Below are 537,354 nucleotides of genomic sequence, written 5' to 3' on the forward strand. Positions count from 1 at the left end.
CAAAATGATCATCATGGTAAGTCTAGTAACCATCTGCCCCCATAAAAAGTTATTATGATATTATTAACTATATTCCTTATGCTATATATTACATCCCTGTGGCTTACTTATTTTATAACTGGAAGTTTGTACCTCTTAAGCCCCTTCATCTATTTTGCTCATCCCACCATCACCCTCCCTTCTGGTAACCACCATTTTTTCTCTGTATCTATGAGTCTGTTTCTGTTCTATTATGTTTGTTGTTTTGTTTGTAAGATTTTAAATATAAGTAAAATCATATAATATCTGTCTTTCTCAGTCTGACTTAATTCACTCTTAGTATAATACCCTGTAGATCCATTCATGTTGTCACAAAGAGCAAGATTTCTTTTTTATGGCTGAGTAATATTTCATATATATATATTCCATAAATATATATTCCACATATATATATTTTTTCTTTTTTTTAACATCTTTATTGGAGTATAATTGCTTTACAATGGTGTGTTAGTTTCTGCTTTATAACAAAGTGAATCACCTATACATATACATATATCCCCATATCTCCTCCCTCTTACATCTCCCTCCCACTCTCCCTATCCCACCCCTCTAGGTGGTCACAAAGCACCAAGCTGATCTCCCTGTGCTATGTGGCTGCTTCCCACTAGCTATCTACTTTACATTTGGTAGTGTATATATGTCCATGCCACTCTCTCACTTTGTCCCAGTTTACCCTTCCCCTTCCCTGTGTCCTCAAGTCCATTCTCTACGTCTGCATCTTTATTCCTGTCCTGCCCCTAAGTTCGTCAGAACCATTTTTTTATTTTTAGATTCCATATATATGTGTTAGCCTATGGTATTTGCTTTTCCCTAACTTACTTAACTCTTACTTCTTCAGCCATTCATCTACTGATAGACTCTCAAATTGTTTCAATATCTTGGCTATTGTAAGTAATGCTGCAATGAACATTGGGGTGCATGTATCTTCTTGAATTAGTATTTTTTTTAACTATGTGTCATTTTTTTATTCCATGGTGGAGACTTTTCCAATAGCTTCTTTAATAATACATTTTATAACTGGTTTCCATATGTCATTGCTTGGCACTCTCTCAACTGACATTTATTTGATTATTTCTTATACCTCTGAACTAAAGTGTTAGTTTTCTAGGGGTGCCATAATGAGTTAGTATTCTTGTTTTGTTTTACTGGTAAGTACCCAGAAGTGGATTGCTAGATCATATGGTAGTTCTATTTTTAATTTTTTGAGGAACCCCCACACTGTTTTCCACAGCAGCTGCACCATTTTACATTGCCACCAACAGTGTACAAGGGTTCCCTTTCCTACACATCCTCACCAGCACTTGTTATTTCTTGTCTTTTTGACGATAGCCTTTATGACAATTGTGAAGTTAAATTTCATTGTAACTTTTATCTGCATTTTCCCGATGATCAGTGTTGTTGCGCATCTGTTCATGTGTCTGTTGGCCTCCTGTCTGCTTTCTTTGGAAAAATGTCTATTAAGATCCTCCACCCATTTTTTAATGGGGTTATTTCTGAAATGCAGGTCTCCTGAGTCAGATTTCATGCACTTCCCAACTCTACTTTTTAATCACAGTTCTGAATTTGGGGAGACAAAAGGAAACACTGGCTTCTTGGCTTCAAGGAGCCAGGGCATTAAAAACAATAAGACCCATTTCTAACTCTCTTGGAAACAAGTGATGGTTTCAATTATACTTTCAGAGACTAAGGCAAAGTCCCTACTCTAGTAACAAGATCATTCCCTGTCTCTGCCCCTGTCCCTTACAGACTGGTAACAAGGATCATTTTTGCAGGGGAGGCTACCTTTCATTATCTCAATGAGATTGAATACTTATAATATCACATATCCCTTAATAGCCATATGACACTGGGAAAGACACTTACTCTCTTTAAACATCAGTTTCTTCATTTTTAGCAATAAACCTACCTCACAACATTTAAGCAGAAAATGAGATAAACTTTGGGAGTTAATTAAGCTCACATTGGGACATAGTGACCGAAAACAGATGATTTCCTAAGACTAGATTTTTATACTGGAAAAGAGAACAGGAATTTATTAATAATAATAACCAAGATTTAAACCTAACATGTTGTTCTTCCTCACCCCTACTTTCTCATCTTGTTCCTCTTTCTCCTTCTCTTTGTCTTCCCTTTTGGGCCAATCCAGTTCAAAATCACTTAGATGAGGGTAAGTAAGGTAAGCATCTCTGTGTGGGGCAGTGGTGTTGCAGGAAGGGGGACCCCCTTCCAGGGCCCGAAAGTGGGCTCTTGTCTAACACTCTGAGATGAATTGTCCAAGGAGACAGATGTGCTGACAAAGCAAGAGACTTTATTGGGAAGGGGCACCCAGGTGGAGAGCAGGAGGGTAAGGGAACCCAGAAAGACTGCTCTGCCACGTGGCTCACAGTCTCCGGTTTTATGGTGATGGGAATAGTTTCCGCGTTGTCTCTGGCCAATCATTCTGACTCAGGGTCCTTCCTGGTGGTGCACGCATCAATCAGCCAAGATGGATTTCAGCGAGGAAGATTCTGGGAAGTTGGTAGGACATATGGATTGGTGTCTCCTTTTGACCTTTCCTGAATTCTTTTGATTGGTGGTGGCTTGTTAGCTCCATGTTCCTTTCCAGGACCTCCTGTTGGAAAATAACTCATGCGAATGGTTACTGTGGTGTCTGGCCACGGTGGGCGGTTTCAGTCAGTGTTTCCCCTAACAGTGGTAGGGTAGGAAGTTATGGCCACATTATCTGTCAGAGCTTGGGCATCCACAGGGTATAGGTGATGACCCGTCGAGGGGTGTCAGAGACCAAGCACGGTTATCTCAGTGGGGTTGGAGTGTGGAGAGAAACCAGCATGCGATGTTGGGTTTGCAGGTCCAAGTGGATAAGAATCACGTCCTTGTGAAGTGGAGGTGCTATCATGATCACAGCCTGATGACCAGAATAGAGTATGAGAATCCCAGTGGGGTAAAGAGTGTCTGCACATTGGGAGGTTGGTTGCCTTGGGTGCTGGAACCCCAGTTGGAGTGACGAGGAGGGCATCATAAGACGACATTTCCCTGTGTGAAGTTGTAGAAAATATTCATGGTGAAGAGGGTGTTTGCAAGGGGTAGGAGTAAGTGGAGGGCGAGAGGTTGCTTTGGGAGATTGTTTACACACAGGGAGATTGATTAAATAAGGAAGTATATTAAAGAAAATGGGATTCAGGTTTCTCACCACTAGAGAAGAGTGTTACAGACAGAGAACACTTGGATGAATTCTAAGGTTTTGGAATGTAATTGGAGGTAGTGGTGTAAACTTTTTAGATAAATCTGTGGGTGGGTATATACATAAATACAAATATGGGTGTGTTAGCATACATGCATATATCCCTGGATCTGTCCACTGAGAATGCCTGGGAGCAACAACATCTCAAGAGCAGTGAGCACATCCTGTGTTACCAAGCACAGTTCTCCCCTGAAAGAAACCAGGCTTCTAAGTAACATGACTGATTACAGGACTGAGAAAGGATGAGTCTGAACATCTAATTGTGCCCAAAACCAAGAATTTTCTCAAAAAATGATAAGAACTCATGTCAAAAGACACAGAATACAGCTTGAAAAGATTCCCACTAGACAAATTGGGAAAATTTGAACATCATTCATTAGTAACAGATAAAGGAGGAGTGATTTGTTTATCCATCCATACATACACACACAAAATAGAGGATGCGATATTTACATTGTCTCAAAGTGCCCCTCCACAAAATTCTGATCAATTAAAACAAACATTTTTTAAAAAGTAATTTCCAGCACAGAAGCTGGGCAGAGACTGAAGCCGAATTTGGCTTCTGTACTCCAACACCGAATTAAATCTCGAAGACAGAGTTTTGAGTGAAGTAGAAAAGAATAGCTTTATTGCTTTGCCAGCAATAAAGGAGGCCACAGCGGGCTAATGGCCTCAAAACTGTGTGTCCCAACCTGGAGGGGGTAGTGAGGAGTTTTATAGTAAAAGTTCAAAGAGGGCGTGATCAGCTCATGGACCTCCTTTTGATTGGTTGGTGGTGAGGTAAGTGGGAGTCAGCGTCATCAACCTTCTGGTTCCAACTGGTCTGGGGTCTAGTGCTTAAGGGCAGCACAGCTGTTAATTTCTCCCACCTGGTGGGGGTCTCAGTATCTGCAGAACACCTCAGAGATATTGTTATGTCTATCCCTTGATGAGGAAACAGGACTCCGTCCCAAGGCTGCATTATTGTTTCTTTTGACTGTTTGTCCCTTGTCTCTGCATCCCTCCCTTCCCTAATTAACATCTGTTTGAACCTACCCATTGAAATTCAAGGAAGGTCTTGGAGGCTGAAAGAAGCCGATTTCCTGTAATCAAGAAATAGGGGACACAGAAAGGCTTTTGTGCCCAGGAGCCCCACAGGGTCCTGCTCACTCAGTATCAAGACCACATTAATCAAATGATCAAAGTTAGCATCACCAGTAACAGGTCAAACCAAAATTATATGTCACCTAATAGGTTGCAAAGGGAACAAAGCATATTTGTGATATTGCTGTTAAAGAAGTATAAACTGAATCTAATTCTGAGAGAATAAAACTGTCAACTTAAAAAATATTCACAACCTAAAAGTTGAGAGTTCTGTTTTATTTGGTGGGAATTTTTAGGACTTCAAGCCTGGGAGTCAGCATCTCAAGTAACCCTGAGAGAACTGCACTGAGGAGGCGATGGGGGGTGGTGGGGGTGGTGTGGGGAGCCAGTTATATAGAAGTTTTGCAAAAAAGGGCAGGTAGTCTGAACATCAAAAGATTATTGTTAATTAAAGGAAACCATATATCCCAAGTTAAGGCATTTAGCGCTTTTCTATGTATGGGAAGATGCAAGAGTCTGGGCTCACTGAAATCATTCCTTTGATATGCACCTCAGCTATCTGGGGCCAGTATCCTGTGTTTTCACACCCTGAGTTTCCTCAGGGCTCACCACTGCAGAGAGTGGCTGCAGTCTGATGGCTGCCAGATGGCAGGTATTCTTTCCTTCCTGAGTTCCCTCAGGGCTCACCGGCTCACATCAGTGGTGGCTGCCATCGCTGATGAGTATGACGCCATCTTTTTTACTGATATGGCAGGAAATACTCCATTTCACAAAAGACAAACCCAAATGAGGGAGGCCTCTAAAAAACAAACACAAATAAAACCCCACAAAACAGACCTGCAGTCTTCAGAGGGGTTGAGGTCCTGAAAGTCAAAGAAAGCTGAGAAATGGTTTCACATCGAAGGAGACTGAAGAGAGATAACTAAATTCAGTGGGTGAGTCTGGACCACCACCTCCTTTAGCTATAAAGGATATTATTGGGATAATTTACAAATTTGAATGGGGTCTGAGGATTAGATGGTGATAATGCGTTAGTGTTAATTTAGTGATTTTTATGGTCATATCAGATTAGGTAGGAGAATTCCTTATTCTTAAGAATTCCTTATTCTTAATTCTTATTCTTAATAAGAATTCCTTATTGTGCAAGAAATACACAATGAAGTTAGGGTGATGGAGCATACTAGCAGAACGTTCACAAGTAGTTCAGAAAATAAAAGTGTCTGTTCTGTTTTTGCAAATTTTGTAGAATAGCCAGTTTGTTTCAAAATAAAAGGAAGGAAAAAAGTCACAGTGGGCATTTACTAAATGCTTTGCTTCCTTCAAATTACTTGACATATTTTAATTTACTTAATTCTTAAATCATGCAGCTAGGTAATATTATTGTTTCTAGTTGCAGAAAAGATAGCTAGGGCAGAAATAATTGTTTGGTTCTGTTTCCAAAGAGAAAGAGGAGAGAATTGGGAAAATGGAGACAGACAAGGAGGCCACAGGAAACAGCATTGCCAGAGGCATTGGGAAATACCTGAAGCACCTGAAGCCAGGATTTGAACACTTAGTTATCTGGTTTCCAAAGGCAACTCTTTACCAATACACTACTAATCTCTATTACTTTTTGGCAGAAGTTGCCTTATTTCCCAAGGTTTCACAGCCAGTATGTAACAGAGTTGATATTCTAATTCCTTCCGTATATAATTCCACAGTTCTAAGGTTATATCATGCTTTCTCAAAGACTAAACCATAATAAATGCACTTCTGTGTCCTGGTATCAATCTAGAACATTGAATATGGTCATATTTTAACCTGGTTTTTACCTCTTTATCTCTCCTTCAGTATTCTCTCTCTGTCTGTCTGTCTCTTCCCCCACCCCCATTCTATCTTTCTCTCTTATAGCTCTTTTTCCAAGCATCTCCAGCAGGAGGAGCCTTTACTCAACTTTACTAATCTCTTTAATTACTATCACTTTATACTAGTCTCCCTTTTACCAAATTTTGGTTGTTTTTCAATAGATTTCCAATGGGTAATCTGATATATTTCGGGTTATGAAGGAAAAAAATTGTCGAATAAAATATTCCTAGAAATATAGACAGGGGAAGCTTGTCTTATTAAAAGTAAACAAACCCACAGACAAAACAATCCCTGCCCCTTTGACCATAATTCAAAGCACTATCATAAAAGTCAAGAATCTTGACTTCCTCCAAGAGGGACTGAAGATGAGTCTCTGACAACCTTGGGTATTCACTCCACCAAGAGACAAGGGGTGCTCTATGGTGCTGTTATCCCCAAATGATATTTTGTACTATCTGCCAGGTAACATTGTAATTCCTCATGAAGAGAAGACTGTGGAATCTTCCTTCGGTATCTCACACCTCCTAAGGGAACATTCAGATTAGCCTCTGATATCTTAGCCCCCTCTTGTCCCAATTCACCACGTTGCCACTGTATCAGCATCATTTCTAATAGAGATAACTTTATAAAATGTTAGTAAAAGTCTCCTTTATTTTCATGATACTTCAGTGTAAAAGCTTATGATCAGTCAAAAAACATTGATCAAGCAGGAAATTTGGTCCCAGACAATTAAGCTACATTGTCCTATTAAAGAAAATGATTCATTTCAGTATGCTCTTCTGTTAAATGTGTACAAGTACCTTACCTTGACATATTCATTTGATTCTGTCCATGAATAAAGAAAGAAATGGTCATACTCAGCTAATTCAATAAGCCAGGATTTGGAACTGACTACATTACATCATTAAACCACATCACAGCTACAACCTTGTGTAACAACACTGTGTGGTTTCCCATGAGGAATTTTCCAATCTGTTTTGATCACAAATTCTCAGAGACATGCGTTCATTCTTGCACTAAATTAACGAGTGCCTAGGGTTGACCTTGTGAGTTGGCAAAGTCTACTTCCATAGGTTTATTATTTCTCTCAGTATGTGCCTAAATAATGAGAAACAATCCATCAATAACTTTTAAATGCATGGCAGTGTAACTTACAGCCCAACTCTGTCCTCTGCCAATTTGACAACCCAGTAAGTCACATTATAATGAATGAAAACAAAGAAAAAAAGCGATGGGGTTAACAGATTTTTTTTTAAAAATTAAAAATTAAAAAGGCAAGTATTCCTTAAATGGGGTTAACAGATATTTTTTTAAAAATTAAAAATTTTAAAAGGCAAGTATTTCTTAAATGTTTACTAAGTAATATATGGGAAAGAAATGTGAATGCTTCAGTGTAACACATTACTTATTTGAAAAGAATTTTAGTGTCACATTTGAATTCAGAAAGATCTGGTTCTAATCCTACATGTACACTATAGAAAGTTTGTTCTTCCCCAAACTTTCACTCTCACCATCTTTAAAATAGGGGAGGAAGGGCTAAGGGCTAACCTGTTTTTCTTGGACTTTAGAGAGGATTAAAAGATAAAATAGCTATAGAGAATCCAGCCTAGTAAACTCCTAATAAATTAAAAATGTTACATTTTATGGATGCGTTGTGCCTAGCAGCAACCCCTTATGTCTCACACAAAAACCATGCACATAAAAGGAACAAAAAACAACAACAAAACATAAAATATAAACCACTCTCTAATGTTTCTATCCTCTCATCAAGTGCTTATGATCTCTGGACTTAGCTTCTCTAAATGGTTTCCATCACCTAGTCTATCCCTTTGTAATACTTGCAAAGCTTTAGCTGATGACATCTTTCTCCAAAAATTGTTAACATTTTCTCTGCTGGGGAGGTGAATCAGGACTGGTTACTTCAATTTCAGCAGGGACTACTGACTTGAGCTTAATAGGCTTATTCTCTCTGACTTTCTTGAATCTAGATGTTCACTTCAAGATCCTTCTAAAAATGTCTGCTATGATTTTTTACAAACTTTTCACCAAATTCCCCCCAACCGTACACAGCTTTAGAATTCTCCAATTTTACTTAAGGAAAATAAACCATATCTTTTAGGCTTTCTAAATCCCTGGAAAATCTCTACTGGTGTCTCTGTCCCTAAGCAGTAGACCTTCGTGAGTGCAAAGCCCAGATTTTATCTCCATTTTCCAAGTTCAGAATCAAGAGATTTTTCTCAGAATGTCTGTACAAGTCAACTCACTTATTCAAGACTTCCCCATTCTCTTGAAACATAGCCTCCTCAGTTTTCACTGCCTCCCAAGACTTCTGGTATATTCAAACAGACACCTTCTGTATTCTACAGGTTTTTACTAAATTTTCTGGTTCTAGGCAGGAGGGATCATATTCTGTAATCAACTCCATCTCACCTGGAAGATGAAGTCCTGACTGGTAATTTTTTAAGAAATCTCTTGTGACTAGGTACTTTATTGATGTAATTCTTCATGTATGATTATTCTCTATTTTAATATGACGATTTCAATAGTTGAAGTCCCAAGGAAACTAAATCTGTTGCTTGGGGGAGAAGCTTCAAGATGGCGGAAGAGTAAGATGTGGAGATCACCTTCCTCCCCACAAATATATCAGAAATACATCTACATGTGGAACATCTCCTACAGAACACCTACTGAATGCTGGCAGAAGACCTCAGACCTCCCAAAAGGCAAGAAACTCCCCACGTACCTGGGAAGAGCAAAAGAAAAAAGAAAAAACAGAGACAAAAGAATAGGGACGGGACCTGCACCAGTGGGAGTGGTGCAGGAGGAAAGGTTTCCACACACTAGGAAGCCCCTTCGCGTGGGGAGACTGCAGGTGGCAGAGGGGGGAAGCTTCGGAGCCATGGAAGAGAGTACACAAACAGGGAGGGGTGCAGAGGGCAAAGCGGAGAGATTCCCACACAGAGGATTGGGGCCGACCAGCACTCACCAGCCCAAGAGGCTTGTCTGCTAACCCACCAGGATGGGTGGGGGCTGTGAGCTGAGGCTTCAGCTTCGGTCGGATCCCAGGGAGAGGACTGGGGTTGGCTGTGTGAACACAGCCTGAAGGGGGTTAGTGTGCCACAGCCAGCTGGGAGGGAGTCCGGGAAAAGTTCTGGAACTGCTGAAGAGGCAAGAGACATTTTCTTGCCTCTTTGTTTCCTGGTGCACGAGGAGAGGGGATCATGAGCACTGCTTAAAGGAGCTCCAGAGACGGGTGTGAGCTGAGGCTATCAGCACAGACCCGAGAGACGGACATGAGACACTAACGCTGCTACTGCAGCCACCAAGAAGCCTGTGTGCAAGCACAGGTCACTGTCCACACCTGCCCTCCCGGGAGCCTGTGCAGCCTGCCACTGACAGGGTCCCATGATCCAGGGACAACTTCCCCAGGAGAACACACGGTGCGCCTCAGGCTGGTGCAACGTCATGCCGGACTCTGCCGTTGCAGGCTTGCCCGCACTCTGTACCCCTCCCTCCCCCCCGCCTGAGAGAGCCAAATCAGCTGCTCCTTTAACCTCGTCCTGTCTGAGCAGGGAACAAAGACAAAAAACACACAACAGATGGAGGAACAAGGTAAAAACCCACCAGACCTAAGAAATGAAGAGGGAATAGGCAGTCTACCTGAAAAAGAATTCAGAATAATGAGAGTAAAGATGATCCAAAATCTTGGAAATAAAATGTAAGAAAATACAAGAAACGTTTAACAAGGACCTAGAAGAACTAAACAGCAAACAAACAATCATGAACAAAACAATAAATGAAATTAAAAATTCTCTAGAAGGGATCAAGAGCAGAATAACTGAGGCAGAAGAACGGATAAGTGACCTGGAAGATAAAATAGTGGAAATAACTACTGCAGAGCAGAATAAAGAAAAAAGAATGAAAAGAATTGAGGACAGTCTCAGAGACCTCTGGGACAATATTAAACGCACCAACATTCGAATTATAGGGGTCGCAGAAGAAGAAGAGAAAAAGAAAGGGACTGAGAAAATATTTGAAGAGATTATAGTTGAAAACTTCCCTAATATGGGAAAGGAAATAGTTAATCAAGTCCAGGAAGCACAGAGAGTCCCATACAGGATAAATCCAAGAAGAAACACGACAAGACACATATTCATCAAACTATCAAAAATTAAATACAAAGAAAAAATATTAAAAGCAGCAAGGGAAAAACAACAAATAACATACAAGGGAATCCCCATAAAGTTAAGAGCTGATCTTTCAGCAGAAACTCTGCAAGCCTTAAAGGAGTGGCAAGACATATTTAAAGTGAGAAAGGGAAAAACCTACAACCAACATTACTCTAGCCAGAAAAGATCTCATTCAGATTTGATGGAGAAATTAAAACCTTTCAAGACAAGCAAAAGCTAAGAGAATTCAGCACCACCAAACTAGCTTTACAACAAACACTAAAGGAACTTCTCTAGGCAAGAAACACAAGAGAAGGAAAAGACCTACAATAACAAACCCAAAACAATTAAGAAAATGGTAATAGGAATATACATATCGATAATTACCTTAAATGTAAATGGATTAAATGCTCCAACCAAAAGACATAGACTGGCTGAATGGCTACAAAAACAAGACCCGTATATATGTTGTCTACAAGAGACCAACATCAGACCTAGGGACACATACAGACTGAAAGTGAGGGGATGGAAAAAGATATTCCATGCAAATGGAAATCAAAAGAAAGCTGGAGTAGCAATTCTCATATCAGACAAAATAGACTTTAAATAAAGACTATTCCAAGAGACAAAGAAGGACACTACATAATGATCAAGGGATCAATCCAAGAAGAAGATATAACAATTGAAAATATTTATGCACCCAACATAGGAGCACCTCAATACATAAGGCAAAGGGTAACAGCCATAAAAGGGGAAATCGACAGCAACACAATCATAGTAGGGGACTTTAACACCCCACTTTCACCAAGGGACAGATCATCCAAAATGAAAATAAAAAAGGAAACACAAGCATTAAATGATACATTAAGCAAGGTGGACTTAATTGATATTTATAGGACATTCCATCCAAAAACAACAGAATACACTCTCTTCTCAAGTGCTCATGGAACATTCTACAGAATAGATTGTATCTTGGGTCACAAATCAAGCCTTGGTAAAATTAAGAAAATTGAAATTGTATCAAGTATCTTTTCTGACTAGAATGCTATGAGACTAGATATCAATTAAAACAAAAAATCTGTAAAAAATAGACACATGGAGGCTAAACAATACCCTACTTAATAATCAAGATATTACTGAAGAAATCAAAGAGGAAATCAGAAGATACCTAGAAACAAATGACAATGAAAACATGACGACCCAAAACCAATGGGATGCAGCAGAAGCAGTTCTAAGAGGGAAGTTTATAGCAATACAATCGTACCTTAAGTAACAAGAAACAACTCAAATAAACAACTTAACCTTACACCTAAAGCAAGAGAAAGAAGAACAAAAATACCCGAAGTTACCAGAAGGAAATAAATCATAAAGATCAGATCAGAAATAAATGAAAAAGAAATGAAGGAAATGATAGCAAAGATCAATAAAACTAAAAGCTAGTTCTTTGAAAAGATAAACAAAATTGATAAACCAGCCAGACTCATCAAGAAAAAAAGGGAGAAGACTCAAATCAATAGAATTAGAAATGAAAAAGGAGAAGTAACAACTGGCACTGCAGAAATACAAAAGATCATGAGAGATTACTACAAGCAACTATATGCCAATATAATGGACAACCTGGAAGAAATGGACAAATTCTTAGAAATGCACAACCTTCCGAGACTGAACCAGGAAGAAATAGAAAATATGAACAGGCTAATCACAGCACTGAAATTGAAACTGTGATTAAAAATCTTCCACCAAACAAAAGCCCAGGAACAGATGGCTTCACAGGCAAATTCTACCAAACATTTAGAGAAGAGCTACCACCTATCCATCTCAAACTCTTCCAAAATATAGCAGAGGGAGGAACACTGCCAAACTCATTCAATGACGCCACCATCACCCTGATACCAAAACTAGACAAAGATGTCACAAAAAAAGAAAACTACAGGCCAATATCACTGACGAACATAGATGGAAAAATCCTCAATAAAATACTAGCAAACAGACTCCAACAGCACATTAAAAGGATCATACACCATGATCAAGTGCGGTTTACCCCAGGAATGCAAGAATTCTTCAATATACGCAAATCAATCAATGTGATACACCATATTAACAAATTTAAGGAGAAAAACCATATGATCATCCCAATAGATGCAGAGAAAGCTTTTGACAAAATTCAACACTCATTTATGATAAAAACCCTACAGAAAGTAGGCATAGAGGGAACTAACCTCAACATAATAAAGGCCATATATGACAAACGCACAGCCAACATCAACATTTCCACTAAGATCAGGAACAAGACAAGGTTGCCACTCTCACCACTATTATTCAACATAGTTTTGGAAGTTTTAGCCATAGCAATCAGAAAAGAAAAAGAAATAAAAGAAATCCAAATCAGAAAAGAAGATGTAAAGTTGTCACTGTTTGCAAGTGACAGGATACTATACACAGAGAATCCTAAATTTGCTATCAGAAAACTACTAAAGCTAATCAATGAATTTGGTAAAGTAGCAGGATACAAAATTAATGCACAGAAATCTCTTGCATTCCTATACATTAATGATGAAAAATCTGAAAGTGAAATTAAGGAAACACTCCCCTTTACCACTGCAACAAAAAGAATAAAATACCTTGCAATAAACCTACCTAAGGAGACAAAGACCTGTATGCAGAAAATTATGACACTGATGAAAAAATTAAAGATGATACAAATAGATGGAGGGATATATCATGTTCTTGGATTGGAGGAATCAACATTGTGAAAATGACTATATTACCCAAAGCAATCTACATATTCAATGCAATCCCTATCAAACTACCACTGACATTTTTCACAGAACTAGAACAAAAAACCACACAATTTGTATGGAAACACAAAAGACCCAGAATAGCCAAAGCAATCTTGAGAAAGAAAAATGGAGCTGGAGGAATCAGGCTCCTGGACTTCAGACTATACTACAAAGCTACAGTAATCAAGACAGTATGGTACTGCTACAAAAACAGAAATATAGATCAATGGAACAGGATAGAATCCCCAGAGATGATCCCATGCACATATGGTCACCTTATCTTTGATAAAGGAGGCAAGAATATACAATGGAGAAAAGACAGACTCTTCAATAAGTGGTGCTGGGAAAACTGGACAGCTACATTTAAAAGAATGAAATTAGAACACTCCCTAACACCATAAACAAAAATAAACTCAAAATGGATTAAAGACCCAAATGTAGGGGCAGGCACTATAAAACTCTTAGAGGAAAACATAGGCATAGCACTCTATGACATAAATCACAGCAAGATCCTTTTTGACCCAGCTCCTAGTGAAATGGAAATAAAAACAAAAATAAACAAATGGGACCTAATGAAACTTAAAAGCTTTTTCACAGCAAAGGAAACCATAAACAAGATAAAAAGACAACCCTCAGAATGGAAGAAAATATTTGCAAAGGAAGCAACTGACAAAGGATTAATCTCCAAAATATATAAACAGTTCATGCAGCTCAATATTAAAAAAACAAAAAACCCAAAATAAATATGGGCAGAAGACCTAAATAGCCATTTCTCCAAAGAAGATATACAGATTGCCAACAAACATAAGAAAGAATGCTCAACATTGTTAATCATTAGAGAAATGCAAATCAAAACTACAATGCGATATCATCTCACACCGGTCAGAATGGCCATCATCAAAAAATCTACAAACAACAAATGCTGGAGAGGGTGTGGAGGAAAGGGAACACTCTTGCACTGTTGGTGGGAATGTAAATTGATACAGCCACTATGGAGAACAGTATGGAGGTTCCTTAAAAAACTACAAATAGAACTACCATACAACCCAGCAATCCCACTACTGGGCATATACCCTGAGAAAACCATAGGTCAAAAAGAGTCATGTACCAAAATGTTCATTGCAGCTCTATTTACAATAGCCAGGACATGGAAGCAACCTAAATGTCCATCGACAGATGAATGGATAAATAAGATGTGGCACATATATACAATGGAATATTACTCAGCCCTAAAAAGAAACAAAATTGAGTTATTTGTATGAGGTGGATAGACCTAGAGTCTGTCATACAGAGTGAAGTAAGTCAGAAACAGAAAAACAAATACCATATGGTAACACATATATATGGAATCTAAAAAAAAAAAGTGGTCATGAAGAACCTAGGGGCAAGACGGGAATAAAGGCACAGACCTACTAGAGAATGGACTTGAGGACACGGGGAGGGGGACGAGTAAGCTGGGACAAAGTGAGAGAGTGGTATTGTATATATGGACATATATACACTATCAAATGTAAAATAGATAGATAGTGGGAAGTAGTCCCATAGCACAGGGAGATCAGTTCGGTTCTTTTTGACCAGCTATAAGGGTGGGATAAGGAGGGTGGGAGGGAGGGAGACGCAAGAGGGTAGAGATATGGAGACATATGTATATGTATAACTGATTCACTTTGTTATAAAACAGAAACTAACACACCATTGTAAAGCAATTATACTCCAATAAAAATGTTAAAAAAAAATCTGTTGCTTGTTATTTATAGTATCTTTTATTTGTGGATGGAAAGCTGACTCATATCATGAACTTTGATGATCTTTGGCTGTAAACTCATATTTACTTGACTTTAATCTCTAGAAATCATATGTGATGAAATCTGGAATGCTTTTCTACAGAGTTTTGGTCTCTTTCTTTGTCTGGAATTTCTTTAAGAAATGAGACCATTTGGTTTGCCTTGAAGATCTGGTTCTAATTTTTTGCCCAAAGCATGGAAATTTATGCTCTCGACCCACATTTCACTCTTACCATCTTCAAAATGGGGGAGGGGGTTGGGTGCTAATCTTCTCAAGTTTAATATCAGAGTCTCAACTTCAGTTTACCAATCTTGCAGCTGCTGGAGATCAGTCTTTCAATTGCTGTGCTATAATCATTGTTTATCATCAAAGAAAATTCTTCATCCTCTTTTGTTACTTTGGTTTCAACTCATTTTTGTTTTTGTTCTTATCATACTTTCATTTTGGTGGGATACTTTTGAAACTTACTTTACCTGCTTTAACTTTAGCAATGCATTGCCATGTATGTTTGATCCAGGCCTTAGTTGGTTTGGGGTGAGATGATCCTTCAGGGAATTTAACCAGTCCATTGTGCTGACTAACAATTTTTGAGGAAGGTAATGCATTTTTAAACAAACCAGATAAAGCACAACTAATGGAAATTTTGATGAATTAAACCACATTAAATAAAGGATTGATGTGAGTGTAGTATCTAACGATACTATAAAGAAAATGAAAATATAAACCACAATCATGAAGAAAAAAATTGCAACACATAAAACTTTCAGTTGAGAACAATTTCCAATTCTATTAGTCAGTAATATTAAAACAACAAAATTAAAGAGAAAAATGAGTGAAGAACTATACAAGCATATCATGGAAAGGGTAACTAAAAGTGTAATAAACACTTGGAACATTCTTCAGTTCTTTGTTACCCAGGAAAATGAAAATTATAATGCCTCCTGGGGAAGGATATTACTTTCTGACATGGTGATGTTAGGTTTCACCAAGTGATTAACTTCGACCAAAGGAATATGAGCAGAGTGGCCTTGTGTCATTTCTAAACAGAAGATTTAAGTGCCAGTATGTTGAATGTAATTTTTTTTTTTTTTTTTTTTTTGCTCTGCTATGAGATTGGCAATGTTTTAAGTAGGGGCTACTCCAGCTCCATTAGTCAACCTTGGGTGGACATACAGTGTCAGAACTAAAGGAAATCAAAAGACTTTTGATGTAAATTGTGGAGATTTGGGTGTTATTAATGCAGCATAACTTAGCCTTCACTGACTGATTTAATACACTGGATAAACATTTAGACATACATATAATAAACATTTATTAGACCCCTAATGAAACATTTATGAGATGTTTCTAGCAAGATAGTTAATGATGGCACAAAATAATTTGTCAATAAAGTAGAAACAACCTACATGTCCATCAACAGAAAACTACACTGTGATATATTCATTCAATGAAATTTTCTATGAAAAATAACACAATAACATTGATGAATCTCATGAACATAATATTTAACAATAAAGCAAGATACAATAGAATACCAAATGTATTATTTTACTTATATAAATTTCTAAGACATGAAATGGTAAGTGTACTGTTTAAGGATATAAAATTTTATGATGAAATTATTAAAAAGCAGAAAGACGTAATAGGGTAATTATTGTAATGGATGCTGTTGTGCACCCCTAAAATATCTCTGCCCAGAGTGTTGACTGCTGATAATAAACAGTCTGAAAACCCTTGACACAAAGAATCAAATGCTATTAGTTTAGTTAGTAGGTAAAGAAAACCCTAGTAGGAGACTGGGAAAGTGAACCCAAGAAGGAACAGAAACCAACAAAGTGGGCAGCTGGAGCTTCACCAACTTCACCAACTTTGGAAACCAGCATAGAACTCTGTAGAACACAGCTCTCAGTTATCTCCCCTTACCCCTGTAAAGGGCAAAGGAGCTGGGGTGTTTATATATCAAGTACTCTCAGTTACTGGGTTAGGGCTGCTCTCAAAGGATGATAATTCTTTAGTATTTCTGGCTGATCAAGCAGGTGGCAAAGCAGGACACAGAGGCCAGATAAAACCTTTAGCTAAAGAAATGAATATCTAGCATATGGCAGTTGGACCAGTGACTGCTAGAGTGCCACTTAGGGAAAAGATATAGAGTTGGCAAAATAAGATAATAAGTTATAAGTATGTAAAATTAGAAATAAAAATAGAGAAATAAACACAGCAATAGAAGAAATTGTATGACTAGTTTAATCAAATCTATGCAAATTAAGGAGAAAACATGAGTAAAAGGGTAATTTTCCTGGAAAATATAAATTACAAGATTTATATAAGGAAAAAGAAAATACAGACAGTCCTATTATGCTAAATAAATTGGAAAGTTTTAAAGAAAAGAAAAAAAAACTCTAAAAAAAGTATTAAACCCAAGTTGTATAATAAATTAGTCTATCAAACTTCTGAAAATATATAACCAATGTAATTTAAAGTATCTTAAAAAAAAAAGTTTGGAGTCTATTCCCAGCACATAGTGAAACAACACACAATAAGTAAGTAAAATAGATTGATACTTAAGTACAAAATGATGAACAACTAAATGTAAAAAAAGTGGAGTCAAAATATATACTCATAAAATATGCATATTTATTATAAGACAAAAGTAGAGTTGCTAATACATGGCTAAAAGATGGAATATTCAATAAATCAGTTAGTTGACTTCTCATTTAAAACAAAATACTTGGATCCCTACCTCAAGGCTTATAGCAAAATAAATTCCAACTGAATAAAATATTTCAATTAAAATGTAAATCATTACTAGTAATAGAGGAAAATGTATAAGAATATAGGAGGCTTACATACAAGTCATAAAATTCAGATTTCACAAAGAAAATATTTTGATATGTTAAACAAAAAAAAATTAAATACTTTTCTTTATAGAAAAATTGAGTTACAAAAACAAAGTCAAATGATAAACAGCAATTTGAAAATTTGTTTTTACCACCCCTAGAACATGCACTGGAATTAATTACTTACTAAATAAAAAACTTACATGTCAATTAATAACATAATGATAGCCCAGTAGAAACATATGCAAAGTAAAGAGCCAGACAATAAGAGAAAAAATTTAAGAGGATGTGTACATGAAAAAAAATGTTCCAATTCACTCATTAAAAATAATAAAACAAAGGTAAGGTAAATTAAAATAATAATGATATGTAGATATATTGATAATAGTTTTAATAACACATAATATTTGTGCTGATGAAAGGAACTAGGCATTCACATACATTTTTGATGACGTGTGAATTGGTGCTGCCCTTTATTTTGGTCATATCTATCAAAATTTATCAAAGTACTAGAAAAATACTAAATAGTTAAGTGGCTAAACTCTGGAAAGTCCATCCATGTAACAGACTACTATAGAGCTGTGAAAAGAAATGAGTGAAGTCTATATGGGCTGCAATGGAGTCATGTCCAAAATGTTTTATAATGAGAAAAAGGCAATGAGTAGAATAATGGGTAAAATTCTGATTTTTTAAATGTTTGTGTGTGTACATACTAATATTTATTGTACAATCTATATCAGCTGCTCACTCTTGGGCAAACAACAGATAGTACCACCAATGCACATAATGAGAAAGTTCATAATTGGAAGGTGTGCAGGAAAATCAAAGCAAAGGTGGCAAATATTCATTAGAAATAAATTCCCTGGTGGTCTGGGGACTTTCCTGGTGCTCCAGTGGTTAAGACTCCATGCTCTCAATGCAGCGGACCCGGATTCCATCCTTGGTCAGGGAACCAGATCACGCATGCCTCAAGTAAGAGCCTGCATTCTGCAACTACAAAAAAAAAAAAAAAAAAAAGACCCCGCATGCCACAACTAAGACCCAGCACAGCCAAAGAAATAAATAAATAATTTTTAAAATTAAAAAAAAAAAGAAATAAAGAAATAAATACTAACAGTTGTTGCCCTTGAATAAGGAAACTAATAGGTCAACAATGGGAGGAAAAGTTACTCAGTTGTTGTTTTGACCCTTTCATACAATAAAAATTGTGTATCATGAATATTTATTTCTGTATAACTCAGGACTGGGGAATAAAGGCCACAGGAATAAAATATGGCATCTTTAATCTAAAATACAAATTTTGACTCAAAGCTGGAAGAACAGTTTTGGAGGCTGAAAAAGCAAAAATCAGCTGCAGAAAGGAAGAAATAGGAAACCTAACAACTAACTGTTAGCCAAAAAGTTCTAGACAGAATGGCACTTTTGCTGTGCACGTTTCTCCAGTGAATGGACACTAAAGCTGGGCAAAGTCAGTGAACAATTTTCTAACCACCCTCTACAAATCTCTCATCTTGGTACCAGTGGCTACAGGAACAAAGCTCCAGGTAGAGGCAGTGACTGGATAAAGCTAGGGCGTCTGACCCTCCTTGACTACTATGGGACCTGGAGAGAAAGGACAATGTCCCTTTTGTATTCATACCTGGATACTGGACACTGAATACCCCTAATATTACACACAATTGGAGATCCCACTAAAATAAAATTGGGGTTATCTGCTAAGAGGAAAAAAATCAATAACTACAGTTATTTTTCTCAAGTGAAAAATAAAACCTTGTTAAAAGTCGCTTTGACAATTAATGGAACACCATTCAGTTTTCTGCGAAATGGTCTTGCAGGATAGCTTCATGGACGTCTGTATTCCTGAGTTATTTCTACATGAGAATCTATACTAGAGACAACAGGAATCACACTGTTACTGAGTCCAAGCTCGCTCTGCTCGTCGCACGACAGGCCAATACATCGGAGACGAGGTGTTGAGGCAAGGAATATGATTTTATTCGGAAAGCCAGCAGACGGAGAAGATGGCAGGCTAGTGTCTCTGAAAAAACCGTCTTCTTGGGGTTTGGATGCCAGTTTCTTTTACAGCACAGAGAAGGGGAGAAGATGAGGAAGTAAAAAGGCCTTAAATTTTGCAAATACCCCCTGGAATGGCTAGCCTCGGGGAGGGGATGTGTTAATTTCTTCTTTCTTGCAGCCATCCACAGGTGGACAGGGTCTGGGTGTTTCCCTGAAGAAAGGCACTTTGGTTTAACATTCAGGCAGGGGGCAGGGTTCCCCGAGGCAGGCCATTGTGTATAGGCAGTAACCTTTTAGTGAACAAAAGCAGTGGGAAGCAAAGGTTAACGTAAAAGAAATAGATCCAACATGTAGTCAGAATTGGCTCTTCCCTCTTACAACATTGATGTAGTCAGAGAACAGTCAGAGAACATCTTCAGGATGTTAATTTCTTTGTCCCACAGAGATAATGTTTTGGAATAATATCTGGTGTGATTTTTACTCTTTTTAGTTTCATGCTGTTCTGATTGTTTAAAAAATCTTTTTAAGCAATAGAAGCTTCAGTTCGCTCTTAATCTTCTTTAGTTTCACGTATGTTACTTATTTTAGAGAATTATCCTCACACCGCCCCGCCCCACCCCGCCCCCCGCAGGGCATGTTTGCTCAGTTTGTGTGTGTTACGTTAATTCACTAAGCCGTTGCTTCTCTTATGATTTCCTGTGGAGCATGTTTCCTTTTGCAGGGAATTTCAGCCTTTTGACCTCCTGGGGGGCCTTGCATTTCCAAGTAGAAAAATGTCTACATAAAATAGGGTTCACTCTTTCTTTTAGTCTTATATTTTCCCATCTGAAGCCAATGTATTGGATTCACATATTTCCCAGTTCCTGCCCCAAGGCAGGATTCTTAGAACTGCATTTTGTTTGTTTCACTTTCGTGACCAAAAAGATGTGGAGATAGCACAGGATGCAGTAGAAGCTGAAGCTGCCTCCGAGCCCCCTCCCCTTCTGATATTAGTTACAAGGTTTCTTAGCATCCGAAACCTGGATGAATTGCTCAAGCTCCCTGAGCCTTACAGTACTCATCTGTTAATTGCGGATATTGTTAGCTGTCACCAGATTGTTGTGAAAGAGAAAGTGAGGTTACTGCATTAAAAAAAAATGACATTTGCCTCACAGTAAGTGTTCAATAAACATCCAATATTGTTGTTATTATTTCAAATATTAATATTAATGGACAAGCTAGGCTGCAGGGATATGGGTGGCACATGGGACAAAGTAAAAGTAGCATGGGGCAGAGCGGTGACAAATGATTGACTGTTGTGGGTTACCCATTAAGAGGACACAGGGAAGCCCGTATTACTGACCGAGCACACTCAAATTTAGGGGTGGTCAGATTTTAGAGATGAACTTGTCAGTAATACTTTTCATACCATGATAACAATAAAAATAGATTTGTGTGATTTCAACAACAAAAGTTTAGAAACTGAGGTTGTGTGTAGAAGCAGTACAAAAACTGTTCTGTAAAGGGCAGTGCCGGGCTTTCCACCCCAGCTCACCTCTTCCATCCTTCACTGCCCCCCAGTGGACGAGAAGGACATTACTTGGGGCAATAACTGCTGGGTAGATACACTACTTTGATTTTAAGGCAGAAACTGGTCTGTAGTGCATTTTATTGTGTGTTTCCTCCCATCACGTGGTAGGTAGAAATACTAGAAGATTGCATGTTGCGCAAACCCACCATGTCTTTCTTCTTTCTCTCATTAATTTTTCCTTTCACTTATTTTTCTTAATACAGTTTAGTTATATTATTAAATTTTCCATCTTAAACATATTTTCTTTGACTTATAAATTAGTTATTTTATTTTATTATTTTTTTAAGTGTCACATTTCTTTTTTAAAATTAATTAATTAATTAATTTAATTTTTGGCTGTATTAGGTCTTTGTTGCTGTGCATGGGCTTTCTCTATTTGCGGCGAGCAGGGGCTACTCTTCGTTGCAGTGCCCAGGCTTCTCATTGCCGGGGCTTCTCTTGTTGTGGAGCACAGGCTCTAGGCGCGTGGCCTTCAGTAGTTGTAGCATGCAGGCTCAGTAGTTGTGGCTCACGGGCTCTAGAGGACAGGCTCAGTAGTTGGGGCACACAGGCTTAGTTGCTCCGTGGCATGTGGGATCTTCCCGGACCAGGGCTTGAACCCATGTCCCCTGCATTGGCAGGTGGATTCTTAACCACTGTGCCACCAGGGAAGCCCGAATTACAGTTATTTTAATGTCTGTGTCCAATAGCTTCAATACTTAGATTGACAATGGGTTTTTTGTATTGCCTACTTTTTTTTCTTTTTTCCTATTGGATTTGGCTACTTGGTCGCACTGAGTAATTTCATTGAATGCTTGATATTAGAGAAGAAACATTGTTAGAGACACAGGATGATGTATTTACCCACAGGGGATTCTCTGACAGAAAGTGAGACGACAGGGCAGATCACCTTGATGCAATCAGAGATTGAGATGATTTTTGGATGAATTTTGGTGTTGGGGAGACCTCGTCTATTTTGGGTGCCTTAACTGAAATTCTAAGGTTTACAGTAGGGCAGTCCCTAGCACAGTGAGACAACAGAGGATTTTGATGGTTTTTTAACCTCTGTCAATTTCTGACAATTTGGCTTCTTGTCTTCTTGCCTAAAGCCATTTAGAAAATGGTAAATGTCTTGCAGGTATGAACAATGAAGAATATGTGCTCACCTCTCTACTTTTCTCTGGAATATTGTCTCTAAAGCCTTGGTTGTCTTAGGAGCCAAGAAGTCCAGATTTTCCCTTTCCAGCACCATCACTGTCATGCTTGTACTTTCTGATAGATCTATTATCCTGTCGCTTAAAGAATAGCAAATACCTCTAGAGGAAAAAGTGTATAGAATGAGGGGCCCACCTCCATGTATTTCACTTCTCTCCAGGGTCTTGGACACTCAAGTCCTATCTGCTTTGTTGCTTTCATTTGCCTCTCCTTTTTCTAGACAGATTTTATCCAACTCTTAGAATTGTTCCCAGGGTAAGAATTTGTCCAATAAAGTATACTCTTTCATTAACAAAGCGGAAATCTCTTATTCTCTACTTCCTTTGTTTCATTACTTTTTCTTCTCATTGGAGTGGTGTGAAGGTAGAATCCATTTGGGATTGGTCATTTCTCTTTACCTCTCCATCAGGCTTCCTATCTTTGTCTCTTTCTTTTTTCCACTGTATCTGAGGTGGCTGGCCTCAAGATCTCTCTGAGGAATATGAATGAGGTTTAGTAATAGAAAAGGAGACAAGTTAGATCTCTCAACCTAAGCCATTCACACCAAATGAGTCTGATTCCAGGACTCTGCACTGAAGTATCCAGTGCTTGTAACAACAGGAAAAATTCAGCCTTTGAGCCTAAATCTGTAGTAGTTTCTTAATAGTAATTCTCTCAGAATAAAAGAGCTAAGAAGTATTGTCAACTAGGATATGATCATTATTGGGTTCTTAGCTAAAACAACTATGAAAATTTCCCCAAAACTTTAGCTATAATTTTTAATAACATATATTTCCTGTTTTCTGTATGCCAAAAAACTATTTTTAAAATTTTTTCATGGAATTTTTGGGATAATCCTATATACTGTCTAATTTTAGCTACAAAGGAAATAAATCTCAGGAAACATGAGCTACCCAAAGTCACTCAACAAGATTTGTGCTTCAAATCCAAGCCTGATTCCAATGTTGTGTAATGTCAGTCATAACAATATTTACCAAAATTTCCAGCGAATACAAATACACTGTGAGATGTTAAGAGTTTTTCTGTTACAAGAATGTTTCCATAACCAAATAATTTTGCAAAATTGTGCAACCACATGCTGCCTGTGTTATGCAGCAAGTTCACCATTATAGTCACAGCTCTGAGGTATCCTGTACAAAATTCCACCTTTAAATATCCGTCATTCCTCAGACCTACTTAACCACAAAGTCTTGCTCTCATGAGATGTTTATTAACATTGCATGGCCCACTAATGGCAATGTAAACTAAATTGTACAATTTCACAGTTTTCATGCAGATTATAGCACACTCCCAGTCAGTGGATCCCCATGGAGAGAATAGGACCAGACAGGGATGGTGAACTAGTAAGAGATTTTTACCTTTTCAGAATCTCTGGTAAAGAAGCTGAAGTTCAGAGTCAAGCTCCTCTCCCATTATGGTGCAAGGATGCTCATCTGCAGTTCCAGCCAAAGTCTGGGAGTCATGACCCAACACGGTGGGGTAAGTGGTTCTCAGAGGGTGTGGGCTGAAGATCTTCAAGGATCTTAACTGCTTAACTGCTGCTGAGGCTGAAATGGTTGTGCTGAACCTGCATCTCAGATGGACTGGAGGGGGTTAGGTTTAAGTCTTCACGTTTTACTCTGGTCTTCAAGTTCTCCATTTATAAAAGGGTCGCGATACTACCACAATGCTTTTAGAATAGATCTGCAAATTCTTTGACAAACAGGATCCATATACACTATCCTGGAATTTGACCCAACCTTTGTGCTTGACTTATAACCAACAGACTGAAGCAGAAATAATGCTGAATGACTTCTGAGTCTGGGTCAGCAAAGGCTATGAAACTTCCGCCTGGTCCTCTTGGGGACCTGCTCTGGGGAAACCAGCCATCGTGTAAGAAGTCCAAGTATGCTGAAGCCAACATCCTGGAGAAGCATAATGTGGGTGCTCTGTTAAACACCCCAGTGGTACTTCCACTCGATAGCCTGCATCAAATGCCAGCCATGCAAGGGAGCCACCTTAGATGTTCAGCACATTTGAGTCTTTAGATGACTGTAACCTTAGCCAACAACTTACTGCAATCACATGAGTGACCTCAAAGTACAGCCTTCCCTACATTCAGTCCTTCCTTAATTACAAAACCACAACATTGTGAATCAAATAAAATGGTTGTGTTTAGGCCTCTAAGTTTTTAGTATAATTTGTTGCCTAGCAATAGTAACTGAAACAAGGTTGTTTTAGGAATTAAATGAGATAATAGACATAGAATAACAAGTATGGTGGTCATTGCTCAATGCAAGGTATATTATCAATACATCCACCTCAAGGTATTCCCCTGTTGACCAACCAAGAGGCCAGTCTCAGAAGAAAGGATTGTTTTACCATCAAGATAGTCTGATAGGTTAGAATTAGTGTAAGATGTCACAAGGGATTTATTGAGATAGTTAATTATACTAAAGAAGGTACTTAGTTCTCTGTGTCTATTTCTCCTATTATTCACTGAAAATGAAGCAGAGGAACCATGCATATAAAACAATATAATAAGATAGACTTGTTTGGCTTATAGATTAGAATTTCTCATCCTTGGCATTGCTGACATCTTGGCCTGGGTAAATTTTTGTTGTGGGGATGGGGGTGTCCTGTGAACTGTAGGATATTTAGTAGTATCCCTGGCCCCTATCTACTAGATGCCAACAGTAACCCTCCCCTACAATTATACAACCAAAAATGTTTCCAGACTTTGCCACATGTCCTTCGAAGGGCAAAATTAGCCCCAGATGAGAACCACCGGTATTAATAGCCATGTTCCAGGTGGTAGTCATGAGTGAAAAGTTTACATGGGTTTTCTGAGATGAAACTGGTATTATTCATGAAGACAGAAGACAAAGTAGGTCTCTATATCTCTAAAGATGGTGTCTTTCCCTCTGTTGAATCTATGGTGAAATTAAAAAATTGTGAGTGTTTGGTATCTGCCAAGCCCTTTCCTAGGGAGACTGGGGTGTAAGGGGAAAGACAGGCTTGTGTCAAACTAGCACATCTTTTCCTGGGGTTGGGAACACCAAGAGCAGAGTTGTATAGAAAACAGACTGGAGCAGTAGTAGGGTCAGTATGAGGGCGAGTAAGAGGAAAAACATAGAAAGGTCTTAACAGAAAGCAAAGTAACAAAATTAGGTCGTTGGAGGTTATAGGGGTTCACAGAGGGAGAGGCCAATTACAAAGGCTAAGTATAACTATCCAGGCACAGTTGAGTACACAGGTAGGGGTGCTGTTCAGTTTTATTTGGAAAGCTGTGTATCTATTAAAACTATCATGTGGAAGAATATGCACACAGTCAGGAAAATATAATTGACATTAATAAGTAAAAAGTCACCTATGAAAAATATTCCCCATGATATTATATTTGTGTAAAAATATGTATGTAATGTACATTTGTAACAAATATATGTGCCTAGAAAACATAACTGCACAGATATATAATATAAATGGTGGTGATTTCTGAATATGAGTTCCTTTAAAATTTTATCCCTTAGAGTTCTCTATGTTTTTCCAATATTTTTGCATTTAGTCATTTTCTTTTAATTAAAATATACTTTAGGGGATAAAAAATATTAGCAAGGATTGAGTAGCAGTGTTAACTTCACAGAATGAATAAGAATGGTATATACTTGCCGGACGATCAGGAACTTTTAAAGATAAGAGGGCAAATGTCAAGGGACAATTGATCTCTGGTTATTTTCTCTGTTGGGTAAATTCTTTGCCTCTTAGTTGTGTATAGTTGCCATACAGGAATTAAATTCAAAATGATGATGAAATTAATCAGAAAATGGCTGAGTTTGACTTACTTTTTTCATGTATATACTAGCTTCTTTCTTTCATTATTATTTTTTTAATTAGTTATGTTCCATGAGGGGAAAGAAAAAAAAAAACAAGATGAACTAAGTGTGTAGAAATAATACAACTAGGTATAAGTGTTTATTGAATAACTTCTGAGTTATTAAATAAACTCTACTGTGTGGTAGAAATGGACTGTCTTCTCTAATCCTTACAACCTTGCAAGTGGGCTCTTAGTATTCCCATTTTGGAAAATTAGAAAATAGGCTGAAATAACTTGTTTTAATTACACTACTAGTAAGTGCCGGAGTCAGGATTTGGACCAAGTTTTGTCTGAATCGAAATCCTGATCTTTGTCCACTGTATTATGCTGTCTCTTAAGTAAAAAAAAAAAAAACAAAAAAAAACAAAAACATGTCTTGAATGCATTTATGCACTTTCAAACTCTTCTAGGGAGGAAAAAATCTGAAGCAAAGATGCTTCAGATTTCATTTCTTTTCCTCTAGCCCTTTAAAGAGCCAATTAAAGCGACCCTAACATGGATGGGGCTTTGGTTTTAGCATTCCAGCCCAGCCTACTCATTTGATCTGCAAACTCCATCACTGAAGAGGGAAAGTCATCAAGTTTCATTTCTTATAACATGCGTTTAGAAAGATATTTTCCCCTCCTACCAGTTAAATTGTCTTTTACTTTGTAAACTGTTTCTATTTTTCAACAATTACATTACAATGTGTTCAATTTTAACTGCCCTGCTGCTCAATCCCTTAAAAACCCGAATAAAGAAATAGTTATATAACCCAGAAACATCAAAAAGTGAATAAAAAGCAGATATTGCTTCATATGGCTCTCTGTTAGCTGAGGACACAAAAGCAATTCAACACTTTATTTTTTATATTTATTATTGTATTATTCTTTTGTTTACCTTGTCATAAGTGGAAACCTGATAGCATCTGTCACCCTCCCACAATTTAATTACATATTCCACATCTTTATTTGCTTGGCAATGTCTTTGCTTGCCTAGATCTACCTTATCCACCACCTCCAAGTTCATATAGCATGATTTTTGTAATTAAGTGAGCAGCAAGCTAGCTACCTCCTTCCCTAAATTGAACATTGCATAGTTTTAAAGCACTTCTAATAAACTTCTCAGAGTCTGAATCTCCATTAGTTCCCCATCTTCCCCTGATGACTCAATTGTCTCCTCAGGGGAGAATCTGTTCAATACCAAGAATTACCTTTCCTCCACGGAGGGGGGACTTGGAACAATGACTCTAAAACCCTCTTTCTTTCGCTCTATGTCTTCAATGAATAATTTATATTTGTGACAATCTGTTTCCTGTCTTTCCTGACTCTTAGTTTTGAAAACCATAGAAAGGATATATTCCCCCCTTCTCATTTCTTTCAGACCGAATACTGAATGCTGCCTATGGTCCCATCTGTCCCTTGGATTCACCTTCGTTCACAGTAAGAAAGAAGTAACTAACATTCCCCCTATTGTTTTAATGTTATTCTTTTCCTATTCAAGTATTTGTTATTCATTAAAATCCACAGAAGCTTTCAAGAAAAATCAGAGAGCATTTTTTTTCTTTAGCATTCACTTTTCCTAACAGGAAATGGTATAATGACAATAGTATAAAAGAAAATGCAGAAAAGGATACATAGAATCTGCTCTAAACTCCATTAGTTTATGACTCACGTAATATGAAATTGAATAAGCAAAGGAAAATGATGGAGACAATAAAAAGATCGGTGATGGCCAAGGTTGAAAGGGAGGGATGAATTGGTGGCACACAGAGGATTTTTAGAGCAGTGACAATGTTCTGTGTGATACTATAATCATGGATATGTGTCATTATATATCTGTCTAAACAGTAGAATGTACACCAGCAACAGTGAACTGTTAACTGTGGTCTGTGGGTAATTATGAAGTATCAATGTAGGTTCATCAATTATAACAAATGTACCACCTTGGTGGGTTATGTTGATAATGGGAGAGGGTAGGTACATACGGGGGCAGGAGGCAAATGAGAAATCTATATAGCTTCCCTTCATTTTAATGTGAACCTAAAACTCCTTTAAAGATGTCTTTTTTTAATACATAGAACATATATGCAGCATTGTTCAAATCTCTGAAGTGACAAAAAGTGGAAAAAAATAGTATTCAAGAGGAACATGAAAAAAGATCATGTAAACACACGCAATACATTTGAAGTCATCTGTATTTTCTGCACAAATGATACACTATCCATTTTATCATTTTATGACATATTTTAAAATCTGACAGGTGATATACATTGCTAAATCTCTTTTCTTAATTTACTCTAAACAGAGTAGGTCGCTCAGAGATCTCTCTGATTTGGGTTGGGGGGGCAATCAGCTTTAAAAGAGCAGAACTGAGGAAACAGATGTTCTCTATTTAATGAGCGTGTACCAGATGCCAGACACTGGGTGAGTGGAGGGGCTACAAAGACATATGATGTGCCTCCTGCTCTAAAGTATCTCATGGTCTAACTGAAGGGAGGCAATGAGACAATAAATATGGTGCAAAGAAATATATTCTATAGTAGTATACCAACAGTCTATAATTTAGGTACAAAAAGACCTTTCGTTTAAACCCCTTTTTCTCATGCAAGTGCAGTTGACTCATGTCTATGTTGATATAGAAAGCTGAAAATTATTTTATTTCCCTATTACATTATTTAAATAGAAGAGTTTATTATTAGAATAAATCTATGTGTTTTCTAGAATGAACCTTGGATTTGGAGTCTCATTCATGCACCCTGTCGGGCTGCACCCCGCAGGCCTACAAGGCCTGTACTTGCCCAGTTTCAAGACTGAAGAAAGAGCCCAGAGTCAACAACAGAGACATCAATGGTTTCATGGATGGGGGAGCTTACACGTCTGAAGCCAACCCTGGAGTGACACCCTACCGTGCCTCCTACAGTGGGACAGGACAGGACAGGACAGGACAGCAGTTTTCACTCCTGGGGGGGAAGGGGAGATTGCCGGTTATGGGAGGAATTGACCTCAGGTGGGCTCATTGGTTACCGGGAAACCAGCAGAGGGGCATGCCCCTCACCACCCCTTTGATAAGAACAGTCACTAGCTGGGGCCTAGGGGCAAGTATGTAGGAAGGTCAGTCTTGTGCATAGGAAGGAGGTGAAGCAGGCACTGGTTGGGCAGGGGGTGTACAGAGAGCAAGAGAATAGCCACCTTGAGTGGCCTGACCCTACACACTTGAAACCCTACTTGATGGTAAGCAATTTTGTAAAGTTGATATTTATTTCGGGAATCTTTGATTATTATTGCATCTTTCTACTCCAAAACCTCCACTAATTCCCTATTGCTAATAAAATGTGCAAGTCTTAGGCAGGCATTCAATTCCTCTAAAATTCAGGTCCACTCTTTCTTTTTTCAAATGTTACTTTCCACTCCTGCTTCCCTTGAGCCCTGTTGTTTCAGTTAAACAGCATGTTTCTTGTGTTCTGTTCATGCTCAATTCTGTTCTTGTGTTTTCCCATCCTATTCCCTCTCTCTGGAATATACCACCCTATAACCACATATCCATGTGGTTTCCACCCTTTGCTTGACCAACCCCAGTGCACTGTTCTCTCAGCTGAGAGTAATTGCTTGCACTGAAATCTCATGGCATTTAGATGGTGGTCCTGTAGCTTGCACTACAGCTCTCTGGAGTATGAACCTCTCACCTCCCGTGATAGACAATGAGATTCTTGAGAGAAGAGCCTGATTTACCACTGCCTCTTCCTCACTGTCACACATCCAACTGGGACTCATGTGTGTTGAATGAGTGGATGAATTAATTTCATTTCCCAACAGCACATCTTTGAAAGCATTGCGTTACTATTATATTGATTTTATTGGGTTTTCCAATATAAAGTCATGGGCTATGAAGCGATGGAAATATGAATTAAAACTCAAAATGAAATGAATAAAAAGTGTGACATAAACCTATATGAATAGCAAAACAGGCCACAAATAATCCTTTTCATGTTTTTAATAATAAGAACAGAAATGAAAGAGATATACCAGATGAAGTCAAAGATTCAATATTATAACATGTAGGAGAGAAAAAAGAGCTACTCACCTCTTTCTGAAGTTCATTTTCTCTGTCCAGAAGAAATACCCTTATGTGGAAAGGCAGAAAGTTCAAGTGCATTAAAGCTAAGGTTTAAGGTTTAAGGTTAGAGGTAGTCTAATACAGTGAGAAAAGCACTCAAGTTTAATAAAGAAACACCCATTCACATCCAGCTCTATAATCTTCTATCTGGAGAACTTATACGATTCACCTGAACTAACTAGGTCAATTTCCATGCATAAAATATGCATTTCAACTGAAAACATATTTCAAGCATTCATGGAGAGGGTCAATAAAGATCATATTGGTGAATGTCCCTAGTAAGTTATAAAACCCCAATGCAAGCGTGAGTGATTATTACTGAAGCAAGAGCTACATTCAAATCATTTATGGGTTGGAAATATTTTCTTAACAGAATTAAAAATAAATCTGGGTAATTTAGTCTTAAGAGATAATATTGTACAGCATGATGACTATAAATATTATTATATTGTATACTAGAAATTTGCTGAGAGTAGATTTCAGATGTTCTCACCACATATATACACAAATGGCAACTATGTAAAGTGATGGATGTGTCCAGATGTGTCCATTAATTTGACTGTAGTAGTCATTCTACTATGTATGTGCGTATCAAAACATCATGTCACACCTAAAATATACACAATTTTTATTTTAAAAAGTTAAAGAAAGAACAAGTGTCCTAGTAGCTAGAGTTGGGTGTATAGAGAGATTAAAAATAACAATAACAATAACATGGATTATAATAGTAATAATCATAACAACAACAAACACAGTAGCTGTGAATATAGCCACTTTCTACATAACAGGCATTCTTCTAAGGGCTTTATGTGTAGTAACTTGTATATTCCTGTTTTCAGATGAGTGTATTTATATATATATTTCAAAATGTTTAAACAGAATTTTCTTTTTTTATCCAACAGAATTCCTGATTTACAGAGAAATAGCCCTTTAAGAAACATCGTATTGAGAGAAATCAGAAATGTGAAACTTAATAGCTCACAGATTTTAAGATATTGACTTTACATTAAATGTATACAATTTAGTGAGAAATAAATTACTAACACACCCTTTTAAAAATAGAGATCTGGTATCCAAAGATTGAAAATTGTCATGTTAATTTGGGATTGCATTAATCTAAAATGAGAATAAAGTTGATATTGTAGCAAAAATAAATAAACTGGGGAAATAAATTATAGTTCTTTAAAATAAGAAGGGGGATATAAAATATTTTCAGACTCTTCTTTGAATCAAAGAATATATATATATCTGAATCACTTTGCTGTACACCTGAAACTAACACAACATTGTAAATCAACTATACTTCAATTTAAAAAATTAATTAATTAAAAAAAAAAGCATTTAATTCAGTTGCAGCCCCTGATTGGTGGGTAAGCACATTGTTCTCCTGTTTTAACTCAAGCATAAGTTTGTGTTTGCTGATGATTTTGTGTGTTGGTTTTGATTACTGTTATTTCTACCGAACAACTCTGACATCATGGTGCTGGTTCTGCCTCAGCTGAAGGTTGCAGCTGTCTGTGCAAGGATTGTCTATACAGCGTTTTGCTATCCATCCCTTCAATAACCCTATTTATGCTGCATTTCTCTCATTTAAACCTTCATATGAATACCATAGCCTTTCACCTTTTAAGAAAGACAAGAATAGTCCTTCCATCATTTAACAGCTGGTTAGTAAGTTGTAGTTTTTGGTGTGTAGCAGAAATGACTGGGAATGTAGGGGAAATTGCACTGGGCAAAGGCTTTGAAGCAGGAAGACCCAATCTCAAGCTTAGTGTCACTTCATTGACCTTGAAAGAATCACCCCCACCATGTTCAATTTCAATTTTTTCATCTGCTATATGGAAATAGATGAGAGCAATCATGACTTCAACACGTTGTTGTGAGAACTGAACAAAGTAACATGTGAAAGGTCTTGTATTGCACACTAATTACACATAAATATTATTTACTTATGCATAACTAGAAGATTACACAAAAATATTATTTATTGCATTATAAAAATGATTTGTATTCTTTGTCTAAGTCTGGGGGAAAAATTTTGAGAATCATCATGTGGGACATACTTTGGAATTCCTGTGGGTGGGACAGTGAACAGGGTCAAAGTGTCTTTGTTAACATTAACTGAGGAGGACAAAGAAGCACCACTGGGGGTCACAAGAAAGCAGGTGAGGATTCCTGGCTTCATGCCTTCCAGGAAAACCTAAGATGCCTCTGGCTACCTTGCTCCAGAGCAAAACAGCCCATCTTTGGTCTTAACTGCTTTCCCCTGCTTTCTGTTAATCATTTGCTCCTGCATGATTTCCTAATGCTTGACTCAGAGCAGATTATTCCCATATCTGGGAAAAGGTACATCTCAGGCATCCATGCTCAAGAGAGCATGCCTTGGATTTGGGTCCAGAAATCTTGGCTTTGAACTTTGGCTCTGACACTCTCTAGTTTGTGAATTTGGCCAAGGAACTCTGTCTTCCCCACGCTTGCTTTCCTCATTTGCAAAAACTTTAAAATAAAACACTTCAGGGAATTTCCTGGTGGTCTAGTGGTTAGGACTCTGTGCTTCCACTGCAGGGAGTATGGGTTTGATCCCTGGTCAGGGAACTAAGATCCTGCGAGCTGTGCTGTGCGGGATAAACAACAACAACACAAACAAATGAAGAAACAAAAAACACTTACCATAAAGGATTGAAATAATAGTTAAGTGTGATAACTCATTTAAGGTGCAAAATAATTGCCCGATAACACACATTCAAACAAGAGTTAGTCGCTTCAGAAGATGCTGCCATCTCTCAAAACTCTGTAGGAATTCTCATTTGGTATTGCATTCAGAGGACTAAATAAATAAATAAATAAATAAATAAATAAAAATTATGGTGCTGGCCAAAGATTTATAGTCGTTGCTTTGGAAATACTTTTTTTTCTTTTTTTTTTTTAATTTTATTATTTATTTATTATTTATTTTTGGCTGTGTTGGGTCTTCGTTTCTGTGCGAGGGCTTTCTCTAGTTGCGGCAAGCGGTGGCCACTCTTCATCGCGGTGCGCGGGCCTCTCACTGTCGCTGCCTCTCTTGTTGCGGAGCTCAAGCTCCAGACGTGCAGGCTCAGTAGTTGTGGCTCACGGGCCTAGTTGCTCCGCGGCATGTGGGATCTTCCCAGACCAGGGCTCGAACCCATGTCCCCTGCATTGGCAGGCAGATTCTCAACCACTGCGCCACCAGGGAAGCCCTGGAAATATTTTTGATAATCCCTAGCACTGGTTTGTTGGTGAATACTATCTTTACTCTAATTACTCCTGTTGCTAAGGCCAAACATCAGGATGAAAACAGGTGACAAGCCCCGTCACAGGTAATGACACAGGTAATTTAGGGTTTGAGGCAGGTTAATTGCTAGACTCTTGGAAATAGAATCAAAGCAAAAATTACCTTTCTTAATAACTTATAGTGAGGGTTAGAGAATCCTAACCTTTGAGTTTACATAAGGCTTGATCTCAAATTGCCAAGATTCTATTTCAGTAATTCTGTGGGACTCATGAATCTTTATGTCCAGCAAGTTCTCTGAAAGAGGCTGATGCTGGTCATCCAAGATCCATGGACCCCATTTAAAGAAGAGATGCTTTATAGACTTGTTAATGGAAATAATAGCCATATATGGAAATGATACAATCTGCTGAGGCATCTGTGATTGCTCATTTCATCATCTTGTGCTATTTTTTCAGGTGCTGAAAGAATAAAAACAAATTCTGATGATGAAACAGCTTTTAAAATACAACCAATCCCTGGCTTTTTATCCCAGATGGTAAAACAAGGCCTACAATACATTTCTAAATTTTTATACATGATCATCATGCCCTCCAAACTGTATACCAAAATAAATTTAAAATAAAGAGCTAATGCAAAAAGCAAAAAGAAAGAAAGAAAGAAAGAAAGAATTTCAAAGTTTAAAGAAAAAGATATATAGTGGAGAAAAATATCCATAGATTTTACTATAATAAATGTTTTCATACAATAAAAATTGTGTGAATCTGTTAAATGATAAACCATAAGCCTGGAAAATATATATAATATATGAAAGATTGGGTGCAAATATATCCAAAGATATGAATAACTTTTATGAGTAGATGGAAATTTGTGCAAACTGAAGAAAAAAAATTGGGGGAAATACAAGGATAGACATTTTTAAAGAAATGCAAATGTCAAAAAGCATAAGAAAAATGTTCATTCTCATTAATAACATTTGATCTTCTGAGAGGTGCTACAGAGCATAATAAAATCCATATTGGAATCTTCAGTCTTTTCCTCTTCTTGGTTACACTTAGCAAAGTTTGGAAGCTGAGAATCAAGCAAGCTTTCAAAAGTTGGTGTCACCTGAGGTGAGTCCTGAAAGTTCGATAGAAGTCAGTGAGATGAGGACAAACTTTCCAGGCAAGAGCAGATGCACTGCAGAATGAAATTCTGTGAAAGAAGCATATAAATGCATGCGGTGTAGGATCGTTGAAGTGTGAAGTGCAGGTAGAAGTGCCTGATGCTGAAGCTGAGAGGTAAGCCAGGTTATTTAAAAAAAGTCCTGAATAGCATACCAAGGATCTGGACTTGTAATGTAGGTGGGAAGACATTAAAACAAAAAACAAATGGAAAAGAAAAACAAAACAGAACAGAGCAAAAGCAAGGGGTTGGAAAAAACCAGACCATCTATGAATATTTCTATCTTTACTTCTTTATCCCTTTATCCTTTTGTGCATTAAAAGTTTGTTGAGAACTAACAAGGTGCCTCATAATTTTCATAATTTATGAGTCCAATGGTGCATTTGTTCAATGCCCTTCTATTTTTTTTTGTTTTCCCCCCTCCCTCAGTGAAAGTCATCATTGTTAGAATAACTTCCACAATCCGACTCAAACTCAAATGAAAAGGGAATCAGATAAATCTGAATTTATAATTTATATTATTTATTATAATTTAAATTATTTATTTATAATTTACCTTATTTATAATCAGATAAATTTGAATTAGGTATAGACAGAAGATAAGAGGTTATTGGTTTAAGATTTGTTTCACTTTAGTCTTAGAAGCTACATCACCACTATGGAATGAAAGGTATCTCCCCACTCACAAAGCCCCCCTTGAACCAAACAGCCCCCTCTCCCTCCTCCCTCAAATCTCTGGCCTATGGATATTTATCATCCAGGAAGGAAGAAGAATTTAGTAATCAGCCCATTGCTTTTAAGGATAAAGGGAAAATTCCTTATGAGCATGGAGGCCTCGTAAGACTGTCCTAGTATTCTGTAGTGGAAAATTCTACTTCCAGGATGAAGAGTAATATGGATGACTCTTGGGTTACCCCCATCTTATAAGAAAATATTTGCAAGTGGAACTAAAACTGCTGAGAACTAAAAAATGTAATTCCTGCCACTGGCACCATGGGCCAAGCTAAACATGGAGACATGGAGACTACGGAGTCAGTTTCCCATGAGGACTAGGCTGGAAAACCTGAGTCCCTAAGAGAGCTAAGTGACATTCAGTAGTGACATTCTGCAAAAACTACAAGTAACCCAATCAAAAAATGGGAGGTGTGTATGATTCAACATTGGGTGTGTTAATTTCCTAGGACTGTTCTAACAAATTTCCACAATATGGGTGATTTAAAACAACAGAAAAGTATTTTCTCAAGTTCCGGAGGCTGGAAGTAGAGCATCAGAGTGTCAGGAGGGCCATGCTCTCACTCAAGGCTTGAGGGAGAATCTGCCTGTTGGCTAAAAATAATGCACAACCTAGAAGTTGAGAGTTATGTTTTATTCAGTGGACTTTCTCAGGACTTCAAGCCTGGGAGGCAGCCTCTCAGATAGCATGGAGGGACTGTTACGAAGGGGTAAAGGAGGAGTCATGATATACAGGAGTTTTGCAACAAAGACCAGGTAGTTAGAACGTCAAAAGATGACTCTTAATTAAAGAAAACCAGATAACCTCAAGTTAATGATTTTAGCACTTTTTTATGTATGGGAAGATGCAAGAGTCTGGGATCATTGAAATAATTCCTTTGATATGCACCTCAGCTATCTGGGGCCAGTATCCCATTCTTTCCCATCCTGAGTCCCCTCAGGATGCAGGGTTTGGGCTGGCTGCAGGGGCTGAGGGCTTGGCAGCGGGCAGCCCATTTGTCTCCATCCTGAGTCCCCTCAGGGCGCACCATCGGGGTGGCTCTAGGGGCTGACGGATGTAACATCCTTTGTTTACTGATATGGCAGCCGGCATTCTTAGTCCACATGTCCAATGCCTTTTTCTTAGCTTCCAGTGGTTCCTAGTAATCCTTGAAGTTCCTTGGTTGGTAAACTCATCACTCCAATCTCTGTCTCCATTGTTACATCACATGGTGTTCTCCCTGTGTGTCTCTTCCTCACTTTATATAAGTACACCAGTTATTGTGGATTAAGAGCACATCCTACTCCAGTATGACCTCTTCTTAACTTGGGTACATCAGTAGAGACCCTTTTTCCAAATAAGGTCACATACACAGGTACCTGAGGTGAGGACTTAAACATATTTGGAGGGAATACGATTCAGGTCAAAACATCAGAAATTATTTATCTTCTGGATGAAAGCCAATATGCTCTTGTTTGACCTATGTGTACCTCATGGGTTCATTGGTAGTCCCTATTAGGGGGGGATTCCAGAGGAAGGGAGACTTATATGCACAGTCAATATGGTAGGCAGGGGCTTAGGTCAGATTTAGTGCAACTGAGAGAAATAGAGATTGAATTTTTACTCTGTGTGTTATAAAGAAGTCATAGTGATTACAACAAGAGGTGAAGTCAGGGGGTTATTCTCCACCATTGTAAATGACAACCTATCTCCTGTTAATGTGCAGTATTGACTCCCTGAGTTCTGGGGAGTAACGCAATGGTGTGGCTATCAACGGACACCCCACCTTGAGTTGTTTCTCAGAACTAGACAAAAGCTCAGAAGGCCTGGGTTCTCTTCTGCCACTTACTAGGGGTGTTACCTCAGGGTAGTCACTTAATTTCTCCATGTCTTAATTTCATCAGCTAAACTCTAGGTCTAAAATTGCCTATCCTGCCTAGCTTAGCCATTGGGTTGTAGTGATGCTCAGTGAAGATAATCCATGGTAAAGTCCAATGTAAAATTTAAAATACTATGAGAATGCTTAAAAATTGTACACATTTTGTGTGTTTTTTCCCCTACATCTTATTCCAAAAATAACTTGAGGACATCATAATTATTTTTTCCCCTAGTAATATGACCTGTTTTGAGATGTTATTCTACTCCCGCTAAATTATCATTACGTCATTAAGCCCAAATGCTGTCCCTTAAATCTTGCCCCAGGATAATGATGAGAAAACCTGTGACACAATAATAATAATGACGACGACGATGATGATGATGGTGATAAAGTTCATGTGAGACTCACCCCTGTGTCCTTAAGTCCATCAGCATAATGCTATAAATAGCTTTCAACACAGCTGACACATTCTAAAATGCAAATACCTAGTTATTTAAACATAGTCACAATTAATAAATCTCACCCCAGTGCCAGGAAAGAGATAAGGCTGCATTTGGTCTCCTAGATGATTCATAATAGCCAAAGACATGAAGGTGCAGTGCCAAAGTCAGTTTTTGTAATGATATAGCTGTGATTTTGAATTGCATGCATTTCAATGCAAGCTTTAAAATTCTGAACTCCTCGAATATTTTCTACAAACTTCTACTTCATTGCACATGTAAATCTTGCTCACAATACATTTCTTAGTGCTTAATTTAAAAAAAAAATGGATTATTACAGATCAATTTTATGGATTATAGAATGGATGTATAATAATACAGACCACCAATTCAGAATCTTTCTAAATGATTATCAGACTTTAAAAAATAATTTGGCCAAGGGAAATGATATACTAAGTTAATGAATCCCTAATGTTAAACACATTTTTCTTCCTGTGATGTCCTACCAAGCTAGGCTATGGAATTTTATTTTTAAAATGTACTACCAATTGTATTTTGCTAGAATTTTTTTTAACCTTTCTCCATTTTAAAGTTGTAAATAAGGCTAGGGTGAAGTTTCTATTTTTTTTATTTTTTATGTTTTTTATTTTATTTATTTATTTTGGCTGTGTTGGGTCTTCGTTGCTGCGCCGGGCTTTCTCTAATTGTGGCAAGAGGGGGCTACTCTTCATTGCAGTGTGCGGGCTTCTCACTGCGGTGGCTTCTCTTGCTGCAGAGCACGGGCTCTAGGCGCGTGGGCTTCAGTAGTTGCAGCATGTGGGCTCAGTAGTTGTGGCTCACGGGCTCTAAAGCACAGGCTCAGTAGTTGTGGCACACGGGCTTAGTTGCTCCGTGGCATGTGGGATCTTCCCCGACCAGGGATCGAACCCCTGTTCCCTGCACTGGCAGGCGGATTCTCAACCACTGCGCCACCAGCAAAGCCCCTGAAGTTCCTTTTTTACGCTGTCTTTGGCTAAAATGATTGAGCTAGTAGCAAAAATGTACTTGCAAGCTTTTGCTTTTTTTTTTTTTTTTGGTATGATTGGAAACGATTTGTGTAGCATATAAATAATTTGTTACTTAAATGTTTGAAAGCACTTACCTGTAAAACACTGCCTAAAGCAGACATATTTTGAGGTAATTTTTGACAGTCTTAAATTGTCTCCTTTTCATTGATCTGTTCAATTTTTCTACTTTTTTGAGTCAATTTACATAATTAATATCTTGCTGAAAATTATGCATTTTCCTGAGATTTTCAAATTTATTAGCATAGATTTGAATCCACTTATACTTTAAACACCTTCTGTGTCTATTGTTATATTCATTTTGTCACCTCTAATGTTTGAGTACTCTTTCATTATTCTTGATTAAATTTTCCATAATCTATATTCTGGCTCAAAGCCATGTTTTTATCTTTTCTTAATTTTTATTGTTTTTATTCCTTTCCTAGAAATCTAAGAAAATTTCTCATTTTTTTTCTTTTATTACTTCACTATTATTAACTATTCAATCTGCTATCCACTGCAGCAATTATCACTTTCCATGAGTTTAAAATCATTTTGACAAAAATGCTTCTTTTCCATCTAAAGTTTCCTAATTTCATACTATGCCTTCCATATAACTATTTTTTTTGAGTTTTATAGTTGAGTTAAAAATACATAGACTTCTCATGCTATAATACCGATGAGAATAGAAAATATAGTTACTTCATATTCTGTAAAAGATGTGAATGTTTTCATGAATCTCCAACTGCTGGTAGCAAAGGAAATAAAATCACTGAATGTTAGTCCAATACAATAAATATAGTGTGATTTATCATTACTGGACATTTAGGTAAAATGACTAATCTTTCAAGTTTCTAACCATGTTTTCTTTTCTTCTCCAAGATGGCACCTGGATTATGAGCATGCTTATGTGATGAGAATATTGAACTTCTTCATCCACACAGTACCCTCTAATTTCTTCTAATCTCGGTACAAAGAAACTGAGTCTGTTGCTTGTTCAGGTGACCACTGAGCTACAACCTCCCCAGTCCCTGGAGTTTTGCTCCAGAAGATGGTGACTGGCTTAGCTCAACATGTGGTCCTACTCTCTGTGTAGAATTTACTGATGGCGGGTGTGTGTGTGCCAGCTTACAACAAAAAAATCTAAATTGGAAGTGACTTCCAAAAACAGTATGATACTTGTCTTGCTGAATTAGAAGTTTTCTATAGTAGCTGTTCTTAGTTATTGTTTTTTTCAGAATATATTTGGGGGAATGTCATTGTTGTTATAGTTGTATGTTAAATATATGTGTACATGTTTTGTCTCTACTATCTTACCTTCACACAGCTATGCTTTCTTTTGAAAATAGTACAGTTATGCCAACAGTGATAGCATATTGATAATAGGGTTGCTCATTTTCTCTACCCACACACAACCCTCTTACTTCTAATAGCTCAATGTCTCCTTTCTGGGAGAGATCTCATTCTCTGTTGTGAGGGAAGCATGAAATCATCCGTATTCTCTTGCCTCTGGCCTGAGGATGGGCACTTGAATAAAACTGACCAAAAATAAGAGTGCTCCAACCTCTTACCCACAGGAATTTGTACAGGTATGGATCTGTAACCCATTGCAGGTGGATGCTAGGAACCATTATAACATTGAAGAAAGACATAAACTGGGGCTTCTTGGAGTCATTTTCCCCAGACAAATGGAAAAATCTATCTGCAGAAGATAAAAGGTAACCCACAAAGAGAATACAGTTGCACAGCAATGAAAGACAATTTAGTGAGTCTTGGTGCTATTAACATTATCTGAGCTCCCATCACGACCATGCCCCACCGTAGATTTGGTACTAAAACTAAATCTGCCTATGCTTTTTTCAATTGTATGCTAATTACATCATTTTTTTTTGTATTAAGATACTTCTCATTGGGTTTCCAATACTAATAACTAAAAGAGTTCTCACAAATAAGGCTTTTATATTTAAATCGTGTAGAATAATATAAGGAAAACCATGATCAAATTTAATGTCCTTTTCAAATATTTCATTGAACTGGTTGTAAAGTCTGGAAATGGATTTGGATTGAGGAGGCAGGGCATGTTGGAACACAGACCTTCAGCTCTTTATTCAAGTATTGTCTTTGTCTGCTTGATAGAGCAGCCAGGAATCAGTGTGCTTTTACAATTTGCCTCATGTGAGTGGCCTCATTAGGAGCCAGCAAAGAAGATGTCTTTGCTGGAGGCCAGGTAGGAATGAGGCTGCCCATGCCAATTAGACCTGGTGAAGAAGGTCCCACTGCAGACTCATTATCAGTATGGCTCCAGCAGTAAGACTTCTCAATTAAGAACATCAAAATATGCTCCCCACCATTTTCCATATCCTCAGCCCTCTCTCTTGGTCATTTCTAAGTAATAGTAAATCTTTACAAGGATCTATTCCTCTTGTTGCCCACACACTGACTTTTGTACAATTGGGTGTTTGGGGGCAGGACCTTTATTCATTTGTGTTCCCTCTTCACTATAATTTTAACAATTTAAGTTTTAAGACTATGGAGAGAGTTCTTTACAGGTGTACAGTACTGGTGCATGTTTCTGACGATTTTTATATTCCATTATTCATTTCAAGGAGCAATTGGGAAAAAAAAAAAGGTGAAGACCAAATCAACTGTATTCACTTCTTTGCTTTGCTTGGAAATCCCCTGGAGCATTTTGAAGAAGAAAATCTTTGAAAACACTTATAGCTCCTTTCATAATTATTTGCCTATTCAGCTTTTCTACCTGTTATTGAGACAATTTGAGCAATTTATATGTTCTGAGAAAAAAAAAGGATCTTTTTCATTGGGATTGTCAAATTTAACAGCAAAGGGTTATACATTTTATTTGCCAATGATATTCAGATCTCCACACTATCTGTTGTTATACCCCTTTCTTATTTCTCATTTTCCAAAAGTCTCTTGTTTTAGTTTTGTGTATCCAATCAGTCAAACTGTACCTGATTCATTAAATTTTACTAAGAATCAGCTCTTGAATTTATTTTTTTGATTGACATAAGTTTGTACATTTCATTTTCCATTTTTATTTACTTTGATTAACTTTACTCTGTTTACTTTTACATTTCTAAGTCTAAAATTAGGTTCTGAATTCCTCCACTTTTAGTTTTTGTATAATCACATCTTTTAAAGTTAGCATTTTTTGGCTAGTACAGCCATGAATCTACTTTATTCAATGATTAGCAAATACTGGATCACTTACATCATGCCAGCCTCTGGCTAGACATTGGAGTTAAAATGGTAAAAAAATAAAATAAAATAATAAAATGGTTTATTTTTTTATGAAAGTCATAAATAAAATGATAAATGAATAGTTACAAATTGTTAGAAATGTGAAGGAACTAAAAAGTACACTATGAATACAGGCAGGTTTCTAATTTAGATAGAGTTGTCTTTAAATTATAATAGGCAGAGGGAAAGTCCTGGCCAAAGATTTACCATGAGAAGGAACTTCCACAATAGAGGACTTAAGATCAGTGGAGCAGAAGATAAATGAGCAAGGGTGGGTTTGCATGAGATGAAATAGGTAATACATGTTAATTCACGGGACCTTCAGTCCTTCTGTGGGACCCTCTAACTGTCCTCATCATCATCCTTTATTTTCAGCTCCAACATATCTTCCATCATTCTCAAAAGAGGGACATCACTTCTTATATTCCTAGAGAAACACAGAGATGCCAGACAAGACTCCTTGCTAGTACATATACAAAGCAAATACCTTTGTCACTCTCTTCCTTTCACAAAGGAGGAAATGGAATCTGTGCAATGCCCATTCCATGTTTTCATATCGCACCTCCTAGGAACTCATGTCATTATTTTTAGGATCAGTTTTCTCTATCTTTCAATGTCCCCTCTCTACTTTCTCTTTCCCTTCCTAGCTAAATCTACTAAAGGTTCCCTCATATAAACCTTTCTTCAAGTTCTCATTTTCTCCAGCTATTGACTTAACCTCCTTTGTCCCCTTCAGAGCTAAGCTTTGTTTTAATAAAGGATTTTAGTATTGATACTTTGTTAAAACTATCTTTTGCATGTTTGCAATATCCCCCTTGTTGCTAAAATTATTGGGAAATTTTTAGACCCTCACTTACTTCACAGATTGGACCGATACCTCTTTCTTCAAACACACCCCTCACTCAGCATCTAGAACGATGAGGATTTTCTATATATATTTTTGGTTTCTCTTAGTTTATCTTCATAGTGATTTCCTCATTAATGCCTTCCTCTGGCTGTTAGAACCAAGTCTAAACTTCCTAAGGATGTTGGCCAAGGAGGTACCACCTATATTCTCTCCAGCTTCCTCTGTCACTGCTCCCATTCCAAAACCTAAATTTCAGATACTCCAAGTCATTTCAGTTCTAAGGGTCCTTGCTCTTCCTTACCCCTAGTTTTATGAATTATTTTACCCCTACTCCTAGAATGCTCTCTCCTAAACCAAACCCCAACTATCTCCCATCTGTCTGCTAACTCCTGTATTTCCTCCAAGTCTCATCTTCCAGCCCTGCTTCCCCTTGATTGCCCTTCTCTGTGCTCTCAGAACACTGTGCACGCTCCTGATCATTGCACCTGCACCACATATTGATTAACCAGATTTACAAGTTAACGCAGTTGCAGCATAGTGCAGAAGTCGTTTCTGAGAGCAAGATGGTTGCAGTGATGGAGGAAAGAATCTCACAGAAACGGGAAAAAAACCTCTTTCCCAGCTGAATTTTTAAGTTAAAATTAAAACCCTGAAATCCCACCAGCAAATCCCCTTAGAGAGCCATTTTTAGAAATTAACTATATCTTAATTCAAATGATATTTAAAGTACATGTAAGTTCTTACAGCATTTCATCTTTTAAAATGGAAGAAGCAATCACTTTCAAATGGCTGAAATGACAAGTAATTCAAGGTTGTTTTGTTAAAGAATTGTGAAGGAAACTGGTAAGTTGTTAAGGATGCAGAAAATGACACGAATAGGTGTTTATTTCACAGATAATACTGCCAACACTAAAAATGCCATGTTATTCCAGAAGCACAAAGAACTCAGTTACACACACACACACACACACACACACACGTGTACCTATAAAATTCCACTATCTGTTTGTCAAGGCTGAAACTCAGACTGATACAATTAGAATCTCTGGGAGGGTGCATCAAGCATCGGTATTTTTTTTAATTCTCCAGTGATTCTCATGTTAAGTTAAGGTTGACAGCTACTGTGTAAAAGTTCTTAAACTGGACTTTACAGACCCCCAAAGGGTTTGTGACTTTAAATGGGAGGAAAAAAAAAACAACAACTCTTTTTTTAAAATAGTAAAATTTCTAAGGGAAATTTAGCTTGCCCTTTTATTATGAACCCAGACAGTTAACCACAGGAGCACACACATTGCTTTGCTACCTAATTTATATTGTTAGATAGGGTCAAATTACATTATACAAATTATGCAGATATCTCAAGATTTTTATATTCATTACTCTGCTATTTTGTTATTTATTATACCCACCACTAGATATTGCTATTTCATACTTTAAGAAGTACATATTCTGCTGTCTATATTGCAAATTGCTTTTATGTTAATATTTTGATAACTATATTTAACATACATTCAATAACCTTACTATCTTAAGTGTTTACTTAGTTCTAACATTATTTTGAGAAAGGAAGGGGTCTATAGTCTTCTCTAGGCACCCAAGGCCCAGATAAAGAAAATGTTCAGAACCCCTGGTCTGGAGCCCTTTCCTTTTCCAGGTGGTCCTTGTCCACAGACAGCCTTGACATGGCCAGACCTTCTCCATCCGCAGAGTCATCTCCAATCACATGGTAGTCATCACTCTTGTTAGCCCAGGATTTTATGCTTTGGATTCACTGAAAGCATTAATTTCAGTTTTGTCTCTAGATATTTTTGTTAAGCCTTATTGTCTTAAATCTTTAGTCATTTTCTGTTCTGTTATTACTGGATACCAAATGGTGTGATATATCCAGGATATATCAACTTTAATGGCCTGTGTTGGTTTTATTTTCAATGTTGTTTACAAGTTCTAAGCAAATATATTTTCAGGAATGCTTACTTGGTATTACATTACCAAAACTGTATTCCACAGGGCTTTACTAGCCCAAGGATGCAAATGGAAAAACAATAAAATTTGAAACCTACTTTGAACAAAAAGGTAATGTACTTTCACAGCCTGGTAGTAATATTGCTTTAACGATATTTTCCTGTATGTTCAGCAGATCGAACAAAATATGTTTTACCAATTTTAATTCTGTAAGAAAAGGCTTACTTTCAGTGCAACTGCAGAACACATCAGTATGGGAGTTTTCTGATGCTAGGTTAGACAAGGTTTCCATCCTTCAAGAGGAGCTGTGGTACTGTTCACAATCATTTCCTTGGACCACCTACCACTTGCCAATATTCCTGGGCTTGATTTACTCTTCAACTTCCTCATGAAAATTGACTCACCTTCTTGGCTACACTCAGATGTGGTGTTTCTTCTCCTCATCTAGGAGTTGATAGCAACCTGTCCCCAATTTCCTTTTTTTAAAGTAATAATGTTTAATTTAAGAATTCTAATGAATTATTAGTATCTTAGTGGATAAGAGTTAATACATAATAATTAGGATTGAAAATATCTAACCAATTTCTTAAGATGGTCCTTACAGAATACCATGAAAACATACTGAAATAAATTCTATATTTGAGAATACTTTCATCATAATTTATTCCCTGACTTTCTCTTTAATACTAAAAAATAAGTGATAATTTCTTGTCACCTATCATAAGAAAGTTAAGAACAGGATGAAGTCATCATGTGCACTGCAAATGAATGATGCTGTATTTATTCTTCCCACATCCAATCCACCTAAGAGCAAGGACATTAACTAGTAAAAAATTATATGTATATATGTATGTATAACTGAATCACTTTGCTGTACACCAGAAACTAACACAACATTGTAAATCAGCTATATTTCAATAAAAAGAAGAAGTAAAGAAAATAATTATAAATGATGGTATTTAAAAAGACATAAGCAGGATCCCAGGAGACAGAAAAATATAAGAATACTTTAAACTGTTTTTTCAGGGAAGTTTTCTTTAATAGAAGGAAATGAGAACTGCTTACAGAGGCCACAAAAGTCCAGCCAGGAGCAGAGCCAAAGGAAGAACATTCCAGGCACTGAGAACAGCAAGTACAAATCACCTGGGATAAGGCAGAGGTTTACATACCTAATGCTCTAGTGCAAGTTTATGAATGAAGGAAGGAGGCAGTGGTTCAAGATACAGGGCATTCTGGAGCATGTCATGTGAAGCAACTGAAGGATATAAAGCCCAGAGAGTTGAGGATCTAACATGTTATTTCAAAATTACTCTGCTGTATGGATAACACACTGGAGGAAGGTAGGAATGGGGGGGGGGGTCAGTTAGTTGACTATAGCAGTAGCTCAAGCAAGAGATAATGGTGACCTAAAGTTTGGTATTGGGAGTGGATCTTTATACGGTACTGTTACTGTTATTCTACAAAGTGCAAAAACTATCTCTGAGTGTCCCAGAAATGCCCCAACAGATGTGATGTTTAATGCTTAGAAGTAGTGGCACATCCAGATGTTTAATGCTTAGAAGTAGTGGCACATCCAGATAAAATAGCCTTAAAGTCCTAGGAGAGAAAAGAAGAGCAGACTGGGAGGTGCTCCAGGGTTTCCTTGATCCAATTCACTTTAAGGAATTCAGGTACAGAATTAACTGAAGTGTGCTATAAATTCTCGATCTGACTATAATATCTGAGCGATGGCCTGATGAGATAATCTGTATTGGTTCAGAATATTTTAGCTAAAAAAAAAGTGTGCCGGAAAACTTGATTACAATGGCTTAAACAAAGAGATAATTATTGTTCTCATGTAAAATGAAATTCAGAGCTAGGTGGCCATTGGGTGGGGTCAGTAGCCCAGCAATATTAGAGCCAATGTACTCTTTGCCTTTCTCTTATGGTCATGATGTGGTTGTTGTAGCTCCAGCCATCATATCCGCAATATCTGTCTTCAAAACATGAAAAGGGAGAAAGTGAAGAGGTAGACTATTGCCTATCTCACTTGCAAAATTGGTACCAATCTGCCAATGCCTTAATGCAAAGACGCTTGGGAAGGGATCTTAGTGTTTATACCTTTTGTCATAGAGCTTGTAAGGGAGAAAAGAGGCTGGAAAAACAGCGGATCTACAGATGTCAAACTTGATTTGAGGTTTTATTCTGAGTTAATAGTCCCAATGTTGTTGCACTGTGTTTTTATTATATGTCACTGCACAAATCAGAAAAAGAGTTAAAATTTAAATACAGATGAGCCTAGTATCAAATTATGGTTCAAACTATGCAACTTTTTGATCTTTTTCAAGAGATACATCCTCTAGAATTCGGTTTCCTACTTTATGCATTTTAATAACAAAGAATAAAAGATGGTGTTTATCAAGGACCTAGCAACCTATCTATTACTTGATAAATGATAGTTCCATTTTTCTCTTCCATGTATCTACATACATCCCTAGCACCCTGTTTCTATTTTATAAAGCAAGTTAGAGTGTAAATGTAATACAAAAAATACAGTAAATGACTCAAGCTTAAACTTGGATGAAACCAAGTCTTTCTGCATGTGTTTCTCAGTCTGTAAAATGAGGAAGTTAGTCTGGATTGTTCCTTCAATTATCTGCAATATTTAGATTTACCTATTTCTAGGTTACATACTTCAAGACAAAACAAAATAGAGAACACATTTATTAAATCTTAGGGGGGTTGTATCTGGTCATCTGGGTGGAGCAGATTACAATATGGGGCAGTGAATTTGATTCTGAATTTCTCACGTATAAAGCAAAAAGGATAACATGTTTTTTGAATGTACTGAAAGAGAAAGAAGTTCACTTTGTCTTCGGATACTTTTTCTTACTGGAACTAAATCCAAGTTGTAAGATATTCTATGAGTCCTTGAGCAAAAGGCACTGAGAAACAGTGGACAATATCTTTGAATGTATTTTTACACAACATCAGAATGCAGTTCAAGTGACTGAATCTTAGAGAAAATATCTCTAGAGACATAGGGAATTAACCAGTAAATTTTAATGGAATAAAAGCAATTGTGTGTTGGCCTACAATAATGCGACCCAGATACTCTCCTGAAGCATGGTTCAACATACTGATAGCCTAGCTTAATACAGAAATAAAAATAGATGCAGTTTCTTATAGAAAGGGAAATAGCATTTGCCCTGAGCTATTCACCAAAACTAAGAAAGATATTAGACAATTAAATCATCTTTTCTATAAATTCCTTCCTTAATTCAAGGTGATATTATGAGGTTTTTGAAATCCTTTTTGAGCTGACTTAGCATCTCTCATAGTCATTCAGTTTATAAAAGAATATTATTAACAACTATGCACTAACAAATTAGATTCTCTAGATGTAATGGGGAAATTCCTAAAAACACACAAGTTACCAAAACTGACTCAAGAAGAAATAGAATGTTTGAATAGACTTATTACAAAGTCTTAATATTACAGTGATTGAATGAGTAATCAAAACCTTTCAACAAGGAGAAGTCCAGGATCAGATGGCTTCAGTGGTAAATTTTACCAAATATTTAAAGAAGAATTATTAGTAATCCTTCCCAAACTCTTCCACAAAATAGAAGAGGAGGGAATACTTCTAACTCATTCTATAAGACAAATATTACTATGATAACAAAACCAGACGAAGATTAAAAAAAATAAAGACCAATATCCATTATGAATATAGATGAAAAAATTCCTCAGCAAAATATTAGCAACCCAAATGCAAGTGTATTAAAAAGATTATACACCAAAAAAAAAAAATTATACACCATGACTAAATGGAATTTATCCCAGGAATGTAAGTAATGAATGTAAATAAGTAAGCATAAGAAAATCAACTAATGTCATGTACCACAAAAATAGAACAAAGTGGGGGGGGAACACATGATCTTCTCAAATGACGGAAAGAGCATTTGACAAAAGCCCACACTCTTCCTTGATTAAAAACTAGGGATCTCCCCCAAAATGACAAAAATCCACGGCTAATATCATACTTACGGGTGAAATACTGAAAGCTGTTTTTCCTAAGATGAAGAATAATACAAGGGTGTTTTGCCACTGCTATTCAATATTGTACTGTGTGTTTTAACCAGAGCAATTTATAGAAAGAAAGAAAGAGAGAAGGAGGGAGGGAGGAAAGGGGAGAAAGAGAGAGAGAGAGAGAAAATCTAGCTATAATAAAAAAAAATACTGAAAATAACGTGTCATCAAGCATATGGAGAAATTAGAACCCACATATGTTGCTGGTGGAAATCTAAACAGTTTTATCCTCTGTGGAAAACTGTCTTGTGGTTCCTCAAAATGTTAAACATAAAATTACCATATGACCCAGCCATTGCACTCCTAGGTATACACCCTGAAGAATTAAAAATAGGTATTCCAATAAATACAAGTACACACATGTTCATAGCAACACTATTCACAAGAGCCAAAAGGTAGAAACAATCCAATATCCATCAATTAATGCATGGATAAACAAATTATTATATATATGTGTGTGTATATGTATATATGTATGAAATATCGTTTACCAATGAAAAGGAATCAAATATTGATAATGTGCTACAACATGGATGAATGTTGGGGAAAAATATGCTAAGAGGAAGAAGCCAAACACAAGAGGTCACGTATTGTATAATTCCATTTATGTGAAATGTTACTTTAAAAAAATTTTTATTGGAGTATAGTTGATTTACAAGTTTATGTTAGTTTCTGCTGTACAGAAAAGTGAATCACTTATACATATACATATTGATATATCCACACTTTTTTAGCTTCTTTTCCCATATAGGTCATTACAGAGTATGACCTAGAGTTCATTGGGATACATAGTAGGTCCTTATTAGTTATCTATTTTACATACAGTAGTGTGTATATGTCAATCCCAATCTCCCAGTTTATCCCTCCCCCTGCTTTCCCGCCAGTAGCCATAAGATTGTTTGCTATATCTGTGACTCTATTTCTAACAGGTAAATCCATAGCGACAGAGAGAAGATTGATGGTTCTAAGGGATTGTATAAAGTAGGAAATGGGATAACTGCTTTATGGATATGAGCATTCCTTTGGGGGTGATGAAAATGTTTTGAAACTTTCAGAATTAGATAGAAGTGGTGGTCATATAATATTGTGAATGTACTAAAGTCCACTGAATTGTTCATTTCAAAATGGCTAATTTTATGTCCTATGAATTTTACCTTGATAATTTGTAAAAAATGGACAAAGGATTTGAATATATATTTCTCCAATGAAGATATATAAATGGCAAATAAGCATTTGAAATAAAATTAGTTGTTAGGGAAAAGCAAATCAAAACTACAATGAGGAATCACTCCACACCCATTAGTTTGTGTGTAATAAAAAGATAATTTTAAGTGTTGGCAAGTTTGTGGAGATTTTAGAACCTTCATGCTTCATTGATGGTAATGTAAAATTGTATAGTCTTTCTGAAAAACAATTTGGCAGTTTTTCAAAAATATATAGAGATACCACATGACCCAGAAAATCCAGTCCAAGCATAAACTCAAGATACCTGAAAACATAAAACGTACCCACAAGACAACTTATCCACATAACTTATACAGAAAGGTTCATAGCAGAATTGTTGATAATAGCCAACAACTGGAAACAATGTAAATGTCTATCAACTGATGAATAAATAAACAAAATATGTGTATTCATACAATGGAATATTATTTAGCCATGGATGAACTTTGAAAATAGCATACTAAGTGAAAGAAGCCAGACACAAGGCAATGTATTTCTTCATTCTATCTATATTAAATGTCCAAAATAGGCAAATCCATAGTGACAGAATGCAGATGAATGATTTCCAAGGGTTGTGGGGGAGAGACAAATGGAGAGTGCCTGCCAGTGGGTAGGAGGGTTCTTTTTGGGGTGATGAAAATATTTTGATATTATATAGTGGTGATGGCTGCAAAAGATTGTGAAACAAGAGGCCACTGGGTAGTACACTTTCAGAGGGTAAATACTGTGGCATGTATGTTTTAATTCAATAAAGTCTCAAAAAGTTAAAGGTCTTCATTAAATCTCCCTCACTCCCCCCAAATCCTCTCCATCATTACATTTTGATATTGTTGAGCAGAAAGACAGATTTTAAAAATTCACAAGCTACTTAAACCCTGGTGATATTCTCACAAACCCCAAGTAAGCTAGCATAGTCTGATTCAAACCTCCTTTTTATTCTGACTCTGATGATTAGTAGAATTCAATATTTGTGTCCATATACATAGTATTACGTCTGTGGTGATTTACCTAACTACAAGTACTGAGACTTTACCATAATAACAACAATTCAGTGAAACAATTATGCCACTGATACAGGGAGAAATCCCTTGCTTCCTTCCATAGATCCACATGGTTCCTTGTCGACCACCCTTTCCTTCCTTCTTCTCCAGTCTGTTGGTTGGGGCTATTGGGTTCCTGATGACCCCTACTTATTCCCTGGTTCTGGGTTCTTTTTATCTCTAATCAGTTACTTCAATAGGTGATTAAAAAACACACACACACACGATGGTAGGAGAGTCACACAGAACTCTGCTGAAATCTCAGCTCAGACCCTTACCAGCTAGGTGAGCTCAGTAAAAGCACTTAAACGTCTCTGTTACTCAGTAAAAATACCAACCTCATAGACTTGGAATAAAACCAAATGAAATGTGTTTGATCCCTATCAGAGTGTCTGGCATACAGAAAAATACTTCTCATGCCCTACATTTACCTAGCTGCATTCAGGGCAACGCACCCAAATCCATGACATGGCCAAATCCACAAAACCTGCATTATTCCTAATTGTAGTATAGAAAATCATACTTGACTATAAGCCTATGAGAAAACCTCTGCCTTGACCAGGCTGATACAGGACTATGACCAAATAAAGCTTGCTCATTCTTCCTGAGGGCATGTCAGGGCAATACAGCAGAGAAAAGCCACTAGAAAGGGTGGCTGCTGGGTTAGCCAGACAATTGTGCAGGAACAGTTAATTCTCAAAGCTGCAGGGCTTGAGAAGAGGATGATATCAATTTAGCTTTGGGAATGCTGCCAGAATGAAGGTAGAAAACTGAAGTGAGTTGCTGCTTTAATCTGACGAAAGATTTCCATCAGATTAAATTTTCATCTTCCAAATTTAGAACTAAGAACAGCATGCTATTTCTCTGAGTAGGCCTTAAAACAGTGTGAGTAAAATAAAATTTGCTCCACATGCTTGCCAGCATTCTAGTAGGTGTGAAATAGTATCCCATTTTGGATTTAATTTGCATTTTCCTGTTGACTAATTATGTTGAGCACTTTTTTTATGTGCTTATTGGGCATTCCTATATCCTTTTGGGTGAAGTTCATTTTGAAGATGTTTGACCATTTTTATTGTGTTTTCTTTTTCTTTTTTCTTTTTATCAATTCTCTATATACCAAAGGAAGTCAATAGAAGTCTTTGAAAGAAATATATTATTAATGTCCTATCCGAGTCTGTGGTTTTCTTTTCACTTTATTTTCTGCTTTAACACTTTTTAAATCATGGTGAAATACATAACAACATTTACCATCTTTACTGTTTTTAACAGTTCAATATTATTAGGTATATTCACATTGTTGTGTAATCAATCTCTAGAACTTTTTCATGTTACAAATCTGAAACTATACTGATTAAACAACCACTCCTTATTTCCTACTTTCCCTGTCCCCTGGTTCTCACCATTCTACTCTGTTTCTATGAATCTGACTACTCTAGATAATTTATATAAGTGGAATTGTACTATATTTCTCTTTTTTATGACTGGCTTATTTTACTTAGTGTAATGTCCTCAAGTTTAAGCTGTGTTGTATCATGGGTCATAATTTCCTTCCTTTTTAAGGCTGAATAATATTTTATTGTATGTATATGTCACATTTTGTTTATTCATCCATCAGTGGACACTTGGATTGCTTCAATCTCTTGGCTACCATGAATAATGCTGCTCCGAACATGGCATGCAGATATCTCTTTCAGTCCTGCTTTCAATTCTTTTGGATATATACCTAGAAGTAGCCTTAGTGGATCATATGGTATATCTATTTTAAATGTTTTGAGGACCCACCATGCTATTTTCTATAGCAGTTGCAACATTTTTCATTTCCACAAACAGCCACCATTCTTGTCAACCCTTGTTATTTTCTGGTTTCATTTTTTGGTAGTAGCCATCCTGACAGGTGTAAGGTGATATCTCATTGTGCTTTTCATTTGCATTCCCCTAATGACTAGCAATGTTGAACATCTTTTTACCTGCTTGTTAGACATTTGTATATCTTCTTTGGAGATATGTCTATTCAAGTCCTTTGTCCTATTTTTAATTGGATTATTCATTATTTTCTTGTTGTAGTTGAGTTGTAAGTTGTCTTTATGTATTCCGGTTATTAACCTCTTATCAGATAAATGATTTGCAAACATTTCCTCCCACTTCTTATGTTTCCTTTTCATTCTGTTGATTATGTCCTTGATGAACAGAAGATTCTAATTTTGATGTACTCAAAATTATCTATTTTTACTTTGGTTGCCTGTGCTTTTAGTGCTATATTTAAGAAATCATTGCCAAATGTAATACCATAAAGATTTTTATATGTTGTCTTCTAAGAGTCTTATAGTTTCAGCTTTTATGTTTAGGTCTATGATCTATTTTGAGTTAATATTTGTAGATAGTGTAAGATAAGAGTCCTACTTCATTCTTCTGAATGTGGATATCTAGTTTTCCAACACTATTTGTTGAAACTGTTCTTTCCATCATTGGAAAAAATAATTCGACCATACATGTGAGGGTTTATTTCTTACCTCTCTATTCTATTCCATTGGTTTATATATGTATCTTTATACTAGTACCATATGTTTGATCACTGTATCTTTATAATAAATTTTGAAATCAGGAAATGTAAAACCTCCAACTTTGTTCTTCTTTTCCAAAATTGTCTTGTCTATTCGTAGTCTTTTGAAATTCTATGTGAATTTTAGGATGAATTTTCTTTTTTTGCAAAAAATGCCTTTGAGATTTTGATAGGAATTTTATTAAGTCTCTAGATAACTTTGGATAGTGTTGACATCTCAATAATTTTAAGTCTTTTAATCTATCAGCACTGGGTGACTTTCCTTTTGTGTGTGTGTCTTCTTTAATTTCTTTCAGTGACGTTTCATAGTTTTAAGTGTACAAATCTTTCATCTCCTTGGTTAAGTTTACTCAAAAATATTTTATTCTTTTTGATGCTATTGTAATTTTCTTTGTGATTGTTCAATGTTAAGGTGTAGAAACACAACTGACTTTTGTATGTCGATTCTATATCCTGTAACTTGACAGAATTCATTTATTAGTTCTAGAAGGTGTGTGTGTGTGTGTGTGTGTGTGTGTGTGTGTGTGTGTGATCTTTAGTGTTTCTAGTTATAAGAGTGTGTCATCTACAAAGAAAGATAATTTTACTACTTTGTTTCTAATTTGGATGACTTTTATCTTTTTGATATCTAATTGCTCTGGCCAAGACTTTTGATACTATGTTGAATAGAAGGGGTATAAGTAGGTATCCTTGTCTTGTTCCAGATATTAGAGGAAAAGCTTTCAGTCTTTTACCATTGAGTATGATGTTAACAATGGGAATTTTTTTCTTTTTCACCTTTTAAAAATATGTCATATTTTAGAACCATTTTAGATTCACAGCAATATTGAACTGAATGTACAGAGATTTTCCATATATCCCCTGCCCCAATACATGGATAGCCTCCCCCATTATCAACATACCCCACTGTTGTGGTACAGTTGTTTCAACTGATGTATGCAGTCAGGCTGCAAAACTGTTCCAGCATGATAAGAATCCCTTGTGTTGCTTATTTCTGATCACACATGCCCCTTCTCACCCAATTCAATCCCAATCCTAAATCCTGGCAACCACTAACCTTTCTCCATTTCTTGGCTACATCAAGATAATACTGTGCGTAACAATAGTCCATTCCTTTTTCTTGACAATATGTCCCATTTTTCTTCTTCTTCATATATCTACTAATTTTTATTGTTTACTGAACACTGTGGGAACACATTTTAGATACTGTTACTTCTGTTATCTTCCTCTGAAGTGTTAATATGTGTAAAAGAAAGCAGTAAAATTACAAGATGATAACCTTGAGCTTGAACTCATAGAAGTTTGAATTTCAGCTCTGTTAAGGCAAATCAGTGTGAAGCCCAAGGTGTTTTTCATGCCCCTCTAACTAGGAGGGACTAAATTTCAAACTGTTACCCACAACATTAGTTGGCAGTAACCAAACCTCCTTCTCAGGTTTCTCTGGCTTTTGACTGTCGTATATCATGGTGCTCCCATGCCACTGAATCCCCTCTGCACCCTCACCCACCATGCTTGCAGAGCTCAATGCTCAGCCAAGGACTTGGGAGATTTTTCTGTATACAATTTTGTGATTACCCCACTGTGCCATCTTTATTTCTTTAATTTGTTTCCACCCCAGTTTTCACTCTCTCACCTCTTATCTCCATCCTGTTAATGCAAGACAATAACACTGTGTATTTGTGCTTAGTCTCTTGTTACCCCCTTATTATGGGGGCATGGAGCAAAACTATATGAACGTGGATCTCAATGAGGGGAATTCCCTTCTTTCAAGAAAATGACTTATTCCTGTTTCTGTCTACCTGTGTGCATTCTCTACTACTTTAGAATAGTTTTAAAAATATTTTTCTAGCATTTATAATTCTGTGTGTGGGTGATTTATTTTGGTAAAACCTACTCTGCCATTATCAAAATTGGAATTTTAAAAACTGTGTATTTTAAATTATACAAGCAAAGCATTATTGTCATTAAAAGTTTAAAAACTGTATACAGCAAGAAAACATTTTACTCTAATTTCACCTCCTGAAGACATTTCATTATTTATATATATATGAAACAATTTTAGTTCTGAAAAGACTTCAGAGATTTTCAGCCTAAATCTCTACTCCTATAGAAGATTAAGTAGAGAATGAAGTCCTGAAAATATGGACAAACTTATCAAACTACACATAGTAAGTGGAAGAACAGAGACTGAATACAAGTTTTTGAACTACCAATTTAGTGCTCAGTATACTATTCTACAGTTTTTTACTGGTCTAATCCCTTCTACCACACAGATGATACAGTATATGGGACCTCATAGAATCCTATGTATGCAGTTTTGTTTAATTTCATAACATATTCAGTATGGTTAGGAGAATGGAACCTTCTAAAGTAATTTCAAATAATTTTCCATGACTCTCCCTGAAAAGGTGGTTACTATTGATATTTATCAGTTGAGTATGAGAAAGATCAGAATATCTGAGAGAAGTGAAGACAAGGGAGGTCATAAAAAGTGAGCCCCTATTTTCTCTTCTGCCCTGTCCACATAAAGCCTTTCTTATCCAAGAATAAGGACAATGCCATTGGTATTTCAGGACTGTAATACAGAATTATAGAGATTATACCAAAGAGTTTATTACAAATTAACAAAAGTGAAAAAGATGTTCAAAGATGAAAAAGATTGAAATAATTATACCAGCTCTGATAGTAGAAGCTGGCATAAGGAACCAGACTTGTAGTACATTTGTTTTTTTTTCTTTTTCTTTAATAAATATTTGACATTTTCACCTCATTCCTTTCTATAATTCACAGTATAGAGTGGTTCTGAATGTTGCGATAATTTCTAAAACTAATACTTTTCTCATTTATTTTAGCTTACTCAGATTCCTGACTGTCTCTTTTTGATATCTTTTATTTAACCTTTTTTCTGCTTTCATGGATTCAGTATGAACAGCATTTTCAGTATATTTGAGGATAACCTATTTCCATGAATAGAAGAATGGCTAAAAATAATTTTAAAGATAACAATAGCAGCTAGCATTTGTAAACCTGACTATGTGACGGCCTTCTCTAAATATTATTTTAGTAAATAATTTCAAGAATCTTATATGGTTGTCATAATAACATCCTGATTTTTTTTTAACGTTTTTATTGGAGTATAATTGCTTTACAATGTTGTGTTAGTTTCTGCTGTATAACATCCTGATTTTTTAAAGGAGGGAGTTAAAGCAGAGTGGAATCTAAAATTTCCCAAGGTCAAATTGCTAGTTAGTGAAAAAGTTGAAATACAAATCCAGGACTTTCTGACTCCAAAGCCGATGAACTTAACATATGCTGCCATTGTGTGCAACCTTAAAACAAAACTTCCAAAGACTTTAAATATGTCAGTGTTTTGTCTTGGCTGATACACATTTCCCTGATGATGATCGAGAATCTCTAATCTCTTGGATGATGGCAGCTGATCTCCCAGGATAGACTTCATTGAAGAACTTGAGACAATCCAAAATGAATGCCTCCTGACAGACACCCTGATCAATACTCTCTTAGATAACTTCTCTAAGGTAATCAGTCACACTGGATTGATGCTCCCTTGGTAGAAGTGTCCATTCAGTGATTCGGCCAGGTCATCATTGTTGTTCCTTGTAGCCTTGATATTCTGTGATATTTTAAATTGCAATGCATTGAATGTGAAAAACAGCTAGTCTCCTGGTTTAATATTTCCAAACAAATCAACTCCAACACATTACTTCCAACTTTTCACAGGTTCCTTTGGAAACTGGAATCCTTCTGGATCACCCAGTGGAAGCATAGGCAGTAAATCAGAGGATAATAGGAAAGAAGTCTGAGTGTCTGTCCCCTTTCTTTTGTCTCCAGGTGCCATCTCTGCCAGTACCTCTGTTCCCTATAATTTCAGCACCCACTCCATAGGCAAAGCCATGAATGCCGAGCTCTGATAACATTGTCTTCTCTCATGCCTCTATCCTGAGAGGTGGTAACTTCTTCCCTAATCTCTAGGTTGCCTTACCACTCCCTGTGTGCTCCTCAGCAATTCAATCAACCAGGTATCCAATTGCATGTATCGAATTCCCTCTGCTTGAATGTAGTATAGATTTTGATGACCTGAGATTTTTTTGGTGCACGTTGCAATTGGTTAGAAGCTTTTACGTGTGGAGGTGACCCATTGTTTAACTGCCTGAAAGGCAGACTATATGGTATCCAGATGGCCAGAAAAGAGACTAGGTGAGATGTAGTTGACAGATCTGGAAGGCTGAGCAAGAGTGACACCTTTGGCTTTTCCCAGATAGACTTGTTTTACACACACTTTCCTGACAAAGCCAATAAGTATTTATTTTACTCTTGAAGGTGCCCCAGTTTAGACGACAAATCATATTGTCACCCTATTGATGCTAAGTGAAGTCCTTAGTGATTGTTGTGAGACAGAGATTCTAGACTCAGGTATGAGCCCAGCAGAGGACACGAGACTGAAAGAGCTGAATGATAGTCTGCATGTACAACAGTGCTGGTTAGGTGTGGTTGGTGCCCAAATGACAAAAGGCTACAGAAGATGGGATGAGCATAATGGACCAAATAGCAGTGAAGCAAAGGAAAGAATTCAGCAGAGCAAGAGAAGTGGAGGACTGGCTAGTTCTGTGAGCCAAGTTTAGCCTCAATAGAAAGCAGAGACATGGAAGAGGGGTAACATGATCACAACTCTGTATTCACACTCTGAGTAGGGAAAGTTTAACTGGAGACACCATAGGGCCTTCTGGGGAGGAGAGACCTAGTGACAATATTTTGAGTAGTCTAGACTTACCACTGATCAATCAACCTTTGTGAATGGATCAACGTGGAAGGGCTGCTAATATTGAGGTGAGGTGGGAATTCACACAGAAGACAGGTTGCATTTTAAAGGCCAGGTCTACCCTCTTGGGCTTTTTTTTTTTTTTTGGCAACCTCTGCCCTGAATAAGAATGGCTTTTACATTTCAGCTGCCAATCAGTTGAGTATTTATTCCGTCTTCCCAACCAAATATTATTTTTTAAAACACTGAACTATGACAGGAAAAGAGAGCTTTTAAAATGGATGATTAAGTCCCAGAATTTTGGGAAGGTTAGAAAGTCATTTAAAAGTTTCTTCAGAATTATTCATCTATCCCTTTAAAATATTGATCAGTCTGGAGTTTCCTTTGCCAACTGCAGCTCTGTTTCAACAGAAGCACAAATTTATGGGCACTTGCATTCATAACCCACAAATTCCCTCTTCCAGAATCCATACAATCCTCACCCTTTCCTCCTCCCTCCCTCTCTTCCTTTCTACCTTCCTTCCCTCCATAAACAATGTAGTACCTACAATATATCTCACCTGGTACGGTGACAATTATGAGAATAAATTAAACAATGATCTATTACCTCACAATGCCACAATCTGAAGACATGTAAAAAATTGTGTTAAGTAATTAAAGCACCAAAAAAGATATGCAGTAACGTAGACTTGGGAAAATGTTATAAAATTACAAAATAAAAAAGACAGAGGGGAGCTAGAAACTCACATATCTTTATAGACTCTAGCCCTGTGCAAAGGCCATGTTTCGTTGTTGTTATTTGGAACGTAAGTATTTACCTTCACATCCTTAAAAGATAAGTAGTATTTTTCCTATTTCATAGACAGAAAACCAAGGATCAGTAAGACTAATTTTCCAAAGATTAAATGGAAATAAATGGCAAAGCCCGAGCATGATCTTAGGCTGCCTTTTGTACAGGCAACTGTGTGGGCAACAAAAAATGGATTCAGAGGAGAGGTAAGGAGTTAGCTAAGTCTTGATTATTATCAGGTGAACAGAAAGGAAGCACATTAAGTCCTACTACACTGTAGTGTGTACTAGAGTGGGGTTATCTGTGCTTTATTGAGCTGATGATTTAATAAGTAATAGGATGCCGTAGTAAACTGCTGCTATTAAGAGACAAATGACTTTTGCATTTTTATAGTTTCCAGTCACTGCACTGTCGACAGAGCACTCCAGAAAAGCACAGGGAAGCTTTCAGTCTCTTGGAGCCTTTCATAAGCTCTTCTCTAAATGCATCTTGTCTACTAGGACCCAGAGCACAATTGAAAGAAGGTAATTTATTTGCTGAAGCCCTGTTGCTATTTAGAGGAAGCTTAATGCAAAACATCAAAACAAATCTCCAAACAAAGTGCTCTCTCATTGTGTTTCTCTATTGCTCCAAAGTTAAAAGTTCCATTCAGAATTACAACAGTCACAAGTACCACAGGGAATACTTGTAAGCATCTTTGTTGTAAAGTGATTGTATAATCCTTGATTCCCAACTGCAGTAATTATAGTTTAAATTGAGCACAATTTTAAGATTAAAACCTAGTGAAATAAAGATGTAATAACATTTAAAAATAATAGTGCTCATGAATGGAACAAGAATGAGTTATGGTGTTTGAAAAAAAAAGTGGGGAGCAGGTAGGTGGAGACTGGGGAAGGGTTTTAGTAATGGAACTTTGTATGGATATTTGGTTTGGTACTATGTGATGCAGATTTGGGGCACCACCTCCTGGGCCTCCTAGGTTTGCCAGCTTTCTCTGTAAAGGGCCAGGTAGTAAATATCTTAGGCTTTGTGGACAGATAGTCTCTGTTACAACTGCTCATCCCTGCTCTTCTATCAAAAAAGCCTCCATAGACAATACTTAACCAATGGGTGTGGCTATGTTTCAATATTTCAATAAAACATTAGTTACAAAAACAGGCCCTAGGTTGCTGATGCTTGCCCCAGGCTATTTCAGACTTCATCTGATGTGTGTCTTTTAGCCATCTACACTCTTACATAGACCTCTCCCACACTGATTCTAGGTTTGATCGTCTGACATAATTTGTCCAGTGGGAATTCAGCCAATGTGTCATTAGCAGAGGCTTACTAACTACCTGTGCGTTGGGACTTGCTGTCTTAGAACTTACCTGTTAAGTATTAAGAAGCCCATGTTAGGCCACTGAATAATGAGAGGTGAGGTGGATATAGATGCCCAGACAAAGCCACATCAAGCCTAAACCAGTAAAGCTTCCAGATGATGTTAGCTGCATGAGTGAACCCAGAAAAGACCAGAAGGATAAAGGCCCATCTGAGATCAGCCAACCCACTGAAGTGTGAGAAATAAACCACTGAGTTTTGGGGTGGCTTTATGTAGTAGTAAATAGCTGATAAAATAACTTCAACCAGTTATTATCATGACGTTTAATGATAATCTTTATACAGGTATTTAGTATGATATTTGAAATCAATAGACCCGGGTTTGAATTTGAGGGTTTACCACCACTAAATGGTTTGAACTACAGTAAGGCGGAGACCTTTCTCCCTCTCACTTTGCTCATCTGTAAACTAGCTATGTGAGCAGCACACGGAGTTGTTATCTGTCTTCTAGTCATCTTTAATATTTCTCTTGACCTGGACCAGAAAATGTACTAGGTGCTTTACATTTGATATAACAAATTCTCAAAATTAGCCCTTATATGTGAGAATTGAGATATATAGATATTAGATATATTCTATCTACCAACTCTTAAATATTGGCAAATACTGCTGTACTTCCTTTCAAACTGGTTGCACCAGTTTACATTATAGCCAAAATGTAAGATTATCCACTCATTTCCCCCCATATCATATACTTTTTGGAAATACTCCATACTGATAAGTAAAAAATGGCACACTGAAGTTTCAGTTTGCATTTCTTTAATCGAATTAACTTCCCTTAACATGTTTATATGACATTTTCATATATTTTTCAGTAACCTTATGTTTGAGGTCCTCAATACGTTTTTTTCTAGTGCTGCTTAAAAAACTTTTCAATGGATTTTAAAGGAAATTAACCTTGCTATGGACTGAATTGTTGTGTCTCCTCGAAATTCATATGTCGAAGCTATAACCCCCAACGTGATAGTAATTGGACATGGGGACTTTGGAAGGTAATTAGGTTTTGATGAGGCCATGAGGATGGGGCCCTCATGATGGGATTAATGCCTTTATAAGAAGGGACACTAGAGAGTTGTCTCTGTCTCCCTCACTAAGTGCACACACTGAGGAAAGTCCATGTAAAGACATAGTGAGAAGGTGGCCTTCTGTAAGCCAGGATGGGACCTCTCACCAGCAACTGAATTGGCTGGCACCTTGATCTTGGACTTCTAGTTTCCAAAAGTATGAGAAATACATTTCTGTTGTTGAAGCTACCCAGTCTATTGTATTTTGTTATGATAACCTGAACTAACGCAGTCATATATGTGGCAAACAATTTCCCCCTTTTAATGTTTGTGTTCGACTTGATGTATATTTTTTGGACATGGATAATACTTTATATTTTGATGTAATCAAATTTAGCAAAATGTTCATTCTTGCATTTGGACCCTTATGATCACAGAGGCCTCTTCTCTTTTTCTGATTTTCATTACTATAATTATGATGTTTCATAGGTGATGGAAGCAGAATTGCTAACAATTAGAAAGCAGGAATGTTATTTAACATAATCTTTTAATTCTTAAATGTATCCTGCAAGAAGAAAGCCCTTGTAGTTAAAGTTTACAACTGGTAATTACAAAAGATTTTTTAGCATAACCAAAGTTTTTCATAATTGTTTTAATTTTAATTTAAAATGATATTTTTAATAACTTTTATTTTTTCTCTTAACTTTTTTATTGTTTCATTCTTTAAGTTTTACCTATTGTGTTCATTGGAGTAGTGGTTTTTTATTTTTTTTGATGTAAGACATAAGGAAAGAATAAGAGATTTTAGGATTCTAATATTTAGTTTGAGGATTTTTTTAGCCATCCTCCTGGCCTCCCTATGTCAGGTAGCTGCTCATTGTTTCAATGGTATTCATTCTTTTCTCCACTTCTCTTGCTCATTTAGAAATGTTTTAGAGCTCAATATTCTACCCTAATGGTCTGTTTCTCATTGCCTGAAATGTAGAATCCATCTAATTGCTGAAGTTTTATCACACATTTTGTCTTCTCTCGCCATTTTTCTCCTCCAAATTTTAAAATGTTAATGTCACATATAGATTTTTCCATATGAACTTTAAAATCAAATCACCTATGTTCGGAAAAGGAAAAATCATTATTTTTCTTTTTTATTGTATCGCGTTATGTTCACTGCTTAGTTTTGAAAGAAATATCATTAAACAATTCCAACTCTTCCCATCCAGTAGCAAAATATGTCCTTCCATTCACTCTTGTCTCCTTTTATGTTCCTCGGTAGAGTCCTAAATCTTATTCCTGTGTTTTGTGAATCCCTAAAGTTCCAGAGTTATTTAATTGTTGGTTCCTGTTGCTTTTGTTGAAATGTGACCTTTGTCTTCTATTTTCTAAATGTTTATTGCTTATAGAAAAGGACACCACTGAGTTAGTATATTCTTCGTTTGCCAGCCACCTTGGTCAGTCAGTATACTTACAATTACTAATATTTTTGACTTAAAATAATTAAAACTTAATTATTCCTATTTCCTTTCAACATAGTGAACCTGCTGCCTTCTCGCTCAGGGGTGAGCGCTTGAACTCTGGAATGAGAGGGCCTGTGCTCATAATCGTAGTTTTACAACTTGAGTTTCTTAACTTCTCTATGGTTCAGTTTTCTCATCTGTTCAAAAAGGGGATAATGACAGTACTTGCTTCATAGAGTTGCTAGAGGATCAGATGAGTTAATGCTCATACTATGTTTAGACCAATGCTGCACATACAATAAAGACTCAATAGGTGCCGTCTCTCTGTGTTGTCTCAGGAACTAAATCCTTAACATCACAGCAATAGCAATGCATATTCTGGCTTGCCTTGAAGGGAAGTTTAAAGGCTATAGGGTGTGATCTAAATATAAGCGCTTTGCGAATTTGAACTATTATTCGAATGCAAGAAACTGTAAACAACCAACTCACAAATACATTTATTCTATCAACTAGCATTTACTGTGTGTTGGTAGAAATAGACAAGGTCTAGAACCAAGATTCTCATCTGTTAAGAAAGTGTTATTCATTTTAGTGAAAGCTTTGTTAGAGTTAAATCCAGAGGAGAGATTAAGATTGCTGACTGGGAATTCTTTCTCTAGATAGTGCCAGACAAAGATATTAATGATGCTTTCCTTTGTAAATACACCAATTGGCCCCTTCATGCAGTCTGGTTGTGTACACAGAGCTGGGAAGAAACATGCATTGTTAAAAATAGCTAAGAGGGATTGAATACATATCTCGTGCCAGATACTCTTCTAATCATTTTATATTCACTGTTATCTATTTTACACAAAACTTAGTAAGTGTTGGCGATGATATTATCTTTACTTTACATATAAGGAAACCATATCAGAGGTTTAAGTAAATTACCAGGCTTACATAGCTGGAGGGCAGGGACCCTCTGAACCCTGGGTCTGTACTCTTATTAAACAATTCTCTAGACTGTGACAGGCTTGTGTATGGCTTTTCTGACTCCATTTCAGACGCCACTTCTCCTTTTCCCTTTAGTAACTTAGTTTCTATGCTGTCTATTCTGAATATAAGTATTTGGTCTTTGAGAATGATCTGGTATCAGTTATTTATGCCTAAATATCAATTGCAACCTGGCAACTGTTTCCAGGAAGAAAGTCAAGGAAAAGGAAACCAGCAACAAATGAGCCTATAGCGTCCATCTCATTCCCTCTTAGAAGTAAGTTTTTCAAGTTTGTGTTATCACTGCAAATGAAGAGACTGAGACTCACAGCTAATGTCACTTGTTCAATGTCACAATTCTTTTGAGCTCTATGACCATGACTTATATTTAAGTCACTGAGACTTGTTTTTTATGCAATGTTGAGGGTGGTGTTTGCAGTTAAAGAAATTCCAGGCACCAGTCTATGAAGGAAGGAATTTAGATGCTAGAGATTTCTCCTTTGACTCAGAGAACAACAGAATAAGCCATTTTGGGTTAAATGGTCACTTCCACTTAGTTCCTAGAAAGAGCCACAAGCAGCTCTGGCTGAATTTTTCAATATCCTGTCCTTTCTAACTCTGCCGTCAAGAAGCATGTGGCCCATTGGCCTTATATTTGTGGTAAAAAAGCAAGAGATGGGAAAAACACTGAACTGGGATTTGGAAAAAGTGCACTCAAGACAAAGTCTATCCCAACTGCCCCTGTAATCTCGAAAGAGCACACACCATTAAAGAAAGCTTGTATTAAAGGACACTAGAAAAAATTGAAGTTGGGTACATTATAGTTGCAATTACTGGTGGAATTCCTCCTTATTAGGATTATCTAGCTAAAATTGTATCAATTATTGTAAATAAGGTGCTCGGCAATAACAATGATGATAATAATATTTACAGAGGGTTTACTTTATGCCAAGCACTATTGTTAGTGCTTTATATTCATTAAATTGCACAGTATTCCCAATGTCTTTATGAAGTAAACACTATTATTATTCTTCCTCATTTACAGATAAAGAACCTAAAACACAGAGAGGTTGGGTAATTGTCCCAAGGTCACACAGCCAGTAAGCTAGGATTTGTACTCAGTCTTGTTTCAGAGTTAACCACGTCAGAAGTCATCTCTTTTGAATGGCTTAAGTCTATTTTCTTGTTGTGATATTAATGATGATGATGTGGTTTTGAACATTAGCACTTTTTGTAAACTTTCCAGGGGTCCTTGAACATAAAATATTTAGCTCAGTTAGGTCTAAGTTATCAATTATGTAATTCAGGTCCTCCCAATTTTTGTGCATTGTTTGGTCATTGACTTGAGTATGATAAAATGAATTTTCCTACTGCTGTTTTAAGTTTGTAAATTTTTCCTTGTATTTCTTGTTTTTTGCAATATATATTATAATGCACAAAGATGATCATGCTTAAACATTTGTTAAATTCATAATTGGGTGTTATGCTATTATTTTACTTCATAGTGTCTTTTGTCTTTTTGAACTGAAATTACTGTAGTTAAAATCACATGATCCTTGTATTATTTGTGTTGCTTTATATGTATGTGCCAATTATCTTCTGCAACTTCTTTGTACCTAGATGTATAATTTTTACACAAATTGTACTTGCAGTTTTCATTTTTGAGAAGAACGTGATTTTTTTTTTTAAACTGAGTCATAACTTAAACACCATATAACACACTGCTGTTAAGTCTACACGTTGATGAGTCAAGTGTATACCCTTGTGTAACCAAAACCTACATAAAAATATGAATTTCCATCACCCCAAAAGTGCCTTTGTGCCCCTGTCTCATCAATCAGACCTTTTTATGACAACCACTATTTTGGTTGGTATCCCCAAACATTAGTTTTGTGTATTCTTGAACTTCTATTGATGATGCTATTTAATAATAATATCACATTTACATACACTTTATATTTTGCATGTATGTTTTGTTTCTTTTTGCTCATCCAAATGTTTCTAAGTTCATCCATATAGCAGTGCATGTCAATACATAGTTTGTAATTTTGCAAGTTTTTAATCTTTTTTGCTGAATACAGTTCCATTGTATGAATATACCACCATTTTTAAAGTAATAATTCATTTGATGATAGACATTAGGGTTCTTTCCAATTCTTGGTTATTATGATTATTCCCGCTAGGAACATTCTTATACAAGTCTTTTTGATTATGTGCTTTTATTTCTATTGAGAAATTACCTAAGAATGGAGTTTTTGGGCTATAGGTAAGTACATGTTTAACACTATAAGAAATTGCCAAGCAATTTTTAAAAAGCGGCTATACTTTTTGCCTTCTACAATCAATTCATGTGATTCAAGTTGTTCTATGTCTTACGTAATGTTTGATATTGTCAGATTTTTGTTGTAGTTGTTGCTTTTTGCCACTCTACACATATGAGAGAGTTTCTTGCTATGTTTTTAATTTGCATTTTACTGATGCCTAAGCATGTTACATTTTTTTCATAGACTTATCGGACAGTATTAAATCATCTTATTGAGGGTTTACTCAAGTCTTTGGCCCATTTTTTTTTCCACCTGGGTTGTACGCTGTGGTGGATCTGCAAGATATGCCACCAGATCCCTCTTTAAATGAGGACATCAGCTAGTTCAATGTTTGCTTCAGCTGCAGAGAGCCACCTGTCACAGCATACATCCTTCCCTAGGGCAGGCAGTCTGCATCCAATGACTGATACAGGCAGCGGTTTGAAGGCCTGCCCAATTTGGCTCAATGCAGCAAACCCTGATGGACCTTATAGGATTCTGAATTCCCCGTAGGATTGGCTGGTGCTTTTTAGGCCTGCATCATGGGTTGACTTCTCTCTCTATCCAGTCCTTTCGTTTTCTTCCTTCCTCCCACAGATTTTGATCTTTAATCTATAATTGCATGTTAAAATCTCTGTCTCAGCATCTGCATCCGGAGAACACCATCACAATCATTGGTACCAAGAGAGGCTTGAGAAATTAACTATGAAGATAAAGTTTAGAGCAGAATTATCTGTCACCTAGCTAGTCATGAAGATTCATCATTGGTGGTTAGTGTAGCACAGAGTACACTAGGTAGTGTTGAATTGGGACCAGGCACCCAAGATTTAACAGTCAGAGTAGCTCAGATCTGGAGAAAGGTAAACTGATGCAGGTCTAGTGTGCCAAAGTTAGAACTCTGGTTGGAAAACAACGGGGCTCTGACACTTGGGATGGTGACAATGGGTAGATATCCCCTTATATGTTGAAAAGTGTAACATTTCTGACCCTGCAGAGTGGCTCACATTTCTCGATTAAAATCTAGCACACTCTTAGTGTAAGAAGATAAAGAAAAAGCTTCTCCCTCTAACATAATATGTACACTCCCCCTTAGGATCTACCCTCACACTCCTCCTGGCCACTAGGTAAACCCCAGCTAACAGTAGGAAAGGCTATTGTAAAACTAGGTTTATTGATAGCAGTGGGGTCAAGACCTCAAAACAATAGAGCCCATATGGTGGCACTTTACCTGCACAAACCGGGTAGATGTAATTATTATGAGCGGCATCCAAGAGGCCTGACATACACACAGATTTATGGGGATATTTAACGCAACACATCCCTAAGGACAAAGTAGATGAGTAGCCAACAAGGATAATATTCAGCTTTTACCATAGAAAAAGTTATAAAGGAAGGTCCAGGAGGATGACGTCAGCTGTGTCAATTAAAAAAAAAAAAAAAGTGTCATGCTCCTTTGCCAAATTTCTCTCCCTGAGCCAGTTTTTTTTTTTTAATTAATTAATTAATTAATTAATTTTTGGCTGTGTTGGGTCTTCGTTTCTGTGTGAGGGCTTTCTCCAGTTGCGGCGAGCGGGGGCCACTCCTCATCGTGGTGTGAGGACCTCTCACCATCGCTGCCTCTCTTGTTGCCGAGCACAGGCTCCAGACGCGCAGGCTCAGTAGTTGTGGCTCACTGGCCCAGTTGCTCCGCGGCATGTGGGATCTTCCCAGACCAGGGCTCGAACCCGTGTCCCCTGCATTGGCAGGCGGATTCTCAACCACTGCACCACCAGGGAAGCCCCCTGAGCCAGTTTTAAGATATGGAACATAATGACTCAAGGAGAGTCTGGGTCCCCGGAGGAAGGACCCTGCCACAGCATGGCAAGGGGAAGTAGTGTTGATTCTCCCAGTCTTTCCCCAAAGGGACCTTCAGGCATGTATTCAAATAACTGCCCACTTGGGGAGAATGAATAGCAAAACATTTCACAGACTGTTCGACACAGGGTTGGAGTTGAGCCCTGAGTGATGTCAAAACCTGGAAACCTGAAGCATCATCTTTCAGACTCCTCTGTTAGAAGGACATAAGGGAGGCAGGTAGTAAGTGAAATCTTAGTCAAAGTCAGTGTTGAGAATGGGTCACTGGGAATATAGCCAGTATTTTATAGTAACTAGTAATGGAATATAACCTTTAAAAATTGTGAATCACTATGTTATACACCTGTAACTAAGTAATATTGTACAGTGACTATACTTCAGTTGCAAAAATGAATGGGTCACTGGGTCTATGACCCCACTCAGTGATCACTTTCCCAGTTCTTAAGTAGACAATTGAGATTGACATACTTGATAGCTGGTCACATTGGTCCCTTGGCTGATGGGAAAAGAGCTATGGTAGTAGAGAAGACCAAGTGGAATTGTGTCAAACTTTACCTTCCTCCTCCCAGCCAAGAGAATGACTCAGAAACGTCACATCCTAGGTGAGAGAGCTAAAATTAGTGCTACCCTTAAGGACTTAGAGCATGCTTAGTAGTGGGCCCTGCCATTTACCCATGTAATTTATAAGTCTGGCTCCTGCATAAAGCAAATGGATCCTGCAGAATGACAGTAGAAACCTGTAAATATTACTTAATAGGTCAGATAAGACTTTGCATGCATGATTAGGTTACTAATGATCTTTCCTTTCTTGAAATATAGTTGATGTACAATATTATGTTAGATTACTAATGATCTTGAGATGGGAGGTCATCGTAGGTTATACAAGTAGGCCCAAATCTAATCCCAATGATCCTTATAAGAGGGAAACAAGATGAGTTAGAGAGAGTTCGAGAAGGAGATGAAGTGACAGAAACAGACTGAGGTGATGGCTTTGAACTCGGAAGAAGGGGCTACAAGACATGGAATACAGGTGGCCAGTAAAGGCTGAAAAAGACAAGAAAATGAATCCTCCTCTCAGAGGCTCCAGAAGGAACCGGCCATACCAACAAGTTGACTTTAGCCCAGTGATACTGATTTCAGAGTTTTAAACTTTAGAATTGTAAAGAATAAATCTGTGCTGTTTTAAGCCATTAATTTGTCTAATCTAATACAGTGAGTTTTTTTTTAAGTTCATCACTTTAAAGATTGTATTCCATTGTCTTCTAGATGCCATACGATGAGAAGTCAGCCATCGTTCATATCCTTATTCACTCAATGGGATACATCTTTTTTTTTTTCTTTAGCTGCTTTTAAGATAGTCTCTTCATTTTGGTTTTCAGCAGTTTGACTATGAAATGCCTTGGCATATATTTTTCTCCGTATTGATCCTGTTTAGCTTTCACTCATCTATGGGTTAGTGGTTTTAATGAGATTGAAAAAACTTTTATCTAATATTTTTGGAAATATATTTTCCTGCCCCATTGTCTCTCCTTGCTCCTTATTGAATTCCAATTCCATATGTGTGACTCTGTTAGCTACTACCTTTTAACTCGTTAAAGTTCTGCTCATTTTTCCAGTCATTTCCCTTCAGTTTGAATTATTTTGATTATCTTGACTTTCTTTTCATAATCCTTTCTTATGCATTGTCCAAACTGTGGTTAATGACATTTTTGTTTTCAGTTATTGCACATTTTTAGTTCTAGGAGTTTCATTTGGTTGTTAAGAATTTCTATATCACTGTGAATTTCCCCACATTTTACTGAAAATTCTTGACCATCTTTTCTTGTAAATGCTTTAAAATGTTTATCATAGTTATTTTATAATCCTTGTCTTCTAATTTCAACATCTGATATATGCTTAGGTCTGCTTTTATTGACTACTTTTATCTTGACTATGGGTCATGTGTTTTTACTTTTCTGTATGCCTGGTGGTATTGTGTTCTGTACAGGTATTGTGAACTGTATATTGAGAGATGTGGAGCTTTTTTTTTTTTCTTCATTTGTGGAGAGATTGATTTGGTTCTAGCAATCAGTTAAATCGTTGATGGATCATCTTGGACCTGTGGCAACTTGGGTTTAAGCTTTGTGAGCCCTTGCTCTTAAATCGTGGCACTTGTGGGTTTTCAGTGGAAAGTTCGAGGGTTTTGTCAAGACTCCCCCCCACCAGAAAACTATTGCTAAGTCTATTCAACTCTCTATTATTCTTGTTATTGCTTTTAGCTGGATTCCTTGGATCCATTATCTGCACACATGCATTCCTGGAGTCTGATAAAAATTGAGATTAATTTAGATGCAGACTTTGGGGGACGGTCTTCTGAAGCACATCCTTTTCTGGTATATTTTCCTTAGATATCCAGAAGCTATAGTAGTCCTGAGACTCTAACCTCTTACCCCTTATCCCATAAGGCTATTACTTTTTGCTTGAGCTCTGTTTTCCTTGAACATTCTTGACTTTGGCATACCCTCAGAGGGAAAGCCAGTTTAAGATAAAACAAAACCAAACAAAGACAGCCTTTATTAAACCTATTCACTCTAGCTAAGAACCATGTTCTAACTTTCACCAGTGCACAAGTTAACACTGTCTTAGTTTTGTATTGATAGTATCATCCAGAGCATATTCTACCAGCAAACTCCATTGACTCTCTTTCCTATCGCTCAGCATCATACTTCCTTTAGCACACCATAGAGGGTCATTATAAATAATCTTCAGTTTCTTTGATCATGTCCCAACAAGAGCAGCCAAAACCTCATATCAACCTGTGTTCTACATATCATATTTATGATTACGTTCAAGAGGTCTGACTCATAATGTGCATATGATCGAGCCAAAATTTTCCTTCTGTACAAAAATATTACATTTTCATAAAAATAGAATTTTACATAGAAACTCAGATCTGCATGGGGAGTGATGCAAAAATTTAGAAACCAGTATTTAATTTCTGTTTGTTTTGTTTCTGCCTGATTTCAGCAGCCATTTACTAGATATAATCTGTACTTTAATAGGCATAATAAATCATAGTAGTGATAAGAAATTTATATAAATAAAACTAGAGATATAGAGATATAAGTTACATATTTAACTTCTTAACTTTAAATGTAATAACAAGAATAATAGTAGGAATAAGAACAGCTACTGTTTATTGGGTGTTTATAGTGTTCTGTGCACTGTATTTAGTTTAATCCTCTTATTAAACATACGAGGTAGTGGAGTCTATAAAAACACTAAAAGATTATTTATTGCATTTCTTAAAATATAAAACAACAGCAGGAAATATTAGTTGCACATATTTTGTAGTCAATCCATCTAATATTTGTTGAATATAGTGATCTCTGTGTACACAGGAAAGAATAAAACATTCCTGGTGGCGTCTAGAAGGAGACTGATACATAAACAAATACATTACAATAAAGTGCAATTTATACACATGTAAAAATCTTCAGACAAAAACCCAAAAAATGGTACAAAGATTTTGATTTTACTGAGAAAAAGAATTAGAATATTCACTGAATGCTTCCTGGAGTAGAAAAGTTTCATAGATCAGATCATGCTTCAAAATGCATTCACTTTCTCCCTCACCCCTGACCTCCACGTTAGATGGAGTGTATTTCCTGGCCTCTTGACGTTGAGTCTGGCTAACTTGATCTGCTTTGGCCAGTGGTTTTTAGCACAGGTAATCCAAAGAGAAGTGAAAATGATCTCCTGACTTTCATCATGAGAAGAAAATGTCTCTGCTAACCCCTGATTTAAAGAGGATGAGAGATGTGTCGCACAGAACCAAATCCAACTTGCATCTGGGAGGCAAGCCCAGCTTGTAGAGCCTGAGTCAACCAAACCCTAGGGGACTTGCAAATGCATGGGAGACAAATAAATGCTCACAGTGTATGCCAGGTATGGACTGAATGCTTGTGTCCCCTCAAAATTCATATGGTGAAGCCCTAATATCCAATGTGATGGTGTTTGGAGGTAGGGCCTTTGGAATGTAATTAGAGTCAGTTTGGTCACAAAGGCAGGGACTTCAGGATGGGATTAACACCCTTATAAAAAGAGAAAGAGATACAAGATAGCTCTCAATAGGTATGTACCAGGGAAAAGCCAGGTGAGGTCCTAAGATGATGGCCTTTTGCAAACAAAGAGGGCTCTCACTAGATACCAGATCTACCAGCATCTTTATCTTAGACTTCCCATCCTCCAGAACTCTGAGAAATCAATGTTTGTTAGTTAAGCCACCCAGCCTATGGCATTTTGTTATAGCAGCCCTAGCTAAGGCAATGCCAATTGATAGTTTTGTGGCTGTCTGTTTCATAGCAAAACCTGGTTGATAGGGTTAACCAGTAGATTAATCATCTTCTCCCAAAACATGTTTAATTTAATATATCTATTTTCTTGTAAAGGTATCAGTAACACACTTATAATGCTTTTCATTCCATCCCCATTATTGTTTATGGGTTGAGATCATCCTCCTACTATGTAAATAACTTAACTCTTAGAATATACAATGATTCCTTTCTTCTTAGTGTGAAGAAAGATTAAAATAAAAAATTCTAGCCCAGATGTAGGGTTGCATGTGTTTGCATCTATAATAAGCAGGGGTAATAAAAATATGATTAAAAATATGTAAGGATACATAATAAACAAACTATCTTCTTTTGAGTTAAATTAACTTATATAGAAAAGCTCAGCAACTGGCTCTTACAACATCTGATCACTATGCATGTGACTTTCAAGCTATCACCACCACCTAGTACAGAAAATACTTGAGGAAAAGAGGAAAAAATAACATTTTTCTAATGCAACTTATGTTTCTAGAGTGAACACATGCTATTTTAAAATTCTTCATTCCAACAGATTTTTATTTTTCAAAGGCAAAGAGAAGTGCCAAGGGAGATAATAAATGAACTTCCCTCCCTCCAACTCTCTTTTCCTGACCTTTATCAAAGTCCACTTTATCAAAGTCCACTTCTCCTTTGGGGAAGAAAAAGTGATTCATATCGTCTCCCTAAACCAGGAAAAAAATCTGAAGAAAGAACAAATAAAAAACCTTTCATCTGGTCATAAAACAATAATTAATTGCACTATTGAGTAACCTATACAAACTTGGGGGAAGTGGGGAAAAAAAAGAGAAATCTCCTTGAGAAATATTCCCAAAGGACTGATGCTAATCAAAGCCTCTGTGATTCAGAGAAAGAAGAAAGCAACGCTTGGGGAAAGGCAGCCCATAAGAAGGCTTCCAGTACAGTAATCCAAGGGGGTTGAAGGAAAACTTGTTTCAAGAATAGATTCTTCTGCACACCGCGATGAAGAGTGGCCCCCACTCGCCGCAACTGGAGAAAGCCCTCGCACAGAAATGAAGACCCAACACAGCCAAAAATAAATAAATAAATTTATTAAAAAAAAAAAAAGATTCTTTTGTACAGTGCATTTAGTTAATCAGGTCACATGGATGCCTTGTAAATAAAATAAAGTTGGCTTGGGAGGTTCCTTAAAAAACTAAAAATAGAACTACCATAGGACCCAGCAATCCCACTACTGGGCATACACCCTGAGAAAAACATAATTCAAAAAGAGTCATGTACCACAATGTTCATTGCAGCTCTATTTACATTAGCCAGGACATGGAAGCAACCTAAATGTCCATCGACAGATGAATGGATAAAGAAGATGTAGCACATACATACAATGGAATATTACTCAGCCATAAAAAGAAACGAAATTGAGTTATGTGTAGTGAGGTGGATGGACCTAGAGTCTGACATACAGAGTGAAGTAAGTCAGAAAGAGAAAAACAAATACCATATGCTAACACATATATATGGAACCTAAAAAAAAAAAGAAAAAGAAAAAATGGTTCTGAAGAACCTCGGGGCAGGACAGGAACAAAGACGCAGGTGTAGAGAATGGACTTGAGGACATGGGGAGGAGGAAGGGTAAGCTGGGATGAAGTGAGAGAGTGCATGGACATATATACACTACGAAATGTAAAAGAGATAGCTAGTGAGAAGCAGCCACATAGGACAGGGAGATCAGCTCGGTGCTTTGTGACCACCTAGAGGGGTAGGATAGGGAGGGTGGGAGGGAGACGCAAGAGGGAAGAGATATGGGGATATATGTATGTGTATAGCTGATTCACTTTGTTGTAAAGCAGAAACTAACACACCATTGTAAAGCAATTATACTCCAATAAAGCCGTTAAAAAAATAAAAAAATAAAGTTGGCTTGGAGCGATGATTTATTTATTTATTTTTGCTTACGTAAGAGATTTGCTTTCAGGGTGAATAACAGAAGGAGTTCAGAAGGAAATGTGTGATTCAGTAGCTTGGAGAACATCACCCCTCTTCCTCGTGGTGCATATTCTTAGGTGAATCGTTCTGATTTCTGACCTAAGATTTGAGTAATATGACCACATAAGCACCTCTTGGTTTGGCTGGTTCTCAGAGGACATCCCAAGCATTTGAACAGGGTTTTACTGCTATCCTGCTCCCCATGTCAAAATATGTCCAACTACTTGTGCAATATTGCCTTTTAGAGGTCCCTCCGTGAAATCAAGTAATAGTATTTTGATAGTTCAATGATACTGACATAGGGAATGTCCCAAATTTTAATATAAACCCATGCTTATTATGAAATCTCCGTGAACACCATAAAATCCAAAGATTAAATACCCTTGTAAGTTAAAGCCCAAGATTTCGAAATATCAAAACATTAAAGCTCTAAATTAAATGTCTTAGCCTTTTCACCTAAAGGTACAAAACAATTAAAGTCCTCTCCAGTTTCTTGTTTTGCTTATATTCAGCCAAACATGGGTTTCCTGATGGTTAGGCTGCCTTTCTGGAATGGCTATAGTTATTTCACAGTATAAGAATTTGTTTTAATTCAATGCCAAGTCGTACTTTTAAAGTCAAATGAGGTTGTAACACATAGAAAATTATTGTGACACTAAAGTCCTGATCACATAATTTTAAAATAAGATGATCTCCAGAAACTAGAGCTAAATTGTACTTTCAGAACCCAGTGTTTGGTATTGCTAAATATCTTTTCAAAGAATTAGTAATATTTGTGCAAAGGAAAATAGAAAAAAAGGCCTGTTTGTTGGTTTGTTTTGGTCTTTTACCCTTGTCAGGATGTTAGTCAATCTATGTCAGGTTTCCAAAATTTATAAACTACAGTTAACTAATTCACTTTTTAAAAATATCTCAATAAGAGGTTGATTTGGACAGAAAGCTCTTACCATATCTATATGGGGAAAGCCACTTAAGCATACTGTTTCTCTTAAAGTAGCTATGGGAAACTATGGCCTTGTAGGACAACCACCTGTTTGTGTAAATAAAGTTTTATTGAAACACAGTCACATCCATTTATTTACGCATTGTAGTTAAGTACTGTATTCAGAGACCTTATACTGTGGTATTACTTATTATCTAGACCTTCACAAAAAGGTGCGCTGCGTTAATAGCATTAAAAATCATATTGCTAAATTGAGAACATTTCAGTGTTAGGAACCCAGGTCACTGGGACAACAGCCCAGATCAGATACTTTTTTCTCACATCAAGATTATTTAAAACTTAACAGTTTCCATTTCCTTCCATGCTCTGTGTTTTTCAGATCTCATTTCTTCATTGTGCCTAGACTCTGGCTAATGGCATAACCTCTGCAATGTTTGATGGGCTGTCCTAGGCCATGGGGGCAGCTCTCAGGAACCCTGACTTTTGAGTAGCATTGGCCTCATCACAAGTGGATTTCAGTTGGGGAACCTTGTTCAGTAGATTCCTGTACTGAACCTGCTAGGTATGCTCATGAAGTGTGTGCCTTGAAGGGCCGATCAAAGAATAAATCTTCCAAACTCCCTTTAAGACACTGGCTGCCCTCTGTTTTTGGAAGTTCCAGGCATCAAGGAGCGTTTTTCTCTGGCTGCATCTTTGTTTTTTCCTTTGTTGATCATATTAGAATCTCTTCTTTCATTTTACTTCCCCTTCGCTTACTGCCCATGGCATTTTTGTTTTCACTATAGCCCTCAATTAATAAGTTCTGAGTCATCCAAATGAATTCATTGTTCAAATAGTTCTTATCTACCAACCTGGGTTAGGTAATCCCACTAGGAGACTTTTTTCCATTAGATAAACACTAACCCAGGCCTGGACAATTTATTATCATCCAGCACAGCTTCCCATGAATAATTTTCATCTTTGCTTCCTGTTCTAATTTCATAAAGTCTCTAGGTCTAAGGATATGTCTGAATGTTCACCTATAATACAAGAGTATCACTCAGAAGTCACCCCATAATTCTATGAGGATTCTACACCAAAATTTCTGATTCTAAACCAAAATTATTCCTTATATAATTCTCACCTTGCCCTAAATGAAGAGTGGAATCATGGGCAGTCATCCAAGTGCTGCTTACCAAATCCTGGTGCTAATAATTGAAAATGAGACCGTCACGAGTATTCTTGAGCAGAAGCAAAACTCAGCCTCCTATATCTTCTAAGACTCCAAGGCAATACATGCATTAAGACAGGTTCCTGCATAGTTCAAGGTCATTCTGTAGCAGCATGTACCCTAAGAACCTTATAATATGGCTAAAGCAAGACTAATTTTGTTTTTGCTAAAATGCCCCCTTATAGCAAAAGTGATCACATACTTTATCAAACTAGAATATTTCTGAGGTGAAAAGGGGAATTATTATTATTTATGTAGGAGTATTACATATAAACCAGACTGAACTGGAAAACTAGGATGGCTGGTTGCTATACTGTGGCGGATGCTTTGCCTGAGGTTGAGGCCATTGCTGGGTCCTAAATCTTTGCTGAGACCTACATGGTATAATATAAACCCTGGTACTTGGAGTACTGTCTTTATAGAAGTAGCCTGATCCCAGTATAAAAAATAGCCTTAACATTACCACCAATATAGGCACATAATATATAAGGGAGGTGAACCACGGTATAATAAAGTGCCTCCCCATAAACTTGTTTCATCTTTGATGGATGAACAAGAGTTAGAGAGGTTACCGGGAATGGCTTTTTTGAAGTAATGTATTCATTCATTCATTTCCTCAAGATAAAACTTGTGAGAAGGAAATTGAGATGAAGCCCAGGAGATAAGCATCTGCCAACTCAGTCCCGAGTCTGAACTCTGGAGAGACAAGGGCAGCCAGTGAACCATTTCTAAGCCTACAGTTGCTATAATCTAATCATAAACAATCTCACTGGCTACAGTGTGGAAAATGAATTCTGCTGGACAAGGTTGGGGCAGAGAAGGTAGTTGGAAAACCATTGCAGTTGGAAAGCTATGGCAGGCACACATTCATAGATAATAAAAGCTTGAATTAATGCAATTGCAGAAGAAAGAAAACAGGGGAAGCTCTTATATCCTAAAATGGATACAGATTAGGGATAGGATTACAAAGAAAGGATAAGGAATTTTGTTAGATTTCTGGCTTAGCATGCACAACCAAGAGAAAAAATAAGACAAAAATTGTTTTTTTCTTCAGAGGCTGTGAGTGGAGGAATGGGGAAGATTTAAAGAAAGAGAAAAAGACAGAGAGATGCAAAAGAAATACCCCTTATACTTCATGGTTTTGCTAGGTTCTGCCCAACTTAACTTCAGCTGTGTAAATATGTGAAGTTCAACTACATGATTCCACTGTTCAAAGTGAAACAATATAATTTATTTTTCTGAGTATGTCTTCCCTGAACTGTTTCACAGAAATGGGTTAACATTTTTTTAAGAGCTGTGTTAGGGATTTAGAAAAAAACTGGTTTGACTTCTGCTTGACTTTAAGGAATTTCTTCACCTATTTAATGTTAGGCTTGATGAGTAAATATTTATAAAGGGATGAGAAAATGGTTCCAGTGTGTTCATCTTGCTGGTCTTTTGCACAGTGTGCACTTCTTTTGACTAGTGTCCAGTGACCATCAGCAGCAAAGCTTCCCTATAGAGAGCTTCCCCCTATGCCAGAGGGAAAATACACAACAAATCTCATTTGTATGACATCTCAGCAAACTTGTGAGCCATGTACATGTCATCTTCAAAGCAGTCTAAATAGCCTACTAGACTGTTTCTTGATCTAAAAATAGGGAAAACTCTAGGTCTAGTAACCAAAACATGCCTGAATTTCCATAGTAGAAAGTCAGAGAATCTGACTTAGTTGAACGCAAATTAATTCACAGACAAAAAAGAAAAAAGAAAAATCCCCTGAATGAAGGATATGACAAATCCCCTTATGGAAGAATCTTGCACCATTGCCACAAGTAAGCACGTAAATTATCCTCTAAACCTTCCCCAAGGGATTTTTTGCCATTTACTAGAGTGATCATGCATTAAAAAAATATACCCAGATTTAAGGGGAAGTATTAGACACTGGCTCTGAAATCATGTTAATGCCTGTGGATTCAGGACAACTTTGTGCCCTGCTAATCAAAAGTGGGCGTCCTGGTAGTCAGGTAGTTCATCAAGTCTTACTCACAGTGGGCGTAGTTGGTGCAGAGACCCATCCTGTGTTTATCTTCCAGAAATGAAAGAAGGGGCATCATTACAGAGTCTACAGACATTGAACCTATAATAAGAGAATATAATGAGTACTCTATGATGAAAATTTGAGCAAATTAAAGTGTTTAAGTTTCTTGAAGATACTAATTAACAAAATTGACAATAGATGACATTTTAGAATTTATAATAGCCCTATGTCTATTAAATAAATTGAAGTCATAATTGAAAACCATTTCACAATAAAATCCCAGACCCAGATGGCTTCACTGATGGATTATATCAACCATTTAAATTAGGAATAATACACAATTTATTTTAAAAAAATAGAGGAGTAGGAAGAACTTCCCAACTCATTTAATGAGGCTAGCATTATTCTCACAGCAAACCTGGCAAAGATATTATAAGAAAGTAATTCTATAAACCAATATTCTTAATAAACATAGATGCAAAAACCCCCATCAAAATACTAACAAATCTTACTTAGCATTATATTAAAAGGGTAATGCACTATGCCTAAATGGAGATTATACCAAGAATAGACAGTTACCTATATAACATTCCAAAATGAGTCAATGTTATGTAACATTTAATACAATCAAGTGGGAGATTACATGATAATTTAAATAGATATAGGAAAGTCTTATAATAAGTTCAATATCTATTCATGAATAAAATACTAAACAATCTAGTCATAGAAGGAAACTTCTCACATTTTACTATAAGCAGCAAGGAGAAACCAGGTTGAGCTTTTAATATTTTGCTTAGATATCTCTTCAGCTAAATATCCAAATTCATCGCTTACAATTTCTACCGTGCACAAAACAGTGGACCACAATTTGACCAAGTTCTTTGCCACTTTATAACAAGGATTACCTTTCCTCCAATTTCCAAGAACATGGTCCTCATTTTTACTTGACACTTCATTGAATCAACTTGAATGTCCACATTTCTATCAATAATCTCTTTAAGGTAATCTAGTCTTTTTCTAATGTGCACCTGAAAGCTCTTCCAGCCATTCCCCTGTTCCAAAGTCACTTCCATATATGTAGATACTTGTTACAGCAGCAATCCACTTCTCTGAACCAAAATGTTTATTATTCAGAGTTCTTCAGAGAATAAGAACCAAAAGATATGTATGTGCATAAAATTATACATATATGCACACACATATATAAAGAGAGAGAGCAAGACAGAGAGAGAAAGACAGACAGAGACAGAGAAATGGAGATAGAGATAGCGAGACAGAGAGAGAGATATTTAAAGGAATTATCTCATGTGATTTTGAAGGTTTGGTGAATCCAAAACCTGATGAGGTACACTGAGGTACATGAGGTATATGCAAACTTTTCTTTGTTAAGTTGATCTGAAAGTGACCATAATATCACTTACCTTACAGGATTATTTTAATAATAAATGATTGTGATGACATCAGCACAGTTTCTGATACACAGTAAATGCTCACTTAATGACAGTTTATTGTATCTATCTTTTTCTGGGTGTGTAAGTAAATGTGGCTCCTTTGGTTGTCTTTTTGATTCATACTCTCTTTATGGCTTCATATTTTTAGAGGAAACAGTCTGTTTTCTCAAAGGTCACGAGGTTAATCAACGCAAATTATGGGTGGCAAATCCTCATGGATTCTCAGTATATTTACACAATACATGAGAACTTTGCATTCTTGAACGCATTAAATCAATCCAAAGGTCTGATATGAAAAGCATTTGGAATTTCCTTTCTGGGATGGATTCTTTTTTTTTTTTTTCAGAAAACTGGTGAAAACCTGTCTCAGATTTAACAGCTAAAGCCAGATGCTTTTAAGAAAGAGATCACCATCTACATGCAGTTTGAATACTCTTCCCCAAAACAAAGAGGAATAGAAATTACGAGTGGCCAATAAATATTTGTTGAATATACCGTTTGAAGAACTATACTTTGTTTCACTTTGATTGAGCAACATAGCATCATTTTCTATATATTTGTTGCAGTGTAATTCTTTCTAGCTGAGTTGGAGCATGTTCCTGTATCAGAAATGGGTCTCCCCTCAAGAATTTTTAGTCTCAGTGGACAAAGACAAACCATCCTCATTTCCAGAATATACATAAACTGTAGAACGCTTTATGTGAATAAGTAACAAAATGAGCACTAGAGAAAAAATCCAAAGATATACAGGAAACAGAGATAGAGTGGGCTGTTGTAGTTAGATTTTTTTAGTGAAGGGGACACAAGTATGATCGCAAAAAACCTGGTCATGTAATCAACTCAAGTATCAAATAGAGATGTCCTGCATTCAAGAGATATTTTAAATAGATATATACTTCTCTAGTTAGAAGAACTCCTCTGTCTAGATGCACTTTCAAGAAATCTGTAACTCATTTTCTAATACTATGCACATTTGGGACATAATGATTTGGGGGATTGCAAGGTGTTTTGTTAGGATCGCTAGATATTGCTATGGCGGCTTATTGAAAGTAAAGTTTATTTTCATTATAATATGTATTCATTGCTGGCTGATACTGATTAGGAGAGGAGAGGGTGGGTTCTGATTCATTCAGTCAGGGACCAGCTGATATATGATATACCACTTTGTAACTGCATTAATGGAAATGCAAGAACATCTGGGGCTTCATGAAAGAGGGAGAGACAGCTATATGATCATGCATTAGGCTCTTACATGCTTTGCGCATATTCTCACTCTGCTCATAGCCCATCAGTCAGCTATAGTCACATAGTCCTGTCTAATGGCAAAGAGGATGGAAAAATGTGGGTGATCAGATATAATGTGTGTTTAGAGTTACGTCTCTGGCACAGACTGTTCTTTTGGTCAATCATTCTTCCCTTCTTCCCACACATAGTTCATAGCCATCCCTTTCCAAAGGGAGGCCAGTCAAGTTCCAAGTTCAAGCCAATAAGCTCATCATGGTCAAAGTCTGGAATCTCTAAATATTGCAAAATCATTGCTACTCTAAGTCCAGAAATTCTTCACTTGGTCCAGAGAACTATGAACAAAAAGCCTAGTTATCACTCCCAGACTCCTAACACAGAACAGAGAAAGGATAAATGGGGGGTGCGCTCTAGTCACTGGTCCTTAGCAATTTTTAATTTCCACTGGGCAGGCACTGAGTTTCCTCTACCCTTGGTATGGTCTTATTTCTTGATTAGGTTATGATTGTGTCCTCAGGAAAGTTCTTCTTCATCTATACTTCTTCATGGTCCTCAGCTCCATCTTGTTGTGTTTTTGTTTTCAGTTGTCTTCCTTTACTACATTTGAAGAGAGTGTTAGGGAATATACTCTCCTTGAACTGTACTGCTTTTTTTCTGTTCCCTTCCTGTTCAAGAATTGTTGAGGCTTAAGAATAACTTTTTATAAGAATTCTTCATCTAGGTTTGTTGGGTCTTGCCAGTACAACTCTGTTTAAAAAAAATAGTAAACATTATATATTTGATTTAATCAGTTCCATGTTCCAGTAACTGCTACCAGATTGTCCTTTAAAAGGAAAATTTCTCAACTCTGCTATATTTTATTGATTTTTTACCACATCTTTTTCCCTACCCTCCTCTCTCTCTCTCTCTCAACAATACAGTTTCTGCAAAATAACTCTATTTTTCCTCTGATCTTAATCTGATTACTGTCCTGAGTAGTTCTTACCTAATAGAAAAATGTACTGGGTCAGAATACACTTAATCCGCTTTTTGCCATCAAGCACTTAACCAGCTGAGAGATTTTGGGTGTTATGGTGACACCCTTATTCTAACTCTTCCTCAAAATTGATTTAGTTTTTTTTATTTTACTTTACATTTTTTACTTAAGGTATAATCACATACAGTACGATTTAGAGAGTATAATTTACAGTTCTCTGACTTTTGACCAGCATATATGGGCATGTAACCACTACCACAATCAAGATACAGAACATTTCCACCACACACGTACACACACCAATTCTGTTCTTTTTTTTTTTTTTTTTAATCAAATCCTCCTCAATGCCTAGCTCCTTGAAATGATTGATTCAGTCTCTGAAACAGTTGTGCTGTTTCCACAATGTTGCATACAGCAAATTATACAGCATATAGCCTGTTGGGGGCGGTTTCTTTCATCTACCATAGGGCATTTGAGATTTATCTGTTTTGTTGTAATTTTTTTGTTCTATTGCATGGGTGTACCAGAGTCTATTTATTTTTTTAATTAAGACACCAGCTGAGTGACATTTGGTTTGTTTCCACTTTTTGGTGATTATGAATAAATATTCTACAAACATTTATGTACAGGTTTTTACACGAACATAGATTTTTATTTCATTTAGATTCCACCTGAGAGTGGAAACTCTGGGTTGCATGAGAAATGTATATTTACCATGAGGAGAAACTGGCACACTAGCTCCCAAAGTGGCTGTCCCATTTTGCATCTGTATCAGCAATGTGTGAGAATTCTAACTGATCCACATCTTTGTCACCATTTGAGATTGTCAGGTTTTTATTTCTGGGGTTTTTTTTTTTTTTGCCATTCTAACAAGTCTAAGTGATATCTCATTGTGTTTTTAACTTGCATTTCCCTGATGACTAATTATGTTAAGCATATTTCCATGTACTTCTTTGCCTGCTATATGTTTTCGTTGGTGAAGTATCTGTTCACGTCATTTACCCATTTATTACTGGGTTATTTGTTTTCTCATTATTAAGTTTTGCATACTGAGTTAGTTGATATTCCCTCTTCCTCTATTTGTTTCAAGGTGGAACAGTAAAGCAAAACTTCTTTTAATCTGCTGTATTTTAACTGGAAATTTTTCTATTGCATGTTGGAAATGAGGCCAATATTGAAAACTTTGCACAGTCCCCATTGTCCTCTTCTGCCTTGGAGATAAAGTACAAATTTTTTTTTTTTTTTAGATAGGCAAATGATAATCTGCAAAAATAGACCAGATTTTCATCCTTCCTTTCAGCTAGATATGACTTTGTGACTAAGAGCTGGCCAACAGAATGCATGTGGATGGGGTGAATCCACCTTGTGAAATGTATTCTTGAAGAAAGAGAAACTGCCCTCTATTCTTTTTACCTTCATGTTGGCTAAAAGATAGTCTTAATGGATGGGGCTCCAGCATCCATGCTGGATTCTGAAGTTACTTTAAAAATGCTAGCATCTCAAAGTAGAACCATAAGATAAAAAGAATGGAGCTACTAGTTTTGTATACTTAGCTTCCAACTACATTTTAGCTTATTTAGGCTAGTTTATTTTGTTTTTTCTGCCTCTTGTAGCTGAGCTTAATCCAAACTGATAAAAGACCTAAAGACACCTATATTTCACATTTTAAGAAAATCTAGGATCTCTTCAAAGATACATAAAACTTTATAGACCAGAAAATAAAGTAGCAGAATCATTCCAAAGAAAAATAATTAATCAAATACTGAGCTTTTTGATGATATCCATCATTGAGGAGATAATGTCAGAGGCTTGCTCTGAACACAAAGGATGAAAAATTAGTGAAAGTAGTATGTAGAGAAGGGAAAGGTATAGGATGAAACATTTTTGATGTTTTTTCTTGCTTACAAGATTTAGTTTAATTATGCTTGAACATCTGAAGAATACACATAGCTACTGTTAGGTTTCTGAAACCTTAATACTTGTTAACAGGTTCAAGTGGGGGTGGGGAGGGGAGTTTCCTGACTCCAGGAAGGGCTACACAGTGCTCCCTGCTTGGAGAAGAACGTGGAAGTAGCCATTAAAGCCACATTTTCAGGGCTTCCGAAATGCTTATAATATGCACTACCCTACTTCTACTCACCTCTGTCTTAGCCCCTACTTAAATCTTTCTTTGTTGACTCTCTCTTTGCACATCTCCTTCAATACTGTTTTTACATTTTAAATTCCCAGTGCTTGGTGAGATCAGAAAAGGCTTGCAATAATATTTGCCCAACAAATGGAAAAAATACATGACCCCCACCTGGACAGCCAGACCTGGCTGTAACCTTGCAGTCCTTCAGGAATCTGTTTTATATTTGTCCGTTCTTTCTATGTATCCCAACATTGGGTGAGGTGGGACTCACACCAATGCCTGCTCCAAGCACCCACAGCAGAGTTCTGTCCAAGCTGCTCTGTACTATTTACCCAACCAGAGAGCAAGTGAGCAAAGGGGATTCTGACATAAGGTGCCAGAGTGCACCTTATATGTGACTAAAGGATTCACACAGATGTTCTAACCATTGAGGACCTGGCCCACTCTCCGGGAGACAAAGATAGAAGCACATAGGAACCAAGGAAACTGACAGTGAAAAGAGTAATAAGCACAGTGTGTTTTGGTCATGGAGAGAAAATTAATTTAGTGCATGTGAGATCAGTGAAAGTGAAAGTAAGAAGTTTACTCTTGGGTAGGTCATTTAAAAGGAAAATATCAGGGCAATCTACATTCCAGGAAGGTGGGCTAGACTGGTCAGAGAGGAAGAAAATTGCAAGACATGGCCACATCTACCTTTTCAAAAATTATTTTGCTATGTCAGCCATACTTGTTCAAATAATACATGCTCATTCAAGAAGAGATAGACAGCCATAGCAAAAGCCCTGGGTGCTCCTTTCTGGTTACCTGTTACCTCTTTCTTTGTCTTGACTCTGAACTCTTAGATATAAGCCTACTGGTAGCACTTTGGATATGTTTTCCCAGCTCCTAATTATTTTCATTATAAAATAATGTTGGATTGAACTCATTCTCTGGCTCTTCTTGATTTTGGTGTCCTGCTCATATTATAGTGCCCATGCCACTTCAGCACAAACACATGCTTGACCTCCAAATGCAGCTGTTATATATTTTCTTTTGCCTGAGAGTTTATTCTTGCTTCTGGAGCCTGTGGGGACTTTACCCATCTTACCTCATGAGGCAGCCTTCACTCATATATTAATGGGACTTGGTACATAAAAACCTCAAATCCCTTGACCCTCAGGTAAAATAACTCCAAAGAGTGTGCTCTACACCAGCAGGATTAAACTCTAGTTAGTTGCCCACAGTGAAGCTAGCCTGATAATTTGGCCTATTCCAATATAGATATAGATATATAAATAATATATAAAATATATTTTACATTATAAATATTTCATATGTATTTCTCTATATATATGAATCTATATTCAGCTCATTCATGAAACTAATTAGTTCAAGGTAGAATCATATTATTGCTTCTAGGCATCTATCCTTTTCATCTTGTGCAAATTAAGTGAACCTACTTTTCAATCATCTGTGCACCTAAATCGATTGAACAAAGGTATAATCAAATTAGCATCCAATGTCAAAGGCATCAGTTCTAGGTATACACATTAAATTTGAATTCTCACCATGTTGGAGACAAGTAACTTATGCACTTTTTTCACTTTACTCTTCTTGAAAATTTCTGTAAGATCATTTGCTGCCATGCTGCTGAGTCAAATCAGCATTTTTTCATCAGCAATTCTAGTCTAAGTGAAGTTGTTTTCAGTACATTTGGGGGTTGCCTAATGTGTATTAATAGAAGGCAGAAAATTTGTGGAAGCTATGTGAATGAAAGAAGGTAGGTTAAGTCTAAAAAGCTATATAGATAATCAGAGGATGACCAAAAGAATAATTGAAAATAATGGAACTGCTGAGAAGGTGGTTTGCCTCTGAAATCTATGTAATGGTTCAAAGTGATTAAATTAATTAATTCAAATGCACAAACTCTTGTATTTTATTTTTACCACATGTTAATGTTGTAGGAAGTAAACATACTCAGAAATATCAGTGGATTTTTGTTTCATAGTGGATTGGGAAAAGGCTGAATGGCAAGAAAGGTGATGTGACATACTTTTGCAGTTTCCACTTTACTTCAGTGACTCCAGAAAGTGTGTTTCTCCCAGTGGGAAGAAGGCCATGTGTTAACAAGAGGTAGTTGTTGGGAAACAAATACTTCTGAGATTAGTTCTATATTTCAATTTCACCATGATGCCTTTCAAAGTCCCAATTCACTTTTTCTTGTCAAGGCTAAACACCAACATGTCCTCCATTTATTATTATCTTGTTTTTTCCAGATCATCAAAATCTGATCACTTCTTTCTGTACTCTGGTCTACCACTCAGAAGGGAATGCTAACTTCTGATGGCTATGGTCATAGTCTGATGGCAGGGTCTGAGGACAAAGCAGGACTTGCATTTATATTATCTAGCCTCCCCATCTGGCACTAAGAGAAACTGCAGATTCTGTCAGTGATTTTTGAAGAATTATGGATCACATAAGAGGTTCCACAGCAGAAGGATATCAATAGGGAAATATAAATCCTAGTCTCATAAAATTATGCATTACCCCATAAGTAGAATTCTAAGATACTCCCTGAGATTCCCAACCTCTAGTGAATATATATCCTCTCCCAGTCACTTAATCAAGCACTAATCTAGGTGCCGCTGTCAAGGGATTTTGCAGATATAATTAAGTTCCCAAATCATTTGGCTTTAAAATAAGGACATTATCCTTTGTGGGCCCAAACTAATCAGGTAAGACCTTCTAAGAGACAGGAATCCTCCAGGAAAAAAAGATATTTGAAATGTGAGGAGGGTCTGACAAAAGGAAGATTCTTCACTGCCGACTTTGAAGATGGAGGGAATCCTGGGGTAAATAATGGTGAGTGGCCTCTAGGAGCTGATGATGACCTTCATCCAAGAGCCAGTGAGGACACTTGGATCTCAGTTTCACATTTGTAAGAAACTGGATTCTGCCAACAACAAATGAGGTTAGAAGCAGAGCCTCAACATAAGAATGAAAGCTGGCCAATACCGTGAATGTGAGACCCTGAGCAGAGAACCTAGTTTAGACTTGATTCAACTTCTGACCTACAAAACTGTGAGGTGATAAATGGTACTGTTATAAGCTGCTAAATTTGTGCTAACATGTTTAAAAGCAATAAAAATAAATACATTCTCACACCCACTGACAGAGAGTTATTCCCTTTCCTGGACCAGCAAAGCTTGTGTCACTTGGTGCAATTGAAGTGATATGCCTGCGTGCTGGTTAACCTGGCTAAATCTTGAGGGATCCTGCTCATGTGAAATGCACAATAGCATAGCTATGAAGAGTCAGGATCTAGCATTGGACACTTTGATTTTGAATCCTGGAAACTTGGAAAAATTGCATAAAAATCTCTCTGATCCTCAGTCTGCTTATTTTTAAAATAAATAGCAGTACTCATGTCCAAAACATTGTTTTCATTATGCACACACAGTGCTTAGCAAGCATCCTTGCACATGTTAGGTAGCTGTATGAGGCCTAATATAAAAATATATTATAAATTTAAAAATAAACATAAATTAATACACAACTTAATAGAGTCCAGATTTCACTCATTGAATCTTAATTAACATATTCTTTCTGCCAGGCTGTAGGAATAAAAATGATAGGATGGAAAAATGTCACAACTTTTACTTAAAAAGATTTTCTAAATAAGTTGGAAAAACCGACACGTAAGCAAAGATATCACTGTTATCTTTTAATGTGGTCAGTAAAAGAGTAACCAGAAGACAGAGGTAGCACAGAGGAAGGAATGATCAACTCTCAGCGTAGATGGAGGGCAGGAAGGGGAAGAAAACACTTTCTCAGATATGTTGACATTTCATTTGAGTTTTGAAGAATGAATAGAAATTGATCAAATAGTCAAAAGACTGAAAAAGCATTCCAAGCACAGCAAGGAGATTGTACAATTTCTCTGAGATAATAAATGTTGTAGACTGTATGAGGCCTCATATAGGTTCTAATGTCAGAAAGTAAGCTTAACCAGATGAAGTTTACAGGTATTTTATTGCATCAAATTTAAAGACAATCTGAGGGAGAATCTAGGCATGATGAATCTAGGGTCTCATGCAATGTTGTCAGCGATTTCATCTTTCTCTTTCTCTCTCCTTCTCTACTCTATCATCTATCTATCTATCTATCTATCTATCATCTATCTATGCCCTCCTTCTCTCTTACTTGGCCCTTCTCTCACTATTCTGGCTTTATTCTCAAACAAGCAGGATTACTTCATCTGATGAAAAATATGATTTGTACTTCTAAGCCTATATTCTAATGGTTGCCAAGCTAGAAGAAGAAAAATTCTATGTTTCCCAGGACCATGTACCAGTTTTCATTGATGTCTTTGACCCTCATGCACCCACCATGAATAAAGCCCATAGCCTGCTTAGGCCAATTCTTCTCTTTGTAGTGGGGCAGGCAGGACATGGAGACTGACAATTCCCCCAAAAATACTTTAAATGAATAGTTCCTTTTGCCAAAGGAAATATAAATGGTTTTTACCAGAAGAAATGGGAAGAACTGTTGGCTAAGTTAAAACAAATAAGATATTTGGTATCACTGGAACATAAAATGAAATGGGTCAAATTCTGATGCATCTTTTTCACCATGCTAAAGAGTTTCAACTTTATCTTGCAGGTAATGAGGAATCTGTGAAAGACTTTAGTCAGTGGAAAGGCTTGGTTGAATTGTGTGCTTTCTTGCTATCACAATGATGGCATGGATGATGTGTGGCCATGAAGAATATGGTGGATGAACCCCAGGGTTTCTAGAAGCCACACAATGCAGATGGCTATCTCTCAACACACCCAAAGGTAGCATTACCTTACTATGAAAATCCAAAAACAAACCCAACCTTTCTACTTAGCATTCATAATCTTCAAATACATGACTGTCAGCAGCCACATCTTCTAATGCAAAGGTCAACATGAAATAGCATTTTCAAGTAGCAAGTCAAAATGCCTTTTGTGATTTGGTGTAATTGCTTACTTAAGTGCTTCTTTATTACATTACCTCGTTTTCGTAAGCCTGACATTGCTACCAGTTCTTTTTTCTATTTATTTTCTAAAATTCTGCTACTTTCTAATAGTTGAGGATTTCTTGTATGTGAGGCAGCCTCCAGACTGTCATTATTTTAGTGTTTTGATTTCAGGATCTAAGCATAATTTTATACCTCAAAAAAAATTGAGAGTAAAAAATAGTCTTCATGAGTTAGAACCCTATATTCATTTTTATGTTAGTTTGTTAGTATGGTCAGTCACCAATTTATTCAGTATACACTCACTAAGTACAACGCATTGAAAAAAGCAGTGTGGTATCAAAGATGGAAAAAGTGTGAACCTATCTATTTGTGAATGTAAAGCATATTGAAAGAGTGGTAATGTGTTCTCAGTAAACTTCTATGAGGGAAAAGGAATCAGGAGCAAACCATAAAAAAAGTGTAATATGCAAAGCTACTTCAAGGAAACTTTTTCTTTCATGATTAGTTGACCATTGTAGATTAAATCAAACAAACAAAAAAACCCTATGTTTCAAACTTGTTGCTTGTAGCACTGTGTAGATTCCAGACTCTCACTTAAGATGGTCCATTGAGTTTTCATACAACCTTTTGCAGGTGCGGTTCTCCAGGAGGCTGACTCTGAGATGGAAATTTGGGTTCAGGAGGGTTATTGAAGGTCCTCTTGAAGTCAACATCTGTGGAAAGTAGAGGACAAAAGAAAAATTGAGGAGGGAGATGTAAATTTGTGATGCAGTTTCTGTGGAAGATTTTGTCAACCCTGTGAACAGTTCTGTAGATGGGACAACGCTGAAGAGCTATTCCATGTTATAGTAGGAGGGTCAAGTCTTTATATACCTGTTGTTTTTTTTTTTTTAACTTTGGGTTTATTTATTTATTTATTTATTTATTTATTTATTTATTTATTTATTTATGGCTGTGTTGGGTCTTCGTTTCTGTGCGAGGGCTTTCTCTAGTTGCGGCAAGTGGAGGCCACTCTTCATCGTGGTGCGTGGACCTCGCATTATCGTGCCCTCTCTTGTTGCGGAGCACAGGCTCCAGACGCGCAGGCTCAGTAATTGTGGCTCACGGGCCTAGCTGCTCCGCGGCATGTGGGATCCTCCCAGACCAGGGCTCAAACCCGTGTCCCCTGCATTGGCAGGCAGATTCTCAACCACTGCTCTACCAGGGAAGCCCCTATATACCTGTTTTGATCAGTCATTGGATGCTGGCCACACAAGAAAGAGTGTGACCTTGGCAAGCAGCTCTCTTCAGATGAGATGGTCCCCAGGGAGGGTTGACAGCTTAGGGTTGTTGGCTGGAAGCTTCCCTAGAAGCTGGGTATGTGGTTCTTATTTTCTGAATGAGGGTCCAGATATGCGATTACATTGTCCACTACACCACCACTGTCTTCAAGACTGTAGATATCAAATGGAAATATTACCTCTTCCATATACTGGGATCAATTTTCACTGAGCACTTGTTTTGGCTAGACTCCAGGTTAGATGCACAGAAGAAAGATACTCTTGATTAGAAACACTTGCACTGTTATATGAACAGGATTTACTCTTTCATTATGCTTAGCTACTAAAATTAGAATTTGGTATAGGAAGCAAGTTTTATTCTAATACACACTTCAATACTCCCTATATATCATTCATAATTTAATTCAAAATCTAATTCTTGAGCCTCAACTCTAAGCAAAAATACTGCTACTACTACTACTAATAGTAATAACAATAACTAAATTTATTAAGCATTTTCTTTGTGCCATGAACTATTCTGACAAATTTGTATGTAATAACACATTTCTTCCTTACAATAAACCTATGTAGTGTAAAATATTATTTCCATTCTATAAATGAGAAAACCAAGACATAGAGGGGATAAGTAACTCATCCAAAGTTACACACAGCTTTTATGTACAGAGGCTGAGATTTGTACCCAGGTAGTTTGGCTCCAAAGTCTGTGCTTAAATATATTCTGTACTATTGATGACCTCATCATTATTGGAGACTTGCAGTTGACCAATGGCATTATTCACTCATCTCTGCATTCATGCCCTTTGCCATGTGACCCTGAAGTCCCCTCCCATTCTCATGGGTGGGGACTGCCTCACCCTCGACTCTAGATTCAGCCATGTCACTATCTTCGGCCAAAGAGTCTTTAAAAATGCGATGCAAGGAGAAACTTGAAAACTGTTTGCCTGATTGGGCTTGTTCTTTCTCATTCTTCTGCCACAGACATGAGGACATGTCTGAGATAGCCTGCTCATGCTAGAAGATGAAACACAAGGAACAGAGTTATCTCAGTTTTTCAGGCAAAGGCCACCCTAGATAAGCTAACAGGTGGTCAACCTCCAGTCAGGATCAGCACAGCCTCTTAGCCTACCTGAACGTGACCACAAATGCATGCATGAGCCCCAGGCGCATCAGATAAACCCTGAGGTTGTGAGATAAATAAATATTTACTGTTGCATTCCAATGGGTATTTGACATCATTATGCAATAATTGTGTGGCAATGTAAATAATAAATCAGATGGAGTTATAGAAGAGAATTAAATCTGACATAAATTCAGTGATAAGGAGAAGACAGTATGCAATGGGAACATAGGGGCAGTAGCTAGGGGGATGTGACAGACAACTTATTCCAAACTTCATACTCAGTGGAGGGCTCCTGAAGGAACTAATATAAAATGACTGGAAAAAATGACTTCAAAAAAGAAAAAGGATGTATGTCAGGGAAATACTTCTTATATCCAAGAACAACAAGTATTACTGGACCATCCTATTTGCAATAGCCATGTCTTTGAAAAGTTGCATGCAAAAGAAAGTAGAATACATTAATCTCACTCTTAGAGCAATAGAAAGTTCACTAACTAAAACAAATTCAAAGATGAAGCATTTTTTAATGGAAAGAAAAAAATCTGAAAAGTAAATAATTTCCAAAACTATATGTTGCATGTTGACTACAAGTAGATACACCTGTATAAAACATAAATCTTTGTGTCATTGAAATTTTAAACAAGACAAGTTACTTCTGCTGAACCCTATTTCATACGTGTCTATATTTTGAGTGTTACCCTCACACAATTCTGATAAAAATATTAATTATAACTATAGCATTCAAAATATTATTCCACTTCTGCATGAGTTTTTACCTTTATAAATCTTTATTTTTCTCTTGAAAATATTTTCCTGGGAAAAATGCCCAAATCTTCCCTTCAGGATTGGACAGTTTCCCAAAAGCCTGACTTCTTCACCAACTGACCAGGAGGCAGGCTTTGGAGAGGAAAGCAGTCACACATCATCAGGAGAATGCCTGTGTAGTCTTTCTTTATTATTATCAAGCAGATTTTTTGTAGTGACTGAATGCTTTATCTTATTATACCGACACAGGACATGAACTCCAATAAATTCCCTCTTGCTATCAGTCAAGAAATGCATGCTTCCAAAAAGTCCTTGACTAAGTAAGGATTTATTGATTTATTATGACTAACCTTGCAATATGAATTCATTCAATAAGCAAATGTGGCTAAAGCACCTACAATGTGATGTGTGCACTGTGTTAGGCTCTGTGGATTCAGATGTAAAAATCATACCGTCTCTGCCCCCAGGAAGCTCATGTTCTATTAGAAAAGACAGATGAGTAACAGGCTGATTAGAATAAAGTGACAAATACTGGTGGTATCTGAACAGCACTTTGATAACAGGGAAATGGGGGCAGGGGAGCAATTAATTCCAAAGTAGATATCAGTAAAATAGTTACAAAGGGATTTTATATTATCACTGAACATCTCCGAATTCTCTTTCTTTATATCTCATCTACGTCATTGCTTGGTAAATTTTTCTGTAAAATTCAGATAAACATTTTAGGTTTTGTGGGCTATAGGGTCTCTGTTGTAACTACTGAGTTCTTCCATTGCTGCTTCCAAAAGCAGCCATCCATAAGATGTAAAAAAAAAAAAAAAAAAGTGTTATTGTGTGTCAATACAGTTTTATTTACAAAAAAACAGCAGCATTCTGGATTTCTTACAGGTAGGATGTAGTGTGCCTACGCTGTTCCACATAATTTTTAAATGTTGATGTTCTCAATCTTGGGATTCTTCTCACTCTGTATTCTCTTCATAGGTGTTACCATCCACTCCCATGGTCTTGAAACTGAGAACCTTGTGAGGCTACTGGGCATGGAAGACTTTCTGTCCTTCGTTTCTTGTTTGTAGGGAGCAGACTCCAGCCTCCATGACCTTCCCTGAGTTCCAAAGGGCAGATTTGAACAGTTGCTAATCAAGGGAGAAGCAGCCAAGAAAGCACTTGAGGCAAGATTAAAGGGGCCAGAGAAGCTCATCAAGATTACCTGAGACCAGATTAGAGTAGTGCAGGCCCTGCACACACCCTAATCTTAGCAGCAATACCACCCTTGAACCATTGCTATAAAATTCCTCAGCAAATCCTCCTGGGTTGGGACACACAGTTTTTCATGGCAGGATTCCACTGTGTCCTCCTTTGCCTGACAAAGCAATAAAGCTATTCTTTTGTACTTCACCCAAAACTCTGTCTCCGAGATTTAATTCAGCACCGGTGCACAGAGTCCAAGCTTTCAGCATTAGTCTCAAGTGCCATCTGTTTGCCAAATTTTTGTTCTCAGACTTGATTGCTCTTTTAAAGTCCAGACCCACTTACAAGGTACCCTTGAACATTTTCCCCTAAGCTATTTACCAGCTTTATCAAAATTAATAGAGTTTACCTTATGATCTCCCCTAGGCCTCTAGGCCAGATCTGGTCCTAAGCAGATTTCTCTCTTTCCACAAATAGTAATTCTATCCACCTATTTGTTCAAGGCAGAAAACTTGGAGTCAAAAATAGTACTTTTTTCTCCATTATACCACACATTCACATCTTTTCTTCAAATTCACTTAACATAGTCCTTAAATGCCTCTCACTGTGACCACTTCTCTGTGTCACCACTGCCACACCTTGGTCCTGTCACCATCACTTCTGGCATGGACCACTCTAATTCCTTTGTAACAGGTCTACTGAGATCCACGCATGTGCTCTTCTAATCCATTTTCCATCCACCAGACAGCATGGACCTTTTAATCAGACCTCCAATCATGTCATCCCTCCCTTAAACCTTGTGAAGGATTCCTTGGACCCTGCAGATAAGTGCAACATCCCCCCTGCTCTTCCCAGAGTCCTTACTATTGCTCTTGTGAGATGGACTCAGCTGATACCCATGTGTATTAGTTTCCCATTGCTGCTGTAAACAAATTACCACAAACTCAGAAACTCAAAACAGCACAACTGTATCATCCTACAGTTCTGGAGGTCAGGAGTTTGAAAAGGGTCTCAGGAAGCTAAAGTCAATGTATTGGCGGAGCTGTGTTCTTTCTGGAGGTTCTAGGCGAGAATTCACTTCCGTGTCTTTTCCAGTCTTGAGAGGTTGCCCACATTCCTTGGCTTGTGGTAATCCCTCATCTCTCTTAACATATGAACATAAATGCTCCTTTTTCAGAGAAACTCTATTTGACCCCCTTCTCAAATTCCTTTTAAGTTAACCCTGATTTGTCCTCTTACATGCTATATTTTTCTGTTTCAATAATTTTCACCATTGAACTTGAATAAATCATGACATGATTGTTTCTTTGAAGTCTGGGTGCTCTACCAGACTGTGAGCTTACTGAGGACAATAGTGGTGTTTATATCTTTCACTCTATTCTGAACAGCTATCACACTGATTAAACCATTGTAAGTGTTCACTAAAGATGTGTTGAATGAGTTAATGGATTTGTGGGTAAATAAATACATTAATAAACAATTACCCTTTGATTAAAATTTTAAAGAATGAGTGACAGGTGGCAGATGATCAGAATGATCAAGATATATGTCAGGGGAAGGAAACATATTTTATCATTTATAAAAATCCAGGTGTGTGAACTTAACATTTTCAGGGATTACAGACAATTTGAAAAGACTAGAAGGTACACTCCCATAGTTGGCGATGGTGAAAGTGGGACAAAGTAATAAATAGAGGTTAGATCATAAACTGCCTTCATCATTTAAGATGCCATCAGTGGCAAGTAACAGACAGCTAACTTAATAGGGTCTTAAGTAACACAGGCTTCTAATTAGTGTCTGGAAGTAAGTAGTTTCAGATCTGGTTCAACAGCTCAAAGGCATTAGGGCACTGGGTTCAAATGTTTGACATTCTCTTGGCTTCTCCCTCATTATTGAAAGATGGCTGTCATAGCAACAAGCATCATTAGAGTGCCCCAGAACAATGTCCCATATGTGGAGGGCAAGAGTGGAAGTAAACAGATTCTCGTCAATCTCTCGGGTTTTTTTGTTTTTTTTTGTTTTGTAAGGGAGTTAAAATATATCCATAAGTCCTCAGTAGATTTCTCCTTTTGTTCACAATTGACAAATTTAGAAAATAAAAATACAAGACAGTTAAATATGAATTTCAGATAAATAATAAACAATGTTTAGTATAATACAGGGGACATACATATAAAAAACATAGTCTGTTATTTATCTGAAATTACTGTTTTACTGGGCACCATGTATTTCATCGAACAACCCTACTCTTGTGTCATTAGCAAGATGAGGGTTACATGCTAAACCCCAGACTAGTTACAGGTAACTACTAGTGTAGTAATCATGATTGTCATTAACTGATCTAGCTTAGTTCTCTGGGCATGGGCACATTGCCAGAATGAAGGTCTTTTTGCAAGGATGGGAAGGGTTGTTATGTGAGCAACCCACTGTGTCAGCCACAAGGTTTGAGTAAGTTGGTAAGTCAGTTTTATTTTATTCTGTAGATAATATAGAAGCATTGAAGGATTTGAGTGAAGTTATGATGTAATTAATTTAGAAATATTTATGAAGAGCTCTGTTCTAGTTATATGCAGAATGGCAAAATTAGGGAAAGGGATATCAGATATGAGACTATTACTTTAGCTTTGTCAAAGAATGATGAAGGGGTATGAACTGAAACAATAGCAGAAGGAATTTAGAAGAATGTAAGAGAATTATATATGCATATTTATTTACCATAGCTATCAACATTTCAGACTTTGGAATTAAAATGGTTGGTGTTATATCCCAGCTTTGTTATAAAATGTTTGTGTCACCTTGAGCAAGTTTCTTTATCTCACTGACTGTAGTTTTCTTTATCTGTAAACATGTAGATAATAAAACTATGTGATTTATTATTAGCATTGAATGAGGTCATTCAAAAAAAATGCTTAGCAAAGAAAAGAAATATAATATGCTTTAAGTGAATGTTAGATGTTTTATTAGTTTATTATTGTTAGTTTTCTTATTTTTGTGGATTATGACTTATTAGTTATGATGTGGAAGGAAAAAGATCAGGGATCCCCCCAAATCTGCTTCACCCATCATCTTGCCCATCTCAGATGATGATAATCCCTTACTTCCAGATGCTCAGACAAAACCTTTAGCATCACCACTGACTCCCATTTCTCACCCTATATTCAATTCTCCAGGAGTTCCTTTTGGCACTACATTCTAAACACATCCAGAACTCTGCCATTTCATTTCTTTCACTGCTGGCTCTGGTGTAAGTTGCCATCGTTTCTTAGTGGATCACTGCAAACATTGTTCAAACTGTCCTCCCAGCTTTCACTCTTGCCCCCACCAATCCATTCTCAACGTGATGCCAAAAACCCAGCCTCTGTGCACCAACACCGAAAAGAATCTCAGAGACAGAGTTTTGGGGGAAGTAGAAAAAATAGCTTTACTGCTTTACCAGGCAAAGGGGGAAAGAGTAGGCCCATGCCTCCAAAACTGTGTGTCCCAACCCGGAAGGATTTGGTGAGGAGCTTTATAGCAATGGTTCAAGGGCAGGGATGCTGATAAGGATCAGGGTATGTGCAGGGCCTGCAGTCCTTTAGTCTAGCCTCAGGTGGTCTCCTGATGAACTTCTTGAGGTTCTCAAACTGTGACCTTCTCTGGAATGAAGAATGCTAAAATCTTCCATTTGTTGGCGGTTTCAGTTCTGCAGAAGAGCTCAAAGATATTGTTATGCATATCCCTTGAAGTAGAACCAGGACCCTGCCCCAAGGCTGTGCTATTGTTTCTTTGCTGCTCCTCCCTGTCTCTGCATTCCCTTCCTTCCCTTGATTAGCAACTGATAGAATCTGCCCCTTGGAACTCATGGAGCCTGAGGTCTATTCCCTACAAATAAGAAACAGGGACACAGAAACACTTCCATGTCCAAGAGCCCTACAGGGTCCTGCTCAGTTTCAAACACAGTAGCCAGAGTGATTAAACAGTAAATCAGATCGTGCCATTTCTTTACCCCAAACCTTACAATGGCTTCTTATTTTGTTGTTGAACCCAACTTCATGTGCCTGACGCACAGTGAGGCCAAACTGAAATGGAGTTTGGAGTGAAGAAAGGTTTACTGCAGGGCCAAGCAATCAGAATAGGCGGCTGGTGCTCAAAAGACCCAAACTCCCTGTTGGGTGTTGGGGAAGAGTTTTTATAGGCAAAATTTGTGGGGAGGGCTGCAGGGTGTGTGACATTCTTCAAATTGGTTGGTGGGGAGGTTACAGGATGGCGTTCCAGGAATCTCAATCATCAGCCTTCTTGTTGAAACCAGAAAGGGTCCATGTGCTTGTGCTCAGCCTGAACTTACCATCCTCCACCTGGGTTGTAGCCTCAGTTCCTATAGAAGAACTCAGAGATATGTATCAGATTAATATGCATATCCCTTGAAGAGGAACCAGGACCCTGCTTTATCACTGCACTATTGTTTCTTTTTTTTTTTTAACATCTTTATTGGAGTAGAATTGCTTTAGTATGGTGTGTTAGTTTCTGCTTTATAACAAAGTGAATCAGTTATACGTATACATATATCTCTTCCCTCTTGTGTCTCCTCCCTCTCACCCTCCCTATGCCACCCCTGCAGGTGGTCACAAAGCACAGAGCTGATCTCCCTGTGCTATGCAGCTGCTTCCCACTAGCTATCTATTTTACATTTGGTAGTGCATATATGTCCATGCCACTCTCTCACTTTGTCCCAGCTTACTCTTCCCCTCCCTGTATCCTCAAGTCCATTCTCTAGTAGGTCTGTGTCTTTATTCCCGTCTTGCCCCTAGGTTCTTCATGATCATTGTTTTGTTTGTTTTTTAGATTCCATATATATGTGTTAGCGTACAGTATTTGTTTTTCCCTTTCGGACTTATTTCACTCTGTATGACAGACTCTAGGTCCATCCACCTCACTACAAATAACTCAACTTCATTTCTTTTGATGGCTGAGTAATATTCCATTGTATATATGTGCCACATCTTCTTTATCCATTCATCTTTTGATGGACACTTAGGTGGCTTCCATATCCTGGCTATTGTAAATAGAGCTGCAATGAACATTGTAGTACATGAATCTTTTTGAATTATGGGTTTCTCAAGGTATATGTCCAGTAGTGGGATTGCTGGGTCGTATGGTATTTCTATTTTTAATTTTTTGAGAAACGTCCACACTGTTCTCCATAGTGGCTGTATCAATTTACATTCCCACCAACAGTGCAAGAGGGTTCCCTCTTCTCCACACCCTCTCCAGCATTTATTGTTTGTAGATTTTTTGATGATGGCCACTCTGACCGGTGTGAGATGATATCTCATGGTAGTATTGATTTGCATTTCTCTAATGATTAAAGATTTTGAGCATTCTTTCATGTGTTTGTTGGCAATCTGTATATCTTCTTCGGAGAAATGTCTATTTAGGTCTTCTGCCCATTTTTGGATTGGGTTTTTGTTTTTTTAATATTGAGATGCATGAGCTGCTTGTAAATTTTGGAGATTAATCCTTTGTCAGTTGCTTCATTTGCAAATATTTTCTCCCATTCTTTTCATCTTTTTTATGGTTTCCTTTGCTGTGCAAAAGCTTTTAAGTTTCATTAGGTCCCATCTGTCTATTTTTGTTTTTATTTCCATTTCTCTAGAGGGTAGGTCCAAAAGGATCTTTCTGTGATTTATGTCAAAGAATGTTCTGCCTATGTTTTCTTCTAAGAATTTGATAGTGTCTGGCCTTACATTTAGGTCTTTAATCCATTTTGAGTTTATTTTTGTGTATGGTGTCAGGGAGTGTTCTAATTTCATTCTTTTACATGTAGCTGTCCAGTTTTCCTAGCACAACTTATTGAAGAGGCTGTGTTTTCTCCATTGTATATTCTTGCCTCCTTTATCAAAGATAAGGTGACCATATGTGTGTGGGTTTATCTCTGGGGATTCTATCCTGTTCCATTGATCTATATTTCTGTTTTTGTAGCAGTACCATACTGTCTTGATTACTGTAGCTTTGTCGTATAGTATGAAGTCAGGGAGCTTGATTCCTTCAGCTCCGTTTTTCTTTCTCAAGATGGCTTTGGCTATTTGGGGTGTTTTGTGTTTCCATACAAATTGTGAAATTTTTTGTTCTAGTTCTGTGAAAAATACCAGTGGTAGTTTGATAGGGATTGCATTGAATCTGTAGATTGCTTTGGGTAGTATAGTCATTTTCACAATGTTGATCTTTCCAATCGAAGAACATTTTATATCTCTCCACCTGTTTGTATCATTTTTAGTTTCTTTCATCAGGGTCTTATAATTTTCTGCATACAGGTGTTTTGTCTCCTTAGGTAGGTTTACTCCTAGATATTTTATTCTTTTTGTTGCAATGGTAAAGGGGAGTGTTTCCTTAATTTCACTTTCAGATTTTTCATCATTAGTGTATAGGAATGCAAGAGATTTCTCTGCGTTAATTTTGTATCCTGCTACTTTATGAAATTTATTGATTAGCTCTAGTAGTTTTCTGGTAACATCTTTAGGATTCTCTATGTATAGTATCATGTCATCTGCAAACAGTGACAGCTTTACTTCTTCTTTTCCGATTTGGATTCCTTTTATTTCTTTTTCTTCTCTGATTGCTGTGGCTGAAACTTCCAAAACTATGTTGAATAATAGTGGTGAGAGTGGGCAACCTTGTCTTGTTCTTGATCTTAGTGGAAATGGTTTCAATTTTTCACCATTGAGAACAATGTAGGCTGTGGGTTTGTCATATATGGCCTTTATTATGTTGAGGTAAGTTCCCTCTATGCCTACTTTCTGGAGGGTTTTTTTTCATAAATGGGTGTTGAATTTTGTCGAAAGCTTTCTCTGCATTTATTGAGATGATCATATGGTTTTTCTCTTTAAATTTTTTAATATGGTGTATCACATTGATTGATTTGTGTATACTGAAGAATCCTTGCATTCCTAGGATAAACCACACTTGATCATGGTGTATGATCCTTTTAATGTGCTGTTGGATTCTGTTTGCTAGTATTTTGTTGAGGATTTTTGCATCTATGTTCATCAGTGATATTGGCCTATAGTTTTCTTTGTTTGTGACCTCTTTGCCTGGTTTTGGTATCAAGGTGATCGTGGCCTCGTACAATGAGTTTGGCAGTGTTCTTCCCTCTGCTATATTTTGGAAGAGTTTGAGAAGGATAGGTGTTAGCTCTTCTCTAAATGTTTGATAGAATTCGCCTGTGAAGCCATCTGGTCCTGGGCTTTTGTTTTTTGGGAGATTTTTAACCACAGTTCCAATTTCAGTGCTTCTGATTGGTCTGTTCATATTTTCTATTTCTTCCTGGTTCAGTCTTGGAACATTGTGCATTTCTAAGAATTTGTCCATTTCTTCCAGGTTGTCCATTTTATTGGCATATAGATGCTTGTAGTAATCTCTCATGATCCTTTGAATTTCTGCAGTGTCAGTTGCTACTTTTCCTTTTTCATTTCTAATTCTACTGATTTGAGTCTTCTCCTTTTTTTTCTTGATGAGTCTGGCTAATGGTTTATCAATTTTGTTTATCTTCTCAAAGAACCAGCTTTTAGTTTTATTGATCTTCGCTATCGTTTCCTTCATTTCTTTTTCATTTATTTCTGATCTGATCTTTATGATTTATTTCCTTCTGGTAACTTTAGGTATTTTTGTTCTTCTTTCTCTAATTGCTTTACGTGTAAGGTTAGGTTGTTTATTTGAGATGTTTCTTGTTTCTTAAGGTACGATTGTATTGCTATAAACTTCCCTCTTAGAACTGCTTTTTTTGCATCCCATAGGTTTTGGGTCATCGTGTTTTCATTGTCATTTGTTTCTAGGTATTTTTGATTTCCTCTTTGATTTCTTTAGTGATCTCTTGGTTATTAAGTAGTGTATTGTTTAGCCTCCATGTGTTTGTATTTTTTACACATTTTTTTCCTGTAATTGAAACCTAGTCTCATAGAGTTGTGGTCAGAAAAGATACTTGATACGATTTCAATTATCTTAAATTTACCAAGGCTTGATTTGTGACCCAAGATATGATCTATCCTGGAGAATGTTCCATGAGCACTTGAGAAGAAAGTGTATTCTGTTGTTTTTGGATGGAATGTCCTGTAACTGTCAATTAAGTCCAACTTGTTTAATGTGTCATTTAAAGCTTGTGTTTCCTTACTTGTTTTCATTTTGGATGATCTGTCCATTGGTGAAAGTGGGGTGTTAAAGTCCCCTACTATGATTGTGTTACTGTCGATTTCCCCTTTTATGGCTGTTAGTATTTGCCTTATGTATTGGGTTGCTCCTATGTTGGGTACATAAATTTTTACAGTTGTTGTATCTTCTTCTTGGATTGATCCCTTGATCATTATGTAGTGTCCTTCTTTGTCTCTTGGAATAGTCTTTGTTTAAATGTCTATTTTGTCTGATATGAGAATTGCTACTCCAGCTTTCTTTTGATTTCCATTTGCATAGAATATCTTTTTCCATCCCCTCACTTTCAGTCTGTATGTGTCCCTAGGTCTGAAGTGGGTCTCTTGTAGACAGCATATATACAGGTCTTGTTTTTGTAGCCATTCAGCCAGTCTTTGTCTTTTGGTTGGAGCATTTAATCCCTTTACATTTAAGGTAATTATTGATATGTATGCCCCTATTACCATTTTCTTAATTGTTTTGGGTTTGTTATTGTAGGTCTTCTCCTTCTCTTGTGTTTCCTGCCTACAGAAGTTCCTTTAGCATTTGTTGTAAAGCTGGTTTGGTGGTGCTGAATTCTCTTAGCTTTTGCTTGTCTGTAAAATTTTTAATTTCTCCGTCAAATCTGAATGAGATCCTTGCTGGGTAGAGTAATCTTGGTTGTAGCTTTTTCCCCTTCATCACTTTAAATATGTCCTCATACTTTCTTCTGGCTTGCAGAGTCTGTGCTGAAAGATCAGCTGTTAACCTTATGGGGATTCCCTTGTATGTTATTTGTTGTTTTTCCCTTGCTGCTTTTAATATTTTTTCTTTGTATTTAATTTCTGATAGTTTGATGAATATGTGTCTTGGCATGTTTCTCATTGGATTCATCCTCTATGGGACTCTCTGTGCTTCCTGGACTTGATTAACTATTTCCTTTCCCATATTAGGGAAGTTTTCAACTATAATCTCTTCAAATATTTTCTCAGTCCCTTTTTTTCTCTTCTTCTTCTGGGACCCCTATAATTCGAATGTTGGTGCATTTAATATTGTCCCAGAGGTCTCTAAGACTGTCCTCAATTCTTTTCATTTTCTTTTCTTTATTCTGTTCTGCAGTAGTTATTTCCACTATTTTATCTTCCAGGTCACTTATCCGTTCTTCTGCCTCAGTTATTCTGCTATTGATCTCTTCTAGAGAATTTTTAATTTCATTTATTGTGTTGTTCATCACTGTTTGTTTGCTCTTTAGTTCTTCTAGTTCCTTGTTAAATGTTTCTTGTATTTTCTCCATTCTATTTCCAAGACTTTGGATCATCTTTACTATCATTATTCTGAATTCTTTTTCAGGTAGACTGCCTATTTCCTCTTCATTTGTTAGGTCTGGTGTGTTTTTACTTTGCTCCTTCATCTGCTGTGTGTTTCTGTCTTCTTAACTTACTGTGTTTGGGGTCTCCTTTTTGCAGGCTGCACGTTCGTAGTTCAAGTTGTTTTTGGTGTCTGCCCCCAGTGGCTAAGGTTGGTTCAGTGGGTTATGTAGGCTTCCTTGTGGAGGGGATTAGTGCCTGTGTTCTGGTGGATGAGGTTGGATCTTGTCTTTCTGGTGGGCAGGTCCACGTCTGGTGTTGTGTTTTGGGGTGTCTGTGGCCTTATTATGATTTTAGGCAGCCTCTTTGCTACTGAGTGGCATTGTGTTCATTTCTTGCTAGTTGTTTGGCATAGGGTGTCCAGCACTGTAGCTTGCTGGTCGTTGAGTGGATTTGGGTCTTGGTGTAGAGATGGAGATCTCTGGGACATTTTTGCCATTTGATATTATGTGGAGCTGGGAGATCTCTTGTGGACCAATGTCCTGAACGTGGCTCTCCCACCTCAGAGGCACAGCCCTGTCACCTGGCTGGAGCACCAAGAGCCTGTCATCCACACGGCTCAGAATAAAAGGGAGAAAGGAAAGAAAAGAAAGAAAGAAAGAAAGAAAGAGAGAAAGAAAGAGAGGACGGAAGGAAGAAAGAAAGAAGGAAGGAAGGAAGGAAAGAAGGAAAGAAGGAAAGAAAGAAAGAAAGAAGATAAAATAAAATAAAATAAAATAGTTATTAAAATAAAAAATAGGGCTTCCCTGGTGGCGCAGTGGTTGGGAATCTGCCTGCTAATGCAGGGGACGCAGGTTCAAGCCCTGGTCTGGGAGGATCCCACATGCCGCGGAGCGACTGGGCCTGTGAGCCACAATTACTGAGCCTGCGCGTCTGGAGCCTGTGCTCCACAACAAGAGAGGCCACAATAGTGAGAGGCCCGTGCACCGCAATGAAGAGTGGCCCCCGCTTGCTGCAACTAGAGGAAGCCCTCGTACAGAAACGAAGACCAAACACAGCCAAATAAATAAATAATTAAAAAAAAAATTTAAAAATTAAAAATACTTATTAAAGAAATTTTTTTAAGTAGTAAAAAGAAAAGAGAAAGAAAGAAAGAAGAGAGCAACCAAACCAAAAAACAAATACACCAATGATAACAAGTTCTAAAAACTATACTAAAAAAAAAAAAAAAAAAGACAGAACCCTAGGACAAATGGTAAAAGCAGAGCTATACAGACAAAATCACACACAGAAGCATACACATACACACTTAGAAAAAGAGAAAAAGGGAAAAAAAAAAAAAATATATATATATATATATATCGTATCTCCCAAAGTCCACCTTCTCAATTTGGGATGAGACATTGTCTATTCAGGTATTCCACAGATGCAGGGTACATCAAGTTGATTGTGGAGATTTAATCTGCTGCTCCTGAGGCTGCTGGGAGAAATTTCCCTTTCTCTTCTTTGTTCGCACAGCTTCCAGGGTTCAGCTTTGGATTTGGACCCACCTCTGCGTGTAGGTCGCTTGAGGGCATCTGTTCTTCCCTCAGACAGGACAGGGTTAAAGGAGCAGCTGATTAGGGGGCTCTGGCTCACGCAGGCTGGTGGGAGGGAGGAGTACGGAGTGTGGGGCGAACCTGTGTCAGCAGAGCCCGACGTGACGTTGCACCAGCCTGAGGTGCGCCGTTTGTTCTCCTGGGGAAGTTGTCCCTATGTCACGGGACCCTGGCAGTGGCGGGCTGCACAGGCTTCTGGGAGGGGAGGTGTGGATAGTGACCTGTGCTTGCACACAGGCTTCTTGGTGGCTTCAGCAGCAGCCTTAGCATCTCACGCCCGTCTCTGGGGTCCGTGCTGATAGCCGTGGCTTGCTCCCATCTCTGGAGCTCGTTTAGCGGTGCTCTGAATCCCCTCTCCTCGTGCACCCCAAAACAATGGTTTCTTGCCTCTTAGGCAGGTCCAGACATTCTCCCGGACTCCCTCCTGGCTAGCTGTGGCACACTAGCCCCCTTCAGGCTGTGTTCACATAGCCAACCCCAGTCCTCTCCCTGGGGTCTGACCTCTGAAGTCGGAGCCTCAGCTCCCAGCCCCCACCCGTCCCAGCGGGTGAGCAGACAAGCTTCTCGGGCTGGTGAGTGCTGGTCGGCACCAATCCTCTGTGCGGGAATCTCTCCACTTTGCCTTCCACACCCCTGTTGCTGCACTCTCCTCCATGGCTCCGAAGCTTCCCCCCTCCGCCACCCGCAGTCTCCACCTACAAAGGGGCTTCCTAGTGTGTGGAAACCTTTCCTCCTTCTCAGCTCTTTCCCACTGGTGCAGGTCTCGTCCTTATTCTTTTGTCTCTGTTTTTTTCTTTTTCTTTTTCCCTACCCAAGTACGTGGGGAGTTTCTTGCCTTTTGGGAGGTCTGAGGTCTTCTGTCAACGTTCAGTAGGTGTTCTATATGAGTTGTTCCACATGTAGATGTATTTCTGATGTATTTGTGGGGAGGAAGGTGATCTCCACGTCTTACTCTTTCGCCATCTTGAAGCTCCTCCTGCACTATTGTTTCTTGACTGCCTTTCCTTTGTTTCTGTGTTTCCTCTCTCCTCTAATTAGTAACTGTTTGAATCTGTCCTTTGGAACTCAAGGAAGGAATGTCTGAGAGGCTGAAATCTTTTCCTCACAAACAAGAAACTAGGAACACCAGAAGACTTTTGTACCCTGGAGGGCACATTAGGGTGGTTCTGCTTGGATTCAATTTTACTAAAAATAACAGCCAAAGTGCTTAAACTCTACATGACTGGATCCTGATGACATCACCTATTTACCAGCTACTACTCTGGCTCCCTTCACTTCACATACCTCAGCTTTCTTTCTTCTAACACCCATGCTTAGATCCTTAGTCCTGGCTAATCCTTCTGCTTGGAACACTCTTCCTACAGATACCTAAATCCCAAATTTTCTTATCTTCATGAACCTCTGCTCAAATCAGACCCAGGCAATGAAGCCTACCTCAATTACTCTCTATATAATTTCAAACTAACACTCACCAACCACCACCCTGGCATTCAAGATTGTCTATATCCATTCTTCTTCTATTTGTTTTTTCTGTAGCTCTTACTGCATCCTAACATACAATATAATTTATTTATTATAATTATTATTTACTGTGGGATCCTTCCTCCTTCACTAGAATTTTAGCCATGCAACAGCTGGCATCTTTATGTCTTTTGTTTCCTGATATAGCAAAGCACCCAAAACAATGTCTGACATGTATTATGTATTCAATAAATATATGTTAAAAAAATATATGAAGGTTTTGATTTGTCTGCCTACATAGATGTCACTTATTCTTGCTTTTTATGTATTAAAAACTAATAGCTATTAAATGCTTGTTCTATATCAGAAACAGGTCTGATTACCTTACATGTACCATCTTATTAAATCTTTACAAGAACCTTGTAGTCTGCATCTTTCTATAGCAGTACAGCATAGTACATAAAGGCAGTCGTTAGTAGAGAATATCTCAGGATCTTAAGCCATAAATCATGGCTTTGAGTCTAGACCCTGCCACTTACTGGGTGTGATGCCTTGTATAAGTGAAGTGAGCCTCCCTCTCCCCCCGCCTCAGTACCAAGATTTTCTCATTTTTGAAATGGCACATACGTTTAGTACTGCCTCATGATATTGTTATACCTATAAAAGAGTTAATACATGAAAAAGTATCAGAATGGCATCTGGAACAGAGTATACACTAAACAAATGTTAGCTATTATCATTACAATAAATATTTTATCAATTTTTACATATACATTGTGAACCTGGGGCTCAGAGAAGCCAAATAACTTGGCCAAGATCAAGTAGGTAGTAAGTGGCATTCAGGTCACTGACTCCCAAACTGTGTTTTTAACCACCACACAGCAAGGAACACAAAAGGAGGAACACTTAGGGGGAAAATATAATGAGTTAAAATGTGGATTTCTGTATCTTCACCCCAGGATATTTTCTACCTAAATTTAGACTTCCTAGAGAATATCAGTCTCTGGCTATATATTTAATTTTCTCTCCAAGCTGGCATGAAGCAGACTTGATCTTTGGAAGACAGCAGGGTTCATGTGATTATTTTCCTAGCCTTTGCCAAAAGTCAGTCATTTAAAAGTCTTTGTGGCACAAGATCAACTGCTTTGTACATCAGCTGCTCTGTAAAAAGTTGAAAATGTGATAGATTTGCTGACAAGCGCATTTTATGTTTGATGTGCATAATTTTTTTTTTTGCAGTGATAAAAATAGAAGCAGTTAAGAGTTACTGAGTGGCTTGTTTTTCCTTCTGTCTCTTGAATATTTTGATCTTAATATAGAGCAGGTGTCTTGCTTGTTTTCACCTGTATTTTCCAGCTTTAACTTCCTCATCCTGTATTACTTCATTATAAGAAAGAAGTCATAGCTACTATGTGCAAGTGTGAGAGCTTGTTGTCTCGGGGGCAAATAAAAAAGTAACAAACATTGCATTACAATTTAGTAGAAGAAATGGCAAATCATGTATTTGTCAAATATAGTATTTAAACCTAGGACAAGCCATAGTCAATCCGCATCTGAAGCATTGTGATAGACTCCCAGATTCTCTAAGCCATTCCTTACCCACTAGCCAGGGTGACTTGATCTCACTGTAAATCTAACCATTTTTCTCTCCCACACAAAGCCCTTTAATGGCTTCCTATTGAAGTAAAATCTAAAATCATCAGCATGACAAGGACTGCTATGTATGATCTTGCCCCTTTCTGTCTCTCCTAGCACACTTCTCACTAGTATCCACCCTTCTCTTCACCCCATGCCACCACACTAGACATTTTTTCTATTTCTAAAACATTCCAAGTTAGTCTTTGACTCAGAACATTTGCACTTGCTGCCTCTCTACATTGTCTGATCTTCTCACAGGTCTCTATACAGCTAACTAACTGCTTCTCATTATTTAGAAGTCAGCTATGGTCCCGTCTTTTTGAGGTTGTCCCATAGTGCACGTTTTAAGTAATAGGCTGGGATTTTGTTCATCTTAATCTCTATTTCATCCTCATTGTCCAAAGTATCAACCACATAGTAGGTGCCCTCTAAATGACAATTGCAGACTGGCTGACTGAATAATTTACCGACTATGAATGTATCTGCAATCCCAGGTAAGGGATCATCAGTGCCAAAAAAAAAAAAAAAGTCATCCAGAAAGTTCTATGAGATGTTATGAAAGGGAGCAATCATGCTAGAATGGTTTTCACTGAGCAAGAGTTGGCTCTCAAATGATTATTTATAATTGTTATTGTTGTCATAAATAATTATTTAGTGTCTACTATGTGTAAAACAATAGTCTAAGTCTGTTCTATAGACAATGTTATTTAATTTTCATAAAAACCTAGTGAATAGATACTCACTTTGTAAGTGAGGGCACTTGACTTAGTTCATTTGGGCTGATGTAATAAAATACCAGAGACTGGGTGGCTTATAACCAACAAATTTTATTTCTCACAGTTCTGGAGAGTGGATGTCTGAGATCAGGGTGCCAGGATGGTCAAGAGAGAGCACCCTCCTGGGTCACAGACATCTGGTTGTATCTTCCCATGGTGGAAGGGACAAGGGAGCCCTACAGAGCCCCTTTTGTAAGGGCACTAATCCTATTTATGAGGGCTCCACCCTCATGATCTAATCACATCCCACAGGCCCCACCTCCTAACACCACCACAAAGAGCATTAGGATTTTAACATATGAATTTTGGAGGGACACAAACATCAGACCACAAGACTGAAGCTAAGTTATTAATAACATATACATGATTACACAGCTAGTGAGCAGCTGAGCAGAAATTTGAACCTAGACAGACCATAGAACCCATGCATTCAGTTGTAACACTGTATTGAACTTGGACAAATGAAAAACAAAGGAAATGCCATCCAGTTTGAGGGAAAAGTGTGATCAAAGATAAGGAAGAGGGAACAAGCAAATAATATATTGGAAGTCATGTTAGGCTAGAACCCAGTGGATGAGCAAAAGCGTTAAACATGAAGTTGAAAAGCAGTTTGAAATCAGGTCATGGAGAGGTGTGAATGGCAGGTTGGGAAAGCTGCAGTGATTTATTTGAAAAAAACCTGAAAACCTTTGGAGGAGGGATTTGCATGACTTGATCTTGGCTTTATGGTGATGGGGAGAACAATTAGGAACAATTAGGAATTATAAGTTCTAACAAGAAGTAATTGATGTTTATTATACACAAACATTTATTATTAATAAACATTTATTATTTAATTAATAACATTTAATTAATAACATTTATTATTAATAAATATTATTTATTAAATATTAATAAAATATTTCCCAAAGTATTTTGACTCAAAAATATCCTATTTGATTATCAACAATTACTGTGTTATCAGTATTATTAATTCCATTTTACAAATAAGAATAATTAAGTTAAATTAAAAATAATGTTGTTCAGGGACTTCCCTGGCAGTCCAGTAGTTAAGACTCTGTGTTCCCACCACAGGGGGTGCAGATTCGATCCCTGGTCAGGCAACTAAGATCTCACGTGCCATGACACACTACATGGCCAAAAAAATTAAATAAATAAAAATTAAATGAAATTAAAGTAAAAATAATAATGATGCTCAGAAAGGGCAAGTGACTTAGAATGTCCAAGATTAAATGGCAAACATGCCTAAAACTATAGAGATTCAAAAAGTCTTTAGGTAAGTCTAGAATGTTCATCCACAGAGAAGCGCATAGTTGTCACAATTGTTACATCTCATGAAGTGGCTCCAGTGTGAGGACTCTTTACATGTGTTGTTTTTATTTACAAAGAGGCAACATTGCCAAGAACCAAAGAGCAAGGACATCAAAGTCCTGACTTTGAATATCAACTCTGGCTTTGCTAGCTATTTGTCTCTAGAGAATTTATTTAACTTTGCTTTGTCTTAGCTACAAAGCGTTCTGTAAATCAAATGAACTAAAAAGTATAAAGTGCTTAGACCAATGCCTAGTATTAAATAAACTCTCTTAAATATTTTGTCATGTGTGATCCTCATAACACTTCTGTGGATGCTGCCATTTCCTTTTAATACACAAGGAGACTGAAGTCCAGTCTAAGGACACTATACCCCAGGGGAAAGAATACCAGGGAACAGGAAAGCCCTTGTCAAGAATAATAAATACACGATCACTCTTTCTGGAGAATTTGTGCATTATCACAGATATGGACAATTGGCAATAATTAAGTCGTCAAACATGAAAATGTGAGAAAGTCACATTTCTCCTTCACTGAGAAAAAGGTAGCACGATGCATGATGAAGAGGGTGCCAATATCCCAGCAACAATGAATTCACTGAGAATTTGATGGTCAAGCCCAGTTAAAGCCCTGCTCCTTGGAAAAAAATTTCCCATTGTCTAATCGTAATATCCACCTCTTCTGATCTCCTGCACCTCCTACTGCCCATTTGATCTGATCTGGGAAAGGTTCAAGAGTACTTCTGGACACCAGATCAAAATTCCAGTATTTCTTTCCTAGCCCTGTGAGCTTAAATAATCTACTTAACCTCTCTGCATCTGCATTTCTTCATATATAAAATGAATATAATGATTCTTAACTTTGAAGCATCTTTGAATTAACAATTTACCATATAAATGCATGGTGTACAGTCAGCATTTAATAATGACTACAAGGATACTAGCAGATAGTATTTGTGGGTACATACAGGAGTTCCAAATGCTTTGTTCAAAACAAGTATTATTAATTTTTGGTTAAGTGGATGGATTATCTTGACACACTGTTAATACAGTTATGCTATTTTCTTTTTTCCCCCTTCCCAGAGTTTACTGATTTTCTATTCTTTTATAAATTTCTGTCTTTCACTTTTCTCCCTGGTTGCCTCATCCACCTGTTCCAAAGGGTGTTGCCAAAATTCAGTAAGATATAGCTGTATCAAGCATAGTGTATAGCACCTAATCATCATTAACCAGTAGTTCTGGGTTCCAACAGACAGGTCATGTAAAATTGCTGGACCTCAATATTCTAACCTGAAAACTGAGGATAACTTGCAGTGATGCAGCAAAGTTTAAAAATCAGTGGATAGAAAACTGTCTGGTACATAATACAAGTTTTTAATATCCTCTCCTTTCTCTTGACTCTTCTTCTGCCTCTAGATTATCAGGAGACACTATTTCTCTTCAGTGCTCTCAGCAGATATTTCTAAATGTTTTGGAGATTAAATGCATAATCTGGAGAGAAATCAACAAATTCAAGAGTTAATGGAGGAGGTGAGCTGGGCTGGGTTGAGATTTCCTAAAACATTCAGGATTCCCTTAGAATTGGGCACCAATTAGCGTTTATTCATTCATTGGCAATATTCATGCATTCAGTGCTTCCCCTTCTCATTCAAAGTAAAAGTGGTTGCAAGACCCTAAGCAATCTGCCTCCACCTCCTCTCCCAAATCCACATCCCTGCACTCATCAAATGCCCCCCTCATTTGCTCTGTTGCAGCCATCTTGCCTCCTTACCCTCCAGGCTTCTCCCACTTCTGCCTGGAATTCCCTCCCTACCCAGGGATTCCCATACCCTACCTACATCTAGAATGTCCTTTGCCTTTTTTCTTTCTTACTTTTCTCCCTGGTATATTTTACCATTTGACCTACTAATCTGATGTAATTATTTGTCTGTTATCTTTCCCCCTCCTCTAACCTATAAGGCCCATGAAAGCAGGGACTAGGTCTGCTTCCTTCACTGTGTCTGGCATGTAGCAGTTCCTCAACAACTAGTGAATGAACAGACTGATACATTCAAACTGTTCACTCAATGACTGCTTTGTACAAGTGTGACTACCATGGTGAACACCAATAGGCATAGTCCATGGCAAGCTCCATAGTTGAAGAGACTGATATTAAATAAAACAATACTAAAATACACATTATAACAACCTCTGCTGGTAAAGGGACTTGGTCCCCTCCCATCCAGGCTTTGTCCCTCTCCTGGTCTGCTGTATGTTAGAGGGTGTCTGGCCCTGTAGGCTTCTGGTTCAGTTTGACTGATAGGAGCCAATTAGCATGAGTTTAGAAGGCTAGGAGAAGGGAGGAATGGGGCATTTATCTTCCTTCTTTACCTCAGGCAGTGGCTGCATCTCCTCTGTGAGGTAAAAGCACCTCTTCTCCTTGTCTGTCCCATCTAGGGTTCCTAGTAGTTCCTTACTGGTGACAATATCTGTATTGCCTCACTTTCTGCTGTTTTGTTTCTAAGTTCCTCCATTAATCATGGAACTAATTACCTTCATTCTATTTTCTCCTTTGAAACCTGAAGGCATTTCTGGCTGTTTCTTTGGATCTTTGCTTTTTTACTTAGACTCTGATTGGTACACCATCATCTGAAATTCTTTTAGAGGAAGGCACAGTGCATGGGACAGCACATAACAGGACCCCTCCCAGTCCAATGGCGCTATCCAGGGAGATGCTGCCTGAAGTGGTGGCATATTATTCTTTGAGAAGGGAGCATGAAGAGGAGTCAACAGGGAAAGCAAGGGTGGTGTGTTTCTCAAAGGAAATGGCATATACGTGAAAGCCTTGTTCCAGGAGGGAGTGGAAAATTTTCAATAACAGAACAAATAGCACCAGATCTGGAGAATATAGAAGGAGCACCCAAATGAGGCAGGAAGATTTGGTCAGTCATTCTGGGTCATAATGGCCATGTTTAGGTGTTCACCCTACAATTCATGGGGCTCTTCCAGGGAGGGCCTTTAAACAGAGAAGGTCAAGGCAGTGGCCTCATCTGATTTGTGATTTGTAAAGATGATCAGTTGCAATGGAGACTACAAATCTGGAAGCTAGGAGGCCAAGTGGGCAGCTGCTGTAGTGCAGGCATGAGGTTATGGTGGTTTGAACCAGGATGATGACTGAGATATAGACAGGAAGCGGAGAGTCCTGGGCTCCTCCCGTCACTCTCCTTCCCCTACCCAGACTGCTGAGTGTCTGCTGTGTCCCTGTGGGCAGGGGAGATGCTGGCCCCATCAGCTTTCTGTTTAGGTCAGTGCCAGAAAGACTCACCTCAGAGAGAGGAACCTCTGAAGATGATGAGAAAGGCAGTCAGGTGAATAAAGGCTTTGCTTCCATCATCTCCTCCCCACAGACCAGCTGGAGCAAAGGTTCAAACTAACACGAGGCTGTTAGTGAGAAACTGTCACAACCTCTCCTCTTTCTCATGTGGTGGCAAACTTCTCCAGAACACTCCACACTTGATTGTTCTAATTCTGGGCAAGCTCCATCTTCCCCATGTGCTGACTCGGTTCCTCAGCTTTGCTCATGTCTGTGTCTCTTGGGGTATTTCCAGGGGCTCTAAGACTATTCCTGTGTCTTTAGTAAGCATTTTGGGAACTACTTCTACTGCTTCTTGCAATGTTCCTTTTGTCACAAGAACAGTTCTAGGACAGAGAAGAAAAGTAGGACTGAATGATACCAACTAATAAATACTACTATTTCATGGTTGGTGAAAGTCAGAAGGTGTTAAGCTTGAAGTCAGAAGGTGTTTTATTAAGTTCATGTCCTTATTCTGTGCCCTGGAACTGACGAAGAAAAGACTTTGACTTGCTGTGTAATAGTTATTCACAGGTACTGAACATTAGTAGGAGACAGGTACCAGGCTAAGCTTTATACAAATTATCTCATTTCATCCTCTCAACCACCCTCAGGAAGAAGATTGATATTTTCTTCATTTTTGCAGGTAGGAAAATAAGCTCAGAGAGATTAAGGGACTGGCAGGAAACCACACAGCTGACAAGTCATGGGAAAGGATTTGAACTTGGACCATCCTGTTGTGTGTGAAGCCTTTGCTCTTACTATAACTCCCACAACCTGAGGTACCAAGAACATGAGGTTGGGTGCCCATATTGGGATCTTAGTCTGATGACAACTTATCTGTTTTGTTAACTGTGTGATGCCAGACAAACAGCTTGGCCTCTCTGAACCTTAATCTTCCTTGTCTGTGAAATAATAATAATAACAATAATAATAATGATAATAATAATAATAATTCTACAAGATGCAGGGCACCGGGGAGAATTTTAAGAGATTATGTATAGAAAACGCCTAACCAGCCCCACATGGTTCCCTGCTCAGTACTTCAGACATTCCATATAAACTGACTCCAGCCTTGCCTCCTAACAAGCTGTGTAACATTAAATGTCTTTGAAAACCTTTGAGTCACACATGTACGGAGTGGGACGAAATCTGATTTACCTATAATTTTTATAAAGAAGATTAAATAGGAAAAATATGATACAGAGCAACCCACACATAACAGATGTTTATTTTCCTCTCCTTGGGTAAGCCTTACTGTTCTTTCTGTTTAAAATGTTTAAGTAGTAAGTGCTTTATCTTCCTTTCTGTATCAAATGAGGTTATCCTTTTGATATAATTAACTTGTACTGGAAAAAAGCAAAAGAATACTACATAAAAGCTAAAGCTTACTATCACTACTTAATGATTTTAATTCTATGAATAATTATAAAGAATGAACAATTAATGCCATGCATTAAATTGCCTAGTGCTTTTCAATTTTACTTATTCATTATTTCAGGGCCCCTAATTTTATAATCTATTAATTTTTTTTTTTTTTTTTTTTACAAATAAGAGAACTGTGTGCCTCTTGTCTAGTCTGTTTCTAAGAACTGTTGATCCTAGCAGAGAGAAGACATTTTTAAAAATGAGCTGTAACTAGTGGATATGAACACTGACTCAAAAACTCTAATATTTTTCTGGTATCTTTTCTTCATCATTTCACAATTATTATTCCATGTGCTGATGATCAATCCCCCCATTTCTGGGTGATTGCCCTATTAATGACAGAGATGAGAATAGAATTAAATATTTGCACTAGGGGCTATGCTTAATTGAGTTCCTTCTCTGCTTATTGCAAGCTTTGGGTTTTGAAATTAAAGCCAACAAAAATGACGCCATTTAGAAATATGGCTAAAATTAGAAGTCTTTTAAATATGATAAAAATTCTGCAGAGACTAGGATTTAAAAATTTTTAGGTTCAGACGTGGTATAATTTTAGAAACAAAGCACAATTTTTTTATAAATTTTGAAAAATGTGTCCATATTATATCGAGCACTCACATTGTTGCAGAATCTGTCAAACACTCAGGAGTGAAACAGAAGATAATATTAACCCTAAAATAGTTCAATATACAACATTATCTCATTTAACTTACAAGGCATCTTGAGGAAGAGACTGTCATTATCCTTATTGGCAGGGACAAAACTGAAACACACATTCATTCAAGTACAAATACTTACTTGAGATCTGGGATATTAGATATTGGGATCTACTGTTTGGCAGGCATTATACTGGGCACTTGAGATATGTCTGTGAACAGAATATACAAGACCTCTATTCTCACTCTACTATTATTTTAGAGGTACAAACAGATCATAAAAAAATTTAAAAAACAGTCAGAAATCCGTTAACTGTGTCAAACACTGAAGGTTGAAAATAAGCCAGCTATGGGAAAACTCTGCAGAAGAGCATTCTACATGGAAAAGCAAGAGCAAAGACCTAGAAAAGGGAGAGAAGCAACAAAGCTGACAAGCGAGTGAACAAGGAGAGTGTGGTGGGGGAGAGTTGAGACAGGTGGTGTGCAGAGCCAGATCCTGTACAACTTTGTGTATAATGGCAAAGAACTCATATTTCATTCCAAGAATAATGGGGTGGCATTGAAAGTTTTGAAGCAGAATGGTTATGTAATTATTTAAAAATTTATTTGTCTATCGTTCTCTGGAAAATGGACAACAGAGGGCAAGAGTAGAAGCAGGGAAACAAGTTAAGATGGTATTAGGTGTCCCAGAAAGGAGATGTGAACTTGTACTAGGATAGGGGTATCAGACATGGATATGGGACTCAGTAGTTTCCAGAAACAGGATTGGTGTTAGATTGGATATGGGAGGATGAAAAAAAGGGATAAATAGTAAATTTTATGAAGAAGCAATTAGATTCATGAGAATTTCATTTACTGATAGGAAAAACTGTGAACATAGCAATTTTGTGTTTGTTTTGCCTTTTTCTTAAAAAAAATACAGTACAGAAGATATTAATTGTTCTATTTGGGGGTGCTGTTTGGGATATAAAACTGAAGATATCCAGTAGACAGTTGGGCATATATATTTGAAGCTCAAAATGTTTTCTTGCAGATACAAATTTGGGTTTTCAACTTAAAATTGCTATTTAAAGGCATGGGCTAGTGTGAGATCACCTAAAGTGAGAGTTTATGCAGAGAAAAATAGAGAGCATAAACCTAAGCCAGGGGCTTATTCTCTTAGAGAAGATACATAATTTGCTCTACATTTCAGGGCTAGTAAGTGGCAAACTTAAATCCTGTATGACTCCAAAGTCCATACTTTTATGTTTTATCACCTATTAGATGATATTTTAAGTGAGCTTTTAAAAATGAATAGACTTTTGATATCCAAGAATGCTGAGAAGGTCACTACAGGCTGAGGACACTAATATTTATGGCATAAAAGTGGAAGAGGACAGAGAGTGTACAATGGGTGGTTTTGTTGTTCAGTGTGATTTCAGTATAAGGCCTGGGGAGAAATGTATCAAGAAATGAATCCAACTAATATGTAGGGTGAAAGAAAGAAACAGCTAGTTGTCTGTTTTTCTACAGTGACTGGGGATTCATGAATGGAGATGATGTTCTAATATGCTGATTCTGAAAATAGATCATATAGCTGGATGATTTATCATTATTATATATGAAATACTATGTGGAAGGGGCTTAGCAGTTATTCTCTGTGACTTCCAAAGATAGAATTAAGAAGAGACATTTTTCAGAGTCAGGTTTACACTCAATTAATAAAATAGTCCCAAAATTGTCTGACCTCTATAAAGAACATTGTTTCAAGAAGTTCTCAATTATCACAAGTGTTCAAATACACATTAGATTGAGCATTCAGTAAGAATGGTTCTTATTTGTCACTTATTTATTTTTCCCTTTCAACTTTCCAGTACATAACCCATGTCTTAGTCTGTTTGGGCTGCTATAACAAGAATAATATAGACTGGGTGGCTTTAACAACAAACATTTGTTTTTCACAGTTCTGAAGACTGGGAAGTCCAAGATCAAGGCACTGGCCCATTCAGTCCAGTGAGGGCCCACTTTCTGGTTCACAGACGGCAGCCTTCTCACTGTGTCCTCACATGGTAGAAGTGTCAAGAGACTTCTCCTGGGTCCCTTTTTTAAGGACACTAATCCTATTTATTGGGGCTCCACTCTCATGACCTAATCATATCCCAAAGGCCCCACCTCCTAATACCGTCACCTCAGGGTTAGGATTTCAACATATGAATTTGGGGTAGGGACACATACATAAAGTCCATAACAACCAGCTTTAATCCAAAATGTTCAAGCTGTTTCTTCTTGTACAAGTTCTTTTTGGAAGCATTTGTTATTCCCCATTCCTTATCCAGCTCTATATTTATACCAATTTCTGACATATGTGAATAGAATAAAATAAATTTTCATCTTTACTTCGGTGTTGTATTCATGACTTTGTAGATAAAGACTTGCTAAGAGAGAATAAGTATAAAGTATGTAGCTTCACAAGAATCAGGAAAGAAACTGGGCAGAAAGGTAAAGACAGTGTAAAATCAAGAAAAAGAAAAATGATGAAGATTTAAGTTTACTATAATTATAATAGATTTGATATGCAATCAGTAAACTATAGTTATCTATTTTTAATGTTGGATCAGGACTGTGGTAGATGTAGATGTGATATTAATTACAATCATTGCTATGAATTGTTTACTCATGCCTATTTTGTTAGGCTACAAAATTTAAAAAAAAGTATTTATAAGCTAGGCTAACTTGATTGTAGATTTTACTTGACCACATAAAGCTCTGTTAAGAGCTTCTCAGATGTGAGAGTAATATTGGAAAATGGGCAGGAGCTCTGAAGGAAAAACTTTTAATTTGTTGAGCTCCCATATTTACAAATCCTTAGCTATATTGTCCTCATCAGACAGCCTCTTGAGCCTTCTTGAGACTCAGATCTTGATTTGTAAACTGGGGACAATAAAGCAGTCTTGTTTGATCATTTAAGGATCAAGTGAGATAATAAATGTAAACAATGATGATCAATCAACTGTAATCAATTAATAAAAATCACCTCCTGGGGCTTCCCTGGTGGTGCGGTGGTTGAGAATCTGCCTGCCGATGCAGGGGACACGGGTTCAAGCCCTGGTCTGGGAAGATCCCACATGCCGCGGAGCAACTGGGCCCGTGAGCCACAACTACTGAGCCTGCGCGTCTGGAGCCTGTGCTCCGCAACAAGAGAGGCCACAATAGTGAGAGGCCTGCGCACCGCGATGAAGAGTGGCTCCCGCTTGCCGTAACTAGAGAAAGCCCTCGCACAGGAACAAAGACCCAACACTGCCAAAAATAAATAAATAAAATAAATAATAATTAAAAAAAAAAACACCTCGTTTTTGTTAGAATGGGATGGGATGAGAGAAGGCACTCTCACTGAGGTGTCAGATATATTAGGGATGAATAGCTTTAGAGAATTATGTCTGGAGTGAGTTTTTGCATGTGAGTTTGTGTCTTGGAATTGAAGTCAGGTAAACAAAGAACAAAACAACCAAATTCATCCCTTATTAGGAAAACAATAAACTTCAACCCTCTGAGCTAGAGCTAATATTTGACACTGAAGGCAGCATAGAGGACTGGAAAAACAGGATGAGATTGGGTATGAGTTTATATGTGTGTGGGTGTAGGAGTGAGGATGTGAGTGGATGTGGATGTGTGTGTGTTTGTGGTTGTTTATGTGAGTGTTTCTGTGTGTGTTTGGGGAAGGGGAGGAGAGATAACGGCCTCTGAGAGCAGAAATAACGCGAGGAGTAAGCAACTGCAGTTGAACAGTAGTTACACAGCATAACTAGCACCATAAGAGGAGAGGAATAAAAATACAGTCATGGTAATGATAAGACAGCATGGTTCTGACCCCCATACACCTCTTTAAGTTGAGGGAGGTTTCTTGGACAAGCTCAGATGAAGCTGGAATGAAATACCTACATCCAGTGATGGTGCATACGCTTTTCACATATTTTGCCAACTGCATACATACCTAGATGGGGATGAATGGGGGATAAACTTCAGCCTACAGCCTGCTTGTCAAGTCATGGGCCCCCCATGGAGCTGCCTCCTCAGAGGAAAAGAATATTTTATTTTTTTCTCATTTGCATAAGACGTTCTATGGGAACCTGGTGGTCCTGCCTATATCAGTATCTCCAGACCACACTAGAGAAATGGGAAATAAGGATGTGCTGTCAGAATAGATAGCACTGTACTTCTTCTTTTATATATTATGAAGCATCAGTGTTGACTCACAATACAAAGGAAATAATAGATTAAAGGGGAACAATGGTGGACTTTTAGAGAGAAGATAGATTCCCCAAAAGTTTTGATTTTTGAGAGGAATAATTCCCTTATAATCACTAAAAAGTGAGTACTGAAGTATTATGGACTGAGTGGTGTTCCCCAAATTCACATGTTGAAGCCCTAATCCAATGTTACTGTATTTGGCGATAGAGACTGCAAGGAAGTGATAAAGGTTAAATTAGGTTCTAAATTTGGGGCCCTAATCCTGTAGGGCTGGTGCCTTATAAGAAGAGGAAGAGACACCAGACCTCTCTCTCAGCCATGTAAGGACACAGCAAGAAGTTGGCTGTCTGTAGGACAATTCTTCCAGAACTTTGAGGAAATGAATTTCTGTTGTTTAAATGACCCAGTCTGTAGTATTTCGTTATATTAGGCAATCCAAGCTGACTTATACATGTAGCTTCTCCATAAGGGTACATATACGATCACTTCCTGATTACTTTCCTATAATATAGTCAAAATTCCACATATAACTATGATCCAAGTCCTGTGTTCTTTGCTGATAGACCCAGGATTAATGTATTTGGTAAATTAACCATATACACCTCAGAATGGCCCAGTTTTATTTTCTTTCTCAAAATGCATCTGTCTTAGTTAGCTTGCGCTGCTACAACAAAATACCATTGACTGAGTACCTTAAACAACAGACATTTATTTCTCACAGTTCTGGGGGATGGGAGTCTGAGATCAGGGTATTAGCAAGGTTTGGGTGAGGGCCCTCTTCCTATATGCTCACATGGCCTTTCCTCCAAGCCTGTGAATGGAGAGAGAGATGTCACCTTCTCTTCAGGTCCTTATAAGGGCATTAATCCCATTATTAGGGTCCCACCCTCATGACCTAACCTAATCCTAAATACCTCCCAAAGGCTCCACCTCCAAATATCTTCACATTGTGAATTAGAGCTTCAAGGTATGAATTTTGCGAGGACATTAATGGTCAGCCCATAACATCAGGTGTGAATTAGATGGTCATTTTTACACTCTAGGTAGCATGGGGCCAAGATTGCAGTACCAAACTTGTGAATAATCCTGAGAAACACAAAGATCCTACTGGAACTAAAATCCTATGATCCTGATGACCAACTTTGACAAGCAGCATTTGATTTTTGCCAACTTGTATCATCTCCCTGCTCTGCTTTTTTTTTTTCATTTTTTGCTAATAGTCCATTCTTACAGAAGTGTATGAGAATGTAAGGTATGTGGTCAACCATAAGCTTGTATATGTATGAATAAAATGATATTTTTTATTCAAATCATTGCATTTTGAACCAAAAAAACCTAGATGGATCCTACAGTAATAATTTTATTTTACAACTTAAAAAATTGAGGGTAAGAAAACGTGTGTTTATTTTTGCTTTTCTGAATACCTAAAATGTACTTTTTGGGACACTGGAATTAGAACCAGAGCCCCTATCACCCAGTCCAGGTCACAGTCATTAAATCTTTCAACAAGTACATATGTATGTATAAAGCCCATCATACCCAAAGTATGTGCTCAATGCTACAAGAGCCACTGTCTCTAAGAAAATATGCCAGTAAATATCCCAGAGCCAAGATTGGAAGAGAGGGATAGCAGAATAGTGATGAAAAGCATCTGGAAATTTGAACCAGAGGTACCTCCCTGTTGTTTCAAGGCCTGAAATTCTCCACATGCTTCTGAGAGAATGATAAACCAGCAAAGGCTTCAGGTCAGGATTAAAAAATATGTATTCTATGATAATATTTTACAGTTAAGGAGGAGTAGAAAGTTTTGTAAGCAATTGGTGATATGCAATTTTAACTTTCTAAGGAAAAAGAGTTTAGATGAAAGAATTAATGTGGTTAGAGGCAGTATTCTAAAGACATTAGAATTCTGGGTTAAAAGTTTTGTACTTTTTGTCCCCCAAAAAACTATATAGAAATATACTATCCACTGATGCATAATAGTTTCTGAGCTTCCTCACAGAGGGCAGGACCCATTGTCTTGCTTCTCCACAGATCTGATTCCATCATTTCAGCTTTGTTTTGAGCTCTGAGAGCCAACCCATGGATCAAAGGGTATTTAAGGAGCAGTAGTTTAGTAACTAAGGAGATTTGGTGACAAAGCAGTGCATTTTCCTGTTCTGGCCTTTGGCATCTGCTCCAGCCATTTAACTTAGGACTCACTCCTGTCACCAAGTCTCCCTTTCATGTATCTAGTTCAGTAATTGAGTGTCTATCTAGGCTCGTATTACTGCTTAATATATTATCAAAATCATAAAGGGAGGCTTTATAGTTTGATTGTCAGAGAGAAAGACAGAAGGGATTAGGCCTGGATCTTCTAGCACATAGGAGATAGCAACAGACAAATATGAAGTGTCGACCAAATGCTAGACTACGTTTTAAGTCAGAGACAAGCCACTGCTCTCAGGCTAAATCCAGCTCTCCACTGATTTTTGTAAATAAAGTTTTATTGGAATACACTATTGCCCATTTGTTTACATATTTCCTAGGGCTGTTTTTGCTATACAACATCAGAGTTGAGTAGTTGTGACAAAGACCATATTGCCTGTAAAGCCTACAATATTTAATTTCTGGCTCTGTATAGAAAATGTCTGCTGATCCTTGTTCTAAATGCTTTATTACAAATTACTACCTATGTGACCCTCAACAAGCAGTGTAACCTTCTTAATAGTCACAAAAACTTCATGATGTAGCATTTTACATAAGAGATAAAAGGTGTGTGCCAAAAAAAAGATAAAAGCTGTGCCAAAGCTGAAGAGTATATAGCTAGGAATCAACAGACCTAGAATTCAAACTCAACCCATCTTCTCTGGAGTCTATGCACTTAAAAATAACAGTAATTATAAATACATATTTATATGTGTGTTTGTATAAACTGGCTTTATTGAGCTAAAATTCACATACCATACAATTTACCTAATTAAACTGCACTGTTCATTGGTATTTCATACATTCACAGAGTTGTGCAAGCATTATAACAATTTTAGAACATTTTCATCATCCCCAAAATAAAACAAACTCATTATCAGGATCTATATCTTCTCTACCTCCTCCCCAATACTTGTTATTGTCTTCATTTTTATTTTAATTATTGCCATCCTAGTTGGGTGTACAGTGGTATGTCATTGTGGTTTGGTTTTGTTTTTTTTTCTAATGGTTACTGACTTTGAGCCTCTTTTCATGTGCTCACTGGCCATTTGTACATCTTCTTTGAAGGAATGTTTATTCAGAGTTTTTTTTTTTTTTTCCTCATTATGATTTTTTTTATTATTGACCTGTAAGAATTTTTATATACTCTAGATATGTTATTTATCAGGCATATGATTTTCAAATATTGCCTGTCATTCTGTGTATGATCTGTTTTCTTTTGTGGGTGCTAATATAAATGGCATTGTGTTTTTAATTTCAAATTCCACTTGTTTATTGTTGGTATTCAGGAAAGCAACTTTTTTTTTTAACATCTTTATTGGAGTATAATTGCTTTACAATGGTGTGTTAGTTTCTGCTTTATAACAAAGTGAATCTGTTATACATATACATATATCCCCATATCTCTTCCCTCTTGCATCTCCCTCCCTCCCACCATCCCTATCCCACCCCTCTAGATGGTCACAAAGCACCGAGCTGATCTCCCTGTGCTATGCGGCTGCTTCCCACTAGCTATCTATTTTACATTTGGTAGTGTATATATGTCCATGCCACTCTCTCACTTTGTCCCAGCTTACCCTTCCCCCTCCCCGTGTCCTCAAGTCCATTCTCTAGTAGGTCTGCATCTTTATTCCCATCTTGCCCCTAGGTTCTTCATGACCATTTTTTTTTTTTTTAGATTCCATATATATGTGTTAGCATACGGTATTTGTTTTCCTCTTTCTGACTTACTTCACTCTGTATGACAGACTCTAGGTCCATCCACCTCACTACAAATAACTCAATTTTGTTTCTTTTTATGGCTAAGTAATATTCCATTGTATATATGTGCCACATCTTCTTTATCCATTCATCTGTCGATGGACACTTAGGTTAAAGCAACTGACTTTTGTGTATTAACCTTATATTCAGCAACCTTGCTATCATCACTTATTAGTCCTGAGATTTTTTGTTGTTGTTGTTGATTCTTTCCAATTTTCTACATAGATACTTATGTCATCTCCAAGCAAAAACAGTTTTAAGTCTTTCCTCCCGATCTATATACCATTTATTTCCTTTTCTTTCTTTACTGCATTAGCAAAAGCTTCCAGTATGATGTTGAAAAAATGTGGTGAGAGGAGACATCCTTGCCTTGCACCTAATCTAAATGAAAGCTTCAAGTTTCTCACCATTGAGTAGAATGTTAGCTGTAGGCTTTTTGTAGATAGTCTTTTTTCATGTTGAAAAAATGTGTTGATAATTTACTGAGAACTTTTATCATGAATGGGTGTTGGATTCTTTCAAATACTTTCTCTGCATCTAATGATATGATCATGCAAATTTTCTTTTTTAGTCAATTGATGTGATGGATTAAATTGATTTTCAGATGTTGAACCAGCCTTACATACCTGGGATAAATTCCACTTGATTGTGGTATATGATTTTTTTCATACTTTTTTAGATTTGATTTGCTAATATTTTATTGAGGATTTTTGCCTCTATTTTCCTGGGAGACATTGATCTGTAGTTTTCTTTTCTTGTAATATCTTTGTCTGGTTTTAGTATTAAGGTAATGTTAGCTTCATAAAATGAGTTAGGAAGTATTCCCTCTGTTTCTCTCCTCTGAAAGAGATTGTAGAGGATAGATATAATTTCTTCCTTAAATATTTGGTAGAATTCATGAGTGAACCCATCTGGGCCTTGCAGTTTCTCTTTTATAAGGTCATTAGTTATTGATTCAATTCCTTTAATAGATATAGCCATATTCAGATTGTCTGTTTCTCCTTGTGTGAGTTTTGGCGCACCATATATTTCAAGGAAGTGGCCCATTTCATCTACATTATCAAATTTGCAGGCCAAGAGTTATTTATAGTATTTCTTTATTACCCACTTAATTTCCATTGGATCTGTAGTGCTGTCCTCTCTTCCAATTCTGATGTTAGAATTTTTTTCTTAGCCTGGCTAAAGGCTTATCAATTTTATTGATCTTTTCAAAGAACCAGCTTTTGGTTTCATTGACCTTTCTCTCTTGATTTCCTGATTTCAAATTCATTGATTTCTGCTCTAATTCTTTTTATTTTATATACTTACTTTGGATTTAATTTGCAATTATTTTTCTAGTTTCCTCATGTGGAAACTTAGATTATTGATTAGATCTCTTCTCTTTTTTAATATACACATTCAATGCTTTAAGTTTCCTTCTAAGTGCTGCTTTCTCTTATAGTGTAAAGCCAAGCATTAAGCTTTTTTATTATAATGTAAGTGCCTGACATTAAGCCATTGATTGCTGAGGCATTCATTTCAGACATCCATCTTGAACAAACATATTGACAGCTGAATGACACATCTACTAGCAAAGCAACTAGAGAGGGAAAAAGGGGACCCCCCCAACCCATGAGTTTTCCCTTTTAGAAAGCCCTGGTTAGCCTAGATACCTGACAACTTGAATGGATTTGCTTCTCCTTTACCATGTTCTAATTTCTGTTCTTCTGTTTTAAATTTTCCAGTAAAGAGTGAACATGCAAAATCCTAGGCAACCCACTCTCAGACCCTAATAAAGGCAGAGCCTCACGTCTGTACTCCCTCCCTCTTTCTCTGTGACATCACTGTGTGGCCTTCATGCATATTGTACATCCTCCACAACCTGTGAGTAATAAATTGTCTTGTTCAAAGTTCCCTGATGGTTTCTTGCTGAAGGTTATTCTCCTGCAATCATAATAAGAACCACAAGAGATGGTCAAGATACAACATTGACTCCAACCTGCGAAATGTCTGTGGGGCTCACCACAAGGAATATGGGCCCATGCAAGTGCCTCAGCCATACCTAGCCAATGACATCACTAAGATAATAATGCTGCAACCCACAAATTTTGATGTTTTTTTTTTCATTTAGTTTAAGATATTGTCACATACAAATAGCTTTATTTCTCATTATCCAATTTTTATAATTTTTATTTTTATGGAATTGTCTTGGCTATACTCTCAGGTATGATGTTGAATAGAAAGAGTAAGAATGGACATTCTTAATAGTCTCTGATCTTAAGACAAAACTATCTACTCTTTTGGTAGTTAGTATGATGTTATCTGTGGGTTTAAAAAAAAAATGTCATTTCTCAGGATGAGAACTTTTCCTACTATTCTTAGTTTCTTGAGTGTTTTTATTATGAAAGCATGCTGGATTTTACCAAAAGGTTTTCCTGTATCACTAGAGATGATCATGTATTTTTTTTCTCTTATTCTAATGATATGGTGTATTACATGAATTGATTTTCTGATGTTAAACCAACTTTGAATTCGTGGGATAAATTTCACTTGGTTATGGTGAATATTTTTTGCAATATGCTTCTAGATTAAGTTTGCTAGTATTTTGTTAAAGATCTTTGTGTCTATATTCATAAAAGATATTGTTCTATAGTTTTCTTTTTAATTATGTTTTTGTCTTCTGCTGTTCTTACTGAGATTTAGTAGATTTCTTGAATTTTTAAAAAAAAATTTGTGTGATCTTAGGATAATTTCCAGATATTTAAATAGTTTTTTTCCATATATATAATTTTTACTAGTTATGTTCTTTTCAATGGTGAGATCCTTATGCCAGAAGTCCATGGGAATAAGGTATTGGAGCCTATGTTCCTGAACCAATATGCTATATAGCACAGTTTCCTCTGGATGCATGATTGCTAACTTCAAACATAAGTGACTAACTGCTGTTAGGGTGTCTCAGACCAATAGTGCACATTAAAAGTATTTTTAGCCATGATGGCAGTAGAGAGTTGGACTTTTTTTTTTTTTTTTTTAATATAGAAATGTGTTTGGCTTTTTTTTTTTTTAATTAATTAATTAATTTTTTAATTTTTGGCTGTGTTGGGTCTTCGTTTCTGTGCAAGGGCTTTCTCTAGTTGTGGCAAGCGGGGGCCACTCTTCATCGCGGTGCGTGGGCCTCTCACTATCGCGGCCTCTCTTGTTGCGGAGCACAGGCTCCAGACACGCAGGCTCAGTAGTTGTGGCTCACGGGCCTAGTTGCTCCGTGGCATGTGGGATCTTCCCAGACCAGGGCTTGAACCCGTGTCCCCTGCATTAGCAGCAGATTCTCAACCACTGTGCCACCAGGGAAGCCCCAGACATTTTTTGAAATATAGAATTAACTGATCTCAATTATTTTTGAGGAGCTATGTTTCACTGGTGACAATCAAAGCTGAATGTTTGTTGAAAATTCAGACACATCCAAGTATGTCTAGAGTAGAACCATTTTACATGAAGGAACAAAGAGGCTTACGTGAACAAATTTTTACTAAAGGGAAAGTGTAATTCAACAAATATTACTGGGATCCTTTCCATGGGCCATGACTTTGTGATGTATTGTCCACACCAGGATAACTTTTTTTTGGAATAAAATGTTTCATTATTTACTGCCAATTTTTAGAATGTTAGAAATAAAATAGGTGTCAGAAAGCACTAATTCCAATAATCTCATTTTAAAGATGAAAAAATGGAGGCTCAAACAAGGGATATAACTTGCTCAAGATTGCAGAATTGATGAGAACTGTCCTGTGGGTGAATCATTACTCAAGACTGTGAGACCAGGGAAGACTTCCCAAAGATGGTGATAACCCATAACTTCCCACTCCCCTTAACCCTCCTGGGTTCCTCACCCTATCACCCTGCACTAACTGCTTTGCACATTTAAAGTTCTTTTCAGTGCTCACATTTCATCTTCCCAAGATAAGAAGCTTATTAATGACCCATGTAAAGTATCTAACTCAGTGAACATTGTAGGCTCTCAAACATGTTTCCTCTCTTGACTATTTTGTACCATTTCTATTTTTTTGTGTCCTCCATATGATTGATTTTCTGATTAGTGTTTTGTTTCAAAAATGAAGTCAGGCTAAATTAAATGGACACAAATAGAAATCTAGCTATACTCACTGACCCTACCATATTGAGAACATCAGGGTAGGGCTAGTTTCTGGAAATATTTGAGTACACTTCGCTTCACACAGTACCTCACATTTTCCAAGATGGGTTGAGAAGTTGCATCCTATCTAATCTGTTCTTTTTTTTTGCAGTATATTTTTCTTTCTTTTTTTTTAATAATTGGGGTATAGTTGCTTTACAGTGTTGTGTTAGTTTCTGCTGTACAGCGAGGTGAATCAGCTATATGCATACATATATCCCCTCTTTTCTGGATTTCCTTCCCATTTAGGTCACCACAGAGTACTGAGTATTGTTCCCTATACTATACAGCAGGTTCTCATTAGTTATCTATTTTATACATAGTAATGTATATATGTAAATCCCAATCTCCCAGTTCATCCCACCCTCCCTTTCCCCACTTGGTGTCCATACATTTGTTCTCTACATCTATGTCTCTATTTCTGCTTTGTAAATAGGTTCATCTGTACCTTTTTTCTAAATTCCACATATCTGTGTTAATATACGATATTTGTTTTTCTCTTTCTGACTTACTTCACTTTGTATGACAGTCTCTAGGTCCATCCACTTCTCTACAAATGACCCAATTTTGTTCCTTTTTATGGCTGAGTAAGATTCCACTGTATATATGTACAACATCTTCTTTATCCATTCATCTGTTGATGGACATTTAGGTTTCTTCCATGTCCTGGATATTGTAAATAGTGCTGCAATGAACATTGGGGTGCATGTGTCTTTTTGGATGATGGTTTTCTGAGGGTATATGCCCAGTTGTGGGATTGCTGGGTCATATGGTAGTTCTATTTTTAGTTTTTTAAAGAATCTCCATACTGTTCTTCATAGTGGCTGTATCAACTTACATTCCCACCAACAGTGCAAGAGGGTTTACTTTTCTCCACCCCCTCTCCAGCATTTATTGTTTGCAGATTTTTTGATGATGGCCATTCTGACCTGGGTGAGGTGATACCTCATTGTAATTTTGATTTGTATTTCTCTAATGATTAGTGATGTTGAGCATCCTTTCATGTGTTTGTTGGCAATCTGTATATCTTCCTTGAAGAAACGTCTATTTAGGCCATCTGCCCATTTTTGGATTGGGTTGTTTGTTTTTTGATATTGAGGTGCACGAGCTGCTTCTATATCTTGGAGATTAATCCTTTGTCAGTTACTTTGTTTGCAAATATTTTCTCCCATTCTGAGGGTTGCCTTTTCATCTTTTTTATGATTTCCTTTGCTGTGCAAAAGCTCTTAAGTTTCATTATGTTCCATCTGTTTATTTTTGTTTTTATTTCCATTTCTCTAGGAGGTGGGTCAAAACGGATCTTGCTGTGATTTATGTCATAGAATGTTCTGCCTATGTTTTCCTCTAAGAGTTTTATAGTGTCTGACCTTACATTTAAGTCTTTAATCCATTTTGAGTTTATTTTTGTGTATGGTGTTAGGGAGTGTTCTAATTTCTTTCTTTTACATGTAGCTGTCCAGTTTTCCCAGCACCACTTATTGAAGAGGCTGTGTTCTCTCCATTGTATATTCTTGCCTCCTTTATCAAAGATAAGGTGACCATATGTGTGTGGGTTTATCTCTGGGGATTCTATCCTGTTCCATTGATCTGTATTTCTATTTTTGTGCCAGTACCATACTGTCTTGATTACTGTAGCTTTGTAGTATAGTCTGAAGTCAGCAAGTCTGATTCTTCCAGCTCCATTTTTCTTTCTCACGATTGCTTTGGCTATTCTGGGTCTTTTATGTTTCCATATAAATTGTAAACTTTTTTGTTCTAATTCTGTGAAAAATGCCATTGTTAATTTGATAAAGAATGCATTGAACCTGTAGATCGCTTTGGGTAGTATGGTCATTTTCACAATATTGATTCTTCCAAGAACTTGGTATATCTCTTCATCTGTTTGTGTCATCTTTGATTTCTTTAATCAGTATCTTATAGTTTTCTTAGTACAGGACAATTTTAAGCATAAAAAAGAGCACTATTAGTAATCATGCCAGACAATATGCACAAAGTATAACTCTTCTGGGTGAACCAGAATGTGTATTCATCCCACTTACATAGCAGGTCTCATACTAAGCCTTACTTATAAAATAGTAATTTGCCATTAGGGTAAGTTCATATATATCTTATAGCAGAGTGGAGGAGAATATGTTAATCAAGTAATTATATAAAAACATAATTACAAACTCTGATGAGGACTGTGAAGGATAGGGACCAGTAGCAATGAGAATGTTTACCAGAGAAATCCAATACAGGCTGGAGATTCAGGGAAATTTTTTCTTAGGAGTTTTGTAATAAGAGCAACAATATGAATAGGCATTAACTAGATAACAGAGAGGATGGAAAGAGCTCGAAGCAACAGGAGCAGCAGGTGTAAAGACCCCAGGCAGAAGGGAACTTGACAGATTCAAGATTAGGGGTAAAATGGTATCAGATGAAGACAAGTAAAGGCAAAGACCAGATTATAAAAGCTCCTTTACGCAATGTTAGAGTTTCAGCAAACAGCCTAGATGTTTTATTTATAACTCTGTGTGTGTGTGTGTGTGTGTGTGTGTGTGTGCAGTAAAATCAAGATCTTGAAGCAGAACTCTGAAGACTAGACTTTGTAACAGAATAAAATGAAGTGGCTAAAATATAATTTACCATCATCTGTTTTATATCCAATTACATAGACAACAAAGCATTGCTTCCAGGAACTGAAAATGTCTTCCAGAGTTCTAATAATAGGGTTCCTTTTGTTACAGCCTCCACTCAACTGAAATGAGAGAGGGGCAGAGCATAACCTGACCCACTTTTACTCTTTATCTGACCATTGTCATTGAGCAACTTGCTTGTGCTCATGGCATTGTCATTAATATGAATTATTTTCTAGGAAGCTGCTTTGTCCCTAGTTCCACACAACACAGGACCAATGGATGTATCTGGACATGTGTGAATCAACAAAGAATTAACTAGAGTTCTTCTTAGGAACTGTCATTTCACTAAGTTTTGTATAACTATACATAGTTTTACACCAAAATACCCTGGACTTTGTGGATTGGAAAAGGAACAATGACTGGGACAAAGATTGGAGGGAGGAGTAGAGCAGATATCCTAATTAATTTATAAAAGACTCTATAAGTTATTCCCACAATAATGCTGCATAACCAGCCATCCCAAAATTCGGCAGTTTTCAATAACAAACTTTTGTTCTCATATCCATGGATATTTATGTCAACTGTGGTTTGTCTGTTCTAGACTGAGTGATTCCTTTTTAGATTGTGGTTCATCTGGGCTTGATTCCAGGCCATGGGCTTTGTTCAGGTCCACTCCAATATTTTCTTATTTTCTTTTGATCAGCGGGAAGAACAAGGAACATTCTTGTCATGGACAATTACCTGAGCCCAAGATTCCAACATCAATGGGTAGAAAAGATTGCTTTGCTCACAGTGAAGTAGATAGGAAATTAGTATTTGCTGAACAATAACCCAAACTCTCATCTGGCCTAAATTAGGTAATTCCATATGTGGACCTTTTAACTTCAAAGAAAACACGGATGTCAATCATATCAGTATCATTTCCTCTTGCAGGTAATGCGCCTTAGTCCTCATGCTCACCTGGACCCAAGTTTTCTAAAATTGAATTTGAGAGGCAACTTACAAAATCCATCTTTGGAAATCCAAAGTGCAAAAAGATAAAGAATTGGCATTGCGTCTCAGATCCATTAATCTCATCCTTCATTTCCTCACATCCTGAATTTCTTTTAGGCACTCAAAATTGCCAGGTTGTTTCACAATCCATACCTTTGCTTATAATGTGCCTTTTTCCTGGAATGCAATCCTTGCCCCCCACTTTGCCATTTTGACAAATACATTCTCTTCTTTCAAGATTCAGATCAAGGGACTGTTTTCTTAGCATGTTTCTAGTGTTTGGAAGTCAGTAAGTGGCTAATATGTTTTCTTGTTATTGAATAAATAATCACATCTCAGTCTATCCATCTACATTGAATTAAACTGAGGCCCAGAAAGTAAAAGTGACTTATTCTAAGTCACACAGCATGAAGTCCCCTTCAAAATACTTTTCATTCAGAAGCAGTAACAGATGTAAACTGCAGGTCACCAGTCCTCAGCAATTTGCATCTGTTTAAGTCATTTTAATGGCCAGCTCACAAAGACGTTCAGATTAGCTCTTAGAAAATCAATTGACTTGCAAGGTCTTGATTTTAATATCATTTCCTTAATAATTTAAGACCATGATACTTTTAGAGTCACCTCTCTCCTTTTCAAGTCATTAACTTGGTTTTCTTCTTCTTGGTCTTTAGCTCTACCGAAAAGCATTCAGCAGAAGGACACATCTGAAATAAGCTCAAAAGAAGGAGTGAAGAAGAACCTGCTGTCAGAGAAGGTTTATGACATGACTGGGATATTTGGGACATTTGAATGAAGTTGCCATAGTAGGAAATGACTGAGAGCAGGATAAAGCGAACCTGGTCTCATGGACATCTGCTATTTTTGCCTCCCTGGGTCATATTCATCCTTATTCTGCTTTTCATCACTCTCTATTTCCTTATGTAGACTTCTCCTCCATCTCTCTAAGACCAAGTAGTTTAAATGGGCTCATTTTCCATAGAACTAAACCCCAGGAGGGGTATGGGATTCCAGTCTGGGCAATAGGTATGTCTACCCCCTGGCCAAGAAAGAAAGAATGCTTAGCACAAACCATTACAAAAAGATTCAATTCCATAGCTTTTTCTGGAACTCTTGGGATAAAGAATCATCTTTTCCGTTGATCTTGAACCTAGAAGGATACACTTTTAACAGTGCACATGGCTTCTTTTCTGCCACCATATTAGTCCATCGGAGCTGATAGTTGAAGAAGAGCTAAGTTTTTAAAATCCACTGGATATGGTGATGTCTGACAGGAATTTTCATGTATGTGACCTATAATTTCCCATTTTTTCCTACACTACTTTGAACTAGTTTTCAGACACTTTCAAATGTGAGTGAGGTCTCATCCTGTGTCTGGGATCTCTCCAACAAGGTCTCAGAAGCTGATGCTAGGAGAGTCAGGGCAAGCAGGTGGATTATGTGCCAAGCCTGGCAGCAGGTATATGGGAAAGGACCAGCAGATCAGATGGATAAGGGAGAGCTTCAGCGAGGGAGCCAGCAGAGAGATGTAATGTTGATTCTCCCCGTCCTCTAGCATAGTGCTTTAGTATTTATATGCACTCTTGCATATATCACATACAAGATCCTATCTACCACTGAGATAGCTATCAGCAGCCAAACTCTGTAGTCAATACTCAGAGAGGCTAGGATTTTTCCTTAGATTATGCAACTAAGAAATAGTACATGCAGAAGTCTAGCCCACATCTTTTTGCTACGTATTGATGCCATATTCTTTATAACAGACTGTGAGTCTGAAGGCATATAGAGATACTCCAAACCTTACAGGTGTAATCCTACAGAAAATATGATGGTCCCAGTGATGGATTTGCACTGAAGGATTTTGGCAGATACCTAATCATTGAAACTGGGAAACAAAGTGAGAAATTGGGCATTAAAATATAGCAAGAAATTACATTTTTAAAAGTTGTTGAATTACTAGGGACTCAGAGCCAATATTTTTCAGAACTAAAATGTTCAAGTTAAGGTAAAGTACCTATACAGAATAGGCACTCAATAAATGGTAACGATTTTTCCTGTACAGATAAACAAAGGAGAAATTAAAGGATTATCACACATAAAGTTTCAGAAGTAGAAAGTAATATGGTGTGTCTGGGGAATGACAAGTACTTTTGGTGTAATTAGGGTAAAGCACATGAGAAAGGATGTGATGAGTGATGACAAAATGCCCATTGAGGCCAAGATGTGAGGGTACATGGGAAACTTATTAAGAGAGATGCACTATGTTCTTGAGAAAAGTGAAAAGGCATTAGAGTTAATTATACATATATATATATTTTTCTTTCTCATTCCTTCTCAAGTTTAACTCAGTGCTTATCCACATCAAATATAAATTGTGCTGCACCCTAGGTCAAAACTCTCACTTTCTACCTGGTAAGAAATAAAGCTGGGTCATTAAATCTACTTGGACAGCTTTTCTTTTAATCATTTGCTTAATAAAAAGTGTTTTAGTCATTCGTCAAAGGGAACTGTGGAAGTCTTTTTCTAACTTGGAGTCTATATGAGACCTGCTAGAGGAAATCTGTCACTTTTCATGGGAAAAGTTTGAAGCTAATTTTTCTACCCAGCTTAGTTCAGATCTGCTACTAATTTGCTGTGTGATCTTGGGAAAGTAATTTTCTTCTTCTGGACTAAAATCTCATTAAACCTAAAATAAAGGACTTGGATTCAAACTCACTTGAGATAAATGGTCTATTTTATGTCTAATACCCTGAGGTCCATTGTAGTGAAGAGTAAATGGAATATTTGTTCTTAATGTGTAAGCCTTATGAGGGTGGGGAGGCACAGAAACAACCCCCAAGGCCCCTGGATGTATAAGTTAGAACCACGTAGACTCCTCTCTGTGAAGCAGGCAACACCATGGTTGCATGACTAAAACAACTGGCTTGTGATGACCCTAGACCATGGACTTTATTCACAGCTGATTCATAATGAAGACATGTTTTTGTTTAATTTCTGTTTGGTTGGTTGTTTTGTTGACTGATTAGTTATATTCTTCATGTGAATGAACATAGATTTTCTAGAACCAGGCTATTTGACCAATGTCTCATGCTATATTGATTTACTTGTGCTGCTTTCCTTATTCTAAGTATGTAACCCTCAGCTAGATTAATATATCTACAGTGATATACCTAAACACAAATTGACTTATTAATAGGATGTATATTTAAAGAGGTGATATGTCAAGGTCTTCAAGTCCAATGTCAGGGGCTAGTTGCCACTGCATATTTCCTACCTACCCTCTTCAGGGCAAGGCCACCTTACAGAGTCTTTTGGTTTGGTGCAAAACTGGATGTGTGAGCTTCTCCACTGAAGTACCTGCAGCATGGAACAAAAATAGGCTAATCTAGTTTCTGTAGATGACCCAAAACTCTTTTATGTAACATTTATTCCAATCATTTAGTTTGTCTGATTAATTTTTGACACTTTATTTTAACATTTTATACAAATTGAGCCTTGCCATGTAGCTTAGACACAGGACATGTGTATAAGCACTTTTTAACATATGTTTCACTGTTTACATAAGATTGCATAGCATATTTACAGATCTACTTAGGAACTTTTTTTCAGAATTTGTATTATCAGTCCACTATCAACCTTTTCCCTGCTGTATGAGCTGAATTGTGTCCTCACAAATTTAAATGTTGAGGTCCTAATCGCCAGTATCTCAAAATGTGCCTGTGTTTGGAATAGAACCTTTAAAGAGGTAATTAAAACAAAATGAGTTCATAGGATAGACCCTAATCCAATGTGACTGGTGCCCTTATAAAAAGAGAAGATTGGCACACAGATATGTACAGAGGATAGATCATGTGAGACACAGGGAGAAGGAGGCCATCTGCTAGGAAAGGAAAGAGACCTCAGAAGAAATTGAACATGCTGACATCTTGATCATGGATGTCTATAAAACTGGGAAAAGGTGAATTTCTGTAGTTTGTCCCCCATTATGTGATATTTTGTTATGTCGGTCTGAGCAAAAATAATATACCTACACAAATGGGTTACACAGAAACCAATATTGCAGGAGTACACCAATATTTATGAAACCCAGGTATAACCAAAGTCACATGAAGCCCTGTTCCTGCAGAGTACATATTCAGAGAAACATCTGTCACAAAAGCAAACGAGAGAGAGAGAGAGAGAGAGAGAGAGAGAGAAAAGAAGAAGAAATAGAAAGGGAGGAGGAGGAGGAGGAGGGGGGAGGAGGGGGAGGAGGGGGAGGAGGAGGGAGGAGGGGGAGGAGGGGGAAGAGGGGGAGGAGGAAGAGGAGGAGGAGGAGGAGGGGGAGAAGGAAGGGGAGGGGGAGGGGCATGGGAAGAGGAAAAAGAAGGAGGAGGAGGAGAATTTTTTTTTTTCATTTTGTTTTTTTGAGGATAACTATGTAGGTTTGTTTGGTTTTTAAGAAGCAACCTGCCTTGACGCATTTTATTAATGATCACAGGCATACTGTATTCAAAAAAACACTTTTATCAGTTTCCTGTAATAAATCTTTTCTGTCCTCTTTTGAATCATTTGTTTCTTTTTTATAGTGCCCATCCCATTCTTGTATTTGCTTGATTTTCTCTTGCTCTTCCGTGCACCCTGGACCCATGTTTGCAAACATGCCAGGGCCAACAGTACAATTGCTTGTAACCCCAGTGACCATAAATCCTGTTCTGCCAACTCAGGTCAATTTCCTCCTGTTTCACTGCATCCTGTCCTGTGCAGAATTTGTCTTAGATTTTTAGTTTTAATGAGGTATTAGTATTAATATTTGCATGGAAATAAACCCAAGTCTGTTTTATAAATACTCACTTTGTATTTTTAACTTATGTCACAGTCTCCACCAAATGCATGTGAGATGCATGTAGAATGAAGGCAGTTCTGACTCAGTTAAACAAATGACAACTCATTCTCCTTTTCTTAACCTTTCCAGATGAGGCAAAATTAACACCCCCCTTTCAAGGAAAGTTTGCGGGCTGCTTGGTGACTTGGCTAGTGACAGTTCTCACTCCTTGTTTAAGCAGGTAGGAGTAGTATTCAAGATAAGTACTTTTGCTACCACTTGGAGTATCAGGAAATGTTGACTGCCTTGACCTTCACTGTGGTCCAAGCATAAAGTTGTCAGGCCACCATCCCATTGATCCTATAGCAAATGGGTACAGTTATAATTTACCTGTATGTGAAATAAGTATAGAAAATAAAGGTTGAGAATTCCTGTCCTACAGTATATAGACCATATTTTGAATGTTCTTGCTACAGTGGTTTGTTCCTATATTAGATGATATAAATCTAACAATGTTAGTCCATTAGTGAATTAATTGGTAGTACTTCTTTTGCATTTTCAATAAGCTGCTTTGGCAGCACTGAGTAGAAAAATTAAAGTCCACTTGTAATAAAAAATTAATTTCTTAATTACCATTTCTCCAAAAAGTTGACAATGAACCAAAATTTGTTCAACATGCTTATCAAAAATGACCACCATACAGCCATGGTGCATTTCTGTTCACATAAAAGCTGGAAGGTATGTCAGCATCAACTTCAAAGAATAGTTTTTCTTTTATGAAAACTTCATTCAAAGGCTTCAAATAAAAAACTCAGTTAACTCTACTTTGATGGGTTTTGTCTATATCACAGAATCCAGTGAAGTTTTTGAAATACTTTTGTTTAATATCAAGCATTTGACAATTTTGTAAATACCATTGTAAATTCAATTAAAAATTCAGTGCTAAAAGTGGCAGTATTTATTTTCATGTAATAATATAAATATATATATTTATAATAATATAAATATAATATAAATTTCGGTAGGACACCACATCATAGAACAATGTGGTTGCTTAATCCATACACCTGTGAAGCAGAAATGTAGTGGAATTATTTGTGGTCCACTTATAAATTATAATTGCATCCAAACCAACAACATACTACTGATTGAAATAAAAGCTGTGTTTGTCAAAAATACAAATAGCTTTACGTATACACATTTATAGTAGTACTACAAAATTTTTGTTATGAATGCTTAAGTATAATATACGCAGTTTCTCTCTGCTGCTCATCTTCCTTCTCATTTTAAAAATGTTTGAATCCAGTTTATAAATCTTTTTAAGTATCCTAAGGTGAGAGTGGAGATGTTTAAAATAAATTATTTAAACACTCTTCACATGTTTTTTGAAATCAATTAGAAATTTTTATTACAGTATTTAGTGATTGGAACTTTAAAATAAAAAAAACCTCAGCTTTTGAAGCTGTTGGCTAACTTTTACTTTGCAAACAAGAAAACCTTGGATTTATTTTTACAACAGCAAGTGAAGCACTGAACAAAATAAACTGTGAGTCCAATATTTAATTTTGATATGAAATAATTGCATCCTGGATATTTAAACTCAAGGGAAGAATGTCTTGATAGGGCCCCTATATTTTATTGGGTGAATTTATGTTCTATCAAGAGGAATGAAATTGAGAAGACCTATGATTTTGCTGTAGCTAAATTTGGTGAAACAAAAGGCTATAGGGGCAACTTAGTTGACAAGTTTCTTATAAAAACACCTGCCAAATAAATGAATTCTGCCTGAGGCAGGGGGGAAAAAAGATGGTACCTCTGAACATGAACATATTTAGAATAAAATATTTAAATGAAAATTTTAAATTGAAAATATATTCAATTTAATGAAGTTATTTTCAGTTTACTAGGTATCTCAGAAGTTTACTTAACTAAAAATAGTCTGTCCTACAGAGAAGAATGAATTGGAAGTGTCAACTATTTCAAATTTATTAACCATAAAAATACAACTTTGAACATATATAACTATTTTAGAAGTCCACCAATATAATAAAACTTGTTAGTCAATCAATTAAAAATATATAAAACATTTTGCATTCACTTTCAATCTTAAAAGTGACTAATTTTGAACAATTGTTAGTTACATACACTTAATTCCTTCATTGTCCGCTTACACATTGGTAAGTGGTCTTGTATTGATGAAAAACTGGAGAGTAGGGTGGTGATTCTCCACTGCCTATTATGAATTCATCCTATTCCTCTCTGTATTGAAGTAAAACTTATCTTTTGCAAATTAGTATATCTTAAGGCATCACTCAAGTAAACACCTGCTGTCCAACATCTGAATTATGTAAGAATCATTATGATTCTAGATTCAGAGGCACCACTCCAGACATACAAAATCAAAATTAGGGGGGAGGGCAGAGAATTAGCATTTTTAACACTCTTCCGAGGGGTATCTAAAATTTGAGATACTGCCGAGAATCTGAAGCAAACTCTAATTCTTGTCCTTTATTCAGGTGTAGCATATTAAATGCATCAGCCTACTGCATGCACAGCCCCAGTACTTTTACACTCTACATCAAAAAGCTGAACTTTCTCTAGGATATGGAGTCCATCCTTTTAGCCCAGATATTATATGGCTTGAGGATTGGTTTTATGATTGGGTGTCAAATTATAGAACACAATGAAGAGAGAGAGGAGTAGAGGGGAAGAGAATACATCTATTGATGTATTAGGTTAGAGAATCATTCCTCATTCCCACCTATACAAAAAGGTGTTTCCTCATTACAAAGTCAGCACAGTTCTTATGTCTCTAAACTAGGGCCAGAGAGTAAAGTCAAAATATAGCATTTTGATGCCTCTGTCCTGAGCAGTGTTGCTGTTTCAAGCCAGAATGAAGTATAGACGTAGTTCAGAGTCATATTTCATCAACCAACCCCATGCTACTTGTATGCCACAGAAATGTCACTGGGCTCTGGTTTATGATCCTTTGTTACCACGAGTAGAACTTTTATACAAAAACTCTTAGTTTAAAATACATATTGCCTTGGCCTTGGTTCAAAGAGTTTCAAATGATGTGACCATGCTTCTCGCTTAAACAGTGTTCTATGAGCTGGTCTCTGTGACTGAGAGAGGATAAAAAGAAAGAAGGAGAAAATAATCAGACTTGAGACATATATATATATATATATTTGACTGAAAACATATTAGTGCTATTTCCTGAAATGGAGAATTGAGAATGAGTATACTGGGGTATTAATGAGATTTTATTATTTTATTTTAATTTTATTCATTAAGCTTTTAGACCATTCTATTTTTGGTAATGTGTTCAGGTTTATATGTCCATGAAGTAGTTAATAATAGACACCCTGATCTTAAGAAATCCAAAGACAGAGATAAGAGTCTTCCACTTGGAAGACAGGGATGAAGTGATGTGATCAAAATCACTCCTCATCCTGATCATCAAACGTAACAGTGATCATAAGAAGCCTGGTACACCATTTTATTTTTTCAAGTAACTAAAATAAAACAGTGGACTTTCCTTGGACAAAAAAACAAAAAAATGAGTAATAAAAGAAAAGAACAGCGGGAAAGGCCACAGAGACAGGACAATGCACTGACATGAAGGCTAATGGAGGGAAAGAGTTCAAGCAGCCAAAGCTTGAATTTTTTTCAAGGAGAAAGAGAACTGATGAAATGGTCATTTGGGAATTATCATTGAGCATTTTCTAACTCAATTTTTATTGATTTCTCAAGAAAATAGCCAGATTGCAAGTGGTTAAAAAGCCTCTTCCATTCCCCAAGATACAAATTCTTATGTGCCCAGTGGCTTTCCGGTTAGAACTCTGGTGATGCTTTCTGTTCTTTGAATTGACCACCCATCTCAACATGGGACCTCACGGATCATGGATCACAAATGGGACCAGACCATCCTCTGTTCTTTATCATATGACAGAACAGAGAATAGTCCTTAGTATATCCACAACAGAAAAAGCCTAGAATTTCAAATTGCAGAGTGCCTTGAGGAGGGGAGGAAAAAATCTTAAAATTCCTTTTAATTTATTTTTTAAAAATGTCTCCACGTAAGGGAAAAAAAAAATAGATCTTCTGTTGTAAGCGTTTCATAGGGCAGTTTTTCAAATTAATGCAGTTTAACTATTACATTAACGTAATGGCTATTTTCCCCTACTTTAACCATGTTAAATGTGCCGGCAATAATGAGCTTCTAATGCTGTCTCTTTTAAGTCTCAGAGGCATCTTTAGAGCTGCTGCTTATCTCCTGGATCATAAAGCTGCATAATTTAGTATTCAAACAATTCATTTAAAACTGAAGCCCTGAGAATTACCGTAAAATTAATCAGAACAAAGTCATCTTAACCCATCAGTTTGGTTTACCTCTAGTTAGCAAATTTGCAAATGAAAGTGAGATAAATAACATTGACTGAACTCCAATTTCCTCCTTCTGGGTAGAGTCCTGTACTCCCAGAGATACCGATAAAATTTTGATAAAGGTATGGGTGACAGTTGTAATGATCCTTTCATAACTGTAATAAATCAGGACTTTAATCTTATTTCATGTGGTTAATTCCAGAGCTACTCTTACCTAGCTATGTATTGTTTTACTCTTGCTTTATTTTATTGTATTTTTAATTCATTCATTCATTTCAAATTTAACAACTAGGGGAAATTTTGCCCCAAGTTGAAGTGACCAATACATTCTAAACATCTTAATTTTTTTTCTTAAATTTCTAATTTGGCTTTAGAAAGTTTTAAATTGTTTTGAGGAAGTTTTCCAGTTGTTAAGATTTTCCTGGAGACTCAGGAATTTCAATTTCCAGAATATTCAATTAATAAAAGAAACTGTAGACATACTAGAACTTTCTGAATCTCTAAAGATTCTCTAAACTGTCCTGGAAAGTTGTTGTCTTAATGGAATTTTCCACTTTCTCAAGCATATCTATAGTTCATATTCAGTAACAGTTGATCTTTTTCACTGAATTTTAAAATTTTATTCTGGAATGTGAGAAACAACTCAGCTATGAGTTATATCTACATGGTGGGGAAGAAGGCTGATTTTTTAATGTAAGCCCCTCAGCTCAGAGTGGCATTTCTCAAAGTGTAGACCTCAGTGGGGATGTTACAAAAATAAAGGAGAAGTACATGCACAGATGTAGAAATGATGTGTTGAACTTATTTTTCTAAAAATATTTTGGCCCTGTGTTAGATCCTTGAAGAGTCTAGAGCAGAGATCAACAAACTTTTCTAAGTAAAGGGTCAAATAGAAAGTATTTTAGACTTGACAGGCCATCTATTCTCTGTTGCAACTCAACTCGCTGAACTCTGCCATTGCAGTACTAAAGCAGCCATAGATGACATTCAAAAGAAGGGGCATGGCCATGGTCTAATAAAACTTTATGCAGTAAAAAAAGGTGACAGTTTGCCAAGACCTGGGCTAGGGAGAATGAATCTCTAACAGGAAAAAGCTATTGTGATTTAACCCCTTCTTACCATGAAATCTTTGGTTTCTTTTGTTTAAGAATCATCTTGCAAAACTATTGTGTTAAACAATACCCATTGGGATATAGTGGCGTAATGGGAAGAGTAGGCTTTAGGATCTAAGTGACATACGCCGAAGTCTTAGTGCTTCCACTTGATAACTCTAGGACTTCTGAAATATCAATTTTTTTCATACACAGTGGAACAATTTGTGAAGTAGGAATCACCATCTATACTTTATACAGTTGATGCAAAGGTTAAAAGAAAATGTATATATCAAGTTTATGGCATGCAGTGCCTTGATAAACACGAATCCCCTCCTGATGGTTACTTATCTTCTTTCAAAGACTATTCATACCGGACTTAGCGAATTTTACCTTTATTTGTGGTTACTACTCTTTTCGTGGACAACAAGTGAATATGAAGTCTCTTAACGTGTACTTCGTAAAAGTGCAGTGAGTGAATCCATTCTTGCTCTAGTCATGGGTTATTTGGCATTTCTCAGTGTGGCTGGATTTCTGTTTGAGCAGTTTGGCTGATTTTAAAGCCCAGGGGTTCTCTTTCAAGTGGTTTTCTTAGTGAGAGCTAAAGAGAGGGTGCTGGGGGCTCGTATCAGGGCTCATCATGTCACTCAGTCTTTTCACTGTTATTATCCTAATCATATCAAACATTTATTGAGGGTTCGCACTATGACAAGCCCTGTTCTCAGCTCTTTTTAGGTATTAATTCACTTAACCTTCAAACTATTCCTATGGGGTTGTCACTAATTTAAACCCATTTTTAGAAATAAAGAGGCTGAGACGCAGACTCACTGCCTAGCTGCCCAAGGCCACACTGCTGACAAGTGAAAGATCCAGAATTCAGAACCAGGTGGTCTGCCCTAGAGCCAGCTCTGGAAAATTCCGCAACTTTCTTCAGAAAATGCTTTTTGAGCATTTGCTAAACCATTTTGACTCTTTTAAATGAGATCGATTTGTTACTCAGAGGCAGAATTGTATAGTTTAAAGAACACAGGCTTGGAGGTCAGATAAATCTTGACTGAATCTGACTCCACCACTCAGTGCTTAAGTGACTTTGCACCATTCAGCATTTCAAAGTTTCAGTTTCTGCTACCAAAAAAAAAAAAAAAAAATGAAAATACTTATATCTACCTCATACATCTATTTTGAAAATAAAAGCTTACTTATAAAATCACAGTCCCAGGTACTTAAGAGTTCTCCTAAGTGCTCTTTCCTTTCCAGCTCTCTCCTCACTATTATCTGAGGGGTCTCAAATGGACCTATGCAAGCCAGTAGCTGTTTGTTATTCGAGGACTGCACCTGAGAAAAAAAGTCTGCCTCTAACATAACTTCCCCTTCGTTTATTCTAGTGATTCAGTGTTCTTATGCCAATTTTTTTCAATATTTTCTTGCACGTGATTAGTATTGAACTTACAAATCCATTTTGTAATGCCATTTTATTCCAGCCTCCCAGAAATCCTGTGAAGGAAAACATTGCTACCCTGTATGTAAATAAGAAACCTGACTCTTATTGTGGAAGTTAATTGCATAACCAACCACTAAGGAGAGGTGATACCGGGGTTTGAATTTTCTCATCCTGATTTCGAACAGCAGCCACTATACCAAAATGGTTCTACGATCGTCTTTGCCTTCCAGGGACTGTGCTAGGTGTCACAGTACACACAAAGCTGGGCAGGCAGTCTTCCTTTATAAAGTTTAAGAAGTTTTTCTATTCATTAATGTGAGATTCCCCATTCCTCCTTACCAATTCTCCTCAGGTAGCTTTTGATCTTTGAGCTCTTTTCCAATTTGCATAGAATAAAGAGAAAAAGAAAGAAAGATACATGCACTCACATACATGTAAGTAGAAAAAAATAACATATACACAAAATAAAGAAAAGGCCACTTTTCTGGCAACTTTTCTGTAGCCCTTTACAAAGCATATTCACATTTGTTAATTTCTTAGACTGTATATAACAATCTGGTAAAATGACAAAGGTGTATATTTTCCTTTTTACAGGGAGAGAAATAGAGGTTGTGTTTCTATCCAAAACCTCATATATTCATTCTCAGTGGTGAAACTGGAATTGGCAAAGGAAAAATTGAAGATTGGCTCATTCATCGTTCATTTTATCTTCTTTCAAGCTGGAAAGGTTGGAAAGCTATAAACTTCATTTGGACAGCTTCCTTTGCTGCTAGGATTCTAGGTGAATTCAGGAGATATTTGGGAGATAGGAGTGGGTCAGAGGCCATGTCCTAAGGCCCAGGTTGTTAGTGCTAACAAGACAGTGGATGCATGAGGTCTTCTCAAAGCAGCTTTTCAGTGTTTATTCTCCGGATTTCTCAGTGTTGAGAAGCTGAAGCCATAGGAGTTTCCTGATCCCAGGATTTCAGTTCCAACAACCATATTTACACGTGTGAGCCTCCTTCCAGAATAGATGGTGGAGCTCACGGAGGCAGGTGCTCCCCTAGTGGAAGAGACTGGTATTGCTCTGGAACTCACTCCAAACTTGCTTACTTAGCCTTCCCAGTTTTGTAAGCACCTAATTCCCTATATAGAATCCTTTCCTGGTAAACACTTTAGTATTTTCTGTTTCCTGCACTGAAATCATATAAGTTCCCAGGTAAGAGATCAAATTTTTGCCAGAACTTCTGGAGGCAATGCTTCATTGCATTTCAAACAAAAGGAAATGAAATACCTTTTTGTTTGTTTCCTTCAAACAAAAGGAAAGCAATGCTTTACTGCATTTCAAACAAAAGGAAATGCAATACCTTTTTGTTTGCTTCCTTCAAACAAAAGGAAAGCTAATACCTAAGTACACTGAGAAGGAACAACCTACTTTGCATTTTCTTAAAATCAATTCAGTTCCTATTAACTTGCCTGGAGAATCTAAGGCCTTCTTAGGAGTATTAAAAAATCAAGGGTTAGAAAATAAAGAAAAATATACAGGTTGTTACTTTCTGCCCTTGGGTAAAGTATACTCATCACAACCCTTTAGATTTATATATTATGTTATGTTCTATGAAGCATTCATAATATCTCATTCAGTTCATGAGACAGACCTCTGAGGTAAGCATGACAGCAATTCTAAGTCACATTCTACCCATTAGAAAACAAGGAACTTTATGAAGCCCAGGCAGTATTGTTATTTTCCTTTCTGGGGCTATGTATTTGGCACCTGGTGGTGTCTAGCACAGAATAAGCACATAATAAAAGCTCAGTGAATTAATGAATCTGTGAATTAAGTTCTGGGAGGTTAAGGATCTTGCCATGGTCACAAAGACAGTAAGTGATAGAACCAAGATTTCAGAAACCAAACCCTATGCAATTCTACCAGAGCAAACTAATTAGTAACATTCAGGTGATTCCCCGAGATCCTGCATAATTCTTGTCTGACAGAAGAAAACTGCTGTGGGGGTCAAGATCCATGATCTCGTTAAAATCTTTACACTTAGATTCAAGTCCTGGCTGGGTCACTTTTTAGCTTGTGCCAATTTCACTGAGTCTCAGTTTCTACATGTATAAAATGAGAATGATAATTGCTCCTTTATCCTCAGGAAGGAAGAGACCGTGTATGGACGTGCTCATTGTTACCCACAAACGAACCGTGCAATGTTTATAGTTTGTTTTTTAAAAAAGCAAAGGTATGGAGGAGCATAGATTCTAATGGGCTGAGTGCTGATTTTGATGCACTGGCCTTCTTCCAAAGTCTTCATTTACTGTTTATAATTTATATAGAGCACAAGACACCCACGGCATTTTGACGCTTATGCAAATGTGTTTTAAATGTATCTAGTATATTGAGGAGGCTGCTATCTCCCACATGTCTGTCTTGCTGTCACGGGGAAAATCACTCTTCTTTGCCAAGATCCTGAATTAGAGCCTCCTTTGAGTGCCACCCGCATTGTAGGGGAAAGTGAACAAACAGGTCAAGTGATCGACACTTGAGTCAGGCCCTGGGACAGATCTGCTTGGTATCTTCAGTAATTCAAATGCCTCATTGAATCAAGATTTCATTCTTTGTAAAATGAGGAAACTGGAATTGATCTCTAAGTTTGTGTTTGGCTCTAAGAATCTTAGATTTCAGGTTTGCATCTCTGTGTTGTTTCCTTGTTTTTTGTTTGTTTTTTAGGTGTACTTTCCAGAGGTCTTCATACAAAATTGATTTATTTGGCAATCCCAGCTATTATCTGAATTTTAGAGCCAAGTGGAAATTCTCACCGAAAGAGAGACTGGAAATGCTCTCTGAGAATCAAATAACAGATGAGCAGTTCCTATATACAGGTGCACACAGGTGAAAGACCAGCCTCTGCTTTTTGACATTTCAAAGCCCTAAGTCATTACTGGAAAAAAAACACTGGCAGGACATGGCTTCCAAATAACTGTACAGGTAAAAGCTAAACTGGTCTTCCAGACTCAGTTACAACCAACACATCACCAAATCCCAAATAAAAGAGTAGGTAAAAAGTTCGAAAATTGTCAAACTCAGTGGAGTCAAAATTTTGATATTTTAAATTTCAGCTTCTTCTCTCTTTCAGAGACTTACTTCAAGAAAAATTCAATACTGGGTATTCTCGCTTCCCTGTTGCACCCAGGATTTCATCTTGATTACCGAGGTGATGAGAGGGAGGAGATTACTTAGAATTGCATCTAGATTCCTAAGGAGCACCACGGCATGGGGGAGGAGCATGCACCTGGTTGGAGGCTGTCCTGCTTCCGCACCTGGCATCGGCAGAGGTGAGCAGGTTGCCTGGTGCTTTCTCCTTCAGCTGTTCATTGAGGCACCTCCTGAGACTTCTGTACTCCCATCTGCTTTCCTGTCCCAGGATGCACACTGATATCCTCAGCGGGGATCACCTTGTTCTGATCACAAAGCCCCTGAAAGTCCACAGACTTCCTCCCTCTGCACCCTCCCCAAAGACCTGGAAAGGCCAGCTGTGGTCTTGCACTTGCTGGGGAGGCAGGATGCCGAGTAGAGCTGCCTCTTTGCCTCAGCCTGGTCTGCTCTGAGGCCATGATGGGAAGGTGACCTCTGTAAGAACCTCAGGTGACAAGTTAGCATTGGTGCTTTCCACTTCCAGATCCCCAACCCATTACCCTTTCCCAGCCTTGGAGCTGCACTGGGGGTGGGGGTAGAATGGGAGGGAGCGCGGGACCCACCTGCAACCTCCCCGTGAAAATCTGACCCTGTAGCTCTTCGATCTGACTGTATCCATACTCTTTTTTTCTGGAAAGGCTTTATTTTTTCTTGGGCAAGAAAAGAAACACTGGCTCAGGAAATATTCCGATTATATTGTATAAGCCAGAATGCCTGCTTTAGGAATGCAAAAGCCAATAATTGAACTATTTTGTACTTAGAGAACCAATTCTTGAGACAATGGATACAGTAAAAGGAAGTAGGGAGTAGGGACAAAAGGTGGTTATTACTTCTCAGTGGTATCCTGCTGTACAAGTAACTGTACAACTTTTCTTCTGATCCTTTGGCAAAATGAGCTTGGCAATGGTTGGGGATGAAAAGAATAGTCATGAAAGTTCTTTTACCTCCCTGAGCTAGAAGGGCGAAATCTGGCTAAAGGATAAAAAACATTGAATAGTACACTTTAAGTGGGTGAACTATATAATTATGTATTTTATAACAATATATAATTCATTAAAACATTAAATAATTACTTAATAAATTAAACAGTACATTAATAATAAAAACCAAATATGTATTATTTGCCAAATCCTCACTAAATTCATACCTCATATCTCTTAATTCTCACAATGACCCTTTGAAATAGCTACTATTGTTTGTATTTGAGAATTAAATACAATAAATACAGACAAAAAGACAAGTTCACAAAGTTTAAATGTTTTAACCAAAATCACACAAGTAATAAGAAATTGATAAAGCTGAGATTTTGCAACTAGGTTTGTGTGACCCCAAGCCAGCTTTCTTTCCTGCCGCCTCAGGTACTGCCTGCACACTTGGAACAAAGACAAGACCCACAAATTATAATCCTGAAAAAGAATATTTAGGAATAGCACTGCTTTTCTGTTCCACAAAAGAGGACAGTGACATTTAGCTTGAATCATGTTTTGCTGATGAGACTTTACATATGTTTAAAACTCTGTGCATCAATATAGGACCAATGGTGGTAAAGTGTTCTCATGAGCTGGTACAGGCCTTGGGGATACCCAGTGGATAGTGCTTTCAGGGTTCACTCCTCTACCTAAGCTCTCACAGTGCCCACTAGGGATCTGGAATAGGGTGGGGGCCTTTCCCTTAGCACCCCCAATCTTCAAGTCTTCAGCCTTTTGTTTCAGTGAAGTTGAGCTCAGTTCATGCTGGACCCTCTTCTTCCCCATTGCAATAGTTATTGTGAATAAAATCTATCCCTACAGCTTTAATCAGTGTCCAGCTTTGTTTATCTTTGACACATAACAAGAGAAAGACAGAGACGATCCTGTTTCGAGTCTCTTGTGTATGCCAGTCTTCACAACCACTCTATCTAAGTATCGTGGTCCATGAAGGGTTGATAAGGTGAATTCTAGGATCCTTTTCAAATTCAAAATATGTCTTTAGATCATGTCCCAAGACTGAATCAAAATATTACCCTGTATATAGGTATGCCTCACTGTTGTGTAGATTACCTTTGGATATTTCTTCTTAACCTGATTTGATGGATTGCAAATTTCCAAGAACATCAAACTTCTGCAGAAACTAATTTCAAACCAGATATATGAACTTTGATCCACCTGAGCCTGGAGACTTTCCTGGCATTAATGATTGTTTGTATCCCCTGAAATGGGAAAAGGCTAAAGGGAGAAATTGTTATACTTTTCTTCCAATTGTATAGTTTCACCACCCTATATTCCTTTCCCTCATCTGTCTAAAACCCCCTGCACCTCCAAGTGGAGTTACTGTACAGTTTCCTTTGCTGTTTAATTCTCATAAAATAAAAGGTGATTCATGTGTTTTTTGATCCTGATTCATGGAAATCCTTAACAGCAATTATTGAAATGTCTTTCTGTAAAAAGTAAAGAAAAAAAAAAACCTTTCTGCTTTAACTTTTCACACTACATTTGGCAAGTAAAACATGTTTTATAGGAGGAAAAACTTTTATGTCACAGATCTCAAATTAAATGTGGACCCAGTTAAAGCTGTTCCCCCCACTTTGCAGACAGATTTGGGAGTGGGGAGGGAACTTTATCATGAATAATATGTACCTGAGACCCATTTTCAATCCTGGGCTTGTAAACACTCATTTTTCCACACAGAGAATACATATTATAAGAGCTGCTCCACTCTATCAGTTATAGCTAATGCATGTTCTGAGAAATCCCTTAAATAACTAATTTTCTGGCAACGGAGACTATCTTATTAAAAAGTCATTTTAGTGTATTGCTAGAAAAATAAGTTATTAAATAAGAAGCTTACTGCTCAGTTAAGAATCCCTTTCAAAAGCATAATTAATAGAAAGGGAGAATAGGGAAGTGCCCCAGGATCCCCACTGTCTGAGGGGCCCTTGGTATGCTCACTGGAACAGCAGTGTCATAAAAGGCACACCTTTATATTCTGTAAATCAGACAGACCTTGGTTGGATCTTGATGGGCACACATAATGGGCAATTCAGGCCCTTAGCTAAGCCTGAATTTTCTCATGTTCTTCGAAGGTTATATTTATTATTATTATGCTTCTTGGGAAAATCACTGGAGTTTTACTTTATTTCATTTTATTATTTTAGGTAATATATTTACAAGTTTCAAAAAGTCCAAGTTATAAATAAGGAAATAAATATATATAAAATATAATAAATTAATCAATGTAACCTTACTATAGACATTGCTCTGCACTTTAGTTTCCTTACCTATGTTGGAGATTTTTCCATTAAGTACATAAGAGCTTATTTTTCTTTATACTACATAGTATGGATATAGTTTTTTACATTAAATCTTACATATAGACCTTTAGGTGCTTTCCAGTCTTTTTTTTTTTTTAACTTAAATAATGCTTCAATGAATAAACTTATACATACAAAGATTCACAAATATGCAAGTATATCTGCAGAATTATTACGTTAAAATGCATCTTCATTCATTGCTTTGATGCAACTTTCAATATGCTCCGCATAGTGGCTATTCCAATTCCCATTCCTCATTTCCTCCCACAGTAGCGGGTGAACAGAGTTGTATCAAATGTTTTGTCTGACTTTTGTCAAACTAGATTGGCATGCCAGTCTAGTTTGAATTTGCATTTAGATTATTTTTGAATGAAATTGAGAATTTTGCTAATATGTTGAATATCTATTAGTAGTTTTTGATTAATGAACAGTCCAGTCATATCCTTTGCACAATTTGGGGGAGTTTTTTTTTTTAATAAATTTATTTATTTTTATTTGTTTATTTTTGGCTGCACTGGGTCTCCGTTGCTGTGCGTGGGCTTTCTCTAGTTGCGGCGAATGGGGGCTACTCTTCTTTGCCGTGTGCAGGCTTCTCACTCAGTGGCTTCCCTTGTTGCAGAGTACGGGCTCTAGGCACATGGGCTTCAGTAGCTGTGGCACACGGGCTTAGTTGCTCTGTGGCATGTGGGATCTTCCCGGACCAGGGCTTGAACCCGTGTCCCCTGCATTGGCAAGCAGATTCTTAACCACGGCGCCATCAGAGAAGCCCTGGGGGGTTGTTATTCTTTTCCTCATCAATGTGTTGGGCCTTTTATAAATTAAGGAAATTGGCTTTGTGTCTGTGATATGAATTGCCAATGTTTAATATGTCAAAACTACCATAATATATTTTTTAAAATTTGATGTAATTTTAGAAGTTGAATGCTTTATGGCATTTATTTACACATCATGAAGGACCTTGCCATTTCAGAAGTTATACAGTAATTCTTCCATTGTTTCTTTCATTACATTTTAGATGTATTTTGTACATTTAAACCTTTTTTATTATTTGGAAATTTTCCTGGTTAACATTTGAAGTATAGGCACAATCATTTTTATTTCTTTTCATATGTCTACGTATTCATGCCAAGATGTTTTTTAAAGAGCCAATATTTCTCCCAAGTATTTTAGACTTTACTTCTGTCATAACTAAATTTCTGTATGGATATGGGTTTATTTCTAGGATGTGTATTCTAATAATTTAATGTCTTCAGTTCATGTAACATATCAATACCATTTAACAATTTTGTAATTACTTAAATATCCAGTAGGTGTAGACTCTAGTCATAACAATTTTTTTCTTTTCTTTAAATGTTTTTTTTATTGTGGTAAAAGTCACATAATATAAAACATACAATTTTAACCATATTTAACTGTAGAGTTCAGTGGCACTAAGTATTTTCACATTGTTGTGCAACTCTCAACATCATCTATCTCTTGAATTTTTTGCCTTCCTAAGCTGTAACTCTATCCCCATTAAACACTAACTCCCCATTCCCCCTCCCCAGACCCCCACCCTGGCCCCTGGCAGCTACCAATGTACTTTCTGACTCTATGAATTTGGCTATTCTAGGTACCTCATATAAGTGGAATCAGACAGTATTTTTTCTGCACCTAATAGTCATTACTATTTTTGATTCATATTTTTCCATTCTATTCTTGATTAATTTGTTTTTCACTAAAAAAGTTTGGAATCATCTTTTCTATTGAAATAAAAAAGACAAAAAAAAACAAAATGCATTGTTATTTTTATGAGTATAATGGTAAATTATTAAATGTATAGTTTAACATGGACAAATTGACTTATTTACTGTTTTAAAGTCCCCATCCAAAATTATAATGTACATTCCATTTGTTCAAGCTTTCTTTTGTATTCCTTCAAAGACGTTTGAAGTCTTAAAGTTTATTTATACGTACTTTATCTCTTGTATTTCAGAACATAAAAGGATCTCCTTTATCCCATGTAATTCTACTTTATTCCATGTTCTTGCTTATTGGTTTTACTCATTTATGTATTTCTATGCTGTATCCCACTACCTTACTGCTTGCATTGGATGCAATGATTTCTCAGTTGATTATCTTTAATTTTCCAGATAATCATTTTACCTGCCAGTAGTGATAATTTTAATTCCTACTTTACCATTTTTATACTTATAATGTATTTCTCTTATATATTTATGTTTGCTTATATTTAGAAATATGATAATTAATAGTCAGTATCCTTGCCCTAGGCTTTGCTAAGAATCCTTTCTTGTTTTCCTTTCATGTTTGTTGGCTTTGAGACTGAGGTGAAAGTATATTTACTAATGTTATAAATTCTTATATTTGTTTTTTCTGAAATCAATAATAGATATTTAATTTTATCAAAGACCACTTTAATGTCTACAGATGTAATCTTTTTTCTCCTGAGATCAAGTAATATGATTAATTATATTAAAACATTCTTAGTTTTGAATCATTATCTTCCTGAGTATTACATAATGATGGTCTACTAATTTTTCAAATATGCTTCTAAAACCTACTTGCTGAAACTGAATTTATGATTTTTGCATCAAATTTTTGTTTCATTATTTTTTTGTTATCTGTCTTCTCCCATTACAATAAAGGTCTTTAAGGACAAAATTTATCTTTTTTTTTTTTCATTAAAACCTCAGCATCTAAAACTGCCTGTCATTTAAGTGATTTCTCAAGAATATATTGACATTTATTAATTCAATGAACTGAGATTTTTCTGTTTCACCTCTTTTGTTGAATTTCAGTGTCAATTTATATATACCTCACACAAATCTTGAAAACAATTCAAATAGCTTTGGAACTATCACTGCTTTAAAGATATAGCTAGTTTTAATCAGTAGGAACACTTACCTTGGAATTCTAAATACAGTTATGCCTCAAGTAGAAAATTTTGTATGGTTGGGTTAGGAGACATTTAGTTTCATTTAACACTTAAAAAGAAATTTTTATCTTAACACAGGTTATTTGCTATTTAATAATTTTTTTTGGTCCCTATATAGTACTGAAGCTTATTTGTATATCTATTGATCAATTATCTATCTATTTAGATGATCTAGAAGAAATCCACAGATAATTTAAGAACAAGAACAAAGAATCACACTTATGTCTCATTAAACATTATAACATTTTGTTTTCTTGCTTTGTAATCTCTGAGAATGGAATCATACTGTTTGTGGTCATCTATGGTATTTTAGCTCAATATAAATTCACTCTTGTTGCTGTATATTTTTGTGATTGACTCATTTTCATTGTAGTACAATATTTCACACATTGGGTTTTTAGCAGTTTCTTGATAGTATGAGCTGCACTGTGGTAAATATTTTTGGCTTTGTTTTCTGGTACTTAAGAGTTTCTCTACAAGAAAGTTCTATAAATGGGACTGCTGGTTGGCACTATGCACCCATTCAAGTTTATAATATAACTCCCAATTATTTGTCAAAATGCTTGGATTAATTTAGAATCCCACCAGCAATGTGCCAAGGTTCATTAATAAATATTTACAACTAACATTTGATATGATTAGACATTAATTTTTTTGCCAATCTCATGGCGTAAAATGATATCTAATTGTGGTCTTAATATAGATTTCCCTACTTACTAATGAAGTGGAGCATATTTAATATGCTTTTTTTTTTTTTTTTTTTACTGTGTATGTTTATTGCCCATTTGTCTTTCCTGTGCAATTTTAGTTAACTATTAATTTGATTGCTTTAATGGTTATAGTGTTTTGCAGGCTTTCTATTTTTTTCTTATGTCAGTTTCAGTAATTTATAATTTCTAGAATTTCCTCTGAGTTTTAAACATATTGTATATGGTAATTCATAAATTATTTTAGATATTTTCTTGTTTAATTTGATTTCTACTTATGGTTTCCTTTTTATTCCTAATGTTGCTCATTTGTGCCTGACGTTCTATTGAATCTCACCAAAGGATTAATTTAGTCTTTATTTTTCTTTGACCAGAAGATTTGACTTGTTTCTGTTGGGTCTTACATGCTGACATCAACCTGAGGCTATTTAATCCCTCTTGAGAGTCCCTACTTTAACGGAGGAATCTCGAGTTCATCTCCCTACTCTGCCCAAGGTAAAGCAGATGATCATAGCAGTGTTTGCATTCAAGAAGATCCTGTCTTATATGTTTACTTATCTCTCCTCAACCTTGTTTTGCTTCCTGGATTGTTGTCATCTTTGTTATTTATTTGTTTTTTGTTTTGTTTTGTTTTAACCCTTAGAGATTTTCTTTAATTTCTAATGAGCCAGAAGTACCCTAGAAATTACAATTTTATAATTTTTTCATGAACTAGGTATATTTAGAAGGAGAGCTTTTCAGAGAACAGAGCATAATATATTTTTAGAAATCAAAGTACTAATGCATTTATTTTCAAAAATTTAGAAATAATTAATTTGTATCTATTATAATCACCATAAATTTGGGGTTTGCTTCATTATAAAATATTATTTTTTCTTAAAATTGAGTTTAATTAATTTATATTTATGGATATACATATATGCTAAGGTTTAGATTTGTCAGTTTATTCTGTTTTTATAACCTTTAAAAAAATACTTCATTATGAGGCCTTTCTTTTATCTTTTCTTTTTCATTTATTGTTTATCTGATATTTTGGAAGGTTTTTATGTTGGTTACATTAATAATCACAATTTATATATGATATCCTTAAATTTCTATTTTGTATTGTACCTTAAATTCCTATTCTTAAGACATTTGTATTTGTTTCCTACTGAATACATTCCACAAAATAAGAGATCAAAATTAATAATTGCCAAATAGGTAAAGAAAGTGTTCATAATGAATGACAATAAAAAAAAAGAAGTAAGGAAAGTATTTAAGCCTCCCTGAGGAATTCAGAAACTGGAATTAACAGATACAAAATATGGAACAGTTGCTGTGGTAAAAGGTTAAAGAAGGGGGAGGGGCTGAGACGGTGAAGTAGGAAGACCCTGACTCACCTCCTTCCACAGGCATACCAAAATTACAAGTATTTAAAGAGCAACTGTTGATAATAAAACCTAGAAGACTAGCAGAAAAGATCCTCTACCACTAAAGATATAAAGAAGGAACCACACAAGATGGGAAAGAGGGGCAGAGATGCAATATAGTCAAGAATTATACTCCTGGGCAGATGACCCAAAAAGGAGGATAATTACAATTGCAGAGGTTCTACCCCAGGAGCCAGGGGTCTGAGTCCCACCTTAGGTTACCCAGCCTGGGGGTCCTCCACTGGAAAAATGAGCCTCTAGAATATTTGGATTTGAAGGCCAGAAGAGCTTACTTTTGGGGGAGCCAGAGGGCGGGGGGGAAATAAAGACTCTACTCTTAAAAGGTGCACATAAAATCTCAAACACGCCAAGACACGGAGCAGAAGCAGTCATTTGAAAGGAGCCTGAGTCAGACCCACTTGCTGATCTTAGAGGACCTCCCAGAGAAGTGAGAGGAAACTGGAGCTCACGCTGGGGACGCAGATACTGGTGGCAGCCATTTTTAGGAGCACTTTCTATGATGAGGACACTGGTTCTGACAAGCACCATTTTGGAATCTTCCCTCTAGCTTATTAGCATCAGGACCTGACTCTGCCTACCAGCCTGTTGGCACCATTATTGGGATGCCTCAGGTCAAGCAACTAGCTGGGGGGAGATACAGCCCTACTCACCTGCAGGCCTGCTGCCTTAAGATCCCCTGACCCCATAGCCTATCCTGACCCAGTCCTGTCCACTAGAGAGCCCAAGACCTTGCCCTGCATAACAGTGCACTTGCACTAGCCCCAGGACCACCAGGACCCTGCAGCCAGTGACCCTGAAACCAGTCTTACCTACCAGTGGGTGGTCAGCAGCCTCAGAAACCCCTGGGCCCTGACACCAACCACCAGTGGGCTGACATTAGGTGTGAGGCCACCACAGCCCCATAGCCTGCCATGACAGGACACAGACGATCCATCAGCATGTCAGCACCAACCCTGGGAACTCTTGGGTCCCAGCCCAGGCCACCAGGAGTCCAGCACAAGCTCTGGAACACTTTGGGACCATCAGCCAGCTGCCCCAGGTACCAGCCCTAATCACCAGTAGGCTAACACCAGCTTCAGGACACCAGGAACCCTGCAGCCAGCTGTGACAAGAACCAGTGTGCCCACTAGTAGGCCAACACCAGCTCTAATACCCCCAGGGCTCTGCAGCCAGACACCCCAGGGACCCAGCTCCATCCACCAGTGAGCTAACACTAGACCTAGGATCCCCCAGGGCAGCAGCCCCATCCAGCAGGGGGCCTACACTAGCCCTGAGACACCTTGGACCCCTCAGCTAGCTAGCCCAGGATCCAGTCATGAACACCAATGGGCAAACACCAGCTTTGGGACCCCTCACAAACTCCATAGCCAGGTATTTCAGGAACTAGACCTGCCAACCAAGAGGTGGACACTAGATCCAGTGCCACCAGCCCTGCAGCCACCCACACCAGAACCAGCTCTATGTACCAGTGGGCCAGCATTAACCCCAGGACCCCACAGGGCTTCACAGCCATCAGCCTCCTGAACCAGACCCACCCACTAGTGCCCAGCAGCCTCCACACAATGCAGGGCCTGCCAACCAATCTGAGCGAGGGCAGCCACATCTACCACACTGCCCACAGTAGTCAGCCTGCAACAACAGAAGGACCCATGCAGCACACATTGGGTGCAATCCTAGAGCATATAGCCTGGATATCAGAGAGGAGTGAGTTGCTGGAATGCATAGGCTATCTCCTACAAAAGGCCAGTTCTCTAAGATTGGGAAATATAACCACCCTACTACATACCTAGAAATAAAAAACAGCAAGTTAGGCAAAAATGAGGCAACAGAAGAGTAAGTTGAAAGAAAAAGATAAAACTCTAGAAGAAGAACTAAGTGATATGGCAATAGGCACTCTACCTGATAAGAATGCAAGGTAATGATTATAAAGATGTTTAAAGAACTCAGGAGAAGATTAAATAAATAGAGTGAGAAGTTAGAAAATTTTAACATAGAGTTAGAAAATATAAAGAAGAACCAAAGAGAGATGAAGAATACAATAATAGAAATAAAAAAAATACACTAGAGGGAATCAAGAGATGTTAGAGAAGAACAGATCAGCCAGAGGGAAGACAGAATAGTGGAAATTACTGAAGCTGAATGGAAAAAAGAAAAAAAGAATAAAAAGAAATGAGGACAGTTAAGAGACATCTAGGACAACATCATGCATACTAGCACTCACATTACAGAGGTCCCAGAAGGAGAAGAGAGAGAGAAAGAGGTAGAGAACATACTTGAAGACATAATAGATGAAAACTTCCCTATCTTGGCAAAGGAAAAAGACATCCAGGTCCAGGAAGCACACAGAGCCCCCAAAAGGATCAACACAAAGAGGACCACACCAAGACATACTGTAATTAAAATGGAAAAAAAAAAAATAAAGATAAAGATAGAATATTAAAAACCGCAAGGAGAAACAGCAAGTTATGTACAAGGGAACTCCCATAAGGTTATAAGCTGACTTTTCAGCAGAAACTCTGCAGGGAGTGGCACAGTATATTTAAAGTGATGAAAAGCAAAAACCTATAACCAAGACTACCCTACCCAGAAAACATTCATTCAGATTTAATAGAGAGATAAAAAATTTACAGACAAGCAGAAGCTAAAAAAGTTCAGTACTACCAAACCAGCTTTACAAGAAATGTTAACAGGGCTTCTCTAAGGAAAAAAGAAAAGGCCACAACTACAAACATGAAAATTATGAAAGAAGAACTCTCAACAATAAAGGCATATATACAGTAAAGGTAGTAGATCAACCATGTATAAAGCTAGTAGAATAGATAAAAGACAAAAGTATTAAAATCAGCAATATCTACAATAAGGAGTTAAGGGATACACAAAGCAAAAAGATGTACATTATGATATCAGAAACAGTAAACAGGTTGGGAGTGAGTAATTATGCAGGGTTGTTAAAATGCATTTGAATGTAAGAGATCAGCAAGTTAAAATAATCACATAGATATATGAATCACTATATATAAACCTCAGGGTAATCAAAAACTAAAAAAAATATAATAGGTACACAACAGGAAAAAAGAAAAGGAATCTAAACATAACAATAAAGGTAGTCATCAAATCACAAGAGAAGAGAACTAAAGAACAAGAAGGGAACAAAAAAGAACTACAAAAACAACCTGAAAAGAATTAACAAGAAGTGTCTACTTATCAAAAATTACTTTAAAAGTAAATGGACTAAATGTTCCAATCAAAAGACCTAGAGTAGCTGATGGATGCAAAAACAAAGAGCCATAAATATACTGCCTACAAGAGACACACTTCAGATCTAAAGACACACAGACTGAAAGTGTGAGGATGGAAAAAGGTGTTCTATGCAAAGGGAAATGAAGAGACAGCTGGGGAAGCAACACATATCAGACAAAATAGACTTTAAACTTATATTGTAACCAGATACACTAAAATTATTCTTTGGAATTCTGGGTTTATTTTTAACATACTTAACTCTTTTTGAAATCATTCTAAAAGGTATGTCTTGTTTGTATAGATAATATACTCTCTTATAGTAAACACTAATATAATACAAATGCAATACAGAAAACAAGTGAAATATAGCAGTGACTTTTTGTAGGAGGTGGGTCCCAAGATGGCTCCCAATGATCCCTGACTTCGGATATTTATGACCTTGGGTAGTCCCCTCCCATGTTATATCAGTCTAATTAGAAATAGAATAGGGCAGAAGTGATGATATCATAGGTTTCTCTCTTTTGGATCACTTCGTCTGAAGGGTACAAACTGTCATGTGTGAGGAAATGATTTGGTGAGTAACTGAGGCCCCCAGCAATCAGCCAGAAAGGATGGAGAATTCTGGCAAACAGCTACAAAAATGACCTTAGAAATTAATCCTTCAGCCTCAGTCAAGGCTTCACATGACTGCAGCCCAATTGATATCTAGATTCAATCTGAGCCAGAATCACCCAAACTGCCTCTGAATCCCTGAGCCGCAAAAACTGAGAAAATAACAGTTTGTTGTTTAAGCCACTAATGTTTTGGATTAATTCATTATATGGCAATAAACAACTAAAAAATGTGACTAATACATTTTTTAATGTGTCGTAGCTCAGGCTGCCACACAAAACACCATAGGCTGGATGGCTTTAGCAATAAGAATTGATTTCTCACAGTTCTGGAGGATAAGTCCAAGATCAAGGTGCCAATGCATCTGGGTCCCCATTGAGGGCTCTCTTCCTGGCTTGCAGACAACCACCTCATTTCTGTGTCTTCACATGGCAGAGAGAGTAAGAGACAAGATATTCTCTGGTGGCTCTTCTTATAAAGACAATAATTCCATCATTAGAGCTTCACCCTCAATAAGCTCATCGGAACCTAATTGTCTCGCAAAGGCCCCACTTCCAAATGCCATCACATTGGAGGGTTAGGGATTCAACATATGCATTTGAGGGGAGGGGCAGCACAATTCAGCCCATAACAATATGAGAAAAATATTAACATTTTGGTGGATATATAAGCAGTAACTATTAATTGCAGAAACTCCTTCAAAGCCACAGAATCATAGATGACATATTTCAAGCTACCTGGGACATCAAACACCAGTGTTCTCTTCCAGAATCTGCTTGATTTCTCCTTCTGGAACTGGCTCTTGTTCCTCTGACTTTTTTTTTTCTCTTACATACACAGATAATTTTATATAAAAAAGATTATCCCATTGCTCTTCCACTCAAAAATATGTTATGGGGGTTTTTCCAAGTCAATGTAAAAAACAAATATGCATCAGATTTTGTACAGGCTGCAGAGTATTCCATTACTTGAATAACCATCATGTATATAACTTATCCAATATTGATGTACATTTAGCTTGTTTCCATTGCTTTGATTAACAAAATGGAGATGAATATCCTTGTACATTCATCTTTGTAGTACTGCTAAATTATTGCCTTAGGAAAAGTTTCTAAAAGTGCAATAGCTTTGCCAAAGCAATGGACACCACATTTCAAATGATTTATTTTCCTCTTCTATTTGAAATTACGTTCTCATCATTTGCTGAAGTGATATGTTTGTTCCCTGTCAAAAAAAGGGAACCAAGCTAAATCCCTTCCTACTTCACCTTGAACATATCATTCTATTATTTTCTAATTTACTATAATTGTTTATTTAGACAAAGTAAGAGTCATATTTGAATTTTTCTTTATGCCATGCTTTTTAAAATGAGTGATAATTTACCATAACATTAGATTGATTTTTTAGCACTATCTTGTTTCTCTCAACTTTATTAAATTTACTTTGAATTACAAAAGTAATACATCCTTTCTGTAATAAGTTTAGCTATCAGAGTATAAGTTAACTTACAGTTAGCTGTTGCAGGGCTGCTGCAAATCGGCCAGTGGTGATGCCTTTTCTCCATCCACTGCCTGGACTCACCATCAAAGGGAAAAACACTACTTTTTGTGTTTAGTCCCTCTCCTTAATTTTAAAATTTTGTTTGTTTGTTTCAGAGTAAGAATATGTATTTGGTGGGGTAGTCTTATGTTCTGAACATGTAGAGCTGTTGATAGCATTAGACTGTGTTGTCTCAGAAAGGGGAAGACGCATGCAGTTTTAAAAGTGGACTGGCTCAAATATGGGAATACCTGGGGAGTTCCTGAGGAATGACAGTGAGCTAACTGCAGTCAAACGCAGTAGATCCAGATGGGGCTGATGTGACCACTGGATGATTCTGGACACTGGGCTCCAGCATTGAGGCCATGAGAACCTGAGTAGAGTCCCCTGTGGTCAAGCTATAGAAAAGGGATTTGGAAATACCAGCTCCTGAGCCCTAAGGAATCTATTAGCACAGTACAAGCTGTGGTCCTTCTTCTTTTCCTGGATCATGTAAATCTAGGGATGGGGAGAAGGCTCTAAACATGTCTTATCTTAGACTTCTTTTCATCCTTGGGTACTGGGGACAAGCAAAGTGAATTCTATAATTTTTTTTTAATTTTCAAAAATGTGGCACTGTCGTACCATGACTACCATAGAATGACCAATGCTGGTAATACTGATTGCTACATTCATTCATTCATTCATTCATTTATCCCTCCAGCTAACGGATAGTCGTAGTCACTGCTCCCACAAAGCTTACAGTTGAATATGGAAGGCAGACTTTAAAATATTACAGAAATGCACGAATTATTACATGTATGAATTATTACATCCTCCAGAATGAGAAGGCTGCCTGATCAATCCAACTTATTATCAGTTTTAGCCAGGGTTTCTCTGCTCAGAACATCATTTCTGAACCGGCTCTTAAATAATTTTTTTAAAGCATCTCTTTGGTGATGGTGGAGCAGAAAAGTATCTTGCCAGTTCCTACATAAAATAGTGAGTCCATTAATTCATCTCTTGACTCACTCTTTTCTTTTTTTGCACCTGTAACTGAGTATTTGATTTAAATGCATTTGCCTCTTTGTTTATTGTTCTCTCTTCATAATGGGGGTGTCAATCCATGATGGCAGGGACTTGGCTTTCTTCACTGTATTTGTCATGCCTTAGAAAAGTTCCAAAGGCATAGTATATACTGGGCAAATGTTTTCTGGTTAAGTAAACATCCAGAAGGCATGACACCTCAGGGTGTCAATATCTGAGCTGCCATATAAAAAAATATGAAAATCTTGAACAAATATAGTATTTTTCTACAAAAGCTAAATGTTATGACCTCTGAGATATTGACATTTGACTTCTTAATTCCTTTTTCTCCTCAAATCTAGAAACACTTTAGCCAGTCAGATTGTCCTCAACAGAGACCCTGTCTCAAGATCTCAGACTTGGAGCTCTGTTTCAGAAGCCCCCTTCCCTCTTCTCTGAGCCCAATGCATTTATCCATCCCTCCTTTCCTTTTAGAGGTAAACACTGCAAACAAATACTCCATACATAGAAGTGCAGTGTAGCTTTGCTACAATATCAATGTTCCTATTAAGGCACCTGAGAAACATACCCAAATTCATGTAGTGAAACTGCCTCTGCTTTCATTTATTAAGAAGCCATTTCCCCCTCTTCCCAAGTCTTGTGCTTAGAAGGAAAGTTGTCATTACTTGTATTCCCACAGCTTTTGTTATTTGTTTTCTCATGCATTATTTAATGTTTTTGCTGAAATACAGGGATTTCTCCAAGTTTTGCTCTCATCCCCTCACCAAAAAAAAAAAAAAAATCAAATACAATTGCCCCAAGGTCTTCTTTCTTACTAAGCTATTTTGGGGTGACATCTCCTTTTCACGGTGATGCCCCCTAAAAGGAATTCCCCCACTACTTATAGTCAAATTACAACTATTTATGCTACAACCTTCAGTTTCTCACTGCCATTTCAGCAGCAGGAATTAAAGCTCCTTCTTTTCTACCTTGCTGAAATTTTGCTGTTTAACCCTTTCATTCCCTTGGGCAGGTATCATCATTGTACACCATCGTATATATAATAGACACAGTACATATTTACCAAATGAAGGTCGAATGAGAGGACTTTCCTTTTATTCTGAATCCCTCTAATGCTACTGTTTTCTTTCTTTTAAAAAAAAAAATTCTCTCCCCTTCTTTTCCCAGTAGTTATATTTTCTACTTAACTCAACTTCTTACCCCCACTGCAGCAAACACTGGTTGAACATGAACCCTAAGCTGTGTACTTAGATACGTCTGGATAGAGAGATGCACGACCTAGTTTCCTTTTTGATCTAATTAATATGTTTTCCCTCAAACCAAATGAGGGTATTAGCCAAAAGTTTGTTTGTTTGTTTTTAAAGTAATACAGACTAGCAGTGTATTGGTGGTGAGTTGTAGCCCAGCAGACATTTACAACACTGAGTTTTTCCTACAAATGACAGAGAATTTGTAGGAAAAACAAAGAAGATAACCAGACTTTGGGACTCAGGTATTATCTTCATTTTTGAGTTCTTTCAGACTTTTAAAGTGGTAACTTTCTTTTACGGAAACAACAAGACTCTGGGACTTTGAACAGTGTGTCTGGTTGCAGAGTAGATGCCTGTGTCATGATTTGTATTTCAGCCATATCGGAGCCCGGTGAGATACAGAAATATGCAGTTGGCTACCATGCCTCTTGACCCTACTAAGAATTATGTCCCCTAATCTCCAAGAACTCCATACTATCAGCTGGTCTCCAGAGAACACCACCAGAGATGCTTAAAATAAATCCATTCAAAGAAACGGCTATTATAAATAACTCCTTCTCCTTTCCTTTGAGTTTACACACAGTTACTCTACATTATTCAGGCATTGAATATCCATGCCGTGAATTATTCAGTTCTACACTGCCTCGTCTCCCTCTTGATGTCTGACTTTTGCCCTTTTTCAAGTCATTAGAAATTTCAGTGAGGTAGACAAAGAAAGGGAATCAAGATTAAAGAGATGGCTTATCCATGTCCCTTAATAGGAGATCTGTTAGAAAAAGTGCTAGTATTTTGGATAACAAGTCACAATTTTTAAATACATGTAATGGATAAAATGACAGAGTAAAACTAATGAAATGAACAATAATAATGTTTAAGTTTTTCATTCAACACGTAGTTATGTGTTATGTGTCAAGCACTAAAATAGATACTCTTAATATAGTGTTGACTAATAATAAAAATAATAAGTAATAATTCCCTTCAGAATCTTACATTCTAGTCGAGGAAAACAAGTGCAAACATAAACAAGTAAGTATGAAAATTTTAGATAATTACAAGTGCTAAAACAGAATAGTGGGATAGAGAGTGTTATGATTAGGGAATTTCTTTAATACTGGGATAGATGTACTGTTCTATCTTGAAGTGCAAATGCTCAATAGAAAAATTAAAGAGTAAGTGAGACCCAACTCAGACGCAGGTCATACAAAAATTAAACATAAACTCATCATATAACTTAGCAATTCCACTCTTAGGTATACACTCAAAATAATTGAAAACATTTATTCACACAAAAATGTGCACACAAATGTTCACAGCACCAACATTCATAGCCAAAAAAGTGGAAACAAGTCAAAGTTTCATCAACAATTGACTGATAACTGATAAACACCATATGGTATATTCACACAATGGAATATTATGCAGCCATAAAAAATGAATGAACTACTGATACATGCTACAACAGGGATGAACACTGAAAATATTATGCTGAGTGAAAGAATATAGACACAAAATGTCACGTATTGCATGATTCCATTTATATTAAATATCAAGAATAGGCAAATCCATAGAGATAGAAATTAGATTAGAGGTTGCCACAGGCTGAGAGGAAGGGTAATGTAGAATGACTGCAAACGAGTGTGGTATCTCTTTTTGTTGTGATGAAAACATTCTGAAATTAGTGATAGTGGTTATGGTTGCACATCTAGTATATGGATATACTAGAACCCACTGCATTATAGATTTTAAAGGGATAAATTTTAAGATATATGACATATATCTCAATAAAAGAGAACTTAATGATTTATGTGTCTGCCTGCTAAAAAATAATCTTTTCAAAACCAAATTCCCTTTATGTCACTTACCAGTTTAAAGTAACAGCTCCTTGGACCTACAGGATAAAATTCAAACACATGTGGTCAACACATATGTTCTTTATTAACTGGCTTTTTCCTAAGTCCCCAGGCTCATCTCCAGTCATTTCTGTTTACCACTTTCTGAATCACAAAAAATACTTGTCTTTGCTTTTCTACACCATGAGCTCTTCTGCACTTTACACCTCCTCAACTCATGCTTCTTGGAATAGTTTACCCTCCTCCTTCTTCACCTAGTTAACAGCACTTGTCCTCCAAAAAAGAATGCAAATATTACCATATTTGAAGTGACTTTCTTTCAGAGCTCCCACACCAACTTAGAAATGCTTGCCTTGTGGTTCCATGGAGTCCTCTGCATATCACAGATCTTTTCCAAACTGTATTATGAGTATCTGATTTTTTCATCCATCTCCTCCTTTACGCAGTATGGTTTGTGAGAACAGAGGTCACTAACGTTTTCAGCACTTGTCAGAGTGAGTGAGTGTTCAGTAAAATTGCTGTGGCTTGATTATGAATAACGTGTTAGTTTTCAAGCTAAAGTAGTAAATGAAGTCATACGTGGAGAGAGTATAGAAAAACAAAATCAAATGTAGTTTGACCTTTCATAAAACCCTACATTTGTACCAAGGAGGTGGAAGTCTAAGACACCTGGCTAAGAAAATAAGGTTTGTCACAAAAAAAAGAGATCTTCTCGACTTATTACATATGAATTCATTCTATGAGGGATGTTTATAAAATGTAGTGCTCATTCCAGGCCATTTATAAAAGGAAAGTAGGATGTTATTATATTTATTCTAGATCAGCAGGTGTAAACCACAACTTTCCTGGGCAGCCCAAGATGATGTGACCATATTAAGTATTTTACCACTCGCTATTGCTCTGTATTAGAGTAGTTTACAGATTTTGCAATTGTAAATGTTTGCCCCCAGATATCTCAAGGCTTACTTCCTCATTTAATTCAATCTCTGCTCAAGTGACATCTCATTGGAAAAGTCTCCCCAGATACCTAAAATAACTCTCTCCATAAGACTGTATGTTAGCACTAATCACTGTTAGGCTCCCTAGCGAGAATGCAAGGTCTATGAAAGAATGGATGCTTGTCTCCATATCCTAAAATGATGTCCAGCTCATAATAGCTGCTCAATAAATACTTGTTGAGTTAATAAGTAATGTTGTGATTATTATTCTTGAGGATAAATATTTTAGGGATTAATTGATAGAAATCAAATTAACAAATCCAAAGATGTTAAGTTTTCAAGATTTTTTTCACATTGCCACTTTTCTAACAAAAGTTTGCACCAATTTTCCAGCGATTAAATTTAATTTTTACTGTAACGCACCCTTACTGGCATCTAGTATACTAAATATGATGGCATTTTTAACATAGTGGTCAATTTTTTAGACATAAATAACAAAACCAATAAAAATGCCCTTTCTAATACACAGAGGTCACACTACATGGGTCTCAAATAAACAATTTTAATGATTTTCAATTTTGAGACTAATTTCATATACATTAACCTTTGAAATCTACACATGCATATGAAATAACTAGTTCCCGTGTACACATCATTTTACAGATAAATAGAAATGACTCTCCACGATGAAAATGAGAGGCCAAGGAAAGGTTAAAACAAAATTTATCAAGTGGAAATAAAAAGAATTACATTGGTTTATTCAGGAGAATTATATCTATCTACCAGAACAAGGAGTCATAGAAAGAATAAAGTTTTTAATCGATGAGTGAGATAAACCAAAATATATCAGAAAATATCAGCAAAGTAACTTTATCAAAACTGCATACACCATCCACAAGTTCCCTAGAAATAGGACCACCATCTTCCTGCACTTACGTTATTATTTTTTAATTATGTGAAAATGGAGTATATGGTAAATACATGGTAGGATCCTGTGGAACAGCGGTTGGGGGAATGGGGAATGTGAAACAAGTAAAGGGTAATGAAGGGGAAAATTTTTGAATTGTGTATACACAAAAGTTGTCTTGAGCTTGTAAGAGAGAGAGTTTATGTCAACTGTCAAGTATATCTTGATACTTCATTTGGATGGTAAGAGCTCACAGGGTACGTACTATACTCTGTATTCCTTTGTTACCCAAATTTCTACCCTCACCTCCAGTGTTGTCTCACCTGTATAGACTACAGATGGCTCTCATGAGATTTCTCAGCCCCATTCAGTCCCTGGAGCCACCAAAATCTCACCTTGCAAAATCAGAGGAGTCCCATTCCTCCTACTGAATGGCCTGAGAAGACTAGGGTTGTCCACGCCCAGGCCAGTAAGAGAAGCATGCAGAAGATTCTAGGCGCCAAGTGTCCTTTGGGCTGCCGCCTTTCTGTCTTAGACCCATCACAGGGATCAGTCACCATGACCCAACCCTGGCCTTGCCCTCCTTTCTACTTCCCATGGTGGCTTCCTGGTAATACTGGAGCTTGCTCTGTCAATTCATTCCATTATACTTGCTCTCCCCACCACAGAGGTAGTGTCTACCACATGCTGTATCCTTCAATTCACAAAGCAAACTTCAATCAATGACAGCTCAGTGCCACTGATTAGAAGTCTCAATTTGGAAATATGTAGCTAGGGCAGCTCAGGTTATGACAGCAAACACACATTATACTAGCAGTATATAGTAGCACATGAATGAGTTTAATAGACACACCTGGCTAATTTGCTCCTGTGTCTGTTTGTGATGTAGTGTGTGTATGTGTGTGTGTGTGTGTGTGTACCTGTGTGCATGTGTTTTTTGGCCATCAGTTTTGGAATACAAAGTTTTCTCGCTCAGACTGAAGTCACTTCCCTCATTAAGCCAGTAAGCAAAAACAAATAAACAGAAAAACTTTTTACATTAATTCTCCCTTAGTTTTAGAATAAAACTGGAACTTCATAGCTCAGCATTAATTGCCCTTCATGACCTACCTCTCCCCTACCCTTCCGGGCTTATCTAATACTATATTCTCCTTCCTTTTTTTTTGTCAGGTATTACAACCAGCTTCTCATCTTCTCTACTCCAGGTACCTTAAATGTAATAATCTGATTTTTTCCACCATCAAGTCTTAAATCATAGTTTTCTCTCCATCTTTCTGCTCCTCACAATCTAAGCATTCTGCAAACCTCAGCTGGTATATCTCTTCTATGGTCCCTTTCCAATTTTCTGACTCAAATTAATCACACACACCTAGGCTTCTAGCCCTGTCCTGCCATGCCCCTCCTTGGAACTTATTTCATCCTCAAGCATGTTTGCATTTTTGTCTCCCCCAGTAGAGGGAAAGCTTGATGAAGTGAGAGATGGTGCCTCATTCACCCCTGTTTCTCCCAGGTGTTATGCACATAGAAAGTTCTCGAAAGCACTGCTGCTCTAGGAGTTAAGCAAATAGAATATGAAGTTCTTTTTATAATAAAAAGAAAACTAATGTTTACCAAACAAATATATGTGTCAGGCATTTTAAAATACATTATTTACCTCCCAGCAGGAGTTTCTATTCCTCATATATATTTGGAAAATATAAATGATTCTTTTGGCATTTAAGTTGAGTTGGGTTAATAGCTAATCCTTTTTCTTCAATTTTGTCTTCTCATTTTTTCACCATTAACATTTTCCTTGCTAGGATCTGGTTGAGAAAGAACAGTACGATCTCACAGCATTGTTAGAAGTGTCCCTAAATGTCATTTATCACTCTGGTGTGTGGGCTTTCTAGCGCTTTTTGGCAGACAGCACTCTCTTCATAAAGCTCCCATTACTTTGTTACCAGTGACTCATCTATTTTACCTCCTGCAAGAGAGGAAAGGGTAAAATCCTTGAGATGTGACAGTGTTATAAGCGCTGGCTCAAATCCAACATGACCAACTAAGCTGAAATTTGAAGAAAGAAGCAGTTACATACAAGTCAGGAGATTGACAGATACATCAGTTGTCTTGTCATTACCAACTGAAGGTGCCTTTGTGAGGGAAAGAAAAAGGAGTCCCTAATCCTCCTGGTGAAAAGTCTGCATGTACACCAGAAAACAGCACTGCAGGAAAGCTGCCTTCTCCTGGAGCATCAACTTGGAATTATGTGGGGTCTTCTCAGGATCTGGGTCCTCCCCAATAAGAATATCCACTGATATTTCAAATCACAGACGCTATAGTTTACCTAAAATAATGACTGATATAGTATATGCTGATGTTTTCCACAGAAACAGGATAGAACAAAGGGCACACACAGCCCCGTGAAGACATGTGAGACTTTGGGTCCCTTTATATGATGGGGTGGTGTGCCAGGTGTAGGTCAATGAATGAATCTCCATGAAAAAACAGGAAAATGGAAAGCCAACAGTTTCATTGCCTGATGATGCAAATCATAACGCATATTCTGTTTTATTAAGGAGGGGTCATGTGGCATTCGTACTCGGTGTACGAATACTGGTGTTCCTGCCAAAAGAGTCAATCCAGATGGGAACATTCATTGATTTGACCAGATGTGTGACAATGTCACTCTGAAAGGTGGTTCCAGTATGCTGAACTGACATAGATCATCACAGAAACTGCACTGCTAATAGAATATGTCGAATTAGCAGCTCTCTAGTAGGAGTTCAATCATTTTGAACCATAAAGAATGCAGGATTTCAGGGTAAAAAAAGACTTGAGATCTCATGTAGTCTGAAAGTTTCATTTTATACAAAAGGAAGCTAAGGCTCAGTGACGTAAATTATGTTGCATGAGCTTCTTAAGTGATGTGTGACAAAACTGGATCCCAGGACCACCTAACCAGACTTCTGTGCTCTATGACCTTAATCTCATTTTCACATATTCCTCCATTTTACCCTATGATTAAGCATGGAGTACCCACTATAGGACAGACAATAGGGGAAGGCAGTGGGGAAGCAGCGGTGAAAAGCTAAGCAAGATCCCTGCTTTTGAAGGTGCTTACCTTCTAGTGGTGAGCATCCGACAGAAACAAAATACATTTGACCAAAAATAAGCACGATGAAGAAAATGCAAGCATTGGAGATAGTGACTGGGGTGAAGCAGTAATTTTTGGTAGCCTAGAAAAGGAAGGATGTGCCATTCCTGTTCACGTTCATAATAACTCTGAAAAGGAGCCAGTGGAGTGATGAAAGATGTTTTTAAGAAGTAGAAATTACAAGTGTGAGGTTCACGTGAGCTTGGAGTGGAAGACAGAAAGGGGCTGATGTAGTTGCACTGAGCAAATGCAGGGTAGAGGTGGCCGGCTCCTGCCAGACCCCTGAGTTGGATTTTATTCTAAGTGCAATTGGAAACCATCGGAGGGATATACACAAAGGAACAATAGACTGTGATTGTTAAGCACCTAATTGCACACAGTCTATCCCGGGACATGTAATATTTCAGGCTACAGAGCACTCTAGTGTGGGCACTGTAGAGAACACCTCAGACCTAATCCTGTATTCAATTAAAATATCACTCAGCTTTCTATTTGAATCAATGGTAAGGTCGAGAAAGCTTTAGAACAAACCTCAGCTAAACAATGAACCCACTTATTTTCTTTTAATTAATAAACTTTAGTTTTTGAGCAGTTTTAGGTTTACAGAATTGAGCAGGTGGTATAAAAAATTCTCATATACTCCCTCCCCTCCCATACATGTTTTCCCTGTTATTAACATCTTGCATTAGTGTGGTACATTTGTTAGAATTAATAAATCAATATTGATACATTATTATTAATTAAAGTTCATCGTTTACATTAAGGTTCAAACTTTGTTCTGTTCTATGGGTCTGGACAAATGTACAATGTCATGTATTCAGCATTACAGTATCATACAGAATAGTTCACTGCCCTAAAATTCCACTGTGCTCCATCTATATACCCTTCCTCCCCTACTCTGAATTCCTGGCAACCTCTAATCTTGCTACTGCTTATATAGTTTGCCTTTTTCAGAATGCCATGTAAATGGAATCATACAGTATGGAGCCTTTTAAGACTGGCTTCTCTAACTAAGTAATATGCATTAAAAGTCCCTCCATGCCTTTTCATGGCTTGATGGCTCATTTCTTTTTTATCGCTGAGAAATTATTTCAGTGTATGGATGCATCACAGTTTATCTATTCCTCTTTTGAAGTTAATCTTAGTTGCTTACAGATTTTGCAATTAGCAATAAAGGTGATATAAATATTTGCGTGCAGTGTTTACGTGGACACACAATTTTTAACACATACGGATAAATGCCAAGGAGCATGATTCCTGGATTGTATGGTAAGAGTATGCTTAGCTTTGTAAGGACCTGCCAAACTGTCTTCTACAGCGTCTGTTCCATTTTGCATTCCCACCAGCAGTGGATGAGAATTCCTGTTGCTCCACATTCTCACCAACATTTGGTATTGTCAGTTTTTGGGTTTTTTTAAATTAGCTATTCCAGTATATGTATAGTGGCATCTCATTATTTTAATGTGCAACTTCCTAGTGACATATGAAATTAGTATTTTTTGATGTTTTTACACAGTAATGTATAAATTACTCATAATAATGTCACATGTATACATATATGTGTATATGTGTGTGTGTGTGTGTGTGTGTGTGTGTGTGTGTGTGTGTGTGTGTGTGTGTATAACTATGGGGATGCTCCATACTTCAGTCCCCCCAGCATATATTTAGTACCTATTGTGTCCTGGAGCCTGAACCAAGCACTAAGGAAACAGGTGATTCAGTCGGCACCTTACTGCCTTCTAGGAGTTCATGGTCTAACAGAGAGAGGACGAACATAGACGGGAATACTGGAACTATGAGAACTCAGGAGAAACACCTATCTCTTCCTTAGTGGGATCAGAGAACTTTCTGAAGTAAGAAATCCTAGAACTGAGCTAAAATACAGCAGAAGAGTTTACCAGTTGATGGTAGTAGATTGGAGTCTTGAGTGGTTCAGCCTGGTCTCTGAGGGAAACTACAAGTTAAGCTCAGAGGTGTTGTCATGTCTTATGCACTGAGAGATAAGGTTGGAGTGGTTGACATAGGCCAATATTAAGGAGACCTGAGTGATATATGAAAACCATTGACGGTTATTCAGCTATGAAAGCAATATCCCTATAGAAGTCAGTTTTTCAATAATAAAAGTTTATTTATTAAGCCTGGCCATTACAAAAGTTTATAATATCTATAAAATACAAATACTTTTAATGGCAATGCCATATGGTTTTAATAATATAACAAATACAGCTTGTGTTTTTACTTTTTAATATAAGTTTAAAAATTTCATTACATGGTGGAAGCATAACAAAATACAAATATATCAAAAATTAGGTAATAATCTCACACTCATAAATTATAACAATTAATATTCTGGTTTGTAATATTTCATGCTTTTATATGTATGTATAGACATGTGTATTAACAAAATTGATCACTGCATGCTATTTCACTTCATTAAGTGGAGGTTTGCAATGTCATTTTTAATGACTTCTGAGTAATCAATCTATGAAATGAACAAAGCATGATTTATTTACCAATTCTCTCTTGAAGGTTAGTTCAGGCACTTCTACTTTTCCATATTATAAATAGTTCTGAGATGAAATTATGGTATGAAACCTTTGGGAATTGATTCAATTATTTTACTAGGATAATTCTTCATGAGGTTAAATTTCTGGTCAAAGTATATGCACCTAGTTAGTAGGGCTATGATAAATATTGCTAAGTAATTAAATAAGTCTAAAAATATGACAATAGTGTATGTATACATATAAATACATATATACATATATAAATATACACACATATATGAATGTTCATTTTCACACTAACAATATTATTTTAATCTTTGTCAATATTCTAGATAGAAAATATGTCAGTGTTGCTTTATTTTGTCACAGTCATCACTTGCCTGGTCCAAGGTTCTATCTCCTACCTCTTTTTCTTGCTTCAGCTCTTATCATTGACAATCTCTTCTCCACAGAGCAGCTAATGGATTTCTTAATAAAGTGAATCCATCCTATCACCTTCTCCAATTAAAATCCTTCAAGGTCTTCTTACTATTAGAGTAAAATCTAATTGATCCTATTAGCTAGGGTTCCTTCCTACCTGCCTGATCTAATTTCATACTCTGCTTATTAACTCCTTCCCACAGCTTTCCCCACCCCAACCCATTCCCACCTTCTTATGCTTTATCCACACTGCTCTTCTGTTCCTTAAGGAATTACCTTGCTCTTCCCTTGCTTGGAACACTCTGGAACAGCTGTATAACTGTCCCCTTCTCCTGATTCAGGACTCAGCTCACATATCACCAACCCAGAGAGGTCTTCCCTGAGGACTCTAACCAAGGAGGCCCTTGCTCTAATCCAGTGGCTCTCTGTCAGATTACCCTCTTTTGTTGCATTAATAGCATCTACTATTATCTGAAAGTATCTTGTATTTTTGTTTCTCTTTTGTAAACAGTTGCCTGGGACCTTGCCTGTGTTCTCCATTCTGATTATCCCTAGCATCTTGTTTGTTCCTACCACATCATAGGCAATTAATAAAAACACATGTGTTTTAAATGATTGAAAGAGTTGAATGTTCCATTTTTGTTCCTTCTGGAATAAGTTGCCTTTTAATAACTGTAGCCCATTTTTCTATTGAATGTTCATCTTTCCCCTGCTTATAAGAACTCTCTGGCATATGAGCAACTCATTTCCTGACATTTAAAAAAATATTCCCCAAATAATATGTGCTGTATAACTGTTTAATTATGATTTCTATGATACAATTTTTTTTTTACAGTTTTAATTGTCAAATGTAATAGTATGTTCATTTATTTTCTTTCTGACTTTGGAGACGACTTGTGAAGTTCTTCCCTACAAATAAATATCCATACATGTCTAGAATTGTTATACTTATATCTTTCATTAACATATTATTACATGTGTAAATTATCTTGGTATAAATAGTAAGATACTGATCAAATCTTATTTTTCCAGAGGAACCTTCCAATATGCTTTTTAAATAATCTATTCTTCCACAATCATTTAAATTTTAACCTTTACCAGATTCTTAATTTACAAACATGGTTCAATCTCTGAGTTTTCTTTTCTGTTGAATCATTTTGCTTGTTTATTTATGAATTGTTATCATAGCATTTTAATTATTTTAGTTTTGTGTTTTAATAATAGTAAGACAAGGCATTCTATAATTTTTCTTTGCATTTCTGTTCTGTTTACTCTTCCGGAGAAACTTGAAAAAATATTTTTGTCAAACATGTCCCAAAACCCCATTGACATTTAAGATTCTGTTTCTTAAAAAGTGTTATCAGTTTGGATAGAATTGAAAACTTCATAATTTAATTCTTCTCATTTAAGTTCATAATCTGAATTCTACCTACATCTCAGCGTAACTTTAATGTCCCTAATACAATGTCTCTTCATATTTTTAAAAACTATAATCTTATAGTCGCTGAAGATTTCTTGATCAATTTATTCTTAGTTATTTACATTTTTGTTTTCACTATGTCTAGAATCTTTTATTTTGAAGTAGTTATAATGTAATAAAGAAAATATTAATTTTTGCCTTGAAAATTAACCATTTCACTATTATTACTTATTAGCTCAAATGTTTTTTTAAGTGGAATCTAGTGTATTTTCCTGGTAAGAGTTTATATGATTATTTCCAAAAGGTAAAGATTATATTTTTTACCTACAATAATTATGTCATGTTAATTTTTCTTCATATTTGCCTAAAATTTCTTGTAAAAAAATTCTGAATAAAGAGGTAATAGATGGCTTCCTTTATCTTGTTATTTTAGTCTTATTTTGTCTAATTTTAAAAGAGTTGTTTCTGATCAGAATTATGTGGAAACACTTTATTACTGATTCAAGTCTCTGATTATAAACACTATTTGTTAAAATCTGCAGTTTTTTTGAGGACTGTAGAGCTCTTTGTTTTTTCACTAAATGTCTCCCAGTTGCTAATCTGGTGTTTTTTTATTCTTCCCTGCTTTTAAGAGTTTTTTCTCTTTCATCCATCTAATATTATCTGTCACAATCTTATTTTGATCTCTTTATGTTGCTTCTAAACCCTTTCAGACACTTCTCTAGGTAAAGATCGTTTCCCCTTGACGTAGAACCAAGTGCATGAACATTTGAAAGCTATTTGCTACTGTGCTCTTGGTGAATATGTTTCTCAGATGTCTGACTATCAGGCAAATGGGCAGGTGATTATATGAGTGGAGATAACTTAGAGGATCCATGTAGATCATGCTTGAGAAACATTGCTTTAAAGGAAGGTCTAGTATCAAGATTCATCCTATAATATAATAAATGGGCTCTGCATCTGCTCTGCTAGAAGAAATAACTGCTTATTCTTCCTGCTCTGCTTTTTATTATATACTTGATAATCTACCACAAATGAGCTTTCATTTATGGCTTACCAATCAGAGTGTATGGGAAAGAGAAGCTTAAAAAAATGAAGAAATCAATGAACAAGTGCATGAACCAATGAACAAAAGAAAGAGAGAGAAAGAAAGGAAGGAAGGAAGGAAGGAAGGAAGGGAGGGAGGGAAGGAGGGAAGGAGGAAAAAAGAGAGAGAAAAAAACATCATATTTTCATGTGCTGCAGAAAATAAAAAAGTCAGTGCCTCTCTATTGAATCACACTGATAAAATTATCCTAAATCAGGGGCTTCTCTGGTGGCTTAGTGGTTGAGAATCCACCTGCCATTGCAGGGGGCACGGGTTATATCCCTGGTCCGGGAAGATCCCACATGTCACGGAGCAGCTGAGCCTGTGCGCCACAACTGCTGAGCCGGCGCTCCAGAGCCTGTGAGCCACAACTACTGAAGCCCGCGCGCCTAGAGCCCCTGCTCCACAATGAGAGAAGCCTGTGCATTGCAACGAAGAGTAGCACCCGCTCACCGCAACTACAGAAAGCCTGCACAGCAACTAAGACCTAACACAGACAAAAATAAATAAATAGAATAAATAAATTTATTTAAAAAAATTATCCTGAATCATTTTGCATTCATAAAGAATTGAACTAAGACGTTACGATACATATCTGCGTGCGCGTGCGTGCACACGTGCGTGCGCGCGCACACGCACACACACACACAGGCACGCAGAGCAACCATTGGAAGTTCAAACTGTCTTCTTATGGAAGGAGCTCTCTGACTCCACTGCCAACATGATTTATTAAAAATCTTCACATCAGCATCTCTGTTAACCTTCTATGGGTGGAAGTTTTTTTAAAAACTTACAAAAGAGATCAATGCTAAATAGGATGACTATTGCAACTTTGTACTTATCTTAGAAATCTAACAAAATGGGTCTCTAAACAATGAATGTACAGTAGAAACAATTCCAACAGATTTAAACAGCCATCTGGAGTAGTTATTCATGCTCCCTAAAACTAGGCTGTTTGAGAACGTGCAAAGTTTTTTTCCCCATATAATTCAGTGGTCTCTCTAACAACAGGCAATCTGGTGGAGGAGTAAGAGTCAAGATGCTTTCAATGCGCAAGCATAGTTGTTTAATTTCTATTGTCATGTAAAAAAGTACCCGAAACTTAGATCTCAAAGTCATGGTGTACGTTCCCATCTACTGTCATGAAAAGTCTTTTACGGGTACCCTTCCCTTTCCTTGCTATCACTCCTTCTGGTGTAGGGGCTTATTTCCTCCAAATTACACCATAACACACAGATCCCTAATTTATCCCTCGCCTCCATCACCTACCCCTTCAATCCCTCACACTGTTTGGCATTCATCCTTTACTTTTTCATTCATCCAACAACTTACATTGAGACTGTATTAATAATGCCTTTTAAAAATAATAACAATATCCCTTCTTTTACAATTGAGACAATGTAAACATCACAAAGTTATTTGCCCTCAGTTTCTTAGTTACATAATCGTAGAACTCTAAAGAAAAGTGCAGATCTCCTGGCAGTTTGCTTATTTCTAAAGTAGCTCTCCAATTATTTACACCTGGAATTCTGTAGCTGTCAGGATCAAAATCACACTCCTTAAACTGGAGAAGCTGGATCCTCTATGAACTGGTTCCAATCTGACTTTCTAATATCCTATTACTCTACTCTTATTCATGCACATTTGTCATCTATTGTTTCCCTTACTTCCTTTCCTATTTTAAATAGTTTAATTGAGGAGACTAAACTCTGTAATAGAAATATAGGCAGCTTTAATTTCTCAGTCAAGGCTAATAAATCTGAGCTCTCTTCCTCTCTTTTTTTGTTTTTTGTTTTTCCAGTGAAGGCTGACTTGAATTTCCTACAGCCTGGAATAGAGACTGGAATTGATTCTTCTAAAATGGTACTTTTTGGGAAGTTGTATATGATTGGCTGGATTTATAGCAGGTACTTCTCTGAATCTAGAATGGATTTCCCTTGTTCTGAGATTTGATCTCTAGTTTCCAGTTCTAGGAAATTCTATACTTTCCAAGCAAACCATGGTTAATATTATTTTCTCATGCCAGAATCTTACCCATCTGTGATGGTTAATTCTAACGTGTCAATCTGACTGTGCCATGTGTTGCCCAGAAAGCTAGTTAAACATTATTTTTTGATGTGTCTACAAGTTTATTCCTGGAAGAGATTAGCATTTGAATTGGTAGACTGAGTAAATCTGAAGTAAATCAGATGGACCCCTTCCCCCTGCAAGTGTGGGTGGGCTTCATCCAATTCTATTGAGGGTCTGAATAGAACAAAAAAGGCAGGGGAAGGTTGAATTAACTCTGCTTGACTGTTTTGAGCTGGGACATAGAACTTTTCCCCTTGGTGGTCCTGGTTCTCAAGCCTTCAGACCTGAACTAGAATCTCTACCATTGGTTTTCCTGGGTATCCAGCTTGCAGAGGGTAGACTGTAGGACTTTTCAGTCTCCATAATCATGTGAGCCAATATCTTATAATAAATCTATTGGTTCTATTCTCGGGAGAACACTGATTACTATACTACCCTTGATGAATGCAGAATTTCTAAACTTTATATTTCCTGGCTTATTTAGAATATATTATCTAGATATATAAATGAATATTTTTTAAAAGTTGTAATTCTAATTTGCCTCAAAATGTCCCATAGGGTCTCCATGTTGTTCATCACATGGAGACATGCAATATTTCATTGTTGAATAAATTGTTGACATGCAATATTTCATTGTTGAATAAATAAATGAATGAATGAATGAATGAATGAAGTAAGTTCCCACCTTACTATCCCATTCCTCCTCTTCCTAATTCACAGCTTATCAATGAGGTTATCCTCCCTGCTTTTCCACCTCTCCCCTCATGGACCTTAATTTTTGTGTTCCACATACTTTATTTCTAACAGTTCCTCTTCCTTTCTCCTTGCCTCATTTATCACCTCTACCTGTAGCTCCATATATTGAAAATTTTATATTTATAATTCTATAAACTAATAGAAAATGATACTCACAAAAATACAGTGGATCTCCTCTTTAAAAAATGTTTTTTCTTTGAAAGAAAGAAAGAGAGAAACAGGCAAAAAAAGAGAGAAAGAAAGAAAGAAGGAAAGATGAAAGAAAGAAAAGAAGGAAGAAAAAAGAAAGAGAAGAGAGGAGAATAAAAAACAAAGGAAAGGAAAGAAAAGGCAAAAGAAAAAAAGAGAGAATACCCAATGGAGGAGTGATGCAGGCCTCTTGCTTTTAGTTTCCACATTTATATAGTGGACACAATATCATGACATGGACCATATTTTTATGAAAATCAAGAAAAGTAGAGTCTACAAAGCACCTAGTTAAGGCACCCTTTTCAAAAAAAAAAATCAAAACAGACAAAAAATTGATTTGTAGTACTTGCTGATGTCTGTGGCTTCCTTCTTGGCAAGTTTCAAGCTATTATATTTGACAATCACCTCCCAGAATTTCTGAATAGTTATCAATTAACTCTCATGACCTAGGACAAGCTGGCTGCAGTATACCACTGGAACTTTGGCAGGGGGGGGGGGGGGGGATATATGTTGTAATAAATATATTAAATATATATAATATATGTTATTTGATTAAATCTATTAAGTAAAACACCTCCAACAATAGGGATACTTTTGCAGGAAAAATTGCACCTCCTTATACAAAAGGGCATGGTGAGGATTCTTCTGTGCTATAAGAGGATATTTGTATTATTTATTTGGCCTAAGACTAAAGCACAATTGTAAACATATGAACTATTTAGAATCAACGCTTTGGTGCTTTAAATTACATATGAAATTAGGATTCATGGGAAAGAACTTAGTAATTAATTCTAACATCTTCATTTTATAGAAAGGCATATTGAGTATCAGATAGATGAGTGCCTTTGCCTGTAAGCAAATTGCAAGTTTATAGCAAGTTTGTATCTAAACTATAATTTCTAGATACCTGGGTGGCTTTGTTTACTGTATCGACAGCTAAGGTGAGTAAAATTAAGTGAGTAATGTTAGAACGATAACATTTACCTTGGTACTTTGTGTGTTTTTATTCTTCAGATAAGTTTTCAAAATATGTGCATTCATTCACTTACCGTGATTCTATTCAGCATTATATTTTGTGTAATTACTATGTGTCAGGTTATAGTTCAAGGTACAGAGGACATACTGGTAAACAAAACAGTTAAGTCCTTTTCATCAATGGAGCTTACATTCTAGTTTGTTTGTTTTTTTTTTTTTAAAGGACCAAAAAAAAAAGGGAAAAAAGAGTTATAGTATACATTTTCAAGAGGGCAAAAATGGAAGTAGAAAGATCACTAGGGAGAATGTTGTGAGAGCCCACAGCTGAAATAATGCTGGCAACAGTGGAAATGATAAGAAATGGTTGGATGCAGTCTACTTTAGGAAGGTGTAGCTAACAGGACATGGTGGTATACTGCATAAAGATTTTGAAGGAAAGAAGGAATTTGAAGATGACCACTAGGTTTTGGACCTGAGAAGCTGATTCAATGACGATGCCATTTACTGAGATGGAAAAGGTGTTGTGTGAAGGTTTTTAATTGAGACTTCTCTTTTGGACATATTAATTGTGAGATATTTCTTGAACATGCTAGTGATGCATTAGATGTTGAGCTCAGGTAAAAGAGGATGGGTTGAAATTTAATTTGTGAATGTTTGGCATACAGATGCTTTGGAAAGCCATGAAACTCAGTTAGATCAACTAGGAAATGGAGCAGGAGAGACAACAATTTTAAAACATGAGCTCCAAGCTACTGCAAAAGTGCTCACTAGAGTACTTTTAAATAAATCAACTCACACTGAAAAGTAAAAAACAAAACAAAGCCAACACACACACATACACACCAGCTTGCACACATACTGCACACACTCTCACACACGTTCACACACACTCGCACTGTCTCACAAACAGGGGAAGTGGGGGGTGGAAGAAGAGAACTACTGACAGTGTTGTACATTTAGGTAGTTTAGAGACATCATCTTATTTAATTTTCATAAGAACAAGGTGTCTATGAGAAATAGAAAACCCAACAAAGATGACTGAGGAAGTCCAGCTGGTGAAATATAGGGGAAATTAGGACATATTAAATGAATAAAACATTTTGGATCTGGGGGAGGGTTCAGTTCTCCTCAACACTGCAAACAAGTCGAATACATTGAGGACTGGAACTGACCACTGGGTCAGCTGTGTTAAGGTCACTAGTAACTTGGACCAAGGCAGTTTCAGTGATATGGTGGAAAGAGAGAAGAATGAGTTCAAGAAAATGTGATAAGTGAGGATGGGCAGTCAGTGAGTGGAGCCAAGTGTTTTCTTTAAGTGAACTAGAGAAGCTGGGAAGTAGCTAGAGTGACGGAAGATGAAGGGAGCTATTGCAGAATATTTTGTAATACAATACAGGGAATATTAGACATGATTCAACAAAGAAAACCTCAAGTCAGGAGGGAAAGGGATAATCACAGAAGAGTAAGTAATTGCTTACTTGAGTAAATAATTGTTTGTAGGATTTGATGCATAAATCCAGGATTTGGACTTCTATAGGAGGGAGGACGGTTCATCTATTGTAGTAGGAAAGGAAGTAAGAATAGGCAGGAAGAAGGCAATAAAGGTGGAGATACAGACAGATGGGTAAATTTGGGGATGTACAGATTAGAAAGTTCGTTTCAGGTTTGTTAGTGAGAGGTAATGACTTTCAGAATTAATCAGATGATGAAGAATTTAGGAAGAGTTGAATTTGCTCAGGAGCTGTACATAGCCTTAGGAGAGAGAGAGAGCAATGAGAGGTGACTAGCAGACTAGGAGGTAAAGATATGTTTGTTGGGATTAGTGCTAATTCTCTACCAAGAAAAAGCAGGTAATCAGTTCTAATTATAGCCTCTTTCACAGCAAGGGCTACCAGGTGCTGTGGGATGGTGAGGTCCCCAGTGTCGTGAAGGGGAGGGAGGCACAGGTGGATAAGATTCAGAGGAGCTCTCTGCATTCATCATCCATCCTGGATCCAGCCTGAGCTCAGTGGCTTCCTTTAAATCCAGCTATGGGAGGTATTGAAGCTGACTGGGAAAAGTGGTCTAAACTGGAGCCTCTGGAGATCAAATTTAAACATAAAATTTACCTTACGTGAGTCATCTAATCTATGGAAAAAAGTGTAAAAAAAGGCTTACCAGTATCTAAAATAGGGATGTGGATTTCAAGTATTCTCTATTGTTGCAGCCATGGTCAGCACTGCTAATCAATCAAGTCTTTCTATTACAGATGGGTCTCCTGGAATCCAGTACCCCATGGCACTCTGATCAGCCCCTGCTTACCTATCAGAGTCAACATGAGAGAAGAAACCTTCCCCAAGTGGCACTCGGCCTTCAGAAGATCTCTATTCTGCTAATAGACGTGTTAAATGCAATAAACCCCCAAATGAACCCCTGATCTCCCTTCAACCCTAGCACCCCAACTTGCTTTGGTCAACTGAAAAACAATTCACAACCAAAAAAGTTGAGAATTAGGTTTTATTTGGTGGACTTGCTGAGGACTTAAACCCGGGAAACAGCATCTCAGATAGCTCTGAGGGACTGCTTTGAAAAGGTGAGAGGAGCCAGGATATATAGGTATTTTTGCAGGAAAAAAAAAAAAAAAACCCAAAACAGGTAGTCAGAACATCAAAAGATTACCGTTTTAAGAAAAAACAGACATCTCAAGTTAAATGAATTAAGCTAAGCGCTTTTCTACATATTAGAAGATGCAACAGTCTGGGCTCACTGAAATCATTCTTTTGATATGCATCTTAACTATCTAGGGCCAGCATCCTGTTTTTCTCCAGCCTGAATCCCCTCAGGGTGCACAGTCAGGAAGGCTGCAGTGGCTGCTGCTTTGATAGCCACAACACCCTTTGTTTACCGATACGGCGGGAAACATTCTTCGTCCACATTTTCAAAGTCCTTCTAATCTCAGCAAATGACTCCTTGCTTTTTCCTATATACAAAATCTAATAGATCAACCTACGCTTTGGCTCTAAATTTAAAATGGACCCATAGTCTTCCCCCTTTTTACTGCCTCCACCACCACCAATCCTGGGTCCACATCTCGCCACCAGGAGACCAGATCACTGTAGAGGCCTCCCTATACCTGTTCTAAAGTCTCTGGAGACTGTTCTCAGCACAGAAGCCAGAAGGATCCTTTACAGCAGGTTCAGATCACACCAGGTCACTTCTCTGCTCACAGCCTTCCCGTGGATTCTCATCTCACCACTTATATAAAAACCAACCACCGTCCGATGGCCTACCTGGCCGGCATGACTTGTGCCCACCCAACCTCCTCTTTTTTTTTCCTTTTTGGCCACACCATGCGGCATTTGGAACTTCCCTGACCAGGGATTGAATCCGTGCCCCCTGCAGGGGAAGCACGAGTCTTAACCACTGGACTACCAGGGAAGTCCTGGCTTCCCTTTTCTGACCTCAGCTAGGCTTCCCTTCTTTGTTCACCCAGGTCAGATATGCTGGCCTTTCCTGTCCTTTCCTCGTCCAGGAAATGTTTTCCCCCAGATGGCACCAGTTAACCCTCTCCCTGCCTGTCTCAGTTGTTACCTTCATACCCTCTCCACTTACCCTTTGAACCCTCTAATTCTCTTAACCTCCCTTATGCTTTCCCCAGCATTTATAACCATCTGACATACTTTATATTTAGAATATGCTTGTGGAGTTCAGTTTGACCCAGTTTGCAATCATGGGAGTGAAAGAATTTCCTTTTGGAAGCAACTGTAGAAGCCACCAGCTCCCCCGAGGGTGCTTTTATCAGCTCTGAAAGCAAGTCTTGCCATTCATCAGCTGTTTGCAGGAGGACTGAGCTGACCTCTCTGTGCTCTGCATTGGCACTCCCTCCCACCTCCCCCTGAGAGACTTGCAGTTCCAGGAAGATCTCTCGCCTGCTGCAGCATGTCCTGCTAGCGGGCTGTGCCATCTGCGGCAGAAAAGGTTACATTCAGTCACCTGTTATTCCAATATGCATCCACTTCTTCTATTTTTCTCTCTCACTTTTTTCTTCGCCTGACCTGAGTTAATCCTCTCATTATCTGCCTCCCACTTGGATCAAATCCCCCTTCAACTTTCGTTCTTATTCTGGCCCTGCATTTGCCAACCTCCAAAGGGACCTTGCAAGAGCCAGGGTTTAAAGACCACTCTTTCAGTCCCAGGTCCAACTGGCAGCCAAAGAACAAAGGAGAGTGAACTACTTTCCAAGGAAACAGCACCACTGAGAGTCCCCCTTCTAAGAATGCCTCTTCGTGTCTGCGGAAATCTAAGCCTAAGTATTAATTAAGAGAAGGAGCCAGGCCAGAACTAATATCTTTGTGTCAGGAATGGGGTTGGGTGCATTTTTTGTTTATCTCAAATAACGGTTGCATGCAGCTCACAAATTAAGTAACAATCATCTCCATATAAAATGTCCCATTTTAAAAAGAAAATAAGAGCATGACATTCTCCTGTTCAAAACTGTTAGGTGGCTTCCCCTCATGCACAGACTAAAACCCCAAGCCTTAACCATGGCCAACCGGGGCCTGCACACCTGCTTGACTTCCTGCCCCACTCCTCTCCCCACTCCCCAGCACCCCCCAACCCATTCCAGCAATGGGATCTCATGTCTTTTTGCAAAAACTCTAGTGTCTATGCATTTACTGTTTCCTCTGCATGTCCTGCTCTTCTCTTCCCGCTACTATAATCACATGGTTCACAGTCTCTCTTCTTCAAGGCTCTCAGCTGTCATCTTTCCAGAAAGACTTTAGCTGACCACCCTACAGTGTGACCTCCAAATCTGGAAACAGATCTCTAAAATGCATAATCTATGGTTTAATGACATTTCAACACAAGTTGAAATAATAATACTTGAATTACCGCTGTTTATGATCACCTTGTTTTTAAGTTGCATCCCTCCCCTCACTTACTCTCTGCCCTGCTTTATTATTATATGTTCTTTATATTTTCAATGCATTTTTTAAGTTGTGTTCCCTGAGGGTAGGGCATGGTTATGTATACTGTCAGCTCTCTGGTGTCTAGAAAGATGCTGGAACAGAATTGTTACCAGATAAGTATGGTTGAAGGAATGAACTGAGCAAGTGGAAACACAGAAAACATAAATAATGTGCGCAAGGTTGCAAAACTACTAAAAGGTTTCGACAAAATTTGAAGCAAATTTTTATTCCAAAGCCTATACTTCTACAGCTCCAAATTGAACTCACTTTTTTGTTCTGCAGTCATATCAACTGTAGAGGCACCAGGGGATAGTAAGTAGTAGTCAGCACTAAACCCATGACCAGATCATTGGCAAAATAAATGAAAACAACCCTGGCAGAAGACTAGGTGTCACTAGGGAGGGAAGAGGCTAGATCTTGGGAGTCCCAGGGAACCATGTCCATTGCTGCCTCTTCTATTTCCCAGTCCTTTTGAACTGGGGTAATTTTGTTGAGCTTCAATTTCCTCAGCCATCCAATGAAAATAAGAGTAATCTGTAAAGTGATCATAATCTTGAACCAGGCTCTGAGATTCAGAAAGCATGGAATCAAATTCTGATATCCCAATTCCATCCCTGACCTTGGTCAAGTTATTTAAACTTGTTAACCTGATAATTCAATTTGCTAACCACCAATGTAAATCGGAGATAAAAAGAATATCTTCATTATAAGGTAACCGTGAGTTTATACACATAAATTACTTAACCCAGGGCTCAATATATGCAAGTAATTGCTTGTTACTGCTAATTTTGCTGTCACTCCTCCTCCTTCTTCTTTACATTATTTTTATTAGTAGTAGTAGTAGTAGTAAAAGTAGTAGTCATTGTTTCATCAAGTAGAGATAAAATTGTGGCCCTTTCTCACCATGAAGTCAATGTTTCTTGAAGACAGAGACTATATTATATGTATACACTTTGTCTAATACTCTACCAGAAGAATATAGAAGCATATGCTTATAAACATTTGTGTGTTGATTAATGGGAAACAAATAATAAAATCAATGTAGCTTTTTAACATGGCTTAATATTAGCTATTATCAGTGTGTACACTGGGAAATTAAAGTTGAGAAGCTCTGGGAATTTTTGATGTTCATAAAAAGTAATGACGCTGATTTTTTAAGTCTTAGCATCACTCATTCCCACATTATTGTATTGATTTTTACAAATCAATAAATTTGGTGGTAGACAGACAGGGGTCATTATTTTCTGTTTGGACCCCACAGAAGTCTTTATGTGCTTTACATATGGTTTTTAAGGTGGTCTTCCTTATTTCATAATGCTCTATGTACATTTTTTCTTCATCTGCCATTTTTTAGTCAATACATATTTACATTCAATGAAACATCAACTGAGTGTTTCTTAAATTCCCAGCATGGGGAATACAAAGATGAATTAGCACAAACTTTAAAGCAGGAAGACTTGGATTCTGGAAAGACAGCTACACAAACAATATAACCCATGACTCTTTAGACTGCCTCTGCCTGTGGGTATAGTTGGATCAATATAATAGTAAGAGCAGAAAAATCTCCCTAACTCAAGCGCCATCTGCAGATTCACTGGAAATGCAGGCCCAGAGATTCTTAGCCCCAGGATAATAGTTGCTGTGTACCTGGGTAAGGTGTTTTTGAAAAAGTCTGGGCAAGACATAGATTGGGCACCTCATGACAATCCTTGAAGTTCATGGAAAAGAAAGATAGTTCCTGAAAGCAGCATCTAAGTAAAGTGCAAGGCTGCTATTTGGAAATAAGTTCATCACACCAAATCAGGATAAGAATATAGGAATAAAAAGGAATTCAAAGCACTGTGCTTTCTTTTCTTTTATTTTTTTCCCATCCTTTGGCGTCAACGTTACCTGTTGGTTTAGCTATTCTTTTGGTGGTAATTTGTCCTTTTCTTTATGGCTTTTATTTTATTTTTGAACTTTTGAATTTTATTTTTTTATACAGCAGGTTCTTATTAGTCATCCATTTTATACACACCAGTGTATACATGTCAATCCCAGTCACCCAGTTCATCACAGCACCATCCCCACCACCCACCGCATTCCCCCCTTGGTGTCCATACGTTTGTTCTCTACATCTGTGTCTCAATTTCTGCCCTGCCCGGTCATCTGTACCATTTTTCTAGGTTCCACATATATGCGTTAATATATGATATTTGCTTTTCTCTTTCTTACTTACTTCACTCTGTATGACAGTCTCTAGATCCATCCACATCTCTACAAATGTCCCGATTTCATCCCTTTTTACGGCTGAGTAATATTCCATTGTATATATGTACCACATCTTCTTTATCCAGTCGTCTGTCGATGGGCATTTAGGTTGCTTCCATGACCTGGCTATTATAAATAGTGCTGCAATGAACATTGGGGTGCATGTGTCTTTTTGGATTAGGGTTTTCTCTGGATATATGCCCCGTAGTGGGATTGCTGGTCATATGGTAGTTCTATTTTTAGTTTTTTAAGGAACCTCCATACTGTTCTCCATAGTGGCTGTAACAATTTATATTCCCACCAACAGTGCAAGAGGGTTCCCTTTTCTCCACACCCTCTCCAGCATTTATTGTTTGTAGATTTTCTGATGATGCCCATTCTAACTGGTGTGAGGTGATACCTCATTGTAGTTTTGATTTGCTATTCTCTAATAATTACTGATGTTGAGCAGCTCTTCATGTGCTTCTTGGCCATCTGTATGTCTTCTTTGGAGAAATGTCTATTTAGGTCTTCTGCCCATTTTTGGATTGGGTTGTTTGTTTTTTTAATAATGAGCTGCATGAGCTGTTTATATATTTTAGAGATCAATCCTTTGTCCGTTGATGTGTTTGCAAATATTTTCTCCCATTCTGAGGGTTGTCTTTTCATTTTGTTTATGGTTTCCTTTGCTGTGCAAAAGCTTTTATGTTTCATTAGGTCCCATTTGTTTATTTTTGTTTTTATTTCCATTACTCTAGGAGGTGGATCAAAAAAGATGTTGCTGTGATTTATGTCAAAGAGTGTTCTTCCTATGTTTTCCTCTAAGAGTTTTACAGTGTCCAGTCTTACATTTAGGTCTCTAATCCATTTTGATTTTATTTTTTGTGTATGGTGTTAGGGAGTGTTCTAATTTCATTCTTTTACTTGTAGCTGTCCAATTTTCCCAACACCACTTATTGAAGAGACTGTCTTTTCTCCATTGTATATCCTTGCCTCCTTTGTCATAGACTAGTTGACCATAGGTGCGTGGGTTTATCTCTGGGCTTTCTATCTTGTTCCATTGATCTATATTTCTGTTTTTGTGCCAGAACCATATTGTCTTGATGACTGTAGCTTTGCAGTATAGTCTGAAGTCAGGGAGTCTGATTCCTCCAGCTCTGCATTTTTCCCTCAAGCCTGCAAAGCACCATGCTTTCAATGATAGAGGAAAGTTAGTTAGAGGCAGAGATATTCTTCAAGGAAAATTACACCTATTGTTAAATCTACCTCATTGCTACATAAAAACTGGATTTCTTCCACACATTTCCCTAACATGTCTTCTCCTAGAGGATGACATGTCTTTACAGATTTAGAGCTAGTAAACATTTCCTTAACAGAAATAATGAGATTGTAAGGTCTCCTGGTATGGTGGTACAAGTTTTGAGTTTAAAAAGACATGGTATAGTACAAATTCAGTTGTTTTTCCAAACTTTAGGGATGATTAGAAAATCCATTAGCACCTATGTTTTCAGTATACTTGCTTTAAAATTGGGGAATTTATTAGTACTTGGGTATGTATGGTGTGTCTTTCCACCAAGCAGTGACCCATCTTAAATGCCTCAGCAGCTAATAGAGATAAGGGTATGGAGATCGAGGGTAGCCATTGAGACAAGATTGAGGAAGATGATGAGGAATAAAGCATTTTAAGACTTATATAACTCAGAAACCAATATCATATGGCCAAAACAGCTTTTTGTCCTCCTTCCCCTGAGGATGCTGGTGTGTACATTTTGGAAGCACTTAAGAGATTTCAATAAGAAGAGGACTCTCTTTTGCTTGGTGACTGCCTGTGACAGCCCTCTGCCATCACTTCATAGCATCTACCTTGAAGATCATTGTTTGATTTTCCCAAAAACCTTGTGAGATTTGTATGATTATACTGTTTTACAAGACAAGAAAACCAAAATTCTAAGAGTTTAAAAAAATGACTCAAGTTCTCAGAAGATACTTTGTGGCCAGATCTGGATTCAAAATCCAGACATTTTTCATGAATAGCTATAAGGGTTGATAGCATGTATTTGCTCTTTGTGGTAGGAAGCTTTCAAGAAAGTCCCAGTGATGCTTGTCTCCTGATATTCTCTCCCTTGTGTAATCCCCCCCATGTAAGTAAGTGTGGGCTGGACTTAGTGACTCATCCCTCAAGAAAAGAATGGCAAAAGTGATGGATTCCCACCCCAAAGGTTATGTTGTAAAAGATGATGGCTTGTATATTGGATGCCCTCTTTTAGATCATTTGCTCTGGGGGAAGCCAGCTTCCCTGTCATGAGAGAGCTCTGCAGAGAGGCTTACATGAGTCAACTCAGAAGATCTTCTGAGGCTTTCTACCAGCTGGGTGAGCTGTAAGGATCTTCCAAGGCCTGCCAACAGTTACGGAAACAGAACCTCCTCCAGTCAAGGCTTGAGATGACTATAGCCAAGTCTGCTGTCTTGATTGCCGACTCATGAGAGATTCTGAGCCAAAACCATCCAGCTAAGCCACTCCCAAATTTCTGATCCTTAGGAACTGTGAAACAATAAATACTTATGGTTTTCAGTGGTTGAGTTTGGGGGTAGTTCGTGACACAGAAATAGATAACTTATACAATATTCAATATCACTGTAGAAACCAAACTAGTTTTTTGGTAGCACTGCAGTAAAATTAATAATGTGTCATTTTCAAGAACTTATCACTGTAATGTACAAAAAATCCCTGTTTATAGACCAGTTTATAAACAAAATAAATTAACATGTTATAAAACATAGCAGTAATGTGATGTATGTGAATTATGACATATGTTAGCACTGACTTTTTAAATTTTCAAATAAAGGTTGTTTACCAACTCTGATGGTTAATTTTATGTGTCAACCTGACTAGGCTAAGAAATGCCCTGATAGCTGGTAAAACTTTATTTTTGGATGTGTTTGTGAGGGTGTTTCAGGAAGACATTGGAATTTGAATTGGTAGACTGCGTAAAGTTTGATGCCTGCACCAATGTGGGTGGGAATCATCCAATCCACTGAGGGCCCAAATAGAACAAAAAGGTGAAGGAAGGATGAATTCACTCTCTCTGCTTGAGAGGGGGCATCCATTTTCTCTTGCCCTCAGACACCAGCTCTCCTGGGTCTTGAGCTCTTGGACTCAAACTGAATTAAACCACTGACTCTCAGAGCTCTCCAGCTTACAGATGGGACTTCTTGGCTTCCATAATCACATGAGCCAATTTTTATAATCAATCTTCTCTCTCATCTTCTCTCTTTTTCTCTTTCTCTTTCTCTTTCTCAATAGATATAGATAGACAGGTAAATAGATAGATAGATGATAGATAGATAGATAGATGATAGATAGATAGATAGATAAATAGAGATAGAGATAGAGGTATAATCTATACCCATATATCATATCTCATATCTGTATCTGTTTCTCTGGAGAATACTAACATGCCTACCAATATGATAATAAAACTAAAGAGATAGGAGCAGATAGCAGACTCATTTAGAACAATTTAAAAAATACAGACCTTGGAATAATTAATTTGATGGGATGGTGGGACAGGGTATTCAAAACAGTAGATTAAGAAGGATGCTCAAATTTTGATCCTAGGTTCTTGGAAAAATGGATTTTGGATACAGTTTTTATCTAATTATGATAAAACAAACATAAATAAGATGTAGAAATCAATAGGGTGGGGCTTATTTCTCTTTTATTTCCCAAATTGTGTCTGACTTCCATGGTTTCTCCCCTTTCTTATTTTTTAATCTCTAGAAACCTAGATTTTATGTATCATTTTATGGATTTAATAAATATGTCCTTTCCAAGAACTTAGTCATTTCCAATATGCAGTACATCTGATGCCTGTGGGGGAAGTGACTATCTCAACTTTACAGACATTATGAGTTTACACATTAAGAAGAAATAACAGTTGATGATCTGATTTATGTGGTTAAAGACAGATTTAGCAGAGACTTTTAAATTTCTAATTAAAGATTGTTTATTTCTTATGCATATTTTTAGCGTGTAGGATGAATAGTTTATTGACTTCAACCTAGAAATTTGAAGGCCTCCTGAATTATGTTATAACTTATTTCTTTCTTGGAAATCACTACTTTTCTTCCAAGCTGTAAGAGAAGCTGAAGTCTTCAAGTAAAGTAGAATTGAATTGCTATCTCCTGGCTCTTGTACAAGATTCTCCGCATCATGCAAATTTAGTCAACAAAGGGCCAGGTCCCAAATCCTAAAACAACCTACTTGGTAATGATTTTGAAGTAAAGAAAGCCCCGGCTGGGACTATGTCTAGACATGGGTACAAAACCAGCCTTAGCTATTTAAATGATTTCTGCCATCTTAATGGTCGTCTCAGTCAAATCAATTGTGCAATGATCTACTTTAGTTGGCAAGGCAATTTGTATTCTCAGCTCATCCAGACGTTAGGATAACATTATTGTTTTAATAGATGCTTTTATTGAGGTAAAATTCACATAACACAACAGTAACTATTTTAAAGTGTACAACTCAGCTACATTTAGTATGTTCACCATGTAGTATAACCACCACCTCTATCAATTTGCAGAATCTTTTCTTGATTACAAACAACCTATCCACCCTCTCCAGTCCTCATTCCCACCTCAAGGTCCTGACAATCATCACTATGCTTTCTGTTTTTAGGAATTTACCTATTCTAGATGTTTCATATGAATGAAATCATGCAATACACGGTCTTTTGTACCTGTCTTCTTTCACTTGTAATGTTGTCAGACTTCATCCACGTTGTAGCATATGTTAGTACTTCATTCTTAATCACAGATGAAAAATATTTCATTGTATAGATATACATTTTATTTATCCATTCATTTGTCAATGGACTTTGATTTGTTTCTACATTTTGAATATCTTGAATAGAGCTACTGTGAGAATTTGTGTACAATTATTTGTTTGAGTGTTTGTTTTCAATTCCCTGGAATGTCCCATAGGGTTTAAAAAAAGGGATTGGGGAAGAGGTAACTAGAAGTAACTAGAGTGTTTTGCTTGAGTGTACTTTCATATGATCTCTAATTCACTTGTATTTTTATTTACTGTTTTCGGCCCTGCATTATCAGGATCTAGAGAGATATGGACACATAGCAGGTGGTCTGTCAAATATTCTTGGAATAAATATTACTTGCTTTATTTTTCTGTCTTGTGCAGCTAATATAACAGTCAATAACATTCTCCCTGGGACTTCTCTGGCAGTCCAGTGGTTAAGACTCTGCACTCCCATTGCAGCGGGGCGCGGGTTCGATCCCTGGTCTGGGAACTAAGATCCCACGTGCTGCACAGTGCGGCCAAAACAAATAAAAAACACAAGAAAAATAACAAAATCTCATATTAAAAAAACCACATTTTCCCAAATAATTATTTTTCATTTAAAATGAGAAGATGTGATATGTCCAGAAAACTAATTTCCACAATTTGCTTAATCTCTTTTTTCCCTCTCTCTTTTATAACTCCACACACTTTATTAGATCACCTACCACTTACTACTTTATGATTTGAAGCTTGTTTTCCTCAAAAGTCGCTGGTGTTATCTCTGAGGGATTCTCTTAACACTAAGTAAAGAAGGGCTTTGACAGGGTTGAGAGAGAGATTTCCATATTTCCTGCTATAGTTAGTGATTCCCCTTGTTATTAGGCTGTTTTATATCTCTCTGTCAACTATGTGGCACATGTCCTGAATTATACAAGCAGGATTTCACAGCAGCACATATAACAATAGACAAATTACAACATGCTGTTCTCATTCTGAAACTGATTTGTTACTTACACTGGGCCCCATGGAAAAAAATCATTTGTATTTTTCCTCTTAGTTTTATATTGTCCTTGCATTGTTATGGCACTAAAAGACTTTTTTGGAAGGTAAAACTATCACTAAAGAAGAAAAGTAGCGATAATATTTAAGTTCTCACAAAAATACTTCATTTCAAACTTGCCTGGCAATAAATAAATTCTTCCATAATAGTTAAAAACTGTGCTTGGTAATTCACTTGAGACATAGGAAATAATTAATGATCTTTCTGCACATTGTGCCCACGGGTCTATTCCTCAGTTTTTTCCCTCTGGTTCAAATGTGAAGTCTAAAATTTGAAAGGGAATGGGACTGAATCTTACGACTTACAGATTCAGAACCTGCTTAATTCAAAAAGAGTCATGTACCACAATGTTCATTGCAGCTCTATTTACAATAGCCAGGACATGGAAGCAACGTAAGTGTCCACTGACAGATGAATTGATAAGAAGATATGGCACATATATACAATGGAATATTACTCAGCCATAAAAAGAAATGAAATTGAGTTATTTGTAGTAAGGTGGATGGACCTAGAGTCTGTCATACAGAGTTAAGTAAGTCAGTTAGGGAAAAACAAATACCGTATGCTAACACATATATATGGAATCTAAAAACAAAAAAAATGGTTCTGACGAACCTAGGGGCAGGACAGGAATAAAGATGCAGATGTAGAGAATGGACTTGAGGACACAGGGAGGGGGAAATGTAAGCTGGGACGAAGTGAGAGAATAGCATTGATATATATACACTACCAAATTTAAAATAGATAGCTAGTGGGAAGCAGCTGCATAGTAAAACCAGATCAGCTCTGCGCTTTGTGACCACCTAGAGGGGTGGGATAGGGAGGGTGGGAGGGACACTCAAGAGGAAGGGGATATGGGGATATATGTATACGTATAGCTGATTCACTCTGTTATACAGCAGAAACTAATGCAACAATGTAAAGCAATTATACTCCAATAAAGATGTTAAAAAAAAATATTGAATGACTTTTGCAAGATCATCAGGTTTCTAAGGAACAGAAAAGGAAAAATGAAGCTTAATATTTTCACTGCAAAGTGCAAAATTCTTTCAGAGATTCATTTGCAGCATTAAGCCTTGATTATGTCTTAGAAAATGTGATAATTTTTGACTTTCTATTTATAACAGCTTAAAATTTACAGAAAAATTGGGACAATAATACAAATGGTTCCCGCACATCCATATATCCCCCCAAATAGTTTTCCTATTATTAATATTTACATTAGTATGGGAATTTGTTATAATTAATGAGCCAATATTGATACATTATTATTAGCTGAAATCCATATTTTATTCAGATTTTCTTACTTTTCACTTAATGTCTTTTTCTGTTCCATAATGCCATATTATATTTAGTCTCTTGAGGCTCCTTTTGGTTGTGACACTTTCTCAGAATTCATCATGACTTACTACTATTGCTGTTGACCTTAACCACCTAACTGAAGTAGTATTTGTGAAATTTGTCCAGTATAAACTTATTTATCCCCCTTTTCCACACTGTACTCTTTAGTAAGAAGTCACTTAGAGCAGCTCACACTTAAGGAGTTGGGGGTTATGCTCCACCTCCGAAGTGTGGAATATCTCCATAAATTATCTGAAATTCTTCTGCATTGAGATTTGTCTCATCTCCCTTACATAATTGTTCATTTATTTACATCAGTGTGGACTCGCAGATATTTATTTTATACTTTGGGAAATAATTTAATGTTACTTTATTTTGTTGCTCAATTTTTCCACATTTGGGCATTAGTCTAGATTTCTTTTAAAATCAAATTCAAATTTAACTTAATTTCAAAATCACTCTTTGCTGGTATATGGGCAATCAACTGGTTTTAATTGTGTATTTTTGAATCTTGGTGTATTCCCCTACTAGTTCTAGGAGTGTTTTGTCCATTTCTTGGAATTTCCTACATAGATAATCATGTCACCTGTGAATAATTATTTTTTTGCTTCTTCCTTTTAAGTCTATATATTTTATTTTCTCATCTTATTTCACTAGCAAGGATTTCCAGCATAGAATAGAAGTGATGAAAGAGGCTATCCTTACCTGGTTTCCAATCTTTGAAAGGATCTAATTTACAAACATTAAATAAGGTATTGGCTGTAGAACTTTTGTATATGTTCTTAGTCAAGATGAGGAAGTTCCCCTCTATTCTTAGTTTACTGGAATTTGTTTTGTTTTGTTTTTTTGTTTAACCATGAATGAGTGCTGGATTTTGTCAATGCTTTTGATGTGTCCATGTCAATTGATAAGACCATTTGATTGTCATTCTTTAGCCTGTTGATGTAGTTAATTGAATTTATTGATTTCCAAATGTTGAAACAACTTCACATACCTGGAATAAAGCTGACTTGGTCATAGCATATAATTATCTTTTATATATTCTTGGATTCTAGTTGCTAACATTGTGGGGGGACTTTTGCATCTGTTCATGAGAGATATTGGCCTGCTCCATAGCTTTCCTTTCTTGTAATATCTTTATCTTGTCTTTATATGAATATAATAGGGGCCTCATACAAAGAATTCAAAAGTGTTCCCCCTTAATTTTCTGGAATAAAGTATGGTGAATATTTTCCTTAAATATTGGGTATAATTTACTAATGAAATCATAGGAGTCTGATGCTTTTTTTGTTGAAGGTTATTATTACTGACTTAATTTCATTAATATATGTAGGCTTTTTCAGATAGTCTGTATCCCATTGTATGGATTTTGGTAGTTTGTGTCTTAAGGAATTGGTCCATATCATGTAAGTTATCACACTTGTGGACATAGAGTTGTTTGTAGTATTATCTTCTTTTAATGTCTATTAGATGAGTAGTGATGAGCCCCTATTTTGCTTCTGATATAGGCAATTACTGTCTCCTCTTTTTTTCTCCCTCCAGTTACCCTTAGTAGAATTTATAAATTTTATTGATCTTTTAAAAGAAAGGGCTTTGATTATGTTGATTTTCTCTATTGTTTTCCTACTTTCACTTTTATTAGTTTATGCTCAATTTTTCAATTTCTTATATTTGCTTTAAACTTAAATTGCTTTTTGTATGTTTTTCTTATGCTTTGCTCTTGAATTTTATTTTATTTATTAATTTATTTTAATTTTTTAATTTTTAATTTTTTTTTATACAGCAGGTTCTTATTAGTTATCCACTTTGTACACATTAGTGTATATATGTCAATCCCAATCTCCCAATTCATCACACCACCACCACCACCTCCCGCCACTTTCCCCCCTTGGTGTCCATATGTCTGTTCTCCACATCTGTGTCTCAATTTCTGCCCCGCAAATTGGTTCATCAGTACCATTTTTCTAGGATCCACATATATGCGTTAATATACGATATTTGTTTTTCTCTTTCTTACTTACTTCACTCTGTATGACAGTCTCTAGATTCATCCACATCTCTGCAAATAACCCAATTTCATTCCTTTTTATGGCTGAGTAATATTCCATTGTTTATATGTACCATATATTCTTTATCTATTCATCTGTCAATGGGCATTTAGGTTGCTTCCATGACCTGGCTATTGTAAATAGTGCTGCTATGAACATTGGGGTGCATGTGTCTTTTTGAATTATGGTTTTCTCTGGGTATATGCCCAGTAGTGGGATTGCTGGGTCACATGTTAATTCTATTTTTAGTTTTTTAAGGAACCTCCATACTGTTCTCCATAGTGGCTGTAACAATTTACCTTCCCACCAACAGTGCAAGAGGGTTCCCTTTTCTCCACACCCACTCCAGCATTTGTTCTTTGGAGATTTTCTGATGATGCCCATTCTAACTGGTGTGAGGTGATACCTCATTGTAGTTTTGATTTGCGTTTCTCTAATAATTAGTGATGTTGAGCAGCTTTTCATGTGCTTCTTGGCCATCTGTATGTCTTCTTTGGAGAAATGTCTATTTAGGTCTTCTGCCCATTTTTGAATTGGGTTTTTTTTTTTTTAATATTGAGCTGCATGAGTTGTTTATATATTTTGGAGATTAATCCTTTGTTCTTTGACTTGTTTGCAAATATTTTCTCCTATTCTGAGGGTTGTCCTTTCGTCTTGTTTATGGTTTCCTTTGCTGTGCAAAAGCTTTTAAGTTCCATTAGGCCCCAATTGTTTATTTTTGTTTTTATTTCCATTACTCTAGGAGGTGGATCAAAAAAGATCTTGCTGTGATTTATGTCAAAGAGTGTTCTTCCTATGTTTTCCTCTAAGAGTTTACAGTGCCCAGTCTGTAATCCATTTTGACTTTATTTTTATGTATGGTGTTAGGGAGTGTTCTAATTTTATTCTTATACATGTAGCTGTCCAGTTTTCCCAGCACCATTTATTGAAGAGACTGTCTTTTCTCTATTGTATATCCTTGCCTCCTTTGTCATAGATTAGTTGACCATAGGTGCGTGGGTTTATCTCTGGGCTTTCTATCCTGTTCCATTGATCTATATTTGTTTTTGTTCCAGTACCACATTGTCTTGATTACTATAGCTTTGCAGTATAGTCTGAAGTCAGGGAACATAATTCCTCCAGCTCCGTTTTTTTCCCTCAAGACTGCTTTGGCTATTTGGGGTCTTCTGTGTCTCCATACAAATTTTAAGACTTTTTGTTCTAGTTCTGTAAAAAATGTCATTGTTAACTTGATAGGGATTGCACTGAATCTGTAGATTGCTTTGGGTAGTATAGTCATTTTCACAATATTGATTTTTTCAATCCAAGAACATGGTATATCTCTCCATCTGCTTGTATCATCTTTAATTTCTTTCATCAGTGTATTACAGTTCTCTGCATACAGGTATTCCGTCTCCCTAGGTAGGTTTATACTTAGGCATTTTATTCTTTTTGTTGCAATAGTAAATGGGAGTGTTTCCTTAATTTCTCTTTCAGGTTTTTCATCATTAGTGTATAGGAATGCAAGAGATATATGCGCATTAATTTTGTATCCTGCACCTTTATCAAATTCATTGATTAGCTCTAGTAATTTTCTGGTGGCATCTTTAGGATTCTCTGTGTATATTATCATGTCATCTGCAAACAGTGACAGTTTTACTTCTTCTTTTCCAGTTTGTATTCCTTTTATTTCTTTTCCTTCTCTGATTGCTGTGGCTAGGACTTCCAAAACTATGTTGAATGACAGTGGTGAGAGTGGACATCCTTGTCTTGTTCCTGATCTTAGAGGAAATGGTTTCAGTTTTTCACCATTGAGGACGATGTTGGCTGTGGGTTTGTCGTATATGGCCTTTATTATGTTGAGGTAGGTTCCCTCTATGCCCACTTTCTGGAGAGTTGTTATCATAAATGGGTGCTGAATATTGTCAAAAGCTTTTTCTGCATCTATTGAGATGATCATATGGTTTTTATTCTTCAATTTGTTAATATGCTGGATCACACTGATTTGCGTATATTGAAGAATCCTTGCATCCCTGGGATAAAGCCCATTTGATCATGGTGTATGATCCTTTAAATGCGTTTTTGGATTCTGTTTGCTAGTATCTTGCTGAGGATTTTTGCATCTATATTCAACAGTGATATTGGTCTGTAATTTTCTTTTTTTGTACTATCTTTGTCTGGTTTTGGTATCAGGGTGATGGTAGCCTCATAGAATGAGTTTGGGAGTGTTCCTTCCTCTGAAATTTTTTGGAAGTGTTTGAGAAGGATGGGTGTTAGCTCTTCTCTAAATGTTTGATAGAATTCAAATGTGAAGCCAACCAGTGCTGGACTTCTGTTTGTTGGAAGATTTTTAATCACAGTTTCAATTTCATTACTTGTGATTGGTCTCTTCATATTTTCTATTACTTCTTGGTTCCGTCTTAGAAGGTTATACCTTTCTAAGAATTTGTCCATTTCTTCCAGGTTGTCCATTTTATTGGCATAGAGTTGCTTGTAGTAGCCTCTTAGGATGCTTTGTATTTCTGTGGTGTCTGTTGTAACTTCTCCTTTTTCATTTCTGAACTTATTGATTTGAGTCCTCTCCCTCTTTTTCTTGATGAGTCTCGTTAATGGTTTATCAACTTGGTTTATCTTCTCAAAGAACCAGCTTTAGTTTTATTGTTCTTTGCTACTGTTTTCTTTGTTTCTATGTCATTTATTTCTGCTCTGATCTTTATGATTTCTTTCCTTCTGCTAACTTTGGGTTTTGCTTGTTCTTCTTTCTCTAGTTCCTTTAGGTGTAAAGTTAGATTGTTTATTTGAGATTTTTCTTGTTTCTTGAGGTAGGCTTGTATTGCTATAAACTTCCCTCTTAGAATTGCTTTTGCTGCATTCCATAGGTTTTGGATCATTGTGTTTTCAGTGTCATTTGTCTCTAGGTATTTTTTGATTTCCTCTTTGATTTCTTCAGTGATCTCCTGGTTATTTAGTAACGTACTGTTTAGCCTCCATGTGTTTTTGTTTGTACGTTTTTTTTCCTGTAATTGATTTCTAATCTCATAGCATTGTGGTCAGAAAAGATGCTTGATATGATTTCAATTTTCTTAAAAATTTACTGAGGTTTGATTTGTGACCCAAGATGTGATCTACCCTGGAGAATGTTCTGTGTGCACTTGAGAAGAAAGTGTAATCTGCTGTTTTAGTATGGAATGTCCTATAAATATCAATTAAATCTATCTGGTCTATTGTGTCATTTAAAGCTTGTGTTTCCTTATTAATTTTCTGTCTGGATGATCTGTCCATTGGTGTAAGTGAGGTGTTAAAGTTCCCCACTATTACTGTGTTATTGTCGATGTCCTCTTTTATAGCTGTTAGCAGTTGCCTTATGAATTGAGGTACTCCTCTGCTGGGTTCATATATATTTATAATTGTTATATCTTCTTCTTGGATTGATCCCTTGATCATTATGTAGTGTCCCTGTTTATCTCTTGTAACATTCTTTATTTTAAAGTCTATTTTATCTGATATGAGTATTGCTACTCCAGCTTTCTTTTGATTGCCATTTGCATGGAATATCTTTTTCCATCCCCTCACTTTCAGTTTGTCTGTGTCCCTAGGTCTGAAGGGGTGTCTTATCAACAGCATATATATGGGTCTTGTTTTTGTATCCATTCAGCGAGCCTGTGTCTTTTGGTTGGAGCATTTAATCCATTCACGTTTAAGGTAATTATCGATATGTATGTTTCTATGACCATTTTCTTAATTGTTTCGGGGTTGTTTTTGCAGGTCCTTTTCTTCTCTTGTGTTTCCCACTTAGAGAAGTTCCTTTAGCATTTGTTGTAGAGCTGGTTTGGTGGTGCTGAATTCTCTTAGCTTTTGCTTGTCTGTAAAGCTTTTGATTTCTCTATCAAATCTGAGTGAGATCCTTGCTGTATAGAGTAACCTTGGTTGTAGGTTCTTCCCTTTCATCACTTTAAATATGTCATGCCACTCCCTTCTGGCTCTTAGAGTTTCTGCTGAGAATCAGCTGCTAACCTTATGGGAGTTCCCTTGTATGTTATTTGTCGTTTTTCCCTTGCTGCTTTCAATAATTTTTCTTTGTCTTTAATTTTTGCCACTTTGATTACTATGTGTCTCGGCGTGTTTCTCCTTGGGTTTATCCTGTATGCACTCTCTGCGCTTCCTGTACTTGGGTGGCTATTTCCTTTCCCATGTTAGGGAAGTTTTTGACTATAATCTCTTCAAGTGTTTTCTCAGGTCCCTTTTCTCTCTCTTCTCCTTCTGGGACCCCTATGATGTGAATGTTGTTGCGTTTAATATTGTCCCAGAGGTCTCTTAGGCTGTCTTCATTTCTTTTCATTCATTTTTCTTTATTCTGTTCTGCAGCAGTGAATTCCACCATTCTGTCTTCCAGGTCACTTATTTGTTCTTTTGCCTCAGTTATTCTGCTATTGATTCCTTCTAGTGTAGTTTTCATTTCAGTTATTGTATTGTTCATCTGTTTCTTCTTTAATTCTTCAAGGTCTTTGTTAAACATTTCTTGCATCTTTTCGATCTTTGCCTCCATTCTTTTTCCAAGGTCCTGTATCACCTTCGTTATCATTATTCTGAATTCTTTTTGTGGAAGGTTGCCTATCTCCATTTCATTTAGTTGTTTTTCTGGGGTTTTATCTTGTTCCTTCAACTGGTACAGAGCACCCTGCCTTTTCATCTTGTCTATCTTTCTGCGAATGTGGTTTTTGTTCCACAGGCTGCAGGATTGTAGTTCTTCTTGCCTCTGCTGTCTACCCTCTGGTGGATGAGGCTATCTAAGAGGCCTGTGCAAGTTTCCTGATGGGAGGGACTGGTGATGGGTAGAGCTGGTTGTTGCTCTGGTGGGCAGAGCTCAGTAAAACTTTAATCCACTTGTCTGCTGATGGGTGGGGCTGGGTTCCCTCCCTGTTAGTTGTTTGGCCTGAGGTGACCCAACACTGGAGCCTACCTGGGCTCTTTGGTGGGGCTAATGGCTGACTCTGAGAGGGCTCATGCCAAGGAGTACTTCCCAGAACTTCTGCTGCCAGTGTCATTGTCCTCATGGTGAGACACAGCCACGCCCTGCCTCTGCAGGAGACCTTCTAACACTAGCAGGTAGGTCTGGTTCAGTCTCCTATGGTGTCACTGCTCCTTCCCCTGGGTCCCGATGCACACACTACTTTGTGTGTGCCCTCCAAGAGTAGAGCCTCTGCTTCCCCCAGTCTTGTCAAAGTCCTATAATCAAATCCTGCTAGGCTTCAAAGTCTGATTCTCTAGGAATTCCTTCTACCGTTGCCAGACCCCCAGGTTGGGAAGCCTGACTTGGGTCTCAGAATCTTCACTCCAGTGGGTGGACTTCTGTGGTTTAAGTGTTCTCCAGTTTGTGAGTCACCCACCCAGCAGTTATGGGATTTGATTTTATTGTGATTGAGCCCCTCCTACCGTCTCATTGTGGCTTCTCCTTTGTCTTTGGATGTGGGGTATCTGTTTTGGTGAGTTACAGTGTCTTCCTGTTGATGATTGTTCTGCAGTTAGTTGTGATTCCGGTACTCTCACAAGAGGGAATGAGAGCACGCCCTTCTACTCCGCCATCTTGCCCCAGCAGTGTATGATTTTGTTTTTAAATTTCAATTGTGGAGAAATGATATGTGGCATCCTCAGACTTGATTAGATTGCAAGTCAATGTTTAGTACTCAACTAAAATACTCTGTCCTGTAATCAGTGAGGACCACAACCCAAGTGATCAAAACCTCTTTAAATTTCTAGAGAATATGTTATCTATTTTTTATTGTACATAGATTACACATCAAATTTGATTGCAGTTTTCTGAAAATGTGTAGTGTCTCTTCTACAAGATTGATCATTTCATGACTATAAGAAATTTAGTACCAACAGTTGCTGTTTCAGCCACACCCAACACTGTGTTTAAAATACAGAAGATACTCAATAAATATTTAATCAGTGATTCTGGGTTATGTACTGTGGTGACCTCAATGTATAGTAAATCAAACAGTGCTCTTTTCAAACTGGAAGTAGCTTGTTTGGTCAGAGTCATAGGAAACCTCTAATAGGGTGATAAAGCCACCACTCATTTACCCCAGTCAGAGAGCAATAATTATTTTGCTGTGTAACCAGGAGGTTGTTACGTTTCTCCTCCCAAGGTAAGACCCACCCTTGGTTATCTGGAGTGAAGGTGGATTCAAAGTTCACATCTGTTTCCTTCGAGGATAAAAGAGACAAACAGAACAAAACAAAACAAAAAGCAAAAAACTCAGCAAAGGGAAAATTGGGCCACACACAAAATCAGTGGCTTTGGAGGCCAGCATAACCTGTTATTTTTGTTTTTGTTTTTGTTTTTGTTTTGTTTTTAATTAGCAGTCTCCTACCTGAACAGAAAAAGAAGATTAAGTGAATTATTGATAACATCCACATTTGGGAGTAGATAACTGATCTGTATTCACTCAAGGCATTGCCTGTTCTAAGTGGAAAACAGCACTTATTTACATTAAATTTTTATTTAGTCTCTATTGTTTTTCTTTTTTTTTTCTGAAAGGAACTAAAATAATGCAGTAATACAACTTTGCTTTCCTTGTAAATATGTGAGATTAACACAAGAGGATGTGGCTCATCGGACTGAGCTTATCAAGATATCATGATAAGTCATGCAATTGGTAAGCCAGAGTTCATGAAATCTTTCATTCAATAATCAGTAATTTTGAAGTATTTATTCTGTGTCAGTCACAGGGTATGTGTTTTACATTGGTTATACTGTTTAGCAAACAAACAAACAAACATAATGTAATCATAGGAAAGTTCTCCAAAGTAAAGGATGCTAGAACATGGTAGTCAAAATTGTACTCATCCTTTTAACCCCAAAGTTTATCCTTATTGAGTTCCGGGTATTATAATTTTTTGTTCTTGTGCTATATTCAAGGAATATTAGATGGATTGAGTGTCTGCTCAGGCATACTTGGTAAATATTTCTTTCATGAAGAAACACATGAAAGAAGTGAATTTCAGGGTGTTACAGTATACTAAAATTATAAATACGATTAAATAAGAATCTCTACTGTAAAGAAACACTAGTCTATTGCTGCAATTCTCATGTAATCAGGCATGTACTATCATAGAGATTAGCATAACGATTGAGGGAACCCAGAAGAGATAACCATTAAGTAAGCTTAGAGGTAGTGAGATACAGTTATGAAGAAAAGTTGATACATGAATTGGGCCTTAAAGATGAATAAGAGTTCACCAAATGGAAACTAGGTTATGATATTCTCAGCATATGAATTAGAATGTGCAAAGACATTGAGGTAAGATAGAGTTCAGTGCACACAGGGACCAGTCAATATTGCTGTGTAAACAGACAATATGATCAATATATATCTGAGACTGTCAAGAAATATAATTGAAAAAATACGCTATGAAAGTTTGTTCTTTGGAGCAGTATACAGTACCTGGCATGTAACAGGTGGTTAATAAATAATTTGTAAATGAATCTACTATATTTTCATATAATGCAACCCAGTAGAGAGTTTAATTAAAACTCTGAATCCTGCGAAGATCACGCTAGTTCCTGAATAACAGGAAAAGACAAGCACAATAGGAAAAGACAAGACAAGACAAGAGGAAGGCCTGGGAGTGAGTATGGGAACAAGGTACTAAACCCAAGAAGTATGTCACAGGCCAAACCACGAGGATTGTCTTTTATTGAGGGGAAGGAGAATGGTGGAATCACACATAGTCCAGAGTGCTATTTTCAAAGGATAAAATTAGCAGGAGGTCTGTGTCTGAAGCAGATATATACTGATTTCTAACTATACTGCAAAGCTACAGTAATCAAAATGGTATGGTGCTGGCACAGAAGCAAACACATAGATCAAGGGTACAGAATAGAAAGCCCAGAAATAAATCACACACTTATGGTCAATTAATCTACAACAAAGGAGGCAAGAATATACAATGAGGAAAACATAGTCTCTTCAGTAAGTGGTACTGGAAAACTGAGCAGCTACATGTAAAAGAATTAAATTAGAACATTCTCCCACACCATATACAAAATTAACTCAAAGTTGATTGGAGACCTAAATGTAAGACCAGAAACCGTAAAACTCCTAGAAGAAAACATAGGCAGAACACTTTTTGACATAAATCATAACAATTATTTTGGATCTGTCTCCTAAGGCAAAGGAAATAAAAACAAAAATAAACAAATGGAACCTAAGTAAACTTAAAAGCTTTGGCACAGCAAAGGAAACCATTGACAAAACGAAAAGAAAACCTAGAGAATGGGAGAAAATATTTGTGAATGATATGACCGATAAGAGGTTAATATCTAAATATATTTTAAAATATATTCACATATGTAACATAAACAGCTCATATAATTCAATATCAAAAAAAACAAACAACCTGATTAAAAAATGGGTAGAAGACCTGAATAGACATTTTTCTAAAGAAGACATACAGCTGACTAACAGGCATAGGAAAAGATGCTCATCATTAATCTTCAGAGAAACACAAATCGAAACAACATTGAGATATCACCTCTCACCCGTCATAATTACTATTATCAATAAGACCACAAATAACACATGTGGATATGGAGACAAAGGAACCCTGTTGGTGGGAATGTAAATTTGTGCAGCCACTGTGGAAAACAGTGTGGAGGTTCCTAAAAAACTAAAAATAGAACTACCATATGATTCAGAAATTCCACTTCTGGGTATATATTGGAATACAATGAACACATTAATTGGAAAAGACACATGCACCCCAATGTTCATAGCAGCATTATTTACAGTAGCCTAGATATGGAAGCAACCTAAGTGTCCATCAACAGATGAATGGATAAAGATGTGACATGTGTATATATACACACACTGTACTACTACTCAGCCATAAAAAAATGAAATTTTGCCATTTGCAAGAACATGGATGGACGGAATTATGCTTAGTGAAACAAGTCAGACAGCGAAAGACAAATACTGTATGTTAACACATATATGGAATCTAAAAAATAGATGAAGGAATGAATATAACAAAACAGAAACTGACTCACAGATATAGAGAGCAAACTAGTGGTTATCAATGGGGAAAGGGAAGGGAGGAGGGGCAAGATAGGGGTAGGGGATTAAGAGGTACAAACTACTATGTATAAAATATATAAACTACAAGAATATATTATACACCCCAGGGAATATAGACACTATTTCATAACTTTAAATGGAGTATAAGCTAAAAAATTTTGAATCATTATGTTGTATACCTGAAACTAATATAATCTGTAAATCAACTATACCTTCAGTTAAAAAAAATCATGATTATTAAAACCAAATGTATCCCCAAGTGTGTGCAAATAAAAGCAAGGACTTCAGAGAAATCACAAATATTCACTGAGTAATTTTACAAATAATTTATTTTTTACTTTGTACCGCTTCTAGTTAAGTAAGAGCTAAACTGGAAAATTTGCTTTGTCTTTCTATTTGGCTTTCTCTTTATAATTAAAATTTGATTTTGAAAATCACTGCCTCTGGTTGCTCTCACTTGATAGCAGTTATAAACATCAGCGGTCTTCACACTGCAAAGATGTCCTGCCTCCTGCAGAGAGGTTTTCCCATACTTTAGAAGATCAAACATTTCCACATCAGTCCTTGCAATCATGCTCATTTGAGTCCTCATTTTCTCTCAAGGTTTGAGGAATTCCATTAATAATATACAAGGTGGTGTAGAATACAGAACTGAGTTGGGATCAGGGGTTAAAACACACAATAATTGATTTTTTGTTTTTTCCTGTTGTTGGATTTTTTTCCTGAAACCCCTAGATATCAAGGCATGGAAGCTAGATGTCCTGATAAGCATATGTACTTTAGACCATATGGTAAGCAAGGACTTCAGAGTGTCTCTACTCACTATGCCTTCCCTGAGACACCTAGTAAACATTGCAAACGCTTGCCATGCCAAGTACTCCACTGGACATTCAGGATACAGATGAAAGACACAGCCCTGCCCTTAAGGAACTAATGGGCTGATGAGAAACAAGTTACATTAGTGAATGATAGGAACTGTGGAAGAAGCACAGAAGATGGACAATCATGTACCTGAGGACCTCTGACCTTCTTAAAAATTACTGAATAATATCAAATCAACAGAAATCTGCGCCTAGAGATTTCTTCACGTGAAAAGGCAGTTCTTTCTGACCATTAATTCAGGAAGGAAAAGAAAGATTTACTTCAGTTGCTAAATGGTAAGATAGAACAGATACATTACATGTATTAATATATTATGAATATACATATATATTTATATTAATATAACAACTTATTTCTTCATTCTGACTTTGGTCCCATATAAAAGAAGGTCAGGGCACTCTTCCCATTTACCCTCTGTTAAAAGTTTTCAAAAGTGACCTGCCGAAAGGTGGGCTATTGAATGGAATGGCTCAGTTGTTTAGAATTTATAAATGTATTGAAATAAACTTCAAGCTTTTGTTGTAGCAAACTACAGATATAGAAACTTAGAATTGTAAAGAGTAGAAATGTGGCACTCAGAGAGCTTTTTCAGATTATCTGAGGCAATTTTTAAAAATTATTTTAAAGAAGTGGAAACTACTCATAACAGCACTGATAATGGGCCCAAGAACTTGAGAAACAGAATAGGCTTAGATCCAGTCTTGGGGTGCATGGCAGGGATGAGAGTATTCTCCCCGACATTTGCTATTTTCTTTCAAGTGGAAGGGCTCCATTAGCATAAAACATCTGTCCCCTCTTTGACTCCTCACCTTCCTTCCTTGGGAGATGGATTGCTTGTCTGCTTGGTGCATGCAAAAGCGAGAACAAGGCATATATAGAAAAGATGTCCTTCTTTTTCTCTGGAGCTGGCCTGCCTGTGTAGAGCATGAGTATTGACAGCCCTTGGCTGTGCAGTGAGTTCATTAGAGACCCCAGCCACTGCGGAAATGGACTTCACAGCTCCATTGTTGCCTGGATGGGAATTGGAAGTCTGTATCCAAAGTTAAGCATCAGGTAGCCCATTTCACAAATGCTGTCTTTATTAGTAATAACAGTAATATTTTGATCTCTGAACAGGGGTGTGCTGGTAAATTTCCTACAACTAACTATACAAGGGAAAAAAACAAACAAACAAAAAACCCAGATCTGTCGCATCTGCAAAGTTCTGTGCTATACATAACCACACCTGGGCTTATTTCAAGCTACTACACTAAACATAGTTGAATGAGGAATGGGGAAGACATGGATATAATCGACTCGTAAACCTGCACAAGATGGATTCTGCTCAGAACTCTCTACTCTTAACTTTATTATTTTACCTTATTTCTCAGTGGGGTTCAGACCCTGGTTATACAAGAAGCATATATTTAACAACCATCCTCAAACACCAAATTTTCAGGTTTCCTGATTTCCAGTTGAATGTGTTTCATACTACATCACCATGTCATTTGTAAACTAGAGTTTCACTACTCATTACATAACCAAATACATGCATAATTTATATATATATGTATATAAATGTGTGTGTACTGAGCGTATTTATATGTATATACGTATTTATGTAGTGTGAGGGTTATAGTAGTGTTTGTACAGGTATATACATTATCAAAACTTATGGAAAATTTAAAATAAATGAATTTGATTTTATGCAAATTTTACCTCAGTAAAGTTAATTTTTAAAAAGTCAACTTATTCACTTGTAACAAATATAATAAAAATATTAGTAGTAGTTTATATCAGACACAGAAAACCGATGAGCTGATAGTAGTGAACTGTTTTACTTACAAATCTTCACCCTTGCTAATTCCATATTTTTGCTCTGTGACTTGCTGTTCCTTCACTGATGTCAAGTACCTATTTAAATGTAAAATAAAGAAAATAAATGAAAAAAATCATAGTACATTGCCATAAAATTGCTATCAAAACATAAACCAAACAGCCAGATTTTGTCCTGTCTATAAGCAGCAATCTTCTTTGAGCTATAACCTACTCCTCTGATTCCTGAACTGGTATGTTTTAATGGGACAAAATTATATGCAGCTTGTCCTTAGCAGCAAATGTTAAACAGATGAAAGTTGCATTAGGCTTATAATTAAGATACTACTTTGACATTGAGTGCTCTTAGTGGACTGGATATCAATTAACTTCTTGAACTTCTGGCACTTTAATTGATCATCTCACTTTTCTATTTTAAATAGGAGTTTTAAAATACTTTTCCCCAGAGTTATGGCTTCTGTTTATCTTTTTCCCTTGGGCTACAGTGCGAAACTAATAGATATCAGGTATAATATATCTCCATTGCTCAAATTATAGAAATTATATGCATTTGGCTTCTAAATACACACACGGACACATACACACACTCACACATTTCAGGTTTTCAGCCTAACACACGGTATGTTATGATACTTTTATATAATTTAAAATATTGATATAGACCTATCACTGAATATTATCACCTGATATTAAATTATATTTTAATGACATAAATGTAAGCTCCAGAAATAAACACATAATAGACACATTTATTCATACACAGGCACCTGTGATTTAAGAAAGTAATATAGGTGATATTTTCAGCATCTACATGCAAAAGGATGTGACTAGTTTCTTAATTGCCCTATAAGGGGCGATGCATTCCTACCAGCAGGGAAGCCATCGCTGAAAACATTTCTGAAGCTGTTCTTCTTGAAAATTGTCTTTGGTGCTAACTCTTCCCTGTACTAACCAGTGTTGACTCTTGGCAAAGTCTTGGTCATTGACTTAATATCTCGAAACAGCCAAAGGCATGTGGAACCAAGACTAATGAAGATGGCTGGTGGAGAAGGTGAGGATACAGCTTGGAATCAATAACTCAGTGTGACCATGACATAATGAGGCTGTATTTTTCTCTGTATCTTCTAACCTGTGTCTTAACCTAGACCAGACTCAAATGCAGAGTTCACAACATGCTTTGAACAAATGCATATGAAATCTATTCTTAATTGCTTACTTGAGCTACACAAAATAATATATAAATATTGGCAGCACATTCATTCTTCTTATTTTTATTCCTCTCCTGGAAAGTCCCTATTTGACACCAATGGAACGTGATAATTCCCTCATCTTGGAAAAATGTAGTCTAAACTTCCTATAATACTTTCATAGAATTGCAAGTTTAAGACTTCAACTTATCTGTGAAGTGGGCACACAACTCTTAGGTCATGAGTGTTTTGTGAGGATTCAACTATAATGCATGTAAAGTCTATTACGGTGTCTGGGCAAAATAGGTGTAAAAGAAATGTTAATTATCTTTTTCTCACTCTTCGCTTCTCTTCCCAACTAATAAAATATTCGGGATCTTCTAATTTGTTAAATTATGCGTTAATCCAGCAAATCATAAATGCTATAAAATCCACCCCACCCCCCCAAAAATATTGCAGCCAATTTCAACCCAGCAAAGGAGAAATGCCATGAGTTTCAGGGATATTCATATACCACACATGTCACTCTTTTGTTCCAGTACAGGAAACTCTTTGGTCTTGTGTGATGAATTCTAACAAAACATCTCAACTTGAAGCAAAACATCTTTTTATTGAAGTACAATGGACATAAAACATTTTATTAGTTTCAGATGTACAATGTAGTGATTCGACATTGGTGTACATTTCCAAATGACCACCACATAAGTCTAGCTGCCACCTGTCACCATACACGGTTAGTACAATATTATTGACTAAATTTCCATGCTGTACTTGACATTTCCATGACTTTTTTATTTTATAACTGCAAGTTTGTACTTCTTGATCCCTTTCACCCATTACCTCCCCCAACAACCTCACTCCTCTCTGGCAACTACCAATCTGTTCTCTGTATCTGTGAGTCTGGGTTTTGTCTTGCTTTGTTCGTTTTGTTTTTTAGATTGCACATGTAAGTGAGACAGAGAAAGACAAACACAGCATGATTTCACTTTATGCGGCAAACGATTTTTGTCACATTTTCATCATTTTGCAATTCCTGTAGGTGATGATAAAACACTGAAGAGGATGGGGCATTTTAGACAAACACACATTTACACAGACATATTTTGGATTGATTGGTTGCAAGGAGATAGTATCTATTTTCTTTTTTCTTTTCTAATTTTGGAAAAAACAAAAAACACTGGAATGGAAATATATGCAAAAGCTTTTCAAATAGTATTTATTTTTGGCTCCCAGAAAGCTTAGCTGTGAAGGAAGGTGCTGAAATGTTGATGATGCCGAGTTTGAAATGAACATGTGCCTGAGCCAAGGTTACAGCCCTGAGGAGCCCCCTGCTTCAGCAGTCCCCCACTTAGAGGCAACGTGGGTTCACTCCACACTGTGAAGTGGCTACACACTGTGAACACAAAAGCGGAATGACAGCATTTGGATGAACCTGCTAGTCTAATCTGCATTTCTCGCACAGGACCCATAATAGCCGTGGAAAAATTCTCCAATCAGACCATTCTACAGATAACAGATGACACCCCTCCTCTGGAGATGCAGCTCTCTTGAATGAATCATTTAATTATATAGTGTTCCTTTCTTCTTTTTTTTTTTTTAAGCGGGAGGTGTGGTTTTGAGGTGTCTTTTGAAGAAAGTGGACTTAAACCTGTCATTAACTAGAAAACATTGAGAATTCCTCGGCAAATGCAATGGTTTTACACTATGATTTGAATCTCCAGGGAGCGCTTAGAATGGCCTCATTAGGCTCCTGCAAAGGAGACCTCTCCCATTTATTTTTAATTTTGTATCCTTGTTCTTAGGTGTGATAGGAGTGCCTGCTGTGTCCAGCTGCCACATCTCTCCTACCATTTTGGTGGAAAAGTCTATCCCATTATCTTAGTTGACATTGTACATTACGGTTCCTAGAATTATTTCTGAGACAGTTGAAAAGTTTGCTGGGGGTGAAATGTGGGAGGGAGAGATGGGTTAAGAGCCAACTGCAGCACAATACCTCAGAGATAATATAGTGGTGTCTTAGCAAAACTCTTGATGAACATTTGGTGTGGAAAGAGTGTCTTCAGGCTAAGACCCAGATGGTCTGGGCTTAAGGTAAGGAAAACTTAATTGCTTTGCATAAAAACATAGGTTTTCTATAGGCAGAACAGGAAGGAAGAGGGTAAAGATTCTCAGAAATAAAGAGATGCAAAAATTTGTGATAGAAAGAAATGACCACGTTTAAGATAAGAGGCAGGGGCTCTGGAAGATAAGGCATCCAAGAGATAGATCTTTGGGCTGACTTCTTTAAAGCTACTTAATAATAATTACAACAATTTTCATTGAAGCACTATTTACAATAGCCAGGACAAGGAAGCAACTTAAGTGTCCATCAACAGATGAATGGATAGAGAAGATGTGGCACATATATACAATGGAATATTACTCAGCCATAAAAAGAAACGAAATTGGGTTATTTGTAGTGAGGTGGATGGACCTAGAGACTGTCATACAGAGTGAGTAAGTCAGAAAGAGAAAAATAAATACTATATGCTAACACATATATATGGAATCTAAAAAAAAAAAAAAGGTTCTGATGAACCTAGGGGCAGGACAGGAATAAAGACACAGATGTAGAGAATGGATTTGAGGATGCAGGGAGGAGGAAGGGTAAGCTGGGATGAAATGAGAGAGTGGCACTGACATATATACACTACCAAATGTAAATAGCTAGTGGGAAGCAGTTGCATAGCACAGGGAGATCAGCTCGGTGCTTTGTGACCATCTATAGGGGTGAGATAGGGAGGGTGGGAGGGAGACACAAGAGGGAGGGGATATGGGGATATATGTATATGTATAGCTGATTCACTTTGTTATACAGCAGAAGCTAACACAACATTGTAAAGCAATTATACGCCAATAAAAATGTTAAAAAAAATAATTATTACGAATTACTTGTTGATTGGCTCTTTACTATTTCTTTGTTGGCATGAACCTCCAAATTCAGTTAATTTTTGCTTGGAAAAATGACCATGTCAGAGCAGTGCTTTGAGGAAATAAAGGCCAAGGGTTTTTGTTTATGTGTTTGTTTTGTTCCAATTATTATTTGGTACAGAAAAGGGAACAACTAAAAGAAACAAGATAGGAGATTTGAGTGGAAACAGAATATTAGATTAATAAGGGATTATGAGAAACACAAGCTCCTGGAAGAATGTCCCAAAACACTGGGAAGTGGATGAATAACCCAGGTTGTCCATAATTTGTATATGAACATTTAATTCATTTTTATTTAGATGTCATCATTCAGCATAAACCCAAAGTCTTAAAGGCTTGGGGATTGCTTGGATAGCAATCTCAATATTTTCACTCTGGATTTTTAGAGATATTTTGTTTAATTAGCTGTAAGTAATTTCTTTGCACATAGGCATGGATCTTCAGAGTCTACACATAAAATCTAAAATCCTAAGGATTGTATATGTGACTTGTGGGCCCGAACTACTTCTCACCCACATTTCTTGCCTTTCCCTATAAGACTTTTCAACAAACCTGTTTGCAGAAGAAAAATTTTCCCAAATTTAACCTGGAATAGAAATGATTTACAGGAGTGGGTCATGACACCATCTCTCTAGAAGAGAAAGAACACATGCTGGAGAAGAGAAATTATCTTCTAGAGTGGTAGAGTTCATAGAACTCTCCTTCTCAGGAGCAATTTGTATTCCTGGCAAAATGCTAAGTGATATTCTGCTGAACTCAAACAGGATTAATTCTTATTCTGGGAACTTCACCCTCCCAGTTGAAGGTCAGCTAATTGTCAGTCAAGAATCCAATGGCCTTTAAGGAGATTTTCTTTTCTTTCTGTATCTAACATGATTATCTGTAATTAATAGATAATCCAACAAGTTTACTTATTCTTTCTCTTGTTCTACAAAATACCTACTAAGAGTAAACCCTTGAATTAGCTAGCCCATTCGGCCTTTTATAAAAGTATCTCACGCAAGACTGTAATAAAACTTTGACTCGTACTTACAACCAAGCTGTCTGAAGTTTTTTTTAATACACATGGTAAAATATTTTGGTTGCTTCAAAGCAGCCAAATACAAATTTGAGACCTAAATAGTACAGGCAGCCAGGAGGCTAGAATTACATGAAATAAAAACAAACAAATCAAATCAAATATTTATTTGTGATCTGAGTAAATATACATATCTTAGAATTCCCTGTTGGAGTGTACTATAGATCTGTACCGTCTTATAGGTTAGCTATTGGGAACAGTGGCTATTGAGGATTTGAAATGTTACTTGTTCAATTGAGATTTGCTGTAAGGGTAAAATACACATCTGATTTTTAATACTCTATTTAAAAACAGAATGCAAAATATCTAATAATATTTACATTGATTACATGTAGAAATACTAATTGGATAAAATTATATATATTAGTAAAATTAATTTTACCTGGCTTTTTTTTTTTTATGTGACTTTAACTATGCACATGTAGCTTGTATTTGCAACACACATTATATTTACATTGGTTGGCACTATTATAGATAATAAGAGATTTTTTTATTGGGGTTTTTAAAAATTTTTTTTATTTTGTTCATTTGGTTTTTCAGTATGATTTCTAAGAGGGCTAGCTGTAAAAATTATGAAAAGAATTTTGACTTAACTTGGTATGGGATAATAATGAATGAAGCCCTCCATCTGATTGCAGACTAACAAAGTAAACAGATCCTAGATTAAAGCACAACAGTAATTCTGTGTTTCTTTTTGTTTAACAAATATTTACTAAATTTCAAATATACACTGAGCATGGTACTATATCCTGGGGTTACAGTTATAAACAATGCAGGTGTTTTTCTTTTCCTCTCCTTTTTGCAGAGTAAGTGGGTATCAGGCATCACACCTGTAACTACAAGCATGGGGAATATCATAAAAAGGATTTTAAGTGGTGCTACTTGTAAATAACCAATAACCATTGATGAATAACCATAACTAACCTGGAGAGTTTTGAAATGGACTCTCTGATTTAATATTTTTAAACCTGATACCTGAATGATCAATATATATTAGCTAAGTAAAGAGGGATCTTCGGTAAGGAAACTCTTCATTTAGGGCCATTCCTAGAGAGGAATTCTGCCAAGAGCCATCAGGTGCTGAGGGATGAGTGTCCTGGTCCTAAAGGGAGAATCTGAGCAGCACAACACAGTGTTCACTACAGAATTTGTTAGGTTTGAGTTGCTCCAAAATGTCCAACTGTGGCTGCTTATTGGATCCAGAAGTAGATTAACTGTAAACTAATGAATCTCAGGCTTCAGGAGCTTTCTCTGGCAGGGGTCCCTACTAAGGCTCTGGGAAGGACACTGGCAGTGAGTTGGTAGGATCCTATATGTTTGTAAGTTTGCAAAAGTAGAATATTTTAACCACTATTTCTTCCCTCTATATCTCTAACTTTCATCTGAATTCACTGGCAAGGTCACAGGTATTTAGGGATCTGGCCATGGGGAAGATAAAGTAGGGATTCATCACGTTTCATAAACATAATCTTAGAAAGTTATATTTTTAAAATTTAGACTCTCTTTCAAGACTAGTTACTGTTAGCTATTCCAGCATGGGAAGGTCTTTCAGGAATAAGTCTGGTGTACATTATGACACAAAAGTGCAGCACCAGGGGTCATACAATAACATAAACATGTCCTTTGAAGCCTAGTGCCAGAAGCATGTGAATAATGGAGGAGCAATAAAGTTTAACATGTAAGGAACAAACATCTAATCTCTAGAAAATTATTCTAATCATTAGATGTACTGAATTGTAAACAGAAGAATCAGTTCTCATCAACACCTACTCAAAACAGAAGGTCTCTCCTGTCAAGGATATACTTGAAGTGGAAATGGTTCAGAAGAGAGGACTGTTCTGGAGAACATCATGGGTGTTATATGTGTCCAGCAAGGATCTCACCTAAGGGAAATGGAGGTTATAAGGAGAACTCCCAGAGAGCTTGACACAGGTTCTCAGGAGTTGGCAGAACATAGAGTTGCCCTTTGGTTCTGGCTAAGAAAGTCTAACTGTGAGCAAAAGCTCAGGAGTTGTCCTTTTCTGATATCAGAGCAAAAAGTAGAATGATGCAATCAAGATATACTTCCCCTATGTGCTGTCAGCATAAAGAGCTAGTTAGAAACGAAGTATTGATCAAATCAAGGACACTGAAGTTGAGGTCCTAAGCAGAGAATCTCTGAGAAATCCACAAAAGTACTCAATGAAAGAACCATCAAAATGACATCTGATACCTTAGGGGCACTAATGCTGGCTCACAACACTGACAGTCATTTCCCTCAAATTACCTTTTCTGCTGAAACTGTCAGGGATGGCAGTTGAATAATATGAGGTGGAAGAAAAAGAAAAAAGCCAACTTTCACCCACTGCCCACTGCAAACTCCCAAGGCTAAATCAGATCAGATCTAGGGCTTTAAATTGGCTAAGAGTTTTGAATGTTTATTATTGCATTAGCCTAAACCAGAGTTATTTGATGATTCAACCAGAGCAGATTTTTAACGTCAGAAAAGCATAGAAGGGTGGGAAGCATCAGCAAAGTTGTGGAATAGTTCTAAAATTTCAAACAGAAATAGAGAAAGTGCCATCCCAGAGAGGGGAATTGAGGGGACAGAGGAAGAAAGAATAAAGCTAGTTATTATATACCTTCTCAAGCCCAGTTGGACAATAAAACAAGTTACACATATTTGAGTTCATTCAGATCTTAATTTTTCATCTTTGTGTATTGAAAAATTAGTTCAATGTTGGATATATACTGGTCATAGAATACATTTTTAGTAAATAAATGCTGTGTGTGTGTGTGTGTGTGTGTGTGTGTGTGTGTGTGTGTTATGTAATGTAGTGTTTGGGGGAGAGAGGTACTGAAAAGAAGTATCCTGTCTGACTTTGGAACTGGCTAAAGACATGACCTTACCAGTTGGGAAGTTGGGAAGGTAATTTTTCACAGCTATAGGCACCGATGAAGTGCTAAACCCAGTAGGGTTCAGAGGTCTAAGAGGATGAATTTCTTATACTTTATCATCACTCATGAGTGGATATTTAACTACCAAGCTAATCACAAAAGGTTTACATCATCGGAATTAATGAGGAATTAAAACACTTGACTGAATCAAGGGAAATTTTTCAAAGTTATCTGCCATAGGCTATTGATCTCTCAGCAGTTCATTAAACACCTGAAGCAAACATTGCCCTGAGCCGGAAGGGCAATGGGTGGGAGCACAAGAGATTTACAGAGACGGAGCAGGGATGTGATCCATCAGTATCTTCTTTGTCTCTCCTTGTCCACCCCCACTCTCATCCCAGATCTCTTTTCTGTTGATGTGTTGACCTTCTTAGAAGGTCTCCTGTGATTAATGAAGTCAGATAAATATAAGAATGTTCAACACAGAGGTTTCGAAATCATGTAAACTGATGGTCCTTTTTCCTAAAGCTGTATTTGACCAGAGCAAATCCTGACTAAGGAATCAAACTGTGCTTTCCATAAACCAGATATTTACTATTTTTCTAGTTTGACTTCCACACTCCCCCCTCTTTAAAGTCCAGAGTAAATCATGCCTCATGTGGAAAATCACTCACAGGCACCCTGTCTCATAGCCATATATTAACTGTTGCTAATTGCATAATATAGGAGCTTCTTTAAAATATGTGGCAATATAGAAGGAAAGGGAAAGTGATACTCAAGCAAGAATAGAAGCTGAGTGTTATCTTGAAAGTTGATTAAAAAAATCAAAGTCGTTTAATAATTTTTCAAGTACAGAAGAACCAACAGATATCAAATCTCCTAATGAAATAACAGTAGGTAACTAGTGCATGGAAGATCAATAGATAGATACATAGATAGATATATAAAGTTATACTTATACTTTAATGAATGTATTTAAATTAATTTTATTCCTTTCTCCTGGATCATTGACCAGTTTAACATATATTTATTAGCCACCTATATTGTTAGGAAGTGTGCTACATAATTAAGGAGAGAAGATGAGTAGGAGGTAACCATGACTTGAGGGATCACAGTCTTTAAGAGACAACAAGTGAACAGAGAATCATAAGACAGGTAAACTGAGCTCCGATGGAGGCACTCTGCTTTCTGGGAATCTCAGCAGAAGGGTTGCCAGGGTTGGAGGGTGTTATGGACTGAATTGTGTCAACCTCCCCAAATCCATATGTTGAAATCCTAATTCTCAGGGCCTCAGAATGTGACTGTGTTTGAGATAGGGTCTTTTAAGAGGTAATTAAGGTAAAACGGGGTCATTAGGGTGGCTCTAATCCAGCACAATTTAGAGGAGATTAGGACACAGAGGGAAGACCAGGTAAGGACACAGGGAGAAGAGGCCATCTAGAGCCCAAGGAAAGAAGCCTCAGAAGGGACCAAACCTACTGATACCCTGATTTTTTACCTTTAGCTTACAGGACTGTGAGACAATAAGTTTCTGTTGCTTAAGCCACCCAGTCTGTATTAATTTGTTACAGCAGCCCTAGCAAACCAATACAGAGGGCAAGTGTCTGTGAAGGGTATCCTAACTTTATCAGGTTCTGACATTATCAGTGGAGGCAGATTTAGGGGAAATGATAGTGCCTGTCTCCAAACAGAGAGAAAAATACATGCAAAATTCAGGCAATGAGAGAGAGCAGGAAACATTAAAAAACTCAAAGTGTGAAATGCAAATCAAAACCACAATGAGGTATCACTTCACACGAGTCAGAATGGTTGTCATCAGAAAGTCTACAAGTAATAAATGCTGGCGAGGGTATGGAGAAAAGAGAACGCTCCTACACTGTCGGTGGGAATATAAACTGGTGAAGTCACTATGGAGAACAGTGTGGAGTTTCCTTAAAAAATTAAAAATAGAACTGCCATATGACTCAGCAATCCCACTCCTGGGCATATATCCAGAAAAGACAAAAACTCTACTTGAAAAGATACATGCACCCCAGTGTTCACAGCAGCACTATTTACAATAGCCAATATATGAAAGCAACCCAAATATCCATTGACAGATGAATGGATAAAAAAGATGTGAGATATAGATAGACAGACAGATAGATAAATATCTATAATGGAATATTACTCAGCCATAAAAAATGAAATAATTCCATTTACAGCAACATGGATGGACCTAGAGATTATCATACTAAGGGAAGTAAGACAGAGAAAGGCAAATATCACATGATATCACTTATATGCGGAATCTAAAAAATGATACAAATGAACTTAATTACAAAAAATAAGAAATAGGCTCACAGACATAGAAAACAAATTTATGGTTACCAAAGGGAGAAGGGCAGAGAGGGAGGGGTAAATTAGGAGTCGGGGATTAACAGATACACACTACTATATATAAAATAAACAACAAGGACCTACTGTATAGCACAGGGAACTATATTCAATATCTTGTAATAACCTATAATGGAAAAGATTCTGAAAAAGAATATATATATTGAATTATATATATATATATTGAATATATATATATATTGAATTATATATATATATATATATAAAATATATATATACTGAATTACTTTACTGTACACCCGAAACTAAGACAACATTGTAAATCAACTATACTTCAATAAAACAAAGCAAAACAAAACCCTAAGTGTATCTGACTGGAGGACAGAATGGGAATATGCATGGCAAGATGAATCTGGGCTCTCAGCAGGGTTCAGATCTCAGAGGGTAGCAAGTGGTTGGTTAACAGGAGCCACGGACTTCCTAGCAAGAAAACAAAAAGAGTCCTACAGTGTTGAGGATGATACACCGGCAAAGTTGAATTTCACCCTCTGCTTCATCTTTGGATATTTTGAACATTCTCTGCTTTGTGACTATTTGCTAACCTCACCTGTAATGGGGAAAGCCACATGACAGAACCCACAAAAAAAGCCACCTTTACAAAAGGACATTAATTTATTGGCAGAGATTCTGAGGGGTGCTAGAATGGACTAATCACAACAGATGGAGACAGGTCGCTTGAGAAAGTGAACAGCTTCATGTCTGTGTTTCTTTTTCATGATTTCAAATTTATAACAAAATTAATACAACTTATCACCAGAGATTGATGGCATTTTAAAAGCAATGAGTAACCAGAGGTGTGAAACGTTTTACTATATATCTGAACACAGTCATTAGTTAAAACAAGAAATGTTCTTTAAACTATGAGATGGATGACTGGATAAGTGAATAGAATTCAGCCGCTGGCTAATATTATTTGATAATACAACTGAGACTGTTATGTTTTATAAAGCAAGATTTGATCATATTAAGGAAGAAGCCCAAGTCATACTATATTGAAAGAAGAAGCCTTGAATAACAGTTAAATGCATGGATTACAGAACCACAGGCTCTCAGTTCAAATCCTACCTCTACCACATATTAACTGTTTAATCTCAGGAAAGTAACACAGCCTCTCTGTGCTTCATTTTTCTCATATTAAAGTCATTTCAAGAATGATGACAGCAAGCATTATGGGATGTGCCAGCTGCTGTAATAAATGTTTTATATATACATATATGTATTATCTTCTTTAATCCTCAGAACCTGTAAATATAAGCATTATCATTAACCCCATTTTATTCATCAAGAAACTGGGACAGAGAGTGGTTAATTAACCAGCCCAAAGTCACACAGCTAGTAGTGACAAAGCTGAGATGTGAACCCAGACGATCTCTCTCCAGGGTCTATGCTTTCTTTATAATCTACTAGTTCCATAAGATTATTAGCACTATTATTGTTATTATTATAAATACTTATTATAGGCACAAACTCTCCATTCAATTAACTTACTCCATACCTAGGTGTTTTTGCACATATGTGATCTCACCTTATCCTGAGCCTTAAGCAGATTGTCTCGAACTAGACCTCGGTTCCCGTCTTCCTATCCAGCACTCTGGTTGGCACCTTTCTCCCGAAGGGTCTCAGTTCTCCAGAATTGCCTTCAGTTGTATGCTCACTTGTAGCTGGATTTCGCTGTCAGATCAATGTTTCCTTGCTCAGTTCTTTGGTTTTGGTTCCAGGACATCTTCAACTTATTCATTTTCTTCCTTAAAGCTCCTTCACATCGGACCCATTTCACCCTCAACTCTGGGTCTGCTTCTTGCTCACTGGCATCAACTGACTTCTCCAACTATAAATGACTTTCTTCCCCCTCCTCCCTTGATGTAAAACTTCATGTTTTCCAACACAATAAGGGAATCCAGAATGTATAAATTCAGGTGGAATGTAGTTTGTGAGAGCCTGGGCTTTGGAGAAGGAAACCTTCAATTTGAACTTGACCCTATCATTTGTTAATTGTGTGACCTCAGATGAAGTTCTTGATGTCCCTGAACCCAGGTAACTTTTCGTACCATGTAGATGACATCAGCCCCACCCTCAGAGAGTTGCCTTAAGGATTAAAAGAGGCAACATGTGCAAATGCCTGAGTGCAGGTCGCAGTACTCAGTAAGTCCTCAGTAAAGTGATATGTTTATTATTTTTAATTTTGCTTAAGGTAATGTAATTTACATTCCCAGAACTATTAGATACACAAGCAACAAATGGCAAGGCACATGGGATAATAAATTTTTCCTGCTTAAAACCTACAAAATCTTCTAATTACCTCCTAAATGAGTTTCCTAAGTTGATATCTGCTTATCTCTTTTACCTCATAGCCATCTATCCTGCCATGCTTTATATTCCAATAACAACGAATTATATTCTTCCTCAAAAAACACCATATGTCTTTGCATTTACAGAGTGTGTTCCTTAATACTAAGGATCTCCATTCATTCATTTCCCAACCTGGAAAGGTCCTACTAAACCTTATGAATCCAACTCAAGTAAAGATCCCTCTTCTACCCTCTCTGAGAATCCAGGTTCACAATCTCCAACTGAAGGTGAACAAGTGTTCCTCTCTGTGCAACCCGTGGGCCTTGAAAGTGCATCCAGTAGCATGCTCGTTCTGATAAATGTATACATTTTTAGTGATAGCCCTATCATTCTAGGTCTCGCCTAGATTCTGAGTTCTTTATCCCATCACTGGTATGTCCTCAAGACTTAGTAAAGATTCCTGATACTTACCAGGAGTCCAAGTTTTGAATGAATGAATCAACACATGAGAACTTTAATGAATAGCAGTAAATTAGACTACTTTTAAGGCACTTTCTGACAAGTTTCAGCAGCTGCAACCAGAGATCACAGATAGAGGCGTTTCTCTTTATATTTTCAAGAATTTGATGTAAAGTTTCTGTGTTATCTAGTTTGCAGGTTGATATATATTACATATTAAGCATATGTTTGATCTTTACATAATTGGCTTCAATTTCCCTCTATAAATTGTGACAATTGGCATAAATAATACTCCGGGTTTTTTTTCCTAACACTATACCCATGTTGAGGCAGCACTGTGGAGTAGAAGGAATATGTGCTTTAGATCCACACTGCTTATTAGCTGGATGGACTCTAGCTACTTAGTTTTGCTGAGGCAGTTTTTCTCCATCTTTAAAGAGGGTTTATAATCCCAATTTGCAAGGCTTTGTTAAAAATTAAAAATCATAATATTATACATTAATGTGCAGGATTTAAAAAGCACTAAATAAATAGAAAATATCACTACTATTAATTATTGATTACTATTGACATACTATTTCATTTTTAACATCTTTATTGGAGTATAATTGCTTTACAATGGTGTGTTAGTTTCTGCTTTACAAAAAAGTGAATCAGCTATACATATACATATATCCCCATATCTCCTCCCTCTTGCTTCTCCCTCCCACCCTTCCTATCCCACCTCTCTAGGTGGTCACAAAGCACCGAGCTGATCTCCCTGTGCTATGTGGCTGCTTCCCACTAGGTATATATTTTACATTTGGTAGTGTATATATGTCCATGCCACTCTCTCACTTTGTCCCAGCTTACCTTTCCCCCTCCCCGTATCCTCAAGTCCATTCTCTAGTAGGTCTGCGTCTTTATTCCTGTCTTGCCACTAGGTTCTTCATGACCATTGTTTTGTTTGTTTTTTAGATTCCATATATATGTGTTAGCATACAGTATTTGTTTTTCTCTTTCTGACTTACTTCACTCTGTATGACAGGCTCTAGGTCCATCCACTTCACTACAAATAACTCAATTTTGTGTCTTTTTATGGCTGAGTAATATTCCATTGTATATATGTGCCACATCTTTATCCATTCATCTGTGGATGGACACTAAACATTGCTTCCATGTCCTGGCTATTGTAAATAGAGCTGCAATGAACATTGTGGTAAATGACTCTTTTTGAAGTATGGTTTTCTCAGGGTATATGCCCAGTAGTGGGATTGCTGGGTCGTATGGTAGTTCTATTTTTAGTTTTTTAAGGAACCTCCATACTGTTCTCCATAGTGACTGTATCAATTTACATTCCAACCAACAGTGCAAGAGGGTTCCCTTTTCTCCACACCATCTCCAGCATTTATTGTTTGTAGATTTTTTGATGATGGCCATTCTGACCGGTGTGAGATGATATCTCATTGTAGTTTTGATTTGCATTTCTCTAATGATTAATGATGTTGAGCATTCTTTCATGTGTTTGTTGGCAATTTGTATATCTTCTTTGGAGAAAGGTCTATTTAGGTCTTCTGCCCATTTTTGGATTGGGTTGTTTGTTTTTATATTGAGCTGCATGAGGTGCTTGTATATTTTGGAGATTAATCCTTTGTCAGTTGCTTCATTTGCAAATATTTTCTCCTATTCTGAGGGTTGTCTTTTCGTCTTGTTTATGGATTCCTTTGCTGTGCAAAAGCTTTTAAGTTTCCTTAGGTCCCATTTGTTTATTTTTGTTTTTATTTCCATTTCTCTAGGAGGTGGGTCAAAAAGGATCTTGCTGTGATTTATGTCATAGAGTGTTCTGCCTGTTTTCCTCTAAGAGTTTAATAGTGTCTGGTCTTATATTTAGGTCTTTAATTCATTTTGAGTTTATTTTTGCGTATGGTGCTGTTAGGGAGTGTTCTAATTTCATTCTTTAACATGCAGCTGTCCAGTTCTCCCAGCACCAATTACTGAAGAGGCTGTCTTTTCTCCATTGTATATTCTTGCCTCCTTTATCAAAGATAAGGTGACCATATGTGCATGGGTTTATCTCTGGGCTTTCTATCCTGTTCCATTCATATATATTTCTGTTATTGTCCCAGTTCCATACTGTCTTGACTACTGTCAAGTCTGGGAACCTAATTCCTCCAGCTCCATTCTTCTTTCTCAAGATTGCTTTGGATAGATGGCAGAGTAGAAGGACATGCTCTCACTCCCTCTTGCGAGAGCACCAGAATCACAACTGGCTGCTGGACAATCATTGACAGGAAGACACTGGACTTCACCAAGGAGGATACCAAACGTCCAAGGACAGAGGAGAAGCCACAGTGAGACGGTAGGAGGGGCGCAATCAGAGTAAAATCAAATCCCATAACTGCTGGGTGGGTGACTCACAGACTGGCGAACACTTATACCACAGAAGTCCACCCACTGGAGTGAAGGTTCTGAGCCCCACGTCAGGCTTCCCAACCTGGGGGTCCGGCAACGGGAGGAGGAATTCCTAGAGAATCAGACTTTGAAGCCTAGTGGGAATTGATTGCAGGACTTTGACAGGACTGGGGGAAACAGAGACCCCACTCTTGGAGGGCACACACAAAGTAATGTGTGCATCAGGACCCAGGGGAAGGAGCAGTGACCCTGGGGGAGACTGAACCAGACCTACCTGCTGGTGTTGGGGGGTCTCCTGCAGAGGCGGGTGGTGGCTCTGTTTCACCGTGGGGATAAGGACACTGGCAGCAGAGGTTCTGGGAAGTTCTCCTTGGCGTGAGCCCTCCCAGAGTCTGCCATTAACCCCACCAAAGAGCACGGGTAGGCTCCAGTGTTGGGTTGCCTCAGGCAAAACAACCAACAGGGAGGGAACCCAGCCCCACCCATCAACAGTCAAGTGGATTAAGGTTTTACTGAGCTCTGACTGCCACAGCAACAGGGAGGGAACCCAGCCCCACCCATCAACAGTCAAGTGGATTAAGGTTTTACTGAGCTCTGACCGCCACAGCAACAGTCAGCTCTACCCACCACCAGAGCCTCCCATCAAGCCTCTTAGAGAGCCTCAACCACCAGAGGGCAGACAGCAGAAGCAAGAAAAACTACAATCCTGCAGCCTGTGGACCAAAAACCACAGTTACAGAAAGATAGAGAAGATGAAAAGGCAGAGGGCTATGTACCAGATGAAGGAACAAGAAAAAACCCCAGAAAAACAACTAAATGAAGTGGGGATAGGCAACCTTCCAGAAAAAGAATTCAGAATAATGATAGTGAAGGTGATCCAGGACCTTGGAATAAGAATGGAGGCAAAGATTGAGAAGATGCAAGAAATGATTAACAAAGACCTAGAAGAATTAAAGAACAAACAAACAGAGATGACCAATACAATAACTGAAATGAAAACTACACTAGAAGGAATCAATAGCAGAATAACTGAGGCAGAAGAACGGATAAGTGACCTGGAAGACAGAATGGTGGAATTCACTGCTGTGGAACAGACTAAAGAAAAAAGAATGAAAAGAAATGAAGACAGCCTAAGAGACCTCTGGGACAACATTAAACGCAACAACATTCGCATTATAGGGGTCCCAGAAGGAGAAGAGAGAGAGAAAGGACCCGAGAAAATATTTGAAGAGATTATAGTCGAAAACTTCCCTAACATGGGAAAGGAAATAGCCACTCAAGTCCAGGAAGCACAGAGTCCCATACAGAATAAACCCAAGGAGAAACACGCCGAGACACATAGTAATCAAAGTGGCAAAAATTAAAGACAAAGAAAAATTATTGAAAGCAGCAAGGGAAAAACGACAAATAACATACAAGGGAACTCCCATAAGGTTAACAGCTGATTTCTCAGCAGAAACTCTGCAAGCCAGAAGGGAGTGGCATGATATACTTAAAGTGATGAAAGGGAAGAACCTACAACCAAGATTACTCTACCCAGCAAGGATCTCATTTAGATTTGATGGAGAAATCAAAAGCTTTACAGACAAGCAAAAGCTAACAGAATTCAGCACCACCAAACCAGCTCTACAACAAATGCTAAAGGAACTTCTCTAAGTGGGAAACACAAGAGAAGAAAAGGACCTACAAAAACAAACCCAAAACAATTAAGAAAATGGTCATAGGAACATACATATCGATAATTACCTTAAACGTGAATGGATTAAATATGCCCCAACCAAAAGACATACACTGGCTGAATGGATACAAAAACAAGACCCATATATATGCTGTCTACAAGAGACCCACTTTAGACCTAGGGACACATACAGACTGAAAGTGAGGGGATGGAAAAAGATATTCCATGCAAATGGAAATCAAAAGAAAGCTGGAGTAGCAATACTCATATAAGATAAAATAGACTTTAAAATAAAGAATGTTACAAGAGACAAGGAAGGACACTACATAATGATCAAGGGATCAATCCAAGAAGAAGATATAACAATTATAAATATATATGCACCCAACATAGGAGCACCTCAATACATAAGGCAACTGCTAACAGCTATAAAAGAGGAAATCGACAGTAACACAATAATAGTGGGGGACTTTAACACCTCACTTACACCAATGGACAGATCATCCAAAATGAAAATAAATAAGGAAACAGAAGCTTTAAATGACACCATAGACCAGATAGATTTAATTGATATATATATGACATTCCATCCAAAAACAGCAGATTACACGTTCTTCTCAAGTGTGCACGGAACATTCTCCAGGATAGATCACATCTTGGGTCACAAATCAAGCCTCAGTAAATTTAAGAAAATTGAAATCATATCAAGCATCTTTTCTGACCACAACGCTATGAGATTAGAAATGAATTACAGGGAAAAAAACGTAAAAAAGACAAAAACATGGAGGCTAAACAATACGTTACTAAATAACCAAGAGATCACTGAAGAAATCAAAGAGGAAATAAAAAAATACCTAGAGACAAATGACAATGAAAACACGACGACCCAAAACCTACGGGATGCAGCAAAAGCAGTTCTAAGAGGGAAGTTTATAGCTATACAAGCCTACCTAAAGAAACAAGAAAAATCTCAAATAAACAAACTAACCTTACACCTAAAGGAACTAGAGAAAGAAGAACAAACAAAACCCAAAGTTAGCAGAAGGAAAGAAATCATAAAGATCAGAGCAGAAATAAATGAAATAGAAACAAAGAAAACAATAGCAAAGATCAATAAAACTAAAAGTTGCTTCTTTGAGAAGATAAACAAAATTGATAAACCATTAGCCAGACTCATCAAGAAAAAGAGGGAGAGGACTCAAATCAATAAAATCAGAAATGAAAAAGGAGAAGTTACAACAGACACCGCAGAAATACAAAGCAACCTAAGAGACTACTACAAGCAACTTTATGCCAATAAAATGGACAACCTGGAAGAAATGGACAAATTCTTAGAAAGGTATAACCTTCCAAGACTGAACCAGGAAGAAACAGAAAATATGAACAGACCAATCACAAGTAATGAAAATGAAACTGTGATTAAAAATCTTCCAACAAACAAAAGTCCAGGACCAGATGGCTTCACAGGTGAATTCTATCAAACATTTAGAGAAGAGCTAACACCTATCCTTCTCAAACTCTTCCCAAAAATTGCAGAGGAAGGAACACTCCCAAACTCATTCTATGAGGCCACCATCACCCTGATACCAAAACCAGACAAAGACACTACAAAAAAAGATAATTACAGACCAATATCACTGATGAATATAGATGCAAAAATCCTCAACAAAATACTAGCAAACAGAATCCAACAACACATTAAAAGGATCGTACACCACGATCAAGTGGGATTTATCCCAGGGATGCAAGGATTCTTCAATATACGCAAATCAATCAATGTGATACACCATATTAACAAATTGAAGAATAAAACCATATGATCATCTCAATAGATGCAGAAAAAGCTTTTGACAAAATTCAACACTCATTTATGATAAAAACTCTCCAGAAAGTGGGCATAGAGGGAACCTACCTCAACATAATAAAGGCCATATATGACAAACCCACAGCAAACATCATTCTCAATGGTGAAAAACTGAAAGCATTTCCTCTAAGATCAGGAACAAGACAAGGATGTCCACTCTCACCACTATTATTCAACATACTTCTGGAAGTCCTAGCCACGGCAATCAGAGAAGAAAAAGAAATAAAAGGAATACAAATTGGAAAAGAAGAAGTAAAACTGTCACTGTTTGCGGATGACATGATACTATACATAGAGAATCCTAAAACTGCCACCAGAAAACTGCTAGAGCTAATTAATGAATATGGTAAAGTTGCAGGATACAAAATTAATGCACAGAAATCTCTTGCATTCCTATACACTAATGATGAAAAATCTGAAAGAGAAATTATGGAAACACTCCCATTTACCATTGCAACAAAAAGAATAAAATACCTAGGAATAAACCTACCTAGGGAGACAAAAGACCTGTATGCAGAAAACTATAATACAGTGATGAAAGAAATTGATGATATAAACAGATGGAGAGATATACCATGTTCTTGGATTGGAAGAATCAACATTGTGAAAATGAGTATACTACCCAAAGCAATCTACAGATTCAATGCAATCCCTATCAAATTACCAATGGCATTTTTTACGGAGCTAGAACAAATCATCTTAAAATTTGTATGGAGACACAAAAGACCCCGAATAGCCAAAGCAGTCTTGAGGCAAAAAAATGGAGCTGGAGGAATCAGACTCCCTGACTTCAGACTATACTACAAAGCTACAGTAATCAAGACAATATGGTACTGGCACAAAAACAGAAACATAGATCAATGGAATGAGATAGAAAGCCCAGAGATTAACCCACGCACCTATGGTCAACTAATCTATGACAAAGGAGGCAAAGATATACAATGGAGAAAAGACAGTCTCTTCAATAAGTGGTGCTGGGAAAACTGGACAGCTACATGTAAAAGAATGAAATTAGAATACTCCCTAACACCATACACAAAAATAAACTCAAAATGGATTAGAGACCTAAATATAAGACTGGACACTATAAAACTCTTAGAGGAAAACATAGGAAGAACACTCTTTGACTTAAATCACAGCAAGATCTTTTTTTGATCCACTTCCTAGAGTAATGGAAATAAAAACAAAGATAAACAAATGGGACCTAATGAAACTAAAAGCTTTTGTACAGCAAAGGAAACCATAAAGAAGATGAAAAGACAACCCTCGGAATGGGAGAAAATATTTGCAAACGAATCAACGGACAAAGGATTAATCTCCAAAATATATAAACAGCTCATTCAGCTCAATATTAAAGAAACAAACATCCCAATCCAAAAATGGCAGGCAGAAGACCTAAATAGACATTTCTCCAAAGAAAACATACAGACGGCCACGAAGCACATGAAAAGATGCTCAACATCACTAATTATTAGAGAAATGCAAATCAAAACTAAAATGAGGTATCACCTCACTCCTGTTAGAATGAGCATCATCAGAAAATCTACAAACAACAAATGCTGGAGAGGGTGTGGAGAAAAGGGAACCCTCTTGCACTGTTGGTTGGAATGTAAATTGATACAGCCACTATGGAGAACAATATGGAGGTTCCTTAAAAAACTAAAAATAGAATTACCATATGACCCAGCAATCCCACTACTGGGCATATACCCAGAGAAAACCGTAATTCAAAAAGACACATGCACCCGAATGTTCATTGCAGCACTATTTACAATAGCTAGGTCATGGAAGCAACCTAAATGCCCAACAACAGACGAATGGATAAAGAAGTTGTGGTACATATATACAATGGAATATTACTCAGCCATAAAAAGGAACGAAATTGAGTCATCTGTTGAGACGTGGATGGATCTAGAGACTGTCATACAGAGTGAAGTAAGTCAGAAAGAGAAAAACAAATATCGTATATTAATGCATGTATGTGACACCTAGAAAAATGGTACAGATGAGCCAGTTTGCAGGGCAGAAGTTGAGACACAGATGTAGAGAATGGACATATGGACACCAAGGGGGGAAAACTGCGGTGAGGTGGGGATGGTGGTGTGCTGAATTGGGCGATTGGGATTGACATGTATACACTGATGTGTATAAAATTGATGCCTAATAAGAACCTGCAGTATAAAAAAACAAACAAAACAACTAATACTAAACTTTCATTGGGTTATTTGTATGGAAATATGTTAATATAAATGTTTCAGACATTACATGAAATTTCTAAAAATCTTATATTTGTATTTGTATGGAAATACGTATGGAAATATGTTAATATAAATGTTTCAGACATTACATGAAATTTCTAAAAATCTTATATGTTCTGGTATAATGTTATAAGTCATAATCCTAGTTATTACTTTAAAATGTATATCTCAGAAATAACTAATTTTCTTGTCAACTGCATTATTATGAACTTTCATCAAATCTTTAACCGTGGTCATTTTTAAGTCTTTTGTCATTTACAGACAGTTCTGGGTGTACTCTGATGATTCTGCAAATATGTTCCTATAAAAGGGTTTCATCTTCAAGAAATTCATGGAAAAGACTCTGACAAGTACAGGTTTCTGGTAACTGACTGTACTGCTGAACTGAATGAATAAGCATTTTCAGAACTCTAATGAAAAACTGATGAACTCATAAAAGTGCTAACAAAAGATCAAGATGAAAAAAAAAATTAATTACATGGGACTGAGTGAACTGATGAGGATGAGTATAATTTTTGTGACTTTCTGTCTGAATTAAAAAAAAAAAAATCCCACAAGGACTCAGAGGCAAAGAATATACAAATTAATTTTCACTGCAAAGTAAAGGAGCTGTTACAGTGGAGGATTACTGGACTAAATGTCAATATTATGACATAGTATGAGTGTGTTTCATGTTTGGTAATTGCAATCATTGTTGCTTTTGTTGTGGTCATCCATGTACAATGCTTGGTGTCAGTCTATCTCTTGTAAAAATAAAATACAGTGTGTGTGTGTGAAAAAAAAAAAAAAAAAGATTGCTTTGGCTATTGGGAGTCTTTTGTGTTTCCAAACAAATTGTTCAATATTTTGTTCTAGCTCCATGAAAAATGCCATTGGTAGTTTGATAGGGATTGCAGTGAATCTGTTGATTGCTTTGGGTAGAAAAGTCATTTTCACAATGTTGATTCTTCCAATCCAAGAACATGGTATATCTCTCCATCTGTTTATATCATCAATTTCTTTCATCACTGTATTATAGTTTTCTGCATACAGGTGTTTTGTATCCTTAGGTAGGTTTATTCCTAGGTATTTTATTCTTTTTGTTGCAATGGTAAATGGGAGTGTTTCCATAATTTCTCTTTCAGATTTTTCATCATTAGTGTATAGGAATGCAAGAGATTTCTGTGCATTAATTTTGTATCCTGCTACTTTACCAAATACATTGATTAGCTCTAGTAGTTTTATGGTAGCATCTTTAGGATTCTTTCTGTATAGTATCATGTCATCTGCAGACAGTGACAGCTTTACTTCTTTTCCAATTTGGATTCATTTCTTTCTTTTTCTTCTCTTATTGCTGTGGCTAAGACTTCCAAAACTATGTTGAATAATAGTGGTGAGAGTGGACAACCTTGTTTTTCCTGATCTTAGAGGAAATGCTTTCAGTTTTTCACCATTGAGAATAATGTTGGCTGTGGGTTTCTCATATATGGCCTTTATTATGTTGAGGTAAGTTCCCTCTATGCCTACTTTCTGGAGGGTTTTTATCATAAATGTGTGTTGAATTTTGTCAAAAGCTTTTTCTGCATCTATTGAGATTATCATATGGTTTTTATTCTTCAATTTGTTAATATGGTGTATCACATTGATTGATTTGCGTATATTGAAGAATCCTTGCATCCCTGGGATAAAACTGACTTGATCATGGTGTATGATCCTTTTAATATGCTGCTGGATTCTGTTTGCTAGTATTTTGTTGAGGATTTTTGCTTCTTTGTTTATCAGTGATATTGGCCTGTAGTTTTTGTTCTTTGTGACATCTTTGTCTGGTTTTGGTATCAGGGTGATGGTGGCCTTGTACAATGAGTTGGGGAGTATTCCTTCCTCTGCTATATTTTGGAAGAGTTTGAGAAGGATAGGTGTTAGCTCTTCTCTAAATGTTTGATAAAATTCGCCTGTGAAGCCATCTGATCCTGGGCTTTTGTTTGTTGGAAGATTTTTAATCACAGTCTCAATTTCAGTGCTTGTGATTGGACTGTTTACGTTTTCTATTTCTTCTTGTTTCAGTCTCAGAAGGTTGTGCTTTTCTAAGAATTTGTCCATTTCTTCCAGGTTGTCAGTTTTATTGGCATATAGTCGCTTGTAGTAATCTCTCATGATCCTTTGTATTTCCGTAGTGCCAGTTGTTACTTCTCCTTTCTCATTTCTAATTCTATTGATTTCAGTCTTCTCCCTTTTTTCCTTGATGAGTCTGGCTAATGGTTTAGCAATTTTATCTTCTCAAAGAACCAGCTTTTAGTTTTACTGAACTTTGCTATTGTTTTCTTCATTTCTTTTTCATTTATTTCTGATTTGATCTGTATGATTTCTTTCTGTCTGCTAACTTTGGGGCTTTTTGTTCTTCTTTCTCTAATTGCTTTAGGTGTAAGGTTAGGTTGTTTATTTGAAATGTTTCTTGTTTCGTGAGTTAAGATTTTATTGCTATAAACTTCCCTCTTAGAACTGCTTTTGCTGCATTCCATAGGTTTTGGGTCGTCATGTTTTCATTGTCACTTGTTTCTAGGTATTTTTTGATTTCCTCTTTGATTTCTTCAGTGATCTCTTGGTTATTAAGTAGTGTATTGTTTAGGCTCCATGTGTTTCTATTTTTTACAGATCTTTTCCTGTAGTTGATATCTAGTCTCATAGCATTGTTTTCAGAAAAGATACTTGATACAATTCAATTATCTTAAATTTACCACGGCTTGATTTGTGACCCAAGATATGATCTATCCTGGAGAATTTTCCATGAGCACTTGAGAAGAAAGTGTATTCTGTTGTTTTTGGATGGAATGTCCTATAAATATCAATTAATTCCATCTTGTTTAATGTATCATTTAAAGCTTGTGTTTCCTTATTTATTTTCATTTTGGATGATCTGTCCATTGGTGAAAGTAGGGTATTAAAGTCCCCTACTATGATTGTGTTACTGTCGATTTCCCCTTTTATGGCTGTTAGTATTTGCCTTACGTACTGAGGTGCTACTATGTTGAGTGCATAAATATTTACAATTGTTATATCTTCTTGGATTGATCCCTTGATTATTATGTAGTGTCCTTCTTTGTCTCTTGGAATAGTCTTTAAAGTCTATTATGTCTGATATGAGAATTGCTACTCCAGCTTTCTTTTGATTTCCATTTGCATGGAATATCTTTTTCCATCCCCTCACTTTCAGTCTGTATGTGTCCCTAGGTCTGAAGTGGGTCTCTTGTAGACAGCATATATATGGGTCTTGTTTTTGTATCCATTCAGCCAGTCTATCTCTTTTGGTTGGAGCATTTAATCCATTTACATTTAAGGTAGTTATCGATATGTATGTTCCTATTACCATTTTCTTAATTGTTTTGGGTTTGTTATTGTAGGTCTTTTCCTTCTCTTGTGTTTCCTGCCTAGAGAAATTCCTTTAGCGTTTGTTGTAAAGCCGGTTTGGTGGTGCTGAATTCTCTTAGCTTCTGCTTCTCTGTAAAGGTTTTGATTTCTCCGTCAGATCTGAATCAGATCCTTGCTGGGTAGAGTAATCTTAGTTGTAGGTTTTTCCCCTTCATCACTTTAATCTCTTCAAATATTTTCTCAGTCCCTTTCTTTTTCTCTTCTTCTTCTGGGACCCCTACAATTCGATTGTTTAGGCATTTAATGTTGTCCCAGAGTTCTCTGAGACTGTCCTCAATTCTTTTCATTCATTTTTCTTTATTCAGCTCTGTGGTAGTTATTTCCACTATTTTATCTTCCAGCTCACTTATCCGTTCTTCTGCCTCAGTTATGCTGTTATTGATTCCTTATAGAGAATTTTAATTTCATTTATTGTGTTGTTCATCATTGTTTGTTTGCTCCTTAGTTCTTCTAATTCCTTGTTAAACGTTTCTTGTATTTTCTCCATTCTATTTCCAAGATTTTGGATCATCTTTACTATCATTACTCTGAATTCTTTTTCAGGTAGATTGCCTATTTCCTCTTCATTTGTTTGGTCTGGTGGGGTTTTACCTTCCTCCTTCATCTCTTGTGTGTTTCTCTTCTCATTTTGCTTAACTTACTGTGTTTGGGGTCTCCTTTTCACAGGTTCGTAGTTCCTTTTGTTTTTGGTGTTTGCCCCCAGTGGCTAAGTTTGGTTCAGTGGGTTGTGTAGGCTTCCTGGTGGAGGAGACTGGTGCCTGTGTTCTTGTGGTTGAGGCTGGATCTTGTCTTTCTGCTGGGCAGGACCACATCCAGTGGTATGTTTTGGAGTGTCTGTGACCTTATTATGATTTTAGGCAGCCTCTCTGCTAATGGGTGTGGTTGTGTTCCTGTCTTGCTAGTTGTTTGGCGTAGGGTGTCCAGCACTATAGCTTGCTGGTCGTTGAGTGGAGCTGGGTGTTTGCATTGAGATGGACATCTCTGGGAGAGCTTTCACCGTTTGATATTACGTGGAGCCAAGAGGTCTCTGGTGGACCAATGTCCTGAACTCGGCTCTCCCACCTCAGAGGCATAGGCCGGACACTCGGCTGGAGCACCAAGACCCTGTCAGCCACACGTCATTGTCTATTCAGGTATTCCAGAGAGGCAGAGTACATCAAGTTGATTGTGGAGATTTAATCTGCTGCTCCTGAGGCTGCTGGGAGAGATTTCCCTTTCTCTTCTTTGTTCACAGCTCCTGTGGTTCCGTTTTGGATTTGGCCCCGCCTCTGCGTGTAGGTCGCCTGAGGGTGTCTGTTCTTCGCCTAGTCAGGACGTGGTTAAAGTAGCAGCTGATTAGGGGGCTCTGGCTCACTCAGGCCGGGGGAAGGGAGGGGTACGGAATGTGGGGTGAGCCTGCGGCGGCAGAGGCTGGCATGACATTGCACCAGCCTGAGGCGCGCTGTGTGTTCTCCCTGGGAAGTTGTCCCTAGATCACAGGACCCTGGCAGTGGCGGGTTGCACAGGCTCTGGGGAAGGGAGGTGTGGATAGTCACCTGTGTCTGCACACAGGCTTCTTGGTGGCTGCAGCAGCAGCCTTAGCGTTTCATGCCAGTCTCTCGTGTCCACGCTGATAGCCGCGGCTCACGCCCATCTCTGGAGCTTGTTTAGGTGGTGTCCTGAATCCCCTCTCCTCACGCATCCCAAAACAATGGTCTCTTGCCTCTTAGGCAGTTCCAGACTTTTTTGCGGACTCCCTCTCAGCTAGCTATGGTGCACTAGCCCCCCCTCAGGCTGTGTTCACGCAGCCAACCCCAGCCCTCTCCCTGGGATCTGACCTCCGAAGCCGGAGCCTCGGCTCCCAGCCCCCACCCGTCCCGGCGGATGAGCAGACAAGCCTCTTAGGCTGGTGAGTGCTGGTCGGCACCGATCCTCTGTGAGGGAATCTCTCTGCTTAGCCCTCCGCACCCCTGTTGCTGCGCTCTCCTCCGTGGCTCTGAAGCTTCCCCATTGCCACCCCCCATCTCCACCAGTGAACGGGCTTCCTAGTGTTTGGAAACTTTTCCTCCTTCACAGCTCCCTCCTAGTGGTGCAGGTCCCATCTCTACTTTTTTGTCTCCTTTTTTTCTTTTTTCTTTTGCCCTACCCAGGTATGTGGGGAGTTTCTTGCCTTTTGGGAAGTCTGAGGTCTTCTGCCAGCATTCAGTAGGTGTTCTGTAGGAGTTGTTCCACTTGTAGATATATCTGTGATGTATCTGTGGGAAGGAAAGTGATCTCCATGTCTTAGTCCTCCGCCATCTTGAAGGTCTCTCCTGACATACTATTGTGATATATCTATATCTATCTATCTATCTATCTATCATCAAGAGAGAGAGAAAGAGAAAAATAAGTTGAGAGAGAGAGAAAACCAGGAAGAGTTACTGGAGACTGAAAATGTACCAGTAATATTTGTTAAATATAGAATCAGTTAAGTTTGCAAACTTAGGGAACATAGATCAACAGACATTTATAAGAAACAGAAAAAATAATGACCAGGGATTGCTTAATATTGAATTTCATTCATGATAAGAGTGAGGTGACAAAGAACAGAGCTAAAGTTCAACCAGAGTCCGATTGAGTTATTTTGGCTAAAGTCCAACATCTTCATGATAATGAGAATACAATAAGAAAAGTCACAAATAAATTAGGAAATAAACTAAGTAGAAGTGAATCAACATATAGTCTACTTTTGTCTTGAACAGATACATGGGAAGGAATAAAGGAACAGTTTGTATACTGAAACAAGAATGAGAATTTTGTATTCAGTAATTTCGTAAGCACTTTATGTTGGCAAAAATATTTCTTCCCTACTCCTGATATTTCCTTCCTTTTGAAGAAAGCTCAAATAATGTAATGTCCTGGCTTCTTTCAGCCTCTTTACCAGTGCACTAAGTGTGGTTGCTCATCTTGTGCACTGCACATATCGAGGGATACCATTCACACTGTATTCTATTTAAATAGGTCCAGTGGAATAATTCAGTACACAACTTGTACAGATGTACTCAGATGCCTGCCTTAAACTCTCTCTATACTTGGGCTGAGGAAATAACTTTTCTCACTGAAACTTGGCGTGCTTGGCTTTGTTCCTCTTCTTATCCTCTTGAGAAGGAGCTGCCTACAAAGAACACATTTTTCCTTGTTCCTCCATGCTGTAACTGTACAGAGTCTGCTTCCTTGTAGGGTGACCAGTAAGTGTGGCTAATTCTGATGTTTAGTGTTAGGAAATCCAATTTCTCACACATGTAAATTTTGTCCTCCCACCGACTCTTTATTATTAATGAAGGGAATACTTTGGCTCCTATTTGCTATTTATTTCTCAGTTAGTTCATGACCCAGGCATAGCAAAGAGGAATGTTGTTTATTTAGCTCTTTTCAAGTAAGTCTAATGTGTGCCTTATGGACCTTGAGAAATGAGCAAGGTGTAAAATTTTGTAGAATAAATTACGCATGGAATGATTTGGGCTTTGGGCATGGTTTGAACAGATGGCTATAAGCTTTGTTAGTAATTTCCTAAGCATAGACCATGTTGATTTTTCATAAATCCTAATGATTTGCAGCCAGCATTGCACAACAGCTGATTTTTCAGTTGTAGAACTGGCTTTATGAATGTGTGGCTTGGGTATGTGGTATTGAACCTTTGCTGTATTTTGACTTTAGCAGGTTACTGCAGCGAATGGAGGCAGTGACTAGAATGACCCAACTCATGTGCAGGGTCTTCTCAAACCCCGACAAATGTGTGGACTGCCTCAGCAAGCAGGTTAGAGCACCTCAACCTTGCCCTTTACTTAGTTTATGTGTGTAAAGAGCGGGGACCATGGTTACTAGGGGCTGCCCTCATAGGCTTTGGTAATAAAAAGGAAGCAGAGGCAAGAATTTGATTGGAGAGAACAGATTGTCACTACAGAACTTTCCAGCATCAGTAGCTGAAGAATATGTGCTGTGTTTGGTCTGAAATGAATGAACTGTGGATTGTTACAGAGCACAAAGGATGTTCTGGCTGTAAATCGTTAGCACCAGCCCTAGGTAGGAGACTGCATTGGTCTCCCCCAATTTCGATCAGGATTCAATGCCAAGGAGGGAAATTTCAGGGCTGGAACCAGCTCAGGCTTCTCTACAGGGTCAAGCATCAAGCCACTTAACCCTTCCAGTTCTCACCATAATCTGGTGTCAAGCTAGTACTGTATTGCTTAATTACTTATATGGAAGGAAATCCTCTCTAAGAAGTAAAATTTTTGTAAGTCTTAAAACTTCCAAAAATAAATGAAGGAGAAACAGCCTTAGTATTGGAGGACTGAAAATGCCTTCTCCTAACAGTGGGTGGTAGATCCCACATTACTTTGTAGAGCCCCGATTCAATTAAGCACTATTTGCCTGAATCAGGAGGCTCCATGCAGACATGGGAAAACAAGGTAAATACTCTTCTGATCTACCAGGCAGTATTCATAAGTGGATTTTATTGATACAGTAAATAGTGCCAAAATTAACCTCTTGCTGAGAGAGTTGCCCAACTGAGTTTTAATTCCAAGTCTTAGGTAGCAGGAAATTGACATAAACTGCCTGGTATCCCAGCAAGACCCCACCAAGACATACATCTTCTTTCAGGATAATCATAAGTCTCTGCTATGGTCTTTAGCAACACAAAAGATTGTCTTGAAAACAATTTTGTCTGAGATAACTCTTTTAAGAGCAGGGGTTACTTTGTTTTTCTAATTCTGGGGATATGATGCCAGTGCTGTGATAATCTTGTTTTTCATAATAACTTCTGGGAATCTTTAAAATAATGAGGAATACCAGTGACTCGGTGTTGAACAAATACAATTCTGAGGCCATGAAGGAGGAGATAATATTTTAGTGAGAAAGAAGCCAATATTCAAATTAAAAGAACACTGTTTCTACCAACATGCTGAGAACTCTTCCAACTGAGACTGAATGGACTAAAAATTAAGTACTTTATAATCTTTGGAATTTTAAATCACTAGCATAAGGAAAATTAATTAATTTATGGAAATTTAATTCTTAATTCTATGGAAATTTAATATATTTGGACTTTTACTTGCAAAAGAATTTAATCTCCCTCTTTTAATATTTCCCCAGTAAGAGTATATTAGCAGAGTGTTTATATTCAAATTTGGGCAATCTCTTTATTGAAATTTTGTTATTGGCATATAATTATGTCATCAAGCATGCTCTCAAAACAGATCTCATAACAGACTATGTTGAGCAATGTTGTTGGGAAAAAATGTAGACTGGAAAATCAACTAGAGATTGAATGTTCAGCCTTGTAGTTGATTTAAGTAAAGTGCTCTTCTGACCCAGTTTAGAGTCTCTGGGCAGGAGGTGTTGGGGGGAGTCAGCTCTCATCACAGTCCTCCTGAATGTTACTCCAAGGTGTAGTGTCGGCATTGGCGGAGGGGCCCACGCAGGTCTGGAAAGAACTGGCTTGTTAAACTTTCACTCTCCTCCCCAGTCAGGGAAAACAGTGTTAAGAGAGCAAAATGTAGAGGAAGGCAAAAGGGAAATACTTCTCCCCTGTTCCTCTTATTTCCTTCCTTGTGGAGCGAGATGAATTAGTGAAACACTCCTAGCTTTTCTCTGTTCCATTATTCACTACATTATGGAGAAATTGACTAATCTTGGATTAATTTGGGAAATAATAAGCTGTACATCTTTGGCACCATTCCTCCTTTTCCTTTGGGAAGAGTCTGAGTTCTCTTCTGTTCCTTTCAGTCATGTATCGTAGTTTTCTCTCCCCAGGAGCAGAGGTTTGTAGGGGTCTAGTGATACCTGTGCATGGAACAGTAAGTCTTTCTAATTTGGGGAGAGGGCCAATCCTGGGGAGTCTACCTGCCAGGACAAATGAATTACATCCTCCAAACTACGATGTGTCACTAATAAAGATGATATTTTACTTTCATCTAATGATTAGTTTATTTTCAAGGATTGTTTCTTCTGGGCCAGCCTACATAGACAGAGGGTGGGGGGAATTTCAGGGTCTTGCAGGAAAGGAAAAGGGTCCAAAATAAGTGGAGTCTTGTCACCTGGAATGGGTACACCCCATGGATGGGACAATGAGGAGAGAGACTGAAGTGGGATTAGGCCAGGATTATGTGGGATGTGATCATTTAGAAAGCTCTTTCCATTTGGAAATAGCGCTGAGTCAGCATTAATTGTCTCTGTGTCAAGCCCAATGGAAACAATGCTGAGAATGGAACTGAATTGGTCTAATTTCTATGTGTGACATCACCTCAAGCTGACCTCTAGTGAGAAATAAATCCTGAGTCCGTTTTACTGATACTTCTTAGCACTGAATGAATTTCACAATAGATCAAGTCCTGGGGGAGGTAAAGCCAGTCTCCCTAAGGCAGTTCATGGTGAGATATTTTGTGACTGTACAACCTCATACACCATTCTTAGTAAAAGAACATAAAGATAGCTGAGCCATCCTCATCAATCAATGTCTTTTTGCCCAAATTTGAAGTCACTTGGAGCAATAACAAACTACTTCTACCTTTAAATACCTTAACTTCAGGCCCAGGCTGATGCATGTGGAGAGTGAGACAAATGACAGTTAACTGTCTCACTTCTCTCTGCTGGTCTGACCAGTACAAAAGGAAACAGCATTATCATCTCTTATAGTGTAAACATATTTCTCTTAATTCAGCCAAGTATGTCCCCAAAACCTTCTTGTATATTACCATACTGATGCACCTTCTATGTGGAGAAGGAGCAATGGGTCTGCAGTCTTGTGGAGTCTAGTCTAGGCTCTGATACATACTATTGTATCTTCCAATGAGTTTCCTAGCATCTTTAAACCTTGTTTTATTATTTTCATATATGAAAAGCCTTATGTTAGCCACATATTTGTAACCATAAATGATAAGACTATAGACTCTGAAGCCAGACTGCCTGGGCTCAAACCCTGACCCTGCCTCTTATTAGCTCTGAATCCTTTGCCAAGTTAAATGACTACTCCATGACTCAGTCTCCTCATCAGTAAAATGGAGATAACAAATATCTCTTTATATTGCAAGATTATTCCAATAATTAACAAACAGTGAATAAATGTAAAGTTCTCAGAATAGTGCCTGGCATGTGATTAGTCTCAAAAACGTGTTGTTATTAGTAGTGACAAGATAAAACTCAAACTCCTTTGTGTGTCACTGAAGACTCTTCACAATAATGAATTAATCTTCTATTGATGTCTGCTGCATTCATACCCCAAGGACCATTACCATCTCTAAATATCATGAGAGCAGACCATGTCAAATCCCTTGCTGTATTTCTAGTATCTAATCATGGTATCTGTATACATGTATATTGAGTTAATGAATTAATTCATACCACACCCAAATCTACCTTGTTCTTGATCCCTGTCAGTGACATCCAGATTCCCTGTTTATAGATTCATGAAAAACACTCTCTGGTGGTCCTCTCCCACTTCTTTTCCAAAATAAATTTTACCTGTTCTTCAAGGTCTATTTCAAAGGTCATCTGTTTAATGAAACTGATAAGGTAACACAATGCTTTAGCTGGAAAAAGCATCATTGTTCTGAAATGAGAAAGAAATGAGGATCGGAGATAGAGCAACTCTTTCTAGAAGTTTAAAAAAAAAAAAAAAAAACTTCTAGATGGAGCCCAGAAATTTGGAGCAGTAGCTGCAGGGGTATATACAGTTCATGATGGTCCTGAGGAGGGTTTTGGGGCTTTAGCCATTCCATTCCCCTCAAATGTCCTTTAGCCCATCCAGAAAGTCCCCGTGGTGTACTTATACTCTGATAGGAAGAACTAACAATTTATTAATTATGAGTGGAGTTCACAGAGAAATAATTTGAATACTTTGTTGTTTTTTATTGTTGTTGTTTTTTTTGATCTGTAACTCACACTCTGAGGTACACCAATATGCTTGATATACAAATAGAGAGTCAAGACAAGTTCCCCAAATCTTGGTCTTACCATACGCCTCCTCTTAGATCCAATAAAGAAATTTTGGTTCCACCGCTGCTTAAGGGTGGAAAAAAATGTCTTTTAACACAAAAGACCTGGCACTATGCTTATATACACATTAAAACAGAAGAAAAATATAAGTTGCTGTCCCATTATTCCTTTGACTTATGTAGGAAAAGTATTAAAGCCCTCATAGTATGAATAAGAACATGAAAGCACAGAGGTTCAACAACAAGAAAAAGAAAAAGTAACAAGTTGAGTGCAGGGCAAAAATGAGAAGCCTGTTCTAATTAGTACAAACTTTGCCTTTTATTCACAGTATTTTAATGTTAATGGAAAGTAATCTGTAAATTTTAATTCCATAGCCTTGAAAATTTAAACCAAAGCACTGCCAAGTCTTTGTTATTAATAATCGTTCATGAATATTATGGCAAGAATTAGTTTTCACCCTGTAGTTATAGTTGTGTTTCCACATCCAAGCTGGCCTTTAATTTCTTAAACTTTATTTTGGCTATGGAGAAAAATATCAGAAAAAATGTTTAATAGTTACAGTATTACCCCAGCAGAAAGATTTGGGCTATTAATCAGAGATTGGACCTTTAGCCCACATATATAAATACTTTTTATATAGAAGGAAAGTTCAAGGAGCTGAAGTCTGCAAAAGTCAATTGTTCTTAAGTATCCTTTAAAGGAGAGAGGACCCAGTGTTTGCACCAACTGGGAACTATTCTATGTGTCTGAAATGGGAACTTTTTTCACTGTTTAATGCTCTAGAAAGTATCAATGTGACAATGTCTCTTTTGAATTCTTTTCTATACTGAGTATATATTATGTGCCAGCTACTGTTTTAAATACACGGTGTAGAACCCCCAACAGCCATGTCTTTTCTTTATGATCCAAACTTCACTGGTCATACTTGTTGGCACAGGGGTGGACATCTGATCTTCTGACCCAACAGATATCTCAGGGGTTTTCAAAGTGGAACCAAAGACAGAGAGTGAAGCTCTTTTCAGTAATTTCAGCTACATGGCGAGTGGCTTGGGTGTCAGTAGTAGTCATAAGTTTCAGTGTGTCAGGAAAAAAAGAACACGAAACAGACATGCAAAGACATGCAAGAGATACACAGAGAGAGCTCTGTAGTTCTTTTTTTTAAATTAATTAATTAGTTTATTTTTGGCTGTGTTGGGTCTTTGGTGCTGCGCATGGGCTTCCTCTACTTGTGGCGAGTGGGGGCCACTCTTTGTTGTGGTGCGCGGGCTTCTCACTGAGGCGGCCTCTCCCATTGCAGAGCACGGGCTCTAGGCACACAGGTCTCAGTCGTTGTGGCTCACGGGCTCTAGAGCGCAGGCTCAGAAGTTGTGGCGCACGGGCTTAGCTGCTCCGTGGCATGTGGGATCTTCCCGGACCAGGGCTCGAACCCATGTCCCCTGCATTGGCAGGTGGATTCTTAACCACTGCACCACCAGGGAAGCCCGAGTTCTTAAAATCTTTGGAATCCAATATGTTTTCCTTTTTTAATAAAATACTTCAAGTTCACTTTCTGCCACTCTCAATCAAAATATCCCTTATTTATTCAAGAGTCTAATAGGTTCAGGGAAGAAAATGTACTGCACAGTGTGGTAAGTGTAATAATAGAGGAAATTCTAGGGTAGTGTGAGCACTTAGAAGATAATTTTCTATTCCTACTCCAGCACTGGGGAAAATAACATATCCAGAGAGATGTGCTAATTATTATATTTTGTTTGGTTTTAATGTGTTGTTTTAATTTTTTTATGGAGGAAGTCTGGTGATGTGGGTGGAGAAGGATACAGGATAGGTATAAGTGGTAGGAGATAAAACTTCAAGACACTGTATCATAGCTCTTATTTGTAAGCAATGTAGTGCAATTTATATTTGATTAACCATAATGGCTCACTTACTTGAAGATTTATTATTATAAGAATAAATCTATGTTAATCTCTGTTAATGACTGATTTGTCTGGCTTCATTATCATTTTTTTTTCTACAGGGTGGATGGGTCATCCTGATCTAGACTATAATGGAATACGGTCAACACAACCCAAGTGATTGCTTTGGGGACTGACACGTATCCTAAATCAGGTCAATCCAAATTCACCCTAGGATGGTTCTAATAGCAGTTCCAAAAGCCTCCCATGTTGGTGATCATGGGATGAGAAGCTGGGGAAGCATTTGGCCATATTCTCTAACATGTGAAAAATTATCAATCTGCAGCAGGTGGGTAAGAGCCCAGCACAGAGAAAAAGGGCAGAGCTATGAGAAGGCAGAGCTTGGAATCTACGTACCCACCTAAGCCTGAGGTGAGATCCACCACATCTTTCTTAGTGATAAAGCTAATAAAATCCTATTCTTTGATTAATTTTGTTGAATGTCAATGAAAGAATATCAATTACACACTGGGTACTGAAGAGTGCATCAATGTGTTTCTCCTGTTGAGTATATATGTCTTTACTTTGCAAATCATGTTATAATATGAATTTAAGAACTGAGAAACAACATAGATGTCATGTGTCCCAGCTGCCATTGTTTTACATATAAGAAAATTGAGGAATAAACCAGGCATGTTGCTTGCCCCAAATCAAAATGTGAATTGCTGGTAGAGCAATCACCTCTTTAGCAATTAATAAGCTAGTCTATTTCAAAATTTGTACTATACATGTTATAATTAATTGTGTATGATTGCATATACACACACACACACATATATACACACACACACATATCAAATTGAATGCAATTCGTGCTGTTGATGACAGCTCAACTTGACTTTAGAGTGGTTACTTTGCACAGTGAGAACAGAATATATGAGGAGTTTGTGGGTTTTTTTTCCATTTAACATTTTAAATTAAAACCATTCAAAAATATCCAAAATAGACAAAATAGTGTAATAAAAAATGTAGTTATCATCCAGATTCAGTAATAATCATCTCATAAAAAATCTTGCCTCATCTGTATTTCTATCCATCCTCTGTATGAGGACTTTGGAGTCAACTCGTTGTAGCTCCTTGGCCTGACCTCATTGAGAACAGAGAAGGGCTCAGTTAAGGAGTAGAAGACCCAAAATATGTACCTCCTATCATTTTGTCTATAGCTTTTTTCAACAATTTAAGTTTTTGGTTTTTTTCTCTTGAAGATGACTCATCAAGGTCCAGGTGATTGCTGAAGCTCATTATCTGGGGCATGATATCACTGCTGGGTAGAACATTTCTTTGATAAGTGTCACTACTGCGTCTTCTCACTTTAAATAGTAGACTTGGTTCAGATTTGAAAACACTAGGGTCCACCCCCCCCCCCTTCATTTAAGCTGATTATGATTAAGCAGGCTGAGAAGAATTTAACACGGATAAGCCTCTGGCAGTGAGGACAGAACTCCTTAATGTTTAGCAGTTAACACCAAAAACATCAGCACTTAACAATAGGATCAAACTTTCCTTTGACACCAAGAGGTTATGATGATAACCTAATTGTTTTCTCTCTCCCAAAGATTTAAGGAGCTGCTGTTCTTACCCAGCGGCATGAAGCACATGGAAAGAACTTCAAAATCTGACCATGTTCCATGTTCCTATTAGTAAATATATTTAAAAGGAAACACAAACGAAAAAATAAAATCTCAAAATCAAACTTAAAGAATTTAGAAAAATTGCATTTTCTCTAAAAGTCACAAAGACGATGATGCAGGAGAAAGAGTTGTAATTTTAGAAAAAATTAGTCCTAGAATTTTAAAAAAAAGTAAATAAAATCTGCTTTACTACTTTTTTGAACCAATTCCTAGAATGTTACTTAATTTTTTGAGCACAATTCTCCTCATTTATCTTAGTTTAGGATACCCAGAAATCAAAATTGAGGCAAAAGTTGATAGCAATTATTTTATAAAGGCATGCAATATCAGGGAAACAGATGTCAAGTAAAGAGAGAGTGCGGTAGGGAAGGAGTGAGTGTTATCGACATCAACCAATTGCTTGCATGTGGGGCCGCCTTCCAAGAGGTCATATGAACTGCCTTTTCTTAGAACAGTACATCTGAAGAGAGCTAGAAGACATTAGTCATAGAAGAAGAAATATCCACAGACTCCAGTTTCCCACTGGTCAAGTTCATGCTGCAGGCCATTAACTCATGGGTTGCACATGTGTGGGCACAGAGCAGAGCCTGTCACACCTCAGTGACAACATGGAAGAGGCATGTGACACCAGCAAAGGGTGAGGCCTCTTGGGTTGGGTCCATGGAATCTGCATTTCAGCTCATAGAGTTTGATGTTTAAGTAGTAACTGGGATGAAACAAGTAGTTAAATGGCCAAGGAGACAGATGAAGGCACAAATATCTGAGATGGTGGGAGTTATCTATCTGATCTTAAAGAGTTGTTCTAAGAATTAAGTAGGATAACATGCTAAGGACTCCATCTATAGTAGGTATTTTATACGTATCATGTAACCAGAATGTTCTGCCTCTTAGAAAATCACTTATGAAGTATTCCTGAAAAAGTGTTTAACATAATCAAAAGGAAACAATTGGAAAAATTCAGAATGTGGGATAGTCTACATGTCAACTGGCCTAGAGTCTTCTAAAAAGTCATTATGAAACAGTAAAATTAAAACAACACAAAACATCTAGATTAAATTATAGAATTAGTTTATACATTAAAAGAACCCAAAAAGACATAACAATAACATGCAATATGTGAACCTTGATTGGATCCAGAAATTTAAAAATGAAAATAACTGTAAGAGAAATGGTTAACTGGCGATTTGAATATCAATTGTATGTTAGGGTTACTAGAGTTAGCAAATAAAAATATAGGACATCTAATTAAATCTGAGTTACATAAAACAATGTAGTTTAGTATTGTATTTTAATATAAGTGTGTGCCATTCAATATTTGGGATATACTTATACTAAAAAGTTATTTGTTATTTATCTGAAATTCAAATTTAACTCAGTGCTGTGTATTTTATCTGGCAACCTTACTGTATACTCAATGATATTATACAATTGTTATTTTCTTAGATCTGTTAATGCTATTTACGGGTAAACTATCACAGTGTCTGAAACTTTGTTTCAAATTATTCTGAAAAAAAGATGTTTAATATTAACACTATATAAATCAAGGTTAAGGATATACTGATTTTAAATTTATTTTTCTACAACGTCATCTGTAAATTTATTTTTAATGAAAAATTGTTAAAAAGTTAATCAACTCATGACCCATTCCACATAATCTATTTCATTTAAAATTAGCAAGCAAAATGAGTATTTCAAGTGTTTCTTCTTTACCATGTAGTTAATCAAACTATGTTTCAGGCTATTTTGAAAGGCAAGGATCAATTTAGGAGAAATCAATTTCATTTGAGAGAAAATGTAAAAAGTAATAAAACAAAAGATTTTTAAAAAGATATTTAATAATTTTGATCTAATTATCAAAGGTAGAGTTGATGGATACATTATGTTCAATCATCCATAAAACAATAACAAAATGTGATTAGATTTCTTTGTCATAAAGCAATCATCAACAAAAAACTGATTCTCACACATTATGATTTCTGATGACCAATAATAGCAATACCACATTCTTCTAAACAGCTAGTGTACCACAATTTTAAAAGAAATTAGAAAATGTATAATGGAATAATAAAGAAAATATTTGAGAGCAAAATTTGTGAAACACAACCAATGTGAATTAAACTAAATCAAGAACAAGGAAGAGAATAACAAATATAGAAGCTAAAAGTAATGAAATAAAACAGTAAATAATCAAAAGAGGGTGATAAAGCCAATATTTGGTTCTTAAAAAAGAACAAAAAAAATGGTAAATCACTGTCAAGAGTAATAAATAAAAATAGAAAGGTGTAAAATAAAAATACTAATAAAAAAAATAAAACTATAGATATTTTAGTGATCAATGGGATAATATGAAAATTATATGCCAATCAATTAAAAACCTAGATAATATTTATAGAAAACTCAACTTATTGCAACTATTTCTATTTTTAAAAAATGGACTAGTTTAATAGCCAAAAAGAAAACTGAGTCGATAGTTAAATCCTCTGCCACAAATAAAACACTAGACCTAGATGTCATTACAAAGAATTTTAACCATACAATTGAGGGCAAGATGATCACTTTGGTGGTAACTGCATTCCTCTTTCAAAGGCTCTTGTTGGATGACCCTTTCCTACATGCAACAGTCTTCCTGGTTTCTAATACCCACCCCCTTGCCCCTGCAGCTATAAATGCTTCCTCCTATTGGAAAGCCTGAGGGTAATCCATCATCCATTGTTGATTTCCTTTACCCTGTCCACACATTTATAAAAAGTCCCTTCGTTATCCTTTTTTCTGTAGTCCATCATTCCTTTTTTCTTTTCTTCTAGGACCCTGACCAGTCAAGGTGCCAAATGAACAAACTGAGAAAAAAGATAGGAACCAGGACAGGGGCTAATTAGTTTTTGTTTGTTTGTTTTTTAAGCTTTGTACTTACTGGCTCATATGGTAGCTCTATTTTTTTTTTTCTATCTTTTTTTTAACATCTCTATTGGAGTATAATTGCTTTACAACAGTGTGTTAGTTTCTGCTTTATAACAAAGTGAATCAGCTATACATATACATATATCCCCATATCTCCTCCCTCTTGTAGTCTCCCTCCTACCCTCCCTATCCCACCCCTCTAGGTGGTCACAAAGCACCAAGCTGATCTCCCTGTACTATGCGGCTGCTTCCCACTAGCTATCTGTTTTACATTTGGTAGTGTATATATGTCCATGCCACTCTCTCACTTCGTCCCTTCCCACTCCCTGTGTCCTCAAGTCCATTCTCTATGTCTGTGTCTTTATTCCCGTCCTGCCCCTAGGTTCTTCAGAACCAGTTTTTTTTTTAGATTCCATATATATGTGTTACCATACGGTATTTGTTTTTCTCTTTCTGACTTACTTCACTCTGTATGAAGTACAGATAACTCAATTTCGTTTCTTTTTATGGCTGAGTAATATTCCATTGTATATATGTGCCACATCTTCTTTATCCATTCATCTGTCGATGGACACTTAGTTTGCTTCCACATCCTGGCTATTGTAAATAGAGCTGCAATGAACATTGTGGTACATGACTTTTTGAATTCTGGTTTTCTCAGGGTATATGCCCAGTAGTGGGATTGCTGGGTCATAGGGTAGTTCTATTTTTAGTTTCTTAAGGAACCTCCATACTGTTCTCCATAGTGACTGTATCAATTTACATTCCCACCAACAGTGCAAGAGGGTTCCCTCTTCTCCACACCCTCTCCAGCATTTATTGTTTGTAGATTTTTTGTTGATGGCCATTCTGACTGGTATGAGGTGATACCTCACTGTAGTTTTGATTTGCATTTCTCTAATGATTAGTGATGTTGAGCATCCTTTCATGTGTTTGTTGGCAATCTGTATACCTTCTTTGGAGAAATGTCTATTTAGGTCTGCTAATTTTTGGATTGGGTTGTTTGTTTTTGTGATATTGAGCTGCATGAGCTGCTTGTAAATTTTGGAGATTAATCCTTTGTCAGTTGCTTCATTTGCAAATATTTTCTCCCATTCTGAGGGTTGTCCTTTCATCTTATGGTTTCCTTTGCTGTGCAAAAGCTTTTAAGTTTCATTAGGTCCCATTTGTTTATTTTTGTTTTTATTTCCATTTTTCTAGGAGGTGGTTCAAAAAGGATCTTGCTGTGATTTATGTCATAGAGTGTTCTGCCTATGTTTTAAGGAATCTTCTTAATGTTCTCCATAGTGGCTGTACCAATTTACATTCCCAACAATAGTGTAGGAGGTTTCCCTTTACTCCACACCCTCTCCAGCATTTATTGTTTGCAGAGTTTTTTATGATGGCCATTCTGATTGGTGTGAGGTGATATCTCATTGTAGTTTTGACTTGCATTTCTCTAACAATTAGTGATGTTGAGCAGCTTTTCATGTGCCTCTTGGCCATCTGTATGTCTTCTTTGGAGAAATGTTTATTTAGATCTTCTGCCTATTTTTTGATTGGGTTGTTTGTTTTTTTGATATTGAGCCACATGAGCTTTTTGAAAATTTTTGAGACTAATCCCTTATCAGTCGAGTTGTTTGCAAATATTTTCTCCCATTCTGTGGGTTGTCTTTTCGTTATGTTTATGGTTTCCTTTGCTGTGTAAAAGCTTTTGAGTTTAATTAGGTCCCATTTGTTTTTGTTTTTATTTCTATTACTCTGGGATTTATGTCAGAGAGTGTTCTGCCTATATTTTCATCTAAGAGTTTTATACTATCCCATCTTACATTTAGGTCTTCAATCCATTTTGAGTTTATTTTTGTGTATGGTATTAAAGAATGTTCTAATTTTATTTTTTTACTTGTAGCTGTCCAGTTTTCTCAGCACCATTTATTGAAGAGACTGTTTTTACTCTATTCTGTAGTCTTGCCTCATTTGTCATAGATTAATTGGACGTAAGTGTGTGGGTTTATTTCTGGGCTTTCTCTCCTGTTCCATTGATCTATACTTCTGTTTCTGTGTCAGTAGCATACTGTTTTCATGACTGTAGCTTTGTAGTATAGTCTGAAGTCTACCATATTATCCAGCAATCCCACTCCTGGGCATATATCCAGAGAAAAACATGTTTTGAAAGGATGCATGCACCCCAATATTCATTGCGGTACAGTTTTTTACAGTAGCCAAGACATGGAAGCAACCTAAATGTCCATTGATAGATGAATAGGTAAGGAAGATGTGGTACATATATACAATGGAATATCACTCACCCATTAAAAAGAACGAAATAATGCCATTTGCAGCAACATGTCTGGACATGGAGATTATCATACTAAGTGAAGTAAGTCAGACAGAAAAAGACAAATATCATATGATATTGCTTATATGCAAAATCTAAAAAAAATTATACAAATGAACTTTTTACAAAATAGAAACAGACTCACAGACTTAGAGAATAAACTAATAGTTACCAGGTTGTGGGGGAGGGATAGATTGGGAGTTTGGGATTGACATGTACACAGTGCTATATTTAAAATAGATAACCAAGAAGGACCTACGGTATAGCAGCAGGGAACTCTGCTCAGTATTCTGTAATAACTGAAATGGGAAAAGAATTTGAAAAAGAATAGATACATGTTTATGTATAACTGAATCACTTTGCTGTACACCTGAAACTAACACAACACTGTTAATCAACTATACTCCAATATAAAATAAAGATAAATAAAATAGGGGCTTCCCTGGTGGCGCAGTGGTTGAGAATCTGCCTGCCAATGCAGGGGACACGGGTTCAAGCCCTGGTCTGGGAAGATCCCACATGCCGCGGAGCAACTAAGCCCGTGAGCCACAATTACTGAGCCTGCGTGTCTGGAGCCTGTGCTCCGCAACAAGAGAGGCCACGATAGTGAGAGGCCCACGCACCGTGATGAAGAGTGGCCCCCACCTGCCGCAACTAGAGAAAGCCCTCGCACAGAAACGAAGACCCAACGCAGCCATAAAAAAAAAAAAAAAGATAAATAAAATAAAATAAAATAAAATAAAATCCTCTCCCAAAAAAGCTTTGTACTTTCTGAAAGCTATTCTCAGGCTCTTCTTGAGGATGTGCTCCTAACCCAATATTATTTGTGTCCTTATAAGACGGCACACACATATGGGGAGAATACCATGTGGAAATGAAGGCAGAGATTGAAGTGATGTTTCTGCATATCAAGGAATACAAAAGGTAGCCATCAAAGTACCAGAAGCTAGGGGAGAGGCATGGAACATATTATTTCATAGTCCTCAGAAGGAACTTACCCTGTCAACACCTTAATCTTGGACTTTAACCTCCAGACTGTGAGATAATACATTTCTGTGGTTTAAGCCACTCAGTGTGTGGTACTCTGTTATGTCAGCTTAGCAAAATAATACCTTACTGACCGCATGTGCCATTCATTGGAAAGCCATTCATTTCTCTAGCTTTAAAAATTTATCCACTTCAAGTTTCAAGCCTCACCTTGAAACTTCTATAACCATCATTCTCTTGTAGACTTTACCGATGCACAAAATTCCTGGCAAGCAACTCCAGAATCCATTTCTTGAACTCCTACATTATAGGTTTACAAACTCCTCAATATACAGGATAAATAAATGAATCTTATGGACAAATAATGTATCTGTCTGGCCTAAGCAAACCAATGTATACCGATTAAATTATACATATAGAATAGCATCTCAATGCACCAGAACATGTTGATTTTGTTTGCAGATATTTATGGTGGCTTTTTAAGAGTGTGGTATCAAACTGAATGCAGGCCATATGTTATCGAAAGGATGAACCATAAACAAATATTTGTTATTTGGATAATAAGGGGTTTGTAGGGCAACAAACTCACATAAGTTAAGAAACAAAATACTTTTACTTCATAATATATACATCTTGAAAGATGACAATTATATGTTATGATTTTTTAAATTGTACAGTAATTTGAATTGCAATTACAATTTTAAATGAACAATTGGGATGGATAATTATATCTCATTATGTCAACTGGGTTACTCTGATGAGTTCTATTACTGGATACTGGTGAAAGTAAAATGGGTCCCCAAATATGATTTATTTAGCAAAATGGTATGTTCACCTTATGTTCCTGAGCTCTTTCTATAGAAAATAATACTGAAATGTTTGGTAGTGATCAGGTTAAGTTTGGGAGATTCATCTGAAAAAACTGAAAAGGAGGATGAATTGGGAGATTGGGATTGACATATATACACTGCTATGTATAAAATAGATAATTAATGAGAACCTACTGTATAGCACAGGGAACTCTACTCAGTGCTCTGTGGTGATCTAAATTGTAAGGAAATCTAAAAAAGAGGGGATATATGTATAACTGATTCACTTTGCTGTACAGCAGAAACTAACACAATATTGTAAAGAAACTATACTCCAATAAAAATTAATTTAAAAAAAAGCCTGAAAGGGAATATTTATTTTGCAGCCAGTAATATTTGCAAATGATATGACCCAAAAGGGGTTAATATCCAAAGGATATAAACAACTCATACAACTCAATATAAAAAAAACTCGATTAAAATTGGGTACAAGGCCTGAATAGACATTTTTCCAAAGAACACACAAGAGATGACCAATGGGCACGTGAAAAGATGCTCAATACTATTAATCATTAAGTAAAGCAAATCAAAACCACAATGAGATAATCCTCACATCTGTCAGAATGGCTATCATCAAAAAGACCACAAATAATAAATGTTGGGGAGTGTGTGGAGAAAAGGGAACACTTACACACTGTTGGTGGGAATGTAAGTTGGTGTAGCCACTGTGGAAAGCAGTATGAAAGTTCCTCAAAACACTAAAAATAGAGCTATCATATGATCCAGGGATCCACACCTGGGTATATATCCAAAGAAAAAGAAAACACTAATTTGAAAAAAATACATGCACTCTGATGTTTACAGCAGCGTTACTTATAATAGCCAAGATATAGAAACAACCTGAGTGTCCATCAATAGATAATGGATAGAGAAGATGTGGGATATATATATATACATACATTGTATGTATGTATGTATGCATACATACAATGGAATACTACTCAGCTATAAAAAAAGAATGAAATTTTGCCATTTGCGACAACATGAACGGACCTGGAGGGTATTACGCTTAGTGAAATAAGTCAGACAGAGAAAGGCAGATACTCTATGTTATCACTTATATGTGGAATCTAAAAAAGTAGAACAAACTAGTGAATATAACAAAAAAGAAACAGACTCACAGATATAGAGAACAAACTAGTAGTTTCCAGCGGGAAGAAGGAAGGGAAGAGGGGTAACCTAGGGGTAGGGGACTAAGAGACACAAACTACTGTGTCTAAAATAAATAAGCTACAAAGATACATTGTATAGCACTGGGAATATAGCCAATACTTTAGAACAAGTATAAGTAGAATATAATCTATTAAAAAATTTGAATCATTGTGTTATACACCTGAAACTAATATAATATGTAAATCAACTATATCTCAATAAAATAAAAATAAAATTATTGTTAGTAATAATTAGAGTCTTAATAAAAATGTTAAAAAGCATCAAATATAAATAAAGAAAATAAGCATGGTATAACTATTTGTATCTTTGTTTAGGAGACAGGTCATTGAGCATGAAACTACAAAATCATTAAGTGGATGTGAGCACAGTGTACATAACTTTTTTGGCCCTAGTTTTCTCACCTCTAAATGTGTACAATAACATTTTCCTCTCAAGTTTGTTTCGATGGTTAGAGGAATTTCATACATGAAATGTGGTTGACACTAAGTGAGCAATCAGACGTTGTTAGCTTCTTCCTGTCAGTTTTGAAAAGAAAAGATGGTTCTGATATTTTTATGTGATTCTTGAGGACACAGAAATAATTCACAATTCACTTTTTTGGTGAATTACCCCCAATTTGATAAAATAAATTCAGAACATGTTGAAGAGTGAGCTTACAGTGTGTCTCAGTTATGAGATGGACAACAGGAGTGTCCACATTGAAATGCTCCCTAGAGGACACCCATCCTCCCAGGAGGGGGCTTGGAAGGGCTCCTCTCCTCTCCGGGTCTCTTGTTTTCTTCTCTGACAAGAGTTTGCAAGTTTTTAAAGAGAGAAACCACTTATTTTCAGGATAGTCATTATTTCATAGTTGCTTTTTTAAGTCTACCAGCTTTCTGCAGTCTGTGTCCTCCTCTATGAAACTATCTATTTTGGGGACTAAAACACAGACCGTTAACCTACACATCTGAATTTTATTACTGATTCCAAAAGTGACCTTGGACAAAATTTGACTCCTTCATATTCTGTTCCTCTACCTGAAAATGAGGGGTCAAAATACCTGTCATCAAGTAATCTCACTAGAGAAATATCAACTCTTTATCTAATCTTATTACATTTGATTGTAAAGTGAAAAAATAAGAATTCCCTTCTGTAACATTTACCTAGTTCCCTCATGCACATGGTATTTCAACAAGCAGAAAGTATAAGCAGACTATGTATTAAATAGTCTAATTCACAAATTTTGATTTGAAGGTAAGACTCACTCTTTATATAGTGTTTTCTTTGATCTTTCAGAGGAACAACAGTAAACGATCAAGAATCAATTTTCACCCTGGGGAGTCTCTGGTAAAGTTTCAGTTGCCCCACTTCTGATGACTCTGATGATTAATCTTGAAAAACTTTAAAAAAGAAATGTATGTAAAGATAGTTTTGAAAAATAAAAAGACAGAAAAAGATAAAGGTGATGAAGTATTATAACTACATCCAGAGGGCTACAACTTGTCTTTTAGAGTATATAAAAAGATATTTCTGAGTTTGGAAGAAAATAGTAGAATTCTCATTTATGTATTTCTCATTCTTATTATTTCTGTTTTCCTTTCCTTTTTTATTTTTTATTCCTTATTGAAGTATAGTTGCTGCACAATATTGTATAAGTTACAGGTGTACAATACAGTGATTCACAATTTTTAAAGGTTATACTCCATTTATAGTTATCATAAAATATTGGCTATATCCCCACAGTTGTACAATATATCCTTGTAACTTATTTTATACCTAATAGTTTGTACCTCCTATTACCCTACCCCTATATTGTCCCTCCCCTCTTCCCTTTGCTTTTATATTATATCATACATATTATATAGGTATAATAGAATATGCATTTAATTTATACACAAGTAAACAAATACACAGTAAGAATAAATGGGGATACATGTTCTAATTTGATAATTAATCACGATCAATGAAAGTTTGGAGACAACTGGGTTAAATTCAAAACATTGCAGTAGAAAAAAGAGATATTAACATTTACTGATTGTTATTGTCAGAGAGAGGGGGTCATCAATATCTTACTTCAAGGTCTCCATGCTCGCTGCTCCAACCACATGAAATGGTCTTTCTCCCCAGATCCATCTACCTCCTTCCCAAAGTCCTCCGGGCATATTCAAATATTACATTGCTAATAATTCTTCCCTGCATACCCTATCTAAAATTTAATACCCCATGTTCCAATGTTTCAAATAGCTTATTACTCTATTTTTCTTATTAGTACTTAGCCCTACCTACCGACCTACTATTTTATTTATTTTCTATACTACACTATAGGTTGTATACTTTCTGCCTCCCCACAAGAAAGTGAGCTCATGAGAGCAGAAAATCTGTACATTCTGTTCACCTTTAAATCCCTAGTTGCTAGACTAATGCCTGGCACACAAAGGTGCTAATATTCGTTGAATGGTATATATCATTTTATTTATTCCTCACAACCAAGAAAAGCAGATATTATTATCCATACTTTTTAGCTGAATAAACCGAGTGTCCAAAGATAGTAAATAACTTGTTTCACATCTCAGCAAGTAATAGGCTTCCTCTGAGAGAAGAAAAGGTGAAAGAGGGCAGCAGGCCAACTGGATGATAACAGCTAAGGGCTGGCATCCAAAGACAGATCAGACTTGTTATATGGGTACCCGAGGAGTCAGGATGGAGTTAATGAAGAGAAACTAGGGGAGGGAAATTTCAGATCTTAGCAGAGATGAATAGACTTAAAATGCAACTCTTTCTATGGAAGGAGACAGTTCCTGGAAAACAGAGATGTTCAAAAAAAGTGTGTACAATCAGATTGCAGGGCTCTGGTAATGATGATTAAAGTACTAGAAGGAACATGGAATTAGATGTTTCTAAGGATCTTGCATGATTTTTAAATATAAATTTTTAAGAAAGTGGCTGCCAATGACACCAATTATTAAGCTTCTATGGAAAAAGAAATGCTAGGATTTCCAATAAAAGCAATGAAAACTCATTGTTCTGTTTTGAGTAGATAAATCATAGTTCCAAGGAGGAGAAGGCTTGGGGGTGATGGAAATAACCTTCATAGTGCATCTACTGTACCAAACAATGTGTGAGGCACTCTACTCACATTTTCTATTTTTTCTGCCCATCACATTTTCAAATGAGGACACGAAGGTTCAGAGAAGTCTTGCTTGCTCAGGGTGAACACAGTAAGGGAGTCACAGACCTAGGACATGAGGCCAGGCTTTCAGATTCCTTTCTAGCCCCATACTTTGTCAACTCTAATACAGTTAGATTTTTTTTTAAGTTAGGAAATAAATTAGTTGAAAAATATACCTAAATTAATAGAGAAGGGCCTAAAATTATTTTTATGGCTCAACCTTTGCCATTTAGCTTTGCTATTTTATAAGAACAATTTAAAAGTATTAAAAAAAAATCGAAATCACTGTGACTATGAGTTCTGAAATTCAGGTAAGCATATTTAAGAAAAACCTGCCCAAATGAGGCTGGTCTGACCATTTTTTTCCACCTCGAAAAGTCTAAAGAATAATGGCCAAATGTTTTAGAATAAAACAGTTCAGTATGTTCACAACTTACTGTATTTAAGCAGGACAGGTAACTTGATTAATCAATTCATTCATTCTTCATAATTGTGTTTAAATATATCACCATACTTTATACAATTAAATTATTTTATGATTATTTTTAAAAATCCCCTTTATGGACTTTGGAAAATAGAGAAAATCTTTCTTAGATTACTATCGTTAAAATTCTTTCTCTTCAGTCATAAAGTATGTGATCTCATGAAGGTTTGTATGAATTTGTCGATCAGCTAATATAATAACAACGACAAACAGTTCTACAGTACTTATTCTATGGCTACACCTTACCTATATAACTCATTTAATCTTTATTACAAATACAGTATGCTGCTGCATTTGCTGCATTTCCATTTAATAATAGTGAAAACTGGAGCAAAGGGATCTTAAGTAACTTGACCAAATTTACGCAACTAGTGTGTGTCCTTAGCACTAGACTAGAAACCTTTGGATATTAAAAATTATTTTCCAGGTGCTTTGCCTGTCCTTAAAACATAAAAACCCTGAAATATCTGATTATTACATGAATTAATATATTAATGAATTAACTAATCAATTGAATAACTAATAAAACAGCTAACAAACTGCATACTATATGATCAAATGCTATTTTTGTGGTTAATGAGTTGAAGTGCTTTGAAATCTGCAGGGGAAAAAATATAGAATAGAATCAGTATTTGAGGAAAATGAGGTTATGCCAAACTTTAGGAAAGAGAAAGCTATCTCATTAATTCAACGTATATACATTATTCACATAATGCTTAAGAGCCATTGGACTAGATTCTAGGGATACAGAAACAAATGTGATGTTTGCTGTCCTCAGTATCTTTCTAGTAGGAGAGAAAGATTTATAAACACATAATTGCAAAAGGGTTTGGTTTAGGCAATAATAGAATACAAAGTGTTTTTCTGAATGTTGACAGAAACTGTATGTAGATATCATTTGTAATTTAATATAAATTGCTATTTAGAGCAACAGCCCTTGTGCCAGTGTCTTCACTTCCCATTTGTTTGAATTATTTTTTTAAACTTCAGTGAACACTTCAACTGAATGCTGTATATTACATCCCATAAATAGGAAATGGACCTTAGCTCAGTTGTCTGTTTTTGTGACGCCAAGTGATGTATCATTAGAGTAAATTAGTGCTCTAGGATTACTTCTTTAACTAGAAAAATATGCAGATGCCAAATTTTCCCATGGACATTATCAACAAAAACTGTCAAATCTCTTTTCACAATACGGATTCATTTCAGAGAGTCTACAGCAACTGCACAAACAGGATCTCTGTTCTAAAATAGGCATTTTTGTAACCACATTTCCCCTTGCAGATCTGCTTATATGTATTTGAATATTATTCATCCTCTAAGACAACGGGAGATTATTTCAGATTTAACATATTGAGTTGTGATGTGTCTTGTGTAAAACAAGTCTAGCAGCACAATTACCTTCTTAATTACTCAGAATTTGTGTGCATCAATGCATGCTGTGATGCATGAAGGTGTTAAACACTTACAGCATAGTTTTCAGATGACACCATCACAATAAAAAGTATTTAGACAGGACCAGAAATCAAAAGTATTTTTACATGTTATCAAAAATTGAAATGAATATTGCTGAATTGAGGACTCGAAAAGTTAAGGAATTGAAATTAAGAATTCCAAAGATTCTCAGACAATATAGTTGCCAGGAACAAGCCTAAAGCGGTAGAGAAAATAATTATCCCTGATATTCTATTGTGTCAAGTGCTGTGCTCAGATTACTTTTCTGCTATTAAGCTAATATTTTCCTTCTTTGAATCTATGGTGCTTATTTGGAAATCAGTTTTGTAGTCTTTAGGAGAGGTGGAAATAGAAGAGAATGACATTTTTGAGCTGCTAATAAATAGCAGACAAAATTCTAAGCTCTTCACAATACAAAGAGTAAAATGTGGACACCGCTTTCAAGAGAAAAAACACATCTGAAGTATTGTTATTTTATACACATACAGTAACCACATACAATATTACCTACAACTTGTATATGTTTGTTATGTATGTTAACATAATGTAGATAAGTGATGCCAGACAAATCGTAATTATATTTTTGTTTCTGAACAAATTCATTAAGTGGACCTTGTTTCTCAGACACACTGAGCTTCTCCTTAGTATGAGAAACAACGCATAATAAATCAGGTGCCAGAATAGTTAACTAAGAATCTGCCCTTCAAGATAGCAAGAACAACTAGGAATTTTATTTCAAGTTAAAGGGATATTACAAATCTTGGAATATGTATACTTTTAGAATATATTTACTTACACCTTATTTCTTCTGGACAGATTCTGGAACTAGACAAAGCCAACACATCCCACATCCCATTTTGGAAAGAGTTCTTACTATACTGTAGCTGGTGACCTTCATAAGTTTACTCAGTTTTGCTGCCTTCAGAAGTGCCTCTTCTTGACATAAAGTTTCAGAACAGCTGCCTTTCAGGGTGATACCTAATTCACTGGTTGGCATGGTCCCTTTTCAGTAGTTCTCTCTCTGTTTCTGCTCAGTTTAATTCCAAAGCCCTTACAAATCACCAACCAGGATAGAGAAAACCCCAGTGTTTAAGTGTGCCTAAGGAACCCTGAGATGCTTTTAGAGTGACAGGAGGGTATACTAGTCTGGGGTTCTAACCAGGGCCTTGCTTGTAGGTTCTTTCCCTCCTTCTTAATGTGCTAGTTTATCTGTGGCTAAATTAAGACCTTGGCAACACAACTGAGCCTCAAACCAGCAACTGCCCAAACTTAGTTCATTGCACACTCAGTGTATCATGTGGCCTCTCCCGATGCTCTTTTTTTACCCTCCAATTTTTAGTGTCCTTTCTGTTTATATAAACCTCTTTATTTACTTATACCTCAAAGAGATAAAAATGGGGGGGGGGGCAAATACTTTCCGTCCAGTGCTTCAAAGCTAAAAAGGCAATAAATTATACCGTTTTGGAAATGTAACAGGATTCTTAGACTGGCCCAAATCCTTATTTTGTAATGTGTCTTCAAACATTCAGATCTTTGTCCTGAGAGTGAAGAGGCAACCCTGTTTGGGTGATAATACGATCATTACAGGACAAAGTTTATAAGGTGCCTGAACTCACAGAAGAAGGATTTTAGATGATCAGGCAAAGCAAAAGAATGCAGCATTGAACTCTGCCCTTCTTTAAAAAGTATAACAGTAATTCAAAGGTCTGTTTTCTTATGTCCTTAGCTGGTTTTCCCTGTAACTCAGGACCCTGGGCCCCTTGCTGCAGCAACAGTAAGTACATCTCATTAAGCAATTGAAGAGTCAGAAAGGCTCATTGCTAATAACAACATCTTAAAGGCTAATGTATATTCATTTAGCTTTATGCCAATTTCAATTTCCTTCTATATTTCAGTTCAACTCCTAAGTTTTTTATGAGTTCTCTACGAAGAGTCAAGTGAAGAATACAAAAAAAAAAGGGCACATGCAAAATCTCAGACTCTTAGATTCCCAGTGCAGAGGCAGTAATTTGAAGTAAGCTTGGGTCAAACCAACTCGCAGATCTTGAAGAGCCTCCTGGAGAGGTAGTTGGCAACTGCAACTCCCCCAGGAACATAGACATTGGTGGCAGCCATTTGGGGAGCTTATTCTACCATGAGGACACTGGAGCTGGCAAGTAGCATTTTGGAATCCTCCTCTAGGCTATTAGTACTGGAGGCTTATATGCCCAGCAGCCACGACCAGTCTTGGGGCCATAGAGCCAGCTGCCCTGGAACCCAGATCTATCCACTAGTGGGCCAGTCCCAGCCCCAGGCCCCACTGGCTCCCACTGCCAGTCACCCTGTCGACCAGAGACCTAGCAACCAAGCACAAGGCAAAGCCTGGGAGCCAACCAGGCCAGGGGCCAAGCCCCGCCTACCTGTGCACCCACAAAAATCAGACCTGCCACAACAGAAGGGCCCATGCAGCCCACTTAGGGGACACCCTTAAACATATAGCTCTGGTGGCTAGAGGGGAGTGTGCTGCCAGACCCCTTAGGACATCTTGTACATAAGGCCAGTTCTCCAAGTTTGGAAAATGTAACTAACCTACCTAATACCTAGAAATAAGTATAGAGAGTTAGGCAAAAAGAGGAGACAGAGGAATATGTTCCAGAATAAGGAACAAGGCAAAACCCCAAAAGAAGAACTAAGTGGAGATAAGCAATCTATACAATAGAAAGTTCAAGGTAAGGATCATAAAGATGCTCAACAAACTTAGGAAAAGAGCACAGTAAGAATATTAACAAAGAGTTAGAAGATATACAGAAGAACAAAACAGAGCTGAAGAATATAATAACTGAAATTTAAAAATACACTAGAAGGAATCAACAGTAGATTAGATGTACAGAGGAACAGATAGGTGAACTGGAAGAGAGAGTAGTAGAAATCATGCAAGCTGAACAGAAAAAAGAAAAAAAAAATTAAAAGATAGTTTAAGAGGCATCCAGGACAACATCAAATACTGATATTTGCATTATAAAGGTCCCAGAAGGAGAGGAGAGAAAGAAAGGGGCAGAAAATTCATTTGAAGAAATAATACCTGGAAATTCCCTAACCTGGGAAAGAAAACAGACATCTATGTCCAAGAAGTAAAGAGAGTCCCAAACAAGATGAATCCAAAGATGTCCTCACCAAAACACTTTATACCTAAAATGGCAATAAAAAAGAATAAAAACTTGCCATTTGCAACACCATGGATGGACCTAGAGGGTATTATGCTAGGTGAAGTAAGTCAGTGGGAGTAAAATAAATACCATGTGATTTCACTTACATGTAGAAGCAAAACAAAAAACAAAGCAAAGGAACCATAAAAATGAAACAGTATGAGACTCATATATAGAGAACAAACTGGAGATAACTAGGTAAGATGGGAACACAGGTATCAGTAAAATGGGTAAGGGAAATTAAGACGTACAAACTTCCAGTTATAAAATAAATAAGTCACTGGGATTGTCCGTGCAGCATAGGGAATACAGTCAATAATACTGTAATAGCTTTGTACGGTGACAGATGGTAACTAGAGTTATCATGGTGATCATTTTGTAACGTATAAAAATATCGAATCCCTGTGTTATACACCTAAAACTTATACAATGTTGTAAGTCAACTATACTTCAATAAAGAAGAAAAGAGGCTTGTTTTATAGTATAACTTGTGATTGAAATTTATAAATATTCTTAAAGATCAATTTTTTTTATTGTGTAAGTTTTTCTTTCTTTCTCTCTCTTTCTCTACCAATATTCATTTTAACCCTTCGATTTCATTATTCAAAATTGTTGTATTCTTACTTATATTTTTTTCTATTTAATATAACCATTTTTGATAAAGTTGCATTTAGAAATTATGGTCCAGATCATATCCTGGAGATCTTTGAAAATACCCCTTGGTAAATTATCTGTATATGTGCTTATTTATTTTTTAGAATAAAATATTTTAAAAAAGAAACCTGTTTTATAGTGTTATTTTTTAATTTAAACTAAAATATTGTGTAAGGCTAACGCAGAATGGGTAGGTCTTCTCTCTTTTGATAAAGAAGTAAACTTTTTTGTCACTTCAAGTTCTATTTTGCTTAAGAGGCAGAACTTTGGAGTCCAATATTACACTGTTTCAACCCCAGCTTATCCACTAAATATGAGACTTGGGCATATCACCTCATCACTGGGTTTTGTCGTTTTTCATCTGGAGTATGGGCAGAAAAATAATTACTTCACACATTTGTTATGAAGATTAATAAGTAAATTTATGAACAGTGCTTAGTATACTTCCTGGCCCACAATGAGGCTATTTAAATTACAGCTGTTATTTTTATTTTAATAACAGCTATTGTTGAGAAATAAATTACCAGCGATTTCATGGTGTCTTTATAGCTAGTGTCCATTTTATATTTTCTATGCCCATTCACAGATGAGAAACCTGAGACTCATTCTGGGAAGTAGTCTCTTCAAGTTCAGGCAAATAATTAGCGTTACAGTCAGAACTTGAACTGAAATCATTTGACTGCAACCTTGTGTTTTTACTTCAACTTACTGTATTTTAGTGTATTAATTTGTCTTTTGCATTAATACACTAAAGGTACTTGGGGGAAAAAAACACACACGCTCAAATGAGATATGTAAGAACACTAAAAAAGTAATTGTGAACCTGAGGTCAAGGGGACAAGCTCTAAAGAACACTACACCCATTCAGAGAAACGAAGGGGCAGGTCTAGTGACTTCTCTCTGAGGCGAGCAAGGGAGGACATGAAATGCAGGGACAAGAGGTCACGTTTAAAATAATAAATGCCTGTGAGGCTGATTCTTCATTATTACTGTTACTTGAACAAAGATGCACAGCTGTTAGTTGGACCTTTGGCCCAAACCGCAAGCTTCTTTATATGTCTGCTGTAAATTTCACTAAAAAAGCTGTTCTTAAGTAACATTTTTAAAAGAATAAATGTGGGGGGAAATGACACCGAATAGAGCTCAAATTTGTTCTTAAGTTTGTTGGATTAGTAACTCTGTATCTTCAGCTCCCTATTTTTTTTCTCCCAAAATATTAACATTAGAAGGAAACAACAAAAAAGACTTGCTACAGATAGGAAATACCAGCCAACGGCGTTCCATTTTGTAAGGGCCCCCTGCTGTCTCACTCAAAGAGAACTGCTGTGAGTTGGAAAGAAGGAGGAATTAGCTCTCATATTTAATAACATCAGACCCTCTATCAAGAGCATCCCATATGAAATCCCAATGAAATTCTTACAAAAACCTTGTGAAGTAGATATTTTCCCCATAAGAGAGTTAGCGAACTATGGTTTTCTGACCAAATTCAGCCTGCCACCTGTTTTTGTAAATAAAGTTTTATTAGAACACAGCGACCCTCATACACTTATGTCTGGTCTATTGCTGTTTTTGAGTTCATACACTGGCTGAGTTGAGTAGATGCAAAAGGGAAGAAATGGCCAGCAGAGCCCAACAAAATAAGATTGCAGAGCTCTGGATAAGGAAACTGAGACTCAGTGAGAAGAAATGTCATCTTCAAGGTCAAACAGCTTTTGGTCTTTTAAAGATAGAGATTGACCTCAGATTTTCACAGTTTGATATGAGATAAAACCCAAAGACTTCTCCAGGGCAAGCAAGATGCACTTCTTAAAAGGTACCATTTCACACACATTGGGGAACATAATTTCATCATAGAGAAAATGGGTACTAAATGGGGAAAGTTTGCAGTTCAAAATCTGAAGAGCTGCTGAGAGAAGAAGGTTCCCTCCTACCTGTCGGTACCCTTAACTTATGAAGTGAAAATTAAATGAGGGAAGATTAGTAGTTACGTTCTGCGAACTAGGAAAGAAACATATATATGTGTGTGTAATATCTTTCAGTGTCAAGTATTAAAAGTTTTGGTTCTTTGTTCAAAAATTTGTTTCCTCTCATAGGATTTCCTTTTATATATGATGCCTCTTTGAGGATTCTGAAAAAGAATTTCCTATTGCCCTGCCCAGGCAGAAGGAGTGAAGAATAGCTGCTGACTTCAGCCTTCAGGCTGATAAGGAGGAAGAGGGCATGGTTAGCAAGAGGAAACATCTGCGCATAGATATGTGAATTTGTGAACCAAGTGGGGGGGGGGTCTTTTAAAATATCCCTGTTAATATTTGTGCTGTATTACCACATAATCCCCCATGAGTTTGGGGTTTTCAGATTTTTCACCCCACCAGATCATAAAGTCAAAAAGTCATGATATTATCAAGAAGTTAAGAAAGCAGTATGGTATAGTGGGAAAACTCACAGTCGTGCTCACAAAAACATGGATTCAAGCTCTGCTTCTGTACCGAAGATCCATCTGATTGAAACCCCAGGTTCTTTGAAAATGGGACAAATATTGCCCCCACCTGCCCACAGGATTATTGTAAGGGTTAAAACAGACAAAGCATATGAACATGCTTTTAAATGATTAGAGACTATGTAAAGTAAAAATTATCAGTATCACCAAGATGATGATGATGATGGTGGTGGTGATGATGATGATGTTGATGATGATAATGGCACAGATGACTAGCCCAGGACATTTTTGAAAGAGAAAGAGGGTGCTGTTAATGATTACCTTAGGGCAATATTTAAACCAGAATGGTTCCCAGCAAACTAGATATATGGTCTCAGCCACATTTTTTTTAAATTTTATTTATTTATTCTTTTATACAGCAGGTTCTTATTAGTTACCTGTTTTATACATATTAGTGTGTATATGTCAATCCCAATCAGCCACATTTCTTAAGCTTCTAACTTTGCATCATGCTTAATTTCTGAGCTTCAAACTACAGTCTGCGGTGAGAGAGGGAGAATTTATATCATTTCAGTAAAATGGTTCATACAAGAAAGTCCTAACTTGGAAAGAGAGTGGAAGACAAGGACAAGTGGAGGGATGGGTCCTAAAGTCCTCCCATTGGTGGTCTGTTACTAGAGAGTCGTTGCTGATTAGTTATCTCTACTTGTATGTCCCTCAAGCCCCTCAAAATCCATTGTCTCAAACCAGATTTCCTTTCCCACAAACTCCTACCTCTTTTAAGTACCTCTTTCTTACTCTGGAAGTTGCACCAAAGTACACTTGTTCATTAATTGTGCCATATTTTTCTGGCAGAAAATGTTACTTTTATCATCTAAAACTCATTCACATCAGGTCCCGCATTTTCAAGCCCACTTCCACTGATTCTGTTCAGACACTTATCATATCTTAGTTATTACAATACCCTTTATCTTGTTTCTCTGCTTCCAGCCCCCACCCTTCCATCTTCCTTGACTTCTTTGTCTCCTACACTTCCTTTAAAGCTTTCGAGCTTAATAATTCCCCATCATTTTCTCTCCCATACTCTCACAGGACGGTCTAACAGGTACTAATATTGCAGGACTTAACTCTGTGTACTGTAACTGAATGTCTGCCGCACTTTCCCACACTACACTAGAGAACAGAAGGTATTTGAAACTAGTGCTGTGAATTGCACAGTGTGTGGCACAGCATTTAGACTCGGTAACTCAACAGTAGTTTCAGTGTGCATAGTTTTATGTGTTTACTATCTGCCCATCAACATGTAGATGCTTTGGAGCCCCACCATTTGCAAAAATAAAGTGCAAATATTCTTGAGGGGCCACTTCCCCTTCTCTAGAGTTTGGTCATGCTGAAAATCTTGATGTCTTTATTTTTAACTTTTTCAATTTGTGCATATGGGGATTATCATATCTGATTGCTAGGACAGGTTTGATTTCCAAAAGCACATTGCATACTATAAACCACTACTACCATGGGAGATCTTTGATATCTAGTTCAGTGGATCGCAAACTCATTTATAATGCTCTTAGATATCAGGGTCTCTTTATGGAATCCTGTGACATAATGATTATATCATATATTTAAATTTATCATGTAAAATAAAGTATTTACTATTAGAAAATGTGATAATGATAACATGAATGCAACATGAAAGGCATACTGTTTTAATAGGATCTAGGGAGAAGGTAGTTGGAGGTCATCTTTTCAACAAAGCTTTTAGCATTTTGGTTTTTGTTGCTGTTAATGCTTGCTTACTTACTCTACGTGCATTCAGTTTGTCTTTTGTTGATACTTCACAGGCGCTAACCTTATTATAAAGAAGGGAAGAAGATCTCATAACTGAGAAAATTCTAAGAATTAACCTAGCTTTCTCCACAAATTTGGAAAAGATTTATATGGCTGAATACCTTCCCACTATATTCCCCAGAAATATTTGTTTGGACCAAAATCTTTATTTTAAAAGATAGGAAAATTTTTAAAAATAAGAATTATTTCACGATTCCCACACACTAAGGAACTGCGAATTGAATTTTATGTCATACTTAGAACAAAATTCTGGCTTAGCTTGTTTTATTTTCTTTTCTCCAAACTTGAAAAGACCAGAGATGACACTCAGAGACTTTGGGAAAATAAGCAAGAGCAATATTACCTAGCCGCAAAGAGGGGCATTATTAGCCAGCCATGTAGAGCACTAGAAATAGAATGACTTAAGTTGTTGGCACAGGACAGGATGACTAAGGTTACCAGAGGATATGACAGGGAGGGGCTCTACATTTCTGGAAGTATGTTTAATGTGAAAAGGAAAGTTGACTCTTAGGTCACGAATGGGTTACCTTGTATTGTGGTGAAATCTTGATATGCTGCAGAACAGCAGGACCAATGATTCTGAAGAACTCGTGGTGTGGAGTCAGTGGGGCGGGGTTGAACCACAGCTCCGCTCCTTACAAGCTGCTGAGTTATATTAAAGAAGTCAATTAACTGTTGCCAGTCTCAGTGTTATATTTAAGTGATAATAATAATAATGATAGTCTAAAAATACATATACATGCATGTTTTTAGGATCAAATGTACAAAAATTGCTTTTATCTAAAAAATGTTGATACCTACTTAAATGCTGACACCAACAAACACAGGATTAGTAATGAGTTATATCATATGATTGATTTTATTTTAACGCTAACTTTTTACACATAAAAATTCTGTAAAGAAGGTCAGTATTTAACAATATGCTAAACCCATCTAAGAAATCAGGCCCTTGGTATGTAGACTAGGCTGAATCTAAGCACTAAAAGATTCCAGACATGTCTCTTAATTATAGAAAAGTCACAACTAGCGTTAATGCTTTCATCAGAATATCTTAATGTTATGTCCTTTATTACAGTCTTTTCTTTGAGTAGTCTGAACATCCTTTTTGTTGAAACTTAGGTCAATATAGCTATTGTGTATTCTTCCACTGTCCTCCTTCTATGTGCTGTTCAAATTGCCACCAGCTCAGGAAATCATCAAACAGCAGAGAAGGCTTACTACACACATTAACATTTCCAGTGCTACTGTTCAATGGTTTTGTATTTGTTATCCGTGTTCTTCTAAGTTAAATGGTCTAATTTCACCTTGAATGCCTTTCCTGCAACTAGTATATGTGTGTAAACAGGAAGAAAAGAAATAATTTTTAATCTAATTGTGTTGTTGCTTTTATTGTGTTTTCTCTTCCTCAAGTTTAAAGATACTCAATGAGTAAAGAATAAACATTTTTGAGGCTTCTGTCCCTTGAAGAAGAAGGAGAAATTGGACTTTCTTTTTAGGAATGAGGTCTGCGTTTTCAAAACAAGTTTCAGTGGAACCAATTGGTAAGCAGTGATGAGCACAGGTTTAAAAGACACAAGACCTGGCCTCATATTTTGGCTCTAACATGTGTAAGATGCATTGCTCTGTTCACATGACTTGATCCTATGAATTGCAGCTGCATGATTACTAATACCGACTTCATTGGTGTGTAAGACTTGAAAATGTTTCATAAATCATCAAGCACTATGCAAACATTAGTGATTATTGTTACTACTTTTTTATTACTTCTATAGGGAAAAGAGTGCTGGAAGTTATAACTAAGAATTCTAGTTATTTTACAATTCTATAAATAATATTGTGAAAAACCTTAAATGCTAAGATTAAGGATGCTAATATATTAGGAGTGTTTATATATATATATATTTATATACATATATGACTATAACATATATATTTATTTATTTATTTATTTATTTATTTTTATTCAGAGTAAATAATATGGTCCCCAAAATTGGCCACAATTGTAAACACAACCACCGTTAGTGCTACAAAGTACACATCAACCCAGCATGTGAAAGAACTGTATTGAATAAAATCTTCTAGCTACATAATACCTAGAGACTGTCATGTTAACACACACACACACACACACACACACACACACACGCATGCATGGATGGCGTTAAAAAGCAAAGGAAATGAAGATGCTAGTGAGTTCATATGAGGATGAAATTTCCTCCAACACCTGGGGGTAGGTTAAGCAGTGGGGAGTCTAGTGGCTTCGTAGGTCTATAGCCTGAGGCCTGAACTACTCTCAGAGGTTCCCCTTAATTCAGGAAAAATTTAATGCAATAGACCAGATTCCAAGTCAACATTTGACTCTGTTGTGGGAATATTTTCAGAACAATCTATTCTCCCTTCTTCTTGCCTGATGCAGATAATGAAGTTTGCTTCTGAAATCCCCCAAAGCCCCAGTTAGCTTGGCCCTGGGCCCACATGTGGAGTGTGGCACTGGCCATGCAGTGACAGCTGCCCCCCCACCCAGGTGGTGAGGTCCAACATTCCTCAGGACTGTATGGGCACAGGAAGTGGGATCATTCTTTGCTACACGGAGTGTTCTGTGCACTGCAGGTTGCTTGGGTTTTTTTGTTTTGTTTTGTTTTTGTTTGTTTGTTTTTTTGGCCGTGCTGTGCAGCATGTAGGATCCTAGTTCCTCAGCCAGGAATCGAAACCTCGCCCCCTGCAGTGGAAGCGTGGAATCTTAACCACAGGACTGCCAGGGAATTCCCCATGTTGTTGGTTTTTTTTTTTGTTTTTTTAATTTAATTTTTATTTTTATGGGTGTTTTGGTTAGTCTCATTTTATATTTTTACTGAAGCTTAATTCATATACAACAAAATATACAATTCTTAGGTATTTGGTTTGATAAGTTTTGACGATTGTAATAAGATAATAGAACAAGAAAGCTCACTTGAGCTCCCTTTCCCGTCAGTTCCCCTGGCCCCCCTCTTTTTTTTTTTTTTTTTTTTTAACATCTTTATTGGAGTATAACTGCTTTACAATGGTGTGTTAGTTTCTGCTTTATAACAAAGTGAATCAGTTATACATATACATATGTTCCCATATCTCTTCCCTCTTGCATCTCCCTCCCTCCCACCCTCCCTATCCCACCCCTCTAGATGGTCACAAAGCACCGAGCTGATCTCCCTGTGCTATGTGGTTTCTTCCCACTGGCTATCTATTTTACATTTGGTAGTGTATATATGTCCATGCCACTCTCTCACTTTGTCACATCTTACCCTTCCCCCTCCCCATATCCTCAAGTCCATTCTCTAGTAGGTCTGTGTCTTTATTCCCGTCTTGCCACTAGGTTCTTCATGACCTTTTTTTTCCCTTAGATTCCATATATATGTGTTAGCATACTGTATTTGTTTTTCTCTTTCTGACTTACTTCACTCTGTATGACAGACTCTAACTCCATCCACCTCACTACAAATAACTCCATTTCGTTTCTTGTTATGGCTGAGTAATATTCCATTGTATATATGTGCCACATCTTCTTTATCCATTCATCTGATGATGGACACTTAGGTTGCTTCCATGTCCTGGCTATTGTAAATAGAGCTGCAATGAACATTTTGGTACATGACTCTTTTTGAATTATGGTTTTCTCAGGGTATATGCCCAGTAGTGGGATTGCTGGGTCGTATGGTAGTTCTATTTTTAGTTTTTTAAGGAACCTCCATACTGTTCTCCATAGTGGCTGTATCAATTTACATTCCCACCAACCCATGTTGTTTTACTTCTTTCTCCCGATGTGAAATTCTACTAAAGTCTCACAGTGAATTTATAAAAATTCATTCACATATTTCCAAATACTTCCTAGGGAAGAATTACCACCCATGTTGAGAGCCTCTGGGCTAAAAGCAAGCTGTTGCTGAGGTTGGATTCTTAAGAGGAATCCGAGAAACTGTTTCTCTTCTCTGAACTAAGTACAACCTTAGACCTAGAAGGCAAATAAGGTTTCAATGGTCAAAGTATGAAGGACTATGTAGTGGACATCTAACATTTTTTTTGGTTGCCCAGAACTTAAATCCTTTACTCATGTTTACATAACCCCTGTCTGTCACCACAGGTTAATAGGGGCGCAGATTTAATTCTCTTAGCTCCCAGGGAAATGGGGGTTAAGGTCTGTAGAGTCACTCATCAGCCCAGAAATGTGTATGTGGGGTTACTGATGGGAGTAAAGAATTTTATTTTCTGATGGGCATCAAGCTTAGCAGGAATGTCAAATTACTAGGAGGAGCCCACACAGTGGTGAGGGTCCTGCATGTAATGTGGGCAGCAAGGGATACTGCATTCAGGTTCTCCCTAGACTAGTTCTATTCTTCTGTTTGCACTGTGGTTCTCGCTAATAAGTCTCTCCTCATTTGTGTCATTTTCTGAGTTTGATTCTCCAGACTTCCTGGAAATTTATGAATCTCTCCCTATCTTTTCAGTAAATACTTCTTTTTCTGCTTAAAGTACCTCTAGTTGCTTTGTGTTATAGATTGCATGTTTGTGCACCCCCTCAAATCCATGTGTTGAAACCCTAACTCTGAGCCAGATAGTCTTAAGAGTTGGGACCTCTGGGAGGCAATTAGGTCATGAGAGTGGAGTCCTCATGAATGGGAATAGTGCCCTTATGAGAAGAGACACCTGAGAACTTTCTTCCCCTCTCTCTGCATCTGGCCATGTGAGGGTACAGCTAGAAGACTGCCATTAGCAGAACGGAAGGACGACCCTCCCTGGACACTGGATCTGCACATACCTTGATCTTGGACTTTCTAGCTTCTGGTGCTTTTGAGAAATAAATGTTTATTGTTTAAGATACTCAGGCTATGGTATTCTGTTAAAGCAGACTGAACTAACTGTATTATATCAACCTAAATGCTCAAGTGATGTGAATGGCTGACTATTTCTAAATCACTGAAGAGGATTCAGCACAGTATCTTGTACATGATGGACCACACATGCTGGGGATTAATAGGTTTGTTCTACAGAGTTAATATTTCTATTCATTCAGTAAGCATTGGCTGTGTACCAATATTTGTCAGGTACTGTGCTAGGTTCTGGGAATGCAAAAATGATCTAGACCCAATTCATGTCAAGTTCTCACTATTTCTTAAAGTTGAGGGGAATACGTAAATATTTACATTCACATGTTAGTGCTAAGACAGAGGTATGGCTCAGAGTTTTTATATATTGTGAATCCTAGTCTTTTGTTTGCTATATGTATTGCAAATATATTCTAGTTAATTTTTATGGTGTCTCTGAAATAGAATTCATTATATTATAATCTGTGTTTCTGTGTCATGTATAAAATATCACCCTTCTGAAATTCAGGTTTATTAAAATGCTTACCTATATATATTTTTTTCTCAGGGTTTTATGTTTTCTATTAGTTTTAAAAAAATTAATTTAGCAAACATTTTTCTTGAATCTATTGAAGTGATTTTATGGTTCTTCTCCTTTAATGAGTTAATGAGGTGAATTACTTTAAATATTTTCTAATATTAAGCCATGCCAGCATTCCTGGAATATACCCAAGCAGTACTGACTTTGCTCATATATTGCTGAAATCAATTTGTTAATTTTTTTTTTAATTTTACCTCTACATCCATAAATGAGATTGCCATATAATTTTTATCATCTGCCTTTGTCCAGTTTAACACCAAGATTATCTCAGCCTTATAAAGCAAATTCAGGTGGATTACCTATTTGCCAGTTCTCTGGAGCAGTTTGTGTAAGTTTGGAATTAACTCTTCCAAATCTTGACTGTTTGTTGAAAATTGCCTGTAATATCTTCTGAGCAGGGTGCCGATTTTTGGCAGTTATATTTAGCCATTTTTTTCTTGATAACCACTCAAGATGTATCTTTGATGTAATAGTCATGCATTTTGAATTTTAAAAAAAACCACATTAATTATACCATTCATTCTTCTATGGTCCCATACACACACTATTCTTATTTCTCCTTCTAATTCTTCTCTTGACAGTCTTTCCTCTTTATGTCCCTTTCAGGCATATCTGTTTTGTATAACTGTCTGAAGTGATTCTGTCCCAACTTGCTTTTCTAAAGAAGTTTAAAGGACCCTAGAGAATAGAGCATACCAGGGTTCAGGAAATGGCCCTTCAATATTCTCAAGGCACAGAATGCTCCTGTCTTTCTCAAACACCCACTTATTCAATTCCTGAGTCCTTGGGGGAATGTAAGTTCTCTTCTGAAAAATCATTTGCCAAGCGTTTAAAGAATACTCACCATGTGCCAGGCTGAGAGCTGGAATTCAGGATGAGTAAAACAAGGTCCACACCCTCTGCCCTCCCCAACAAGGTTTCATCGTCTTTTTAGGAGATGGACGTTTTATAAAGAAAAAATTAGAGCAATGCGATAAATGTAGACATAAAACCAAGGAACCTAGAGAAGGCAATATCTATATCTAAATGCCCAGGGATGAGAGGGCACCACTGAAGTCAATAAGTTCCTCTAGATCTTGGTTGAACAACTATTTGCCCAGGAGCATCCCGTTTTTAGCACTTAAAGTCTCAAAATCTAGGAAACTCCTCAGTCCCTTGCAAACCAGTTCAACTGGTCACCATATCTAGACCCTGAGTTCCTAGTGCTGTACCTGGACAGAGAGAGAATCAAAAGTGTGTATTTAGTTAGTTGACATATGACCCGAATAACCAAAAACATTGATTTTCACCAGGTATAGGGAGCAGAGATAGCAGGGCAGTCAGAGGAATAATGCCTTCAGGGGCAGGAGAGAATTCAGCTGTGGTTTGGAATTACAAGTCATCCCTTGTGATGAAAGGTACGATGCTTACAGGGAAAGGATGGAGGATAAGATTGCCGAAATAGGCAATGGCCAGATAGTAAAAGTCATGTTGAGGAGAGTGGGCTTTATTTGACCCTTGGTCAGTATGAGATGATTAATAGGGAGGCATTAAGAAAGTTGGCTCTGAAATAACAAGAGCACGATAGCGAAGCATCTGAATTGCTTCACACCATCATATATACAAGGTTTTGACTGCTATTGGGCAGACTTGTCTGCATCTTTATTATCAAGACCCAGTGTCCTGCAGAAGAGGAATCCTCAAATTCTTGCATTCTCATCAGAGTGGGCTACACATTCACTGTGTGTCCCCAGGTAGTATCTAAAATTCTTTCAGCCTTGGTACCATCCTCTCTAAAAGAGAAACAGTGATACTAACTCTACAGATTTTGTCAGGAACCAGAGAAAACGCCAGTGGGAGAGCTCTAGAAAATGTCAAGCAACCAGAAAATCTGGGTTTGGATTTTGTAGTTGGAATGATTGGATGGCTAAGTGTGTAAGAGAAAACTGCTGAAAAAGAAAGAAGGAACTGAACTCATCAGCGATTGAAGTTACCCCTAAATTGTCTGTGCAACTTCAGCAAGGCTGCACAACAGGCCTTAAACTTGAGATAACTCAGTAATAGCATAGCTCAGCACACTTAAAGTTAGCTGCATATAATTTGTACATGAAATGGATCAGTCTGTGCTCTCAACGCAAAGGAGAGCTATATTTAACCTGACATAGAAGGGAAGCTAACTTACAAAAGAGTTAACAACCATGAGGCTGATATAGCATTTTTAATTAAATGCCACCTAGCAACACCCTTCTCAGTTAATTCCAACAAGAGACCTCATATTTCCCTGTGAGGGCCTTAATCCCCCTGGCTCCTAGCACTGTGAACACTCCATTGTTTCTATTTGAACTGAGATACCAATCGTTGGCCCATGGGGACTGAAGGTGCCATTCCCACCTGCACATCTCCAAAATGTGCCATCGCCTACATCCTCCCATTTGTAAGAGATCTGGTCCCAGCATTGTAAGTAGGGCTGTAATCATGTCCTATCTGTAGAGAAACTCTGCATCACTTTGGTTTATCTAACCTATCATTTTATTAGGATGAGGTTAGAAATGACAACCGTGCCTGTATATAGAGCTCACTCAGAGTGGCATGAACTCATGGCCCATAGACTTCATACTGGTTTAGGACCCTTGTGTCTTGGTTTCCAGTCTCAGGATTGCTGCTAACTGCTGGTGTGACCCTGGGTAAGTCCCTTGAACACTCTGAGCCTGAACCTCAGTTTTCTATCTGTGAAGTAGAGGAGAGTAATTTTACTTGTTTCACCCAGCTGTTGAGCTGAAAATAAAAGAAATAATGGTAAATGTGCTTTTGTAAACCACAACTGCTACCAGGGATAAAAGACTTTAGAAAAGATTAATTAAAGTGCCAGATTTTGAATCAAAATTTAAAGTTTAGTTTTCTACCTACAGGTTGGATAGTAATGTATGAGATAGCATCACTATCTTGGAGTAGTTAAAAGTTTGGCTCTGGAGCCTGAATGCCTAGGTGCAAATCCTAGGGCTACAATTTACTAGCCATGTGTGTGGCCTTAGGCAGGTCTCTCAAATACTCTATGCTTCAATTTCCTCATCTGTTTAATGCTGATGATATTAATTGATTATAGTATTGACAAACTTATTATTAAGTATTAACTAAGTTTATGTTATGGAGTTGATATGAAGATTAACTGAGTTAAAAATCTATAAAGCTCTTTGATCAGAATCTGGCACACTGAAAATCCCTCAATCCATGTGAGTCAGTATATTTATTTCAGTTACATTTTCTGAAATGAAAAGGATTAAGATACCTCTGACTACAACATAAAATAATGAGAAGCCCAAGATGGCAGCATACGAAGACCCTGAACCCACCTCCTCTCACTGACACACAGAATCTACACCTGCATATAGAGAAGTCCTTCCTGAAGAAGACCTGAGGGCTGACTGAACAGCTTCTGCACATAGAGGGAGGGACCACATAGAGACTGGTAGGAAAGATGAAGATGCAGTATCCATGGGAACCCCACCCCCAACTCAGAGAACTGCTATAAGGAGGGATATCACTGAGGGGCCTGAACTCAGAATTACCTGCCCTGGGACCCAGAAAAAAACACAGCAGTTTAAATGTCACCTAGACTACATGGGAAGAAAATCCAATTACTAATCTTAGAGCATCAGCATAAAATAGTGAATTTTAAAGACTTTGCCAACTTTAAAAAGTAATTCAAATATTACTGGTATGTGGGTGTGTGTGAATAAATATTGGTGAAGGGCATTGTTGCTCTGAAAAGTGGAACTCCTGAAGCTGGAGTCTCTCTCTCTGTCTCTCTCCCTCTCTCTCTCTCTCTCTCTCTCACACACACACACACACACACACACACACACACACACACACACGTGTGGATACCACACTCAGACACAGACACACACACCTGCACACACACAAACACATTTACACACATCCAAATGCACTAGATTTCTAATCATTCTCAGGGCAGGATTTGCTTCCTTTAGTCAATTTTAAACCTGAAAGTATAAAAACCAGAGTCTTTCAGAAAATTAACAACTTTGTTTTCAGGAAGTCCCCTGTTCCCCAAAGATCATTAATTTTCAAGTCATGAGCCATTAATCTTGAACAAGACTAGTTTCTTGTCCCTTTTGGGTACTCAGTTACCTCAACTCTAAGAGGAACTTGGGCTACAATATATTTGGGATGGTGGTTACTTGAGGTGAGGTGAGGTCAGAAAATGATTCAAGAGGAATTCTTACAGTTTATTCTTACAAAAGGTCTAATAAAAGTGAGAAATTATTATTTTGATTACTTTGCTCATTAAAGATACTGAAGATTGAGTAACCACGAGAAATGCCTGGAAGCTCCTGATGTTTATAAGGGCACATCTGTCTGCCTTCTCTAGTGGAGTCTACATTTTTACTGTGCAGAGATACTGACATATTCATTCTCTGATACACCTTTTGCACCTAGCTGCTCCCCTGAATTCTGCCAAGTGTTGAATCAATAATGGAATAATCACAAAGAACTCTAATGCTGGCCTCTTTACAATCCAACTGCACAATGACAAGGGTTTCATAGCTAGAATCCCTTTGAACCCACTCTCCAAATAGGTGACACTCTAGCCTTTAAGAGACAGAAATCGAATCATACAGTCCTGCTTTAAAATTCCCTTGAGCTCCCTAATGTCTAAAAGAAAAAGAAAAAAAAAAAAAACTTCACATTCCTAAGCATGATATTCAACACTCATAGCATATTCCATCTTCTCCCTACCTTTCCTCCTCTCCCTACTTTTTTGGTGTGCCACAAAAGTATACTGATCCACCAAGTTCTAGAAAACGGGCCATGCTCTCTCCAAGCCTTGCAGTATTTCATGCTCTTCCTCATGCCTGAAATTCTCTTATCATTCTTAACTGCACCCCTACCAAACAAACTCCAGTTTAACATTCAAAGCTCACACATCTGCTCTCCCTGTCAGCCCCAGGCAGCATTCCATAGCCCTGTCTCTGCGGGCACCCATCACACCTCATGGAGTGATCTGTTTATGTGTGAGTGTTCCCATGGCAGAAAGCAAACTCATCTCTTATCTCTAGTACCCACCACAGTGTTTGGAAACAGAGGACATGCTCAATATGTGTGTGGGGCAGAAACAGAAGAAAAGATTTTGCCTTTTCCAGGCGTAGCACAGGAGATGTTCATGGTAGGGAGCCTGGGAAGGCATTTCCCATGGATCTCTCACAATGACCCCTTAGGAAAAGAAGGAAAAAAAGAAGTACTAACATTCTGAACTTCTCAAATGTGCCCAGCCCTCAAGAGCTTATTTCCTGTGAGACTTTGTCTCTATGGAGCTGAACTGGATTTTGTCGAATAGTAATTTGTCACATGTGTAATAGGTGGAGGTAAGTGATTGATGAGGAATTTTGAAAAATAACACTAACATGTCAGAAGGACAAAAAGATTAGTGAGAATTATTATTTATAGTAGTAGATGTGGCTTTGCATTTACCCAGCCAGATCAAAAGCCTTATTTAAAGGGAACTACCTCAAACCTAGATCCTTCCCTAACTAAATATTATTGCCAGTAAGGCCAGTATAATCAAAATAGCCCAATTGTGTTAATTTCAGGCTATTCCATCTGCTTCCTTTGATTAATACTTCAGAACATTTTTTGTTATACTGGTTTATAAAAAAATGTGACTCTGAATATTATAAAGTCTTTATATCACTAGAAATACAAATTTCCAAAGAATATAAATACACCTTTCCCCAGTTTTTTTGTTTGTGTGTTTTTGTTTCTTAAGTTTTTTTTAACAAGCCTGTGAGTTATCGTCATGGACTGAATTGTGCTCCCATCTGAAATTTGCATGGTGAATCCCTAATCCTCAATGTAATATGGAGGCCTTTAAGGAGGTGATTAAATGAAGTCATAGGGTAGGGCCCTCATCCAATGGGAATGGTGCCTTGTAAGAAGAGAAGATGCCAGAGCTCTCTCTCTACATGCACAAGGAGGAAAGTCCATGTAAGGACACAAGGAGAAGGCAGCCGTCTGCAAGCCAGGAAGAGAGGCTTCACCAAAAACCAGCTCTGAAGGCACCTTGATCTGGACTTTTAGAAATGTGAGAAAATACGTTTTTGTTGTTTAGCGTACCCAACCTGTGGTATTCTTTCATGGTAGCCTGAGCAGACTAACACAGTTACATGCAATGACATACACAGGCTTAAATGGGCATTGCAATAATTCTTAGCATATGTATGTGCTCAGGTAGCCCCTCTCTAATCAGGACAGAGAGCATTTGCAACCACCCAGAATGCTTCCTGCTGCCACCTCCCAAGAAAAGCTGACCTATACCTCCCACCCTACCACTGATCTGGTTTCTATCACCATAGATTAATGTTTTCCTATAATAGAATGAAATCTTACAAAATGTACTGTTTTTTGGCCTGAATTTATTATCTCAATATGATGATTTTGAGATTTATACATGCCATTTCATGTGTCAGTTACATATATATGTATATACATATATATAAATACATATGTATATTATATATTATGTAATATATTGTATATAAATTATATATTGCTGGGTGGTATTTCATTATATAAATATATCACAATTTATATATCCTTTACGCTGTTATTGAATATTGGAGGGTATTTTTTTTCCTATTGTAAATAAAGCCACTCTGAACATTCTCAGAAAAGTCTCTTTGTAGCCTATGTTTTCATTTCTCTTGGGTAAATATCTGGAGTAGAATACTCTGATCATTGGATGGTTGTATATTTAACTTTGTAAGAAACTTCCAAGAGTTTTTCAAAGTGTCTGTGCTATTTTACACTCTCAACAGCAATGTATAAGAATTCTAACTGTGCTTCATAACATCAGCAAAATTTTGGTGTAGTAGATGTAGCTTTTTCTATGTATGGTAACTTATTGTGGTTTAAATGCTCATTTTTTAATGCCTAATGATATTCAGCTCTTAAAAAATCTTGTAAAATGTGTTTATTGGCCTTTATATATCTTCCTTTTTAATTGATTTTTAATTGTAGAAATTCTTTATTCTGGAAAAAAAAAATCTTTTCTCAGAGATCTATGCAAATGATGTTATCTCCCATTCTGTGCTCTGTTTTTTCATTTTATTGAGAGTCCTTTGATGAACTGAGGAGCTTAATTTTTATAAAGTCCAATTGGTTCTTTTTTATTATATACTAGGTCTGTCCTCAAATAAATTTTTGCCTGCCTCTCAGTCACAAAGATGTTTCTCCTATGTTTTCTCCTAGGAACTTTATGATTTTAACTTTTAAATTTAGGTGTCTGATCCATTTAAATTAATTTTTGTATATAGTGTAAACCAGGGGTTGAGATTCATTTTATTCCATACATATATCCAATTGTTCTTGCATAATTTATTGAAAATAATTTATTTTCTTCATTGAATTGATATGTTACCATTTGTTGTAAATTAATTGACTTGATAATTATGGCTGTATTTGAGGAAAATTAATCTGCTACAATGATTTATTTGTTTATCTTTATGCCAAGTTAACACAATCTTGATCACTGAAGCTTTATGTTGAATTCCACTTTGTCCTTTTTCAAAATAGTTTTGGCAATTCTAAGTTTTGGCATGAAAATTTGGCTTACAAATTAATGCAACAAAATCCTATTGTAATTTGCTTCATGCTGTGTAAAATCTATTGATCAATTTGGGAGGACTGACACTGGAAAAATATTGATTCTTCAAAAGCATGAAAATGTGTACTTTTGCGTTTATTTAAATTTTAAAATTTATTTCAGCAATGTTTTATAGTTTTCACTAAGGTCTTATAAATCTTTTGCTAAGCTTATTTCTAAGTAATTTCTTACTGTATGCCATCGCAAAAGGTACATATGCCAGTTGTTTGGGGCAGATACTCCAGTACACAGGGGATGAATGGATATCCTTTGTCTTGTCTTTGATCATGGTTTCACCATTAAATATGGTGTTAACTGTAGATTACTTACAGACGACCTTTATCAGATTGAAAAATTCCCATTTGTTCTTTTGTTCTATGTTTGCTGAGATTGGTATTAACATGGGTTCTTTTTGCATTTATTGAGATGATTATGAACATTTTCCTTTTTTTTTTTTTTTTGTCACTAATGTCAAAGTAGATTGATTTATTTTGTAACATTAAACCAACCTTGCTTGTGCTGGATAAAATGACTTGATCATGGTGTATTATCATTTTTGTATATTGTCATAAATGATTTAATAATGATTATTTTGCTAAGGGTTTTTGTGTCTATTCATTAGAGGTATCAGTGTTGAGTTTTGTTTTTTGTGATGTGTTTCTCTGGTTTTGGTATCCTAGTAATTATGTCTCAGAAAAAGAGCTGTGAAATGCTTCCTTCTCCTCTACTTTCTGAAAGAATTTGTATAGTACTTTAAACATTTGCTGAATTTTACCTATGAAGACATTTATGCCTGGAATTTCCTTTGTGGAAACATACTTAAATACAAGGTAACTGCCTCTAATAGGCTGTTCAGATCTTCTAGTTCTACTTGAGGCAGTTTTGGTAATATGTGTCTTCAAGGAATTCTTCCATTTTATTTAAACTGAAGAGTTTAATGGCATAAAGTGTTTCATAATCATCTTTCAGGATTGTTTTAGTATTGATAACATTCTTAATAATAGTATCTCCTTCATTCCTGATATTGGTAGTTTGTGTTTCATCTCTTTTCCTATTACTCTTATTTTTCTAGCTTCTTAATGTTTAAGCTTAGATTATTAATTTTAAAACTATGTTCTTTTCTAATAGAATCATTTGAAACTATAGATTTCCCATTAACCAGTGCTCAGTTGTATCCACAAATTTGTATCTTTATTAAAAATATTCACTGTATAGTAGAAACAATTTTGTATTTATTATTCTAAAATTATATTTATTATTCATCATTTTTTTAGTACTAATTTAATGCTAAATAAAACTAAATATTACAAATTATTTCTTTGATCCATGTGCTATTTTGAAGACTTTTCATTTAATTACCAAAATATCTATTTTCAGATATTTTAAATTGTTTTTTACTACAATCTCATTACAGATAGACTATATAATTTAACATATTCAAAATTTGTTGAGTTGTTTTATAGCCCAGGATATGGACTATCTTTGTGAATTTTTATAACACTTGAAAACACTGTGCATTCTACAGTTTTGGGGTAGTCTATAAATATCAATTAGTTCAAGTTAGTTCATAATGTTTTTTAGTTCTTTACACCCTTAGTGATATTTTCTCTGCTCTATCAATTTCTGAGAGAGAAATGATAAAACCTCCAAACGCAATTGTTGACTTTTAAAAATAATCTGGGGCTTTGGTTTTATCAACTTTTTTTCATGCATTTTAAAGCTCTATTACTGGATGCATTTTAGGATTCTCCTATCTCCTAGAAAAATTATAAAATTATAATTATAAAATTATTCTTTTTATCACTGGTAACATTCCCTGTTTGAAAGTCTTCATTATCGGATATTACTACAGCCACTCCAGCTTTCTTTTGATTAGTGTTAATAAAGTATACCTTTTTAATTCATTTTGCTTTTAACCTATTTGCCTTTTTTTTAAAAATGTGTTTCATGTAAACAGCACACAATAAGTTCTGTTTTTTATAATCTGTTAATTGATGACTTTCAGTGGAATGTTTAGTCCATTTATAAATAATTTGAATGTCAATACGACTGGATTTAAACCTGTCATGTTCTTATTTGTTTACTATTTGTCTCATCTGTTTTTGTTTCTTCATTGTATTTTATTTCACTTATGGACCACAGCCCTGTGATTTCTATTGCTAAGGCTGAAAAATATTTTCATATATTTTGTCTAGTTTCTGTCATTGTTGCTGCTTTTACAGGCAAAGAATAAGTCCAATATTAATGATCCGTCATAACAAAAATGGAAGTGCTTTCCTATTTGTTTTGAAGTACAATTATGAATCTAATTTTCCAATGACTAATAAGTACTCCACAATCTTTGGGCTCTATGCCAGGAAGAGATGTGTTTTACATGCTGAGTTATCAACTATATGAGTAGATGTGGAAAAGAAACTTGGATTATGGACCAGCTTTAGAGGAAGGAACCCTGAGAGCAAACAGGTCAGAGGTCAGAACAAGCAATGCATCTGGAATCCTGACTTCAGGCAAGCTTTCAACCCAAAACCAACTGTCACATACTTTTGAGATATCTGACTTAGAAACTCAGTGCCAGGTACATGAAATACGATTGATACTGAAAGAAAAAAAAAAACAAAAAAAAAACACACATAGCAGCCAATTCAAGGAATCTTTCATCAGTAGAGGAGAGAGTGAACCTGTCATGAAGTCAAAAGCTGACTGGCTGAGATTAGGGTACCTTAACTACATGCTTCCAGAAAGAATCTTGTCAAGCGTGTTTGGAATTGTATTAATCATCCATTGCCTTGTAACAAATTATGCCAAAAACTTACCAGCTCATGACAGTAAACATTTATTACCTCACTCTACTTCTGTGGATCGGGAATCCGGGGAGCATTTTAGCTCGGTGGTTCTGGTTCAGGGTCCATCATGAGATTGCTTTAACGTGTTGGCGAGGGCTACAGTCATCTGAGTGGTTGGTGGGCTTTAGTTTCTCCTTGACTGCTGGCCAGAGACCTCAGTTCCTCACCCCCTGGCCCTCTCCCTAGGCTACTAAGTATTTTTATGATATGGCAGCTGACTTCTCCCAAAGTTAGTGATACAGAGACAAAGAGAAGTTGATGCCATTCTGCTTTCAACGACCTAGTCTCTGAATCACACACATCATTTTGGCCTTTATTCTATTCATTGTAAGTAAGTCATCAAGTCCAGCTCACTTTCAGTGGGACAGGTTTACACAAGGACGTTACTACCATGAGGCAGGGACCACTGGGGATCATCTTCAAGGCTGGCATCTACAGGAACTGTGGTATTAGTATTAAGGGTTTCCTGTATTTATCTTTTTGGGGGGTAAGGTGGCTATGAGAACTGGAATTACAGAAAACCTCAATGCTAATAGAAGAAAGAGTTCTAGTGTGTGTAAAACTATTTAGCTATTTTATATCAACATCTAATCTCATCTCATTATCTGCACACAGGTTATCCTGACCTCTGAAACTATAGTTTAAGAGACATTTATTTTGTAATTCCATGTAAATCACATATTTTATGTTTTTATTAAAAGCTAATATACTTGTCTCTTACGGAAAAGAAAGTAAAAGTCCTCTTAAATCACTGCACCCAGAGATAACCACTATTAATATTTTGATGAGCATTTCAGACATTATTATATCTACATAAACATATAAACTATATATTACATAATTTTATGTAATTTTACAATAATCCTGCACTGGTTTCTCAGCACCTGCATTTTTCACTTGATAATATGGTGTGAGCAATTTTCCATGTCAATAAATATAGCTCTATACCATCATTTTTGGTGAATGCAGTGTGTCCCATTGTATGGATGCTCTATAATTTATTCCAGTAGTCACTCATTAGTAGAATATTTAGGTTGTTTTATATTTATGTTTTAAGAGAAGCTGAATGTGCAGCTGTAGGGATGCCCAGCTTAACCCAAACCCAAAATACAGGGCATTAAATTTCCTGGTTTTATTTCCTTTTCCATAGGTTTTTAGATTTAGTGAAAATGTCAATGTTTCAGAATTATTTGTGAAAGATGTAAACTTTTTTTAAGGATTTCAAGAGGCCAGCGTTTGTAAGGGAACATGTGGTTCAGGAGGGCTTTCCTATTTTCTGGGTAAAGTTAACTTCATTAATTTTTATGAGAAGATTCACAGCTCACACTCTCTCCATTCATCCTTAATATGACACACTGAAGACAGAGAGAAACATTAATCAGAATCACTGAGGAGATAAGCTCCAAAGAGCAAGCTTTAGTGTAAAAACACATTAAGCAAGAACCAAACACCTAAGTCATGGCTGAACCTCCATTACCCCAAGCCCATTTAATTCTCCTTATCAAAGTAAAAGAACATTACCCTTAGATCATGTAACTAGGGTGAACATATAATTTATAACCCAAATGGGACACATTAAGGAGTGAAATAAGGTGTTATTAATCATTACCTGGTACAACTGACATAAACCAAAACGACGCCAGGCAAACTGGGACATATGGTCAACCCAAATATATCAATTAAGGAAACTAAGATACAGATTGCTGAGATGACTCATCAGCATCCACAGCCAGTAAATTAGCTGTGAATCAAAATCAGACCTCTCCTAGTCCAGGTCCTTTACTTTTTCATAGATTTCCAGGTCTCTGAATATCTTTGCCTGTTTGTTTTCTGGTTGGTGCCACTTCTAGGTGAGATGTCATGGATACAATTTTTTATTTGTTGAAAGTGCTTTCTTGGAGATATACTTCTATAGTATTGATGTATTTATTCTTACTCAAATACAACAAAGAATTATTAAATACTTGTTTACATTCTAGGTATCTTCATGAGCACCATTTTACTCAGGCTCCTGCAACTTAGGAATCTGCAGAGGGGTAGTTCATAGGTCCACCACTAGAGAGAGTGCTGGCCAAGATTTTGGGTCTATAGCCTGAAAGTTCCATGGTTTGAGAAGAAGGAACAAGAATGAGATTTTTTTTATACGACCATAAGATCCTCTACCCCACTTCTGCCTCTAATTTTTACTAGTTGTTATTATTATTATTCAGTTTTTTATTTAATTTTAACACCTATTGGAAACTTTGTTAATCTATCTGACTTTTTAAAAATTTTTCTTTTTTTATTAAAGTATAGTTAATTTACAATATTGTGTTAGTTTCAGGCATACAACACAGTGATTCAGTTAAATATATATTCCGTTTCAGATTCTTTTGTCTTATAGGTTATTACAAAATATTAAATATAGTTCCTTGTGCTATAGAGTAGGTGCTTTGTGGTTATTTATTTTATATACAGGAGTATGTATATGTTAATCCCAAACTCCTAATTTAGGTTCTAGGGTAAAAGCCCCAATATGATAAATTAGGAGTTTGGGATTAACATATCTGTGGGTTTTACCCCAGAACCTCCTACTCTTTCTTCATTTTATTCCCAAAGCTCCAATGTTTTCTTCAGTCACTTAACTCATCATATTATATTACAGTTACCTATTACTGTTTCTGGTGCCACCCTTATCAATTATGATCTTATGAAAGTTAAGAACTACCTTATCAGTTTCACTCTTTCCAGCACAAATTTGGTACTTGGTTAATGTTAAATAAATTAGTAAAATAATGAATGAATACATGAACAAAATGAAAAAATATGATATGATCCAAGAGGAAATCTATATTTTTGGATGGCAGTCTTGATACAGGATGCTTGTGATTGGGATATTAAATTTGGATTTTAAAATTTCAAAGAAGGAACGTGTAGCCAGAGAGAATATAACAAATAGCTGACTGCTTAAGCTTATTTCCAACTTTAAATCAAAAGAAAGAGAAAGGGACTATCTCATGTTCCTCAAAAAGGTAAATCATCAGTGTCAGCCAAAAAACACTGACTTGGGACAGATCATATTTTACATGTTAATGAGACGTATGTGTAGGTCTGAGTATTGCTTATGTTTATCCGGTATTTCTCGGAGATCTGAAGGAGGTAGGTACGATGCAGAAGAATAAATGACCTAACTTCACTTCATGAGTTTTTATTTAAAATTAAAAGACCATTAGATATGAGATTTCCTTCTTCGTTTTTTCATAATTACAAGACACTGTCAGGATTCTGGAGAATCTTGATTCTATCGCTCAGGATAGTTTATACTCTCTACTTCATGTCATCTACATCTATCCATGTACCTGTAATCAGATCAGTGTTTAATTAAAGTATTAAATAGAACAGGGTTAAAGACAAAACCCTCAGATGCATCACTAGGGGCCTTTGATGAGTCTGACATTGACTCATTAATTCTTTCCTTATGATTTATGCAATCACTTATGAATTAAATTATTACACTGTCATATAACCCACATTTCTATATCTTGAACATGATGGGACCATGAGATTTTTGCCACGTCTTCTAAAATCATTTAAAAATATGTATTTATTTCTGAGTCTAACAACCCTCTCAAAATGGTAATACATTTAGTTGCCCTGACCCATTTTCCATGAACCAGTGCTGTTTAATTGACTAATGCCTTTTACACAAGTACCAATTCATTCAGTCATTCAACAAAATTTTATTTCTGATGAATCATCTGTGGCAAGCATTATGCTAAATACTTGTGTCTAATCACTAGCTTCAATATTTTGCATCTACCTATGATAGTTTAAAAAAAATTAAGCAATATTTCCATGACTCTACTCTTCAGGAATCTAGTTCATCCCCCCAGAATTCCAAGCTAATCACTAACAATGACTCACTGATATCAACTTAAAAAAGAAAATCAGTATCATAAGTAACCAAGGGGAAAAGGGGAGGAGGGATAAATTGGGAGATTGGAATTGACATATACACACTACTATATATAAAATAGATAACTAATAAGGACCTATTGTATAGCACAGGGAACTCTACTCAATACTCTGTAATGACCTATATGGGAAAAGAATCTATAGAAGAGTGGATATATGTATATATATAACTGATTCACTTTGCTGTACAGCAGAAACTACCCAACATTGTAAATCAACTACATACTCCAATAAAAATTAATTAAAAATTAAAAATAAAAAAATCAGTAACATATGTGTAATTTTTCTGGCACAGGCTAGACAACTGAAGTCAAGATCATCGAAAGCAATTCTCTGTTTAAATCCTTTCTAATGAGTTTCCCTCCCTTGGGATCTTGTTTTTCCGTACTTTCTCCACTGAGGACCATCTACTAGTTCTTTGAGCCCTCCTACGACCTATCTAGATTCTTTTATAGCATATCCTCAGTTCTGTGTGTTAAACAGTTTCTCTTACTCTGTAAGCCATGTTTGACATTTGGTATTATTGCAAATAGGAAAAGGGAAGAAAACCTAAGCCTCTATTGGTATTGTCATATTTTTATCTTCCTCACTGTCAGTGACATTGTGTCCCTCTCTATGACTTTTTATGGAATGAGTCACTTTTGTCCGTTATACTATGTGGGCAGAGTATTTCTGAAAAGCCACAGATCTTGCTTCTGTATCACAACCCTTATGTCCTACTGCCAGTTACAGTTGTTTTAGCCACATGTGGCATCTTGGTTTTTCATATCTACTGTGCTATATACATTGATGGTCCTGCTGGAGTAAAAGATGATAGCCTCATACAAATGCTTAGTGATGAGATTATGTACATGAATCTTCAGAATCATTGGGCCATTCAATCTTAAATAAGTCTAAATAATGACCCGAAATCATATGTATTTCTATAATGCCAAACTCCATGATTTGGAGTTCTCTCTGTATGATTTTTGTCAATATTCCTTAGGAAAATTATCTGTTTTGCTTTCAAATCCTGCTTTTGGTTACATGACAATGGTTTACTTAAAAAAATATTTTTCAAAATTACTATGGAAGAAAGCTTGGAGCCACATGCTCTGTAGTGAATATTGATTAAGTGCCTGCAACAACAACAATTAAGATATAAAATAAAGCCAAGAATGAGGACGCATCTCAGAGCAATAAGGTTATTTTGTTTTGTGTACTTTTTTCCTTTCCTTTAATTTTTCTTTTTATATCCCCTCCTAGGAATCTTGTCTCCCCAGGAGAGAAAGTGTTTATTGTTGTAAGATCACTGAAAGAGTTAGAGAAGAAATGGGCTCTTTTGTTTTCACTCTATTCATCGTCTTTCCCTTTGCCAAAACAAACACATTTGCATTCTGAAGTCAACAGCACCAGTCAACTGTGCTTGCCATAGATTAACCTCTGTAAAACCTTTTTTTGAACACTTTGGAGACTTTGATGGTAAAACTGAAAAATCCAAGCTGTCTTCCTTTAACCCACTTGGAACTGCTTGAAAACTGTGTTCCTGGAGTTAATGCATGCCAATTAGTGTCTTTTGGCTTACTGTCAGTTTCATCGGTGGTTGAATTTGTCAAATTGTGCACATCTTACATGACTTTCTGATGAAGTTTCTCTTAACTTGCTTCATGTTTATTTGGAGGTTCCACTTGAAATACTGCATTTTTATCCTCACAATACTCCAGCAATATAGCCAGGGAATGTATTTGTATTTGCATTTTTCAGATACTGAGACTGATATTTAATTGGGATAAGCAATTTACTCAGATCACAAGGCACCTGGCAACATAAGGACTTGAAGTCAGGTCTTATGATTATTTGTCCTTTTCAGATTATTTCCTCAATTCAGTGTTAAATTAAAGAATACAATTAATGGGAACTTCTTATCATAAAATGTCTTTTCTGACTCTGCTTCCTCCTCAAGCCACCACCACATTTCCATTTTTCTCTATGTAAATATTTTCAAAAGGATTGAGCAGTAGGAGATAGTATTGGGGCAAATATAGTAGTGGAAGCACAGTAGTTTTTGGATCTCCTAGAATTCAACTCTCACCATCCCAAAATAAAACAAAGAGAAAAACTAAGATAACATAATAAAAACCAATGAACAATTTCTACAATAAAAACAGGTGATTAAGTATCTTCACAAACCTCAGAAATATAAGTAGGTAGGGACAAGCCACCAACAGTTGTGAGATGGATATTACACCAACATCTGTATGGCAGAAAGCAGAAAGAAGAAAAATGAGGCATTTAGAAGCCCCAAGAGCAGAAAAGCTGCAATATTGCCACAGGTATAGTTGCAGTTTGCATCACCAGGAAAATGTGCGTAATAGACATTTATTAGGGAGTGCTCTTAGGATGTATACCTGTGGAAGGGAAAAAATAGAAGCACTACTAAAGTAGAGCAGGGGAAATAGTTCAGCTGTGACACAGTTCTGAAGATGGCTTCAGCACATCTCCTGGAGAGTTCTGGAGCTAGAATGGACTTCTGGCATTGTCCCAAGATTGTGCTGCCTGGAGGTTATTATACCTCTATATTGATCAGTCACTGACTGTGGACAAATCCTACAAGGATGTAGGACCTTTGGTGAAGCAGATTTTTTTTTCCAGCAGTAGCAATCCTTATAGAGGATCATCTTTTGGCAATACTCCCAGCAGATGGAATAATAAGGCTTTCATTCCTGGAAGGGAATTTGGTCAGCACATCACTGAGCCCACCAACGGTACTCATTGGAAAGTGGGAAGCTAGCAACCAAAACCAGGAGTAGGTTCTATACACTCCAACTTATGTGAAAATGCAAGGGAACTGCAGTAAGGTGCTGGAGTGGTCTGAGACCCATGAAATTTTCTAAACAAACCATTCAAAGCTCTGTTCTAGGACAAAGCCCCATCCGGAGAATTAACTATTGTAGGGAGACTATAAATTGAGCAGAACAGGCAAAACAGGAAGAAGGAAAAGAAAATATCCAGAAATTTTTGAGTAGTTATCAGAAAGTTTGAAGCCATATTTTTTATCATATCAAAACAAAAACAATAACAACAAAAGAGAAAGTTTCAGAAAAGTGAAGCTTAAAAAACAGTCCTACCTCATCACCATCCTTCTAAAAGTACAGGAAAACTCACTTCATGTCAAAACAAGAATCAGAAAATAATTATATATGAAATTAGTATAAAAAACAGTATTAGGATTGGAATAAAATCTGTACAGACAATGAAACCCTGACAGAGTACAAGTCTATGCTGAAAACAAACTATGGTTACCAAAGAGGAAAGGGGTGAGGGAGGGATAAATTAAGATTCTGGATTAACAGATAACAGATATATTTTGGATTAACAGATAACAGATATATTTTTAAAATAGATAACCAACAAGGACCTACTGTATGGAACAGGGAACTATATTCAATATCTTGTAATAAGCTATAATAGAAAAGTATCTGAAAAACTATATATATATATGTATATATGTATATATATATACATATATCTGAATCACTTTGCTGTACACCTGAAACTAACACAATTAAATCAACTATACTTCAATAAAAAAAGAATACAAGTCTATGAAACAGATTTAAAAAACTGCAAACTAATATTTCTAAAACACTTAGACTTGAGAAAATGATAGATGCTATTAAAGAGCCCATAAATCAAAAGTAGAAAAAGTTCATAAATTATGTAACTGGAGGAAAGAAAGATTTGAAAAAAGAGGTTACAACTCACAGAATAAAATTTTTAAAACATTATTTCTTAAATGAGGACTCAAGTAGAAGAAACACAAAACACACACCAAATATAGATTATATCTTTAAAAACAGAAGACAAAAGTGAGAAAAAAATTAAACCAACAAAATATTAGAGATAAATAAGACTCAAGGAGAAAATGACAGCTATGGAAAATAAGCAAAGAAGATCTAACAAATATTTAATAGGGGTTTGGTTTGGAAGAAAATGAAAGGATAAAATGAAACTATAATTTATTAAAGTTTTTTAAAATAAAATAAAAATTGACTTGGAACTATAATAGACACACAACACATCTGGGAAATTTAACCCTTTACAGCAATATTAAGACATTATAATGCAAAGACAATAAAAAAAGAAAGAATGGAAAAAAATAACTTTGGGCATCCATGTAAAAAAGACCAAGTCACTTATAAAGGGAAGAATATTAGATACCCATCAAAATTTTTGACACTAACACTTTCTCTTAGAAGACAATGGAGTAAGATATTTAAGATGTTCTATTCTTTCTATATGTGTTCTGCCCAGACCTACCTCCTAAGGTTTTGTGAGGAATTTCTAAAAACCCACAGTGGCCGTATAAAATTCAACATGTCCAAAGTTAATTGCAATATCTTAACCCTGAATCTTTTTAGTAATTTATAACACTTATCCAGTGAATATCATAAGACATACTGAGTATAAAATTAAGTTCTTTTTGTAAAAATTTTTACTGAAGTGTAGATGATTTACAATGCTGTGTTAGTTTCAGGTGTACAGCAAAGTTACATACATATATATAAAACATACATATATATACACATATATACACACATGTATATACATATAAATACATATATATATATTATTTTTCAGATTCTTTTCCATTATAGGTTATTACAATATATTGAGTATAGCTCCCTGTGCTATACAGTAGGTCCTTGTTGGTTATTTTATATCTAGTAGAGTGTATATGTCAATCCCAAACTCCTAATTTACTCCCCTCTTTTCCCTTTGGTAACCATAAGTTTGTCTTCTATGTCTGTGAGTCTTATTTCTGTTTTATAAATAAGTTCATTTGTATCATTTTTTTAGATTCTACATGTAAGTGACATCATATGATATTTGTCTTTCTCTGTCTGACTTACCTCACTCAGTATGATAATCTCTAGGGCCATCCGTATTAATGCAAATGGCATTCTTTATGGCTGAGTAATATTCCATTGTATAGATCAATATATACCACATCTTCTTTATCCATTAATCTGTCAATGGGCATTTAGTTGCTTCCATGTATTGGCTATTATTTATTTTAATCCATCTTCTCACATAGCGAAAGAGGCAACTGAATTGCATACAGAAGTAGAGATTTGTCCAAAGTCATTCAGCCAGTCCATGGCATAGTACAAGAACCCAATTTGTCTAGTTACCAATCCAATACTTTCTTTCCAAAATACTATTTTTTAATATTCTACTTTAACTTTGTAGGTGCACTTTTTAAAACCTACTGAAAATTCAGGGAGATTATGAAAAAAATTTAAACTCACAAAATTATATAAGATGAGCTTCTTTGTCATAGAATTTCTGTAAAAAGTGGTTATGTGTATGGGTATTAGAAAGAAAAGTAAGAAACATTTGTAACCAAGATAAAAGTATCTGACTCCATGGATTATTACATTACATATTTATAGCCCACAAAGAACAGAATTTCATATTATCAAGGAAATTTGAAGTTTAGATACCACATCCACATGGAATTACTTTCCTTCATTTAGTCACCAGAGAAATGACAACAAACAAAATCTCAAAAATGATTCTGAGAATAGAAAAGAAGAACTAAAATTCAAAGTAAAAGTGGATTGCCAATATGGTTAGACTTTAAAAATGTAATAAGATAGTTATTCTTCTTCTTTCAAAATGCCTTGAGTGTTACTGCAGAGGAAAGAGTTCAATCAGAAGCTTAAATGCAATAAACACAAAATAATGCTGAACCAATGTATTAAGAAATTTTTGGATACATATAGAAGGGTCAAAATAGTGCCTCACCAATAAAATTTCCATGCATTTACCTTCCTTTTTTCTTCCCCATAGATAATTTAAACATTTAAAGAGATTAATTAGCATGCCATTCAAGAACCTCTCTGATTTAGCACTGTAACATATTTTTTCTCCCAATAATTTGCTTCTTTATAAAGCTCAAAACCCCAGCCAAATTGGTTTACTTATTGTCCCCACACACATGTTCATTCATTCACATCATTATTCTTAATGTTGATATTCATTTTTTGGTATCTACAAAGTGTCAGGCATTGTGTTGAGTACCAAACAATTTTGGACAATTTTTTCAATATATGTTTGATGTTCCTTCCCTCTGCCACTGTTTCCTCCTACTTCCGGAGTCTACACCTACCACCAGACCCAGACTTAATCTCATTTCCAACATCATTCTCTGCCTACCTTGCTCTAAAATGGCCTTATCTCTGAATATTCACAAAAGTTCTTGACCAGAACGTTCCTTTATTGAGTAATCTTATATTGACCTGGGATATCTTTGAATGATAGAGTCATAGAAGTTATGGTTTCTGATGGGATTTGGTTGAAATAAAAAGATGCTTTTTCTATGATTTAATCCACTGTACCTCGGAAGGCAATCATCAATCTTTTACACTAATGCCATTAGGGATATAGAGCACTCCACTTTTTAAAGATATCTATTCTCTCCTTGAAGCATTCTAATTGCTATCAAGTTTTTCATCTACTTAAAAATAAATCCTCGTTATCTCTCTGTGACTTCTACACATTGGCCCCCAGTTTTGTGATTTGGCAGAAAACAATTTGGTAATTTATGGAAACTTTGTTTGTACTCAGCATCCACTCACTCACCCATCCTCTGGGAACTATGCCCTATTTCCCATCAGAGGAAATTTCTTTTCCCAGTCTCAGTCTTTTAAGTGAGACTGGCTCAGTTACAGGGAGGAAGATGTTTCCTGCACCTAAACCAGTCAGTGTAGCCCCATGCTCATAGCAATAATTTCAGGATTGGCCAAAAAGCCTAGATCAAGACAGTCAGGATAAGAATTTTCAATTCTTAAAGTTATGTTTATATGAGCTCTATGGCAAGTAGACGTAACCTTTTTTTTTTTTTTTTTTTTTCATTCTCATTTTTCAGATGACTTCACTGGCAACTCTACAAAAGATTTAAGGAACCTATGTTACCAACTGTATATAAAGTATTCCAGAAAAAAAATAAACAATACCCAACTTGGTCAATGAGGCCAGCATTACCTTATAATCAAAACCAGATAAAGACATTTTCAAAAAAAAAAAAAAAGGTCACAGACCATTATCCCTCAAACAAATACTTACAGGTATTTACCCTGGGTAAATTAAAGATGGAAACATTCTCAATCAAATGCTATGAAATCAAACCCAGAAATATATAAAAAGAATAATGTATGATCACCTAGATGGTTTTACCCAGGAATCTTAAGTTTAGTTCAAGACTTATCAATCAATGCATTCACCCTACCAACAGACTAAATAAGAAAAACAATATGATTGTTTCAAGAGATGCAGGCAAACATTTCATAAAATTCAACATCCATTTATGTTGAAAACTTCAAACCAACTAGAAATTGAAGTTAACTTTATCAATCTGTTAAAGTCACCTACAAATAACCTACAGCTAACATCATTCTTAATGGTGAAAGGCTGAATGCTTTTTCCCTAAGATTGAAATGGTACACTAACAGGAAAAAAAAGTCCTCTACCCATACCTCACACCATATAGGAAAAACAACTCAAAATAAATTATAAATATAAATATATTACTTAAAGCTATAAAACTTTTCAAAGAAACACAGGAGAAAATCTTTGCAACCTTAGGTTACCACCACACCACAGTTAGAGTATGAAAGAAATTGGCAATATTCAGTGCTAGAAAAAAAAGACAGAGCAAGTTGAACTCTCATTTGTGGCTGATTGTAATGAAAAATGGTACCGTGACTTTGGAAATCAGTTTGGTAGTGTCTTATAAAGTTAAACATGCACTTACAATATGACATAATAATTCTACTTACAGGTATTTATCCAGGATAAATGAAAATATATGTCAAACAAAGATCTGTATGTGGCTATTTATTCATAATTGCCCCAAACTGGCAATAATCCAAATGTCTTTCAACTGGTAAATAAACTATGTTAAATCTATACAATCAAATATGACTTAGCAGTAAAAAGCCTACATGCAACAACATGGATGCATCTCAAATCATCATTCTAACAGAAGAAGCCAGAATCAAAAAGTTACATATTGTATGATTCTGTTTATATGACATCCTGGAGAAGGAAAAGACATAGACATAAAAAAATGAATCAGTTTCTCCTATGGGCTTGGAAAGATGAAGAAGATGAGGACTATAAGGGGATTAGAGAAATTTTGGGGTGACAGAAATTCTCTAATCTCAATTGTGGTGGTGATTACATGCATATCTGTGTTTGTCCAATTTCATAGAACCAAACACCAAGAAAATGGAGAGTTTTACTGCTTCCAAATTACATCACAATAAATCTGACTTGGGAGTAGAAAGAGAGAGAAACAAGGGAGAGAAACAAAGGATAGTTACCGGGTCTGACTCTCTAAATGTTTGGAGACTGGAGGGATGAAGAAGAACTAGTAGAGAAGAGTGAGGAGGGAAAGGGAGTGAGGTAGGAGGAGAATTGAGAGAGTGGAATCTTGAAAGCCAAATGAAGAAAACAGTCCAAGGTAAGTAGACCGTTGTATTATGGCACTGACAGGGCATGTGAGGAGAGAACTGAATATTCTCTCCATCAGGAGACAACTGATGGACTTAGCAATAGGGATGTCATTGGGTAGAGACTGACAAGAATAGTTTCATGATATGGTGGGTTAATAGTGGGTTCAAGAAAGGAAAAAGGAGAAGTGAAAATGGGAAGTGAGTAAAGACAACACTTTTAAAGAGTATTATTGTAAACAAACACAGTGAAATGAAATGTAGCCAGAAGTCCTATGGGATAAAAGATTTTGTCTTGCTTTCTGATAGTTCCTGCATGCATGTGTGTTGATGTGTATGACCTAAGAGAGAGGAAAAACAGTGATGACACAGGAAAGGGAACAATTTCTGAAACCATATCCTCAAATAAGTGAGAGGAGATGGGATCCAGTGCAGACCAACAGTCAAGAATTTGAAAAAGCTTCAAATCAGGAAAAGTGCCTGGACAGTCTGGTTAACAAGATGAGGCTGGTTCTTGCTTAAAGTGGTGTGTTAATTTGGATAAGTCCTTATCCAAGGGGCTGCTAGGAGTTACAAGAAGGGGTATGGAGCCCCAGATAAAGGGGATATGAGACGTAGATTGGAGGTCCGAGTCATAGCCTCAGGCAAAACTTGAAAGGTAAATCAGAACTACCATGAATGACTAAAAACAGAACTAACATAGGATGCAGCAAATCCACTCCTGGGTATTTTACCTGAAGGAAACAAAAGCACTATCTTGAAGAGATAACTGTACCCCTGTGTTCATAGCAGCATTATTTACGATAGCCAAGACATGGAAACAACCTAATCGTTCATTTATGAATGAATGGCTAAGGTAAATGTGGCATATAGAGATAATGGGATATTATTTAGCCATAAAAAGAAGAAAATCTTGCCATTTTCAACATAAAGACAAATACTGTATGATCTCACTTAAATGTGGACTCTAAAAAGAAGAAAACTCATATTGAACACAGAAAAGATTGGTGTTTGCCAGAGGCTTGGGATGGGAATAGGCGAGATGATGAGGGTGGTCAAAAGTTATAAACTTCCAGTCATAAGATAAATATGTTCTGGGGATATAATGTACAGCCTGGTGATTATAGTCAACAATACTGTATTATATATTTAAAAGTTGCTAAGAGAGTTGATCTTAAAAGTTCTCATCATAAGAGAAAAAAAATTGTAAATATTGAGGTGATAGATGTTAAATAAACATATTGAAGCAGTCATTTCATTATATATATTTATATATATATATTAAATCATTATGTTGTATACCTTAAACTGATACAATGTTATATGTAAATTATATCTCAATAAAGCTGGGGGAAACAAAAAATAAAAGTAAATCAAGAAACCCAAAAGAGAGGGCAAGTTCATTTGGAGGGGAGTGGGGAGATGGGTCAGGGAGGTAGGACTCATTCCGAGTATTTGAAGCCATAATCATGAAAATTAACACCACCTTCCTTGATTTAGGACAGATAATTCCAAACCCAACCTAGCCAAGCTCCTGCTCTAACTTCAGGCTTCTCAAAGATTGACTCAGGAATCAGGAGACCCTGGGCCTGAAGTTTGAAGGTTAAATGTGACTACAGTTAAGGAGGCTATGGTTGGCAGCAGCATTAAGGAAAAAAAAAAGGTTTTTTGTGGCTGGGTTCTATTTGTTTTGATGGATATTTAAAGTATGTGCAAAATACAAGTAGACTGATTTTTAATTTGATAAATTATTTTCTAAAGTGTTGAGGGAAAATACAAACTATGGAACCATAACAAATAAATCCTTTTTGAAACCAGAATCAAGCCACTCATAGATGTTATTCTTATTCCATTTTTTTTTTTTTTGAGTTGTGAGTTAAGTTTTCTTATCCATTTTCAAATCAAGGTTTTGTTTTTCTCTTCTGAACACTTCCTTGAAATGGCATAACTTATTAAGGGAAAATACGCAATCCAGCAAACAAGAGTCCACCCTAAGTCTAACTTTTCAGAAATACTAATAGCAATCATTTGTACTTTATTATAGGTTGAAAAATGCTTTCAGAAATTTGATCTCATGTTATCCTTATAACTAAACTACGTTTGTCATCATTTTACAAATGCAGTTACAAGACCCAGAGAGTTAACTGTCCCGCTTAAAAACACGCAACTAATGACAGAGCCACAGCTAACATCCAGGCTTTCTGACTTTAGGTCTAATAATATCCCAGCCTTACGATCACCACAATCTTGGGGAGTGTGTGCAGAAAATTCCCCTTCCCAGACCTCTCCCCAACAAATTTTGATTTAGCCAAGCGGGGCTGAGGAGTCTATTTTAACCTCCATGACTGTCGTGAAGTTTCCATATGGATTTACTCAACTCTGCTCTGTGCATGCCTGGGTCATTCACAAGCCTCTATAAGAAGGGACCTTAACGCAGACTGTGAATGACCATGGAACCCCCAAGGAAATAGCACCAACCTTGAGACAAAGAAGCACGGATCCTGGTGTCAGCTCTGCCACGCTCCTGCAAAGTGGATAAAATAAGTCACTTCTCTGAGTCCCAGTTTTCTAATTTCTATAAATTGAGCTAACCTACAGGATTGCTACCAAGATTAGAACACAGCATGCTCAATCAGAACTGTCCCTTATGAGGACTAAAAATAAAGCTTTAGAAATCAAAATAAAGCCTTAGAAATCAAAGTCTGGCCAAAAAAAAAAATATATATATATATATATGTAGAGTAAAAAAAAAATCACAATTGAAAAGTCACCAGGTCACCAGCAGAAGAAATGGGGTGAAAAGCAAGCAAACTCTGCTATTTATCTGTATGCTCTTTTCGTTTAAATTTCCATTTGAATTCTGGCATGAAATTAGCGATCCATTGAAAATATTCTATAAAAAACTAGTATTCAGAGTTACTAAAGAAGTTTGATGAGCTTCACACACATACCACACACACACACAAACACATATACACACAACCTTGCAGGTTGTGCTTTTTAACAGACCTAAATGTAAACTTCTGGAACCCAAAATAAACTCCAAGTTGGTAATACCTAAAATTAGCCCCAGTATGTAACTGTCTGCAAAGAGAACTGTGGTTTGTTCTGAAGATAATGATAGGGACTCAAGTCCAGCTTGGAAGGGAGGCCTTCTGTGGGAGACAGACACTGATGTAGAATACAGGGTGCTGTCCTGACACTAGAAAGCCAGGGTGTCACTCCAACTGAAGCTCATTCATTCTCTTTGCCCCAGAGCTTGAACCTGATCAATGTCTGTCTCACAGGAGCTTTCCTGGAGGCTCCGCACCACTTCGGCAGTGAGTTCTTGCTTGCTCGAGACACCTGTGTTTTGCAAGTTGAGGCGAGGACACCTGGTAATGAATGATGCAAGAGACACAGGTGGCCCAGGGCTGGGCCTGGTGGGCAGGTTCTTGGAGCGGCGCCCCTGTGAGGATCCTCTGTGCAGAAGGAGAACAGGCCAGCAGCCAGATTCTTGCCTAGTCAATTACGCATTATCACTGTCAGTCATGTCCTCATGGATGCCCTGGAAGGGCATAAACAAGGCAGTGCTATTGCTTGAAGGCAACACACTTACTCTGGAGGAAGCAGCAGCAGTAGCACTGCTTATATTCAGCATTTTCTCTCTTCAAAGAGAACAAACTCCTCAGTAAGACTGGAATAAGCTTTCCATGATTCTTCCTTGTCTGTCTCTCTAAACACATTTCCCTGTAATGTCTCCACGTGCATTGGAAGACTCAACAATGTTGGAGGACTATTATGGGTTGAATCGTGTCCCTGCAAAATTCATATGTGGAAGGACTAACCGCTAGTACCTCAGAATGTGACTGTATTTGGAAATCGGGTTATTACCGATGGAACTAGTTAAAATGAGCAGATACTGGAGTAAGGCGGGCTCTTAATCCAATATGACTGGTGTCCTTAAAAAAAATAAATAAAAAGGAGAGATTTGGACACAGAGACACACACAGGGAGAACGCCCTGTGAAGATGAAGGCAGAGATCAGGTTGATGCATCTACAGCCTAGAAATGGCAAATATCACCAGCAACCACCAAAAGCTAGAAGAGAGGCCTGGAACAGATTCTTTTTTATAGCTCTCCAAAGGAACCAACCCTGCTGACACCATGATCTCAGACTTCCAACCTCCAGAACTGTGAGACAATGCATTTCTGTTGTTTAAGCCACCCAGTTTGTGGTCTTTTGTTATGACAACCCTAGCAAACTCACAGAATGATCTCCAAAGGAATTGTTCTTAAATTCTGGCATTTGTGTTTCTAGGACAGTGAAGGATTAAGGGCACAAGGTTTAGAACTAGACAGAATTCAGTATTATTTGCAGCTTAACCACTTTCTGTGTGATTCTAAACAGGACACCGTTGGAGACTCTGCTTGTAATCGTCGTGGTTAATAACATGGCCTTGGACTTGAGACAGACCTGGTTACAAATCCTGGTCTTCCACCAGCTGAGTTATATTCTGTTCTGTTTCCTACAAACAGTGGATACAATACTACTTCCTGGGGAGCCTGTGAGAATTCAATGTCACAGTGTACAGAAAACTTCTACCTGTTGCCTAGGCTTGGCCACTACTCCTACAGAGGCAGCAGGAATTTGTTTTCCTGGGAATCACTTTCCTTGTGCTGTCGGGACTATTCTATTTCTCTAGTAGGTTCTATAGACGGGTGGCCTTCTTGGGAAATCCTTGCCATTTTGGTTTAGCTATGTCCTATCATCTCATAAAAGCCTGTTCTTAAGTCATGCACCCACCCACAAATACACATATTAAACTGTTCTGAGGTAGCTTAGTTACATGCAGACTTTCCCTACTGGACCACATCCTTTGAGGGAGAGACCTTGTTTTCTAATTCCATATCTTAGTTCTTCAAAGAATATTTCACTAAATACATGATTAATGAATGAATGAATGAATGAATAAATGGTAAGGTTCTAAGTCGGGGTGAGTAATTTCCAGGAGGGAGTTCTGTCCTCTTGGGTTGCAGTGAGAGCATACTTGTGGCTTCTTTCTGATTCTGGGACATGGAACTTTGAGGAAGGGAAGCAGGGAGAGTGTCTCCCCCCAGGGATGGAAAGACTCTAGCCAGATGAGACAGACGAGACCCTGCTCGACTGCTCCTTACTCACACGTAGATCTTACCCTTTACAACACCTCACACTTAGGAAACATGCTCACACATGCTTTCTCATTTAGATATCACATCCATTTTTCTTCCAGGCCAGGAAGACTGTATTTCCCCATGTACCAAGGAGAAAACTGAAGCAGATAAATTTCTCAGGATCATATACACTAATGAGAGAGAGACATAGGACAAGACGACAGTCTTGGATGCCATGGTGTTCAGCTCTTTGTATAACTATGACTTCACTTGACATTCTGACTTCATGGAATTGGTTTCCGCAGTAAGGCTTTAGCTTTCTGACTGAGAACAATTCAATAGACATTTACATAAGAGTCAGCATGCATGGGTTTTCCGGGACTAGCGAGCCTCTAATAGGAACCTAAGCAGAACACATTCAAGAGGAGGATGAAACCTCCAGGACTGAAGTAAAAGCCTAGAGCAGATCATCAAACAGGAAGTGGAAAACACTTCAGTGAAGTTGATACTGAGCAGGACCCTGTGGGGCTCCTGGGCACAAAAGCCTTTCTGTGTCCCCAGTTTCTTGATTACAGGAAATAGGCTTCATTCAGCCTCCATGAGCTTCCCGGAGCTCCAATGGGCAGGTTCAAACAGATGCTAATTAGGAAAGGGAAGGTATGTGGAGACAAGGGAGGAACAGTCAAGAAACAATAGTGCAGCCTTGGGGTAAGGTCATGATTGCCCCTCAAGGGATACACATAACAATACCTTTGAGCTGTTTTGCAGATACTGAGACCCCCACCAGGTGGGAGGAGTTAATGGTTTGCTGCCCACAAGCCCGTAGAGCCCAGACAGGCTGGAACCAGAAGGTTGGTGATGCTGACTCCCGCTTACCTCACCACCAACCAATCGGAAGAATGTCCACGAGCTGATCACGCCCTCCTCTTTGAACCATTACTATGAAACCCCTCACTACACCCTCCAGGTTGGGACACACAGTTTTGAGGGCATTAGCCCCCTGTGGCCCCCTTTGCCTGGCAAAGCAATAAAGCTACTCTTTCCTACTTCACCCAAAACTCTGTCTCCGAGATTTAATTCAGTTGGGGTTCAGAGGCTGGATTCGGCTTCAGAATCTTAGTCATGATCCTAGTTCTGACAATTACTAGTTGATTGATAATTCTCTTACCTCCCTGATCTCATAGTTTTCATCTGCAAATTGGAAATAATATTATCTGCTCTGATTTAGAGTTCATGACAATCCATTGTAATATGAGACAGGAACGGCATCCCAAAATTTGTAGCAGACACACAGAGGCTATTAATCTGGGCTTAATAAGAGTTAGTTTTGTAGTCAGCACTTAATTTTTTTTTTGTAATTCAAGTATAGTTGGTTTACAATGTTGTGTTAGTTTCGGGTGTACAGCAAAGTGATTCATATATGTGTGTGTGTGTGTGTATATATATACACACACACACACACACACACACACACATATATATATACATACATATATATTTTTTTTTTTTCAGATTCTTTTCCCTAGTAGGTTATTACAAAATTTTGAGCATGGTTCCCTGTGTTATGCAGTACGTCCTTGTTGGTTATATATTTTATATATAGCAGTGTGTATATGTTAATCCCAAACTCCCAATTTATCCCTCCCCCATCCCTTTCCCCTTTGGTAACCATAAGTTTGTTTTCTATGTCTGTGGGTCTATTTCTGTTTTGTATGCAAGTTCATTTGTATCATTTTTTTGATTCCACATATAAGCAATATCATATGAAGTCAACACTTAAATTTAAATTAAGTCCAAAACATCCTCCGAAGTCCTTTGGGCAAGTCCTAAGTTAAAGACTAGCACTATTATTTCTCATTTGTCTAACACATCCAGCGTTCCCTTTAGTGCACAGACAGATCACTTCTTCTCTTAAGCACAAAATACATGGCTGACTTGCTTCTAACGTGGTAGGAAAAGTATGAATATTTAATGTAAGAACCAGACGTCACTTAGGCTACAGCACATTCCTGTCTCCCATGTCACATGCAATCAAGGAAATATTCAGAGAAGCAGAGAAATGGGGGGGTGGGGGGAGGGGCGGAATTACAATGTAAGAGGGCTTGAGTGTTAAGAGGGTGTGTGCGTGTGTGTGTTTCCCATACATACTCTGAGTCTGATTAGTAATCTGAAGGTAAAGAGTCAGCAAATATCTGAACTGAGTTCCTCTGGCCAAGCAAAGACTCCAGGTGACTTTTTTTTTTTAATATCAGAACTAGATTGGGTCATTTGTAGAGACGTGGATGGACCTAGAGACAGTCATACAGAGTGAAGTAAGTCAGAAAGAGAAAAACAAATGTCGTATATTAACGCATATATGTGGAACCTAGAAAAATGGTACAGATGAACCGGTTTGCAGGGCTGAAATAGAGACACAGATGTAGAGAACAAACGTATGGACACCAAGGCGGGGAAAGCGGCAGGGGGTGGTGGTGGTGGTGTGATGAATTGGGAGAGTGGGATTGACATATATACACCAATATGTATAAAATAGATAACTAATAAGAACCTGCTGTATAAAAAAATTAAAAAAATTAAAAAATAAAAAACTAGATTATGATTAGGTTGATTTTCTATACCCCTCCCCACCTTGGGGTGTTAGAGCTTCAGAGGATAAGGGGTAGGGGGTGGGCATACTAATCAGAGTCCAGACCAAGACAGGCACTCAAAAGCCACCGCTAAGAAGAGGCTTCCCTACAACTGATCTCTCTCTCTGCCCTCTTCACAGGATCCCTGTTCCCTGTTTCAGTTACTATGGTTCTTAGAGGCAGTGGCATTAGGTTCCAGAATCTTCTCCTTGCCTTTAGTCTCAGCATACTCCAAATCCATCCCCCGCACCATAGCCAGAGGTAGCTCTTAAATTGTAAATCTGACAAAGTAATTTACTGCCTAAAACCTGTCCGTGTCTAACAGGTACCCTTCAAGACAGTATTCAAAATCCTTAAGAAGGCTTTCAAATCACTTGGCAAGCCAGCGCAAACAAACTCTCACACTTTGTCTCTTACCATACCTCTGTAGAGTGCTGCCAGATTAAATTAAGGACAGAGAGGAAGAGAACAATGGCACACAGAAAATATACAAAACAGCTTTCTTTGCATTGTCTCAGTCTATGGAGCTCAGGTATAATCTGTGTTAAATTTATTGCCTCTCTGCCACCATCCTATTAAATAAGAAAACTCTAAACATTTGACTTTGCACTGGATCATCAATATTTAAGGATGGAAGAGACACTAGGGGGATTTTCTCCATATTTTGGGAAGCTCTGCACCTACTTAGTCTTTAGAAACTCAGCTTTTTAAAACATCCTGTTTAAAGATGACCCGAAACCGCCCCCCAACAACGCGTCACTATTTTTCTGTGTCCTTCAGAAAACCTGCGTCAGGTTCAGTAAGCATGTGATGAATGTTGGGGTTTTTGTGCCCACATATTACTGGTGCTGAAATGCATTCTGAGTAAAATCCTCATCTGCTTTAGCCAGGGTGAGAGTTTCAGAGTGTTACATCGTGTGATGGTATCTGTGTTTCTAGGCAAAAGGCAATCTGCTTTTAACTTAAACTCAATTTGGCAAGTGTATGTCCAATAAAAAAGAGTAGCCCTTGAACCTCACTCCCATTCCCAAAGAGAATCAAATCACAGAGAGCGAGAAACATACAAGGAGAACGGACAACTTCGGCATATCAAGCAACTGGCAAAGAGCGTATTGCAGGACTCACTCTGCAGACAAGCAGCTGACAAAGCACGCTCTTGTCAAATGAACTATAATAACCAAATAAGCAGAAACGGGATACTTTCTATAACCAGTATAATGAAGGGCCCTGGAATAAACAGATAACAATCTCAAGTACACAGAAGCCCAGAGCACATGGAAATAAATAAAAATACCTGGAATGATGAAAGGAACAATATTTGTTCAGAGCAGAGAAAATGCAGTCCCCAAAGCCAGGCTGAGCTAAGGGAAAAAAAATACAAGTTAGTATCAGAATTCCACAATATACTACATAAAATGTGTTGCATGTGATTATGTTCAAGTTCAATGTACAGGATATAGTTCTCACTCTATAGTTACAGGCTTCTCAATTAACCTCTGTCAATGTCTTCATAAAATCTTACATATTGTAATAGACATCTTCATTTTGCTGAATGATATAAAAGTAAAATTTCTGGTTCAGGTTCTGAAAATTATAGTGGTCAGACCAGGTATATGACATCAATTCTACCTTTGCATACAGGGTGAGAGAATATTGTGCATTTCATTCATTCAACTCATTCAACAAATGTGTACTGAATCCATAATATATGGCAAGTGCATCCCTAAGTGCTGAGGAGACACTACTAAACAAATCAGAAAATAAATTGTTATCCTAATGGGACTGACAGATAATTATGAGGCAAAGATATAAAAGAACAAGATAATTTCAGATTGTGATAAACACCATAAAGAGAATGAAGCAGAGTCTACTGAAGAAAGCGGTGACAGCTAATTTAGATAGCAGGGTCACAGAAAGACAACTTACGAAAGAGCAAATCATAAACCACAGAATTAAGATGACTGCTTGGGATATGAAGGCCAAGAGGGCCTGAGATGGACCCAACAAACTTCTCTCCAGCCCAAAGTGAAGAGGAATGACTGCAATTTCCCAAGAAAGGTACAAAAGATAGCTAAGAGAACAGAGCCAAGAGACTTGGGAAAAACAAACAAACATAATAATGACAACTAACTTAACATCTCCGTAGCACAACAGAGATTTCAAAGAAAGTCCACAAGTATTCCTTTATTTTTTAAATTTTTTTTCACAATACCGTTGTGTCTTTATTATGAAAATTAAATGTAGGTCTTGTGAAATTAAAAATAGGATTTGCCTCAGTCTACTACCCTTATTCCCTTCCTCCCACTTCTTCCACTATCTATTGATTTAATTTGGTACACCTTTTAGTAAACTCAATAAGGCACGGCGGGCAAATCCCTTCTCCCAAAGATTTGGTCATTGTGCGCTGGATCTCCAGATATTATTACTTTTTCCAAGCGAACAACCTTTGCTTGGTACCCAAATTCTACTCTTGGTAAGCCGTGCATCACTCTGTGCACAGGTATTCCTTTAGCATCTTCTCACACTGTGTGCTTCTCACACAGCCTCAGGGAGGCTGCCACTATTATCTCCATTTTATAGATAAGGAAAATGAAGCTCAGAGCTGCCATGCGACTTATCCTTGGTCCCACAACTAACCAATGGTAAGGCAAGGTCTAGAACAGGAGTCAGCAAATGACAACCTGTCGACTGAACCCAGTGGGCCCACTACTTTTGTTCATAAAGTTTTAATGGAACACAACCTTACTCATTCATTTACATGTTGTCTATGGCTGTGTTCATGCTCCAATAGCAAAGCTGAGTAGTTGCAACAGAGACTATATGGCCTGTAAGGCCTAAATTATTTACTATCTGACTTATTACAGAAAAAAATTGTCAACCTGTGATCTAGGACAAAAGTTTCCTAATTCTGAGTCCAGTTTTTCTTCCTGTGGATGGTGCTGTATGAATGTATTTCACGTTTGTTAATCTTGACCCCTAACTAGCTGAGTCCTTGAGAGAGGAGCCATAATCTATTTTATTTTTTAAATTTATTTTATTGAATTGTAGTTGATTTACAACGTTGTGTTAGTTTCTGCTGTACATCAAAGTGATTCAGTTATACATATATACATATTATTTTTCATATTATTTCCCATTATGGTTTATCACAGGATATTGAATGTAATTCCCCGTGCTATACAATAGGACCTTGTTGTTTATCCATTCTATATATAATAGTTTGCATCTGCTAATCCCAACCTCCCAATCCATCCCTCCCGCACCTACCCCTCCTCCTTGGCAACCACAAGTCTGTTCTCTATGTCTGTGAGTCTGTTTCTGAAGAGAGGAGCCATATTTTTAAATGCTGCTTCCTGGGAAAAGGGAAGGCATATCATAGACATTCATTGTCTTGTTTTAACTTAAAAGAAAAAATAGGAATGGAGCAATATAAATTATTTATGTATATATTAATCTAATGGTTAATCCAGATATTCACTCATATTGTTTGTTTCCTACTTCAGCCAAATTACATTATCAGCACTGAGAAAGGAGGACCAGTTTATATTTCTATGATGATAATGACAGATAAAATTCTTAATCAGTGCTTTATTTTATGATGAGTACTATTTCTCAGTGACACAGCAGAAAGAAGACTGAAATGGAAAATTAAAGAAGGTAACTCTATGTCCTAGAAAAGTAGTTCCTCAAACTCTTAAAAATTCAAATTCTTTTCTAGGAAATTATTTGAAATACCTAAACACTCCACAAAATATGATTAATAATAAGAAATCGTCTTGAGTTCATCATTAATTATTTTATTAATTTATCAATCATTATTAAATACTATTCCAGCTATCTACTGTTATATAATAAATACCCCCAAAACCTAAAAGCTTAAAACAACAATTTTTAAAAATTATTTCTCAGAATTCTAGAGTTCGACTATGCTCAGCTTAGTGGTTCTTGCTTCTCATGTGGTTGAAACTAGTCAATGGGTAGGACAGAAGTTATACCAAAGGCTTCCTCACTCACATGTCTGGTGGTTGATGCTGGCCACTGGTTGGAACCACAGCTGGGGCAGTCTGCTGAACACCTACCCATGGCCTTGCTACATAGCCTGAGCTTCCTCACAGCATTGTACATATGTTCTAAGAGCAACTGTCCCAGTAGCAGGAAGTGGAAGTGGCCAGTTTCTTACAGCCTGGGCAAGGTGTCCCTTTTGCTGTAATCTATTATAAGAGCAGTCACAGAATCCAGTTCAATCAAATATGTCAAGTCTTTATTGAAAACCTCCACAGTCTGGTATCCAACCACAATTATGGACATTACTCCAAAATTCAAAATACATTCACTCACTCCCAAGATCCCACAACTTTATCACATCATGGCATTAGGCCCAGCATCAAGGTCCACATTTTTTCATTTATATTGGCTCCTTGAGTGTGGTGCCTTAAGAACAGACCCTTGGATTCTGGATTCTCTCAATCTAAAGACATATAAACTAAAAAGACAACTTATCTGACCCCCACAGTCACTAAACATACAATGCTGGAACAGGTACAGAATAACATCTACTGACGCTCCTTTAGAACAAGGCGGACAACAAAGTGCACAGGGAAGTTACTGGCCCATAATAATTCTGAAATTCAGCCAGGCAAGTGTTCCTCCATTCCTGCGTAGGGTCTTTTATTCTTCTCTGGGAGTGATTCTTCCACGTTTTGGTTCAGTACTTGGCTCACGGTTCCTTCCTCTGAGTCATGCATCCTTTTTCATAAGAAAATTGACTTTACAACTAATTAATCTTCTCAACCTATGTCCTAACACCCTTTTCATTTTGCATTGCCTCTATTTCCTTATATCCCAGCTTGTGATGCTTCCATAAGAAATTTATTTCAGATGACATGATACTCTACATAGAAACTCCTAAAGAAGCCACCAGAGGACTACTAGAGCTCATCAATGAATTTGGTAAAGTTTCAGGATACAAAATTAATACACAGAAATCTGTTGCATTTCTATACACTAATAATGAACTATCAGAAAGAGAAATTAAGGAAACAATCTCTTTTACCATCACATCAAAAAGAATAAAATATCTTGGAATAAACCTACCAAAGATGGTAAAAGATATGTATTTGGAAAACTATAAGATGTTGGTGAAAGAAACTGAAGATGACACAAGCAGATGGAAAGACATACTGTGCTCTTGGATTAGAAGAATTTATATTGTTAAAATGACCATACTACCCAAGGCAATCTACTGATTCAGTGCAATCCCTATCAAAATACCAATGGCATTTTTCACAAAACTAGAACAAATAATTTTAAAATTTGTGTGGAAACACAAAAGACCCCAAATAGCCAAAATCATCCTGAGAAATAAAATATTTGTAATTTTTAAAATAAATTTTATGTGGTTTTTCTCCATTAGAATAAACCAAATCATGCATCCCTGTTAGAAGAGCTCTTTTCTACTTTAGGTTTCCTGTGAAGCTGTTGTCAGACAATGGCCTGAAGATGATCCGAAGCCCATTGTTTAATGGAGAGAATCTGCAAGGTGTCACCTTATAATCCATAGATGAGCTCTTATTTGTTTGGAGATTTTTATGAGACACTGCTTTGATTGTTCTCAGGTCATAGCACAGCCCATCCTCTATTTGGTCTTTGTCCAAAGCCATTCTTAATTTTAGACTCATTTGCTGTCTGGAGAGGCTGGAAATGGAAAACAGCATGAATTTGGAAAGCAGCAAGCCCTGACACATTTACATTTAACTGTTTGTTCTTTAGCTCATTTCTTTCCTCTCCCATTTTACCAAGACACCGGCTGAAAATCTTTGCGATCACCAGTTACATCATCTAATTAATACACTGCCATAGTGCCAAGATAATCAGACTTTCTGCCACTACACAAGTTCTCTTTCCTCCAGCTTCTAAAACGATTATTCTTACTTTTCTCTAAGCTCTCACTGAAAGATTTCTTGAGGTATTTTAGGCTCTTACTAGCAGTCTCCTCAAGGTCCTTCTAGTTTCTTCTCACTGCTTAATCCCAAGGTCAATTGCCACTTGTTTTGTTTATTATGGACGCACCCCACTTTTGCTACTAAAATCTATTTCAAATATCTATTTATTCATAACAGGTCACCCCAAAATGTGTGGCTTAAACCAATGAGTATGATTTTATTACTGTCTCTAGAATTCTGTATATTGACTAGACTCAGCTATATATACACTAAGCAGGATTCTCTATGTTGACTGGGAAGTTCTTACTAGGGGTCTCTCATATGGGTGTAGTTAGAACGTGTCTAAATTTCAAGTCCTTGCAAAGGCCTCCAAACTCACATGTCTAGCAACTGATGTACCCTGTCAGCTGGGACTTCTGCTGGAGCTGATAGTTGGATCATGGTCTCACCATGTAGCCTGGGTTTCCTTGTGGCATGGCTGAGGTCTAACAGCAAGTGTCCCAAGAAGTAGGAAGTGGAAGGTGCCTTTTCCTTAGGTTCAGAAGAGGAAGGTGGATAGGCCCCACTGCAAAGAATTTGGAGCCTGTTTTTTTTTTTAATTTTTACAAGTTCCTACTGTGGTCTAGACACAAGGTTAGGCACTTTAATGTCTTACAAACATGAACATGACATGCAGCATCTCTTCGGTGAAATCACAGTATAGGATGGCTTTACACTCTATCAACTTAATTAAGTTGAACCTTCACAGAATTCTCTTCTCTATGTGAATCCACATTAGGGTTTAACACAAGAAAAAACTATGAGCACGACTTGGAATGTAGAAGTGAAAGCACAGTTACTATTTTCCAAATGTTGGTGTAAGGTGACAAAAGCCACTGCAACATTTATATTTGGTTGCCAATAGGCTGACTTAATTGCTAGCTGGTACAAAACTAGCGGCTTAATGTGCTCAAATTGTAGCTCCCCCACCTGCTGCTGGATATCTGGATTTTTTTCAAGTCTTAGACAAGGAACATCAGTTTCCTCTGTAGGTCACCCATGTGGTTGAGGTTGGAGGCAGTGACAGCTGTAGGTTCCCCTTTGTTCTCATGGATTCCAGTTTTCTTTACAGGTTTCAGTTTGTCCAGCTGGTCTCAATTTTACTTCCAGCTTTTTTCCTAACTACCGGCCTTGCAGACCTTCAGCGACTTTAGATCTTACTGCCAGATGCTGAGGCAACTGTCTTCCTTAGACCTCATATCCATCTCCCACAATTATCTATGGCTTAATAGGTATCTTTTTTTTTTTTTTTTTTAACATATTACTCATAGTGGGGCTGCTTGCCTGATAGCACCCAAATGAATACAAGCAGAGCATGATAACTTAATTATCAGAATTATAATACAGAATAATATGTATTATCATGTAAAGAAAAGAGTAACTAGGGAATGGATACAGCTTTTACAGAAGTGACTTTTTACATGGGTCTTTTAATTAATAAATATATTTTCACAATGCAGAAAAGACAAGACTGGCATTCTAGGTAAAGCAAACAGTATTGATTCCACTGACTTTTAAGTAAATGACTTTGAAAAAATCACTCCTATGGACAGTAGCTGGTGCTTTAATAAATTACATGCCTTGGGGGGCTACTAGGCTTTCTCTATTCACCCTGTTCGTGAACTTCCCATCTGGTCAGGAAAACTTTGGACTCCGTGACATCTTACTCACAGCCCCTCCTTCCGATTTTTTTTTTTTTCAGAAGTCTCTAAGGAAAGCTGCTATTTATTCCCAACCATGGCATGGTCAGGATGGAGAATCTTAATAGCTTCCTCATTACCCCAGATCTGGCTCTTTGTGGCTGCACTTGTTTACTCTATTTGTAGTTAATTCCCAGAACTTCAGACACACCCATGAACAAATGTGTGTATCTTTAAAAAGCATTTTCTCAAAGGGAACATCAATCATTTCTCAAGCCAAATATAGACTCTCGCTGTTATGGGAAGAGTTATACATGAAAATGCAATCCCTGAGTTAAACTCCATTATGTTACAAGTAACCTGTCGGAAACTGAGCACCAAATATAATTTCCATTAGCCTCAATTTCCACAGCTACAATGTACAGTCATTACTTGGTATCTGATTGGTTCCAGGACCCCGGCAGATACCCAGATCCGTGGATGCTCAAGTCCCTTATATAAAATGGCATAGTACAGTCAGCACTCCGTGTCTGTGGGTCCCCCATCTGCAGATATGGAGGGCCAACTGTAAATAATGTCATCTTTAAGCTGTGTGCCTGGGGTTGCCTTTGGTGGTGTTAGTTGAATGGTGAATACAATGTATCATTTTGTTCAGTGCCAGCCTTTGTTTCCATCTGTGTTAGTGTTAGGAATAAGAAGACTTGACAGTCTAGAGATCTAGGATTTCACTCTTCAATCCCAGATTTTATTTTCTTGCAGGGCTTGTTGAAGATTAGAAATAAGGTAAATATTGCACCTCAAGTAGTGTCTGGTACATTACAGGTACTCCTTGCTAGGGATTTAACAGGATGCAATGTAAGGCTGGGATAATGCTAAGATGGTAGAAGGTGCTAGTACCGGGGACCCAGGGGTACTAATGTCTTGCCTTGGTCGGCCACTTCTCTTCTCTGCTAGGTCACTGGGGAGAATACAAAGGCAAATGAAAGTCAGGCACACTTCACTAATATCTGGCTCTTTGTCTCAAGCCATGTAGATTAGAGGGAGCTTGGAGGCACCATGCGGAGACCTAGTCGTTTCTAGTTTAAATATCATATATGTGGAATCTAGAAAAATGGTATAGATGAACTGGTTTGCAAGGCAGAAACAGAGACACAGATGTAGAGAACAAACGTATGGACACCAAGGGGGGAAAGTGGTGGTGGAGGGATGAATTGGGAGATTGGGAGTGACATGTATACAACAATATGTATAAAATAGATAACTAATAAGAACCTGCTGTATTAAAAAAAAAAAAAACAACTAGAGTGTCTTTCTTTCCCCTAAGCTCAAACCTATGTCTTTGAACTCACCATTCAAATTATGGTAAAAAGTTTTGCTGAGCAGAGGAGGGAAAAAATGAATACAGAGGGGGAGACAGCCTGAGAGAGTGTATTTGTGGCAGAGCCTAGATCCAGACTGGTCTATGCCTTCCCATAGTACAAGTAGCAACCTGCATCCAGCGCTTACTTACAAGAACAGAGAGTGTCTATAAAGAAAGAAATACCTAACATGGCTAGAACTTTTATGCTATTACTTCTCTGCCCACATGGACACAAAATTTCAAACACCCTACTTATATGTATTCCAACTTATATCTACTTTATGGGTATACCCTTAGGAAAATGAGGCTCATTTAGAGGTGTTAATTTTAAGAAACTTCTTCTCACAAGGACCAGAAGAGTAGTGGAATTTATGCATTTACCCATGACTTATCAATAATCATCTCATGAGTAGTTATATTCACTCAATTTTTACTTTTTTTTTTTTTTTTTGGTGAAACAGACTAATGCACTTTGCTGTTAATCTCAGTTCTGATAGCTGTGTGACCTTGAACGTTGCTTCCTTCTGGTACTCAATTTTCACATCCTTAATAAAGGAGTTGGACCAGATAATTTCTTAAGTCCCTCTCAGCTCTAACATCATAGTAGATAACCTAGTTATCTACGTGTCTTTAAAGTACTTAAGGAAAATTTAAAGGGCAAAGTTTTATTCTTCAAGAAATTATTCTGTATCCCACTTTTTAGTTAAAAAATCTCTGCCGCATGCATTTAACAGACACAAAATCTTGGTGATTTTGCTAAAGCTAAAAATAGAGTCTCTGACAAAAACAGGAGAGTCACGTTGTTTATAAATAGCAAGGCTTCAACTCTGGGGCTTGTTCGGTCAGAAAGAACAGCTTAAACTGAAAGGCAGAATCAAAATAAACCTATTTAACTCGTTTGGCAAGAGTCCAGGTGCAAGACTGAGAGCTCTTGAGTCAGCTAAAAGAATGGTGCAGAGGAAAAGAATTAAGAATTACCTAATGTGCTGTGAACAGGATGATGTGTCTGCTTAAATTATGACCCACTTCATAGGAGAGGAGAGTGAGGCTTAGAGGAGATTGCTGTCCGGCCTACAGTCACAGACAGATGGGGAGGGACTGGCATCAGAATCTACTTGTTCTTTTCTCTCCTTTATCCCCACATCTTGCAGCCATTCTGAGACAATCACAAAGCTTTCTGCTTATGCAAACACTTCCTTTTACTCAGTTGATACTCAGCAGAAATGTGGGACTGAGATTTGAGGAGCCATGAGTGCCGAAGCAGGCCCAGATAGAGGTACCCCATTGATTAATGAATCAATTAATAAAAGAATATGTTTAGCAGAGACTACATACAAGATACTCCGAAATGGACTTTAGGAAAAACACAGGCCTTGGTTTCAGGACACCTATACTCCAGTAAATAAGACAAGATCATAGCTAATTAAATGCCAGAACAAAATAGTGACCAGAGAAATAGATAATATTCATTTGTTAAACATTTCCAAACATAATGGTATTTATTTCTGGGTAGTGGTATTTCATGAGAATTTTAATTTATTTTTGTTTTTTTTTAAATTATAAGGCTGTAATAAATGTTATGAAATATACAATGTAAATTCTCCAAGGACCAAAGACCATAAAGGCATGACCTATTTATTTATTTATTGTGAATTATTTGGTAGTATTTTTTAACCTAATTTATTTCTTAGAGCAGTTTTAGATTTACAGAACAATTGAATGGAAAGTACAGAGATTTCTCATATACTTTCTTACCCCATACAGAGTTTTACCTATTATAATATTTTGCAGTAGTGTGGAACATTTGTTACAATTGATGAGCCAATATTGAAATATTATTAACTAAGGTCCATCGTTTACATTAGGGTTCACTCTTTGTATTGTACTTTCCATGGGTTTTGGTAAATACATAGTGGCATATATTTACCACTAAACTATCATATAGAATAGCTTCACTGCCCTAAAACCCCCCTGTGTTCCACCTATTTATCTGTCTTAGCTTCCCCCTTCCCCAGCCCCTAGTAACTACTTTTACTGTCTCTATAGTTTTGTCTTTTCCAGAATTTCATATAGTTGTAATCATATCATATGGAGCCTTTGTCACATTGGCTTCTTTCACTTAGCAATAGGCACTTAAGTTTCCTCCATGTCTTTTCATGGCTTAATAGCTTATTTCTTTTTATTTCTGAATAATATCCCATGGCCTGGATGTACTACAGTTTATCTCTTCACCTATTGAACAACATCTTGGTTGCTTCCAAGTTTTGACAATTATGAAATAAGCTGCTGTAAACATTTGTATGCAGGTTTTTGTGCGGACATAAATTTTCAGTTCGTTTGGTAAGTACCATGACGCACAATTACTGAATTATATAGTAAGACTATAGTTTTTTAACAAATCGCCAAACTGTCTTCCAAAATGGCTGCACCATTCTGCATTCTCACCAACAGTGAATGAAATTTCCTTTTGCACTATATCCTTGCCAGCATTTGATGTTGACAATGTTTTGGATTTTAGCCCTTCTAATATGTGTGTAGTGGTGCGTTACTGTTTTAATTTGCAACTTCCTGAAGACATTTGATGTTGAACATATTTTCATGCTTATTTCCATCTATGTATCTTCTTTTGTGAGATTTCCAGATCATTTTCCTATTTTTAGTGGGATGTCTGTTTTCTTATTGTTGGGTTTTAAGAGTTCTTTGTATAGTTTGGATATAAGTCCTTTAAAAAATATGTGTTTCAAAGATTTTTTTCCCCAATTTGTAGATCATCTTCTCATTCTCTTAACAGTGTCTTTGGCAGAATAGAGGTTTTTAATTTCAATTAAATCAAATTAATGGCTCATGCTTTTGGTACTGTAGCTAAAATATCATCTCCAAACCCAAGTTTATCTGCATTTCTCCTGTTATCTTCTTGGAGCTTTATAGTTTTGCCTGTTATATTTAGGTCTATGACCCATTTTGAATTAATTTTTGTGAAGAGTATGAAGTCTGTATCTAGATTCATTTTTTGGTATATGGATGTCCAGTTGTCCAGTGCCATTTGTTGAAAAGACCATCCTTTCTCCATTAAATAGCCTTTGCTCCTTTGTCAATGAGCAATTGACTGTACTTGTCTGGGTCTGTTCTGAGCTTTCTATTCTGTCCCATTGATTTATATGTCTATTCTTTTGCCAGTATCACACTGCCTTGATCCCTATAGCTTTATAGGGAGTCTGGAAGTTGGGTGATGTCTGTCTTATAACTTTGTTCTTCTCCTTCAACGTTGTGCTCACTATTCTGGGTCTTTTGGCTCTCCCTATAAACTTTAAAATCGGTTTATTGATATCTCCAAAGTAACTTGCTGTTTTTCTTTTAATTGGAATTGTGTTTAATCTATAGATCAAGCTGGGAAAAACGGACATTTTGACAATATTGAGTCTTCCAACCCATGTACATGGACTATCTCTCCATTTATTTACATCTTTCTTGACATGATTTATTTCTCAGACCTAAAGATAAATGTTGCATCTATAGACTGCATTTTAAGCTTGCAGTACACATACACGACAATTCCTTGTTGCAATTATTAAAAAGCAAAAGTAAAGACACAACACGGTAGTAAGTGCTAATAATGGAAGTGTATATAAAAAGCCATAGGAGTACAATATCAGACCAGATTAATTCTGTGATGAGTTGATGGAAGGAACTCTAGCTTCTCCAAGATGATGGTGGATGAGAAGTTCATAAACTAGTGAATTATCAAGAGGATCTTTCTAGACCAGGGGTGTGTGTGTGTGTGTGTGTGTGTGTGTGTGTGCGTGCCCAGGATGAAAGGCTGTTCAAAGGCATTCTGGAGACATGAAATATTGGGGGCGGGAGGGTTATAGGACAGAGATATCACTTTTGTCGAAGGGGTTTGGATAATTAAAAGGAAGAAAAGTCTCCAGTAATGGACACACAAGGTACACAGGGGGCGGGGGGCAGAGTTAATGAAGTGTCAGATTGTATAAGGACTGGTAAGAAGATCAGTTTGCTCTTGTGTAGGAGGGCAATCGTTGGTAAGGCAAAGAAGTATGAGAGAATACCTGCTGCTTTTGCAGGCAGTAGCTCTATTCCTGGCCCATGTTTGCATTGCTGTCCCTCCAAAAATATCTCAAGAGGGTACACCCTCAGATAATTCACTACTTACTCATTCATCCAATAACTCTGTGGATGACATTACGCTCTGGGTACACTTTTCTAGATGCTGGGGCATACAGATGTAAACAAGACAGTGAAAGTCTCTCCCCTAAAGCGCTGAAGCACTTTATACTGCTCCCCTTGTCAGCCATCTGCCTCAAGTTACCTGACTCCACACTGTGGGCCTCTTTAAATGCTTTTGTCCTATTATTTGCTTCAATGAGCAATTCAGGTTTTCTACTCTTGTTTATTGACCTAAACATTTCTTTAAACTATACCCCATCCTTTTTCACTCCTTCACCACTCAACTCTTAATTCAATATTTTGATTCAAGAACATCTGAAACATCCTTTTTCATCCTTAGCACCATAAAACTCTAAGCACTGAGGTTCCTTTCCTCATGCCGCAGTGGGGAATTTGGGTCAGGATGTGACATTCATATTGTACATATACCACCAATGTACTCATCAGTGGCTTTTCTGCTGCCGTAAAAGGCTAAAAATACTTCCTTTTTAGGAGGGGATGGGATAAGGTGTCATGGAAAGAGTGGGGCTATTCTGTAAATTGATTGCCTAAAAGAAAGAAGTGTTTTTCCAATTGGAAATGGGAACTGCTGGAAAAGCCTAGGCAAAGTCTGAGGCAGATGGTCCACAACCCTGGCCATCACCTAGAAGGAAAGTTAGTCACATTGTCAAAGAAAGAGCCAGGCATTTTACACGCAGTATTTCCTTGAATTCCTCAAGTTGCATGAAGGTATAATTATTGTTATTTTTCACTGAGGCTCAGGAACATTAAATCATTTCCCAGGGTTACAGGGCTCTTTATTGGCAGAGCTAGGATTCAAACTTGGATCTCCTTCTATGGTTTCCCAAGCTTTCAGTCTCTCTGTCACCCCACACTGCTTCCCAAGACTGGCTGGGCATCCAGAACTGAGCTTTAATTTGAGCTTGCCAAACGACGCATTGTACCAGGTTTGACTGGTGCCCTGTCCGCCTCCTCTGGGCACTAACCATTCCAGTACTTGCGTGAAGTCTCCTGCTGCAGGCATCTAGGCCTCTCTACCTGTGAGGCGAAGGGATGCCACGCCCGAAGGGGGAAACTGGGGAACCACTGGGAGGGCAGAGGATCAAAAGGGAGTGTAGCCAGGTTTCCCTTACCCACTTGGGCCCCCAGGAACCTGCTGAGATGCCGGGCCTGATTCTCTGCCCACCGAGGACCCTCCAGCCGCGCGGGTGCTGAGGAAGTGGGAGGGAAGGAAGGGGGAGCAAAAGTAAAGGCTGGACACCTGGGACCAGCACCCCTGAGGGGCGGCTGGGGGAGGGGAGGAGTTCCTACGCCCAGCGGGACCCACGCACGGTTAGGGGTCCAGCGGCGACAGGGGAGAGGGGGAGGGGTGCGAAGGAACGGAAGGGAACGGGGCCAGTGCCTTCTCTGTCCACTTAGGCACCGGGAAGCCTCTTGGGCTCCAGGGCCTAACCCTCCGCCCTCGGAACCTCCCTCCTGCCGCTCAGAACACAAGCCCCGGCCCTACACCGCCACCCAGGGCCCGACCTCTACACTCGGAGACCCCCTCCAAAGCGCTGGGCCTAAAACCCACCCACATACCCTCACCCAGGGCCTTACCTCCAAACTCCGGAACAGCACACTCCAGAGACGCCCCGTTTGAAGTGCTGCCTCTCCGCTTCTGCGGAGTTCCGAGGCAGAGGGCCTGCCTCAAGCTTGAATGTTGCCCCGCTTAGGCCCCGCCCCACGCTCAAACGTAACCTCTCCACCCGCCTAGGTCCCACCCCACCCTAAACCCCGCCCCTGCCTAAGTTCCACCCCGGCCTGAACTCTGCCCCATAGCCAAGGCTTTTTTTTAATTTTATTTTTTTCTTTTTTCCTCTTTTATTTTTTAAAATTTTTTAACTTTTTAAAATTTTTGAATTTTATTCTATTTATATTTTTATACAGCAGGTTCTTATTAGTTATCTATTTTATACATATTAGTGTATATATGTCAATCCCAATCTCCCAATTCATCCCACCACCACCACCCCCTGCTGCTTTCCACCCTTTGTGCCCATAAGTTTGTTCTCTACATCTGTGTCTCAATTTCTGCCCTGCAAACCAGTTCATCTGTACCATTTTTCTAGGTTCCACATATATGTATTAATATATGATGTTTGCTTTTCTCTTTCTGACTTACTTCACTCTGTATGACAGTCTCTAGTTTCATCCACGTCTCTGCAAATGACCCAATTTCGTTCCTTTTTATGGCTGAGTAATATTCCATTGTATATCTGTACCACATATTCTTTATCCATATGTCTGTCTATGGGCATTTAGGTTGCTTCCATGACCTGGTTATTGTAAATAGTGCTGCAATGAATATTGGGGTGCATGTGTCCTTTTGAATTATGGCTTTCTCTGGGTATATGCCCAGTAGTGGGATTGCTGGGTCATATGTTAATTCTATTTTTAGTTTTTTAAGGGACCTCCATACTGTTCTCCATAGTGGCTGTATCAATTTACATTCCCACCAACAGTGCAAGAGGGTTCCCTTTTCTCCAGACCCACTCCAGCATTTGTTGTTTGTAGATTTTCTGATGTTGCCCATTCTAACTGGTGTGAGGTCATACCTTATTGTAGTTTTGATTTGCATTTCTCTAATAATTAGTGATGTTGAGCAGCTTTTCATGTGCTTCTTGGCCATCTCTATGTCTTCTTTGGAGAAATGTCTATTTAGGTCTTCTGCCCATTTCTGAATTGGATTGTTTGTCTTTTTAATATTGAGCTGCATGAACTGTTTATATATTTTGGAGATTAATCCTTTGTCCGTTGATTCATTTGCAAATATTTTCTCCCATTCTGAGGGTTGTCTTTTCGTCTTCTTTGTAGTTTCCTTTGCTTTGCAAAAGCTTCTACATTTCATTAGGTCCCATTTGTTTATTTTTGTTTTTATTTCCATTACTCTAGGAGGTGGATCAAAACAGATGTTGCTGTGATTTATGTCAAAGAGCATTCTTCCTATGTTTTCCTCTAAGAGTTTTATAGTGTCCGGTCTTACATTTAGGTCTCTAATCCATTTTGAGTTTATTTTTGTGTATGGTGTTAGGGAGTGTTCTACTTTCATTCTTTTACATATATCTGTCCAGTTTCCCAGCACAACTTATTGAAGAGACTGTCTTTTCTCCATTGTATATCCTTGCCTCCTTTGTCATGGATTACTTGACCATAGGTGCGTGGGTTTATCTCTGGGCTTTCTATCTTGTTCCATTGATCTATATTTCTGTTTTTGTGCCAGTACCATATTGCCTTGATTACTGTAACCTGGTAGTATAGTCTGAAGTCAAAGAGCCTGATTCCTCCAGCTCCGTTTTTCTTTCTCAAGATTGTTTGGCTATTCGGGGTCTTTTGTGTTTCCATACAAATTGTGAAATTTTTTGTTCTAGTTCTGTGACAAATGCCATTGGTAGTTTGATAGGGATTGCACTGAATCTGTAGTTTTCTTTGGGTAGTATAGTCATTTTCACAATGTTGATTCTTCCAATCCAAGAACATGGTATATCTCTCCATTTGTTTGTATCATCTTTAATTTCTTTCATCAGTGCCTTATAGTTTTCAACATACAGGTCTTTTGTCTCCTTAAGTGGGTTTATTCCTAGGTACTTTATTTTTTCGGTTGCAATGGTAAATGGGAGTGTTTCCTTAGTTTTTCTTTCAGAGTTTTCATCAATAGTGTATAAGAATGCAAGAGATTTCTGTGCATTAATTTTGTATCCTGCTATGTTAACAGATTCATTGATTAGCTCTAGTAGTTTTCTGGTGGCATCTTTAGGATTCTCTATGTATAGTATCATGTCATCTGCAAAGAGTGAAAGTTTTACTTCTTTTCCAATTTGTATTCCTTTTATTTCTTTTTCTCCTCTGATATCCATGGCTAGGACTTCCAAAACTATGTTGAATAATAGTGGTGAGAGTGGACACCCTTGTCTTGTTCCTGATCTTAGAGGAAATGTTTTCAGTTTTTCACCATTGAGAATGATGTTTGCTGTGGGTTTGTCATATATCACCTTTATTATGTTGAGGTAGTTTCCCTCTATGCCCACTTTCTAGAGAGTTTTTATCATAAATGGGTGGTGAATTTTGCCAAAAGCTTTTTCTGCATCTATTGAGATGATCATATGGTTTTTATTCTTCAATTTGTTAATATGCTGTATCACATTGATTGATTTGATTATATTGAAGAATCCTTGCATCCCTGGGATAAATCCCACTTGATCATGGTGTATGATCCTTTTAATGTGTTGTTGGATTCTGTTTGCCAGTATTTTGTTGAGGATCTTTGCATATATATTTATCAGTGATATTGGTCTGTAATTTTCTTTTCTTATAGTATCTTTGTCTGGTTTTGCTATCAGGGTGTTGGTGGCCTCATAGAATGAGTTTGGGAGTGTTCCTTCCTCTGCAATTTTTTGGAAGAGTTTGAGAAGGATAGGTTTTAGCTCTTCTCTAAATGTTTGATAGAATTCACCTGTGAAGCCATCTGGTCCTGGACTTTTGTTTGTTGGAAGATTTTTAATCACAGTTTCAATTTCATTACTTGTGATTGGTCTGTTCATATTTTCTATTTCTTCCTAGTTCAGTCTTGGAAGGTTATACCTTTCCAAGAATTTATCCATTTCTTCCAGGTTGTCCATTTTATTGGCATAGAGTTGCTTGTAGTAATCTCTCAGGATGCTTTGTATTTCTGTGGTGTCTGTTGGAACTTCTCCTTTTTTATTTCTGATTTTATTGATTTGAGTCCTCTCCCTCTTTTCTATATGAGTCTGGCTAATGGTTTATCAGTTTTGTTTATATTCTCAAAGAACCACCTATTATTTTATAGTTCTTTGCTATTGTTTTCTTTGTTTCTATTTCATTTATTTCTGCTCCGATCTTTATGATTTCTTTCTTTCTACTAACTTTGGGTTTTGTTTGTTCTTCTTTCTCTAGTTCCTTTAGGTGTAAGGTTAGATTGTTTATTTGAAATTTTTCTTGTTTCTTGAGATAGGCTTGTATTGCTGTAAACTTCCCTCTTTGAACTGCTTTTGCTGCATCCCATAAGTTTTGGATTGTCATGTTTCCACTGTCAGTTTTCTCTAGGTGTTTTTTTATTTCCTCTTTGATTTCTTCAGTGATCTCTTGGTTATTTAGTAGCATACTGTTTAGCCTCCATGTGTTTGTATTTTTTACGTTTATTTTCCCTGTAATTCATTTCTAATCTCATAGTGTTGAGGTCAGAAAAGATGCTTGATATGATTTCAATTTTCTTAAATTTACTGAGGTTTGATTTGTGGCCCAAGATGTGATCTATCCTGGAGAATGTTCCCTGTGCACTTGAGAAGAAAGTGTAATCTGCTGTTTTAGGATGGAATGTCCTATAAATATCAATTAAGTCCATCTTGTTTAATGTATCATTTAAAGCTTGTGTTTCCTTTTTTATTTTCATTTTGGATGATCTGTCCATTGGTGAAAGTGTGGTGTTAAAGTCCCCTACTATGATTGTGTTACTGTCGATTTCCCCTTTTATGGCTGTTACCATTTGTCTTATGTATTGAGGTGTTCCGATGTTGGGTGCATAAATATTTTCAATTGTTATATCTTCTTCTTGGATTGATCCCCTGATCATTATGTAGTGTCCTTCTTTGTCTCTTGGAATAGTCTTTATTTTAAAGTCTATTTTGTCTGATATGAGAATTGCTACTCCAGCTTTCTTTTGATTTCCATTTGCATGGAATATCTTTTTCCATCTCCTCACTTTCAGTCTGTATGCGTCCCTAGGTGTGAAGTGGGTCTGTTGTAGACAGCATATAGATGGGTCTTGTTTTTTTATCCATTCAACGAGCTTGTGTCTTTTGGTTGGAGCATTTCATGCATTCACGTTTAAGGTAATTATTGATATGTATGTTCCTATTACCATTTTCTTAATTCTTTTGGGTTTGTATTTGTAGGTCCTTTTTTTCTCTTGTGTTTCCCCCTTAGAGAAGTTCCTTTAGCATTTGTTGTAGAGCTGGTTTGGTGGTGCTGAATTCTCTTAGCTTTTGCTTGTCTGTAAAGCTTTTAATTTCTCCATCGAATCTGAGTGAGATTCTTGCCCAGTAGAGTAATCTTGGTTGTAGGTTTTTCCCTTTCATCACTTTAAATATGTCATGCCACTCCCTTCTGGCTCTTAGAGTTTCTTCTGAGAAGTCATGTGTTAACCTTATGGGAGTTCCCTTGAATGTTATTTGTCATTTTCCTTTGCTGCTTTCAATAATTTTTCCTTGCCCTTAATTTTTACCAATTTGATTACTATGTGTCTCGGCATGTTTCACCTTGGATTTATCCTGTATCGGACTCTCTGCACTTCCTGGACTTGGGTGGCTATTTCCTTTCTCATGTTAGGGAAGTTTTCGACTATACTCCCTTCAGATATGTTCTCAGGTCCTTTTTCTCTCTCTTCTCCAGCTGGGACCCCTATAATGTGAATGTTGTTGTTTTTAATGTTGTCCCAGAGGTCTCTTTGGCTGCCTTCATTTCTTTTCATTCTTTTTTCTTTATTCTGTTCCACAGCAGTGAATTCCATCATTCTGTCTTCCAGGTCACTTACCCATTCCTCTTCCTCAGTTATTCTGCTATTGATTCCTTCTAGTGTATTTTTCATTTAAGTTATTGTATTGTTCATCTATGTTTGTTCTTTCATTCTTCTAGGGCTTTGTTAAATATTTCTTGCATCTTCTCGATCTTTGCCTCCATTTTTTTCCGAGGTCCTGGATCATCTTCACTATGATTATTCTGAATTCTTTTTCTGGAAGGCTGCCTATCTCCACTCTATTTAGTTGTTTTTCTGGGGTTTTATCTTGTTCTTTCATCTGGTACATAGCATCCTGCCTTTTCATCTTGTCTATCTTTCTGTGAATGTGGTTTTTGTTCCACAGGCTGCAGGATTGTAGTTCTTGCTTCTGCTGTCTGTCCTCTGGTTGATGAGGCTATCTAAGAGGCTTGTGCAAGTTTCCTGATGGGAAAGGCTGGTGATGGGTAGAGCTAGCCATTGCTCTGTTGGGCAGAGCTCAGTAATACTTTAATCCACTTGTCTGGTGATGGGTGGGGCTAGGTTCCCTCCCTGTTGGTTGTTTGGCCTGAGGCGACCAAACACTGGAGCCTACTGGGCTCTTTGTTGGGGCTAATGGCAGACTCTGGGAGGGCTCACGTCAAGAAGTACTTCCCAGAACTTCTGCTGCAGTGTCCTTGTCTTCATGGTGAGACATAGCCACCCCCCACCTCTGCAGGAGACCCTCTAACACTAGCAGGTAGGTCTGGTTCAGTCTCCTATTTGGTCACTGTTCCTTCGCCTGGGTCCCGATGTGCACACTACTTTTTGTGTGCCCTCCAAGAGTGGAGTCTCTGTTTCCCCCAGTCTTGTCGAAGTCACGCAATCAAATCCCGCTAGCCTTCAAAGTCTGATTCTCTAGGAATTCCTCCTCCTGTGGCCGAACCCCAGGTTGGGAAGCCTGACATGGGGCTCAGAACTTTCACTCCAGTGGGTGGGCTTCTGTGGTATAAGTGTTCTCCAGTTTGTGAGTCACCCAGCGAGCAGTTATGGGATTTGATAGTATTGTGATTATGCCCCTCCTACCGTCTCACTGTGGTTTCTCCTTTGTCTTTGGATGTGGGGTCTCTTTTTTGGTGAGTACCAGTTTCTTCCTGTCGATGATTGTTCAGCAGTTAGTTGTGATTCCGGTGTTCTTGCAAGATGGAGTGAGAGCACATCTTTCTATTCTGCCATCTTGAGCCAATCTCCCCTTTTCCTATTTTAGATTAGGGTTCTGTTTTACCTTGTTGATTTATTATTGTTGATTCTTTTATATTTTTATTTTTCCTAATAAATCTTTTATTTTTCTGCTTTTATTTTATTCTTTAAAATTTGTTATTGTTCTCTCCTTTAGGCTTGTTCTCTCCACCCCCCCCCCTTTTTTTTTTCTTTTTTCTGTTGTGGTTTTATTTTACCTTGTTGCAGTTTTTTCAATTATAGATTTATTTCCTACTATAATGTTTATCTTTCTAGTATTGTTTTGGTTTATACCCTTGATATTGTACTGCTCCTTTTTTTGTTTCTTTCTCCCTTTTTTTTTTTTTTTCCAGTGCTGGACAACCCAGGACAAACAACCAATAAGACAGGAATATAGCACCACCCAGCAAAAAAAAAAAAAAAAAAAGAAATGACAAAAAAATATGTTACAAATGAAGGAGCAAGGTAAAAACATACAAGACCAAATAAATGAAGACAAAATATGCAACCTTCCTGAAAAAACAGTTCAGAGAAATGATAGTAAAGATGATCCAAAATCTTGGAAAGAGAATGGAGAAAATACAAGAAACATTTAATAAGGATCTAGAAGAACTAAAGAGCAAACACACAGTAATGAACAACACAAGTACTGAAATTAAAAATACTTTAGAAAGAATCAATAACAGAATAACTGAGCAGAAGAATGGGTAAGTGAGCTGGAAGATAAAATGGTGGAAATAACTGCCAAGGAGCAGAATAAAGAAAAAAGAATGAAAAGAATTGAGGAACGTCTCAGAGACCTCTGGGACAACACTAAACGCACCAACATTCAAATTATAGGGTTGCCAGAAGAAGAAGTGAAACAGAAAGGGTTTGAGAAAATATTTGAAGAGATTATAGTCAAAAACTTCCCTAAATGGGAAAGGAAATAATCAAACCCAGGGAGCACAGAGAGTACCATACAGGATAAACCATACAGGATAAACCCAGAGAGAAACACACTGAGACATACATTAATCAAACAATCAAAAATTAAAAAGAAAGAAAAAAATGATTAAAACCAGCAAGGGAAAAGCAACACATGACATACAAGTGAATCCCCATAAGGTTAACAGCTGATTTTTCAGCAGAAACTCTGCAAGCCAGAAGGGAGTGGCAGGACATATTTAAAGTGATGAAAGGGAAAAACCTACAACCAAGATTACTCTACCGGGCAAGAATCTCACTCAGATTTGACCATGGAGAAAGGAAAACCTTTACAGATAAGCAAAAGTTAAGAGAATTCAGCACCACAAAACCAGCTTTACAACAATTGCTAAAGGAACTTCTCTAGGCAGGAAATACAAGAGAAGGAAAAGACCTACAAAAACAAACCCAAAACATTAAGAAAATGGTAATAGGAACATACATATCGATAATTACCTTAAATATAAATGGATTAAATGCTCCAACCAAAAGTCATAGACTAGCTGAATGGATACAAAAACAAGACCCATATATACGCGGTCTACAAGAGACCCACTTCAGACCTAGGGACACATACAGACTGAAAGTGAGGGAATGGAAAAAGATATTCCATGCAAATGGAAATCAAAAGAAAGCTGGAGTAGCAATTCTCATATCAGACAAAATAGACTTTAAAATAAAGACTATTCCAAGAGACAAAGAAGGACACTACATAATGATCAGGGGATCAATCCAAGAAGAAGATATAACAATTGAAAATATTTATGCACCCAACATCGGAACACCTCAATACATAAGACAAATGGTAACAGCCATAAAAGGGGAAATTGACAGTAACACAATCATAGTAGGGGACTTTAACACCACACTTTCACCAATGGACAGATCATCCAAAATGAAAATAAAAAAGGAAACACAAGCTTTAAATGATACATTAAACAAGATGGACTTAATTGATATTTATAGGACATTCCATCCAAAAACAACAGAATACACTTTCTTCTTAATTGCTCATGGAACATTCTCCAGGATAGACCATATCTTGGGTCACAAATCAAGCCTTGGTTAATTTAAGAAAATTGAAATTGTATCAGGTATCTTTTCTAACCACAATGTTATGACTCTAGATATCAATTACAGGAGAAAAAAAAGAACTGTAAAAAATACAAACACATGGAGGCTAAACAGTATGCTACTAAATAACCAAGAGATCACTGAAGAAATCAAAGAGGAATTCAAAAATACCGGGAAATAAATGACAATGAAACACGATGACCCAAAACCTATGGAATGCAGCAAAAGCAGTTCTAAGAGGGAAGTTTATAGCAATACAATCCTACCTTAGGAAACAAGAAAAATCTCAAATAAATAGCCTAAACTTACACCTAAAGGAAGTAAAGTAAGAAGAACCACAAAAAACCAAAGTTAATAGAAAGAAAGAAATCATAAAGATCAGATTGGAAATAAATGAAAAAGAAATGAAGGAAGCCATAGCAAAGATCAATAAAACTAAAAGCTATTTCTTTGAGAAGACAAACAAAATTGATAAACCATTAGCTAGCTTCATCAAGAAAAAAAAGGGAAAAGACTCAAATCAGCAAAATTAGAAATGAAAAGGGAGAAGTAAAAACTGACACTGCAGAAATACAAAGGGTCATGAGAGATTACTACAAGCAACTATATGCCAATAAAATGAACAACCTGAAAGAAATGGACAAATTCTTAGAAAAGCACAACCTTCTGAGGCTGAACCAGGAAGAAATAGAAAACACAAGCAGACCAATCACAAGCACTGAAATTGAAATTGTGATTAAAAATCTTCCAACAGGGCTTCCCTGGTGGCGCAGTGGTTGAGAGTCTGCCTGCCAATGTGGGGGACACGGGTTCGAGCCCTGGTCTGGGAGGATCCCACATGCCGCGGAGTGACTGGGCCCGTGAGCCACAGCTACTGAGCCTGCACATCTGGAGTCTATGCTCTGCAACAAGAGAGGTCGCGATAGTGAGAGACCCACACACCGCGATGAAGAGTGGCCCCCGCTTGCCACAACTAGAGAAAGCCCTCACATAGAAACGAAGACCCAACACAGCCAAAAATAAATAAATTAAAAAAAAAAAATCTTCCAACAAACAAAAGTCCAGGACCAGATGGGGCTTCACATGCAAATTCTTTCAAACATTTAGAGAAGAGCTAACACCTATCCTTCTCAAAGTCTTCCAAAATATAGCAGAGGGAAGAACACTCCCAAACTTATTCTATGAGGCCACCATCGCCCTGATACCAAAACCAGACAAAGATGTCACAAAAAAAGAAAACTAAAGGTCAATATCTCTGATGAACACAGATGCAAAAATCCTCAACAAACTACTAGCAAACAGATTCCAACAGCCCATTAAAAGGATCATACACCATGATCAAGTGGGGTTTATCTCAGGAATGCAAGGATTCTTCAATATACACAAATCAATCAATGTGATACACCATATTAAAAAATTTAAAGGGTATAAACCATATGATAATCTCAATAGATGCAGATCCATTTCCTCTAAGATCAGGAACAAAACAAGGTTGCCCACTCTCACCACTACTATTCAACATAGTTTTGGAAGTTTTAGCCACAGCAATCAGAGAAGAAAAAGAAATAAAAGGAATCCACATCAGAAAAGAAGTAAAACTCTCACTGTTTGCAGATGACATGATACTATACATAGAGAATACTAAAATTGCTACCAGAAAACTCCAAGAGCTAATTAATGAATTTGGTAGAGTAACAGGAGTAGCAGGATTCTGTGCAAAATTTTTGCACAGAAATCTTTTGCATTCCTATACACTAATGAAAAATCTGAAAGAGAAATTACAGAAACACTCCCATTTACCATTGAAACAAAAAGAATAAAATAGCTAGGAATAAGCCTACCTAAGGAGACAAGAGACCTGTATGCAGAAAACTGTAAGACACTGATGAAAGAAATTAAAGATGATATAAACAGAAGAAGAGATATACTGTGTTCTTGGATTGGAAGAATCAACATTGTGAAAATGATTGTACTACCCAAAGCAATCTACAGATTCAGTGCAATCCCTATCAAACTACCAATGGCATTTTTCACAGAACTAGAACAAAAAAACACACAATTTGTATGGAAACACAAAAGACCCCGAATAGCCAAAGCAATCTTGAGAAAGAAAAACGGAGCTGGAGGAATCAGGCTCTCAGACTTCAGACTATACTACAAAGCTACAGTAATCAAGACAGTATGCTACTGGCACAAAAACAGAAATATAGATCAATGGAACAGGATAGAAAGCACAGAGATAAACCCACACACATATGGTCACCTTATCTTTGATAAAGGAGGCAAGGGTATACAATGGAGAAAAGACAGCCTCTTCCATAAGTGTTGCTGGGTAAACTGGATAGCTACATGTAAAAGAATGAAATTAAAACACTCCTTAACACCATACAGAAAAATAAATTCAAAATGGATTAAAGACCTAAATGTAAGGCCAGACACTATCAAACTCTTAGAGGAAAACATAGGAAGAACACTCTGACATAAATCACAACAAGATCCTTTTTGACCAACATCTTTGAGAAATGGAAATAAAAGCAAATATAAACAAATAGGACCTAATGAAGCTTAAAACTTTTGCACAGCAAAGGAAACCATAAAAAAGACAAAAAGACAACCCTCAGAATGGGAGAAAATATTTGCAAATGAAGCAACTGACAAAGGATTAATCTCCAAAATTTACAAGCAGCTCATGCAGCTCAATATCACAAAAACAGCCAACCCAATCCAAAAATGGGCAGAAGACCTAAATAGACATTTCTCCAAAGAAGATATACAGATTGCCAACAAACACATGAAAAGATGCTCAACATCACTAATCACTAGAGAAATGCAAATCAAAACTACAATGAGGTATCACCTCACACCAGTCAGAATGGCCATCATCAAAAGGTCTACAAACAATAAATGCTAGAGAGGGTGTGGAGAAAAGGGAACCCTCTTGTACTGTTGGTGGGAAAGTAAATTGATACAGCCACTATGGAGAACAGTATGTAGGTTCCTTAAAAAACTAAAAATAGAACTACCACATGACCCAGCAATCCCACTACTGGGCATATACCCTGAGAAAACCATAATTCAAAAATAGTCATGTACCACAATGTTCATTGTAGCTCTATTTACAATAGCCAGGACATGGAAGCAACCTAAGTTTCCATCAACAGATGAATGGATAAAGAAGATGTGGCACATATGTCCTATGGAATATTACTCAGCCATAAAAAGAAACGAAATTGAGTTATTTGTAGTGAGGTGATTGGACCTAGAGTCTGTCATACAGAGTGAAGTAAGTCAGAAAGAATAAAACAAATACTGTATGCTAACAAATATATATGGAATCTAAAAAAAAAAAATGGTTCTGATGAACTTAAGGGCAGGACAGGAATAAAGATGTAGATGTAGAGAATGGACTTGAGGACATGGGGTGGGGGAAGGGTAAGCTGGGACAAAGTGAGAGAGTAGCATTTACATTTATACAATACCAAGTATGAAATAGCTAGTGGGAAGCAGTTGCATAGCACAGGGAGATCAGCTCGGTGCTTTGCAACCACTTAGATGGGAGGGATAAGGAGGGTGGGAGGGAGACACAAGAGGGTGGGGATATGGGGGTATACGTATGCATATAGCTGATTCACTTTGTTCACAGTAAAAACTAACATAACACTGTAAAGCAATTATATTCCAATAAAGATGTTAAAAAAAAGAGAAAAGAATGAATCTATAAACCCTTCATATCAACAGGCTAAAGAAGAAATATCACATGATCATATCAATTGATGCAGAAAAAGCATGTTACAAAATTCAAAACTCATTCATGATATATAGTCTCAGAAAACTAGTAATAGAGGAGAGTTTCCTCAACTTCGTATATAACATGTAAAACCGCCCCCCCCCACACCAGATTGGGAACCAGGCAAGGAGATCCACCCTCACCTCTACTATTCAACACAGCACTAGATGTTCTAGCCAGTGCAATAAAGCAAGAAAATGAAATCAAAGGCACTCGTATTGGAAAGGAAGAAATACAACTGTCTCTATTTACAGATGGCAGGATGGTCAGCAGAGAAGATCCCAAAGAATCAACACATTTTTTGCCTGTGTATACCCTATTACTGCAGCACCATTTGTTGAAAAGACTCTCCTTTGAATTACTTTTACACTTTTGTCAAAAATCAAGTTGCTGGGGCTTCCCTGGTGGCGCAGTGGTTGAGAGTCTGCCTGCCAATGCAGGGGACACGGGTTCGAGCCCTGGTCTGGGAAGATCCCACATGCCGCGGGGCAACTGGGCCCATGAGCCACAACTGCTGAGCCTGCGCGTCTGGAGCCTGTGCTCTGCAACAAGAGAGGCCGTGATAGTAAGAGGCCAGCGCACCGCGATGAGGAGTGCCCCCCACTTGCCGCAGCTGGGGAGGGCCCTCGCACAGAAATGAAGACCCAGCACAGCCATAAATGAATGAATGAATTAATTAATTTAAAAAAATCTTAGATTATAAAAAAAAAAAATCAAGTTGCTGATGTTGGACAGTTTCTGGGGTCTCTATTCAAATATGTGTCTCTCCTTCCATTAATACCATACTGTTGTTTGTTTTTGTTTACCAGTAATAAACAAAGATTTATTTGGAAAAAAAAAAAACTTAGAAATAACTAAGATGTCCTTCAGTAGGTGAATGGATAAATAAACTGTGGTACATCCAGACCATGGGATATTATTCAGAGAATAAAAAAAAAAAGAAATTATCTATCAAGACATGAAAAGACATGGAGGGGCTTTAAATACATCACTAAGTAAAAAGAAGCCAATCTGAGAACACTCCATACTATATGATTCCAACTTTATGACATTCTGGAAAAGGCAAAACTATGGAGACAAAAAAAGATCAGTGGTTGCCAGGGTGAGGGATGAAGAGGTGAATAAGCAGAGCACAGAGGATTTTCAAGGGAGTGAAAATACTTTGTATGATGTTATAGTGATGGATATATGCCATTATGCATTTGTCAATACCCATAGAATGTACAGCACCAAGAGTGAACCCTAAGGAAAACTGTGGACTTTGGGTGATTATGTGTCGACATAGCTTTGTTCTTGGTAAAAAAATGTACCACTCTGGTGAGAAATGTTAATAATGAGGGCAGTTATGCATATGTTGGTGCAGGGGGTATATGGGAAATTCCTGTACCTTCCTCTCAATTTTATTATAACCCTAAAACTGCTTTAAAAATAGTCTTAAAAATGTCCAAAAATGAGATATATCCCAAATTCGTGGATCATTATAGAAAATAAGTAGCAGCTCCCTCACTGTCATACACAATAATAATTCTAGTAGAATTGAATAAAATCTCTCTTTAACAAGTTGATTAAAAGATTAATTTTTGGCTTATATGCAAAATATCCTCAGTAAGTGCTTAAAAGAAAGCAGAAACACCTGGATTGTGAAAGCAGTCATTGTTTTGCTCAGAATTTATTAATACACACAGGTATGCTCCCATGGTGCTTATCATTGTAGAAAAAACTTATTCTGTCATAGAGGCAGAAGGCTCGATTTAGGGAAGTATGTCTCATTCAAAAAAATTTGACTAATTTGGCAATGTATGTTTTAGTAATGGACAAAATATGCCTGTAGTGCCACAGCTTTATTTTTTTTTTAAGTTGCAAGAGGAATAATCCTGCCATTTACAGATGGTGTCAGTGGAGACCCTTGACAAAGGATAAGATGTCCTCTGAGAATGCCTCCATTCTGGAGGGATGTATTTCATCCCTCTGCAGACTTGACCCAACACACTGTGGGGCATTCCTCAAATGAGGCACCAGTGACATTCATTTTTCCCTTGCCGCTTCTGAGACTTATGTCAACACGAGGTAGCTGGTGAAATTCCTCATTATGTTTCCTAGTTTTAATAAGAATGCAACCAGCCCAATTCCTTCGAGCATCTAAATTCACTGCATTCTGGGAGAAATTAGGAGAAGTCAATCTTTCTATATTTATTGCCCTGAAAATGAAGCATGCAGCTAGAAGCACTTTTTTTCTGGCAGAAAATAATTTTATGAGTACAACTCACAACTTAAATTACTGAAAGAATGAGGAACTATAATTAGTTTTCCAATGCAATTGTTGTTACTGAGAATATAGTTTTCCCCCTTAAAAAAATTAATTACAAAAATAATCGTGTTGAGAAATGAATTGCAGGTAAGGTGGTTCCTCTTTCACTGAATGCTAATCACTTGATTTGCTCTTTTGCTGGAAAGAGTCAAAAAAAAAAAAAAAAAAGAGAGAGAGAGAGAGAGAATAATGAAAAAAAAAAAAGACAAAAGTTGTTTTATGATACTGTGTGTGGTTCCTTTAGGAAAAGGCCTTCAGGAAGACTCTCAATTGAAGTTCATTGAAAGTTTAACTGAAGTTATTAAATGACTGCTTTTGGCAAAAAAAAAAGACTGAACAGTAGTTTTTGAGTAGTGTGTATAGGCAATATTGTTTTCTCTTGCTCTTACTAGCTTTACCATCTTTGTTCCCATCTTCCTCATAAAAGAGTAGAGAGATGCTGCTTTGATAATAGGGTTAAATTTTGTTTGTGTTGATTTTTAGTTTTAATGAAACATACACAGATATAGTAATTGGTCAAATTTATCAAAATTCATGATATATATACATACACGTATATATGTATGTGGGTCTATATAAACATGTATATTTGTATGTGTATATCAGCTATTAGAGAAATCAGTAAATTTTATATTCTTCAAACTAAGGCAAAGATATCATCTTCACTCTGATGTTGTTTACTAGAAAGCCAAACTCTTTTTCTTCTTCCACAAATCATCCTTTTAGGTAGGAGATATTTTTTAACTTCAATTCTTGAACTACCAAAGCATATTTCACTATCAGGCCATGCTAAACATTAGCAGTTACAGAGTTCCTGAATATCTATTTGTGTATGAATAATTCAATGTACTTTGAGGAAATGTTCATGAATCGTTAATGAACAAGAAAATATTTGTGCTAGGTAGATCCAAAAGATGGAATGGGAGGGTAGTGGTTATCTGGTCATTCGCAAGCTCGAATCCAACAATAACTCAGAAATCAGTGTAAAGAACGTGACATAGGATACCCGTGAGGGAGTCTTTTCTTATCCACCCAGTTTGGTTTATGAGACAAGAAAGAAGGTGTGTGAAGAAACATGAACACAGGTATACTCCCATGCCTAATTTCTGACCCATTATCAAGTCTCTGGATGAAAATCTTGTCTTAAAGGAATGCAGGATTAGGAATTTACTGTGAAGATATTTGAAAGAAAACACTCTAGTCCAAGCACTGAAAATTAGATGTTTACATTTTTTTCAAAAATCACTTTTTTTCTTTTTGGAAAAGTCCCCTTAATCCCAAATTCAACTTCCATAGCACTGGTGGTCCCAGTGTCTGCCAGGCTGTATGTGCCTAAACGTGTTTGTGCCTAAATGTGTTTGTACCTAAACGTGTTTGTACAGTTGAACTTAGAGTTAAAAATTAGTGACACATCCCTTTTTTCTTCCTTTCCCTCCCTCTGTTTCACTCCAGCTAGAGATTGACTGAGCTGATTACAAACCCAGGGCTCTACAGTTTCCCACTAAAACACACTAACTTTAATAAATGTTCTTACCCATGACCTTACAATGTTTTCTCACATACATTATCTAATTTCATGTTTACAGTAACATTTGAGGTATGTATTAACTTAGCATTGTTTTTCAGATTAAATACCTTAAGTTTAGATAGGTTTGCTCAGCCATTAATTGGTAAAGCTGAATTTGAAACCGGTATCTTTGATTCTAATTCGATTTATATAAATAACTTCTTAGATGCAGTCTCCTTGTGTGTAAGTGGATGAAATATGTCTGTGTATATATATAAATTTCCTGGTATCATTTAGAAGATATATAGTAGATGTTGTGTGTGTGTGTGTGTGTGTGTGTGTGTGTGTGTGTATGTGTGTGTTTCTTATAAATGAAGCATGAGAGATTCTGGTTTAATAAGGAGTTACATATATCAGAATTCAGAATAATCAAGAAAGTATCTTAATTAAAAATATATACCCTGTTTAGAGGCTACTATTTTAACTTTATTACCAGAGAATTAGAGACGATGTTAATTCCAACTCTAAGGCAGTGCCCACCTAAGTGAGTACAAGTCAGTAAAACCACAGGATCACGAGACGGACAGCAGAGAAATTTCGATCCCAGTTGAGATATCCAGCAGGGGATGGGATGGACGGGTGGGACATCTGAGGTGACACCGGAAACAAATGGTTTATGGAGAATGAGGCTGAGACTTCCCATCAGCACTAAGTGCTGAAACTGTTCTTTTTCCACCTGAAGCCAGGGTGGTTTGTACCACTCCCACATGAGACATTTTGCAGAAAGCAGTCGTAGAATTTTCGTAGAAGGCATGCTCACATGAAGTCTGTCATAAATTCATTATTTCCAGAATGTGTGAAATAGCAAATAAAAACAAAAATAGCAAATAATAGTTGTGATAGATTGTAAAGTGGCTACAAAATCTTCCTGTGCCTGAATGTACCCCACTTTGCTATGTGACAGAGTAGAGTGTATTCCTCCATCCTGTGAAATTGAGTTGGTCATGTGACTTGCTTTGGCAAATGGGGTATTGGCAAATGGGGTATTATCAAATGCCTCAAGCAGAACTTTACAAGCACTAGTGAATAGGGCTTGCCCACTTGCTGTTCTTGGAATCCTAAGATTGCTATATGAAAGAGCCCAAGCTAGCCTATGGGACCTATGTGGAGAAGAACCAAAGCATCCCACTGACAGCCAACCAGCTGCCAGATACACCAGTGAGACCATCCCCAGTCCTGAAACCAGCTGGTCTCACAGCTGACCACCAATGCATGAGAGAATTCAGCAGAGATCAGACCAGAAGAAACATCCAGCCCACAGTATTATAAGATAGGTAACATGACTATTGTTTCACATTTCTAGTTTTGGGGCAGTTGTAATGCAGCATCAGCTAAACGGACACAACACTGAAAGTACAACCAGTGAAGACTGAGTCAGCAAAGCAGAATTTCTCAGTCCTTTAAAAAATATCTCAGAGAAATCACAGGCAGAATGATTGGGAAAATATCATATTTGACTAGGATATGCCATAGCAATTGGGTCCTGTAGATTGGTCCTTGTGGTGGGCAATGTCACATTAAATGTCACAGAGGGCTGAATACAAACCCAGACTCTGCATTGTAGTATGGAGAGGCTCTCTAACCTTGCTGAGTTTCAGGGGTTTTTTAATCTATAAAATGGAATTAAAAACCTTTTTCTTTTACAATGTCAATTAGTATTGTATCAGTATGCCATCTGACACAAAGTAGGTGCTAAATAAAATGATAGCAATTTTAGTTTTGGTGATGATAATAATGCAGGTAGAAATCCTGCACCCATACCCAGAACATCCTTGCATGAGCTGTTTGGGTCAAAGGGCACCACAGGATACATGCTGCACATTTGATGTATCTGTTCTGATAGGGTAAAGAGTTTGACAAGGACTAGCCTGGAACAGCCTGGGGCAATGGACTTGGAGATTGGGAATAATGAAGAAACACAGTAAGGAAACATGACTGATGATTTAATGAGGGTGAGGGGCTTGTTATTAACACCAGAAATACACTGAAACAATGTTTGTTTGTTTTTTCACAATGTGGAAACTTTCCTCCATGTAGGTGTATAGATCTAAGAGCAGAGACACTGAAAAAAATTTTTTTAAATTATTTATTTTCTTTATTTGTTTGGCTGTGTCAGGTCTTAGTTTCAGCATGTGAGATCTTTTGTTGTGGCGAGAGGGCTTCTCTCTAGTTATGGCGCTTGGACTTCTCTCTAGTTGTGGCAGGTGGGTTTTCTCTCTCTAGTTGTGGTGTGGGCTCTGTAGTTTGCGGCGTGTGGGCTTAGTTGTCCTGCAGCATGTGGGATCTTAGTTCCCTGATTAGGGATCGAATCCACATCCCCTGCATTGGAAGACGGATTCTTTACCACTGGACCACCAGCAAAGTCCCTGAAAAATTTTTTATTCTAATATTTTAGTTTACATCTTTAAAGGAGTCTCTTGTTTTCCATATAAGTGTTTACACTAAGATTTCACATTTGGGGATTAATTTAATAAAATAAAATAATATTTATCAAAGAAATGAACTACATTCATAAATAGACATATCCTAAAAATCTATTTCTAATGAAAAAGCATTTCTTAAAAGTTAAATAAGCAAGTAAATAAATAAACTGTATATTTTCTATCACACATATAGTTAAAGGTTAAAAAAAATAGCCATAAGACCTCTGTTCCTAAAAAAATGATGATCTAGATATCTTCAAAAGGAAAAAAAATGCCACCTGATAAGAAAAAAAAGAAAAAGAACTTTTTTGTGTGAAATATACATATATTATAAGGAAAAAAGTATTTTAAAAACCTGTTTAAATAAATAAACAAGACTCAAAATTTTGGAAATTCTTAGGGCTCAAAATGAAGTCAGAATCTTGAATCCTGAGTTATTATTTATCAGGGAAGTTGGTAGCTGCCCCAAATCATTGTCTAATCCCTGGGAATTTTGAGGCTTCTATTGAATACAATATATGCTGGGGACAGAGACCGGGCTTTGGGCCTCCAAAAAGTGAGCAGCTGAAATAGAAAGGTTGCATCAGCCCAGGACTTCATGGGGCCACATCCTCAGTGAACTTAGAGGTGAGAAAAAAATCCAGCCTTAATGCCAGTATGACTTGTCCTTGGGGGTGAGTAAAAGAAAAAGAAAAATAATTCTTCTTAGCTGTAATGAAGGAAAAATTTTCAAGTTTTTAAGGAAAAAAGTATAGTATTTTTATGCCAGTAAGACTTTGTAAGTAAATATTATAATGCATGAAACAGTAAAAAATTAATTACCTATTAATAAAAGCTTACTATACCAAAATACACCATTCACAAAAATAGTGGAGAAAAAAAGACACAAAATAGTTATCTATCACACATATAAGCTTTATAAAGAATTCCTGGAACGAGTAAGAAAAACAAAGCAAGCTACCTAATAAAAAAATGGCCAAAAACATGAACAGATATTGTGCTGAAAAATGAAAACACATCAACCAAAAAACATAAAGCAAAGATGATCAACATCATTAGTAATCTGGGAAAAACAACCTAAAAATCACAATGAGATACCATTTCACTCCTCCTAAATTGGCAAAACATTTAAAAGTCTAAAAATTGAAAGGTTGGGCAGGGCTGTGGAACAATGGGAACCCTCATACACTAGTGGTAGGAGTGTAAATTGGTACAATTGCTTTGGAAAGCAATTCAGTATTATCTATAACAGTTTAAGATGCAAGTATACCATGACTCAGCAATTTCACTCCTAGATAAACTTTGCTTTGTGTATCAGAAAAGACATATACTAGAATGCCCTTGTCTATATTGTTTGTAATAAACTCAAATACCCATCTATATGAAAACAGAGCAAAAATTGTGGAATAGACACAAAAGTGTCTATATAGCAGTAAAATAATTAATTAGGTCTATACGCATACAATGAACTAATCTCAAAGACAAAATTTTGAGTGAAAAAACCAAGCTATAGAGTAAAATTCAGGACGATATTTAAAGTTCTAAACAGTGTAAACCATTATACTGTTTTAAAAACGGATAGAAAATGACACCTCATATTGATGGGTTATGCCTTCCTGGGAAGGAAGGTTTCATTTCTTAATAAAAGGTGGTTAAGAGGTGGTTACACACACATATATTTATAATGTTAGCCTTCATAAAGATTTCATACTTATGAAATATTGCATAATCCATTTTTTAAGAATGAACTTGAAAGCCACACACCAGTTATACCAAATTCATGCTAGTTATTAACCACGGGGGAGGGAAAAAAGACTGGGTTTGTGGGTATGAGAGAAAGAAATTTAAAAGAAATTATTGAGGTACAATTGACATATTACATTAGTTTCAGATGTACAATATAATGATTCAATATGTGTGTATATTGTGAAACAATCATGACAATAAGTCTAGTTAACATCTGTCACTATACAGAGTTACAAAATATTTTTCTTTCTACTTGGGATCCGTGAATTTTCCTTGTTGCCATTCATATTGGAGCACTAGTGTCCTGCCCTGAGCGCACATCTAAATTAGCCACCCAAGCATTGTCTGTGGTAGCACCTTGCTTTAATTCTTTCCATAGCACTTATCAATGTTACATTGATTTGTGTAAGTATTTATTGTCTCTCTCTCTCTCTAGAAGGTAAAAATCACATATATAACCCTGACTATGTGCCTGGGTTCTCTGTTTAAGAATTCCAAGTGTGTCTACTGATTTAAGATTCAGTACAGCCCTTAAAGGTAGGTGCCATTCTTGTCCCCATTATACAGATGAAAAAAACTGAGGCACAGAGAGACTAAGTTACCTGCTGGAGATCCCAGAGTGAGTAAGCACCACAGCCAAGACTTGCCCTTGGACAGTCTGGCTCTAGAATCTACCACTTCACCCCTCTACTCTACTCACCACTCTCTGTACAAAATGACCTGGGCTTTGTGTTTTTCTCATTTTTCTCTCTATCCCTACCACTTAGAATGATATTTGGCACATGGTGCTAACTATTTAAACATTTAAATTTAAAAATTTTTGAGTAAATAAATAAATGGTACACTTTAAAGAAAATCCATGTTTATATTGCTTGTTTCATACACACACACAATATAGAAAGCAGAATGCTGTGTGACCTAAATGTTCAGCACCCTAAATTTAGCTACCCTCTGTTTCAGTTTCTTCATCTGTAAAATGGGCATAATAATAGAACCTATAACACAGATTGGTGAGGATTAAATAATTTAATATACAGAAATACTTAGAACAGAGCCTGTGTGTATATATGTGTGTGTATAGATACATGTACATATGCATATATTATTTAATTATATATTTTATATAGTTTTATTATATATATTTTACATATTATATATAACTTCTCAATAAACGGTAGGTATAATAGTGAAGAAGATAAACCTGGATGGCTGGAAAACATTTTTCTTTTGTACTTTTCTTTCTTTACCAAATTTCCAAACACATAAATATGTTGTCTAAATGTAGTCATTTATTTATAGATCTATGTCTGTATGTGACTCCTTCAGGCTCTTTTGAGGAGAAACACCTAAACTGGCCGGGCCCCTTTCATGTTATTGTCACTTTACTGGCTCCAACTGCCTACAGCAAATCTGCATCTACTCAACAGAACAGTGTCTCATTCAAGAACTATTAACCTGGAGCCTGCGATGTGCCAGGATCCCTCTTAGCAGCAGGGGGACAGAGGTGGAGGCATAAGCCCAACCATCCAGTTGCTCACGTTCCACTGGAGGGAGGAGAAAGAACGGCAAACAAACCAGTACTGCACAGCACTCTGAGTTCTACGACAGAGGGAACACTGCCAGGGCAGAGTGAAGAGCCACAGAGACATCAGGTTGCCCCGTGCTCCCATGTGCCAGGACAGTCTTGATCCAGCAGGGTGTCCAAAAGGAGACCTGTTCTCTTATTTTCAAATAAAGACACAGACCTACTAGAGAATGGACTTGAGGATATGGGGAGGGGGAAGGGTAAGCTGTGACAAAGTGAGAGAGTGGCATGGACATATATACACTACCAAACATAAAACAGTTAGCTAGTGCGAAGCAGCCGCATAGCACAGGGAGATCAGCTGGGTGCTTTGTGACCACCTAGAGGGGTGGGATAGGGAGGGTGGGAGGGAGGGAGACGCAAGAGGGAAGACATATGGGAACATATGTATATGTATAACAGATTCACTTTGTTATAAAGCAGAAACTAACACACCATTGTAAAGCAATTATACCAATAAAGATGTTAAAAAAAAAAAAAAGACAGCAGAATTCTAATAAGAAGGATCTGCTCTAAAAATAGATCTCTACCTTGTCATGCTGGTCTGTTTCTCTTTCCTCACAATAAACCTACAACACAGCAAATATTATTATACCCATTTTACAAATGAAAAACTGAGGCAGAGAGGTTCAGGAACTTTCCTGGGATCACACAGCTGATAAGAAGAAAAGCTCCAGAATCCATGTCTGAAGATTACAGGCAGAAGAAATGGTGCCAATTATTACAAGATGTCTTTGAGCAAGTTATTCACTTCTCAGTTTGCAGATCTAAAATGGCCTAATAAACTTGATTTGCATTACTTCTATGGGGACTAAATGACATGATGCACATGACAGTGCTTTTTAAACTATACAGGGCTTTAAAATCAAAAGGATTATGATAGTAAGCAATTATTAATTACAGTTATTTTAATAATATAATGGTTGCAGAATTGTTATTATCAATGATTATCATATTACTATTGTTACATGTTATCTAGGACTAAGATGATAAATAGGATAAGGGATGAAACAGAGTGGAAATGAGTACTTTTTTAGAACCTAGTTTCAGTATTTAATCATTACCAGAAGTCCAACCCCCAGCCGGGGCCTTGTCCTTCAGGACAGTGAAGGGTGGAAAGATTTCTGGCCTGCCATGTTATCTTGAGTATCCCGCCAAGAATAGGGATTGGTCTCAACCAGCGGAAGATCAGACTGAACCAGGTTCTACCACAGTCCCAGAAACACTTTGTTCTCTTAGATATGTGTGTATATATTTTCTATTTTCATATTTTTTATGATTACAAACCAGGAACATTTTTATTGTTTATTTCCCATAGACAAACTATATTACGATTTTGGTGAAAATACGTATCTTTTACAAAGGTAGAGATCATAATTGCTACAATGTTCTAAAACATGGATTTTCTTTTAATTTACTAAATAATATGTACATTTTCTCACATCATTTATTATTTTAATATTGTATATTATTTCATTAGAAAAATGTACCACAGTTGGCTTAACTGCTTTTTTGATCAATTTGAAAATTTTAATTGCTTACAATTGTAAATTGTGAAATGGTTCCTAAATAATACTTTTCTTTTTGCATATATAGCTTGCAGTTTCCTTAGAATAAATTCCTAGATGTGTATATGGCAGGTCAAAAAGCATGCTTACCTGTACAGCTTTGGGTATACCTTGCCAAAATGCATTACTGAAAGGTTAAACCAGTTTAAACTCCTACCGGACATTTGTGAGAGTGCCAATCTTCTTTCACTTTTGCTGAACTGGAGAATTTTAATTTTAAAAAGTACTGATTTTAAAAGTGCCCCTTTAATTTGCATTTTCAAAATAGTGTGGTTAAGCCTTTTTTACAATGTGCTCATTGCCATTGAAGTTCTGGTTTTGTAAACAGTATTTTCAGGAATCCAGACTATGTTGTCTATAAGGCTTTCCACCTGCTGGACCATAAGTCAGTCAAGCTCTTTGTCCCCAGGAACAATTTTTAATTTCCCCTGATTCACCCCTATGCTTTCTCTTCCTTCTGATCTCCTGCCCTGGTAAATGGCACACAAGCATTATCCTAATTAACCAAACTCTTCCTGTGTGTTCATTTCACTCTAAACAGGCACCAAATCTTGATAATTCTAGCCCTTAAATACCTCTCATATCTGCCCCTCCTGATTCATTCCCACTAATGCCATCTTAGAAGAGTCACTGATCAATTCTCACAAGTATTTTCAGTAGCTTCTTAAGAGAAATCACAGCCTCAGACTCATTCCTGCAAACTGCCTGTCCCTCTTCTGCCAGCGTGATTGTTTCAAAGTGCAAATGTGCTCACAGTGTATCCCCATCACCTTCTCTTCGTACTCCTATGGAATCTTATATGTGCATCCTTGATATTAATTTTTCAGTGAGTTTAAGATGCCTAACACTGGTTTAGGTGACAAGATTTTAGTTGACACATGGACAGACCCCATTTTTATTTCACTACTTATATACCTTTATTTTAATGCAATAGAAATGATATGATGTATCCAGTAAATGATAGCATGTATTATTCATAAATGCTGTATAATTAAAATGGTATAAAAATTTAACAAGCAAATAATTATACGATTGACTGGTGAAAATGTCAAAAACATCTCTAAATGAAATATTGGTGACTTAAGTTTGTGAAGCACTGTCTCATGCCTTTGTTTCCTTGTATTATAGACACACTCAAGGCTGAATTCCCTGCCAGGCAATGAGCCCCAGGTACAGAGACTCCCTTGTTGCTTTCTTTATCTCAGGCATCTCTACAGCCCATTAAATAGTGAGTTCTGCATTGCACAAAGCTCAACTCTGGAAGGAAGAATATACTCAGCTCTTAGCCAGGTTCCCATCCTTGATGTTTCCTTATGTTAATCAAGATTCTTTGGGTTGTAAGTGACAGAACAGAAACACAGCTCAAACTGGTTTAAGCCCAAAGGAAATTTTTATCTCATGTAATTGAAAAACCCAGTGGAACCTTTGGCTCATTGGTGGCTGAATCCGGATCCTCCAATGATGCAGAAGGGAATCACTTTTCTCTCTTGGTATGGTTTAGGCTTTAAAAAAAAAATGTTGGTTGTGTGTTTTGGTTGCGATCTCATGCACCCTCTTTGTATATGATAATTCTTCAGCTTCAGTTTTATATTATTGTTACAATGAATAATCAGGAAAGAAAACACCTGTTTCAATAGCTTCAGGTGCTGAGATGGGATAGGGACCTTCAAATGGATGGTCCATTTGAAGTTGAGTCCTCATATCTCTAAGTCGACCATTTATTGATTATTTATTTTGTTGTTCCTTTACTCAACAAACATTTATTGAGCACCTAATATGAATTAGACACTCTGTCACAAAGACCCATTACATGTAGCCCCTATATTCAAGTCCCTCATGGAATACAAACAATATATGAGAGCATTCCATTACATTGTTGGAAGTACCATGTAGGGATGTGTGCCATGCTACAGATACAGGAAGGTAGGACATCTAAATCAGTCTCAGGAGGTCAGGGAATGATCAAGGACATGTTGAAATCACCTAGATAAAGAAACTTCGGAACTTGATATTTGTTGTTATCTTGTGATAGTGTTGTCTGTGCTCATTGCCGCCACTATTAGTTTTGTTAGAATCTTGGAGGTCTCTAGGGATAACTTCTCTATACAGAGGCATGGTTCTGCCTAGAAGGACCCTTTGTCATTTCACCCATGGAAAACAGTATTTAGAACTCAAAAACTAATTTTTCCAAATTTTTCTCTAATGCATGTGAATTTGTTTTACATTGTATTCATTATTTATTTTCTATTAATGAATCGTTTGATTATTTCCCTTGGTGAACAGAATTTTCCAGCAGTAGAAGATCTGAATAATGCAGAGATAACTAATTATGTTATTTTTTTTCAGCACGCACATTTCAGATGCAGAAAGATTCTTACCGAGGGAAAATAAAAACCAAACATGTTAAATTGCCACTGTCTAGAAAATGTGATGGGAAAGTACTCTAGATTAGTTTGAAAATTAATGACTAGACTGGATAAATAAATAAATAAATGAAAGCATGATCTCTCTGTTAAACCAGCAGCAAATTGTGGCAAGTCAGCAGATCTGGTGTCTAGGCCTGGCCACCTCACTATTTAGTGAGTTAATTGGGATCTTGAGCCCTTGGCTTCTCTGCCCCATCCCTTCATTTTTAAAATAATTCCCTTTCTGTTCTGACAATCAAGAGATTATGAATCCATGAAATTAATTTCAAAGTAAGAACAAATTGTATTTCTTCAGATAAGTAACTTTTGTGAGTTTTGATCTCCAATCCCAAGGCACATGATCAAATCAAGCAAGGTACACACTCTAACTTCAAAAGCCAAGCAGAAAATGGATTTATTTAACTTTAGAACAGAGAGTAAAAATAAGGACTGAAAGAAAAGAAAACTAATAATATCAATTCTTCTGCTACTGCGTGATCTTTTTTTGCACCTACATGAACTGTTCCACATTTTATGATTTCTTATTTAGAAAAAGTACTTATATCCAAGGCTGTTGTCCAATGGAGACTCACACTGGTAAGGCCATGTTGACCATTTCAGCCAGTGTCTGTTCTGCTCAGTCACAATTTGTGCCATTCCAGTGGTTAAACATTTTTTGTCACCCTGCTTATATCCATTGGGAAATTTATATGACCTCCTTCTTAACCTGAATAGTTGGGGATAGATAGATATTTTATCCTTTATCTGTCAAACATTATGGAAATAGTCCAGCTTTGGGATTGTACAGGCCTGGGTTTGAATCCCAAATTTCCTACACAACAGCTGGAGCGATTCCTATTTCCTCCATAGAATCCAGTAGTTGCTGCCCCCATTTGAAATAGATTGTTGCATAATTTTGCTTATCTAGACAGAGCGCAAGCATAGGATGTCCACTTCTTGATAAGATTTCTTCCAGAGAAATAGAATTTTCTTTTCAGATAGGTTGGAGGCAAACTGGGAAGGGGCTCTGCCAAAGTGAATTAAGGCTAACCAGTGACAGGGTCTACAGGTAGTTCAAGGTAGGTGCAGGAAGAGCCATTAGAGGCTCAATGTCAAGGGGTCCTATGTAGATTTCTATAGAAATTAGGGAAACAATCCTTTCTCAAGCCCAAGGACAAAGCAGGAGCAAAGCAGTGGAGGTGCTAATTGGGTAAACGAAGAGAAAATGTGTTGGTAGAAAGATATAAAAGAGTGACATTGGGATAATGATTCTCAAATCTGGCTGTGGTCAGAATCTCCTGGGAAGCCTTTGTAAATATAGATTCTCAAGTCACATCCTATTATACAGAATCAGGATCTCCAGGAGTGGGAACTCCATATCTATATTCTATAAAGCACCTAGATAATTCATTTGTAATCACCCATCATTTGGTCTAATCCTGGTGTTTAGGATACACCTTCCAGACAATATCTAAGTGTGCTAATCTGTATTGGCTTTTGGCTGTATGATTTAAAGAAATTATGATGGACAAAGTTTAAAATACAGAAAACGATAAATGTAGTTGTTTAAATAGAAGAATATCATGGTTGGAATCTAAGAACTTGCATATGTTACCTTTCTTCACCCTCCTGGAAAAGCCATAGACTTGGAAAGACTCAGATTTGGAGGTTTGTTTTTTTTTTAACTTAAGCAACTGTATGACCATGGCAACTTACCAAAATCCTTTACAAATAATTTCATATGTGTTAAATTAAAAACAATATTTCATAGCTTTTAGCATTATTATGAGGATTGAATAAAACATTGTTGGCAAATTGCCAGGTAGAATGCTCTCTACCTGTCTATCTATCTATACGCAGTTGACCCTTGAACAATGCAGGAGAGCTAGAGGTGCCACCCTGCCCAATGAAAAATCCACATATAACTTCACAGTCTGCCCTCCATATCTGCAGTTTCACATCTAAAGATTCAACCAACCACAGATTATGTAGTACCATGGTATGTATTTATTTTTTTAAAATCTGTGTGTAAGTGGACCCATGCAGTTGAAATCCAGGTCGTTCAAGGGTCAACTATATATATATATATTTTTTTTTTCTATATATGAGCTTATATATACATATACATATAATGAGTTGGAAACAGTAGTTACAAACAGAATTCTCACAAATTATATGATTCTATTTTTTTTAAAAAAATGTTTTTCTTGAGTTCCTAAGGCACTGATATATATTATATTTAGCTATCTAACAACCCCTCCCTTCTCTTCTAAACATGTTTGCGGTTATAGACAAATTTATTAAACAGTTTAAATTATTTGTGAGTTATAGACAAATCCATTAAATAACAAAGAATCAGTTCAAGTATCCAGTCTTCCAGTCTTCTGTACACATTCCTATCGTAAAATCCTAGTCTCTGTGTCTATGTCACATAAAATCATGAATACAAGCATGTGTTGAAGCTTCTATTTAGAAACTCTTATGACCGATATAGCTGATGATGGTTATTCTTAGAAAGCGCTAATGACAAGGATGCTTGGAACAGTTCTAGACCGGAGTGACGGTAATTGACCTTCTTCTGTGGCTGATTCCTAGGGAATAATCCAAGTTACTAGGTTTATAAGGAGGTGAGAGCAGGCCTCCTACTTGTGGGTGTGGCATTTCACAAGGATTTTTTCCTCTACTTTAATACTCACAGGCAGGCTTTACTTTGTACAATTCCATGTTACCTGCTAGGCTGGGAGAGGGAGGTGGTAAAAACTAATGCAGGCTGTTGGGATTCTTGAAACAGGATACAAATTCAGTGCTACCCAGGTAAGCTTGAAAATTTATGTGTTGGAGTCATTTTGGGTTTTAATTACTTCTTTTCCACTTGTTTGCTAGTTGGCCTTTGGGCTATTAGATAACCTCTCAATGATTTAGTTTCCTCATTCATTAAATGGAAATCATTACACTCACCTAATAGCATCACTGCCAAGATTACTGGAAATCTTACCTGCAGTCCAGTCAAATAACTTCAAAGCCACTGTAATCATTTCAAAAACAAAATCATTGTTTGCTCAGCTGAACAAAATAATTCCATATTTGACTCCCACTTAAAGCAGCTAAGAATCTGTATTACCTCTTTTTCCTGGCCTTGGTTCTCCTAATTTATTGTATTTGTTAACCTATTATATTGTAAAATATAATGCATGTAGAAAAAATACCATAAAATAATTTTGCAATCTGACCAATAATTCTGAAGTGAACTGCCATGTAACCATGAAGCCATTATTCAGTAGGTTATGACCAGCATCACAAAGTCCCAAGGGCTTTTCTTTCCCGTCATCTCTCTCTCTCCAGAAGTGAGCACTATTCTAGTGTCTCTGATCATCACGTTCTGATTTCCTTCATAGTTTTACTACCTATATACATCCCTAAAAATACAGTTTAGTTTCACTTGTTTTCTAATTTTATATAAGTGAAATAGCACCATATGTATTCTTTTCTTAATGTCCTGCCTTTATTTCCCAAAATTTGTTTGCAAGATTCACATGGTTGGAAAAATCTTTCTCCTTTGCTGGGTAACATTGCCTTTAATAAATGCACCCCAGGTTATATATGCATCCCACTGTTGGAAAGCATTGGTTCGGTTTCCAGTTTTAATCTATTATGAGCAGTGTTGATGTATACACCCTTGTATGTGCTTCCTGGTGCTCAGGTATTTTGGCATTTCCACCAAAGCAGAGGCTGAGATAAAGATGAGGGTGTAGGAACTTTATTTGGGAAATGATCCAAGAAAGGGAAGTGAGGGAGCAGATAGAGTAAGAAGAGAATAAGGACAAGCAATAAGTAATGGTTTTAGCTGTGGCTGCTTAGACATTGGGCCTTGAGTCTATCAGGACCTCAGAGATACAGAGCTTCAAAAAAGCTCCTCAAGGCCTCTATGTTGAAGTCTTCACCCACAGACTTGAGGCCCATAGTTGCTGGGAGCTGAAACAGGGGAATTAACTCTTTTCAGAGGTACAGTAATCTTGTAAATGCTTTATTTTAATTTAATCTTTTTCTTCTGCTCTTAGTATAAATTGACTTTGTGTCCAGAAATCATGCTAAAATATTTGTTAATATTATCATAATTAATTGTAGATGCTTTTGGATTTTCTACACACATAATCATATAATATGCAAATAATACCACCTTATTTTTTTCTTTCCAGTATTTTTGCTTTTTAAAAAATTTATTATTATTATAATATTTTACCTCCCAGAGGATGTCTTACTAACTGAATATACCTGCTATAGTTTTTATCATATTGAAGAAATTCCACACTATTCTTTGTTTGTCAAAAAAATTTGCCATGAATGGATTTTAATTTTGTGAAAGATTTTTAATGCATCTACTGAGATGACATGACTTTTCCTATTACTTAATAAATTTGGTAAAATTAAATTGATCAATTTTCTAATGTTGAAACAAATTTAAGTTCCTGATATAAAAGCAAGAGGGAGGGTATATGGGGATATATGTATACGTATAGCTGATTCACTTCGTTATACAGCAGAAACTAACACACCATGGTAAAGCAATTATAGTCCAATAAAGATGTTTAAAAAAAAAGAAACAGTCAAACAAAAAAAGAAAGCAATTTGATCATGATATAGTATGCCTTTTACACATTTCTATAAAAAGTTGGTTTACTGTTTTTTTATCTTGCTTTTATATATATATGTATGTATGTATAATATGTATATATTTGTTTTAAATTTACATAGATAAATATACAAGAAATATACTCATCACAGGACTATGCATAAATATATTTTAATATATATATTTCTATTATATACATATATATTAAATATGTTAAATGTATTATATTTAACAATATATGTCACTTTTATGTGTGTGTGTGTGTGTGTGTATGTATATATATATATATATATATATAAATTTAGTAAAATTATATTCCAAAGAGTTTTGGTGAGTTACTGAGTTACTCATGATGGTCATACAGCCAGTTAAATTACAGACCTCCAAATATATGTAGGATTGGCTGGAAATCTTTCTTCCCTGGATGGTTGATAGAACTTACTGGTGAAGGTTTCTAGACTTGAACTTTTCTCTAAAGGAAGATTCCCAGTTAATAATTAAATGTCTGTGATAGGTGCAGGAAAATTCTGACATCTGGGTCAATGTCAGGAGAGTTATATTTCCTAGACATGTGTCTAATCCCTCCTAATTTTCAAATGTATTGCTATAAAAGTATTCTTAAATCATTATTTTTTAGTGCCTATAGGTCCTAAAGTGACTTTTTAAATCCTTAATATTGGTTATTTGTGCCATCTGTTTTCTTAATTAGTCTCGCCAGAATTTAGATGATTTTATGTGTCTTTGCTGATTTTCAACTTTACTGACCCTCTATCATATGCTTTTCATATCTTTCATTAATTTCTGGTCCCATTTTATGACTGGATCCCAGAATGTAATCCCCCGGAAGGTGGCCCACGGCCCGACAACCCTCACTTTGGGGCACAGTCCTGGGTCTCAGGTCCCCAAGGGAGGGTTCCTGATCAGTCCCCTCCTTATGCAGACCCAGGGTTTGAATTCCGTGCCCCACACTCCACAGGCCACAGAAGAGGGTGCTCTTCTGTGGATTGTAAAAGTTAGGAGAAAAGTGGCTTGGGAGATGTCTTAGCTTGTTGGGTTTCCAGTTTTCCTTGAGTTGATCCTGATAATTCATTAATATCTTGTCAGCTTTTAGATGGTTTTAAGAAATTTGTGAAATATTTTATTCAGTTTTATTCATTGTGTGGGTGGTAGTTTCGTTTAAATAACAAGAAAAGCCTTACTTGTATTTTAACTTGCTTCATAACAGTATTTCTCCCCAGTTGTGCCTTTATTCAGGAACAGGTGCAGATGCTGTCATAATAAAGTGGAATATAAAAATAAATAATATGTGTAGCATATGTATGTGTGTGTGTGTATATATATATTCTGAATAGGGAAATCTTTATTATAGTGTTCTGTTCTCTTTTTCTTCCTTATAGTAGAATCATGTCTACTTGTGCAATACTCTTATTGAGCTTGAAAAGCATTGTAGGTCATGTTCCCTAACCTGGATGAGGTCAATGTGACATTCACCTCTATGTGTGAGCATCCTTCACCAGATATAGAGTAATTTAAGAGTCTTAAATTGGGAATTTTATAACAAATTTCTGATTTATTTTCTATTTCAACCATGGCAAATAGAAACAATAATATCACATTTTTTTCAAAAAGAACATCTTCAATAATATTATGACATGATATTTTTAAAAGTTGACATTTCAGGATGTTAGTAGGTATGCCAAATAAACACACTAGTCTTTTATATAAAAGACAGACCTAGCATGCTCAATATCAAATTTGGCTTTACCCAGATTCAAAGTCATGAGAATTGTTAAAGTGAGCATTCTAAATCTCAGGAAAAAGCTGCTTGGAACCTACGTGCACATTTACAATACTTTCCCAGAGAGTAGCACTGCTATTCCTACTCTCCACCTCAGATTTTTGTTTTTTTAAGACATCTGAAAACAAAAATGTTCCATCAGAATAAGTTACCCAATTGCCTAGTGAGTTGATGATCTTACCAAACTGTGGTAACTTTCTCTTTATTAAGCATTATCATTTGTAGAGACATGCTAAGCCAGAACTTTGAAACTTTACCATTTTTCCTCTTCCAAACTGAGTGCCACTATGCACTGACAATCTTCTCTTTCCTTAATTAAATAACTTACATTATGCTGAGATTTCAAGAAGAGATGCAGTGACAGGCTACATGTGGCACATCTGAATTCACCTGCTCTGGTCACAAACCCTTAGAACTACTCACCATTGGCCTTTGGAGGGATTGCTGAGTGGAACTAATATTTAAGGATTTTTAAAGAACTAGTCTTACTGATCTGTGATGTGTTATGTCCCATTAGGGGACCATGAGATCTTAAGAAGAGTCCAAACTTGGTTCAATTTTGAGTTAATCCACATGCTAGATGGGTAACCTTGACAAAAGTTATCTGAATTCTCAGTATTCCAGTTTATCTATTGAAAATGTGATATTGCCTGTCCAACTGGCTGTCTGTCTAATGTAGCAAGATCATTGCAACCTGGCAGTGTACTGAAATAAAGTCAGATTCTAGGGATTCTTTCTTGTCTTATTCTAACAGTGTACTTATTTTCTTCTCATCCTTACTCTTCATGCAGCCTGGAGAGAGATAGTGGTCACAACTATCTCACAACCACATTTCACCTTTCACAGAGCAGCCCAGTAAAAGGATAAAGTCCAAGCCTTTATCACCTCTTGCCTGGACAACAGCTAAACCATCATACCTGGGCTCCCTTGGTCCACACTTTTCCCAACAGTACTTCTCCATGGAACTCGCATAGTGATCTTTTAAAAATGTTCCTAAGACTCTGTCACTCCCCTGCTTAAAATACCCCCAAGGCTTGCCATCACACACTCAGACCAAAACCTGAAGTCCTTGCTGATTTCACAAGGCTTGGAAACATTTCACCATCACCTGCCTTTCTAATCTCACTCCTCTGAACCTCCAAGTTCCACACGTGCTCATCTTCTTTCTGTTTCTCATGTACACCAAGCTCTTTTCCAACCCACCTCATAGCCTTTGCACATTCTGTTCCCTCTTCCAGACATGCCCTTCCCTCAGTTCTTCACGTGGATGACTTCTCTACACCTGTCAGGTTTCTTGTCACCTTTCCAGAGAAACTGTCCTCATGTGCCCTTTCTAAAATACCCTTTCCCCAATGCCTGTCACCTTCTTGACATTGCTCTCTGTATTTCTCGCATAGTAATTACAATCTCAAAATATCGCCTAAGTTTAGGCTTATCCTTTGCCGTCTGCCTGCTCCTACTCCAGTGTAAGCTACAAGAGAGAACTCATCTGCCACATCCATCGCTGGATCCTTAATTTCTTGAAGGGTGCCTGGCACATAACAAGCTCTCAACACTTGGGAATACAAAAGCCTTTATAATCCACCCCAGTCTACCTCGTCTGTATCGCTAACAACCTCCCCCTCTGTATTCCAACACCACCAATATAATCATCGCTTTGCCTTTGACCATTTGCTTTTTTCTCAAGAAATAAAATGCTTCTACATTGCCTAATCTTGCATACTCATCTTTGGAGGTGTGTTCCATCAACATCTTCTCCAAGCAACCTCTGTAACCTCCTTAAATTGTGTTAAGAGCTCCTTCTCTAGGGCTGAATTACCCAAAGCGTATCCTTATTATTTGCTCACCAAGTGCTTTTAGAATGCTTGGGATGGTTTGCCCCCTTCCCATACTATGCCAAAGGTTAGAGACAGACCTGTTTCTCTCCATATTCACAGTATATAGCACCATGCTTAACACTTAGTAGGTGCAGAAAGAAAATGTGTGCTGAATGAAAAGCAGAAGGAGAGAATGGCCAATAAGATCACATGAAGCAGCTGGAAATAAGTCAAAGAATAAAACATATGAAAGCAGCAGGAAAAAAGACAAAACATTTATTTGGGTATTTCTCTGTGCATCCACACATCCTGAACTTTATTATGTGAGAGCCTGTCCTATCCTAGGGTTGAGGGACAGGGAAGAATATAAGCAAATCCCAATGCTCTATGCATTCTGCAGACTTCTTGTTTTCTTCAAGAACACCATGAGTTAGAGTCATAGATGAATGATAGATGAGTTTAAGTGACATAAGCCAGAGTCTTTTGTCCAAGATCAAACAACCATCAAAATGGCAAAACTGGAATTTACAGCCAAGATTTTTGGTGTAATCAATACATGTGTTTGGCTATATCGTGCCCCTTCCCCTAGCCTGGAATGGAAATCATGGTGTATTTAATACACACGCTCTAAACTGAAGCACAGACATGTTAAACCCTTTACCGGTTGAATAGGTGGCCAAAGTTACATTCATTTGTTTGAATTCGAAACGTAACTCCAGAGAGTCTAATATTAGTTAGTTCCAGTATCTTTGCTGAAGTTATAGAAGACACAATACGAATTTCAAGTGATAAAAATAGGAATGCCTAATGAAAACTGGAAGCTTATTTAAGGCTAAACTAAAATTACTCAAATCGTAGTTAAGGCTTGAGGGACTTCACAGGTTATCTAGTTCAGAGAGTCTTTCTTTCTTTTCATTTTTGGGGGGAGAGTCAGGTACCAGAACATCCGGGATTTAAGATGTTTTATTCAGAACACTATTAAACCTGAAACTTAAAATAACTAAGTGTTAAGTATGTATAGACAAGTATTAGCATATGCCAATTGCTTAAGGAGACATAAGGAGACATTGTGTGTGTGTGTGTGTGTGTGTGTGTGTGTGTTTACCCAGAGAAAATGTAGGTTATTTAGTTTGCCTAAAAGTGATTGATCTTTCATTAGAGCCCTCCCTCAAATATCAGCTAGTCTAGGTTGGGGAGGAGGTCTAAATTAAGTATAATCTAGCAAAGGTTTACTAATGCAATAATACAAGTATCTCTGTAAGCAATACTCAGTCTAAGATTCCCCACCCTCCCACCCCATACCCCAGTCCTCTTTTCAAGATGCCATAAGAGTGTAAGAAGAAGCATACTATATCCTCATAGAAGCTGTGTGTTGAGGGAGGTCCTTGGGTCCACACAGTTCATCCTCTGCATCCTTGGTGAACCTTGCCTGCAAAGACTACATCAGTCTCTTTCCTGGATTAGTATCCACTGTGATGCACTGTCCCTCACCACTTTTGGGGAAATACTGTGTGAGCATTCCCATAAGTCCATGCTCCTGGCGCACCCATCCCTAGAGTCTCATTAGCCTGGATCCCTTGCTCTCAGAAACATCAAGTCTCCTTTAGGCACATGGGAGTACCATGATCTCCTGCAGACCACTGGGAAACAAGGATTCTACCACTTACTCAGTGTCCAGTTGTCCTACTCTGATGCTGCCACCATAGACTTGTGCCATCACACTGCACCAGCCAAGATGAAGCTGTGATTTCTATAAGCAGACCTTCTCCTAGAAGTTTGTGGTCTACCACGCCTATTTCAGAGGAAGCGTGCTACCAGCCCCCTTTATTGTTTGTCTTCTTCATACACATTTGGATTTTAAAAGTCTTTAACTACTTAGATTCCTTATTAATGGCAGATGAGAGAAAAACAAGAACCCAGAAACCTGATTTACATCTGTTCCCAAGTCTTTCCTTTGTCCTCATTATGGAAGAAGAAAAGGAAATTCAAATTTAAAAATCATGTGCATTAGCATTTTTTCTATGATTGAGAAAGTTCATCATTATTCTATCTTTTTCAGTGAAAAACCTTATTTCAACTCATGAAATTTCAAAGTCTACATTATTACAATTTGAAGAACACTTATATAACTCCAGCAAATCATTTCAAAGATGAACCCCAAAGATAACATATGACTTGTATAAAATCTGAACTCTGTTTCTTACCAACTGTCCCTCTCAGCAATTCTAAGGGGCACTAACTTTTTATCCTCTGAAGTAGATGGTCATGTAAACAATTATAATTAGTGGTTGGATAAACCACAGACCAACACATTTTTAAAAGTAGCTTGGGTCTCTGAAAGTCTCTCCCTTATGACTTTAGGGAACTCTGTTTGTATAACCCAAGACCAAACCCAGGAACAGAAACGTATTCCATGATTTACTCATAAGTCCATCCAAGCAGTCATTCATCTATTAATCATTCTTTCAATGATTTCACAAAATTGTGTCAGTTACTCAGCTAGTAGTTGTGTTCGCAGTGCCAATAAATAGTTTGCATTCTTAAAACATAGATCTTATAAAGCAAGGCCCCTTGCAACAAAAGGAAGTAGGGGAGATAGAATATACAATGCATGTTTGTAAGTGCTATAATAATTTAGAAGGTGCTGTGAAATCATAGAAAAGAGAGATATTAGCTGGAACACCAGAAAAGGGGCCATATAGAAGTGGCATTTGAAATGAACCTGAAATAAAAGTTATACTAAACACAGAAAGCTGTACCAGTCATAGAATGAGCTCAGGCATAGAGACAGAAAGATGCTACACTTTGTATTTGTATTGAAATGTCCTTATTCCTTGCTTGCAGTTTCTCATAATAGCCAAAGTCAGTGGGTTGTTTTATATAGCAATTTCCTATTTAAAGCAAATAAATTGCATAGTGTGGTGGAAATAAGAAATGAGAATAAAAAGTGGATTCTATGACAGAAATTCTGAGTTCAAGTGCTTGTTATATAATTAACTAATTATAACCTTGGATCAATTAGTCTCTTTTGGATATTTTTCCCCAGATAAATAAAGAAGTTTTAAATCATAAGCAAAAATGACAATAAGGAGGGTACTACTAAAATATGTTCTAAGTTATTGGCATGGATTTTTAAACCAATTAATCCTCACAGCAACAGTCATGTAGATACTCTTATTTTTTCTACCTTAGAAATAATCAAAGCCAGCTTATCTCACATTCTTTAGACACATGAAATGCTTAGGGGAGGGATGCTTGTTAGAAATGCTATTTCATGGACTGCCTCCACTTCTAGGAAATTTGACTTACCTACTTGGTGGTTATCCACCTTGCCTGTCCATTAAAATCTTCTGGAAAGCTTTTAAGATGACTAAAATATGACCATCACCCAGATAAATTCAATCAGAATGTCTGGTAGTTGGATGGTCCCAGTTTATGTATCTCCTCAAAGTATTCTAATGTGCAACCTGGATGAAGACCCCCTGACTTAAATCTGTTCATCCAGCTCCCCAGATGATTCTGAAATTCTCTGAGTGTGACCTGAAGGTGTTAAAGGAGCAGGGAGGATGAATTGTGGAGGCAAAGATACTGTCGGCTGAGGAGTGAAGGGGGAAACACATTGAGGAGGGAGAAATAGAAATAGCCTGCCTGTTTAGCAGATGAAGGCAATTTCACAGATGACGCAGTTTTAGATTAAATGAGCAATTTGAGCTGGTATTGCAAGTTTAGGACAGATTTCTTTTCCCGTTTACTATAAATGGAATTCAAGCCATTGGAACCAAGACTTGATGAAGAAGTGAAACAAAATCCTTGATAAAAACTGGATGTTCCATCACATTTAGCTACAAGCAGTGGTGCTTGGAGGGGCAGGTGAAGAAGAAACCTAGAGTGCTGAGTAGTAAAGCAAGAGGAGGTCAGTTTGGGGTTGGATCTTCATTAACATGAAGAGATTAAACAAAAATGAAAACAGAGGAAGAAAAACCTGCTATTGATACTTAATTGTAGAGTGCTAAATGTGCAGACTAGAAGAGCAGAAATAATGCAGATAGGGCAAAAAAAAAAAAAGTAAAAACGCAGAAAATGGCATGATTTTTCACTCCATCAAACAGTAAAAATCAAAACAAAGGGGTCCTATATCTGTAGAAGGAATGAATGACACTAAAATAAAGAGTAGCTGATATTTGCCCTGGAAATACAAAATTTAAGAATATTAGCTTCTCAGCTCACTTCTACTAAATGATCTTCATTTGTTGTTTTGCCTTGGGCTACTTTGACTGGAATGGAAGGACCAGATTCACATCTGGGTTTTAAACTAATATGTAGTTTACCTGTTTACGTAGATTATCTCGTTTAATGTTCACAATGACCTTATGAGAAAGGCATTATTCTACCCTTTGATAGATGAGAAAACTGAAGCTCAGAGCACTGAAGCTGGCACTATTCAAGATCACACTGCTGGAAACCAACCTGGAGTCAGAATTTCAACCCTTCCACCTCACTGCCATGTCCCAATAGATTCGCCACACGTATGACTACACACACCACTTACTTGAGCTTCGATCTCCCCAAGAAGGAAATGAGGAAGATAAACTAGCTCCCAAGATTTCAGAGTTGATTGCATAAGGTCAAGTCTGTGAAGTTACTTTATCCCAACTTTTATTATAAAATTTTCAAATATACAGCAAAGCTGAAAGAACTTTACAGTAAGTACCTATACACCTGTATAGTTAAAATCTATGATTAGCCTATTACTACACCTGCTTTACTACATATCTGCCTATCTGTTCATCACTCCATTCACCAATCCATCTTGGTTCTGGATGCATTTTCAAGTAACTTACAGACAACAGTACACTTCCTTATATATCTGAACTTGATTTTAAATTGCCAAAGAACTTTACAAATTCATGGATCATCGTTCTTAAAATTATGCTTCTCATTTCAATAGCTTCCTCCCATTACCTCCATCACAGTGAGTGCGGTAACTAACTGCCTGTTTCCAGTTGTGATAGTATTTGGCTATTCTGCTTTGTGATTGGATGGCACTTCTTTATGGTTAAACAAACAAACAAAAAAAGAGCTACAGTTCCTGCTGTTTTTCTCCTCTTGGCCTGCTCATGGAGCAGCTCTTTTTCTCTTTGGAGGACTTACCTACTTCTAGGTCTCAGCACCCCCAATCCAGTCTGCCTCCCCTCCATCCCAGTTACTTGTTCTGTATGTTCTCCAAAATGGTGAAAATAATATGTATCCCATGTAGGGAATTTGTTAAAACATATCGCTTTATAAAGGGTAGAGTAGACAAGGAGAGACCTAAGTATTTGCCATATACCATGTCAGTTGCTAATATAAAGATTTTTCTATAATATCGATATAGAAGTACATAATACATTTATATATAGATACATAATATGTAATATAATTTTATAGTCATTTATATATTTGTATATTGTAGAATATATAATCATATATACTTATATATTACATCTGTATTATAAAATATCAATATTTCATGTAATATTTGTATACTATAGAATTCATACATAATTATATTATGAAGATACTAAATACATATTAAATAAATAAATGCATCTATTTACCTTTAATTTATATATAAATAAATATATTTATTTATATGATAGTCCTTAAATCTAGAGATCACCTTTACTTTAGTGAAATATAGAAAAAGAAAAAAAGAAAAAAAGAGAAAAAATAGAGAATTGCCAAATCTTGAAAACAGCAGACTGGAAAAGACTGATGCCTCTGGATTCATTGGGAAAATTGAAACTACTAACCTCTGGAGGGTGGGGGGATCTAGTGGACTTTAAGGAGGTAATTGATATGATGGAAGAGAAAGTAGTTATTGACTGCCACCATCCTCCACGTGCCACATGATATTATCATCTGACTGAGGACACGAAAGCAAAACTCATCCTCTCCAAACATACATATTTTAGTTTCTATGGAGTTGGTAAAGAATAAAGTGAACAGTCACGAATTCTAGAGAAGTGCTCTGATTCACACATTGACATCTGGCTTGGCTCCATGCAGTTTTCACAAAATGTACAGCAAGCTCCCCAGAAGCTTTCTTAGTGCTGGCAATGGCACTGGGAGACAAGCACGAAGCAAAATATTAACATTTCACACACTGAGCGGGTCACACCATGTGAGTTTCGGGAACAAAGTGCCTCTGTTTCCCCGGACCTTATGCTGATGACGGGGCCTCCCGTCACAGCTCATTACCAGTGCTCTGATGGCTTCTCCCAGAAGAATGCATTGACTTTGGTTGGCATTGAAAAGACGCTCAAAAGATCAAAATAATAAAATCAAGTGACAACAGTCTCTGCAGGAATGACATACTTCTGCTCAATGATGCCTGAACTGGTTGCATCTCCAACAGGTGCTTCCCATGGAGAACTCTACTCAAGTGTTGCTTTCTGCTGGTGGTGCCATGACATCTGAGACAGAGGAGGTGTTGGTGCAACATATGCTATCTCCCCAAAGGAAGGCTGGTGGTGCAGAAAAACTCAAAGACTTCCTCTAGAGGATAATGGGACAGTCACAGCGAGCATCAAATCCCTCTAGCTCTTTAAGTCATAAAGTAGATGCTCCAGGAGGAAATCGACAAATGAAAGTCCTTGGCTCCCTTTGAGATCCCTCACCCCCTGGAAAATCTCATTTCGTCCTCTACAGTGATTAACTAATCAGAAATAAAGCGCCAGAATAGGCACTTGTCAGCAGCATAGAATCCCAAGGGTTTTTTGGGTACCTGATATATGCTTACTGGTTTACATACATTATCTCTAGTCATCTTCTAGAACCATGCAAGTTAAGTACTATTAGTCCCTTTTACAGGCTAGGAAGCTAAGCTGTCATGAGATAAATCAACTTGTTTGAGGCCATGCCATGTTAAGTAACTACATGATGGATATGAGATTAAAAATCAGATCTATCAAATGCTAAAGCTTGGGTTTTATCCAATATTGCATGGCGTGGTTGAAAGAATGTTCACTAATTACTACATTTCTTTATGTTCTAGGAATATGAGTTATACAGCAAATGCATTTTAGAGCAGTTCTCAAAGTTTAACTTGCATACAAATCACCTGGAGATCTTGTTAGATACAGATTCTGATTCAGCAAGTCTGGGGTGAGTCTGGGATTCTGCATTTCTAGCAAGAGCCCTAGTGACATGGACAGTGCTGATCAGAGGACCATACTTGGAGCATCAACGTTTAGAGCATGTAAGCTAAATGAATACGACCTTAAGCCCTTTTAGACACAGTACTTGAGTGTATTTGCATAAAATAGCCTTCACTAGGTGAAAGTTCTCAGGATCAGTGTTTTCTGGGGTCATCATTAATGATAGTGTCTAAATATATTTCCACACCAAGCACATTTAATTTCTCTATATTCAGCCTGTCAACAGAGATGTATTGGCTGTCTACAAAAATAGTTATAACTGACATTTTTTTCTGGTGCTTTACAGCTTAGAAAATGTCTATATATGTGATCATATCAATACTCACAAAAAGTGAAGAAAACAAAGTAAGCATTGTTATTGATATAATTTTAAGTTAATGATATTAAGGTTCAGAGGGAGAAGGTGACATGTATCTTATTTGTATCACAGATTTTATTAGAATATTCAGTTATTTTGAAACTCAACATCATAAAAAGTCATAATTTGCAAGACCTTGATGGTAAGTGGATTAGTTTGCTAGGGCTGCAGTCACACAAAGTACCACCTGTGAGTGGCTTAAAAATAGAAATTTATTATTTTTTGGCTCCAGATGCTAGAAGTTCAAGATCAAGGAGCTTGTAGGTTTGATTCCTTCTGAGGACTGTGATTGTTCCGTCCCTCTCTCCTAGTTCTGGTGGATGGCTGGCAATCTTTGGCTTTGCTTAGCTTATAGATTCATCATTCCAATGTTTTTCTTTGCGTTCAAATGATATTCTTCTTGTGTGCATGTCTGTTTCCAAATTTCCCCTTTTAATAAGGACACCAATCAGTTTGTTGAATTAGGAGCTCACCCTCCTCTAGCAGGACCTTATCTTAACTTAGCTAATTACATCTTCAATGACACTATTTCCAAATAAGGTTTCACTCTCAGGCCCTGGGGGTTAAGATTGCAACATTAGAATTTGGGGGGTGGAATGCAACTCAACCTATAAAATAAGGTGTTGGCTGGTCCCTGTTTGGGAGTTGCTTATAATCTATTTGGGCAGACTAAATAAGTATCCAAATCATTGCATATAAAAGGTAGGAAATGAAAGGTTCCCAGTGAGTCTTGAAGAGTCCTGAGGTGAAAGCGACAGTAGGCATATATCAGGTACCCAGGACTCTTCACCTCCGGACAAGTCCTGAGGTTCACCTGGGTAAACCAAGACAATTTTTACAAGTTGACAATCCAGGTTATCCTTGGGGTATGGGTAAGATTTAGAAAGACAGAGAAGTGAAGAGTTATTCCAGACATCAAGTACAATGTTTGCTAAGGAAAGAAAAGAAGTCAGTCCCCAAATGTGTTCTGAAAACAGAAAGTAGAGATATTTTTTCTAAACTATAAAACAAGAAAATAAGATTGGAATTAAGTAACATTGATTCTGTATTTATTTCTGGAGATAAAAATTAAACAACGCCAAGGTCTGGTCTTAGTCTGTAAAATGGAAATACTAACTCCAATATCACAGGAGCGTGGCTTTTTTCATTGCTTTTTTTTTTTTTTAATTTTAAACATAAAAACAATGTATGATGAAGCTTGCATGCTAATGTCTTAATAGATGTCTGTGGTATGCTGCTAAAAATTGAAAACAAGCCACTGTCTGAAGTTAGAAAGAACAATTATTATTGCATTCTAAAGTCCCAGTGACTTTTACACTGGGAAAGGATAGCGAATCTTTTGTTGGATTAAAGCAAACCAGTCCTTGTTTATGGGCCTGTGGATTTAAGAGAATAGGTTGTCATTTTAATTGACAGAGGTTTCTGAAACTCTGTCAAGAAGATTTATTTAAATTCTTCTGAACAGTCTCAGAACTTACAGTACTGTATGTGAAAACAACTCTTTCTCTGTTCAGAGAATGACATCTTTGGGGAGTTGTCTCTGAAAGGATGTAGTCACCAACATTCACAAAGAAAGAAATGTTCATACCCTGAGCAGAGATTATCTCACAAGATAAATAGCCATGCCCCAATTCAGACAGAAATGCATTTTGACAGGGTCAGAGTCTCTCTTCTTATTCCTCAGGCCTCAGTTCCCTGGGACACATGAGGTTCCTTGTCTGAGTCAAAGAGCTAAGGAACTGGTGGGGAGAGAACTCATTAATTTTGTCAATACCCATTCTCCGCTCTTAGCTTTTATAGACTGTCTTAAGTAAAAGATGAGCTTTTCTCCGTCTTCTTATTCCATCCACAGAGTGATTTAAAAATGGACCTTTCTATTTGCAGCTAATATCATCCTCTTTATCTAATATTCACATGCCCCATAAATCTACCATTTCCTTACTCCTCCCAATGTACAATCAATTTCTCCCCAGCATAAATCCTCTCCATAATCAAACTGGTCTCTCATCACTTTGAATGCAATATCTTTTCTTGACTTTTCACAATCGTTTTTAGGTTCTCCTCAGTTGAAAACTCTCTTCATGACATCTCTCTCCTCTTCCCCTTACGTCTATCTCATCCTAGTCTATGTTGGCCAATGTCCTGCATGTGTTCACCTCTACCTGTGCCAGGCCAGTGACAGCTATGACCGAAGGATCATGGCATTTTATCCTGCTAAGCCTGGATGGGTGCCTATAAGAATTTTGTTTTGTTTTGTTTTATGAACACAAGTCTCTGATGCCCCCCCCAACAACAAAAATAAAAGAAAAAAATAGAAAAAGAAATAGGAAGATTTTAAGTTAACATAAAGCAACAAGAGAAAGAATGGTGAGAGATGACGATGATTAATGTGAATATGATTTTGGAGAACTTTGAGGGAGACCTCGTGGGTAGGGTAAGCACATAGATCAGATTCGTGAGACACACAATGAGTCTTAAATTGAATGATGAACATCTGACACTCAAATCCAGAAGCAGTATTCACTAACATTTTTTTTTTTTACTGTACATTATGTACCAGATGGTGTACCAGGAGTTTCCTATATGTATCCTCATTTATCCCACTCAGTAACTTGATGGGCTATTATTGCTCCCATTTTGCAGATGAGGAGCCTGTGTCCCACATAATTTAATTACCTTGCCCAACTAATAAGTGAATAAAACACAGTGTTTTTCCTGTTATGCCACTGGAGGACAGGGGAGACTGTCAACAGGTAAGTACACATTCTTTGGTTGCTAATCTTCTTGTAAATATTTTGACTCCTTTATTTTGGTTTTATTCTCTTAAATTGTTTAAAGAAATCTTCATTCAAACTAAATAAAATGGAGTATATACTTGAAAGAAGGTAGAGAAGAAAAGTAGTAATTTATGGTAGCATTATATTAATGTGAACCCCAAATTTTCTAATCTAGAGAAACTATTTTATGCCTGGTCAAATCTCAGGGTGGAAAAGACACCATTTGTACAGAGTAGAATTTTCTTGCTCATTTATAGGCAAGTCTACACAAGTCATGTCTGATTAATCTTCCACTATTTAATTTAAGTTCCTTCCAATAGGCTTTGAGAATTGCAGGCATTCATTACTTTACTCAATATAGCAGAGAAGTTTGACATAAACTTTTATCACATGCTTTTTATTCATCTTCTTGATCATCAGTTTCTACAAGGAGACTCACAAATTTCAAAGAAGAAACAGAAGCCACCATTTAGCTCAAAGAGAAAGACTCAGACCAGAACTGTAGATATATCCTTCAATCATTGAACAAGTATGTATTATCCGCCTGTTATGTGCCAGGCATTATTCTATGTTCTTGGAATACAAGAGTGAACCTTGACCTCATGGTGTCATATTCCAGTAGGGCAGGACAGACAATTTTGACATAATAAATACATAAATACAAAATTGCATAATAAATACATAAAATTATATCATATATTAGAAAGCAATAAATAATAGGGGAAAAAGAAAATGTAGACCAGAGTAAAGGTCATCAGGAGTGCTGGGAGAGATCTTAGCAATTTAAATAGGGTAATCTGGTTAGCCCTTGGAGAAGATACTATTTGAGTGAGGTCTTAAAGCTCATTTAAGTTAACCATGCTTAGAGGAAGCATTGGTAATGTTTCTCTTATAGGCTAAGGTGTTCTGGGTTGAATCTATCAGGAAGATATCTGGGTTTGTAGATGGATTATGAGAGTAAGTCAGTTAAGGTATAGTGAACAGACTGGCCTGACTGGGCAGGGTGAGCTAGTAATCTAAAGTACTCTGTAAGGGTAGAAAGAAGCACAATCAAGTGGTGAAAAATTAATTGCGGTCAAGAAGGGAGTCAAAGTTCAGAGCTGCAGAACCAGGGCCAAATGTCAGGCCTAAAGGGCCACCTAGTTTTATACAGTAGCAAATAACCTCAGATCAGAAGCCAAAAGAATTAAGAGCATGTTATAAGTGAAAAATCATAATGAATCATAGAATTCAAAGAGCCTGATTTTAGCCTGAAATTGCCTGGCTGGCAAAGGTGAATTGATGAAGTTAATTGATGGCAAAAGTAACCCAGGATGCCCTAGATAGCTAGCTGTCTTTCATTTGGCTATAGTAGCAGTATGGGAAGGACAAGTTGATGATTGAAAGTTGGCATCTCCAAAGAATCCAGGATAAAGAATGGGTATGCCTGATAGAGTAATGTTCTAGGCAAATACACCGAAGTTAGATGTGAGGCTAAAACCATGACTAGATTTCTCTAGGGCATTTTATGATGATTCAGTTCCCTCTTTTAAAACTACTTGGTGCTATAAAATGGAGTTGGATACCAAAGAAAGAGACAGAGATGAGACAGAGACACAGAGAGAGAAAAAAAGAGAGAGAGACAGAAAGATTTCAATAGAGAGGACCAGGTCACACAAAGACAGGGAGCTGAACTAGGCATGGTGTTGAGGTAAGGGAGGCAGAAGGATGGCAAATAGAAAGGAACATACAGATAAATAGGGCAGGATCCTCAGCTGGAGTTCTGCAATGTGAAAAGGGGTAGGAGATAAAACAAGTATCACAGAATACCTGAAATTAGACAATTTTGACATTTTTATAGTTAGTTCCCCCCAGAATTTTTGTGTTTTTAGTCCTGCATTTCCTCATCTCCCTCTCCATCTCCTGTGATAGAGGTGGTACCATTCTACAGTTAGTCGTTGTAGCAGCAACATCCTGTTTCAGCAGCTTCTCTAATCAGGCAAGTGCAGCCCTTTCCTTGGCGGTCCAGTTCTGCAGAATGGCTCTGGAAGCACTCTTGGAAGCTCAGCCTAGATTCTGTTTCTTCATTACCCTTAATAATTCAGCGAGCTATTCATGTCCCTTTATAGACAATCTTGCTGTTTACACAAACTGGGTTGAATTCTGTTTTCTGCAACCAAGAACTCTGAACGATACAATGATTATGAAATCTCAGAAAAGAAACTCCTGGGCAAAGCAAAGTTGATGCAGCTTTCTTTTATCTGTGCTTGGTACCTATATAGCAGTCCTAGTGTGATACCTCAGTGTTTGATTTACGGCCAAATCAAGACATAGGTCTCTCCCAGGGATAAAAATGCCTGAGTGGGTGCCTTAGTATTATAAAATAGGTAATCAAAGTTGCACATAGGATCCAGAAAGAAAGGGCTATGGAAAGAAATGTGTGAGAATTTTGAAAAATTACTACTTTCTCACATGATTACAAATCACAATTATCCTTATAATCATATTGTGGATTTCTGGATCACTCTTGTATTACCCAAATGAAATCATTCATTGCCTGACTTGACTGCTAAAATTTTAGATTAAGAGTAGGAATAGAAAGAAGGAAAAGGAGATAGATTAAGAAAAGAAGAGAAAGAGGAGGAGGAGGAGAAAGGAGGAGGAGGAGGAGGAGGAGGGAGGAAGAAGAAGAAAAGGAAAAGCAGCAGCCATATAACAAACTTTAGGGTCTGGAAAATGGGCCTGGCTGTTTTTCTCAGGAGACATACTGCAATTTCCATTTGTACGTACAAGGCAATCAAGGTTTATAACACACAGTTAAGTAGTGGTAGAAGATAGCATCTTTTTGTAGGGGATGAAAAATTTCTGTTCAGTTCAATAACTATTTGCTGAGCACCTAGTAAACCCCTGTCACTGTAAGGGGTACCAGGGAAAAATGATCCCTGAAGAAACTGCAGTTGGTAGGAAATACGACGACATGAAGAGTGCCATTTTGGGGAGTCACTGGAGGGACCACAGAGTCCTTGAGATTGTGAAAAACATCAGATTAAGGGGGCAGAATCCTGGTTTGCTAAAAACAGTCCTTTTTTGTGCCCTTGCCCTAGATTTATTAACAGTAATGTTCCATTTCACTCTCAAGTGCTCTGGTTTGGAGAATAAAGGAAGAATCAGAAAGAATCATGACTGCTCTGCTGATTCAAGGGATATTGGAAAGCGTATCGTGGTCCTTGTACTCACCACTCCCACACTAGACACTTGTATTGGAGAAGGAAATGCAAGGTTGATGTTCTCCAAGTTTTACTTGATGGGTGGAGAGGATTACCACCTTGGCTATAGTGGGCCAGTGAGCATGGACTTTTCAGTGTCAGAAGGCTCTGCCTTATTGGGGTCATCATGGGATCCTCTCGCCCTCTTTGCTCACTTCTTATACCTGTGCAAGAAGGACTTCCCTCTCCCGTGCAGTAAATATACCTGGACAGGGCCCAAAGTATGCCTTCCAGATGGTCAGGCCTCTGTGACCATCTCTGCATTCCAGAGACACTCCACAACATCTCCATAGCTATCTGCTCCACAGATCTGGGTGACTCTTTCTTTTAAAGTCATCTGAATGTGCAGGTTCAAGATTCATATTAGGGCTGGGAAGTAAGAGCAAAATTTTGACCTCAGTCATGGGTCACGTTGTCCCATCTAGTTTTTATCACAATTTGGCCAAAAGGTGCACGTTTATAGCTGTTGCATTTATTAGAATTACCTCTTTGCTCCTATTGATTGATATTAAAATAAGCAAACATTATCAATGTTATTAAGTAAATTTTACTAGTTAAATCCTAGTTCTCTTCATTTTATTCATAGGGGCTCCACTCCTCATTCAAAAAGAAAGGGGCTCCTTTGCTATGCTTTGAACATCACTAGTACAAACTCCTCATTTTACTATTAAAAAATGCAAACCCCAAGAGCAGAAGCAACGTCTAAATGTCACACAAGATATATTATAAGTTGGTTCCCAGAGGAAGTTGTTTTTGTTTTTCCCCCTTTTTCTTTATTTCTTAAAAGAAAAAAAATCTGTGCTTATTTACACTTCATGGGAAACACATCATTAGCATTTTGTATTTTTCTGTAGCCTTTTTTCTTCCCTAGGGATTATTTTACATCTGAAAGGGGATTATTCATCAATGAATAATGAGAAAGTTTTCAGGAAACTTCTGCTACAGCCCTGCTCCCGCCCCATCCTCTTCCCCCCAACCCACAGAGTCTGTGACTGAGGCCAAGGAGTAACTGCAGGCTTTGTAGGCATTTTCTTGCTGGCCTCGAAGTCACATACAGCCTAGTAATGACAGCCATTCCTGCCAGCCACGACTGCAAGTGGTGGTCATTGTCACTGACTCTGAAAACTAACATGGCAATTTTATTAAAGAGTGTTTTTCAAATGGATCTAATTGAACATGTAAATTAGATTTATACACTCAGATTTCGGGAAGTGGCTATAAACCCAGCATAAGACTCACATTCACAAAATTATATTGGACTGTACATACAAATCAGCTCCCATTGAATCTTTGAAAATGAGATCACATTTATTCCGGATTTACCACTCATTCCACACTGGTTAACGAGAGCAAATTGTTGTCACCAAGCTCAGCAGAAAAAATATGAAATCCCCACGATGGTTATTTCTCTTCCCTCCTCATGAGGGGCTTTGCAGGTGATACATTTACAAGGTATTTAGAATGTGATACAAACCAGGCCCCTAGATTTTCCTCCCATCGGTGGTGTCATCTGGATAAATCACACCCTTTGGCATTTGCACTGATACAACAAGAACATACCATGCAGCACAAATAACCTCATTTCCATAAAACAGCCTTTTAAAATTAGAAAATGTATAATTCATTTGGGGTAGTTATTATCGCTTTTGGACGGGAGGGATTTAAACTTGTATTTGAATGCAAATAACTGTATATCTTCACAGTTACACACAGGAAGCCACACAACTTAGGAACTCTAAGAGGTATGGTTATCCTTAACTATCAGTTCAGGATGATGATATTGATCACAGAAGCTATTTGTGTGTCCCATTACAGTTTGCAGCAAGCTCTCACATCTCAAATGATTCTCCACCCTCCATGAGAGAGAATTCCCGTTTTACACATGAGGAAACGGAAGCCCAGAGAAGTTAAGTGATTTCCCAGGATTACACAGTCAGGAAGTGGCAGATCCAGTACTTGAACTCTGATAGAAGGACAGAATGGATAAGGATAGACACCCAGGTAGGTTCATGAATGGGGACAAGGTAGCCAGAAAAAAGAGTGGAAGTGAGAGAGGGCAGAGGAGAAGGAACAATTTGTAAATGGCAGAAAATGCCCAGAAAAGAAGAGGCCAGGTAAACTCTTGGATAAGAACGCGCTACTTTGCCTGCTTCCCATCTCTGACCCTCTGCGTGGTACTCCAGCTCCCAGATATTTAAAGAACCAAGGGAGGCAGAGCCCTGAGGTGACTCACAACCAAGGTGCCTGACCCTACAGCCCTGTTTCCTTCTATTCACCCACACTGCTCGTGTCTCCTTTGTTCCAGAAGGCTGTTTATCCTGGAGTCACCTGGGCAGGGGAAAGTATATCCAAGCTCTGCAATGGAAACAAGTGGCTCATGCTTTAGGTATTAAAGCTATAATTCCACAAAGGAGCCTTGTTTCTGGCTGCTGGGTCTTCACCTATCCTAAGAAGTTCTGGCTTTCTCCCTGCATCAGCTTTTCATTACCCTAATTCCCCCTTTCTCTGACAAATGTCTACTCACCCCTCAAGCTTAAGCTAATGCAGGAGTCCTGGAGGAAAACTTTCCTGAAATCTCTTTCTGTCATCACCTAGCCTCCATCATTCAGTGAGCCCTCTTAATCCACAACAAGAATGTCTGCTTCACAGTAACCTTCCCACTGGGCTCAAGTCCTCAAAAGCAAGGATCTTTTCTTAACTGTATATCCCCAACAGGTGTTACTGAGAGTGACATATAGAAAGAATTCTATACCTATTTGTTGAGTGTTCATATTCCGCTGACACTATCTGTGTGATTTCAGACCGTTACTGAATTTCCCTGAATCTCAGTTTACTTATCGAAAAACCAGAGCTGTAGTATGGACAGAATGAGAATTACACAAACTCGAAAGACAATGTTCCTGGTATACAGTAAGGTATTAAAAAATGACAGCTACCATAATTACTACTGTTAATATTAAGTCAGTGTATAAATGTTTGAATACCAGAGATGCTGCCCTCAAATTCATCTTTTTGGTCTTTGGATATCAGTTTGGTATCAACTATACTTCTTTCTATGCAAAATGCTGCCCCCCTCCTGACAACAGCCTCGTTTATGCCACTATTACCAACGCTGTCCTCCAGACTAGAATCATATGGTTACGTAGGCCTTGTATTTCTCCAGCGTCACTGGCAACTCCATTAACACGTTATCATAAACCAGCTTCACTGAGGTATCCGTTTGTCAGTAATGGCTGGAGTTATCACCATTCTCCCAGAGACTGAATTTAATCCATCAAGTTATCCTTTTCCCTGTGCTTCATTTTCTCATTGGCCAAATGAGGAGGTTAGATCTGATGGATTCCAAGTTTCTGATTTTCAAAGAGAAATTTGATTTGATCAAAGAATTTAATGACTTAATGTACTTGCTAATACTTGATATAGCAGTGAAATTGAAAAGCTTCCTGGTCCAAGCTTTAAGAACAAGAGGAAATACCTGTTTGACCTTGAGTCAGACACTTTCTTTTTCTGAATCTCCTTACCTCATCTGAAAAATAAGGGTCAGAGAGAGGAAGATCCTCATGTGGGTGTGTTATTGAGCCCCAGGGGGCATATAGAAAGTGGGGAGGCATTTTTATTGTCACATTGGCATTTAGTAGGTGAGGTTGGGAATGTTAACCGTTCTACAGTGTAAGCAACACTCTGGGATAATGAAGAATTATCCTACCCATATTGATAAGTGTGTTTCAGTTGAGGCCATCTTAGCACTGTTTAGATGGTCTCTACAGAATATTCCAGTTTTAACATGTTTTAAACAGCCAATTTAAATAATAGGTGCTCAGTAAATTTGTCCTTAGAGAGAGTTTTTAGTTTTGCAGTAACCTGACATTCATATTATATATAACTCTAAGTAACCTTGAAATTTTATGCTTGACCTATATCAAAGAGCACAGAGTTTTTCTCCTTTAAGTATGCAGTTTCCAGAAAATGTGATGCACCTTCACTTCCTGTAACCTCTCCCTCATTTGCCTACATCAAAGCCTCATCACAGCTTGGACCTGCAACTATTAGAACTGGGAAAAGTGTGGCAACATTTATCTAGGACTTATATGGGCTTTTCATTCTATCATTAGTCTGCTTATAGCCTCAGTTCTAGGAAGAAAAACTGAATGGATCATTTCACCTCCAGAATTGCTGATTTTTATATTTAGTCATTGTCTTTTTTTTTTTTAAATATAGATTATATTGCCTGAGTGCCTGCTCTGAGCCAGACACTGTACCAGTAGCTTTACAAACATTATTGTTAATAAATAACATCTTAGTTATAGGTTATTTCTTCATTTTGAGGATAAGGAAAATAAGTTTTGGTGAGGTTTGTAAAATTTCCCAAGGATACACAGATACTAGTGGTGAATCCAGGTTTGAACATGTCTGTCCACTAAAAATCCATTATTTTGAGCTATAAGACATTCTCTTCTATAACTGGGAGATATGGATGGTACAACTGCTCTCTGCTGGAAGTGACGTGGTGCCTACCTGAATTTAACCATATGAAATACTGATATCAAAGGAAGAACTGGTTTGAAGCTATGCAGAGAGGAGCATGGTAGCATGTGTGCTGTGAGTATGCTACTCCCTCACTTATATCACTGGCCCATTTTGTGCCTTCAAGAATTCTCCAGTCTAAATTAAAAATAACGTCTCTCATCCTGAAAAATCACCTCCTGTCTGGGGAGGGGCAAAAATAAGAAAGGGAAAAAAACTTACTAGAAGTGAGAGAAATTCAGTTTTCAGATAGATAGAAGAAAAGGTTTTGTGGCAGTCAGGATTGACAAATGGAAATACAAGGATTGATGTGTTAATAGTTTTCCTGAGAGCAGGGGTAAATGCTGAGGCTACTGTCCACTAGCTTTATGACCCTGGGCAAGTCCCATAAGATTTCTGAGCTAATATATTCTCATCTGTAAATTGGTTCATGATACTTATTTCAACATGCTATTGTCACTAAATGAGAGGTGGAAAAGACATAGATTGCCTCCTTCACCAACCATGGGATGCTTCTACTCTCCCTGTTCTTGAGAGGTTGATAGTTCCCAGAACTCTATTCCTCATCTTCATTTTTTTTTTTTTTTCTTTTCACAAGCTCCCTCTGAGTGATTCCATTGCTTTCTGGTATTCCTTATCACCAACCTTGAACTTGAGAATTGCACATCCAAATGCCAACGAGGTCTTTCCATTTAGTTACCCCAGAGGGCTTCAAATTTGAAATGCTATTATGTTAACACATCATTTTCACTCTCCCTTTGTCTACCCTCATAGCTCAGTCTCAAGAATGGCAAAACCATCAGCCTAATTCTGATGCTAGAATCATGGGGTCATTCTTTATTTTATTTTGTTTATTGGAAATCACAATAAATTTATTTTTATTTATTCATTTATTTATTTTTCATTGAATGAAATATTCTTTAAATTCTGTCATGGTTACAATTTTCAAAAGTTTCACACACATGATTTCATATAATCCCATAATAACCCTTTTATCCCCCTTACCCCTATTTTGCCCCTCCCCCTCCACTGGTAATCACTAGTTTGTTCTCTATATCTCTTAGTCTGTTTATTTTTTGTTTTATTCACTAGTTTGTTGTATTTTTTAGATTCCACACAGAAGGGATATCATACAGTATTTGTCTTTCTCTGCCTGACTTATTTCACTTAGCATAATGCCATGGGGTCATTCTGGGTTTCCAATGTTTGTACCAAATTGCCATAGATTCCTACAAGGTATCCAGCCTAGGTAAGCCTGAACACCTCCAATGACAGAGAACACTGACATTCACAGTGTGACTGATATGGACAGAACATCTGTAAAATAGTGCATGGGATTCTGGAAAACACTAGTTGTTCAATGGGCTAAGCTGAACTGACCTCAATAAATAATACCCTTCTAATCAATGTCTTCAGAAATAGCATTTTCTTTAACACTGGAATTATTCAGCTTTAGGATGGACAGCTGTGATCATTTTCTGTAGAATAATAAACCCTCATAATCAATATATTTGAATTTTGCTTCTATGATAAAAATAAGAAATAGTGTAAAAAATTATAACCTTTTGTCATGAAATAATCTTAGGTGGTAAAGAGGATTCTAGAACTTACTCAAATTAAATCTGTATCTTTAGGACTTGGCATACCATAAGCAGTCAATCAATATTTGTTGAATTAAGTAATTAATTAATGGTGTGATTTTATGAAAAGACAGTGATAATTCAAGTTCAGGATCAAACTCTTCATGCTGTAACTTTATCACAAATATCAACTCCTAATCTGCTCATGCCCTTTCACACCTCTAAACCTATTTCCTTTCTTCTTCCCTTGAGAAGCACACATCCTCAAGACCCCTTTAAAATCAACTCATTGGTAAGACCAGGGCTCTCCATGCCTTTGCACTGTCCTTGGTGGGTTTTGAGAATTTGGAGAGGGGGCTGTATTCCACACTCGGACATCCAGTTACCTGTATGACTTCTCTCCTTGTGTCCCATGAGTATCTCTCTTCTTTAATCTCTCCACTTCAAAAAGATCTCTAGAATTTTCTCTTCATAACCTGATCATCCTCCCATTTTCCCCAGCTCGGTAAATGGCAATCCATTCCAACAAACAAAAAACTTAGGGCAAAGCTTGGAGCTTTGACTCTTTTCTCTCAGACCATATCCAATCTATCAGCGAAGCTTGTCTATTCTAACCTCAAAGTATATACTAAATTGCTAACTCACTCCACTCTAAACAGCAAATGACCATGTCTTCTGTGGACTTCCACAACTGTTACCTCACTTAATTTTGTCTCCCAAGTGACTAAGACCTCAGTGCAACCAACACAACTGGATACCTGGACTCCTCAGTGCAGACTGGGGCAGTGGATCACTGTCTTGTCAGCTTGGGCTGCTATAACAAAATACCACGGACTGGGTAGCTTCACGAAGAGAAATGTATTTTCTTTCAGATCTGGAAGCTGGGAAATTCAAGATCAGGGTGCCATCTTGGTTGGAATTTTGGTGAGGATACTAATCCTGGCTTGCAGACAGTCCCCTTCTCACTGAGTTCTCACAAGGTAGAGAGGGAGCTCTGGTCTCTTCCTCCTCTTATAAGGACACTAATCTATCATGAGGCACCCACCCTCATGACCTCATCTATACCTAATTACCTCCCAAATGTTCTGTCTCCAAAGGCTATTTGGTTACATTGGGGGTTAAGACTTTAATACATGAATTTGGGGGGACACAAACATTTAGTTCATAACAATTACTTTCTCACAGGTTGTTGAGAAGAGCAGGCCACAAAGCAGATTCCTGAAGTGAGAACAAATACCCAAGACTGTCTCTTCACCCAGTGAAATCATTGATCCCAAAGAGTTTACAGACAGTTGGAATCCAAGTAGAAACTAGGAGTCAGAGAGTCAGACAATGAGATTTCAGTAGGGCTTGGTGGAATTTTTGGAAGAGAAGATGGTGCTTGTTACAGAGTTCAAAAAAACTCATGTGGCATTGGGAGTAGATGAGATGAGAGCTCTTGGGTGTATTTCCCATCTCAGTGAAGTGTTGGTAATGTTTAACAGCAAGGGGGAAAAAAGCCTTGATTTAGTAGCATTTGCTAATTTCCCGGTGTAAAGATTTCCTCCATGGCTATCAGTCTCCACCCACTGGTCTGTGCCATCATTTCTGAAGACACTGGTTCCCTAAGAGAGCCTTAATGAAGAGTATGAACCACAGCAGTAAAAATACAGGTTCATATGATGGGGAGAAAAGCAAGCTTCCCATTCCTATTCTGTAAAGTAATAACAACTGTATTAATTATAGTAATAAGAATAATAATTTCTTACTAACGATCATACTCATAATTCTCAATCATTAAGCATTTAGAATGTATTGAGCACTATAAATAATGCATTCAATACATTATGTTACTTAACTTCATAATAGTTCCGTTAGGTATTATCATTAGCTCATTTTACAGAAGGAAAAAAAATCTTCCTAAGGTTAAGGAACTGATGTTGTATTCAGTTAGTGGCAGAGCCAGAGTAGGAACTCATTTTTGTCTAAGTCTAGAGCCCTCACTTTCCTCACCCAACTCAGTACTCCCCCCCAGAAGGCCAGATTGGAACACCTCCCATGACTCAGCTGCCTGTTTTCCGGTCCACTGTGTAGGTAAGACTACCGTCTCCTCATTTCCTGCATCTCCTTCTTCCTAGAGCTCCCTCAGCCATTGAGTTTCCCAGGCATGTCTGGTCTCATGCAGAGGTGTCCACACCCACCCACCCCATCCCCTGCCAAGGCTCATGGAGCTGCAAGAATTTTGAGTTGTCATTCATGCTCTATTGTTATTGCAGCTCTAGAAAAAAGCAAACAAATAAGCAAACAAAAAAACAGCCAGGCTTGTATGTTTTGACAATAGTCTACGTCATGGGCTGAACTATATCTCCCAAAATTCATTTGTTGAAGTCCTAACCTGTAGTACCTCAGAATGTCACTGTATTTTGAGATAAGGTCATTAAATAGGTAATTAAGTTAAAATGAGGTTATATGGATGGACCCTAATCTAATATGACTGTTGTCCTAATAAGAAGAGGAGATTAGGACACAGACACACACAGAACAAAGGCCATGACGCGAGATAGGGAAAAGATAGCCATCTACAAGGCAAGGAGAGAAGCCTCGGGAGAAACCAACCCTGTTGATACCTTGATCTTGAACGTCTAGCCTTCAGAACTTTCTGTTGATTAAGCCACACAGTTTGTGGGGTTTTTGTTACGGCAACCCTAGCTAACTAATGCAGCCTGGATCACCCATACTCATCAAATTCCTTCTAACAACAGAATTAGTCTGTTACAGATGAGAAATTTTTGGTAGCAATATTGTACTCAGTTCAACTGAAATATATGTAACCCTTTCATGCAGATACTGGCATAGCTGCAAGGGAACACCTAAAAGTGCAGTGAGGCCCCCTGACCTGAAGGTGGACCAAAGTACACAAGGGAAGTGGGGTCAAGATGAGGACCAAAGGCTCACATTTTGTGCAAGTCACATCTGTGCTCTTTGCACAAAGCACTACCCTAAGCACTCAGCATGCATCATCTCATCCAGCTCTTACTTTAAAGACCAGGAAACTGAAGCACAGTGAGGGCAAAAGACTTGTATAGTTAATGTAGGAAGTGACATATACCTGGTGACATCTCAGGTCCATTCAGAAATCCAGTTTTGGCCAAGGCTTGAAGCTTTCTAAAACCACATGAAGGACGGAGAGTTTTGTACAAGTGCTTGCAGTATAGTTGAAGTTCTGCCTTGCAAGATCTGAGAAGGACTCAAGATGAATGTGACTTACATTTAAGGTTCATTTTGATCGATATAGAAAGGGAAAGGGCATTTTCTTCAGCAAAAATGCAGAGATATCCCCACGCAGGGCCCTTTCAGGGAATGTTCTACCTCCAGTGGGGCTGGCTTGGACACTGAGGTGGGAAAGAGTCATAGGAGTGACGTGGCTAAAAATGTGAAGACTCACTTCCCTCAGTTCCTCTCCTGAGCATCTGCCTTTCTCACTTGTCTTGTGATCAGGCTTAGCAGGATTTAGACTCAGTATCATCCTCTCCCTGCCAAGTGAATTTTCTTGTAGCTTTTGCACTCCTGGCATTTACCTGGGGACCTGTGCCTTATGACTTGCTTTCACCTTACCCTAGTGAGCAGCTTAAATCTTGTTGGGGTCTCCACCCATCTCCCAATGCTCCGATCCACAGGTCTGAATTGAACTGTACACCCTTCCCAGAGCAGGACATTGTCCTTCTGTCATTTTGACAAGGCTCTTTTGATGCAAGAGATAATTTGCTGTGGTCTTTGTAATGTTGCTCTCAGTTTCACTGCAGCCCTGGTGAGCCTCTCAGATGGGATTAAGGATGGGGAAAGTGAGGAGAGCTGCCAGAGGTAGGTTGGGGGGGCAAAGATGGGTTTAGGATGGAATGGCTACCAGGAAGTCCACTAGGTATAGCAGTAATTATTATCTTTGAAATGCCAAGTGTTTAAGGATTTGCTTTTAGGCTAAATCACAATGTTCTTCCATTATGATGGCTTTATTAGTACCTTATACAGTTTCTATCACCTCTGGGCATCCTGTAAACACTTGCTTGTATAACTCTAGTTTTTTCACTCAAACTCTGGTTATAGTACCTTCAAGTTCACCTATCGCCTTAGGAAATTCCATCCAGAAAGCGCCATTTTAAAGTCTGACTTTTAACAGATATGAGGCAAAAATTGTTCCCATGAGTAGTGACTTGCAGCTCTTGAATTCTGTTTCTTACCACACCCTTGGCAGGAAGGTGGCTCATTGGTACCAGGGTGTTGTCCTTGGGCTGCAGGAGGAAAGCAATGACTAACTAACTAACTAACTAACCAGACACTTCCTTCTAATGAGGCCACTTCCTGGTTCATTCCAGCTCTCATACTTATGCTACATCCACCAATGAGAAGTGACGAGCTCCCTACCTTGAGGATCTCTGAAATGATCGTAACCTTGTAAAGCAGAATTAGCTTTGTTTCACCTATTCCATAATCACATTTTGTATTTCTTCTTGCCTTGCCCATATCTGCATGGCAGTCATTGAGTTTGGGGGCAGCCTGGAGCAATGCGCAAGCCAGGTTTCTGGACAGAACTGGGATCTGTCCAGGTTGATTACTGCTGTAGGATTTGGGCACATCCCTTAAGCTTGCTGAGTCTCCGTTTTCTCTTTGTAAAATGATATTAACTATACACACTCCACAGGATGATTGACAGTGTTAGATGATATAATGCAGGTATAGTCTTTAGGGTAATGTTTCAACATATTACTATGGCTCTGAGATGAGAATTATGAGCTTTTAGCCTAAAATGGATACCAAGAGAACTAAAATACAACATTAGGGCACATATAGAAATGAGGTGACCAGGAAATAAACAATTAGCGCTATATCTAATACAAGCTGGTCAGGTCAAACTCAGATCCTGGTGTTACCTCAAAGGATTACATCAAAAATGATGTTGGTAAGGAGAAACATGGTTAGAGAAGAATGACTGAAATTGTGGAGAGTGTAGAAATGAAAATAAAGTTTGAAAAAACTCAGATGGTTAACCTGAAGTGGACAGAACTTGGGAGCACAGAAAATTTGTCACAGAATATAGAAAGTGCCACCACAAGGACTCTGAGAGAACTGGGCTCAGTGAATAACAAATACAGAAGAACAGATTAGAGCTCAAAATGTAAAAGGAGTTTCCTGATTTGATGATCCTTGTCAACCCAGAATAAAGCCTCCTAGCCCAAGCGTTTCTCTTGTACTATGGAGCTTTGCATCTGCATATTTTAATTTTTACTCAGCAAAACTATTTCCGAATAGCTGTATATACATCAAAAGTGGTTATGAATCATCTTTTATTATTGATCTACATGAATATGCTGAGAAGACTCTCAATAATTCAATCCTGATTTTCCCAGGACCAGGTTCAATGAGCCAATGTGCTTTACTGCCCAATTGTCAGTGTCTCCTTATTTTGTCTACTCAAGAATGTAACCAGCAATTGTTTCCTTTCTTTTGTGCATCATCGATTTTTCCTTCATTCCAGATCAGTCTGATTAAATTATATATGATCTATTTTTTCCATTCAAAAAATAAAATCCTCATTTGATTCTACATCTTAACATCCAATCATCACCCCATTTCTTGTTTTTACTGTATTAGCTTTTTATTTTTATTTATTTATTTATTTTTACATCTTTATTGGAGTATAACTGCTTTACAGTGTTGTGTTGGTTTCTGCTATACAACAAAGTGAACCAGCTATATGTGTACATATATCCCCATATCCCCTCCCTCTCAAGCCTCCCTTCCACTACCTCATTTCTTTGTCTTCATCTACAGTTAAATTTTCAATGAGTGGTCAACATTCACACTCTCCAGATTCTTTCCTCCTCCTCTCTCTTGAACTCAACCCATCATTTTGATCTCCTCACTACTCCACAGATATTACTCCTGTTTCTTTCTCCAAGGTTCTCTATATTGCTAATTTAATGCACAACTTTCAGTCCATCTGGCTTGACTTATCAGCACTTAAAACATTAGATTCCTCCTTCCTTCTGGTCATACTTTCTTCATTTGTCTTCTAGAACATCACACTCTCTTGGTTTCCTTCTGGGCAGCCTCTTCACAGTTGACTTGGCTCTTTCCACCTCATTCTCAAGACATCTAAAAGAGCCTCAGACCTTGCACTTTCTTCATTGAGACTTGCTTTCTAGGGGATAACATCCAGATGCAGGGCTTCACATACCATCCCTGCTCTGGCAAATCTCAAATGTACATCTCTAGCCAGGACATCTCCCTTGAACCCTTCCTTGTCTTGTAGGTCCAACTGCCAACTTGGCATCGCCACTTGGAGGCTAAAGAGATATTTCTTACCTGACATATCCAAAACTTACTTTCTACTATTTCCCAGCCCACCCCCAGCTGTGCCTACGAAAACCTCTTAATTTCAATGAATAGAGACTTTATTTTTCCAGTTGGCCAGGTCAAAACTTCAGAGCCATTATTAACTCTTTTCTCTCACTCTTCAGATACTCTCTGCCTGACTGTTTGTAAGCTGGGGCATCAATCTTCTATACTTGGACTGGAACTTATAACATCTATTTTTCTTGTTCTCAGGCCTTTGGACTTGGACTGGAACTTTCACCATTGGTTCTCCTAATTCTCAGGCCTTCACACTCAGATTGGAACTGTACCACTGACTCTCCTGGGCATCCAACTTGCAGGTGGCAGATCATGGGACTTCTCAGGCTCCATAATCAATTGTGAGCCAATTCCTCAAACTAAATCTCTAGATAGATAGATAGATAGATAGATAGATAGATAGATAGATAGATAGGTAGATAGATAGATAGATAGATGATAGATAGAGCTTATTGATTTTATTTCCCTGGAAAACCCTGACTAATATTAAAAAATTCAGTTGGTTCTTCCTTCTTCATAAATCCAGATTCTGACCATTTTTCACCACTTCCACTTCCTGACTCAAGCCATCACAGTCTCTCTCTGGATTATTGCAATAACTCCTTATTGTTTTCCTTCCCCTCCACACAAGAACAAAGAATGTCCTGTAGACAAAAGAGTGAATATTTAAAAAGGTAAACCAGATCACATAATTCCTCAGCACAAATCCTCCAAGAGGTTCACATCATTCAAAATAAAAACCAAATTCCTTAGAATTTGTCCCTACATAAATGGCCCCCATGACCTCCCAGACCTCCACTGTCCCCTCCTTCACTCTTCTCCAGCTGCACTGACCCCTTGATGTTTTCTGGACACACCAAGAGTGCTCTTGTTTTGGGTTTTATACATACTTTTCTTTCTACCTGGACTATTGTTCTTTCCCATATTTTCATAACTGCTTTTTGCCTTCTTCAATTCTTTACTCAAATGTCATCCATGCCTTCCTGGAACAATTTTTGAAAATAGTCACACTTTCCCTGCCCCAGCACTCACTAGCCCACTTCCCTTGCTTTGTTTTTATTCATAACATCAGCCACCATCTGGCATATTTTATTTCATTTATTTGTTTTTGTTTATCTTCTGTTTCTTTCCCATTAGATTATAAACTCAGTGAAGGCTAATTTTTTCTCATTTTTATTCTCTACTCCATCTCTTGCTAGAATACATCTAGATTAGGATAGGTACTTCAGGCACACTTAGGGGGAAGGGGAGAGGGCAGTTATGGGAACCCAGTAAAAACTGAAGCTAGGGCTTCCCTGGTGGCGCAGTGGTTGAGAATCTGCCTGCCAATGCAGGGGACACGGGTTCAAGCCCTGGTCTGGGAGGATCCCACATGCCGCGGAGCAACTGGGCCTGTGAGCCACAACTACTGAGCCTGCGCATCTGGAGCTTGTGCTCCGCAACAAGAGAGGCTGCGACAGTGAGAGGCCCGCGCGCCGCAATGAAGAGTGGCCCCCGCTCGCCGCAACTAGAGGAAGCCCTCGCACAGAAACAAAGACCCAACACAGCCAAAAATAAATAAATAAATAAAAAAACTGAAGCTATAGGGAAAGGATTCCCACAGGAGCTGCTGTATTCCAGAGAGGAACATGGTCATTGTCAAGCTGCAACTGGGCAGAGAGGGGACCACAGGAATGTACACCCTTCACCTCCCTTTCATTTTACCTTTATTTTATTTTATTTTATTTTTTTGCGGGTGCATCCCACTGACCAAGTCCAAAGAGAAGCCAGATGATAAGGAACTTATCTGATGCAATCCACACAAGGCTATTTCCCAGGATTCCTAACAGAGTGGACAAGGGTAGAGAATGAATTCAGAGGGGTGAATAGAATGTACCCCAAACAGTCAGACAATAACAGTGAAGCAGAAAGAGAAGCAATGCCTTAATTTTAATTATAGAACTCATTACTCATTGTTGTTGTTGTTTTTGTTGTTTTTACCTAAATGAATTCCAGGTGCTTCTGTGATGATGAAGAGGACTTGGCAGGGAGACATTGATCCAGGGGTGTTTGTTTTTCTGCTTTCATTTTCTTTTCATCAGTGTCTTTCCAATAAGAATGACATCAGAGAGTATGCATTTGACTTGGAATACCTGTTCTAGAAGGGATTTTTGATGGCTTGCCTAAATGCGCACAGTGCAATAAGTAGAAACATAAATAGACACTGAAGATGTACATTACACTTACACAGAGAAGTGCTGAGAAGGGAAGTCCTTTACTGGACTTCTACTGGGAGCTTTTGAAGAGTAACTATTGGGTTAATTCTTGGATTTTAGCTTTACTGTCTTTCCAAACAACATCAACCCCTCTGAAGAGGAATCTCACAACCCCTAAGTATTGAGCTTACAATCATCTGGGACATGCTCCCTAACTATCTGAGGCTGGGTCACAGCGGAGCCTTCCATGGTCCTGCCTTATTTGTAGCTCAGACTCACCGAGTCCCACTTGATGACAGTCTGATTACTTAAAACAGATCCTAGACCTAAATTAAATGTTTAGACTAAACCAACACCCAACATTTCTTCTTCAGCTTCACATTCCCCTTACTGAATAGTTGTTAAGAAATGCTGTTGCCGATAGTCCTTTATTCAAGTTCCTATTTTTCAAACTAAAGGTTGTAGGAATTTCTAAAAGCCATTTCTATGGTTGAGTATTCATTGAGTCCTGTTCGTTTTGTCACTGGATGCAGTGAGCATTCTTCTCAAAGGAGAGAAGAATGTCTGAAATGTTCTTCTGGGATTTAGTTCTACCACTTTTGGTGGTAAATTCAGATTGGTAAATTTGGATAAGTTAATAAACTTCTCTGGACCTTATTTCTCCTCTGTAAAATGGGAATAGTAATATTAGCATTTAGTTTATTGAGCTGTTCCATAAGGATTAAATGAGTTAACATCTTTGAAGTGCTTAGAATAGCACCCGGCACAATGTAAGCACTATATAGGTGTTTGTTTACTAGAATAAGTAACCATCTTTGAAACTTTCACTTTACACCTTTTTCATCATTGATTCTACTGAAAAATAAAAAAGTTTAGCGTCAGCTTTCAGGAATCATGTATTATGTTATACAAGGATGTTTATATTATGTTGTTTAAGACGGCATTGTTTTCAGAGAATCAAGACTTTTTAAAAATCTAAACATAAAAGAAATAAATTAGGAGGTGTGGTAGGCAGGATAATGTGCACCCCCAAAGCTATTCATGCCCTAATGCCCAGAATCTGTGAATATGTTTCTTTACGTGGCAAAAAAGACTTTGAAGATGTGAATGAATTAGGATCTTGAGGTAGGGAGAGTAGCCTGGATTATACAGGTGAACTCAATCTAATCCGTAAAAGGGGAGAATCTTTCCCAGCTGTGGTCCAAGGAAGACATGACTATAAAAGAATGGTCAGAAATATGTAACACTGCTACCTTTGAAGAAAGACAAAGAGATCCATGAGCCCAAGAATGTGGGTAGTCTCTAGAAGCTGGAAATGGCAAGGAAATAGGTTCTTCCTTAGAAGCTCCAGACATCTTGATTTTAGCTCATTGAGACCTGTGTCAGACTTCTGAACCATAACTGTAAGATAACATACATGTAATACCAAGTTTATAATAATTTGTTCTAGCAGCAAGTAGAAAACTAATACAGGAGATAAGTCTTGACTTATTAAGGGATTCTCACTTCATATAACGTCCACGCAGTATTTGTATATTGATATCAATTTATTTTTATTGGGAGATGTCTGTGGATGATGGTTTTAGTTATGAGTGTGCCCTATCCTTCAAAATTGAGAAAGGGAAACACCACAGTATAGTAAAAAGTCAATGAGCTTTGACATTAAAGACATCAACTCTGGACTTACACTTGCCAGATTTGCCAAATAATTTTTGAGTATGAATACATTCAGTGCAATCATGGCAACAGACAAATAGTAAAAAAAAATTCATTGCTAATCTGAAATTCAGATTTAACTGAGTGTACTGTATTTTATCTGGCAACATTATCTGTACTGGAATAATAACTGTCACAAATATAAGTGGACTCTCAGTGCAAGTTTCAAACCAGGCTGATCATTGGAATGTCCTTTTAGAGCCTTTATAAATCCAATGCCCAGAGCCAAAGATTTAATGATAATTTAACCATTATCTATGAGGGTAGGACACAGGCATGAGTATGCTTCAAGGTACTCAGGTGATTCCCAGGTGCAGGTATTAATTCAAACAGTGGTTCTCTATCTTGTGTGTAAGAATCACCCAGGGAACTTATAAAGATGCAAATTCCTGGTTTCATCCCAAAAGATTCTGATTCAGTAGGACTGCAGGAGGATTCAAGATGTTCTGTTAACAAGCATCCCAGGTGATTTTGTTGAAAGATCTGTGACACTGTAAAAAAACCTAGATTTTACCTCTCTGAACCTGTGGCCACAAGGTTAAGTACAGTGAAACTCACTGAACAAGTTTTATGAGGATTATATGATTTATGTTTACGTGCTGTAGAAATTTACTTAACACAAATTACTGAAAATATAGTCATCTGATTCCTTCTCTTCTCCCTTAAGTTTCACCATTACCCTGAATTTTTCTTGATTTCTTAGCTGTTTTGAGTCCCACCTTTTATCTCTATTTTCCTATAAGAACAGGAGTTTATGCCACGTAGCTTTGTCCAAATTAAACACCATCTTAAACTGTTCTTTCCAATTTCAGGGAGATTGACCTTGTCTTCCCAATGGGTCCTGAGTTTTCTATTCATTGGTAGAGGTAACAAGGGTCACCAGCATTGTTTTTTTGTTGCATCATCCAATAAGCCTGAAATCTTGGTATTTTTATCTCCATTGTCCAAGACAATACCATGTCTCTACATCAGTCCCATAAGGAATTTAAAGCTCAGAGTTTTCTTGGAAGAGGCAAACATATGAAACTCTGTGACTTTCTGACTCCAGGTCAGATACGTTTTCCATAACTCACCCTGCCTCTCCTGAACACAGACCTAAAGCAAATCCTGTTTCTCTAAACCTTTGGTGCCCTTCCCCTCACCCCAGCCCTGCTCTCAGTACACACAGCAGGCCAGAAGCACATTCCCATGGACTGAATAACCAACACGATATGGAAAACACACTGAATACGGAAGAAAGACTTTTTCCTCCTCTTCCTTGATTCTTGGCGCCTGCACTTTCCCAATTCCTGCCTGAACGGACATGAATCCAAGCAGGCAGGCATCTGTCCTTTTACCCTGGGGCCACCTGGGGTTTGCCTGAATGGCCCAGATCCACTGTGTTTGATAGTCAGGAAATTACAGGCTGCGAGGTCAACCAGATCCTTCTTAGAAAAACAGCTAACATTGTTCTGACCACAGGGAATAATATCTACACTTACCCTAAGGCTGCTCGGAGAAACAATGACAGACTTTATCACCCCCTTCGCTCACCCCTACTAAACAGATATGGCTTCACACAGTGTAGGCAACTAATTCAAGTTTTTCAGTTGATGTAAGGAGTATTTAATAAGTAAATCCGCCTGGATTCTATGTGTGGATTTCATTTCCGCAAAGTCCTCAGGTTCATATGCATTGTGCATGGCAAAAAGCAGAGATTTGGAAGTTGGAAAGATCTGGGTTTGAATCCCTGCTCTGCCACTTCAAAGATGTGCCATATGGGTAAATGCCTCAAACTTTCTTGAGCGTTCTGTAATCAGGGTGCACTCCAGAGGGTACATTGGCTGGTCTTTAGCCCCTACCTAGAAACTGTAATTCTGAGAAGTCTATTTCTATTGTTGACCATGAAGAAGCTCCAATGGTCTTCCCAGGACTCTGACGGAGAGCAGCCCACTCCTAGACCTCCAGGTCTAGGAGGTCACCTATAGTGCCAACCTTGACAAGCTGAGGCTTTTGGCATAGGTACAAGACCTCCTGACACACCTAACCAGCATGCTTCATTTTCAATGAGCCACCAGCTAAGTCATTCTGAGATACCTGGAGAATATGTCAGTTACATTTCGTCTACACCTGAGGTCACCTCCGTGCCATCAGAACACACCCTTGAAATGAAGAGGGTGTGGAATATGCTGAAGGTAGTGACCAGGATGCAGGAGACTGTCTATCGAAGAGTGATGGGTCCAATGCATATGGCTGATTCACTTTGTTGTGCAACAGAAACTAACACAGTATTGTGAAACAATTATACTCCAATAAAGATCTATTAAAAAAAAAAAAAAATGATGGGTCCAGACCCAGAGGAGACAGGCCTTGGGCCGTAGAAAATCAAGGAGAGCAGTTTGGCAAATTATAATTTAAAGCGAAGGCTGAAGTCTGGCCTATCCCTAGAGCAACTCTCTTCTCTCCTCTGTAGCTCTCAATTTCATTATCTTGAATAAATAAACGATATTTGCCTCACCAGGTGGTTGTTATAAAAGGGGGTAGGATATTTTCCTCTAATCATTAAAGTCTCATTTGAATCTTTCTATTCTAGGCATATCACAGGCTGCTTATGAATAGAGGCAGAATTACCTGCCAAGGCACGGGCTGGGTTGGTAATAAGACAGCCTAGTCTCAGTTTCCTCATCTCTAAAATGGTAATAAAATCCCGATATTCACAGTAAATATTAAAGAGTCTGGTAATGGAAAAGAATCTGGAGCTGTACACCTGAAACTAACACAATATTGTAGATCAACCATAGTTCAATTAAAAAAAAAAAGACTGGCTGTAGAAAACTGCTTTGTAAGCTATAAAGGACATGAATATTAGTGTGTGTTGCTGTTTTTGCTTTTATCTTGTCTTCTGTCCTAATATCTAGAGACTAGGACAGGCACAGGTAGGTCAAAGAAGGCAATAGGTCTAGCTTTCAGAAACAGTCAGGGGAAGCCTGGTCGGGTAGGCGGATAGAGCTAATTAGAATTAGCATTAGGTAACTGAAGCAAGTCGTAACAAGTGGGTCCTAATATCAGGCATCAGGTAACTTCCCAAGCAAGCAGGAGATGGAGAGCTGGTTTGACGGCTAGAACACTGGAGTCAGGGATGCAGTTTCTGTTATGTCAGCACAATACAGGAGTCTTGTAATTAAGAAAAATCAGTGTGGTGCCTTGTCATAATTGTTTTAACTTATTCATTTTGCAATACTTAGTAAGTTTCCAGTGTATGTCAGGCCATGTGCTGGAGATTTACGATGTAGGGGTGAGCAAGACCCTTTCCTTTCCCTCATAGAACTAGAGTAGAGAATGTTAAGAAGACAGACATTAAAAAAAAAAAAAAGAAAATATTAAAAATGTGAGACAAGTGTTTATTGTGGGCATATATTGTTGCTCAGAATTTCTTTCCTGTACCCTTTACCATCCCATGAAGTTTGGATGGGTCTAGCCTATGTCCTGCCCACAGAGTTCATCCACGAAGAGGAAGAACCAGAATATGTTTGATAAATGCATGTATATGTTGTTTTTCTCCTGAATCTACTGAGATTCCTCTAGGAGTATAGGTTGCAGAGACACAATACTGCCAGTTGCCTTCTTTCCTTCCACACAGAGAGTCTGTCTGATTAAGAGAGCAGGTACACAGAGGTAAGCATTGCTACAGAGGGAAAGAGAGAGGAAGAACGTTATACTATAATTTGAGCCCCTGGATCCAGCAACACCTGAAGCCAGAAGAACCCCAGAACCTTTCTCCTAAACTAGTGGAACTGGGTTTCCATCTTTTACAACAAAAAGAGATCTGACTGATAGAGTGATAATAGTGAAAATGCAAGGTTCTGTGGGAACACAGAGATTCTGGGGGGCCAGAGAAGTTGCCAGAGACAGAAAGCTTGAGAGGGGATGGCTAGTTTCCCAGGAGAGGAAATGAGAGAACAGTAAAGACCCAGGTCTGAGGCAGGAATGAGGAGTATAAAGACCTAACAAATTGCCATTATGGCTAGAGAAAATTTGCATGCCGTGTGTGCACATGTGTGTATGTGTGTGCGTGCCTGTTTAGGGGAGGGAGGGATGAAGCGAGGGATGATTCATGAGGATTGGCTTCCACCACTGTCACTTCATGACCTTGAACATGTCACAGTTTCTTTCCTCTGTGAATCAGACATACTCATACTTAGTTCATAGGGATGATGTGAGGTTTAAATTAGATGACTAAGGTAATACATATGAAAACACCTGTCCACTTAGGGGAAAGGTTAAACAAAGAGTCTGAAGCCTCTCCAAATGTGCCATCGGCATTTGCTGCCAAATTATCTAGGAATGGGACAGAGACGCCCCTGACTGAGCCCCAGCTCTCTGAGCTGACTCTGCTCACCGGGAGAGGCCCTGGGCAGGACCCCCAGTGTCCCGCCAGCATAGAAAAAGAACATCTGAGCTGAACACCTGGCTCAGGCCACACAGCAGGCAACCTGGGCTGCAGACCAACAGCCCAGCATCAGCAGAATGGGTGTGTCCGTCACTCAGCTCCGCGAGGGAAACAAATAGAGCCTGTAATTCCAGGCTGGCCACAGAAGGCTCCAAAGGGCTTCCCTGTATCAACAATACCAGGTGGAAGAAATGACAATGTCATACCATTCCCATTTCCTTTAACCAAGTGGTGTTACTTCTTTCTGGAGTAAAAGAGTCTATCCTACATATCAGGTAATGCTGATTACAATCCTTAGTACAAGGCCTGACATACTGTAAGCAAGTAATAAAGTTCAATATTACCATTATATGACATTTAGATGAAAGAACAACTTAGAAAGTTCAGAAGCAACATGCAAATATAAGGACTCAGTGCCAAAAATTTATTAGTTCAACTAATATTTATTGAATGTCTAACATATGCCAGGTACCCATTTCTAGGCACTGGCAAAATAGCTGTCCACACAATTGTATAAGATCCCATGTAAATGGAAAGAATAAATAACCCAACAAAAACAATGTCCCTTTTCTTACAGATCTTACCTCCTACTTGGAGAGACAGACAGCAGAAAGTAAATAAATAAATATAATTTCTGATGGACATAAGTGCTATGAAGAAAAATAAACCAGAGTGACAGGAGGTCACATTGGTGAAAATTGTTTTAGAAATGGCTGTCAAAGGAGGTCTCTAAGGATGTGGAATCTTTGAAGGAGGCAAGGGCACGAGCTCTATGGAGGTCAGCGTGATTAAAATTCAAGGGCCAAGAGAAAATGCAAAGTTCCTGAGGCTGGGATAAATCTTGATGGATTGGAGGGGCTTGAGTGTTAGCAAAAGAGGTGGTAAGATGTTCAAATTTGCATTATATTTTGAATTTTGAACCTACAAAATTTGCAAATAGACTAATAATAACATATGAGAAAAGAGAAGAGAAATTGAGTAAATGATGTTGGTATTTACCAAGATTAGAGGAGGAGAAATTTTGAAATGTAAGAGTCAAGAGTTTTATTTTGGACCTATATTTATTTTGTACAAGGTAAGGTTGACATGCTTACTAGAGGCCAAGGGGAGATTTTGAACCTGAGGTCCAAGGAAAGGGTTAGCGTTCAAGTCATTGGTACATAGTAGGTCTGTAAATCTATAGTCTTAGATAAGATCTCCCAGGGAGAAAATGTAGATAAAAGGGGGCTGGCTAAGCAAAGGAGACAGAAAAGTGTTCACTGAAGGAGTAGGCTAAACAAGAGGAGGTGGGATCCTGATGGCCAAGTGAAGAATAATTGAAAGAAAGACTGGTTAAGTTTGTCATAGGCTGCTGAGAGGCTGACTACAAAGAACTGGAGAACTGACCTTTGGATCCGGCAGGAAGGAGGTGTTAATGACCTTTACAAGAGCAGCTTCAGACAACAGTGGTGGTAAGATAAGAAGGGACCAGGAAGTGAGAAAATGAATTCAGCAAATAAATTTGTTGAAGACCTTTGCTATAAGACAAAGCAGAAAAATAGGGCAGTGGTTGGAGGAAGTTGTGAGAGGCAAAGATTGCTTTGGGAGTATTTGACTTTTTGAGATGGGAGATAGAGAGTATATTAATAATTCAGTAAACAAGAATAAATCACAATGAAGGAGACCATTTCAGTGGGGAAAATAAAAGCCCTTGAATAGCAAAAGCAAATGGGTTCCACTGTACAAGTCATAGGCCTGGTCTCTGATAGGATCAGGACTGGCTCATGTCCTAATGAAAATGTGGATCCAGTGTCTACATCTCAGTAGGCACCTGTATCTGTCAGTTTCCTCTCATTGTCTAGGTATAAGTAGAATCTCTCAGATTCTCTCACTCTGTCCACAGCTCTCATAACAGAGCTAGAATTAGAAACTCTTCTGTAACCCAAGAATTAGTACTTGAAAGTCATTGACCTTGCTTTGCTCTAAAAAAAGAGTTTTTCGTGAGTTCTTTTTCTGTACCAAGTATACTTTATTTTAGCTTAGTCAGCTTCCTGCTTGGATTTTGCACTCCTTAAAAAAATAATGGAAGTTTGTCAGTCCTGTATCCCATTTGGGGTCTGTCTGTCAAAGGTCTGATGAGAAGCACCATGAAATGACTGGCTAGAACTAAGTGAGGAGTTCTAAAATCCCCTGAGTAAAGAGAGGAAGCATAAGAAACCAGTTTTTATGAGTCCCCTTCCTTGAAATACAGATCTCGGTAATCAGTAAGTATATTTTTCTGCAAAGAACTCATGCTTTAGAAAGAAAAGCCAGTGTCTGGATACCAGTTCCACTCCTGTGACCTGTACGTAAAGGACTTAAATTCTGTGAGATTCCATCTCTCTACAGGTAAAATGTTACTAACTAGCATCCCTCAGAAGGAGACTGATAGGTTTAAATTGTCCATAAGTAGAAATCTGGGCTCACAGCAAATGCTCATTTAAGGTTTCTTTCCTTTGAAATCATCTTTTGATTTATAAGTTAATTAAATGTATTGACCCATTGCTAAATAGGAAAACAAACTGAACTTCAACAGGCACTAATTGAATTTCAGGCAGTTTGAAGACACTATGTGCAATACAGAAATCACAAAATTGTCTCTTGTCTCCAAGGCATACATGAAATGTACATTAGATCATATAAATTGTATCCTATATACCGTTGACCCTTGAACAACACAGGTTTGGACTGCACAGGTCCACTTACATGTATATTTTTTCAATAAATCCTTGGTTGGTGGAATCCATGGTAATGGAGAGGCAGATGCAGAACCGTGGATCTGGAGGGCTGACGAAATTGTGGCCAGAGGCTAAAGGAGACTGTATTAATTCTGCAATCAATTCACTTGCATGGAGAATTTTTTTGTGTGAAAATCCTATTAAGATGCTACGGTGACATGTGTATGATGAGGTCACTCTCCCGTTGCAGAAATAGTAACATAACTAAGAATTTCAATCACACACACATTGATTAAGTCATTCAACACTCTTTTAAGCACTGGGGAACAGTAGTAGATAAGAGAAGCAAGACTATTCCCTTATGGTTCTTACATGTTAATGGGAAAGGTGGATAATATAAACAACAAAATAGATACACTTCATAGGCTTAAATATATACCATAAAACATAGCAAGAATAATAGAAATGGGTTTTAGACAAATTTTGTGTAACTCCAATATCCATGGGCTTTGCATTATACCAGGGGTTTAGAAACTATTGTCTGTAGGACATATCCAGCCCAGGTCTTATTTTGGTAAATAAGGTTTATTGGAACACAGTCACGTCCATTTATTTGTATGCTATCTATGGTTGCTTTCCAGCTACAGAAGCAGAGTTGAATAGATGTGAGAGGGACCATAAGATCCACAAAGCCAAAAGTCTTTACTATGTGTCCCTTTACAGAAAAAGGTTTCTGACCTCTGTATTACACTAGACAATAAAAATAGATCTTTATTACCAAGTACATCGTGAAGCCACTTTTGGCTGTAAGCAACAGAAAGCCAACTGAAAAATGGAGAAAATTATACACTCTCACAGAACAAGAAGTTGGTAGTGTGGGAAACCCAGGTAAATAAAATTAGCAGACAAATGTCATCACCAAGGACCTAGATTCTTTCTTTCTTTCCTTCTGTTCTGATACCTTCAGTGTGGCTTGTTCTCATTGTTGCAGGATGGCTGTTCCAGTTCCAGATGTCACATGGAATGACAATGTCTAGATGGGGAAACACAAGCATCCATGTCTCGTGTCTCATTTTAAGAATGAGACAAGACTTCCCAGACCCTCCTGGTAGAACTGTTCTTATTGAACCATTGGCTAGAGATGTGTAACATGCCCCTTTCCAAACCAATCGCTTACCAGGGAGATAGGCTCCAAAAGGCCAGACTGAGTCCAATCCTGATGCACTCCCTGGGACTGAGGAGGGACCCACTTACTCCTGAAACAGAAGGCTACCCCTACCTGATGAAAATTGGGAAAATTTTCAGTTAAAATGAAAACAGTGGTGGTAAAAGACACCAATGATACGTGCTACATCAACTGAAATAACTAATTATAGACATTTTTACAAAATATTGAGTTAAACTAAGCACTAAAATGTAAACTCCATGAAGGTAAGGATTCTTTTTTGTCTTGTTTGCCGCTATAGCATCAGAGTTGAAATAGTGCTTAGCATACAGTAGGTACTCAATAAATATTTGTTGAATTAGTTATTGATTAAATATACGAGTGTGTTTTGCAGAGCTGGGTGAAGAACCAAAAGAAGTCTAAATGAAAGGCCATTAAATAGTGAAAAGGCAACAGTGGTCATGTCACAGTTTGCCCTGAGTGATCTTAGCTAACCATACAAGAGCTAATGAGAAAAGTGAGCATAGGCAAAAATAAGTTCTAAAGGATGAGATTGATAATTCAGCTGTGTAGTCCTGGAGCTCAAGTCCAGCCAAATGCATTTAAGTCAGGACAACTTTTCCCTACCTTTGTCACTGTGTCCAGAATAATACAGTTTCCTGGAAGGAGAGTAAATGTATTGTGGTTGTTTACCTTTCATCTTACTTTATATACTGGCAGCAGCCTAGGAGAAGGACAAGAGACCCCACCACCACCACGGCAGAGATATAGTTGCAGAACAGACCACTTTCAATAAGTATCGATCATAGCCAGCTCTAACCATGGCTAGCTAGTTACACAGAATTAAGTAATTCAACAACTTGAAAATGTTTACTGCACATATTTACTGTGTCAGATGTTGTGTAAAGGAATGACCGAAACAGGCTTGGTCTCTGCCTGCAGGAAGCACATAAGCCAGAATGAAGGAAAGGTGCATTAGGGAGGGGTTCCTGGAAAAGGTTACATCTCAGCTTGTCAAACGACTAGGACGTTATCCAAGTTAAGATGGGAGAGGGAGTGAGTGAGTCATGCAGAGAAAGCCAAGCACAGAGGTTCAGAGATGACAGCATCTTAGCACATGCCCTCAAGACATTCAGAATCTGGATTAAGAGTCAGGAGGCGCGGGTATGAAGCCCAGTGCTGAGAGAGATACCAAGGCACTTCACTCATTCATTCATTCATTTGTAGAGTCTCTCTGAGGTTGAGATACAGGTGAGCAACCTTAATTTTTTGATGCTCCTGATGTATTAAAAATGAAACAAATTCTCAAAAATACTTCCTTTTAACATTGACTCATTTTACAGAAGAAAATGTCACTGTAATAATTATCTTAAGATCAAATTTATAAAAATAATTCATTAGACCACTACAGTAGGAGTGGTCAGAAAATGGGACATACCTTTAAATTTCTATGAATTTTTTCCCAATTCTGTAAGTTTATATGTTACTGCATGTGTAACTTCATTTGGAGACAATAACAAAGATCTAAATTTGAGGACATTGGTTATTGTAAAAGTCAAGCTTAGTGGTCCTCATTATAGTAACCAATCTATTCACTAATTTAATAAATATAATTGTGGACCAGGAATATTCTAAAGGTCGGTCACAGAGAAACTGTTGACAAAACAAGTAGAGTACTGCTTTCATGCTTCTGGCAGCCCCATGGAGAAGACAAATATTAAAGAAATACTAAAATTTTTTTATACCGTATCATGTTAAGTGTTTTGAAGGAAAGACAATATCTCTCTAGGTCTCATTCTACATTTATAAAAAAGGGGTGCAAAAATTATATCTCTTAGTTGACCCTGGCATGGGACGTTCTACCAGCTAATCAGTTTGTGAAGAACCTGCTCAGAAAAAGTTAAAAAAGGCATAGGCGATGATCATCAAAGGGACAGCCAGATTGCTAGGAAACACAAAGGCAAAGCTGGAAGCATTCATTCAAGTCCTAGGACTATGAAATCAAGGTTGGAAAAGATTAGAGAAATAGAAAAGGAATGGTAGAAACTTCCTCCGTGGGCATCACGTCTAGAGAATTTTAAAAGCCAAAGGGACATTGGGGATCATACATTTGCATCCCATAGCTTCAAAGATGAGAAAACTACAGCTCAGAAAATCTTAACTGACTTACCCAGTGGGAAGAGTGAGCCAGTAGTGCTAAAATCTTAGGAATGGCATTTTATGGAGTCCAATAGACTCATTGACTTTCCTGAAATACAGGTTAGCTGAGGCAGAAGGGTCATTTCTCCAGACCGAGCAATGCCTGTTGTGTGTAAATGTTTCTCATCTAAGAAGGTGAACAGAAACAGGAGTGGACTCAGTCTTGACCTTTACAGGTCATGAATCTAACCCCCAGAGAGATGGATGGATTTGGTCAATGAATAATGTTAGCAATAGACAAAAATTGGGAAGCAGGTTGAAGTTGGGGAGAAGGTTTAAGGAGGAAGACACTTGTTTCCTAGAACAGATTACAAAATTTATGATCTCAAAGAAATCAAGCTGCCGTGGTAGGTGTCTCTCCCCTACTGAGCAGAGTGGTTGTAGGAAGTGTGCTCTTGCCTGGGGAGGGTCAAGACATCCTGTGTTTCTTTCCCTCCATGACTTCTCTGAACTGGATTCTGGGTCTTCAGCTTCTCAGAGCTGGATCCCTGGGAGAATTTGAGGAGCCAATGAACCTGAGGCAACTCTTCACACAAGTTTTTCTGACACTGAGCTAAAGGACAATCATTTACACTTTCAGGAAAATGAAGACTACTTGACTCTTTTTAATCCCTCCACCGTTTTAAAATGATGTAGCATGTCCCTTTGATACTGCAGCATATACTTCCTTAACAAAGGTATCATGCTGATTGACAATGAAATGAATCTCAGGAAGTAGCTTGTTCATTAGGATTCTAAGAATCTTAATTTCTGCCATCAGTTTTCACTTTCCTCTTCATCCTTTCCAAGGACTCCTGGTTAGATATTCATCGAGACACATTTTGACTGTATACCATCTATTTCTTATGTCTTCTATTTCCACCATCCCAATTTACAACAATAAAATCTAGGTAAATTCTCTAACATACATTTTCCAAATTCCTTTTTTTTTAGAAAAAGACATGATCCTATCACTGTAATTTTCTACAAGTCATGGTGTGTGATCAGTTGTTTGCCCTGGAACATATCTATGCTCTTTTGAAATAAACAAGCGATGGTGCTTATTAAAACGTTAAGTTTTCTTAGCAATTTAAAGTTACCAAGTTGCATTCAGATCCATTATTTCACCTCCTTCACTCAACAGCTTTAGAATCAACAAATGGTGCACAGCTTACTTAGGAGGTAGTGGACACCCAGAATTTCTGAATGACTTAAGAAACTGATGGCCAAAGTATCAATATCTCAATTATTTGCTCAAGGCCACGTGTCTTAGTGTAAAAACAGGCAGGCTGTCACTCAGGACTTAAGGTCGTGAACCCATGCTATATGTTACACTGCAACTTATTAGGAAGAAAGAAGTAAATCAGTAAATAAATTAGTAAATAAAAATAAATTCAAGAACTACTATTTAAATACCTTCTTGATTACAAAAATAATTACACATCTGATTTCAACTTGACAAAATTTGAATGAACTGATAGAGAAAAAAAAACACTTCATTTCAAAGGGATAGTATGCAAAATCCAAAGTTAGTGTGAGCTGAACATTTAATAATGTGGTTAATATTATTTGTGTCTTTCTCCTCATTCAGGCCATGAGTGTCTTGATATAAAAGATTGTTTCAGTAATGTGTGTAGCTCTGGATCAATACATTGAGTAAATTAGAGGATTATTTATAATGAGGAAAAGGTTTAGTATTTTGAGGCTATAGTAAAGAATGGCTAGTATCTAGGACAATGTGCACAAGTCCTTACAGAACTGATTCTGACACCATGTCAGAAAAAATCAGAAGCTTTGGAGTCCAGAAAGGCCTGAAGTTAAATCCCAACTAAGCATATTGCTAAAAGTCTGTATAGGTTTCTCAACAACAATTAGTACCAACCTCATTTTCTTCATTTTTCAAATGAAGGTAATAAAACCTCCATCCTGGAAATGTTATAAGGATTAGACATAATATATTTGATGTATCTAGATAACTGACAGGTATTTATACGCTCTGTCCCTAGTATGAAATCTCAGGTTTAATCCCATTGCCAATGTCCTTTCCAGAATGGAAATCTACTTTATTCTGATTCATTCTGTAAAAAGCATTGGCCTGATTTCCTCCTTAACCACAATTATGAGATCTTAGACAAATCATCAAGCTCTTCTGGGCTTCAGGTTCCCCTCACTCTATAAGAAGACAGAAAAAAAAGAACTGGAAAGAAGGGACTTTATGACCTCAACCACATTTTCACCTCCCAACACTCACTATTATATAATTTTGGTACATATCTTTATTTTTGTATGTGAAATGTACTGGGTGGAGAAAGTTCTTCTAGGTATACTTTGCTTCGTGCATGTCTAGACTCCAGTTCACATCACCACATATGATTTCTGACAGAAACTTGACTGTTTAGCTGATCTCTGGAGGTTGAGAGAAATGGTGTTGATAGATTGCCCAGATAATATATCAGGATGTTAAGAAATAAAACAAGTGAAGAGCAAATCAGGAGATGGTAACAGACCTGGATAAAATACAATACTCTAGCTAAGAGAGTAAATATGGGAAATGGGTGAGAAAACCTGAGTAAATATTTTGAAAGACATTAACTAAGAGAATAAGTAAATAAAAGTTGAGATTAAAAATGACAGGGAAACCAGTAAATAATCCAACTTGCCCAGCAGGAAGTAGATTTTTTTTTTTTCAGATTACCTTCCCCATGAGCATTTAATTATCTCAATTTTTGTGGGGTCTACTTAGCAGAAATTTTATGATATAAAAAATGAGGGTCATGAAGCTGAAAAATATACATGGAATTCTAATTCTGTTACTCCATGTGCTCTTCCCAATTTTGAGTAATCAAATAAAATTTTCATAGAGTGTCCACTTCATGCAGGATATACTATTTGATAGCCACTGCCGAGGGATATTAGTTAAGGCAGCCAACTAAAGTTTGTAACACATACACCGAAAATGCAATGCCTCCACAGAATAAAATTATTCAAGGGCAGTTCTAGGTCACAGACAGGTTTGGGGTAGAGGAGTTGAGATATATGTTTGCTCTATACAGTGGTTCAGGGACCCAAGAGGATGGCGGTTCTGACAACTCCAACAAGAAGCTTACCTGGATTGAAAAAGAACATGAAGGGACATGGATGAGGAGGTTTTCACGGACCAGGCATGGATGCACCCCACAGGGCTTCCTCTACATTCCATTAGAGTGGAGTCTGTCTTGTGACCCCATCTAAATGCAAGGAAGGTGGAATGATTTGGCCTGACTCTGAGAGCAGGAAGAAGATAACGAGAGTGGTCAGCTAGCAGACTGTGCCAGAGGGCAGAAGGAGACCTAAAGGAAGGGTCAGCACAGCTGTGGAACCAAGGTATGCAAAATTTCTTTTATATATGACTCAGTGTCTCCCACTCATGGAGAGATCTTTAGGAAAGGAGACTGAGAACATGCAATGGGGGATAATTCATTTGCAAGTAAGTATAATCAAGGAAATGCTTTACAGAGTATACAGAAATGAGATATACCTGAGGGATGGGTTTGATGCAGGAAATTTCACTGAATAAACCACAGGTGGTTTAGTAAAACACATCTAAAATGAATATAAAATCTTTCCTTCCCCACTAAAAACAGACTCTTCCATTAGGTTATAAAGAAAGTCAGAGGTAAAAAAATAAATGATGCACTCATCAGAGAGACCTTCTTTGTTCACCCACTTTGAGTAGCAACGCTATCATTCTCCTTGTCATGGTCCTTCGTACACAGTCACCAGATACTTGTATGCTGTTTTTCTCCCCTGCATAAGTACTATGGGGCAGAACTTTTTTCTTTCTTGTTTACTGATTTAGCTCCAACATCTAAAACAATGCACAGCACAGGCATTCAATGAATATTTGTTGAGTGCATTGTACAGACTGAAGGTCTAGCTGATTGACTGAGCAAGTGAGATCATTCTGTGGGGAGCTGAACAACAAAGATGAGTAGAAAGTCAAACTAGGACAGACTTTATGAACAACTGAGTGCAGACTCTCTATATTGAAGAAATGGAGGCTCAAGGGAGGAAATAAATTTTTCTAAGATGACCTAACAAATGGCAAAACATGTTCTCAAGGGCAATAGATTGACTTTCCAATATGTTATTGCCAAACTAGACTATCATTTAACTGTAAACAGAATTTTGAAGTTTTTTTTTTCTTATTTTAGCACTTACTGTTATTTAATTGTTATTTCATATTGTTATTTCCTCTTATTGGCAGAATCCATTTGTTGTTAATTGCCATGGAGCATTATATGAACATATTTCCTTTTGCAATGCTATGTGTCTAACATTGAAAACAAAATTGAAAGCTATATGACAGAAGAATATCTTTAATACATAAAGATATAATATAAAGAGTTAACAAATTTAACTAAATAGATAAATGCCTGCACCTCACTCTCAAGTAGACAAATGGAAAAAGGGTATGAACACAAAAAGAGAAAAACAATGGTCCTAGAAGGAGTTCAATTTCCTTGTGAATCAAAATAATACAAAAGTGAGACTTCTTTTCTTAGCAAACTATATTAATTTTAAAAACAGAATGATGCAATCCAATATTTGCAAAGTTGAGGGAAACAAGTATTCTAATAACTATGGACATATGTAGCAAAGACTCATTTTTTTTTCTCTTTTGACTTAATATTTTTATTCCTAGAAATTTATCTTAAGGAAATAATCATGGCTGAATAGCATGTACGTCTAAAACTGTTGACTGTGTGTGTGTATATAGATAGATAGATAGGTAGATATATATATATATATATATATATATATATATATATATATATCCTTGCATTTTTTAATATATGGTACAGTTTTAGTAGTTTTACATATATGGATATAGCAATAATATATTTTGACAGGCCAATGAGAAAAACATTGAAAATAGTTTTCAGAAGAGCTAAAGCTCAAATGATAAAAGCAGTGGGAATGCTTTAGTAAAAATAGTACTTTGGGTTTAATCCTATTTCAGACATAACTACATTGCAGAGTCCTTAAGGACTCAGACAGTTCTAAGCTCTGTAAGACAAGAAAATCCTTTGCCCACTTCCTGCGCTGGTGTGACTAATAACAATGTAAAGGAGGTAGAGCTTTTAAACAAGCATTGACAATATGGAGTGCTAGGAACAAAACATGAAATCACAGAGGAGGGAGTTTTATTGGATGAAAGAATGCACTAAATTCTCTGGGCTCAGTTTCCTCATCTAAAACATGAATTCGGCTGGCATCTCCCAATAATATGTGATCTTAGGAACCTTTTAAAATCACTCGTTATTCATGAAACACAGAAAGCATTTTGTACAAACCAAGGCAAATCAAACACAAATTTGATTTAAATTACCTTTTAGCAACAGTTACAAAGAAACAAATTTTCTTAGTAATTAAAGTTTAATTTATAATCAATATTGAATAATATGACAAATGTAAAGGGAAAATATAAGGTAAGATGTATAATTTAGACCAGAAACCCTTGGATCCATTGCATATACTGTTTTTGGTGTCAGGTCCAGTGTTGATACTATGTGCTCATACATCAGGACCATATGACCTTTGCGTTTCTTAAGTATGGTCCAACTTTTGTTAAAGACAGATTGTCACATATAGCAAGAGCTATTCTCTTAATATATTTAATATATTTTCTTATATTTATTTTAAAAGATATATTTTATAAGAAAAAAATACTACCACTGATGATTATTTTTCCCCAGGACCTATTAGCATCTCTTAGAATCCAGATGTGTATTGCTGGTCTTCAAAATCTCTCATTCCTTTTTTTTTTCCAATATAGAAGGTGGCAGGACCCAGAAGATTATTTGTAGATATAGAGCTCATGAATGAAAAACTCCATTCACTGGTAGGAGTTGGTAGGATGGATTTGTCTCACAAAGCATGTATCCATCAACTCCTCCAATCATTCATCCATTAAATTCATGAGAAAACAAATATTTATTGAGTCTGTACAAAGTCCAAGCCCTATCATACACTCAGGGATACACAGTATAAAAAATAACATCTTTGTTCTCATGGTGCACACATTCTAGTGGAATATAAAGAGTTTAGTCAAATAATTACATGACTATCTAGTTACAAATTGGGATAAGTGTCATAAAGGGAAAGTACAAGAACCTACAGGAATGTATAACCAGGAAATCTAATCTCACCCGAGAATTCGGGGAAATGTGGTTTGTTTGAGCTGAGCTAAGAAGATAGGTGGAAAGCCTAGGAGTTAATTCTACCCTAGCCTTATGGCCTCCTGTTCCTCCTCACACACTAGAGGAATGCTCCAACTTGACACAATTTTGCACTTATTTTTTCCCTCTGCTTGGAATGCCCTTACACAGAAATTTGCAAGTCTAGCTAATGCCTTCATCTCCTTCAAGTCTTGCTTAAGTGTTAACTTCTCAGTTAAACCCACCATGACATCTGTTTTAACAGAGCAATCTGTAGTGACCCCCCCAACCCTTGAAACTCTAATGCTGCTCTATTTTTTTCCCATAAGACCTTCTAACTTATCATAATTTCATTTTTTCCCCAATTCTCTGGATTAATTTACTAGATATAATTGCCATAGGGAAAATATTTTCTTTGCTTTGCTCATTGATGCATTCCAAGTGTTTAGAACAGTGTTTGGATATAGTTGTATATTTTAAAAGTTAAGTTAATTAAGTAATTGTTAAGTTAATTAATTGTTAAGTTAGTTAATTAATTGTACTGAGTTATAGTGAATATACAACATAACAAAATGTTAGAGAGGCAGCTATAATAGTACCCAGAAGAAAAGTTACAGGTTTAAATGAATATATTATCTTACTTCCCATATGCCAAAGTTTAAAAAGAAGAGTAAAATAAATCTCAAGTGTGTAGGACAAAAGGAAATGACTAGATATGAGAGGAAATAAATAAAATTGAAAGTTTAAATAAACTGAGAAAATCAGCAAAACCAAAATTTGCTTCTTTGAAAAGATCAATAAATTTGATAAACCCATTTTGATAAAATTAGCCAAACTAATCAGGGGAAAAAAGAAAGAATAGAACCCATAAATACCAAAATCAGTATTTATATGGAAAAATGGATGTCACTGGAGATTTTCAGATATTAAAATATAATAATATTATGAGCAACTTCAAATCAATAAATTCAACAACTTGGGTAAAATAGACAAATTTCTTAAAAACTCCAAATAGCTAAAATGACTACAGGAATAATTAAACATCAAAATACCTATATATATGTTGAAGAAATTGAAAAGCAAAATCCATACCCAGAGGTCTACACTTGAGAATTCCATTAAACGTTTATGGAAGAAAAGATGCCATTGTACACAAACTCTTTCAGAAAATAGAGGAGGAAGGAACATTTCCCACTTTATTTTAAGAAGACAATCTAACTTGGTGAGTCACTGTAGCAAGCCAAACAATGTCCGTGTTTAAATCTTCAGAGCTTGGGAATATGTTAACTTATGTTGCAAAGGGAATTTGGGGATGTGATAAAATGAAGGATTTTGAAATGAGAAAGTTATCTTGGATTATCTATATGGGCTCAATATAATCACAAGGGTCCTTGTACGTGAAATGGGGGAGACAGGACAGTAAGGCTCAGAGGAGATGCGACAAAGGGAGCAGAGGTTATAATAGTGTGGGACTCATGGCAAGGAATGTGAGCAGCTTCTAGAAGCTTGAAAAGGCAAGGAAACAGATTCTCCCTAGAGTCTCCTAAAAGAATGCAGCCCTGACAGCACCTTGATTTTAGCCCAGTGAGACCTATCTTGAACTTCTGACATCCAGAACAGTAAGGTAATAAGGTCATGCTGGTTTAAGGCACAACATGTATAGTAATTTGTTGCAGCAGCAATAAGAAACTCATGCAGATGTATCTGCAATGTACACACAATCATTCCTGGAGACTTCGTCTAGAAACCCGGCAATTCTGGAACCACCTATTTCTACTCATTATATCCCTTTTTTGCTTAGAGTGTTTTCTCTTCCTTGCCCTGAAGGCTGATTGTTTCAGAACGGCACTGAGTCAGGAAAGCTGGTCTTCTGGACCCAGTTCTATTGCTCCTTTGCTCTGTGCCCTTGAGTTAGCCATGAGGCTTCTCTGGATCAACATTTCTAGCCTGTAAAGCAAGGGTATTGTATTATATTTTTGACATGTCAATACAGAAGGTTAATTTAGATGGATATGGGTCATTTTTATTTTTATATCTATGTATACATTTTTGTTTTCCAAGTATAGCAAGCAATACTGGTTTTCCAGGTATTGTAGTATCTTAAAATTTCCTCTAAAATAAATAATCTAGAATTGTTTAAAAGAGAACAATTTAAGTGAGTGTTAAATATAAGGAGTACTTTGAAATGACTAAAATGATGAAAGTGATATGAGAAAAGCTGGGCTACAAAATGTCTTGCTTCTCTTCTCTACTTATCTAATCAGTAACCAATTTACCCATTCATTTACTTATTTATTAAATATATAAATATGTATGAGCAGCTTTCAAGCACAAGGCCCCAAATAAGAGCACACTAGGATAACAATAATGAATGTGATACAGTCCGTTACCTGAAAGACCTCAAGTCTGAGCAGGAAGACAAATACATGTTTTAAATGATAATAAACTAGGCTTAGAACTTGAATGGGGATATGTATATGGTCCTGCCAATTTCTACCTTTGAAACTTCCAGTTTCTCCTTAAATTCATCCTCCTCACAAGTTTCCAGAATAGTCCATTTAAAACACAACTCTAATCATGGCACTCCCTTTCTTTACTCTCATACTTGACAAATTATGATCTCAAGACAAATGACATTGCTCTAGCTTTTTGTAAATAAAAATTTGATGAGAGTTTTGTTGACACACAGACACACCCATTCATTCAGGCAAAGTCCGTGCCTGCTTTCACGCTGCAGTGGCAGAGTTAAGAAGCTGTGACAGAGACTGAAGGGAGACCGGAAATATTTACTATCTGGTTCATTATTTTTAAAATATTGGCATCTCTGACTTTAAAACCTTCCACTGAGGCTCCCACTATGATCAGCTGAAATTCAAACTCCTTAATATAGCATATGCAAACTTTCTAATATCATCTGTTTTTTTGATTGAATCATGGCTTTTTATTTTAAAATTGTGTTGTGATAAAATACAATGTCCCCGAAAGCACTAGTGTGCAGTTTTGTCTGTTATCTAGCAGATCTCATGAGATTTCATCCATAATTTAAGATGTGATGGTGTTCCATGTTAGTATTCACTTAAAAACATTTTTCTTTAAGGACATCAGTATTTTCGTGTGTTCATCATTTATTTTCATTCTAACTCTTTCTATATGAATTTTCTTTTTTTTAAATACATCTTTGTTGGAGTATAAGCTGATTCACTTTGTTGTACAACAGAAACTAACACAGTACTGTGAAGCAATTATACTCTAATATTATCTTATAGCATCTTTCTGAATATATTTAACCAGGTCACCCATATCCTAAAAAGCATAACTTTTCAAGATTTTTTTGCCTAGAAAAGTGGCATTATTTAGCCTAAGATTTCCTCCTTCCTTCTTTATGTGTACAATTCCTACTCAATCCTTAAAATCCAAATCAAATTAATTTTCACAATGAAGCCCTCCCTGACTTTCCAAGGAAAACTGTGACTTCTTTATTTTTGCTTTCTCAACAGGCTATGCCCTTAATATACCTCTTAGAATGTTCTAAACATTCCTAAATAACTCCATTACTTTTGTTATAATGTCATATTCCTCAGAATAAAAATCCAAGCAAACATAGCAGAAATGACAACCAAAAATCATCCCAAATAACACAAATATAATAATCTCTAAAATAATTTCTATCAACAATTAGTGAACATAGTTTTAGCCATCTCTCTTTGCATATTTGTAGAAATGAGGGTAAATAGAAATAATTTTATCAAAAATGCACATATATCACCTAATCATATTCTAATAAAAAGTTTTATTTTAAACTTACCTATAGTTAGTAGAATATAAATAAATTCATGAAACTAAAGGAATCCTTACATTTCAGAAAAGTTTTTACATGGTATTTACAATTCTTAGAACATCACACTGTTTTAAACATATATATAATATGTATATTATATATATATATATATTCTTATAAGAGAATTGAGTATTTGTTATGGGCTAAATTGTGTCACCTCAAAATTCATAGGTTGAAACCCTAACCCCCAGTACCTCAGAGTGTGACTGTATTTGGAGGTAAGGCTCTTAAAGAGGTGATTACGTTAAAATGAGACCTTTAGGGTGGGCTCTAATTCCAGCTGACTTGTGTCCTTCTAAGAAGAGAAAATTTGAACATACCGGGGGGGGAAGTACACACAGAGGAGACAAGTGAAGACACAGCGAGAAGGTGGCCATCTACAAGCCAAGAAGAGAGGCCTCAGAAGAAATCAAACCTGCCAACACCCTAACCTTGAACTTCCAGCCTCTAAAATTGTGAGAAAATAAATTTCTATTTTTCAAGCCATCCAGTGTGTGGTGTATGGTTATAGAAGCCTTGGCGTCTTATAACAAGAAAATCTTCTGAGTTCTATTAGTTATGTTATTTCTACATTAATGAGGTCTAAACTATTTACATGCTATCCTACATTCAACATTCTCACTTTGTTTAGGAAGAGCTTTCTATCCAAATTAATTTGATTTCACCATCAGACCACCACCATGTGTCCTTCTTTGGCGAGTTCTTCATTGTGGTACGTCTCTTGCTTGACCAATTGTTGTCATCAAGTATTTTTCAAGGAGGGGAAACAGGTGTTATATTCCTGATTTCTTCTCATGATTGAAATTGTCTGCCTGTTGTCTTCATACTTGAAAAATGATGGGGTTGCAATTTCTTTTCTTCATTTTGTGTACATAATCTACAAGCCTCTAGCATTAAAAACTGTTGAAGAGTTTGAAGTCAGCCAGATGATTTGACCATGTAGGTTACCTGATCTTTCTGTTCACACTCTTTCCCCTAAACCAATTCTAGGATGCAGGGATCCTTTTCAATGTGTACATTATAATTGTAAATAGGTTTTTAGTTTGATTTTATTTATATTTAAAACATTTTTAAAATTAAGTTTCATTGGAATATAATTGCTTTACAATTTAATTCTAAATGGGTTTCTTCCTAGTCTACATATGGATAATTTTTGTTGTTGTTCTAGACAGTATCATGGAATGGTTCAGAGAATGGAGTCACACACATGCTTCTTTACTTACTGAACATGTGGCCTAGGAAAAGTACTTAACCTCTCTATGTCTCAGTTTCCCTCATCTGTCAAAGTATCAACTTCACAGAGTTGTTGTGAGAATTATGTGAATTAGTAAATGTAAAATAGTGGTAAATAATATTAATTATTATAATAATGTACATGTTAGTCTTTGCTTAACTTCCTTGTCTGTAATGTTTTCACTAATATTTAACATGGTTATTTTCCACTTCATTTTTGGTAATTTCCTTAAGCCTGTTTGATTGTGTTCCTAGTCACATTCATTCTTCCAATAAAATCCCCTAATTACAAGTTTTGTGTTGGGAGTCTAGAATTATTGCTCTTTTTTCTCTTATTTAGTCCAAACTTACCTCCATCCACGTGCCTTGGCTAGTAGGTTAGGAGTTAGCCTTTTTTTTAAGGTAGAGATAGTAAATATTTTAGGCTTTGTGGGATACATATAGCCTCTGTTTCATATTTGTTTTAGTCCATTTGGGCTGCTGTAACAAAATGCCATAAACTGGGTGGCTTATAAACAACATACATTTATTTCTCACAATTCTGGAGACTGGAAGTCTGAGATCAAAGTGCCAGCATGATGGAGTGGGGTCCTTCTTCCTGGTCACAGACTTCTTGTGTCCTTACATGGTGGAAGGGACTAGGGAACTCTGTGCAGCCTCTTTTATAAGAGCACTAATTCCATTCACTAATATCTACCTTCATGACCTAAGCACCTCCCAAAGGCTCTGCCTCCTTATACCATCACATTGAGCATCAAGATTTCAACATCTGCACTGGGGGTCGCAAATATTCAGACCATAGCAATGTTCTTTTTTGTTAACTATTTAAACATATAAAGCCATTCTTAGCTCAAGAGTTTTGGGAATTCCCTGGCAGTCTAGTGGTTAAAACTGTGCTCTCACTGCTGAGAGCCAGGGTTCAATCCCCGGTCAGGGAACTAAGATCCCACAAGACGAGCGGTGAGGCCAAAAAAAAAAAAAAAAAAAGAGTTTTAAGTAAGCATGAGTGTGGACCAGATAGTCAGTAGTTTATCTACTCCTGGAGGACTTAAAGAATAATGGTGTGGGGTTGTATGTGTGTGGGTGTGTTCTCCGCCTTCCAAAACACCTCTCTTACAGATCTAGGCAATGAGATGCAACTTCCATTACAATATTTTCCATTTCTCCCTTAGTCTCTTGATATTTCTCCATCTCATTAATCTAATCAAAGATACATTGGACGGGCCTTTCAGGATTGTGACACTTATTTTGAAAGAAATCAATACCCTGCCCACAGCCTGAGAAGCTAATGTCAGTAACAGCACATCCACATGTTTCTATGTTGGACACATATTCTTCATAAGGTTTTTTTTGGAGCAGGGGGTCATTTCCTTTTATTGAAGTCAGATTTCTCAATTTTTGTTACTGTGGATACTAAATTTCAAAAGAGGCAAAAGAAGTAAATATTCCCTCAGACTGCCATTTTAAACCAGAATAAGCATGATAGATCTTTTCAAGTGTATATCTATATATTTCTTGAGTCCATAAAATCTGGCATCTGAGGGCTAAGCAAAGGTTGGTGGAATAAATTAATGCACAGATTGTCATCATTTCACAAGTGCAGGAGCTGAGTAAAAGATGTAGATTTGGAGTCTATTCCAGAAAATACCGGTCCCCCATCTGACCTCTTATACATCAGGGAGCTCGTGAATAAAACCGGCTCCTGCGTCCATGCTCTCCAATGGAATCCCCATACAGGTTTGCTTTCTTCCTCCCCAGCTTGGTTTTGGATGCCATACAGTCAGAAAAAGCCTGAAGAAGAAATCAGGCCTCCAAGGGGCAGATGAGAGCTCTAGAGAGACCAAGAGAGGGGCTGCAGTTTTCAAACTGGGTCATGAGGCCTCTGGGCCATGCAGGTGGGCGGCTCTGCTGACAGATATTCTGGCCCTGGGGGGCTGTTGGCAAACTAGTTTTGTCTCTGTTTTAAAATCTTGTTATGCTCTAAGTGTCTCTCAAAAATAATAGTTTGCTGAGCTTGAGCTTTAAACTGGAAAAATCATTTGGCATCTGTAAAATAAGCATGTTTGTTAAAGTTATAGGCTAGTCCTCGAGGCTTCGTGAGTCATCTTTAGGATGTTATACAAATTTCAGGACAACACCAGATTGGGAGGTGGAGGAAGAAGATAACTCTCTCAAGATGGGAAATTGCTTTTTTCTGATTGAAAAGGATGACATAAACTATCTCTTGCAGGCAAAAGATATCGCACTATTGCGTAATTATTGCTTCCCCCTCAGTCTCTGAATCTCTCTCTCTCTCCAGTGCTATTTCTGTTTCTCTTTCTGTATATGTGCATGCATGTGCCTCCGATATATCTTATTTATCACTGTGGAGTCAGTGCTTATCCTATTACCTGACATGTATTTTTATTTTATTCAGGGTATTAAAAATATTTGAAGAACAAATAAATGAATGAATGAATACCGATCAAAGAGAAAAAAAAAAAATAGCAGTAACCCAGAGAGAGGAATTTGGAAGGGCAAATAGAGAGCTTCCTTCAGTTTATTTCCTTTGTAGTAAACAGAAAGTTCATGCCAGAACATTATAGAAACATGTCCATGAGGATGGTTAAAGCCCAGTATTCCTTAAGCCTGTGAATACAGAACTAGAGTTACGTGGGAAGACTTTGACTCATGTCATATGAGACAGATGTTGAATAGATGTGTTGTTGCAAATGGTCCATTTAGTGATTGTCCTAGTGATTTTTTGGTAAATATTGCTAAATATTTAAATCTGTGAAATAGTAGTACCCCCGCCTCCCATCGTTAGAAAAAGGTGGAAGCTATATATCCCCTTCCTAACAACTTGATAACGATAAAGTGTGCTACAATAAGAATAAACTTCAGACCCAATTCTTCTAAACATTAAAAAATTTATTAGTAAGGCCAAAAAATGACCCAGTCTATTCTTATGCAGTCCTCACTTGGTCTATTCAGGCACACAGAAAAAAAAAAAAGAAAAAGAAAAAAGAGAAAAAGATTACTTAGAGGTTAATGCATCAATAATTTATCAATAATTTGAAAGACAATTAAGCCATCTCTCTTATCAGATCAAGCAAGAGAGACCTTCAATATGTGAAGATGCCAAAGGCAGCTCTAGACACAGACGTTGTGAAGATGATTGGCCATGAGGTTGCTGAGTTGCTGGATTCTATCCCTCACTGATGCAAGGACACTGCAGCTCATGATGCTTTGCTAGTCAGTCTTATATTTTGAACACTATTCATTTCACCAATGAAAAATTATTTCTAACATATCTCATGCTAATTAATGGATCCTCTTGTATAAATATTGATACTGATATCTGAAGCACTTGTAAATAGCTACTGTGTGCTCTTGGTTCCTGATCCAGTTCCAAAGCAATTTAACTGCCACTAAGTACAGACTAAAGCTAATTCGGGTGCAAATATATACATTACATTGTTTATACTAATGTCAAATTACTAAATTTGCTTAATTAATAAAGTCTCTAAATTTAAAATTACTAAAATTACTAAATTTACTAAAGTCAATTGCCACACACATGATATTATAATGTATAATTCAAGGTAGCTGGAAAAAATTCAACCTGAAGCAAAACACTGAATTAGATTCAGTTGTGATCTAGTTGTCAGTTTGTTCATTCATTTATTTATTAATTCATCCCATAGATATCAATTATGTGCCAAGACAAAGACCAACACATTCATTAGAGTGACTCTTTAGCTCTTTGAATATAATATGTTGAGGGAACAGTATGAAGGTTCCTTAAAAAACTAAAAATAGAACTACCATGTGACCCAGCAATCCCACTACTGGGCATATACCCTGAGAAAACCGTAATTCTAAAAGACACATGCACCCCAATGTTCACTGCAGCATTATTTATAATAGCCAGGATGTGGAAACAACCCATATGTCCATCAACAGAGAAGATGTGGTACATATATACAATAGAATGTTATTCAGCCATAAAAAGGAATGAAATTGGGTCATTTGTAGAGACATGGATGGACCTAGAGACTGTCATACAGAGTGAAGTAAGTCAGAAAAAGAAAAACAAATATCCTATATTAACACATATATGTGTAATCTGAAAAAATTTGTATAGACGATCTTATTTACAAAGCAGAAATAAATAGAGACACAGACGTAGAGAACAAACATATGGATACCAAGGGGGCAGGTGGGGTGGGATGAATTGGGAGATTGGGATTGACATATATACACTATTGATACTATGTATAAAATAGATAACAAATGAGAACCTACTGTATAGCACAGGGAACTCTACTCAGTGTTCTGTGGTGACCTAAATGGGAAGGAAATCCTAAAAAGAGGGGATATATGTATATGTATAGCTGATTCAATTTGCTGTACAGTAGACACTAACACAACATTGTAAAGTAACTATACTCCAATAAAAATTTTTTAAAAAAGAGGGTAGCATCTTAAATTCATGTGTCAGTGTTATGATAAACACATTTTTATAGAAAAAGTAAAAAGAAGAAAAGCATTTTTTTAAATTGAAATATAGTTGATTTGCAATGTTGTGTTAGTTTCAGGGGTACAACAGTGATTAAGATATATATATGTATATATATATTCTTTTTCAGAATATATATATATTCTTTTTTCAGATTCTTTTCCCTTATAAGTTATTAAAAAATATTGAGTATACGTCCCTGTGCTATACAGTAGGTCCTTGTTGGTCATCTATTTTAGATATAATAGTGTGTATATGCTAATCCCAAACTTCTAATTTATCCCTCCCCCGCTTTTGCCTTTGGTAACCATAAGTTTGTTCTCTATGTCTGTGGGTCTATTTCTGTTTTGTAAAAAAGCTCATTTGTATCTTTCTTTAAAAATTTAAATAACTACATCTCAAGGGCCCTGGGAAAACTTTCCTGGTCACTAAGCAAAATCAAGCAATAACCACCTATTGGTTGCACTATGTAAGTTTGTAAGACATGAACTTGCCATTGGGTTATTAGACTTCTAAAAGTAAACATTTATGATAAAAAAAATCATAGTGTGGGAAGATCTAATTTGTTGGGTGACATTGTCCCTGGGTTTCTCACATTTCTGAACACCATTTGAGCAAAGACATAAACGGTATTTTTGTTCCAGACTCTCATTTCAAGGATATTTGTATAAAAACAACCTTGGAAAAAAGAGAGTATCTCCATCTGGAGCAGATTTATTTACTGGCCAAAGGAATAAAAATGATGTCTTTTTCTATGGTAAAGATTGAGCAGGATTTCCAGCAGCCCCTTATATAAAACTGAGGTTTTCCAATCCCAGGGTTTCTTTTCTAGAACACAATCTACTGCATAGCCAGGCAGCACCTTCACTTCATCTAGTCACCCTTTGGGGACTGGGGCTAAGGAAGCCAGTGGAAAAATATCACTCAGGCTACTGATATTGCTGTGAAAAATACACTATCTTTTGTCTCTGACCCACTAGTTGTGTGTCTGTTGTGAGTTTCCATGAAAGTGTGGTAGGCTAACTTGTTAATCTGCAAATCGAGTAAAATCTCAGACCCCTCATAGCTCTTGACGTAGCCCCCATGCCCAATTATCTTAAATATAGGAAAGAGTACATACTATTCACATTTGTGTTTCCTAGTGTCCACATAGGATTGATGTAAAACTAAAAAGAAAAGTAAAAAATGACTCCCAAGTCCACTGAAAATTCCAACATCCCTTTCACTGCATCTTGAGGCAGCACGGAATAAAGATCTTCATCAGACTGATAATCCAATAACCATGAATTCTAATCCTGATTTTGACACTGACCATCCAGGTGACTTTAGATAATTCATTTGCCTCTTATGGGCCTAATTTATTCTTATATAAAAAAGATAATTATTACATCTACCTCACAGGGCCTTTGCTAAATTAAATCATAATACATCTATAAATATGTATATAGAGCTTAATACATACCTCGGTAATTGTTCATTTCCTTTATTCCTAATGACTTTAAGTGTTTTGGAACTTCCCTTAAAATCCTCTTATTATAACAAGAAAAGTTATACTTTCTTACATATATACATACATTGTTATGTATTGTAATAACTCTGTTTATCTATTCAGCATCCATTCCTATTTTCTCTTCCTCCTTTCTAACAGAACCCTGTTTTATTCAAAATTTCTACCATCTTTAGTTACAGAGGTGGATCCCAATTAGCCCAACCAATATACACATCATATTCCATGCTGAGCATTACTGATCTAAGAGTAGACATATAACCCCATCGAACTGAAGGGAAGAATTCATGTTCTACAGTTGAGCAAAATGTTATAGGTTGAATCATGCCCCTTGAAAGATATGTTGAAGTACTCCACTACCTTGAAATATGACTTTATTTGGAAATAGGGTCCTTGCAGATGCAATTAGTTAAGATGGGGTCATACTGGAGTAGGATGGACTCCTAATCCAATATGGTTGGTGCCCTTATTAGAAGATAGACATGTGAAGAAACAGACCCATAGGGTGAACACCAGGTGACAAGGAAGGCAGAGATTGGACTTATGTGGCTGCAAGTCAAGGAACACCAAAGATTACTGGAAAACCACTAGAAGAAAGCAAAATGCAAGGAAGGGTTTTCCTACCAATTTCAAAGGGAGCATGACCCTACTGGAACCTTGATTTCAAGCTTCTAACCTCTAGAACTGTGAGACAATACAGTTCTGTTTTTTAAAAGCCATCTAGTTTACAGTTCTTTGTTATGGCAGCCTTCAGAAACAAACAGAAGCTTTTCTCTCTTTCTTGGAGAAGAATAGAAATGGCACCTATCTTGTAACCATGAGGAGAGCAAACTTGAAGATCAAGCAGATATAAGAGGAGGATGAAACCTGAGAGAATCCTGGGTGAGTACTGACCTTCCAAGCCTGGAATCTTCTCAACTTCTAGGCTTCCTGTAAGAAATGATTTACTTCCTTACTGGACAAGCCAGTTTGAGTGATATTTTTCTGATACTCTCAATGGAAAACACACACACACACACACACACACACACACACACACACATATAGATACACATGTTGTGTGATATATGTTGGTTTCACACACAAGTCCTGGACTTTGATTTATTCACTATTTATGGTTGCATGCCATTGTGTCATTCTCTGTTTTATACAAGAAAATGAAGAAGAGTTTCCTAACCAACTTTAATTCCTTGAGGACCAGTGTTAGGCTGTGAATTATGTAATATGCAGAGCTGTGAATGTGGTAGGTACTCCATAAACACTGATTTTGTTTTAGCACCTACCACTCTACTTTGTAATTATTCATTAAATTCTGGTATCCCTCAGTCTGTTCTTGAGACCAGAGAATATGTCTTAATTCTATGTTCATAGAACTAAGCTCATAGGATTTAGGAAAGCAATGTAGATTGAATGAAAGCAGAATAGTTGCAGTTCTTTTTAAATATCTTGAAATATTATTATTAACCAGCTCTCTTCTTATTTTTAAAATCTCTAGTCTTCCTCCTTCAGTCTATCTTCACAATAACACAGAAACAATGACATGCTTCATTCATCTCTGCATTCTTTTACCTCAAAGTTGCCAGGTAGACTCAAGATTGGAATAAGGAAGGGAAGTTCTTCCTTTATTACTGTTGATAGCATCCATGGCAATAAATTAGAATTTCCCCATGAGGAAGAAACAATTTCCTCTTTTTGAGTTTGATGGATGCTCAGTTATGGGTATAGTACTGATAATATTACAAAGCCTTCTTTTGCACTTTAGGATAAAATTTATTTTGTGGTGTGTTATAATAAAGAACACTAGGTCCCTTCTTGTCTGGGACATTTAGGTCTTTCTACTTCCCTCATTTCTCCTTGTTTTCCTAATAGTTTGTTGTCCTAGTTTGTCTGGGACTTTCCTGGTTGTAGCAAATGGTTTCCATGTCCCAGGAAAGCCCTCAGACCCAGGCAAACTGGGACTTTTTATTTATTTATTTATTTATTTATTTATGGCTGTGTTGGGTCTTCGTTTCTGCACGAGGGCTTTCTCCAGTTGCGGCAAGCGGGGGCCACTCTTCATCGCGGTGCACAGGCCTCTCACCATCGCGGCCTCTCCTGTTGCGGAGCACAGGCTCCAGACGCGCAGGTTCAGCAATTGTGGCTCACGGGCCTAGTCGCTCCGTGGCATGTGGGATCTACCCAGACCAGGGCTCGAACCTGTGCCCCCCGCACCGGCAGGCAGATTCTCAACCACTGCGCCACCAGGGAAGCCCCAAACTGGGACTTTTGATTACCCTCCTTAGTTACTCCACTTTCCTCTATTTGACGATGAGATGCAGGAAAAAATTACCTGTAACACTTATTTCTGCAGGCATGTGGCTGGCATAAAGTTTGAGTAAGCGGATAAATTAATGGCCAAAACATGGCATCCTGCCATAGAGGAGCTTTGGAGTCAGGAAGATGTGGCCTGAAATCTCAGATCAGTCATGTATTCCTATGGAACCTGATTCCACATGTTTTACCTCTCTGAGCCTCAGTCTGTCATGAGCAAACTCTCAATTAGAGTGTGGAATTCCATGCATAGAGTATGTATTTAATAAGACAAAAATGAGTTAAGGGAAAAAAATCAGGAAAATATGAAATCTTGAACTGAAACAACAACCACATTGAAAAGCGGGAAGAGTCACAAGTCCTAAGTTCCCTTTCCAGTTATGCTTGTACTCACTGAGTAGCCTCTCAGCTCTTGGGAGTTGTTTTCATTGTTGTTTTGTTGTTGTTGTTATTTTTACCCTCTCTGTCCCTAATTTTCTTATTTTTAAAACTGGGGTACTTAGTCTCACTTTCTTGTTTTTAACTATTCTTAATAGTAACTGTATTTTTCAGATATTGAACTTCCCAGCTCTCAAAGTTCTTCCTTGTCATTGTTAATATTGCTCAATACGGTTAGGTATGTGCTCGTTAGAAAAGCAACGTACACAAGTCAGAATCCATGGCTTCTAATGTTCACAAAGACAGTATAATGTTACAAGACAAAACAAAAGAAAACCTCAAACCACAACTAGACAAACTAAGTCTTTTCAGTCTTTTTAATACCTGCTCTGGCAGGAACAAAACAAAACAAAACAAAACTTTCCTTGTCATTGAACAAACTTCCTGTTGCTAAGGCCAAGCCATTCTTCTTTTCTCCAAGGAGTCACAGAGAAGGTTACTGAATTAACAGGACTCTGAGTTCCACGGAATTTGCTCTCAACAGCCTAACCATGTTGAGGTGGGTGCACTACAGAAATAATTACAGAAGAACAATGTCAGGATAAACCACCAAGTTATCTGATTATGAGACAAGAGATGGTAACGAATGCAATCCTTGGGAAACTCTGTTTCTCCCGAAGTATTTCATACTGTTATTTTTAATCCTGTATTGTTGGCCAAACTTTCTCATGTGTTAAAAGGAGGAACAAAAATTACCACGAAAATGGCTGAAAATGGAAGCCGAGTTAATAGAAAATATTCCTGAGTTCTCCAAAGGGCGGTGATTCCCTCTCTTTCTACTCACCATCTCTTGTGCGTTAACCATTCATATCAGAGTCATTATTGAGCATCAACCACACATGAAGATGACTGCTGACATACAACAGAGGCAACCTCACACCTGAATTTTGCCTTCATAGAGCTTATGAGTGAAGTAGATTCTGAATTTTGCCTTCATAGAGCTTATGAGTGAAGTAGATTCTCATTAAATAATTATCCAGACTAGGAAAGAGCAAGTGGGGCAAATGCTACACACAAATATACGGTTCCTGAAGACCTTTTACAAGTGCGTGCCAACCCAGTCCAAGAGTTCATAAAGGGTTCCCAGGCAAAGACTGGCTTGAACTGAGTCCCTAAACATGAATAGGAATGGGGTCTGTGAGGGGACAGAGGAGATTTCTGGCCCAAAGTGGTAGCATTTGTAAAGGACTTAGGAATGGGAAAGCATATGGAGAGTGCAGAGATCTGAAAGAAGGCCAGTGTGGCTGAAATTAGAACTAAGGTTTGAAATGAGCCTGGCAGAGTGGGTAGATGTCAGAGTAAGAACCTTAAGGACCATTTCAAGGAGCTTTGGCACTTACCCTCTGACACTGGGAAGACCGCGCAGGGATATAGGGTTTTAAACAGAGAATGCAGCACAATTAGATTTATAGTTTGGAAGTTCCTCCGGCTGTATTGAATCAATTAGCAAAGGACCCAAGGAGATGACAGCAGACCAGTTAAGAGATTATTGTCATAGTTAATTGGATTAGTGATGGTTGGTAGAAATGGAGAGGAGTGGATGGAATTGAGATACTTAGAAGAAATTTTATTGGAGAGAATTTTGACAAATACACATCTCACAGGACTGTGTGAGGGTTGAAGTCTATGCTGGCACCCCACCATTCAGAGATTCAATCAATATCATCGGTCAAATCACATGACAACACCATATCTGTAGGCCAATGAAATGGTTAAATGTTGACAATTTTACTGGGTTCCCTTTCTCTTGACAGGCCAGCTTTGTTCTCCATCCATGGTGATTCGATTGAAGTGAAACATAAAACATAAAACGTGTGAACCCAGTCTTTTTAAAAACATTTAACAGGATTTCTCTTGCCACAGAAGTTGAGGCCTCTAGAGCCGCAGTGGGTCATCAGAACACCTGGTTCAACACCTTTCTTTTAGGAATTAGCAAACTAAGTTTCAGAAAAATTGAAAACTAATAAAATATAATGTGGTGTAACATAAAAAAATACAAAATAAGGCAAAAGAGTGTCCTTTAACAGTAGCTAATACTAAACCGAGGAATGTTAGAGAATGTTTTTGCAAAAAAAAAAATTCAAGTAGCATACACTGACTTCTAGGAAAATGGTTTGCAAAACTTAGAATGGCAAGGATAGAGTTAAACATCTTTCCCAGTCACCAGAAGTAGGACACTTAGGAGAATCAGGGTGACTACAGAGCTCAAGTGGATATGGCTGTACCTAGCAGGTGTTTGAGGTTTTGTCAGTTCGTTCTTATTTTTTTGACAGAGCATCCTGGCACAGCAGTTTTTTTGCAGAGTACCATTGCCACACATCCATTCAAATAAATTAACACTCCCGTCTTCACTGACCCATTTGTCAGACATGCCAAAATGTGGGCTGACCCATGTGACTTTTTCACTGAAAAATATATATAAAGAGTGTCATTAGGCCTCACACTGACAAGCCTGGAATAACAGTTATTTTTTCTTTTTCCTTTTTTCTGTTTGTCATAATAATACCAACTGAACTACACTTGCCATTCTGAAACAGACTTTGTTTTGAGAAGAGGAAGGACACTCAAGGTGGGTATTTCCAAATCTTCAAACAATCATTATTAAGACCTGATAAGAGAGGAGAAATGGAATTTATTGGGTACTTGTTTGGCCTTAAATTTGGAACATAAGTAGTTTCATGCAACATCCCTAACCTCCTTTTAGGAGTGGAATCTCAAGGTAATTAACATGCCCAGTTTCACATGACTTAAAATATTGGCCAAGACTCAACCGAGGTCTGTCAAACTCAGGGAATAGTCACTTTTCCTTCCATCATGTGCCAGAAGGAATCTAGCTAGCATCCTTCCCTGGAGATCAGTTACTTGTCTCCAGGAATTCACTCCTTTTATAGTCCTCTAGAATTAGCAACAATGCATGTGCGTGTATGAAGACTTTGGTTAGGTTTCTTGGAAGACATACAACAAAGAAGGAAGAAGACATCATTCACTTAAATAATTAACCAGAAGCTAAAGATTCTGTCCAAACAAAGCATTGCATTTTGGTATCAGGCCAACACTATTCCGAGTAGACTGCTCGCAATGAAATTGTAAACACAACAAAAAAACAGAATTGACAGGAATCCTCTGCTAAATGATCCTGTATTGACACTGGAACATCTAGTCTATGAAATAGGCAGGAGAAGCAAGGTTGAATCAAAGTGCACTTCCTAATTTGCACCATACCAACTGAACAGTAAAATGTGATTTAATTTACTATATAATTTGCTTGTTCAACAAAGCTGAAAGATAACTCAATGCCACTTTGCTTATAAGTCAGCCTGTAACTGGTGGTGTTCTTTCAACGAATGGCTTTGTTGTTGATGCCAGAGAAAGCTGTTTGAGTGGAAAATACACAAAATTAAGGGTCTGCTGCTGTCGTATTTGCAATGTACTACTTTTGTCCTCATCAAGTTTATTTCGGCCTAGAAGCAGTAATGACTCTTTGTTTTTCTGACTCGATGAAGTCACTAAGTCTTGCTCGGTAGCACACGGCTCGGGAAAAAATGCATTCAGCCAAATTTAGAACCATTTGGAACTCACAAGTTGTGAATTTTGAACCAAACTTGAATCTTTTAAAAGCTCATCTGTTCCACAGAGCGTGCCAGCTCGGCTAACAGCTTTGCAGCACGGGCTGTCCTCTGAGGGCCTAGCCAGGGTCCCTCCAGGCCCTCCTTTTTCTTCCCTTTTTAAGTTGGGGTGCTACATGATGCAAAGAGATGGGTATTTTACAAAGCCCTGAAATCTACACCTCAGCAGGAGATGTTTCCCAAAGGCGAAATAAGGGATCTCTTTTGTGGTTTGCCAGATTTCTAGTATTTTATTCATGTCTCTTGTACCCACTTGTTCTTTTTGTCCACTCACCCCATACTAGGGTCAACCTGTAATAACCATATTCATCAGAGAGGGCAGAAGCAGTTTAAATAATTACATGTGAGTCACAAACTCATCCACAGAGTGAGAGAGCATGTGGGTGTTAACAAGCGGGAAAGTGGTGTTGATCAAGTAAGTGCTACAAGGAACGTAGAAGGAGAGGAAAGCAGGAGCCAGTTCGCGGAGGACTCACCACAACCTCCTAATGAGTTTGGACCATGTCCTGAAGACAAGTAGCCATTCTACCTGATGACTCATCCTCGTCTACGAAACACAGACAAACGCCCTTGCCCAGTATTTAAGGCTCTCCATAATGTGTTTCCAGCCTACCTAGGAAATCGAACCTCTCATTGTTTCCTTTGGCAAACTTCTTTACTTGTCTACAAATATATCTACAAATATGTGTTTGTCTACAAACACATCACAGCCCCCTGCCTCTGGTGTCTACATATTTGATCATACTGCTGATTTGGAACCCCTAGCAGCCTCCTTTCATCTGGGATGCGGGTCCTCTCTCTGTTTCTTGCATCTATTCATTAAATAAATACTGTGCATCTAGCTAAATATAGGGCTAGGGCTTGAGAATTCATTTATTCATTTAATATATATTTAGTGAGCTCGCACAAGACAAACTGTCCTAGGTGCTGAAATGACAGTGATGAATAAGAGATGGGGCCACTACAGTCATGATGCAAGCATGATCTATTTTGGACAAGATAAACAAGCATCTGAGCTTGTTTGGTGAGATTCAGGATGGAAGGTGACATGGAGGGTGAGATTCAGGGATAAACAGCGTCTAATAGATAGTAATATGTTGGGAGAGGCACAGGGAGCTATGATAGTGCCTGGGAGAGAAACCTAATTTGTACCTGAGCAGTCAAAGAAGGCATCCTGGAGGAAATATTATCTGAGCTGAAACCTAAAAGATTAGTAAGAGGTAGCAGAAGAGAAGGAAAGAGTATTCTAAGCTGAGGGAAAACCAAATGCAAAAATAAGGGGCTAGAGAGATGACAAAATAATTAGGCGATAGAGTCGGTTCAATACAGCTAGAATGTGAAGTGCAGAGGAGAGTGGAATTGCTATAAAGAAAAGAGGGAAAAGCCAAGTGGAGATGATGCCGGACAGCACTGATGCAGCTAAAGTCAGGCTACATGCTAAGTCTGAAATGGTCCTCAGCTCACTGTGTGAGCAAAAGCTCACTTTGTTTAGCAAAAGAGAACTACTAAACAAGAGCTCATTTGGGAGGATTGGGGTCAAGCATAGAGAAAGAACTTTGTTCAGTTTTTCCCTTGTAGGTTATGAGTGGAAACTCACCAAAAACTGAAAGGCAGATGCTGTAATAATATGGTTTCCTTGTGGTAACAAACACTGTTGACGTCCTGTCCCACATCACTTAGCGCACCTGAGCTCGACTGCGGAGCTTGCCCAGGATGAATTTTCCTCCTGGGGGCAGCTTCTCACCACAAGGACCTACAATTCTATGGCTCCAAGTCTGTAGCTTTTACCCTGAGAGCTTTTCTGCAACCAAGGAGATTTTCTTTAAAGCACAAGGAAGCAACGGAGAAGTATGGTAGGGGGTAGGTTGTAACATCCCCAGGGGAATCTATTAATCAATGGAAGGTGAGATCAGGGATAAATGTCTTAATGTCATCAAACTTCAGGCTTCAGGTTCCAGGTTCTCAGAGCACTGCCAGCAAGGCTGAGCCCCGTTTTCCCATGGCTGTAACCTACTTGTTAATGTACCCCATGTATCTTTCCTCCCTTCCATCTCTGACTTTCCCATTTTCTCATTTTTGATTCCTGGGACCACTTTCCAAATAAACTGGGTACCCAAATCCTTGTCTAGGGGTTTGATTTTGAGGAAATCCAAACCACAACACAGCTTTGGATCACCTCACAGAACCTTCCACAGATATGCCTGTAGAAGTTCCTGATGCTCTCAACAACTTTTAGAAAAGCTTTCACAGTCCATAAGGATGATAAGATGAGCCATAAGTACTGCCTTGTAAAACTTGTAAAACTTTTCTCTCTGGTGTGTGTGTGTGTGTGTGTAGGGCTGTGACGTAATTTTTTACTCAAGGTCATGGTCAATAAACATTATTATAAAACTGCGACAGAGGATGAGACTGCAGACATGGGGACCAACTAGAGGCAGTGAAACTCTTCCAGAAAGGAGATATGGAAGAGCTCAACAATGACAGTGACAATGATGATAGAGACAAGACAACAGATGAGAGAGACATTTGGGGAGATTTGGATACTCCTTATCATGATGGCCCGAAGCCCTACTTCCCCCTCCAGAAGAATACGATTGACATGATGAGAATAATGATAATGTAGGGAAAGTCATGCCAATGGCCTAACGAGCCTTCTCATGATGTGCCCAAGAAATCAATTTCCTTGGAATAACTCATGCAAAGCGAAACCTACAAAGAGTACTAAGCACTAAACATGCAATTACAGTTTTCTGAGTTTAAAATTGTGTTTGGGTATGTGATGCACAATCTCTAAAATATAATTACTGAGGAACATAGTTTAATTTGTATCAGTCACAATTTACGGCTTGTCTATGTTTATAGAAATGATTATGGTTTGAAGCTTCTTGTGCCTTCCTTGATGCATAAAAAATGATTATCAAGCCTTCAGTCGCAGCCGCCTTCCCTGAGAATTGGCAGCAACCGGCCCTTTAATCAGGAACAAGATCCTGCTGAGCCAACGTGTGCAAATATGCAATCTCAGAACAACAGTTAACTTTTTATAATGAGAATGTTGGAAAGAACGTAGGAAAGAGCCACAGCAGAAAGTGCCCACCTAAGAGAATGCCGGTGATCAATGGCTACTGAGCGAGGGAGGCTGAGTCCACTCCTGCATTATTTTGCCACATCAGAACTCAAGACAGTTTCTACCACCAACTTATCATTTTAACACCATCACTGTTTCAAACAGACTATCACAGGATGCCCTGCCAGCCTTTTTTTCAAAAGACCTGACATGAAGGGACCTTAAAAGTTTTCAGGTTGAAGAGACAGTTGGTGATTACCCATCAACAGTGCCTTTAACTCATTGCATAACCTTAGGCAAGTCATTTAACCGCTCTGGGCAGTTTTCTCATCTCTGTAATAAGGGGGTTGAATAAAATAACACCTAAAACCCCCATCAGCTCCCCCAAATGGAGACTCTATATAAAGAGAAGTGTGGTAATTCATTGAAAATCCATTCAGTGTGGGTGCGCGTGTGCACATGCGCACACACACACACATTCCATTTTTTGGCTACGAAATCGCAAATAATATGTGATTTCCTCTACGTGTAAGAAAGCAAAAAAAACTGTAGACAATAGAGCTTGCATGTCTTTGCGTTTAATATATTGTTTAGAAACAGTTTGGTTGTGGAAAATTGTCAAAAACTTTACCAGGATGAAATCTGGTAGAAAAGAATGTGAATCTTCGAGGCCAGCGTATTACACAGTGGAGCTGCCTCACCACCCTGTAAAAGCAATCTGTCTGGTCAACCAGCAGGCTGAACACCCTATTCTTTGGTGGATAATTAATGTTTTATTTTTCACAAGAGTAATGCAATGGGAGACAGAAGAGGAATGTAACTGCTCTTAAAAGGATGCTCAGTTTTGAATGTTGTTATTATGAGGCGTTTAGATAGCCCTTCACAGGTGCAAAGTGTTCCCTGATCATCTCATTACTTTTATATGAGCTAAAAGCTGTTGAATTTGTCAACCTATACCTCAAAGTGGGTTTGAAGACAGCAAACACCTTGTTGCAGAATCATTGTGTAAGAAGCACTTCCCTGTAAGTCCCTGAATAATAATAACTCTCTTGGGGAGATTTTTTTCAGCCTACCTCAGGAGTCTTGAGAGCAGGAGGGCCAGGTGGGGGTGATAGGACAGGACATGCAATTTTAAATAGGTGGATTAGGATGATCATTAGAAGGTGACATTTGAACAAAGACTTGGAGGGGAGAGGAATGTAGCCCTGAGGATACCTGGACCAAGTGCCATCCAAGCAGTGGGAAGATCTAAGGCAAAGATGGAAACCTGCCTGGTGAATTTGGGGAACATCAAGGTCAATGAGGCTGGATCAAGTAAGTGAAAAAATAGTAGGAAGATAAGATCAGAAAAGTAACAGGGAAATCAGGTCCCATAGACATTGTAAAGGCTTTGGCTTTTACTCTGTGTAAGATGAGGAGCCACTGTAGGGTTTTCAACTGTGGGTGATGGCATCTTTAATAGCATCCCTCTGGCAGTGAAGTGTTGAGAATAACCTGTAGGGGGACAGGCTACGAAATGAAATGAATGAAATGAAATTAATGAAGGCAGGGAGACCAGTTAGGAAGTGATTGTAGTATTTCTGGCAATAGGACATTGTGGCTCAAAATGGGTGGAGCAGGAGAGGAGGGGAGAACCAGATTCTAGATGTATATTTTGAAGGCAGAATCAAAAGGATTCCCTAATGGTTTCAATGTGGGATATGAGAGAAAGAATCTAAACAATTCCAGGAAAACTGGCCTGAGCACCAGAAGGGTAGAATTGCCATCAACTGAGATAGGGAAGCTGTAAGTCATAGAGAAGAGATCAGGGGTCAGGTGTGGCAATGATAAATATGTATTGACAATTAGACATCCAAGCAGAAATTTCAGGTAGACAGTTGGATGTACAAGTCTAGAACTGAGGCTGGGCTTAAATCATTCATCACCATAAGTATCCAGGTGACATTTAAAGCCGTCAAACTGGATGAGAGCAACAAGGGAGTAAGTGTGGAAGAGAAGAACCAAGTTAAGACTGGAGCCCTGAGCAGAGTCACGAGGGTGGGGAAGAGAGCACACTGGAGACAGAAGTCAAACCAGGAAAGAGCTGTAGGAGACCACGTGAGGCAAGGTTTTCACGGAAGAGAGAGAGATTGACTATATCAAATGGTGCTGAGAGGTCAAATAGAGGTGTACTGAGAACTGATCACTGCGTGAATGAAAAATGTTGCCTGCCATATCAGTAAACAAAGGATGCTGCAGCCATCAAATCATCACATTACAGCTGCCTGATGGTGAGCCCCGAGGGAACTCAGGATGGAGGCAGGATACCCTCATCTAGCAGTCAGCGCCTGCAGCCACCCACCCCCAAAAGTGCACCCTGAGAAGACTCAGGATGAGAAGCCAAGGATACTGGCCCCAGAGAGCTGAGATGCAGAGCAAAGGAATGATTTCAGTGAGCCCAGACTCTTTCATCTTCTCATATATAGAAAAACACTAAATTCCTTAACCTGAGATGTCTGGTTTTCTTTAATGTACAGCAATATTGTGATGTTCCGATACTTGGTCTTTGTTGCAAAAACCCCTGTATATCCTGGGTCCCCCCCTTGCCTCTTCGGAGCAGTCTCTCAGAGCTATCTGAGATGCTGTGTCCTGGGCTTAAGTCCTCAGTTTTGTTCACCAAATAAAACATAACTCCCAACTTTTAGGTCGTGCATTTTTTTTTAGTCAACAACTGAGTCAGTTTTAGCACTGAGCACATCTGGAGGATGGAGAGATGAGGCAAAGGCTGCAAAAGAGAGAAAGAGGTGAGGAATCAGACTCAGGAAGTAAAAACAATTTTTTCAAGTAATTTTACTGCAAAGGGAAAAGGTCTGGTATCTATTAGAGAGAATACGGTCAAGAGAATGTTTTGTTTGGGTTTGGTTTTTGCTTTGTTTTTAAGATGAGATACATAGCAGAAGGTTTCTATGCTGATGGGAATGATGCGGATAGAGAAACCATTTAAGTATGCCGCAGGGAGAAGGGAGACTGGCTGAAGCAATGCTCTTGACTTGGTGATGGGACATCGGACACATGTGGAAGGACTGGCCATTGATAACATCGACGGTAATACCCAGGAAGTCAGGATATCTGGAAGCGGATGTTGCCAGGTATGTGGACGTGGAAATACTGGCTGATGTTCTTTATCATATTACCTAGTCATACTTCTCTCTGCTACTGCTCTTCCACTGATTCTGCAAGGTACAACCCACAAGCTACTTTCTTGGAGCCTGGAGTGTCCAATTACCTTTTGAAGTAATTAAAAAAGGCTTAAAGTCTGGCCGGACATTTCTATCAATTAAAACACATGGTTAAGGCACAAGCAAAGCAGGCATAAGAGAAGAGAGAGGAATTCAAGGTCAATAAACTTTTCTAGATTCATGAACACTGGATATCTTTCCATTTGTTTGTGTTTTTTTCTTCCTTGATTGGCCTTGGGGCATTATGCTAAGTGACATAAGTCAGAGAAAGACAAATACTGCAAGGTATCACTTACACGTACAATCTAAAAAAGCCCAATTCATAGAAGCAGATAATACATAGATGGTAGTCACCAGGGGCTGGGGGGTGGGGAAGTGGGGAAGATGTCCTTAAAGGTTACAGATTTGCAACCTAGAAGATGAATAAGGTCTGAAGATCTAACTATATAATTACAGCATAGCGATTACAGTTAATGATACTGTATTATAAACTTCAGAGTATCTAAGAGAATAGACCTTAATTGATCTGACCACAGAAAAGAAATGATAATAATGTGACTTGATAGAGGTGTTAGCTGACACCATGGTGGTAATTCTATTAATATACATGTATTAATATATGTCAAATTGATATATATATATTATATATCAAATTAATATATATACTATATCAAATAATACATAAATATATATCAATTGATATATAAATATAATACCTACAGTATTATGTCAATTATATCAATAAAAGTAAACAAACAAATACATAAGTATAACTAAATAAATTTCTCTAGAATCGTGCACCTAGGACATTTATTTTAAACGAGTAATTTTTATTTCAGAAATTCAAAATAATAAAATTTTATTTTGAATTGCATATAAGAAGTACTATATATTTTTTAGTGCAGAGAAACTCTGAAAGCCTTAATTTCCCCCTGCCCCAAGGCTGCATGTTCCATTGCCAGGGAGGCAGCCTAAAAACAGCACAGAAAAAGCCACATTTTAGTAGCTAGGGGCAGAAGTAACAAGTGGCGCAAATTTGAGTCTTATTAGAGGAGAGAAACTGCAAATGATATCAGAGAAACCAGAGCTCATGTCAATCGCCAGTGCATGACTGTGGTGGTGGAGCCTGGGGCATCAGGAGCAGCTGAGAAACAATCAGGAAAATTATGACCTTCTCAGTCTCCTTCAGTAACGATCTGCTAATTTAGGGTAAAATTCTAAACCCTCCTCTGACATACAAGATTCATCCCTCTCTTTCTTCTCAGGCTCCTCCCATCACAGTATCCTTGAAATCTACAATCAACCTGTGGATTGTATTTTTTCACCTCAAGCTCTAAGCACTCTCTCTACCTGGCCTGTCCATCACAATCTGCTTTACTGGGCTAACTTCATTACCTACAGGTCTCAGCCTGATAGTGACTTCTGGCCAGAAGTCTTCCTTGACACCACAGCAATCTTGAAACAGGAAACATTTATATAGGGCTTACTCTATGCGAGTTTTTCTCCTAAGGACTCTACAGAAATTAACACATTGAATCCTCAAAAACAGCCACATTGTTATTATTGTTATCAACATCATTATTATTATCCCCATTTCATAGGCGAGAAAAATTAGACACAGAGAAGCCAAGTAATTTTCCCAAAGTCACACAGCCTATGGATGTCAGAGCCAGCATTATCAGAGTCACACCCAGCCAGCCTAGCTCCAGAACCTCGCTCTTAAACACTACTCTAGACTGTCTCTCATGAAAGGATGTTTAAGTTACAGTTTTCAAATTTTTTTTACATTTTAGTGTTTTCACATTAATACAGCATTGCCATTGGTCTTGAGTTTAGTTTTAAACAATTAAATGCTACCCCCTAAAAGTGGGCATGTGTGGTCCATTTGCTAGAGTCAATCTCAAATGGCCTCCCATGCTACCTTAGGTCAGGTAAAAATGTAAAATGTGTTTGGTTGAAAATTTTATAGTAATGATAGAAATGTATGGTGATTGCTTTATCTTCCTATTATCCAAATAACTAACAAATCCACAAACACTGGTTATTACCATTTGCAATGGCTAAATGGAAGTATATACCTCTTCATATATACGTTGGTTAGATTTATTCTCCTTTAAGATATATAATTCTACGCATTAATTAATTCGTTCATGAGGAGTCCAGCTCCCAGGTAAGAACTTGTGATTTTAAGGACCCTATGGACTGAGCTAGCTGGAAGGAAACCCTATCATTTTCAACAACGTGGATGAACCTGGACGATATTACGTTAAGTGAAATAAGCCATACACCAAAAAATAAATACCGCACAATCTCACTTATATGGGGAATCTAAAAACGTTGAACTCATAGAAGCAGAGAGTAGAATGGTGGTTACAAGAGGAAATGTTAGTCAAAGGGTCCAAAGTTTCAGATATTCAGGATGAACAGGTTTGGAGATCTAATACACAGTACACTGATTATAGCTAATAATGCTGTATTATATACTTGAAATTTGCCAAGAAAGTAAATTTTAATTGATCTCACCCCAAAAAAAACTCTATGAGGGATTAATTAGCTTGATTGTGGTATCATTTCACAATATATATGTATAGCAAAACATCACATTGTACATCTTAAATATATTCAACTTTTATTTCTCAATTATACCTCAATAAAGCTGGAAAAAAATTAAGGCACTACAATTGTAAGAAATTAATGCAATTATAAAGGCTTTACCTGGCAGACCAAGCTGCCCTCCCCACGCCAGACGTGGGGCACAACCAGTGCAAGGTGAAAGTTGCAGCCAAAGATTCAAGTCCCTCTGGCTAGTCATGCTTTTTGCATATTCGCATTCCTAGCCCAGGTGCCTTCATTCATAGGTCTCTTTAGCTGAAGCCTTAAGCCAAGTTTCCTTTCAAGCACTTCTGTCAAGGCCTCCTTCAGGGAGAAGGAAGGGGGAAGCTTGAAGACACTTTTCCCCACTCTGCCTCAGTACTCAGTGCTTTTCCACTCTTGGCCCTCCCCTTTTTACCTCCCTCCGACCCCCTGGTCCATAAGCTGTAGGAGCCTTTTGTTTGGGGCTTCCTCTGCAGTGAGACACCCCCCATCTATGCTGATCCGCCTGACCTGTACTGGTGTGCTGTTGTAGGGGGGGGCGGAAAGAGAATAGGGGGAGTCAACATCTACTCTGATTTGGAGGCTTGCTGTCATCGCAGCCAGTAATTAAAAGCTTGATTGTTACTTCCACTGTGGCTTGTTGCTTTAATCAGCCACTCTGACAACTGATAGCTAAGTTCCTAAAAATTTATTTAATAAACATCACTGAAGTCATACTAAGAAGTATTATGAATACAGAGAAATCTACACAGTCAACATACTCTCGGTTTACACAAAGTCCACAGTCTAGGACAGTATCTCTCAAACTCAACATCAGTACCATTTGGACCAAATGATTCTTTGTTGAAGGAGTAGGGAGGAGGCTGTGGCAGGAGTTTTACTTTAACAGCATCTCTGTTCCCTGGGGAACAACAGGTCTAGAAGATCATGCCAAGCTTGAGTCTAAGTTATATACATATATATGTGTGTGTATATATATATGTGTATATATATATATACACACACACACATATATATACGTATATATATACATGTGTGTGTGTGTATATATATATATATATATATATATATATGCTAGCACAAGTTTGTGCACCCAATGCACAGTGAGGCCAAACACACCAAAATGTCCGAGTTTGGAGCAGAGAAAGGTTTATTTCAGGGCAGTGCAAGGAGACGGGTGGCTTATACCCTAAAAAGACCCGAGCTCCCCGAAGGGTTTTGGCAAAGCATTTTTAAAAGCCAGGTGAGGGAGGAGGGTCGCAGGGTATGTGACCAGCTCGTGCACAATTCTCTGATTGGCTGACGGTGAGATGACAGGATGGTGTCACAAGGGTAACATTATCAGTCCTTAGGCTCCAAGAGGACTGGGGCTATGTGCTCATGGTCATCAAGTGGTTAACATCTTCCATTTTTTGGGGGGTGGGGAGGGGGCGGTTCACAGCTATAAAACCACTCAGGAAATGTGCATCCGATACTGTTATCTAGGTACTTCAGAGAGGAGCTACAGCAGAGGATATGGGGGAAGGCCTGTCCCAGAAAGGCCCAATGGGATCCTGCTCGGTTACGTATAGATAGATAGATAGATAGATAGATAGATAGATAGATAGATAAACTAACTTTATATCACCCCTATGAAGCAAGTACCATTATTATCCACTTTTTATATGAGAATAATGGAGCATGGATTTGTTAAATAAATCACCCAAAGTCACAGCTAGGATTTTAATCCAGGCAATTTGTCTCAGTTTCAAAGCCCTCACTCTAAACTATTGTGCTGCAAGTTAGAAGAGAAGGTTCTGGGAACACAGATAAAACAAGACTAACTCTGTCAGGAGATCAAGGAAGGTTTCACAGAAGAAGCGCCATGTGATCTGAGATTACACCTCTACAAGCCAAGAAGGCTCTGCACACACTCAACATCTGGAACCAACAAAAACACCCACCACAGCTCAGCTGCACACCCATTCTTGACCTGAATGCGTCTTGCTCACTTATCTTCGCCTTCACGATTAAGTTCCACTTTCCCTACTGAGATTTCTTTTTTTTTTTTAATTTTTATTGGAGTAGAGTTGCTTTACGATGTTGTGTTAGTTTCTACTGTACAGCAAAGTAAATCAGCTATACATATACACATATCCCCTCTTTTTTGGATTTCCTTCCCATTTAGGTCACCGCAGAGCACTGAGTTGAGTTTCCTGAGCTATACAGTAGGTTCTCATTAGTTATCTATTTTTTACATAGTATCAATAGTGTATATATGTCAATCCCCATGTACCAATTCATCCCACCCACTTCCCCCTTGGTATCCATACGTTTGTTCTCTACATCTGTGTCTCCATTTCTGCTTTGCAAATAAGATCACCTATACTGTTTTTTTTTAAGATTCCACATATATGCGTTAATATGTGATATTTTTCTCTTTCTGACTTACTTCATTCTGTATGACAGTCTCTATGTCCAACCACATCTCTACAAACGACTCAATTTCATTCCTTTTTATGGCTGAGTAGTATTCCATTGTATATATGTGCCACATCTTCTTTATCCATTCATCTGTTGATGGACATTTAGGTTGCTTCCATGTCCTGGTTATTGTAAATAGTGCTGCAATGAGCACTGGGGTGCATGTGTCTTTTTGAATTATGAGATTTCTTAATAGAAAACTCATGACACATCTTGCTTGAATCATTCCTTTAGTAAAGACCCAGTTCACCCTTCTGGCATCTTCACCATTGTTTTGTACGTCTTGTATAACTTTGTTTGTCATCTGTCATCAAAATCCTTTGGGTCAGGCACTATGTGTGGTTTGACAGAAAGAACATTTACAGTGAAGATGAATGTCATGTGTCTGAATCTCAGTTCAGCCACTTGTTATCTGTGGGCCTTAATGAGGATACCCAGGCTTCTTGATCTCCAGTTCCCTACCTATAAACAATTCAACTTACTAAATAAGACTAAACACTTAAGGTGAATTATACATTGTACAGCACACAGTAAGTCTTTCATAAATGTCATTTCCTTTCTCGTCAACACTTTCCTTCCATATAGTACCTTGCACATTACTCAGAAAGGTGCTGCAAATGTCTCAGGAAGTGATGAAGGATTTGCTCAGACATTATCAGAATGATGCAGATGAGCTCACTCTTACAGAAAATAAGCTTCCTGGCAAAATAAACTTCTTGGCAAAATAAACTTCTTGATAAGTGAAAACAGAGGGAGAAACAAAATATGTGCAATCATCTTTTCAGGTCCTCACTGGAAACCATCTCCCAGACACCCACGCTTCCAACTGCAGAGTTCTCCCACCTCTGCTAAGATGCTCAAGGCACGCCGTGAGGTGTGTAACAAGAGGGAAGAGAAAAACTGGAGGCTCAAAAATATAAGAAACGTAGTTAATTTGAAGGGGGAAACAGACATTTCCTGCACTCCTAAAAATCAGTGTGACCCATCAGCAAAAGGAGCCTTAATGGCCAATCTAACTCTCTGTGGGCATGGATGTTACTGTTGGCACTGACTTCTTTTCTTATTATTAGTTATATGTTCTAAACATTTAAGAGGGTTTTGAAGACAGATCTATGTTGAGTCTTACTAGCTCTTTTACCTTATGTAGATTAATTAACTGCCCAGTCTCAGTTTCCTCACCTGTAAAAATTTAGAAAATGTAGCAATGCCATCAATTCTCCCCCCAACGCTTCTGTTCAGCCTTTGCCTTTAAAGAAGACCTATAGAGACCATCACTGCAACTGCCTTCTGGATCTTTTTTCTGAGCTAGCTGTTCGTGAGCTCAGGGGCAGAGCAAGCCCTGAGTGCAGCAGAGTGAATGCCCCCAGGAGCCTCCTTACCCAACAACGACTGGAGAGTTGGTGGGTAACCATCATTCATACTCACCCTTTGGTTGAGATAACTCTGTATCAAGGTACCCTGCATTCCAGAATTCGCAAACTGCATTCTCTAGCTGCCCACAGGATTAACTTGCTTGAAAGCATACCATTTATTTACTGCCTTCCTTTCCTTGTCTTACTCCCTCTCTCCCCTACTTGTATTTCCTGGGATCACCTTTTAAATAAACTGCTTGTCTTCTCAGGGTCAGCTTCTAGGGGAACTCCAAACACCACAGAGAATAATGGTGTGTAACACCTGAGTGGCTGCATATTCAATTCTTCGCACACTCCCTAGCCCATTATATCAGTCAGAGTTCAACCAAATAATCAGAAGCAATAGGAGAAATATATACTAGGAGATGACTTATGGCAAGGAATTGGCTTATGGGAGTGTGAGGTCTGGCTAAGCAAGTTAAAAATCTGTAGGACAGGTGACCAGGCAGGCTGGAACTCTCAGGCAGGAGCTGAAGACACCCTACAAGTAGAATTTCTTCTTCAGGGAAGCCTCAGCTCTGCTATTAAGCCCTATCAACTGATTTAGTAAGACCCATCCAGATTACTTAGGGGAAATCTCTCTTATTTAAAGTCAACTGATTATGTACTTCAATCACGTCTACAAAATACATTCACAGCAACATCTAGATTAGCATTCAACTGAATAAGTGGCGGCTGATGGCTAGACAAGTTGATACATTTAAAAGACAATCTCACACCCATGGTAAGTGCTAATGACAGAATATTAGTTATTAATTTAAATCTGATAATAAAGAGAACAATGGTTCATTGTATAACATTTGAAAACAAAAAAAGATATGAAGAACAAAATAATACTCATTCAAAGTCCTCTCTGAAAAGATCACCACTAGCCATACATTTCACACGCACAAATAATGCCTCTGCTTTTACTCCATTAAATTACATGCGTCCTTCACTTCACAGTATATAATGAGCACGTGTTAGCTCGTGTAATATTTAAAGACTTTATTTTAATAGCTGCAAAGTATTTTATCATCTATAAGTATCATATTTTATTAACTGCATGCCCTTTTGTTGGACACGTGGGTTCCTTCCACTTTTTAATTTTTTCATGAATCTCCTTGTATGTAAATCTTTGTCTGCGTATTAGACCTGCATAGTAATTATTTTAGGATAAGTTCCTAACTATTTAGTAATGAATCTGGCAGGTTCTTACAATTGGTTCTGCAAAAGAAACAGGCCCTGACACTCTAAGTCATCCATCATGTGTAGTGAACAAACCTCTCTCCAACACACCGAGAATGGTACTAGGAGTATCCTTGGGAGAAATTGGGAAAGTGAATGCCCAGTTGAGAAAAGTCAGTAGAAGATTTGCAAAATTAACCCAATTCTTTTAAAATCTTGTTGATGTAAGTTTCCAGCTTATACCCTTTCTTCCAGAATTTTGTTAACATACTTTTTAGACACAATTTGTATTATTTTAAAATCTAGATAACAAGAGAAAGGTACAGATCAGTGGTTGCTGCATATTAGGGACAGGTGACGGTGTGACTATAAAAGTGTAACAAAGGAGTTTTCCAGGTGATAGGACTGTTTTGAATTCTGATTTTCTGGTGATTAAAACAATCTATATATGTGTTAAAATCCAGGGAAGTGTACACCAAAATAAGTCCATTTTACTGCATGAAAATTTTAAAAAGGAGGAAAAATGGAAAAAGTGGAATGATAGATAAGAAGAGAATGGGGTCATGGAGGGGATTTTTGCAGAAAGCTCAAGGCACATGTTCTTCAATTGGTTTAATGTCACAATTTGGAGCACTGTGCATTTCAGATCTTCAATCTGAATCCTTAGCTTTAAGGGCAATGGTGGTTTCTATCATCATTTATACCCAAATAAAAATTATGATTGCACTTTATAAAAGATTTCTGGTAAATGAACAAACTGTACCAATAAAGAGATTGATCTTTTCTACTTTGATTATTTTCAAGTGAAGATTTATTTATATTTCCCACACTCATTTGCTGAACTTTTTCTGTATTTATACTTAGATGAAATCTTTTAGCTAAATGTTAAATCATACAAAGATATAGTCATCAATAATTGCATAAGGAATTTCATCATTATGTTAAAAATTTGGAAACTCAGTAGAAATTTTAATGTTACTTAATGCAAAGTATGATCTCTACATTTTACAGTATTTCCTTTTATAAGTATTGTCAGCAGAGATGGAAAGTCAAAGGGGTCTTGGTTTGGAACCAGGAGATGTAATTCCTACATTGGTCCCAACCATCCTCTTGGGGAGACCCCAGGTGAGGCTGCTACACAATGACTGAGCCAATGCTGATGGTCTCTAGTAACCTTTGGAATGCTGCATTCACATGTTATAAAGTGGTTCTCATCTGTTATCAGATGGTAGCTGCTAGCCAGTGGGTCTGTGTTCCTGTTCACGTGGGCACTTACCTCTCCATCCAAAGAATCCTTAACATTTCTTTCCAACCTTTGAGGCTTTTGAAATCTGTAAGATTATAAAACTAATGCTTATGGCTTTTAAGATTTACAATAAGTAGATAATGGTGCTCTCTTCAAGCCACTCCAATTTAAATGCATGTCCCTGGTCTTTGCTCCCCTCTCCTCCTGCCACTAACTTCAAAAAGTTTTACTTTACACCCTTCTCTGTCTATGTGGTGATTTGTTTTGGTGGGAAGAGAAGAAAGATGAGCGCAAGAGCAAGATTCCAAGTTAGTTTCAAGGTAATTTTTTAAGAGGTAAAAAGACCCTTATATCACTTATCTCTGTCCCTGTCTATTTCCGCCTTGGTCCAAGCTCCCACCATCTTGCAGCAATCACTTTACAGGTTTCTCTCACCCCCTCCTGCCACATGGATATGATTTCTCCAGGAGGGGTGTTCATCCCTGGTGTGAATCCTATGGGCAAAGGCAAGTCCAAGGCAGAAGACTGGCTCTTGAAGACCAGTCTCTATTAGGTCTGACCTAGAGTTGGGGACCCCATGGAATATTAAGTGTGTTCCAGCTGGCAGTCTTAAGGACATCCCTGCCACAAAAGAGGCCAGCAAGACAGTAGCCTAAGACCCCAATCAGAAGCAAAGTAAGTGTTCGTTATAAACTCAATTTTCTGATTTAATGATACTTTGTTCACTCCTCTTTGATGCTCTCTGATGCCATAATCAAGGTCCACTAGAGACTTAGAAGCCCACCAATAACAACCCCTCTCTCCCTCCTGAATTTGGAAACAAGTGAGGAAAGATACAAGAATCAGACAGATGAAGGTCCAAATAATCAGATTTATTGCTTTATTAAAATAAAATTGATATATATATAGTATACTTTTAAACTGAAGTATAGTTGATTTACAGTGTTGTGCTAATTTCTGCTGCACAACTTCTTAAGCCAGGGTTGGAGGACATAGACTCACCTGCAGCCAGGTGAGCTTGCTTCTCCCTGAATTAGGTAGACACACACAGCCACCAGCACAGATGGGCCAATCCAGGCCTCACTCGTAGGGCATGACAGGGAGCAAACCAGAATGCATGTGGAGAGTGTGTTGGGCAAGGATGCTCAGCTCCTTCTACCAAACTCACCCGTCAGAGAGGCAGCCCCTCCTGCCATGGAGAGGAAGGACTGAAGGAAGGAAAAGTAGCCAGGCACGCTATTTGAGCTGAAGTTCCCCATGGCTACCACTATGTGAAGGAAATTAATGTGTATCTTCCTCTTGCTGAACCAACCAGCTGAGTCTAGGTTTTTTTATGCAAGACACAAACACAAGATGACACTTGAACTAAAAGGAGATTACCTCCTTATGGGCAGCTTGGTGGTGCCAAGGGAGATGGCATGGAGAATGTGAGAATATTGAGAATTAAATTGTCATGCCTGGAGATTCAGGGTTTTACATCGTGGCATCATGGTGATTGTGTTAGTGTCTTCGCAGCAGAAAAGAGAAATCAACAGTCTATCCACCACATCCCCAAGGAAGAGGATTTTGGTCACTGCTGGTTTTTTTTTTAATCGAATTTTTTTATTTTATATTGGAGTATAGTTGATTTACAATGTTGTGTTAGTTTCAGGTGTATAGCAAAATGATTCAGTTATACATATACATATATCCATTATTTTTCAGATTCTTTTCCCATATAGGTTATTACAGAATATTGAGAAGAGTTCCCTGTGCAATACAGTCGGTCCTTGTTGACTGGTCACTGATGTTTGATAAGCCCCTTACAGTGTGGGGTAGCATGGCAAGAACCCAGGACCCCCATACGATGCCTGCCACCAGCGGGTTCTATGTTAATAAGGATGGTGGTGTCTCCCTTAGAGCAGTTCCGGGCACACTATTCCACTGAAGCACAGATAGGAACCAGCTGGTGGGTGAGAAATGAAGGTGTCAGAGGCTTGAGAATTTAGCCTTGAAAAGTCTGCAACGAGGATGGCATTCCTTTGAAGTTCCTTATTTGTTCTGTCTTTAAAATTCATGAGATTTTAACAGTCTCCCCTACAATACTTCCATTTTTACCTTGATATAAAAATGGGGTTTAAATTACCCACCATTAAGTAAAATTTATGCTTTCTGGGAAGATGTGGTATGCTTTGCCCTTGAACCTGCATTTCCCAGGCAGGTTTCTGAGTAACCACCACCTGCATTTCCCAGGCAGGTTTCTGAGTAACCACCACCCACTAATTCCATTGTACCCAAGCCCAGTTTTAACAAGCACTGTTTATATGCAATATTCTTTCATCTACCCATCCAACAAATATTAACTAAGCATCATAATTATTTGAAAGACGTTCTAAGTCATTAAACATTGTCCAGGTCTCAAGGAGTTATGACTTCTAGTAGAGGAGTTTACTCAATTTTCATTTATAATTTCATTTATAATAAGCAATTGAATGTCAAGTGACTTTTCCAGTGGTAAGTAGTTAGTAGGCATTTAAAAAATATTTGATATCATTACAATTGTTTTTATTATTATCCTAAGAGTATATTGGAAAGAAAGGCAAAACGTATTGGCTTTTTGCTAGGAAAGGAAGAGGAAATTTAAAAGCTTTGATCAAAAACCAAACCAAAACCAAAACAAAACAAAAAATACATTTTCTAGTGCTCTGTTGTTCTGACCTTCATTAGGTTGAAGACATCTTTTTAGTTAAAAACAAAGAAGTCATTATCCTATCTAAAAATATAAAATAAAATATACCAAGCTACAGGTAGCTTAGTATATGGCGATGCATGGCCTTACTCACTTACTTTTTCATATATTAAATATCCTTTGTAGATTTTTTGATGATGGCCATTCTGACCAGTGTGAGGTGATACCTCACTGTAGTTTTGATTTGCATTTCTCTAATAATTAGTGACGTTGAGCATCTTTTCATGTGTTTGTTGGCCATCTGTATGTCTTCTTTGGAGAAATGTCTATTTAGATCTTCTCCCCTTTTTTTGATGTGGTTGTTTGTATTTTTTTATATTGAGCTGCATGAGTTGTTTGTATATTTTGGAGATTAATCCCTTATCAGTTACTTCTTTTGCAAATATTTTCTTCCATTCTGAGGGTTGTCTTTTCATCTTGTTTATGATTTCCTTTGCTGTGCAAAAGCTTTTAAGTTTAATTATGTCCCATTTGTTTATTTTTGTTTTTATTTTCATTACTCTAGGGTCAAAAAAGATCTTGCTGCAATCTACAAACAGTAAATACTGGAGAGGGTGTGGAGAAAAAGGAACCCTCTTACACCCTTGGTGAGAATGTAAACTGATACAGCCACTATGGAAAACAGTATGGAGGTTCCTTATAAAATTAAAAATAGAACTACCATATGGCCCAGTAATCCCACTCCAGGGCATATACCTAGAGAAAACCATAATTCAAAAAGATACATGCACCCCAATGTTCATTGCAGCACTAATTACAATAGCCAGGACATGGAAGCAACCTAAATGTCCATCAACAGAGGAATGGATAAAGCAGATGTGGTACATGTATACAATGGAATATTACTCAGCCATAAAAAGGAATGAAATTGTGCCATTTGCAGAGATGTGGATAGACCTAGAGACTGTCATACAGAGTGAAGTAAGTCAGAAAGAGAAAAACAAACATATAATATCGCTTATACATGGAATCTAGAAAAATGATACAGATGAACTTATTTGTAAAGCAGAAATAGAAACACAGATGTAGAGAACAAATGTAGGGATACCAAGGGGGGGAGGGGAGAGTGGGATGAATTGGGAAATTGGGATAGACATATATATACTATTATGTATAAAATAGATAACTAATGAGAACCTACTGTATAGCACAGGGAACTCTACTCAGTGCTCTGTGGTGACCTAAATGGGAAGGAAATCCAAAAAAGAAGGCATATATGTATACGTATAGCTGATTCACTTTGCTGTACAGTAGAAACTACTAACACAACATTGTAAAGCAACTATACTCAATAAAAATTAATTAGGAACTTCCCTGGTGGTCCAGTGGGTAAGACTCCGTGCTCCCAATGCAGGGGGCCCGTGTTCAGTCCCTGGTCTGGGAACTAGATTCTGCTTGCATGCCACAGCTAAGGGTCTGCACGCCACAACTAAAAGATCCTGCATGCCACAACAAAGATCCCACAAGCCACAACTAAGACCTGGCACAGCTTAAATAAATAAATAAACATATAAATAAAAATAAATCCTAATAAATTAATAAATTAATAAATATTAAAAAATAAATAAATATCCTTACCCCAGCAAGACTGTAAGTCCCTTAAAGCAGCAATTGTTCTAGACCAGCACCATCCAATAGAAATATAATGCAAACCACACATGTGGTTTTAAATTTAACTAGTAGACACATGAAAAGAACCAGGTGAATTTAAAAAATCTAATAGACTCAAAATATCACCATTTCAATGTATAATCAATTTAAAGTTATAAATAAAATATTTTATATTGGTACCATTTTCAAAATCCAATGGTTTTGCATACAGCACATCTCAGTCTGAACTAGCTACATGTCAAGTGCTCAGTAGCCACTGTGGTTAGCGGCTACCGTCTTAGGACAGTGCAGGTATAGACTCTAGAGCTTTAGTTGAAACTCCAAGAATACCTTCCATGAGGAACTCATCAACATACGTGTCTGAGTAAGTTTATTTTCATCATGGGCATTGATAATAACAAACTTACTCAATGGAATTCTAACTTTATTGATCACTTCTTAAACAGCATAAATTAAGCATAATATAAATCTTGGAGGAAAGCAGTGGTTATGAACGTGAAAAAGAGTAGGTCTCTTCAGACCTACCTAAATAGGTCTAAAGACCTAAATAGGCCTATTGAGACCTAAATAGATAGTTTGTATTTGCCCTGAACGGCTCTGTATTGCTAGGATTTTTGGTTCATATCTCTGGTGCTTCGACTTTTTATTTTCAGTCTTCTCCATCAATATCAGGCTCTTGTGTGTCCTTAACCTACTGTCGTAAGGCCACACTGCTCACTCTGACACAGATCTTCCCATCTCCCACACTCATAAACTTACACCCTAGAGGAAATGTTACCGTATATGTGAAATGTGCACATCAAAGTAATATATTCTTGGGGTGAGAGACTGGAATATTCTCCCATGAATAAAAATGCTTTTATTAACCTCTTGTCCTCTCAACTAACCTCAAGATACTGGCAGCTAGAAGACACATAAGGTTTTTTCAAGTGAAGAATTACCGTATTAATGTCTTCTATTGTTTGATTATTTGGGTGCAACATATTTAAAAATACAAAGATTGTGGTCTGAAAATCCATGCAAAATACCTATGCTACAAAAAAGTCATTTGACTGATAGAGATTTAATTATTTCTCAAAGTATTACTCAAGTGATACTCAAGATACTCAAAGTATCTCAAAGTTACTTTTGAATAAAAAAGAAGACCTGGGGATATTTAGAAAGTATGTTTTACAAATAAAATACCCATGGAGGTATTTAGTCCTCCTCTAATGATATGTTGGTAGCTTCAACATATATCATTTGTGCAATCACATTACTAACACCGTATGGCCAAGAAAATTCCAAGGAATACAGTACTTATGAATTGTACATCACTCTTGTGCCCTAACCTTGAGTGACTTTCCTTGTTCTCATTTACCAATTAAAAATTCCATTTATCAGACTGAGGTGCTGTGGCCTGGATATATGTTTGTGTCCCCTTGGTTACTTGATCTGTAAAATGGAATAACAATGCCTTCTTTACACAGAAGCTGGGAAGCTTACATAACCTAATGGCCTGAGAACATTAAAAACCACAACATTATATCACAGGTCAACAAACTACAACCCACAGGGCAAATCTGAGCAGCCACCTGTTTTCATAAAGAAAAGGTATTGGAACACAGCCAAATCCATTCATTTACATTTTACCTATGGTTGCTTTAGTACCACCAGGGCAGAATTAAGTAGCTGTAACAGAGACGTGGTGTCTAAAATATTTTCCATCTGGCCCTTTGTAGAAAAAGATTGCCAATCCCTCCTTTACATAAAGGTGAGATATTACTGTGATTATGAATATTGTTCTCATGACCACTTGTGGAGAGACACCATGATATAGTGGCCCAAGTATAGGCTTTGAAGCCAATAGTCTTAGGTCACAGTGCCCTCTCTACCACTTTGGGAGATAGATGACTTCAGATATGCCCTATGACCTCTCTGAACCTGTTTCTAAATGAGGATAAGAACACTCATCAACTGATTTAACATGTGGATGAAGTAAGGCTACATTTTTAAGGTGTCTGATACCTAATAGCAACTTCTAAGCAATTGTTACTATCTCTCCCCCTTGGGTTCAAGGGCCACTGTTAGCATTTCTTTTTTTATTTCTCATCTTGCTTCACTCCTACAAGTGCTTCATACTGATCACAGTATAGATCGTTAGCTTGTGTCTGTTGATTTGGCAATTGATTCTCCTAATAGTAAGTGACCAAGCCACATATGTTTGGCTAGCACTGGATTAATATTAAACTGGCATCTTTGCAGCAGAACTTGTCAGAGCCTTTAGCACCCTAAGGCACACTGTGAATATCTAATAATGGGACAGAGAATACTCTGTCTCTAACCTAGTTAATTTTGGAGTAGTTTTCAATGAAGACCTGGCAGCATCTCAAGGATCTAGTAATCCTGTTCCCCAGAACAAGTGCTGGAAATGCTAGTCTAGTGCAGATGCTTTCATTTACTGAATTCTTGAGAGGGCAAGTGTTATCCACATGCTCGTGAGTAAGAGACATAAAACTAGAACCTAGATCTCTCCCCTTCCAGTTTGGTTTTATAATCGATCTACTGTTGATCCATTCAGGCAGTAATGTAGTTAAAACCCAGCTCTAGAGTTGGAATTACTGAGTTTAAATCCCAGGTCCACAATTTACTACTTGCATAACTTTGAGCAAAACAAGTGATGTCTCTGTGTCTGTTTCTACACCTGTAAAGTCAGAATGCTGCACCGCCTACCCTGGGCTTGGTGTTAGAAGCAAATATATCGGTGTGTGCATGTAATCCCGGGCCTAGCATATAGTATGTGCTTGATTGATATTACCTGCATTTATCCTCTGACTTAAATTATTAAAAAACATTTATTTATTATCTAGTATTTATAGGTATAAGTCATACAAAACTAATACTTTATAGGTTTAATATTCCTCAAAGTGTGTTTAAAGGCATCTTGTCTACTTGAGTGGCTGTATATCCTCTATTCCATTCCTTATTTATGTTTTGGTCTTAGTTAATTCTTTACACAGATTCAACTGCTGATGGTCTGAAACACTGTCTGCTGTCTCTCAGGCTTGAGGTTATTCATATACTTTTCTTTGCATGATGTGTCCTTCCCCTGTCACCTGCCTGACAAGCACCTATTCACCCTTCAATGGTCACTTCAAGTATCACCTCCTCCGTGAAGCCCTCCCTGGCTGCCCCTGATTCACAGGCTCTTTTGCCCATTGTCCTGAGCTTCCCTTGAAGCTCACAAAAGTAATAGCTTTTTTTTTTCCTCCCACAGCCCATGTACTGCAGGACACAAATGTAGAGGAGATATTACCTTTGCTTTTCATGCTGCTTTGAGATACCATTCCTCTTCCCTGTCAAAACTCCATCAGAGCTCCACTAAAATACATGTCATCAGATTACATCACCCCTACCTCTCTTTGTGAAAATTGTCAACCACAATCCTGTCATTTTTCTTCACTCATTAAAGAATTTGACATTTGGTCACCATCTTTCTCTCCATCATTCCTCCTGATCATCATTTTCGTTGATTTCAGTAGAGCTGAAGATGGATCTAATGACCTGAGCCTTGGAATTACGTGTCTAGCCTCACTTTTACCTCTTCCTCACCTTCTACTCTGTTTTGAATCCACTTCAGTGAGGATTTTGTTCCCACCACTACAATGATACTGTAGTTTTCAGAGGGACCAGCAACCCCCAAGCTAGCAGAGCCATTGGTTCATTCAAATTCAATCCTCATCTTAGAATCTCAGGACACGGTTGACCACTCATCTTTCTTGAAACACATTCTTACTTGACGCTTTGGAAACCACAGTCTTGATTTTGTCCTATCTTCTGAGAAAGCAGTCTGTTCTCTTCAGACTCCTTTGCTGTCTGCTCCTCCTTCACCACCTGTAAATACTGATATTTTCTGATCTCAGCCCTTGCCCCTCGGCCCTTGTCTATCCACACACTCTTCCTAAGTAAGCAGTCCCATAATTTTAAATACCATAAATGTGTCCATAACTCCCATATTTATATCTTCAGTCTTGACTGCTCCCCAAATTCCAGACTGGTATAACCAACTACCTACCTAATAACTCATTGATCAGGTCAAAACCCTTGATTACCTTTTCTTAACTCCCATTTTCAATCAATTAGCAAGTCTCTCCAGTTACTTCCAACCTACATTGTGAACTTGACCACTTCTCAACAACTCCACCACTACCCCATCAGCTAAAGCTCTCATTGGACACTGCAGTGTCCTCCATTCTTGCTCCCCTCCTCTTTATATTTTCTTTTTCTTATTATTTTTATTGATTTTTTACTTTTTAAAATTAAAGCATGGTGATTTACAATGTTGTGTAAAAGAAATTAAATGTCCATCAACAGATGAATGGTCAAACAAGGTGTGGCACGTGTACACAATGGAATATTACTCGGCCATAAAAAAGAATGAAATAATGCCATTTGAAGCAAAATGGATGGACCTAGAGGTTATCATACTAAGTGGAGTAAGCCAGACAGAGAAAGACAAATTATCATATGATATCACTTATATGTGGAATCTAAAAATATGATACAAATGAACTTATTTACAAAACAGAAACAGACCCACAGACATAGAAAGCAAACTTATGGTTACCAAAGGGGAAAGGGTCAGGGAGGATAAATTAGGAGTTTGAGATTAGCAGATATACACTACTATATATAAAAAAGATTAACAATGACCACCTACTGAATCACACAGGGAACTATATTCAATATCTTGTAATAACCTATAATGGAAAAGAATCTGAAAAAGAATATATATCTGAATCACTTTGTGTACATCTGAAACTAACACAATATTGTAAATCAACTATACTCTATATTTTCATTTTAATACATGAATTAGATCATGTCACTCCCTTATTCAAAGCTCAAATAAACAACACTCAATCACACTATAAACAAAATTTAAGATCTGTTAATATACACAAGGTCCTATAGGGTTAGGACCCTGCCAGTGTCTCCTTCATTTCACACCACATACCCCACTCAGCCTATTATGATTACTGGACTTATTGCTGTTCCCATAATTCACAAATATATTCCTGCCTAAGGACCTTATCACTGCCTGTTCTCTCTGTCTCCCCTTACTATTTACAAGTCCCTGATTCTCAAAAATTTCCTTCTTGAAGAAGCCATCCTTCCATAAGACAAGTAAACTGGTTCCCACCTCCCATTAGTCTCTATCTCTTTTCTCTCCATTATTTTTCTTCATGGCATTTATCTCCAAGTTCAATTACATTATTTATCCATTTGATTATTTATTTCCTATTCACTGTACTAACATAAATAAGTTATATGAAATACGGAGACTGTATCATTTGAACTATGTTAACGTTAACAAGTAGATTAGCTCATAGTGGGCTCTCAATAAATAATTGTTGAATAAAAAATAATAATAACTAACTGTGTGCCAATAATATCTACAATTCAGATTGTTAGCACTTACAGCATCTTATTGGGCATGACCATTCTAATGTTTTTGGTTTCTCATTTTGCTGTGAGGATGGGGGTTATGACTTATTTATCCCCAGTGCCTTCAACAGTTTATGGCATGAATTAGATAATCAGTAAATATTTAATAGATGAAATTACATTTTCTGATTGTTATGTTTTGTATCATTTGAGTCTCAGCAATGAGAGGTTCAGGGAAGTTTTTATTTCCACTTTGCAACAGAACCCAAATACCAAGAAAAGAGAAATGTTTAACTCGTAACCATATATAAAAGAGAGGGAAAGGGAGAGAATAGGAAATGCCAGAAGAAGCTGGAGGTATAGGTTGCAGCCAGATGGGGAAGCGCTTGGAAAAACATGCTTGGAAATTTGGACTTTATCCTGTAATATATTGCGAAACAGTTGCACAAATCAGCAGTATAACAATCACATTTGGTTTCTTATACTATGTAACAGTTCTGAGTCTAAACCCTCCATTTATGACATCTAAACAATCCACTCAACTGAAGAATTGGCAAATTTCTCATCAGTTCTGGGCTGTGTGGCTGGCCAAGTACTTCCCTAATTTAATTCACAGGCAACTCCTAAGGGTTTCCATCTGCACAAGGTCTAAAAAATGAAATCATCCCAGAATATCCTCTTTTTATAAACATCTAACTTATTATTTACTTATTTTTCCATTTATCCAACCCCACATCCATTTATCTGATTATTCATATTTATTGAGCACCTATCATATACCAGGAATTGTGCTAGAACTCGTGTGAAGTTTAAAAAATAAGTTTATATATAGAAATATATTTTAATAAATAGGTGAATATTTCAGAGAGTTAGAAATCTTTATTCATTAGTCATAGCCGTTGCTCATATGGCATTTTACAATTTGTAAAGATTTTTAAATATAATTGACTCATTCATTATATGAAATTTATGGAATGCTTACTATGAGCTAAGCACTAGGTATATAAAGATACGTAAACACCTTCTGCCTTCTAGGAGCAGGCTGATCTGTGTCAATGTGTATTGGGATGGTGGGGGGCATAGGACAAGGAAAGGGCAGATGTTAGGATGCAGCATTCACAACAGCCTCAGGTGGGAGTAATCTTCACCATCACCCATGCTTTACAGAGGAAGAAACTGCGAGTCTGGTTTAGCAGGAAGCCAAAGATGACTCTTCACAGATGGCAACACCAGAATATGAATACGATTTATCAACTCCCAAGTCTTAGTCCTCTTCTTCTCCCCTTCCCTTTCCTTTCCAAATAATTCAGTCCTAAAGCTATGAGGTGGAACAGATGAGCACGGACATCTAGACCCAGTTGGGGAGAGGCACGAGGGTCCAGAACAGAGCTTTGGAGCCCTGACTTATCTCCGTTCCATGTTGTCTGAAGCCTCAGCAAAGAACAATGAAAGCTGGAGATGATGATTCAGGAGCTGAAGGCCAGACTCAGCTGAAGAGTTACTCACCTCTAAAGGACATTATTGAGACATTGGAAGTGAGCGCTTGTTGTCAGCTGGTGTGTCACCTGTGGATTTCAGACAGAATACTGACACATGGCCACTTGGTATGGTCTCTCTGATTCCCCAGGGCATGGAGACGGAGTTCCAAGAGTGAGCAGTTCCAAACGGGCCGGCAGGAAGCTACACTGCTTTTTGTGACCTGACTTTGGAAGATACATTGTATCAGTCCCTTCATAGTCACAGGCCCACTCATATCAAGGAAAGAGAACACATATCCCGCCTGGCAGGAGGAAGACAGTCAACAGCACACTGTAAGAACAGCCAGGCAGAGAAAGACAAAGGTGATACCATGTAAATGTAGAATCTAAAAAAAAACGATACAAATGAACTTATTTACAAAAACAATAGACCCACAGAGATAGGAAACAAACTTATAGTTACCACAAGGGGAAATGTGTGGAGGACGGATAGATTAGGAGTTTGGGAGTAACAGATACAAAACTACTATATATAAAATAGATAAACAAGGACCTACCATATAGCACAGAGGGAAAAAAAATTAAAAAAGGACAGCGTGTGAGGTGGAAGATCTCTGTGGAGCCATCTTGTAGAACACAGGCTGTCACAGATGCAGTGAGAAGAACACAGCGTCAATTCTGAGATACTCCTACTAAAAATGTGCGATGTGAAACTAAATATGAGGCATATTAGACAAAGCCAAATTGAGGCAGATTGTAAAAATCACTGGCCTGCAGTCTTCAAAAGCGTCAAGAGCATGAACTTTCAGGAAAAAATGAATTATTCCGGGGGTAACATGTGATTCTGAATTACACCCTTTCACCATAAAGGAACATTACTGGGACATTTGGAAAACGTCAATGGAATCTGAAGGCTAGATGATAATAATGTATCAAGGTTACTTTCTCGAATTTGATGATGTTATTATGGTTATGTAGAAGAATATTCTTGTTGAGAGAAAATAAATACTACAGTATTGAAGGGGAATAGTGCCTCAGGTCAATAGTATTTCCTCAAAGTTCTTTCTTCCACATTTATAATTCTTCTGCAAGTTCAAGACTTCTTTTATTAAAAAATTCATTCTCCTTTTTTTGATTAACCGAAACAACAGCTAGATGCCCAAGGCCATTTCCACCAAAACCATCAAGGAATAGATTCTGTTTTTCCTCAAACCAACTGGAAATACATACCAAACCTCCACTTCCCTTTGAATATGCAAAGACCAAGGAGAAGGGAAAAATTAAATGAAAACCTTAATGTGCATGTTTTCTATCATATTTTTTGTTTTTTTCTTTAGAGTTTTTTTGTTGGTGTGTCTTTTTACTTGGAAGAGGACTAGTGACTGTCTTGTGCTCCTGTAAGAAAGAACAAAACCTGATTCCTAAATAATTCATGCTTTGTATTGACTAAGATCACAGCAGGTAGTTCAGAATAATCAATCCATAATGTGCCATAATGAGGTTTTGCTGAAGGATACATGTAGAGTCAGGAATTTTCAGCAATCTCTCTATTTGTGTGATTCTCTATTTAGAAGTTCTGCTATTCAAGTCAAGATTATGTTTAGATTTTTCCAACTCAAGAATATTACCTTATTACTATGGATAAATCTGGTCCTTAATTGTTTATTAAATTATTCTTATAATTCCACAAAATCTACTAATCTTTATAAAAGAAAAAAATATCATAAAGAACCAAAGACAGTTTGAAAAAAATAAACAACGATTTTTAAATTTTCCATTCTAACAAACACAATAACGTTTCAATTCCAGTCTGCATTAAACATTTTAGAAGTTGTAGAGTATCACAGCATTTCTTACTTTTATTTTTTCACCTAATGTTGTATCACAGACTATTATCCATATTGTATATAGTTGCCATAACTGTCATTTTTAGTAATAACTCATCTCCCCACTGCAGACTGGTTTGCCCAGACTTCTCTCCCAACACAAACCTTACTCCTAATTCAAACCTTTCCTTCCCAAATCACCTCCAACTTCCCTAAAGCTGTCTCTCCCTCCTCTAAACATTTGCAACATTTAATGTATCTATTCCAGTCGACACTTGTCAGATATTACTGGTGTTGGGAGATCTTTTTCTCTCCATCTAGAGCTCTGCTGTCCAATCTAGTTCCTCCTAACTTCATAGGGCTGTATACATTTCAAATTAAATTTAAAGTAAAAAGCCTGTTCCTCATATGTAGTCACCAGATTTCCACTGCTCAATAGCATGTGTGACTAGTGCCTACGATTTTAGACAGTGTAGATTAAGAACAGCTCCATCATCACAGACATTTCTAACAGACAGAGCTGCTCTCGATTGTGAGCACCTCAAAGGCACATCTTTTAAAATGTCAGTCCTGCATTTCCAGGTGCAGATAAAGGTGTATGGAAAGGACATTCTCATTCAAAGGGGAAATGGGTACAAACACTTTTGAGAATAATCTGGTAATATTTAGTAAATTTAAAAATATACAAACTTCACAATTTCCACTTTTCCACGTTTATGTATATACTCTAGAAAAAACTCATACTCATAGGCATAAAATGACATGTGCCAAAAGTTCACTGCCGCTTTGCTTATAAAAGCAATAAGTTAAGAATAAAATCTAAATATCCATCAATGAGGATATGAATGAATAAAATAAAGAATATTCATGTGAGAGAAAACTATACAAAACTTAAATAAAAGAATCATTCTTTGTATCAGCCTAGAAGATAGAAAAACACATATGTATATATATAATAATGGGAAAAAATGTATGCATTGATATGCCACATTATAAACACGAAAACATAGGCAAACAACACTATATATTATGTACATGCACATACAGTGTTGTGACAATATAAAGACACGGACGGGGAGAACATGCAATAAACTCATAATCCGCTGCTGCTGGTCAAGGTGACGGTGAGAGGAATGAAACTGGGAAAAAGAATTAAGGGATGTAAATGGTATTTGTTAAAGTAATTATCAGTATTATTTATATTAAACGTTTTTAAATATAAAGTGACTGTAGAGTCATGGGTATGAAATGTACAATGTGGTGAATATAATCAATAATTTTATAATATTTTTGTATGGTGACGGTAACTAGACTTCTTATTGCAGTGATTATTTTGAAGTGTATAGAAATATTGAGTCACCATGTCATGTAACAGGAACTAATATAGTGTTGTATGTCAATTCTACTTCAAAAACAAACAAACAAAAAACTCATAGAAAAGGAGATCAGATTTGTGATTACCAGAGGCAGGGGGAGGGGGAAGGAGAGGGGGATTTGGATGAAGGCAGTCAAAATTCCAGTTATAAGATAAATAAGTACTAGGTATTTATTTATGTAATGTATGACATGATAAATATAATTAACACTGCTGTATGTTATATATGAAAGAGACTAAATCCTAAGAGTACTCATTACATGGAAAAAATATCTCATTTTTCTATTTCTTTAATTTTGTCTCTATATAAGATGACAGATGTTCACTAAACTTATTTTGGTCATCATTTCGTGATGTAGGTAAGTCAAATCATTATGCGGTACACTTTAAATGTATACACGTGCTGTACATCAATTACAACTCAATAAATCTGGAAGAAAAAAATAAAGCGACTATGAAAAAATGTTATTATTTGTTAATTATGGATGGTGAGCAGTTAGATATCCTTTCATGATAAAAATATTCAACAAACTAGAAATAGAAGGAAATTTACTCAACTTGCTAAATGCTATCTAAGAAAAACGCACGGCTAATATTGTATTTAATGGTGAGAGACTGCCTATTTTCCCCTTAAGATCAGAAACAAGACAAAAATAAATGTGTCTGCTTTCATCACTTCTATCCCACATCATAATAGAGGTTATAGCCAGGGTAATTAGTCAAAAATATGAAAAGTATGACACCCAAATTGGAAAGTAAAAAGTAAAACTATCTCTGTTTACAGATGACATAACCTTGCATATGGGAAATCCTACAAAATTTCTTTTTTTTTCTTTTAATCTTTATTGGAGTATAATTGCTTCACAACACTGTGTTAGCTTCTGTTGTACAACAAAGTGAATCAGCCATATGCATACATATATCTCCGTATCCCCTCCCTCACAAGCCTCCCTTCCAAGTCTCCCTCCCACCCTCCCTATCCCACCCCTCTAGGTGGTCACAAAACACAGAGCTGATCTCCCTGTGCTGTGCTGCTGCTTCCCACTAGCTATCTATTTTACATTCGTGTGTATATATGTCGATGCTACTCTCACTTTGCCCCAGCTTCCCCCTCCCCTGCCACGTCCTCAAGTCCATTCTCTATGTCTACGTCTTTATTCCTGCCCTGCCACTAGGTTCATCAGTACCATTTTTTTTTTTTTATTATTTTTAGATTCCATATATATGTGTTAGCAAAATTAGTAAATGAGATTACAAAAGCTGCAGGATACAAAGTCAGTATACATACATTAATCATATTTCTACACATCAACAACAATTATTGCAAAAATAAAATTAAGAAAACAACTCAATTCACAATAGCATAAAAAAGAATAGAACACTTAGGTACAGATTTAACATTAGATGCAAGACTTGGGTACGGACAACTACAAAAAATTATTGAAAGAAATTAAAGAATATTTAAATTAATGGAAGAACATCCATTGTCATGGAATGGAAGACAATATTGTTAATAAGGCAACACTCCCAAATTGGTCTACATATTCAATGCAATTCCTATCAAAATCCCAGCTGCCTTTTTTTTTTCTGCAGAAATTGACACATCCATCCTGAAATTCACATGAAATTGCAAGATGATAAGAAGAGAGAAAGCAAACTTTCCCACCCACCCCTTACTGGAAAATAACTTTATTGAGATTCTACCAGCTGTACAAATCTGTTCTGACATTAGGCCCCTTCTTCCTTTGCCATTCGGTCCTTCTTAAGTGGTCCCATGAACGTTTTCTTCTCCTCCACAGTCTGGAAGTAGCCATGGCCAAATTTGGTGGTGGTGTCTATAAACTTGAGGTCAGTCTTCTCCAGGGCCCGCCATTTGGTCGGCACCAGCAACTACTAGCTCAGGGTGAGCACACGCTTCTCGGTTCCCACCATGCAGCCTTTGAGCATGATAAACTAATTGGTCACTTCACTGTAGTGGACGAAGCCACCCTGGGAAGGTGCAAGGCCATTGGGTCAGCACAGATCCAGCATGGGGCTGGAGACAGGTCTGACAACACATGAGCCACTCCCACCCCCCGCACCCCCAGATTCTGGTGGTCCCAGCCACCTGACCAGAGCTGTTCTCAGAAGGAAGACAGCAAGGAATACTTCCACAGTCTGACTCTGACACTAGACCCCGCAATAATTCAGGAGCTTCATTACTGAAAGGAAAAACAAACTTAAAAATAAAGTTGGAGAATTAACAATTTCTAATGAAGTGTAGGCTTAGAATAAATATATAGTTCAATGGAATGAATGAGAATCCAGAATTAAATCTTTACATTGATACTCAATTGATTCTCAACAAAGATGCAGAAAAATTTAATGGAGAAAGAACAGTCTTTTCAACAGTTGGTTCTAGGACACCCGCAAAGGAATAAAGTTAGACTCCTACCTCACAACATACAAAAAAATTAATGCAAAATTTAGTATAACCCCAAATGAAAGAGCAACAACCATAGAATTATTAAAAGAAAACAAAAGTGTAACTCCTCATGACTTTGTTAAGCTAATTTTTTAGATACTACACCAAAAGCAAGAGCATTAAATGAAAAAAATAAATTGCGTATCATCAAAATTAAAAACTTTTGTGATGCAAACAATACCATCAAAAAGTGAAAAGGCAACCCACAGAATGGGAGAAAATATTTACAAATCATGTGTGATAAGGGACTCTTAGGTAGAATATATATATAAAAAAAATTCCTATAGCTCAATAGAAAAAGACAAGAAAAGAATTTAGAAATGGGAATGAATATGAATAGTTATTTTTCCAAAGAATATATCAGATATCCAACAACTACATGAAAATATTATGTAAATTATGTTATCTAAAAATGAATAAACAGAAACCTCAGTTAAAAGAGTGAAGCGGCCAGAAGGGGGAGCGCTCATGTACTATTGACAATGATAACACAGCTCAACCGGAAGAAGAAAGATTTCCTTCTCTTGCCTGGCAAGAGCTCAGCCAATGAGAGACTCTCACAACTCAGCCAATGAAAAGCCATTATATTTCAAATTCTCAATTCTTCCAATATACTCTGTTTGCTATAGGCCTCCCAACTTTTTTTTCCCTCCTTTTTTTTTTTCACTTTTTATTTTTTGACCATGCCATGAGGCATGCGGGATCTTAGTTCTCCAACCAGGGATCGAACCCGTGCCCCCTGCAGTGGAAGCGTGGAGTATTAACCACTGGACCACCAGTGAAGTCCCCCTTTTTCCCTCTTTTAATGAGTTTTCCTCTCCTTGTTGCAGAGGACTTGCATGCGGCTCATGATTGTTGTAGATCCCATGTGGCAATTCTTTGCCGATCCTGAATAAACCCATTTTTGCTTGAGAAATAACTGGCAGTGTTTTTGTTCTACATCAACAGTTACTGAAGATGCAAATCAAAACAATAGATACCACTTCACACCAACTGGCTAACTATAGACAAAAAGACATGTTATCGAGTGTTGGTAAGGATGTGGAAGAACTGGAATCCTCATGCATTGCTGCTGGGAATGTAAAATGGTGCAGCCACTTTGAAAAATATTTGGCAGTTCTTCAAAATGTTATACATAGGTACTCTATGACCCAGCAATTCCCTCCTGGGTATAGACCCAAGAGAAGAAAACAAATGTCTACATAAAACCTTGCACCCACTGTTTATAGTAACATTATTTATAATAGTCAGAAAGTAGAAACAACCCAAATGTCCATCAACTGATGAATAGGTAAATAAAATGCGGTATATTCATTTAGTGAAATATTATTTGGCAATAACAAGAAATAACACACTAATACATGCTATAACATAGATGAACCTTGAAAAAATTATGCTAAGTGAAAGCAGTCACAAAATACCACATATTGGAATATTCCATTTCTACAAAATGCCCAAATCTATAAAGACAGAAAGTAGATGAATGGTTGCCTAGCGCTGAGGAGGAGGGAATGGGAAATGACTGTAAATGGGTGTGGAATGTGTTTTAGAAGGGACAAAAACGTTCCAAAATTAGATTGTGGTAATGGTTGCAGAGCGCTGTGTATATACTAACACATGTTGAATGATATACTTTAAATAGGTGAATTGTATAATATATAAATTATAATTCTATAAAACTGTTTTTAAAAAGTTGTAATGAGTGGCTAAAATGGATCATAGATCTTAATGAAAAGTGACAGATAAGCAGTACAATCTCATTAACAATACAGTACAGCTTAGTCATTAAGAATAAATTAACCAAATGCAACAGTCTGGCAAACTTCTAACACCTTGACATTCTTTCATCCCTCAAGTTTGGTTTAACTCAAGTCCCACTTCCCCCATGAAGTCTCCAGTTGCTTGTCCCTGCAGAGATAATTTTTCTTCCCATGTTGCCTAAGACTCATCTTTTACATACTCAAAGCATCGTACCCCATATTGATCTGTCTACCTCCCCACTAGGTGGGACTCAATCTTTCCACATGCAGTTCTGGTTCACTTGTATCCACCAAAAACATAGTAGTTTCTCAGTAAATGGTTGTGCAATAATGGGCCACTAGTGGTAGAAAATTTGTGTTCAATCAGCTACAACTAGACAGAAGATAGGCTTTGCTTCATGTACACAATGTTTAGTGAAATAAACTATGTTGAAATCATTTCTACATAAAATCCAGATTCCTAGACTTTTGAAAATTTGCAGAAAATCAGGCCTCTATTTCTGCGTGTTAACACTCAACTGAATGTTCACTGTTATCGCCACAATGTTATGACCCCCACCACTCCTGTCTACACACCTGGCCATTTAAATGTATTTATAGTTCCTGTCTGGCCTATGCACGCATTTAATTATGTGATTTCTGTGTTAACCAGTCAAGTATTAATCAGCTTTCAGTGGAGAAGTAATTCTGTTTTATTTTACTGAAATGACCTCAGAACTAAGACTGGCATTAGAATGGGCCCAGAGTTCCCCGATGACCTACAATTGGGATAAGCGGATGACTCGTCAGAACATGCATACCTTCTTTTATGCATGCCAATATCACGGCAGTAAGGGGTACCTTCCACTGTGGTTACCAAATAATGTTGTAAATAATTTAGCTTATTTTTTTCACCTTAGTAAAATTCCCGTAAAGTGTTTTGGTATTTGGTTTTGGTTTGTGTGTGTTTGTTTCAATGCTCTGTGGGTTCTGCTGGGAAGTCCAGAAAGTTTTCCCCAGGAGGTGGGCTCCCTCGAAGACCATTCTCCATTCACCAGTTCCTGTTCTTCAAGCTGACTCATTCCCTTTCTGCCACTGCACCTGTGATTCAACCACCTTGAATGAAGAAAGATAAGAAAATTGATCTCCTTAGTTCAGTCTCGCAAGGCAATAGTAATAAAAACAAAAATAAACAAATGGGACCTAATCAAACATACAAGCTTTTGCACAGTAAAAGAAACCATAGACAAAATGAAAAGACAACTTACAGAATGGGAGAAAATATGTGCAAACAATGTGACTGACAAGGGCCTACCTTCCAAAATATACAAACAGCTCATACAACTCAACACCAAAAAATCAAACAACCCAATCGAAAAATGGGCAGAAGACCTAAATAGACATCTCTTCAAAGAAAAATTACAGATAGCCAATAGGCACATGAAAAGATGCTCAACATCACTAATTATTAGAGAAATGCAAATCAAAACTACAATGAGGTACCACCTCACACCAGTCAGAATGGCCATCATTAAAAAGTCTACAAATAACAAATGCTAGAGAGGGTATGGAGAAAAGGGAACCCTTCTACACTGTTGATGGGAATGTAAGTTGGTGTAGCCACTGTGGAGAACAGTATGGAGGTTCCACAGAAAACTAAAAATAGAGTTGCCATATGATCCAGCAATCCCACTCCTGGGCATATATTCAGGCCAAACTATAATTCAAAAAGATACACATACTCCTATGTCCATAGCAGCACTACTTGTAATAGCCAAGAGATGGAAACAACCTAAATGTCCATTGACAGATGAATGGATAAAGAAGATATGGTACATATATACAATGGAATACTACACAGCTATAAAAAAGAATGAAATCATGCCATTTGCAGCAACATGGATGCAACTAGAGATTATCATGCTAAGTGAAGTAAGTCAGAAAGAGAAAGACAAATACCATATGATATCACTTATATGTGGAATCTAAAATATGACACAAATGAACATATCTATGAAACAGAAAGAATCATGGACATAGAGAACAGACTGGTGGTTGCCAAGGGGGAGGGGGTTGGGAGAGGGATGGAGTGGGAGGTTGAGGTTAGCAGATATAAGCTTTTATATATAGACTGGATAAACAACTAGGTCCTACTGTATAGCACAGAGAACCATATTCAATATCCTATGATAAACCATAATGGAAAATATATAGAAAAGAATGTGTGTATATATATATATATATATATATATATATATATATACACACACACACACAAATATATGTATATATGTATATATAAGTAAATCATTTTGCTATACATCAGTAATTAACACAATAACACAACATATAAGTTAAACTCCATTTAAAAAAATAAAAAGAAACAAAAAGAAAAGTCATCCTATTCAGTCCTATGGCTTCAAGTACTATATGAAATATTTGATGACTTCTATCACTGATGACTACTAAGTATGCATCTTCCACCCGGACCTCCTCCCCAAACTTTGATCTACTGGACATCTTGAACTTGAGCTCTTGATATCCCTCCAGGCCAACTCCTCCTGTAACCTTCCCCATCTCACTAATAGCAACTCCATTCTTCCACTGCTCCGGCAAAAGCTTTGGAGTCACCCTTGATCCTCTCTTGTTCTCACTCCCCAGATTTTGTTCATCAGCAAATCCTGTTGGCTTTACCTTTAAATATATCCAAATCTGATCATGTCTCCCACTTCCACTCCCACCTCCTGGCCCAAGTCAGCCTTATCTCTTAACTGAAACATTGGAAAAGCCTCCACACTGGTCTTTCTGCCTCTGTCCCTGCCACTGCTCCTCACATCTCTTTCAGTGTATCCTCAGAACAGCAACCTGAGTGATTCTCAGGTTATATGAAATACGTCACATCTGACTCCTCCTGTGCCGGCTTCCCTGTTTCCCTCAAACTACAAGCCAACAGCCTTAAAGTGGCCTTGTAGACCACAGATGACCCAAACTTCTGTCCCTTCTCTGGTCTCTTCCCTTGTTATATTATACCCTCTACTCCAGCCACTGGCCTCCTTGCGGTCCATGAAAACCATGGAATGTTCTTTCCTGAGATATCTGCAAGCTCTTCCTTCCCCTCTTTCCTCAGATTTCACTTTCTCTACGAGGGCTCTATGGACACCCTCTTTACAGTTTTTCTCCTGGTAATTCTGATCCTCTTACCTAATTTATTTTTGGCTTAACAGTTATCTCTGTCTCTATATTTTGTAACATATATGCACACACACCACACACACATATATATCAGATATATATATATATATATACAGTTTTATTTCTATTTAGGAAATTATATGTAAACATTTGTATTTTTATGTATATTTTATAAATTATATATGAATGCATTTTATATATTTTACTTTTTCATATATTTTGCTATACATGTTATTTATTCCCCATGTCCATTGTCTGTTCCACCCTCCCAGAATATATAAGCACCATGAGGGCAGAAATGTCTGTTGGTTGTGTTTCCTGCTGAATTCCCAAAACAGAGAACAGGAGCTGGCACCTGAGAAGGTGCTCAAGGAATCGAATTAGTTGCTCTGTTCAAACCCCACTGACCAGAGCTCAGTCGCATGCACCCCAATCTAACTGCAGGGGATGCTGGGAAACACAGAGGGGCAGAGAGAGAGGTACTGAACTCCAGCCATCTCTGCCGTGTCCAGGATATAAGTATAAGCAGTGCTAGTACAGCTCCTGTCTCTAACCTTCAGACCCATGCTGCACACGGCATGTGCAATGCTATGGTGCGATGCCCTTTTTTGCATTCTAGTTCATTCCTTCCAGTAGCAGGCACTTTTCTATCTTCTGCTTTCACTTCTCTGGGAAGTTATCTAAGGCTAGGCCTGCATTTGTCACTTTCGTTCCTCACTGTAGCAATCCCCCAGCCAGAGAGGCAGAACTGGTAACCAAAGCCAGAGGAGACAGCATTTCCTTTCTCCTTTGTGTGGGAAAGTACCACTTCTTTCTTTAAATAAAGGTAAATTCATTTCTTATTAGGAATATGGCAGCTTCCCAAGTCTTCCCACAAAAGAACCCTCTTTGCAATGCTCTCTGTGCTCCCTCCCACCTCAGAACTCCCTCAAGCTCGAAACTACCTTTGTCAACTTCCTGGCTTTAAGATAATTGACTTGCCTAAGGCACACTGAACTTGAAATTCACCTGTGGGGCAGAGTACAGAAACTAAGAGGCCAAAGTCACCAAAATGATAAAGCGTTCCCATACAAAGTGATGAAAGGAGAAGGGAAAATTTTCGTATTCTCTGAACACATTTATTAGATTCCAGTAATTCCAAATTCCAAGAGAGCAGGGGACCACTTCCCTGTTGTCACCCAGAAGAGCCTAGTGCAATGCCTGGCACAGAGTAGGAGCATGATACATATTTGTTATATGATTGAAATGAACACTGGTCTCTGTCTTTGGTTCTAGAAATGCAGTCATATTTATCTATGATTGAGCTTCACAGATAAATATTATCATTCTATTCTGCAGATAAGAAAACGGGGATTCACAGAGATAGAGTAATTGGCCCAAAGTTCCACAGATAGTAAGGGATAAGCTGGGAATGGGACCAGGTCTTTCTTACTCTGTCCGTGACATCCCACTGCCTGGTAAGTTAGTGTGAGCTCGTGGCTAATGCCCAGGAGAATAGCTCTGTGCTAATGCAATCACTCAGTGTGGGTAAAGCCCTAGGATGCCTTCATACCAGGTAAGGAAAGAAGGGCTTGCAAATCCTCTTCCTGCTTTCTTAGAAAAAGAGAGGAAGGCACCCATGTGATTTCTTCCCACATCACCATGTGAGCCTCACAGCCACAGCCCTGTATCTGCTCATCGACAGAGAGATTAATGATGATTATCGTAATCAATGCAGTCAGCTTTGCTCTAGCATGTACTGCACACCAACCATTATGATTTTCAGTCCTTTGTCTTGGTTTGTCTTTCACCTTAATCCTCTGTGAAGGGTGCTACCATCATTTCTAGTTTTTAGTTGCAGTTAAGTCACTTCCTCTAGGTCATACATCAAGGTGTCCAGGCAGGAACTTCAATCCAGATCTGTCTGACTGTAGAGGGTGAGGTGGTAACCTTGATGGTGGACACCATCTCACAGGGACAGATCCACGTGCAAAGAAACAAACACACACACACTCGTGCAGAGATACCAACACCCAACCCTTGGGGGTTGTGTGGGCAGAGTTCTGAGGGTCCTGCAGGTTAGGGAAGAAGACTCACTGGTTCTTATTCCCTGTCTCACTCCCAGGAGAGTGGCTGGCTTAGGGACATCCAGGGGTACGGCAGGGAAAGAAGAGCATCGTCAAGCAAAGAAGGAAGTCCTACATTGCGAGTTGGCTCCAAGCCACTCCTCAACTGACCCATAATGTGCAGAGAATCCTATAAAAGCATTTCCTATTAATGCCCCCATTTTCTCCCTCTTCCATTTGTTCCACTGCTTTTCCAGTGAAGAGGAACTGAGATTTACTGGACATCTATCTTGTGGCTGAAGTTTTACATACAGGAACTCTTTGAAGAACCTTTAGGACTATGTATGATTATCCACATTTTAGAGATGGAGGAACTAACATTCCAAGAACTGACTGAACAGGAATCACACAGCTACTTAATGGCACAGGATTGTGTGACTCTGGAGCCAGTGACCTTCCTGTCACACTTTGTAAAAGTTGCTCGCTTTCTTACAAACTAAGAATGACTAAAATAGATTGAGAACTGCTGTTTTGCAGCACTATTCTAAGCTCTCGATCTGAAGAATTGCATCCCATCCTCAGAAAACCCTCTGAGGTAGTTCCTAGTATTTTATAAAGGGGGATGGTGAGGAGCACGTTGCTGAAGTAGCTTAGCAAACATGCAGCTGGAAAGTTGCACAGCCAGAGTTCAAACCCAGGCGGCTGACTCCAGCACCCGGGCTCTCATGTGTTACCTCGTGCTCCCTCCAGAATTCCAGGCGTGCTGTATAACTAGCACAATAGTCTGCTGAGCAAAGAAACTAGTTCAAAGGAACTTTTGCCTCCTTTCTCCCTAGACATCAAAGGAACCATTTCTCTGGAGAAAAAACAATTATGTCATTACAAAAATGTATGTGTGTCCATTACTGTTTTTGCATGCAGGACTGCCAAATGAAATACAACTCCGAACAAAAGCTATGCTAAAACAATGGTCTCTTTGGAGGGTAAATAGAAGGCAGAATTGTTGTACAGTGTGAAAGATTTTATTGGTTCTCACTGTTTTCCTTTGCCTTGATTACTTTGCTATGTATATATGAGTTTTTGGTTATAGCAAACCAGGAATTATTCTAGGATAGTCTTTGTTGTCTAGATAACCTGTTGACTGTACGTTTCACTCTTTGTTCAGCTCTGTGAACGATGTCCATTTTTTAAAATTCTTATTGATAGTAAATTGAATTGTGAAGGTTCTGTTTTTACATGTTATGACAATCCCCTCTTATTATCTAGATTACCTAGGACCATCCTAGAAAATATGCAAAAGAGAAATGCCTCCAAGAACAGAATCCAAAGAGGGGTCAGCTCTGAGCTTGCCAAATAGAGGGGATGTTACCAGTAGGTCTATTCAAGTAAATCTTGTCCAAAAGAGCCAAGCCAAAATCAGGACAGAGAGAGACAAAGTCAAACATCATGGAACAAATAAGAAGAAAATAAGGACAAAATTTAAGTAAAAAATTTTTAAATGTAAAAGAAATCATATTTTTTTATTTAAACATTTTAATAAGAACAAAATTTGAATACCAAATATTATAAGGCCAAGGACACATACCAAAGAGATAATCAGAGAACAGACAGTAGGGCAGGCAGAAGAAGGATGGTTCAAAACAGGCTGTTGAATACCGAGGTTCCTTTGAGAACCACAGACAGGGCTGAATTCAACCTATGAAGCTGAATCGTTCAAAAAGTACCAAGGGCACTTGATGGGCAGCACATTTTGTCTTGGGTGAGGGACTGCCTGACGCTGGGAGAAATTCAGCTTATGCCACTTGGAACAAAACCCATCTTAGCAGCTTCTCTTGGGAGTGACACAGCTTAGAGAGATCCTGGAGGAAAGAGATGGGGTTAGGGGGTGGGGTGGGGAAAGCAGCAGGGAGAAGAAAGTAGAGGAAGATGGGTTTGATCAGACCCTGTCTTCCTGGTATATATAAACCTGATTCCTGACCACTGAAAGGAACTAAGCCCTCTGTGGCCTTGACCTCCTAAAGAACCTAACAGCCTCCGCTATGCTGAGACAAGTTTTCTCCCATAGCAGAAAAAATCACCTTTCCTACATCTGCCATCTGAGAGTCTTCACCACACACAGCCAAATATCCTTCCCCTCTTGGCCTGACAAAGGAGAGGAACTTGCACACAAGGAGGACTTGTAATCACTGGTAGATAAGAACTGGTACATTTTTGTTAATCATGTGTCTGGCCTGGACAAGCCTCTTTACAAGTTACAATTCCTAAGTTAATAATTACTGAAAAAATACAATGCCCTTCCCAACTCTATGATTCAATCAATGGTCATGCTGATAAGAAATATCACTAATTTAAAAAAAATTGCTTACATTACTGATATAAGAGAGTTTAGTAGTTATGAGCACTGGCTCTGGAAGAAAATGACCAGGTGATAAACTCCCATTCAGCCATGCACCTGCTATGTGACTCTGGAAAACAACTTTTCCTTTCTCAGCCCAAGATTCTACCTCTGTGTAACTAGGGAATAGTATCTATATCAGAGACCTGTGTTGAAGAGTAAAATATGTAAGATATATAGGCAAAGTATTTAGCAAGTTGTCTGACATATTAAGACTTGAATAAATGATAAGAGGTCTTCATATTATAAGACCAGTTTTGAAAATATTACTAAAGACACTTTGTTATTGTTTTCCTAGTTGATGGTGATGATGATGTTCAGGGATTTTTGGTTGTTGTTGTTGTTCCCTTCAGTCCATTACTGGAATAAAACTATATCCTAAGGTAGGAAAAAATGGTAAAATCATATACAGTGCTTACTGTGAGTCAGGAAGGGGTTACAGTGATGTCACAACCCAAAGACCCAAACCCTGAAAAAAAAAAAAAAGCATCAGTATCTTTCTCAAAAGTTGGAAGTCATTTAAATAAGACTCCATCTGAATATGAATATTTGTCTCATGGAGCTATAGAAAGTTCATTTACATATCACTCTATGTAAAGCATGATAACTCAAAAAGGTATACAATATTAGCTACTTTTTTGTTGCCTTTTATTTTTCAAAGTGTCCAGTTTGTACAGTAATTACATGGTTTCATAAATTATGGTCTTTTTTTACAAATAAGTTGTTTCATGTTGGAATATGTTGTGAAATAGCTAAATGAAGCTGAAGTAAACCTTCAGCACCAAGGAAAGGCCACAATTCTATCTCAGCAACAAATTTGGTTCTGAGTTTCCTAGTGGCCAAGGCAAAAATAGTACATGATCAGTTATGTGATCCTCATTTCTAGAAAGGAAAGAGATATTGAGTGTTTGATAAAAGTAATTTTGTACTTGGAAACTCCTGTAGGAGACAGAGAATAATTAAGTGGATAACGAAAAATGTGGCAGGTCTGAAGCATTATTGGTGAATTTGGGTATTCTGCTCAACTCTGCTGCTGATTTTTGGCATATATGAAAATGTTTGGTAAATTGAAGGGACAGACTATGGAAATCTGCATCTATAACATTCCCTGGGGTTCAGACATATATAAAAATATCAAGGAAGTTGTTCCATGGCCTTATAAAAGTCAATATGCAACACTGTGAGTAAAATAAAGATTCATCCTAAGAAAAAATGGAATGGTAAATTTAACTCAGAAAGGAAAAATAAATAAGTAAATAGCCTTCATTTAGAGATAACCATGGATTTCTCAGGGCCACATGTTGGCTATCTATTCCTAAATCTGAATCTACACAGGTTTCTGTAATGTGATGCCTGGATACTTGTAAGAGAGATGTTGTAGGTAAAATCTAAAAACCCAACTTATACATCTATCCATGGAATACAATTTAAACAAATGAACTAGATTTAAGTGGACCAACACAGACCTTTAAAAAAAAACATCATGTTGAATGAAATCTAAGCTAATTACAGAAAGCTGAATATTGTATGATAATATTTGTAAAAAAATTTTAAAACTTCAGCATATGGTTTATGTATTCAAGGTACAAATATTTGGTTGGTAAGTTATACATCAAATTCATCCTAATAGTTGTCTCTTGGGAAGGAGTGGGTGATCTGGAATGGGACTAAGCAGTGAGCTTCAACTTGACAGTGATATTATTGTATTAATGACAATTTGTGAAACAAATATTATAAAATGTTAATACTTGTTAATTGCAAACGGCAGGTATACAGATGGTTGTTAAATTGTTCTCTTTTTGCTTCTGTATCTTTCAATTTTCACCTTTTCAAAGAATAAAATCATACCTGTTTGACAAGTAAGTTCCTATTGAGAGCCAAGCACAGCTGCTCTGGTACGCTTGTTACACCATAAACCCCAGATCATGGAGGCCTTCCTCCACCTGCCGTGGGCTACACAGACTTGGCATCTGCAGGTCTGAAGCAGTCCCAGAGGGGACCTCGGTGCCTGGAAGAGTGAGGGAAACACCATGGAAATGAGTGTTTTCTGAGCCTTCGTCTGACTCTCCACTGAGGAGCCCAGAAATAATTCAGGACAATTTGAAGCAGTCTGGGTTCCTGTGGTCACTGCTCAAGATCAAGAACTTTTCTGGAAGTTTCCTTTTGTAGAATCTATAGAATAACAGGTAAGGATTGGTCCAACGCACGGGTTGGACACTTGGCAAGTACTTTAGTAAACTCTTCGAAGTAGTAATTGTTAATGACACCCAGATTTCCCTCATTCTGAACCCAAACTACTTGTTAGGGAAGATATATGTATTGAGAAACTAAAATCATTAGTGTGTCATTCACTTTTTTGAGGAAAACTCGGTTGTGGGATGGGGATTCCCATTTTGAACATGTAGGTGTACATCTGCCAATAATACGGGGGCGTATAATACGGGAACATGGCATCTTCTCCCTGGAAAGTACCACTGTCTCCATGCTCATGCTTCCTAACCTGTGTAACTCATAGTCTTTCTTCAAAGCGTATGGGATCACCTCCAGGAAGCCTCACCCTCTCCTACCCAGTCCCCAGGTTTAGTTGGAGGATTCATCAAAACACCTTGAGAATATCTCCTTCTTAAGATTTCTCAGATGACCCTTTTTATTATATTGGCAGTGAATATGTGAAGATGAAGAAGTTTTAACTTTCTGAATACTAATGGATTTTTCCCCAAAGTTATTTTACGGTCATATATACACAGCTTGATTTTGTTGCATTATTTTCTAACTTTATATAGAATTAAAGGAAACTGCATCCCATAATCTCTTGAGTAGATGTGGCTACAGAAAGCCTGTCCTGCTGACACTCTTGTCTAAGGGAACAACCCATGGCCTCTGCTGTCCAGTGGCTGTGACTAATGCACCAAGGGTGGGCACTTGGCAAAAAGTCAGCCTATTCTCAGGTTGACCTCTGGTCTATGACCAGAACTGACACTAAAGAATAGCATTTCTTTATGGTTCAATATATACCATGTACTATACTAAGCATTTACCATACATTATTGGATTTAGTCCTCACAACAATCCAATGGATGTAAGAACCATAATTTTCTCCATATGACTATGGGAAAATTGAGATTCTGAGAGTTTAACAACTTGCTTAAGGTCACAGAGTTAATAAAAGTTGGAGTTAGATTTTTATCTCAGGTCTGTGGGACTCCAAAGTTAAATTTGTATGGCCTGGTGTGAAAAAGATGTCTTGACATCAAATTCTTCTCTTACAAATGTGGAACTGAGCAACATGGTGAGACCATAGCTATTATGATGGAGTCAGAAGCTGAGAGGATGCCTTGAGGTAAATCCATGTCCAACAAGGTCATGGAAAATCAGAAGCAAGTAGCAAATCTGAGCAAGCAAAGAAAAGTTAATACTAAAGAGGTAAGAACTGAGAAGATGTGCAGGAAGGGAAGCCAAGCTGGTAACAAATGAACGTTAAGGAGATGCATGAGTTTCTCCCTTTAAAGATCCTGGGGCCATTTTGTATGAGAACATCTCCTGCCTGACTTCATCTAAAATTTCTGTGGTTCTTACTATCCACATATATGTATCATTCTGAAGAAAAGCACCTTCAAATATAACCAAAAGAGCATAGAGGAAACTCATATCATTGCCTCTAATGCCTTCATGTCCATGAGGTAGTGTTCACTACCACCAAGTTACAATCAATGAAACGAGGCTGAAAAAGATCAAGTCACTTGCCCAAGGTCATAATTCAAATCTAAGCAAGACTGACTTTCAAACCTGTTTTTGTGGCTCCCAAAATGCCTTCTAAGGATGATCTAAAGAATAGGATGTTGGGGAATCCCTGGTTGAGATAAATGCTGTGAGAGGAAAGACCAGGACATTTTTGCCCTGTCCTCATAAAGCAGACTGGAAACTAATTATGATAGACTCTGGGTTACTATGGTCAATGGGAATTGGGTCCATTCAAAAGTGAGTAGGGCATGTGTATGCAGGTGGTTCATGCATGTGTAAGCACACTATCGTGTGTGTCTCTACAGAAACACAAATACATGGATGGGCCTGGATGTTTCTGTGGGTGAATTGTGTAGGAATATATGTGTGCACAGATTTGAGAAATGTGAGGTGGTTTTCTTTTTCATTTTATCTATAGAAGAAACTTTGTGATTAACACAAACCAAATCTATTGAAAATGTCAAAATTCTCTGTCAGTTAAAGATCTGGTCTAAACCCATCTCCCTAAGGTTTTGTAGAATACATCAACTGTGCATTTGCTGAGATCTCAGCCTAGATTAGACGCAGGAATTGTTTATTTCACTGACCTTGAGCATTCTAGGGCTTTTTATCTTCTTGCTGAGATGTTCAACTGCAAAGAATTGGAACAATTTCCAGGGACCCTTTATGAACATCTAACAAAATGAAATATAGTAACATCACCATCAGGATTTCGTGTCTGACAAAGTACTTTCAACTTCTACAATATTATTTGACCCACATAACAAATCTGTGAAGGAGACATTTTAAAGTTGAAGAAACTGAGACTTAGGAACATTAGGCTTTGCAGCCAATGGGACAGCTTGAAAGATATGGGGTAGAAATAGAATTTTAAATCAGACCTTCTTTCTTGCAGGCCTACGTTCTTAAAAATGGGCTCCCAAAATGTTCTCATATTTTTCTTACTTTCATTTTTACTTCCCTTTCCAGTAAAGAAAACTCTCTTCATTATTTTAAATTAGTTTCTGCACAAGACTTTTCTGTGTCTTTTTGTGATGTACAACCTTCTGTCCTTTATGTGAGAAAGTGTCTCTTGTCTCTTTATTTTGTCATTGTGGCCTAAAGACATGCCTTCAGCCTGCGTATAAACTGAAGGCTCCCTGAGAGCTTTGCCTGGTTTGAGCAGTGCCTCTCAAACTTGAGCAATGTACACATTCCATCTGCAAGGAAAACATTTCCATGGACCCCCTAGTGCTGTCTGCATAATTTTATTACGATATAACTTATATAGACGTACATATAAACTCATTATAATCACCTTATGCTTATAGCTCTTACCCTGGTATAAAACCTGAAAATATTCACCAAGTTATCACAAACAAAGCTGTAGAACCATTCTATTCCAAGGGATCAACATCAGATTTACATGTCAGTTGATATAATTTTGCTGAAACCAAAAGTGCTGTTTGAAATGTGAGTATCGTAATGGCTGCTTGGGCAAAGTCTGTGTGCGTGTGTGTGTTCTATTTTTATCAATCTTGTGTAACTTAATAATTCAGTTCTTTCAACTTATGTCTCTATTCAATTTATTATTATGACTCGTGATGTCATTTAGTTTCTATTTGAAATACATGCATCATTTTCATGTTAAATTCTACTTTGCTTCTTTTTCCACAATGAAGGTAATGCTAATTGATGACAATACAATAAAAAATAAACAAACATGAGGAAAAAAATTTTGCCTAGAGTATGTAATTATGAGGTGGTCCTCCAAGCAATCTAAAATGGACTAAAATTAATTTTGCAAAGTATCTTCAAACTGATCACAAAAATATTTTTTTAACACTGATAAGGATCTTTGGAGAGAACTCACGAGCAACTGTTGGAGAAAAACAGCTCAAGCAAAATGAATATTGACGAGTGTGGATTCCTACAGCCTAAGATAAGTTAGCCAAATGAGATAGAGACTGCAGAAGGTACTTTCCAATAAATTATCATTTGTGATGTCCAAACAGTCTTGTGACTTTGCTGTTTTATCACCATTTGTCTATCAGTTCCTGCGAAGTATGATAATGTGTCTAACAGAAGAAGCCAACAGATATCAGATCGAGGACTAGAGCCTATTTTTCTGGCTCTCAGAGCATAGTGCAGAGTAAAAGAGCATCAGAGGTCAGGAGAAGCAGCTTAACAGACATGGAGTGGGAACTAGCAGAGAAGGATTTCCTGTAACTCTTAGACCCCAAGTAAGTCTAGAGACAATAGACCTATAAGGACTCCTTCAAAAAGAGCTAGTGCTTCACGCTCCCAAGGCCCCATCATCCTCAAAGGCCAGTGAGGTCAGGGAAGGAGCTTCATAGTAGGCAGTTAAACCATTTGTGCTATAGACTCAGAGGAAAGACAGAATGGTAAAGCAGGAAGATCCAGGGGAATAAATACAACCTGGATGGGACTCCTGGAAGTAGGGGGTGGAAAGTAGGCAACTCAGATTCATCTTGAGAAGAATATAAGCTTGAAACTGCTTGACTTGAGTCCCATTCTCAATCTGCCCTGCTCTCCAGAGTAGAAATCCGGAAGAAGGGAGGTCAACTTCCAGAATGGTAGGGGAAGGGCCTCTGAAAATCCACTCCTCTACAAAGTAATGAGAACACTGGCAAAAATTGTCAAAATTTACTTTTTCAGAACTTGGGCTTTTAACCATCAAAGGAGTGTTTATTCAGGAAAAATGGTTGAATCAAATAAGAACAGAGAGCATCTGGCATTTTAAATCACCCTAACACCATCACCTTCTTCCAGCTCTTGAAAGCCAACAGCCTTGCAACTATGCTAGCTAGCTATGCCAGGAACTTGTAAGTCACAGGAGCAGGAAAAACAGGTTTAGACCATCCTAAAAGCCCTTCCCTGGATAATTGCATTATTTGATCTGTCTGAAAGCTCACTGAAAATCTCCATTCTCAGAACTCATCGTTTATTGGCCTGACTCAAAGCCACAATCATTTGACATCACAACTGTCCCAGTGGCATTACCAGTTGGTGTTAATAAGAGTTGGTGTTCAAAATATGTAAAACTCAGTCGTCTAAGACAGCGCACATTTATTATCTTAAGGTTCGAGATGCTGGCACTCTGACAACAGTCTCCCTAGGTTAAAATCAAGGTGTCGGTGGGGATGTATTCCTTCTGGAGGCTCTAAAGAAGAATCCATTTCCTTTTCTCATGCTTCTAGAGGTGGCCTCCATTGTTTGGATTGTGGTCTCTTTCCTCCATCTTCAAATACAGCAAATCTGCATCACTTTGACCATCCTTTCATAGTCACATCTCCCTCAGAAACTCTGACTCTGCCTCTCCCTTCCACTTTTAAGGATCCTTACAATGACATTGGTCTCTCTCCATTAATCAGGGTAATATCCTTATGTTAAACTCAGCAGATTAGCAACCTTAATTCCATCCACAAACTTAAATTCCCTTTGCCATGGAACATAACTTATTCACAAGTTCCAAGAATTAGAATATGTATATTTTGTAGGGCAATTTTTCTTACTATCACACCTTATGACCCAGCAGTTCCACTCCTATGTATACCGAGGATAATTGAAAGTATATGTCTGTAAAAAGCATGTGTACAGAAATGTTCTCAGCAGGATTATGTATAATAGCCAAACAGTAGAAATTCCTCAAATGTCCATTAACTGATGTATGATATATCCATACAGTAGAATATTATTTGGGCATAAAATACATGGTACAACCTGGATGAACCTTGAAAACATTATTCTAATTTTAAAAAGCCAGATGCAAAAGACCACTTATTGTATAATTCCATTTATATAAAATGTCCAGAAGAAGCAAATTGATAGAGATGGAAAATAGCTTGGTTGTTGCCAGAGAATGAGGGGAGGGAGGAATAGAGAGTGACTGCTAGGGGGTATGGAGTTTCTTTGGGGAGATAATGAAAATATTATGGAATTAGTGGTGATCAATGCACAGCTTTGTGAATATATTAAAAATCATTCATCGTACACTATAAAAAAAGTAAACTTTGGTATATGGTTTCTATCTCAACAAAGATGTAACAAAAAATAAGATTTAAGAAGTACAGATACAGACTTGGAACCAAAGCCTAAAAGTCATCCATAGAGAAAGCGACTTTCTGTGTGGGTTTCAGAAGGGAGTTTTGTCAAAGCATTTCTCCCTCAGGAGGCAATTAGAGAAACTCAGTGTGGTAATGGTCATATAGACTCTCCCTCATCTCATCTTTCTACCTCTTTCTCCATTAAACCTTATTTTTCAGGAAGAGAGGTCAGGCAGTCTGCCCATAGCCACACAACTCACCAGCAGTGTCTGGGATTTGAATCCAGACTTGTCTGGCTCCAAAGCCTATGCTGTTTCCACTAAAGGAAGCAGCTTTCAAGCTGTGCAATCATCACCTCGTACCAGGAACCCAAACTGAAATAGCAACAACAGCAATAAGATAACAGTTTTGCCACTAAAGGAGCTCTTCTCCCAGCCACATGTCATTGGGGATATGACCATAATACACATTAATGATAATGAAAGTTAATCATATGCAACGTCATTCAGAGTGCAGCCTAAAGTCTTTTATTTGGTTCATGTTTCCATGATTATTATTCCAACTGAAGAGGGTTTCTGAGGGCTCTCCAAGACCATGTCAGCACTATACAGTGCTCTTAATAACTTTTTCAGTATTTCCCTTTATTGTCAATTAATATTTATAAGTGTCTAGAAGGTTCACATTCTAGTATTCAAGAAATGCTTTATGAAGTAACTTGTGTAGAAAGCACTTAATGAGTGTGCATGCATGCAGCTCTTACATCTGAGGTTAATTTCTGAATTTATTTGATTCACTATTCATTAACCCATTGGCAGAATGTTATATAGATGTGTGACCTGGGTCCTCCAACCCAAGATTGAGATATTAGTATTCATTTATTATGTGGGTAGGTCACCTAGGTGGAATGACTCTGTGTCATTAGGCTTCAGGAATGACAGGCAAGAGTGAATAAAACACAGTCTTTTGAGAGAATCCAAAAAGGATAGTCTTTCCCACCAGAAGTAGAAGCGATGTGCCTATTTTGGGAAAACAGATGTTATTAATACTTCTGGCATTCCTTCAAAGCTTTTGGAACATGGACATTCTAAAATGACTTCTACTTCAAAAGTTATCTTCCCCAGTGTGATAAATCGTTAACAGTGCCCTGAGCTGAGTATTCTCAACAACCTGGGCCAAGTGAATCAGTCACCTTAATCCAACAGATTTTAGACCTCAAATGGATGTCTGAGATGATCTGTTCATAAAACATTAAGGATCATGGTGGTCATCCAAAGTCCAACATCCTGATTAAATAGTTGAGGTCCAGAAAGTTTTACACACATGTCTGAGACCCCATATCTATTTAAGGGCAGATCCAGTTTAGAATCTGCCTATAAACTTATTTCCCAAACATCACTGAGCATCAGCTGTATGCTAGAAGCTGAGGATATTGTCTGGCTTCCAGGACCTTACAGTGAACTGGGGAGACAGCAGGTGAATCGATATTCATGGTGCAACACTACACAGGCTCTGAATTGGACTGCCTGGATTCAAATCTCAGAAAGTCCACTTGCTAGACATGGTACCTGAGTAACATCATCTGAAAAATGGGGATGAGCATTGCACCTACATTTTAAAATTGTTGTATGAATTGATTGATATAATATCTGTGAAATTCTTAGAGTAGTGCCCAGTATACTATAAGCAATTGATATATCTTACCTATCAACATCAAAATTGCCATCATCATCATTATACGTACCATGATAAAGTTAAATACAAGGTTTTAAATCAGTATTCAGATAAGGGCTTCATAATCCAGCCTGTAAAGCAGAGCTATAGTTGGAAGAAAAGAACAAGGAAGATGTGTCATGCTGAATAATGTCCCCCCAAATATATCAGGTCCTAATCACTGGAACCTGTAAATGTTACTTTATTTGGATAAAGGGGCTTTGCAGATGTAATTCAGTTAGGATTTTTAGATGGAGAGATTATTCTCTATTATCCAGGTATGCCCTAAATATAATCACAAGTATCCTTATAAGAGAGAGGTAGAGGGGGAGATTCGACACAAAGATACACAGAAGAAAAGGCAATGTAAAGATGGGACAGAGAAGGACAGTTGAAGATGCTGGCCTTAAAGATGGAAGACATGTGGTCACAAGCCAAGGGATGCTGACAGCCACCAGAAGCTGAAAGAGACAAGGAACAGATTCCTCTCTAGAGCTTCCAGGGGAGAACGAGGCTTTGCTAACACCTGGACTTGGGCTCAGTGATACTGATTTAAGATGTCAGGCCTCCAGAACCATAAATGTGTTGCTTTAAGCCATCAAGTTTGTGGTATTTGCTACAACAGTCACAGGAAGCTAATATAGAAGGCTTCCTGGAATAGGAGATTTTTGAGATGTATACCACAGGATGAGTAAAAATTAGCTGAGCAAATAAGAGAGGAGAGGTTTAGTACATAAAAGGAAAATTTCTAAAGAGGCTCTGAGCTCATAATTCTGTAAAGCTGGAATGAAGATGATCACTAGAAGAGTTGCTGAAGATGAGGCTAGAGAAGAGGTAGAAGAAAGATTATCAAACTCCTTGAGGGCTTAATTTGAGGTTTTGATTTTTTCAATTTTTTACATTTAATTTTCATTTTATATTGGGATATAGTTGATTTACAATGTTGTATTAGTTTCAGGTGTAGAGCAAAGTAATTCAGTTATACATATACATATATGTATATAGGTTATTACAGAATACTGAGTTTGAAGTTTATTCTAAACATATGGTGTTCGAGCATGCTCATTTAATAAAGGATGAGGAATTCACAAGCCCAAACCTTTCTGAAGAAGTAAGAAGAGCCCAGTGTTTCTCCTTGAAAAGGGAACAAATAACCCCTGACATTAGAATGGAACTTGGGGAAAGAAGGGAAACCTACTGCATATGAATATCTGCCTCATCCAAATGGGTATCACTGGGATGTTTCTTAGGAAATGGGACTGTTTGACTCTCAGCAATAACAACGGCTATGGAAATAATGCAGTGTCCTAGGAAGAGCTGGTTTCAGAGCCAAGCTTGAGAACATCTTTCTTGATGCCAAGTTAAAAAGAAACAGCTTTTGGTGCCCAGGTAAAAGAGAAGGAAGCCCATCAGGCAAGCACAACCAAAACCTCTGATTAATTAGGAGAAATAGAGTTGATATTTCCTCCAAAGGTCTATTGTAAACTTAAATAGAAATAAAATATGTGCTCTTTCTGGGTTCTTTTTATTTTATTTTTTTAAGTTTCAGTTTGATTGAGAAAATAATATTTATAGCATTAGAAAAAGCCCATGAGATATATTTTATGCTGTTTATGTTTTTACTCTGCTATACTGTAATATTGGAACCCTCCATGCATGCGTTTTTTTTTTAAATCCACTCCGAAACAGCATTGATTTTTTAGAGGTCGTATTTCTTTTAATTTGATAGGAATCAAGTTCGTTCTCACAATGACCTTTATTGGACTTGAGGATGTATTGTCAAAAGCAGGGGTGGATACATACATTTTCAATAAAAATCATGTGATGCAAAATCAATGGGCATTCATTTGTCATGTTGCTTTTTCCAATAGCTAGTTTGACTCAGAAGAATCTATGTGCTGGCCATGACTCTGCTGGAAGTGAAGCAAGGAAAGATCACCTGATGTATGCCAAGCCCTGCATGAGTGTTTCATACACATTACCTCAAATTCTCCCAGCATTCCTATACTATGCTCATTTTATTATTTTATATTATAGGAATCTTAAGCTTAAAGAAAATTGCCAGTGTTCACACAGGTATTAATAGAGCTAGAATTCAAATTCAGGTATTATATTTAGACTCTTACTTGTTGAAAGGGAGTTATGGTCCTCAGTTTCTTATGTTGGGAGTTAATGAAAAGGACATATAGAAATCCGAAAAAGTGCCAGGAAATAGTCCCTTGAGGTCCTATCACTTCTAAGAGTACAATACACTCCTGAGCTCACGGCAAAAGAGATCAATGGTTCATCGTCTTTTAGAACGTAGGAGCAGCACCAAGGTTTAACATTACTCGTTATTTTAAGATTTGTTAGAAAATATTTAAATACACAAAAGTAGAGTGAATTGTCTGATAAATCTACATATCTATTACCCAGATTCAATAGTTGTCAATTATTTTCCATAACTGATTAACCTGTTCTTTTAAAAGATGTGTTGCTGTAGTAGAGGAAAGCAAATCAAGACTCCATTTCATTCCTACATTTTTTAGTATATATTGCTAGCAAACACGAACAAAATTTTACAAACTATAATGCCATTATAGGACCTAATGAAATTATTACTAGTTCCTTATTATGATCAAATACCCAGGGCATAATCAAATTTCTCTTTGTCTCCATAATGTCTTTTTACACTTTTTTTTGTAAAGCATATCCAAAAAGTACATCCACAAAACCAAAAATCAATATCCATTTGTTACATTTATCTATTAAGAAGTCCCTCCTTTCTTTCCCTTTCTTATAGATTTGTGAAAAACAGGTCAATTGTCTCTTAGAATATTTATATTCTGAATAATAAAACTACACTTTACATGGGATCGTTCTAATGTATACGTTTTTCCACCCTAGGTAACACCTCCTTTAACTCAAGAAAATCCTTGTTTGGGCAATATGATTATCACATATTCTTTACTCATCTCTTTGCTTGTTGTGATATTCAACTGGTATTTTTAGCTTCCTTTTTTCTTATAAGTTAGTTGTGCCAAGTTCAGTGTTGCTAAACTGGACCAGTGGGTTCAAGTGTTAATTCCCAATTCCTTCATTGTGAAGTTCCCTCAACAACCTTTCATCCAATGGTTTCATTCTGAATCAATTATTTTAGCAGAGTTTTCAAATAGTGATTTTCTAATTTTATTATTTCCTCTACATATTATTTAAAAAAAATTTTTTATTGGGGTATAGTTGTTTTACAATGTTGTGTTAGTTTCTACTGTACAGTGAAGTGGGGTTCCCTGTGCTATACAGCAGGTTCTCATTAGGTATCTATTTTATATGTATATATGTCAATCCCAATCTCCCAATTCATCCCAACCCTCCTTTCCCCCCTTGGTGTCCATACGTTTGTTCTCTACATCTGTGTCTCTATTTCTGCCTTGCAAACTGGTTCATCTGTAGCATTTTTCTAGATTCCACTATATGCGTTAATATATGATATTTGTCATTCTGACTTACTTCACTCTGTATGACAGTCTCTGGGTCCATCCACATCTCTACAAATGACCTAATTTCAGTCCTTTTATGGCTGAGTAATATTCCACTGTATATATGTACCACATCTTCTTTATCCATTCGTCTGTTAATGGACATTTAGGTTGCTTCCATGACCTGGCTATTGTGAATAGTGCTGCAATGAACATTGGGGTGCATGTGTCTTTTTGAATTATGGTTTTCTCTGGGTATATGCCCAGTAGTGGGATTTTAGCTTGAGTTCATCTCTGAAGAACTTTTCATTGCCATGTAGGGCTATTTGATTACACTTAAACAAATAATCTTGTATATACATGAATTCATATTTTTTTCTGATGTATCTCTGGTGGGTTGTGATGTCACCTTTATCATAACCAAATTTCCATATTACGTATTATTTTGTTTAGCGATAAAAAGAGTGCTTGTGAGAAGGTACTCTTTATATTCTCTGAGAAGTCTATTTTATTCATTTATTCACTCATTCCCTTTAATCTGAAAATCTCTAATGTGTATGTGTGCTTATTAAGCTTGGCACCATTTTAGCTGCTGTAGAGATATCAACAAACAAAAATGACAAAAAGCCCTCATTTCAAGAAATTTATATTCTGGACTGGAAAGGTAGACATAAATAAAATCATAAATGATCCGTATATTGTGCTAGCAGATGATAATAGTTATGGACAAAAATTGTTCAAGAAAGGAAAGAAACGTGTTGGGAATGTGATTTTACATACAGTGTTCATGGAGGTCCTCAACCTCAGAAGGTGACATTTAAGAAAGTATTTAAAGGAGGTAAGGAATCGGTCAATCCTCTGGTCAGAGAAAACAAAAATTACTAAGGCCCAGAGACCGAAACATGCTTGTCATGTTCAAGAAGAGGAAAGCCAGTGTGCCTGAAGTGGAGTAACTAAGGTGAGGGTAAGTGTGGTGAGGTTAGAGCCTTAACATTGCCCCGATTGTGAAGGGCCTAATAGGCCACTTTAAGGAAGTTTTTTTTTTTTTTTAAACATCTTTATTGAAGTATAATTGCCTTACAATGGTGTGTTAGCTTCTGCTTTATAACAAAGTTAATCAGTTATACATATACAATATGTTCCCATATCTCTTCCCTCTTGCATCTCCCTCCCTCCCACCCTCCGCATCCCACCCCTCTAGGTGGTCACAAAGCACCGAGCTGATCTCCCTGTGCTATGCGGCTGCTTCCCACTAGTTATCTATTTTACATTTGGTAGTGTATATATGTCCATGACACTCTCTCACCCTGTCACATCTCACCCCACCCCCTCCCCATATCCTCAAGTCCATTCTCTAGTAGGTCTGTGTCTTTATTCCCGTCTTGCCACTAGGTTCTTCATGGCCTTTTTTTTTTTTTTTTTTTCCTTAGATTCCGTATATATGTGTTAGCGTACTGTATTTGTTTTTCTCTTTCTGACTTACTTCACTCTGTATGACAGACTCTAACTCCATCCACCTCATTACAAATACCTCCATTTCATTTCTTTTTATGGCTGAGTAATATTCCATTGTATATATGTGCCACATCTTCTTTATCCATTCATCTGATGATGGACATTTAGGTTGCTTCCATGTCCTGGCTATTGTAAATAGAGCTGCAATGAACATTTTGGTACATGACTCTTTTTGAACTATGGTTTTCTCAGGGTATATGCCCAGTAGTGGGATTGCTGGATCGTATGGTAGTTCTATTTGTAGTTTTTTAAGGAACCTCCATACTGTTCTCCATAGTGGCTGTATCAATTTACATTCCCACCAACAGTGCAAGAGAGTTCCCTTTCCTCCACACCCTCTCCAGCATTTATTGTTTCTAGATTTTTTGATGATGGCCATTCTGACCGGTGTGAGATGATATCTCATTGTAGTTTTGATTTGCATTTCTCTAATGATTAATGATGTTGAGCATTCTTTCATGTGTCTGTAGGCCATCTGTATATCTTCTTTGGAGAAATGTCTATTTAGGTCTTCTGCCCATTTTTGGATTGGGTTGTTCGTTTTTTTGTTATTGAGCTGCATGAGCTGCTTGTAAACCTTGGAGATTAATCCTTTGTCAGTTGCTTCATTTGCAAATATTTTCTCCCATTCTGATGGTTGTCTTTTGGTCTTGTTTATGGTTTCCTTTGCTGTGCAAAAGCTTTTAAGTTTCATTAGGTCCCATTTGTTTATTTGTGTTCTTATTTCCATTTCTCTGGGAGCTGGGTCAAAAAGAATCTTGCTGTGATGTATGTCATAGAGTGTTCTGCCTATGTTTTCCTCTAAGAGTTTGATAGTGTCTGGTCTTACACTTAGGTCTTTAATCCATTTTGAGTTTATTTTTGTGCATGGTGTCAGGGAGTGTTCTAATTTCATACTTTTACATGTATCTGTCCAATTTTCCCAGCACCACTTATTGAAAAGGCTGTCTTTTCTCCACTGTATATGCTTGCCTCCTTTATCAAAGATAAGGTGACCATATGTGCGTGGGTTTATCTCTGGGCTTTCTATCCTGTTCCATTGATCTATATTTCTGTTTTTGTGCCAGTACCAAACTGTCTTGATTACTGTAGCTTTGTAATATAGTCTGAAGTCAGGGAGCCTGATTCCCCCAGCTCCATTTTTCGTTCTCAAGATTGCTTTGGCTATTCGGGGTCTTTTGTGTTTCCATACAAATTGTGAAATTTTTTGTTCTAGTTCTGTGAAAAATGCCAGTGGTAGTTTGATAGGGATTGCATTGAATCTGTAGATTGCTTTGGGTAGTAGAGTCATTTTCACAATGTTGATTCTTCCAATCCAGGAACATGGTATATCTTTCCATCTATTTGTATCATCTTTAATTTCTTTCATCAGTGTCTTATAATTTTCTGCATACAGGTCTTTTGTCTCCTTAGGTAGGTTTATTCCTAGATATTTTATTCTTTTTGTTGCAATGGTAAACGGGAGTGTTTTCTTAATTTCACTTTCAGATTTTTCGTCATTAGTGTATAGAAATGCAAGAGATTTCTCTGCATTAATTTTGTATCTTGCTACTTTACCAAATTCATTGATTAGCTCTAGGAGTTTTCTGGTAGCATCCTTAGGATTCTCTATTCTCTATCATGTCATCTGCAAACAGTGACAGCTTTACTTCTTCTTTTCCGATTTGGATTCCTTTTATTTCTTTGTCTTCTCTGATTGCTGTGGCTAACACTTCCAAAACTATGTTGAATAATAGTGGTGAGAGTGGGCAACCTTGTCTTGTTCCTGATCTTAGTGGAAATGGTTTCAGTTTTTCACCATTGAGGACAATGTTGGCTGTGGGTTTGTCATATATGGCCTTTATTATGTTGAGGAAAGTTCCCTCTATGCCTACTTTCTGCAGGGCTTTTATCATAAATGGGTGTTGAATTTTGTCGAAAGCTTTCTCTGCATCTATTGAGATGATCATATGGTTTTTCTCCTTCAATTTGTTAATATGGTGTATCACATTGATTGATTTACGTATATTGAAGAATCCTTGCATTCCTGGGATAAACCCCACTTGATCATGGTGTATGATCCTTTTAATGTGCTGTTGGATTCTGTTTGCGAGTATTTTGTTGAGGATTTTTGCATCTATGTTCATCAGTGATATTGGCCTGTAGTTTTCTTTCTTTGTGACATCTTTGTCTGGTTTTGGTATCAGGGTGATGGTGGCCTCGTAGAATGAGTTTGGGAGTGTTCCTCCCTCTGCAATATTTTGGAAGAGTTTGAGAAGGATAGGTGTTAGCTCTTCTCTAAATGTTTGATAGAATTCACCTGTGAAGCCATCTGGTCCTGGGCTTTTGTTTGTTGGAAGGTTTTTAATCACAGTTTCAATTTCAGTGCTTGTGATTGGTCTGTTCATATTTTCTATTTCTTCCTGGTTCAGTCTTGGCAGTTTGTGCATTTCTAAGAATCTGTCCATTTCTTCCAGGTTGTCCATTTTATTGGCGTAGAGTTGCTTGTACTAATCTCTCATGATCTTTTGTATTTCTGCAGTGTCAGTGGTTACTTCTCCTTTTTCATTTCTAATTCTACTGATTTGAGTCTTCTCCCTTTTTCTCTTGATGAGTCTGGCTAATGGTTTATCAATTTTGTTTATCTTCTCAAAGAACCAGCTTTTAGTTTTATTGATTTTTGCTATTGTTTCTTTCATTTCTTTTTCATTTATTTCTGACCTGATCTTTATGATTTCTTTCCTTCTGCTAGCTTTGGGGTTTTTTTGTTCTTCTTTCTCTAATTGCTTTAGGTCCAAGTTTAGGTTGTTTATTCGAGATGTTTCCTGTTTCTTGAGGTAGGCTTGTATTGCTATAAACTTCCCTCTTAGCACTGCTTTTGCTGCATCCCATAGGTTTTGGGTCGTCGTATCTCCATTGTCATTTGTTTCTAGGTATTTTTTGATTTCCCCTTTGATTTCTTCAGTGATCACTTCGTTATTAAGTAGTGTATTGTGTAGCCTCCATGTGTTTGTATTTTTTACACATCTTTTCCTGTAATTGATATCTAGTCTCATAGCGTTGTGGTCGGAAAAGATACTTGATACGATTTCAATTTTCTTAAATTTACCAAGGCTTGATTTGTGACCCAAGATATGATCTATCCTGGAGCATGTTCCATGCGCACTTGAGAAAAATGTGTATTCTGTTGTTTTTGGGTGGAATGTCCTATAAATATCAATTAAGTCCATCTTGTTTAATGTATCATTTAAAGCTTGTGTTTCCTTATTTATTTTCATTTTGGATGATCTGTCCATTGGTCAAAGTGGGGTGTTAAAGTCCCCTACTATGATTGTGTTGCTGTCGATTTCCCCTTTTATGGCTGTTAGTATTTGCCTTATGTATTGAGGTGCTCCTATGTTGGGTGCATAAATATTTACAATTGTTATACCTTCCTCTTGGATCGATCCCTTGATCATTATATAGTGTCCTTCTTTGTCTCTTATAATATTCTTTATTTTAAAGTCTATTTTGTCTGATATGAGAATTGCTACTCCAGCTTTCTTTTGATTTCCATTTGCATGGAATATCTTTTTCCATCCCCTCACTTTCAGTCTGTATGTGTCTCTAGGTCTGAAGTGGGTCTCTTGTAGACAGCATATATATGGGTCTTGTTTTTGTATCCATTCAGCCAGCCTGTGTCTTTTGGTGGGAGCATTTAATCCATTTACATTCAAGGTAATTATCGATATGTATGTTCCTATTCCCATTTTCTTAAATGTTTTGGGTTTGTTATTGTAGGTGTTTTCCTTCTCTTGTGTTTCTTGCCTAGAGAAGTTCCTTTAGCATTTGTTGTAAAGCTGGTTTGGTGGTGCTGAACTCTCTCAGCTTTTGCTTGTCTGTAAAGGTTTTAATTTCTCCATCACATCTGAATGAGATCCTTGCTGGGTAGAGTAATCTTGGTTGTAGGTTTTTCTCCTTCATCACTTTAAGTATATCCTGCCACTCCCTTCTGGCTTGCAGAGTTTCTGCTGAAAGATCAGATGTTAACCTTATGGGGATTCCCTTGTGTGTTATTTGTTGTTTTTCCCTTGCTGCTTTTAATATGTTTTCTTTATATTTAATTTTTGACAGTTTGATTAATATGTGTCTTGGCGTGTTTCTCCTTGGGTTTATCCTGTATGGGACTCTCTGTGCTTCCAGGACTTGATTAACTATTTCCTTTCCCATATTAGGGAAGTTTTCAACTATAATCTCTTCAAATATTTTCTCAGTCCCTTTCTTTTTCTCTTCTTCTTCTGGGACCCCTATAATTCGAATGTTGGTGCGTTTAATGTTGTCCCAGAGGTCTCTGAGACTGTCCTCAGTTCTTTTCATTCTTTTTTCTTTATCCTGCTCTGCAGTAGTTATTTCCACCATTTTATCTTCCAGGTCACTTATCCTTTCTTCTGCCTCAGTTATTCTGCTATTGATCCCATCTAGAGTATTTTAAATTTCATTTATTGTGTTTTTCATCGTGGCTTGGTTCCTCTTTAGTTCTTCTACGTCCTTGTTAAATGTTTCTTGCATTTTGTCTATTCTATTTCCAAGATTTTGGATCATCCTTACTATCATTATTCTGAATTCTTTTTCAGGTAGACTACCTATTTCCTCTTCATTTGTTAGGTCTGGTGTGTTTTGACCCTACTCCTTCATCTGCTGTGTGTTTTTCTGTCATCTCATTTTGCTTATCTTACTGTGTTTGGGGTCTCCTTTTCACAGGCTGCAGGTTCGTAGTTCCCGTTGTTTTTGGTATCTGTCCCCAGTGGGTAAGGTTGGTTCAGTGGGTTGTGTAGGCTTCCTGGTGGAGGGGACTATTGCCTGTGTTCTGGTGGATGAGGTTGAATCTTGTCTTTCTGGTGGGCACGTTCACGTCTGGTGGTGTGTTTTGGGGTGTCTGTGGCCTTATGATTTTAGGCAGCCTCCCTGCTAATGGATGGGGCTGTGTTCCTGTCTTGCTAGTTGTTTGGCATAGGGTGTCCAGCCCTGTAGCTTGCTGGTCGTTGAGTGAAGCTGGTTCTTGATGTTGAGATGGAGATCTCTGAGAGATTTTTGCCGTTTGGTATTACGTGGAGCTGGTAGGTCTCTTGTGGACCAGTGTCCTGAAGTTGGCTCTCCCACCTCAGAGGCACAGCCCTGATGCCTGGCTGGAGTACCAAGAGCCTTTCATCCACACAGCTCAGACTTCTCTGTGGAGCAGAGGGGCCGGTGCCCAGAGGCTCGCTGCCCTGCCGAGCCGTGGAGGGCTGCTGTCGGGATGGAGCACGCTGAGGATTACGCGTCCCCGTCTCTGCGACCAGACTTTTCGGCGGCTCGGACCAACTGTCTAAGGAAGTTTTTTAAAGCAGAAATGTGACATGATCAGACTTATTTTGTAACAAGATCACTCTGGCTCTTGAGTTGGAAATAAATGGTAGGAGGGTAAAGATGGAAGAAGAAATATCGTTAAGAGGCTATTACAATAGCCAAAGCAAGAGCTAATGGTGGCCCAGGCCTGGTTAATATGGTAAAAATGGTGAGAAGGAGTCAAATTCTGGATATACTATCTTAAAGGCAGGACTTAGGATTTCCTGATGAACTGAGTACAATATGTGACATGAGAGAAACAAAGGAGACAAGTAGGACACTGAGTGTTTTGTTTGTTTGTTTGTTTGCTTGTTTTGGGGTCTGAGCACCTGGAAAGATTGAGTTTCCATTATCTGAGCAGAATATCTAGAGTACCAGTGGGGTTGGAGGAGATCAGGAGTTCAGTTTTAGACGTGTTAGGTTTGAGATATCCATTTTATCCACGTGAAGATGGCCAGTAGGCAGTTGGACATACAAACTTAAAGTTCAAGGAAGAGGTCTGGACTAGAGATGTAAGGTTGAGAGTCTTCAGCACACAGGTGGGACTTGCTACCTGTGTTCAGACTGGCTGAAATCAACAAGTGAGTGTAGATAGGAAAGAGATGAGAATCAGTGACTGAGCCCTGGGTTGTTCCAATGTCAGGAATAGAGAAAGAACCAGCAAGGAAAACTGAGGAGGAGAGAACTGTAAGGTAGGGAGGGACATCAGAGAAGTGTAATATCTTGGAGTCTAACTGAAGAAAATATTTCAAGGAGGAGAGAGTGATTAACTCTACCAAATGCTGCTGTTAAGTCAAATGAGGATGGGCAACAGGATTGACTGAGCAGCACACTAGTCATTGGTGACCTTATAAAGGAGTTTTGGTGGAGTGTAAGAATGAACATCTGATTAGAGCTCATTAAAAAATTAACGGGAGGGGAGGGATTGGAAACAGTAAGTACATATATCATTTTGGAGAAATTTCCCTATGAAGAAGAAGCGAGGATTGTAATAGCTGAAGGAAGAAGCGAAGTCAAGAGGGACTTTTTTTTTTAAGATACAGAAACAATAGTGTTTTTTATCTTGATGATAATGTTCCAGAATAGAAGAAGAAATTGATGCAGAAGAAAGAAGGGTAATACCCTTGGACAGGCACAAAGAGATGGGATCTACTGCACAAGGGGAAGCATTAGCCATAGAGAGACACATGGGCAAGTCATCTCTACAAATTAGTAGGAGTAAAAATAGAGTTTATGAGTAGGGATGATGGTAGCTGGATATAAAAGTTGAGGCAGTTTGTTCAGATCTTCTGAGTGCTTCTATTTTCTCAGTAAAGTTAGAAATGCGATTATCAGCTAAATGTGAGGAAGAGGATAGAGATGCTGGAGGTATGAGGAGAGAGAAATTGGTATGAACAAATGCCAGTTGTATACTTCACTGCTCTTCACGTTATTATGCTCCAATAAACAGTATCCAATATGAAGTGTCTCTGTTGGGAAGTCTATTGCACAGTGAACTCATAAGTCATTACTATTGACAATATCAAGCATATTCATGGTCACTGGAGGCCTGAAAAATGTTCCACACCATAATCAGTTGTAACCAGAGTGGTGGAATTAAATGGCACAAAGTTTGGCAATAGCAGACAAAAATAATAATCTGTGGCCAAAGCCTCAGAGGATGCTGTAATCAGGACCAAAGCCGTGGACCATCCACTTCTAACAGAACCTGTGCTCTGTCTCCTCCACTACACTGCCTCTCTCTTGTCAGTGTCTTGCTTATAGCCTCTGTTTCAAGACTTTTCATTGTAATGGTATGCAATTTGTGTAGTTCCACATGATGTATTCAGCTTCAGCGAAAATTAGTCATTGATCCATGGCCTCTTGTCTGAGGTGTCAGAGAGACGTGGTATCTGGACAGACGGTTAAGTCCTGCTGAGCTCTGAGTTCATGTCTACTGGCTAATTAGGATAAATGTTTATTGTACTATGAATCTCAGGTGGAGCCCATGTCCAGTTCAAGTGGTTCTCACTTAGCCTGCAGGTTGGAAGGTGGATTCCCAGGGTTTAGAGTGTGAACTCTCATAGATCCCAGATTATCCACTTTCCTTTTGTTCCATTTATTTTTGCCAAAGGCGAAAAGCAAACCTCACATTCTCAGTATTAAATAGCACCAACCTATGACCCTAGTTATGGAAATGCCATCAATAATAGTTTCAAGAAAGTGCATTTTGCCTGTTAATCTTCCAGGCAAAAACTAAAAACTTCCAAAGATATTTTCAGAGATAATACAACATACTGGGAATTTCAGAAGGAAACTATGTAAAGGATGGAATGGGGACCAGGGAGATGTGGTGGCCTAGTGCAAAGAGGATAAGAGCTGGACGAAGTGGGATGTGATTTCATGGAATGAGTATGTGGCCTTAGGCTGTAGAGCTTTAGTCTTCTCATCCGCAAATAAGGGTAATTAACCCAAACACCTCCATGGGGACTTGTAAGCATCTGTTGAGATAATGCATGCAATGAAATCTTTGAAATTATACAGCTTTCTATAAATGTCTGTTCTACAGCCCCTATCTAAATTATAATCCTTTGTCTGTGAAATCTCTTAGGAAGAAAGGAAGTATGGCAGAGAGAGAGAGGGAGAGAGGAAGAAAACTGATAAATGTGTTGTTACAAACTACTAGATTTATGAAAATTTGTTACAGCAGCAACAGGAAACTTACGCAACAACCAAAGAAATCAAGACTACTATCAATCTATCCCAGGATTTCTGCAATGTCACACTTGGAGAAACAAATACATCCCATGCTTAGACTGGCCAAGAAACACGGCCAGATATCCCTTTGAGTAAAAGTCATACTTTGTCACAGAAAAACAAATGGTATTCAGATAAACCGACTGAGTCATGAGCTTGACAGAACGCAAAAAAAATCTGGGGAAGAGATGCCAAACCAGGATGATATGGGGGCACTGGGGAGAGAGGCAGGGCTGCCCACCGACCATGTGGTAAAGCCACCTAAAACTGAAAAAGGAGAAAGCAGTTAGCCAGAATAACAGGGAGAGAGAAAAGAAAATACAATATTTCAGGGAGTTTGCACTGATAGATCTTTTTCAGGGAGTTTGCACTGATAGAACTTGGGGGCAGAAAACAGTGATAATAATGGCTAATCATTGGCCCTCGTGTGCTTGGCTCTGGCTAAAACTTTCATGGGCGTTACAGCCTTAAATCTTCACCATCAAATCATCACACATGCTGTACCATTAATTCCTCACAATTGCCCAGAGAAGTTAAGGGCTGATGAGGCCATGGGCTGACCTAGGAAGAAATAAGCGTGAAGTCAAACGTGCTTTAAGAACACCAACACAAACACAATTAATTGTTCAATGGAGAAGTTAGTTTCCTTGAAGGAGCTGCAGTAGAGGACCCTCGGGTTTCCCGTGGTGGGCAGAGAATATCTCATCTCCTGGTGCCCGTTCACATCTTCATTACCACCTGGATGTCACCTCGTTTTCACGCTGTGCACATCTACCTGTTCTGCCCTGAGTTCCACTTCAGGCTTTTCTGCTGATACTGTGTGTAACCTTCAGAAAGCTAATTAACCCCATATCTCAATTTCCTTGATTGGCTTAAATAGCAGTTAATTGATCAGAGATTTCTGGAGATTAAAGAAAACTACCCATTAGTTACAAGGAAAAGGCTCTGTGATTAGTCTGATGACAGGAGGCTTTCTACATGTAAGGCACGACCCGACTCCCTGACAGCCTTCCTGCCACACGCTGAACCAGGCTGTTGCCTTGGCAGACTGTCCCAGTTCTGATTTGTGCTGACAACCCTAAGTGGGAAGCAGGTTGAACGGGGAGGTGTCCCTTGTGTGTCATTTAAAATACAAGGTCTCTATTTTCATGATTCATTATTTCACCACTGGCTCAAGGGAAATCCATCTCTTCCTTCCTAGCTAATCCCTGTATCCTTTTTTTTTTTTTTTTTTAAAAGAGTCCCTTGCTTGCATCTTTCCAGGACTTATTGTATTTGTAGGGTGCTGAAGGACACATTGACTGCATTGCGCCACGGGATATTCTCCACCAAAAGTCTCCAGATCCCCTAATTCCAGAGGGTTATGGAATTAGTAAGGAAAGCTTCCAGAATGAGACACAAGGTATCTCAAAAAAAAAAAAAATTGGCAAAAATTTGTCAACTAGGCCTGGGTTAAGATGCCAGTATCACAGAAAACCTAATAGCTTTAAGCTGAATAATCTATCTCACTTATCTCTCCCTATTTACCTTGATGGAGGAGAATGAACATTGAATAAGAACCTAACTGCCACGTGCCACGTCCTGGGCTACAAATTTTATGTGCTATATTTTATATTTAAGTTTACTTATTTCTCCCAACAATTCTCAGTAATCCCATGATATCAGTATCATTCTCTCTGTTTTGCATTTGTCAGACTGCAGTTGGAAAAGTTAAGTCACGCATAGTCACATTGCTGATAAGAAGCAGATTTTGAGAACATATCTGTCTGATGCAGAAATCTAGTCCTTTCCACAATATGTCTCTAGAACACTAAGTCTGATATCAGAGTTGCCTGGGGTTTCAAAAAAGAGGGTACTTTCCCAGGCCAGGAACAAACAAAGAAAGCTAAATTATTCTTATGTAAGATTCCCAAGTAATTCTCAGAAGAACCCTCAGATGACAATCTCCTACTTTTGCATAGGAGGAAGCTGAGGCCCAGAGAAGGTAGGTCATTTGCATACACAGGTGGTTAAGAGACGATGCTGGGTATTTACTCAACCCTGGTTTTTCCACTTTTTAGTTGTACAACTTTCTTCATTCATTGTACAGCCAAGACACCTACCTAGGTTTGGCCTCATTTTTTCAGCCTTTAGGATTCAATCATCTAAAACACCAGCTATTCATTCCTTGCTTTTGTCAGGATTTCCTTGCATCCAGCTGCATCTCTGAGAAGTACAGGTGAAGCATGGAGTCCTGCGCCTGTGACATTGTCACTAAATCCAGGAAGTTCAATATCCAAACCTTATCTTAAATCAAGAATGGTTTATGAGGGTTTTTTTTTTTTCCCTTTTTTCTTACCACACCACATAAAATCTTCCTGCAAATCCTAATTGCTTTGCCTTCACAATGCATCCTGACTCCACCACGTGCAACCAGGTCCACTCATGACCACCATGTTCCAAGTCTCCAGACTCTTCTTCTGGAAGTTCCTGCCAATCTCCCTCTGGCTGTCAAAGTCACTGACCTGTCCAATACCTACCTTTTCTTTCTTCTTCTCTACTAACAGGACCCTAATTTTGTTTGAAGCAGTAACATGTCCATAGGAAAACAAAATCCCAAAGCCCCAGTCCACAGCCTTCATTGACAGTAAAGGTAGACATTTGATACTGTTTTGGGCAAGGAGACATAAACTGTGTTCTCTTGCCGATTCCTAAGAAAACCTTTTTCCTCCAGCCATAGAAGCTTCTGTTCTCCCTTATTACCTCCTTCTTTCTGATTGGAGTAGGGAATCAATGTCCAGGGGCAGAACAGCCATCTTGTAACCCTGATGATGAGAACTATGGGCTATAGATGGTGGATTAGAAACTAGACCAGTCTGGGTCTTTCATGACTTCATCGAGCAGCTGCATAAGCCCTCGGCTGTTTAGGAAATGCAAGTTTAACTTGCCTCCATGAAAGAAGAAGGGAGAATAAATACAAGATCATTTCATGGCCTCCTAACCCCAACGTGAACCCGTGGGCTCCATCTCCAGGCTGCTCCTGATCTTTCCTTACTGACAATGCTCCCTGTGAAGTTCAAACTTCAGCATCAGATGTGGAGATAGCCTTGTAGACACTCCTTAACCAGATGTGCAATGGCATATAAATTGCATACAAATCTCTCTCCCTCTCTTTACTGTTTATTTTGAAATAATTTCAAACTTACAGAATGGTTGCAAGACATGTATAGAAAACATGTATATCCTTCTTCCAGATTCACCAATTCTATTACATTTGCCTTATCATAATCGTTGTCTCTCTGTACATACACACACACACACACACACACACACACACACACGAGTGGGGTGGAGAGGGGAGAACAGTATCCCCAGTTCGTCCATTGCAAGGTTCCTCCCTATCAGCATCTGTGGATTCAACCAACCGGACAGTGTAGTACTGTAGTATTCACTATTGAAAAAATCCAACTATAAGTGGACCCATGCAGCTCCAACCCATGTTGTTAAAGGGTCAACCCTGACTGATAGTCATTATGAAGTTATAATTAATAATAATTATAGCTAAGATTTGTTGAGCCACCTCCTAAACACTGGGCTCTGCTCTGAATGTTTTACAACCGTCTATATCTCATCATAGCCCAGAGGGGCAGAAACTGTCGTTTTCCCCATTTCACCACAAGGAAATGGAAGCACAGAGAGGTTAAGTAATTTCCCAACTCACACAGCTAGCAAGTGGCAGGACTAACTTCAAACCCAGAAAGGTGAGCCACACATTAACTGCCACCGGAAATCATCTCATGTCAAGTTAACTCATAGAACCCATCTTCCCACTGAGCACCATGTCTTGTAATCTTTTCTCCAAAGAAAAGTAGGTTTCATAGGTGAAGCAGAATCTGTATGAGACAGATTACAAAATACAGGCAGTGAGCATACACTGAACACTCTCTGTGTTCTAAGAACTTTGATAATTTATGTGGCAGATACAAGATAATTACAACATATTTCCCTTTCTCAAGTGTTTACAGCCTAGTGGAGAAAGCTGACCTGGTCTCTGCTGAGCTGCTGTGTTTCCATCTCAGGCTAACCCAGCCTGGTACCATCTGGCCAGCCCCAGAATAATGGAGCCCTATCCCTATAACACTCTGCACACAAGGTCCCAAACGCCCTTGCCTTGAACCCTCTTTCATCCATGTCTCCTACTTTATGCTTGTGTTAACCTGGTTTCTTATAGTTTGCTTCAATCTTTATTTCTGGTTCCACAATTCTGATAGTAGGTTTGGCAAATCTGCTAAGATCCTTGACGGTCTCCCTTGGGCCTAGTTCTGCCCATGATCTCCAGATTTGCCTGCTCCTGGCTGTCCTGTGTAACCAATTTGTGTGTTCAGTCTTTGATGCTTATCAGCCTGGGAAGGAAATCTGTCCCTCAGTGGCCACCAACCAGACAACTTCAAACCCGTCTACTCATGAAGAGTGCCAGGGAGCAAAGCAAGGACGAGGTGGGAAGAGTAGGTAAAGTACTACACTCAGACTAACTTCAATGAGCCAGCCTCAAGCTTCCATATTTGAATATTCTTTCTTGAGCCAATTACGAAGTGAGATTGTGGGCCAAGAACAAGAAGCTTATAATTTTATAAGAAGCTTATATTTTATTTATAAAATAAAATCAAAGGGGCCGGGAGAGAGTGAAGAAGAGATAAGTAAATCAACATACTAGGTACACAGATATGTTATATAGTGTATATACCATATATATAGTATAGTTACTATGTACTATAGTAGACTATAGTATATATAGTACAGTAAACTATATCTATATAGTTTATTATATAATATATATTACATATGATAAAAACAACAAATTAGATCCCTCCAACAAAAAAGCAAAGAAAGGAGAAAGTAATAAAGAAGAATTCAACACAGAACATAGCAGAGTCTAACTTCTCTAACACATTGTCTTAGTGTCTCTGGATATCTTTAAAGGGCCAGATGTACACCTCCAACTTAGAGGGAGTGTCCTCTTAAACAATCTATCATGTGTCCACCATATTGTTTGTTCAGCCTTTTCTAAAATTTATGGTAGTGGTTAGAAAGATGAGAACAGGGACTTCTATCCATAAGTCAATGGGCAGGTGAAAGTTGAAAGGTCACTTTGAAGTCTAGCCGCAATGACAGGGTAGAGAGTTGAGCATCCCTTGTGAATTCATGAGAAGAGTATAGTAGAGATTTCCTAGTACCTGTTTTTCAGAAACCCTTTTTTCAAGTTTTTGAGGTTAAGTCCATCTCTTTGATCAGCATTCTGTTTCCTTGAGAAAGAATGCACATCGCACAGAACAAAGGGTGGAGAAGGAGACAGTGTCATGCCCCAACAGTCAGGAGCACAGGGTCTACTCTCTTCTTTCACCCCTGATTCCCAGAGTGACCTTAGGCAAATCCCTTAAGTTATCTGTGCTTCCTATGCCTTCCTTTGCAAAGTAGAGAAAACTTAGCCTATGTTATGAGCAGCATGAAGGAAAGGGAGATAAGGCTGTAAGGACTTCGGGTTTAGCAGGGAGAAAAATACTTCAGGGAAAAAATTACCATGCACACACACAAAATGTAATTTATGGTTAAGCCTGAGAAAGCTGGGTGAAGTTCCCCTTGATCTTATACACAAAGGTACAAACCGGAAGACGCTTGACCCAATTCAGGATTTCTTTCATTTCTTGATTTAAGTTTTAGATAAAATGTGATTGAAATGTATTTTTACTCAGCCTTATATAATAACCCAATCACAAACTGAAATCTCTCCTTCCTTACTTGCGAGTTAAGAAATGTAGAGGTCAGACTGAATCTTTTGATCTGAGTTTCCCTAAGCCGATCAGACGACTTACCCATTGTCCCTTCTTCCTGTGTTGATTCTCTCCATATACATTTGCTCAACACCCATAAAATGGCAAACATGCTATGAGAGGGAGTCTAGCGTAGACTCTTCAAGTGGCTACTCAAAGAGCGGTCCATGGGCCAGCAGCATCAGTACCACCTGTGAGGTGGGTAGAAATGCAGACTCTCAGGCACCAGCTTAGACCTGCTGAATCAGAACGTGCATTTTCAACAAGATCCCAAGGTTTGTTTGTCTCTAAGCCTATATTTTAAGCCAGTGCTTAAGTCACTGGGAAGCTTGGAGTCAAGAAATCTAAGTTCAGTTTGCAATTTGGCCACTTTCTTGCTCTATGATCTTGAGAAGGTAATCAACTTTATAAGCCTAAGTTTACTCATCTGAGAAAAGAAGATGATAATTACACTTGCCTCTTAAGTTTGTTTTGAGGATGAAATAGAGCTCTTTATTGCAAAGTGCCCAGCATAGAGGTAACCCTCAATTAATATTAGTTGTTTTATCAGTTTTGTTGTTATTATTATTATGATTAGCATATGGCTCCTATTCTATGAGAAACTAATAGCCTAGAAGATGGAGAAGCATGTGGACAAATCAGCATACCAATCTATTACAGGCACCATAAGACACTTTGTTCCAGATCTTTCTCCCAGAGATCCATGGCCTTTCACCTATGAAACATCATCTCTCCCATCCAGGCACCAGAATCCAAGCAGAGCCTAAGATTAAAACCACAGTCCCTACTTATCCCAAAATATACACAGAAGCTATCTGTCGGATAAAAAAATGAATGAGTACAACCAGAGAATTTTCACTTTTCACCGTCTTTTGTGTTGTTTTGTTTGTTACCTCTTCTATATTGGAAAGCCTGTGATTCTGGCCCTGACAATACACCCTCACGGATCTTAAGCTCATGGATCTTCAGAGTGAGTATTTAAGATAGAGATCCCAAGCCAGAACTGGATCCAGAAGTTTATAGGACTCTCAATCAAGATGGAAACTCACCAGAAACAGAGGATCTGGACATGCTGAATTGAAGTACTGAGGATAGAGCAGGACAAGAAGAATATGCCCCCTACATTGTTTTCCTTCCTTCTTTTTATCTTTTTATGCTCTTTTACCCCTCTGCCAGATCCTTAAATTTTGGAGTGCCTAGGGTTCTGTTCCAAAATGGCTTATCTTCTCTAGCTATACTCTTTCTCAGGTAATTATATACAGTCTCCTGCCTTTAAACATATAGATACAGGAAGGTTTCCAGATTTGCATTTCTAGACCTGATAACTTCTCTGAGTCCTAGGCTCGTGTGCGTAACTTCCTACTCAGTATGTGCACTTAACAACCCGCAACTTAGCTTGGCCCAGAACAGAACACTTGTTTCCCCACATCACCCCTGCCCCTACCAAAACCCACTCTCTCCTAAGCCTCTGGATCTCAGCAAATGGACCAGCATCAACCCAATTTCTAAAGCCCCAAACTAGGAACAATTCTTGATTTTCTTCCTTTACCCTTATCCCAACCTGATCCATCAACAAGTTCTATGAGATTTTTATCCAAAATGCATCCTAAATCCTGTCTTTTTTAATCATCTCTACCACAGAAACCTGAATCCAGGTCAGCATTGTCCATCACCCAGTTCCAGAGTCATCGCCCTTCCTGTTATCCCCACCTCCATGCCTGTGCCCTGAAGTCTTCTCTCCACACAGAAGCAGAGGAACTTTATAAACAGTCAGCGTAATCTCCCTGCATAAAGCCATGCCCCAAATTCTTTACTATGTCCTTCAAGGCCCTTCATGACGTAGTCCCTGCTCCTTTCATAAACTTCATCTCTGGTCACATTCTTCTTCATCTCTAGGCTCCAGCCACACTGACCTTCTTGCTTTCCCAAGAACAGCACATCAAGTACATTCGTTTCAGGACCTTTGAATCTGCCATTCCTTCTATTTGTAATACTTTCCTTCAGACCTTCCCATGATTATCTTATCATTCTGTCCCATCACAAAAGTCATGTCAGAGCCTCCCAGCTCCAGCTATGGCAGCACCGTCAGTTCCTCTTTAACACACAGATCAATTTTCTCTTTTTCATAGCACTTATCAGGACCCAACATTATCCTCATAACATTTTAATTTACATATTCATTTTCTGTTTCTTCCTCTAGAATATAATTTCTTTAAGGGCAATGATTAAGTCTCTCTTGTTTGCACCAATACCTAGAACATTGTCTTGCACATGGTAGGTACTTACTATACACCTGTTGACCAATTGATCTCATTTTGAAGGTGCAGGCTCAGCCTACTCTATTTATGCTGTTTTATATCTTAAAGCAGCTGCCCTGTGTGGTCAGTTTAAAAAATAACACTTGATGATAATTAGGGAGCTCTGTGGCTTTTTTAAAACAGCTAATGTTTTTTATGAACCATTTGAAATATGAAGACAAAGCTTCTTGTTTACATGCCTTAGTTGTTCTTTTCTTTAAACCATTATATATAAAATTTGCACAAAAGATGTTGTATCCCAAAATAGATTTTTAAAAATATTGTTATGTATTCATCAAAAGAGAGAAACCATGTGTTTCATCTTGTTGCATGTTTAAGAATTATCTCTGCTTGGTGACACTGGTAAGGCCAGAGAATTGGAATGGAAATTGTTCTCAGAATAAAAGTGGTGAAGTGAAAAATAGTAAATCAAAAAAAAAAAATCAAATCATAAAAATATTAAATAAAAAGTGGTCTCGTTTTCTATTTCCCAGAGCCAGTGTAGAGAAACTAGCCTTTGAAACAATCTGTATCATACTAATCTGAGAATGGAGTGTAAGCTTCATGAAGCCAAGGGCACCTGTCTGTATTCACCATTATTTTACCCCTGGCTATACCTCAGGGCTTGGAAAATAGTCAGGGTTTAATAAATCTTTAATGAATGAATAAATAAAGTGGAACCTCATTATGAAGGATACTATTAGTGTTGTTAGCATGGAGTCATTCATTTCACAAGCACTGTGTTAGTGGCTAGTGATAAAGAAAGCAATAACAGAGCATCACATCATGATGGACAGAGAACGTGAGGGACTTTGTAGACCTTGCCCCTTATGTGAGTTCTGCCTCTGGGTAACTTTGGACAAGTCCCATGACCCCTTGTAATCTAAGTCCCGACTTCAGCTTTGACTGCTGAGGCTTTTACTTGAGCATCTATTTCAAAGAAGGGTATCCAAAAAACACACTGCCAGTCACAGGACTAGATAAAGAGCTGGTCGCCCCTTCCGCACCACCAGGCCTCTTTGTTTTAGAGATCTCCACTGATTTAAATAACTGACATTTTGGGCCACTTGTTTCTCTTTTTCCTTGCTTTAAATTGCCCCTCTCATACATTAAATTCACCAATAGGAGACTGGGATTAACATATACACACTACTACATATAAAATAGATAACCAACAAGGACCTACTGTATAGCACAGGGAACTATACTCAATATTTTGTAATAACCTATAGGGGAAAAGAATCTGAAAAAGAATATACATATATATATATATATATATATGTATGTATAAAACTGAATCACTTTGCTGTACACCTGAAATTAACACAACATTGTAAATCAACTATACTTCATTTAAAAAAAAAAGCAAACTTAGTAAAAAAACAAACAACAAAAAAGAGTGAATCTATGAAACTCTAGCCCTTACCCTCGACCCCAAAGAAAGTAGAATCCCAGACCAGTGTTCTTTCTCTAACTGCAACCCCGCTGTGTGGCCCCAGGTGTGCTGTGTAATTTCCAGGACCTGAAAGTAATAAACCTTATTTCTTTCACAGTTTCCTGATGGTTATTTCTGAGGGTGTCTTGCAATCCTAACAAGAACCACAGCATTGGTTATCAGTAGGCTGAGATCGACACACAACACCCTTGGAGTCTCAGCCCCTTCATAGGAAGAAGGGAAGCATAGGACTACTTAACAATAGTAACTACAGCATACTTGGGATGAGCCATGAGTCTGACACTTCAGTGAGTTCTCTACATGTGTAGAGATTTAATTTAATCCTCACCACAGATGTACAAAATATGTGTTATATCCTCATTATTAATATAGCCTTGGAGAGGTTATGATATTTGCCCACTGTCTCAAGTTCAAGGAGTGATCTAGATATTCCTGACTACAAAGCCCAGGCTTTGGGCTCTCCACCTCATGCCTCTACCAAGGCTGACCACATGCCCAAGTTGGCTAGGGACAGTCCCAGCCCTACCTGGTCACCACGTGCCTCGGGGCTTTTCACTTTGGGACTCTGTGGTCCCTCTGTTAGAGACAGTCATCACGTGTGCTCTGTTCACCCTCTGACTTTTGCCATATCCTAGACAGAACAAGGGACCACATGGCCATGGAGAAACTCAGGTGAAGCATGACCACGTGCCTCTGGTTAAAGGAATCCGAGTGGTATGAATTCTTATGGAGAGTCAGGTGTCCTTGAACAAATTCAAATTCATTTGCCTAAACGAGAATACGAGTGTTAAACTGGTGACAGTGATGATAATAATAATAGTAAACACAACAATTAGAAGATTAAACATAATTTTCTAACCTCGATTAGGTAACCAATTAAGTGTTTATTTATTTGAAATCCTGAGGATTACTGAGGATTTACTCTTTGTCAGAGAAACTAAGGCACTTTATTACCATCCTTTTACCTAAAATTCCTAATCTCTGAGCCTCTTTTCTCTCTCATCTGTCAAATGGAAATAATAGTCCCAACCTGATAGATTGAAGTGGTTATCATTCAAAAAGAAAAATGCATTGAAAGGACCAGCCCCTAGCCCACTAAATGTTTGCCCCATCCCCGTTAGTCCAAGTACCAAGACAGAGTAATATATAAAGGTCAGTGTGTTCATGTATTCTTTTATTCAGCGAATATTGTACATACATGAACCCACATACTCATTCAGCAGATGTCTATAGTACACATACTATACATGAGGTGTGACACAATCAATGCAGATGAATCCAGCTGTTGCTTCCAAGATTCCCTTCTAGGCGGGTGCCTCTAGTGAGAGGAAGGTGAAATCTACAGAATGCCAGGGGTCAGGCATCCTGCTAATGTCTCACAAACACAATTTCATTTAAATCTCACAGCGGCCCTATGGGGTAGAGGTTCCAATTCACACTTTACAAGTGAGGAGCCTGATATGGGGGGAATGTAAGTGATTTGCCCAAGGTCAAGTTTAGCCTTGGTTTCCAGGAATGAAAGCCCATCTTCTTCCTACACAGCCCCCTATGTATCCGTGAACATGTATACACTTCCTCTTGGCCCCTTTCATCATTCAGAGACGCAATATGCCAAAGAGTGATTTAATGACAATGATAACCACTTCCCAACTACAGAAGCCTTTGCAGTTTTTCCATCTCTTTCACATTTATTATTGTGTGCTTGCTATGAACGGGTTCACTCCCGCCTCACTGCCTTTTATTTTCATAGGCATGGCAAGTACAGGATGTGATAAATACCCTGAACAAGGAAACGTTTAGCCTAAGCTATTATTGGCAGCATCTATGACGGATGACTTAATATAACCCCAAAAAGCCCAATGTGATGACTAATATGTAGTTAAAGGTAGTTGGAAATTTCCTTTGTAAAAAATTATATGGAAGTAACTCGATTAACTTTGAAAGAGAGAAAAAGCCAAGAAAAATACCCACATAATGATTTACTCCTCCTTGCCGGGGTAGCAATAAAGATAAGATTTACAACCCCAAGAGCAGCTAGAGAGGGAATGAACACGTTTCACTCTGCATACCGAATGCTCAAAATGTATCTGCGTAGGCAGGGTAAATAGGAAAGCTCTGGGACTCCAGGAACCTCGGCAAATCCTCTCTTCAGCCGTCTCGTCCAATCTCTTTAACAGGGAAGGAAACTGAGGCATGTGTGAGAGTGTCTGATTTGGGGTCCACTGAGTCGGGATCTTCTCCTTGACAGGGAGGGAAATAAAACTTGGTATCAGAGAAGGACATGAGCTCTGGGTTCCTGGCCTCAGCTTGCTGGCTGCATTCTGGGTGCCTTAGGACAAATCACCTAATCCCTCTGAGTGTCAGATTCTTCGGATGAAGAATCTGGATAATAATGCCAACTTCCTAGGATTATAAAAGGTAAGTGGCTTATTGCATATAAAATATTCAGTATAATGCCTGGTATGTAATAGTTTAAACCAAAAATATCCATTGCTTTCTTCCTCTGCGTAGTTCCTGTCATTCCATGGAAGGACACAAACAGTCTTTCCTAATTCTCTCTCCAACTCTACCCCACACCAAAGAAAATCATAAGATTGTCATTGACCCCACAGGATAAGCATGAAGCCATGTAATCAGTGTATCTATGTTCGTAAATATATATATATATCTCCCAAAAGTGTTAAATGTTCACCTTCTCACTAGTATTGTTGGGCCTCCACTGCTGGGTTTGTCTCCACTTTCATTAAGCGCAGTTTAATTAGAGTCCTGGCATAAAGCACTGTGCTTATGCGGGGACTGGAGAAAGTGACCAGAAACATCCGTTCGTGACGTCGCTGGCGGATGGAAGTCTTGCCAGTCATAAGCACATCTGGGAAGATAAAACTGCTCTTCCTCTGCGATTCCTGTTAGCTCTACCAATGCTGATTCTGTGTTGTCAGAACTTTCCCCAAGCTTATCCCGGAGCCTTTCTTCTTCCCCTCTTCCTTTCAGGACTATTCCCTTTGTTCTTAAGAATAAAATGCAAACTCCGTACCGTGGCCTTTAGGTGCCTGGCACCTGTCTCCAGCCTCCTCACGGGCTCTGGCCCCACACACCTTTCTGTCCCTCTCTCACTCAGAACATTTGTCCACGCTCTCACCTCCTCCTAGATTGTCCTCCCCAAAACTGCTACTTTCACCCTTGCAGGTGCCTGCTCAGATGTCACCTCCTTAGAGGTGACACTTCCCTGAGTATCTCATCCTTAGTATGCCTCCCTCCTACTTGGTCCTCTACCACCTTCCCTAGGTTAGCTTTTAAATACTACATATCAAAGATCTGTACCTAAGTTGACGTTTATGTACTTGTTCATTTCTTGCCGCCAGTAAAGTGAGCTTAGAGAGTGTGTTACTATCCTAGGGCTGCTAGAAAAAGTAACACAAACTGAGTGGCTTCAAATAACAGAAATGTATTATCTCCCAGTTCTGGTGGCCAGGAGTCTGAGGTCGAAGTGTCAGTGGCGTTGTTTCCTTCTGGAGGCTCTGAGGGAGACTCTTTACGTGGCTTCTCTCCAGCGTCTGGTGGCTACAGGCAGTCCTTGGTAATCCTTGGCTTGTAGACACGCCACCCCACCCTCTGCCTCACATGACTTTCTCCTCTGTGTCTGTGTGTCTGTGTCTCAAATCCCCCTCTCCTTTCTCTTGTAGGGACACCAGCCACTGAATTTACAGCCCACCCTAAATCCAGGATCTCATTCTGAGACTTTTAGCTAAATTACATCTGCAAAGATGCTATTTATAAATAACTTCATCTTCACGGTACCAGGAATTAGGACTTGGACATCCTCTTTTGAGGGAGGAGCATAATATAACCTACTACAGAGAGCAAACACCTTCTCTCTCTTGGGGACCACCTGAGTCCCTGAGCCCAGCATAATTAATGCCTTTCCCCCAACAGGCTTTCATTAAATATGTTTTGAGTGAATGAACACCGTCACTTTAAGACATTCCCTCATCCCAAAGCCTTGGCAGGTGGCCCCTCCAACTTGGAGAGCTGCAGCTTCTCGACTGTCTCAGCAGCTCACTGCTTCTCCCATTATGGAAGATCCACAAAGCTCGCCCCCTGGCTGGAGCAGTGCAGTAAGACCACATGGCTGTCCGCAGACAAGCTGTGTTAAACAGTGCCGTACATGCTGCCCAGAGTCAGAGCAGGCTCTGTGTCCACTGGGCTCCCTGGTGATAAATGTCAGCGCTCTTGCTGCCTGCTCAGATGACCTCCCTTCCCACAGGGACATTGGATGTGGTAGATTCCTGGTTACAAATTCCTGCTCCCATTCCACCCTGACGTCACCTATTGGTTTTCCCTCTTCCCTTTATCTCAATCATCAAATTTGCCCCTATCCTAAAATCGCTTCCTTAGCAATGATCACCCATACTATAGCTCAATCTACTTCCTTGCATGACTATAGGCTTTCATAACATATTTCTCCTTCAAAAGACTTAATCCATCAGTCAATAGTTATTAGCATAGCTGCTGGCACAACATCTGGCTTCCTCAGTAATCTCTAAGCTTCATGAGGGCAGCCTCTGTCCATTCTACGAGGAGAGTGCAGCCCCCATGCCTGAGAGCTAGAAGATGCTGAACACGTGCAACTGACCACCTGAATGTCTGCACCACACTCTCATCTGAGCCTCTACTTCTCTCATCCACTCTTCAACTTCCCAACTTCCTGCATCCTGGATTCAGCCCACCGCTCACTGTAAACTGTTTTCATGATCCGTGTTACCGTACGCAACAAACGCTGTTTCCCAACATCCAATTCATTCCCATCAAGTCCGATTTATGGTACCCATCGCATAGCCACTGACTTCCTCCACATCTCTATCATTCCACTCTGGTGGGTGGATTCCTACCTGTATCAGTCTGCTAGGGCTGCCATAACCCAGTACAACAGACAGGGGAGCATAAACAACAGAAATGTATTTTCTCACAGTTTCGGAGGCTAGATGTCTGAGATCAAAGTGTTCACAGGGTTGATTTCTTCTACAGCCTCTCTCCTTGGCTGGTAGATGGCCGTCTTCTCCCTGTATCTTCATATGGTCTTCCCTCTGCCTGTGTCTCTCTCCTAATCTCTTCTTCTTAAAAGGACGCCAGTTGTATTGGATTAGGACCCACCCCAATGACCTCAATTTAACTCAGTTACTTCTTTAAAGACACTGTCTCCAAATACAGTCACATTCTGGGGTGCTGGGGGTTAGGACTTCAACATATGTATTCTGGGGGGATAAATTCAGCCCGTAATGCTACCCATCCTTCAGATTTCAATTCAAATATCACTTTGATGGAGAAGTTTTTATTGATATGCCAAATGAAGTCCGACTTCCCCACTACGGTCTATTATAGCATCCTACACTGTGTATTCATTCACAGCCCTTACCATGGCAGTAATATTCTACATGTGTGCGTGTAATTATTCAATTCATGTCTATCTCTCCATTAGACTGTAAACTCCATCAGGTCAATGGACGTGTCAAAGCTCTGCTTACCATTAATATCTCCAGTGCTCAGCATTCGACACTCTTAACCTTCCACTCTCTTAATTTCTTTCTTTTGATTTCTGTGATACCACCTTTCTATCTCCTCCTACACCTCAACCTTTCTATCTCCTTTCTATCTTCTCCTACACCTCAAACTCCTTCAGAATTCTTCCCTCTCCTCTTGCTTTTGAACCACCTCTAAAATATGGTTTCCTTGAGTTTCTATCTTGGTCACTTTCTTTTCTTGTTCAATGAGCTATATCTAGGAAATGTTAACCCTCTCTCAGCTTTAGTAAGTGTCATGTCCTGCTAATGACTTCTAAATTTCTGTCTCTACTGTGGTCCTGCCTCCTTTATTCCATTTCTAAATTTTCTACTTCCTACAACTTATATCAAGCTTTACCACATCAAAAACATGTTCAATGCAGAAATTACCTTTACCTTTAAATCTACTCCACCTCTATTACTTAGCTTAGTAGATGGCACCAACATACATATCCAGTTGCACAAACAATAAAGTATATCACAGGAGCCCATTATAAATGTAAACTATAAATATATGAAATTATCCCTGAGTCCAGGTTTGCCCCCACATTTCAAACCCAATTCTGTTGATTTCTTCTATGTATCCCTTGATTCACTTTTTTTCCTCTCCATTCCTTATGCCTTAAAGCAGACACACATTCTATCTGCATTGCCACAAGAACATTTAACTAATACAAATCCAAGCTACCCCTCTTCTTAAACCTTCCAAAGGTGCCCCATCCATGAGCTGAGACCCATCCATCTCTCTAGACTCATTTCCTACTAATCTTCTCTGTTTTTCTGCATATCCTCACCTACATTAAATTTTTCACTTATCTCTGAATGAGCAGAATCCTCCATGCCTTCGTGTGCACCTCTCAGACCCTACTTCAGAAATGTGTGTGAAAGAAGAAGCTCTTAGTTGTCATCCTTCACTGGGAATGGTCTCAGTTACAGAAGATGGCTTTACACAAGGTCACACCTGCTTCCACAGGGCAGCCTACGTCCATTGTTAATCGTCACAAGGGTATAAAGTCCCAGCTCCCTTGCCCCAACTCAGGACATCTCTGATGAGCTATCTCCCTTTAGGGCTGGCTGAAGATTTTGTTGGGGCTGAATCACAGCTCAGTTTCTCTCTCTGTAGAGTCCTGCTTCCTATCTCTCCCTTCCACAGCTGTAGATCTCAGGGCACTCCTGGAAAAAAAAAAAAAAATTCCTGCACACTAATCTCCATCTCCAAGTCTGCTTCCCAAGGAACCAGTCTGTGATACTGGCTATTTGTAGATACATGTCCTCTGCCTGGATAGTATTTCTGTTCTATCTTCACTTGCCAAACTCTATGCATTCTTCACATGCCAAGTCAAATGTCATCTAGATGCACATTTCAAAGTTTCTCTATATCAACACATATTGCACTGCATTGTAATTATTACTCAGACATTCTCCTTTCTTGCTAAGCTAACTTTATGTTCTTCAAGGATGCTGTAGTAATTAGCTACTTCTGTGCAAAAAAATGCTATAAGCTTAGTGGCTTGAAATAACACCTCTTTATTATCTGGCAAGTCTGTAGGTCAGAAATCCAGATGAGCTCAATTAGGTTCTCTGCTTAGTGTCTTGTAAGACTGAAATCAATATGTCAGCCAGCCTGGCTGTTCACTGGAGGCTTTGGGGAGAATCCATTTCCAGCTATTCAAGTTGGCAGAATTCAGTTCCTTATGGTTATAGGACTGGCTTCCTATAACCTGTTTCCTTGCTGGCTGTCACCTCAGGGCCACTCTGCTTCTAGAAGCTGTCTCCTTGACTTCTCACATGGCTCTCTCCATCTTCAAAGCCAACAATGGTGCATCAACTCAACTTCTTCTTATGCCTTGAAACTCTGTGACTTCTACCTCTATCTTCTTCTGCCACCAGACAGAGAAAGTTCTTTGTTTTTAAGGACTCATGTGATTAGATCAGGCCCACCAAGATATTGTATTATCCCTTTTTTATGGTCAACTTTGCCTTATAACACAATCATGGGTGTGATATCTCACATTCACAGGTGCTAAGGATTAGAGAGAGTGTGGATTCTGGTGGTCTTACCTAGAAATTCTGCCTACTGCAGATGGAAAGAAAATCTTATTGAGTATCCTTCTCAGCACCTAGCAGAGCTTCTGATATAAAAGATAATTGATGCTTGTATTAATTTTTAGGTTGAATGGACATCGGTTTCACTGATTATTATCCTTTTAAATGCTCTGTTTTAGTTGCATGCATAGTGCAAAAAATACCTCAAATAAAGAATTAAAATAACAATAAAGAAATGGATTGCAGTCCTTTCATGATGAACATTGATCCATAGAAGAGGTTAAAACTGGAAGAGAAATGTCACAAAATGGAAAGAAAGAAAAACCTCCTGAGAAATGAATGTATAGTTTTGCAGTTTTGCATATTTTGCAGTTGAGTCCATCAACTTTCAAGCTCAATAATTAAATAGTAATAATAAATTACCAAAGTTGCTTTACTGTTAATGCCTCAATTTGATTAATGACAGAACGTTTCCTAAACTGGAATCTGCTTAAACTTCAAACAGGGATCTGGTTTGGAGCTGTAGGAAAGCAAGGATCACTAGACTGCCCCTAGAGTGTGCTGTGATGAATTCATGGTTTTGATTTGGAAATGAGGTTACTTTCATGCATGTATTTTTGTGTTTGTTTATGTACATCATCACAGTGTTTTCAGGGTTGCTGTCTCTCTACATATACATATGCCAAAACTCTAATACTTTTTTATGGCCTCCTTCCCTTCTGCTGATTGCAGCCTTCACTTCATTTTGTGTTTAGGCATACAAAGTGATGACAAAGGTGGACAATTGTTTCTGGCTGCAGCTCACCCAAATAAAACTGTTTCAATTGATTCAGAGCACTGATGCCAGCCAAGACCCTATACTTCTTGACACTGCATTTTCCCAGTAAATAATAAATCACTGTGTTTCCACCAACAGCCTCTCTCCCGCTGCCTTTCTCTTTTCTTCCACTGTTAGTCATGCTGGTGTAGCTCACCACCTGTCACTTGGCAAATTTCTGCAAATATTTTTACCCAAGTAGAGGTGGATTTGGTTTCATTGAAGTTAGGAACACACCTGTGCTGACTTGCGTCTGCCACTCACCAGCTGTAGTTCTTTTAAAAGTATTTTTTTTTTGGCTGTTTGTATATATTACAATCTGCTATTTCTTGGTATGGATTTTTCAAACATTTCTATCATTAGAATTTTGAATTTCAGGTGATGTAAATATGCTTCAGGACAAAATATATAAGTAGTTAAGTACATAGTGGGTAATCTTGAAAGGGGATTAATGTTACCTAATTAACTTGTATTTAATTCATATACCATAGCTCCTTTAATTCTCCCAACAAATCTAATGAAGGGAAATTATGCAGCATCCTCATTAAATAGGTGAGAATGTAAGACTCTGGAGGAGCAACTTGCCTACATCATTCACCAACTACCTGCAAAATCCTGAACTCCAAATAATGAGTGTCTGATTTAAAGTCCTTGTAATTTTACCTTTATATGTTGCATTTCCTACTTGATAACGCTGCTTTTTTTTACCTATCCATTCAACATTCGAAGAATCCCTACTACGTCCCAGAGAAGGTGCTAGTGACAAAGGTTTGTACAGGGAAACACACAGTCCTGTCCCACAGATGCTGGTAGGTCAGCAGAAAAAATGTTCATATAAATAATTATGATGCAGTTTTTATTAAAAGTTCTGTAACGGAAGTAAGTCTCAATATAGGTCTATCTAGACCTGTTCTTCCAAAGCAGTAGTGACTACTCATGTATGGTTATTTAAATGATTAAAACGATTTTATATGTAAAGTTAGGAATTCAGTTCCTTACTTGCACTAGTCACGTTTCAAGGGCTTGACAGTCATGCGTGGCTAGTGTCTACTGAACAGGGCAGTGCAGATAATAGAAAACTCCCCTCTTGTACCGCATTCTATTAGACAGCGTTAGGCTAGAGGATCAGAAACTCTTCACCCGAAGTAGCTCTTGGCTGAGACATGAAGACTAAATAGGAGCTTTCAGGCAAACCAGCAGACGCAAGAGATTTCAGGCAGAGGAAACAGAATGTGCCAAGGTAGGGATCTGACATGAGAAGACATAGATCATCTAGTGAGATGCAAGTAAATCAGAATAATCCTAAATGTTTAAAAGATGCCCTGGAAAAGGGAACATAATATGGATTGACTGGAAAGCAGGGACCTCTTCACAGGTAATCTTCTATGTTATTATATGACATAGTATAATAGAAGACGGAATGTATGTTGCAGGATGAATGTTGTACATGTATGTTATACATGTATGTTGCGGGATGGAATGTGAATTTCCTCCTGTGGGTCAGTAGTTTTCAAATCTTTTCAGTTACAGGCCTTTTTACTTTTCAAATAAAATATGATTCAGAATCCCTTGACAGAAGGCAGATAAAAATAGAACTGCTCTTTTAAAAGTTGGGTGGAAGGCTTTCCTCTCAGGCATACCTGGACCCCTGAGACATCCTCACTGAGCCCTGGGCCTCCGCAGAGCTAGTGGACACATCAGAGATCCACTGGACAATTTTGAACATGAAGTGGATGATAGGATACTATGTATTGAGATTATCAATCTGTACAGTGTGGAGGACAGGTGGGTGGAGGTAAAATGGATGTCGGGATGGATGACTACAAAGGCATGGAAACAGATGAAGAAAAAGATGGTAAACAGTATTTTTAACTAGGGCAGAAAGAATGGTTTGAGGAGCTGAAGGAATCTAGACTACAAGGAAGAGAAGAAAGAGACCCACTCCCATTTTTCCACCTTGGGCAATTTGGTGGCTGGTGGTATCATTTTTCATGATGTGGAATTCTAGAGGGATATTTTACTTATTGGATGATTGGTTTAAATTCTCTAGTCCTCAAAAAATAGTAGGATGCACAGTGGTTTACATTCAAGCCGTGAGTTCCCTCTGGCTTTGACAGAATGCTCTGTCATTCTGTCAAAGCCAGAGGGAATATCACAAAAATCCTTTTATTGGGCTTCCCTGGTGGCGCAGTGGTTGAGAATCTGCCTGCCAATGCAGGGGACACGGGTTCGAGCCCTGGTCTGGGAAGATCCCACATGCCACGGAGCAACTGGGCCCATGAGCCACAATTGCTGAGCCTGCGCGTCTGGAGCCTGTGCTCCGCTACAAGAGAGGCCGCGATGGTGAGAGGCCCACGCACCGCGATGAAGAGTGGTCCCCACCTGCCGCAACTAGAGAAAGCCCTCGCACAGAAACGAAGACTCAACACAGTCATAAATAAATAAATAAATAAATAAATAAATAAATAAATAAAAGAACGTGAATTTCTTTAAAAAAAAAAAAAAGCAAACTGGGCTATTCATTTCAGTAACAGTCAAGTGGTCTTAGTTTGCATTCAATTTAAAAAAAAAATCCTTTTATTCACTTCAGTGAATAATATATGTCTTATTTCTTTATTCTTTCCTATAGCAAACACCAATCAGAAGCATCTGAAACAAACAGACCCCAGAAACTAGAGTCAAAAGGAGCATTTTGTCAACTGATTAGATAGCAGTTAGTCTAATGCTAACGTTAATCAGGGTCTGATTGCTCCGTTGTGAGGAACAAGAACTGCGTGCAGAGACTAATACGCAAGATCTGTTTCAGAGCGTTTCTGTGGAAACCCCCATGCAGTAATTAAGAAGAACACCAAATGCAGGTTATTGATCCTTTGTGTTATTGAGAAACAATATAATTGATATTTCAGATCTTAATTGTTGGTTCCAAAGTAAAAGAGACAGTTTGTACAGATCATTAGTAGCAGTCTTTTTTGTTGTTTTTACCATTTAAACCAAAATATGGAGTTCAAATGTTACTCTGGTTCAAATAAACATTGATTTAATTGTCAAGCAATCTTTATTTGTAAGTGTTACAAATTTATTTATTTATTTATAGCTGTGTTGGGTCTTCGTTTCTGTGCAAGGGCTTTCTCTAGTTGCGGCGAGCGGGGGCCACTCTTCATTGCGGTGCGCGGGCCTCTCACTATCGCGGCCTCTCTCGTTGCGGAGCACAAGCTCCAGACGCGCAGGCTCAGTAGTTGTGGCTCACGGTCCCAGCTGCTCCGCGGCATGTGGGATCATCCAAGATCAGGGCTCGAACCCGTGTCCCCTGTATTGGCAGGCAGATTCTCAACAGCTGCACCACCAGGGAAGCCCTGTAAGTGTTTAAAGTGATCATCCTTTGGACAAATCTGAGCTTTGTAGTCAGTTTCCATGCCTGAGACTTGTGGAATGAGGTTTTTCATTTAACCTGTCTGGACCTCAACATTCTCTTTTGCAAAGTGGCAGTTTTAATACCCACATCACAGGTTTATTGAAAGGATTCAGGGAGAAAGTCAATATCGGAGAGTCAGTGCAGCATACTGTTTAGGAGCAAAGACACCGAATCCAACTTCTGTGTTTCAAACACAGCTTTGTCACTTATTAGCTGTGCAAACTTGGACACATTAGTTAACCTCTCTGTTCCTCAATGTCCTCCTCTTTAAAGAGGGATAATAGTCATAGGCATCCATGACAGGGTTAGAGTGGAATGAAATGAACATATGAAAAGTTCTTAGAAGAGGGTCAGACAGATTATAAGCATAATACAACCGTTAATTGTTTTTACTGCTATAATTTGAAAGTGTTCAGGCAGAGTTAATTCTTAATAAATATTAACTGCACCACTTTCCCTTCTACAGTAATTCAGTAGCTGTAGGCCTTGCCTTTGCTTCCTATGGAACAATGAGCTGTTAAGGAGGAAAATAAAAGGAAAGATTGTTGGTCTGCATGCCGTACCCATTTGTACACAAAACTTCAAAAATTCATCCTTTTGCCTAATTCCTAAATATGACTAGACAACACAGAAACACCTGAAATGTGAAGAAACCATGATAAAGACTGCGATGAATTGGTTGAAGAATAAAGACTCTAGGAGAAATAGATTGTTCTAACAGGAAACAGATTCTAATTAGTACCCTGACAAATCTAAGGACACATTGCTATCAAAAAATAAGAATCAGTTGCCATGAGAAGCAAACCATAAAACAACAAAGAAGAGTTTCTTTGGAGTTGAAAAATATATATGACAGATAAAATTAAAGGAAAAACATATATGTGGGTTGAAGATTAAGTCAAATAACTGGCACAGAACCTAGAGCTAAAAAGATAGAGAAGAATTTGAGAGAAAAGATGGAAGACAGTCCAATGGGCCCAGCATTGGAGTCAAAGGAATTCTAGAAAGGAGTAACGGTGATGATGGAGGGGGCGGGGGGGTGAGTGGGGAGGATATTGCCAAATAAATAATACAAGAAAAGTTTTCTGAACTGAAGGAAATGTGAATCCTCGAAAGGAAAGGGTCCAAATCACAAGATATAACTACATATACACTGAAATGTCTAACAATAGAAAATACATAAAATTAAAATGGAAAATACTAAGTGCTGGGGCTGATGCAGGTCAACAAGTGCTCTCATACACTGCTGGTGGGAAAACAGAAAGGTACATCCACTTTGGAAAACAAGTGGCAATATCATATAAAGTTAAACATGTAATTATGTTGTGACCCAAGAAATCTTACTTTCAGTTATTCACACAAGAGAAGTCAAAACAGATGCCCACATAAAAGTCTGTAAATAAGTGTCCATGGAAGCTTTATTTATATGAGATCAAAAAAAAGCAACCCAAGTGATCATCAGTTCATCAGTTGGTGATTGGATAAACAAATTATGGTACATCCAAACAATAGAATATTACAGAAACCAAAAGGGACAAGCTACTGATATATTCAACAATGTGAATAAATCTGAAAAGTATTTTAATAAACTAGAGAAGTAAGACACAAAAGCCTACATACAGTTTGATTGCATTTGTATGACATTCTCAAAAAGGCAAAACAATAGAGACAGAAATAAGATTAGTGTTTTCTAGGCATGAGAGATGACAGATTGGGGATTAAGAAGAGGCATGAAGTGCTGGAAATATCCTGTACCTTGATACAGTGGTAAATTTATAACTGTATGTGTTTGTGAAAGCTTATCAAAATGTTCTTCAAAAATGGATAAACTTGTTTGTGAATTCCCCTTTAATAAATCTGAATTCAATAAAAATAAAAAGGCCTACTGAGTAACAAGCAAGATAATTTTTAAGACCCACATTGGATATGTCATTAAGAAATTTCAGGAGTGATGTCAACAAGATGGTAGAGTAGGAAGTTTTAGAATCTTCTTGCCCCTACAAACACACCAATTCAGCAACAATTCATGGACAAATTATCTTTGTGAGAAATCCAGAAATTAGGTGAAAGACTCCTGTAACCCAGGAGAATGTGAAATCAGACTCACAGAAGACAGTAGGGAGATTCAGATCACCTTCTCACCAGAGGACCTTCCCCTGGCACAGCATCAAATGATCAGATCTTTCTCCAGGATAGATAACATGTTAGGTCACAAAACAAGTCTTAAAACATTTAAGAAGATTGAAATCATACCAAGTATTTTCTTCTGACCACAATGGATTGAAAGTAAAAATTAATAGCAGGAGTAAAACTGAAAAATTCACAAATGTATGGGACTTAAACAATATACTCTTGAACAACCACTGAATCAAAGAAGAAATCAAAAAGGAAACAGAAAATGCTTTGAGAGCCAGGAAAATGAAAACACAACATACCAAAAACTTAGGGGATGCAGCAGAAACAGTATTAAAAGTTCATAGCAATAAATGCCTATATTAAAAAAGAAGCAAGACCTCAAATAAACTACCTAAATTTACATTGAAAAGAGCTAGAAAAGGAAGAACAAACTAAACCTAAAGTTAGCAAAAGGAAAGAAATAACAAATATTAGAGCAGAAATTAATAAAATAAAGAATAGAAAAACAATAGAAAAAAATCAACAAAACTAAGAGTTGGTTTTCAAAAAGATAAGCAAGATTGACAAATCCTTAGCTTAACTAAGAAAAATGGGAGAAGACTCAAATAAATAAAATCAGAAATGAAAGAGACATTACAACCAATACTACAGAAATAAAATGGATCACAAGAAACTACTATGAACAATTATAAGCCAACCAATGGGATAACCTGTAAGAAATGGATAAATTCCTAGAAACATTAAAAAAGATCATGAAGAAATAGAAGGTCTGAACAGACTTATCACTAGTATGAAGATTGAATCAGTAATCAAAACCTCCCAACAACAACAAAAATCCCAGGATCAGATGGCTTCACAGGAGATTTCTATCAAACATTTAAAGAAGAAGTAAAGCCAGTCCTTCTCAACTTCTTCCAAAAAACTGAAGGGAATGAAACATTTCTAAAATCATTTTATGAGCCCAGCAATACCCTGATACCATAGCCAAATAAAGATACAATTAGAAAAGAAAACTACAGGCCAATATCCCTGATGAATATAGATGCAAAAATTCTCAACAAAATACTAGCAAACTGGATTCAACAGCACATTTAAAAAATCATACACAATGACCAAGTGAAATTTATCACTGGGATGCAAGGATGGTTCAACATAAAAAGTTAATTAATGTGACACAATACATGAGACAAAACAATGGATAAAAACCACGTCATAATGCCAATAGATGCAGAAAAAGTGTTTGACAAAATTCAATCTCCTTTTATAATAAACACCAACAAACTAGAAATACAAGGAAATTACTTCAACATAATAAAGGCCATATATGACAAGCCCACAGGTAACATCATACTCAACAGCAAAAGACTGAAAGCTTTTCCTCTGAGAAGAGGAATGAAGCAAGGATGCCCACTCTCACCACTTCTATTCAACATTCTACTGTAAGTATTAGCTGGAGTAATTAGACAAGAAGAAGAAATAAAAGGCACACAAATTAGAAAGAAAAAAGTAAAACTGTTCCCATTTGCAAATGTCCTGATCTTATATCTAGAAAACTATAAAGACTCCATTAAAAAACAAAAACAACAAAAACTTTAGAACTAATAAACAAATACAGTAAATTTTCAGGATACAAAATCAAAATGGAAAAAATCAGTTGTATTTCTATACACTAACAAAACAAATTATCTGAAAATAAAATTAGGGAGACAATCCAATTTACATTGGCACCAGAAAAGGATAAAATACTTAGAAATAAACTTAGTTAAGGAGGTGAAAGAATTGTATACCAAAAACTGGAAAAAATTGATGAAAGAAATTAAACAAGACACAACAAATACATAGATATCCTGTGTTCATGGATTTAAAGACTTAATATTGTTAAAATATCCATAATACCCAAAGCAATTTACAGATTTAACGCAATGACTATCAAAATTACAATAGCATTTTTTACAGAAATAGAAAAAAACAATTCTAGAATAGAATGGAAAATAATTCCTATGGTACCACAAAAGACCATGAATAACTAAACTGACCCTAAAAAAGAAGAACAAAGTTAGAGGGATTACACTTCTTAATTTCAAAATGTATTACAAAACTACAATAATCTAAACAGCATGGTACTGGAATGAGGACAGACATATGGAACAATGGAACAGAATAGAAAGGCCAAAATAGATCCATGCATTAATTGTCAACTGATCTTTTATACAAGGGTGCCAAGAATACACAATGAGAAAAGGATAATCTCTTCAACAAATGATTTTGAAAAAATTGGATATCCACATGCAAAAGAATAAATTTGGCTCATCTTCTACAATACACAAAAATCAACTGAAGATAGATTAAAGACTTGAAAGAAAGAAACTGAAATTTTTCTAGAAGAAAACATAGGGAAAATCTTCACAATATTTATATTAACAATGATTGCATTGATATGACACCAAAAGCACAAGCAACAGCAACAAAAATAAACAAGTGGGATTATATCGAATTAAAAACTGCATAATCAGGGAAATTATCAACTCAGTAAAAAGGAAACCTATGGAATGGATGGGAGAAAAATATTTGCAAACCATATGTCTTAAACTGCTCATTATGCTATAACAAAATACCATAGACTGGGTAGCTTATGAATAACAGAAATTTATTTCTCATAATTTTATAGGCTGGAAATCTGAGATCTGGGTGTCAGCATAGTCACATGAGGGCTCCCCTTCCCTGTTGCAGGTTTTTCCTTGTATCTTCATGTAGTAGAAGGCATTAGGGAGCTCTGTGGGATCTCTTTTATAGGAGCACTAATTCCATTCATGTGGGGTCCTAAGTCCTCCCAAAAGTGCCACCTCCTAATACCATCACATTGGGAATTAGGGTTTCAACATATGAATTTTAAGGGATTACCAACAGTCAGACCACATCACACACATCTGATAATGAGTTAATCTCCAAAATATATAAGGAACTTGTACAATTCAATAGTGAAAAACAAACACTTAACCTGATTTAAAATGGGCTAAGGACTTAAATGGACATTTATCCAGAGAAGTCATACAAATAGCCAATAAGTAAATGAAAAAAAAAAAAAGTTCAATGTCACTAATCACCAGGGCAATACAAATAAAAGCCACCATGAGGTATCACCTCATACCTGTCAGAATGGCTATCATCAAAAAAACAAAAAGACAGCAAGTATTGGTGAGAATGTGGAGAAATTGGAACCCTTTTAAACTGTTGATGGAAATGCAAAATTCTGCTACTTCTATGGAAAATAGTATGGAGGTTCTTCAAAAAATTAAAAATAGAACTATCATATCATCCAGCAGTCACACTTTTGATATTTATCCAAAAGAATGGAAATCAAGATCTTGAAGAGATATTAGCACTCCTGTGTTCATTGCAGCACTACTTACAATAGTCAATATCTAGAAACAAACTAAAGACTCATTTATAGATAAATGGATAATGAGACTGTGATATATACATACAACAGAATATTATTTAGCCTTTAAAAAGGACATTTTGCAATATTGAGTAACATGAATGAACCATGAAGACATTGTGCTACATTTAAAAAGCCAGCCACAGAAAAACAAGTACTGCGCGATTCCGCTTACAGAAGGTATCTAAAATATTCAAGTTCATAGATCAGAGAGTGGAGTGGTGGTTGTCCAGGGCTGGAGGGAGGGGTAAATGGAGAATTACTCATGAAAAGGCATAACATATCAGTCAAACAAGATGAATAAGCTCTAGAAATACACTCTACAACATTGTAACTATAGTCAACAATAATGTATTATACACTTAAAATTTTGTTAACAGGCTAGATCTCACTTTGTGATCTTACTACAATAAAATAAAATTTAAAAAAAGAAATTTCGAAACACTAATGAGTAAACAAAGTATTAACAATCTCATATAGAGAAAAATAGGTTACCTACAAAGAAATAAAGGACAGAATATCTTCAGACACATCAAGAACACAGGATGCCAGAAAACACTAGAGAGAGGATTTCAAAGTTTTAAGGGAGAAATATTTTTTAATTATTAATAATTTAATAATTTATTAAATAATTAATTTAATAATAATTTATTAAATAACTTAAATAATTTATTTAATAATAATAATAATTAAATAATTTTCCAATCCAGAATTGTATATGCAGCCCAACTGTCAGGACAGATAAGAATTAATGAAGTGTATAATCTAAATACCCACTCTTAGGAAGTTACTTGAGAATGAAAATTAAAACTAAAAGAAAGACATGGCTTCAAAAAAAAAATAGTGAATTTAAATCAAGACAGCAGTAAAAGGAAGCCCAGAGAAGAGGGTGCTATGAAACCATTTTAGGGAATATACAGTCCAGATTCAATCAGGACATGGAAAGAAGGATGCAAAGGGAAAAAAGAATTAAGCAGAGTAAGAAGAAAAATGCTTGAAAATGTAGAGTGGGAAGAGTGACATCACTAAGATGGTGACATAGTTTATTCCCACCTTTGCTCCCCCGCACCCCACAAGAAGAACAACTAACAACTATTAATGGACAAGACACCACTGAGAAAATTCTAGAATTTGGTGGTGAGGCTGAGGCACTCCCTGCACCACAGAGACTGAGAAAGAATGGGCATAAGACAAGGGTATAATTTGCAAGAAAATTTTTAAAAAACAAAAGAAAATCTACTGGGAACTTTCAGAAAAACAAAATGGCATAAGGGCATCATAATCTTTACTTGAAGCAAACCTGCAATTTTAGAACAGAAATTAGGCTTCGAGAGGAACATTTAAGTGGATTCTAAGCACCCCTCCCCACAAATTGCCATACACAGCATGAGGAAACAAGGGAAGAGTGAAGATGCGTCAATTTAAAGAGTTTAATGCTGAAATCACATAAAACAAATGCCAGAATTCACTGAAAAACCTAGCTGAGGTAGGAAATGAAACTTAGCGGAATTACATGTTTGTAAAACAAAAATCAAATTTGAGTAATTGCTGTAGAAAATTGATCTGATGTGTAGGAGTTAATGTTTTTCTTTTATTATCAAAACATAAATGAGGCATATAAAATAAATTAAGTATGAAATTATGCAGAATTAAAACAAGGATTTGGTGGATGTGACATAAATTTTGGAAAGCATAAACATTACATGTTTCCCCACTTCCCCCATCATTCAAGTTAAATTGTTATACAGAAAGGGTGCCAAGTTTATCCGTGAGCCTTGTATATCATGTTCCCTGGGCCTCCCTACCTCAGCACACAGCACTGTGCCTCTTGGTGTAACAGAGTTTGAGAACTTGTCTTAATATGATCTTCACTTACTGACTTCAATCATTGCCAGCTGGCACTGATTCTGTGAGTACACATGTTCTTTTTTCAAAAATCTCTAGCTGAGTCTCAAGGTATCATATTGGCTCACCAGAATGAAGATTATTTTAAGACCAGAGGAAGGTTCTCTTTCTTTATTAAATTCTTTCAAAGAGATCTTTTCTATTGGAAAATAAAATTCTTACTGAATTAAGCAGCCTTGCTGGTCTATGTTACTGTTCACAGGTATCTAAATCACAGATATTATGTTCCTCAATCCACTTGAATTGTGTATATCCCAATAGTTATCTCAAGTAAGGAAAATGAAGGTGGGATTTACCTAAAATGCCATAGTTCACTTACTCAGCCATTCATCCTTCATGTGATGATTAGTTATTTAGTACCTAATATTACCAGGCACGGTGCTGCATCATGGGGGTGCAATGGTGAGCAGATTATTATGTAATACGATTTGTGTTTGGGAAAAAGAAAAACTTAGTTGGCTGCAGGGTAAACAGGTTAAAGAGTAAAAAGAGCTGAGAGTAGAAGGAGATTGGGTGCCTAATTGGCAGATAACCCACAAGACACGATGCTGAGGGAGGGAAAGAAGGATGTATTGAAGTCACCTCCTAAGTGTCAAACTTCTTACCCAAGTGATGTTCTAAGGAGAGCTTCCAACAACCAACCTGCTGGGGTACTGGAGCAAATCTTTTTTCAGGAAATCCCTGAAAAGCCTCTCATTAGGATGGGGTATTGCCACAGGCACTTGGCTTATCTCAAGAGTTTGCATGTTCCTAAATTCATTCAACTTCAAGACTCACTAATTACACTTTCATATTTTAAGTCTATAATGGAAGAAATTCAGACTACATGGGTGTTTGCTACAAGCCAAAATTTGCTCAGGATAAGCCAGTAGTAATAACTTAACCTCAGGCCTAGTGACTCTTGAACATATTTAAACCTTGATTTAAGGGGGAAGGTGGTTAATAGACATTTCGGAGTTCTTTCCAGATGGAAAACAAACATTTTCTTTTTCTAATTTCCCTTAAACTTGTCATTATTTGGCAGAAATAGTCAAAATAAATGTACCATGCTTCAAAGGATCCAGCACATGAGACCAGATAGCAGCAAGATGAATCCTCTTGTCTCAGCAGAAATATGCTCTGAACACAGATGTTTGGGAAATGAAGGGTGGGCACTTGTGATAATGTATTGCATCATTTCTTTGACATCAAGATAAAAGCAAACAAGAGAAGCAAAATGTGCCACTCACCAGTCTATAAAAATGAAAACTGCCACACGGCTCTGATCTAGCACATGAATTCTGTCTTTGCCTGAAAGATGGAGTATTTTCATCAGAAGACCAGCTATTCCTTGTTCTGGTATGCTTTCTTGTGAAAGAGGAATGGAATTAGGGAACAGGAAAGAAGGATTTTACATTTCATTTAATTTAGCTAATACTTCAGGCCACATTCACTGAATTGTTCCACCCTTCTAAAAAGATAAAGAAAAATGAACACTTACCCAGCTTCCACTGTCACAAACTTTGGACAGATGTCTTTACTACTGATCTCAGCAAACTTGTGAGGATGCAATTATTTTCCCCATTTTCAGGTGAGGAAACCAGAGTTTGGCAAAGTTACATAACTTGCCCAGCATCACATAGTCAGGCTTTAGTATGGCCAGGACCAAAATCCAAATCTAATTCTGAAGCTCATGGGGTTGCCTAAATCTCACTCCTTTTCAGCAGTAGGTGCTGTATAAAATACAAAGCTGTATGGTTACAATAAATATAAATAAAACAATACAAGAATACAAGAAGATGGCTCACGTTTGAATATTAAGCCATGTGATGCTTAGTGTAAAGCTACAAGATTTCAAAGATGAAAACCCAGGAATGTGTAGTGAAAGGAATATGATCTTTGGGATCAAAAAGACCCTAGTTCTGTAATGGGGAAGAACAAATCTGACTCCATATTAGATCTGTCTCTTTTACTTTAACCTTTGTATTCTATTGCTTTTGCTTTGAGTTAAGAATGTTGCCTATAGCGTGAAATATACAGGATAGCTTATTCTCAAGGCTCTGGCCTTTAAGGATATTACACTTTTCCATTCTTATAGATATAAAAAGTTGCAGAACAGAGAATAACATTTGTCCTATTGGAGGTTTACAGGAACATCCTGACTGGACCTCCTGAACAAAAGATTCCTGCACCAAGAACTTTGCAACAACCAACAATGCCCCTCCCTTACCTTGCCTTTAAAAATGCTTTGCTGAAAGCTTTCAGGGAGTTCAGGGTTTTGGGGGGGCATGAGGCAGCCATCTCCTTGCATGACCCTGCAATAAACCTTTCTCTGCTCCAAATTCTGATGTTTTGGTATTGTTTGGCCTCAAGGTGCATTGGGCACACGAACTTGTGTTCGGTAACAGTTTGAGTCTCAGCTCCACCCTTACTTGCTCTGTGACCTTGAACAAACTGCATAACCTCATAGCTGCAGGTTGCTTATCTAAAAAAAATAAAATTTTCCCCATATCATAGAGTTTTTGTGAGAATTAAATGAGATGATATGACTAAATTACCTGACAGTATGCCTGGTCCACAATATCTGCCCCCAAAATGTCAACTTCATGTCACCTCAAGCTAGTGACACCCAGGAAGAAAAGTTGAAGAGAAATTCATTAACCAAGTTAATATCTGCATGGCAAGTTGAAAAAGTGCTTATGATAAAATTATGTGTAGACTCATGTATATGTATATGTACACACACATACATGCACATTTAAATTTTATGTTTGCTAGAAAACAAGCTCATTTCAAAACTGTGCTATTGTTCTATCTATCAGGGAGCTGTTTTCCCAGTGCTCTGACAGAAAAAAATGTAAATTTCCTATTAGTTGTCACCAGTATGATGGTGATGCACACTTGTACATTTCCAGCCCAACTCCCAGAAAGAATGAGTGTAAATGCAGCAATTAGCAGACTCTTATTCCAGGCTTCAAAACCTTATCTGCAGTACTTATGATCACAGAATCGACACTCACACAGTTTTGCAAGGAAGGAGCTTATCTCTGATTAAATAAAAACTATTTTCCATTTTAAAAAGTGATAAACACCAATTATTAAAAAAAAATAGAATATACTCCTCCCCCAGAAAAGTATCCTAGTACTCCCAAGAGATATTGTCTCTTCCTGTAATGGTTGTTATGCAGAGTTTGTTTTCATTGTTATAATTTTATCATAGAGACCCTACCATTTTACCCAGGCTTTTCCTTCAATATCGCAAAGATTATTTTTAGCAGAGTGGTTAAATCTCTGAAAACAAACTGTGATATCCAGGATATCCCTCTAACCTGCTCTGTATCCTTGATCTGGGCACTAAAACTCTGTAAGCCTCAAAGTGTCACATACAAAGTGAGGATAATAACAGCCATCAACTTATTACAGGGCTGTGTGAGGGTAAAGTGAGATGATCTGACACCTGCCAGTGTTCTTGGTCTTCCCCAATCAATAGAAATTGATCAGAAGCCAGACAAGAAATTTAGGCAGGGCTTTACTGGGACCCCTGCTGCAGCCATAGGGAGCAAGAACAAGCAAGAGTTTCCCTTGCTCACTCCCTGAGGGGATGGTGAGCTTATTCCTTATATGGGGTGAGGGTAGGGGTGTGTCCTTGGGCCAGAAGTATGGCTTACGCGGTTTGCCCGTCCCTTCGGTGGTGTTGAGTGCTGGGGGCATACGCAATACTCTGTTTTTGCTCCTGGCTCTTCAGAAATGGCAGTTGGGGGTTTTTTTGATCTTTTTGTATCTTGTTGTCCCTAATTTGCACCAAGTGCACATGCACACAGTTATTTTTAGTCCCTTATAGTCTCTTTGTGTTTTGTTGCTTGAGGAGACATTTGTCCAGTTACAAGCACTGCAGCAAAGGGGTCCAGGTCCCAGGTCCCAGCCTGTCTCAGATGCATGTAAAACTCTTAGGAGAATACTGCATAGAAAGTAAGAACTCAGTAAAATTATTATTGCTTACAACTAGGAGGACTTTTTTTTCTATTGCAAATGACACCAAAAAATCAACTGACTTCAGTAAATGGAATCACATTTACTTCCAAAATGGAAAGGCCAGATGTAGACCTGGCCAGAGAGTCAATCAATGGGGTAGCTCTTACTCAGAGACAAGCCCTGCCCATGGCATGGCCCGTTGGCTACAGTGGAGCCGGCGCTGGTCCAATTCCCCACAACCCCAAGGTCAGCAGAGAGAGCCTCTTCCTGTTAGCACGTGCACAAGTCCTAGGAGTCCCTCTGACTGGACTATTCTGGGTCACTTGCTCATCCAAAACAATGACAATTGCTGGGAGAATTTCAAGCTTTGATTAGCTAATTGTGGGAGGTCAATTAATAGTCCCCCAAATATGTTCACTGATCCCAGGAACCTATGAATATGATACCTTACATGGCAAAAGGGACTTTTCAGATGTGGTGAAATTAAGGATCTTGAGATGAAAAGATTATCCTGGATGATCTGGGTGCACCCAATGGAATCACAAGGGTATTTATAAGAGGGAGGCGAAGGATCAGTGGTCAGGCAACATGACGATGGAATCAGAAATTAGAGTAAAGTAACCACAAGCCAAGGAATGCTAGCAGGCTGTATAAGCTGAAAGAGACAGGAAATATATTCTCTCCCTGGGACCTCTGAAAGGAACCAGCCCTGCCTTCTGACACCATGATTTTAGCCCCATGAGAACCATTTTGAACTTCTGACCTCCAGAATTGTAAACTTCTAAGTTTGTGATCATTTGTTACAGCTGCACCAAGAGAACCCAATAGGCCAGTCTTGGGTCACAATCTTCACTCCCTGTGTACTCAGATCACATGGACAAGAATGGAGGAGGAATAATTCTCCAGAGGGAAAACAGAGATTCTGTTATCAGAAATGAATGAGTATTGGGGTAAAGTCCACAAGTCCGTGTATCGATGTTGTCTTTGCTGCTGCAGCTTTTTGCTGTTGTTATTCTTTTTAAAAAAAATTCTGCATAAACAGCAGTACCATAGCTGACTACATTTTTGAGTAGCTTTGCCATGGTATACTTACTTCATCTTCTATACCTGTACGTTGGATCCTTGAAAGGAGTTATTTTTCTTTGTTCATCCTGGACACACATGATGTTGAGATAACAATAAGGTGGGGTGATCTGTGTAGCAAGTTGGCAGGTTATTTTCCTATTAGTGTTGATCACATGACAAAAAATATCTAATAGTAGTTATAACCATGATTGGACAATTGCAAAACAAACTCAGTTCTGGAAACTTAAGTGCTAGGCCTTCTTCTTTCACTAAGAGCCTTGTTCATCTTAAGACCTCACTTTCCTTCCTTGGGTCTTGACTCATAGTCTACAGATTATTAGGAGTTGAATGAACAAAGTGAGCTCAAAGCCATCTTCTGCTTTTATGGTTCTATAAGTCACTCCACACTAGTGAAATTGATTGTAAGGGAAGCACAGTCTCTTTGGGGCACAAGGAGATTGTGGGATGTGGAGGGGGAAGGGTTCTGAGTTTGGAAATGTTGGGATAATATTAAAAAGAAAGCTGATCAAAAGGCCAGAGGCACTAAATTCCAGGGCCAACTCCACCACCACCAGTTTTCTTTCCTGTGTAATATAAGAATGATGTAATTGAATCCATGGCCAGGATAGTAGAGAAGGTTTTCAGTGAGGAGATGGGCTGGGGAAAAGTTATTTTTTTGAAAGTGGTAATGACAGCAGTATACTGAAATCATCTGGGAGATTTTTTTTTTAATTGCAAATGGATCAATCACAGGAAACCCCCCTCAACCAAAGTAATTCTGATAGTGTCCTTAAATGTCAGTATTCAAGGTGGAAGGTCTTGGATAATGTGATAAAAGTCTCACAGGTGATTTTGACACATCTTCATTCCCCAATCTACCCCAGCCCTATTGACTACCAGGGTTTAGATTATATTTAACGTCTTTTGTAGTTGTCTGTCTTAATTCTAACTTACCATTCTATGCACTGCTTTTCCCTGTATAGGAACTCAGTAGACACTGGAGAAAGACATGGAACTATCACCATCACCTTATTTGCCACCTGCTGCCTTTTTCTGGGCCAGGGTGCAGACAGGGCTTTATGCCAGAGTGTTCAGAATTCAGGGCACTAGCCCAGCCCAAAGCAACCTCTACCTGACAGGTTTAGGTGACAGAGGCTGTCCCAGGCCTCAAAGGTAGAATCTTGAGTTTCTCAGACAAATACACACAAGGAAGAAGTCAAATGTAGCAACCACAACAGGCTGTCACCCACAGTGGGATTCTGTCCACTACACAATACGGTAGGTTCAGAAACTCAATTTTTCTTGACAATTCAGCATCGGCTTTGACAAGACAAGCTTTTTCATCATCTGTCTGGGAAAGAGGAACAAACAATTTTGTCTAGTCAGTAATGGTCGATGGGGATAGATGCTCTATCCAGGGAATGTTTGTTATCTAGGGCCATGCTGGGCCATTCACAAGTCCTTTCCAGGACTGCTCTAAAAAAATAAAACCATCTTTACCTGATGTGGTGTCATTACCACTACTTATGACTCAAATCAAGCATTCAAATCATGAGGAGATGATAGAACAATTCAGCAAATGAGAAGAGACTAGGAAAATAAAAAGAACCATTGGGCCATAGGACGTCTCTGCTTTATCAAAAACATTAACTTTTGTTTTTAATTAATTAATTTTATTTTTGGTTGCATTGGGTCTTCGTTGCTGTGCACGGGTTTTTCTGTAGTTGCAGTGAGCGGGGGCTACTCTTTGTTGCGGCACGCCGGCTTTTCATTGCGGTGGCTTCTCTTGTTGTGGAGCACGGACTCTAGGCACACGGGCTCAGCAGTTGTGGCATGCGGGCTCTAGAGCACAGCAGTAGTTGTGGCGCATGGGCTAAGTTGCTCCACGGCATGTGGGATCTTCTCAGACCAGGGCTCAAACCGGTGTCCCCTGCTTTGGCAGGTGGATTCTTAACCCCTGGGAAGCCCAAAGACATTAACTTTTAAAAGGAAGCATGATTTAAAAATGAAAAGACTACGTCATGGCTTTTACAAGAAAAAAGGGTGTTAAAAGACCTATATGGAGTGATTACTTTATGTCAAAAACTGTGTTACCTCCTTCCCATTCACAGCCTTATTTAATCTTCACAACTAGACTTAGAACTATGGTGATCTTATAGATGAAAATATTGAGGAACAAAACACCAGAATTCATTGTCCTGGTGTATAAGTGGGAAGAAAAACTCTCCTTCTGCCTTTTCTAGCACAACCTGGATGTGTCTCTTTGTTTAAACTGAAGAACCTGGGCTTCCCTGGTGGCACAGTGGTTGAGAGTCTGCCTGCCAATGCAGGGGACACGGATTAAAGCCCTGGTCTGGGAGGATCCCACATGCCGCGGAGCGACTAGGCCCGTGAGCCACAATTACTGAGCCTGCGCGTCTGGAGCCTGTGCTCCGCAACAAGAGAGGCCGCGACAGTGAGAGGCCCGCGCACCGCGATGAGGAGTGGCCCCCGCTCGCCGCAACTAGAGAAAGCCTTCGCACAGAAACGAAGACCCAACATAGCCATAAGTGAATGAATAAATAAATAAATGAATAAATTTAAAAAATTTTAAAAAAAACAAAAACAAAAACAAAACTGAAGAACCTTTGCACTCCCATGCAAAATATTCTGTGGCCTCCTTCCTGGTGGAGTTGAGGTGACGGTGGTGTCTAGAACAGCACCTTAGTCATACCCACCAATCACTGTGCACCCAACCAGAAGCTTGTCTGGGACTCCTAGACAAGTCATACATGTGGTTTGGGAATTTTGTTTCCCCAGTGACAGAAACCGACATAAAAGTGGCAAAAGTAAAACAAGAATTTGGTGCCCACCAAATATTGGGGCATTTGAACAGAGGGAATAAGTATCTTAATAGCAGAAACATAGGGATCTATTGGTTTTTAAGAAAACTAGAACCAGGGGCTCAGGATGCTGCCAGGATACATTATTTCTCTATCCCTATCTCGACTTGTGTCCATAGTCACTGCATCAGCCTTACTCTCTTGCTATAGATGGGCTTGCTCCAAGTAGCAGGAAACTTATCTCCCAAGTTCTGGGAAGGACTGACTCATATTCATCCTGGTCACAGATTTAGAAATTAGCTCACCTCATGTTGGGTGCCCACCGATAGACCATCACCTAAGGCCAGAGAAGTAGCTCTGTATGTTCATGGTAGCTCCTGTACTGACAATACAAACGAAGTGGAAAAGAGAACTTTCCAGAACAGTAAGCCTACTGGGGTGACCATACCATTAGCATCCAGGACACAATGGAGGCAAACAGCCATGGGACAAGGGAGAAGTTTCTACCAAGTCTAATGTAAACATTTCAATGCCCTGGAAACTCTGTTACATTTTCAAACTCCAAGTAGGTGGTTGTCAAGACTTCAGAGTATGCCTGCGCTCTCTTATTCATTCCTCGGACATTTACTGGTGCTAAAATAGAAGAGAAAATAAGAATAAGATATGATCCCTACCCTCAGAGTTTACTGCCTGCCGGGGGAAACAGACAAGTATACTAATGATGTCAGTACTGTGAGCAGAGTGTATTAATGAAGGTCCATAGAGGGCAGTGTTTTTCATGCTGTATGTTGGGACCCATTGGCAGGTCATTAAATCAATTTAGTAGGCTGCAGACAGCATTTTTAAAAAAGAAATAAAACAGACCAGAGTATATCAGTGTGCTTTGCACCGCAGTAAAGATGCAAGAATCTGGTGAAACAATTGTATTTCAGTTGTGAGGGAGGCTGTGTATGTGTCGGTTTGGGTACTAAGTCATGATATAAAATATATTTCTTGCTTTAAGTCATTGTCAAGAATCTTTGAAAGACACTAATATGTTGTGAGTAGGAACACAGAGAAGAGATATCTAGATGAGACTCATAGAAGTTGGAAGAGGAAAAAGTTTTCTGAAGAAGAGAACTCTTCATCCGAACCTCGGAGAAAAGGCAGTAATTCCAAGAGAAAGGGTAGCTTGTGAAAAAAGCACAGAGGACTGAGAAAGCAGAGCAGACTGAAGAAGTCTTGTGGCTGAAGAGTAGCAGTTGTGGACCTACAATGGGTCATGCACTGTAGTTTGATCCCTCAAGCTACCGCCCCATGACCAAGAGCTGAGAATGAAGAAATGAGGAGACGGGGAACATACTTATCACAGAAGGCACAAAGTGATGGATGAGAATCAGATGAAAATATTATAAAAATTTAGAGTGTCAGAGATCACTTTTGCTTAAGAACCCAAGAAAGCTTCATGAAGGAGGAAGCATTTTTGAATTATCTATGAATATTTCTCAAGCTTGGCCCAGGGATCAAATGTATGGTGCTTGAGTGCTTGAATGTGGGGAGTTGGGTGAGGAGGAAGGAGTAGAAAACATTCCAAGAAAACTTCAGAGCCAAAAAGAAAGGAGAGACTGAGTAAGCACACCCTTGCACTGAGGCTCCCTCAAACCAACGGTGGTCATCGTTTGAGTTCTTTGTACAACGCCAGATAAAATCTAATTCATTATTTGACACTCTCAAATATGCTCATTGGAGGGAGGCAGTCTTTCATCTTAGTGAAAATTCTAAGGTCTGTGTGACATTGGTCTAGTTAACTCGTCATTCTGTGCTTTGGAGCTCTCTTGGGTGAAACTGATAACTGTATTCTGCTCAGATCTTCAAGAAAGAACTTGACAGTCAGCTGACAGTAGTGTCATTAGCTATCAGCCTTCAGCCGTAGCACCATTGGTTTCCACTGCAGAATTCAAGCTGAGGGCACACTCTTTCCAGAAGGCCCTAGTCAATGACAGATACTAGGCCCCAGCCATATTTGTCCAATGTGGGACTCTGCTAAAGAGTAAGCTTTGCTTTGGATCTCCCCCTTGGGATTGCCAAGACTTTGTCAAAGCTGCATCAATGTCAGAGTCTCACTCTACCTAGTTCTGCTTCCTCCAGACTCCTCCCTTTCAGAGGTGTCAAATCTGCTTTGCGGCCTGAAGGCTTTCCCCACCCTATCCTGCTTCTTCCCTCTTTATCTTCCATAGGCAAAATGGCCAAGAAGTCTCTTGCACTGCCTGAGCATCTGTTTCCCTGAATGGACACAATACCCAAATGTTGGGCTGTCCCAGGTTTCAGTTCTTGAATCGCTACCCTTTCTCATTTCCTAGATGAGCCCACTTCATTTTTAGGGTTTTAATGCCATTTCTATGTTAAAGACTCTCAAATTTGTGACTCCAGACCCAAACAGTCTTCTGAACTTCAGGCACATATATCCAGTCCCTATTTAACAGCTCCAGCGGCTATCCAATAGGAACCTAAGACAAAATTGTCCAAGTTCCAACTCGTCATCTTTTCTCCTCAACTTGTCCTTTCTTCAGTCTTTCCCACCTCAGTAAATAACAACTTGACATTTATAGCTGGGCAAACACTTTGGTGTCATCCTTGATTTCCCTTATTCTCTCATAGCCCACATCTAATCCAACAGCAAATCCTGTGGATTCCACCTAAAAAAACCACACTGAACCCAACCAGTTCTCATCACCTGCACCGGTACAGCACAGTCTCAGCCAGCATGTCCTCCTCTCTGCAATATTTCCATGGCCTCCTATTTGGACTCCCTATTCCTACTCTTAACCTATCCAATCTATTCTCAACACTGCAACCAGAGTACCGTTTTAAAATGTAAACCAGCTCATGTCATTTTCATCTCAAAACCTCCAACAACATCTCCTGTCACTCAGAATGACAGGAGACCTCATGTTATCTGTCCCCTCCTCCACAGTTTCCTTCTTGCTCACTCACTTCTTGTATTCTAACTACACTCACTTCACTCCTGACCCTGTATGCATCTACCTCGGGATTTTGTGCATGCTATTCCCTTTGCCTGCAATGTTCTTCCCCCCAGTATCTGAATGGCTCCCTGTCTTCCGTCCTTCCCATTTCTGCTCACATGTCCCTTATCAGTGAAGCCTTCTCTGAGCTCTCCCTGCAAAATTGCATAGCCCAGCACTCCCTTTTCCCTTCCTTGCTACACTTGTTTATGACACTCTTAACATTTAACATAATTGATGCTTGTCTTATTGCTCTCTTCTGCTCCACTTAGATGTAAATTCCAAGGGAGCAAAATGTTACACTTATTTCAATCCCTGCCATATTCCCTGAGGCCTATTTCAATGCCTTGTGTGTGGCGGGAACCCAATACGTGCCTGGTGTATAAATTAATGAACTGGAATAATAATAGTGCTGACCTCATACAGGGGTTGTAGCCTCCAATAATTGATGTAAATACCTTAGCACAGTGCCTGACACATAATAAGTACTCGACAAATAATATTAACGATTCTTAGTTAATTCTTGTGTAAGGTGGACGCTTAAATGTAGTCTCCATTCTGGGGACAAAATTTGACAGCAGTAATCAGGTGGGGGAGACAGAATCTAGACATATCTCTATAAAACGATTGGTTCAGATTCTTTAGCAGGAAGCTTTAGGGTAACACGTCCCATGTAAGTGAAAATGAGTACAATTAACGCACAAAATGAGTGGGTAACTCTAAATAGTTTACTGTCTTCCTAATAAATATATTGTACTATTGTACTATAAATACTGCACCATAGATTTCTAGAAAAAAAGTCAATCTTTTCTTCAATAACGTGAACAATTTTAAGGCAGGTATAACTGAAAGATAAGACTCTAGTTTGGTTTACCTGGATTTCTCCTCCATCATTGCCCAAGTTTGGGGACTGTGTTCATTTGTTTGCAACAAATGTTTTTGGAGTGCCTGATGTATCACGGTACTGTGCAAGGCAAGAAGGATTCAGCAGCTAACAAGACAAGCTTGGTTTCTGTCTTCATAGAGCTTACTCTATCAGAAAAGAGGGATAATTCAATAAGAAATGACAGCAGGAACATGCTGGCATAGTGGAAGTACAGAATGCATATGATAGAAGCAAGTAACTTAACTTGGGAAGAAAGATGGGAAAAGAGAACTCTTTAATTCTCAGAAGAGGAGATATTTAAGATGTGTGAAGTTATCCTGGTAAAGATTCAAACACAAAACAAAATCAAACAAAAAACCTCCTGGCAAAGAAGTTATCCTGGTAAAGTAAAGGACTCTTCCAGGAAGATGGGAAATATGTACAATGGCTTGAAGCCTGGAGAGAACATAAGACCTCCAAGCCTTAAAAGTTCTGAAAGGTGTTTTTAAAGGTAAAACAAGGCTTACCTGCTGTGTCACATGAATGATTTGCCCATAATGAGTAGAGTTTCTCAGATTCTATTAGTAAGTATAGGAAATTCTTAATCTTTCTTTAATACATGTTCAAAGTTAACATTAAATATTAATAAATAAGGTTTCATTTTTAATATGGTACACTCCCAAAATGTCTCCTGATCACATTTAAACTCTGGCCAGGATTCTTTCTCTGTTATCATGGACCTGCAATTCTCTGTCTCACTCAGTTGCAAGAGTCCACAGCTGGCCTTGGGCATTGGACATTGACCTTCTTTCAGGGCTGGAGTATATGCTTACTATTCCCCCTCTTTTTCATGAAAAGAGTAACTTAGTATTGGAGACAGAGCCAGACACAGATCCTGAATGTAGGCACCACATGGGAGCCTTGGCAATTCCTTCCACTACCAAGCCCTATAGAGTTGCTCTACAGGGCACTGGGTAGACTGGCTGATCCCAGGAAATCTACAGTGTAAATAAGGAGATAGGGCATGTAAGCATAAAAAGACAGTTAACAATACAATGCAAACTTTGTGAAATGATGAGTGGTTTACCCAAAGAGTATAATAGAAAATCAAGAGAAGGAAAGACCATTACAATCAGGACAGGTATTGCAAAGCAATAACAGTTTGAACTGGATCCTGAAGAATTAGTAAGATTCTGAAAGATGGGTATCAGCTGGATAATGCAACACAGGGAGAGGGAAGGTGGTGGGGTGGGGGGCAGAGAGACAGGGGAGAGAGCATAAGTAAAGAAGTTCTGTAGAAACCTGCAGTCAGCGTTCTGAGGTTCCAAAGAGACTCTCTTGAAATTAGTGATTTCTTTGCTTGCAAACTTAGACGCATTCATTCATCAAAATGGGGATGTGGTTATTAAAAAAACTTGGATTCTGCAAAGTTTTAGGATAGGATTTTAAGTCAAACCAAGGAAATAAAAAAACAATGTTAAAGAGCAAAGGCATGGCTTCCCTGGTGGCGCACGGGTTAAGAATCCATCTGCCAATGTAGGGGCACGGGTTCGAGCCCCGGTCCGGGAAGATCCCACATGCCTCGGAGCAACTAAGCCCGTGAGCCACAACTACTGAGCCCACATGCCACAACTACTGAAGCCCACGTGCCTAGAGCCTGTGCTCTGTAACAAGAGAAGCCACGGCAATGAGAAGCCTGCACGCCGCAACGAAGAATGGCCCCTGCTCACCACAACTAGAGAAAACCCACGTGCAGCAACCAAGACACAACGCAGCCAAAAATAGAAAATAATAAATAAATAAATTGTTTAAAAAAAGAATAAAGGCATGGATCATAAGAGCCAGCTATTTTACAGTTTGAGCTATTTAAGTTTGAAGCTCAAGAAATTACATGTTTAAGTGCCTAAGTACTCTTCAGCTGACTTTTAATTAACCTCTTTTGCCATTTCTCATCTAGGGAAATTGAAAAATATTTTTTATAGTCCAAAAAAAACTTACTCTATAAAAGAATTACACAAATTTGAAAGTCACTTATAATAATCTTTCAAAATATGTGATGTTTGCAGCTGAATCAAGCCAAATTGTATTTATTCCTTATCAGTCCTAGTTATCTTGGCATCACTCTCTTATTAATAAGATTCAGGCAAATCTTAGCCTTCCAGTGCAAAAGTGAAAACCCACAGTGATTTAAATCTGATTTTCTCTAATCAGGCTGTATCTCATTAGCTGTGATTCCTTTCTTTTAGATTCTGATGTTTGCAGATGCTTTTTGTGGGAACAATGTTTAAAACACGTTCTCCCAAGTGTGCGCCCGCCTCTTCCTACAGATCGTTTGTCCTCTGTCCTTCTGGGTTGGAGGAGATCATTTTTTTCTATTCAGCTTAACCCAAATCCCAATACAGAAAAGGAAGGAGTCCCTTTTTCTTTACACCTCCACACCCAGTTCAAAAGAACAAGACCATGCTAGATTTGCCTAAAAGAATGTATATATATAGAGGTTATGCCATTCAGTTTTGATTCTGATGATGGTAAGTGGAGTCTTAGCCTCCTTGCCACCCAAAATTATGAGATTATGCCTCCCATGATAACTGGTTGCCAAAAAGGATTCCCTAGCATGTCAGTCAGGGTAGGCTAGGTTGTGCTGCAGTAACAAATAAACTTTATGATCATGGTGGCTCAGCACAAGAGAAGTTGATCTCTTCCACACACAAAGTATAATGTGGTTTGCCTGGGATGCTCCTCCATCCAGTGATTCAGGGGGTCAAACTCTCTTCATCTTATCATATAGCCTCCTTTGCATGTCACTTCTAAGGTCACTTTAGCATGGGGAGAGAAAGGGGGAAGAAGCACACTGGCTTGTAACTGCCTCCACCCGGAAGTAATACATGTCATTCTGTTCTAGATGCTTTGCTTGGAAGCAGTCACTTGGCTTCAACCTAATTTCAAATGCAAGTGGGAAATGAAGAATGCATACAAATATCCATCTCTGTCTCAGCCTGATGATTGATTACATTTGGTTCTACTCTAAGACAAGTTCAGAAGAAGCAAATGGAGAGCATGATGTTTTCAATACATCGAAATGAAATCACTGTCCAGAAGTAACCTGGAGTGCAAAGTATACACTTTCTGGAGACAGAGTATATTTACTGCCTTGCTTACCCCTTTCCAGCAATAAGACCTTTGGCAGGTCTCATGGACACTCTGAGTCTCGGTGTCTTTATCTGTAAAATGGAAAAAATAGCGACAAAGCAGTTATAAGGATGAGACTTAATGACTCTAAATCATCTGAAAAAGGGTATAGCAAATACTACATATCCAATTTTTAAGGCAATCATTATTATTACTGTATTTATTGATATTAATAAAATGGTGATGTCATTATCATGCAAATTCATTAGTTTGTTATATTTAATTAACCAAAAATAATTAAAACAATTTTGAAATGTAAGCATCCCTGAGATTTCCTAGTTGGGTTCAGAGGTGGCTTTGACCGTGCGTTTAATTTACTGTTAGCAGGAAATATAGCATATTATTACCTTTAGAATTTCTCATTTCAGATTTTTTTAAAACATCAAGCTTTTAAAGTAATTGGAAAATTTTTAAAGGGACCTCAGTGTAAGCAGAGAGGTGAGTTTCTGTGGCAATATCTGAACAACACACAGGGAAGAGAAGAAGGGAAGGGGGGCATTTAATGAGCACCTAACATGACATGAAGTAGTGTGCTTTAGATCCAGTACTTGTCTAAAACATAGGGAAATGCTATGACATCCGTATGATGGTCACAGTTTTATGGAAGAACAAACAGGACCAAAGGTAGAGAGACTTTCCTTAACCATTTAGAATGTGGGATCTGAGTGGGATCTGACCCATTCTTTGCCCACAGCTCCTGCGCACGTTCTCCCTGTACCATTGAGTCTCCTGCAACTGCATCTTTTTTATGGTTCCCATGCTGAATACCCCATGTTTCCTTGGCCTTATTTCTCTTTGTTCCCAGACATTCTTGGGGCTTCTCCAGGGTTAATGTATAAACCTCCATCTCCAGCCTGATCGCTCACCAGCACACCAGACCCCCATTCCCTTCTGACGATAGGATAAATATCCTTAAATGCATTGCCTTGCCTACTCAAAAAGAGTTCTTTCTTATCGTGGAAAGCCTCATGATAAAAATGGAGAGAGTGGTAGAGTAGTGAAATCACCATGCTGATCCACCCTAGGAAGGATCCGTTAGGCAGGGATCATCAGGGGCTGCCAAATCTAGGGGAAAATGTGATGAGGAGCAGAGTACGCGCATGGTCTCAAAGGGTCTCCCCGCAGATTGCTTCTTAGTTGAAAAGGGAAGAACGGTCATTATACACTGGTGAAAACAGATGACACTTAGGCTGTGTCATCAAAATTAACCTTAGTAATGAGGAGCAGGTGGCTATCCCATGTCTCTGGGTGTAATAAATTGAGGAGGAAACACCATCATTTATAAGTAACGTGAATCTAATCATAAGGAAAAGACAGACAAACCCACACGGAAGAACTGTCTATAACTGGTCTGGATTCTTTAAAAATGTCAATGTATGAAAGTGGGAGGGACTGAGAAACTTTTCAGATAAAGGAGACTAAATAGACATGGCCACTAAATGGACCAGATCCTATAGTGAAGGGGAAAGTGCTTAAAGGACATTATTGGGACAACTGACAACTATGGGATATTGGAAGGTAGATTTGATGCAAGTACTGTAATAATGTTAGATTTCCTAAATGGGACAGTATTGTGGGTATTTATTTAAGAGAATATTCTTATTCTTAGGAATCACACACTGAAATATTAATAAGTAAAAGGGCAGAATGTATGTAATCTACTTTCAGATGGTTCAGAAAAACAAATAAATATTTTAGAATTTATAATTTACACATACCTATGTGCATGTACATGCAGATACATGTGTGTATACATATAATTGTATACCTATCTATCTATCTATCGATCTACATATACAGAGAGAGAAGATCATAAAGCAAATGTGGCAAAATGTTAAAAAACCGTGAATCTGGCAGAAGTTCTCTAGAGAGAGAGAAAGAGAGAGAGAGATACTGTTTTTCCAGCATTTCAATGAGCTTTAGAAGTTTAAACAAATTGAAATTTCTATTAATAGGGAGTACTTACTATGTGCCCATCACTTGCTATGGAATGTCCTAGGCAGGTCACAGGCATTCTTTCTAAACTTTTCAAATAGCTCTGGATGTGGAAATCATTTTCATGTTTCGATATGAGGAGTTGAAACAGGATACTCACTGCAGGACTTGTTAGGGTCCTGGATTTGAATTCAGATTGGGCTCATTTCCTATCACTAGAAGGGACAGTTCATGTGAGTTCAGGTGGGAAGAGGTGAGGCTTCACCCTTCAGGAGCTCAGAGCCTATAGGGAGGGTAGAGAAGGAAAACAGAAAAGACAAATATCATACGATATCTCTTATATGTGGAATCTGAAAAAAAAAAAAGGATACAAAATGAACTTATTTACAAAACAGAAAAAGACTCACAGACATAGAAAACAAACTTATGGTTAAGGGGGGAGGGATAAATTAAGAAGATGAGATTAACATGTACACACTAGTATATACAAAATAACCAACAAGGACCTACTGTATAGCACAGGGAACTCTACTCAATATTTTGCAATAACCTATAAGGGAAAAGAATCTGAAAAAGAATAGATATATGTATATGTATGATTGAATCACTTTGCTGTACACCTGAATCTAACATGACATTGTAAATCAACTAGACTTGAGTTTTTAAAAAAAGAAATAAATTTAAGAAATTAAAAATTAAACTGAAAAAAAGGAAAGGAAAGTAACTGGATACCATAGAGTGCTGTGATAAGTACTGTTAAAATCTTCCAACCACTGTTCATTGAACACCTACTAGGTGCCAGGTGTTATGCTAAGCTCTCTGGGACCAGAGCTGTGGACAGCAGAGCCCTGGGCTCTGTCCTTCCAGACCTTCGGTCGCAGTGGATATGATGACGCCTGTGAGCGCAAGCACTATGGGAGCACCTGGGAAGGATGGGTCTCACATCCGGACTGCGAGGCTTCTCAGAGGGGATGCTGCCTTAATGGATTTTTAGAGATGGATGAACCTGTGAAATCTTGCTCACCCCTGTGTTCTAAAGCCTGGCACCTATAGGGAACTCACTAATTGGTGAACTTGGAAAAAGAAATAGAGGTGTTCTCCATTGTCTACAGACTGCACTATTCCTGATTAAATGAATGAATGAATGAATGAGAGAGTGAATGAATGAGTGAGTGAATAAATCCTCACTTGCAAGGAGCCCAGTGGGATGAGCTCTCCCAGCAGGTGAGCCTCTCTGTCATCCTTCCAGGTCACCAGAGGGAATGGACCAGTCTCAGCAAGCCTTTCCTTCAGTGATGGAGCATTGAGAAGAATTTGGGGATGGCAGCTGGTGATTAACCCTAGTCTGCGTGTGTGTGGCGGGGGGAGGGGGCGGTTCCTTATTGCCCTGGCTTCTGTGTTTTGCTTTTCTATTAGAGGAAATGCTTTATTAAGAAAAGCCATTCAGATCTCTCTTTCTCACTCTTTTTTTTTTTTTTCCTGACTTGCTCAATACTTTTTCAAGCTCTTATTTTCACAGAGGAAAACCAAGCCGCCTTCCCGAAGCTGTGCCTCAGGTTTCGTTCTTGCCAAGGTCTTGCAAAGCCAGCAGCCCACATGCCTCTGTAGGTCAGAAACAAGGGCCCTTTGGCTCCATCCAAAGATCATAATCATCACAGTAACAAAACAATATCCTTTCAGTTTTGCTCAGTGCTTTTCCTTCCATGATCTCTTTTCATGTATAGAGTACATTTAGGAAAATATGTACAACACTTGTGGATAAAATGCTTAGGGATTTCCACATTCGTTTTGGTGATGCCCCAGAAACCTGTGTAGGAGCCTAGTGGGGAGGGGGCCCCCTAAGGGCAGGATGCTCTGCTGACTTATTTCTCTGCCCTTTACTCAGCAGATCACACCAGCCAACTCAGCTGCTTGCTTGTGCATGTTCCATATACTGGAGTCCCAAGTTCCAGGTAACATACATTTCACATTTCACTTGATACATAGGTCTCATAGCAGGGGAAAAAATTTAAAAAAAGGTTGGAGATTAGTAATCAGTGGCATATCTTCATAGTGTTGGTAAAGAAATACAGGCCCAGAAAGGGAAATCATTTGCCTAAAATCACAAAGCTAATTAGTGGCAGAGCAGGAACTAATCCCTCATCCTAGGTATCATTCTGATTTCTACTCTAGAACATGTTTTATTGCTGCATCTGGCTAAACCAATCACAATGAGTGAAAAGGACCAGTAATTTGGACCAAGAGGGGAGAAATAATAATAATAAAAAATCCTGAAAGCTGAAGCTTCTGGCCTGCCCCGTCACCCTCCTGTGTACCTGGGGGATCTGAGTTCCCTGAAACTTGAGAGGTTATAGAAGGCCTGGTGCAGCTACCTCTCCCTCCTGGAACCTCACTTTCACCTCCAGAAACTGACCTGGGTTGGTCACTCACCACCATCTCTTTGGGCTCTGGAATGTTCTTCCAGGTAGGAAATAACTAGCAAGGATTACCCCTGTCCAGACTAGCTAAAAGTTTGGATCTGAAGCTCAACTGAAATCAAGGATGGGAACGCTTTCTTTCTAATGTAAAACAATAAGGTTTTATAATGATGAAGTTGCTCCAAGCCGCCTTGCAGCACCACAGAAAGACAATCAGCTTCCAGGTAAGAGAATCAAGCCTCTACCACAACTTTCAAAAACCACAGAAGGGAGAAGGTCTCTAAGCTGCATGAAGTTCCTTTGAGAAGGCAAACTCAGATCTATTTTAGCCTCTTCCTGTGAAGGAATGGCAGCGCTGAAGATGTTCCCTGGTGTTACGGCCACCAAAGTGACACTCTTTGTGCCACCTAAAGGTACTGGGAAAGTAGGGGGAGACAAAGGCAGTGGCTGCAGCTGAATTAGCAGCTCCAGGAGGGCAAAGGGACAGTTCTTCCCAAGTTTTCAGCATATTCAGAACACTTTTAAAGATACTTTACCTTCTGTAAAGAAAAATATGTTTGCTTATAGCTCCCTTACCTGTAATTTCTTGCAATGGTTTGCATACTGCCTGTTCTGTCCTTCCTTCCTGCCTTCCTTCCTTCTTTCTTTCCTCCTTCCTTCCAGTAACCTCTCTCTCTCTCTGGCCAAAACAATACCATTTTTTCCTGTTCAATCCCTGAAGAGAGTACCAATTATACTTATTTTGAAATGATGACAACAGTACAATTACTGAAAACCATTAAAAGCAGATTTGAATTCATGTCTAGTACTCAGATACTTTCTTCAAATTAAGCATTGGTCTCTCCTACAGCCTTATTTTTAAATGCAAATAGTAATGTAATATTTTAGTAATATCTTGAATCATAGAAGCTTTTAAGGAATTAAATTTATTGAGTCGATTTCCCATCAACAGCAGACTCTGGCCAGGGACATATTCTGGCTATACTATAAGGTTCTTCCTGAGGAGCAGACCCATTCGTTTCTCATCTCTGAGAAAAGATGAGTGGAGAGAGTATTACAAGAGGGGGTAACAAAACAGGTAAAGAAAAGGATGTGGGGAAATCTGGGACACAAAGAGGGATAGTGAAGATCAGTGATTGTTTATAGGAACTATTTTGATGCATATCTCCTTGGTGGCAGATTATCTCCCATTATTCCCACCTCTTTAAGATGTACAACAACAGGGACTTCCCTGGTGGTGCAGTGGTTAAGAATCAACCTGCCAATGCAGGGGACACGGGTTCAAGCCCTGGTCTGGGAAGATCCTACATGCCACGGAGCAGCTAAGCCTGTGCATCACAACTACTGAGCCTGTACTCTACAGCCCGCAAGCCACAACTACTGAGCTCATGTGCCACAACTACTGAAGCCCACGCACATAGAGCCCGTGCTCCACAACAAGAGAAGCCACTGCAATGAGAAGCCCGCGCTCCACAACAAAGAGTAGCCCCCGCTTTCACAACTAGAGAAAGCCCACTTGCAGCAAAAAAGACCCAACACAGCCAAAAATAAATAAATAAATTTATTAAAAAAAAAAAAAAAAGATGTACAACAACAGCCATAGTATTTTCCAGTGAAGCAGAGCAATGTTATTTGCCATCAGGGATCTTAATCTTGCAAAAGAATAAAGTTAGTGAAATATATATTTGAGTGAAAATAAACCCCTCTCTTTTAAAAGAAAAAAAACAAAACCTTTTATTAGTTTGCGTCACACGGCTTGTGGGGTCTTAGTTCCCTGGTCAGGGATCGAACCTGTGCCCCCTGCAGTGGAAGTGTGGAGTCCTAACCACTGGACCACCAGGGAACTCCCCAGTCTTCCTCTTTCACACTGGAATTAACAGCCAAGGGCCCTGGGAGGTGGGAAGGGGGAGGGCTGAATGTAAGGGCCATGAGTTCATGCCACACATTGGTGCCGAGGAGTGTTGCCTATCGCACCTATTTCCAACTCCAACCGCCTTCGCAGTCCTGCATGGAGCTTTACTTTTGAAGGGGCTTTTGAGTGTATAAACAATCAAATTTACTACTTGCTCTTTCTTTAATGTTCAATGTAATTATACTTATATTAAGTAAATTTTCTCTAAACATTTAAACATAAATTTACACAACTTATAAATCAAAATTTAAACTTTATGAATCCTCTTACACATTTAAAAGTTAATAACAAACCTTAGTCAAATTCTCTATCTCAATAAAAGCATAAACCTAACGTGCCACATTCCTTTAAGTGCGTCAAACACGTTAAAAACATATTCACAAATGTGTGATATTCACAAAGTATCATAATGCTTATAAAATATATTGTTATAGTCATACTCAACCTATGAGAAAATTAGTGTTTCTATAGGTTTAGCTAAATTTCTCCATTATTCACATGCTTTAATATATTTTAATGCATCTTTCCGGGTTACAGTGACCTATTGAACATAAAACCAAAAGATTATGGTTGGTCAGCTGAGATTGTTGCGTTATCAGTGAATTGATTATTGATCACACCAAGGCCACTGCTTGAATTTCCAAAGTGAGTCAAACCCTAGCAGATATTTTTTATCAAGATTGTTTCATTGTGTCAATGAGAATGTCCACAGCCACGTCTTTTCCTGCAACTTGGAGTCTCTACTCTCTTCCTTCATTATATTTGTATCATGGGATGTGACTTACGTCCTCCCCAAATTCATATTTTGAAGTCCAAACCCTCAGTACCTCAGAATGAAACTATATTTGGAGATTGTATCTTTAAGGAGGTAATTTAATTAAAGTGAGGTCATATGGGTAAACTCTAATCCAATATGACTGGTGTCCTTACAAGAAGAGTATACTGGGACACAGACAAATACAGACGGAAGATGATATAAACAGAGAGAAGACAGACCTCAATAGGCCAACTAGAGAGGCCTGGAACAGATTCTTCCTTCATGGCCCTCAGAAGGAACCAATCCTGCTGACAGCTTGATCTCGGACTTCTAGCCTCTAGAACTGTGAGAAGGTAAGTTTTGTTTATGCCACCCAGTCTGTGGTACTTTGTTCCAGCAGTCCTAGCAAACTAATATATAATATTTAGCCTCAATTTACAATTTAACTCAATTTACAGTTTTTGCATCTCAGGAAAATTGGTTGAGTCATCCAGAAGTTTCATTTTCTAGGAGATAAGAGGCTGAGTTGACCTATCAGGACTTCTTCTTGAATTTAACCCATTTATCATGTGGCAACCCACTGGTATGCTTTCCACTTAGTTTTTGCCCATGGTCTCTTGAGCTGACAGGCCTTTGCTGCTCTGGGTATAATTTCGATCTCCTAGGTAAAACAAAAACAAAAACAAAAAACCATAATACTTATAAACATGTACTTGAAAAAACAGAATGTCATGTATGTCATATATGTCAATAGTTCCTTACCAATTTTAGTTCATTCAAAATTTTTATTCACCCTTCTTTTGTATTATAATTATCATCTTATACATTTAAATGAACTCATTTCATCTTTGAATGTCATAGCTTTCTTATAGACTCAATTCATTCCAGTTAGATATAGTTAATATTCTTGTTTGATGGTCAAATTATTATAACTTGGCAAGTAGGAGTTTCTTAAAACTATCTCCTTTGTCCTTGCAGGATGACCCTACACATTTTTAAAAGTGTCCTTGACTTCTGGCACTCACTGTAGCTCAAAGTCCATCCTAATTTTTCTCCATAGCAAGACATGGAGTCAGTTGATCTCCAAGGAGCCTTGGTTCTCTCTAGCTCAAGAACTACCTAGTGTTGGAGGAGGAGATGTGGCCACTCAGTGTCCATGACCATGCTTTGCATTTGAGTGATGGGGGACAGGGAGACATCAGTGCTGGACCACCAGTGCTGGACCACCCTGGGGATAGAACTGAAAACATCTATTTCTCGTCAAGGTCAGGAGGCTCACAATTAATCTCTAATTTAGCTTTAAGATTAATAAATTACTAAAAAAAGATTAAAATGTTATTTTAATTTATTTCCATTTCACTACGCTTGACTTAACTTTTAACCCATCATCCCAGTTACAATCATGTCTCCTTTTTTACTTTCTTTTTATGTCTCATCAACCACCATTTTGCAGTCACTTTATTGACCCTAAAGAATCCAAAGTACCTCATAAATTGCCTCTATGTATCCTCCCTCACTGTCAGGACAGATACAAAGCAATCTAGTCCCTTTCACACACGTGAACACATTTAGGTCCCATAAGGTGATATTTCACAGGCTTAAGGCTTAATTTTCTAAGGATGTAATTTACAGGCTGAATGACCTTTACCCATTTTGTTCCCCTCTCTGGACCTCACTAACTCAACTATAATGTTTTGTTTCGTTTTGTTTTGTTTTTTTTTTTAACTAAGAAAAGAAAAAGAAAAGGCCAGGTTTCAAATTCTGTGATTCAGGAATGCATCCGGTCCAGGACCAAATCTGTTTCATTAACTAAAGGATCTTTACAGAGTGAATACAGAGGGAAGGAAGGACAAAAGAGCTGAGAGCTCTCCCGTCCTATAAAACCAGACACTGAATACCACTCAGCTGTTCTTTCCCGATGTGAACCCGAAGATTAAAAGGGTTAACCTGTGTGAAAGCACTTTATAAACTTAAACCATGTGTAAATTGCCTTTATTTTTATTACAAATTACCAATCATGATAATGATTGAGTTAATTCAAGCATTAAGATGTTAAAGCTCTCACCTAGGTGTCGGCAGCAAAGCCCTTACAAAGTCCACGTACCCTGGATTTCCAATTCAGTGCTCTATCCACCAGATTATGCAGCATTTCAAATATGAAAATGAATTCCATTGATGAGAAGCAATCATTCACCCATGGGCCAGGCTCTCATCTTTCTCTGCACACCTGTCAGGAAGAGATCCAACCGGAAAGGCCCCACTTGCCTGAGATAAAGTCCAGTCCACTAAGGACTGTGACGTCGGATGCCCTGCTCTTGAGCATTACAGCACACCAGCTGCATTAAGGTTGTAAGGCACGCAAGCCTTCCCGGGCTATTTTATTCATTCCAGGTCTCAGGGATACCTGGAATGTGAGATGAGTTTGGGTATACCATGTCTCTACAGCATGGCTGAAAAGTGAAGTGCATGCATTGTAAACAATACATGATTTGTGTACATTTATTTTTAATATACATACACTGAAGTATACTGTTTTATTATTGAAATATAATTGATTTACAATTTTTGTGAGTTTCAGACGTACAGCAAAGTGATTCAGTTACACATATAGATATATGTATTCTTATTCAGATTCTTTTCCCTTATAGGTTATTACAAAATATTGAATATAGTTCTCTGCTCTATACAGTTGGTCCTTGTTGGTTATCTATTTTATATATAGTAGTGTGTATATGTTAATCCCAAACTCCTAATTTATCCCTCCCCCTTCTTCCCCCTTTGATAACTATAAGATTTTTTTCTGAGCCTATTTCTGTTTTGTAAATAAGTTTATTTGTATCTTTTTTTTTTAGATTCCACATACCAGTGATATCATATGATATCCTTTCTCTGTCTGGCTTACTTCACTTAGTATGATAATCTCCAGGTCCATCCATATTGTTGCAAATAGTATTATTTCCTTCTTTTTTATGACTGAGTAATACTCCATTGTCCATATAGACCACATCTTCTTTATCCATTCATCTGTTGATGAACATTTAGGTTGCTATATGATCCTGCAATCCCACTCCTGGGCATATATCCAGAGAAAACCATAATTAGAAAAGATACATGCACCCCAGTGTTCATTGCAACACTATTTACAATAGCCAAGACATGAAAGCCACCTAACGTATGCTTTTTGGTGTACTTTTTTTTTTTTGAGTTTTGACAAATGCCTAGAGTAGTATAACCATCACCACATTCAGGATACAGGACAGCTCCATCAACACACAACTGCTGTCCTTTTGTATTCAAGTACTCCACCTGCCCTGAAACCCTGGTGACCACTATCAGTTCTTCATCCTTATAGTTCTACCTTTTATACAATGTCATATAAGTGGAAATCTGGCTTCATTCACTTACATACTGTATCATATATTTTAGATATATCCATGTTGTCTTGTAATTTGTGTTTTTTATGGCCTGGTAACGTTCTATTGTATGGATACACCAGTGTTTGTTCATCCATTCATTAGTTAAAGGACATTTGGGTTGTTTCCAGGCTTTGATGATTAACAGTGAAACTGCTATAAATATTTACATACATGTTTTTGTATAACATAAGTTTTCACTTCCTTGAGTGGAGTTGAATTGGGAATCATATCAACCTGGGAGTTGAATTGCTGAATCATATGGTGAGTGTGTGTTTAACTTTATAAGAAACTGCCAAACTGTTTTCCAAAGTGACTATACCATTTTGCATTCCCACTAGCAATGCATGAGAGTACTAGTCAATCTACAACCTTACCAACACTTAGTATTGTAAGATGTTAGTATTAATAGTAGCACTATTATTATTATAGCAATTCTAATAGGCATGTAGTGGCATCTCATTGTGGTTTTAATTTGCATTTTCCTTGTGGCAAATGATGTTGAGCATCTATTCATGTGCTTACTTGCCGTGGTAAATTTTCTTCAGTGAAGTGTATACACAAACCTTTTGCCTGGTTTTAAATGAGTTGTTTTCTCATTCCTGAGTTCAATAACTATTTTTAAGCTTACAATTTTTTGTTCACCAAGAAAAATCCAAATACCCAAGATTACTATAAATAGAATTTGAATCAATGGTAACAACAGAAACCTAGATTTTAAGAAGTCCAAATATTTAGTTATAGAACAGTACTTCTCAAAGTTTAGTGTACAAATGAATCATCTGAACATCTTGTTAAAAATGTAGATTCTGACTCAGTAGGTCTGGGATGGAGCCTGAGAGTCTGTGTTTCGAATAAGCTCCCAGGTGACACTTATGCTGCTGGTGCCTATATCAAATTTGAACTAACAAGAGTCTAAAAGATCCTGGTTAAGTTCCCTTTTCTACCCCAAAGCTGACCAACACCCATCATGTAATCAAATCTTCCTTTTCTTTCAGAAGAAAAACATGGAATTAATAAATACCTTAAGATAATTGTATCTCTTCCACGGGTCATTACACATATTGCTAGACCTTGAACGTCACAAAGTCACCGTAACAAATGTTTGTCCAAAATTATCTTATCCTGTTTTATTTTTCTTAATTTTGCTACTAAAGAACAAAGAGGGATTCCCCCCACTGAAGTCATTCTAATGAAGAAATAGTTACATTTGTACCGTATTGGAATCAATTATTTTTTGACCCCAAAATACTTTGAAATAGTATCTGATAGAAGTAAAAACTTTCTGTGTTTTTCTCCCCATTACCAGTGATGTGGGAGTGGGTGAGTAGTATCCAGATATCCTAGGACGTTATTTTAAAAGCCTCACAAACACAGGCTTTTTTTTTTTTAAACACTTAGATGGTACCTACAGGAATTATTGTAGGTACTATCTAAATGTTATTTAATATTGCATTGGATATAAAATACAATGATAGTAGAAAAACCCTTTTATTGTCCAAGTCTCTTTGACGCCTGGAATTTCTGTTTCATTTCTTGGTTTAAGAGAATCAGAATCCTACTAGCTAGCCCAGAGAAGGAAATCATCTGTAATTTTGGCAAATGCAAATACTTGTTTATAAAGGGGTTGTATATACTTTAGAGGATAACCAAGATGAGCCACTGAGATTCAGGAAAAAACTATTAGAACTTCTATTTTCATTCATTTGTAAATTTAAAAGAATAAGAAAATCACATTTGATCAGTGTTGACTGTATCAATCGACACATTGAACTTCATTTCATCTCCATGTCATAGAATGGAAGATAAAGAATTCCATTTTGGACATAAGTTTGAAATATCTGAGAGAGATTTGAGTGGAGATGTCCGGTAAGCAGTTAGACCAGCAATCACAAGAGAAGACGTGTTGGAGCCACAAGCCAACAAGGTGTCAGAACAGAGAGGGAAGTGAATGGGATCCCTTCAGTAACAAAAGAAGGTGTAAATAGGAGGTAATTCTAACATTTAGAGCTTAAGCAGAGGAGGAAAAACAATCAAAGAAAGTTGAGGAGGCAAAAGAGTAAAGAGTGTGGAGAGAAGCAAGCTTGTTCCCAGGAGAAAAGAATGTTTCAGAAAGTAGTTGACAGAGTGTCAAGAAAGATTGATTAACCATATTAAATGTTGCTGGCGGGTTTAGTAAAATGAGGACAGAACATGACTACAGAATTTGGTTCCAGGGATGATTGGTGATCTCAGCAAGAGGGTGGCCATCTCAAAAGACCCCAGTGCAAAGTGGAAGCACACAGGACCCATGCCCAAGGAAGGACACTTTCTTGTCGTTGTTAACAGAAGTCAACTTTATTTGGTGTGAAGAAATACATGCATGTTCTGACTGAAATTTGGGGGAATTAAAGAAATGCAAGAGGTGACCAAAAAAAGTGTTCTAAATTAATCACCAATAATCCTGTCATCTAAAGGTGAGCCCTGTAATAATGTTGTGTCCAACTCCTCTGTTTTCTCAGTTGGTAGGTTTTGTTCCTTTAATTTGCTCCACATAATTGTGATTAGGTTTTATGCACTGCTTTTTTCACTTCACTTTTTAACAAACAAACTTTAAATGGTTTGTCAGCATAGTATAGCATAAAGTGTGTACATCATATAGATACTCATCCTAGATTGTTTCCAATTTGAAAGCTGTTACAAATAATGCTAAAATGAGCATCTTTCTGTATAAGACTTCTCCCCAATTATTTTGTAATTAAAAAAAATTTTTTTTAATAAGGAAATTTCTAAGTTAAATGATAAGATGACAAACTCTAAAGACCTATATTTTTTAACTGTAAAAAAATTTTTTTGAAATATAGTTGATTTACAATGTTATATTAGTTTCAGGTATACAGAAAAGTGACTCAGTTGTACCTATATGTATATATATATATACATATATACATTCTTTTTTTACTTTCTCTTCCATTATAGGTTATTACAAGATATTGAGTATAGTTCCTTGTTGGTTATCTATAACTTTATAGTAAAAATTTCAAACATACAACAAATTTGAAAGAATTTTACAGTAAACACCCATATACCCAAACCTAGATTCTACTATTAGGTACTTGCTAAGGACCTCTTTTTAAAATGCATATTAGTTTGCTGTGGAATGACAGAAAGGACTCCAAATCGACCCATAAACAAGATAAATAAACTCTTGGCAGTTTTAATTCAGCAATTTCCATGAACACAATTTCTAATTTCTTTTCTCACAATTCAGAATATTACTTTTCTACCTTTACCTCCAAGGATATAGAACTTGTCTAATACTGAGCGGTAGAACATTGCTGCCAGTAAAAGGAGAGGGAGGTGGGTCGGGGGAGAGAGAGAAACAGGAAGGGAAAGGAAGGGAAGGGAAGGGAAGGCCATTTGCTACCTTTAATTTCAAGAAAGCATTTGAAGTTGTGTAAGTTATGTTTTTCTCCAAATATCTGCATTGTCAAAAGCTGGAGCATCTGCGTAGTTGACACTTATCAGAAGTTTTAGCTTCTGGGACAGCCAGCCTCCTCTTCCTACCATCGCCAGTCTTCCATTTGGGAAACTCCTATTAGCTGGAGTCCTGGTGAGAAACACCCACCCCTCACTAGAGAAGAAGAAGCAATACAATTCTTCTCGTCCTGTCTTGGGTCAGCAAGAAGCTGGCTCGTGGGTTGGGCTCTGCAAGTTGGCAATCAATTCCAGGGTTTGGATCTTGAGAGAATGACGCAATAATGTGGGAACAGAGGTCATTTTCATCACCGTGGTGCCCTGAGAGGGCCAGCCCATGCTTCTGTAATGACCTTTGCTGCAGTATTTGACGGTCATCTCTTCCTGGTGATTACCTGTTTCTACCTCTGCTCTTCCTCCTCTTGTTGTTTCTATGAGCCCTGAAAACCCTTCAGTAATCACCCGTTTCAACTAAATTGCTACAAGTCAGTCTTTGGTGCTTGTAAAGATGTCTCCGTCTGAGACCAGTGGGCAGGGCCAGGCTGCATTTAGGATTTTGGACTTTAGAGCTACTAATGGGTAAAAATTCTTTCAGCACAACACTCATTATCCGGGGATGATGGAGACCTCCCTGAAAAATAGTGGCAATCAGAACAAAAGGACACACAGGAGTGAATGCTCCTGGATGGTAAGGAGCAGAAAGAAGGCTGCTCAGAGTGGCTGACACCCCGGGAGCAAGGACCTTCTCATCTTCCCATGATACAGAGACTCAGGACACCAGGGAAGTAAAGACAAGGGACACAGAGGCTGCAAGTATACCTGTCTGGGAAATCCAGGGACAAATGAAGACGCCAGGAGAGACATTTCCTGTAGCTTGTGTAGACTCCAGTGCTGTGTTTTGTCCATTTTGTGGAGCCAGAAAGAATGAAAACTTGATAATAATCTGTTCTTCTGACAGCTCCTGACCCCTCAGTGCTCATCTCCAACATGTCAGGTGGGAAAAGTCCACCCAGCCTACAGTCACCACGCCCACCTTCAAGAAGAGTTTCCTAAACTTCATGGGTAAGATTCACCTGCAACTCTGGTTAAAAATGCAGCTTCCCAGGGGCTGCCCCCAGAGATCATGATTCAGAGGGTCGGGATAAAAGCTGAGAGTGATTTTTTACCATGTTCTGCCATATGATTCTTGTCATCATGGAAGTTTGGGAAACACCGCTGTAAAGTCTCTTACCTGATAAAGGTACAACATAGACGCCTAGGAGGGATATCCCTGGCCATCTGCGGTATCATCACAGAAAAAGGTGGTTTGAAGGCCAAGAAGAGTGGTTCTTGATATTGTCCATACCAGCATCTCCTGGAGGGCTTGTGACAATATAGATTGCTGGTCCTACTCCCAGAGTTTCTGACTCAGAAGGTCTTGGTTGGGGTCTGAGAATTTGTATTTCTAACAAGTTCTCAGATGATGCTGTAGCTGCTGGTCCTGGACCACGCTTTGAGAATGACTGACCTAGAAGGAACGCAATGTCCACAGGCGTTCATATTGGAGGTCAGGCCATGGTAATTATCACTCACCTATTCTCCCAGAGGAAACCCCTCCCCCGGTCAATGAACTATTAGAAAAGGACAGGAGATCCTCAATCCAGAATTACATAACCTGAGGCACCAGAGGCCAAGATTCCCCATCCTGCACAATATACCAGACAATAAAATCTAGAATCCCCAATGTGGTCATCAAGTAGACTCAGAGATGCAACCCAAACCCTAACCCTCTTGAAACTGAATAAAGTAGGAGGTTGGAGGGAGATGGATACCTGTACAGAGGCCATGTTTCTACAGTACAGCCTTGGGAGACCCATGGCAGAGTCAAAGCAAGGAAACTGATACAGAAACACCTGGGCCTTGGGACACATCCCTAGTGTGTCAGGGAGAAGACAGCTGA

At 37.6% G+C, this 537,354-nt stretch overlaps 3 long non-coding RNA genes across 3 annotated transcripts; all 3 read right to left on the reverse strand.

The window, feature by feature from the left end:
* Nucleotides 1-33,258: 33,258 nt before the first annotated feature.
* LOC309627529 lies at nucleotides 33,259-411,150 on the reverse strand. Its single transcript, XR_014243793.1, has 3 exons — nucleotides 411,070-411,150; nucleotides 409,471-411,029; nucleotides 33,259-33,559 (listed from the first exon to the last, which is right to left on the reverse strand). It is a non-coding gene; the product is annotated as an uncharacterized lncRNA (long non-coding RNA).
* Nucleotides 89,522-98,657, reverse strand: LOC309627524. The gene is made up of 2 exons (XR_014243788.1): nucleotides 93,047-98,657; nucleotides 89,522-92,954 (listed from the first exon to the last, which is right to left on the reverse strand). It is a non-coding gene; the product is annotated as an uncharacterized lncRNA (long non-coding RNA).
* Nucleotides 230,904-331,939, reverse strand: LOC309627523. The gene is made up of 4 exons (XR_014243787.1): nucleotides 315,820-331,939; nucleotides 302,349-302,415; nucleotides 295,773-295,818; nucleotides 230,904-234,161 (listed from the first exon to the last, which is right to left on the reverse strand). It is a non-coding gene; the product is annotated as an uncharacterized lncRNA (long non-coding RNA).
* Nucleotides 411,151-537,354: the final 126,204 nt, after the last annotated feature.

Source organism: Balaenoptera borealis (assembly GCF_965194805.1).
Source record: "Balaenoptera borealis genome assembly, chromosome: 4".
NCBI lineage: Eukaryota > Metazoa > Chordata > Mammalia > Artiodactyla > Balaenopteridae > Balaenoptera > Balaenoptera borealis.